We start from the raw sequence: 418,631 nt of genomic DNA on the forward strand, positions 1-418,631 counted from the left end.
CCAAAAATATTTAAATAAATGGTATTCTATTATTGTTTAATAGAATGATTAATCACGATTAATTTTTTAATCACTTGACAGCCCTAATTCTTATACATTTGCAGTACTGTGGAAACAGCGCTTCCAAGGTACTGAAAATGAGTCCAAGATCTCTTTCTTGATGAGTAACAGCTAATTTAGGGACCAGCATTTTGTATGTATAGTTGGGATTATATTTTGCCACGTGCAGTACTTTGCATGTAACATTGAATGTCATCTGCCATTTTCTTGCCAAGTCACCCAATTTTGTGGGATCCTTTTGTAACCCTTTGCTCTCTGGTTTTCACTTAGCTAACTATCTTGAATAATTTTATATCATCTGAAACTTTGCCACCTCACTGTTTACCCCTTTTTGCAGATCATTTATGAATACGTTGAACAGCATTGATCCCAGACCAGCACAGACTCCTGGGGACACCGCTATTTACTTCTCTCCATTCTCAAAATGGGCCATTTATTCCTATCCTTTGTTTTCTGTCTTTTAACTGGCGTGCCTGGGAATGCTAATGATCCTTAATTTAATGACAAGTCTTTTGTTATCTTAATCACCCAATCTCTGTTCATAAAAAAACTTCCTGCACCGAGGGGCAGAGTCATTAGCAGCGCCCTTGCCCCCCCCCCCCCCCGCCCCAGGCGATTGGGGAGGGGCATGTGACCCATCCCCACACACACGCATCTCCCCTGCAGGCAGCCGTGCAGCCCTTCCCATGAGCTCAAAGGTGCCGGCCATGTTTGTAGTCCTTGCCCAGGAATTACAATCACTGGTGAGGCAGGGGAATGCTTGTCTACACTTTCCTAGCACCACATTCTTCTGAAGGAGAAGTAAACCTCGAAAGGTTCAGATGAACGCCCACCCTTCTGGAATCCAAAGCTTTGTGGCATGATCCAAACTTCAGGTGAGTGCAAACTCATGCTAAATGAGTCCTTGGTGATATTAACGTGACACCGAAGTAGCGGTCCAGGGCCTGCCTGGCTGTAGAATAGGGACTGGGCAACCAGTTTGGGTAAATGAAAATTTCCTTGGACTGTTACCCGTTTTGGAACTGAATGGGGCCAGAATCTTTTTCTGAGGGAAGAAATGGTTCATTGACCTTCAGTTCTGCCTTGCCAGAAGCAGAAATGCTGGTGTCTCGCAAGAAAGCACGTTCTGTGCAAAGATCTTGGGCAGCATGTGGTCCATAAAGTGCAAACACATGGGGTGCAATCATAGCCCCATTGAAATCAATGGGTGCTTTGCCATTAACAGCAATGGGACACCATTTCACCCAGGTTATCTAAGTCCAACTCACTTCTCCTTAGTTCTGGCATTTGCTTCGAGACCTTGATATGAATTATTCATCTGACTACATCCTTTGATGAAGACATTGACTTTTGTCATAGAATTTTATTGGTTTTTTTTTATGAAAATACAAAACAGAATACAATACATTTACCAGGTACAATACTACATCTTAGCACGCGCCAATCCTTTTCACCTTGTGCTTTAAATTAAATAACACTTTAAATACTACAGAGCATGCAATTGAAATCCAGTTTCCAGCCACATCACCCCAATATAACACAGGTCCACCCTGGACAGTCAGTCCTCCCGCACTCTGCCAACATGACCATTGTGCAGGATTTTTTAAAGAAATAATAAGCCCAAACCTGCACCAGTAAAAGTCAATGGCAAAATTCGCCTCTGATTTCAGTCGTGGCGGATTGGGCCCAATGGGAGCTTGCATTTGCTAAGAAACTGCAACTGTTTAAAAAAATTACTGGCCCGTTATTAGCTGAAAGTAATTCCAAAGTTCCACCAACACACTGGCCAGTCAGCTGTCCCAAGAACTCCCTAGCTGCCTTATCCTACACAATATGGATGCTTGCAGCCCTGAGCATAAAAATGACACTGATTACAGCCAGGGGCAATCAACTCTGTCTGGGTAAGTGTGGACTGGATAAGGGGGCAGGGCCAAGTGGCTGGAGCATGGTGCTGGAGGGCATCCATGCCCCACCTGCTCCACAACTACCCTACTGCTAGAGGCATTAGGGTTGCTCCTGCCCTGTGCAAACCACATCTAAGGGTCACTGCACCCACCAGTGAAATGGAAGGTGCCAGCTTTTCGCCACCCACCCCAAGGCACCATAACAGTTTCGATCAAGAAAGGAGGAATAGCCATTCGAGCAGAAGAATGCCCTTTATAAACAGCCGCAGGAGGAATGTAGGGGGCAGAATCTAACTCTCTGAGAAGGCATTGGGCCAGGACACTGGAACTAAAGCCTCTTCTCTCACAAAAAGTGTCATGGGATCTTTCAGTGGCCCAGACTTCAGTTTTAGGTCTGCAGGTCTAACATCAAAGTGCCCCTTAACAGCCGCCTGGGTCATTAGTCCAGAACTGGCTTAGTGGGAAGAGGGAAGACAATAGCTGCTCAGTCACCAGTCCTCCTTCCTGCAGCATCGAACTCCAGCTATTCTGTGATGAAGTCCATGATCATTGCTAGAACCCTCCTTGCTAGGACACCAAGAGGACACAGTTTTGTACCGAAGACATCAATCAGTCCCAGGCATTGCTAACGTTCACGAACAAGGGACGGGGTAGGAGATCAGTAGCCTGCACTCTGCATTTGCATTACATTTCTAAAGATATGTACTATAAAAATAATAGGCTAAATTTTGTATTTAAAGGACTATCCTTTGTACATCATTCTGACAAGCTATGGGTTACTATTCCCATAGGGCTAAATTCACCCCCGTGCATGAAGGCCTATGTACTTCCAAATAGGCTTAAGTAATGCATTAGTCATTGGGTGCACAGGGCTGAATTTCACACAGAAAACTCAAGTATACACCATATCTGATCACACTCTGAATCCCTCGTACCAAGTTACCTCCAGCCCCCTTTACAAAACCAACACCCAAGGGGAAGGGAACTGGATCTCAATCAAAAACAAATATTGTTGGGATGAAACCCATCAGCCCAGCTTCGGGGGTCAGAGTTCCCATACAGTGTGTCTGCTGGTTCCTAATTGGGGTAACCTCAGCACCTATGCCTTGTCTATCTTTTCTTTCCTAGAAGTTGAGTACAGAATCAGCTGTGGTTAGCTTGTTCTACTGTTTGTATGTACTTAGTGTATTACTCAGATAAAGCAACTGCATTTTATGTGTCTTAGGTTATATTATACATGTTTTACTTTTTTTTCCCCGCGCGCACCTTTATATTTTGGAGCTCCAATCCTGATCACATTGAAGCCAATAAGCGCAGCACTGGATTAGTGATATATATGTGTATGTTGCTACAGTGGCCCATATCCTGACGATTTCTTACCCAGGCAAAAGTCCTACTGGGGTCAATGGAAATTTGTCCTGAGTGAGGACAATAAAAATTTAGTAAGGGACCTTCAGGATTTGGCCCACAGGACTTACATTCTGTAATGTCTAACTGTATAAAATCAATAACCATTTGCATAAAAATCTGTTGCCTAGTAGCTTTACAATGCATTAATACCATGGTGATAGATGCTATATATAAGCCTGAGAGGGAGGGATAGCTCACTGGTTTGAGCGTTGGCCTGCTAAACCCAGGGTTGTGAGTTCAATCCTTGAGGGGGACACTTAGGGAATCTGGGGCAAAAATCTGTCTGGGGATTGGGCCTGCTTTGAGCAGGGGGTTGGACTAGATGATCTCCTGAGGTCCCCTCCAACCCTGACATTCTATGATTGTATGGACAGATAGATACAGAGGTGCATTAGTGTAGGAGTGTTACACCTTCCTCTGAATCAGCCAGTGTTGGCCACTGCCAGAGACAAAATACTAGACTAGATGGACTAGTCTGTTCCAGCAGAGTAGTTTCTATCCTCCTAAGTCCAAATGTATTACTGGTAGTTACTCAGTGCTCTGAAAGTAAACTACCCATTCATTGTCTTTTGTAACTGTCAAACAGAACGGCTCACCAATCAGACTCCACGTTGGTTCCAAATGAAAAGAAAAATCACTAGATGTTTGATGTCTGGTGGCTTCTTCTGTTTCCCGGTATCACAATGGCTCTTTTTTATATATACAACAGTATGTCTTTGTTCTGTAACATCACATCTGTGCTAGGAACTGGTTAGGTCCAGGGACCACAGCTGGAGGAGAGATTTGATTAGCAATGAGTCCAGTGTTTCAATGTGGGTGTTTAAAGTTAGTCCCCTGAATCCATAGTTAGACACCTTAATTCTTGTTTCAGCCAACCCTGGTCTGATTTTTCACAGGTGTCAAGTTGCAGGTGCTCAACATTCTGTGAAAATTAGGTCACTAAGTGCTAGAGTAACCAGACAGCAAGTGTGAAAAATCGGGACAGGGGGTGGGGGATAATAGGCACCTATATAAGATAAAGTCCCTGTAAAATCGGGACATCTGGTCACCCTACTAAGTGCTGATTCTTAGTTGCCTCAGGTGGGGGTTTAGCTGCCTAAATCTGGATCCAGAGGCCTAACTTTAGGCAGCCACATTGGAAAACTGGACTCAAAGTGGTTAGGTCTGGTAACAGTTAGTGGCATGGTTGGCCCTTGAAGACTGGAACAACCAGCAACCAGTTGAGTGACAACTCAGGTATCACTCAAACAGAATCGGAACAGAATGGCACCACATGGGGACCCAGAGTGCAGGGAGTGAACCAGCAGAGGGGTAACAAATGCAAAGTTTGGGACCACACTCTTCAGGCAGGGAGAGGATCGAGGTGGCGTAACATTCAGCTTGAGAGCAGCTTGGTGGGGTTTTTAGCTGGATAGTGCCGGAATGGAACTATTCCAATACCCGTTCAGAAACATGCCTTTGGCACCAACTGGCAACCAGCTGCTCTATAACTGCTGTTACCTTTGCATATAATGATGCAAGATAAAAGCCAAGGAACTCATTCCTAAAACATCACCCTTGGCTCCCGGGGTGTTTTTTGGCATTTCACTCAGAAGCTGTGAGTGTCCTTGGCCCATTTGCCTTGCACTGTTTTTTGGCTTAGTCCAGTATAAATCTGATTAGTGCCAGGTTTAGCCTCCCTGCTCCCAGTTAGAGTAATGTCCTAGAGTCCACCTACTAGCGGTAGGAACCCAAGTCCGTGCCATGAAGGATTCAGATGACTTCCATAGCGTATTCATTAGTTCGAGAGCCCTGCTGATTAAAGAGCAAGCCTTGTACCGTTTCTTTAGTGGAGTCTCCAGGGCAGCCTTTCACCTTTAAATACATATACATCCATACGGCGGCACTGCAAATCCCCAGAACGCTCGCCAGCAAAGCAAGTCTGAGGATGTGGGTTCGGGATGCAGGCAAAATGCTGGACACCAAGGGACCATCTGAAGGCCCCTCTGCTCTGTTCTGAAGTGGGAAGCTTTTGAAGGAAAGGACTGACGTTTCTGTAGGTGAAATGGATTCAGGAAAAGAGCGAGGAGAATCTTTCTTTCCTAAAGGAGATAAGTAGCTACCTGTGCGAGCATCAGCCGTAGACTCACTAACAGCATCTCTTTCATCACCACTGTTGGGACTGACAGAACTACTTTCTCCTCCAGGAGATGTGGGGTGTGGAGTGGATCCCTGGGTGGCATCACTTCCTTTTAGAACAGCTGTGGGTTTCATGGTAGAGTTCTCAATCACTTGCCCCGTAGATGCAAGGCCTGTAACAGGCTTGCTGGGAACAGATTCTAGTAGAGAAGGTGTTGTCAGGAACGTAGGTGATAACTTGGCAATCGCACGACCATTTACAATGGATGGAGCATCTGAAATAAGTTTACTGGGAGCACTGGCAAGTCCATCAGCTGTTTGATTTCTAGTAGAGCCTACAGAATTGTATGTAGGTCGTATGGGACTCTCAAACCCTTTGATGACAGGGGTGGGATCTGAATTAAATCTCCTGGGAGCTGTGCCAGGTATATCAGTTGTTGGACTGATAGATCCTGTGGACTTGTTTCTAGATTCTACGAAACTCTCAGAGCTTTTCATGACAGGGGTGGGAACTGAATGAAATCTGCTGGAAGTGCTGTCTGGTACGTCAGCCGCTGGCGTTGTAATAGATCTTATGGAAACTTCGCTGCCATTGTCAACAGACTCAGGGTGGGTAGTAGATGGAGTAACAGTCTCTTGTAATGCAGAGGAGGATTTTGTAGAACCTGGTGTGCCAGCCCCGTGAATGGGATTGGCCGGAACACTGGGCTGTGTTGGTGTAGAGACAGTATCGCCAACGAGTCTGTGAAAAACGCCTGGCCCTTTTCCCACAACTGCAGAAGTGACGGTGCTTGAAAGTGGCAGATTCAGAGGGGCACTTGCTTGGTTTAGCTGTCGGACTGCTTCCTTCACCCAGCTCGCCTCTGGATCTGCACAGAACTCTCTATTCTTCCGAGTGACAAATCTGAAGAGAGACCAGAAACAGCAACAATCACAAGAAACAGAAAGGAAGAGATATGCAAAGCCTAGATAAAAGCAGCCGTGAGGAAGCTCGTGCTACTTTGGCAGAAGCTAGAGACATTCTATTTTCCCAATGACTTCTGGAAGTTAAATATAGCCATGTTCTGGTGTGCAGGAGACAGAAATCTAATCAGTTGGTATTTGATGTGATGAATAATTTCCTGAGCATAGACTTTCTTTTTCCTGTTCATTGTTAAAGTAACTATTTTGAAATGGGGCAGTTGACCCGTTTTTCACCTGAGGATGCTGTAATGAAGTTAAGAGGGGCTGACTGTGTAATCACATATAGGGTTGGATCCCGTTCCCATAGAAACCGAAGGGAATTTTGCCACCCACTGCAATGGGAGCAGGGCCAGACTAACACTGAAAGTACAATTCTGCTCTGTAAAGTGGCTGCAAATATGGCATCATGGGGCTCCATGTTTGTGCCTCACTGACGCCAGATTGTTATTTATTATTTAGCACCTACAGGCCCCTACTGAGCTCAGGCCTCTGTTGTGCTATGTGAACATAACTAGAGACAGCCCCTGGCCCAGAACATTTACAGTCTAACAGACAGAGCAGATAAACAGCGAGAGGGGAAAGACAGGGAACAGAACTCAGCTTCCTGACTAGAGCTGGTAGGTTTTTGACTCAATGCAATTTTTAAGAAAAAGTGTCCGCTTTCCCGGGAAATGTTTGACTTTTCGTCCAGAAAAAACCCCCCAAAAAACCCGAATGCCCAAATTTTTCAGCTGGAAACCAAAATGGAAATGCTGTGATTTGGATATTCTGCCATGGTGCCTCATGGGAGTTATATCCTGACTGCCTCATTCCCCTTCCCTCCACCTCCCGGGGCCGGATTCCCCAGCTAGACTACATCTCCCATGAGGCACTACAACCAGGGACTTCTATGACGTGTTGCATCAAGAGGGGGAGACCATAGTGCAACATGGGAGATGTAGTCCATCCAGGGAGCCCAGGTCATTGAGGAAAATGGGACCTTGACAGGGCCGCCCAGAAGGGGGGGCAATTAGGGCAATTTGCCCCAGGCCCCGCAGCGGCCCCACAAGAATATAGTATTCTATAGTATTGCACCTTTTTTTTTATTGACGGGGCCCCCGAAATTGCTTTGCCCCAGGCCCCCTGAATCCTCTGGGCGGCCCTGGAGCTTGAAGCCCCCAGACTACAGTTACCATGAGGCGCCAAGGTATCAGTTTTAAATCAAGAATTTCATATTTTCAGCTGAAAGGTTTTTGCCAAAAATTTCTGATTTCCAATTTTCCATCCAAAAAATCCACATTTTCCCTGGGGGGGCGGGGAAGAGAGCAAAAATATTTTCTGAGCAGCTCTACTCATGACTCCCAGCCTGGCACCCGATCCACTCGATCATGCTCTAGTCTCGCCCATGTCAGTAGAGCTATGCCAGTTTACATCAGCTGAGGATCTGGCCCCAAATCTGTAACAAATTTGGAGAGTGGCACCTACTTAAAACCAGGGCTGAATTTGGCCCGGGCTAAGTAAACTATTAAAAAGGTGTGACATATTTCCCCAGCCTTTTCTCCAGGGCTGAATTTCTGGTAACTGTGTAAAGTGTTTATAAATTAAAACCACATGTAGCAATTGTCAGGTTTGTCAGGTTTGTTTAAAATGAATTAATGAGTTCCCGGGGGCTCCCAGAGTGGAAGGCTGGACTTGTGCTTAAGGTCCTACTCTTCAGGTCCTGATTCTGCCACAGGCTTCCTGTAGAACCTGGGCCAAAACCCTTAGGCTTGGTCTACACACTACCCATTCATGTCAGTATAACTACATTGCCCAGGGAAAATCCACACCCCTGAGTGACGCAGTGATACCAACATAACTCCTGGTGTAGACAGCACGGTCAACGGGAGGGCTTCTCACGTCAACATAGCTACCACCTCTCCGGGAAGGGGAGGCGCTCTCCTGTCGATGTAGGCAGCGTCTTCACTAAGCGCTCTAGTGGTGCTACAGCAGCACTGTAAGTGTGGACAAGGCCTTAATGTCCCTTGGTCCCCATCTGTAAAACAGTCCTCACGATCTTTCCTTTCTTCTGCCCTTTGTCTGTCTTGTGTATTTAGCCTGTGAACTGTTTCAGGGAAGGGCCTACCTCACTATGTGTTTGTACAGCACCTAGCACAACGGGGCCCTGAGTCCAGCTGGGGCCTGTGGGCAGTTTCCAGTTTTGCACCAAAAGGAGGCCCTTTGCAGGATTTTGGCCCATTTATTCTCAGAGTTGCACATTAATTGAATCGATTCTGAAGAGGACCACATGGTAGAAAAGTACTTACATGATAGCGGCTTTAGGACATGATGGTTCTGTCTTCCTATAGGTCTTCAACAGCTTCTGGGGTATTTTGTTTTGTGAAAATTCGGTGCATAATTTTTTGCACTTCACAGGTGCTTTGGGTTGTCCTAAGGCCAAAAAAAAAAAAAAAATCAACATAAGTATCAGCTTGTGCTCCGGATGCAACGAAAGGAGCTCTCCTGCGTGGAGAAAGGAAAAGGCTGCTTTCAAATTTGGCAACCTTAAAAGGAAGCGCCCTGCATCAGTGAAAACAATTCCAAGCATGTTCTCGTCAGGGCTAAGTGAGTGCTGTAAGAATGTAGAGGCAGACCCTAGCAGCAAAAGCATGTGAAAACAAACGATTCTTGAGACATCCTTAAAGAAAAGCCCCCAGTGGGCTCGGGATGGATGGCGAATGTACAGAGACTCTTGCTTGTGGAGCCGCAGTTCAAATCTGAACGGCATCGTCGCTAAATGCCCCAATAGCAACTATGTGGGTAAAACCAGACAATCACCACGCTCCCAAATGAACTCACACAGGAAAATGATAAAGGACAAAAACCCCCCATCACCTGTGTGTGAACACTTCTCACAACGAGCTCAGACATAGCGTGTCCTCAGCCTCACAGGAAACCTGCACAGCACTTTCAAAAGATTAGCCTGGGAGCTTAAATTCAGAACTACATGAGACACTAAAACTCTTGGCCTAAATAGAGCAGGGGTGGGCGAACTTTTTGGCCTGAGGGCCACATCTGGGTATGGAAATTTTATGGCAGGCCATGAATGCTCACGAAATTAACATGCCATGTTCCAACAGGGACAACACAAGTTTGTTTCAAAATCAAACTGCTGTTTTACAAGATTGCATGCTCTGTGAAAAAACTGGGCCCTCTCTCTAGCCTGGATTTGTCGGGCATCAGCTTCCAGTCATAAGAACTCACTGAGATTCACCAGCCCCCTGGTCTCAGAAATCTCCTCCCAGGTAGGTCCCGACAGCCCACAATCGAGTCGCCTATGGGTGGCAGGAAAGTCACCTAAGCCAATACGTAGCCGGCACCTGGGCTTGCACCTTCCAGGCACTGATGGTGCATGAGGCGTGTTTGGGTTGGACAGCTGGAGTAACACAAGTGTCCTCACGCGCATCATGCAGGAGAGCTGGGTGGGCGGAGCGGGACAAGCCCCCGACCCCACTCCCTGGCTGGAGCGCCGAAGCGGGGCAAGCCCCCGCTCCCAGACAGGAGTGCCGGAGCGGGATAGTGAAGCTTGAGGGGTCCGACGGGCCAGATGCAGCCCCCGGGCTGTAGTTTTCCCACCCCTGGCATAGAGACACTGGATTTACGGATTATTACAACAATCTATAGCTCACTAACAAGCACCTCCCCCTCCCCCTTTTCCTCCCTCTGACTGGAGTAGTGTTAACGGGCCACTTCACCTTGAATCAGAGTAACAGCCGTGTTAGTCTGTATCCGCAAAAAGAAGAACAGGAGTACTTGTGGCACCTTAGAGACTAACAAATTTATTAGAGCATAAGCTTAAGAAGTGGGCTGTAGTCCACGAAAGCTTATGCTCTAATAAATTTGTTAGTCTCTAAGGTGCCACAAGTACTCCTGTTCTTCTTTTCACCTTGAATGATCCCCTGAGATATGCGGTAACTACTTACGCTAAACACTCTGTTCCGCCTTGTATTTAGCTGTGACACTTTCCCAGCCCTGCAGAAGAGCTCTGTGTAAGCTCCAACGCTTGTCTCTCTCACCAACAGAAGCTGGTCCAATAAAACCTATCACCTCCCCCACTGCGACTGTTTGGTGGCATTTGTGAAACAAATCAATGGGTCTCAGTCCAGTTCCTAGTGGCTCGAATCTTTGTCACAAAAGCAACTGCTGCCGCGGTCGTTCATTGGCCCCTTTGTTGGCACTCTCAGCACAAAGGGCGCGGAGGACGAGCGGCTCTACAGGTCAGGGCTGAGGCACTATCATTGATGGGCAGGATGAGGTAAGCCTGCTCTAATGCAGACGATCCTGTACATAGCCTTTTCCCCAGCAATGGCTCCCATACAAATAAAGTCCACCCCCTTGTCTCTTAAGGTAGGGTTTTTGCATAGGTGCCTGTCGCCATAGAGCGTATGTCTGCGGTGCTTTCCCGAGGGGGTAGCTGGACAGGCGCTAGCTCCGCTGCAGGTAGCGTGCTAAAAATAGCCGTGTGGCTGCGGTGGCCGAGTACATATCCCCAGGGTTGGGCAGACTTGTACTCGCCTGAGAAGGTGTTCGTGCCACTCTGACTACACGCCTACCCGAGCGAGGAAGCACCTTCCCAGCTGCCGTGTGGGGATCCTCTCAGTCGCTGAGCACCTCCTGGAATCTGGGGAAAGGTGCAAAGGAAACACCTTTGGAGACCTTCTATGAGTTTTCTCATAATTATTGCCCGTGCTTAGATAGTAACATGATAGCCATAGACACCTCACGGGCAGCCTTTCTAAAACATGGCTACTGAAAACATCATTCGGCAAAAGTAGCATCTTGCTCAATACGGGCCAAATGGTGCAGTCCTTCCGCACGTTGGGTAGACTTTATTCCTGCCAGCAAGCCCATCGACGTCACGGAGGCTACTTGCCGTCCAACATAAGCAGAGGTTGCACGATCAAACATTACATTCTTTCCTGTGTGCCTTGGAGTTAGAGCTTGTTTGGACTGGCGTGTCTTCCGTGCTACTTTTAGATCAATTTAAATCATTGCTTCCACCCCATAACTTCCTTATGGTATTTTTTTCCTGAGTTCTCTGTTCGTTCCTGTGAATTAGTTAATGAATTACAGACTAGGCCAAATAGTCTTCCTTCATGAGCAGCACTAAGCGGACTAGGCTGGGGTGTCTGGTTTTTTCCATTTCAAGGAAGTTATACAAATATTTGCTGTAGTAAGTGCAATAGAGTCATCAGACCTTCAACATCAAGGACCACATTCTGCGACCTCAGCGAGTGACCTTTGGCAAGCGAGAGGATTACTCACTGAGCAAGGTGGGGGGAGGGCAGAGTCTGACCCGTAGCCAGTGAGGTATGTCTGCAGTGGAATGAAAGACCCTGTGGCTGGCCTGGATCAGCCGACTGAGGCTCGGGCTGCAGGGCTAAAAATTGGCTTGGACTGGAGCTGAGGCCCTTGGACCCTTCCCCTGGTGGGGTCCCAGAGCTCGGACTCCATCCTGAGCCTGGACATCTACACCGCAATTTTACAGCCCTACAGCCTGAGCTGGCTGTTTAATTGCTCTGCATACATACCCTGAGTGCATGCCCAGAGAGTAAAGTACACATTGCAAGAGGCGAGGGGATTCGAATTGGGACATGACTCTAAGGGGTTGGGCTGTTTACTCTACAGAGTATACCTGGTTGGTTGAGCTTTGCTCCGTAAGCACTCTGCAGCCTATATACCCCAGCGTTTAGCTCTAGGGGTGATGGTGGACGAGCAAAGATGACCATTGGTATCATTATTGCTACTACTGTTATACAGTTGCGACAAATCTTGTGCAAAATATGTCATGTAAGGTGTCAATGGAAATGTTATGATTTGCTAAGTATGAGGATCCTGTTTAAATCCATGTATCAGCTTTATAGCTAAAGTTCTGAATGTATTTGTATCTCAGATGTGTTTGGCCCTGGGTGACACCTCTCAAATAGATATACATCAAGGCTAGACAGCTCCGTGTTGATGGCCCATCAAGGACACTCAGCTCTCACAACGGGCTATAAAAGAAACTCATCCTGTCCAGACAGCTCTCCTGAGGATGCCTCAGACACCAAGGGGGCCAATGGCCAAGCCCTGTGAGTCAGCCAGCCATGTAAGGACATGTGATATGCTCATGTGACCCTGGACTCCATCTTGGGCCAGTACCTTTCCACAAACAGGGGCTTTGTTTGGGACAGTAATTTTCCATGCACATGGCAGAGGATATGAAAAGACACCCGAGACATCTCTATTTTGTTTTCATTTCCCGCTTCGTTTCTCTGGACTGGATGTCTAACAAGGACTGATGACCCCCAATCTGTGTGAATGATTCCAGAGAGACTTTTGCAAACTAGCAGTTTATTCCATCATGGCTACAAACCTGAAATAAGGCCTTTGCAATCACATGCATGTATATGTTTCCTTTAACCATTCAATAAGTCTCTGTTTTTCTTTCTTTATTTATATTATGAACGCTTTGGTTTTTGGTTACTAAAGGATTGGCATCCGCGTGATTATTGGGTAAGATCTGTTATACATTAACCTGGCTAGGTCCTGATCCGTTGGGATTGGAAGGACCTGATATCTGATTAAATTGGTTTTCAGTAACCACTCATCATAAAGTCCAGTGGCTGGGTGGCGAGCTGGGGACTGGAATGCCAAAGGAGACTGCATGGTTGATGTTTTGATGTACTGGGGTGTGAGAGAGACGTTCCCGTTGGCTACTGGCTTGGTGTAATCTAATGCTAGAATAACCAACGGTCTGGGGTAAGTCTGTCCTGAATCTGGTATTCTCAGCTGGGTCCCACTGAGGCACGGGGACACTAGAGTATAGATTAATCTGTCCCCCCTCTTCCCAGCCAGCAGGTCATTACCGGGGCTGTTCTGAAACTTGTGTTGATACTCGGTTACTCCCACTGAGCTGGGGTCTGTGCTGGGCCTCGCAGGAGCTGCTGTGCCGACAGAAGCGAAAGAAAGGTGGCTTTAAGCTAAACGGCCTGGATAGTGCCTGCTCCAGGGGTTAGTACCCAGTGGGCTGCTCCAGGACCCCCACAATTCCAAGTGCTACAACCCCGCCCCTTCCCAACCCCTCCTGGGCCGGCTCCTGGCAGGTCCCTCCGCTGGGGTCTGTAAGTGGCCAGCAGCAGGTCCGGCTCCTAGGCGGGGAGGCCACTGGGAGCTGGGGGACAGAGCACGCGGGTGAGACCCACGGAGAGCACACGGGTGAGACCCATGGAGAGCCACTTGTGCACCTCCGCCTAGGAGCCGGACCTGCTGCTGGCCGCTTCTGGGGCGCAGCGCGGTCTGCGGTGCCAGAACTGGCAGGAAGCCTGCCTCTGCACCCCGGCTGCACCGCTGACCGGGAGCCACCCGAGGAAAGTCCGCGCCCTGACCCCCTGCCCCAGCCCTGGAGCCCATTCCTGCATTCCAAACCCCTCATCCCCAGCCCCACCTCAGAGCTTGCACCCCCAGCCCAGAGCCCTGACCCTCTCCCACACCCCAACCCCCTACCCCAGTCCTGAGCCCCCCAACCCAGAGCCCCCTCCTGCACCCCAAGCCCCTCATCCCCAGCCCCACCCCTGACCCCCTCCCACACCCCAACCCCCTACCCCAGTCCTGAGCCCCCCAACCCAGAGCCCCCTCCTGCACCCCAAGCCCCTCATCCCCAGCCCCACCCCTGACCCCCTCCCATACCCCAACCCCCTACCCCAGTCCTGAGCCCCCTCCGGCACCCCAAACCCCTCATCCACAGCCCCACCCCAGAGCTTGCACCCCCACCCCAGAGCTTGCACCCCCAGCCCAGAGCCCTGACCCCCTCCCATACCCCAACCCCCTACCCCAGTCCTGAGCCCCCCCAACCCAGAGCTCCCTCCTGCACCCCAAGCCCCTCATCCCTAGCCCCACCCCTGACCCCCTCCCATACCCCAACCCTCTACCCCAGCCCTGAGCCCCCTCCGGCACCCCAAACCCCTCATCCGCAGCCCCACCCCAGAGCCTGCACCCCCAGCCCAGAGCCCTGACCCCCTCCCGTACCCCCTGTGCCAATGGAATCCTCTCTGGGGCCACTGTAGCCTTTCACGGCCCTTATACACCCCCTGAGCAATGGGGGACCAGAATCTGAGCCATTCTTTTATCATAAGTAGAAACAGGCCTGACCCACCCCCCAGATCTGAACCTTCCCCTTCTGTGAACTTTGGGGAAAGTGCGGATCTGATTCTGTACTGGCCCGTCTCTGCAACGGGCCAAACAAAAACCCTGGCTCTGACATCTCCCAGCTTTGGACAAGTTCTTACCCCGGCCCACATCCCTACTTGGCAGCTTGCTCCTCTCGCTGATTATAAACATCTTGACTGGAGACTTCACAAGGGAAGTCAGACACAGTACAGTCTTCTACCACTGCCAGCTGGCCCTGGGCAGCACAATTATGGCCAAGAAGGAAGCAAGAAGGACAGAAGTTGCATCGTGAGAAAAGGGGGAGATCAAGACGATGGAAGGTTTAAAAATAATTAAAGCAAAACAAAACTCAAAGCACATCCAGCTGAACGGGATAAAGCCTTATGGAACAGTTCTGCAGAATTCAGTAGAACATGAGAACCTTTCTATAGGATTTTTGATTGAGTAGAGAAATCTACCCCTGCTATAGAACGCCGTAGAGTGGTTCAGACTATAGGTTCCCAACCTGGAGGTCATGACCACCTTGCCTTGCGCAGGCCCTATCGGTAGCTGGGGTCCCAGTTAGTTGGGTCGGGGGGTCTTGGGATGGAAAAGAGAATAGCTCAGAATCACTGGTTTAGATAAACCTCCCTGTTAAATCCTAGCTAGAGCCCATAAAATTACCCTTTATTGAAATGCCTCTATGAGGAGTATCACAGAGATCCCTGCTACTTCTAGCAGGACACAGATTTTGCCATCCTAAGAAGAACAGCGAAAGTAATAGTCTAGTATGTATCATTATATGCAGCCAAGGATTCTGAGGGTCCTGTTATTTCTCAGTCTCTATACCAGCTCTTCTGTGGGGGCCACCGGTAAAAGTTTAGGCTCCATTCCTGTTGAGTTAGGACTGTCTCTGATGACCCTTGTTGTGTGATACGTAGCAACGCACTTCTTCAAGAAGGTTCCTCAAGGAAACCAGCCTTGAACCCAGCGGAGAACTCTGCCTCTTCAAACCTATTACCTTTCTATAGATCGCTATTGGCTTCAGCCTGATTCATGTCTAACGGAGTTTCCCACCATGGAGAGAGGCATGCAGTTATAGGACTGTGTGTGCACATTCAATCCATGTTAATGTTTGTATGTTAGATAGATTCGACTCATACCCACATTCAGATGTCACCAGCCTCCATGTCACATATCACCTTACTGTCCTGTAATATTCTTATGCAGATAATGGGCCACATTTTCAGCCCCTGGGATGCACAAGTGCAAGCCTTTACCATGAGCCTGTGCACGTGCACCATGGTTGTGCCCACCACTGTGCCAACTGAATGTCCAGAGGACCAGTTATCCCTAATTACGTGTGTGCCTAGGTGCGTGCTATCTAGGCACCCAGAGGCACACCTGTTCTTGCCTAGGGTAGATCTGCATATCTAGCCCAGTGGTGTTCAAACTGCGGGTCGTGACCCAGGACTGGGTCGCGGCGGGGCTGGTCAGCACTGCTCACCGAGCCGTTAAAAGTCCCGTCAGCGGGGCTGCCAAGCTAAGGCAGGCTAGTCCCTACCTGTTCTGACACCGTGCTGCGCCCCGGAAGCAGCCAGCAGCAGGTCCGACTCCTAGGCGGGGGGGGCCACTGGGAGCTGGGGGGCAGCGCACGCAGGCGAGACCCACACAGAGCCGCTTGCGCGCCTCCACCTAGGAGACAGACCTTCTGCTGGCCGCTTCTGGTGCTCAGCGCGGTCTGCGGTGCCAGAACTGCCTCAGCACTCCCGCTGCACCACTGACTGGGAGCCACCTGAGGTAAGTCCGCATCCCAACCCCCTGGCCCAGCCCTGAGCCCCCACCAAAACTGGAGCCCCCTCCTGCACCCCAAATCCCTCATCCTTGGCCCCACCCCAGAGCCCTGACCCCCTCCCATACCCCAACCCCCTACCCCAGTCCTGAGCCCCCACCAAAATTGGCGCCCCCTCCTGCACCCCAAATCCCTCATCCTTGGCCCCACCCCAGAGCCCTGACCCCCTCCCATACCCCAACCCCCTACCCCAGTCCTGAGCCCCTCCCGCACCCCAACCCCCTACCCCAGCCCTGAGCCCCCAACCCAGAGCCACCTCCTGCACCCCAAACCCCTCATCCCCAGCCCCATCCAAGAGCCTGCACCCCCTCCCATACCCCAACCCCAGCCCTGAGCCCCCTCCTGCACTCCAAACCCCTCATCCCCAGCTCCGTTGGGTCGTGGGCATCAACAATTTTCTTCAACTGGGTCACCAGAAAAAAAGTTTGAAAACCACTGCTCTAGCCAATCTATCAGCTACTTTTTTTTAAAGTTTCTGTTTAACATTACAAGCCTTGTCTAAACATTTTTTTTGTCTGCCTCTGAGTGTAGATCTGATACACTGTGTGTCTGACTCTGCGTGTAGCTCTGACCCTCGGTGTTTGTGTATCTGACTAATCCTGAGACTTTCTCTTTCCTTCACCTGACTCAGAAAACAAACTGTAGCCCGGGCTGGTTTGGCTTTCTTTGCTGGGCAGGTTATGCCTCATACCCAGGACACGGGGCCTGTTCCTTCCTTGAAGGAATCTTTGCTTTCTGAAATAACACCGCAGAGCAGTACCATTAATCAACTTCAACTGCAGTTCCTTCCCACCATCCCAGGAAACCCAGCCTTTCCTTCAGCTCTTTCTACTTCAAAGCAGCTCACCTTCGACTCGGTTTTCCACATTCCAGGGCACCGCCAGTGCCAGCAGCAAGAAAGAAGCGATAGACGTGCCCTTCATCTTCCAGCGATCAGGGGCCGGTGGCAGCAAGAGGGCGGCTGTTAAGCAGGCAGGGATTTCCCAGTATTAGGCTTGGCTCCCTCTTAGATCTGGACACAGCAGCAGCAGTGTTCCAAGGACTAGAGGCATGGTGCGGTGCCCAGCCTTTATTGAATATGTGGTTTCAATTTTGATTTTATGTGTGTGTGCAGGCTGGATTTACCACCCCCACTCCTGTCCCGTGACAAAGGAGGAGGGGAAAACCAGTGCTCGGAATGTGGGTCGGTTCCGGGAATTTCCCAGTGTGTCAATTACGTAAAAACCTTTTCCTTATACAGAAGGTAACACGGCACTATCAAAACAGGAGCTGGTGAACAACGCGGGTAGAAATAGTTGGTATAAATGGACAGGGCTCCACGGCAGCCGAAGGAGCCAAGTTAATTTACAAGTGACCCCCGTGGCCCAGTGTCATTAATCTGAAGCAGACCGGCTCGTCCTTGCTCTCTGCTCGCTATCCTCATTTCAAATGTCAGAGGAAAGCGGAGTGTTGTGGGTGGAATCCCCGTCATTGGAGGTTGGACAAACATCTGTCAGGGATGGGCTAGGTCAGGTTTACCTGGTCCCGCCTCAGCCTGCCGGGATGGATTTGCTGCTCTCTCCAGGGCCCTGCCCAGCCCTACCCTGCTGGGTCACGTCAGATAAATGACAAACTGAGCGGCACCGTTCTAATGAGGCTCAAATGGAATGTTTAGATCTGAGCAAAACGCTTCCCCCCCCTCCGCCCCCCGCCTCTCCCAATTCTCTCGCCATGATTCTCCCCTCTCCGGTTCCCATGTCCTTATTCCATTCCCTCCCTGAAGGCCAGCAAAGAAAGGGCAGCTTTGATGCAGATTCTGAGGGGTTTTTTGGTCAGACTAAGCACTGAAACCTTGCCACGTGGCAGTGGAAACCTCAGCACCACTGCTGCTGTGGTTTGTTACTCCAGCAAGCTGGAAACCTTAACCTCTGCTGTGGGGTCGAGTAACCCACTCACACAGTGGTTATCACTGAGGCTGGTGGGGGAGCGGAGCACTTTAGGTTTACAAAAGCCCAACTGCCATCTAATATCTGCTCTAGAACTCAACCTTCTCTGATGCACCGCAACCTTGTGGTGGTGGAGAGGTTTGCATGGGCCAAAGACCCTCAGAGCTGCATTGGCCGGAGCTTTTATACTCCTGGTAGCGTCCCCCTTGGCGAGCAGGCCTGAGGCGAGGCTCCTGACTAACCGTAGTCCAAACTTCATAAGACCCCCAACGGTGGCTCGGGCGCACATAGAGGACCTTCTCGTACTCTGCGGCAGTGAAGGCGGATGAAGGCTGCGGCAGGAAGGAGGCCCCTGGTTGTCTTGGATCTCCTTGCCACCGGGTCAGGGTTTTCCTCCTGTCAAGTTTAGTGTGGTTACCGCTTGCGCACCGGTTTCCCTGTGTTAAAAAATTTCACACACAGGCCTCTGCCAAAGGGCTCAGACCCACACAAAGCCTTGTGGCAATGGATGAGTGGCGGGGAAGACAGGAGCAGTGATTTCTGGGTGTCTTTAGTCCAGGGGTGAAAGTAACTTAAAGGACTTGCCGGTACTCCGGAGTCCTGAGGAGGGGCGTGGCCTCCACCAGAAGAGGCAGGGCCTTTAAATCCCCAGCCCCTTTACATCAGGATTTAAAGGCCCCGGGTCTAGGGCTGTGGTAGCAGCAGCTGGGAGCCCCAAGCCCTTTAAATCACCCCCTGAGCTCCCAGCTGCAGAGGTGTCTGGGAGCCTTGGGGTTCGGGGGCGATTTAAAGGGGGCAATTTAAAGGGCCCGGAGCTCCGGCTGCCGCTACCCTCCAGGGCCCTTTAAATCGTCTCCGGAGCCCTGCTGCTGGAGCCCTGGGAGCGGCAGGTCTCCGGTGGCTATTTAAAGGGCCCAGGGTGGTAGAGGCAGCGGGAGCCCCGAACCCTTTCAATAGCCACCAGAGCCCTGTTGCCGCTACCCGAGGGCTCCGGCAGGCTCTGGGGGCTATTTAAAGGGCCCGGGCCCTTTAAATTGTCCCCGGAGCCCTGAGATAGTGGCAGTGGGGCTCCAGCGGCGATTTAAAAGGCCCAGGGCGGTAGTGGCAGCAGGAGCCCTGGGCACTTTAAATCGCCACCCGAGCCCTGCCGCCGCTACCCCAGGGCTCTGGCAGTGGGGCTCTGGCGGCAATTTAAAGGAAGCCGGGCCACCCCGGTATGGCGCACCAGCTCTTGCCGGCAGGGGTGGCAGATTTGTAGAAATTTTGGTGGTGCCCAGAACCTGCCTCTGCCCAAACTCTGCCCCCACACCTGCCCAAGGCTCTGGGAGGGAGTTTGGGTGGGTGAGGTGGTCTGGGGTGCAGGCCTTGGGCTGGGGCAGGGGATTGGGGTGCAGGAGGGGTGCAGGGTGTAGGCTCTGGGAGGGAGTTTGGGGATGGGAGGGAGTGCGGAGGGAGGGGGTGCAGTTTCTGGGAGGGAGTTTGGGGTGCAGGGGTGAGGGCTGTGGGGTGAGGCTTGGGGTGAATTTGGGATGTGGCTGGGGATGAGGGGTTTGGGGTGTGGGAGGGGACTCAGGGCTGAGGCAGAGGGTTAGGGTGCATGGGGATGAGGGCTCTGGCTGGGGTTGGAGATGAGGGGTTTGGGGTGTTGGAGAGGCTCAGGGCTAGGACAGAGGGTTGGGGTGCAGGGGGATGAGGGCTCTGGCTGGGGGTGTGGGTTCTGGGGTGGGGCAGGGCTGGGGATGAGTTTGGGGTGCAGGCAGGCTGCCCTGGGACTGGAGCCAGAGAGGAGGACTCCTCCCAGCCCTCTCCCTGCCGGCAGCAGCGAGCTCTGGCGTAGGGACCCCCTTCTCCTCCTCCCCCGGCAGCACACTCACCCCCCACTGTCACTGCACATGCTCCTAGGGCCCCTCTCAGGTCCAGGAATCCCCTTCGCCTCCCCTGTGGTGGGTGCCATGCTAGGGGGGCTGCCATCACATGTGCACCTCCTCCCCTGCTGCTGCCCTTCACTGTAGCCTCACTGGGGGTGGGGGATGGGGCTGTCCCTTGCCCAGCGTGGGGCAAGAGCGGTGACTGTGGGCAGTGGGGGGCGGCTGTACTGGTGGAGGGTCCCACCAGAAAATGAAAGGGTCTGAGGGGGAAGGGCAGCCTGCCCTGGCAGTAGTGGAGGAGGGCACTAGGACCCTGCGGCGGCAGTTAATGCAGGCAGGCAGCATGGAGCTTCAGGGGAGAGATGCAGGGGGGGGCAGCAAAGGGGGGCCAGCCCACATTCAGGGGAGGCGTGGGGGGGCAGCAGGTGGGGCCAGGGGGACAACGCTGACATTGCAGCTCTTAGTGAGACCCACCGGGCTGATGAGGGCCAAGTAAAAGCGAATGGAGGTGGCTACACCTTCTTTTGGACAGGAAAGTCACTGAAGAGAGACACAATCACGGCATTGGCTTTTCCATCAAAAATAAGATCGCCAGTGAGCTTTCGGAGCTTCCCGTGGGGATCAAGGAGCGTCTCATGACTCTTCGGCTCAAGCTCAGCAACAACCAATAGGCCACGGTCATCAGCCCATATGGCCCAACACTCGATGATGAAGAGGACAATCAGGAGTAGTTTTATAGAACTCTCAATGCAGTCCTCACAGCCACACCTAAGGCAGAACAAACTCATCCCCCTAGGAGATTTCAGTGCCAGAGTCGGACGGGATTTCCAACTCTGGAGAGGCACAATAGGCCAAGAAGGGGTGGGAAATGTAAACCCCAATGGTATTCTCCTCCTCAGCAAATGTGTGGAGCATGACCTGCTCATCACAAATACCATCTTTAGGCAGAGACACAGATTTAAGATCACCTGGAAACATCCTTGGTCCAAACACTGGCACCTCCTTGACTCTGTTATAGTCAGAGCCCGAGACTATACCGACGTCCATATAACATGAGCTATGAGAAGTACCGACCACTGTTGGACAGACCATCGATTAGTAAGATCAGTCATGTACCTGCAACTTGCTCCCCCACACCACAAACACCCAAAGACTAAGCAAAAGCAGTACAACGTCAAAGCACTTCAAGACCAAGCCAGCTGTGAGACAGTCCAGCAACATCTGACTGAGAAACTCTCTAATCTTCCTGAAAACATCATTGACATTTAAGAGCACTGGGATCAACTTAAAAACACCATTCACAATGAATGTGCTGAAACCACAGGGTATTCCACTCATTGGCACTAAGACTGGTTTGATGAAAACAATGAGGAAATCCTATCATTAATTCAACAAAAGAAATGCATTTTGTAACTGGCAAAATTATTCCTCTAACAAACAAAAACCTGATGCCTATCACCTGCTTAAAGCCAAAGTCCAAAGGCGGCTACATGACATCAAAAACAAGTGATGGCAAGAGAAGACTTCTGAGGTCCAGGGTTTCATAGACCAGGATGACACGAGAAGCTTCTTTAAAGCAACAGAAGCTATATCTGGACCAAGCTCCAAAGGCCCAACCCCCTTACGTTCTCAGGATGGCTACACCCTCCTCAAGGACAATGCAGCCATTAAACAATGCTGGAAGGAGCACTTTGAGAGCCTACTAAACCGCAAATCCACGATCTCTGAAGACACCATCAAGTTTATTCCACAACACTCAGCTATGGAACACCTTGTTGATCCCCCCATCTTCTGAGAAAGTCTGGCATGCCATCACCCAGACAAAACATCACAAGGCTCCAGGTCCAGACGGCATCCCAGCTGAGGTTTTTAAAGCTGGTGGAACAATGTTCCAGCACAAACTTTGCCAACTCCTCGACAAAATTTGGACCTGCTTAGAAATTCCACCTGACTTTAAGAATGCCAACATTGTTACAATATTCAAGAAAGGGGACAAATCTTTGTGCAGGAAATACAGAAGTATTGCTCTCCTCTCCATCGCAGGGATATCCGTGCCTGGATCCTACTAAACCGCCTCCTCCCCCTTGCCGAGGAACTCCTCCCCGAATCACAGTGTGGCTTCAGGCCATCCCGAGGCACAACCAGCATGATCTTTGTGGCACAACAGATTCAGGAGAAGTGCAGAGAGCAACACCAGGAACTGTTCATGGCATTCATTGACCTAACCAAGGCCTTTGACTCTATCAATCGTGATGCCCTATGGAAGGTGCAGTGTAGGTTTGGCTGTCCACAGAAATTCATTTCCATCATCAGACTACTCCATGATGGGATGACTGCCACCATTCTGTGCAACAGCTCAGAGACTGAACCATTCGCCATTCGCACAGGTGTCAAGCAGGGCTGTCATTGCTCCAAAACTCTTCTCCATTTACATTGCCGTGATCCTGATTCTCATCCGTGACCACCTTCCTGACGGAATCGGGAGTGAGTATCGTATGGCTGGTCAACTCCTCAATCTTTGATGTCTCCAAACAAACTCTAAGATCATGAGAATTGGCACCACTGGGTCCTTCAGTATGCAGATGACTGTGTCATTCTTGCACACACCAAGCTGCAAAGCACCTAAATCTTTTTGCAGATGCCTATCGCAGCCTGAGTCTCTCTCTCAAGATCGGGAAAACCAAGGTACTCTACCAGCCTTCACCTGAACAAACTACTCTTTGTACTCCACAAATCACCGTTAGTGGAGAACCCCTGGAAAATGTGGACCATTTTCTGTACCTTGGCAGCCACCTCTCCCAAGCAGCCAGCATTGACACAGAAATTGAATACAGGATCCGCTGTGCCCGCACATCTTTTGGAAGACCACTCAAACAAGTCTTCAGTGATAGGGACCTACAAACAGGTACCAAGATCTTGGTTTACAAGGCAGTTGTCATCCCCACCCTTCCCTATGAGTGTGAGACCTGGGTAACCTACAGACGACATCTCAAGCAGCTGGAGCAGTTCCAGCAGCGCTGCCTCTGGAGGATTCTCGGGATCAGCTGGGAAGACCGACACACTAACATCAGCTTTCTCTCTGCAGCCAACACCAGCAGTATGGAAGCGCAGGTCATGAAACACCAACTCTGCTGGGCTGACCACGGTGTACGTGTGCCTGACACTCACCTCCCGAAGCAAGTACTTTTCTCTCAGTTAAGTCAGGGGGAAAAGGGCTCGCGGAGGGCAGCGGAAGCATTTCAGAGACATACTGAAAGTACATCTTAAAAAGGGAAGCATGAACCCACAAACTGGGAGGTCTCGGAGCGGAACAGAACGCAGTGGCCCCACACCGTACACCAAGCCACAGCCCACTTTGAGGAGAACAGACGTGCTCCGGAGACAGAGAAGCGACAAAGGAGGAAAGAAAGGGCACAACACTCCAGCCAACAATGATATCTCCTCCAAGATTACACCTGTCACTTCTGTGGGGAAACCTGCAGGGCACGAATTGGGCTCCTCAGCCCCTGAAAAACCCACCAATGAACCCCCTTGGCAGACGTCATCCTCGCATCGAGGGATAGCTGAAGAAGAAGATAGAAATCAACATCTCACAGCTCCCTAGTACCAGCCCAGTGACCACGCACTCAACAGACCAGGCCATGCATGCCAGGAGGTATCTCTGGGCTCCAGTGAAAGCCCCAAACTCCCATGTGCCAGTTGGCTAGTCTATCAACTCTCCCTACAGCACAGCCTGGTGGCGTACATCCCCTCGGGTCTATCTTATCCTAATTTAGACTCTTAGAACCTAGGTGTTCTGAGGCCCCCATGACCCATTCAGCAATGAGACATGTGCTCTATTGAAGTGAGAAGCTGGGTCTTAACCAAACCCCTGGATATGAACCCAGGGTTCAGATGTAAGTTTGCTGCTTTATTCGTACGCTCAGTCTCAGCTGAACATCCCTGCCAAGCACCAGGAATTATGGGTACATTTGGTTTGGCTCCTGATTTCAGGCACCAGCGTTCGGGAGTGTTCAGATCCAACGTTCTAAGAGCCAGGAAGACCAGATCCAGATGCCGGTCATATGAACCTGTGTCCGTGTCACTACACAGCTGGAACCAGTTATCCTCCCCACTGGCCAGGAAGACCAGATCCAGATGCCGGTCATATGAACCTGTGTCCGTGTCACTACACAGCTGGAACCAGTTATCCTCCCCACTGGCAGCCTCAGCGGAAAAGCCATGGATCTGCTGATGCAAGAGGACTAACCAACCCTCTGCCCCCTAGCGATGGGCCATCCAGGTCTGCCAGACTGGAGCTTGGATTACTGCCAGAAAACCGAACTAGTTGACCAGTAATCGCAGTCGGAGCCGATGGAGCGGACATTTCTCCCCACCTTTGTCTAGCTACGTTATAAACTCTTTGTTGCAGACTCTCTCTGTTTCTGTGTATGTCCAGCACCCACCACCCTGGAGCCCCGATCTGAGTTGGGGTCTCTAGGCACTAAACAATTGTAATAATAAATAATGGGGTAGTATGTGTGTCAGTGCATGCTAGATGTGTACACGTGAACACCTGTGTGTATCTGCATGTAGGTGTGGGAGTCAGTTACTACAGATTTAATTATATAGGGATATGGACAGGTGCATTTCTGTGGTGGTGCTCTCTGGATTGGTATTTGACCTTCAGGAGTGGGCTTTTAATGGACCCATTGCAGCTGTGATAATGTGTGGTCCTAACGGAGGGAGGGGCGATGGAGTGACCGAGGGCGGGGCCTCAGAAAGGGGTGGGGCCTCGGGGCAGGAGTGGGCAGGGGTAGGTGTGGGGGGCAGGACGGGATGGGATGGGGAGGGATGCAGTGAGGGAGATGGGGGAGCAGGGGGGTTAGGATGGGGAGAGAGTAGTTGGGAGGGCAAGGAGGGATGCAGTGACGGGGGATGGGAGCAGGATGGGATGGGATGGGGGAGGGATGCAGTGAGGGGGTTGGGGTGCGGGGGGGGTTGGGACGGGGAGGGATGCAGTGAGGGGCGATGGGGGTGCGGGGGGGTTGGGACCAGGAGGGATGCAGTGAGGGGGATGGAGGTGTGGGAGGGGTTGGGATGGGGAGGGAGGCAGTGCGGGGGATGGAGGTGCAGGGGGGGTTGGGACCGGGAGGGATGCAGTGAGGGGGATGGAGGTGCGGGGGGGGGTTGGGACGGGGAGGGAGGCAGTGCGGGTGATGGAGGTGCGGGGGGGTTGGGACCGGGAGGGATGCAGTGAGGGGGATGGGGTGCAGGGGGGTTGGGACCAGGAGGGATGCAGTGAGGGGGATGGAGGTGCGGGGGGGGTTGGGACGGGGAGGGAGGCAGTGAGGGGGATGAAGATGCGGGGGGGTTGGGACCGGGAGGGAGGCAGTGCGGGGGATGGAGGTGCGGGGGGGGGTTGGGAGGGGAGGGAGGCAGTGAGGGGGATGGAGGTGCGGGGGGGGTTGGGACGGGGAGGGAGGCAGTGCAGGTGATGGAGGTGCGGGGGGGTTGGGACCGGGAGGGATGCAGTGAGGGGGATGGGGGTGCGGGAGGGGTTGGGACCGGGAGGGATGCAGTGAGGGGAATGGGGTGTAGGGGGGTTGGGACCAGGAGGGATGCAGTGAGGGGGATGGAGGTGCGGGGGGGGTTGGGACGGGGAGGGAGGCAGTGAGGGGGATGAAGATGCAGGGGGGTTGGGACCGGGAGGGAGGCAGTGCGGGGGATGGAGGTGCGGGGGGGGGTTGGGACGGGGAGGGAGGCAGTGAAGGGGATGGGGTGCAGGGGGGTTGGGACCAGGAGGGATGCAGTGAGGGGGATGGAGGTGCGGGGGGGGTTGGGACGTGGAGGGAGGCAGTGCGGGTGATGGAGGTGCGGGGGGGGGGTTGGGACAGGGAGGGAGGCAGTGAGGGGGATGGAGGTGTGGGAGGGGTTGGGATGGGGAGGGAGGCAGTGCGGGGGATGGAGGTGCTGGGGGGGTTGGGACCGGGAGGGAGGCAGTGTGGGGGATGGAGGTGCGGGGGGGTTGGGACCGGGAGGGATGCAGTGAGGGGGATGGGGGTGCGGGAAGGGTTGGGACCGGGAGGGATGCAGTGAGGGGGATGGGGTGCAGGGGGGTTGGGACCAGGAGGGATGCAGTGAGGGGGATGGAGGTGCGGGGGGGGCTGGGACAGGGAGGGAGGCAGTGCGGGGGGGTTGGGACGGGGAGGGAGGCAGTGCGGGAGATGGAGGTGCGGGGGGGGTTGGGACCGGGAGGGATGCAGTGAGGGGTATGGGGGTGCAGTGCGGGGGAGGGGGGTGCAGCCCCATTCCCAGCACGCAGAGACGGGGATACACACCCCTCCAACCCCTGGGTGCCGGCGATGGGGTGACAGACAGATGGCGGTTGGCCGCAGGGCACACGCTCAGCTGGAGCCCAGGCCCAGGCCCCGTGCGAGGAGACGGGGCCGGGCAGCAGCGGGAGAGGCGCGAGCCACGTGACCCCTCAACAGCCGCCTGCTGAACGCTCGCGAGTGGCGGTTGTGCTAGTTCCTCCCCTCCCCTGACCCAGCCAATGGGAGCTGCGTCTGCAGGCAGGGGGCGGGGCAGCACGCGGACCCCTCCCCGGCAGCCCCTAAGGCTGGGAGCCGGACATGCCGGCTTCCTCCCGACCCGGGAGCCACGTGGCGGCTGGCAGGGAGCCTGCTGTGCGGCGCGGCGAACCGGACAGTCAAGGGTCCGGTCAGTGGTGCTGACCGGAACCGCCAAGATCCCTTTTTGACCAGGTGTTCCGGTCCAAACCCGGTCCCCTGGTCACCCTGTGTACGAGTGCTGTAGAGACTGCCGCGCCGTCTCCAGGGCTGGGGACCCAGCAGTTCGCACCAGGACTAAGGGGCAACTGAACATTTCCTCTCAATGTCTTACAGACCCCAGAGGTCACATGACCCATCCAATTGTAACAATCCCTCAGTGAGGACAAACCTGGGGCTGAAAGCTATTGGTCAGCGCTCTCCGTACGCAGAGACGCACAACAACACATGACACAACTGGTTCCAAAAAAATAAAGATTTAATAAATTTAACGGTCACGGGTTTTTTACATAAATAGAGCAAGGCCAGCAGGCCCCTGGGAGGACAGCCCTGCTAAGGGCAGCTGTGCTAAGTTACTTCTTTTTACTCAGGTGCCGGATTGCAGCTTGTACCCACTTGGCCTCCGGAGCAGCACAGACTTCCCTGTTTTGGACAGTCACAAACCTGCAATGTGGAAACATTAGGGAGCTCGGTTATTAACTGGTGAGCGAGATCGGACAGTGTCATACCCTGGAGTCAGCTTTAGAAAGGGTTGTGCAGACGTCAGGGAGAGTGTGACTCCCCAGAAATTCAATGAATACCCCAGAAAGGAAACTAGGGGCTGAATAAATCGGTTTTACTGCTTTGCTGCCAGCCGCTGCTGTAGTATTGGTGCTGCTCCTGGCATACTGATATGAGGCAGCGCGGGGGGGTGTCTTTTGCCTCATGTACCTGGTACACTAAACTGCTGTGAGCTGGCTAGTGTCTGCAGAGGACTGAAGGAGGAGAATTTCCCTGGCTGCTAGGCGGTAACATTAAAATACTTTGTATTTTTATAACTCCTTTCACCCAAATATTTCAAAGCAGACTTCATGCTACCCGTGAAGTACTGTAGTTACAGATGGGTAAACTGAGGCAGAGAAAGGTTACGGGATCTGCCCACAGCTAGTGCAGTGTTTCCTCATCCCAAACCAGCAGGCAATGCTTTGACAACTTCTTAGTTATAACAGGCTCTAGCTCATGCAGCACCTCCTATCCCAACATGCTTCATCACATACAAATACGCTCCCATGACTGGATTGCAGCAGCAGTGTTCAGCACACGGCTGTTCAGGAAAGGAAGGAAAGCGCCATCTTAGGGGCTGAGTCTCCTCTCACAGACACTGGTGTAAGTCAAGAGTAACTCCATTGAAATCTGTGGGGTCATGTGTATGTGAAAGGAGAATTGGGTCCTTTATGGCTGAGTGAAATTACCCGGTTGGTTTAGGCAGGCTGAACGGAATAAGTCAGATTGAAGCCTGTCTGGGGTGCAGTGGTTAACACCCTTATCTTGCAAAAAGGGCCATGAGCTCTCCAATGACCATAAGGGGTCAGCACCTCAGTTCTACTCCTCAAGCCCTTCAGTCTGATCTGACATGTCCCCCTTATCAGGAAGCCAGAATAAAGAAGAATCTATAGCTCCTTATGGAAATGCTGCTGCTGTCGAATTGGGCCCAGCTATGATGATCATGCCCCCTTTTTGTTTACTCTGTGCTGGTTGGGTCGGGAGTGTCTCTGCTGTGCCTTTTAACACCTCTGAAGAGCCTCAGGGCAAAAGCATGTCACATCCCCTACTGCACAGCCCCGTGTACTGGGATGGTGCCTTAAAAACAGACACGGAGGATGGGGGGGCGATTCGGGAGATAACCTGGCTTGAATTCCCTGCTCTGTTTTATGTAAAGCTTTCATGTAACTGTCCTTAGTGCACTGCTAGTTAAACAGTGTCTTTCTGATAGAGGAAGGGCAGATAAAGCCAGGGGTGGGCATATCAGATGCCTCCAGGGCTCAGCGTATATCACAATGCATGAGGCACCCAGCTGAGAAGCACAAGTGTCTACAGCGCTGCACTGCCTGGAAAGTAATGTCATTCCCATCAAGTCCCGTTTCCTTCTGGGAACTAGTGAGTCTTGACCTGAGCAGTTACCCTGCTTAGCCACATGGTCAGAATGGTCATCAGCCCATCAGCTCCCTCCTTTTCTCTGTCGTGTAAGAATGAATCAATACCCGCCCTGGAAATATGTTCCACACATTTGCATTTTGAAGGTACAATTAATAAGATAATTATTTGATTTACACTTGGGGCCTGATTCTCCTCTCAGCCACCCCAGTGTCAAGTCAGAACGACTCTGCTGAAATTAATCAAGGTAAATGAGGAGCAACTCCGTTGGAGCCATACGGCTGCAAAACCAGTGTGAGATCAGACTCAGGCTTCTCCTGACTTAGTGAATAGGGCAGTTTCCTGGCTAAGTGACCACAGTATGGGATCCTTCCCCCTAACACTGGCACGAACTGCATGTCCCTGACACACACCTATCCTAGCCTCTGTTCACCCTAAAGCGAGGCCTGACTGACTGAAGGCTACTTACACCACAGCAGGGTTCCTACACCCCGGAGAGGTCCAGTAGAAACTCCTCAGGTTAGCAAAACGAATGGGTGCCTTAGTGACGCCAGTGCAGCAGGTTGTGTCTTCCAGGATACCTTGTGGAGCTTTTGGGAGAAAGGAAACCAAATGAGAAACAATTTCACAAACATTACATCTCTCTAGTGTCCCCACCTTGATGTAGACGGAAAAGAGCCCGTACTACAAATTCCGTTCAAAGACCATAATGATGACTTGCAACTATACAGCATCTTCCTAGACAGAAGGAGCCCCAAAACAGCTGGTGAGGGAGTGCCAAAGTCAACTTCCCTGGTAGAAGGTGTTTACCCAGCATGTTTTACTACCCATGATGCTGAATGCCCCTGACATGCCCCTCCTTCGTCCCTACACTGGGGCTGCAGGAAGGGTGGCATAAGAGGCCTGTAGGCCATTACAACACCCACTGGGGAGATCTGGCCATTTTCTGGGCTCTTTGCATCACAAAGCAGACAGAATGGGCTATCGAATCTGGCCCTCCTCTCTCACCACAACCCCAACGGCACCTCCCCCCACTCCTCACAGCTCTTTGCTGAAAAGGCCCGGCAATGTCGGAGGTTCCCACTGACCTGCATGGATGCGCTGAAGGGAAAGCCCTAGCAGGAAAATCACCAGAAGCGCTGTGGTCAGGCTGTTCATGATTCTGGGAGGTTTCTCCTCGGCTGGAGAGCTCTGGACCTGGACTGTTTCCCTGGATGGCTGGAATGAACTGACAGCCTTGGACAGAGCTGCGGAATTTAAACCTGCCCATGAAGATGTGGAATTCACCCTTTCCCTGGAGTTTGGAGAACTCTGACTGCAGTTCTGCAAAAACTGAGCTTGGTCATTCTTAGAACCAAATCTTGTTTCCCTTGGTCATGCTGCCTGGAGTGAGTCATGACCATGACTTCAGGGAAAATTGTCAGAAAGCAGATCCGATACTCCAACCTGTGGTATTATAGTGGTATAATTAGATTTCACCAACCCAGTATTAAAGGTGAACTCCCAAAGTACGACAATAGCCTCACCTACGGTTAGCGCAGACTCTGGCACTGCAGAAAAAGCCACAAATTCCTCCTCCGAAGCCAAGCTACCGCTCTCAACAGACAAAGGGTTGAAGCCCTTCCCCCTCCCACCCCCCCTTTGCAGCTTTCCCTGCTGTCCACAGCCAAAGCAGGTGCATCAGAGCCATACTCTCTCTGGTGGCATGTTATGATATTAGGCTGCTTAGACCTGGCGAAAATGTTATTACCCATTAAAATATCAGTGGGCAGCAAATTTCTGATGCCTACGATCAACAGCCCCTTAAAATCCGCCCACTCCGGGTAGACTTTAGCCAGGGGCACGGTCACAGAAAATTCATCCAAAGCTAGAATATTTAGACTTTTGCCAGGAAGTCTGTCCTCTTCCCTTCCCAAACTTTCCTTAGCCAAAGCGACTTGCGATGCCGCATCGCTCCAGCCTGTACATTGAGTGCTAGTCACTCGAGCACTCTTCAATCCTTCACTACCTTCCCAAGACTCAGTCCCAATATTGTGTACGAAGCCATTGTCCATCCTCCTCTACAATTTCCTCTGGGATCACAGTGGGAGCATTGGCACTCATGGGGGGGGGGGTACAGATTGTGGGGTGACCTTAAGTTTGGAGCAATTTGGTTTGATATGGCTAGGTGCTCAACAGTGAGTGCAGACCGCCTGCCTTCCCTTAGGGCAAGGGGCTTTAAAATCCAGGCTCCCTTGCGGTTGTTTAAGAAAGTTGGGATTAGGTTTATTCCTAGACCCCCTCCTTCTTCCTAACCTGGGGAACAAGAGGATTTCCCTCCCCCTGGGGTCTGTGCCCCCCATGAGCCCTTGATTCATCAGCAATTTCTGCGGCCTCCAAAACTGGGGAAGGTGTTTGCTCACAGAGGGCCACTTTTACCTCATCAGTGACTGTCCACAACAACGGTGCATGTGCCAACAGATCAAACCGTTGTTCATTGTTACCTTCAGCCCCTGCCCCTCTTAGCCATGTTTTCATAGCATTACACATTTCCTGCACATATTTGACATGAAGGACGTTGTCAAACCTTTTAAGATTTCTGTATTTCAGTTGACGGGACTCGGGTAATCTTAATCCTTTTCAGTACCATCGGCGCCGACTCCGTGGGTGCTCTGGGGCTGGATCACCCAAGGGGGGGAAATGGTGGGTGCTGAGCACCCACCGGCAGCCCCCCATCAGCTCTCCCGCACACCTCCCCCCCAGCACCTCCTGGGGGGGGACAGGAAGAGGCGGGGTGGGGTGGGGCAGTGATGGGAAGAGGTGGGGCATTAGAGGAAGGGGCGGAGCAGGGATGGGAAGAGGTGGGGCCTAGGTGGGGCATTGGAGGAAGGTTGCAGTGGGGACAAGGCCTGGGGTAGAGCGAGGGGTCGAGCACCCTCTGGCACTTTGAAAAGTCGGTGCCTGTGTTCAGTACATTTTCTTTAAACTTCTTATACACCTTGGCATCACTCTCCTCCATAACATTAAAAACTTGTCTCACGTTCCCAGTTAATCTGGTCAGGAGGCTAAACATCCACTTCTCCTCTGGAATCTTCTGGATCCTACACAGGCTCTCAAAGGTGGACAGAAACATTCCTATGCAGCCAGTCTCTTGCTAAACTCCCTGGTGCCTTGGGGAGTTGGACTCAGGGTACGTCTACATTACGAAATTAGTTCGAATTTATAGAAGCCGGTTTTATTGAAATCGGTTGTATACAGCCGATTGTGTGTGTCCACACAATAAAATGCTCTAGGTGCTCTAGTCTGCGGACCGCGTCCACAGTACAAGGCTAGCGTCGACTTCCGGAGCATTGCACTATGGGTAGCTATCCCACAGCTATCCCACAGTTCCCGCAGTCTCCGCCGCCCCTTGGAATTCTGGGTTGAGATCCCAATGCCCGGATGATGCAAAACAGTGTCGTGGGCGGTTCTGGGTACATGTCGTCAGGCCCCTCCCTCCCCTGTCACAGCAACGGCAGACAATAGATTCGCGCCTCTTTACCTGGGTTACCTGGGTTACCTGTGCAGACAACATGGAGCCCGCTCAGCTGAGCTCACCGTCACCATATGTCCTCTGGGTGCCGGCAGACGTGGGACTGCATTGCTACACAGCAGCAGCTGCTAACTGCCTTTTGGCGGTAGACGGTGCAGTAGACTGGTAGCCTTCATCGGCGATCTGGGTGCTGGCAGCCGTGGGGCTTGCCTTTTGGCAGTAAATGGTGTATTACGACTATTAGCCGTCCTATTACAAGTCGGGTCATCGCACGTTAGCAGAGTCTTCCCCGAGCAGCCGATTGTGCAATAGGCCTGAAGACCATCGTCATACACCGCCCCGTATTTGCTGCCAAGCACCCAGAAAGATGCCGAGGGCTATCAGTCACGCTGCACCGTCGTCTTAAGATGTAAAAAATAGATTTGCTCTGTATTCATTTGCTTCCCCCTCCCTCCGTCAAATCAACGGCCTGCTAAACCCAGGGTTTTCAGTTTAATCTTTGGGGGGGACCAGTCTGTGACAGTTGTTTGTGTCTCTCCCTGATGCACAGCCACCGTTCTTTATTTTAATTCCCTGTGCCTGTACGCCATGTCGTCACTCGGCCCCCCTCCCTCCTTCCCCTAGTCCGTCAGATACTACGTTTGCGCCACAGCTCAGAGAGCCGAGAAGCGGTTCGCGCCTTTTCTTTGAATTCTGGGTTGAGATCCCAATGCCCGGATGATGCAAAACAGTGTCGCAGGCGGTTCTGGGTACATGTCGTCAGGCCCCTCCCCCCTCGTCACAGCAACGGCAGACAATAGATTCGCGCCTTTTTACCTGGGTTACCTGTGCAGACAACATACCACGGCAAGCATGGAGCCCGCTCAGCTCAGCTGAGCTCACCGTCACCATATGTCCTCTGGGTGCTGGCAGACGTGGGACTGCATTGCTACACAGCAGCAGCTGCTAACTGCCTTTTGGCGGTAGACGGTGTAGCATGAGTGATAGCCATGGGGCTGGCAGCCGTAGGGCTGCATTGCACCAGCCCCTTGCCAGGCGATGGTATATTATGACTGGTATCCATCGTCGTCATACTGGTATGGCTGTCAATCATGGCCACCTGGGCAGACATGCTACTGTTTCGATGATGATGGCTACCAGTTGTAATATACTATTTTCTGCCAATTGCCCAGTATTGTCTGCTAAGCACCCAGAAGAGGCCGAGGGCGATGCTGGGTGCTGGCGGACGTGGGGCTGGCAGACGTGGGGCTGCATTGCTACACAGCAGCAGCCCCTTGCCTTTTGGCAGATGATGGTATTTTATGATTGGTAACCGTCATCGTCGTACTGGAGAGGCTATCACTCATGCTGCACCGTCGGCTGCCAGCTTAAGATGTAAAAAATAGATTTGTTCTGTATTCATATGCTTCCCCTTCCTCCGTGAAATCAATGGCCTGCTAAGCCCAGGGTTTTCAGTTTAATCTTTGGGGGGACCATTCTGTGTGACAGTTGTTTGTGTTTCTCCCTGTTCCTGTACCTGTACGCCATGTCGTCACTCGGCCCTCCCTCCCTCCCGCCCTCCCTCCTTCTCCTGGTCCATCAGATACTACTTTCGCGCCTTTTTTCTGACCAGGCGCCATAGCTAGCACTGGGATCATGGAGCCCGCTCAGATCACCGCGGCAATTATGAGCACTATGAACACCACGCGCATTGTCCTGGAGTATATGCAGAGCCAGGACATGCCAAGGCGAAACCCGGACCAGGCGAGGAGGCGATTGCAGCGCGGCGACGAGAGTGATGAGGAAATTGACATGGACATAGACCTCTCACAAGGCACAGGCACCAGCAATGTGGAAATCATGGTGTCACTGGGGCAGGTTGATGCCGTGGAACGCCGATTCTGGGCCCGGGAAACAAGCACAGACTGGTGGGACCGCATCGTGCTGCAGGTATGGGACGATTCCCAGTGGCTGCGAAACTTTCGCATGCGTAAGGGCACTTTCATGGAACTTTGTGACTTGCTGTCCCCTGCCCTGAAACGCCAGGATACCAAGATGAGAGCAGCCCTCACAGTTGAGAAGCGAGTGGCGATAGCCCTGTGGAAGCTTGCAACGCCAGACAGCTACCGGTCAGTCGGGAATCAATTTGGAGTGGGCAAATCTACGGTGGGGGCTGCTGTGATCCAATTTGCCAGGGCAATGAAAGACCTGGTGATAGCAAGGGTAGTGACTCTGGGCAACGTGCAGTCAATAGTGGATGGTTTTGCTGAAATGGGATTCCCAAACTGTGGCAGGGCCATAGACGGAACCCATATCCCTATCTTGTCACCGGAGCACCAAGCCACCGACTACGTAAACCGCAAGGGGTACTTTTCAATGCTGCTGCAAGCCCTGGTGGATCACAAGGGACGTTTCACCAACATCAACGTGGGATGGCCGGGAAAGGTACATGATGCTCGCGTCTTCAGGAACTCTGCTCTGTTTCGAAAGCTGGAGGAAGGGACTTTCTTCCCGGACCAGAAAATAACCGTTGGGGATGTTGAAATGCCTATCGTTATCCTTGGGGACCCAGCCTACCCCTTAATGCTATGGCTCATGAAGCCGTACACAGGTAGCCTGGACAGGAGTCAGGACCTGTTCAACTACAGGCTGAGCAAGTGCCGAATGGTGGTGGAATGTGCATTTGGACGTTTAAAAGCGCGCTGGCGCAGCTTACTGACTCGCTCAGACCTCAGCGAAAAGAATATCCCCATTGTTATTGCTACTTGCTGTGCGCTCCACAATATCTGTGAGAGTAAGGGGGAGACCTTTATGGCGGGGTGGGAGGTTGAGGCAACTCGCCTGGCCGCTGATTACGCGCAGCCAGACACCAGGGCGGTTAGAGGAGCACAGCAGGGCGCGGTGCGCATCAGAGAAGCTTTGAAAACGAGTTTTGTGACTGGCCAGGCTACGGTGTGAAACTTCTGTTTGTTTCTCCTTGATGAACCCTCCAAACCCCCCCCCCCCCGACCCGGTTCACTCTACTTCCCTGTAAACCAACCACCCCACCCCACCCTCCCCTCCCGCTTGCAGAGGCAATAAAGTCATTTTTTTTTAACATTCATGCATTCTTTATTAGTTCCTTACAGAGGTAGGGGGATAATTGCCAAGGTAGCCTGGGATGGGTGGGGGAGGAGGGATGGAAAAGGACACACTGCATTTTAAAACTTTAAGTCTTATTGAAGGCCAGCCTTCTGATGCTTGGGCGATCATCTGGGGTGGAGTGACTGGGTGGACGGAGGCCCCCCCACCGTGTTCTTGGGCGTCTTGGTGAGGAGGCTATGGAACTTGGGGAGGAGGGCTGTTGGTTACACAGGGGCTGTAGCGGCGGTCTCTGCTCCTGCTGCCTTTCCTGCAACTCAACCATACGCTCGAGCATATCAGTTTGATGCTCCAGCAGACGGAGCATTGCCTCTTGCCGTCTGTCTGCAAGCTGACGCCACCTATCGTCTTCAGCCCGCCACTTGCTCTGTTCTTCCCGCGATTCAGCCCGCCACCTCTCCTCTCGTTCATATTGGGCTTTTCTCATCTCCGACATTGACTGCCTCCACGCATTCTGCTGTGCTCTATCAGCCTGGGCGGACATCTGCAGCTCCGTGAACATCTCGTCCCTCGTCCGACGTTTTCTCTTTCTAATGTTCACGAGCCTCTGCGAAGGAGAAACATTTGCAGCTGGCGGAGGAGAAGGGAGAGGTGGTTAAAAAAGACACATTTTAGAGAACAATGGGTACACTCTTTCATTACAAGGTCGCATATTTCGGCTTGCAGGCAGCCATCGTAGGCCACAGTGTTTTGGCTTTTTTAACCTTCTTAACCTGCGGGAAAGGTTGCAAACAGCAGCGCATTTCCCATATCAAGGATGAATTGGGTTGTCCATTTAAAATGGGGTTTCAATGTAAAAGGAGGGGGCTGCGGTTTCCCGGTTAACATGCGGCAGAAACACAAGTAAACCACCCCCCCCACACACACACACACACGATTCTCTGGGATGATCACTTCACCCCTCCCCCCACCACGTGGTTAACAGCGGGGAACATTTCTGGTCAGAAGAGCAGGAACGGGCGCCTCTGAATGTCCCCTTAATAAAATCACCCCATTTCAACCAGGAGAGCTTTCTGGAGATGTCCCTGGAGGATTTCCGCTCCATCCCCATACACGTTAACAGACTTTTCCAGTAGATGTACTGGCCGCGATTGCCAGGGCAAAGTAATCATTAAACACGCTTGCTTTTTTTTTGTAATGTTTACAAATAGTTACAAAGTTACACTCACCAGAGGTCTCCTGTGTGCCCTGAGGGTCTTGGGTGAGTTCGGGGGTTACTGGTTCCAGGTCCAGGGTCACAAACATATCCTGGCTGTTGGGGAAACCGGTTTCTCCGCTTCCTTGCTGCTGTGAGCTACCTACAGTACCTCCATCATCATCTTCCTCGTTCCCCGAACCGTCTTCCCTGTGTTTTTCTCCAGTGAGAGAGTCATAGCACACGGTTGGGGTAGTGGTGGCTGCACCCCCTAGGATCGCATGCAGCTCCGCGTAGTAGCGGCAAGTTTGCGGCTCTGCCCCGGACCTTCCGTTTGCTTCTCTGGCTTTGTGGTAAGCTTGCCGTAGCTCCTTAATTTTCACGCGGCACTGCTGTGTGTCCCTGTTATGGCCTCGGTCCTTCATGGCCTTGGAGATCTTTTCTAATACTTTTCCATTTCTTTTACTGCTACGGAGTTCAGCTATCACTGCTTCATCTCCCCATATGGCGAGCAGATCTCGTACCTCCCGTTCGGTCCATGCTGGAGCTCTTTTGCGATCCTGGGAGGACTCCATCACGGTTACCTGTGCTGATGAGCTCTGCGGGGTCACCTGTGCTCTCCACGCTGGGCAAACAGGAAATGAAATTCAAACCTTCGCGGGTCTTTTCCTGTCTACCTGGTCAGTGCATCTGAGTTGAGAGTGCTGTCCAGAGCGGTCACAATGAAGCACTGTGGGATAGCTCCCGGAGGCCAATAACGCCGAATTCCGTCCACACTACCCCAATTCCGACCCGCAAAGACCGGTTTTATCGCTAATCCCCTCGTCAGAGGTGGTGTAAAGAAACCGGTTTAAAGGACCCTTTAAGTCGAAAGAAAGGGCTTCGTTGTGTGGACGTGTCCAGGCTTAATTCGGTTTAACGCTGCTAAAGTCGACCTAAACCCGTAGTGTAGACCAGGCCTCAGTGGCTAAGGCTGCTGCTTTTGCTGCTCCAGTACTCTGAGCTGCAATGGGTGAGTTCTCTCCTCAGCTACTAGATGTTCCATGCATCTGCGGAGAGCTTCGGCCTCAATTTCAGCCTTGGCTTTGCGTCTCTGGTAGGCTGTCTTGTTTTCTTTCTTCTCCTTCAACTGGACTTCCACTATCAGTATCTGGAGCTCACATTCTTCCTGGGCTATCCGGAGCGTCAGCCGAACCGGTTCTGCTGCAGAGGTGTCTGTGGCATTGGGTGCTCAGACCCTGTTCCTGGGGCAAAGTCTGTGAGCAAAGCTCTCGGTTCTTGATTTAAGGCTTTCTTTTTGATGGACTATTCCCCTATTTGTGCATAATTTCTCAAGGCCTTTTGTGTCAAGACCCTCATATGAACACACACATCTCTGCCGGGCTGCTGCCGGCTGTGGAGCAGTGACATGCATCCCCAGGGCTTGGGGGGGGGGGGGCTCCCGCCTTCTCCCACCTGTCAGCTTTGCTCCCTGCTCTGGGCAAGCTCCACGCAGCAGCGAGGAAGAGCCGGAGCAGGAGCTGCCGGCGCCGCAGGAGGAACAGGAACAGAAACAGGAAGCGCTCTCAGCTAGGCAGTAATGGCACCTCCTGCCGTTGCCTTCAGTGCTGCTCCTCTGTCGCCAAAAACTCTGGGATACATCCAGAGGACTTCTGGGACCAGAGTCAAGCTGGGGCCATGTGCACACAGAAAAGCAATAGGGCTTGGACCCCACGTCCCAGCTTAACATGGGTTCAGACCGGCAGCCCTGCAGGGTTCTGGGACCCTATGTCCAATCCCTAGGTTAGCACAATTGGTGTGTGGACGCAAGGTGGGTTAGGCTTGAGCCAAGCTTTCATTGCTGTGTAGACATGCCCTGAGACTCTCCAGTCTGTCCTACCGCCCAGGCAAGCTGGACTGGGTAATACATGGTGACACACACCAAAAGTTGTACAATATTCAGGTTGTTTCCAGTCCCAAGAGACCAGTCATTTACCCCGGATCAATTTGTACCTTAGATCTCACACCAAAGACAACGCCTGTAGCCCATCCTGTAATAAACTAGGGAAAAGACAGGAGAGTTATTTACAGATTAAAGCAAGCAAACATATACACACAAATGAATTTCAATCTGAATCCTAAGAGTGACAGAGTTGTAGTGATCTGTCAATTCAAAGTGTCGTTCAGGACAGACCCAGAAGGTAACCACTGGAGATCGCTGGCTTCAGTTTGGTGTCTCTGGCCCTGGGAGAGTTCAAACAGCAAAGAGGTGGAAAATTTTCCTCTGTCTTTTATTTCCTTCATTCAGCTTCCAAGTCCCAAGAACAAACTTCCTTGCAGGTAGCATTTCCAAGGTGCAATAGGGCCAATAACCAATCCTTTGTAGTGCGATGTTCCTTGATGGCCAATCTGATTTTGACAGTCCTCCTGGCCGGGCAGGGGGAAACACTCTTCCCATCTGAGTTCACAAGTTTAGAGCAAACATTTTCAAAGTTATAAAGCAAACTTTACATAATGCCGGGTAGCATGGAATACAGACATTACACGTGAGATTAATCCATGCAGCAACTTGCAAGCATTTCACAGACTCTGCACTCTAAATACCTTCTTATACGACTGATACCTGTTTTGAGCAACCCCACCACATAAGTGAACTGGTCTGATCTCCAGCCTGCAGCCTGGGCCAGAGTGCATTCATTACGAGACTCTGCTACATATAATTTGGAGTATGTTCCATTTTGATAACTCTGTGACAAATGTTAGCTTGTTTGGGGCTTTTTTCTGAAATAGCATGATTCTTGTTTTTATCCAAGTTGACATGTCAAGCCCATGCCCTGAAGCATGTTTTTAATAGGCACAAATTCCTTTGGAAACCACTTGCATAGGTGTTAGAATGACCAGGTCATCGGCATCTTGGAGCAGCAAGCGTTTTATCTGGGAATTCTTTACTTGAACTCAGGAGCTAGGTGTGATGGGTCTGCCACAAAGTGGTCAGAGATCGGGGGACGGGGAGGGTTTGATGGATCCAATATCTTCCACCCGGAAAATAATCTCCTGTTGGATTTGATTTCATAAGAGACGAATGCTGACTTGTAGTCCAGGTGCATCAAATTAGCAAAATAGCGCATGTCCCTTCTGTAATAATATAGAAAGAAGTTCATGTCATTTACTTCTTAGGATACTTGCTTGTTTGTACATGTTCCTTTCTCTGTATTTGCACTTAAACCACTAAATAACCCTTAAAATCAGAGGCCCCTTTACTGCAAAATCAGCAAGCACTGATCTCAGCACTTTTCTGCAGCTGCTTCTAGAGATGAACTTTACAAATGTGGAACAACAGTGCACGAGCTAATCATTCTGCGAAACTCCCACACCTCACACTTCATTACTGTTGTATTTAAACCAAGTGACTTTTCGAGGGAAAAGGAGGGAAGAAATTCTGCGAAGGATCCCACAGAAATAGAATTTTCTTCTTTCATTCCGCACGGGTGCAAGGCCTCAATCTGAGAAAGAGGCAGGAAATGAGCGACAGCTGAGATCAGTCTCCCCTCTAAGTATTGTGCAAGTCCCTCTGCTGGGTTTTCTAAAAGTGGGATCCTTTTTCTCAAAAGGAAATGATTGCACTTAGGTGAAAACGCCAGAAAACATCACATATGTGCAGCTTGCAGTAATTGTAGCTTCTCTGCAGAGTTACTGCCTTTAATTAATTATAATGAATTTTGTGCTGGTGATAGGTACCAGACAGAAAGTACTAAATACTGAGATCCTGTTTTCCCACAAAACGAGGACGCCGTGGGCAGCAGCAGTGCAAGATTCCCACACATGCTGCCCAGCCAATGTCCATCAAAGAGATCACCTCAGAGCTGGAGGGGAGAAGCTCAATTTCTTGTCTATGCTGAGGTTGGTGGCCAGCAACTGCTGCAGCTGCTCTAATGCAAACCCTTAGAGCAGACAAGCGAAGTGGCCGATCTCAGCAGTGCAGCTTCTCCGGTTCCAAGCAGAGGTAAGCTGCACCCGTGTGCAAATCATAGTTTACCAGAGGTACGGGTTTGCATCTTTGCAGCTACACCAGTGGCTGGAATCGAGGCAAATCCCCAGTGTAAACAAGGCCTTCATCTCTATGACCCTTCAAATGCTTAGAGAAACAATTGGGTGAGGTGATATCTTTTCTTGGAGGACTCTAGCTGATGAGAGAGACAGGGTTCTGAGCCACACAGAACTCTTCCTCAGGTCTGGGAAAGGTACTCTGAGTGTCACAGCTAAAGGTGGAACAGATTGTTTGGCGTAAGTAGTTAGCACATATGGTAAGGCACCATTCAAGGTAGAGTGGCCAGTTAATACCTCTGCAGTCATAGGATAAAAGAGGGGGTTAGTTAGGGTTACCATATTTTGTGCCTCCAAATGGAGGACACTCCACGGGGCCCCGGCCCCGCCCCCGCCCCGCCCATGCCCCCCGCCCCAACTCCGCCCCTACCCCAAAGTCTCCGCCCCCTCCCCTGCTTCCCGCGAACATTTGATTCGCGGGAAGCCTGAAGCAGGTAAGGGGGGTGTGGGGGGAGGAGGCACGGCCCAGGCTGGCCCCCCCGGCGGCTCCAGCCTGGGTCGGCTCGGGCCCTGGGGTGCCGGCCCCGGCCCCCGGCCGACCACCCCCGGCCCGCCCAGCACTGCCGGCCCCCGGGCCCCCGGCCGAGCACCCCCGGCCCGGCCCCCGGGTCCCCGGCCGAGCACCCCCAGCCCGCCCAGCACCCCCGGTCCCCGGCCCGCCCAGCACCGCCGGCCCCCGGCGGCCCGGCGCACCCCCCGGCGGCCCAGCACCGCCGGCCCCCGGCGGCCCGGCGCACCGCCCGGCACTGCTGGTCCCCGGCGGCCCAGCGCACCCCTTGGCCGCCCGGCACTGCCGGCCCCCGGCGCACCGCCCGGCACCGCCGGCCCCCGGCGCACCCCCCGGCCGCCCAGCACCGCCGGCCCCCGGCGGCCCGGCGCACCCCCCGGCTGCCCAGCACCGCCGGCCCCCGGCGGCGCGGCGCACCCCCCGGCCGCCCGGCACCGCCGGCCCGGCGCACCCCCCAGCCGCCCAGCACCGCCGGCCCCCGGCGGCCCGGCGCACCCCCCGGCCGCCCGGCACCGCCGGCCCGGCGCACCCCCCGGCCGCCCAGCACCGCCGGCCCCCGGCGGCCCGGCGCACCCCCCGGCTGCCCAGCACCGCCGGCCCCCGGCGGCCCGGCGCACCCCCCGGCCGCCCGGCACCGCCGGCCCGGCGCACCCCCCAGCCGCCCAGCACCGCCGGCCCCGGGCCAGCCCCCGGCCCAGCGGCGCCGGATTTTCCCGGACATGTTCGGCTTTTTGGGCTTTCCCCCCGGACGGGGATTTGAGTCCCAAAAAGCCGGACATGTCCGGGAAAATCCGGACGTATGGTAACCCTAGGGTTAGTGGGTTACAGATTGTTGTAATAAACCATAAATCCAGTGTCTCTGTTCAGTCCATGATTTTTAGTGGTTTGCAAAGTTATGAATTTAAACTCCCAGGCTGGTCCTACCTTCATAGATCCAGTAACTACCCCAAACACACCAAGAAAACTGTTATCTACAGCCAGGCACTCAGATACCACAGAATATACTCTGAGGAGAAAGTCCTGGATATACACCTTAACACACTCAAAATCGCCTTCACCAAACAAGGATGCTCTACCAGACAAGTAGATCCCATCATGGAACGGGCTACCCAAAGACCCCAAGAGAACTTGCTTCAATACAGAAATATAAATATTTTAAATAAATGGAGATATACCTATCTCATGGAACTGGAAGGGACCCTGAAAGGTCATCAAGTCCAGCCCCCTGCCTTCACTAGCAGGACCAAGTACTGATTTTGCCCCAGATCCCTAGGTGTCCCCCCTCAAGGATTGAACTTACAACCCTGGGTTTAGCACGCCAATGCTCAAACCACTGAGCTATCCCTCCCTCCAATAAATAAATAAACCCCCCTCTGACCACATACCCCGAGTTGGCACTATATGTTTTATGGAATTATGTTTGTAAGTATGAATATGATATAACTGGAATATGCTTTATGCAAAAGGTCTCTTGTAAGGTATCATTACAAAGCTTATAATCTACTGAATATATTCATCCTATTTGTATGAATGTATCATTCTTGTATCTGAAACTAGAAATACGAAGTATAATTCTGAGGTCCTATTGTAATTATGCAAAGTGTGGGCCATTAATGGCGGTTTAGGATCTTGATGGCTCTGTTTACTTTCAAGGACAATCCGTTGTAAATGGCTCTGTTTACTTGCAAGCCTTCCTGTGTAGGTGTAGCCCAGCCTGTGGGTAATGAAGAATGAGGTCTTACAGTGACATGTGACCATGTCATCTGATACTGGAATCTATCTTAAACCTGGTGCTTTTCCATTTAGAAGGTTGGGTGGGGACCCAGAGAGACAAAGGATTCCTGCCTTATGCCAAAGAGATAAAAGGGGGTGGAGCAGGACAAGAGCGGGGCCAGTCATGACAGCGTCCCTGCTTTTCACCTAAGATGTCAGCTGGAACTAACAAGGACTGTACTGGGGAAAGGATTGGGCCCAGACGAGGAAGGAGTCTACTCTGTGAAAGAAGCTTATTGGAACATCTCTGGAGGTGATATTACCAATAATCAGTTTCTTAATGTATTAGGCTTAGACTTGCATGTTTTGTTTTATTTTGCTTGGTGATTTACTTTGTTCCGTCTGTTATTACTTGAAACCACTAAAATCCTACTTTTTATACTTAATAAAATTACTTTTGTTTATTAATGAACCCACAGTAAGTGATTAATACCTTGGGGGGGGGGGTGAACAGCTGTGCATATCTCTCTATCAGTGTTACAGAGGGAGGACAATTTATGAGTTTACCCTGTATAAGCTTTACACAGAGTAAAACGGATTTATTTGGGGTTTGGATCCCATTGGGAGCTGGTTGTCTGGGTGCTGGAGATAGGTGACCTGCTGAGCAGTTTTTGGTTAAAGTCTGAAGCTTTGGGGGCGTGGACCAGACCTGGGTCTGTGTTGCAGCAGGCTAGCGTGTCTGGCTCAACAAGGCAGGGTTCTGGAGTCCCAGGCTGGCAGGGAAAATGGGCTCAGGGGTAATTTCAGCACATCATGTGACAGTCCCAAGGGGGTCTCTGTGACCGAACCCCTCACAGTCACCTACCACCCCACAATGAAACCCATTCAGGGTATCATCAAACAATTATGACCCATACTCGATGGGGACCCCATCCTGAAATAAATCTTTCCTGAACCCCACTTCTGGCCTTCGAACTACCCCCCAACCTCTCTGAGCTCATCATCAGAAGCAAGCTCCCCACAGACCAGGACACACCAACTCAAAGTGGCATCAGACCCTCCCAGAGCAACCAAAACCATTAAAACCAAAGACTTGAAGCATTTCAGCCCGTTCAAAAGGACGACACTCACTGATTACTTCACACTGGGCCAGACTCTCAGCTGGCATAAACTGGCATATTTCCGTGACTTCACTGAGAGCCCAGGCAGCCCTTTGCATGCAGCACCCTTCTCCAGGTGGCTGATGAATTGGGAGGGCCCCTAGACGAGGGGTTTTCCATGTAGACTAGCGAAGAGATTATGGGAAAACCCCAGTGAGACTGGAAGCTCAGCACTCCCCACAAAACTGCCCTCTTCAGTGCCAGGACGCTCTCCAGGCAGCCCACATTCTGCTAAGCCCTCTCTCTGATCCCCAGCATACAGTCCCATTTGGGGGGGGGGGAGATGGACAGGTGGACATCCACACACACACAATGTATCCCACGAATTAAAATTACATTTCATACATGGAATAGTCCCTACGCTGCTGCTGATCTTTTAAAGAAACAAAAGCTCAATAAATGAGCAGACACCGTTCTATTCCGTGGGGAAATGAAGCTAAAGACTTACGCGCTAAAAATAGACTCCTGTTTCATACGGGTGAACAGCAGATCCTCTTGGCTGCTCCGGCTAATGGTGCCATCATGTGGCCAGTTCTGTTTACTAATGGAAAGCTTCCATACATTAGACATCTTTTCTGTGTAATTCACCCTGGCTCTCTTTGCTACAGTATTAGCCAAAGCTTTGCCCAGGAATGGACCCCAAACACACTCTGTTAACCTGAAACTGGAAAACTGGTAAAATAGTGTCGCTAGCACAGAAATCCCAAATTCCAAGCTACCCAAGTCAGCCTCAGACATCCCTAAAATCCGCTACCCTGTGTGGGAATTCCCCAAAGATTTTTGTCTGAGGGAATCTCCCACAGTCGCCCTCGGTCCCACCATGTGAGCAATTCAAACACGCTTCTCGGCTGGTGTACATATCCAATTATGTCAATTCATGAGAGATGAGGGTCTGACTGCAGTTTTCAAAACATCCTGCGTAACAAAGAACAATGCCTTGTAAATATTACTGGGGGGACACAGTTTGAAAGCATGAGTTTCCTCTCACAAAAACAAGGGGAATAACCAGACTCAGGGACTCTCCATGGTCACCCACTTATTTCCGCAGAGCATGGAACCCACTTTCATGTCCACACCCTGCCTTCCTTCCTTTCTGATAATCCATTCAAAGGTAGCCTGCCAACTTAGCTGCATACATCTCCCCAGTGCTACTGATGGGAGCCGAATGCCCCTTGTGACGCTGGCAGACCAGGAGCCAACTCGTGCCAAGGTCCTCATGACTCAACCCAACACTGACCAACACCCAGCCGCAACCAGTCCAGTTACCCTGCGCGTTAGTATTGTTAAAACAGAGTTAGAAGAATGGATTTAGTATTTAGACTCTATTGAACACATGGGAGTTGCTGCCTGCATGGATCTCACTCATAATGTCTGTGTCTCAGGGATTCGAGCATTTGTAATGTGAGCCCCTGTGACCGTGTAAATCACCAGACAGGAGAGACACTGCCTAGTGTGAAGTGCTGGTCTCCAGCTGAAGGTGTTAGGTCCTGCCCCACAGGGCTATTTGTGGGACATAAAAGAGGACAAAAGACCATTGTTCTGCTATTCCCCCCTCTCCCTCATGAAGATGAGTTGTGCAAGCGGATTCCTCCTGTCAGCTGAATTTGCAGCTCTGAGAAGAAGAGGGATTAAAAACCCCCGAACCCCCTAACAAAAAGAAACTGCCTCTCTATGGTGCTTGGACTCAGGGGTGGGGCGGCGGACAAGATTTTCTAGGCAGAAGCAAGAGTCCTCGGCTGTTTAGCCTGGGTTAGCCCTAAAGGACATACAGAACTTGCTTATTAAAGCTTCTATTACCTTTTGAAACTGAAGATTAGAACTCATTTGTGTGTGTGTGTCTACTTGCTTCAGCTCTCGTTTCCTTTTCCTAGTATTTAATAAATCTGTACATAGTTTACTATAGGACTGGCTACAAGCATTCTCTTTGGTGTGACATCTGATGTGCACTTGACCTGGCATTAGTTACTGGCCCTTTGGGACTGGGCCTAAACTGAATATTGCTGTGATTCTTGATTTAAGGGACCATCTACACAAAGGCAGGCTCACTGCGTGGAGACAGATCGGAACACCCAAGGAGACTTCTGTGACTCTATGTTACTGCTGTTATAGTGCCGGAAGAGTTTACACTTGCTAATTGGTGGATGAAATCTAACCATATAACTCACAGCCAATTTGGGATAGGTGCCCTGCTTTCTAACAGTGTGCTCTGAGGTTGCTTCTCATGCTCGAGTCACTGCAATCAGCTCGACACCTCTCGCAGCTCGCCTCGGGGGAATTCAGCATGGGCCCAAACCAAAACTGAAATCAGGACTGACCCCCTCAACTCAATACATGATTGATCTAAAATCCCAGATCCAAACACCCCTGAACTCCAGAGAGGCTCAGTCTTAAATCTGATCATTGTAGCTTGCTTCTGTATCTATAATGGTCCGAACCAAATCCCGTGTTCTGAACACTCCTTAATACACAGGAAAAGGTTGGATCTGTCCTGGGCCCATCTCTAGAATAGACTACCAGTTCCGACCCATTTTGGGCACTAAGAGGAAACCCATCAACTAGAAAAATGTCATTGCTCTCCCATGTTGGGCACATATCTGGTGAATGGAGATGCTGGAAATGGTGCCGTTTTTCTGTATCACATAGTGTTTAAACATTATCAGGCATCCAAACTGAAAAAAATCATAACAATTACAAAAATGGCCATAACTCATAGACACAATTTAATTTCGACCAAAATTGGCAAAAATCTTCTAAATACCATTGCTAATGCAACTATGTATTCAAAATAGTAGTGTTTGGGGAAATATTTAGCCCCAGGTGATATATTTTAGGCATTTTCCTGTACCTTTTTGCCTTTGGTTACAGCAAAAGTCTGTAGTCACACGACAGTATGAACTTGTTTGTACCATGTAATACATCCAAATATTTGTCATTATCTGTAGAAAGGACTGATCTGAGAAACGTTTTTTCGTCTGCTCTTTGACATTTTATTAATATTGGCTACTGTCCAGTGATTCCCACACCAACAACTGATGTTAATTCGGCGTACACCAGGGTGAAATATTTTCGGGATATGTTCCACTTTCTGGGCCAAGACTGGTCCAATGTTGTGTATGATGAAGTGATCTACTGCAAAGCGCAGTTGATTAAATGGAGGAATCAAAATGAATTTGACAATGACCACCTTGAGATGGGAGGCATGTATTGTGCAGCGAATGCCATGGGTGATAGAGGCAGTGTGATGCAGGAAAGTGGGTTTGAAGACATCTGTGTAGAAGCCAACATCTATGGTAGCTTCCGTCATCAGCCATGCTCTAAGAGGAAAAGAATGTATCTGTGGTGTTAGAATCCGCAAACTGCTGAATGAGGCAATGAATCACTTGAAGTGGATGGCACTTGGCGATTCAATGAACAAGGATGTTCTCCCAGATGTGAAGAGACGCATCTTGGAGAAAGCTTGACCATGCATTGAAGCATGTGAAGATGCGGAAAAGGCATACAGAGAAAACAGAGTGGAAGCACAGAATGCACTGAACAGCACCCAGTTACTCCTCCAGCTCCTGGATGCCTTCGTTACCCAAGGAAAAAACTGTTCAGATACATTTCTGTTCCAGGGAAACTCTGTCCCTGATTTCTCCCAACTCCTGAGGGATTACATAGCAAAAAGAGATGATAACAAGTCCACGGAGCTTGAGACATTTGCAGAGATGACGCCACTTGACTTCCAGTGTGGTCATGTGAATTATGCTGGATGGAGTAAATGTAGATATGTAAATGTAGCAGAAGCCAGACCTCTGGAGGAGGAGGAGAAGCCAGCTATATATCATGCCCTAGCTGATATTCAGGGAGCAGTCTACCAGACTAACAGCCCTCTGGTGGTGTATGGACGACAAAACAGACGTGTGGCATACAGCCTTCAGCCACAAAACAGCTACCACAAAGTGCATGGCTGCAGATGAACCTGGGATTATAAACATGGTGAGTGAAAGAATGACAAATCCTTTTAGCACTGCAACTGGAACAAGGCCAGACAACAGCTAGCCGTTTCTGAACATTGCAATGTCTACTGGGGCCTCACCTGAAACTGAGGCAAGTTTGTGCATGATAAGAGAGAATGGAACACAAGAAATAAAGCAGTTTGTAACTGGTAGGCTGCAACCCAACACTGACCGACACCCAGCCGCAGCCAGTCCAGTTTCCCGGCGCGTTAGTATCGTTAAAACAGGTATTAGAGTTAGAAGAATGGATGTAGACTCTGTTGAACACATGGGAGTTGCTGCCTGCATGGATCTCACTTATAATGTCTGTGTCCCAGGGATTTGAGCATTTGTACTGTGAGCCCCTGTGACCGTGTAAATCACCAGACAGGAGAGACACTGCCTAGTGTGAAGTGCTGGTCTCCAGCCGAAGGTGTTAGGTCCTGCCCCACAGGGCTATTTGTAGGACATAAAAGAGGACAAAAGACCATTGTTCTGCTATTCCCCCCTCTCCCGCATGAAGATGAGTCATACAAGCGGATTCCTCCTGTCAGCTGAATTTGCAGCTCTGAGGAGAAGAGGGATTAAAACACCCGAACCCCCTAACAAGAAGAAACTGCCTCTCTATGGCGCTTGGACTCAGGGGTGTGGGGGGGGGGCAGACAAGGTTTTCTAGGCAGAAGCAAGAGTCCTCGGCTGTTTAGCCTGGGTTAGCCCTAAAGGACATACAGAACCTGCTTATTAAAGCTTCTATTACCTTTTGAAACTGAAGATTAGAACTCATTTGTGTGTGTGTGTGTCTACTTGTTTCAGCATGGATTCACCAAGGGGAAGTCATGCCTGACTAACCTAATTTCCTTCTATGATGAGATAACTGGCTCTGTGGATGAGGGGAAAGCAGTGGATGTGTTATTCCTTGACTTTAGCAAAGCTTTTGATACAGTCTCCCACAGTATTCTTGCCGCCAAGTTAAAGAGGTATGGGCTGGATGAATGGACTGTAAGGTGGATAGAAAGCTGGCTAGATCGTCGGGCTCAACAGGTAGTGATCAATGGCTCCATGTCTAGTTGGCAGCCGGTTTCAAGCGGAGTGCCCCAAGGGTCAGTCCTGGGGCCGGTTTTGTTTAATATCTTTATTAATGATCTGGAGGATGGTGTGGACTGCACTCTCAGCAAGTTTGCAGATGACACTAAACTAGGAGGCGTGGTAGATACACTAGAGGGTAGGGATCGGATACAGAGGGACCTAGACAAATTAGAGGACTGGGTCAAAAAAAACCTGATGAGGTTCAACAAGGACAAGTGCAGAGTCCTGCACTTAGGACGGAAGAATCCCATGCACTGCTACAGACTAGGGACCGAATGGCTAGGTAGCAGTTCTGCAGAAAAGGACCTAGAGGTCACAGTGGACGAGAAGCTGGATATGAGTCAACAATGTGCTTCTTGTTGCCAAGAAGGCTAACGGCATTTTGGGCTGTATAAGTAGGGGCATTGCCAGCAGATCGAGGAACGTGATCGTTCTCCTTTATTCAACATTGGTGAGGCCTCATCTGGAATACTGTGTCCAGTTTTGGGCCCCACACTACAAGAAGGATGTGGAAAAATTGGAAAGAGTCCAGCGGAGGGCAACAAAAATGATTAGGGGTCTGGAGCACATGACTTATGAGGAGAGGCTGAGGGAACTGGAATTGTTTAGTCTCCAGAAGAGAAGAATGAGGGGGGATCTGATAGCAGCCTTCAACTACCTGAAGGGGGGTTCCAAAGAGGATGGAGCTCGGCTGTTCTCAGTGGTGGCAGATGACAGAACAAGGAGCAATGGTCTCAAGTTGCAGTGGGGGAGGTCCAGGTTGGATATTAGGAAACACTATTACACTAGGAGGGTGGAGAAGCACTGGAATGCGTTACCTAGGGAGGTGGTGGAGTCTCCTTCCTTGGAGGTTTTTAAGGCCCGGCTTGACAAAGCCCTGGCTAGGATGATTTAGTTGGGAACTGGTCCTGCTTTGAGCAGGGGGTTGGACTAGATGACCTCTTGAGGTCCCTTCCAACCCTGATATTCTATGATTCTATGATTCTATGGTAGGTGCAAAACTGGTTGGAAAACCGTTCCCAGAGAGTAGTTATCAGTGGCTCACATCCATGCTGGAAGGACATAACGAGTGGGGTCCTGCAGGGTCTGGTTCTGTTCAATATCTTCATCAATGATTTAGATAATGGTATAGGGAGTACACTGCGGACGATACCAAGCTGGGAGGGGCTGCAAGTGCTCTGGAGGATAGGATATGAGTCAACAGTGTAACACTATTGCAAAAAAAGCAAACATCATTCTGGGATGTATTAGCAGGAGTGCTGTAAGCAAGACACAAGAAGTAATTTTCCGCTCTACTCCACGCTGATTAGACCTCAACTGGAGTATTGTGTCCAGGTCTGGGTGCCACATTTCAGGAAAGATGTGGACAAATTGGAGAGTCTTGAGAAGAGCAACAAAAATGATTAAAGGTCTAGAAAACATGACCTATGAGGTAAGATTGAAAAAACTGTGTTTGTTTAGTCTGGAAAAGAAAAGCCTGAGAGGGGACATGATAACCGTAAAAGTACGTATAAGGTTCTCACAAGGAGGAGGAAGAAAAAAAACATTTCTTAACCTCTGAGGATAGGACAAGAAGCAATGGGCTTAAACTGCAGCAAAGACAGTTTAGGTTGGACATTAGGAAAAACTTCCTACCTGTCAGGGTGGTTAAGCACTGGACTAAATTGCCTAGGAAGGTTGTGGAATCTCCGTCACTGGAGGTTTTTAAGAGCAGGTTGGACACACACCTATCAGGAATGGTCTAGATAATACCTAGTCCTGCCCTAACTCATTAATAGGCCCCCTCTTTAAATCTGGCTGGTAGAATATACGCTGACCATGTGCTGACTCCCCCCTCAGCCTTGCTACTGGGAGCATGCACATATTACTACCCCCAGGGAACTGATCGGCAATGGCCAAAAGCGGGCTTGGGTTTGCAAAAATCCCTGTCATGGATTTTATCAAAGCAGATCCAGGAGGGATTTGGATCCAGGTCCCATTTTATCTGAACCCCCGAAGTGTGTGAGGATGGTGGCATTTCAGGTAAGACTTTCCGGTCCTGGGCCCTCTTACCTAATGACCCATTCCCTAACAGCTTTCCTAGGACACCAGATGGTCATACACTGGAGGGCAAAGGGAGAGGGTTTGGGTTACTTATATTTTCAGTTGGAACTTGTATATAAACACTGAGCTTCAGTGGTTTGCAAAGAAATGGACCCCCAATGCTCTTGCCATGCACTGGGAAAGTCTGATGTGCTGATAGTACGTGCACTGAAATGTGTATCACTCCAGGAGCATTTCTATTAACCCCATCACTTCTGAAAGAAGGCAGCCAGTCTGTCCAGAGGAGATCTCTGAATGAGCACGGCCAGCCTTCACAGAGCACTGAGTGACTCCTCTGATTAGTAACAAAGGGAGTCAGGGGGAAGCAAATGAAGTAGTAAATGGAAGAACCCAGCAAAGCCGCCTTTATAAGGACAGCCGCCATTCCAACAGCTAATGGGCAAATCTTGTGCTGCACACAGGCGCCAACTTTCCTTGGCGCAGGTGGGTGCTCGCCCCCCCCCCCCCCACCCCACCCCGGGCCTGCCCCCTGGCCCCGGCCCCAACTCTGCCCCCTCCCTGCCCCTATTGGACCCCTGCCCAAATCCCCGCCCCGGCCCCGCCTCTTCCCTGAGCGCGCCGTGTTCCTCCTCCTCCTCCCCCCTCCCTCCCAGCGCTTGCCGCACGAAACAACTGTTTTGCAGCACAAGCGCTAGGGGGGGGGGGAGCAGGATGCGGTGGTGCGCTCAGGGGAGGAGGTGAGCTGGAGCAGGTCGGGTTGGCTCCAGCCCCAAAGCACCCACGGAGTCGGCGCCTATGGCGCTGCGCCCTCCATGCCCACAGAGGACCTGGAATGCTGTGAAACTGACAAGGTGAGAGAGAAAGCCAGGCTCTGCCTTTCATCCCTTCCAGAGAGTGAAAATGGGTTAAGGTGGACCCTAGGGTGATGATCGTTGTTGGATGGAAATAAGGGAAAAAACCACATGGAAAATAAGAAGCAATGTCTCATTTGAAGGGACATTTGGGGGAGACCCCATTCCCTTTAGCACATCAGGCATTTTTCTCTCAACTGTACATTTCTACTGCCCTCAAGGTTACAATGCAATTATCATCAGCTTAATTGTACTGTTTAAAATGGTACTTATGATCAATTTTAATACCGTTCACGACATCTTCAAATAAGGGACAGACGGTCACCCTAAGGACAAAACTGGATCCTGTGCCTGGTATGCATTACTATCTTCATCCGTGGAACAATAGCCTCTTAGAAGGCAACGGATCTAGTGGATGGCGCATGGGATTACACACAAAAGGATCCCGAGTTCATATCCCAACTCAGCCACAATGACTTGCTGCACAGCTCACTTAACGTCCGTATGCCTCTGCTTCTCCACCCGTTAAAAAGGGGATGGTGTTGACCTACTCACTGGTGTTGGGAGTGTGACAGACCCAGACCAGTGGGGTACAGGAGTCTTGTAGAGGGCAAATATACTGGTCATTGGATGAGTAGTTTTCTGTTCCCTGAGTGACCAGAGCAGGGGCTGCACTAGAGTAATCAGGAACCTGCTAGAACCAGTTAAGGCAGGTAGGTTAATTAGGACACCTGAAGCCAATTAAGAAGAAGCTGCTAGAATCAATTAAGGCAGGCTAATCAGGGCACCTGGGTTTTAAAAGAAGCTCACTTCAGTTTGTGGTGTGAGTGTGAGGAGCTGGGAGCAAGAGGTGCGAGGAGCTGAGAGTGAGAGGGTGTGCTACTGGAGGACTGAGGAGCACAAGTGTTATCAGACACCAGGAGGAAGGTCCTGTGGTGAGAATAAGGAAGATGTTTGGAGGAGGCCATGGGGAAGTAGCCCAGGGAGTTGTAGCTGTCCTGCAGCTGTTACAGGAGGCACTATAGATAACTGCAGTCTATAGGGCCCTGGGCTGGAACCCGGAGTAGAGGGCGGGCCCGGGTTCCCCCCCAAACCTCCCAATTGACCTGGACTGTGGGTTCTTCCAGAAGGGAAGGTCTCTGGGCTGTTCTCCAACTCACATGGTGAATCTCTGAGGCAAGAAAATCCACCAATAAGCGCAGGACGCACCAAGATAGAGGAGGAACTTTGTCACAGGAGCGAGTCCCTTTCTGAATCCAAATGTCTCACTTCCAAAGGGGATGAGAGCACCGAAAAGAGCATCATGTCTAAATCACCCCCCGCAGCGAGGAGTCTAATTATTAACGAGGTTGGTTTCCAAACTATTTGAACTGTCTGTCACTGCCATCTCACACTGGTTTGCAGCCTACCACTAAACTTTTATACACAGCACCATCAGATCTTTCAGCCTTAGAGCATCATCCCTGAGCCGCCCCTCTATCCCCGCCTGTCTCAATTTGGCATCCCCAAAACATTTTATATCCTATCCCTCTTGGGCTTCACAAGATCCTTTAGAATAGACCCACTGGAGTTGAGACTGTGCATCAGGGCAGGTGGCGGGGGTGGGCAGTAACCGAATCCATTCTAAGGTGCATTGTGAATGTGCACTGGACTCTGGAGCATGGTGACTCATATTTCCATCCATGGCATACTTTGGAACAGATCCTATTGCACTCATTTCCTCTCTCCGGTTGCTGCTGTTAGGAGATACAAGGCTCGTTTTACTCCCACACCCCCACCTCCACCCTGAGAGGAGAGCAAAAGTTTTGGAACTTCCCAAGATATCCAGAGAGTTTCCAATGAGTATTTTGCATGACTAGTTCAGGGGACACCATCAGGTCAAAGTAGGTCCCAAATTTAGACTTGGCAAAAACAAGCATCTATAGCAGGGGTGGCCAAACCGCGGCTCGCATGTGGCTCTTATACAGTTAAAGTGCAGCTCACGGAGGCCCCCCTCCATTCTCTACCTACCAGCATGGGGGAGGGAGCTTGGGGCTTCTGCCCTGCGGCAGGCTGATGGGACTAGGGGCTTCTGCAAGGGCAGCTTGGGGAATACTGTGAGTGTCTTGTGGCTCTCAAACTTCTGAAGATTATTGTATGTGGCTCGGAGGGTTGGTAAGTTTGGCCACTCCCCAGTCTATAGAACCTAACAGCTATCGAAATGAGTCCCGGATTTAACCATCACCCCGCCTAAATACTGGTGGAAGCTGGGGGATTTTTCCTTTGGTTCTACACAATCTTCTGAAATGCTGGCAACACAGACGCCCCATTGTGGGACCCAAAAGTGAAACTGATTCATTTAGTGACATCATCCAAGCTAGGAGCCAGGCATGAAACAAACAACTAGTAAAAAATAAATTAGGTTGGAAAACTTCGCTGATGTCAAAGAGCGTTAACAACAAAGGAAGAACATTTCTCTTCTAAGCCATCGATTTTCCAACTGTGGGGAGACACCAATGGCTGCTGCCCTGCCCTGGCCCAAACACACAGCTGGCCACAGCCCCATGTAATTGAAACCCCTAGAGCCTGTGGAAGTGAGAGGCTCGGGGGGAGGGGGCGGGAAGGCCTGGTCCACTCACGCCACACGGCGGGGATGGAGCCAGCCAGGTCCTGCCACCACCAGGGACGTGAGCTGCCCACTCCCCTCAAAAACAACAAGGAGTCTGGTGGCACCTTAAAGACTAACAGATTTATTTTAGTCTTTAAGGTGCCACCAGACTCCTTGTTGTTTTTGTAGATACAGACTAACACGGCTACCCCCTGATACTTGACACCACTCCCCTCAGTGAGTCACTTTATGGCTGGGGGGCAGCCCTCCTATGTGACTCCCAGGGAGGAGGGGGCTATGATAGACGGTACCCGTGTCCACACCCTATCCGGTTGTAATGATCTTTGTATAAAGCATGCCTTGTAAGGTATCCGCTGAAAACTCATCATTCAACTGATCAACTTTGTCCTGATAAAATATGTGAAGCGATGGGATTCCACTGTCAGGAGCTCTTAACACACGTTCCAAACTGAGCTTGGCAAACAGGTCTGTCTCGACCAAAGGATCGCTGGCTCCATGGATGGCGTGTGAACCGCCGGCTGGGGGAGGCTAGACCCCAGCCCTGTCCCTTCAGCCCAAGGCCCCAGCCTCCCCCGCCAGAGCCCAGAGGCCACCCACCGTGGCTGCCAGCCCCAGCGCGCCAGAAGGGTGGGCTGCGCGGCCCCAGCTCCCCCAGCCCCAGAGCATCGGGAGGCCGAGGCTGGTATCGTAGGCTGGGGGAGGCTGTGCTTCCCCAAATAACCAGGTGTGGCCCCGCATTCGCTCCATCCCCAGGCCAAGCCAGGGCCACCACACAGGGGAGCCGTAGAGGAGGGCCTGGGGGTGGAGCGAATGCGGGGCCACACCTGGTTATTTGGGGAGGCACAGCCTCCCCCAGCCTACGATACCAGCCGCCCATGGTGGGCTCTGCTTAATTTGCATTTAAGCAGCAAACAATGTCATCAAGCAGGAAGGGAAACAAAAGAAGGTCCTACAAGTGAGGAAGAGCAGCAGGAGACTCTCTGTCTCCCTAATCTCAGCTGGAAATGTTTTCCCAGGGGGAAATGCGGACACTATAAAAAGGGGGACAAATACCCCCAGGCACTCCCTTCTCTCTGTCTGCCCATCAATTCATTGCACGAGAAGGGACAAAGGAAGCAGCCATTAAACAGAAGAAGGGGTCCTGAGCTAAGAAGTTTGGGAAGACTGTTCAGAGCATGTGGTGAGAAAAACTTTGCTTTGAATTTAAGTTTAAATTAGGCACTAGTTCTATTTCATCTTTATTTTTCCTGTACCATTTTGGACTTTTATACCTCATTACTTGTACTCACTTAAAATCTCTTTGTAGTTAATAAACTTGGTTTATTGTTTTATCTAATCCAGTGTGTTTAAATCGAAGTTTCTGGGAAACTCCATTTGGGTTACAAAATGTGGATATTATTTCCATGAAAGAAGCAGAGACTTTAGATAGGGTTACCATCCGTCCGGGTTTCCCCGGACATGTCCGGCTTTTTCAGCCGGGGGGATTTCTAATTAAGTAGAAATGTCCGGGATTTCCCCCTTCCCCTTGTGCGGCGCGGCTGATTGGACGCCTGGCCTGATTGAAAGCCGCTCGCAGCCACTAGGGCCTCTAGCAGCCAGAGTCCCTCCCCCTCCCCCGCTCCCTCCTCCCCCACAGAGCAGCGGGGCTGTGTTTAGTCCACGTGGAGCCTGCATTTCTCCCTCTGCCGGGTGAGCGGGGGGAGCAGGGCAGGCGGCGGCGGGGGGGGGGTGTAGAGGCTGCAGGGCGAGTGGGGAGCAGGGGGCACAGAGGCTGCAGGGGCAGTGCAGAGGCTGCAGGGTGAGTGGGGAGCAGGGGGCACAGAGGCTGCAGGGGCGGGGGGGTGCAGAGGCTGCAGGGCGAGTGGGGAGCAGGGGGCACAGAGGCTGCAGGGTGAGGAGGAGCAGGGCAGGCAAGGGCATAGGGGCTGCAGGGCAAGTGGGGAGCAGGGAAGCACTTAGCAACCCCCAACCAAGATCAGAGCGGGAGGGAGGAGGGGGAATGCGGGGTGCTCAGAGGAGGGGGCAGAGTTGGGGCAGGGACTTTGGGGGAGGGGTTGGAATGGGGGCGGAGAAGGGGTGGGGTTGGGGCAGGGTCGGGGGCAGGGAAGGGGCGGAGTTGGGGCAGGGCCAGGCGCGGGACCGGGGCCCCGTGGAGTGTCCTCTTTTTTAAATGTTTGAATATGGTAACCCTACTTTAGATGAATTTGTATTGTCCAGGAGAGGGCTGGGCAGTACAGGACACACACTTCTGGGGGGGGGGGGGAGATCTAGGACTGGGGGTGCGTTGGGGTCACCCTGCCGTATAATCAATGCTGGTAAGAGAACAAGGTGTGGCTGGCTGCAGCTCACGCAGAAGTGACTGAGAGTGACTTGCATGTCACACTTCCAGCAGGATCTGGCCTTCGAACCAGCTGAGAGAGGTTTACCCCAGTGTATGGTGATCCCTTCGGGGCATAGAGCTGGCGTAACGTTCTTTGGCCACTGCCCAGCCCTGCTCTGCTGGCTGTACGCCACTTGGGGATTCCAGCACTAGCCAGGCAAGCCACTTTAGCAATGCAGACTAGTCATGCTGGGGCCAAGAATATGACCCCATGTGTCTCGCTAGTGCTTCTGCTACTAAAGATGCAAGCAGGCTGTTATGACAGCTGTGGAGGAGAGAGGTACCACAGAGGCAGTGCTGTGGGCGACTAGGCCAGATGCAATGGGAAGCATGGCATGGTTAGGTGGCTGAGAGTAATACCTGCTGGAGTGTGTGGGGGGGGGGGCACATATCTTGGCTCTCTGACAATCTAAGCTTTACCTGCTCCAGACACATGGGATTGGCCCCCAATCCCAGTAATATGTCACTTCCTGTCCTGTAAGAAAAATAATCAGCTCTTAAAATGAATTCTGACCTCTGCCTGCCCCACCTGTGCAACCTAGACAGGTGAGCTGCCAGCTCCCTGCATTAGCATGGAGACAGGCGTGACAATGGATCTGTTCACCTGGCAGCTAGGAAAACACAGCCCAGGGAGGGGAAATTCCAGCGAGGCTGTTACTCATATCTCAGCCCTGAGGACCTGACAAGGGCGTGTCCTAAAATGTTGCTAATTTTGGCCCTCTGAAATACTTTGAGCTGCTCCAACACGGATGTGACGTTATTGACAGAATCTGTAACCGTATAGATCATTGTTGCAACCAAGGTCCTGTAGTGGCACCAAATCTTGTATAAGGGGTCAAATAAGGTGTCTAAGACAAGGTTATGGTTTGCTGGTTACAATTATGCTATCTGTATGCATGTATCATTTTTTTATTTAAAGTTACAAGTATTGGCTCTATACTGTCTGTAGTTCAAACTTGTGCTATGCTTCTGGGTGACACCCCAGACAAGTTGGTGTCAGCTCTGCCTAGCCTGATTGATGGCCCGTTAAGGACCATCCGCTATACAACTGACCCATTGAGAGAAGGCAGACACACCCTGTGAATCAGCAAGGCATGTCCCTGCCTATGGTCAGAACTCTGACGCTTTTCCATGCCATGTGATGGACAGCTCGTCTTTGAAACAAAGGAAGAAAGACCACATGGCAAAAGAATATAAAAGGATGGAGGAGCTGCAGCAGCTTATTTTCAATCCTGCTTCATACCTCTGGAGGGACTTCGCTACAAACTGAAGCTGGACACCAAGAACAGATGACCCATCCCGGGCTGTGGATGTACTCCAGAGACTTGATTTGAATCTGCAGTTTATTTCATCACTGCTACAAGCCTGAACCAAGAACTTTGTCATTACTGTATGTCATTGATTCCATTTAACCAATTCTAGCTCTCATCTCTATCTTTTTCCTTTTATGAATACACCTTTCGATTTTAGATTCTAAAGGATTGGGAACAGCGTGATTTGTGGGTAAGATCGGATTTGTATATTGACCTGGGTCTGGGGCTTGGTCCTATGGGATCAGGAGAACCTTTTTTCTTTTACTGAGGTATTGGTTTTCATAACCATTCGTCCCCATAATGAGTGACACTGGTGGTGATACTGGGAAACTGGAGTGTCTAAGGGCATTGCTTGTGTGACTTGTGGTTAGCCAGTGGGGCAAAACTAAAGTCCTCTCTGTCTGGCTGGTTCGGTTTGCTTTAGAGGTGGAAAATCCCCAGCCTTGGGCTGTAACTGCCCGGCTTCAAGCAATTTGTCCTGAATTGGCACCTCAGTTGGGTCCCGCCAAAACTAGTCCACTGTAACGATGCCGGTTCTGGCAGAGCTGACATGCACACAGATAGCATAATCATAACCAGCAAACCATAACCTTGTCTTAGACACCTTATTTGACCCCCTTCATACAAGATTTGGTGCCACTACGGGACCTTGGTTGCAACGATGATCTATACGGTTACAGATTCTGTCAATAATGTCACAACGGGACACTCTCCTGCTGAGGCTGAGATACTCAGAGAGGGCCAGGCCAAGGGGTACTCTGAAAGCCACTTCTGCGTGTTACCGATCATACTCTTTAAATCATTGGGAAGGGCAGGGGATGGGTGGGCTCCAGGTATGAACCTAGCCAAGAAGCTACTCAAGGATTGCCAATCAGCCTTCCTGCTCCCAACCTGAGCGCTGTGGCCTTTCTCCTGCTGGCCACAACAGCTCCGTTGCAATTCCACTCCTTGTCTACCAGCAGTACAACCCTGGCCCCACTCTCAGGAGAGCTACTCCTCGATACTTGCTGGCTGCTCTGTGTTGGGTCACACTATTTTGTCTCTGGCCTGCAGAGCAGCAGCCGTGCCCTCTCCACTACCAGTGGGCTGTGACAGGGAGTCGCGGGGCCAACCTGACTCATCACCCTGGATCTTTTGCTTGAATGTTGAGCCAAAAAAGGACGGATTCAGCTTTTGCAACAACAGAACTTCACTGGGCCCCATGTGCGTTGTATGAGGCTCCAAGGGAAAACCAGACAACGAGCTCAGCTCAGCGAATACCAGGCTACATGGTCAAAGGTATGCCATGCCCAGCTCCACCCCTCTCAGAATGAGTCTGAGGAGACTCCTTCTGTGGCTCGGAGTTCTCAGGGAATCTAAATGAGACTCAAGCACCTTCTGCTCAGGGGAGCAAACCCCCAGACAGTGGCCGTGCCAGTAAGATGGGTCATTGCTCATTCTCTCACCACCAGCTGGTGGCCGCTCTCACATTTTTTCCTAAAATACTTAATTAGCACATACCCATGTCCGAATCATTGTAATTTATTTATCACTAGCTAGTAAGCCTGTTGTGAAAAGTGATATTAACAAACATACAAGTATCACTTTTCACAGCAGACTTATTCAGCCCTGGTGGGAGGGTCAGGGGAGGCAGTGGGGGTCAGGGGAGATGGGGGTGGAGGGCTGGCGGAGGCAGCGAGGGCTGGAGCCTGAAGCCTTGCTGCCAAAGCCCGAAGCCTTGCAACTGGAGGACGGGACCCAGGGACGGATCCCGAAACCGTGTGGCCGGAGCCTGGGGCCTGCCACCACGCAGCCAGAGCACGGGGCTGGAGCCTGAAGCCCCGTGTCCGAAGCCTGCCACCCCACCACCCCAGGGCTGAAGCTCAAAGTCTGAACCCCCTCGCCCCAGGGGAAGTGGGGAACTCTCTGGCTGCCTGCTCCTACAGCGTTGTGCCCCAAATGACTCCAGAGGGGGGCAGGGCTCAATCCCTGCTGGTGACCCTAGTAATCAACACCAAGGCGGTGCACCCAGGAGCAACAGGGAAGGGGAGGGAGAGCTACTTTACCCTCCCCCCCCATCACAGGCCAGGAGGCTGTGACCGCAAGAAAAGCCCCCTGGTGGCCGCATTTGAGAAACGCTGCGTATTATATATGGTATGTAAAGTGCTTGGGGATTCTTCCGATGAAAGACGCTGTGTAAACACAATATACCATTAGTTGTTATTCATAACAGGCGCTCTAGTATACAACAGAGGAGACACACACACATGGGAGGCACCTAAGGATTTAACAGTACAGCTCTTCAAACACCATCCAGTTTAGTTATATTTACATGCAGCTGTAAAACATGCATTATGAAATCTAGTGAGCAGCAACTGGCACAATACAGTTGATACTTCTGCTTGGTTCTTCATTACAGCCTAAATGACTCCAGCATCTCTTCCTCCCAGTACATCACAATCTAAGACACTTTCATACCCATCCGCTCCCGAAAACCCAAGTCTTGGGGCCTGATCCTGTGCTCCTTGCTGACTTCAGTAGGGTTACTTATGTGGGCAAGAGCTTCAGAATTAGATCCTTTACCTTTTTCACTTTATACGCTCTAGGTTAAATGTTCAAAGGCAGGTGCAAAAGGTGCAGCCTCAAAACCACAGTTCTACATGCAGAGCATTTGTACGCACCAGCCGAATCGCTCACTCATGCTTGCAATTACTCCGACTGTGTGTGTAAATGTAGGTTTTTGCACTCACAAAGACTAGAAGCCAAATTCTGGAGCCCCTGTGCTAGAGCAACTCTGAAGTCATCAGATTCAGTGGACATGCCCAGCCGGATGAGAATTCTGAGCCAAGACATGCTGTCAAGTTGCTGGAGAGGCAATGCCTTGGTCCTATAGCTGGGTTTCCCAGTGGATGATTTCCCCACTTAGCACATCAGTTCACACGACACCCTTATCGCAAAGCTGCTGGCAGGCGGATCGCTGTCCAACTGCCTGTGGCTGAACCTCCCCACACAAGCTTCATGGCTCAGTAACATGTGGAACCTAGTTGTCATGGGAAAGTTAACACAACACAATCTGATGCAGCAGTGCAAACAAAAGGCAGACAAAGCCCTTACCCTACAGCTGCTCTTTACTGAGCTGCAGGCAGAGACTACTTACCACCAGCAATCAAGCCCAAGCACCTCCATTCTGATTTTGACTCCTAAGGGTGAACAGAGACAGAATAATTTGTGCCACAGAGGGACACTGAGACCTTGTCTTCATAGCAGACAGGGTTTGCCACTATAGCTTAAAGCAGGGGTCGGCAACCTTTCAGAAGCGGTGTGCTGAGTCTTCATTTATTCACTCTAATCGAAGGTTTCACGTGCCAGTCATACATTTTAACATTTTTAGAAGGTCTCTTTCTATAAGTCTATAATATATAACTCAACTATTGTTGTATGTAAAGTAAATAAGGTTTTTAAAATGTTTAAGAAGCTTCATTTAAAATTAAATTAAAATGCAGAGGCCTCCAGACCAGTGGCCAGGACCCAGGCAGTGTGAGTGCCATGAAAATCAGCTCGCGTGCCGCCTTCAGCACGCGTGCCATAGGTTGCCTACCCCTGGCTTAAAGCATATACCAGTTCCCCACAAGAAATAAGCTATACCGTACTGGCAAAAGGATTTTTTCCCCCAGTAGAACTACACTAGGTCTCCTGCCGGCATAGCTATGTCAGTTACGGGTGTGATTTCTTCCACATTACTAACCGACATAGCTATGCCAGCAAAACTTTTAAGCGTAGACCAGACCATAGGAAGGTTGCCCACAAAAATACAGAACATTTAGATGCGCCCATAAATCTCTGGAAGCTTGACACACTATACAACTGCTAACAAATATTCCAGAGGCCGCGAACAACACAGAGACAGCACAAGAATGATCAAAAGGCTGGCACAGTTAACAGATCCGAGCTCCTTTCTCAGCTCTCTGTGATTCACTTCTCTATACTTCATTTTCCCCAGCTATAAAAATAAGGATAATCTTAAGTAAGTAATTAATATTTCTACAGCATGTCTGATGCTATCTAAGTATAATACATTTGCAGTGTTGATCCCAGGATATGAGAGACAACGTGGCCAAGGCAATGTCTTTTATTGAACCAACTTCTGTTGGGGGAAGAGACAAGCTTTCGAGCGTCACAGAGCTCTCATTGTGTCTCTCACAATTTTACATGTCTCTTTGGCCAAAAACTGCCAAACAAGAGGACTGATTGTGCCGGATAGCATGTTCCCGCCGGGTACGTTACCCCACTGCAGCGCAGAAATGTAACACTCTCCTGAGTCTTGTTCCACCATGTTGCTCTTGTGTTTGAATACAAAAATGCCTTAAAATAAACAGCGGATAAAAAAGGACATGCACAAGTGATTATGAGGCTAGTGAAAGTGTAACTGAATATTCCAGCCATATTATCATCAGTGGAATGTGAGGGAAGAAGCAGGAAGACAAACTTTTGAAAGGGGACAGGCAGGTTAAACAAGAAAATTATAGATCCAAGGTGTTCATGCATCAAATAATACCTTCAGCAAGGAAAGATACCGATTTGTAAGAGAAAATGGATGCCTGGCCTGGAAAACAGCCACCTGAAACAGAAAAGGATAGCTTTAAAGACTGTGGGCTAGTTTACACTACACATGCTCTTCTGCTACAGCTATAGCAGTACACCTATACAGGTAGAGTCACCTAGTGTAGACACAGCCTGTGCCCACAGAGGGGGTTCTTGTGATGGTTTAACACCACCACCTCCCCGAATGATGTTAACTCTGCCCACAGAAGCTCTCTTCTGTCGGCATAGCTGCGTCTACACTGGGGGTGTTACTGGCCTAGCAATCTGGTGGCACCTTAAAGACTAACAGATTTATTTGGGCATAAGCTTTCGTGAGTAAAAACCTCACTTCTTCGGATGCATCCGAAGAAGTGAGGTTTTTACTCACGAAAGCTTATGCCCAAATAAATCCGTTAGTCTTTAAGGTGCCACCAGACTCCTTGTTGTTTTTATAGATACAGACTAACACGGCTACCCCCTGATACTTGGCCTAGCAATGTTGGCTGTAGGGATGTTTTTTTCACACCCCTGACCGACATAGCTCTGCCAACAAAATGTCCTAGGGTGGACCTGGCTTGGTGTTTTCATCACTTTGCAGTGTGGTAGGTGGTGAGGGGTAATGCAGTGAGGCCTGCTCAACACACAGATTTGGTACCAATACGACTATGTTGGTTAGGGAGGTGATTTTTACTGATCTACTGATACTGATACCTAGGGTTACCATATTTCAACAATCAAAAAAGAGGACGGGAGGAGCCCCGCCCTAGCCCCGCCCCTGTCCTAGCCCCGCCCCCATCCTGTCCTAGCCCCGCCCCTGCCCCTTCCACTCCCTCCCACTTCCTGCCCCCTCAGAACCCCCAACCCTCCCCCCCACTCCTTGTCCCCTGACTGCCCCCCAGGACTCCACCCCCTCCCTAAGCCTCCCTGCCTCTTGTCCCCTGACCGCCCCCTCCTGAGACCTTCCCCACATCCTAACTGGCGCCCTAGGACCCTACCCCCTACCTGTCCCCTGACTGCCCCAACCCTTATCCACACCCCCACCCCCTGACAGCCCCCCCCAGAACTCCTGACCCATCTAAACCCCTCTGCTCCCTGTCCCCTGACTGCCCCCTCCTGGGACCCCTGCTCCTAACTGCCCTCCAGAACCCCACCTCCTACCTAAGCCTCCCTGCTCCTTATCCCCTAACTGCCCCTTCCTAAGGCCCCCCCAACTGCCCCCCAGGACCCTACCTCCTACCTGTACCCTGACTGCCCAAAACCTTATCCACTCTCCCCCAGAAAGTCTGCCCCGAACCCCCGGACCCCCCCCCCCGCTCCTTGTCCCCTGACTGCCCCCTCCTGGGACCCCTGCTCCTAACTGCCCTCCAGAACCCCACCCCCTACCTAAGCCTCCCTGTTCCTTGTCCCCTAACTGCCCCCTCCTGAGACCCCCCCACCTGTACCCTGACTGCCCAAAACCTTACACCCCCAACCCCCAGACAGCCCCACACAGAACTCCCAAACACCCCCCCCCCGCTCCTTGTCCCCTAACTGTCCCCTGAGACCCCCCCCACCTGTACCCTGACTACCCAAAACCTTACACCCCCAACCCCCAGACAGCCCACCCCCGAACTCCCTGACCCATCCAACCCTCCCCCCTGCTCCCTGTCTCTTGATTACCCCCCCCCCCGAACCTCCCTGCCGCTTCTCTGGCCCCCGGCCCCCTTACTGTGCTGCAGTAAACACAGGGGGTTGGGGGAAAACATGCTCTGAGCTCCAGGCGAACGGCCGGCGATCTGTGAGTGCAGGGCGGGCGGGGGAGGAGGGGAGTGGTGTCAAGTTTCAGGAGGGAGGAGCGGGGAAGTGCAGCTCTGGCTCTGGCTTTTGGAGCACCGGCTGCCCTGTTAGCCGCGCGCACGCTCTGCATGGGGGGGGGGGGGAGGAGGGGAAGTCCGGACATTGACAAATTCCCCCCGGACGCTATTTTTAACCTGAAAAAGCCGGACATGTCCGGGGGAATCCGGACGAATGGTAACCCTAGCACAGCCCCTAGTGTGAACACAGTAATACTGGGATAAAGGTGCCTTAGGCCCCCTCTACGCTACGCGCCTCACACCCGCGCAGTTCGTCGCCCGGGCTGGGGCAGCCACACGCTAATAACGCAGCGACACCCACAAACCACATCCACACCTGGGCTAGACCCGACCACTACACCCCACCCTAGCCCCACGCTGCAGCTGGCTCATGATGACAAGTGGGGGGGGGGGCACACGGGTCCAGGCCATGGTGGGGGCGGCTGGGGGTGTTTCCGGCCACAGGGAGGAATGAGCCTGGTGGGGGGATCCTAGCCAGAGGGGAAGAGAAGCCAGGGGGAGTCCAGGCTGGAGGGGAGGGAAAGGAGCCGGAGGGATGAAGGAGGAGAGCCGGGCGGGCCTGGCCGGTGGAGGGGGGGGGGTGTCCCTGCTGAACAGGGGCGACGGGAGCCGGGGGGCGGCCGGAGAGGGTTGAAGGAAACCCGGGATGGGGGGGGGCATCCGGAAGGGGACAAAGGGAGCCCGGGGGGGGGGACGAAGGGAACCCGGGGGGGCGGCCGGAGGCGGACGAAGGGAGCCCTGGGGGGGGGGGGGGCGGGACGGAGGGGGGCGGAGGGAGCCCGACGGGGGCGGAGGGGGGGCGCCTGGAGGCGGACGAAGGGAGCCCGGGGGGGGGACGGGCCGGAGGGGGGGTGAAGGGAGACGGGGGGAGACGGGCCGGAGGGGGGGAGGTGAAGGGAGAGGGGGGGGCGGAGGGAGCCCGGGGGGGGGGGGACGGGCCGGAGGGGGGGAGGTGAAGGGAGAGGGGGGGGGACGGGTCGGGAGGGCGAAGGGAGCCGAGTGGCCCGGCTGGAGCGTGGGGGCCGTGGGTCCGGACCGGGGAAGAGGGGAGCCCGTGGCAGGGGCCGGTCAGACCCCATCGAGCCTGTGAGGACCCCGGCCCAAGGGCGACCCGCGCTGGCGGGAAGGGATTCGAAGTGCGGCTGCGCGGAGTCCAGGCTCGGGCGGAGTGCGGCTGCGCACAGTTTCCCTGGGGGCTGAAGAGACGAAGTGCGGCTGCGCAGAGACTAAGGCGCTTTTCTACCCACGGGCGAGCGCTGCTGTTCACGGCTGTCAGGATGGCCGAGCGGTCTAAGGCGCTGCGTTCAGGTCGCAGTCTCCCCTGGAGGCGTGGGTTCGAATCCCACTTCTGACAAAGCTTAACCTTTTGGATTTCACGCTGCGGTGCCCCCGACTCGCGGAGCGCCTAAAACCGGGTGTGAAACCGTTGTTGTTTTGTTTGTGCCCGTGCTGCCCGGTTACCCCGCAGCGGAGCCCGGGAAGAGCACATTTGAAATATAAAGGGCTTCACAGGGGTCACGGAAAGGAAAAAAAAAGAGCTTTGTCAGAAGTGGGATTCGAACCCACGCCTCCAGGGGAGACTGCGACCTGAACGCAGCGCCTTAGACCGCTCGGCCATCCTGACTTCGCTGGGAGATGGGCTCTACCTTCTGTCACATTCATATACCACTGGCGTCTGCCCAGCTCATGGGCCCATAGTTTGCAATACCGCCTGTTCATGCTCCTGGTTATTTCCCATGGCCACTGAGAGCCTGCAGCTTCCTTCTCCTCTGAGCTGGGGGACCTGACCCTGCCAGAGGGGTCCTTCCTGGGCATTCCTCTTTCTATGGTGTTGCTAGACGTGCTTAGGGTGACCAGACAGCAAGTGTGAAAAATCGGGACAGGGGGTGGGACATAATAGGCTTCTATATAAGAAAAAGCCTCAAATATCGGGACTGTCCCTATAAAATCGGGACATCTGGTCACCTAGACGTGCTGACACCATTTGTATTTCAGCCTGATGTGTACGGGCTTATCGCTAAGGCTACGTTTCAGTCACAGGTAGTTTTAGCTAAAGTCACCGGCGGAAAACAAAAATTCACGGCCTGTGACCTGTCCGTGACTTTTACTATATACCCCGAACAGAACCTTGGGTAGGGGTCATGGGTGTTCTGGGTGGGGGGCGGTCAGGGGGCACTGCAGGTGCTGGAGGGTGGGGACTGCAGGTGCTGGGGGCGGGAGGGTTGGCAGGGCTGGCAGGGACTCCCTACCCGGCTCCACGTGTCCCTGCAGCTCCTAGGCGGCGGAGGTGCCAGGGAGCTCTGCGCGCTGCTCCCACCACAAGCGCCGGCTGCGCAGCTCCCATTGGCCGGGAACCGCAGCTAATGGGAGCTGCAGGGGCGGGGCCTGTGGGCGCGGGAAGCGCGCGGAGCCCCCTGGCCCCTCCACCTAGGAGCTGCAGGGCCATGCCAGTGGGAGCCGGGGAGCCCCCCACCCCAAGGTAAGCACCCCCCCACACCCTCCAACCCCTGCCCCTAGCCCTGAGCCCTCTCCCACACACCCAAACTGCTGCTGCTGGCCCCTGAGCCAGCACCTGCCACTGCAGAACTCACGGAAAGTCGCAGAATCTGTGGCTTCCGTGACAGACTCGCAGCCTTAATGATCATTAATGTTTAATCAGCACGAATTCTTATTCTTGTACTGATCTTGCACTAATTGTATTCAGGATTCATTTATATTCATTTCTTTACCATCAATAATTTTAAGAGTATTGCTCTTTATTAATTTCTCAGTAATTTTTAACAAATATTGATTTTTATTAAATTCATCAAGACCCTCGTCTTGCAATAAACCCCACGCAGTTGACCCCCTTTGCATTCTGACGCATTCCCATGGCTCAGGGGCTGTGCTCATTTGAAGTGCATTACAGGACTGGAGCCTTGCTTTTTATTAAACATAAGAACAGCCATACTGGGTCAGGCTAATGGTCCTAGTCCAATGTCCTCTCTTCCAATAGTGGTCAGTGCCACCTGCTTCAGAGGGACCGAACACAACAGGGTAATTATCAAATGATCCATCTCCTGTCATCCAGTCCCAGCTTCTGCCAGTCGGAGCTTTAGGGACAACTGGCGCATAGGGTCGATGGTCCCAAACTGTCTTGGCTAATAGCCATTAATGGACCTATCCTCCATGAACTGATCTAGTTCTTTTTTGAACCCTGTTATACTTTTGGCCTTCACAACATCCCCTGGCAAGGAGTTCCACAGGTTGTGCATTGCATGGAGTGTTCAGTTATTTATTCAGTATTTAATAGTCCTCTTCAATCAACATTGATTTGTATTAATTCATTTATTTGGCAGCGACTTTTATTTAGTATTGATTCTTGTTCATTAAGGCCCTGAGCCAAACATGCACATGCCTGACTTATCCATATGTGGATGCTCATTGGCAGGGCCGGCTTTAGGCCGATTCCCCCAATTCCCCGGAATTGGGCCCCGCACCGAAGAGGGCCCCGCGCCTTACTCACCCAGCGGCGGTCTGCTCCGGGTCTTCAGCGGCACTTCGGCAGCGGGGGGTCCGCTCCGGGTCTTCGGCGGCACTTCAGTGGCGGGGGGTCCGCTCTGGGTCTTCAGCGGCATTTTGGCGGGAGGGGGTCCTTCGGTGCCGCGGAAGACGCGGAGCGGACCCCCCGCCGACGAAGTGCTGCCAAAGACCCGGACCGCCGCCAGGTATTCAAATCGGGCCCCGCAGGTCCTAAAGCCGGCCCTGCTCATTGGTTATTGTTTGCAGCATAGGGGCTTATGGCCATGTACTCCCAGATGTAGGGTTTACTATTGTACCTATTCCCATTGACCTCAATAGTGGTACAGCCTGGTAGTGTTTTTGGTACTAAAATAATATTTTCTCTGCCATTGCATCATGGGCACCTATAAATATTCTTAATAACAATGATCTTAATATACCAGGCTGTACAACGTGTATGGAACAGGTTGGCTATCTATGTATCGGAGAGGACAAAGAAGATCAGACAACAAAGAATATATGGGAGAGGGTCAGATGTGTATATGCTGAATGGAAGAGCACAGACATTTGGGACGGATTGGAGAGGTATGGCCATCTCGAACCACTTGAATGTAACGAGGCCCTGATTCAGAACAAGTGCAGGACTGAGTGATCCTACTGCAGTTAATGGGACTACTCATCTGCTTAACGTTATGTACTTGCTAAAGTCTCTTGTTGCACCAGGGCCATAATGCGCAATTTCAGCAACTCCAAACCAGCTGACAATCATTTATGTGTACAGGACTTTGCTTATGAGGATCAACTGGCTGTGGATGGCAGTATTGTGCTAACTCATAGGAGCACGCGTCACAGACCAGGCACGGACTGGGCACTGTACAAACACAGAACAAAAAGCCAGTTCCTGCCCTAAAGAGCTTGCAGCCTGAGACCAGGGGTTGCTCCTGGAGCAGTCCCGCACCCATTGTGGTTGAAAGAACAAATGGTGGGAAAGTGTTTGTTGACAATGAGGTGTTGTCTCGCCTTTTGGACTGTGTTGATGAGCAATTAAAAATAGGCCATGTGTGACCCAGCACTCCAGTGTTCCCTCTCATTTTTTACATCCATGTGTGGAATGAATTTTGGGATGTGCACCAATATGGAGGTGATGTGTGGTGGGGGTGGGGCTGAGGGGTTTGAAGTGTGGGAGGGGGGCTCAGGGCTGGGGCAGAGGGTGGAGGTGCAGGGGGGTGAGGGCTCTGCCTGGGGGGGCAGGCTCTGCAGTGGGGCTGGGGAGGAGAGGTTCGGAGTGTGGGAGGGGGCTCAGGGCTAGGGCAGGGGGTTGGGATGTGAGGGGTGCAGGCTCTGGGGTGGGGCCAGGGCTGAGGAGTTTGGGGTGCAGGCTGTCCTGGGGCTGTGGTGGGGAGAGAGAACTCCTCCCAGCCCTCTCTCACTGCAGCAGCTCAGGGCTGGGTGAGAGGCCTCTCTCCCGGGCCGCCACAGCTCCGGCGTGGCTGGGCTGGGTCGGGCAGGGGCGCCTCTCCCCGCCTGCATGGCCCTTGAAAGCCTGCTGCACGGCTGCACAGCTTACAAGGAACTTAGCCCAGCACCCCAGATTTTAGCAATCCTGTGAACTTCCCTTTTGCCCCTGAGCAGGAAGCAAATGAGAGAAGCCGTCACCGTTCTGTTCTGCTGCAGCGTGTCTGGAACTGATAAGAGATGTGTGTGTGTTCCAGCAATGTCTCGGCGTATGGATGACGCCTGCCTCCTCCCTGGCAGCGCCGCCAGCCTTCATAGCCTGCTTGGTAATTTTCCAACAAGTACCTTTGTGCTTTCTCCTGGGCTGTCCCTTGGGCGGAGCCCCCCATAAACATCTGCAAAACCACCGACTTCCTTCACATCCGTCCTTAAAACCCTCCCTGCTGGGATACATACAAAACACCTGATATAGGTTGGGCTGCCAGTGTGCTGAGACCACAGCTCAGACCGAGGCCCTGCTCCTGCTTGGCCTGCGCCCCCCGAGGCCCCACCTGCCACTCACTCATCTCTGCCCCCTGCTATCCACTCCCTCCTTCCCCCATGCAAGCAGCAGGTGGGGCCTCGGGGGGAAGAGGCTTTGGGCGGGGCCTTGGGGTGGTTCATCCAGCCCTGGTGCTGTCTACATGGGGGTTAGGTTGCTCAGGCGTGTGGATTTTTCATACCCTTGAGCGATGTGGCAATACCAATAGTGGGCTGTAATGTAGACCTGGCCTTAGATGGCAAGCTCCTTAGAGCAGGAACTGGCTTTTTGTCCTATGTTTGTATAGTGCCTAGCGCCGTGGGGTCCATAACAAGGACTCCTGTGAGTTACCACAATGCTAAGAATAATTACAGCACTGATCATAAAATTCATGGCGTTCTCAACCTGCCTGGGAAGCGAAGAGGCTGCAGCAAATGCCCAAGTGTCTGTAGTTGAAGATGATGACTGTCTCAAACGATGGAACACAGAGCTGAAAATGTGCCCTTGTGAGGGATAAAACGCAGACAATTGTGGCCCAGCCCCTAGCCCAGCGCATGACATAAGCATTGAAAAGACCGTGGGTCACATTCTCGGCTGGCGTCAGGCAGCCCCACTGAAGTCAATCGAGTTACACCAGCTGAGGATCTGGCCTTCTGAGCTTAAAGACGTGTGAGGCAAAGAACTTGTGTGATACTCACGCTACACTGGATGTTGTTGCTCAGTGGGCTAAGAGACTGGAGGCAGTTCACAGGATTGCCAGGCTCTGGGGGGCTGGGTCACAGTGGGCCATCGTTAACCGTTCCCAGACGTCTGGATGCTTGGAGGTGATCATTTTGGGAATGTGAGCGAGGAGGAGGGAATTCCTCCCCCCTCAGGATCAGCGTTTGACCGGCATCAGAGTGGATTTGGGAAGGAACTCTACTCTTGGATTATCTCACCACGCTAAATATGGCCCAGACCCCCAGTTTGCAACTGGGGAGCATGCAGGGCTGCATCGTTTTTTCTGACACCTTTGCAGGTCCCTGATTGTGGGACACCCGACAGCTGCTCTAAACTTTGCCAGCTGCCACAGCCCCCAGCAGCCTCCCTAATGCCGTGAGATCAATGGGCACGAGGGAGTCCCAGCCACCTGCCGGATGGCACAGAAGCTAAACCACCAGTGAATCATATTAGACTGGTGTGATGGGTTCCCCCCCACCTTTGGGGTGCCACCTGGAACTGGGGCACCACCAGGGATGAAAGTAAGCCAGTCCGGTCTGGTAGGGCGTACCGGCAAGAGCCAGTAAGCCATGCCGGACCGGACCGGCTTCCGCGGCGGTGATTTAAAGGGCCCAGGGCTCCAGCCACTGCGGAGAGCCCCGGACCCTTCAAAGCGCCGCTGGAGCTCCGGCAGCCGGGCTCAGGTGTGGATTTAAAGGTCCCGGAGCTCCGGCCGCTGCGGGGATCCCCAGGCCCTTTAATTCGCCCCTGGTAGCTCGGGGTGATTTAAAGGCCCTGAGGCTCCCAGCCACAGCCGGAGCCCCTGGGCCTTTAAATCTTGAAAGGCCCCGCCTCTCCCGGCTGAGACCACGCCTCTTCCAGCTGAGACCACGCCTCTTCCAGCTGAGGCCACGCCCCCGCTCAGGACTCCGGCGTACCGGTAAGTCCTTTAACTTACTTTCACCCCTGGGCACCACTGAGCCCACCTGATGCACCAGCCTGGGTTCCCCTTCAGCCTGTAATGCTGTGACAAGCTGTAGACACGCTCCCAGTCTCACACTTTCACCAGCACACAGGTAGGGACCCACAGACACTGAAATCAGCTCTGCATGGCGAGGCTCAGCTAAGGAATTGCTTAGCTCTCAAGTGCACACTGCCCTCTAGAGGGTAAACCCAAAATTGTACCATCTTGCGCTGCACAGAGAACTGGACAGCACAAGCTCATGAAATTCACCCCTCCCTCAATGTGGAGAGGGATATACACAGCTTTCTGCTCCAGGTTATGATTTTCACACGCACTGGTTTTAGACAAAACAAAACAAGTTTATTAACTACAAAAGATAGATTTAAAGTGATTATAAGGAATAGCAAACAGATCAAAGCAGATTACCTAGCAAATAAACAAACATGCAATCTAAACTTAATATACTAAAGAAACTGGTTATAAGTAGCAAATTCTCACCCTAAATGTTGCTTTAGGCAGATTGCAGAGATTCTTGAAGGCAGGCTGCACTTGCTTGCTGCTTAAAACCCCAGATATTTCTTTCACAGGCCAGACAACCCTCCAGCCTGGGCTCTGCCCTTCTCCCCTAGTCCAGTCTTTTTTGTTCTCAGGTGTTTCCAGCCATTCTCTTTCTTGGGCGGGGAATCAATGAAGAACGGACCACGATAATGTCACTCCCCTGCCTTAAATAGTCTTTGCATATGGCGGGAATCCTTTGTCTCTCCGTTTGATTCCCGCCCCCGGTCAGTGGAAAAACACTAGTATTATCATGGAGTCCAGTACCATGTGACTTGGTCACATGTCTCTGCAGCCATAACACAAAACCTGTTTGCAGAGTCCCCAGGAAGGCTTCCTGGTGGGAGATTAGCCTCTTCTAAGACCTATTGTTCTCCTTAATGACCCTTCCCAATGAGCTATCTAGACTAATTGCATTCTTCTAGTGGGCGTTCCCCAGGTGTAAACACATTTGTAATAGATGCATAGACAATATTCCTAACTTCAGATACCAAAATGATACATGCCTACAAACTGGATACTCATATTCTGTAAATCATAACCTTTCCAATGACCTCTCACATGCCTTATCTTGCATAAAACACATCATTGTTAGGCCACAATCATACCATAACAATATCTCTATGGAGAATTTGAGGGCACAGTTCCACAAGTAGGTCATCAACCGGCTGGCTTTGTGGTCTGGGGTTCAGTGGGACCTGGCTCCCAGAGCCCTGTACAAATGGTGAGCCTGGGTCTGAGCTCACTTCATGCTAGTGGGACTTCATCAGACCTGATTCTGCTGTCAGGGCCAGTGGGTTAAACCAGGAGTAACTCCACTGCAATGTGTGCAAAGCTGGCAAGGTCAGAGAGTGGAGACTGTAGAAACAAGAGAGCCAGGCTACCCACTCCTAAACACAAGCCAATTGGCTCTGGATTATCATAGAATATCAGGGTTGGAAGAGATCTCAAGAGATCATCTAGTTCAACCCCCTACTCAAAGCAGGACTAATCCCCAGACAGATTTTTGCCTCAAATCCCTAAATGGCCCCCTCAAGGATTGAGCTTGCAACCCTGGGTTTAATAGGCCAATGCGCAAACTACTGAGCTATCCCTGCCCCCACATCACTTATCCCCAAGCAGTCATTTATTTGTTGAGGGGAAGTTAGCAGGGACAATCCCATCCATCCCACTCTCTACTGTCCGATCCCCGACTCTAAACATTCAGCAACATCCCAGCCACGGGCTATTTTCCCCCCTCCTCCTCTAAGATACGTTCCTGCACTTTGCAATAACATTTGCTAACTCTAATACCAAATTCTCTTTAGCTGCAGCAGCAAGACTTTTGTGTGGCTTCTCTCTTCCTCTAGGGCTTTTACAAGTAAACGCCTCTCTCCAAAGGGTGGAAGGAACCTTTTGGGGTGCTCAGTGATTCCGAGGAGGGGAAAGCGTGGTCTAAAATGTCCAGAATGTGCCGTCCGTCAGTCCTTAAAGGGCTGCAGTTCCACAGAGGGGTCCTGTGGCCATCATGTCCCCTCCAGAGTGACACGCAAGCCACCAGCACCCCAAGGTGAATTTTAGGTGCAATCCCATGTGTTGCCTGGGTGAGTTGGAAGGGGAAGAGGGTGAGGGATACTTCTCTCTTCACACAGCAGTAGGACAGCTCCCTGGAGGGCACTAGAGAAGGGGAACGGCTTCGTCCATGCTGGCTGGTGCATCATGGCCGCAGTGGATCATGGTCTGCTGGCTAGGGACATGGCCAGCCTGCTCCTCCCAATACAAACACTTCTGCGTGCTGTACCTCCAGCCGCCACCTGAACTCCTGCCCCGGGTGACAGGAGCTTGGGAACACAAGACACGTGACGCTCCCACAGGACAGAATTTGGCCATTCGCCATCATTTTGTATAATATTTACTTAAGGCCCAGTCAAGCATCAAACTGACCTGGTGCTTTTTAGGCCTCCTTGTGACCAGGGATGTTAGAAACACCATTATATCACGTACAGTGAAGATTTGCTTGTATCTCCACCAGCTTTATCATGTGGGAGAAAATCTAATTAACCAGAAATATTTTTTTAGGAGTGAATTTAAGAGGGTGAGATTGACTAAGACCATGTCTATACTACCGGTGCTACAGTGGCACAGCTACAATGCTGCAGCTATCTATTGACCTCCTACAGTGACGGAAGGGGTTTTTCCATCACTGTAGATAATTCACCTCACTAAGCAACATTAGCTAGGCCGACAGCAGAATTCTTCCACAGACCTAGCCATGTTTACACTGGGGGTGAGGTCAGCATAACTACGGTGCTCAGCGGTGTGAATTTTTCACACCCCGAGTGGCATAGCTACGTCAACCGAACTTTTAAGCCATAAACCAGGCCTGAGTAAAAGACTGATCCAAAGCCCACTGGTATCTCTGGGAGTCTTTCCATTGACTTCAGTATGGTTCAGACCAAGCCCTAAGCATATGTGTGAAGAGCTACTTAGGGAAAGCTATGTTGAAAGTGGGGAAAGGGGTTGCAATTTGTTCTGTAAATGGTCAAGCCCGTGGTCATACTCCTCTCTCACAGGAAGGAATTTCCACAGTCTGGCACACTCATGAGCCTTCGGCTACTGGCTGATACTTCGATTGTTCCAGCAGAATGGAGCTACGGAAGGAGGTCATGGCTGTGGAGGGGGAGGTGATCTCACAGGCTTCTGGGGTCAATCCAATGGAAGGTTTTGAATATCAGGACAGAGACCTTGAACTGGGCTCGATAGTTAATGGGGAGCCAGCCAGGAGCTGCCGTCACAGATTGATTGGATTTAAGGCCAGAAGCAACCTTTAGACCATCTAGTCTGAGCTCTCGTCTATCACTGGCCATTAACTTTCACCCACTTTCACATTGAGCTCAGTAACTTGTCTTTAGCTAAAGCAGGTCTTCCAGAAAGGCACCATTCTAGCTCTGAGGTCATCAAGTGCTGGAGAATCCACCACTTCCCGAGGTAGTGTGTTCCAATGGTTAATCAGACTCCCTGTTCAAAATGCATGTCTAATTTCTCATTTTAATTTGGCTGGTTTCGTGGCACGAACAGTCCTACTCATGTGAGTATCATTTGCAAGATAAGATCCTCTATTTACAAGTTGCTAGACTGAAGCACTTAGTTGCTCTTTGGACAGTTACACCCTATAGTCTAGGAGTTTTGTGAGTGTGGATATTCATTATCTTCATCTGAAAATGTGTAATCAAAGAAGAAAACAACCATAGCTACAGTTGCCTTGAGGCCTGGGGCCCAATCCTAAGGTCCTTCTTTAGATTTTACTCAGTCCTTCTTCAGGCGAACCTCCCCTTGAAGTCACTGGGATGTTTACCTAAGAAAGGACTTAGGAGTGTGTCTTGTCATTTTATTTCTGTGAATGAAGAGGCCCCTTTATTTGCACAATCACTATTAAAGATCCCTCCAATTTCACATTGGTGGTGCTTAGGGTTACCATATCTCATAAATAAAAAAAGAGGACCCTCCACGGGCCATGGCCCCGCCCATTTCCCCACCCCCTAGCCCCACCCCAACTCCGCCCCTTCCCCCACCCTAACTCCGCCCCCTCCTCCCTCCCACTCCCAGCCAGGGGGAAAGGGCTGCCCCAGTGCTACCAGCTTCACGGTTTGCCGGGCAGCCCCCAGACCCTGCGCCCCCAGCCGGCGCTTCCCCAGCGCAGCTGGAGCCTGGGAGGGGAAGCGCCCAGCCGGGGGCGCAGGGTCTGGAGGCTGCCCAGCAAACCGTGAAGCTGGTAGCGCTCGGGCTTTGGGCAGCCCGGCTGGGGGCGCAGGATCTGGAGGCACGGGGCTGCCCGAAGCCGGTAGCGCTCGGGCAGCCCGACTCTTAAACAGAGCGGGGGCGGCTGGAGCCTCCAGCCGCCGGGGCTGTGTGTAACTGACACAGTGTCAGTTACACAGAGCCGCAGCCGCTGGAGGCTCTGTTTAAGAACCAGGCTGCCCGAGCGCTACCGGCTTCGGGCAGCCCCCCTGCCTCCAGAACCTGCGCCCCCAGCCGGGCACTTCCCCTCCCGGGCTCCGGCGGCGCAGGGTCTGGAGGCACGGGGCTGCCCGAAGCCGGTAGCGTTCAGGCAGCCCGGCTCTTAAACAGAGCCGCCATTTTCCCGGACATGTTCGGCTTTTTGGCAATTCCCCCCGGACGGGGGTTTGACTGCCGAAAAGCCGGACATGTCCGGGAAAAAGAGGACGTATGGTAACCCTAGTGGTGCTTGTCACATGGGTGCTTCTGCAGCTACGCACTGAGCAGAACTGCCTAGCCTGTTTACATGGTCTCCTACTCACAAACACACATCGTCTCTTTCTTTTTCACCACAGGTACCTTTCATCCTCAGTATCCAAGCAGGCAGGACACATCACAGGTACACAGCAGGAGGAGGTGCCTTTCCCAGATTTCTCTCTTCCCTTTGCTTCCTGTTCCTAGTCCCAATGACATATCCTTCCAGTTACTGAGCCAATTGTCTCATGTGCCCAGACGTGGGTTCTAGCCCACAAAAGCTTATGCCCAAATAAATGTGTTAGTCTCTAAGGTGTCTCTTGATGTCCTTGTTGTTTTTACTGATACAGACTAACACGGCTACCACGCTGAAACCTGTCATCCAGGTCTCAGTAATCCCTCCACAGAAACAGATGAATTAACTTCACTCAAACTTGCAGTCTTCCGGCAGCAACTTCATTGACCTGTGGCCTACAACTAGCTCCCTATCACAGTGACAATTAACAATACAGAGCCCCATGACCACTCGCCTGGCCCTTCCCTGAGAAAAGAACTGAGTTAGGAATGTAAACACATGAATACCAGGGAGCCAGTGTCAATCTCTCAGCTGGGGGATGGGGAGGGAACCTCACCCAATAAAGCCAGGCTCAGAACAAACAATTTCCTTGCTCATGCTAGCGCAGGGGTAGGCAACCTATGGCACAGGTGCAGAAGGCGGCACGCGAGCTGATTTTCAGTGGCACTCACACTGCCCGGGTCCTGGCCACCGGTCCGGGGGGCTCTGCATTTTCATTTAATTTTAAATGAAGCTTCTTAAACGTTTTAAAAACCTTATTTACTTTACATACAACAATAGTTCAGTTATATATTATAGACTTATAGAAGGAGACCTTCTAAAAACGTTTAAATGTATTACTGGCACGCAAAACCTTCGATTAGAGTGAATAAATGAAGACTCGGCACACCACTTCTGAAAGGTTGCCGACCCCTGTTCTAGCGTGTCAAGCTGCCAAGTAAGAGCTCCCTTTGCAGCGATGGCCAACAAGAAATGGTGTGTAGTGATAATATTGGATGTAAAGGCTTTAAAAAAATCAGAATAGGAAAGTGGAAGGGGCTACAGGAAGTTACAGATATATAAAAAAATGATGCATTTTTTTGCTTTTAAACACATTTCTGTTCTAATGGGGCCCATTCGGGAGGGCGTGGCTAGAATACAAGGCAGGAAAAGAGGCTCAACATTTCTCCCAACCACTTTAAAAAAATCTTACTTTGGCCCTACAGTCGCCGTTGGCAGGGCCGGCTCCAGGCACCAGCTGAGCAAGCTGGTGCTTGGGGCGGCAGATTGTTGGAGGCGGCATTCCGCCCAGTCCTAGGGCGGCACGGCCGCTTTTTTTTTTTTTTTTTTGTTCTGCTCCGGCCGCCCTGTAGGGGGCGGCGGTGCGGAGAACCAGAGCGCCCTGCAGGGCAGTCCTCTTCCTTCCCTCCCCGCCGACCAGAGCGGAGCCCTCGCGGCAGGCGGCAGGAGGCGGCGCAGCGGGAGGGGCCGCGTGGCAGCGCCCCTGCTGTAGCCCTGGCCGCCCCCTTCTCTCTCTCTCCCACCCGCTTCCTCCCCCCCCCCCAGCCAGTCCCCCTGCACCCGCGCTCTGGCCGCGCCGCAGGTTTTTTTTTTTTTGCTTTGCCATTCTGGCCACCCCGTTGTTTTTTTTTTTTGGCTTGGGGCGGCCAAAAAGCCAGAGCCGGCCCTGGCCCTTGGGCCTGATTCCCCTGCCACTTACTCCCGCTTGACCCCAGTGAGACCTCCCATTGACATCAATGGAGTCACTGCACCTTGACCCCAGTGAGACCTCCCATTGACATCAATGGAGTCACTGCACCTTGACCCCAGTGTGACCTCCCATTGACATCAATGGAGTCACTGCACCTTGACCCCAGTGTGACCTCCCATTGACATCAATGGAGTCACTGCACCTTGACCCCAGTGAGACCTCCCATTGACATCAATGGAGTCACTGCACCTTGACCCCAGTGAGACCTCCCATTGACATCAATGGAGTCACTGCACCTTGACCCCAGTGTGACCTCCCATTGACGGAGTCACAGCAGCTTGACCCCAATGAAGAGGCCCAGTCCTGCTCCCTTTGGAATCAAGGGCTAAATGCTCATTTGTTTCCACAGAAGTAGCATCTAGAGGCTCGAGCCCATAACCAATATTTCGTTCTGCCTTTTCCTCCCTTACTTGCTGGGATTGTTCAGTCTTGGTAACGGATGCAAACTGACACACTTGAATGAACTCACTTCTCTGGGGAATGGGGTGTCTGCTATCACACAGCCCCCGCCTGCTCCCAGTGGGGTAAAGCGCTGGCCCCTGGTGCCTGCTTCAGGCCTCAGTTACACAGGTTGAACCCTGCGCTGTCACTCCACTGGCTGCAGTGCAGTAATTCCTGAGTCACACTGGTGTAACTCAGAAGAGATTTGGGCCCACATGGGCCAATCCTCAGCCATTGTGCCGCCTGCTTTGCACCACGGCAGCAGCACCAGGAGTGGGAAAGCTGCCCTAACAGGGCAGCCAAGGACTCTCCTTCACTCAGGGGAAACCTCAAGTGGTGCAAAACCAGCATAACTGGCTCCGCGACACCAGTTTCCCCCTCCCTCTGTGCAGGGGAGGCCGGAGGGGTGTGTGCAGAGGGCACCACCAGAGTCTTGACCTTTGCAGCCTCTGAAGCTGCTGTAAATTACATCCAGGGTTGAAATGGCTTCCATCGAGCCCAGGATCCCAGGGGCTGGGGGACTGAGCCCACAGTCCCCAGAGCAGTGCGGAGAGAGACGGGTGCTCATGTCAAACAGCCTTTGGGCTAATGCTTTCTGCCTTTGCACTGGTCACTGGGCTGGGCTAACGGGTATAAACAACAGGAGTACTTGTGGCACCTTAGAGACTAACAAATTTATTTGAGCATAAGCTTTTGTGGACTACAGCCCACTTCTTCGGATGCATATAGAGTGGAATAAATATTGAGATTTATTTTTTTTCAATATTTAAATATTGAGGAGATTTTATTTATTTTTCTCTTACTTAATTGGCCTCTCAGCGTTGGTAAGACAACTCCCACCTGTTTATGCTCTCTGTATGTGTGTATATATATATATCTCCTCAATATTTATTCCACTCTATATGCAGCCGAAGAAGTGGGCTGTAGTCCACGAAAGCTTATGCTCTAATAAATTTGTTAGTCTCTAAGGTGCCACAAGTACTCCTGTTCTTTTTGCGGATACAGACTAACACGGCTGCTACTTTGAAACCGGGTATAAATAGCGATAGGTTTGAACAAGAATCCCAGATCAAAATCCCTCCGACCTGGATACAGAGCTGAACTTTGCAGCGAGGGTGCAAGTGTCTATGATTGGAATGCAGGTCTGACTCTGAATTCACTTGCACTTGTCCATCAGTGACTTCAACAGAGTTATTCCTGATTTACCAACTTGTACGTGGCAGGGGGGCCTGGCTTCATGTTTCTATCTGCGAGCAGGCCTACCACTGCCATGTTCGATTTACCCCATCAGATCCCTAGGCGTGGTCACAGAAAGACAATGGACCCGATTGTGCTGTCACTTGGTGTTAAGAAGTAATGCCACTGCAGCCCTTGGAATTACACTGGCGTTAAAGCAACGTGAGAGCAGAATCAGACCCAGTGACTTTATTAGGCGGAGAACTGAGAATTGTTAATAAGAAAACCCCTTAATGGACAGAAAGGCAGAGGAATCCATTACCTCTGGCCTCCTGGGAGCTCATCAGCAAGAGAAACAACAGAGCCATCAAAACCACTAACCCAGGAACCTATCCTTGTAACAAACCCCGATGCCAACTCTGTCCACATATCTATTCAAGTGACATCATCATAGGACCTAATCACATCAGCCATACCATCAGGGGCTCATTCACCTGCACATCTACCAATGTGATATATGCCATCATGTGCCAGCAATGCCCCTCTGCCATGTACATTGGCCAAACCAGACAGTCTCTATGCAAAAGAATTAATGGACACAAATCTGACATCAGGAATCATAATACTCAAAAACCAGTGGGAGAACACTTTAACCTGTCTGGTCATTCAGTGACAGACCTGCGGGTGGCTATATTACAACAGAAAAACTTCAAAAACAGACTCCAACGAGAGACTGCTGAGCTGGAATTGATATGCAAACTAGACACAATCAACTCTGGATTGAATAAGGACTGGGAATGGCTGAGCCATTACAAACATTGAATCTATTTCCCCTTGTAAGTATTCTCACACTTCTTATCAAACTGTCTGTACTGGGCTATCTTGATTATCACTTCAAAAGTTTTTTTTCCTCTTAATTAATTGGCCTCTCAGAGTTGGTAAGACAACTCCCACCTGTTTATGCTCTCTGTATGTGTGTATATATATCTCCTCAATATATGTTCCATTCTATATGCATCCGAAGAAGTGGGCTGTAGTCCACCAAAGCTTATGCTCTAATAAATTTGTTAGTCTCTAAGGTGCCACAAGTACTCCTGTTCTTTTTGCGGATACAGACTAACACGGCTGCTACTCTGAAAAGAGCCATCAGGAAGCTTGATGAAGATAATGCCTTTGCATACAAGCCACACCTTGGCCTACAATGTCCTGTGCATTTGGCTTTAGGGAAGTTTTCTCTTTTCTAGACTAGGATCTAAGAATCCTCGGGGGGGGGAGGGGGGAAGGGGAGAAGAGCCCCAGGGAGGGAGCAGTTGGGGCCAGGCCTGTGAGGAGAATGCTACATCAAAGGGCACCTGATCTTCCCTATGCAGCAAAGGTTTCTGCTACTCTGGGTTTGTAAGGGCTTGTCTTCACATACAGTGCTACAGCTTTACCCCCAGTGCAGACACCACCATGTCAGCAGGAGAGTTTCTTGCCCTCTTCCATCAGCGTCTTCACTAACAATACAGTTACTGTCGGTTTCTCCAGGGCTGACTTCAACGGGAGTTCTGGCTGAGTAAGGCCTTCAGGAGCTGGTTCTCCAGGGTGAGATCACCAAGGGAAAATAGAGACCTTGGGCACCGGGGCTGGAAGCCGGAGTTGGAGATGCAGGTGTGTCCTCCTAAGGAGTGCCCCTGAGGAATCTAAAGGCATGACGATAACTATGGACCAAACCCCATTGCACTGATTCTGTTCTTAGTCAAACAATACTCCCACAGGAGTTAGTAGAAGCATTGATCGCCTACCGGTTGTGTAAAGAGAGCTGGATTTGGGTCCCAATAATGATAACAAATAGTAGTAATAACGATAATATTTTGCACATCTATAACATATAACACCCTTCTGGCCACAGTAGTTAAAAAGGCTGTAAGGCCTTAGGGTGCCTTGTGGACTCCTACCCTGTTGAGATAAGCAACTGGAAGGACAGAAGGATACTGCAAACAGTGCTAACCCCAACCCACTGACCTTTCTGTTGTGAGTCTGTGGCATAGCCTGGCACCAAAGACACTGTCAGCTGCAATTATATCTGCAGAAACGACAGATGGTGATTTGTCTTACGCAGACACTAGGACTGTGTACATTAGAGACAGAGGCAGCTAACTAGCCAGCTATAGGTGAGCAATTCAAATATTTCCATATAGAAGCAACATGAAGACTTGTAATGATCTTGCCACTCTGAAGTCCCACTGGGCAGCTGGTCAGCTGGTGTATATTGTTTTCATTGATTTACAGGGAGCTACATAGTTTTACACCAATTGAGCATCAGGTATGATGATTTCAATGGGAGACGAACGACTGGTGGATTGTTCTATACTTTGTAGCACACTTTGGACACCGTATAACTAATTAACTAACTAACAAGGACTGAATTTTTTAACACCATGTGCTCTGTAACTTTGTAGCGATTGCCTGTCAATGTTGCCATTCGTAGCTGGCATCAGCAAACTGCTAATTTGGAGCAAAGCTTTTCACAATTTTATAACAGTCCTGGCAGTAACCAGGGAGGCCAGTGGGAATTTTGCCATTGACTTTAGTGGAAGCAGTATGGGGCCCTTCAAGAACACCTTGATGACAAAGTCCCTGTACATGCTTTGACTTCCCAGTGCTCCCGGGAAAACGTTTGGAATGAGATGTTTAAATGTACCTGTGCCTCGGGAGCAGAAGGCAAGATGATTTCTTCCTCTCTGCTCCGTACTATCCGTCTCTCTTGCAGTGCACAGTTCTACTGCACCCTGCTTAGATATGGTGCCAGTGGGCTTTATACAAACACCCTCATTCCGATCTTGCTTAAGCCAGTTGGACACTGGTGTGACTCCACTGATTGACACCAGTGATTCCTGATTTACACCAGCCTGCCTGAAATCAGAAGAAGACCCCCCCTATATCTGAAAATTGTTATTTCACATTGACCAGAGAAGGATTTTGATACCCAGGAAAACTTTGTAAATATGGTGTAAACCTCAACCACCTTGCAGATGCTTTTCCCCCCCGTAAGTTCTTCACGCCACTTGTTAATTACACTAGAGGGCCAAGTATTTATGGGCCTCATCCTGCGCCCATTGAAGTCAATGAAAAGACTGCCAGCCACTTCAGTGTCCGCAGCTCTGGGCTTTAATAAGGATTCCTGCTTTCTCACAGGCCTTTTACTCCTTCTCCAAGTCAGTAGTTCTCAACCAGGGGTAGTTGTACCCCTAAGGGTACGCAGAGATCTTCCAGGGCGTACGTCAACTCATCTAGAGATTGGCCTAGCTTTACAACAGGCTACCTAAAAAGCACTCGCGAAGTCAGTACAAACTCAAATTTCATACAGACAATGACTTGTATATACTGCTCTATATACTATACACTGAAATGTAAGTACAATCGTTGTATTCCAATTGATTTATTTTACCATTATACGGTGTCAAGGCTGATTCCCCACTCTGGCACTTCGAGTGCAGAAGATGGGGCCTGCAAGGATTCTAAAAAAATTAATACTGGCCACTCCAGGCTTGTATTAAACTCGCAAGGTTACAGCTTTTCTCTGACCTTGGCTTGGTAAATGCTGCCACCACCCAAATGCAAAACCTCCTTGGAACCCAGGAAAGTGCACTTGGGAATTCCTCCCTGTGGGGTACCCACAAGCCTTTTCACACCCCCCCCCCCTCCGGGGAAGAGCTGAGAAAGAAAACAAAAGGAAATTAGCGGTTGCCACCAGCTAATGAAACAACATGTGCACAAACCTCTTAGGACACCAAAAATTCAATCCTGTTATTAAAAAGGGTACATTTTATTAAAAACAAAAAGAAGGAAAATACATCTGGAACTTAGGCTTTTTGCTAGATCGTAAAAGAAACAATTACAAAAATTAAGCATCAAGAATAGCTCTCTTGAGGTTCAGCTTAAAGGTTACCAGCAAAACAAAAACATCTGGGGTTAGCACAGAGGAGTCCGCAAGCCTTACCGAAAATAAAAGAAATAACCTAATTGCAGCTTTCTAGACATTTCCTGATCTACTGACATATTTGGGTCATTCTTAATCGTATGATTTCCATACCTGGCAAAAAGCTTTTTACAACATATTCCTAGCCCTGACTTTGCTCTGTTCCTCTCTCCGGAGAACAACCCCAGAACACACAGGGAAAGCTTTTTTTACCATTTAAAAAAGTTCCAGCCTTCCCATTGGCTCTTTTGGTCAGTTGCCCACTCCTTTTCCTTTACCTGGGGGATTTTTAACCCTTTACAGGTAAAGCAAGTGCCACCAAGAGGGACTTTATAGCTAAGTGGCTGGCTGAGTGTCCATCATTTATCACATATGGTAACAATGAGGAAGTCAGCAATTTGTCAGTAACTGTGTTGTGACACTTCTGTATTTTAGGTCTGATTTTGTAAGCAAGTAGTTTTGAAATGAGGTGAAACTTGGGGGTACGTAAGACAAAGCAGACTCCTGAAAGGGGCACAGTGGTCTGGAAAGGTTGAGAGCCCCGGCTCTAAGTCACCCCAGACAGAACAAGAGACACTGACAAAAACAATCACCATGACCAGGGATTGGAATGAAACAGGGGATTTGGGTGCAATAGGAGAGAATGGCTGGAAGGGAGGGAGGGAGGAATAGATAGAGGGTGTGTGTGGGGATAGATAGATAGATAGATAGATAGAAGGGGTGGATGGGGATAGATAGAAAGAAGGGGTGTGTGGGGGATAGATAGATAGAAGGGGTGTGTGGGGGATAGATAGGCAGATAGATAGATAGAAGGGGTGTGGGGGGATAGATAGGTAGATAGATAGATAGAAGGGGTGTGGGGGGATAGATAGGTAGATAGATAGATAGAAGGGGTGTGGGGGGATAGATAGATAGATAGATAGATAGATAGATAGATAGATAGAAGGGGTGTGGGGGGATAGATAGATAGATAGATAGATAGATAGGTAGATAGATAGAAGGGGTGTGGGGGGATAGATAGATAGATAGATAGATAGATAGATAGATAGATAGATAGATAGATAGATAGAAGGGGTGTGGGGGGATAGATAGGTAGATAGATAGATAGGTAGATAGATAGAAGGGGTGTGGGGGGATAGATAGGTAGATAGATAGGTAGATAGATAGAAGGGGTGTGGGGGGATAGATAGGTAGATAGATAGATAGGTAGATAGATAGATAGAAGGGGTGTGGGGGGATAGATAGGTAGATAGATAGATAGATAGATAGATAGGTAGATAGATAGAAGGGGTGTGGGGGGATAGATAGGTAGATAGATAGATAGATAGATAGGTAGATAGATAGAAGGGGTGTGGGGGGATAGATAGGTAGATAGATAGATAGATAGATAGATAGATAGATAGATAGATAGATAGATAGATAGATAGATAGATAGAAGGGGTGTGGGGGGATAGATAGATAGATAGATAGATAGATAGATAGATAGATAGATAGATAGATAGATAGAAGGGGTGTGGGGGGATAGATAGATAGGTAGATAGATAGATAGAAGAGGTATGGGGGATAGATAGATGGATAGATAGATAGATAGGTAGATAGATAGAAGGGGTGGATGGGGATAGATAGATAGATAGATAGATAGATAGATAGATAGATAGACAGATAGATAGATAGAAGGGGTGTGGGGGGATAGATAGGTAGATAGATAGATAGGTAGATAGATAGAAGGGGTGTGGGGGGATAGATAGGTAGATAGATAGATAGGTAGATAGATAGAAGGGGTGTGGGGGGATAGATAGGTAGATAGATAGATAGGTAGATAGATAGATAGAAGGGGTGTGGGGGGATAGATAGGTAGATAGATAGATAGATAGGTAGATAGATAGAAGGGGTGTGGGGGGATAGATAGGTAGATAGATAGATAGATAGGTAGATAGATAGAAGGGGTGTGGGGGGATAGATAGATAGATAGATAGATAGATAGAAGAGGTATGGGGGATAGATAGATGGATAGGTAGATAGATAGGTAGATAGATAGAAGGGGTGGATGGGGATAGATAGATAGATAGAAGGGGTGTGGGGGGAATAGATAAATAGATGTGTGGGGAATGGCGATAGAGAGAGAGGATCCATGGAGAGTCCGAGAGACAGCAGGTCACTGGGTAACTGGAGGGAGACGCTTGACTAGCTATCGCTGTTACCTTCTTTCCAACACAAACCCACCCGGCCGCCCGAAGTCCCGGCTCGGGGCCGCCCTACAGCCCTGCCCGAAGTCCCGGCACGCCCTCCGAGCTCTGGCTGCGAAAGCTCCGGGCAGCCCGGCTCCGGCGGCAGCGGAGGGGTTAATCTCCCGGCCGGCGGGAGGGAGGGAGGGAGGATCATTGACTGAACTCCGGGCCCGCGGCGAGGCGAGGCGGCTCCTGTCACTGGGTAACCGGGTCCCCTCCCCGCTGGTGCCTGCCCGAGGCCGGCGAGGGAGCGCAGCGAGCAGGGTGCGCCCCGCACCATGGCGAGAGCCTGAGCCCGCGGCTGCAGGATCGGGGCCGCCCCTCCGCGCCATGGCCGAGTTCCCAGCCAAAGTCCGCACCCAGACCAGCACCCCGGCCGGGGCGCACGGCCCGCTCCCCGCGCTGCGCTCCCTCGCCCTGGACCTCGGCTTCCTCCGCTCCTTCCTCGGGCTGCTCATGATCGTGGAGCTGGTGAGTACGAGCTCCCGGCAGGGGTTGGGGCTGGCACGGGGGCTGCTCCCCAAGGAGGGAGACGGGGGCTCAGCTCTGAGCCCCCCGCGCCAGGCACAGGTAAGAGGCACCTGGTGGGTGGGTGTGTGGGGCGCCAAACCCCACCTCCTTCCTTCAACCCTTTGTGCAAACGCCCCCCCCCCCTTCCAGCCCGACGTGTTGTGCGGGGAGCCGGGGCTGTAAACTGATCCCAGTCACCTGTGTCCGGGAGGCTCTAGCTCCCCGCCGGACGAGACACCGCGCACACGGGCGCCTGGCCCACGCGTCTCTCCCAGCCCCCTGCCCGCTTGTCTGGTCACTTTCACCGCCTCGTCTCCCTTTGCCAGCAGCCTGGGTTTCGATGGTGAAATTCACCAGAGAGCCTCTGTGCCTCCCCGGGGTAGGGGCAGGAGCAGAGCGGCTGCTGGCAGAGACAGGCCCCGAGCCTGGGGCTGCAGCCTTTGTGCTTCCAGGGGGCACCCAACCACCCTTGTGTCACTTTACCCAGATTCCCCTTTTCTGGCGAGAATTCTTGGCGTGCTAAAAATTGGGCCATTTCTGCCCTAATTTCAAAGCAAAGTTTGAACAAACGCCTGGAGGTGAGGGCACAAATCCTGAGCACTTTTACAGCGCTCCATGATTGCATTAGGGGAATGAGCAAACTCAGTGGCCCCAACCACGACCAGTTATACTCCAGCAAGCTAAGTGCACCAGCTGGGCCATTAAACTATTGTTTGTTTGTTTTTTAAATAGGTAATAGCTAGTTAGAGGGCAGTGTACTAGGGACATTTTTTAAGCTTGACAGAATTAGATGTATGGTTTGACATGTAACGAGGGGAGAAAAGTCTATACAAGTATTAATGGCTTGATTAATGGCATGAGCGGAGGCTCATGGTGTGAATCCAGAGTAAGTCCAGTGAAGTCAGTGGCATTGCACTGTAGTAAAATCAAAGTGAGAACAGCTGAATGCCATAGAAAAATTGTGGGCCTGATGCTGATCTAATCTGTGCTTGTTTAGACTAATGTAACTCCACTGACTTCAGCAAGTTACTTCTGGTTTATACCAGTGCACGTGAAAACAGAACCAAGATTCCACTGCTCCAGGCCAGAGTTGCAACAGTGTAACAGAGGAAAACTTGGGCCCAGCATATTAGCATTGTGTTACATAGTGATCCACTGTGCTATGAACTGGTTATTTTCATGCACTGCATTCTGATTGTAAAGTATGAAAGGTTGTTTAGTCAATCGGGTCACTTGATTAACCAAAATTAACCACAAATGGCAGGTTGCAAAGCAGTGGAACAGGTACCCTAGTAACACATTCTGCGACCTTTGCCCTTTGGAGTGGAGGAGGGGGTAAGGGTAACAGCACCTCCATCCAGACTTTCAACTGTCACGTGCTTTAAACACATTTCATTGCTCAGAGTCTCTTCATGGGGAGAGCTGTAGCCGGAATATGGTGGTAGCTGGAGAACCCTGAAACAGAGAATTGCTCCGGTTGGCTTCCCATGGAAAATAAACACTGGAGTCTTTATAAAGTACGAGCCACTGTGACCAAATTAGAGACAAACAAGAAGGACCCTTTTTTTAAAGTGTACAGTCTCATAATGTGACAAGACAAAAGAGCTTGTTTGCTACATCATCCCCAAATCACACGGACATTTTGTACTGACAGATCAGCAGTCAGAAGAAAAGCATATCACGAAGCTTTAAAGAGATTTCATGCTGATAATATTCACCTCCTCTAGTAATGAAGATCACTCTAAATGGCATAAGAAACTCCATTAAACAGGTACTAAATTACACTCAGCCCCTTGACAATCTGACATGGAGTTAGATCAAGAAACACCTTTGGAAGATCTTTGTGAGAGGAAGTCTGAGCTTCTCTTAATTTGAACGAGGGCTGTAATGTTTAGAGATCACATCATCCCCCCATTCATTCTAATACCTCTGCCAGTGCCCCTTCCTCCCAGTCTTTCTACCCACTCAGCTATGTGAATCGGTTCCCTTTCCTAGGATCTGGGAGCCTAGGACTCTTTAAATGCCAGGGGAAATTGTCAGGATAAAAACCCATCCATGAAAATGATTCCTTGGCCCCGTGACCACCTCAGATGATTTTCTTATTACTTGCTCATCCACGGGGTCTATTCCACCACGCACCCCCCAGCCCCAAATGTAACTAGATTAGTTACTTTTACGTCCCAGTTCCCTGGCATTAGTAGATGCGGCTGGTTTTTATTTGACAAAGCTGGTCCCTAGACCATTCAGGGCTTGGAAGATCAAAACCAGCACCTTGCTCGGCCCCCAGGTAGCCAGTGTGGAATGTTGAGTGGAGTATCAGTGTAACAAAGTATCCACGTATACCTTCAACAGCAACTTCTGAATGCTCTTCAAAGGTAGCACCAAATCGAGGGCGTGGCAATACTCTAGTGAGGAGGGGTAGAGGCCAGGACCGCTGTGATGAGATCATTCCTTGCCCATGCCTGGGAGTGTCTGAGCAATGACGGACTGAGTAAGTGCCTTGGCTGTGGGCTGTATCGGAAAAGGGAAGGCAATAGACTTCCAATAGCGGGTGCAGGCTCAGCCCGCCCACGTTCCCCGCAGTGCTTGCCCCGGCCAACCAGCATCATTTCCATCCTGAGTTGATTGAGCTGCAGCTCTCATCCTCACCCCCACCCTGGGGAAAACAGAGCCTGCAGTGCTGCGATTCCGTGAAAAGGGATCCCCTGCTCCCTGCCCTCCCAGGGGCTGTACATACACATGGAACGGGACTGGGGACAGAGTGGAGTGACAGAGAGGACAGTGCAAGCCCTTTGTAAGGCCATTGCTCTCAGACCATGCTGGTGCCAGAGGGGAGGCAACAAAAGGTCATGGTCCAGGGCATTGCAGGTGCTGATAGACCTGAGATACCAAGCCTGGACTCCTCACCTGTACCCATAGCTAGGAGATCCTCTCTCACAGTCAGCCATAGTCATACCGTCTGTGCCATATCATCATAAGAATGGCCATCCTGGGTCAGGCCAAAGGTCCATTTAGCCCAGTATCCTGTCTTCCGATAGTGGCCAATGCCAGGTGCCCCAGAGGGAATGAACAGAACAGGTAATCATCAAGTGATCCATCCCCTGTCGCCCATTCCCAGGTTCTGGCAAACAGAGGCTAGCGACACCATCCCTGCCCAGCCTGGCTAATAGCCATTGACGGACCTGCCCTCCAGGAACTTACCTGGTTCTTTTTTTAACCCTCTCATGGTTTTGGCCTTCACAACATCCTGTGGCAAACAATTCCACTGGGCGTTGTGTGAAGAAATACTTCCTGTTTGTTTTAAACCTGCTGCCTATCAATTTCATTTGACAACCCCTAGTTCTTATGTTATGAAAAGGAGTAAATAACACTTCCTGATTTACTTTCTCCACACCAGCCATGATTTTATAGACCTCTATCCTCTCCTCCATTAGTTATCTCTTTTCCAAGCTGAAAAGTCCCAGTCTTATTAATCTCTCCTCATACAGAAGCCATTCATAAGAACATAAGAATAGCCATACTGGGTCAGACCAAAGGTCCATCTAGCCCAGTATCCTGTTTACCGACAGTGGCCAATGCCAGGTGCCCCAGAGGGAGTGAACCTAACAGGCAATGATCAAGTGATCTCTCTCCTGCCATCCATCTCCATCCTCTGACAGACAGAGGCTAGGGCCACCATTCCTTACCCATCCTGGCTAATAGCCATACCCCTAACCATTTTTGTTGCCCTTTTCTGAACCTTTTCTATTTCCAGTATATCTTTTTTGAGTTGAGGTGACTACACCTGCATGCAGTATTCAAGATGTGGGTGTACCATATATAGAGGCAATATGATATTTTTTATCTTATCTATCCCTTCCCTAATGATTCCCAACATGCTGTTTGCTTTTTTGATTGCCTTTGCACGTTGAGTGGATGTTTTCAGAGAACTATCCACAATACTTTCTTGAGTGGTACCAACCAAACCAGATTGTGAGGAGGTCGGGAATACAGAGCGAACTGGAGCGGCCCTGCTTTCTCAGGAACTTGTCAAACAGGAAGATTCCAAAGTGCTTTGCAGGCCCCAGACAAGAACTATTTACTCACCAACAAAATGCAACCACCTCTGCAGTGTAATAGGTGCAGTAATTCTACACAATAGTTGAGGATAGGAAGTAAAGAAGCAGTAGTTATCCAATTGGTAGGAGAAGGGCAATTTTAAGTAGGCAAAATGAAATTAGGTAAACTGGAAGTTGGCTAGGACTTTAATCAAATCGAGGTGTTTGTCGTTAGCCCCATTATAGTAACAAAAATGCCACGAGATCTTTAATCCGCACAAGCGGTCGGGGCCTCAGTCTTCTATCTCATTCACAAAACAGCGCCTTCAGCAACACACAACCCTTCGCACCAGTTAGGGGCATTGCTCCAGTGCTGCGTTAGAGGGGAAGAGATTTGCCTCCCTATTAACACCTCTCCCTAGTTTCCTTGTCAGCCTCCTATCAAACCATTCACCCGGCCCCATGCCGCTTAGTTTATGATCCCAGCCCAAGGTGGAGGAGTGACCGGTGTAAGACACAAGCCCTTTAGCCAAGGAAAACATTCAAGGGAGGCCCAACCAAAGCCAGAACCGAGATACACAGATTGTACGAAGCACCAATACCCCGAGCAGCTTGTGATTAAGAAACAAAGGCCAGATCCTGCCCCAGTGAAGTAAGCGGGAGCATGACTGGGCCATAAGGACCATGAGGCTTAAATTCAGGAGTATTTTATTTGATTGTATCCATGGGGGATTTGTTCTGCTCACCCCTGATCTCAAAGTGAAGCTTGGTCAAAAGGTTTGAACATTGGCCTGCTAAACCCAATCCTTGAGGGGGCCCACTTAGGGATCTGGGGCAAAAAAATCTGACTGGGGATTGGTCCTGCTCCGAGCAGAGGGTTGGACTAGATGACCTCCTGAGGTCCCTTCCAACCCTGATATTCTATGATTCAAAATCAGCAAGGATCACACGCAAACCGTGGGTTACTCCCAGGTCTAATGTAAACCGTAGAGCAGCTCCCAGAAAACCTTAAGACCTGGAGGGAGCCTTCAGTAAATTGGAACTGAGTTTGGATTTTGTGATGAAACGCCGTGCAGTTCAAACAATGGGAGTAGCAGGAAGAGAAGCTCCCTAGGGCAGCAGTCCAGCACATATGGCGGATGCCCTGAATCTAGGTTTCCAGAAGCATAAAGGGCCTGATTTTCTAACATGTGTCCACAGAACTGTGCATGCAAAAGTGCGCATGCAATGCTGGGCCTGATTTGTGTGTGCAATTGCTGAAACTGTGCATGCCAACGCTCAGTGCGCATGCCCAGTCCTGGGGCTTCTCTGTTAAATCAGGCGCTTGCTTCATGCCCTTCGTTTTCCATGCCAATTGCACGGACATGTTTTAGAACTCAGGTCCCCAAACCATTCTTGGTGCCCACGGAACATCACCCTGCGGTGACATCACACTGGCACCGTGTCAAGATGCTGCAACACAAATGTGCCCATCTGGCATTGCGGCGTGGTCCTCGTGGCCAGTGTTTTAAAGGCAGCAGCCATAGGTAGGGGCCACAGCTCTGAGCTGTTGTGAAGAAGGTAGGCTAGAGCTGGAGCTCACCTGAAGCAAGGCAACTGTTCTGTAGCATCTCCTGCTCCCTGAGCTCCTTGTTAGGGATTTTTTTCTAATGCGTATTTTGCAATCACGAGTGTTGGAAATTGATGGGGAAAAAAGAAGGCATTGTCCAGACTGAGGCGAGAGCAGGGCCTCTGGGAACCAGGGCCTTTGTACTCCAGAAGGACAATGACTTTTGTGTTCTAGTGTTTCTTTCTTGACAATAAGCAATGAAGACTTACGTAGAGTCCCTGGTGGTAAATCAAGGCGCCAGCCAGCTGCTTTCAAAGGATCATTCTCCTCTATGTCAATGGAGGCTTAATGGATGTAGAGTCGTCCGTCAGACCCATTTATCTCAGAACCAGAGACGAGTCGGAATCAGGACCCTGCTGGGCCTAACGCAGGGAAAGTTCCCATCTGGATCCATACTGCGCAGCTGACCCTTATCTCGGATATGGGCTGATCCAATACCCAGGATCCAAATGTGCCCGAACTTTGGGAATAGTCTGGTCCAAACTTTGCTGCTCAGGCCTGTCTCCGGAATGAAAAATGCAGCCCCAGAATGATGTAATAGTCACTGACTTGAATAATCAACAGTGGATCGTGCAATTAAATATCGTTATCACTCCGCAACGATGGGGCCGTGCAAAGGGATCTGGTGCGGGAAATATCCCCGCTGGGCATTAGGATCCACCCGATTAAATCAGTCAACCTAAGCGAGAATGTTGAGCCTTCAAATGGTTTGATATTAGGGCCTGTTTTGTGCTGGATGCCATCACTAAAAGCCAACCTCCTCCCGCCAGCCCAAGATAACCATTTAACTCACAGCCCGGCACCTAGCATTGCTCTTTGGTTTGGTAGAGCAGGGATTCTATGTAGGCTGTTAGCATCGTGCCTGGCACTCCCAGCTCCATGGAAATAATCTGTTCCTTCCAGCCATTCTTCGCTAGATGGATCTGCTGGGCTCCCTAAGCCAGTCCTCCAAACGCAATGGACACATGGCCAAGTTCAGATCTTGTGTTCGCAGGTGCAGTGGCCGGGAGGCCAGTACTGACCATGCGTTGATACCAAGGTCTGAATTTGGGTCAAGGTGCTTTGCCAAATTCTTCTTGGATGCCATGAACAGCTTTATTAAGAGCTTTCAGCAGCCCTTCAACCTCAGTGCAAAGGGATGAAATCGTGAACAGGAAAATTTAGGCTGACTGTTAGGCGTAATGTCTGAACATTGAGCCTCCCAAGGAAGAAATGGAAGCCCCTATTCATCTGGAACATTTAAGACCAAGCTGGACAAGGCTCTGGAAGTTAGGAACAACCCTGCACTGGCAGGGAGATGGATTGGCAGACCTTTTCCACCTCGAATTTCAGGGCCCAATCCTAAAGACAGACTGCGTGAAAAGTTGAATAAGGATCTCACGATTTGGCATTAGAAAGTTATTGTATCATTCTTCTTGACTGTTCTCCAGCAGCACCGAACCCTATCAAGATCAGAACTCAATTGTGTTAGGCGCTGTACAGACACACAGTGAGAGAGAGTTCCTGTCCCAAAGACCTAGACAAGTGGGGGGTGGGATGGGGTTGACCAAAGATGCAAAGTGACTTGCCCAAAGTCACAGAGTAGGTCAGTGGCAGAGTCAGGAACAGAACCCAGGCCTCCCAATTCCAAGGCCAAGCTCCTACCCCCTGGACAACCCTTCCTCAGTGAGGGCCTCTTCATTCTAGGTGCTAAAAACAAACTGGGTGAGCAAAGGCACTTCCGTTTGCCTCACGTCTGTTAGTTCTGAGATTGCACCGAGTGCCCGGCAGCAGCACAGGCCTGGGTGGAGCGTCTGATCACTTTCTGCGGAAAGGCCTAATCAGCTGCTTTATCAGTAGTTTGCTAGGCGCTGCCCGAGGCAAAGCAGGTGTTAAATCATCATGAACTTTCTGGTGTGGCTGGGGCGGGGTAATTACTGTGAGGAACCGGGGCTCTGAATGTCAGATAACAGAGTGGGTGGGTGACGTCATATCTTTTAGTGGACCAGCTTCTGGGCGTGGAAAAGATAAGCCCTCACCCACCTTGTCTCGCATATCCTGGGACCCACGCTGCAGATAACACAGAAGCATAAGGAGGTCAAAAGCCTCTGCCGAAGATCAGGTGTAAGAACTTGCAGTGGGAAGAAGAGTTAATCCATTATTTTCTGACGGGGGGGGAGGGGGGAAACAAACCCTGGTATTGGCAAAGGGGTGTGGGGGGGATGGGAAACTGTGCCTTTAAGCACTGAGCCCGGGCGGGGGAGGGAGGGTTATTAAATCAGCCGGAACAAACTCCCCGGACGTTTGTCTATAAACACCTCCCAGCTGAGCCTTGTTGCTGCTGGCCTGCAGCGCTCAGGGCCCTTCCAGACCAGGGCGCTCACAAGATGCGTTTGTTCTCTGGTAACTGGCTGGCAGATGGGACTCGCATGGCTCCTGAGCGTCCGGGATACCAAAGGGGAGGAAAGCGCGCTGCGGTGGCTGGGGCTGCGCGTCCAATAAGGCAGCAGGCCACGCAGGGAGCCCATCCCCACGTGCAGTGGGGTTTGTTGCTGAGGTCCCATGGGGGGCTAAGGAACATTGCTCCTCGGAGGGGCAGCCTGGGCGTGCGACACTCCCTGGGGGTTCCCCGAGAGGAGGACGTTCAGCTGGCATCACCACCCGCCTCTGAGGCAGAGGAGACAAAGCGGCTGCCCTGACAAGTTTGCCAGTGGGCCACAGCCAGTAATAGAAGATAATGAGAGGGGGCACGTGCTGCACTGAGGGTTGCCAGTTTGGGTTGGATGTATTCCTGGAGGTTTCATCGCATGATGTGATCTTCAAAATGAATCTTTAATTCCTGGAGCCTCCCGGGCAATCCTGGAGGCTCGAGGACAATCCTGGAGGGTTGGCAACCGTAGCTGCCACCAGCGAGGCCAGGGGCCAGGTTGGACGCCCAATGGCCCAACCGCCGCCCGGAGCGGAGAGCAGGGGCCGGGCTGGAAATTCCCCCGCTTTGCTCTGCGGCACCAGTTACAGGATTAGCCTCTGGCTCGCAGGGGTCAGATAAACGGGATGCTCCGCTCCCACCTCTAGCTGCTGGAAGGGAGGAGAAGCTGCTTGTCCCTTCTTCCCCCCCCATCGCCTCCTGGTCTCTGCTACGCAACATCTCCCTGAGAGCCGCCTGCAAGGAGGAGAGGGAGGAGAAAAGAGGGCCCCGCTACTTTACTGCTCCCCAGCCTAGGCTGACCCGATGTCCCGATTTTATAGGGACAGTCCTGATATTTGGGACTTTTTCTTATATAGGCGCCTATTACCCCCCACCCTCTGTCCCGGGTTTTCACACTTGCTGTCTGGTCACCCTACCCCAGCCGCAGATTTTTGGGTCCTCTGCCCTCAAAAATAGCTCCAGCACCTGCCGAGCTGCGAGTGGGTGTGGATGCATGTGAACATATATACATATGTAGGAATGCCTCCCTGTTGCATGCACTTATGCACACATGTATGTGGACATGTATGTAGGAGCTAGGTGTGAGGATAAGCAGCAAGCAGACAGCTTCTCCGGTAAGGCGGTGGGCTTTGGGAGCTCTCACTCTTTAGAAAGCTGAAGGAAGGCACAGTCAGGCCCAGCTCCAGGCACCAGCCCACCAAGCTTGTGCTTGGGGCAGCACCTGGAGCGGGGCGGCGCGGCACTCCAGCTCCGGCCGCCGGGGAGAGCGGAGCCCCAGCCGGGCTCTCCGCCCTCCCCCTGCGCTCCGGCCAGTCGGGGAGAGCAGCCCGCGGCCGGGCTGGGGCGGGGGAGGAGGGGGCCGGCGGGAGGCTTTTTTGCCTGGGGTGGCAAAAAAGCCAGAGCCGGCCCTAGGCACAGTGGAGACGCTGCAGAGACTGAGCCACCTTGGACAAAGGAGCAGGGAACAGCCCGTGTGCTCCCAGGCAGCTCTGCTCCTTCTCCAGGTGTGGCGGAGGGGGCAGGGGAAGACAATGGGACCTGAGTCCCCAGAGAGGGCTTGTGTTTCCTGGCGGGGGAGGGGCAGAGCGAGCTGGCGCAGGGATAACCATGGCAACAGCTGGGAAGAGGCTGCAGGTCCCCAGGTGGAGGGTGGGGTATTGCTCAGTCTGGACGGTGCCCAGGCCAGAGCCCAGCAGGGCAATACGGACAGAAATCGCTGAGGGTGGGGCTGATGGACTGAGATGCCCCCCAATGACGAGGCGGATACTGGGGCGTGGCAAACGTCACTATTGTAACAGAGTCGCAGGCCAGATGCAGATGAAGTGGGGAGGGGGGGATTCTTTAGGCAGATGCCTGGGGCTGTAATGAGGGCGAGCGATGGGATGAAATCGTGAAAAGGAAAATGTAGGCGGACTATTCGGCACAATGTCTGAACAGCGAGCCGCCCAGGGAAGGCCAGAGCCAGCCTAAAGTTTCGGAGAGTTCAGCTCTGCGGTTTGGGCTCATCTGTCAGGTCTCACAGCAAAGAGCTATAGGGCCTGATTTGTCTCCCACTTGCTACACCCCATTGACATCAGCGGTGCAGAATAGCTCACCAGCAGAACTGGGTCATTAGCTTATCAATAGCATTTCCTTCAAACGTAGTCCTTCGATCTCTATAGTGCCCATCTTCCTGAAGGAATCCCATGTGCTTTACAGATGGCGCAAGTAAGAAATGCAGCTACTTCTGGGGTGGAAAGACAGCAGCTGTTTTGAGTCAGCGACAATGGGCTTTTATAAGTTTAAAGGAAGGAGAAGGGCTAAATAATATCTCTATGTGAAACAGCGGGAGTAGGGGAGAGTTGGAATTTAGAAAGAGGGAACATCATTGATTTACTCACCCTGTGACGTAGCTAGGGCACATGATCGGCACCCCCACCTCTTGCAAAAAGCTTGTGGGCTGCTTGTGCTCAATGAAGAACCAGAACCTTGGTTTGGCATTTCCCCTAAAGCCTGGTTGGTACGGAACCAGTGCCCCAGCACGGTGGGTAGTGCACACCAGCAGCAGTGCCCTCGTGCCCCATGCTGGGGCATTGGTTCAGTCCTGGTCAGAGGGAAACGTACCATCTCTAGGACGGTCTCCGCATCCCCCAGGAGGTCTCCTGGCCAAGTACTGGGCTGGCACTGTGACGAACTGGGACTGTTCTTACTGTGGTCTGTGAATGCTGACAGGGGAGTGTGGCTAGGATAGTCTGCATTGGGGGATGGGAGATTGCCCGGAGGAGAATACCTGAGCGTGTAACATGAGAACCCAGGAAGGGGTTGGAGGCCAGGTGACACCTTGGCCCGGGAAACTGAACAAAGGCGGTGGGAGGGGTCGCTGAAGGCAGAGTGTTGGAAGCGGGCTGGAGAGATGGCTGGGAGGCAGAGATGGCTCTGACCCCCCAAAGAGGGGTGGGCTGGGATGCCCTGGGACCCCAAGCTGGACCTAACTGAGGGGGTCCTGTTGTCTGTGCCTGCAAGACCTGTCTTGGACTGTATTCCTGTCATCCAAATAAACCTTCTGCTTTACTGGCTGGCTGAGAGTCATGGTGAATCGCAGGAAGCCGGGGGTGCAGGGCCCTGAGTCCCCCAATACTCCGTGACAGGCACAACCCCGTTTGGTTTTACAAATGTGGAGTTTTAATTAAGAAATTGAGTTAAAAAAATCAACCAGAATTTCCTCTGTCAACACAAAGCCTGATTCTCCTGTCTCCCGCGCTGGTGTAAACTGAGAGTAACTCCGCTGAAGCTGAATGGTGTAAAACTGGTGTAAGAGAAGATAATCAGCTCTCCAATTCTCTTACTACTTCGATTTAGACAGAGCTGCTCAGTAAGGCCAGAAAGCAAATGTCCAGAGGGACTCCCTTTCATCCTTGACAGCTGGGGTTGCCCACACTACAGAGGGGGCTGAGCAGGGCTGGCTCGAGGGTTTTTGCCGCCCCAAGCTCAGGTGGGGCTGGAAGTGATGTCACCTTCTCCCAGCACCTGCAGGGGCTTTCCCCCCTCCCCCACCCGGCCGCGCGGAGAGACCGCGATATAAGGGGTGGCACAAGGCGGCGCAGCCCCGGCTCCCCGACAGGACTCGCCCTCTCCTCCCCAGGTAGCGGCTGAGCCCTGGCAGCTCAGCGTCCCGGGGCTGGGACTTCCCCTTCCTGCTGCGGCCGGGGGCGCAGTGCCTTCGCCCCGTCTAAGTGGCGCAGCTCCGAGAGTGCAACTGCCCTGAAAAAAAAGCTTGGTCGGATTGCAGCCCCTGGAAATGTGCCGCCCCAAGCACCGTGCTTGCTTTGCTGGTGCCTAGACCCGGCCCTGGGGCTGAGAGCAGAGGGAGTGAGTACAAACTCACAGCTTCTCAGAGGAAGGCCGTGCACAGAGAGGCCATGATCAATAAACCAATTAGGAGACTGTCATCACCCTGCCCAACAGGCAGCAGCGCTCAGCTGTGTAGAGTACGCAAGGGAGGTCAATGAGAGCTCACCGAAGCATGGCAAAGGCGGATAAGTAGAAGCTATTATTTGTGTTACGGTAATGCCTAGAGAAGCCATTGTTTTTTGTTCTGTTTGTACAGCACCTCGCACAATGGGCTCTTGGGTCATGATTAGGGCTCTTAGGCACTGTGGTAATAGAGATCATAATAATAGTGCAAGGCGCTGTACATGCGTAAGAAACGGTCCCTGTCCCAAAGAGGTTGCCATCTAAATAAAAAAAAAGTGGAAGGGGAAACTGAGGCACAGAGAGGCAAAGTGACTCACCCAAGCTCCATCAGCAGGTCAGTGGCAGAGCCAGGAATAGAACCCAGGAAGTACAGCGACTGCAACCATAACTCACTGGAAAGTAGATACAAAATTTTGCATGAAAGCTTGGATCAGTGAAACAGCTGGTCAGGCAGGTGTGTCTAGGTTACAAGCTAATGAAGAGCTCTTAATTGTGCTTCTCTACAGGGTATGTTTTACTCACCCCTTCTTCACTTCTTCTACCCAGCTCTTATTTCGCCCCCACTTCTGTTCCTCCTTCTTTATTTGCTTTATTATTCAGTGGGTAACGAGCATGACTAATATTTGACTGAGTATTATAGCTCCTGTGTGTTCTACCTGCCTTTCATTGCTTCATGACTATATTTACTGAGGTCTCAAGAGTGTCATTTAAACAAAAATGGTGCAAGGTGTAGTATAGTTTAGTGTATAATGCCCTAAATAAAACTGAGCCGGGGGAACCAGCTTCTGCCCTGTGTCCTGTCACTGAGCTCGGCTGGAGCAGGGCTGCTGCCTTCCCCGAGATAGAAAAGCTCAGTTGGTAGGAAGGCAGGGCCTTTGGCATTCTCCCCCCGTGGCTGTAATGAAATCAAAACAATTCTGAGCACTCGGCATCCAGAGATCTCAGCGTGGCCAAGCCCTACTAGCTCCATTTTACAGGGGGGGAAACTGAGGCACAGAGAAGGGAAGTGACTGACTTGTTAGGGTCCCATTGAGTCAGTGGCAGAGATGGGAGAAGAACTCTAGTCTCCTGAGGCCTAGTCTGATGCCCTAACCACTAGACAACACTATCTCCCTATCCTGGGCACACTCTCCAGCCCCCCCTCTGGCTTCCAACAGGCTGTTTTATTGTCGTGGGCTTTGCTGTATGTATTGTTCATTCCTGCTGTGGTTACTCATCAAGGCAGGTCTGGGTCAAGTGCAGCCTGCAGTGTATATTACATGTAGGGTGACCGGGTGTCTGGTTCTCGACTGGGAAGGGACCCTGGCGGCTCCGGTCAGCACTGCCAACGGGGGCATTAAAAGTCCGGTCAGCAGTGCTGCGGAGCGAAGGCAGGCTAGTTCCTACCTGTTCTGGCTCTGCGCTGCGCCCTAGAAGTGGCCAGCAGGTCCAGTTCCTAGGCAGGGGGTGGGGAGGGCCCCACAGGGCTCCGTGCGCTGCCCCTGCCCTGAGCACCGGCTCCGCACTCCCATTGGCAGGGAACCGCGGTCAAGGGGAGCTGCAGGGGCGGTGGCTGTGGGTGAGAGCAGCACACAGGGCTGCCAGCTGCGCCTCGGCCTAGGAGCTGGACCTGCTGCTGGCCGCTTCCGGGGTACAGCGCAGAGTCAGGCTAGGCAGGAAGCCGGCCTTGTCCCCCCTGCTGCACCCGGGAGCCACCGGAGGTAAGCCTGCACCTCAAGCCCCAACCCTGAGCCCCCTCATCCCCAGCCCCACACCAGAGCCCTCACCCCCTCCCACACCCCAACCCCCTACCCCAGTGCCCCCTCCCACACCCTGAACCTCTCATCCCCAGCCCCACCCCAGAGCCCTTACCCCCCTGCCCCAGCCCAGAGCATCCTCCCGTACCCTGAACCCCTCATTTCTGACCCCACCCCAGAGCCCACACTTCCAGTTAGAGCCCTCACCCCTCTTCCACACCCCAACCTGCCACCCCTGCCCAGTGAAAGTGAGTGTGGGTGGAGGAGAGGGAGCCACCGAGGGAGGGGGAATGTAGTGAGCGGGGGGCAGGGCCTCAGGGAGGGGCCGGTGTAGGGGGTGTGGCCTCAGCGAAGGGGCAGGGCCTCAGGGAAGGGGCTGGGCTAGGGTGTTCGGTTTTGTGCGATTAGAAAGTTGGCAACTCTAATTACATGGCCCCTGCAGGGTGTCGAGTGCAGACACACTCAGCCAAGCAGTGATTTCCATTAGGCAGACGCTCGGGTGTTCATTATTTGGGCTAAACCGGTGTCATCTGAACTGCACACTGGGCCAAACCCGTGTCTTGTTGAAATTAGTAAGAGAGGGGAGCCCTCGGACTTCTGGCAAATCGATTGCTTAGCTCCCAGTGACACAAAGTTTTAGCTGTTCATTTCTAATATTTCACGGAGGCCTGGAGTGACTATTAATGGTAATTAATCACCAGGCATTTGGGGATTAAGAGAACACCCCCCTTGCCCCCCCCAGGATTTTTCCATCAGCCAGGTTGCAACAGATGCATTTTTGTCCCTCCTATGACCCCTCTCCCCAACCTTCCCCATGGGGTTGCACCTTTGAGGTTGAGAGATGTGTTTGCAAAGGCCCCGGCAGACTCATCCTTTCATCCTCCCTTCCAAATGCGTCTGTAACCTGATTCTGGTACATCTTTCCAGCTTCCCCCCCAACCAAAGGGCGGCAAAGGAGCTGTAGGGACCTTGGGGGCGGGGCCCTGGCAAAGGGAAAGCAGCCGCCATGACGAGAGAAAAGATCTAGAAGGGAACCAGGCTGCAATAAGCGAAGGCTGCAGGAACAGACAAAACGACAAACACAATGTTCCCAATGGTGTGATGGAAACCCCTAGGGCCCGGCTGTATGAACACAGCGATGCTGCACCAATGGCGCCTGCCATGCGGCTGCGGCATCACTAGGTAAGGAAAGAGTCGGTTTCTCCCAAGATGTAACTACAGACAGGGGTGTTTTCTCAGCCAGCGTCACCCTCAGCCCCTCACCCCACCCCCAGCTTTCTGCCAAGGACCCACGATTCCTTCCCTTCTTACTGCATTTCTAACGCGCCTTTCGCTGCGGCGTCTAGGCAGAGACATCGCTCTGGGAATAAAGGCTGAGCGGAGATCACCCGGCCCCTTCCTCGTTTTAGGCCAATTCCCAAGCAGACCCAAGGCCTCAGAAAAAGTTGCACCAGTTTTAGCTAAATTGACTTGAAAAGCAGCTCTGGTTAGACAGGTGTAGCCCCAGCCATAGACACATATAAGCCAGTTCACTCTTTGCTTATAAACCATGCAGATTCAGGCAGTACATCACTGCCTGGCACAGGTAAGGTCTCAGCCCTCTCCGCCCCCAGGGGAATGATCCTGGCCTGCTCTCTTACGGTGGGGAGGCAGGGTGTGGGGAAGCCCATGTAAAGAGTGATTTGTCTGAGGGCCTGCTCCACTCACTGCTGGTCTGGCTCCTCCTCCTGGTCACTCAGGGGACTAGCTCAAGGTTAACGCCCCCTTCCGCGGTTTGCCTGCCATCCCTCTGGTCTGTAGCTCCTCTCTCACTCCATGACTTAGCCCTCCAGCCAGGTCACTCAGTTTGCCCCCCTTCCGGGGTACAGTCCATCAGCAGTCCTAGGCAGTCTTCCCATTTGCTGCCTCCGGTCTAGGCCATGCCCTCGGTAGCTGGTAGGGGAAACCGGGTCCACCCTCTTCTCCGGGTTCCAGTCCAGGGACCCTCAGCTCAGCGGTTCTGGGCTTTCCTCTCTCTGCCCTCACGGCCCCTTCTCTGCGCTGCGTCCTACACTCTGGTTCCCCTTCTCTCTCTGGGGTGCACCAGCTCCTCCTCCCAGGGAGGAGCTGCAGACTAGCTCCCTGCAGCCCCCAAACACCCTCCCTCTTCCCAGGGAACAACTGCCCTTTCTCAGCGGCCCTGTCTGGGGCCTGTTACCTGGCTTTATAGGCCCAGCCTATTCCTGCACAGGGAGCTTCTCTCCAACCAGCTACTTCTGGTCTAAAGCTCCCCTGTTTGCAGCCTATTTAGCTGATTGGGCCCACCCAGCCTTTGCACGGCTAGTGGGAAGCGCTCACCCCACCACAGGGCCCTTTCCTTATACAGCCCATGTTTTCATAACCTTCCGAGCCTCTTTTCCCTCTTACCGAGCTCCACATCATTTACTGTGCAAGACTCTCAGACAAGCTCCTGCCTGCCTCCCGGCATTTCAGAGGGGATTCCTGCAGTGCCTTAGGCTCACCCTTCCCCTCCCCAGAGCCAATGCACCCTGTGTTTACATGGTGCGTTCCTGTAAGATACACCCACTGCCCCAAGGAGCTGCCAAGCCAAGTCAGACAAGCCACATGCACAAGACAGCAGGTCAAGGAAAGGGAGGAGGTGAAGGCTCCTCATGCTGAGACACAAGAAGGATGGGAGATGGAGAAGAAGCTGGTGTTAAGGAGGAATTTGGAGGAGGAGAGAGAGAGTTGTTAAGGGGAGAGGGACTGTTCCAGGCCGGGGTGAAGCTGAGACTGGGGAAAAGAGCCAGGACAGAGGATGGGGAAGGGTAGAGGGATTGAGAGGGGAAAATGAGAGCAGGTGGGGCATGATTGCATGGGACCAGCTTGGTGAGTGTAGGTTGAGATCACTGGCTATGAAGTGTTATGTCAATATCAGCCGTTATGACTAGTCATTATTCTGATGAGTAACACTGATCAATAACACACACCAGGGAATCTCAAGGTCATAGACAGGAAAAAAAGCAAGGAGGCCAGCCCTACTGGGGCGGAGGGAACTCCTTTCATTAAAGAACCCAGCCAACCCCCGCAGGTTTAAAGTAATCACTGTCACTGTTTATAAATAGTGATGAGAAAGCCAAGTGGGGAAGAGACCGTGGGAAAATGCCCTGCCCACTGCAGGACTTGATTTCACACAATGATCGTGCCACCTGCCTTCCCGGGGTCAGATCAACCCAATGCACGTCACTGGAGAGTCCATCCTCTCTAAAACGAGTCACAGGACTGACCACAGATTCCATCCCCCTGAAAGAAATGTTAACAGGAACCTGGAAAGGAGGATAAATTGTGAGTTTTGTGCCATTTTAGCTTCATTGTGATATTTGAATAAGGTTTTCTTTCATGCTTGATTTTTACATTAGATATTGAGGTCTTCCTGCAAAACTCTATGGACAACTTGCAGGATTATGATATCACAGTTACCAAGCAGTTAAACCTGATTAATCGAGAGGGGAAGGGATCTACGTTCAGACTGCTGAAAGCCATATGTCTAGTTTGCTTTTTTGTTAACACGTCATTTAACTCCAATGCTTAAACAAACAGTTGGGAGAAAAGATCTCTTTGTTAAAGAGTCAACATCCCCATCCCAACAAATAAACCACATCTGAGGTCTCGAAAGAGTTTTCCAGCAAAGCCAGGGAAAGTGTAAACTTGACGTTCCAGATACATATCTACAAAACTTAAGCAGGAAGCACTTGCAAACAATGAATGACAAAGCTCATTAACTGAGGGCCGGATCCTGCTCCCATTGACATCAATGGCAAATCTCCCTGAAAGAAGAATTGTAAAGATTTGTTTCCTTCCTATTAACCACTTTTTCCTTTCTGTTCCACAGGTGCTCGGCTTGCTGGTGTGGGCTCTCATTGCCAGTACATTTTACCAACCCATTCCCGCATATGGCTGGGTGATGTTTGTAGCCATCTTCTTCTGGCTGGTAACAGTCATTCTGTTTGTGATGTATCTACTACAGCTTCAGCTGAAGCTCTACATGATCCCCTGGCCTGTTGTGGTAAGCCCCTGTAGCTGCAGATAAATGGTGTATTTCACAGGGGAAATCATTCCACGTTAAATGGTTTCATGGGGCTGACGATTAGATGTACCCTAAGATTGATTCCGACAGAATCTGCATCCAACACACCTGTATCTTGTCATGTTATTTGATTTTAACTCGACCCATCAATTACGGAGACATTGCTTTTAAAAAGCCATATGAAAAGTGCCACTCTAGCCCTTCACTATAGAGATGGGAGGAGTTCTCCCATCTGTGTAATTAATAATCCAGCTCCCCAAGAGGTGGTAGCTAGGTTGATGGAAGACTTCTTCTGTCAACCTATGGCTGCCTACCCTGAGGGTCAGCTTAACTCCATCGCTCACCATGTGGATTTTTCATACCCCGGAGCGACATAACTGGGTTGACTTAAATTCTGAGTATAAACCTGGCCTCCGTGCACTCTAAAGTTTGCATGGAAATTAATGCTAAATTCAGCTTCCTTCAAAACACAATGGGCTTCACTGTCCTCTCCCGTGCCAGTTTCACACTTGTGTAATACCATTAATACAAATCAGGTGCAACTGCCCTGAAGTCATACCTGCTTTATATCCCTGTATACCACGGAGGGGGATACAGCTCAAAGTTACCAAACAGGGGCTTGTGTATATTAGAAAACTTGCACAAGTTAATCAATTGAGTCACACCAATCCCACCTCTAATGGAGCTGCACTTACAAAGGTTTAAGTCACATGTGTAGCAGTTTAACTTAAGCTAAACTCACAGAAATGCATCTTTATTAATGGTTTGTACTGGTGAAACTATAGCAACTGAATTACACCACTGCAAATTTTCTAGTTTTAAACCAGGCCTAGGAAAGGATAAAGTTTTGCAGGGAATAGACACATTTCACTATGCTTCTAAAAAGCCTTTTACAGTGGAAAGTAAAGGGCACATTGTGATTGGTGATGCTTCAATAAACATTAAATAACTCAGCTGGTTTTAATGGGATGATTCTGGGTTTACACCAGCGTTACATACTGTAGTTCTTTGAATTTTGGCCCAAACAGGCAGTGGGTTATTAGGGATTAATCTTCAACCAACACTGCATCCAGCTTTCGTGTCAGGAATCTAGTAGGCGTACTGGAACAATTTGTACGGGGGGGGGAGGGGTGCTGAGAGTCATTGACCCAAACTGTAAACCCTGCATATGATGGAGACCCCTTCAAGCCAGGGGGTGCAGCAGCCCCCGCCCCCCCCCCCCCCAGCACCCCTTTTCCCAGCACCTCTGGAATCTAGACAAGAGCAGGGAACCTGACTCTTTTTCAGTGTTGCAACCCTCTTAGTTGTGGGAGTTGATGGACTGTTCACGATCAAGGCAAATATACCAGTGGAACCAGACCACTGTAGAGACCAGCATGGAGGCACAGACGGTGCCCTGACAGAGGAGGGGCCTGACTCCACTTTTTATATGTCTGGACAGGCTTTTTAAACAAAGGAAGTAACCCACTAACAGCTCGCGTCTGCATTCTTGGCATAATGAAAACGCCCTGGAATTGGAGTGGGAGTGTTGATGATGCAAGGAATGCAGGATCGGGCCCCAGAATTAACAAAGGCAAAATAACATGTCCTCGCAATAGTAAAAAAAGGACTGCAGAGCCATTTAGCTCCAAGCCCAGGAGTGAATTGGACTGGCCCATATCAGGCATGGAGTGAGTGCTCCTCTCTGCAGAACGCCAGGTGGCTTCCCTGGGCAATGCCAGGGGTTTTTATGTCCAGTACAATTCCGTCTCTTTAACAACCCCCCCATTTTAGTACACCCATTCCACAAGCGAAGTGGGAAAGATATGCTGTCCTGTTAATTACCTGCACAGTCGCTACTTACTCCAGAGTGGTTCTGTTAGTACCAGTGATGCAATGTCTTCGTCACGTTCGCCAACCTCATGCATAAATCTCTCTTCACGAGCCATTTAGTTTTCTTCTGTCCGTGTCACTGAGCCATGGGGTTTTTAAGAACTCCCCCAAAGCTGCAATATGTCTATGGGATTCCACAGATCACACTGCAAAAGTCCGGATGCAATTATAAATATTACTTTAACCCTACAACCAGATTTTTCAAACACTTTCGGCATGATTTAGTGCAGGGGTTCTCAACCTTTTTCTTTCTGAGGCCCCCCCCCAACATGCTATAAAAACTCCATGGCCCACCTGGGTCACAACAACTGGTTTTCTGCATATAAAAGCCAGGGCCTGTATTACAGGGTAGCAAACAGGGCAATTGTCCAGGGCCCCACCCCACAGGGTGCCCCATGAAGCTAAGCTGCTCAGGCTTTGGCTTCAGCTCCAGGTGGCGGCGCTCGGGGTGGCAAGGCTTTTCTGCCTTGGGCCCTGGTGAGTCTAATGCCGGCCCTGCTTGGCGGACCCCCTGAAACCTGCTCTTGGCCCCCCAGGGGGCCTCGGACCCCTGGTTGAGAACTGCTGATGTAGTGCATGCTTTCTTTGCTGTTGCAAATCAGCAGGGTGAGCACAAGTGCCGGATGCATTTGCAGCAATCTGAGTTGTGCATACAACCAGCCTGACACCTACTGTTCAAAGAAAACAGCACACTTCAGATAGTTGGATCAATCAGGAGAACATCGAATGCATATTCTATGGGCCTACCCAAAACGGAATGCTTCTTCTCACTCTTTCAAAGGAATGGCAGCATGGGCAGGAGGTTTTTGGGATGGCCATCAGAAGTGAAGCAGTTAGCAGTGCTCACTTTTAATTAGTGTTAATTAAGTCACAGGCAGCCAACTGGGCTATAACACAATGCTCCTTGCGCTGGGCATTTCTGATACCATTTGCAAATTCATAGGAGAGAGCGGTGGGGAAACCAGGTCTTGCCTGTCTGCACGAGAATGGGTTTATCCAACCCAGAGATCTTTGCTAAACTCCTCTCTACCAGGGGGTACTGCTAGGGGTGGAGCCAGATGAATTAATATATTTTGTGTGTATGTGTATATATGGCTTACATTTTCAAAAGGGACCAGTCATTTTGGGTGCCCCATTTGAGACATCTGAAAGGGGCCTGGTTTTCAGACAGGTCTGAGCAAATCAGAGTGACAGATAAACAAGTGACAGGAAGAAAAGGAAAGAGATTGGTCCCTTTGTCATAAAACAGCCTTTTCTTTCCCTAGTTAGTGATATTCAACGCGGCTGCGACTGTCCTGTACGTGACTGCATTTATTACGTGCTCCGCCGCCGTTAAGTCTCCGTTCTGGCTGTCTGGGGACTACAACAAAAGAGCGGCTGCATCAGTAAGTATAGAATGAGGCCCCGGCTTTTCCTATGTGTCTGTGCTGTGTTCACGTAGGCCTTGTCTACGCTACACTATTAAGTTGTCCTACATTAGGGTCGACTTGCAGCCACCGCAGTAATGACTGTGTTTTTTCATGTCCACCCTACCCTCCCTCTGCCAGTGGAGCGTATCCTCACCCGGAGCGCTCCCGACTGAACAGGGGCATTACGGGGGAGCTCCCACCAGGAGCCCGACTGCCTGGTGCTGGGGAAACTACGTCGCCCTAACTACATTGACCTAAGCGCTAGGTGTCCCTGGCCTCTGTTTGCCAGAAGCTGGGAATGGGCGACAGGGGATGGATCACTGGATGAGTCCCTGTTCTGTTCATTCCCGCTGGGGCACCTGGCATTGGCCGCTGTCGGAAGACAGGACACTGGGCTAGACGGACCCTTGGTCTGACCCAGTAGGGCCATTCGTATGTACACCTCTCATGGAGGTGGAGTCATTAGGTCGGGGTAGGGTGCGACTGACATCGGCAGGAACAACCCTGCAATGTAGACACAGAGTTAGGTGGACGTGAGCTGCCTTTCGTAGACCCAACTCTGGCCCTAGAGACCGAATGACTTTTACCTGCCCGAGATCCAAACCGAGCAGGAAAATGGAGTGAGCCTTTTAGGAAGAGGAGTGGAAGTGACCCAGCTGGACAGGACTGTTGGTTCAGCGACTGGTGCGTTCCCTCCACGGTCTGTTGCCAGCACGCTCGGCGCTCCTGGTGAGAGGCTCGGCGCTCCTGGTGAGAGGCTCGGCACTCCTGGTGAGAGGCTCTGCTTTCGAGGTACAGAGCCTAGGCAAAGGAGAGCAGTCCGTGTAATCCCCTCTAGGCAAGCCAGGGAAACTGCTAGCACCTTTCTAGCAAGACCTGCTTCCTCAGAGCGATTTTAGTGTCAACACAGGGTCTGTGCCGTGCGGGTGGGCACATGAGGCCCCACCCTTGCTGCTGGTGTCACTGATGAGTTAATGAACCCGGTGAAACCTTTAGTTCCATTTCAGTGGCGTCTCAGAATCAGCTGAAAGAACAACGGCTTTCAGTTTCCGCCGAGCACACAGAGATGACCCTCTACCCCAGCTCTGCAGCATCTCCTCCTGCTGGCAAAACACAGCTTCCTCCTACTGCACTATTCCCCATCCACTCCCCTGCAAAACGCCAGCCTTCTTGCTCTGTCCGATGCTCCCACGGCTCTCTCTGTGCTGTCCTGCATTCTGCTGCCTACCCACAGCCCCCTCTCCCCGGGCTGATACACCAGGTCACTAGCCTCTCCTGCAAATTCCTGCGCAAGCCCAACTTCCGCTGTGATGCCTACCAGAAACAGGTCAGCTAATATTGGTTCACTAGGAGAGCAGCTGGGGAAGAGTTCATGGAAAAACTATAATAAAATAAATCCAAACAAGGCCATCCCACCCCCCAACCATGCTGCGATGGGTTTTCCTTTCCCCCACGCTTCATCTGTTGTCTTAAAGACTAAGCTCTTCAGGGCAATGAGCAGGTTATCTCATGTGCTTGGACCATGCCTAGCTCACCAGGCAGGCACTACTGCTACATAAATAACAATGAGGCATGCCTGCCAGGCCCCTGTCTCTTTGGCTGGGTCACCCAGCTGCAGCCGTGCAGCGCAGCTGGCCTCTCGCTCCTCTGCGTCCTCCTGCACCAGCTCGCCTCTCCCAAGGCTCAGCCTCACGTCCTCCTGCTTCTCCTACAGCTGCCACTTTCTCCTTCCCCATTTTACCCTTGGAAAAAAATGGGTTGCTCAGCATGCGGGGGCCAAAACGTGGTCGAAAAATCATGCTGCAGCCTAGCTAAGAGCCTAGGCAACACTATCATCTAGCGTAGGTCTCCACCTTGGGAAAGACCATCCTCCTCCTAACTCTGATAGGTCTCATTGCCTTGGCCAGCCAAGCGCTGGTAGAACCCTGCTTGGCCATCGTGCATGAGATTATTAAAGGCTTTAAACCACTTTGTTATAGCCGGTTAGATGGGCATCCTGAGGGACTCTTCAGAAGGGCCTTTTAGCCCCACCCAGCTAGAAATCTCAGCTCCGGGAATGGCCATGTCTCAAGGGGTCTCACTTGTGTTTGAGAACATTAGCCCAGACCCTCAAAGGTATTTAAGGTGCCTAATTCTCATTGATGGGCCCTATGTGGATCTAGTATCAAAATAAGCAGCTTTTGGTCACGCTCAGTGGCTCCTGTTTCTCACCCGTGCCACGCTCGTAGGCAGTACCACTAGATGAAGTCTGGTAGAGAGACAGGTTCCTGCTCTTTAAAAGGATCTTTGCATCGTAAGACTGATTTTTAAAAATTCTTTGCATTTTATGGATAGGAATGGATGGAGCCTCATCGCCTCCTTTAGGTGACATATTGAAACACATGATCCCCTTTCACAGCTGGGGCGGGGGGAGTTGACACAGTGTTAAGTAACTTGCCTGGGCTCCTACAGTGAGTCGGTGGCAGAGGGAGGAATAGGACCCATTGGTAGAGCCCATCCCTGCCTTTTGTGCCGAGGCAAGATGCCTGTCTGGATTTGCACTAATCCAAGCATCCGTCAGACCAGGCATTTATTGGGCAGCCGCTGCTCTGCCAGCTAAACGAGTGCCCCGGCTTCTAAGCCCTGTGCTGGGCAGCGTCAGTGTCAAGTGTTGTTAATACTCTGCTGCAGAGAAACTAACCGAGCTTTGTGGTGTTGCTCTCTCTTTCAGTTCTTTGCCTGCGTGGTGATGATAGCCTATGGGGCGAGCACTTTCTTCAGCTTCCAGGCCTGGAAAGGATTTGGCAGCAATGCAGCAACCAGTCAAGTGCCTAACTAACCCCCCCTAAGGACTGGGTCTCTTGAAGGCAGTTTACAGTTGATGGGGTAGGGGCGGGAGGGCTCCCTGGATTTGCATTGAGCGAGGGAGCCTCTCATCACTAGGTCTCTCGTTCAGATCGACCTAGGTCAGTAGTGGCTGAAAGTCATGACTGGCCAATAGCTGTTTGGTGGCCTACGTGAGGGCTGACACGTGGTCTTTTAATGCAGCTCACAGTGGATAAGTGTCCACAGCACAAAACCCACCACAATTGGCATCCCTGTATAGTGAAAGACTGACTTGGGAGACTGAAGTCCCTGGAATGGGTCTCTTCATGTCAAAGTAGCTTAGGGCAGGGGTCCTCAATGTCTTTCTGAGCCCCTCCCCCCCCAAACATACTATAAAAACTCCACAGCCCACCAATGCCCCAACAACTGTTTTTCTACATATAAAAGCCAGGGCTGGCATTAGAAGGCAGCAAACAGGACAATTGCCCAGGGCCCCACGCCAGGAGGGCCCCACAAAGCTAAGCTGCTCAGGCTTTGGCTTCAGCCCCAGATGGGCCCCGGGGTTCAGCCTTTCACAGCAGGGCTTCGGCTTTCTGCCCTGGACCCCAGTGAGTCTAACATTGGCCCTGCTTGGCAGAGCAAGTGAAATCTGCTCACAGCCCCCCAGGGGGCTCCAGACCCCTGGTTGAGAACCACTGGCTTACGGGAAGTGTATCTGTGGCCTGCCTATGGTGCAGCAGTTCTGCCATCCAGAAGACTTCAGTCACCCGGGCTGGCCAATCCACACATTTCACTGGCACTAAATTCACTAAAAAACAAACCAAGACTCCTCCCCCAGCCACTTGCAGCTCTAATGTAAATACTGTAAAATTAACTCTTCGGTCGGTGCAATGGCGGAGTTGTGGGAATGGAAGCTAGGCACTGGTACGAGATTGCAACCGTTATTTTATTGATTTCTAAAATTTGAAGTACGAGTTGTATGTTATAAATAAAAATCTTTCTAAATCCAACCGTTGGTCAAGGAAGTTTTTAGTAGAAATTTGCTTCCCTCCTGAAAAGAAACACTGTAAGATAAAACTTTGTGCCAAATGAAAAGCAGAGAGATTCACTTGCCCAGTAAAGTAGTACTCACCATGAGTAAGGGCATCATAGAGTTTAAGGCCAGAGGGGCCCACTAGATCATCTTGTTGATCTCCTGTATATCGCAGGCCACCAAGACCACCCCACACCCGCAGAATCTGGTCCCAAGTGTATGCTATCACATCTATTGGGTTTGCCCAATGCTGCTTTAATATTTAAATTTAGAGTTAAGTCACAGGTTTGTCATGCTTTCTACCTTGGACAGAGAAGGTGAAATCCTGGCCCCATGGAAGTCAGTGGGAGTTTTGCCACTGACTTCAATATTTTGGGTGAAATCCTGGTCCCACAGAACTTGGGAGAAGAGTCAAATCATTAAGCCCCCCCCCCCCCCCCCCCAAGCTGCAGGTGATCTCCAAAAAAGATAACATTGTGGGTGATCTGGCAATGAAGACATGAGACCAGAGCTCCAGTTGGGGAAACTGCAGTAGTTCCATTGACTTAAATGGAGCTATGCCAATTCCCACCAGCAAGGGATGTGGCCAGTCAAGTCCAACTTATGAACTTTAAGGGATTTGTGGAAGTGGGAGAGAAGGAAATCCTGAAAATGGCATTGGTACCCAATCAGATACAGACATCATCCTGGCTTTCCTTTGATATACTTGCTTGCTCAGGGTTTTTTAAAAGCTTAAATATAGTTTGGGCAACTTTCTCACTTACAGGGAAAATAGCTAAACATTATTTTCCTACCTGTTTAGACCAAGCTCTGTCATTCTTCTATATGCAGTTGACTCCAGCTCTAAACTGATTCCAAGTTTTAGGATAAAAATACCAAAAAAAACCCCTCAAAAAAAGTTAAGATAAAATCTCTTTGGAGACAAATAACGCTACACATTTGTTTGAGGGAAGAAATACTAAACTCTGAAAAGTAAATCAGACTTACACAGAGATATTGCATTTGTATGTAGAAATTTAATTTAATTGTTTTTTAAAAAAAACTGCATGAGAGATAAAATCAGAGACTCTAGTTACATGAATGTTGTAGAGATGGACAATAATGAAGATACTAGAGTGTAGGAAATATGCAGGGCAGAAACGGGCAAACACACTGGACAGAAATTGTACTCATGGCAATGGGGAGTAAAAATAAAAAATATTAGGTCCCAATGGTGCCCGCACTGAAGTCGGTGGGGTTTTCCCATTGAAATACATGACAACAGGATTGGGAATTTAACAGCTGAACTATAAAAAAGTTTGGATCACAAACATGCTAAACTTTAACATAGGTTTAGCTCAGCATTTATACGTGACGAGTACCACGTGAAGACTGTTTAAATCAACAGATGTATACCTTGCACACATGTAATATGTATAGACTAATCAGCTCTCCTAACTACAACCATAGTTCTCTGCATACAACCAAACCAGCAACCTGCAGTTATAAACACTAGTTAGTTTTCTGTTGCCCTTTTACACAATACACTAATTACAAAGGCTAGCTGAAAAATGGATTGGTGAGATTAGAGTGTAAAGTTCACAGTACAGATATACCAGAAAGGAGGAGGGAAAGTTGTGTTACAGACAGTGAATTTAGCTACTCTGGCATTCAGTGAACACTTTATAAAATTCCACATCCAGATAAGAACCACCCTAAGCTGTACCTTCTAGGCTCTGACATTACAAGTTACCAAGCTATAAAATCACTATATTTGGAAGAGAATTGTTTTGAGATGCTCATTTCCATCATTGCAAATGAGGAATAATCAGAGCAGTGGTAACAATAAAGGAATAAATACTTTCCCCCTCATCCCCAGTTCAACTACAAGAGCATTCACATTTGTAACTTCAATCAATTATTTCAATTCAATGCTGAACAATGAATTGTTAAAAATGTTTCAGTAGGATTTTCTTTTAAAATCTGACGATCTATTCCCAGTACAAAAACAATTTCAATATAATACACGTGTAAAAAGATGATACTGACAAAAGAATTCAGCCCATACACTGAAATGAAAAGAATCGCCCGATTCAAATCTTCTACAAGCACTGTCTTTAAACCATGAGTATTTTCTTAGAGACTGTACAAGCTTTCCCAGCAGTTCCTCCAATAGATTCTTAGAACAGCTGGAGGAACTGCATTCAGCCTGGACCAGACATTTAACCTAACAGAATCTCTCTCATCTCCTTGTCCCAAAGTACCTGTGTGGTCTTGAGCGGCGGATTACGTACCCCTGGGAAATACTGATCTTTATGGCAGAGATGGTAGGCAAAGCCTTGCAGCAAAATGGGAAACGCAGACATCTTCTGGTGTAAACTGTCATTGTTATCAATGGAGCTATGACATTTTACACCAGATGATGCTCTGCCCTCACATCTTTAGAGTCTGATCCTGCAATTGGATCTATGTGGGCAGACATCAAGCCTACACGCAGTCCCACTGACTTCATTATATTGAGCTTCACCACAGGGCTCTGTCTGCAGGATTAGGAATTTATCTTTCAAACTATTATACTGTAACTAATATCTTTAACAAATGTCCACGTTACACTAGCACAGTATAAAAAAGTGATTCAGTTTAGCCTTTCATTGCAAAGAGAATTAAGTTTAGCTTGTTTGATGTTCAATAAAGTAGAAAGCCAAGAGAACTACTTTTAATCAAAAAGGATTCAAACAAAGCATTTGGGATAATGCAGTTCCTTCTCTACAGCACATTCACAGAGATTTCTAAGTAAAAACTACTGGCTTGTGAAAACAACAAAGGATTCCTCTTGTGATTTTAAGATTGCTTCAGGATGTGGATTTTCCAAATCAAATCTGAGATCAGTAAATAGTTTATTGGAAGAGTTACAAAACCCTGAAGGGGAAGGTTTTTAAAAAGTGAATGTGTGGGAGGCTTCTAACAGAAATACTAGGACACCACCAACAGCTGAACTGCAGAGTTATAACACTACACTGGAAATTTAAGCTCAATGAAGTTATTTGCTACTGTATTTTTAGGGATAGGACAGGCTAAGAAACTACAGTTGTTCCATAATACTGAAAGTCAGTGTCTACTCTACAAAAGTAGAGGAGTTTGAAAAGGTTTGTGGCCAGACCATATTATAATATAAACATGGTTTATGGTTGCCTGTGTGGATAGGAATTTTTTTGTAACCATGTTAGAAAACTGCCTTTTAACTTCAGGGTGAAATCCCAGCCCTTTTGTAATTAATGGCAAAGCTCCCATTCACTTTAATACAGCCAGGATTTCACATGTAAACAGATGAACAAGTTTTCCATCTGCACAGCCAAAACACTAGCACGTTATAACAACATTGATTTGCCGTGGCTTTGGTCTGTCTACACTAGGCTCTTGTTAGAAGTCTCCTAGTGGTTTGGCTGCACTGGTGCTAACAATGGGATTTTTCCTGCTGCTCACAGAAGATAGATGACATGGTGCTAAGAACACCAGGACCTCAGCTCTGTCTACATTAACACTCCCCTTGTCACTACTGGCTGATGTAGCAGCACCCAGAGTGTTGCAGCAGTGGGAGGTTTCATAAAGAAGTCTATTGCAGACAGTTGTTGAGTACATCTCTACTAGCAAATTTCTAATGTGTTTTTCAGTATCAGCGCAGCTGCTAGCAATGGTAATAGCTCCAGTATACACTGGGCACAAGCACTTTAATCAGCATATCACCTAAGGAGTTAGATGATGTGGTGGTAAAAATGCCTGTGCTTGATCTACACAACACCTTCTACCCCGGTAGCACCCACGCTGCATCGCTGTGGAAAAACAAGGTAAGAAAGTTCCTAATGTAGGCAAAGCTTATGTTTTACAGACATATTTGACCTGGTTAGTTCTCTAGTTTAGTTGGTGCCTACATGCAAAGCTGAACATTAGAGCTCTGCAAGTTCATCAGAGTGAGACTGGGTATCTGCCCATTGGTGGATCCTCTCCTGTCCCCCCAACAATTACCACAGAACTGAGAGAGAAATTCTCAAGCTAAAATATGTGCAAAATATATTCTGCATGTGTCACAACATATTCGTCCCCATAGACGAGCTGCAGCACTTCCAATCATACTGAAAAGATAGTTTTCAAAAAATGAAAGGTATTATGAGCGTGGGAAGTCAGAGGTGGTGGAGCTGTAACCATCCTACCCAGAAAAGGTTAAATGATCATCCATGTTATTACAGTCTTGTGGGTTTTTTTCTTTGAGTTTACATTTCTGGAGAGTGACATACCTGGGTTGTAATTTTAACCAATAGGAAACACATATACAGTCCCATTTAGTGAACTCCTTAATACAGAGTCCAAATTGGTTGGTGCGTATATCTTATCAGTGTATTGAAATCAGTTATTCTGGAAGGGCTGGAGTTATTTTCTTTTATGATCACTCAATGCGAACAGTAATTCACAAGAGCAGTTCAGAGGATCAGGCCTAGTGAGATGTAGTGAGGCAATCAGCTTCCATTACCACTGTAACCCTCCACTGCCCATAGGGTTTGGAATGTCCAAATGAAAGAAGCAGCACTCAGCGGCAGCTGTGAACTAGTGTCGTAAACTGTTCTGAGAAGAAGATATTGAGGACTTGCTTAAAGATGTCACCACTAACCCGCTGCTTAAATCCAGACCTCGACCTTCTTTTTCCTAAAAAAAAAAGGGGGGGGGAACAATCCTCAGCTCAGTAAGGTTTCGAAACAAGCAGGTTTTCAATTTTAACAGCTTAAGTAGGCACATTATAATCGGTATTATTAGCATTCTGTTTACTAAACCAAATACAGTACTGCACCTTGCGGCGTAACTCCACAAGTGCACAGAATTGGCTTCGGGGATGTGTAAAATCTACAGCTGAGTCTCCTCTTTCTCCCACTCTTATTTGTGGATGAATCCAGAAACTAACAAGGGAACGTGGGGGCTGCCGCTGTGTAAGTACCTTGGCTGATGTTTTCCCAGCTGTGGGCAGACTTAGGCACAGCTAAAAATCAGTGTACTCTCTGTTGGACTGGCCTAGGAAAGAAACCCAGTCAGGTTTCCTTCTCCCTCCTAGTTACCAGTTTGGGGATGGGAAGGTGGGTAGGAATGTAGAAAAGGGTAAGAAAACCCCCAGACCCAGCCAGCCCGGAGAGAAAGGGAAACTGCAGTACAACCACTGCAAGAAGCAATGGATGGGACTTTAAAAAACCTCAACCAATGAAAGGGTACTGGAAAGATTCTGGATTCAATGATGCAGAAATGTGCATCACTGAGGAATTTCATCAGGTAGTTGCTTCGTGCAGGTTTTCTACAAGAGTTATCAGATCTGCTTTTCAAGTCCATTAAACAGCTACACCATGAAGGCTATTTGCCTTTTGATCCTATATCTCTTGAATGAATGCTGTCACCCAACACTGCCTTCAATGCTATAATGCAGGAGCCATACAAAAGCAGCTACCACTGTGCTAATTAAAACAGAACAACCCAAAATACTTACAGCTCTGTAATCCAAGAACATTTCTTTGAATGCCAGAAAATCAGTAAATGTGAGAAGCATGTCAAATATATCACCTGCCATCTCGTCTTTGTGCTGTCTGTAAAGTGGGAGATTTATAGGTTTAATATAATTGTAAGACATGACATCAGATTTTAAAGGCACTCAGAGGTCAAATTTAGTACATGATTTTTGCACAACCTAAATTAAGATTTAAACAAGACCAATAGGAAGGTATTTAAAAGTCTAACATAAAACAGCTTTATTAAACAAATAAACAATCCCCTGTAGTGTCTGCAATCCAAACATCTGCAATCGCAATGTTCTATCTACCTAAGGTTTTTATATAGTTATGTCTATCCCCACGATACCTAAATCCAGAGATCTGAGTATTACACCAGTCGACAGAAAGCAGAAAGTGAAAGATCGGTAATTTAAGAGGAGTAAAACTTGGCTAGTCCATGTTTTCATTGCCTGAAATAAGAGAAATGCTAAAAGAAAACCAAGTGAAAAATCTTAAAGAGTTTTAGTCCTTTTGCTTTTAATTATTTCAGACATTACTAGCAACAAAGGAGTTATTCACTTTAATTGAACTTTAAGTACATTGTTAGTACACATCCACTTTCACAGGACTTATTCTAAGCAATTCAGATTTTCCTACTATTATTGAAAAGCCCTGTACCTTACACTGATGGATAGTCTAACCATACTACTGTACTTTCATGCAAATTTCTTGAGGCTTTATTCAAATATCTGAAGCAGTTTTATTCTTTTTTATGAGAGTCCATTTCCAATAGCATTGATTTTCTTATTCGGCAGAAGAAAATATGTTCCTTTAACAACTTCATTCTCCACATAATTAATTAAGCTAAATCTGAACAGCAGAAATTACTTTAAATTGAGAGTAACCCTCCAACAATGTCAAACAGAGACTTTTCACCAAGACTGAATGACTCTTTACATTCTTTTATAAAATAGGGATTGGGGTAAAGCCATTTATTTAGGCGGTTTCTGAAAGCCTAAGTACAGAAAACCTACTGGGCTTAATGCAAGTGGCCTTTTCACCCCAGGCTTCGAGTCCTGAATTGGGGAATAAGAGAAAGCAAGTTTAATGGTCTCATTCTGGTCTCCATTTCTGCCTACCACAAACCTTCCATACATTTTGGCACAACATTTCAAGTCAAGAGGCCTAGAATAGCAGGGGATTGTGGACGTGAGGATGGAGGTGAACTACCAGAGTTGTATAGACAAACTCACATTTCCTTTTTTTAAACAAGAATCCCTTCCACAAAGGGAAAAAAAATACCAAATCCTAGTTTGGTCCCAGGTACAAAATGGTTAATACAGAGAAAAGCACAAGAAAAATACCCCAAACCAAAGACTTACTGTAATGACACGGTGAAAGCAGCCATATTAAAACCAGGAATCCTGTCAAGTAGTTTTTCTTCTATGTATTTCTCTACTAAGCAGATCTAAAAGAGAGGACATAATCATAAATTCCACATACCGACTTTATAAAGGAGTGTGGTGTTCTCACATTCCTACATCTTATTCTCCATAGGCTTGTCTTCATTAGGCAAAATGCATCACAAATCCCATTGGATGGAACTTTCTGCACTTTCAATGATAGGCCAATGCTTTGCAATACCACCAAAGAGCCATCCTTAAGCATGTTTGCAAGCACAGGTTGTAGCAGTAAACACCCTCTACTTGAAACTAATTTTAATTAATTTTAAGGAACTGACAACTGAGCTCCTCCAAACAATTTTTGTGGTCTTACAATCACTTTTTCTGACCCTTTTATAGATGTTTACTTTTTCCTGTTTGTACAAAACCCATACAATGAGGAAACTAACTATACAGAGGAAATTGAGAAACTGATTTTACATTGTGCTGTCAAATATATTAAGCAAACAGAAAAAAAACCCAGAAGCATTATTTTCCTTTAAGCTCAGTTATAGTAATCTTGTCTGTTATTTACAATAGTAGGTAAAAAAATTACAGACAGAAGTGTGATTTTCAACTTGATAGCATCCCTTTAATGATGATTGGTTCGGATTATACCATATAGTAGCAGAAAAAAATACTACACAAGTCTATTAATTTTGTATAGTGTTTTGTCCCACTTCCTTTACTGACCTCTATGCAATGGAACTTCTACCAATTCACTAGAGAAGAACACAGAACATATCAAATAATTTCCCCCTTAATTGCTAGTTAATGTATCAGCAGGGCTGTCCCTAGATGCTGTGGTGCCCTATGAACCCCCCCGTGGGAGGCAGGGGAAGAGGGGCAGAGGCTGGCCCCAGGCCTCTGTGGGGGGCGGGGGGAGGAAGAGGTCTGCACCCAAGGTATGTGGGGGGCAGGAACAGGCTTGGAGGGAAGGGGGGAAACTGCCCCCCAGCACAAGCCAGCGGAGCAGAGCAGGTTGGGGCCGGGTCGCGCCACTTCCTGCTGCCCGGTGATTGCAGGGCAGGTCCAACCCTGCACTCACAGGGCGGCGGGAAGTGGCATGACCCGGCCCCAACCCGCTCCACTGCCATGGGACTTTGGGGGCAGGAGGGAACCACCCCCCAGCACTCACCGGCAGCGTGGCGGAGCAGGCTGGGGCCGGGTCGCTCCACTTCTCGCCGCCTGGTGAGTGCAGGGTGCGCCCGACCCCTGCTGCAGTCCCCCAGGATGTAGCTCAGGGGAAGGGGTGGAGTGGGGCTGGGGCGGAGCAGGGCCGGAAACTTTGGGGAAGAGGCGGGTGGGGGTGGTGCAGGGTCAGCTTTCCTGGCCTCATTGGGCTGGCCGCTGGAGCAGCACGCAACTGCGTAGTTTGCGTATGGGTAAAGACGACCCTGTGTATCAGTCTAACTACAACCAGATCCTAATTGAGGGGGATAAAAAGTCTCATGCTTCAGAGTCACTATTAGAGATTAGGATGAGACCTTCATGGGGGACAGATATTCCCAAATCTGCTTACTGGTGGGTGGGCTTCTTGCACTTTCCTCTGAAGCATCTATGGCTGGGCACTGCCAGAGACACGAGACAGGCCTAGATGTTGAATCCAGTATGACAATTCCTATGGTCCTAGTGTACTAATCTAAATACAACTATACCCCACACAGTGGCTGCCTAAACCAACCTTCCATTCAAAAGGCTTAAGCAGTTCTCAAACACTTGTAGAAGATTCCTTGGCAAAACAGAAAAAAGTAATTTGGAACTCCAGAATATTTTTTGTTGCTTGCAGGCTACTGCTACACTTCAAAGACACCATAGCTAATAATTTAGATTTACTTGATTCTGATTGAACTTGATTTTAAAAACAGAGGGGAAAAAAGAACCTAACAGTGACTTTAAAAGACAAGCTAAGTACTCTGAGAAAAACCACCAAAAAAAAAAAAAAATCTTACATATTCATTAAAAATAGAAGTGTAGATGAGCTTGTTTTCTTCTGTATCTTCAAATTCCCGGTAGTGTTTATCCATAAAGCTTCTTTGTATTAACTGGAAATCGTCATCTGAGCCACAATAAGTAAATTGCATATAGTTACATTCAATTTATCCACACATTGCAAGACAGTAACCACATTCACTAATGTTCTGTTCTAACAGCTCCTACTGCTGTAGCATGGAACCCCGCACATATGCACTTAGTCACAATAACAGCACAGCTGTTGTTAGCTGGGCCAGCTTTAATTTCTGACCAATCTATGAGAATATATGGAGGCTGCTAGCAGAAGAGGTGTTGGTGCAGCAAAGAATGCTGCAGATTCAAATTCTGCTTCAGCCAGGATAGCAGCACGTTGATCTATGCTGCGAGTGTGGTACATTTAACGATGGGAAGAGACAGAATTTGCAAAAGGCAGCAAAACTGGTAGGGCACCTACTTGAACAATCCACTTTTCTAGTAAAGATTTTCACATGTTCTCAATATTAAGGTAGTTCTTTAAAATTTACTTTTAATAAAGAGGCTGTTAGTTTTCAAACAATCAGGTTTTTTGTTCAGGTATGTGAGTTATTAGTGAACAAAAACTTTTTTTTTTTTTTTTTTTAAAGACAAAGTATATTTTTCTTCCCTTCATTAGTTTAAAAAAAAAAGACAATGGATTTTTCTTCAATTCAGGAAGAATATTGTCTCTGAAAATGAGTGCAGAAAGCGACAACCCTTAGAGGCCAATTTTTCAGTTATCAATGAGTGAAACTGGAGGAAGATAAAAGGGCAGGGAGTGGCACTTAATATATAAAATATATCATAACAGGTGCAAATATATATTACACACTTACACGTGGTGTTAAAATAAATCTGCACAAATCTCTAATCTCTTTTACAAATTAACCCACTCAAAACTGGTGAATTTGTTACCATTTCTCCAGATTCACCTACACATATCACAAGGAGAGCAGCTGAGAGTGAAGAAAATAAAAAACTTTATGATTTCTTAGAAAGGTGTGTGAATAAGGAGGAAGATGTTAACTTGAAGAGGTTGATGACTGGTTAACACAATGAGCTCTCTCTTTCTCTTGGCATCTTGTAAATCCTCCTTATTCAACCTTGACCTCTTACTTCAAATTTCTGATTTAAGGATCTGGAATCTTTTATCCTCCCAAACCCACAGGACAAAATGGCTGACTGCTCGTGGCATTCTTTGTACCAATAGATCCTAACACCTGAGGTTGTATGTGTGTAAGTTACTTACAACACAAAAAGCAAAATCAATTCATTTACCCAGAGGATAACTGGGATGTCATATGACACTGAGGGACAGACAGCAGAGAGGATGGAAAGCCTTGGTTTTCACGTGAGAATTTATCAGGATTTTTATTTACCACAACTTTATCAATGAAGAGAGGGTTTCTAGTCTCCTCCACACACCTCTGTCAGTGAAGTTCAATCCTTATTTTGCCTCTCAATATTTTTACTGCTCATTTTTAGGCATATCTAAATGCAGGAGCTTACCCATTATAATATCTTCTAAATACCCAACAACCGCATCAAATTCTGCATCTGAAGGAGAGGAGCTGAAAACAAAGAAAGGAAAGATTAATTTTTTAATGAAAGCCTAAAGACAAATTAGCACAATAACCCAGCCTGCAGATCAGAGAAGGGAATTATCTCCCAACTTCACATTATAAAAAAGCTCATTGCACAGAAAACTTACTTAATAATAAAAAGTTTATTCCTGTAACAGGTAATCTTACTAGGTCTCCACTGTATACTAAAGGGGGTAGTTACTTATTGGAAAGAATTGTTTTACTGGGTATTTTTGTTAGTGTAATTAATCTCTTGGTGCAGAAGATATTTAAAAGTTTTGTTCAGAGCAATGGTTCTCCATCTTTTCCATACCGTGACCCTGTGTCACAACGAAGTTTCAGTACCCACCTCACAAAGGTGGTTGTAACTCTCCTGGAACTGTTCAAGACCCATCCGCAGAGGACCCTTTGGAGCACTCAGTCATATATTACCAGACTGAGTATATTTTTCATAGTGTAGCAAAGGTAAATGATGTAATTTATAGGAATTGTTAAATATTTCTCTCATGCAGTACACCACACTGGGGGTTTAGAATTAAATTTCGTAATCCCTTAATCTAAAAACATGGTGCTCTGTCATTTTATAACAATAACATATGCTCGCTTTCAAATGGACTCCTTTAAATGGAGAAGCACATTAGCAGCACTTCAAAAGTCTGGGTCCCTCTGGCAATGTTATATTGTGCAATTTGTTCATAGATACCAAACTCTCCCTGACCATGGCATTTTAGGGATGAACTTTACTTAAATAAATTCACTAATGTATTAAGTGCACATCAGGTTTTTCTCCCATATTGGGAATGCAAGCCTTGTTGTACATTTTTCTTGAACATATTTATCTTCAGCCATTCAATGAAGGCCCCACATAATTAATATACAAATTCCTCTCTGTCTCTCTCATGGGATGAAGGATATTGCTTTAGACTGTCTATTTACAAAAAATCCTTTAAAATGCTATTGCTGTTATCACCATTAGACCATCCATTATGCCTTTGCAGCTCAGACAAAGATAACACAAATGAATGGCAGAGTACATGATACAACACCAGAGGGCAGAGTGCCACAACAAGAGTAGCTTATAAACACCGTAGCTAAAGCATTAGCATCACATTTATGGTTCAAGACAATGGGGTAATTGTTTCTCACTTATGCACAAAAGCAGGAGACATTCATACCTAACTCCCAGTCTTTTCTTTAACAAGAGTGATGGGCTACACTGATGAAAGAAGAAATATCTCTGTCATTTTTGTATAGCTTGTTCTAACATAGTTTAAACATTAGTTTTAGATTTGGTGTGGTAGTGAGTAGGGGAATTCTAATATTTTGTCTAGAAAAAAAAATCTCTATTTTCTACTCATTCCAACCACAGCACTCATCAATTAATAATACCAGAGCCCATAGTGCTGTGTAAGAATACATCTCTACATGCATCACGCTCTGCAAGGAACACATTCAAATACAACTTCCAACAACTGTAAACAGGGTAATAGAGAAAGTGAGAAATTATATGGTGGCAGGAGAGAGAAATTTTGAAGATACAGACATCCCTATAACTAAAGGGTCAGATCCTCAAAGTTATTAGGCTTCTAACTTCCACTGAAATCAATGGTGAGTTAGGTACCTAAATGCCTTTATGGATCTGGGCCACAATGCTTATTTTGGTCCTTCAGTGAGGGGAATGTCTGAGAGAACAGCATGATCAAGGAGGGGTTATCATCCTTCTGGATATCAAGGGAAGGTTCATGCAATTTTGAGTTCAATATTGCCTAAACTCTCACTTGTTATTATTACCTCTCTGGTGCATCACATTGTTCTGAAGTTCTTATATGAGTCTCTGTCTTCTCATCTATATCATCTAACATCATTCTTGGTTTTTTCCCTTTTCTATTTTTATTTATTTATTTAGGAAGATTTTACAAGTTTACAAATCCTTACCATGTAAATATCAGAATCAAAACAATCATTACACAACAGTTAGTTTTTGTTTAAAGAAAGATTATACAGGAATTTAGTCACCAGATCTTTCTATTTAACAAGGTGGTACAAGATTACAAAGTGAGAATCCTTACAACCCCTCTGTTGTTTCTAGTGATTTTATTAAACTGAATGAAATCTTTATGTACACAAGTTTAGCTCACCAGGCTCGTCTAGCACATTTTAATATTAAAAAAACTGAACAAGTATGCGGCTGGGTTTTTTTGCAGGTGAATACACTTTGAATTTTGAATAAAAGGTAACCAAATATATAAGTATTTGTCCTCTGTCTATTTTGCCAGGTATATAATTGGCGTGTTAATTTTTCCATAATCACAACCTCCCATGTTTTTTTGAACCATTCCTCTAAAGTTGGGCTGTTATTCTTTGTCCAAAAAGAGGCTACAGTGGAGCTATTTTTAACTAGTAAAAATGCTGATATGGAATCTGGATTATACTTACATGGACACACCAAAGTTTTCTTCTTCTAAAGTCTCCATCATTTCTGCATCACCTGTTGCACCAAACAAATTTTTAGGGGGTTCTGGGGGGGGTGCTGGGCTGTGAAGGGGCAGGTAGGATCTGTGTGTTGGGGCACTAGGCAGTGGGGGTGCTGGGCTGTGAAGGGGCAGGTAGGATCTGTGTGTTGGGGCACTAGGCAGTGGGGGTGCTGGGCTGTGAAGGGGCAGGTAGGATCTGTGTGTGTTGGGACACTAGGCAGTGGTGGTTTTGTGGGGGGTGCTGGGCTGTGAGGGGGCAGGGAAGAGCTGTGTGTGTTGGGGCACTAGGGGTTTTGTGGGGGGTGCTGGGCTGTGAGGGGGCAGGGAAGAGCTGTATGTGTTGGGGCACTAGGCAGTGGGGGTTTTGTGGGGGGTGCTGGGCTGTGAGGGGGCAGGGAAGAGCTGTATGTGTTGGGGCACTAGGCAGTGGGGGTTTTGTGGGGGGTGCTGGGCTGTGAGGGGGCAGGGAAGAGCTGTGTGTGTTGGGGCACTAGGGGTTTTGTGGGGGGTGCTGGGCTGTGGGGGGGCAGGGAAGAGCTGTATGTGTTGGGGCACTAGGCAGTGGGGGCTCTGTGGGGGGAGTTGCGCTGTGAGGGGGCAGGGAAGAGCTGTGTGTTTTGGGGCACAAGCGGTGCTGGGCAGGGTGCTGTGCATTTGTGGGTGGGTCTGGGGGGCTCTGGCCACAGGGAGTCGGGGGGGGGGGGGGGGGGGGGGCTGTGTGGCGCGACATGGGCCTGCGCCCAGGGGAAGGGGCAGCTGGCAGCCCAGGGCCGGGCGGACCATTGTGCGCCTGGCACTGCCGGTTTGTAACTAGTGCCCCCGCCCTGCCCCATTGCCCCAGGCCGCCCCCTCGCTCTCGGGACCGACCCCCGCTCCATTGCTCTCCTGGGGGCCCACAAAAGGTTCATGCGGCCCTGGCCCGGGGTATCAGCCCCTCCCCCATGGGGGCCCCGCCCCTCGGGACATGCAGGGCCCCGGGCCCCCCCGTACCTGGCTGCCGGGGGCCGCCGCGCTCGCTCGAGCTGGGGAGGCCTCCCCATAGAGTCCGTTACACACGCCCCGCCCTTCCGTCGCCTAGGCAACACTCCCTTCCGCCACGCGCCACCCCGCAGCCAATGCGGCAGCAGAGCCAATGAGAGCGCGAGGCTGGGGCTGCGCAGCGCGCGACGCCCGGCCCGGCCGGGGAGGGGGCGCGCGCCCGTGCAGCGAGCGGAGCTGGGTTCACTGCCGCTGCCGAGACGCGGCGGTGCGGGACCCCGCTGTGGAGCTGCAGCTACAGCAGCCGCCCAGCCCCAGCCCGCCCCGTTCGGCGCTGGGGAGCAGGGTCCCGGGGAGAACGAGCACGTGCGGGGCGGGGCGGGGCTCCCGGCACCACCTCCTTTCCCTGCCACCCAGGCCCACGCCGCACCCCACGGCGCTGCACCAACAGCCGGGCCACGGGCAAGAAAAGGGAGCGGAGGGGATAGCACCACGGAAGCAAAGGGGTCCAGCTGATCTGGTGTTACTACCCCCCGCCTTTCAAAAGTCCCCAATCAGCTCGTCCCAAAATCCGACAAAGGTCATGTTTTAAAAGAATAAAGAAGATGCTGTTTATACTTTCCGGTGCCAGGAAGGGGACTACTGACTTAAAGACTCTGTAAAATCACACTTCTGCTAGCCCCATAGCTACTTCCTCTCAGGCCTGGTCTACGCAAGGGGGGAATCGATTTAAGATACGCAACTTCAGCTACAAGAATAGCGTAGCTGAAGTCAACATATCTTAGATCGACTTAGAATCACTTACTTCGCATCCTCACGGCACGGGATCGACGGCCGCAGCTCCCCCGTCGACTTTGCTTCCGCCTCTCCCCTCACTGGAGTTCAGCAGTCGACAGGAGAGCGATCGATTTATCGCGTCTACACTACATGCGATAAACCGGTCCCCAATAGATCGATCACGATCCGGCGGGTAGTGTAGACGTACCCTCAGGGAGTTGTACCAATGTAACACTTCTCGTGGAGACTAGCCCTTAGCAACACTGGTGATGACAGGGACATATTGTTAGTAGGTTTCTTGCAAACCCAAGACAAGTAGTGTGCCATAGCAGGATACAAAGGAAAAATCAAAATAGATACTTTTAAAAATAATCTATTTTTTAAGCAGAAAAAGTATCCTGCTATTCACATGATTTAACATAAGATACAATTCTCAAGATGTCCCTTTTTCTTGGAAGCATAGTTTCAGCCATCATTAGGAAGTAGTTTAAGTATCTTTACGGAGGTGAACCAGTACTAAATAAGTACATGTAAAAGGTAATTAAACAAGTTGAACAGATGAAATGTCTCACAGTTAGGTGTAATCATTTTAGAATGAATCTTTCCTACTAGTTCTGCTAAGTGGGTCCCAGAATCCTAATCCGTATTTTAATTAGCAGATAATATCAATTGACACTTGAAATTCCTCTTGTACAGAGGAGATATGGGAGGGTTGGTTCCTGTTCAAAAATGGAATGCAGGCTAATTAGCACTCCCCCAAAGTTTTAATAACGCCAGGAGCTGCAATTCCATTAACATACTGCCAGGATGCTTTCAGGAGGGACTAGGCCAGGGCTGGCCAATCTGAGCCTGAGAAGGAGCCAGAATTTACCAATGTACATTGCTAAAGAGCCCCAGTAATACGTCAGCAGCCCCACATCAGCTCCCCTCCCCCGCTCCCAGCGCCTCCCGCCCACTGGCAGCCCCACCAATCAGTGCCTCCCCCTCCCTCCCCATCAGTTGTTTCAGGGTGGGCGGGGGGAAGAAAGAGGAGCAAGAGCCCTGTAGGCTCAGCTGAGGGTGTGGGAAGGGGTGGAGTGGGGGCAGGGCCTATGGCAGAGCCAGGGGTTGAGCAGTGAACCCCCCCGCCCCCGGGGCATTGGAAAGTTGACGCCTGTAGCTCCAGCCCCGAGTCGGTTCCTGTACAAGGAGCCGCAGGTGACTCCGGAGCCACAGGTTGGCCACCCCTGCACTAGGCAATAGAACTGGTGCATTGGACAACACTCCCACTCGCAACATCTCACATTCAAGGCTGTGAAACTTGTAGATAAATAGATAATGTTGCATATGGTCAGCATTTAGTGGAATACATTGTTGAATAATTTGAAAAAAAAATCCATTTTCTGATAGAAAATCCTTTCAATACTATGTCCCAATTTTTTTTTTTAAATACAAATTTTCTGTTCCCCTGTTAATGTTTATAAAGAAAAATTAACTATGGGGAAAATAATAAAACCAACTGTATTAAGTGCTGTCAGATGCACAACATGAATGAGAAAAACCATCTAATTTCTTACTGCTACAGTGATCGTAGAAGGGTACCTAACTATGAAGTAACAATGTCAAATCTGATTTTCAATAGATATGGTCTAATTAACCAATTAAGATTAACCATGACTGCTGAATTTGCCTGTAGCTGTTTCACAGTATAAACTTGCTGGTCTGTAAAATTAAATCCCATTCCATTTATTTTGGCTATTGAACTCCAAGCCTGGCCACTGTTCCACACATTAGTGACCTCCGGCCTCACTTGCTGAGATTTACCTAGAAATGAACGAAAACACTAAAAGAAGCTTGAGATGGTGCAGAACATGGCAGCCTACCTGCTATATAACCAGTTGATGCAAATGCAGCATGCTGGTGCTGGACAAACTTCCCAGAGAATTCTGGATTGAATTCAAAATCTTGGTCCTGCTCTTCAAAGCCTTCTCCAGACTGGGGCTAAGATCCCCTTGGAGCTGCCTTTTCCTCATTCCTCCAGGTGAAAATCAGCAGGATTTTAGCCAAAAGCTGCTCCATGACAAGACAGGTTTTTACTTTGTATTTCACTTGGAAGACAAAACCAGAAATACACAAGGTCAGCTGTTCAAAAACACTATTAACTGAACAGCCTTTGCTGCTAGATCAAATTTCATAGAAACCTTACAGCATTGTGCACACTTGAGTGAACAGGCCTGTAAACATCTTTTCATAATTGTTAAAAAATAATAATAATAAAAAGACAATAGTACGTGCTAGATTATCCAAATAACTCAAAGGCCACTCTGTTTTTTGTATATTTAAAGCTTAACCACCTTCCCCGCCATGGAACTCCTTTCTACTTGATGCAAAATGGCCCTATAGACCTATCCAGTAATTGGTTCTCTTCTCTCCACCCCCACCTGTAAGAGAAAGATCCTTCACCCCAATCATCTCACTGCCTTAATACTCAAATATTTCATCTACAGACAAGAGAAAGGGCTCTGTCAATCACTGGAGACCCATGAATAACCGATCCTCTGCACATCATTATGATAAGAACAACTGTCCAAGCCAGACTGGACCAGCTCTTTAGTGGGATAAGTCTGGTTAAGATAAGCAGGGAAATAATTAACTCTTAGCAAAAGGAAGTTATTTGGATTTAAAGAACCACTCATGGTAGATAACCTTTATGAGTGGGGAAAATGTTTTTGTCCTTCTTGCTTCTTTATAATGTGTACACAGGAATGAAAGCTTTTCTTTGGTTTTCTGCTTCTTTTTCACCTTAGAAATAATCACAGCTGCCAGGCTGACCTTCCCAGTTGTGGCTAAAGGTGTCCTTGGAGGACTAGAGAAATGGGGGGGAGGTGGGGCTCTCAGCTCTTGGTTGTGGGGGTGCGCTATTACATTTTTGAGCTCTTATCTCAGCTGTTTAACCCCTTAACAAACAAACAAAATAAACATCCAAAGCTTTGAAACAATTTCACTACAAACCGCTTTCCCCACAGGTTTCGCTTCCTTGGTACCTGTGAAGCCACCACCTTTCCTACCGGTAGCTTGTCCTTAAGGGTATGGCTACACTTCAAGGTAAGCCCAGGGTTAGTGGAGCTCAAGTCACCTAGCTGACCCATGTTCGGGAACCCTGGGCTTCAGCATCTACACTCTATTGTAATTCTAGGTTCAGAATTTTCTGACCCAGGCTCAAACCTAGGGCTCTGGTGTCCACACTATAGTGCACAGACCTGAGTCAAAGTAACCATATTCCACAGTCCCTAGCAGTGCCGCCCCATCCCCCGAATATGGCTGCTCTAGCTTATGGTGCAGTGGGAAAACTTTACTGCCCACCCTGCAAATTACCAGGAAGCAGCTCACTTTGCAAAAGCCTTGATCGGTTTGCTCGCCCTTGCAAACCCAGGAGGCTCTGGGATAGTGTGCTTGCAGATCAGTGATCGGAACAGAATAGATTAATGTTGACCTGAGCTGCTGCCGTTTGCCAAGTGTGGGGGCTTCCATTTTCAATAGAGTGGATTGCAGATTGCAAGGATATAGAGGACTAAGGAAGTTGTCCCATGGAATTGTGGAACACTTCCAGATGACTCCTATAACCCGAGTCAAGCAGGGCTACAGCTACACTACAAAGCAATAGGGCTTGGACTCTGGGTCCTGGCTTGACTCTGGCTCGGACGCTCCAGAGACCTGGGACCCTGGGTTTGAGCCCTGGGTTAGCGCAATTGCAGCGTAGATGCAAGGAGGGTTAGGCTCAAACATGGGTTTACATTGCAGTGTAGATACCCTACAGGTCTTCCAAGAACAAACAGTAGACAGAGCTGAATGTGTAGTGCAAGAGTCAAGCTGAACTGCGCCACCCAAAACTTAAAAAAAAAAATATATATATATTCAGGCCTTCTTTACATACACATCATGACGTTTAATACGGAACAAACGGTTGCGCAGGCTACCTTAAGGTAAACAGTGGTTCCTACTCTTAAGCTCTTGTGTGCTGTACAGAAAGAGGAGGAAGCCAATAAAATACTGCTGGTAAGATATAAAGTGTCAAGGGTCAAAGTTTCCAAACCCATCTATTTTCAAAAGGAACAAAGGCACTTGGGGGCCCAAGTCTCCTTGAAAGTCAATGGGAGTTAGGAGCCTAAGTCACTTAGGTATTTTTGAAAATTCTACCCCAATCTACCCCGACCAGGGAAAAAACATGGAAACTATCAGCACCTTTCTATAAAGGCAGATGTATACGGGTCTGACTCGCACATGTTCCTTGCAGCATTGACAGTGCCTTGGTACTTACAGAACCTCTATTTTTGCAATCAGAAACTTAATTTTGAAACTAAGTCTTAAATTCTAGGCTTTTTGGGGGCAACGACTGGGTCTACTTCTGCGTTTGTATAGCATTCCGCACAAGGAGGCTCAGCTCTGGCTCATAAAAATACATTTTGGAAATTACAAGAAAATCCATGGGGAAGAATGTAAATCCTCAGAATACATGGATCTTCCATTGTGACTATTCCAACCTATAAATCAGGACACAGAGCTCTGAAGGAACTAGCTTTGAGGTGGAAGAGAAGTCACATCACTGTAACTTTAATAAGATTACTAAGTTACGCTTGTCTGTATTCAGTCTAGTAAGAAAGAACTATTTGGAAAATTCAGGAGGAAGAAGGGTTTATAACCGATTTCTTAATTTGTGCAAGTGATTGATAGACTCGTTGAATATCTGCATTTTGGGGGTGAAAGTCACCCTTGGGCAGAGGACCAGCACAAAGAGCTACACAGTACTGAAGTCCAAGCCCTCAAGTGGTGAACAGGCCATTTGCTGGCCATCTGCAGAGGGGTGACTTTCATCACCCTTTGAATTCTTGAAGGCATCAAGTGAAAGAATAACTTCAAGAGTCTGATTCTTTGAGGTGCTCAAGGCTCTCTGCTCTCATTGACAAACAGGAGTTTAAGATGCTCAGCCCGTACAGACAGGCCCCAACTATACGTTGTATTAAATATAATTTACTAGTACACTAAATTTATATACATTTTTATTTAAATAAAAAACATCTTGCAGCACAAGAGCTTACTGCAGCAATCTCCGCTATTAAATCTTTGCCAAGAAGTGGGGATTTTTTTGGTCTAAAGTTATTGTGTGTGGGTTAGCAAGGCTATTGTACTGCCAAAGAAAAAAGTGTAAAAACTTGCGAGATTCTGGGTGAGGTTCTCAAACTGGCCCACGTTGGTAAAGTACCATTGACTTCCATGGTGTTACACCAATTTGCACCAGCTGAGGATCTGCCTCGGTTTTACTACATTTATACTTGGACATTGAAACAACCCATCTATCCACAGTTGCCTGCTGAAGTGAATCCTTATTAACTAAGTTTCACAAATTTATGATAACAGGGAGTAAAAAGGAATCACCACTTGACGATGGCAACCAAAAAGAAAGTGTGACCCAAATCCTATACCTGGTGCAGGGGACCGTGTGTGAGGTTCTTAGTGTAGGCGATGTGCATTTGTGGTGAAAGACACAGTTAGACAGAGCAGGCCTGAATGTGCTATTCAAACAACATGTATTCGTTTAAAACAATATTAATACATTTGCTCAGAATTCTTTCCAGACCTTTTGAGAATATAGCTCAAGATTTTCAAAATGTACATAACTTTCAAAAAACAATACTGATTAAAAAAAGATGATTGATGGTACCTTAAAAATACCCAAAATTTCAAACTGTCTCCCGTCCAGCATTACAATTAGTGAAAAGAATAATTTTCAGGAGGAATTCTTACACTAAACATGGGTACTGAAATGGAAGTAATTAGAAACACTATGAATGTGAAAATACCACCAATTTTCCGCAGTTTAAAAAAAGAAATCAGAACATTCTTTGGAATCATTGAGTTATCAAAAATTTGGATTTTTCTACAGTCTCTGCACTTTCTTTTCAAACCAGTCTGTCTGTGTACAGATTTCAAGTCTTTGAGCAGTTTAATATCCATTGTCGGAAAACAGTCTCTGACCAGCAGGAGGCTACATTAAAGACATATTGGCTTACTTTATTCATGACTTCTGCCAAAAATAAGGACTTTAGAGCATGAGACAGAATGTCCCTGTTTTAGAAGATTTTATGTACTTTGTGTAGATTTCCAGTGCAAATTCTTTTTCAGCACTTGTGATAGGTGAGAGAGAAAGAAAAAAAAAGAAAGAAAGAAAGAAAAAGAAAGACACTCTCCTGTGGTCTTGCTTGGAGATAACCAACAGCCATAAAATGTTGAACTATTATCTATTGTTGAAGCCAGTTCCCCAGCACTGGCAAGTTGGGTTAGTTTATTAAAGATTTCATTTCTAAGATAAACTATGGCGTAGCATGAAATCTGGTCACGGCTATGGTTTTGATGTGCGTATAGATTGGTTAGAGATGCTTGTCCCTTGCAGCATTGGCCGGAATTGATTAGAAATAAGTCCATGATATTTCTCCACGTGTCATGAAATGTGAGAGATCTGTCTGACTCTAGTCTGTATTTCCTGTCGACACAACGGGCAGGTCTCCAGTTGCAAGGCACACTCCATGCACAGGTCACTAAAGAAGAGAAGATCAGTTACAAATCTGAATTTATGCTGATTTTTTTAAAAAGAAGAGTAGAATCAACACCATCCAGATGCTAATAAATTCACTCAATACAAAAATTTCATTCAACCACTGTGGGAAAAGGGTCAGCAAGATGGGATTTTCCTCAATGTGAAGGTTAGGTACTGTGTCCTCAGCTCCCACTAGAGTCAATGGAAGCCCATGAGTCTCAACCCCCTTCCTTGCAGGAGGCAATCAGAATCTTGCAGGATTTAGGTCCTTAATGCTGCTGAGCAATTTTTAGTGCAGTCACCCTTTAATTAATCCACAGACCAGGTATGGTTTGGACAATGGCAGTGTCAATAACTAGAGGCGATAGGGAGGTATATTCTGCACACCCTCTCAATCCTTTGTCTTTCTGCTAACTGCCAACAAGAATGACAATTCCAACAGTCATATTATAGTGGTGCCCACAGGTCACTAAGAGCTGGACACTTAGCTGCAAACTCATTTCATACAGGCAATTAAAAAACCATCATGGCAATGACATTGTCAGTATTTAACTGTATTTGAACTGTGGACTTGGTAAAAGGATCCAGATTGCATTAAAAATCCAGTCCCATTCTTGATTTTTCTCTAAACAAGACTGTATTTTATTTGGAGCTTTTATACTATACTTATCTCAAGACACTTTCCAGACCAAGGAGTTAAATTTGGTAGTGCAGGAACTGTGAAGACACACAAAAGCAGGTCTATGCTTAGCAACAGCATACACCCACCCCCTTGGATATTACATCTGTTTTGTTGAGGGAGATGTTGGTCAAATGACTAGTGTTTATTTATCCTGTACTCTTTTTCAAATCTTTAAAGGGACAGATCTTTTCGTGCAGGTTGGGTAGTCACCAGAGATGAGCAGAAATCGGACTTTGACTGCATTTTCACACAATGTGGTGCAAACGGACAAGATCTTTGTGTTTAAATTTACCTGTGTCCACACGGTCTGAGTTCTGTGTCTGCTACCTCATCACAGCACAGCGTGCAGCAGTTCTCTCGGATACTCACTTGCTTCAACAAAGCCAGACGTCTATGTCTGAAATAGATGTACAAGAAAAACATTTATCACTAAACTACACTCCTGAGTAATGGATCCAGGCCAATACCACATCTGCAGGTATTTTTCTCCTACACAAATTCTTTATTGTTGTTCTTAATTGACAATTAAAAACAAATCAGTAAAAACATTCCTAAACGAACAAAAAATTATTTGGGACAGTCTAACAACCCTATTCTGGCTACGCTGTGGGGAGGGTTGGAAGAGGTGGCTAGACTAGATGACTCAATACATCTTTTTTCCATCTCCAATTCCTATGACTTCAAAGTGGAACACTTCTAAATTAAAAAAAAAAAAAAACACCTCTTATGATTTAGTTTGATTATATACACTGGTATAATAGGAATGTTTTAAAAAAATTCTCAATATGCACAAAGTCTCAGAAACCATACAATACTGTAAAACTGTTTACAAGGATTTAGATACAAGAGAGGGATGACAATCCAACATATCAACCAACACAAGAAGAGGAAAAAAAGGCCAGGATGGAGAGGAGAATGTATGGTGTGTTAGTATAAAGGAAATGTCGAAGGAACTGAGTTAATAAAAACTTTACTCCATATGTTTGGATTCTAACAATGGAATTAGAGCTGTATTCTCAAGTGAAACCAATACCAAGGAATTTCAGGTGAGAAAAAAATCGATGAAAGAAGTGATAGCATTAGCTACTGTCCAGAAAAACTGCACTAAGTAGTTGAAGGGACCTTCTACATTAGATTAAAAATGAGGAGATTTAGTATGTCATTTTCTTGATAAGTTTTGAATGAACACAGGGAGGAGGCTGCAATAAGGAAACAGTCAAAGAGTGTAGGGTAAACAGTGCAGCCACATCTCTAAACACTAAGAGTCACCAGTGTTAATATAGAAAGGTGCCAGAGAAAAAGCATCAGAACTTTCATGGATGAAAGAAAATAATTCCTTCCAATACCCAAGAAATGATAAAACGTCAGCCCTGCTCCTTCAGTGGGGCTACTAGAACTCCGCACTCTTGTGAATTCAGTGGAACTCGGTGTGGATAGATGGCACCAATGGAGGTTCAGTCCCTTGATTTTCTTTGCCCACTCTCAGCATTTGTGGGACTTTGGATACCCCTCAGAAGGAGCGTGAACTGAACTGAGAGCGCAGCTCAGCTGGAGAGCGGGGGTCAGTTGGGGCTCACCAGGAGGTTAAGGGTCTTCAGGGCACGGTGATAGGCCCTACTGAATTGTGTACTCCCGGAAGGGGGTTGGTTGTACACATGCAGACTGCGTGATTCAGCTGGAGGGCGGAGTCACCAAAGAGCCACCTGACGAGGGCGGTAGCCGGTGGGAGGCACTACGAGCAGTGCAAAGCTGAAAGAAGTGCAAGCACAGGCACACCAGATAGGAAGTGCTTGTGAGAGGCGAGTGGCCCAGTCACAACAACTATCTTTAGGCATCAAAGTTTAAACATTTGGGTTTTACCCCAGGTTACATGGTGAGTTAGTGGCAGAGCAGGGCCACTGGTTCCCAGCACTGTGCTCTCCTGCACTGGATCATACTTTGACTGATTGCCTAAAGCTGGAATTGAAAAATTTTCCTTTTTGCAGAAATGCAAATTTTATGCTGATTTTATCCGAGTAGAAGTTCTGGAGCATAAATTAAACTAAAAGGTCTTAAACTGTTCATAAATCGGGGAATTGCCAGTCCACTCCAACATCTCTCCTTGGCAGCATCTTTCATAGTAAGGAAGTATTTTTATTGAGATTAGGAGAAGAGAACAATCACTTCAGGCTTTACAATTGCTTGCAAAGTGCTTCTCCACGGCCAATGTCACAAATGAGGTCACTTTTAAACAAGACACCAATTTTAATTAAGATCATTTTTCCTCAATTAACTTCACAGTTTATACATAGCAGGACGTGCTTTTTACTATGTGTATTTTAAACACTGTGCTAGGTAAAATCAGTTTAATTTTAAAACTGCACCAGCAGTGTAGTTTAATGAGTACAGAAGGAAGATGGACAAAATTTAGCATGTGCTTTGTTGAAGTGGAGCCTGAAGTCTAGTCCTTACGTGAAAGGGACATGCTAATCACGTGCTGAACTGATCACAGAGTTATTTATGTTCTAGGAGACTACAATGTTAGACCATTTACACCAGAAATTTGACATATCCCGTTCAAACCTACACATTTGTATATTGTTTGAATGTGGCATAACCAGGCAGAAAGAGATTACCTCGGTAAAATTATTTTCTCCTCTGCTGTCAGGAAGGCGTAATCATTAAAGGTGCTAAATTTGATTGAAGGTGAATACTTGAAAGGTTTTGCTCCAAAATTGAACTCACATTGTTGATAGGACATGAAACTAGCTGCAGCAAAAAAGCCAGATCTGCAATTTGAAGGACAGCATGAACATCAGACAGCAATAGTACAGACAGAGCATGCTGGACATACTCATTGGACCAGAATCTATCCCACCCTGGAACAAGACTCCCAATACTATAATTCAGCCACTGTTATTTGGGAGAGAAACGCCAGGGCACCTGATTTTAGCAGCACATATTTTCCTTGATTCTTCATTTCCAAATTTAATTAAGATATGTGAACCAAGACCATTGCCACCGTCTGCCAGAGCCTCTACTGGCTACAAACAGGAGAAGTTGCATCTATGTGGAAGGCAAACACATGCACCTGAGTGGGTGACAACACTATTCTCCATCCAACTCAGTAGGAATAACTGTTTTGTCCAAAATGGGGCTGTCTGTTGCTGTTTGGGGAACAGGTTCAAGTGCAAAGGATTCAACATCACCACCCCCCTTCCCCCATCTTTCCCTTATTTGCGTAGGCACAAAACTTGGGGAGCCCTGGGTAAATTATGAGCATGCAAAAAGTTCACACATTTGAAGCAACAAGAACAAGGTTTTGTTATTTTATCTCCCAGAGAACCCAAATCCTCAATATTATATAGCAAGTGTTCCGTAAGTTGCTAAAATTGCACTACAGAAAGCTGTATTAAACTTAGGCTAAAGAATGCGTTTCCTCTGGCCCTTAAATCCATTTGTAAATTCACACTAATGTCATTGATTTTTAACTGTTATCAGTACTTTCAATAGGGAGGTCTGCTTAAAAGCAATAGCATCTATGACTGGTAAATATTGGTTTACTGTCAAACTAAACCCAGAATTTTAATTTTTTTTTTTCTTTTAACTAATGAGAACCATTATACATATCGCACTTTAATTCTTGTCTCTGGCAACATGAAAATATACTTACACAGCAGATGAAAACACTTGCTTCTCAGCAGGAAGCTGGTTCCCATTTAAATAGAAGATCATTTGCTTTTCTTGCAAATCGAGTAAAAATCCTATTGTGTCTCCTTATGTGCAAAAACAAAAATATTTTAAGATTAAGTTTCAGATATTTATGGCATTCAACGACCAAAACAAATCTGATTGGGAGTTGGAGGTGCTGATTGTTGTGGAAAGGTTAAGACGCTGACTGTGAATAGCTTGGCTAAGGAGTGACTAATAGGGAACAACCTACCTCTATTTGAATAAGCACTGAGGGAGGAGAAGAGTTATTTACCACAATAAAAAGGGTATAATTAGGAGGAAATTGGATGAAATTAAGGAAGGGAAGATTTTAGGTTGATTTGCACACAGAAAGCTACATTTAAGGAATATTAACACTGCTAAGTTAAATATTCAAAAGTTAGCAAATGCCGGCTTTAGGGTCGCCTCTTTCCATTCCCTCCCCAGGATGGAACATGCCCAATGCAGACAATCTTCAGGAAATTAAGCTGCTAAAAATCTAAAGAAGTCTCTACAGAGCATGTGTAAACTGAGGTATTTTAAAGATTTTACAAGTTGGGCAAATTTGGGTTGATTTTTGTGTGGATTACAGGCACATCCCTAAAAAAAAAAAGAAAAGAAAAAAGGCCGCCCTCCTCCCAAATTTCAAGTTCCTACTCCAAAGAAAGGGGGCACTATAGCTTCTCAAAGCAAAGATTGCCAGAATTTCCTCTCTTTTTTATACAGGGGCCAAACAATGTATTTCCCAAATCCTGTTCTCAGAAACAGCCAAACCATTTTTGCTGAAGACAGACACATCAGCCTGACGTAAACATCTTGCATGGAAAATTTCCACCCCAATGACTTAAGTTTGGCCAAGTTATAAGCAACTAAAACCAGGATCTTATAAAAGGAAGTATCAGGCAACATTAAGCTAAGGTGGCGCTATCAGCACCGCCTCTAATAACCGATGGTGGTGGTTGGGATTCCCCAAAGTGAGATCTGTTAAGCTGTGGAATGTCTCCATGAGAAGTGGTGGACAGTTTCACATGACATTTAAGAAACCAGACAGAACACCAGTAAGCGTACAGTAATTAACAATCCTGTAATGGCAAGAAGTTGGCTAGATGACCTCGTCTTCAGAGTCTCTGACACTGTTAATAAACTCCAAATACAGGCTATTCCTCCTGTGAGTATTCTAAAAAAGCTCTCTGGAGAAAGCAGGCTAGGATAACTGCCACAAGATGAAGAAAATACCTTCTTTCCAACAGGGATGGGAATGTGGTTTACTTCTGGCATTATACCAAATCAGCTGCCGGCAGCCATCATATGCACAGGAGTACTCGTCGTCCCCAATACCGTAACCTTCCTTTAGAGAAACAAAGCACAGCAATTTAATCTGCAGTCACTCCTGTTCTGTGGGAAAGGGCTGGAGGTCTATTTTTACATAACCAAACCATTCATTCTAAGAAGTTCAATTTTCTTATATTCTATTTTCTCTCTCTCACTTACACCCACACCCCCCTCATTCAGTATCACTTCCTTACTCTTCTTTCCACCTAAAAATGCGTCAGAACTACACAGCTCTTCTTATGAAGGCATATTTACTTTTTTCTCCTTCAAAATCCTTTGGAAGAGATACTTTCAAGGTCAAATGGCTTTTACTCCTTTAAATAAAAAAAATTAGGAGTGAATTTAATGCTCATGAAAGATGAAGATCTAATAGCATTAACTGAACCAGGCTTAGAAAGAGCAGAGGTACCAGGTGAGCTTCCTCTCAGGCAGCTCTGACCATGCACCTCATTTCTGATCTATGTTCACCAGACAGAATGACTCCATATTAAGAATCAGGGCATTTACTGGGTAACATAGCATGACCGAGGTGTTTGCAATGTTCCACACAAATTTTTGTATTATTGTTTACCCAGGTGTTACAATGTTTTCCATGTGTCAGAGGGAGTATGGTCTGGTGGATAGTGCCCAAGACGGCAAATCAGGAGTTATGGGGTTTATTTGTGACTCTGCCAGCAACTTGTTGGGAGACACTGGGCAAGTCACTGAACCTCTGTGCCTCTGGTCCTCCACACTTGTAAAATAGGGATAAAGCTTGCCTACTTCCCAGGGGTGTTGTAAGGATTAGTGTCTGCGAAGTGCTTTGAGCTCCTTGAATGAAAGGGACTATACATTTTATATGTTCATTAATATCCGATGTATTATCTTTACAACAAACCTAGGTATCTAAACAGCAACATTTTACTTGTTTTCTCCACAATGCCACCGCTCATCTAACCGAAGCTACTCTCAAAAACTCAAGAGCTGACAACACTTGAGACAATGACAAGTTATATTAGTTATTTTCAAATAAAAGGAAGTGGGTGCCAGCACCAAGACTCTGGGAAAAACAACGCCCTCTGTTGCCCCCCTGCCCCCACTAACCAATCCAAAGACTGTACTATAAAAAGCTTCCCACAGACTCCTCACTAAACCCATTTGGGGGCAAGCAGTAACTGAACTCCATATCCCTCAATGTACTAGAAAGCCACCTCTCCTCGTTGACGAGGAGGAACCAATTAGCAGTATGGAAGAAGAGACGAGTTTCTGCTTGCTCGGTGGGATTTGATAATGGCAGAGATGCCCGTACTCGTCCAACAATGCAAGTCTCACAGCTCCCAAATTATAGCTAAATTCAGTCAATTTTCAAGTGTTAACGAGATAAATGGCCCCAAATACATTACAAATGAACTTGCTCAACTTGACAAACATTAGTCCAGTTGAGATGTCGGAAGTACAGGCTTCGATCAAAAATCTGAAAAATAACAAAGCAGCGAGAGATGATCAGATTACAGCAGAAATGCTTAAAATATTTGATACCAGCATCCTAACAAAACAGAGAGAGCGGCTAAATGAAGTTTCGGAAAAAGAGGTCCCCCCCTCACGAAGAGAAACATGGAATTATTGTCAGAATATTCCAAAAGGATTAATGTTACTGACTAACAACTGGAGAGGAGTTACACTACTCTCTGTTGTAGGGAAAGCCTTGTGCAGTATGATACTAAATTGGATGAAAGCGGCAGTGGATGCAAAGCTTAGAGAAGAACAGGCTGGATTCAAGCCCAAGAGATCCTGTGTAGGTCAGATATTCACACCAAGGACCACAGAAGAATATCTAAAAGGGGAAGCTCCCTTCTTCATCGATTTAATTGATTTTCAAGAAGCATTTGATAGCCTGCACTAACATACATTGTGGAACATTGTTCAGTCCTATAGAATCCCAGCTAAAGTCATCAAGACCATGTAGAGATGTGAAGTGCTCTATAAAGGTGAACAATCAGACAGAGTAGTTCACTGTTGACATGAGTGAAACAGGGCTGCATTCTATCTCCACTGTTTGCCGTAGACTGGATAACAAAGAAGTGTATTAACAAAACACAAACACGGGTACAGCATGGCTAGATGGCTAATGCCTAGATGACCTTGACGATATTGTGGTACCGAGCAGCACCCCCAAAAAGTTACAAATAAAGAGACAACTTGGCAAAAATAGCAAGCCAAGCATGGCTCAAAATTAGTTATGCTAAAACAAATATCCTTGAAAGCCAGATGTCAAATGGTAACATCACAACAGAAGTCAAAAACAGGGTGGATAAAAATCAATGATTAAACAAAAATGGATTTAAATCGGATTTTTTTGATAAAATTCTTTGAGGAAAAAGCCTATCTAAAGATAGTTTTAATTAAGATACATGATAGCTCAAAGATAGGGATTATAAATTCTAATTCTATAGTATGAGACAATATATTCATGTAATGTTTAAGAAAAGTTTTGTAAATTAGTTCCAATAGTTCATGGATTAGGGACCCAATTTTATGCGGTTCCAGGGGGTTCTATTTAGATTTATGTTAATCTTTCTATCTACCCAATCAGTGCTCAGTCTAGAAGATACCATCAGAGAGGATTAGTTTTGCAGTTCTCAGACTGTGGATTTGTGTCTCCAGAGATAACAGGCTTGTTAACAGCAAAAATGTTTTTAAATACACCTCTATCCCGATATAACGCGACCCGATATAACACAAATTCGGCTATAACGCAGTAAAGCAGTGCTCCAGGGGGGCGGGGCTGCGCACTCCAGCAGATCAAAGCAAGTTCGATATAACGCGTTTTCACCTATAACACAGTAAGATTTTTTGGCTCCCAAGGACAGCATTATATCGGGGTAGAGGTGTACATACATACATACTATATAGAGGTGAGAAATAACCCGATTGTCCCTCTGCAAATTTGTGTACACAGAGTCAATCCCTTACCTCTCTTTGAAAGTGCAAAGTTTCAAAAAGTTCAATGAATAGAAGATTGTTGGGCGTGGAATAGATCTGGACAAGGAGAAGAAGTCTGGAGATAAATGCAAGAAGGGAAGGACATGAAGTAGAAACTATTTGAGCAGCATATTCCAGAAGTCTTGATGTCTTTCTGAGTGTAGCCTTCATTGATTTGAGAGTTACCATACCATTCTCTCACTAGAAGGGAAAACTATAATGACAGCAGGCTGTCAAAGAGTCCCAGTTTGGGAATAAGAACCATTCAAGAAATATATGTTTGTTGATGATATTTTAAAGAAAGTCACACCAGTGATCTGGTGGGTCACTTAAGCACTTGGATTCAGAGACTCTTGAAGTGATCATCTCACTTTTAACAGCAGTAGCTTCTTCTGCCGGTGAAGAAAGAATATTTTCTTCCTTTGGACTAATTCATTCCACATTGAGAAATCGTTTGGGACCTGAAAAAGTAGGAAAGCTTGTTTTTCTTTTCCAGATTATGAACAAACAGGAAAATGAAGGTGAAGACGACTGAGTTAGCTGCAGAAGCCAATATTTTAAGATCCTCATGTTGACCTGGCTGACATGGTCGATTTAATGTTTTTTTTTTTTTTTTAATATTTCATTTATATGGGGGGAGGGATAGCTCAGTGGTTTGAGCACTGGCCTGCTAAACCCAGGGTTGTGAGTTCAATCCTTGAGGGGGCCACTTAGGGATGTGGGGCAAAAATCAGTTCTTGGTCCTAGTAGTGAAGGCAGGGGGCTGGACTCGATGACCTTTCGGGGTCCCTTCCAGTTCTATGAGATAATAACATATGGAGATAAAACTATTTTTAGTTAAAAACAATTTTAAGAAAAACAATCCTGATTTTAAAAATCTTGAATATTTAACTAAATTCAAAAATGCATATGCTTGTTTTGTTAAAATATTACGTTTGCTGTTGAAGAAAAAAATCCAGAATACATAACGTTGTTGTTTTAGTTAAATAAAACAATTTAAAATATCTGTCTGGTGATGTTCTCCTCCTAATACAGCATGGCAAGAAAATCCTCCAAATATTAATGATTAGCCTGTTGAATTGGAGATAGTTCACCTCCCAATGACTTCATACATATCTGCTTCAATTACCTTTGATAAATGAAATGACCAATCATTCATTTTCTGATATAGCTCTAAAAACTAATCTGAAAAGTTTTCAAAATAAATCACTTTAAAAATGTATAATGTGTACCTTCTAAAAATGAAACCTACATCTATCTCTGGAAGTTGTGAAGTATATGTATTAAGGTTATAACAACCAACAAAAATGCACTTTTATGTAGAAATCCATGATTCAATTGAGTCTTCCTGACTAGTGATTTAAATCATGATTTAAATCAAATCCACCCTGGTCAAAAATATCAAGAAGAGCAACTCATCTACTGGGTAGTACCATATTAGTTAACGGATACCTCAAGAAGGAAGTGACATCAAGGATAGGAAAGACATCCACAGTATTTAGTAAACTTAACAACGTATGGCAATCAAAGATATTCAGCACCAGAACAAAACTGACAATTTTCAATTCAAACGTAATCTTGGTGCTAACATAGAACTGGAGATCTGCTAAAAGGTTAGAAAACTAGATGCATTCAAAATAAGTGCCTACGAAAGATTCTGGACATTGGTTGGAAAGACTTCATCACCAGCGAAGAAAAGTCACCAACCAGGAGCAAATTGCTCCGGAATCAGAAGGCACTGCTGGACATATTTGGGTCATGTACTTTGGATGCCAATGCACAGACTCCAACATGAAACTGTCAAATGGAGACCAAATGGTGTGAAGACGTGAGGGCACCTGTGAGACTTCTTAAGAACGCCCCCTTAGCAGGGAGGGTAGACTAGTCCATCTCAACAACACAGAGCCAACAGAAGCAGCAGCAAATGACAGACAGCAATAGAAGAGACTGGTTTCCGCCCTGTGCGCCAACATTGGTGCAGGAAGGATGTAAAAAGCACGTTCCACGTACACGAAGAGCATGTGTCTACCTGATAAGCCTGGCTGGCATAATTTGAGGTGAAGATGGTGGGGAGGTTTTTTTTATTATTATTATTAATATAAATAAACACACAGCCCTAACCCCCATTTCTAAGATAAATTAAAATCTGCTAAACAGAAAATACCAGAAATATCCAATCAAGGGAAAAATAAAGTGTAGTAAAGCAAACTTCTAACCCTTAAATAGAGACATTATCTCAATTCTCCCTACTTAGAGATTCCTCACAGGACACACATCAGACAGAAAAAAAACTAACCCCCAAACTGTCAAGCTACTTATGGTGAGTGGGAAAAATCTTTTAAGCCTCTTATAGTTTAAGGGCTGGTGGGTTGCTGTTCCATTTCACAAACGGTTTCCATTACAGTCAGTGTTGACAACTTCTGGTATTCAAGACAGGCTTGCAATTTTTTACATTTCTTTTGCAATACTGTGCAGTAGGCAAGGGGCTGCCATATTTAGAGATGATGTAATCGGATGTGTAAATTATATGCCAACAAGGTGAAGTAACTTACATGAATGAACGTAAGGGAGAGGATAGCAGGAAGAGTAACTAATGGGGGCAGGGAATCTACTTTATCTTATTCCTTCTTACACCGTCCTGTTAGCTGCTTTTCTCGCTATATCCTTCTCTTCCGTTCCCTTGGCACTTACCAACCTACGTTCATCAACACCGACATCTACATCACATCACAGGATTTGGTCTATGACGTACATCAGGTTTTGGAATATTTTTTTTTTCTGCAAAAGCTGGAACTGATCAGTTTTAACTCTGGTCATTCTTGTATCGGAACATAAAAAAAACCACACCACACTCCATAGAAGCTGCCCCCTTATCTTAAAACATTAAGATGACCAGAGAAATGACTATGGTAATATGAAAATTTTCACAAATTTCAGGATTCTGACTGGATAGCAAGCAGATCTGTTGCCTGCTGACTTTACCAAGGAATCAGCTTCTACTACTTGATACGCCTGTTAGCTCTGCAGAGCCAACGCAATAGAGGAAACCTGGATTATTTTTCTGGCTCGTGCACAAACAGAATGGTCAACGAAGGACCTTACCCTGTGCCCACCCAAGTCAATGGTAAAATGCTAATTGGCCTCAGAGGCAACAGGACAGGCCTATACATTTCCATTGCAGAACTATTAATAGCGATTATGGGCAAGCCAGAAAGTTGGATTTTCAGATGCCGGGTGAGGTTGCAAAGGTAACAATTATAAAAGCCATCCTTATTTGTAAGCGGAACACACTTGCTATGAAAAGCGTTGTGACAGATTCCATTAAAAAAGAAAAAAGCAGAATAGAAGGAACTTTAAACAGTAGTGTTCAGGTGGAGAATACAAATCAGGCAACTCTGAAAACAAGGCTTCCATGGCAACCTTTACACTACCCCCATCTTGCCTGAGTACACCTGAGTTTACAACAGCCTGAAAATTTACAAACCAAGATACACACACAAAACACTACACACAAAACCAACCAAAAACAAAAAAGCCACATCACAAAGGTATTTGCCTTTACTGTGAAGACACAATGGCCTTTGCTGTGAAGATCATAAAAACAAAAACAAAAAAAACAAAAAAAACCACAAACCTTTTATTCCCCCATAAAACTTGTCACAGGTAAATAGAATTTTGCAAGGCAGATTGAGTAACTAGATGTGACTGGCAAGGCACCTGCTTGAAATGAAGAATGAAACCACCAGTACTTAATGCTAATGATGTCACCAAGTGACATTTATGCTGTTCTGTGCTACTCTCGATCTGTGCCTCAGGTAGTTTTCGTGTCTGTATGAATTTATTTTTGGAGAGCAGGGAAAGAACATTTGGCATGCTATTTCCACATATGTACTCTTTCCATCAGAACTTAGTCTTTCCTGCCATAAACAGGGAGAACTTCCAATTCCTGCCAGACTGAAAAATGAAGTGTTAGCATTTCAGAACAGGCCAGGTGCTATTTGCTCCTCTCTAGTAAAAGAACAGGCAAACTCTTTATATTGGCATTGTTCACTAGGATTCATCCAGGTAGGGAAATGGAAAAAAAATCCTACTCACGTTTCTGTTATTATTTGAACTAGCCCACGATCACAGACTTTGACCAGTTAATGCATGCAACTGCAGAGTATTTTTTAAAAAGCGACATACATACAAGCACTAGGAATTTGTTGTGTCAAATACTAACTGAACAGAGCAGGTGTGAGGAAACAGAACACACCAGAGGGAGCTTATGGAAGGGGTCTTGAGAAAGACAAAGTTAGATTGGCAAAATAGTTTAATATGCAATCCAGTTTAATCCTTGCTTTCTTGACTAAAAATACAACAGTATGATTACCATCCCCACATTCAAAGATATTAAACTATCCCGAGCGGACGGTTTCATGTAGATTAGAGGCCATTTAATTTCTAGTCACCAAGTTTGTGAAATAGGAGAAAAAAAAAAGAAAAACCACCTGACGGCCTAAGTCAAATGAGTGAATAGCATATCAGCTCTTAGTAAGCAGGCGATCACTTCACAAAAACACAGTTGGCAGTAACTGACACCCTTATTTGCAGTTGGAGCAGAGGCCAAGAGTGGAATGGGTCATAAAAATTGAACTACCTTCCTACTGCTCCAGATCAGGGTTGAGGCATGCAACTGTGGGTGAGAAAAGTTCTCGCTACTGATGACCGTGCTGTACTTTTGGAGATAAATGTCACTCCAGCACCTTTCAGGAGTTCTAAATTCACTAACTGTAACAGTGCAAATGTATGGAAAAAAAATAAGAGGAAGAGGCAATGCATATAAAATATGGACAATTATTTCAATAGGCTATAAAATGCCATTTGTATAGGCACTGTAAGTAAAAAAAACCCTAATATTTAGAGTATCAGCTGTGTGACCTCACATGTACTCACATGATTGAGAAACTTGCTGTCTTTGGTGGCCCATCCTATCTGCATCACTCCTGAAGTAATTACTGTGACTTCATAGTACCAAACCCCAGAATCAACGCAGAACGTACATCGAACACTTTCAAAAGAGGAGGCATCGCATCGAGCCTGAAAAATCGAAGTGGAAAATATATTAGTTGTAATTAGCTGGCAGTCCCAAAGAATTCTGTCTGGTAGATTTGATAAGTGCCTTACAAGTAAAATTGTAAAAGCACTTAAATTTCCAAACACAATGCAACTCCCTTCTCAACAGCAAAGGCTGTATACCTGATAGAATCTCAGTAAAACTGAACCAAGTTGAATGTAGGTCAGAGAAGAGCAACAGAAGTGATCAGAGGGCTAGTGGAACGGATTCAAAGATTAAAGGTTAAAAAAAATGACCAAGTGGGGAATGATCTAGAACTATCCAATAGGTATAAACATCAAGGAGGGACAGGAATTTAGTGCTCTAGGAATATCTCACTAGCAGTCATGGAACAAAATTAAGAAAAAGAACATTTTGGCTGAATTTCCTGATGGTGAGAGGTACTTTCTCTAAGGAAATGGAATCCCTGTGGCTTTGGGCTTTTAAGATTAGACAGGACAATAGAAAAAATAATAATAGAACAAACAAACACAAACAAAAATCTACTGTAGGGAACAGTTCTGCACTACATGGGAGAAGGACCAGATGGATCTAAAGAGTGGGTGAAGTTTTACAGTGGTCATTTCTGGTACTAAAAGCAGGTTAGAGACATTACAGTCCACTACAAAACAGAATTCCTTCACTAGTTTTGTAGAGAGCTCAGAAATACAGACTTGTTGATTCTTTGAAGGGTAAAAAAATGGGAACAAAAAGTGAACTGAAATGGTGATCTCTTGTAGCTTTCTTCAAAACAGAATTCTACATTGAAATAATCAAATGACACCCTACCTCCAGTCCACGTGGTGAGATCTTAAGGTATTCGCTGACATCGTTACTATTCAGCATGGCCTTAATATTGGTCAAGTCAACTTTCTCATATGTAAACTGTCTGCCTTCTTTCAAAACTGCAGAAAAAAATTAAATAAAGTGCTATTGCAGGAACAAGTCCAACGCGATTATTTCAACAAATACACACACACACACACACACACACACGATCCAATTCAGACTTGGCATACTTTAAAGCAACACAGGCATTATGCAAACTTGAATGCAATATTATTTCTTTACAGTGGCACCCAACGTTTGTTAGAACTATATCCAGAAGCAGGGCATGTCCTGCTTTGAGAACACCTCTACCTTGATAGAACGCTGTCCTCGGGAGCCAAAAAATCTTACCACGTTATAGGTGAAACCGTGTTATATTGAACTTGCTTTGATCCGCCGAAGTGTGCAGAACCCCCCCCCCCCCCCCCCCCGAGCACTGCTTTACCGCATTATATCCGAATTCCGTGTTATATCGGATCACTTTATATCGAGGTAGCGGTGTATTTGAAAAGCACCTAAGGGCTAATTGTGCCTCTCAAGGAACTATGGGTAAGCATTAAGGGCATCAGAATACATACCAAGCTGCGATTCCTTCAGGACACACAAGACACCACCCTGACGGTTAACATGGGTGGAATTTTACTGTGGGAGGAATGGTGCCAGAGCAATAGTGAAAACTCTAAACTTGCTGCTGTCAGCTATTAGGCTAGGTTTTTATGCAGCTGACCTGAGCCAATTAAGGCTGTCTTCCCCCTCCACTTTCAGGCCTTTTCCAACCACTTCTGTGACTGCTGGACCCTCACACAGTGCTCCCACACTGGCTGATCAAATGCTTGAGTTTCATGGCAAGCAAAATATTTCAAGTAAAAGCAAGCAGCCCCTGGTGGCATCTTTGTAACAGCTAATGATCAGTGGAGAGAAGAGAAGCCCAGCTGTGGGATTCCCTAGCATGCTGTTCAACATGGTCTCCTCATATTTGCTTTAACTCAGGGTGGCATTTGCTCCCGCCCTGAGCTATTAGAAGTTATACCGTACAATGGGTTTTGTTAGAAATTCCACCCTGGAAAGCACCCACAATCAGGGCAGGGAAGACACAGGATGCTGGGACTCCACAGAACCAGGAGGCAAGTTGCAGGATAACTGTTGTGCTATGCCATGGAAACTGCTCTGTACCTTTCCCTCCAAATCATTCTCTTTCACACTGGGGAGGAATGGAGAAGCATTTAGCTCAGGGGTTCTCAAACTGGGGGTCAGGACCCCTCAGGGGGTCACAAGGTTATTACATGGGGGGTTGTGAGCTCTCAGCCTCCAAACCCCACTTTGCCGCCAGCATTTATAATGGCGTGAAATATCTAAAAAAAAGTGTTCTGAATTTATAAGGGGGTGCGGTCGCTCTCAGGGGCTTGCTATGTGAAAGGGGTCAACAGTACAAAAGTTTGAGAACCACTGATTTAGCTCTACAGTCTGTAGTCCACGAAAGCTTATGCTCAAATAAATTTGTTAGTCTCTAAGGTGCCACAAGTACTCCTGTTCTTTTTGCGGATCCAGACTAACAGGGCTGCTACTCTGAAACCAACAACCCTGTAATTCATCAGACAGAAGTCTTTTTCAGGGAGTGAAATGTACATCACAGACTCATTACTATATATTTATTGCCATTTGTAACAAAGCACAAGTAGATGCTCGGTTTCAGCATAAGCAAGACAAGCTGCTGCCTGGGGCCAACCAAGTAATTTCATTGTCTCTTCTCCCAGTGGTAGTGAACAAGAGGGGTATGCCTTAAACAAGGCTGGCAGCAGTGTGGGGTCCTTCAGCGAGTCAAAGCTTTGGGCCCACTAGTTATGCCTGGATTGGTTTGTTAAATAAACGACAGTTTACCAGAGAGCTACTCTTTCTTGGTTTCTTAAATCATGAGAATCTAGTCTGTTTAATAAATCATAGGTCATAATCCGTCCTTGTGCAGATGTGGTATTGGTATATCCAAGAATATCACAATGGTTTTCTTTGGGACAAAGTCAGAATACAAGTGCCATCTAGCTATTTTGAGCTTCTTTGCTGAAGCGTCACAGCAGTTACAGAGCAAATAAAGTTGAAGAACTTTAATTTTTAATAATTACATAAGGTCTGCTTTTCAAAAATTCAGGCATGCAAATGCACATGGATTTATGCACCTTATTTCTGTGTGGACACTGGATATCTGCACATACAAATATGACCAGACATACAAAACTATCAGTAAATACTTACACAAAACATGGTATCTGTGCACCACACACACACACACTCTCTCTCTCTCTCTCTCTCAAAAGAGAGCCATCCTGCAAAGAAGCCATAGTGTGAGAATCCTGCTCACACTATACTTACATAGATTGTCTAAACTCCACTGGGCACAGAATCCCACTTGGCGTTTTAAATAGTCTGGATTATCTGTCCATTTCTCTAACAAAACAAGCTGGTCACTAATACAGGATTCAGAAATTGTCATTTTATTTTCACCTGTAATTTAAAAGTGAAAAAAGTAATAGATGTAAACAAGAAACAGTGATTTAAAAGACAAAGGGTAAATATTTTACAAGTACAATATAGCAATATTCTAAATCTCAATATTAAACAAAAAATATAAGAGTTCATGTCCCTTCTCCTGAGAGATTAACAGGAAGAAATGCAATATTAAATATTCAGCATTTTACTGTACTAAATCATCTGAGAGCAGGGCTACTAGCTAGGAAAATAATAATTGTAGTCTATTAACAAGACACATTTTTTTCCAGCCATGGAGAGGCCTTCAAAGGGCTCCTATGCCTCTTCCCATCCCCAAAGCTAGAAGTGGGCTGTAGTCCACGAAAGCTTATGCTCTAATAAATTTGTTAGTCTCTAAGGTGCCACAAGTCCTCCTGTTCTTTTTATTTGATGGATAGCAGACCCTACGTGGCAATAATCGGAATTATATCTGAGGACAGCACACAGTACAGTGACGGAATTGTGTTCCGCCCATTCTCTTTCCAAGGAGGGTGGGGTCACTAGAGCAGCAGGAGTCTCCTCCTGCTAGCACACTTTTCCCTACAGCGATCCCATTCTCTGTCAGCCCAGGTATCACTGATCCTTACGGTGCACTAGGCTTAAGCTACAAGCTGGGAACATCAACATGCTTATTTCCAGTGCATGCACCGGGGACGGCAGATGTGATCAGATGAAGGAAATAACCATTCTGGGGCAACATTAGCTCTATTGTTTTTACCGTAAGAAGTACTAGGCTAATACTTACTTGTTTGTGCAAACTTTTCCAGTGCTATTAGTGCAAAAAGCATTACCGTCGGATGGGACTGGAAATTCTAAAGACAACGAGAGTATTAAACACGTGCCATAGCTGTGCAAGATCTTTTTGTAGATTTGTCTAATATAATGAAAACATTTTCTTAAAACTAGCAGTCAGATTACATTTTCAAGACTCTACACAAGAGAAAGGCAGAGATGTTATGAGTAAGGCTACGTTTCAGTCATGCCTGGGGCTGCCAGAACAGCGGCTGGCCCTGGGGCTTTCCCAGCTGCTGGGGTGGTCCTGGGGGCAGCCACACCAGTGCTGTAAAATTCATGGAAGCTGTGACTTTCATGACCTTGGTGAATGATCTGCAGCCTTAATCATGAGCAACAGGCACAGTAGTAGGGGGGAAGTGGGCCATACTAGAAGTACTCACCGGACCTATTTTTCATGTCACAACAGTTTTTAAACCAGTGTAGTCTAGCTACAGTAGAACCTCAGAATTACTAACACCAGAGTTACAAACTGATCAGTCAATCACATACCTCATTTGGAACCAGAAGTACACAACAGGCAGCAAAAGGGGGGGGAAAAGCAAATACAGTACACTACTGTGTTAAACAAACTACTAAAAAAATAAATAATGGCAAAGCAGCATTTTTCTTCAGCATAATAAAGTTTCAAAGCTGTATTAAGTCACTGTTCAGTTGTAAATTTTTGAAAGAACCACCATAATGTTTTGTTCAGAGTTAGGAACAACCTCCATTCCCAAGATGTTTGTAACTTTGAGGTTCCACTGTACTTCAATGGAGTTGCTCCTGATTTACCCTGATGTGACACTAGCTCTCATTGAGGGCCACTGAATTAAAAAATAATAATAAAGTTTCTAGCCCCAAATGCTAAGAGTATTTTTTTCAGAAAAACTCATTTTTCTGAATTAAACCTTCAAGATGCCCCATTCTAGTAACCTCAAATTTTGCGAGTTTTTTCCCTTTTAACAGAATTCATGCAAAAGAAGTTTCAGATGGAAAGTAGCTATTTGAAATAATTAAAGTGTAGGCTTAACAAAAAGGAAGGCTAGCCTTCAATATGCTCCATAATATAAACAGAAAGTTTTGATCCATACATTATATTATATACTTGACATATAATTTTAAATGTCCTTATCAGGTGTTATGTAGAGTTCTCAGTTTGCCCTTATAGTAATTAACACAAACGAAGGAGATGCTAATAATGATTAACAAGCAGTTTGGCACTATCCCAAGAGAAAGTTTGGTAAACAAAGTAGTTTATTTCTTAATCAAACAAGCACTTTACTAGCAAGTGAAAGTTTCTTCTAGGTTAGCCATGTGATTTCTTTAGAATTTGGTAAACTGTAGTAATACTTGGCACTTCTATAGGTGCTTTTCATTCGTAAAGCTCAAGTGCTTTAAAAAAAGGGTATCATTACCCTCATTCACAGATCTGGAAACTGAGGTACAGAAGTTGAGTGATTTGCTCCAGGTCACGCAGCACATCAATTTAAGAGCTGAGAAGGTCTCCTGAATCTCTGCATGTGGCCAACTGCAGGCCATTCTGCCATGCGGAAAGAGGTGACCCCTCCCAGAGGTGAGAGTCAGGAAGCTGAAAATTTGTTAGAACCCTTTGTGGGACGGTCTTAGTAGAACAGTCTGATTTTTTTAAAAAGTAAATTTAGTGTTTGTGAAAGATTAAACAGTACCTCTGTTCATCTAGAAAACAGACACAGCATGGGCAAGATCCCCCAGATTAATGGGGCAATTTATCTGAACCGTGGGGGAAGGAAGGGAACACCCCTCAAGGATGTCTACCCTGCAGCTAGGAGGGAGCCTCCCAGAGTGGGCAGACAGACTCGCTGGTGGGGCTCGAGCTAGTGCTCAAAAAACAGCAGTGTGGATGCTGTGGTGTGGGCTCTCCAGCCCACCCAACCTCCGAGGTGTGAGAATCTGAGCCATCATGTCCAGGCTGGTATTTTTAGCATGCTAGCTTGAGACCACATACACCTGCCTATACCAGTTTCAGAATAAAAGACGAAAACAAAATTTACACGTAAAGTCAAAACAAATAAAACCTATGACAATTCTGCTCTACCCTTCCACTATATCTAATCTGCACAAGTTCCTCATGCTCAGTGGTGATATCTGCAAGTAACATGTGTCGAACCAGAGACTTATGTTGTGAGTCTCCCTTTGAAATGGCAGCTAACACAAGAGATGCTTCATCCAACCTGTAACTGCCTGCTAAATGGCAGGTGTTATTACAGAAAAAAAATAAAACGTGACCCACTGCAATGCTCGGATAAAAAGTTATGTTCGGTTAAAAAGAAGCTATGGTTGTATTGTGCCTTTGCTTAAAAACAACCCTCCTCCCCCACGTCTTTGGTTCCATGATACCTAGAAAGGATTCAATGAACTAGCAAGTTCTACAGTTTCCAAAGACATTTGACAAGAAACAGCCACCAAACTGCGATAGACTTGACTAAACTGGCTCCCTTAATATTATGCCAATTACTTGTAATCTTGGTAAGTTATAAGTGCAGAAAACCTTTTGAAATCTTTTATACCTATTATAGTCAGCATTTCCCACAACAGAATCAAATAACTAGTGCAAAGTTTCCTACTGTAGTTTGTGCATGTCTAATAATGCTTTCGCTCTTGGGGAAAAAATGGCTATTGAGTTTATTAACTTTCGTGAAGATTTTCACTATATATAATCTATGGCCCTGATTCTGTTCAATGCACCATTCCCTTTCCACCAGGGGTTCTCAAACTTCATTGCACTGTGACTCCCTTCTGACAACGAAGTTACTACATGACCCCGGGGAAAGGAAGCCCAAGCCCTGCTGCCTCGAGTAGGGGATAGAGGGGGGCTGGAGCCCAAGCCCCGACGTGCCGGGTGGGGGGTGAAGCTCAGGCTTCAACTTCAGTCCCGGGTCCCAGCAAATCTAATGATGGCCCTGACGTCCCCATTAAAATGGAGTCATGACCCACTTTGGGATCCCAACCTACAGTTTGAGAACCGCTGCTTGACACTGTTCAGTGCTTTAGCCCTCTTGTGTCAGGAGTTCTCTCTGTGGAAGGCTTGCATAAGATCCTAAGTTAATCATGTGCTGGAAGCCTCTCCTATATTGGGCATTCACAACAATTCTAAAGCTCTGTTCTTCTAAACTATTTGAAGGTTAGTTTTGCTTTAAGGGACTTAAACTACCCAACGCCAGTAAATTCAAAGGTCAGGATTAAAATGCTTTTCTTTTAACCCACTGCACTGGTAATGCAATCCGGTGGTATGTTAGATTGCTTTCTGTACCTCCATCTGATGGAATGGTGAGGGACAGGCTTTCAATCTTAAACTCACATTTTCTGGAGTTGTTTGGCCAGGCCCTTGATGTTATGTTAATGTTGCTTTTGGATTTAATATAAACGTGATCTGTTCAGTTCTGGGTACCAAGTCCAAAATCCCTAGGATTGCTCCTAGCACGCAATATTCCTCCTCTACTCCAGAAACACTCATCCTTAGTCAGTGTTCTGCAACCATGATCACCAGTTACCGATCTGAACTGGCAGGAAGGTACATAAACCAGACTATAAGCCTTCTATCTGAACCTAGGGTTCTTTAGCTTGATTATGGGTTATTGTGAATGTGTCTATCTGAAATGCAGATAATTTTAGCAGTACAGTACTTTTTGGTGAACTGTTTGCAGAAGTAAGAGCACAACAGAAATTTTAGAAGGAATAAGGGTCACTGCAAGATATCACAGGGCATTAAAGTACAAACTAATGTTCAACTACGATCCCTGACCTTTGAATTCACAAGACAGCGACTTCTTAGTTCAAATCCGTTCTTCACTTTGACCAAAGTGAACGGATTAACTTGTTGTCTAGGAATACAATTGTGTATACCGCAACTTCCATAGCACATTAGTAGCAATGTCAGGGTCTGAACGGCACTAAGAATTTTGGAGCAGGGATTCATTTTCTCTAGGTTCTGTATAGTGCCAGGCACACACTCTGTGCTTCACAAATTAAATAAAACAAAATACTTGCGGTCTTTATTTTCATAGATAGTCCTTCCTTTCTTTTTCATTCTCTCATTAAGTCTTTTTGACCCCTTCCTTATTAAATGGAATCTTTCTATAGTCTGATGTTAGACTTTTCTAAAGTGTTCAAAGTTAGTAAGTCTGTCCTTTATTTTGATTATTTTTAATTTGTATGATTTGGTTTTGTATGTTGAGCTCGTGATTGATTTCAGTGAAAAATGCTGTATGTAGAGACAAAGATAGATAAGATCCCACAATTACAAAAACTGATCTTACTGCGCTCTGCTACAAGCAGTTTCATACAAAAAAGAAAAAAATTAACAGCAACATTTGCTGAAAAACAAGAACATTTCCCACTTATGCATACAGAAGCAAGTAAGACGCTAGAGCAGCCGAGAACGCTACTGTGCTTGGATACTTACCAAGCTCTGCAGTAAATATTCCAGTATTCCTGGGCTGAGTAAGCCTATACTTGCAGGACCTGCAAGAACACTAAAAATGAAATGCATGTATGGGAGCTGCCGCATTATCTTTCCACATCAATTCAAGTTTACCAAGAGGGGCATTTTGACCCTGAAAAGGACCTTGCATTTACAAAAAGAAATTAAAGTAGTACCCAGGGCTATGTTTTTGCACACAAGCAAAAAAATGTACACTCTACTGTATGCTTAATTTATGCATGCAGTTACTATGAATGTGCTCAGAAATGCAGTGTCCTGGATCTACCTTCCCTTTCTAGGCACAAATACTCATGTGCATGTGCCATAGCTGTACCTGTGTAGTTGTAATTATCTTCAGTATTACTATAAAGACACCTGTCACCTTGATATCTGATAACACTTGTGCCTACATATTTTTGAAAACAGTCCCCAATGTATATTTATGTAAAGCAGGTAGTTTCTCGGACATTTTGTATTAATAAATCAAGGTTAAAAAGATCGGCTCCCTCAATCACTGGCACAAAATGAGTAATGCCCACAGGATCAAGTACTGCCAGCTTGATGCCTAGTCACCCAATCTGCGATTGGCATTGTGGCAACCGACCAATTAAAAATGCCCAGGAACGCGATCTGCTTAAGGTAGTGTGGTAGAAGGAAGGGCATTCTGCTTCATAAAATCCATGAACTGTGACAAATTGGTACACACACAAAAGCACTATTATAAAACAGCATTGACCCCATCACTGCCTGGATTTCTAGAGAAGCATCTGCTCTCACCTAACCAAATGGAAACGGTCAACTAACATAGGGTCTTATTTTGACCTATGGTATCGAGAGGTGGCAAGGAGGAGGAATTGTCGTTATTTCAAATATCTACATCAAAAGTCACTATTCGCGTAGGACCTACACAAAAATGTTTTATGCTCTTTAGTGCGGTCTCTGAAGCAATAATTAAATGCTATTTTTAAAACTCTGCTCATATCAACAGTGGGGCACAAACTAGGAATTTTAAAAGGACATGTTAATTTCAAGCACCCCTAGAAAGAAAAAATTATAGTTGCCAAATGGGGCAACAATCAGAAGGGAATGGAAACGTCACTTTCAGCTTCAGGCAGGGCATTATAAATAAGTGGAGAATAAAGAGACCCATAAAAACAAAAGTCACTTTTAAAAAAGTAAATTCTCAGTGTCCTTTTAAATAAATAATGTAGCTAAAGAGCATTTGCTTCGGGTAACTACAACAGAACAACATTTGTCTGTGGAATGACAGCGGAAAGAACATCCATCATCCTTCCATGCATTCTCTTTAATAAGAATAATTGGTCCTTTATCATCTTGCCTACTGGCTAATGTGTTCCCAGAAATTCTCTCATCCACCCAGGTTAGGCCTGTAAAAACGTTAGCATTGGTAATTGCATCATCAAGGCTGTGTGTCAGGAAATCTTACTTTGCAAATACTTGAAATATATACACGTGTGGATTGAGGTTTTATTTGGTAAATCAAATATTTAGGGAGTTCAGTGTAGTAAAATCCAAGTTCAGAGCCAAGCTGTTTGCTGGTTACTGAAATTAAGCCTTATCAATATGGAGATTTGGTCCGAGCTGGGAGACAAGATCTCTCCTTGTTCCAAAACGTGACATCAGTTCTACAAAGTCAGCTCTGAACGTTGCTATGCTGTGACACTACAGAAAACCCAAAGTTAAGCTTTCAGACTGCTCCTTCTGCTTACCTGCTAGTTTCTCAGCCAAACAGCCCAGTACTGCAGTTGTGTTACGATGTTTGGCAGGGTGACAGGAATCCTGGCAGGCAACCGCTCCATTTAAATTTAATATTTCAGTTAATTTCTGCAATGCATCCTAAAACAAAGACAGAATGCTATTTAACACTATAGGAATTACGGAACACATTGTTTTCCACTCAGTCATTCAATACAACTCAATGACTCTGCTTCAATATCAATGCTGACAGGATAATATTATAGATGCCAAGTGATAGTTTATCTGTTTTAAAGCAGACCAGAAGTTTAATTTATCTTAAAGAGTTACATTAATTCATTGGTTACTGCCAAATGAGCCACAGTATGTCCGATTGCTCAAAAGTGATGTGTTGCCAACTGTATGAGAAATATTAACGTTTCCTTAACTTCAATGGATCAGTAAGATAGATGGCAGAAAACAGGGAGGACTGCCACCAAAGTGGTTTAATCTGTTCCAAATATCCTGATGCTATTTAAAAAAAAGTTGATTGTATTATAAAATTGAAAATACAGTAAAAAAATGATTTGAGCATAACAAAAATGGAGATAGCCCGAGTCCACTTTACAAAACTATGCTGTTGCTGACTCTAAAACCACACCATCTCTCTCTCTCTCATGGCATATCCTGCTTATACTCACTGTGCTAGTCTTTTAAACAAGAATGAAAGACTAGCAGAAACCTATGTTGAGCCTTCGTTTCCTCTGGCTATTAATATAGGATTAAATTCGGAGTAAATCTAGAGTAACTCCCACCAATTTCACTGGAGTTACACCAGTGTAATTCCAAATTCAGTACAAAAATTGTTCCACAAATGGATCCAAACTGCAACTCCAGATTCATCTCAATCCCTCTATCCCCGTGCTTTTAGGAAAGTTTCAGTTGAGCTGATTCAGACCCCAGCTTCAAAACTAAGCCCAACATTTAATTAAAACAAAAACAACTCTCCACACTGAAGTTATCAGCAGGGCATTTGGACAAGATTAGTGTAACTGAGTTTATAAAGTTTGATGTTTATATGCTTTTTGGGTCAGATTCTGATCCAGATTTAAACCAGTGCAACATGCAAAAAATCTGATCTTTGATGGAGGTTACAGGGAAATGTAATTGTGTTCCCAAAAGAACAGCCGCAAACAGAACTACTAGATAGGGCTGACAACACGCAAAGAGCATAGAAAAGAAAGAAAGAATAACCAGCAATGATTGAGGAAGGGACTTGAGATGAAAAAGTACAACTAAACTTAGAATGAGGATGACATTCTCAGACATGGCCTTTAGTCAATCTTAGTGAAACTACAGTAGAACCTCAAAGTTACAAACTGACTGGTCAACCACAGAGCTCATTTGGGACCAGAAGCGCGCAATCAGGCCACAGCAGAGACAAAAAAAGTGCAAATACAGTAAAGTACTGTGTTAAATGTAAACTACTAAAAAAATAAAGGGAAAGTTTTAAAAAAAAAAGATTTGACAAGGTAAGGAAACTGATTGTTTCTTTCATTTAAATTAAGATGGTTAAAGCAGCATTTTTCGTCTGCATAGTAAAGTTTCAAAGCTGTATTAAGTCAATGTTCAGTTGTAAACTTTTGAAAGAACAACCTGTGATGGTGCCCCCCACAAGGCTTTATGGAATATGCTTATGAATGTATATGTGACATAACTGGAATATGTTTTAGGCTACATATGCTATGTAACATATCTATGTAAAGGTTATGATCTACTGAATAAATTCATCCTATTTGTATCCATGTGTCATTTTTGTATTCGAAGTTATGAATATTGGCTGTGTACTGGCTTGATTTTAACTAGCCTAGCAGAGCATTTGGTCAGCTTCTTGAGAAAAGTGCAAATTAAGTGCCCAATCAAAAACCACTTAAGGCAACAATGAACTTGAAGATGCCAATCCACATCTGAGCCTTCCCAGGAATGTGGCTTGGCTGGTAAAAACTGAGCCATGCATGGACATGTGGCTTGCCCATATGACTCCAAAACTCCATCTTGGAGCTGGACTTTGCATAGGAGAGAGGAGGGGGTCTCCACCCACAAGAGAAAGTCTACTTAAACCCCTGGGAGACCCCTCCATTTGGTCTTCAGCTGGCTAAAGAGATAGCCTCTCCACCCCCAAGGATACCTGAAAGAAACTGGAGCAAAGGACAGTAATTACAGGGGGTGTGAGCGATTGCTGGACCCAAACTAGCAGGAGACTAGTCTGTAAAAGGAAGCTTACTGGAACTGGTGAGGTTATATCTGTATTCAGTTTTCTTAGACATAGACTTGCGTGTTCTATTTTATTTTACTTGGTAATTCACTTTGTTCTGTCTGTTACTACTTGGAACCACTTAAATCCTACTTTCTGTATTTAATAAATCACTTTTTACTTATTAATTAACTCAGAGTATGTATTAATACCTGGGGGCAGGGGAGGCAAACAGCTGTGCCTCTCTCTCTCTCTGCTATAGAGGGCGAACAATTTATGAATTTACCCTGTATACGCTTTATATAGAGTAAAACAGATTTATTTCTGTTTAGACTCCATTGGGAGTTGGGCATCTGAGTGTTAAAGACAGGAACACTTCTGTGAGCTGCTTTCAGTTACGTCTGCAACTTTGGGGCACGTGGTTCAGACTCTGGGTCTGTGTTAGAGCAGGCTGGCGTGTCTGGCTCAACAAGACAGGGTGCTGGAGTCCCAGGCTGGCAGGGACAGAAATAGTCTTGGCACATCAGTTGGCAGCCCCAAGGGGGTTTCTGTGATCCAAGTCGTCACACAACCATAACTTTTTTTCTGAGTTACAAACACCTCGGGAATAGAGGTTGCTTGCAACTGTACTAACATTAACTGTTTTGACTTTTTTCTTCTTTTTTTAGACTCTATTCCACAGAATTGCCAACGCAAGTATAAACAAATAAAGAAAGATTGAAGTTAAACATCAAAAAGCTAGTGTGGCTTTAGGTTGACTCTCTATGGAAAACTGTAGCTTTCCAAAAGTTGGGAATACTGACTTGACAACCCTGCAAAAGTCTTCAATTTATCCAGAACAGGTAAAGGCTGGACAACAGCACTGCAAGCTTCCCCCCGTGCACACGAACCTGAACGTAGGTGACTGAGGGGTTTCTCAAGGGTGAGAAGATAGAGAATAAGCTATGTCTCACTTAGGCCAGCCTTTTCAAAATTAGATGCCTAAAAACTAATGCCCTTGAAAACCAGACCATTTAGAAGTACTGAGCAAGTCATTGGAAACTGGGGCATTTTATACCTCTGAAAAACCAAGCCACTAATTTAGGTGCTTAACATCTAGTACCCACATTTGAAAGATTTGGTGTTAATACTCGGCCTCTCCTTTGAGAGCAACAACAAAAGGGCTGTTTAGTGCCAACTGTAACGGTAGGTTTGTTTTTAAATCTGGAACTGGCTGAGATCACGTCTTATTTCAGTCTACCTGGCAGACTCATGGTGTTGACTTTCTCACTACTAACTGAGGCAGACTGGAACCACTAACCACAGAAGAAAGAGGCTCCTTATGCCGTTACAGTATGTGATCAACTCTTGAGCCATCAACTACTCAGTTTATAATTTTATTTAAGAGCCAATGAATTAGAAACTTCCCAATCTCTCACTTTGTGGCAATGTACAGTAAAAATTAAAGTTGGCACAGTAACAAGTGTAATACTAATGGAAGTTGCAGCAATGCCAGTGTCAGAAAGAGTTCATGCCAAAACAGAGATTTAAAAGGCCTTTAAAATAACATAGCACCTCACGTGATTTGGCAGTGTGTGCCCTGTACTCCCACTACATTCGATGGGATCTGCGGATGCTGAGTACCTCACGGGATTGGGACCCAATAACATCATTTCATTTCAGTTTTTAAAATGCAAAAAGCTAAACGACTGACTTCTATTTGTAGTAAAATACAATGTATCCAGTTGTGAACACACACCTGGCCATTCATTTTAATCTTACTTTAAGTAAAGAGATCCAACAGTCAGTATGCAGCAAACAAAAGCTTTTTTTTAAAGTTACAATACTGATCCATTTATGGCTAAAATGTGTAAGCTAAAGAGAAAAAAAGTGTTCTGTCTTATACATAGATAAGTTAGGAGGAATTCAACACGGACACAAAGAAGTGCTGGTTTAAAACATGAAGAGTAGGTGGTAAAGCAGCTGAATTTGCACTGATTTGGCCTTCACTGGGCATGTCCAAGGAGTAATACACCAAGAGGGCAGAAGGAGAGCATAGTGGCAAAAGCAACTAACAAAAGAAACCTCCCTCCTCTCCCTCCAAGCACAAACTATTTTTCACTCTCTTCTCACCATTTTTTTCCTGAAACACTTCTACCATAAAATAGCCCATTGAATGCCAGATCCTTGAAAGTGACCCTACTTTATAAGTAACATCTGTTTTTAGCCAACTGACACTCAGGACACAGTTTACATCACTGGTGAAAGCAGCCCAGAGACTTCCATGGGAGTGGCAACCACACCAGACTGAACTTTGGCCACAGAACACATGCATTATTTAACTTACTTTTGTTGGCAGTGGACACTCATCCAGTAGTAATGTTATAACAGCTGGCCCCAATGGATCTTCTAATGGAATAACTCTAATTAAAGATTGGACAACTTCCAGCCAGCCTTCATCTGTCAACCACAAAACAGAAGCAACTCTCAGAAAACGGTACTGCTATTTAAAATTGAAATAGAAGTGTTCAAAACATGCTGGTCTTATATATATTATATATATAAATAAATCACACTTCAGTAGCATTTAAAAAAAAAAAAGTGACCCTACTGAACTCATCTGAATGTCAGATTTTAATGGGTATTATTAAAGGTGCAGTTAACCATACACATTGTAGATCTATGGAATTTTAATTTGTAATATGCTGAAGGCTTTTATTTTGGAGAGAACATAAATTTCTACAATTGCCAGGGTAATGCTAGACAGAACATTTTAAAATGTTCAGGGAAACAATTCTGCCAATTGCGAGCACCTGGCTCTTGATTTGTTACATACGAATTGGTTCTGGGAGTTAAGTGAGCAATGCCCACTCCTGCTGTTAAACAAGCATTTACACGTACTGCCCTGCTTCAGACCAGATTCAGCACTGCTTACTCCCTGTGAAATCCCATTGACATCAATGGGACTGCAGGGAGCATAAGTCAATTCTGATGTTGACTTTCCATTGGTGTTTATGAAAAGCATTTTCAGAAATTCTCACCAATTCATATATACGAACCAAGATTTCCATTTACAAGTAAGCAAAGGTAAATACTACATAAATTTAAAGAATTACTTACAAAAAATGCATCAATCTAGATGTTCAAGATAAAGTAACAAGAATATTGTCAATGGAAGATTTGGGTATGCAAGAAATAAGGGATGGGCCTATAATTTTTCCCAGAAGCAAAGAAAATATAGAAGATGATGGGTTTTATCTGAAAATGACCAAATGACTAAAAGGAGATAAGAGAGGCTTTGAAAAAACTAAGGGCAAGTGTGTATGGACCATGCAGGAGTTCCAGTCAGTGCCTTGGTAAAGTTTTAGTGGTATCTGCATGTTGCCTTGAGGACATATTTTGCTCACCAATCAAAGTTTAATGACCACTGTCTGAACAGGTTCAGTATTTTCTTAAAGACTTGTCTACAAACTAAAGCCATGCTCACACATACACTTACTGCACCGCATGCTAGGGTGTGAACCAATGTGCCACATAGTGACTGTCCACTTGGATCCTGCTGATGCACACAAAAAGCTCCCTAGTGTGCTTTGAGATACGCAGATTTATACACAAGCTTACCATGCAGCAAGTGTATGTGTAGACATGCCCTCAGGCACGCTGGGTGTTTTGGATCCACAAGGAATGTAGTACCAGGTCTAATGTGGTGCAATCTTGCAGAGGACGTTGCATACTAAGCGACAGGAACAGACTCTGTGCCAGCACAGCTCAGCATCTAGAGTGTGTTTAGGGACAGGGTGAGGACACAGCCACTAGATCTGGGATTGCTGCTACTAGATCTGCACTAACCCCTACGTGAGGGGAAGGGTTGCAGTCACTATCCAAGCACAGGGGCTGGAAGTGTGGCAACCCACTTCCTGTATGTGGATAAATTCCATCCCTTCACAAAAGTCCTGTGTACCTCATTGTAGAAAGCCTGTTAATTGAGTTTATAGCTGTCAGCTGGCTGATTTTGCACAGTTCATTTAGTAAATTTAACACAATTAGAAAGTGCATCTTCCACTAATACGATGAGCTCAGTGAAATTATGAAGTACAGTCAGTATTTCAATAATGAACACAAATTGCTAGAATTACTGGATATAACATGTAATGCAGCCATATGTTTCTCTTTAGAAGGAAGATATTTCTCTGCCTCTGGCAATTGCAACCAAAATACTGAACAAAATGCGTTAATACCTGTTTCTGCCATTTCATGTAATGTTATCATTGAATAAGGAGGTTCCTGGTCACTGAAAGACAAATATTACATTGGTCAAAGTTGCTGTACCACCATCACCACCAAATACTTAAAATAAAGATCAGTGAACAGATGTGTACTGGAGTCATCTCTATGAAAAAAAGTTACACAGACTGCAAACCTCTAATGCTCTATTTGGATCTGAAATAGAAATGTGTATTGACTTGTATTCTGGCTCAAAGTTAACTTTTGCATTTCCAGAATAGCTGATAAACAAAATATACAGTGATCTACATCTGCATGTTTAAGATCTAGAGCCCCTAAAGTTTAATATACTACACATTGTAAAGTGTTCCTGAAAACATGTAGTAAGAGATACTGTACTTCAGAGGGCACAAACACAATGAAGAATAGACTGTGAGAGAAAGAGACATTGAAGAAGATTAAATGGATGTCCTCCTCCTCCCCCCCCCGAAAATCTCTACAAAACAAAAACAACAACAAAAACAGGTAGGTGTAGGTGTGTGTGTCAAACAATCCACAGTGTCTCTACAAACTTCAGTGTATTATCAAGGGCAGCAGAAAATAGGCCTGTCAGAGGGATCTTGTGAGAACAAACTGAACATATTTAACCCCACCTTCCCTTCTCCTTCCTCCCCCAAAATCTAGCAAGTGTTCAGCTAGTGAAATCGTAAGAAATACAGAACAACTTAGAAGTAGAAATAGAAGCGAGATGGAAAGTCTAACAATACAAGATACTGGAATATTGTAAACAAATGGTAAAAGAAAACTTAGGACTCATGGGAAAGAAAGTAAGGCAATGAAAACAGGGAAAGCTCAAATTCTGCCTCTGATTCATCTGTTCCAGGGAAGCAGCACAGGATTTATCAGAGGAGATTTAGAACTAGCAGGTGAAGAATGAGGAGTTGTTCATGCAATAGTGGAAAGAGTTATGAAAGGGTGAAAGGTTACATTAGAAGTTAAGGATGGAATTAAGTGTCCTACAAGGGAGTTTTGCTCAAGAAAATAAAGTAACAAGATGCATTTTCAATGCCCTAAAACAAAGATTAGATAAAAATGAGGACTCAAGGACAAAATGTTATTAACGAGGCATCAGAGGGATTGCTGTTGAGATCCCAACTTTATTCTACACCCCAACAGCTATGTCCCATGGCAAATTTTACTCATCTGTACTCCTCACACAATGGGGGCTGTACCTATGTAACAGAGTAAAACTACAGCTCAACAACAATACTTAGTACTTCTACAGCAATTCTCATCGCCTGAGTGCTTCACAGACGTTACTTGTTCAAGGCTAAAGAGGGAATCTGTGGCAATGCCAGTTTTAGACTAAGGAATTCCTCACTGCCAGTCCTGGGCTTCAGCAATCTCTATAATTTAATGTAGTCTCATCTACCATATTTGTGTGAACTGACATTAAATACAGTTGGATTAAAAATAAAAATATAAAAAGACTGATTAAAAAGGGTGCAGCTAGCACACCTTAAAAATCACAGAAGGCGGTTTAAATTACCTATGAAGAATTGCAGCATAAAATTTAACAGCATTAGGTTTCCAAATAAAAACGAATGGTGAAATTGGTCTTTTTCTTACAAGAAGAGGCTGTATTTCCTGTTGAACGTTTTTAAGTTTAAAATCTAGGTTACCAAAAAAAAATTAACATGATATTAAAGTATTTTGAAGCAAATCTGAACAAGCTGCTACACATAAAACCTTAAAACCAGATTGAAAAGAAAGATAATAATCACTAACGGAAAAGGTGGAACTACGTTGAAATCTGAATTAACCTCAAGAGAAAAGATATAAAGATAGACGGCTCAGAGAAATAAAATGCAGAAGTAAATGATGGGAAAAAAAGAGGTTATTTGGCTCTGCAGGTGTTCTGATTCAGTTTTCTGGGCTAGTTTACAAGGCACAAGAAGAGAATGTATAAACTTCAGAAAATATATAAATCAAGTCATTTTAGTGCCATTAGTTCTCTCACTATGTGCAACTGCTTGCCCATTGTCTTTGTATTCCATTCCTTTATACTTAGTTCTTCATATGAGGGCCCCATGGACACTTTTCCTCCCTGTCCTCCCTGCAGCACAATGCTTTTTTATGAGCATGTACCGTATATATTCTCTGGAAGTCTGTTACTGTGTCGTTTTCACACAGTGGAGATGCTCAGAGCAACCGGCAGAGGAAGCGGGCCTTTCCTTCCATGATGTTCTTTCAATTTACATTAACAGTAAAAACACATTTCTAGCATTTTCATTTTACTCTTCCTTGTCTGTAGTAGACATCATTTTAATTTTCCAAACATTGTTCCCTCCACCATACATCCTTCCCCGTGTTTGGGATGAAAAGGAAAATCAACATATTTTTGTTTACTACTTCATTTGCGCAACACCACCTTCCACCACTGCGCTTTTTAATTCTCCATTCTTGTATAGACCGGAGGTACCCCCCCCAAAAAAACAAAAACAAAACAAAAAACACAGTTTCTTACAGTGTTTTTTGGAGAGAATGTTGGATTTTATTTCAAAAGCTAATGTTAAAAATCTGCAAAAGAATGTCCATTGTGGATCATGATATAAAGGATAAATCATATGTGGAATAATTAAATAGTCCATTTAAATGGACTTAAATTACTTTTCAGGACAGTGGATTTTGAAAAGAATGCCGTGAAGCTAATTTTTTAGAAAACAAATATCCTGAAATATGTTACTAAAACCACATAATTAAAAACTAATGTAGATTTTTTTTTTAAATCTACATTAACTCAGAGAGCATCTGACTATTTCTGAACAAAGAAAGCTTGCTTGCATCTGGTTCCCAGGTGGGCATGGTTCAGATCCACCTCTATTGTTTATGCTGTTTAGCTTACACTTGTTCCTCTTTTCTCAACTTGGACAGAGAGTGGCCAACTTCACTGTTTCCTCTAAGTTTCACGTTTAGCTTCTCAAATAAAACTAAAGTTCTGAGTTGGAGACATCACAGGGGAAAGTTTCTGTTTCTGCAGTCGCGTGTTCTACAAAACCTTCCATTCCACTGCCTTTTTTTTTTTTTTTTTTTTTAAGTCCAGTGGAAATGTTTCTTTTGGTCTTAAAGGCACACTATCAGCTTGAAGTCTAGTCTGAGGTTCTCCAACTTTTCCACAGATATGGTACCTAAATGATTTTCTTATGGACAGTTCCCCATCATTCATGATTACATGACATCTTTGAGGGAACTACAGCAATTAATTATATGGAAAACAACATTAAGAAAGGGGGGAGGGATAGCTCAGTGGTTTGAGCACTGGCCTGTTAAACCCAGGGTTGCGAGTTCAATCCTTGAGGGGGCCACTTAGGGATCTGGGGCAAAATCAGTACTTGGTCCTGCTAGTGAAGGCAGGGGGCTGGACTCGATGACCTTTCAAGGTCCGTTCTAGAAGATGGGATATCTCCATTTATAAATAAATATAAATGTATTTTTTAGCTATTAACACAATTTATCAACAGAAAACAAGGGAGTCAGCACTCCAACAAAACAACCCCCCCCCAATATTTACTACACCTACCCCAGAGTCCTTCTGTAAACCACAGTTTATAATCATATTTTTCTGTTTTTGTACGTATTCTTCTTTCCCATGCTGCTGAGGGAAAGACCCACACCGAGTTAAGTAACCATAAGGTGGTGTCAAATTCATAAAGTAAATAAACGGGGGTGGGGAAGAGAGAGGAGATGAGAAAAATATACATTTCAACAGCTTTCATTTATAACACATCAGAGGTGTTGCTTGTAATACTAGTAGGGAAAATTCCAGCTGAAGGTGTCCTTTTCATGTTTTTAGAAAAAAAATATATAAATGTCAAGGCAAATCGGACCTCACATGCCCATTTACAGCACCCTTCAGCAGAAAGGCAGACTGACTCCTCCAGCAGGCGCATTCCAGAGTGCCCATGCAGACGCATGAATCAAAGCTCATTATCTTGAGATTTATCCAGTTTAAGCTCAGACCAAAGCTATTTAGTATAAAGTGCAATTGACATCGGTAATAGTTTCCTCCTGTTTTGGTCTCTCCAATCCATGCTTTTATCCAATCCAAATAATGATAAACAAACACTTTAGAGGCCCTTTTAAATATTTATGGAAAGCAACAGCATAACCATCAAAAACAAGGACAGATCCTGTGATCCTTGTGTATCCAAAACCACCACAATGGGTGCTCTGAGCATGCAATAAGTGCAGCACTTGGCTCACCATATGAGCAATTATAGTGTGCTGGCTTTAAGAATAAGAAATTAGATTTGCAACCTGGAAGAGTACACATATCTAATGAAGATGAAAGCCGTCTCTCTATAGTTTTGTTTAGCCATTTCCAGATTGAAGTATATACAAGCAAGTAAACAAAATTCTTCCAATGCAATTGATCTTTGGAGACCAAACAACCTTCCCTCTTATTTTAAAAATATTAATTTCATGCATGCTCTTGGTGGTTTCTGAGTAAGAGATCTCTTTAATCTTTAGCACCAAAGTTTTCAATGGAACAGTTTTCATTAATATTGAGTGATCCTTTCGGAGGTACTTACTTATCTACCAGTGTCCGTATTACTGCCAGCGTGTCAAGCACTAGTCCATCCACATTCTGTTTTTTCCTTCTTGGTTCATGTGGCCCTCGCCCCCTCCTGGGTGGCCTTACAGGGTCCCTTGGATGGCTTCTTGCTTCAGGTACTGGTACTCTACTATTCTGTGTTTGCTGATTCTGGGATTCTACGTTGTCTTCCACACCACTATCATCTCGACAAACACAGGAGTTGCCCATGTTGCTAGCACCCAAAGTTCCCAGTATGCAGGGGATGTGCTGCTCTAGAGTCAGCAGTAAACCTTGGAGAAGGCTTCTGCTAGCATAGAACACAATCAGAGCAACTACAATCATCTAGAAAGATGTAAGAGCAATGTTTTTGTGATCCTGAATTGTGGTCTTTGCATTTTATGTGTTGCTAACAAGCTGGAATGAATGGGGAATTGTAGATTTAGCTTCCGACATCATCAATTAAAATACGCATCGTCATTCGGAAGCACATCTGGGGGGAAAAAAGAAAGAAAAATGGAAGTCAATCATGTTTCAATAAATTTGTTGAGTAATAAGCAAGTCTTGAAGTTCCTCCTTCAATAGCGAAGTAAACAATTCATTTGAAGATACAAACTAACGCCATCCAGGCATCAGGTATCAGGTATCTGTGGCACATCCAGCACTCAGAACTTCCACTGAAATGCCTGGGAATTTGGTGTGCAAGTAGTGCTGGTGTGCAAACTGGGCAAGTTTGAAACAACTCAACATGTGGAAGCCCATGTTGAAATACTGGCAGAAACAGCCCATAACCTTTTAGGCTAGAGCAGGGATCAGCAACCTTTGGCACGTGGTCCCCCAGGATAAGCACCCCGGTGGGCCAGTTTGTTTACCTGCCGCGTCCACAGGTTCGGCCGATAGCAGCTCCCACTGGCCGCGGTTCGCCGCTCCAGCACATCCCTCGGCCCGCGCCGCCGCTTCCCGCAGCCACCATTGGCCTGGAGCGGCGAACTGCGGCCAGTGTGAGCCGCTATTGGCCGAACCTGCGGACATGGTAGGTAAACAAACCGGCCTGGCCCACCAGGGTACTTACCCTGGGGGGGCCATGCGCCAAAGGCTGCCGATCCCTGGGCTAGAGTGTCACACAATGCGTTGCTTCTGGAGGTCAAACACATTGCACCCCCCAGGGACTCCCTGCATCCCTCCACCTCCCCCCACAAACTCCATGTGTGCCCACCCTCCTACCCCTCTCTATTTCAGGAAGTCCCTGCCCCTGGACACCTCCTCCCTGATGTCAGGGAGGTGCACACACACCATGGTGTCAGAGGTTCAGTGTGCCCCCCTTCACTCCAAGGCAAGAGCTTCATGTCATTCTCCCCCACACTACTATTCCCAATCCCCCCCTCCGCCAACCCCCATATGCCTGGAGTTGTGTGCCAGCCCCTTATTTCTGGTCTTCCGGTCTGGGAGATAGGCCACTCAGAGACTCAACCATCTGAACTGTACTGGGAGAATAGACAGAACTGAGATAGTGGTATTTTTATGCTGCAAGGTGTTAACGGCAGTTATCAACTGGTTCTTTCCTCCAGAGACCATTATGGAGGTGAAGCCGTTGGGACTACTAACAAATGCAAGGGGCTCTGTGTGTCCTCCATTTCCCCATCCTCCCCCCCCAGGGATCTGCCCATTGATGTCTAGAACATTCCTTAAAAATTTGAAATTGGATGTGGCATTCAAAATGCCCTGTGTTACGGACACAGAAATGCCATCGAGCTGAGAGTAAGATCTCACTTTGCTCAGCCGACATCGAGCACCAAGTGATTTGATGTTTTGGGTCTTCCAGATGAAACCTTAAAAACCCACGGTCCTGTCTATTTTTGAGAAACTTTCCCTGCAGTCTTTAGAGGAGCCACATGAAAGTGGATATAAAAAGTGGCCTAAATCAGTCACAGCATCACACTCCGTCCCCTCCCTCCCTCTGCATACACTGTGTGATGCGCTCTACATGCCCAGCTTCACGCCAACCCAGAGTGCATTTCTGCTAGGAAAATATTAACACAGCGGTGAGAAACATTAAGTCTTATTGCATTGTGCCTGTTTCCCTTGGGAAAGGGCAGCCAATGACAATCATGTTAAAAGACTACGGTCGCAAAGTCAAGCACTCAGAAGTTAGTAATATAATTACAGACTGGTTTCAGAGTAGCAGCCATGTTAGTCTGTATCCGCATAAAGAACAGGAGCACTTGTGGCACCTTAGAGACTAACAAATTTATTAAGCATAAGCTTTCGTGGACTGCATCCGAAGAAGTGGGCTGTAGTCCACGAAAGCTTATGCTCTAATAAATTTGTTAGTCTCTAAGGTGCCACAAGTACTCCTGTTCTTTTTATAATTAAAGACTGTATCATAATGCACAGGCACAAGGGGGCCGAATTACAGATCTTCAGGATTGGAGGTAGGAGATGCGAGGAAAACAGACACTGCGATTTGGGGGGTGAGCCACACAAACCCTCTCCTATAAGCACCTATAAGCGGTGGCAACTATGAGATAAACCTCATGGAGTTCTCCCTACATTCACTCCAAATGTTCTTTCCTCTTCTTGCAGGCTTTAGGATGAAAAGGGTGCAATGTTTATATATAAGGCCCAGGTTGCTTTATTTATTTATTGTAATATACATCCATCCCATCCCACTGTTTTTAAATAAAAAGGTGTTGACAAAAAGCATCTCCCCCCTCATAGAGAGACTGTTTAGGACAATCAATAAAAACAAGAGCAGGTGCACTTCTAGTGCTGGAGTGATGCTAACCAATGAATTAAGACCAATAATCTATGTGCTGGGGAGCTAATGAATGGGGAGAGTGAGAGAAGTATATTTAAACCCCACCTTACCACAGACCTGTCAAATATAGCATATGTATTAGTGCAGAGTCATTACTTATGCACAACCTGGCAAACAGTTGTGTGGGACAGAGAAGCCGCAAGGACATTGCTGGAACTGTATCCAAAACAGTGAAGTAAACTGTTTCCAGAACAGTTGGGCTCCCTAATGGAACAGGGTAACAGAAATGGACTGTACCGCCTTAGGGCACTGAAGCAGTTATACACTAAAAGTAGCACCATATGGGCTTTTATCATACTCAGTGAATTATGCTGCTCCATTGTTTTCAATAGCTGCACCTTCAGCAGTGACCCCAGGTTTGGGTCGAGCCACAGCGCACATATGTGATTTGGAAAGAATGATTCACTTGGAAGATACGTTTCCAAGAAAGGAGGTGGTTTTCCTGATGGCTGAGGAAATGCAGAATTCCCAGCTCCGGGCAAGAGATTGTGCTGTGCTTATCTGAAAAAAAAAAAAAAAGACATGCTACTCAGGGCTCCAAAAGTGAACCACACCTAGTAGCCTTAGGACTAACCCTATCAGCAAAAGCTGATCCCCTTAGGGGCCCCTAAGGAGTCTAAACATACCAAACAGGGAACTCTGCTTTCACAACCTTGGGAATCTGAAACAGAACATGGGGTGGGGAACTTTCCCCTCTCCCAAATTACTGGTTGCTGAGAGGGGAAGGGAAGCACCAATCTCTGCGTGAAATAGCTAAACATGACACAAAAGAGTACCATTGACAAAAAGGCCTCACTCTGCCCAATATAAGTTGGTCAGCCAGAATGAAACTTCTGCAAATGTTGTTCTACTTCCTGTCACCGTGTTGCTGGGTAGGGCTGCGCTCCTCTGTGTATCAAGATCATTTGCAATTAGGAAGTGCAATTTCAAGCCATGAGCAGAATCAAACCAAAACGACAAACAGTTAGATATGTAATTGTAAACTGAGCAGTCTATAAACCAGTCTTGTAAAATTCCACTTTCCCAAGGAAAGTAAATTGACAAGTAAATGAAGTATTTGTTTTAAAGGGCATGAAAGACTGTTTGTTTGTTTTTTAACCTCTGTCATAGTAATGGGTAATGGAGTAGACTTTGTGCCTGGTCTAGTAGATTTTCATTACAAGTTTTGCAAGGCTACTATGAACAACGACTTCAGTATCAAGCTGAGGGTGGCCATTCCGACTAAGTCAATTTTGCTGCTGAAAATAAAAGGAGGACTGAACATAGAGTAATAAATTGGAACTTTAGGGACAAACACAGGGTGGAACCAAGAGACAAAAGAACAATTAAAACTACTTTGAAACATCTCAGAGCGGTAGAGACAAAAAAGGGGAACAAATAGAAGGCACAAGCAGTTTTATTACATAAATACAACTGACTTGTTTGGCAATGGAGACGTGGATTCAAATGACTGGAATGGCATACAAGAGTGATCTATCCTGGAGACATAATGCAACACTATCTCCCCTGCATACAAGGAAGTACACACATTCTGAAGTGCACATGGCCGTGAAAGATAAAAATGTCAAAAAGTCTAACATAAAGGAAGTAAAGTACAGACAGGAATTCATTCTAGAGGTATGCTGTACAGACCATCAAGTCAGAAAGGGAAGATGGACAAGGGCTTCCAAGAGCAGATACCAAACTACAGCACTGTAGTAAAGAGGACTTCACTGGTTTTCCCAAACCCAGTTGAGTGCAGTTCTGCCATAGAAAATAGAAAAAAAAAAAGTTTGCAATTAGAAAAAACTATTGGTTTTGTTCTTGTCCAAATTTGGACAACTCACCAATTGAGAGTTTGTATGAAAATAAAACAAATCCCCTTAGAACTGAAAACTCATTTAAGCAACAGTTGAATTATTACCCTAAAAAGGAAAAAACCCTGATATAAGGCTAAAGAAAGTGAGAGAACTAAAACTAAAGGATCATGGTCAAATTTGGACCAAAATGTAAGCTTTGTTTAACAAACAATAAATAAACAAACAAATTCTTTATAAGACAGGAAGCCAACAGAAATGTTTCCACAATTAAAACAAAAACAAATAAAAATACTTAAAGACCCCTACCTAAACTGTTTACAACCCAAACTTTGCAGCACTAAGAACCTGAAAGTAAAATTGACTTCACTGATTTTCCATTGCATATGTCAAGAAAAAATAAAAAACTAAAACAAAAATGGATTTTAAAAATTCTCTTTAGTTTAAAATATTTGTAAGAACATAAAGAAATTTCTTTACGACATATTTTCAGATGAATTATGTCCCATTAATTAAAATACCTTGACTAAAATTATCAACATCCCAATATGTCTGAGAAAGTAATTTCTACAGACATGAAAAGTAAATGTGACATTCATGCTAAATGTCTCATAATAGCACAATGTTTAAAATCAGAGTATAAATTTAATACTGCTTCATGTAATATATAAAAAAAAGCATATAATCATTAGACACATTTTTTAAAAACCTACTTGAGTTCAAACCCTTGCAAATAACTATTACATTTTGGCCTGTTCCTCCAATCTCAAAACTGTCTTCTCTGTTGGAAATTAGTATAACGTGCTATTCATCACTGCCCTGTTATCAGCTGTACAGGATGACTTGTACAGTAGAACCCCAGAGTTATGAACCCAGAGTTACGAACTGTCCAGTCAACCAACCACACACCGGGAACCAGAACTATGCAATCAGGAAGCAGCAGAGACAAAAAAGGCAAATACAGTACAGCACAATACTGTGTAAAACAAACTACTAAAAAATAAAGGGAAAGTTTTAAAAAGATTTGATACAGTAAGAAAATGGTTTCTGTCCTGGTTTCATTTAAATTAAGATGGTTAAAAGTAGCATTTTTCTTCTGCATAGTAAAGTTTCAAAGCTGTATTGTCAATGTTCAGTTGTAAGCTGAAAGAACAACCACAACTTTTTGTTCAGTGTTATGAACAACCTCTATTCCCAAGGTGTTCGTAACTCTGAGGTTCTACTGTAATCACATTACAATACAAAAACTGAAATTCAACCATTACCAATGGATCCTAAAAAGGTCAATATGCTCAGAACTAAGCACAGATCTGTTTTTATGGTCATTAACATGCCAACTTCACTTCTCAACCCCCTCTCTCTTCCCCAAACTGGACTAATAGTTTTAAGTAGCAGTTGCCCATCAGTTTCAAAAAGGATTGTGTCACCTTAATCCTAACAGAACAGGAATGTCAATTATACATGATGTATGTAGCGTAGCGGTACCATGTTGGTCCCAGGATATCAGAAAGCTTTCAAGCTTCTCTCACCAATAAAATATATTACCTCACCCACCTTGTCTCTTTAAACTGTATATGTTGAAAGTTTTTAAAGACCATTTAAATTCAATCTTAAACTCAATGAAGTCAGTGGAGTTACTTAATGGATTATAGTCAACTCCGGTATATTTAATTAAGGATTGAGAAGGGAAAGAAAATCCCTAAATCCATTATCTTTAGGTTCCTTAAAGCTATATCCAAATTTGTGCAATTGGGGCTTTGATCCTGCAAGATGCTGAGCACAGGTGCTCAAATACTTTGTTGGATCAGGCTATAGTGCTCAGAACACTGCTGCAAAAGGGCAATTTCATAACCTGTTGCTTCAGCTATGTCATTAGAGGAGGGAAGATAGCTCAGTGGTTTGAGCATTGGCCTGCTAAACCCAGGGTTGTGAGTTCCATCCTTGAAGGGACCACTTAGGGATCTGGGGCAAAATCAGTACTTGGTCCTGCTAGTGAAGGCAGGGGGCTGGACTCAATGACCTCTTCGGGTCCCTTCCAGTTCTATGAGATAGGTATATCTCCATATATTCACCCCTTTCTTTAAATCTCACCACTGGCTCCCCCTTCTCTATTGCATCAAACTGCTTGTACTCACTTTCAAGGCTCCACACAGCCAATTCCCCCACCCTATCATCTCTCATTCGTTATCAGGCTTTCAATGCTTGCTTGCAATCAGCCAATGATGCCAGTCTACTGCCCACTTGTTACATTTTCAAATACCTTTGTACTTTCTCCCATGCTGCCCTACATGCTTGGGAGGCACTCCCCATAAACATCTGCAAAGTTCACTCATTTCACCCTCAAATCCCTCCTCAGAATTCTCATTTCCCATGATGCTAACAAAAACACACACATACTTAACAGGTAGGCTGTTGGTGTGCAGAGACCACTGCCTATCATGCTGACCAATACTGTCTGTCTGCACCTGTTGTCTCTCGTCATATACTTGGACTGTAAGTTCATTGTGAAAGGGACAATCTTGCTGTTTGTGTGTGTATAGTACCTAGCACAATGGGGTCCTGATCCTAGGAACTACCACAATACAATAAATGTTAATAAGAAGTGTAGATGCAGTTTTGTTTTATATAAGGGAATATATCAGAATTGCTCATGCTAGTCAGAGAACCAGCATAAGGTATACCAGTACAGTATACGCATTTTTATAAATAAAACTGTCTCTAAACTAGGAAGGCTTGCCAGTTTAATTATACTGGCATAGTTAAACCAGTAAAGCTTTCTGGGGAGGATTTAAGTAAAATGTAGTGAGCCTTGCAATGTTGCTCAATTTCACTGAAAAACAAAAAAAAGAGAGAAGGGGTACACTTTCCAAGTGCCACAGATAAACGTTAGACTGCAATAATTAAACACTTAACAACAACAACTATTATACTTAAACTGCAGTGCTTGAAAATCATGCCAAAACCCACTAGCCTGCATTCAAGGCAACCCCAAGATTGTAGACCAAATTCCTCTCTGAGGTGGTTTTTTTTTTGTTTTTTTTTTTGCGCAGAGTGGGGGAATCCCACCAGTGCACAGTGGGGTTGCACCGGTATCAAAAAGAAAATGGGTTAATGAAACAGAAGGTTTACAAATCAGAACAAACTGAAGCCTTTAAAAGGCCAAAAGAGACTTTTCTTATGTTTGGAAATACCAGAGTTGATTAATTAGGCTATATTATGAAGAGGAAGTTGCCTATGGATAGTTAAAGTTGGAAGCAGTTTCCCTTTCACTCACACGCTCTGAAATGAAAGAGAAATGGTCTCTCTGGTTCAAATTTCAAATGTGACCTGAGAACAAAAGAGAATTTTTAAGGCCAAATTTGGGAAAGGTTCAAGAAATTTTGGAGGGGGAGGGAGGAGAATCAGAAGCAGTTAGAGAAGCAGTAATTTGAAAGTTAAGGAGTCACGTTTGGAAAATTCTTTTCATGCTTTTGTCATCACTTTGATACTTTCCATTTTACGACAGAAAGAAATAAGAGAGCACCTGTTGCATGCCTACATGATGAACTGTAGTCACGCACATATAGGAACTGCAGACAGCAGAAGGAATCAAACCTCCTGGGACCCCTATCACTAAACAAACGACTATCCTAAAATACCATTTGAGCTAAAGAATAATTCATTTAGCTGAGAGAGAAGCAGCTTTTAGCCACAGCTGTGGCATCTTGTTGGCGGAGGCCATTCAAGGGATGGATTGAGAAAGCACATCCACCTGCCATCATAGAAATGTAGGACCTCAACAGGTCATCTAGTCCAGTCCCCTGCAGCAAGGAAGGACTGATTATTATCCAGACTATCCCTGATAGGTGTTTGCCTAGCACGTTCTTAAAAACCTCCAATCCTGGAGATTCCATGACTATTTCTATCTATTCCTATCTTGGCCTGCTCAGTGCAGCTTCCAAGTTGTGCTGGTCTCCTGATGGACAGGAGTTTATTGGCCCCTTTATGCTGTCAACAAGCTTCCCCAGCTGGGGGCCTAAAATAAGCAACTACTACAGTAGCGGTCCCATACAGGTGTATATATACTTCATGTCTGACACTATTGAGAATATCAAACCTACCAAGAGGCCAGGTCACAAAAGATCTTGGAGAGAATGTTAGTGAAGGTCTTGGCTGGAAATTGCATCAATCTAGTTTTCTCTAATATACAGCCCAGGGATCAATGATTTACCTCCTCAGACATTTGGTTACAGCCAACCACAATATTGCCTCATGGTGGAAAGAAAGCCTCCCCTTTTTATGAAGCTGAGACTACTCCAAGCTAATGAGAAATTGATACATAAAGACGTAAGAAAAAGCAGTTTCAGACACTAAATCACTTTTTGTTTCAGTTCCCACTCATCACTCAGAAATGGTGTTAAGTATTACCAATATTTTCCCCTCCCAAACTGTTGAGTAAAACAATAGCTTTCATGTCATGGCTGTCTGAGCTGCCATAAGGATGTTGAATGAATACAAGAAGTTAATGGATTTGCATTAACCTGGTGTTCTATTGAGAAGGTAAAATATTTTAAATCCTTGCTAGAGAACTTAGTTTTCTAAGAGGGTGCTGGAACATTGGGGAATCCCAAGCAAAAATGAAGGCCAAGCTAACGGTGGGAGATCGACAAGACTAAACTGCAAGTCTCCACAGTCAGTCATTAGTTTGCTTACATTTAAGACCTTGCAGCAGGGACAGAGAGCTAGGTCTCATTAAAAATGAACATTCTTTTTATATAAAAATAAGAATACAAGAAAAATTGATTGAAGTTCACATTTCTTCTCTGAAGACTATTGAAATTGGAGGAAAAACAGGGCAGAGAAACATCTTGGCTGATACGAACAAAGCTGTTTAACTTCCATTATAGATGCTGAGCTGTGTTCAGAGTGTAGATTGCAAAAAGAGTGATTACCAAATTTTATGCCAAACCATGTGCATGTTCTATCTAACTGAGCGACGTGTTTCAGAGATTCCATGAAAATTGGCTAATCAATTTCTTATATTTAATTTCTTAAAAAAAAAATTCCTAGTCCCTGATTCTACAAGGACATGGTCTCAACATTCATAAATCCCAACACTGCAGATCAGGGTTTAGTTTCCATATCACAATTGGATTCACCATCACAACTGGATCCCCTGTTAGCAGTATCATTAGCGTTAACAGAAAGAAGAGACTTAGACCCTGCTCATAGCGCTTACAATTCTGGACCTCGATCCCATCAGTGGAGCTGCACATGGACTCAGGCATCTGGTTATGCAGAGTTCACAAATCCTTCAAACCTTTCTCATGAGTAATCCCCTTGAAGTCAGGAGTGAGTAGGAGCTGAGGGAACTGGCCTCATGTTAGACATGATAGGGAGAGAAGACAGCATTCAAGAGAGAAGTAAAAGGAGGAAGATGAGGGTATGAGACTAATGTTTTGTGCATATGGTGGTCATTCCTATTTCTTGTTTTAAGTTGGTTTTACTGATATTCTGCCAGGTCAGGGTTGACACTCATTGGTGGGGCAGTGTGGGGAAATCTTGTCCTATCACCACTGACTGTGTATATCGTGTGTGGATAAATAATTAACATGTAGGGCTGGAAGGGACCTCAAGAGGTCAGCAACATCACCCTCCTGCGCTGAGGTAGCACCTACTATACCTAGACCATCCCTGACAGGTGTTTTTAAAAACATCCAACTATGGGGACACCACAATGTCCCTTGGAAGCCTGTTCCAGTGCTTACCTATCCTTATAGTTAGAACACTTTCTAACATCTAACCTAAATTTCCCTTGCTATAGATTAATCTGATTACTTCTTGTGCTACCTTCAGTGGACATGGAGAACAACTGCATCCTCTTTATAACAACCCTTAACATATTTGAAGACTTAACAGGTACCCTTGCAGTCTTATTTTCTCAAGACTAAACATGCCTAGTTTTTTCAACCTTTCCTCATAGGTCAGGTTTTGCAATGTAACTTTAAAAAGTGTGAGACTGTTCTGTCACTGTTCTCTCCCAAAGGTTTTACCAAATATTTAGGCCTCACGGCTCTCATTATCTTGGGAGGAAGGGATTGCTTTTCTTCTTGTGCTAGTGTTACTTAATATTTGGATGGTATTGTCCTCTCTGAGTGACAGAATGTTTAAAAAGCTAACCTAGTTCTCCTGTTGACACACTCCAGCATTACCAGGCTATTCAACACGAATCCTGATAAAACAGGACACTGCTTCCAAAAAACTAACTTTCAGATACAGCAAAGGGGTAAAAGCTGGCTTCTCTTTTGAGTAAATATTTTTGAGTTAGGCTGAAATGACAGAAACACATTTTTAGAATCAGGTTCCTTTAACAAGTGGGAAGGATTATGGGAACATGAAGGTTTCATGGCAGCTGCAGGGATGAATCACATCCAGCACAATGGGGCAGTGGGAAAGTGTTTTGGCTCAGCCCTTGCCTGAAGAGATGCAGAGAGAAGGACACAGCCATGTTTCAGAAATGCACAACAGTGACAGGAAATACAGCAAACCCCAGTCCTATGAGCAAGAGAGATGCAGACACACTAAGAAACAAATGTGAAAGTTTCAGAGTTGGCCAGCAATAGAGGAACTTACTCCTGTGAGGGAGAAAAAAGTTCATAGAAAGATTGTGATAAGTTGCAGCTGACATTCAACTGAAGAAGGAAAAACAATTGGGGGTTTGGGATAATCTTTCCCTCGGGTACCAAATATTAGAGGTTGGAAATTTGAGCAAGAGGGTGGATTAAATATTTATTCTTTTTAAATGGACTATTTTAAAAACTTGTCTAGCTGAAAAAAACTACAATGCTTCACTCAACATTCTGTCCATGTATTAAAACCCAGAGGAGAGGTTTTTCTACTAGTACGGTAGTAACATTTTAAAATAATAAAACAGTATCTTATTGATGTAGCTTTTACTTTTATTACAAGGAAATCTACTTAAAATGAGAGTTGAAAGGATTTGTACCAACAAAAATACATGCCATACCCCTGTGAATCACGCTATGACCTACAGTATAACAATGGTAATTCCCCAGTTAGGTAGTATGACTAATGTATTATGGATGCATAAAATACGCTGAAACAGTTTTGGATGTGTGAAACATTTTGATAACACTGTTGAAAGAAATTCAGTGCTGGCTCAGTTAGAAGTTTGCACTGTAAGTCGTCAGACAGCTACCTAAACACAGAATGTAGGTAATGTCTAGAACCTCCAGTCTTAATCCTGCAAAACAAACACTGAAGTGACAAAATGGGGGCATGGGATAGAGCATAATTACCAACTACATTCTTAAACAATAGGAAAACTGACTACTGGCTCAGAAGAAGGACATCAGAAGAATTTCGATCTCCTGTTAATTCAAGGAGAATATCTTAAAATGTCTTGAGAGGAAGGATGGTCTTGTTGTTAAGGAGCGGGCTCTGCCACAGACTACCTATGTGGCCTTGGGCAAGTCACCTGAACTCTCTCTGCCTCGGTTCCCGATCTGTAAAATGGCAATAACGACTTCTTTTCTCCCATCCTTTGTCTGTGTTTGTCTATGTAAACTCTTCAGGCCAGGGACCCTCTCAGACTCTCTTGCTATGGCTATATATAGAAGCTACCGCAGTGGGGAGCCCTGATCTTGGCTGGGGCCTCTACATACTATTGTAATACAAATAATAAAAACTCCTGCTGTATGAAAGGTGGCCTGCAAATGGTTTATAAAAACCCCCACTAGATTTCTGCCCATTTTATTTAATATGATGTATAAAGAAGACAAGGCCTGAAAGAGTTTCTCCCCCACCCGAAGAAGTTTCAACATAAGAACTTAACAGCTGCCATACTGGGTCAGACCCTGGTCCATCTGGCCCAGGATATTGTCTCCAGCAGTGGCCTGTACCAGTGCTTCAGGGTGTGTACATGCAATAGGGCAATTATGGACTGATCCACCCCGTCTTCTGGGAGTCAGATGTTTAGGGTCACCCCAATCACCTTGGCTAATAGGTCAATCATTAGCTATTTGTCATGAACTTATCCAGTGCTTTCTGAACCCAGTTATACTTCTGGCCATCACAACATCCCTTGGCAATGAGTTCCATAGGTTAGTTGTATGAAAAAGTACTTCCTCTTGTTTGTATTAAATCTGCTGCCTATTAAATTTCATTGGCTGACCTCGGTTTTTATATTGTGTGAAAGGATAAATATCACCGCTCTATTCACTTTGCTCACACCACTCATGAATTTATAGACCTCTATCATATTTCCCACCACCCCCCATTCAACTCTTTTCTAAGAGCTCTAATCTTTATAGCCTCTTCTCACATGGAAGCTATTCCATACCCATGATCGTCTTTGCTGCCCGTCTCTGAACCTTTTCCATTTCCACTCTATCCTTTTTGAGACGGGGCAACCACAACTGGACACAGTATTCAAGGTGTGGGCATCCTATGGATTTATGATATTTACGATCTTATCTATATCTTTCCTAATAGCTCCTAATATGCTGTTAGCCTTTTTAACCACTGCGTGCATTGAGCAGGTTTCCAGAGAACTAGCCATGATGACTCGAAGAGCTCTTTCGTGGATGGTAACAGCTAATTTAGAACACATTATTGTACCCCTATGTTTGGGATTATTTTTTCCAGTGTGCATTTCTTTGTACTTAACATTGAATTTTATCAGCCATTCTGTTACCCACTCACCCAGTTTTGTAACATCCTTCTGTAACTCCTCATTGTCTGCTTAACAACCTGTCATAATTTTGTATTGTCTGCGAACTTTGCCTTTTCACAATTCAGCCCATTTTCAGATAATTAATGAATATGGACAGCACAGGTCCCAACAGAGAACCTTGAGGGACCCTGCTGTTCACTTCCGTCTCCTTTTTTTAAATCCTGAAATGATCAGTCATAGTCTCTTCTGTTTTTTCCTGGAGGACTTCTCGGGAATCTCAGAAGATGTCCCATCTCATGAGCTTGCTCTCTTTCTACATTTAAAAGAGGCGGTGGTTGCAGCATTAAAGATCTAACAAAGATATTATTTCTCCCAAGTGTTTATTCAACACTGGAGTTAGGTATTAAAAATAAGAGTCTTGAACTGAGACTAAGAGTCCCTTCCCCTCCCTCTATTGATCACTTTTCAGTCTCCTATAAGTCACTACTTCTCCAGTGACCAGAGTCTTCCAGGGTGAACAAGACAAGAACTGAATAGCTCATGTAAAACACCAAAGATTTCAAAATAAATATTATTTATGTATTTTATAGTCTTCTCCAAACATCACAAAGCAGTGGGGGAAGGGGGAAGTGCACACTTAATTTCTTCTTTCCAGATTACCTTTCAATGTGTCCCATTCTATTGATTACCACCTATCCACACACATACACAAAAGGCAGCATCTGGTGAAGCTGCTAAGAAAAAAAAAAAATCTTTAAAAGCAAAATAAAAACAATTAACCTGCCTGTGTACCAACCAATAAGGCTGTAATGGGTATAGAATATATATAAGTTGAAATATGGCTCAAGATTTAAGCTTTGTTAAAAAAACAAAACAAAACATCTTAACAAAAAACCCAAAAAAACAAAAACTTAAAAAAAACCCTCAAACCCAATTTGAAATGTTTCCATGATTAACAAAAGTCTTAAGAAAAGACCCTCTGTATGTTACATTTGCAATTAATGTAGAATGGTGGTAGCATGTTAATAGAAAAGATTAAACTGACTAGTTCACTGTAATTTTCCAAGCTAAGAAAAATACAAAAAGTAAAATAGTAGCAAAAATAAATTTTATCCTGAATTTTTTAGTCAGTTTATGAAGATGTTCTCTGTAACACAGGCAAGAAAATTTGTTTTATATTTAGCCAGAGAGTGGGCCACACACTATTTAAAAAGCTTCTGACTTTAGAGTCTATACTTTTTTTTTTTTTTTTTTTTAAATCAATCCTTCTGGGTTTTTCTGGCTCCCAGAAGGAATCCTGGATTAAAACAATCATTTTGTCATATTATACATAACAGAGAAGTCATTGCAACCCAATGTATTAGGGCTTTTTTTGTGAACCAGGAAGTCAGTCTATGATGCTGTTAATAAGTTAACATTTATTCCTGTGCTTGACGTCACCTGCAGCCTGGTTTGTGGATTTTTTGGGCAAGTTCTATTTTCATTTTTAAGTTCACCTTTATAGGCTGCATCACTTAAAATAATAATAGCAGCGATTCACTTTGGCATCCAATTCACCAAAGCACTACAGCACACTTTTACGTCTAAGCACTGTTAGTGTGAATAAGGTTAAATATGGTTTTGCGTGCTTGCAGAATCAGGGCCTTGATATCATATGCTACTAAAAAACAAAAAAGCAAAGGGTCCTTTTTTCATTTGTTTTAATAGCATATGTACACACACAACTTTAGTTGTGCAAGTTGTTCCACTGGAAGCAACAGGACTACTTGCACGAGTAAGGATTATTAATGGGAGTAAGAATACAGCCCCCAAAATATTGTCGGTCTCACTTCTTATTTTTTTAATATAGACATTGCTTCTCTCATTTTCCTCACACAAGCAGTCTCTCTGTCTTCTACCTGTGAGAGAGCAGCAAGATCTACCCTCGATTTAAATACAATTGCATGTATAATACCGAGACCCTCTGGCCATATCTGGCACTCCATTACCTTTACCTCAGTTTACCTTCTATTCTACTTCAGAGCATTCTTTTACAAATACTGCAAAGTATGCATCTATAACAGGACCAGAAATCCAGAACACAGCAACCCTTGCACGTTAGATAGGGCCATGCCAACGAAACAGGAAGAGGTGTCTGCAAATAAGAGGACGTCCAACTTCTATGCAACAATCCGCCTACCCTTACTTCCATTGTTAGAAATAAGATAACTGCGCTTACTAAGGCAGTGGCAGAGCCTACGCATTTACAACCGTGACTTCCTGAGAGTAAATGCAAATCAGGGTTGCACAGGACTCATCTCTGATCTCTCTCTTTCACACACCCCTTCCCTAGTCAAAACAGACACCTGCAGCCTGCCCCACTAACCAGCAGCGCTGAGCCGAGCCAGCACGAGGCGAAACGGGAACCCAGCATAACATCCAGGCAAACGGACCTATTGCATCTCCCGCACCCCGTTCACCTGCGGGGAGTGGGGGGAGGGAAACCGGTCTCCAGTCCTCTCTCGGTTCTACAGCCCGGTGCCCCCCAGGTAACAAGGGACAGAGAACCCCCCCCCCAAATTCCCGTCCCGCACACACAGATCCCCCAACCCCAGAGACCCTCCCCCAAATTCCCGTCCCGCACACACAGATCCCCCAACCCCAGAGACCCTCCCCCAATTCCCGTCCCGCACACACAGATCCCCCAACCCCAGAGACCCTCCCTCAATTCCCGTCCCGCACACACAGATCCCCCCACCCCAGAGACCCTCCCCCAATTCCCGTCCCGCACACACAGATCCCCCCACCCCAGAGACCCTCCCCCAATTCCCGTCCCGCACACACAGATCCCCCAACCCCAGAGACCCTCCCTCAATTCCCGTCCCGCACACACAGATCCCCCAACCCGAGACCCTCCCCCAATTCCCGTCCCGCACACACAGATCCCCCAACCCCAGACCCTCCCCCAATTCCCGTCCCGCACACACAGATCCCCCAACCCCAGAGACCCTCCCCCAATTCCCGTCCCGCACACACAGATCCCCCAACCCCAGAGACCCTCCCCCAATTCCCGTCCCGCACACACAGATCCCCCAACCCCAGAGACCCTCCCCCAATTCCCGTCCAGCACACACAGATCCCCCAACCCCAGAGACCCTCCCCCAATTCCCGTCCAGCACACACAGATCCCCCAATACCCCCAAATTCGCATCCCGCACACACAGATCCCTCAACCCCAGAGACCCTCCCCCAATTCCCGTCCCGCACACACAGATCCCCCAACCCCAGAGACCCTCCCTCAATTCCCGTCCCGCACACACAGATCCCCCCACCCCAGAGACCCTCCCCCAATTCCCGTCCCGCACACACAGATCCCCCCACCCCAGAGACCCTCCCCCAATTCCCGTCCCGCACACACAGATCCCCCAACCCCAGAGACCCTCCCTCAATTCCCGTCCCGCACACACAGATCCCCCAACCCGAGACCCTCCCCCAATTCCCGTCCCGCACACACAGATCCCCCAACCCCAGACCCTCCCCCAATTCCCGTCCCGCACACACAGATCCCCCCACCCCAGAGACCCTCCCCCAATTCCCGTCCCGCACACACAGATCCCCCAACCCCAGAGACCCTCCCCCAATTCCCGTCCCGCACACACAGATCCCCCAACCCCAGAGACCCTCCCCCAATTCCCGTCCAGCACACACAGATCCCCCAATACCCCCAAATTCGCATCCCGCACACACAGATCCCTCAACCCCAGAGACCCTCCCCCAATTCCCGTCCCGCACACACAGATCCCCCAACCCCGAGAACCCCCCCGCAGGACCCCCTCCGACCCGGGACGAGCCTGCCCCCAGAGCCACCCGCTACCCCAGCCCCATAACTCTCGGCCGCCCCATCCGGGCCAACCCCCATTCAAACCCCCTCCCCCGTGCCCGGGAGATCCGATCGCCTCCCTAGACCCAGCCCCCCCCCCCCCAGGATCCCTCTGCCCCCCGGGTTCCCCGAGGAGCCCCCAGCTCCCGGAAAGGCCCCTCCCCAGGGGAGCGCCCAGCCCGGGGTGCCCGCCCCGCCCCACGCCTGAGGGGAGCTCCCTGGGGCTCGCCCCACAGCATCTCCCCCCCGGCTGGGGTCGCCAGCCCCCGCTCGCCGCCCGGCTCTGGGGGCTCCCACTCCGCGCCTGCGCTCGCGGTACCTACCGGGGCGGTGCCGGGCTCGTCCCCCGCTCAGGCCGGCGGCCGGGCGGCGCTGCCCCTTTGTGCCATCTGGGCGCGGGGTGGAAAGATGGAGGCGCCAGACCTACCATTCCGGGAGCCGACTCCTCCTCCTCCCCCGCCCCCCACCCCGTAGCCCCGGCGACGCGCCCCGCCCCGCCCCTTGCTTCGCCAAACCCACCAATCCGGGTGCGGGGCCCCGAGCCGGGGACACTTCGTCCAATCACACCGCCCCCTCACGAGATCAGCCAATCGTCGCCGTGTTGTTGGGACGGCCAAGAAAAAACGAGAGCCGGGGTTGGCTAGTAGCGGCCGTGTGAGAGGAAGGAGGCAAATGATTGGCTGGTTGGGGCGGGAAGGGGGCGTGGCTCCTAGCAGACCGGGGCCCCGCGGGGTCAATGGTGGTTGCAGTGGGGTATGGTGCGCACATCGCTGTAGAGGCCCTGCTCTGTTGAGGGGCCCGGCCGAGAGGAAGGTGGGGGGGGCCTGCGGCGCGGGGGGGCGGGGTGAGGGGAGGGCAGCCTTGGTGCAGGGGCTGAGGGCGAACTGGCTCCTGGGGGGCGGATGCGGGGAGGGGACGAGGCCGGGCGGCTGGGGGAGGCCGCGTTGCTGGGGCTGGGGGAGGGTGGATTAGGGCGGGGGGTTAGAGCTGGGGGGGTTAGGAGGAGGCTGGGGGGATGTGTTAGGGGTTGGGGGGATGGGTTAGGGCTGGGGGGGTTAGGAGGAGGCTGGGGGATGCGTTAGGGGTTGGGGGGATGGGTTAGGGCTGGGGGGGTAGAGGGAGGCTGGGGGGATGGGTTAGGGTTGGGGGGAGGCTGAGGGGATGGGTTAGGGGGGGATGGGGGAGAAGCCAGGTGGCTGTAATGTGGGGATCCAGGGAGGGGGTGGTAAAAATAAGGTTACAGATTCTTGTGTGGTGATGTGTGTTAGCTTGTGTCTCTCTAGCCGAGCCACTCTGCCTCGGAAGCCATCTCCCCTTTGGGTTAAACAGCGGGTGAGCTAGGTAAAGGTGTTGTTCCAGGGCACAGTATGGCTAGTCGAGAACAGATGTCTCATGCCGTAGAAAGATGGTGCAGTTCTCTCTAAAGATCCTCCTCTTTCCTTGGGCTCTTTGATCTACATTGGAAAGTTGATGTTTAAACCAGCATTGCTGGGATTCAGAGTTAACACCACTTTGAGATAAGCAGAATAGTTCACAGCTTTTTCAGATAGGCCACTTCAGGCTTGGGCAGACGTCACTTTGGTACACTTGAGGATATTCTGAAGGTTTTCTGTGAGGTTGACTATTTGAGTTACATTAGCAGCTAGAGGTTGATGATTATGAATGTATTGTGCTAAGTACCGGACACATGTGTAGTGGAAACACTGGCTCTGCTCCAGAGAGCTGGATGATGAGGGCTATAGGATTACATTTTTAAAAAATGAAAGTGTTCATTCTGCAGTATCGGATGACAGCCTCCAGGAAAAAAAGTAATAGTTTATCAAGTCATGAAGAGCTGTCACAAGTGGAGTTCTGTGTATACATCTACCTTTCTTCTTCAAGTTGCCTCATGACAGCAGTAGCATGTTTCAGGTGTTGTTCCTAGACTGGCACCCATTAAGCTGTAACTGGCTGTGCTCTATAGAGTTTAGGACATCTTGAAGAGCAGTGTTGCATTTCATTTAGAAAGGTTTTCACCCTGCATGCTTTTTCTTTAGTAGTCTGGATGGAAAAACCTTTACATTTAGTGCATGTAGTTCATAATAACTAATCGTACATCAATGTACCATAGCCACAACTGATAGTTTCTTCACTAGATTGTTGATAAACAGAGCTAGCATGAAGACAAAATTAGTAGTACATCCCTGTACAGGTGATTCCTTCAGTAGTTCAACCAGAGGTTATGTGTCTATTACAGGAGTGGGCGGATAGTCAAGGTTCTGTGGCCTGCAATGTGCAGGAAGTCAGACTAGATGATCAGGATGGTCCCTTATGACCTTAAAGTCTGAGTCTGAGTATTTGGTCTTCTGGTGACTGTGGTCTTCTGAGAAGATAGTGTTTGTGTGTAAGATTCCTGTGATCTGAGAGCTCTTTCTGCATACAAAAACAAAGCACCCTTGGAAGTATGGTGGTAGAATGCTTGTAGGCACTCAACCAGTGACAGTCTGGATATCTAATAGTTGGAAACTGATAAAGTTCTTTGGGGCGTCAGCAAAGTGCATCCTCTGCTACTCATAGCTTTTCCGAATACCTATAGAGTGAAATGGATGCGATTCTTGTAGGTTTCAGTGCTGCGCAATACAGGAGACAGCAATACTTATCTAAGTCTAGTCATTTTACTTGTACTGGAACTTGGGAAAAGGACTGAGAAGCTTCAGAGATCCTTAAGCTGTCTACCTGCAAACTAGGGAAGATAACACTTTTTTGGGGTTACAGTCAGTTCAAATTTGGAAGGCTTTCTTTATTCAAGGACAAGAAACTCTTAAATGAATGCCTAAATTCTGCAGAAGTTGATGTCTTAGGGCAGGCCCGATCTTCTTGACTGTTCAATCAGTTGAAAGTGAGTACCTTGGTGAAATAAGTCACATTATGAAGGAAAGATCGTCAAGGGTTTGGAGTAGTACTTCACAGTTCAGTGTCAAGCTCTGCCTTTAATTTGTCGTGCAGACTTGAGCAAGTCACTGCACCTCTGTGCCTCAGTTTCCCCATCTGTATAATGTGAACTTTACTATCCAATTCTGGTGTGGTGCTCCAAGAGACACAAGGTTTCTTTTTAAAAATCACATTTGTCTCAACACATTATCTCTTGTTACAAATAACCCCCTCCCCCCCACCCAAAAAAACACTGTAATTGACTTTTTTAAAAAAAAATTTCATTTGGAATCTTTGATAACACTATATGGGGGGATACTTTCACTGCTTGACTATCAGGGAGTTTCTCCTATTTATGTGGATCCTTTACACAGAAACAGTGTGGAGAAATGGATGTTTGGTGTTTTTGTTGGGTTTTTTTGAGGAAAAAATAGGCAAATGTGATTCAGACTGCACAATCTGGCAGGGGGAAGTACATCTCACCTTTTTGTAAACTGATAAGATTTCAAATTGATGTTGTACCTTTAATGTTTTTAAATTGCTCTGAGATCATCAGATGAAAGGGGCTGTATTAGAACAAAGTATTGGTTCTAATTGTTTTTGTGTGTGTGTGTGATTGAGATAAGTGTAAGGAAGCTAGTGATGACCAAACTTAAGTTAGAGTTTTGAACAAGCTAGCCCTGTCTGCACTATGGAAATCCTTGAAAAATGTCCCATGGCTACAAACACCAGTGTTTTGTAATCTTAGGAGCTCTACTTTAAGTGTCTGACACTGTTTTTAGCACTCGCACCTATCATGTTTGGGTAGCATGACGATGAAAATGGTAGTGGCACCTTTCAGGCTGTCCCAGCATTTCCTACACCTGCTGAACCAGTATTATCAACTATGGGAGATAGTTTTAAACTTTCCCTAGGTAGGGATTCTCTTTACAAAGTTCGCATTTAACTGAGGCGCTGGAAATGAAACCGGTGTCTGCCTTGGAATCACACTATCAGTTTTAAGAACAGGAGTACTTGTGGCACCTTAGAGACTAACACATTGATTTGAGCATAAGCGTTCGTGGGCTTATGCTCAAATAAATGTGTTAGTCTCTAAGGTGCCACAAGTACTCCTGTTCTTTTTGCGGATCCAGACTAACACGGCTGCTACTCTGAAAACTATCAGTTTTGTTACATCAGAATAGTTATTAGCGAAGTAAACTGGGCTACAACTGAATGGCTTAGTAACAGCAACCAGCTTTGAAGATCTTGCCAGACCAATTTCTCTGACACATTTACATGGCTCCATTTATTCATCACGAGTTAAAAATAAAAATAACTTTTTTTTGTTTATCCTCTCACAAAACAAGAACAAATGGCGTTCAGCGAAACAAAGGTTGAAAATGTAAAATGAATACAAGGAACTGTTTTCAGCCTATGAAACACCTTACCTCAGTACACCTCTACCTCGATAGAACGCAGTCCTCGGGAGCCAAAAAATCTTACCGCGTTATAGGTGAAACCGCGTTATATCGAACTTGCTTTGATCTTCCGGAGTGCGCAGCCCCGCCCCCCCGGAGCACTGCTTTACCGCGTTATATCCGAAATCGTGTTATATCGGGTAGCGTTATATCGAGGTAGAGGTGTATATCCCTGAGGCCAACAGCTTAGCAGGGTTAAAAAAAAATGGACATTGCTATAGTTAGTTGTTACATTAGTAAGGATTTTTTTAAAAAACACCAAAGAGTTTGGAAGTGAGAAACTCATGCGTCAGGGCATAAGCCAATCTCTAACTAATATATCAGGAAGAAGCTTTCCCAGTGTTTTTTTGTGACTGTCTCTGAAACATCTGGTATTAGCCACTATCTGAGATGCCATATGCCATGTCATAGGTTTCTATCAAGATGCACTGTAGATTGGAAATCTGCAGTTCATACTGCTGTTGACTAATCCCTGATGCTTTTAACTTTCAATCCACCCATAAGATACAAACTAAATTATACTGGGCGAGGGAGGTGGATTTAGACTGCTGTCCTAAACAGACACATTTTGATCTGTTTTTCTTTTTTTGCCTCAGAATTTAACAGTATAGTATTGTGATATTTAAAACTTCATCTTCTGGAAGTTATTAAGGCTAGAAAAATCCTATAGCCAGTGGGGCGGCCTTAGCTGTCAATTCCTGCAGACCAAGTCCTGATCCTGAAGATGTTTATGCATGTGCTTAACTTTTCTATTTAATAGGAGCCTTGAGTGTGCAAGATTTAGACTCCAAGACTTGCACGTCTTTTCTGTTCTGATGTAAGCACTGTGAATGATGTTAGATGCTTAACAATCAAGCATGCCAGTCAAACGGAGGGTATGAAATAAACCCAGCCATGGGATGGTGAGGGTCTATTAGAGACTTCTTTTCCTGGTGTATATATTTACAAGGCTTTTGAAGACCAGTTCTCTTATCTCTCCATTACTGATGGCTTTGTTTTATGCTATCAGTCAAATACTTAATGGGGAGCATGAGGTAGATCTGTTCCTTAAATATAATCCATATCAATAATCCACATCAATAGGTATGGTCCAAGAAATCCCCTTGACAATGCTCTAAATCTTGAAGAACTTGTGTGTGGGAGTGTTAAAATAAAGTTTTTAAACTAGGCATTTCTAAAAATACCTTATAGGTTTCAGATCTGTTGAAAGGTTTAGAAAAGAAAACAGTTTAGGAGTTGATCTACCATTTTTATATGTAAAAGTTGTGAGGGAGGTAATTAGAACTAAAAGAATGTTTAAATTGTTTAAAATTTGGTAGTTGGAGAGACTCTAAAATCTTCACTTATTTCTCATACCTGCCTTTCATCTCTAGTTACTTTACTGGTGAGATCGGATTTGGTACGTGCCATTTCTGGTGTGGAGAATGCCATAGAGAGTGGGTAGAACCTTTCCCCCCCACTACCTCAGCAGTAGATCCCTGCTGTACGCCCTGGCGGGACTTCTGAAGAGTTAAAGAGGAATGATGGCACCCAACTTGGTGCTGTCCTAGCCAGATAAGAATCCCCTCTGCTTACAGCGCAGTGGGGATGCCTTGGGCCAGAGCAAATGTTTTGACTACAGTTCCTTTTTAACCAAATGGAGAAAATGGATTCAGCAGCGAGGATAAAATCTCTGACAGCAGTTTGTTCTGGAGAGTTAACAGTAACCATCAGTATAAATACTGCGTAAGCATCAGCCCTGTCATAAGAATCTCCTTTACTGTTCAGCAGCTCATCCAGATGACATCACTGAGTGAGCCTCTCAGTATTTTACAGGGGGAAGCAGAGAAACTAGTACGTGTTCAGTATCAAAGGGGTAGCCGTGTTAGTCTGGATCTGTAAAAGCAGCAAAGAGTCAAAGAGCATGCTCCTATACGTCTGTTAGTCTATAAAGTGCCACGGGACTCTTTGCTGCTAGTACATGTTCCTGATGGTTCAAAATTGCTGAGTATACACAAGCCACTAAGTAGCAATAAATAGAAGTAAAAAGCGACCTTTCATCATCGGCATTACAAATGCAGGTTAGTTGTATTTCCACTAGTTTTTGAGAGTGAGGGGAAAGAGTGAACCTCATTATAAGCTGACATCTAAATATCCGGACTTTCTGAAGGTAAAAATGCTGACTTATCTTGCTGAAAAATGGAAGTAACATTGAAAATGATCCAATTTTTCATTTTTAAATGGCATTTTGCATTTTCATCTTTGTGCTCCAGGATGTGGCTACCAGGAGCACGTTTTCATCATGCTTTCCATAATGATGCTGAAAATGCTTTTGTCCTGCATAAAGTCACAGTTAAGCTGTGGCACCAGTCGAGGGGAGAACCTGTTTTTGATAACTGTTGTACATAGATCCTTTCCCTAGAGTAAAGGGATCCTCTGAGCCTACTGATTTTGTTAGGATTGTGATGCGCTTAGGTTGGACAATTTTGCATGCGAAAGACTAGTCCTAATGAAATTGCGGTAGCATACAAAGTACACGCACGACATGTGGCAGTGAAAGGCAGTCTGCAACTAAACTCTTGTCACTGCAGTGTGTAGTACACACCTGGCCAGGGGGAGCCTTTCACTATGGTGGGGAAAGGCTCTGGCAGCCGGACTGTGCACTGCTAAAAATAGCAGTATGGGGGTGAGAGGCATTGCTTGGGCATGTAGAGAACTGTGCTGGGGGTTCAGATGTGTAGGGAACTCTGCTCTACTTCCCGAAACAGTGTCTCACCATCTGTACTGCTGTTTATACCCATGCTAGCTGGGTGTGCAGTGTCTGTACTCTATACCCTGCCGTAAATGTAGGTGTAGCCTGAGTCTCTGCCCCTTCACCCCATCTACATTCTTTTATGCCCTACCATCACCAACATACCTGAATCCTTTATCCCTTTCCAAAAGGAGTTCATGAGATGGGACAGCTGCCATAAAAAGAACGTATCATGTATTAGGAAAGATGTTCTTATAGTTGAGGCCCTGGACTCAGACCCATGGGGCATAGGTTCAACTTCCAACCCTCCTTACTGGTTTCCTGTGTGTCTTTGGGCAACTTATTTAAGCCTAAACTTTCCTAAGTGACTTGTAATTTTTGTGCGCCCATCTTGAGACAGCTTAAAAGGGCCTTATTTTCAGAAGGCATACGCTCATCTTTTTCTGAAAATCAGGCCTATTTTAAGGTATCTCTGGATGATGATGCTTGTTGGCGGCGGCGCCTATTGACGTTGCCGCTTCTCGGCGGCATTTCGGCGGATGCTCGTCCGCTGGCCACGGTCCGCGGTGGCTCGTCGTCTGGCACCCACCAGATGAAAAAGGATGGGGACCACTGATCTAAGTAATAGCAACCGATTTATTCTATGAACAGTCTTACACTTGCATCAATTTTATGTATTATTCTAGAATACAGAGCTATAAATATCTGGATTAGGGGCATAACTTTATACTGGCAGAATAAATCTTGAACTTTTAAGGCTTGTGTGACAATGCGGTTCTGGCGGAACCCAACTGAGAGTGCCAACTCAGGACAAATTGCTAAAACAGGGCAATTACAGCCCAAGGCTGGGGTTTTTCCGCCTCTAAGGCAAACCAAACCAGCCAGACTAAGACTTCGGTCTCATCCCACTGGCTAGCCGCAAGTCTCACAAGCAATCTCCTTAGACACTCCAGTTTCCCAGTATTACCACCAGTGCCACACGTTATGGGGACAAATGATTATGAAAACCAATACCCCAGTAAAAGAAAAAGGTTCTCCTGATCCCAAAGGACCAAGCCCCAGACCCAGGTCAATATACAAGTCAGATCTTACCCACAAATCACGCTGCTGCCAATCCTTTAGAATCTAAAATCTAAAGGTTTATTCATAAAAGGAAAAAGATAGAGATGAGAGTTAGAATTGGTTAAATGGAATCAATTACATACAGTAATGGCAAAGTTCTTGGTTCAGGCTTGCAGCAGCGATGGAATAAACTGCAGGTTCAAATTAAGTCTCTGGAATACATCCCCAGCTGGGATGGGTCATTCAGTCCTTTGTTCAGAGCTTCAGTTTGTAGCAAAGTTCCTCCAGAGGTAAGAAGCAGGATTGAAGACAAGATGGAGATGAGGCATCAGCCTTATATAGTCTTTTCCAGGTGTAAGAACACCTCTTTGTTCTTACTGTGGAAAATTACAGCAAAATGGAGTCTGGAGTCACATGGGCCAGTCCCTGCATACTTTGCTGAGTTACAAGGCGTATTTGCCTTCTCTCAATGGGTCCATTGTATAGCTGATGGTCCTTAATGGGCCATCAAGCAGGTTAGGCAGAGCTAATCTCAGCTTGTCTGGGATGTCACCCAGAAGCATAGCATAAGTTTGCCATACAGACACTATAGAGCCAATATTCATAACTTCGACTACAAAACTGATACACACATATAGACAGCATAATCATAACCAGTAAACCATAACCTTGTCCTAGACACCCCATTTGACCCCCTTTATACCAGACTTGGGTGCCACTACAGGACCTTGGTTGCAACAATGATCTAGACGATCCCAGTTTATGTCAATAACGTCACAGCTTGTAATCTATTGCATGGGTTTAAACTGGGAGTAGGACTTTAGGTGTCAAGTTAATTAATTCTCTTCGAGGCGGATCACTCTAACACTTGTAAAGCATGTCACTTGCTTCACCTGCACGATGGCCAAACATTGTGACTTTTGTGTGGGTGAAGACTGGAGGTGCAGGGGGTGGGAGGGAGGTGTCTTTCCCTTGTCACTGAATACTGCTGCTGGTCACTGGGGAAGCCTCTATTCAGAATGAAACCAACTAAGCCCTAATTACAGGAAATTCCTTACGGACATCAGTCTTACAGAGGCACTGATAACTATAGTAGAACCTCAATTAGTGCTAATGAGTAGGAAATCCGATTGCGAATTACTTGTTAATGTACAAGATTCAGTAAGACATGAACAAAGAGCATATATAATACACCATAAAATAGACTTAATTTCTTTGACAACTTTCATTAATTTGTTGTTACATTCATAATGTTCTGAACTGTATTTTTGTAGAGAAAATGATGTTTGAGTAGTAGGTAGCCTCATTTCAATGTTGTTTATTGCTTTTAAATTTTTGCTTAGAAGTAGCCAGAGACTACTTTCATGTGTCAGTTTTAGGGTCTGGGTTAGCAAGGTCATCTTTGGTCCAAAACTTTTTTTCATAAATGGATTTTAAAACCCTGAATATAAACAGAAATAGTTTGATTACATTTTAAAATGTCTTTTTGTAAAATGTACTTTAAACTCCTGTCTGCAGTGTTGTTAACCCATAGGCAGTCTTAATTGTGGCACTTCCTAACTTTTGAGTGCTTGCCAATAGCAACCTTAACATTCTTTTAACATAGGTTTTGGTGTGCAGTTTCCTAGATTTAGGAGGGGAAAATCAAACTGAAAAAAAAAACGTGATCAAATCACCTCATCCTTGGAACTAGATGAACCATTTTGGTTGAAATTAAAAAAAAAAAAATTCACACAAGACAGACACTTGGCATGGAAAATGTCAGCCCAAATGGTTGAAGCGTGGCAAAGCTTTATAAGCAACTAACAGTAGGGTTTATAATGGGCAGAGTTGGACAGCCTTGCCTGCCTGTAATAGGCAAATGTTTCTGTATCTTGTTTAAATGTTTTTGAGGTTCTCTATAAACAGGTTTGTTTTAACAAGTTTTTTTAATCCCTCACCTTTCAATTTTGTTGCTACATGCAAAATGCACCCCTCTTCTGAGCCTTTTGACCAAGAACAAGTATAGTATCTGTTTAGTGTATCTATCTGCTGTTACTGAGTTGGGTTCTGTGATGGACTCTAATAGATCTCGCTCTCTTACTAAAGATGTCCTACCAGTGGCGCTTTGGAATCAAGGTGAATTGTGTTCATTTTTACGTTGAGTTAATATTTAATGTTACGTTTTTCAACTTGTGGGGTCAGACTCTTATCTCCTATACCCTATGTATCTTGAAGGATCTGTATTGCTCAAAGGGGAACCTTCTATTTCTAGTATTCCTTATGCAACTGAAACTGGAATCTGGCCTCTAGTATCAGTATTCTCTTCCATGTATTTTTTTGGACAGGCTGTTCCACAATGGATGGAGGAGATGGCACTGCTGACCTTGTAATTAACAAAAGATTTGTGTCTGAATCGGAGCTAGATGAGCGGCGGAAGAGAAGACAGGAAGAATGGGAGAAGGTTCGAAAACCCGAGGACCCAGAAGGTACTAGGATATAGTTTGGTAATTGCAGGAAAGAGCTCCAAAGAATATTTAACGGTCACTACAAAAATCAAAGGAACCAGCTGCTATGCTTGTGAGAATACTTAAAAGCTTTAAGTGGGAGGGGGGGGATGGGGAGGGGAGATTAAAAGCCATGCTTGCTTGTTAAAAAAGAAATAGTCTAAGGTATGTTCTTGTCTCTTGCTCTCTTCCCGTCTCTCAGAATGCCCAGAGGAGGTGTATGACCCACGATCATTATATGAAAGACTCCAGGAACAGAAAGACAAGAAACAGCAGGAGTTTGAGGAGCAGTTTAAATTCAGTAAGCACCAGCAAGTTATTGTTCTGAGCTGAAGCCCAGAAAAGTGCCACATCTTTGGTAATTTTGAGTTGCGTGGCCAGGTGGATAGCTCTTTCCTGTCTGATGCTTTATTTGTCTTTTTTCAAAGCACTGGTTTGTTACATAACGGTCACTCTGAAATTGACTTGGAAAATAATCGAATGGGTGGATTGTACTGCTGCTGTGCATCCTAAACTATGTACAGTAATTATTTGCATTAAGAGCATTTGGCACGTAAGGAATTAAAAGTTACTTAATGTCCATCAAAACTCACTTTCCTGTGAAGTATGGAATTAGATTATGCAGATCAAGAAGCTGAGGCGGAAGGATGTTGGAATTAGTAGTGGAGCTGGAAATGGAACCCAGTTTTCCTGACTCCCCGTCCTGTGCTTTAAACATAAGACCACTCCCCGTGGTGTTTTGTTTGAACGGCGAACCGTGGCCACTGGGAGCTGTGAGCGGCCGTACCTGTGGAAGCTCCAGGTAAACAAAATGTCTCGCGGCCCGCCAGGGGCTTACCCTGAACAACCCGCGAACCAAGTTTGGGAATCACTGTTCTAAGGAAAAGTGAGAAGTTGGGTAAGAGAGCTTGAAGTCAGGTGCTACAGGAAGGATCTTTGAGTCTGTTCTAGATTGTTCTTTTGAACCAGTGCTCCAGCGTGAAAGGGGACAAACAGTAGTTAGAGATTTAATCTTTCAGACATTTAAAAGAGAGGCCCTGACCGCTTGAGGTGCTTCAAAGAGCATATGGTACTCTTTGCAAGGGTCAGGCTTTGGCCAAACTTCAGTTTGGGTAATTACATTCTGCCTAAATCTCTACCCTGCTGTTGCCACATCAAATGGAATTCTTCTTTCTCCATCCTTAATAGATGCATCATGTTACAGTCCTGTGTTAGAACCAATACTACCATGAATAGTGCAATTGGTCTCTTAGTGCTTATTAGGATCCTGTCCGTAATGAAATTGCTTTTTAGGGGGAAGGATGGGAAGACTTGATTAGTTTAAAATCAGTGTTGGTGGCTCCAGAGAGTTATGACCAGTTTACCTCCGTATGGGGGACTGTTGGCCTGTCACAGATTGTGGGGTAGAGGGGGGAGGAAAGTGTAACATTAAGGCACACATTCTACCGTATGTGTGCCCAATGTTTATTGACTTCATAGGAATTATGTGTACGTACGAGGGCAGAATTTGGCCCTGAGAGTGATACAGATATGTTGACTCATTCTTAGATATAATGAGCAGGTTTGAACATTTTTGAAATAAACAGATTTGGCCATCTTCTGAAAACAGAAAATTTTAAAAAGTGTTTTTTTTTAAAACAACTTTCCATTAAATAAAATCTTGAAAAAAATCTTCATGAGAAAATGTAGCCTGTCCTTCAAAAAGATTTTTGGGGTTTTCATTTTTCTGCATTGTCAATTTGGATTGGTTGGCAGAGCCACACGGTGGGATTTTTTCTTCAAATCTAGTTAATTCTTGTTTTTAAAAACATTTAAAAAATCCATGGGAAAACCTAGAAAATGAAAATTGGGCCATTGCATAACACAATGAAATGAAAACTGCTTTGGAATCTAACAAAATTCTGTAATTTAATTTAATTTGAGCAGTTCTAGTTATAATATAAACATAAGCATGTGGTTTCTTAAATACACAGTGTATTTTATATGTTTGTATATATATTGTATGAAGCAGATATAAGCAGTTGGAAGAAGATAGAACAAATAAACATAGTGACAGTATCTTGCTTCTCTCAGATTGTTCAGGAAACCTCATAGTGTAATTGACAGAATATAGGCAACTTATTAGGACTGCACAGAATCAGACTTCCTTGCAGGATTTGCTGCTTTTAAAACAACCAAAATAAGATCTCATTGCCATACTCTGGTGCTTTTAAAAGAAAGATACTTTACTACAACTCTACTGAATTGTCATTGTGCTCTGTTTCCCTTCTGAACAATGCTGAGAGCAGAGGTGTTTGTGCGCATGGAAGCAATCTCCTTTCTGGGGTCTTGAATGAATGCAGTGCTGGTAAAAGTTGTATAAGGCACAGAACAGATATAGTATGGGCAGCAGCCATGCAATTTTCCTCATTCTGCCGCATGGACACCCCTCAAGCCCCATACCAGTGGGACGGTCTTTACATGAAGGAGAAGAATTCGGTTTCAGCGCTGGGTACCTCTGTTGACACTGCTCTCAAGGATGCCAATCGTGACAAAAGACAGTTCTACTGGGAACTGCAACAGAGGGTCCTGTGGCACCTTTAAGATTAACAGAAGTATTGGGAGTATAAGCTTTCGTGGGTAGAACCTCATTTCTTCAGTTTCTCCTCCCTTGATGTTCACACCTCTACTGCTAGCAGAGCACCTCACCCTCCCTGATTGAACTAACCTCCTTATCTCCATACTGATTTATACCTGCCTCTGGAAATTTCCATTACTTGCATCTGAAGAAGTGAGGTTCTTACCCACGAAAGCTTATGCTCCCAATACTTCTGTTAGTCTTAAAGGTGCCACAGGACCCTCTGTTGCTTTTTACAGATTCAGACTAACACGGCTACCCCTCTGCTACTGGGAACTGACAGACAACCAGATCATTTCATATTGGCCACCAAATAGCGATCAGTTTGTCAGCAGTGACCTAGGGCTGAAAGGCTCCTTGCAGCTGTCTCATATCTAAATCAGCTTGTTTCTCTTGCCCAGTTTTGCAGTATTTGTGACCCCTCAATTTCATTTCAGAAAAAATTCAATATAGCTTAAATATTGGACTGAGATACATCACTGCACTGGGCAACAGGAGTAGGCTGGCTAGAAAGGAAAGTGCTGTTGACACACATACCTTGTTGATTGATAATGCTGGGGAAAGTACCCATTCTTTTCAACGTGCTCATTGGTAAGCTTTACAAAAAATATTTTTTTTGGTAGACAGTTATATTGGGGCTAAATGCTGCCCTTGATTGGGGTTTAAAAAGTTTATCCAACACCTGCAAGCCAGAAGCCTCGCGTACCAGACAAACGTTGACTCCTAGGAGAGCGATACCAGTAAGATCTAGGAACAACCATTACTGCCTTGGCAGCTGCTGCTTATAGTTTTAGATACCAAGCACCTGCTGAGTAAAACTAAGGTTGTCGTCAGTTTCATGCAGTCAGTCAGAATGGGACCAGTGAACCTGACTAGTGTCTTCTCACTTGCCGTTGCTTCTGAGGAAAGCTCTGAGCAGTAGCAGACACATTGGAGGCTATTGGGCTGGAGACTCAGGGAGGAGTACTATATTCTTCACAACGGTGAGAACTGGAACTTCTCAAATTAAAGCCTTACATTCAACAAAAATTGACTTTGAGGCCCCACCCTTCCTGAAGCTTGCCACTCGTCAGATTTTTCAGGCCCTGCCTTTTGAATTTAGGTGGGACTTTTATCTGAGGGCAAAATAGGGCCCTTAAATATGTAAAGTCCTAAAAATCATCTTTAGGAATTAAACCTTCATGAAGCTAAAACCAGTGAAATTTGTCCAGTTGCTATAACTGAAGAGAATTTTCGGTCTGGCCACAGACACCGCCGGCTTTGCTTTTTTAAGCCTTTCATTAGCTCTCTGAAAATGTGTTGCTTTGATGGAGTGATTATCCTTTGCATAACAAGAGATTCAAAGAACCTTCTAATAAGCTATCTGTACCCTACTTGGAAGAGCAGAATGGAAATGTAGAGAGTAAAGACATTGATAGCTAAACAGGACATGTTTAGCTAATTTAGCTTTTATTGTATTTCTAATTGTGGTTGAGTATGTGTTCAGTAAACTACCGTGCTGTGTTTGCTTTGTTCAAAAACATGTGTCTGAGGCCTGGTCTACACTAGAAAACTAGGTTAGCACAACTACGTCGCTCAGGGGTGTGAAAAATTCACATCCTTGAGCCATGTCGTTAAACTGACCTAAGTTCCCCTGTATGCAGCACAGGGTTGATGGAAGAATTGGTCCAACTACCGCCTCTTGGGGAGATGGATTACCTATGGGAGAACCCCTCCCATTGGCATAGGTAGTACGCTGAAGTGCTACAGCAGTGAAGCTGCAGCATTTTGAGTGTAGACAAGCCCTTAATTTGAATATGCTTGGGAGCTCAGTTTTGCTAATCTGGAATCCCATTGATTAGAAAATCTTTAGCCGGAGAAGTTTGTTCTCATTAATTAGAAAAACAAGCTGATCCTTGCGTGGTTTGTCTTCTTAAGGGTCTGATATATACTTACTTTTTTTTAAACTGACAGCATGATCTACTGGTTAGAAGAGAGGATTGATAGTAGCCATGGGTACTACTTCCTACCCTACCAGTGATCGCTTCCCCTGTCTGCTTTAGTGGTACTATAGATGCTATCTGTAAAATACCTGTGGATGATTATCTACCTTTTGAAATCCTTGGATGAAAAGTACTGTTGCGTGGTCCTCCACTCTACCAGCTTCTTAAATGGCTTTTAATTTTTGCTTTGCTTTATTCAGAAAATATGGTCAGAGGCTTAGATGAAGATGAGACAAAGTTCCTTGATGAGGTTTCTCGGCAACAAGCGCTAATAGAAAAGCAACGAAGAGAAGATGATCTGAAAGAACTAAATGAATACAGAATATCCTTTGCATTGAAATGACTCGCCACTGGTCTGAGTAGACGGTTATAAGACAGGGAACTACAGTTGGGTTGTGCTGCAATCAGACTTTGATGTCCACACACTTGTTTTTCCTGCAATGTAGTTTTCTACACAGAAGTGTATATGATGTTTATCTGCCTCTAAAGTGCTTCGTTTTGTTCTTATTTTGGCTCTCTCAGAATCTCAGTTTTTTTGGTCATGTCTTCAAAACTTTTCTGTGTGTTCCTGTTTCCTTCCTATTGCTGTTATCTTCTTCTGATATTTCACACTGATACAAGGATAGGAAGGGAGGATGTATACAGGAAGGATGGGCTTTCCCTTTTTGCAAGCTCTGCTTTATCCCGCACCTAATTTAAAAAGCAGATCTGCTTTCACCAAGCTGTTTTTTTTCAGATGCACATTGACAGCTTTAAAAGCCAAACTGTTAGAAGTCGCTATTGAATTATTGTCTTTCTGTTGCTTTCGCAATAGTCAAGGCTGTTCATGGAGAAGTGCTAGAGTGCAACTTGGGATGCTCTTTTTCTCCCAGCCTGAGGGTTAAGCCTGTCAACTCCACTGTGTTTCTATCCCTTGCCAGACCAACATGCTTGGGGACAAGCTCAGGACCTCAGCCTGGGCTTGCACATATGGCAAAGCATTGAGCTAGTGATGACTGTCTTTAAGGTTGAAAGGAGAGAATTGTTTCCTCTCATCTACCAAGATGCTGATGGTTCCTCCCTTTCTGTTCGGTCATGATCAAGCCCATTATGTTTAAGTAATCGGTGGGTGATATGCAAACTCTGACACTTCGGTGCAAGTTAGCAGGGGGAACAAGCAGGGTCAAACTCCACACATGAGGAATGAAGTAGGAAAATGAAGTTGGGAGAGAATCCGATTGATACTGGTTTTATATAAAGATGTCCTAAGGTAATACGTATTGGAAATGCACCACTTATCCATGAGACAGGAACCGCCAACATCTAACTTGGTAGGACGTGCCAGTCTGCCCCAGCTCCTCTTTTTGTAAATAATGCGAGTACAGTTAGAAATCACAAAACTTAATGTGGGACATAGCAGGCACATTTGCATATAGGAGTTTCCTTAGATGTATTTGGACTGATGATTCACGGGTATGTTTAGTTTCTACTACGGCTGCTTCAGGGTGTGCTGAATATTGGGATGTGCGTGGCAGCTGCTTCCACAGCATAGATATGACTGCACTAGGTCAAACAAGTCCAATAGTGAATCATGCTAGCCTAGAAGGAGTCTTATGTGCCCTCTGTTAGCTAAGTAATTGACTCCTGACGTTACTGGGCAGTGTATCTTCCAGAGTTTTAGGTATCAGTAAGCTCAGTCTTCATAGCCTTAAAGTATCATCTGTTTTTGCATCAACAGGCGTTGCTATATATTACAAATTGTAGAACCCATGTCCTAAGTTTATTGATACTGTCAATGAGAATTTTTAGCCTTTCACCCTATATTTTGTCATTGTATCTTGTTTCAGTTTCCTGGCAGATTGAGTAACTCCAAGTGGCCCATCTTAAAGTTCAAGTTAAGCTACTTTTAGATGCTGGCATCCATTTTTAAATGGCAGATAGTTTCTGCAGTATGAGATGTAAATGGAGTATTAGTAATTGTGTGACTGTAGAGCTCAGAATGTTGTAGGATGCCATTGTCCCTGCCCTAAAATCCTTCCAGTCTAAAAAGAAGTGGATCAGAAATGTTGCTTTTGTCATTCCATCAGACTTCCCCAGCATAACATTCAGTTTAAGCTACGCGGAGGCACCAGCCCGAAGCACAGACCAAGATCAATAGGTGGCTCAAATATTCTCCTTCCATTTATGCACTGTAATAGGTGAAAAATGTGACACCACCCTATGAAATTGTCTCAGAATGATTTAACATGCTTCGACCTTGAGAGTCATTTTAAAAGAAAAAATGTATTCCACCTGTAGTTTGTCAGATAAAATGTTGCTTGAAGTGGGAACTGAAATGGCCAACTCATAACCCCCAAAGCCCATGGTTAACACTGGGAAAGGATTCCAGTTATCGGTGCTGCTTTAACTAATTCTGTCTCTAGGTAAGTTGTGAACGTTCTTGGTTTCTCTAAAATTAAGCTTAACTTAGACTGAGGGTTACCTGGCTGTGCTAACCCAAAGTGTGTAGTTTGCAGCAAGGAAGGTATTAGGAAAACTAGGATATTGCTTATTGAAATTCTGAAATAACTAATTGCATTGTCTGATAGCTCATAACTTGATAGTCATGGATACATATCGGCTACAGACAATGGTTGAGAATTTCAAAGCATTCTAGGGGATTTAGATGCTTGCGTTTAATGGAAGATGTGTCTAAATCGCCGACATTGCTTTGAAATTCTCAACCATTTCTTACAAACCTGAATTTTACTTTTTAAAAAGTATTTTAACGCTCTGTTCTGTTCAACACAAAGCAAGGGTATGTGATGTTTGTAGGGGTGTGTATATTAAAAATTGCTTCTTCTGTACTGCAGAAGTGACCGACTACTCAGTTTTTCTCTGATAAAGAACTTTTAATGGTCTGCCTGTATTATTTTTAACGCTGCTTAGAAATAGTTTTGTAAACACTAGCTTTACTAATTTACTAAACACGTTTGCTTTACTAATTTGTATTACAGTAGTCTTATAGGCCCCAACTGAGATGAAGGTCCATTGTGCTCAACGCAGTGCAAACATACTGAGAGAGAGATCCTTCAAGAAGAGCTTGCAATCTATTTAGATGAGACAAATGAAAAGCATGAAAGGAAATATCCATGTAATCTTAGAGCTCTCTGAAAAGGGCGTCCTGCCAGTCATCTCTCCCATAATGCTAGCATTAAACTATATTGTAGGACAACTATTTTTATGCTTGTATCCAGGATTAACACAACGCTCTGTACATATGTTTTACATAGCTTTATGGGAGGGAAAAGTAATTTTGCTTGTAATGTCAATCCAGCAATTCCAGCAGTGGGAACTTCTGCCCATAGAGCTAATTTAGATAAAACCAGGCATGGGTGTTTCAGTCTCTGCAAATGGAGGTTTAGTTAGTTGCTGAGGATTTTGGAGGTAGGGTTGCAATGTTTGCAAAATAGCCTCCTTTGCCATGGCATCTGTAGATAAAAATTACACTTCAGCTTGCTCATAATGGCTTTAGCTAGCCTAGTATTCAGGTATAATATAGCAATAGAAAAATGACAATAAGAGCCTACCTCGCTAACATAAGTGAAAAGAACCACGTGTTGCAACACGAAACTGTTTTAAAGAGGTACTGCCTGTCTAGAGAGAGCATTTATTACTGCAAGTGGCCACAGGATGGCACCATTGTTCCATGTCTTAAAAAAAAATTTTTTTTAAGCCACTAGTGGCTGTTCAGTTGTTGAGAGGGGGAAGAAAATCACAAACATGGCAGACTGGGTTATTGATAGTAACTATGTCCCTGGAAAAATTATGAACTGGAAAGACTAAAACAAAGCTTTTAAATAGATGTTCAGAATTTCCCAAGTATGTGTGTAAATACACTTTAACACAGAGTGTTTGCACATTTGCTGCCACTTTACTGACATGACCTGCCAAGTTTGAAGTTTACTGTGTCCTGTGTCTTCCCTGCCACAGCTGATGTTGTCTTTTACTTATTTGTGCAACTCAGATTTTTGTGGCGTTATATGAATTTGTGCTATTAGCTTTTTCAGGGAATTGTAGTCAAAGAAGGGACTGATACTGGAGTTAAGGATAATTTTTTTTGATTTGTAACCTTGTAGGTTACATTGTTTTTGTAGGTGCAATTATAAAACTTCCCAGAAGATTTTCCAGGTCCCCATAAATACCAGAGTAATGCACTCGTAGCAGCAAGGAAATGGGTGGGGGAGGTATTTTTTTCAAGAGGTAGTCTGATGGGTCCTGTATCAGCCCAGCTGGGATCAAACTGGATTTCTCCATAGGAAGAGAACCAGTTAGTGTTTCTGCAGACTCTTGGGTGTGTCTTAATGTCAGAAAGTCGGACTTTGAGGCCTATCCAGACTTGCCTGCTTCATTATGGGTTGCACCTGCATCCCACCTTTCAAATGTTCTGGTATAGGCGACTCATTTCCTCTGTGGGCATTGCTGGAACTGGTAAATGATGCTACTCACTGACAGTGGGGGCAGCATAAAGAAGAGAAATTAGGCCGTTGTTCAAAGAGAATGTGGTTTTTATTTCTACGGCAGAGTTGTTCTCAACAGGGCTGTGGTGCTTATAAGCCATGGCGGGGTATTTGAAAATGTAATCTCCGTTTTATGGGATGACCTATCCTTTAAGATTATTACTTGTATATGAGGACAGACAGGTTTAAGCCACTCTTACTTGACCATTTGTATTTCACTGAGGAAGGGAACTTCTGGCCCTTGATCTTTTGCATTAGTAGTTCACAGAGGCCTTAATTGTGTTCAGGGCCCCCATTATACTGGGTGCTCACCATGCACAGATGCACACAATCCTTGCTCCAAACAGTTTACAATCTCATTTAAACAAATCATAATCTGCCGTGTCCACATGTTGAGGACAAACTGCTACAAAATTCTCTGTAAGAAAGAAGATTCCCTCACTCCAGCTTTTTGGTTCTTCAAAGGTCTGGTTGAATCTTAGTCCAACCACATTCCAACCTGGCAGGGTTAATTTTCAGGCTGTCCGTGAAGGAAGGAGCCTGCTGTGTGACCAGTAATGAGGCCAGCATGAAGGGAGGAGAGAATTTTTAAGAAGGCCTTGTGATATGTAAGGCTAATTTGTTCTGCTTTATGGGCGACCGAGTGGGATGAATTCTCCTGGTGCTGCATGGTTGCAAAGTGGGGAGGAGAATTTGGCCCACTAATGAATTCTCTCTCCTTCAGAAAGGCTGGGTTGGGAAACAGCTGGTCTGTAACAAAAGTGTGTGGGCCGAGGGGGTGATAGGAGGTCCCATGTCATCTTGTGCTTGCACTTTTTTCCCCTTCCTTGCACCCTCCACCTTTCCCAAAAACTTTTTAACAACGAGAGAGGACACAGGCCTATAGGGTAGCTCCTCCGGTGCCAAGAGCACTGCTTGTTGGTCCAGTACAAAGTCCTTTCCTTGCTATCCTGAAGTATCTGATGAGAATTCCCACTATGCATCTGCCACTATAGCCTGCATCCCTCTCTGCCTGTGAGTCCTCCAGGAACAGGCCTGGCATCGGAACACCAGCGACAGCTCCTAAGAGTAAGGTTCTCATACTGCTGGCGTGAGGTACCTGCTCAATGCCATTCAACAGGCTTGCACAGGACTATGAGGCCCTCAAGCTGTGAATGAACCCCCATCAGTGTTAGCAGGCCAGACTGAATGTAATGCAGAAGAACTGTCATCTCTCACATCCCGGTTGATCCTTAACTGTTAATTCACAGCACTCTCGCCAAAGTGGGCGTCAGCACGGACCCAAAGAAGGAAGCGGAGAAGAAACTCACTGTGAAATCAGTAGAAAACAAGAACAAGTTCTCTCAGGCAAAGCTGTTGGCAGGAGCTGTGAAACACAGAAGGTTAGTTTCACACCTCTATAAATTCACAAGGAGAGGAACTGAGTTAGCAGTATGGAGTGAGGCAGGCCAAAAGCTGCCTTTGGGAGATTGTCAGAGGTGTGAACCTTAGCAAAGAGAGGGGGACTAGCATGTTTCTATAAGTCTCCCAGACTGTGGGGAAACTAAGATGATTCAACCAGACAAGGCTTCAGTCATGTCAGTGTCATTACATCCTGTATTTGGATCTGAAAATGGCCTATTTTCAATCTTATTCATGCCACTTGTATTGAGTCGAATGATTTGCATCACACGTCAGCTTGTTTTATTGATACCTAATTTTGACTGTTGGTGTAACTCATTGTGACAGTCTGCTCCTGAGGGTAATGTGCAAGCTTCTCTTGTTCTCCACCAGTTTGGCTTGACAGCGTTGTTGCAAAACCCTCACTTCCCAAGGGATAGGGCAGTTTTAGGTCAGTGGCCCAGTCGCTGTTTCGCCTCTTTGAGACTCCCATCTTAGCTACCCGTTACAATATTGTGTAATAGGAACCACTATCCTGTAGGATCTGGACTGTGACCATGTGTTCAGGCTATGGAAGTGCAACCGGAAGTGTGACTTGCAGCTCATGTCGACACACCCACTCTGGCTAGCTCGCTAAAATTCGCAGTGAGGACTCGGCACTGTGGGCTGTGCACGCCCCCTGGGTATGTATTCACGTGGCTAGCTGGCTCTGCCACATCCTCAAGGCTATCTTTTAGCGAGCTATCTAGACTGAAGCTAGCACAGGTATGTTTACATGAGCTGCAAATTACACCACTAGTGGCAGCCCAGACCTAGCCTCACTTCCCATAGACAATCAAACAGTCCATCTGATAACTATGACTGTTGTTAATTAGCATCTAGAAGTAAATTGGTGATTGAATCTGGTTGCAGTTGAAGGTATAGGAGATTCCTTCAGATGCTTCTGATTTGTGGTGAGTAATTTCATCCCCAGTGAAATAGTAACTCATAATCTAGGAAGCTGCCTTTGGTAAATTCAGTACAGGAATATCTCAAAACTCCTCTTCCAATCCATGATGTACAATTTGGGCTGATTTTTAAAAGGGAACAAAACTTGGATGGTAGCTAGCATCCAAAGAGCTATTTTTCTCCCTAACCGTTGGCATCTAAGCAGCAAGTTCTGGCATGTTGCTTGATGGCACATCTGATGGCTGCAGATGGCATCTATTTGAAAAGAGTGTTTCAAAATTGACATGTCGGTACCTTGGCATTAAGACATTTCTGAAGTCAGTCACTTTTCCTTCTATTTCAGGCTAGCTGAGATTAAGTGACGCCTCAATTTAACATCTGTCTGGGCATTATAGACTTTCCTTGCCAATAAACGGACATGTATTATTGCAGGTTTATTCTGTGACTAACTTTTTAATGCAGGGAGAGGCTTCACTGTCCCCTCAGATGAAGGAGAAGCATCTTCACATTTACTATTGGTGTGCTACATAATGTTGCTTAACAATTCCCATTTAGCACATGGGCAGAGGAACCGTCTGTCCCCCCTCAGGGATAGCAGGCACTTCTATACAGGAGAGGATGAGCAACACCTAGTTGACTAGTGAAGGGATGGCTGGACTGATTTTTCTAATCAGAAGCATTTGGAGGAGTATAGAAGTGACAGATCTGAAGGAAGATCCTATCCTTTGTAAGCAGGCTTGTATTCTCTTGGTGAGATGAATGCTGTCCCTCAGTATAAAGAGATGCAAACTTATTTGGGGGTTTTCTTGGACACAAACTCTTCAATATTTCAAGATCAATAGTCCCAGGTAGGTGAGCAGCGCTAGTGGTGTGTTCCCATACAAAAGACCTGGCTTTGATTCCTAGATCTGGATTTCTGCTACCTAACTTGGCAAGGGGTGGGAGTACAGTGTAGGGAGTATGCTGAATGTCTGCATAATAGCGATCCTTCCCAATTAGCAGCAAAGTTATCAAGGTAGTTGGCTGGAATTCTCTTTGGCACTCAAGGCAAATCTAGTGTTATGATTTTTGCAGTTATAAAGTGACTGTTTTCTGACTAACCAGGTGACTCCACTTTCTCTTACAGTTCAGAAGGCGGTAACAGTGTGAAGAGACTGAAATTAGACACTGACAACGACAAGAATCAAGGTGTGTTCTGGCCTTGGAGTTTGATATGTAGAGTGGTTTATATCTGGGAAGTCATAACTTATTTCCCCGTGTTATTTGTTATAAGGGCTCTTATCTTTCTCCAAGATTGAAACTAATTGTACTGTGTTGCATATAGATCTTATTTTCTTTTCATAGTACTCCCCAGTATTTCCAAATGCTTTGCAAAGCAATAGATGGTCATTGTGGCTACAGAAGCCCAAAGACTCAGAGATATTTAGGCACATAACTCCCAGAGGTAGGTACCTAAATACCTTTGTTCTGGGCAGCGCAAACTTGGCAGCCATTTAGGAACTTACAGCAGTGCAATCATGATTAGACAAGGCTCCACCACGGAGGTTTACTATTTGACCGTAGAGGCCATTGGTCTGGGCTATGGGGTTCTCCGCAAACAGCCGAGGGATATTTTGCTTTTGTGTGGCAAATGACTATTCATGGACAGAGGCGGATCGCAGCCCCAGTTTTCAGGGGGATGAACATAGGATCCCTAGCAGTTTAGTTCCCTTTCACTTCAGATTTTTTTAAATAAAGCTTCATAAAATACCACCGCACAAGCAGATTAGCTCTACTATAATCTGTAGTGCCTGTGTAAACACAACTGCCAACAAAAGGTAGCCTTGGTGTAAAATGGGGTATCCGTGAAATTCTAACAATTCAAGGAGCCGGGCAAGCCCAGGAGTTAAGATAACTCAACCCCATGACATGGCCAAATAAATAATATCCTGACCAACTATGTGGTCAGCGTGGTGGGGTGAACTTCATGAATGTAGCTTAATGCTTGGGATTGCCTTCCCCGAGTGCTCAGGATTTCGATACTGCTCGGGTTTGGCTTTTGTTTGTTTAAAGGGGAATCCAAACCTGTCTGGTGTTGGGGAACTTACGAGTTTGAACAACAAGACTTAAAAGTCCCTTGATCCTGGGCCTGTGCTAAAGGTTACTTGACCTGACAGCTCTTCTGTGCAGGTGTTAACAGACTAATCCTTACCCGAACTTGTGAGGGCTTTGCTTTTTGGAGCTTACAGGCTCCACTGGCCTGACCCGTAGAAAGAGATGCTCACAGCAGGAGTATACTTAATAAGGAGTTGGGGGGAAGGGCAAAAGTTCATGCCTAAAATTGTCAAATTTAAACTTTTAAACGACTGGTTTCCCTGCTTTTCAAAACTTAGTAAGATGCACCAAGGAAGCTAAGTTAGACGTGTCTTCCTTCAGCTGTCCTTGAGCTAGCTGGGAACTAGTTTTGTCATCCAAACCAAGAGGGGAAAAGGGGACTCCTGTACTCAGATCATCAGAAGGGTTGACCAAAATCAGAACTACTCCCCTTTTGGGCTTAGGACGTTTCAGCCTGAGACAAATGTGTTTGAGAAAGTTATGGGCAGCGAGGAAAAAAAGGAAATCGACTCAAGCTGGATTTCAGTCTTCATTGTTGTGGCTGCTATTGCCAAGAGGGAATAGCTTTTACTACCTAGACACCCCAACCAGCATGGAAGTAAGCTGTAGAACTACACCCCAAGGCACATTCTGAAACTCCGGCTGTTCAGTTAACGGTGTTTCCCAGCATTCTAAAAGCTAACCAGCTGTGGAGTGCTGGAGACGTTGCTTTAGTCCACTGCTCTAGTAGTCCTTCTCCCAACCCAGTTATTACAGAGCAAAATTTGTCAAATATACGAAGCAGAACCATTTAGCATTCATGGAATGCATCAAATGGATGGTCTTCGAGGGAAATACTGCCTTCCCAGGACCGGACTGACGAGTGATGAAAAGCTCCATCGCTGGGGTCGCCAGTCCTTCCTACTGGAGGAAGCTTTAGTGTGGCAAAGCTGGTTTAGCTGTATTAGGTAAGCACAGTGTTCAAGTGGCAATAGTATACGTAGAGCATCTGGTTATACTCTCGGATTAAAAGCTACATGTGTCTCACGCTCTTGCTTTTTGAAGAGTGTAACGGTTTGTTCATGTGTCTTTCAGAAAAGCCAGCGTGTGTTCCACTCGGGAGCAGCTCCATGAGTGGCTCTGCAGTCCACTGCCCCTCAGCAGCTGTGTGCATTGGTATCCTCCCAGGCCTTGGCGCCTACTCGGGAAGCAGCGATTCTGAGTCCAGTTCAGATAGCGAAGGCACTATCAACTCCACTGGAAAGATTGTCTCCTCGGTCTTTCGTAGCAGCAATTTCTTTGATGGGCCATAACATAAAATCCCTCCATGTCAATGTAGCTTGGAAAGATAGCCTATGCCCTAGAGGGTGAAAGATGCATCCTTTCTCCCCCAGGATACCCTTCCTAGCTAACCTCTCAAGATTAACCTTCTGGGTACCTTCACATAATACCAAAATAATCAACTGAAGTTATCTTGCCCCCAAAGCTTCTTCCATTTCTGAGGTGCATACGAGCCTGTTTGATAGGTTTCTACTCTAAAACACTGAGGGGAAATACTGCTATTGTAACCAAGATGCGGGGTGGGGGGAATGCAGGAGAAAGCCTTCTCTTTTAAAGTTCTTATGGAAAAAGATTTTCCTGGTGATTGAAGATGGGTTTGGGTTTTTTTTCACAACCAGAGGCTAAAGCATTCACTTGCAGCACCAAAGGCTTGTAAAAATGGCCATGTGTTCTGTTTTTAAAATGTCACTTTTTATTCTGTATTTGAGAAGTGGCGGCAGAATAAAATCAAGCAGATGGTGGAAATGTAGATTGCCATGACACTGTAAAGAAGCTTGTGTGACATGATTAAAGAAATTCTGAATGCATTTTTATCTTGGCTTTCGCCATTCATAATTCAGGGTGAGTCTGTTCCATTAAGTCTCAGAGGGGTAGCCGTGTTAGTCTGAATCTGTAAAAAGCAACAGAGGGTCCTGTGGCACCTTTGAGACTAACAGAAGTACTGGGAGCATAAGCTTTCGTGGGTAAGAACCTCACTTCTTCAGATGTATCTGAAGAAGTGAGGTTCTTACCCACGAAAGCTTATGCTCCCAGTACTTCTGTTAGTCTCAAAGGTGCCACAGGACCCTCTGTTGCTGTTCCATTAAGCAATTTCTACTGTGCCCAGCCCCTTACCCTCAATGACATGTAGGGTGCCAGTACCCTACAAAGTAAGAAGAGGCAGCAACACAAGACCCTCACTCTGAATGGAGCTCTTCCCAGAGCGTAGATGTCGGAAAAATCAAGTCTTGCTGTTTAATACAAACCGCTGGTGTTCTCAACTGACTCGTTTTACCAAAGCAAAATTATTCAGCCAAACTTCAATTGTTAAACACTCCCGTGGGTGATGGATCTAATATTCACCCCTTCTGCTCAAGGCTGAGAGTGTATCCTCTCTCTATGTATACACTAATCTGGGAAACTGGTAAATGTGGTGACTAGCAGCTTTCCTCCAAGAGAAGGATGTCTTAAAGTAGCTACTCCACGTCCCCGAGAGGCAGTAGCTATGGCAACCGAAGCCCTCCCATTGACACAGCACTATTTGCCCTAGGAATCAGGTCAGCATCTCTGCTTGGCTCATGGGTGTAGATTTTCCACACCCCTGAGCGATGTAGTTATACCAACATAAGGTGGGATCATATGGGAGAAAGGCTTGGTCTACACTGAGACTAACCTATTTTGCCTGTAAAAGAATAAGTGATGTCTTCTGGAGAAAGCCAGAGGCCTCCACAAGGAAATAGATCTGATGAAGGCCAAAGGAAACCAGGCATTTCTTGTTAAGGCACAAACCGTAACTGTGCAATGACATCTCCCAAACATTGTATTTGTACACGAAGAGTATTCCCCGAAATGGGTAGTTCCTTTGCTGCCTCTTTACCCCCACCATCTCCTACAGCAATGCAAGCTTTTGCCTAGGAACCAAATCGGTCCCTTAACTCCGTTCACATTTCACTGGTGTGGATCTTGGGTTACATGGATCCAACATCCCACGTTTTCCTCAGGCGTTGTCTCTGGCTAACGTGCTTCTATTGCATCAACTCAAGCACTTGCATGCCACGAGCTCTAAGTGAACTTCCCTGCAGAGCACGGAGCTTTCGTTGACGTTCCCTGCAGTTACTGGTTCCTAAGTGCACAGCTACTCAGTGACAAGCTGCAGAAGAGGCCTGACCCTCTTTGTAAAGCGTAATGAATTGTGCATGCACTAGTGAGGCTGCAGGTGCAAGTGATCCATCTATTTCTGCACAGCGCTTTAAATCAGCCTTACAGGCGGAGGTATTGGGCCTAACTTCAACTATGCTGGGCTTGCTTTTTGAATGGTGCTGTAAGTTGACAGAATAGTCAGTTCCCTTCATTATGCGAAACACTTGATAGTCTCCGAGGGGGATAATCTTCAGAAGAACCGGTGTAAGTACTTTCCTAGAGGGGAAGGTTCTTTACTCCTGAGGGGAAAGCTGTGTGCTTCAAAGCAGTGTATTCTAAGTGCACTAGGGTGATCAGACAGCAAGTGTGAAAAATCGGGACGGGGGTGGGGGGTAATAGGTGCCCATATAAGACAAAACCCCAAATATCGGGACCGTCCCTATAAAATCGGGACATCTGGTCACCCTAAAGTGCACCCAGTGATTTGCTGGAGGAATGGGGGGAGGGGAGGGAAATAAATCAGAACATGCAGAAAATCAGCTGGCTAATCTGACACTGAGTTGGTAGCTCTTCAGGGTGGAGGCCGAAAGAACTGAAATAGACATGCATTGCCTTGGGGTCAGTGCTTCTGTAGGGGAAGTTTGACAGCATGGTATCAGTCCAGTAACTGAGTTGCTTCATTTATTTTTAAATGCCAGTTTCTCATTACAGAGCATGTGACTAATCTATCAAAAGACTCTGCAATAGTAAAATTTAAAAATAAAATGAACATGGACAAACAAGACTTGAGAGGTGAAGACATCCTTCCAGAGTAGAGGCATGCAGCCAACGGGTATAGAATTTCCTTTGTAAGAACCAGCTGAGATTCTGAGCTGAAAGATTCCAATCTGGAAGCTGAACACCCCAAAGTCGGGGGTGGGGGCAGGGGGCTACTCTGAGTTGTTTCAACCTGTTGTAAAAAATAACCCCTTACAAGATTTAGAGCTATTTGGAAACCTCTTTCTCACCCTTGCAAAGTTTGGAGGGTAAGAGCTGAATGTTTCATTAAGATCCGGCTTTTGCAAAGACCAATGGAACATACAAGGATTATGTTGCTAGACCAAGCCCTGTGCTTCAATAGAGCTGTATTTAAAAATCAGTTCTGATTTGTACCTCAAGTGAGGCCAATCGATTGGGCTAAGTAGCCCATGCTGAGCAGAGTTGAGCAGCACTTTTGCATTAAAATGGCAGCAGTCCAAAGACTCAGCTGAAATGCTGGCAACAAGGCCAGTACTCCAGGCAAGTTGAGCGCTGACCAGGCACTCTAGAAGTAATGGTCGTTCCAGCTTGTTACTGTATTTACTCCTGGGGGCAGCAGGGAGACGCGGGAAGCTTCCACTACAAACAGTTTAGCTAAAGGAAGAAAGAAATCAAGTCGAATAGAGTTTGAGATGAGGATTGCTTGTCAATGGGCCTCATAATAGAATTCAAGTTTTACAATTTCTCTTTAAAGGTTGTTAATCTAGTTCGTCACAGACCAAAGCCATAGTTAATGCTGAAGATATCATTTCACTCATCAACAAGCGAGAACACGGTTCTAATTCGCTAGATGCCCGGTTTTTCCCAACCGGCACAGATCTTTCATCCCTTCCAAGTTTCTAATAGGTAAAAACCACAAGGATAAAGAAACCCCAAACTCTCTTCCCAGCATGAGGCAGATTCAGTTTCGCCACAAGCTTCAAAGGCATGCATGCAAAGTAACTGACGAGTTAATCTGTGAAATTGATTAAATCTTGTCAGACATCACTAGAGCCCTGGATTCAGGTTTTTTTGTTTTTAAAAGCAAAATCAACAGGATGATTCCTAAACCTGGCTGATGGCCGGGGGGGAAGAGAAGTGGGGCCAATGCTCCAAAAAACACGTACCAAGTGAAATCCCACTACACAGTTAAACCCAATATGGGCCTGATCCTGAGGAGTTGTAACACTGCACAGAGCACAAGCTAGCTGGAGCGGGAGGGTTGTGAGCACATATCACAGCTCACCTTAGCGCTGCTCAATACAGGCCAATTCCCCAGCACTGCAGGAGCTCTGAAAATGGCTCTAATTTATGTCAGGCAACACACGTGTGGCCTAGAGACAGTCCAGCTAAACCCCCTTTGGCCACACCCCATTTCCATGCTACGCCGACATGGAGGGGCAGTGGATCTGGGCTACAGGCGGCTCACCCTGACACTGGGAGTGCGGTCTCATCTCTGGTCTGGTTCAGCTGGTCTTAGAGCCAGAGCCTGCTGGGTGCATGGCACACCCCTTAAGTGCTTTGCTGAATCAGGGCCTTTGCTACCCTTATTGTGATGTATAATGTGCCATGCCTTAGCATGTACGTTCCCTGCAGACAAGGCCGGCTCTAGGATTTTTGCCGCCCAAAGCAAAAACAATTTTGGCCGCCCCCACCCCCCCCGGCCCCGCTTCAACTCCGTCCCCTTCCCCAAATCCCCAGCCCTGCCTCCTCCCCACAGGCTCTCAAGCCTAGGAGGGAGGGAGGGGGAGAAGCGGCGTGCACGCCGCGGCCACTCGGAGTCCCCCCACCCCAGGTTTGAGAGCCTGGGAGGGAGGGGGAGACTCCGAGTGGCCGCGGCGCGGGCGCCACTTCTCCCCCTCCCTCCCAGGCTCCCAAGCCTGGGAGGGAGGGGGAGCAGCAGCGTGCGAAACGGCCGCTCGGGATCTTCCCCCCCCCCAGGTTTGAGAGCCTGGGAGGGAGGGGGAGACTCCGAGTGGCCGCGGCGCGTGAAACAGCTGTTTTGCGCGCCGTGGCAGCAGCAGCGGAGGTGAGCTAGGGCGGCCGGGGCACATTTTTAGGGGCGGCATTCTGGCGCCGGCCATGCCGCCCCTAAAAATGTGCCGCCCCAAGCACCAGCTTGTTTTGCTGGTGCCTAGAGCCAGCCCTGCCTGCAGACAGGCTAAAACCATCTCATAATAGGCGCTTCCTAGCTAATCAAAATGTTAAGATTACTATGGGACAGCATTGTAACCTACTGCACCAGTCAGGGAAAAACAAACAAGAACTTAAAAGCTAGGAAATGAGTCATTTAAGGCCCCATCAATCATACCTTGCCCATGTAATAAACACATTCTTATCAAGTATATAAGAATGTGTACATCATATCAAACACACACGCACACCCTTAACTCGGACTCATGGGTTGGTATTGCTTTAACATTTTTTTCCCTTTGTCTTGATTTTTGGTATCTAAGTATTTTCTTTGAAAGGCTGCTGCCAAATGGGAACCATTATTTGTCAATTCAGACACAGGCTAATCTGGCAAAGTACTTATTGCTGTTGCTTTAGTCTAAATGTCATAGTTATTGGAGAAGTGCACAGTTATGGCTGCGGGCTTTGTTTGAGGTTAATCCGTTTGTCAGACTGTATATACATGATTGGGCTTTTTTCCCAGCTCGGTTTTATATAAATCATTTTAAATAAAATGATTGCAGAACAAATAGGAATGTCAGTCAGAGTTACGGTTATTCTAAAGTGTCTGTTACAGGCATATATTGCTATACAAAACTGATTTTTTAGGGGCTTGAAAACGCATGCCCATGGTCATTAGACTCTATTACAATCCCCCTTTATTATTAAGCTGTTCTATTATAGTAGCATCTCAACACACCTGTCAGGATGGGGGTTGCAGTTTAAAGACTGCCTGCACCTCTTTGTTGCTACAGGTTACAGATTACTCCTGTCTGTGTTGTACTGATGTTTGCAACCCCAAGGTCTTTGCAAGAGGAACAGGGGTGGGTGAGTGCAGTGTGGCGACACACATTTGATGGGGGGGTGTGCAGAAGAGATGAGGAATCTGGCTGTGTCCTTTTGAAAGGGACTTGGGTAAACCTTGAGCTGTCAATAATGTTGTCCCGCCTTCTCCTGCTCTGAATCGGACACAGATCTAAGGCCAGAAGCGTTACACTCACACCCATTTCCTATTACTCGTCAGAGAGCAGCCCAGGCACTCCATGTCTTCACTACCATCGGCAGCAAAAGAGTGTCTGGGCATGTGTTCTAAATTAGCCTGCAGCCAGCTCCCACTTCTTTATCCAATCTGAAGTGACCAATGCATCATTCATCTGCCATATTCAATAAGGCAGCATGGTCTGAACCGTGGGATCCTCTAGTCTCCTTATTCTCCCCCTCCAAGATACATCATATGACACCACCACTTCAGGATCCCAGGCGGGGAGGAGGAGAGTGTCTGGGTGGGTGTCACGTGCCTTGTGGACATGCAGGAAGGAGTCATGTGCACAGACTAACTGGAGAAAGGAAATAAAGGGCATCTGTGAGGCATGGCTAGAAAGGGTTAACCAGCCTGCAGGCTGAATGACCCAAAGCCCCCCTTTGAAGTCATGTTAGAAGGTATGCGAATGATCATTAGGGCCATTCATGCTAAATAGACTAGAACTTTGAAATGCAAACCTATATTGTTAGAAATAAGACTAATGGTGGGTATCTTAGATGTTACCTGTAAACAGACAGTTCCAGTCTGTCACTATAACTATTGATTCAAAGATCAAAAGGGAATATTAACATTTGGATGAATCTTGGTTTAAAATAATGTCATTGTCTATATGTCTCTTTGAAGTTTATAATAGGCTGCCTAATGGCTAAATTACCCTCTCTTAATTTGTGTAACTAATTACTGGTGGTGTTTAGAAAGCAAAAGGTTACATCAAAAGCCTATTGTTTAACCAGGACTGTGTGGTCAAGGGGATGCTAGGACACTGTATAGAAGGACCGGGTCCTGTTCCTGTATCTCAGATCCATGTAGGCTTCATCAGGGGAAGTTTGAGTCGCATGCCTGAGGGCCCAGTTATGCTGGGACGTCCTGAATATGAGATTTGGACATTGGACTGGGACCTATGAACTGAATTCTAAAGGAACTCTTTGCAACTACATAACTCACCATCTCTGCTATGAATCTGACCCTCAATGGATTGAACTCAAGTCTGTCTGTATATTGATCTTTTAACCAGACTCTCTCTCTTTTGTCTTTTAGTTTAGTGAATAAGAATTGGCTGTAGCGTGTATTTGGGTAAGATCTGAAACATTCATTAACCTGGGAGGTGATGTGTCCGATCCTTTGGGATCGGTAGAACCTTTTCTTTTATACGATGAAATAAGATTTTCAGAAATCATCATATTTGACGTGGGTACCTGGATGGAGGCCTGAGGCTGGATCACTTTAAGGGAACTGTGTTGTTTGCACTTCGGAGTAACCAGTGAGGTAATAAAGAAGCTGTTTGATGCTGGCTTGGTAAATCTAAGTATTGGAATATCCACCAGCTTTTGGGGGGTTGGCTGCCCCATTCTTTGCAGTTCAACCTAATTGAGTGACCACAGCTGGCTCCCCCTTAGGACACCGGTCACAGCAGCCAAAGCCAGAACACAACTAACCCCGTAGGGGCCCAGTTCAGCCCCAGCACCCCACTGGCTGCAGATAGTGACTTTGGTCCAGTTTTCAGGGGTGCAGTAGGGGCTCCTGGAGCGGGGAGGAGTTCACTTGGGAGGAGCCTGTCTAGTCATCCTTGGAACCTAAAGGAGTTAGTGTGCAGCTCTACTAGGGACATCAGCTTGTAAGAGGCCCTGGGAGGAGTTGCCTGTGCAATCGGTTTCAATGGTTTCAGCACCCAGATGCACCGTTCACAAGTTACAAAGGCAAACTGGCAAACCTGAGAGCTTGACTTGGGATCCCAGAATAAAGCTGGACTCCTTCCTTCTTGTGCATTAGCAGCAGCAATCAAGTCTCTGCAGGCCAAATTAGGTCTTCAGTGACACCTGTGTGATCTCTCCCTCCTCCCTCTCCTTCAGTAGGGTAGGACGGATACAACTGATGGGAACTTAAACACTTCTGCTGAGGCCCAAGAAGGCAGAGTCCAGCTCACGGCCCTGTGGCTGTGTTCTCTGCAGGGCAAAGAGGGGTAAAAAGGCAGCAAACCCCTATTTTATACACAGATCAGCAGCTACAAATGAATAGGCACAAGACGCAGATCTCTTGAATACGACAGCAACCTTTTTACACAGTCACCTGTCAGAGTAGAGCTGAACATTGAGGACTTGTCGAAACACAAAAGAAAACTGCAGAATAACTCAGTATCTCCCTAACCAGCCAACAATGCACAATCCGCTTACTAGTTCAGGGGCCGCAGTGAGGGAGATCTAGCATCGTATTCACTGATGAAGGAAGCTCTCCAGGCCAGATCCCTCAAAGGTAGTTACAGTTCTACTTTCCATTGAAATCATTGAGGAATGGGGCCTTACTCACTATAGGAGAAGTTGCCATGGGAGTAACTGCATGCTCTGCCTTATAAGGTATTTACTGGGAAAGCAGTCAGAGTTTAGATAACGTATAAAATAAGATAGGAACGGCAGCATTGTTTCCATGGCATGGAAAGCGTAAGATAGCGTGACCCAGCACACCAGATCGGTCTTCCAAGGCATCATCTTCAAGGAAAACATGGAGCAGAAATGGTGTTACAGAGGCTCTTTAGATTGTAAGTTCTCTAGGACAGGATATGTCAGTACAAAGCATATCCCCCTGGGACCCTGATCTCAGCTGGGGCCTCTAGGTGCATCTGGTATGAATAAATAAATAAATACATACTACCACCGGCTAGCTCTTCTGCAGTGTTTCAATCAGTAGATCTCAAAGCACTTTACAGAGGCCGTCAGTATCATATCCCCATTTTGCAGGTCTCCTGAGTCCCGTTCCAGTGTTCTAGCCACTAGGCCTTCTGCCCTGCAAAGATCACTTTCAACGGGTATTGCAGATCTGTGTAACCCTTCTATCTGGCCTTTTGGACCCCAGTAAGGGTAAATTGTGATGTCAATCAAGTGTCTTTGGTTACAGAATAAATACAAATCCAGCTCAAGCCCCCCCACCTTAGAGACACTTCCTGATAAGCACAGAAGTCCAAGAAAACAAAATACAGGGAGGGAGTGCAAAAAAGTGAGATAGGCATGGGTGCTTCCCCCTTCAGCCAGGGATGGGCAGAGAGATGTGAAGGTCCCAAGGTTGCAACTTGCTAAACCAATTTAGCCAAACGGTACAGCCTGGTCATTCTCCATAGCATCAGGACATAGTACCCAGATAGGAACACAGGAAAACACACCTAATGTCCCCCATTACCGTCCCATCTGAGCACCTCTCCAGCTACAATGCATTTCTCCTCATGCCCCTGTGAGGCATGGCAGTACTATCTTCCCCATTATACAAATGGGAATTCAGGCACTGAGAGACGAAGTTACTTGCCCAGTCTCACACAAGACGTCTGTGGCAGAGCAAGTCTTCCAAATCCTAGTCTAGCGTCTTACCCACTGGACCATCCTTCCTCTCTACCCAATTGCATACAGCAAGTGCCTGCTCCTTAGCACAAGGAAACTCAGTAGCCACCTCACAGGTGCAGGCAATGAAAGGTTCTTGCCAAGTGACACTGGTGTTGGTATCATCAACCAGGTAACCATCTGCAATTAACTTTGAACGAGACTCACCAGAGCAGAATCCAGGGCTTGGCACCAGGAACCTGGGGACAACCAAACAAAGCGGAGCGTGAAGGGAAGGAGCCAACTGGCCCCCGGCACTCCTTTCTCCCCTGCCACTGACCGCCTTCTTCACTGCCGGGGCGTGGCACTGCACAGACCCGCTCTCCTGTCTCAGCTCTGACTGCTGCTTTGCCCAAAGGAAGCTGCCTCCGCCCCCCCAGTTCCTTTAGGTTCCTGAGGGCGGGGCGAGGCGGCTGACAATAGGGCAAAGAACCTGTCCGTCAGGGATTGCTGGCTGGCCAGCAAAGCCAGGAGAGCGCGTTTGCCACTCACTGGGCTTCCCCGGTTCAAGCTGACGCTACGCTTTGGTCTTAAGAGCACGTCGACGGTCGTTGCAGGCTGTGTGATGATTCACTCCGCTTAAAGACAACCGCCTGGCTCTAGTAAAAATAGACCCTGGCTTGCTCCGGTGCGCTGGGCAGGAAAGGCCAGTCCCCCCAGCGGGACGTCGAGCAAGAGGGTAGACACCAAGAGTGCAATGAGGGGGTAGGCAGACGGTAGCTGTGTGCGCTCAGCCCACAAGCTGTGCCCTTCGGGACTGGTTTATCTGGAGGGTGGCCTGACTCATGGGCAGGGGCGGCTCTAGCTTTTTTGCCGCCCCAAGCACGGCAGGCCGGCTGCCTTCGGCGGCGTGCCTGCGGGAGGTCCCTGGTCCTGCGGCTTCGGCGTACCCTCCGCCGCCGATGCCGCAGGACTGGCAGACCTCCCGCCGGCTGGCTGACTGTCGCCCTCGCAGGGACCAGCAGGGCAGCCCCCGCGGCTTGCCGCCCCAGGCACGCGTTGGAGAGCTGGAGATGTCCTCTAACGGACCCACCTGCTGCTCCACCAGCGTCACCGCGCTGAAGAACTGCTCCTGGGGGAGACCGACACACTTTTGGCCCCAGACGCGAAAAAGCTGCCAAATAAGCCAGGGCGACACTTCGTGTTGCAACATCAGTAGCGCTATTGCCTCTGAGAGACCTTTCGGCCTAGCTCAACTATAGTAATTGGTTTAATATCAGATGCTTCCCCGCGGAGCGGCCTGGATATGGCGGAAGGGCGCAGGGCCCCTCCAGTTACTCTGACGACAGACTCCGAGGTTACTGCACGGAATCAAGGTTTTACGGCACAACGAGACCCAGAGCCACATGAGACGTCCTGTAGAAATATCAGCGTGCTGCTGTGCGAGGAGACGCGCAGTGACTCACTGGTTTCCAAGGTCAGACTTCTAGCAGTTGAGCCAGATGGATCTATCTGTGTCGCTGCCATACCCATGGCAGGGAGATTGGGGCATTACGCACCAGCAGGATGTGTCCGTAAAGGCCACCTTGCACGGCCGTTCTGGGTTTCAGCCGCTGTTACTTCCGGTGAGGAATTCTGGACAACTCCATGAGAAACAGGGGTGGGCTGTTCTGCTGTAGTCAGTCGGGGCCACCTGCACAGCCGACGGGTTTTGCACTGCGCTCTGAAAGCGGTCGGACACATCCTCGGGCCTGGCAGGAAGGGATTCCACAGCCACGCGGGCCCTGCTCAAAACATCCGGCCCTCAGGGACAAAAGAGATGAAGGGAAAAACAATACAAGGCCAATGGCTGCACCCTTAGAAGGCAAGAGCGGAGGTCACTTTTGTTTAGAGTACTTATACTTCTCTTTCTTACTGTATTTCAATGTCTACATGCTAGAGCAAATACATAGAGGTAGGACGGCCATGTGGTTAAGGCACTGGATTGAGACTCAGAAGATCTAGGGGCAACTTCCTGGCTCTTCCACAGACTCCCTGGCTGACCATGGGGAAAATCACTTCACCATGACGTGCCTCAGTTTCCCCTCTTTACAACGCTGTCTTACCTCGCAGGGGTGTTGTGAGGGTTGATACATGAAATGTGTGCACGATGCTCCGACACTATCACTATTATTATTCTAATCAGGGACCCCGTTGTGCTTGGTGCTGTCCAAACAAAAGATGGGGCCCCCTTAAGCATCAATCTAGGTCAGACAGAAGACCCAGCCACGAAGTTAATCACGTGATTAAAATTAAGCGTCTGCTCAAGTTCACCCGTATTCAGCAAAACACCTCCACACTTGGGCTTCATTTTAATCACATGCTTCAGAGCCACTGAAGTCAAAGGGACTTAAGCGCTTGCTTTTGTGCTTTGCTGAATCAGGGCCCCAGTCAACCATTTAAGATACAGGCAAGGGTGAGACCCAACCAGGGAACGTTCTTGCCCAAGGAGCATAGACGCCGACTCTGTGGGTGCTCTGGGGCTGGAGCACGCATGGAAAAAAATTGGTGGGTGCTGCTCCCCGCTCCGCTCCCCCTGCTCCAGCTCGCCTCCACCTCCTCCGCGAGCGTGCCGCCGCATCTTGCTTCTCCCCCCTCCCTCCCAGCGCTTGCGTCACGAAACAGCTGATTCACAGGGCAGGGAGGGAGCGGGGGGAATACGCGGCGAGCTGGGGGAAGAGGCGGGCTGGGGCGGGGATTTGCGGAAGGGATCCAAAAGGGGCAGGGAGGGGGCGGAGTTAGGGCGGGGACTTTGGGGATGGGGTTGGAATGGGGGCAGGGCAAGGGTGGGGTTGGGGCGGGGAAAGGGGTGGGGCCAGGGGTGGGGGCACCCACCGGCGCCAGAGAAAGTTGGCACCTATGCCAAGGAGGAGTAAGATGTTCGCACGATTACCCCAGCAGAGCAAGGAAGCCAGCATTAAATGCTGAACAGGGCGCTACGAGGCCTTTCTGCATTGGACCCAAACAACAGACCCAGGCCTGGCTTTTAAATATCTGAGTTTCTTTATTAACCTGAGTATAACAAATATAACATGTACACAGTATAAAAATGACCATAGAGCATGAGAGGGTTATGGGTACAGCACAGATACGTGATCTATACACAGGAATGGGCGGTAATATATTAAGCATTTCGTTGTTTGGAAAAAAGCAAGTTCTGATCTGTAAAAATTTTCAACCCATTCCACTGAAATTATACAAAGTACCTTCAATACTTAAAAGTGACTGGAGGGAGGCAGGAGAGGTCTCCGTTCTGCCCATGACTGTTACCCTGGCCCGGGAACGTACAACGCCAATGCAGCGGTTTCTCCGGGTTGGCGAGTTTTTAATAAAATAAACTAATTAAATTAAAAGAGTACAAAGGTTTAAAAGCATGTGAAACATGCACCCTCCGGAAACCGGCAACATGCAGACAACACCGAGGCTCCCGGCGCTACGCTGGCTCCGAGCTGAGGGGAGGCAGATTTTGATGCTTGAAATACTGAACGACTTGCTGGGGGAGTTCTGCCAACACCGCTTTGGCCAAAGTTTCTTTAGGTGCCTGTATAAAAAAAGAACAAACAGGCCCAATGATTTCTTGTGCCCAGCAGCTGCCCCAGCGGGTCCCTGGGCTGGTATTAAGGCCCATGTACAATTACCAGGGTGGGTGTAGGCCCACCTACGGTTACCAGGTTTTCATGCAAGCCCAGGTGCTGGTAGAGAAGGTAACTGTTGCCACGGTGGCTTTAGATCACGCCCACTCACCACTACAATGGAGGCCAGCGGGGCTGATACGTTAGAGAATGTGCCTTGGTATCCTGCCTCTCTTTCTCCCGGCATCCCAAAGCACTTAGAGAGTTGAGTCAGACGGTCACCCTGCAGTGACTGCGTGGGCAGTATACACTCGCTAATAGCTCTCACACAGCCTCGGACAGCAGCAGCTGCTCTGAAGGGAGAAGGGATGGTGGCCGGGACACTGGGACTATCCTCACAGCGCTATTGTACGGGATTGCTTGCTGGACAGCAGGAACTTCACGTTAGCCCCCATGGAGTCTGAAATGCCTCCATGCAGAGGAGGCAGAATTGCCTAGTGGTTATGACCCAGGTCTGGGAGTCAGGGATTCCGGGTTATAACCCCAGCTCTGCCACCAACCTGCTTTGTGAGCTTGGGCAGCGTCACTTACGCTCTCTTTGCTCCGGCCTGCAAAACAGATGCAAGTGGCAAGCCTTGCTGCCCAGACTCACGCTTATCTGCGCTTTGATTTTGCTGGCAGTCTGGAAAATGCTGGTAACGTCCCCAACGTCTCATCGGCAGCGATGCACCACGTGAGAACTGCGTAGGACTCCCAGTCTAGCAAGAGGCCTCTGACTCTGAGCTGGGCGTGCTACCAGCTGCACCACACAGCCTAAGTACCTAGAATGCTCTACAGCACTAAACGTATGAGCCTCTCCCCTCCTCTTTAACTAGGGAAATAAACAGAGCACGCCAGCTCTGGGGCAGGTTCCCCCTGGGATGGGTCTCTGTGGCTGACTTACACCCTACTGGAAACGGACCAGGTCTGGCAGGCACAGCAAAGCCTCCTGCACTTACGCTGCGGAACTCGCGGAAGGGAACAAACTGCACAATGTCCCGCATGGCTTCCTCGCCGGTGTACGACCGGAGCACGCGGTTATCCCCATCCAGGAACTCCATGGCTGCAAAGTCCGCGTTGCCCACCCCCACGATGATGATGGACATGGGCAGCTTGGAGGCCTGCACCACGGCGTGTCTCGTCTCGTCCATGTCGCTGATGACGCCGTCCGTGATGATCAGGAGGATGAAGTATTGCTGGGGAGACAGAGCCGAGAGTGAAATCAGACGCGGCGCTACAGGTAGGTTATGGGCTCCAGGCTTCTCCCAGCCCCGTGCACTCCCCCGCAAAGACTTGCTCGATGGGGAGAGGAAAGGGTGAACACGAACATAGCCCCAGCCCACGTGACTGGGCGATTGCAGTGCTGAGAGATTGCAGATGTCTTTCCCTTATGATACGGGCATGTCAAGAGCCTAAGTGATTTAGGAGCATAAGCACCACTGACTCTCAATGAGATTCACTTTCAATGGGACTTGCGCTGCTATATTACTTTGAAAACCCCACCTGTAGGTGCCTGAACATAAAATTTGCAACCTAACTTTAGGCTCCTATTTCAGAAAATTTGGGCCAGTGTCTCCTCACGATCCAGCTATACCCATCCTCCATCAACCCACTGCTCCGAAGCCCTGTAGGCCCCTTACTCACCTCCTCAGACCTCTCTCCCCCTCATTCGCCAGGAGACTCGGTCTCCTCCGAGTTGCTTTACACTCCTGCAACCACCCTTCCATGAGGAAGCACCTCAAGCCAACATCTCTCCTGGTCACTGGTCGCCCACCCAGCCACCTCCCTTACGGTTTCCTCACTGACTCTCTGGACATTTGCTCCCACCCTACCCACATCTCCACTAAAAATGGCTGACTCACCCAGAGGAAAGCCCTGAGACTGAAGCCACCCCTGGGTTAGCACCCTCTACCGCACCCATCTCCCGGCTTCTAAGAACTATCTAGTTCCCAGGTGTCACCCGCCTAGAAGCTGGTCTGTTTTCAAAGCGTTCCAAATGCACCTTTGCACAACTGGTCCCGAGTCTCCTATGAAACTTAGTACAATTCTCGTGATCTTTATTCACTCTCACCCTCTTCCCTTCCTCTTGTATTGCTCGTTGCCTGTGTTTGTTCCATTAAGACAAACAGGTCAGAGCTGTGGCCGTTTAATCTTTGTTAAGTGGACATTTGATAAATATTCGATACCTGTAGCAGAACCATTAGTGGAGCCACTGGGTGAAACCAATTCTTGTGAGCCCCTGGGATCTGCAGTGTTCAATTGCTTTGGGGAGGCAGTGTGGCATAGTGGATACTGCACTAGACTGAGACTCTGCCACTGGCCTGCTGGGGGCCTCAGTCTCTGTGCCTCAGTTTTCCCCTCTGTAAAATGGGGACAGTGATCCTGGCCTCCTGTATAAAGCACTTTGAGCTGCACTGATGAGAAGAGCTAGAGATTGTTATTAACAAAATTTGCCCCATTTCAGTGCGAGTTTTGCCTCCATCACAGGGAGTTCAAGAGTCAACTTTGCTCAAGGGGTGAGAGAAGCAACATGAGTCAAAACCCAGACAAACCCAACCTGGTAATTTACACGCTGCTCTTCTCCATAGCCCATTACCGATCCACTGGGCTAGACAGTCCACATCTCCCCAGCTTGCTATGCCATTGACTGGACTACGCAACTTCCATCCATTCTATTCACCGAGGGCAAAATCGCCGTGAGCAGAAAGCCAGCAAATGACCCGAGTATCACTCCAGCTCTCAATAAAGGGTTTACAATGGCCTGAGCGGTATGTCTACACTGCAATTAAACAGCCCATGTCGGCCGACTCTGGCTTATGGGGCTGTAAAATTGCAATGTAGATGTGCACCAAGCTTTGGGATCCCACCAGGAGTCCACGGGCTGTGTGCCGACCCTCTGCCCAGGGGTGACTGTCATAGCCAGCTCCTGATGCTATAGCAGCGAGCAAACACCACGTGGTTCCAACTCAACTGTCTACGGTCAACCTTCCCCACTCCCACTGGGTCAGTCCATTGTTTCTAAAAGGAAAAAAACCCAAATGGCACGCGAGCTGATTTTCAGTGGCACTCACACTGCTCGGGTCCTGGCCACCAGTCCGGGGGCCTCTGCATTTTCATTTAATCTTAAATGAAGCTTCTTCAACATTTTAAAAACCTTATTTACTTTACACACAACAATAGTTTAGTTATACATTGTAGACTTATAGAAAGAGACCTTCTAAAAATGTTAAAATAGAAATTAATGGAGATACCCCATTTCCTAGAACTGGAAGGGACCTTGACAGGTCATTGAGTCGAGTCCAGCCCCCTGCCTTCACTAGCAGGACCAAGTACTGATTTTGCCCCAAATCCCCAAGTGGCCCCCACAAGGATTGAACTCACAACCCTGGGTTTAGGAGGCCAATGCTCAAACCACTGAGCTATCCCTCCCTCCAAAAGCTCATTAGAACCATAGAATATCAAGGTTGGAAGGGACCTCAGAAGGTCATCTAGTCCAACCCCCTTGTTCAAAGCAGGACCAATCCCATACAAAAATGTATGACTGGCACGCAAAACCTTCAATTAGAGTGAATAAATGAAGACTCGGCACACCACTTCTGAAAGGTTGCCGACCCCTGCTCTAGGCCTCTACTCCTTGGGCCAACATCATCCTCCGCGTAAACTCCAGGAAGTCAGCTATATTGGAAATAACCCTAGCCCCACGTCCTTGGTGAGTACTCCCCTGGACTTACAGCCATCGCTCGCTATATTCAGCACCAGGACAATGTCATGCAGTTCTAGGGTGAGTCATATCCAGCATCAGAACTATTTCATGCAGTTCTGTGGCGAGTGAGAGAGAGAGAGAGAGAGAGTGTGTGTGTGTGTATACGTGCACACACACACACCCCAGTGAAAATGGCTGTGCAATTGCAAAGAGGTCGGACACCCTCAAGGTGGATGTGAATTTGCTTATGACATTTCCATGACAACGTCATTCCAAGTGGTGCAAGATGACTCAGTGATGCACAAGCATTTGAGCTCTTCCCCCCTTCCTTAAGCAGGCCGGAAGAGATTACCTGACAGAGCGAGAGCCGTGATTTCTCTCCTATCAACCTCCAGCGCTGCCAGCGGAGATGTAACAGCTTGAGACAGAGGCCCTGCTCTCTGTGTCACTTCTAGTTAAGGCAAAACTTTGGTGCAGAAATGGAGAAATCTCATTCAAGTCAGTTATCATTCGGCTGCTTCTGGTACGCCCTAAATTGCCAGTAAAACACAGAGGACTGAGCCCATGTGCCAGGGTTTGACTGTATTTCAGACCAGACTCACTCTCTTCATGAGAAACAAACCCCATATAAGTAAAAAACAGTTCATTTGAGCTTAGAAAAGGCTTACTGACACAGACCTACCCAGACCAATGATTAGATCAGACCAATGGGACCCATACCGTCTAGTTTATTAGTAACACCCAAATCCATGTGTTTGATGGAAGGCACAAACTCACAGTGATATGCTTAATTTTGCAATGCTTTCCCAGGAAGGGGAAATTTCTTCCTGACCCCACCTGGTGATTGGATTATGCCCTGAAGCATGAGGGTTGGTAGCACCTGTATTTTTTAGTATAATTACTGGTGCTATCTTTGCTCATATGTATGCATCTATTCATGGACATACAGTATCGCCTCACTTAAAGTCGTCCCGGTTAACGTTGTTGTTACGTTGATGATCAATTAGGGAACATGGTCGTTTAAAGTTGCGCAATGCTCCCTTCTAACGTTGTTTGGCTGCCGCCTGCTTTGTCCACTGCTTGCAGGAAGAGCAGCCCGTTGCAGCTAGCTGGTGGGGGCTTGGAACCAGGGTGGACGGGCAGCTCCCCGCTCCCCTAAGTTCCCTGTGCAGCAGCTGCCCAGCAGGCTAGCAATTGCAGCTGTCCCTCCCCACACTGCCATGTGCTGCTCCTGCCCTCTGCCTTGGAGCTGCTCCCCGAGACTCCTGCTTGCTGGGGGACGGGGGAGAGAGGAAAAAGGGGGCTAATGTCAGGGTGTCCCCCTCCCCCTGCTCCTGCACCCCGCTTACCCCATCTTCCATAGAGCAGGGGGGGCACATGACAGGGCTCAGGACAGAGGGAGCTTGTGGCAGCAGCTGCAGTCTCAGCAAGCTGATCTAATTAACAAGGCAGTGTACTTAAGAGTGGGGTCAGCGTACTTAAAGGGGAAATGTGCATCTCTCTCTCACACACACAGTGTGGGTCTCTGTCTGCGATGCTGTCTCCCCTCCCTCCATTCCTGCTGCCTTGTAGAGTGTGAGAATTAACCCTTGAGGGCTCAGCCGAGTGCTAGTTCATCATTTAGCAGTAAGGCATTCCCTGGGAAATATCCCACCCTCTGACTCCTCCACCTCAACCAAGCTTCACAATCATCATCACTGGGTACCAGTATTATTTGTTTGTTTAAAACTTATACTCTGTGTGTGTGTGTGTGTGTGTGTGTGTGTGTGTGTGTGTAGAGTCTGGTGAAAAAAAATTCCCTGGAACCTAACCCCCTCATTTACATTAATTCTTATGGGGAAATTGGATTCGCTTAACATCGTTTCGCTTAAAGTCCCATTTTTCAGGAACAGAGCTACAACGTTAAGCAAGGAGTTACTGTAACTCCTTACCGTATGCTGTTTGGTTATGAACATTAAAGAGACAAGCTTCAAACTGCTTAACTGATGCAGCTACCAAACAAGGCTGAGCCTCGCTCCAGCTACCATTCCTTGTCAACTGCAATGACACTTACTGATGTATCTTGCACAGCTTCCTAAAGGGAACCAGACTCAAGCTTTGGAGAGTTCCAAGTAAGGGTTCCCTTCTGAGAAGGCCCTGGGGCCTGCCTTCTGGGGTTCAGCTATCCAGGAAGACAGCAAGAGCAGTCTAGTAGTCTGTTACTGCCTCAGTGGGGTATAAAGGAGTCTGGCAGCTATCAGGGACCAGAGCCACTGTGTAGACAAGACCACTTGAATTGCCCCGGAAGGTCACTAGGAAGCCAGTGCAGAACACAGAGCACAGGCATTTTATGCTTGCGTTGTCCTGGCTCATTTAATAACCAGGCAGCTGCATTCTCTACCAGGGGCTTGGTCCTGCAAGGTGCTGAGTACCCATCGCACTCATTGAAATCGATGGGATTTTGAAGGGACTTGGCACCTTGCTGAACTGGGCCTTAGGTGAAATAGGCTTTCAAAGGTAACCCCAAGAAAGCTCATTTCAGCAGGCCAGCCTGGAAGTGGATAATTGTGGTACGGGCCACTTCAGAGAGGAAGGGCCAAGCAGCTTCCGGATCAGCTGAAGATGACAGTATTATGAGGCACCTTTGGAGACCAAGAGCACGAATGGCTCCAATAAGACCTCAGGATTGCAATCTGCTAAGACTAAGGCCTGTTATGCCCCTCTTCACAGAGAGATCACTCCCAGCCTCTCAATACCTCCAAACATTTGCCCCCTTCCTTCCAGCATCACCTCTGTTGTCTGGATCAAGCTCAGTTCATCCTACGTTCATCAAAGGGCTCTGTGTAAAGCAAGTAGAGTGTAGAATCCAGCTTCTATGACAAAGGGAGCTGAGGGTCATCAGCAAACAGATGCTGCTGCAGCCCAAATAGCTAACCATCAGTCTTCCCCAGCAGCCTGGCACCCATCAGCCAGGATGGGTGAGGGAACCCCACAAGAGAGCCCTCAGAGAAGATCAGTGATTCCCTCTCAGGGGTGCTGAGAGGCATGAGCAGATTCTACTCGAAAGCAATCCCATCCACTTATGTCCTCATGGTCAAGCATATCAAGAACTACTGAACTGTCTGAGCAAATGCACATAGATGGCTGATCTTTGTTGACTGACAGGGGAACCAAAAGTCCGGTGCAGTCTCCATGCTAGAGAGAGACCAGATTTACAAGGAAACTGGGAGAATTTCGAGGATGCTAGTGTAGACCTGCTACTATTGATCTTCTCAGTAACCTTCCCCACAGAGGGAGGTTCAAGACATGGTGGATATTGGTTAGTGTCAAGACTAACCACTTATGGGATAAGTGGCATCTTTGCCTTAAAAAAGAGAAGCATTAAATAGCCTCACCAGTATCAGAACCAAGCTCTCCCCAATGGCGTTTACAAAGGTCCATCAGACAGGTACATCCCAAAACTCAGTCAACGAAACCTAGTCAGACTTAGCCAAAAGATCCCCAGAGCCTCTCGGATACTGTAGCCATGGATCTGAGCAGTCCTATTCATGAAGATGGAGTGAGAGATACCCAATGCTCTCCAGGAGGAGGCAGCTTGAATTCAGTCAGACTGTCCATCGCCAAGAGGTGATCCACTAGTCAAAACTTTGCAGTTGTCACGTTGGAGACGCAAAATCTCTGACGTCCCCCACAACTATAGGTAGGGTGAAAAAAACTTCTGTGTCACCTTCAGTTGGATTTGGAACATGCCTCTCCCTCCCATCACTCCCTATTTGCCTTCCCCTCCCATCACTGCCCTATCACGGGAAAGCTGAGTTGAACCAGTGAGCTTTAGCTCTTTGCTGAGAAAGCAGTGAGGTCCAGAACTCTGAGCCAATGCAACAGAGGGCCCTGAATCTGACTCTGTGTTCGGAGGGTAGCTCGTGAAGCAAAGAGATTAATGGAGTGACGTGCGCCTGATGGCCAGTGTTACTAAATCAGCTGCTGCATTCTGATCTTTGTCAGAAGTGACGGCACCCTTTCATTCTGTTCCCTCCCTCGGAAGTTCTCCAATGTCAGAGTGGCTCCTGGGCTGGTAAAAGGGAAGTGCCATAGTTTTTGAAGTATTTTGCAAGGGTCACAACTCCATAACACCTATCGGATGGCCTGCATGGATCTGTATGCAACGAAAGGACATGCAGGTCCTAGAGTGCAATCAGCCGTCCCTTCCACGTGGACTCACTCCAGGCCTGGACTTAGGGAGGCCCCGATGGTGACAAAAGTCAGCATTGGCCATGTTAGTCCCCTTGGAAGTATGAGAGCCAGAGAGAACCAAAAGATCTGACTGTGTCCAGCAGCCTTGATACAGCGTCCTTTTAACATTCATTACAACCAAGGACTGTCTCTTCTCCACCAACACTGCAAGATCTGGAGGAAACGTATCTGAGGGGGGAGTGAGATGTTTTGAGCGTCAACATTAAATGCTCAGAGGTCACCCTAATCACCAGAGAACCAGCTGTCCTATTCAGAGCCTGAATCACTCAAGCTGATGCATCTCACAGCTGATATGTCTTGCGTGCTGGCTAATAGAGAACATTTAATATCAAAAGATTTAATTCCATGCAAAACCACCACCGATTATAACCGTACAGATTCAAACATGCCCATAATTATAATGAACTCCACACACTCCGCTCACAGGCTTTTTTATCTCACGCCCCTTTAAGATCCTAAGCTGGTGTGAAAAGTTAATGGTTTTGTCTGAAGTTATTTGTAAGCACCATTGAAATCCTGCTTTTGTTCTTCCATCCTCTTCTATAGAAACATCCAGTCATTAGCTGGCTGGGCACTGGTGCCCTTTCTAAGGAAGGAGGCTCCAAGGAGGGTCTGTTGTGGTAACTGGGCCTACCAATCGACCCTAATTGTGAGTTCATCTGTAAAAATTTATCACAGTAACATATAATAAAGCATATTCTAAACAGGTGCAAGAGAACCAGAGAGAGAAATTATTTTAGTCTAAGCCAAAAAGGCCACGTTGATACAATCCAAGGACTGTTGAAACGATGCTTCTTAAAAACAGATGACATGGAGCTGGAAGTTAATGAACCCAAAACGGGTGGGTTGGATATTAGACCTAATTGGTGGACAAAATTATCAGGGGATGGGCTATTCCACCCACCGTTCCCTTTGTGGGAAAGAGACTTTTTTGGTGGGCGGGGGGGAACTCTTGGGAAGAAAAGACAGAGACTGCTGCAGCATCACGGCTCCACCCCCACTGTTTCTTGGCACCTCAGGCCTTTTTCACCCTGATCCTGAGAGATCAGGGTCAGAGAGTGGGAGCCAGACCGGGCCAGAGAGCGGGAGCCAGATTACATTGCTTCCCCCTACTGGTTTCAGCTGAATTCCAACCACCACCTGGGATGACCGTCCTTACCATCTGGACACTGTCAAACAAGGGAGCTTTTCCTTCAAAAACTGAATTTAACAGCAGCTCCAGCCCATCTCAACCAATTTCTCTTTGCCCCAAAAGTACAGTTGTTACTATCTTTGATACCATCGAAGAGTGTGTCAAAAAGGGGGGTGGGGTTCCTTTTCAAACTCTCTCTAGCTACAGGGAAAGGGAACAAGAAATGCTGTTAAAAAGGGAAGCCTGACTCTCTACTTTACATTTCAAATGCTTTAACTGTTTCCCCTTCTTTTCTGTATCTTTAATAAAAGGCTCAAAGGATGTTTAATGGTGTTTTTGCCACGGTACTCTCTGTATACCCAACCCCAGACTTTATTTAACGCTGGCCAGCGACTGGGCTATGCTGACGCCCTTGGCGAAATTAATACAATGCATCCGTGTGTGATATTCACAGCTGACTTGCGCTATGTTGATCAGACATGGGCTTGGATCAAACCACCCAGATCTGAGCCCCTCCCAGCCTGGGGGAACTTTGGAGGGGGGCGGAGTCTTAGGAAAAATGGGGTGGGGCCCACGGGCACTCAGAACAGCTAAGACGAAAGGAAGTACATGTATTAGGTGAATAAGTGACCCACCCTGACTTATTAAAAATGGGTCCCACGGTTCCAGGCCCAGTTTAAGAAAAACACAGATCAGCCGCAAACTCATTGCTAACAAATTATCACTGATGCTAAGGATACGTCTACACAGAGATAAAAGACCCACGGCACAGCCGCCGTTGGCCCAGGTCAGCTGACTCGGGCTCACGGGGCTCAAAATTGTGATGTAAATATTCAGGCGTGGGCAGGAGCGAGGGGGGCGGGTCCCAGGGATTGGGCTCCAGCCCGAGCGTCAACACTACTATTTTGAGCCCTGCAGCCTGACCCCCTGCGAGTCCCACTCAATTGACCTGAGCTCTGAGACTCGGTATTGTGGGTTTTTTATTGCAGTGTAGACATAGCCTAAGAGTTTAAGAGGATTCAAAAAAGGACACGAAGTTTATGTAAATAACAAGAAAATTCAGACTCACAATAATGCTATTTTTTTTAATAACAAGTGTTTTGAAATGGATATAAACCCTCATGCTTCAGGGCATAAATTAACCCCTACCCAATGGGGGCTAGGAAGTATATTTCATTATGAGCAGATTACCCCACTTGTACCTACTGTGAGGTTCTTACTCCTTCCTCTGGAGCAGCTGCTGCTGGCCACCAGAGCTGAGTGAATCACTGATTTTCAGCCAAACCAGAAAAATCTGTTTTCTTGTGAACAGAAATTATATATTCATTGGGGTCGAACATCACATTTGCAATATATGTTCAAATCAACATTTTGTTTTAACACTGTCATTTCAAGCCAGCATTTCGTTTTGAAAATGTCATTCGAAACAAAAGTCTAAACCAACCGTTTCAACCCTTTTTGAAATGTTTGTTTTCAGGTTTTTCTTCTTTTTTGTGTGTGGCTGAAATGATTCACCAGATTCGACCCAAATTCCTGAATAGTTTCAGTCCTCCCCAAACTGCATTTTTCATGCGTTCTGTTACAGCGAGTGTTTTCCTTAAAGCCACTGCTTCTGGAGGCAGGGAATTTTGTGAAGAATCTCACCTTTCATCTACAAAAGAATAAAGGATGTTTCTAGTCCTCCTGGCTGCTGAGAAGAGCTTGAAAAGATGACCCCTAAGGGCTCAAAAAACTGAAATAATGAAAAAGAACCTCTTTTTTCTGCAATCATATGATTATTTAAATCACTTGTGATTTCTGAATCCTTGAGGTTGGTAATGCTGTATTATCAGAGAGATTTAGGGAGCCAACCCTCAGCCTCCAAACACTTAAAAGAAAGCCAATCTGGCAATAGAAAAAGCCTGGATTATTTTACACTCTACTGAAAAGATCCAGTTTGCAATGTGGATTTTGCTACGTGATTAGGGATCAGAGGGCACCAGCTAACACAAGGGAACCATGAATCTGACAGCTGTGTAGTTATAAATACACACACACCGACACATCTGCAGCTGCAGAGAACGTAACAAGTTTTTAAGAGGGATATTTGTCTGGATATCAGGCATATCCAGCGTTATTAAAATTCATGACAACAAAAATTTTGGAAGGGATATTATCCTCGTGCTTCTGGGCTTGAGTCAATTTCTAACGATGGGGTTTTTACACCTTCCTCTGCAGCTGCTGACACCGGCCCCTGTCAGAGACGGGACACTGGGTTTGATCTGGTTTGGCAATTCCTATGAGCAAGGAGTAAATGTACAAAACACACGGGCTGGACTTGGTGCTGATTTCCTCCCCACACAACTCTACCCGCTTCAGTCATAAAACAGGGCAGAATTTGCCTCAATGCATGTTAAAAAAAAAATCTGTTTCCCTTTGTTCTTTCTCTCTGTGAAATCGGCAATGGGATCAGAGATGAGCACTAAAAGGCATGCAGGAGAGGAGGAGGGAGAAAAGCTCATCAAACGTTATATCAACAGGATATTTCAAAGGCTAAGTGAAATGAGGGATATCTGATAAGATCATCCTTGGGATTACGGCAGAGCAATCCGGCAAGGACACATGATCAGAGCTGGTGGAGAGCAGCAGATCCTGGGACGTCGTAGCTATCTATCTCCTTGTTGGACCGAAATGAAATTCTCATCTCCTCACTGCCTTTCTCCCTTTCACTTTTCAGCCTGGGTCAATGGAAATTGCTTAATACTCAGATCCTCTTCTCAAGCTCTACACCTAACAGGAGACCCACCACCCATGGGTCTCCGTCTCCTTTCACAGCGGCCTAACTCTACCGACTTCAGCGTTACTTGAAGTTACTCCTGTGTATGTTATTCCTGATTTACACCATCAAGAGAGAATCAGGCCCTCAGGCTACAAAAATCCAGCTGTAAATATGCTTCTGTTATTTTGGCATTCCATTAACCGGGAACATTTCCCCAAGAGTCTACCTTTTATTGTGCCATACTACCATGACGTAGCCCAGTGCAGCAGGTCACTAGAGGAGCTGTTATTAGACAAGGATTACTTAGGCACTCAGGCTGTGGTTTTCAAAGGGGCTTTAAGGAGCAGGGCACACAATTCTCACTGAAATCCAATGGAAACGGGTGCCTAACTCCCAGAGGTGGTGTCAAAATCCCCTGGCCCCAGGCTTATCGAGGACAGCAACGCAGGCCACCTGAGTCACCATGCTGATTCCAGATCCTGATCCGATGGCCAGCTGTGATAAACAGGAACTCAGAGATTTCAGGATGGCCGCACAAACCTTCCCCTAATGTGCAATCAAATGAAAACTCGCCGGATTATTTTCCCGAGAATAGTCTTACAAAAGCAATCGCCCCAGATGAAAAGGCATCAGCAATTCCATCAATGTGACTGGGGGCCAAATTTCCAAAGGCGTTTAGGGGCCTACAGATGCAGGTAGGTGTCTATAATACTATAATGATAGCAGTTTTCAGGTATCTAAAAGGGTGTCATAAGGAGGAGGGAGAAAACTTGTTCACCTTAGCCTCTAAGGATAGAACAAGAAGCAATGGGTTTAAACTGCAGCAAGGGAGGTCTAGGTTGGACATTAGGAAAAAGTTCCTAACTGTCAGGGTGGTTAAACACTGGAATAAATTGCCTAGGGAGGTTGTGGAATCTCCATCTCTGGAGATATTTAAGAGTAGGTTAGATAAATGTCTATCAGGGATGGTCTAGACAGTATTTGGTCCTGCCATGCGGGCAGGGGACTGGACTCGATGACCTCTCGAGGTCCCTTCCAGTCCTAGAATCTATGAATCTATGAATACCATCTAAAGCAGGTTAGGTACCTAACTCACCCCGAAATCAATAGGAATTAAGCCCCTAACCTGCTTAGATGGTTCTGTAAACCCCAATAGGTACCAATCGGCACCTGTGGGAATCTAGCCCCATGACTGGTATCCACATGAATAGACACAAAAATTCTTCCCCCTGCATTCAACCAAGGGTTGGGAGGGCATTTTCCTCCTGCCTTCAGCACTGCATATCTGGCCAGATACTTTATTCCCACGGCCTTCTGAAGCCACAGCCAATGGCTGCCTGCTGGACTAACTGGACCAATGCTGTCTGACAACCCTTACACCATACGGCAAGCTGATGAAATGTCACTTGGTGGCATTCAATGCCCATCCTGACGGCACATTTGCTTCTACTGTTTGAGGGTCCAAGTGACCCACTTCCCCCCCATATCTGAGACACTGGGTTCCCATTGCAAACTCCCAGGACTCCCTGCCTCCTTTCAGCACAAGGGCCTGGGCTCCTCTCGAATCCTGCAAAGCCCGCCGTGTCCCAAACAGACCCAACTTTGGCAGCCGACGCCACAGCAGCGGGGTGAAGCGTCTGGGGCAATGTGCCACTTGCGTGCGCGCATAGGGGGCTGTCAGGGGAGAAGCACGGGGCTCCATCATGCTCCAGTCACTTCACAAAGCAAGTACGTTTTCTACAGACAATTGTAGGCTCCATTGGAACCCGGTTGCTACATCAGGTTTAGATCAACCTCTGGGGGGAGCAGCTCTCCCCACAGCCCCTCCCACTCCCAACACAGAAGGTCAGCGACCCCTCTCCTTTGCAGACTGGGACATGCCCTCTCTCTCCTCGCCCAGACATACCGTCACTGTGGTGTTTGATCCCATCTTGGTAACTGTCCCAGCAGCCTCAGACGCCCCTTGTCACCCTCCCGCGCAGTATGTGCCAGCGAATGAGGATGGGACCAGCAGACGGGAGCTGCCGGCTCTGCAGACACAACGCTGGAGTTTGCATTTCCTATCCCTCCATACATCACACGCAGGAGGAACAAGCTACTGCATGCGTGCCAATAACTGGAGGAGCTAGCCCAGCCCAGCACCCCCCACTCTGCGCTCAGAGCTGGACGGAGATCAGAACCAGAACCCCTGGCCGAGTACACCACAAAATAGAGGGACGGCCCTTTCTCTAGTAGCGATATCCTTCAACTGCCTGAAGGGGGGTTCCAAAGAGGGTGGAGCTCGGCTGTTCTCAGTGGTGGCAGATGACAGAACAAGGAGCAATGGTCTCAAGTTGCAGTGGGGGAGGTCCAGGTTGGATATTAGGAAACACTATTTCACTAGGAGGGTGGTGAAGCACTGAAATGGGTTACCTAGAGAGGTGGTGGAGTCTCCTTCCTTGGAGGTTTTTAAGGCCCGGCTTGACAAAGCCCTGGCTGGGATGATTTAGATGGGGATTGGTCCTGCTTTGAGTAGGGGGTTGGACTAGATGACCTCCTGAGGTCCCTTCCAACACTGATATTCTATGTTTCTATGATCCCCATCTGGGGCACTTCACATCCGCCCTACATCAGATCAGTACCCCCAGGAGTACTGGAGAAATCTCCTGCAGAGCTATGCTCCACAGACAGCCCTGAGGCGGCACCACTGAACTACGTCGTCTCTGCTGAGCGGGAAGAGAGCTCGTCCTGTGCCCTTTCTCCTTCCCTCATGCCACCCATGACTGATCACTCGCTACATGCAATGCGGTTACTTAGCAGGGACAAGACCTGGCCCTTAGCACGTAAGCCCCAGCTGGTTTTTCCAGTGCAATGTGCGTAGTTTGTAGCCTCATGTGCCCAGCCCACTAGAGATCTCACGTGGCTTTATTACACTGGGGAGTAAGCAACCTGAGGGCTTCCTTTCACCCAACAGCTCATGAGAGGGACTCCGAGCTGGCTACTCAGAACAACAGGGACCCAGTGAGGAGGCTGGGTTAGAGGCTTAGCATCGCTTGCTTCACCGAGTGGGAGAAAGACTAAACAGCCTATTCTCCCCCATGCCAAACAGGCTGGAGCACCTGAAAACCAGCAGCCCCACAGCTACCTGGCCTCACCTTCCCAGCCCATCATGCACCTCAGCCTGGTTCTCACCCCTCTCCTCGTCATATTATTTATTTATATTACTGTAGGGCCTAGAGACAGCTGGGTGCTGCACAGACACACAGCGAGAGACAGCCACCGCCCCCCCCAAAATAGTTCACAGTCTCCTCCCCCTCAGGGCTCGTCTACACTGCTGAGTTAACTTGCCTTATAACTCCAGTCTTGCCCTCAACTTGTGTCCCGTCCACACCCAAACCCCCGTCACTCAAGTGCGGTGGTGCTTTTAGCTCAAGTCGGCTGGCCCGGCCAGGGCACAGGCTACAGCTTGAATCAGCTGCTAATACGACCCCCGCATAGTAATCCAGTCACTCTGCGCAGCTCACGGGAGCTAGGCTAACCCGAGAGGACTGAACTTGCGTTATCTACAAACGCGGTAACTCTGCAGTGAAGACTTCGCTTCAGTTTCCCTTTCCCCACTTCCCTCCCTCATTCCAAGCACCTCTCCCCCTCTCTCTCATAAACACCGACCCCCGCAAACTAACATTTGGGAAACAAGCCCACCATTGGCAGGCCCAAGCACGCCACAATCACAAGACGTGGCCCCCACAATCACGAGACTGGCTTAAAAATCACAAGTGGGTTTTCTTTTGCTTTTTAAATAATGCAGCTGAGTTTCTAGCTATTTGCCCTCTGATTTTCGAACCTTTAGGGGGTCATGTTTTCAGCCTTTTCTCCAGAACAATGACAGCCAGAGACTTTTTTTTTCTTTAAATGAAAGCTGATAGTCTCCAATAATCACCTAACTCTGGGCACTGGGGACTTAATTAAAAATATCACAAGATCCCCGATAATAATAAAGAAATCACGTGAGTTGGCAACAGTGTATATATAAAGAAGACGGGGAAAGATATGGAATTAACCCATTGCGTGCTGGCCATCTTCCTGCTTACTCTACCTTTGTGTTGTATCCCCTCCTCCTGCTGTGCACACATTGCCTGTCGCTAACGCCCAAGCACTTTGGGGCAGAGGCTGTGTCTTCCTAGGTGCTTGTACAACACCTGGAAGTGTTGCCCCATTCCCTGGGGATCGGAGATAATAAGGCCGTCACAAAACAATTCTTGACTTTCTGTGAGCACAGCTGTTCCTAACGCAATTTCCTTGTGTCTTGAAAAGAGCTCTGTGACCCAAGCTTCTCACATCTCTTCTTTTCATCTGGCCGCTTCTTAACGTTTTTTCCCTATGGGCTACCTTACTTTCAGCCTTTACCCGGCTGGCCCTGCCTCGGTATCACCATAAAGTTGCCAACAATTTTCTCCGTGGCCAGTAGCTGAACCTCAAAGGGATGAGTGTGTGTGGAACCATATCCCCTGTTTTTAATGGTACCCTGCTCGCAGCATAACCCCTGTGGGATCAGGGATTCTCCCACTGGGATTACATAGCAGAAATTGCAAGCACCTGAATATTGGGGCAGAGATAGTGCGGGAGGTCAGAGCTGGAACTTGGAATCAGATAACTGAGGGTGGAGGGAGGGGGCGAAGAATCCAGGCATCGGAATTAGGCTCTCTAAGGAATGAACTGCAAAGACTTACAGCTAGTCCATGCCCCACAGCGCGGCTTCTGCTGCCCTGAGCCCTAAGTTATTTACTCAGCCTTGCACTGAATGCAGGCGAGCATGGATAAGCTACAATTATGAGTGTGCTTAAAAATCCAGGGGTTAACAATACCAAGCCCTCTAATGAGGCAGCGGTGAAGTACAATGACGCAATGACATTCAGTAAGAGTGAAGTGAGGGCTGGCCAATGTGCTGGGTTGACAGCCCTGCAAACTACCGTCCCCTCTTCGCCCAGAGCACAGGTGCAGTAAGGGGCGGTGGCAGGACATGCGTCACCGAACGGCCTTCGCAATGCACCTCAGCCTTCTGATGCGAAACCATTCTCGCCTCCAAAATAAGAGCCCCACCCCACCCTTCCATAATGCCTGGCCTCTGTCGATCTCAAAGCACTTTAAGAAGGAGCCCAGTATCATTTCCCCCATTTTATAGATAGGGAAACTGAGGCATGGAGCGGGGAGGTGACTTGCCCCAGGTCAGTGGCAGAGCCAGGAATAGGTCCCCCAGCTCTTCAGCGTCCCAGTCTAGGGCTCTAGTCACTAGGCCAGTCTCCATGCCCCATTCCGCCCTCGGGCACTCTGCTGAGTCTATCCCAAACGTGAAGAAACTCACTAACAGCTACCGCGGGAACTTCCTTTCCCCCCCATGATACTAGGCGACCATGTAACATAGGCCTGGCTGCCCCAGAAGGCCTTCAGCACTGAAAGTCAGCCTTCGGTTACAGGAAGAACAGCTTCCCTTCCAGTTACACTGCAGCATGAAGTAGCCTTGTGGTTCATGCCCGTGGCTAGGAGCCCTTTTCTCAGCAGGCTGCGTAACACACAGTGAGTTCACATCAGAGAGGGGAAAGCTCATGATATTGGAGACGTTCCCTGGTGTGGCTGCAGCTGGGTTGAGGCACAGGATAGCCACAAATACAGGTGACCACGAGTGGTTTCACTCTGGAGACTGTCGTACATACAAAGTGTATGCCCAGGATAAATAAGGCAGGACCATGAACCCAGCATAAACTCCTGGAGTCAGGGGTGCAAAGCGATCACATGCTGAAGGAACCACCCTGTCACAAAGCCAATAACAGAGAGACACAAAGAATTTGATAAGCACAGGCATGGAAATCTTTTCACACGGAATTTGGAGCAGGATGGAGAACCAGGGAGGCACAGAGGTACAGATTCTGGGGCCTTCGAGACCAATGAACAGGGCCAGCTTTTCAGCTTCACTTCTCTTTCCCTCCAGTATCTTTGGGGATTTACAAAGGAAGCCATGGGAGGGGGGAGAGAGGGCTGAGGCAAGGGGTTCATGCTTGTAGGATAAAGAGGGGAAAACTTAAGTACAGGGAAGGAGATCCTGGGGTGCTGGGGACAGACTGGGCTTTTCCATGTGCTGAGCAGATGCAACTTCAGAACCAGGTTGTCTTTTAATAATTGGACGGCCTGTGGAGTGATAGCAGCTCCCGACTTGCTGGCTTCTGGGCAAATCTGCAGGTGAGGAAGAAAGGTCAGAGGCCTCCATCCTAAGGTGCCTTCCAGGGGCTTATGCCTCCTTTTTTAGTATTCAGCATGGACTGTTAGCATACAATCAGGCTGCTCTTCCCATAGCATTTATTGTTTCCACCCGTTTTTTAAGATACTTGATATTAAAGTCACGTATGGGCTGTATTGCCTATAAAATGTGACCACCAATTATTTCTGCTACTTAAGTCAGCAATTAGATTCAAGCCTGCTAGGGATTATCCAACATATCCAGCATGCTAGTGAAAAAGGAGGCCATTTGGAAACTGAAGTTTCTCTTTGAAAGGTAATTTTCATTTCCCAATGCTTGTTAATCCTTTTCGTGTCAAGTCAGGTGCATACCGTCTCTCTCTCTCTCTCTCTCTCTCGCACACACACACACACACACACACACACACACACACTGTTTTCTGCTTCCACCTCTTAAAAGCTGGTGAGCTCCATTGTTTGTGATCTGGGTTGCCATGGAAAAGGTATAAGCAGGGTGGTTTTTTTAGTGTTAGGAAATGGCACACCTCTCGGAGGGAAGCTGAACGAGAACGGGGCGGATTCAGACCCGGTGACAGTGCATACCATGGCGATGTTCACAAATCATAAATGCCTAGAATGACGACATCCAATTAGATAGCCGGGCAGATAGAAATCAATAGATCTGCATCCACCTATCCCCACGCCTAGAATATCTGCATTAACGTTTTCAACTGATACTTCCTTTTGCCATTTGCCACCGCCTATTTCACGCCATGACCCCTGGCTGCTTGCCAACGGCCCCATCTCTGCTCCACACTCGTATCATTTATTCCGGTTTCTACAGCACCTCAAAGGAGATGGAACTTGGACTGACAACGGCGCCAGGGGCAGGCTGCACGGCTGGAAAGTGACCAGGCAAACTCGTTTCAGCCGAAAACCTGAGATGAGAAATGGATGCTGGCTCGTGACCCACTCCCCACACCTGCATGCAGCTCATGGTTCTTGAGGCCCGCGGCCTGAGAAGCAAAGGTTTTAATCACTAAGCAAACCATGCTGATAAAACCAGAGGCAGAGCTAGCCAGCTGCTTTCTGTTCATTTGCGAATTATCCTAGAACAATCTATTCCCCATCTGCCCCCCGATATGGCGGGGAGGTTACCCACAATGGAAGTTATCTGTGTAACCCCCCAAGCCCTATCACACAAATTGATGAGAGAACTACATTCTAGATCCCCTCCTCATGTGCAAATCAATTTTCTCTAGCCATAGAGTTCCAGCCAAATAAATCACCCCACTTACTAACGTTGCCTCGTTTCTTATAACTTCTTTTCTCTGGTCAAGTCCATGTGGCCATAACTACAGTTGGATATTAGCCTCAGAGACTGAACAATGACAATGGTGGGGGGAAGTGGATCAAAGACACATCAAAGCATGTTCAAAGGTGACCACATGACTTCTCCAAATCTCCATCCTCATCAGGAGCCATTTGCAACCAGAGGGCCAAGTTCTCTGGTGCAAACTGATGCTGCCTCACTGGCTTCAACTGCACTAATTTCTACTACTCGGAGTAGGTCATAACTGCAAATTAAGATGTGACTGCAGCGTGGGAAGGCAGACCTGGGCTAGCTTGCATCTAGTTGGTGCAGGTAATGATAGCAGTGAAGACTTGGTAGAAGTTGGCAACACAACTAGGTACCCAGTGTCCCCAGCAGGCTTTTACTGGGGCAGGCAGCCTAGGCCGAATTCTGCACCATCATGTCTTCACTAGCTGAAGCTGGTATATCTCCCCTCACTGCAATCACACCTTCATCTGCGGTGTAGAAGTACCCTCCACAGGTCTCTGTCGTGGGCCTAAAGCTCCCATGGAGAGCCACACATCGAGCACCAACCCCATTGCGGTGGTCAGCAGCTGCTCGTGAAGATCATAGAGATGGGACTGAGCTGCAATGTTCCGTTCCTGGTCAGGGAATTCTAGATCTGGATCCAAAATCTTCCCATGCTTGGGAACACCAAGATCTAGGGTTTGGTTTTCTCCAGCAGAAACCCTTTGAACCTCAGAGCCCGGGGTCTCCAAATAGGCCCAGCTATTCACCCCTTGTTTTTACCTGGCTCACGGGGCCCCTTGTGCTTTTACAACAAATCCACCCACCTATGACAAAGCCCTGGCTGGGATGATTTAGTTGGGGATTGGTCCTGATTTGAGCAGGGGGTTGGACTAGATGACCTCTTGAGGTCCCTTCCAACCCTGATATTCTATGATTCTATGGCCGCTTTCATTCCTAAAAATAAAACGTGCCTCTCTCCCTGAAAAGAAGCTGCTGTCATCTTCTCAGCCGACGCCTCTTGTCAGGAGGCTATTATTAAAGATGACATTATTGACATTATTTGCTCTAGGTATTCAAGATGGGATGAAAGAGGGCAGGCCACGGGGGAATAAAACTCTTATCAATTATTCGTTGTGCATCTTAAAAAAAGAAAAATCCAGTTCAGACTTGCCTACGGTAGACCTATTACCTTAGTATTATTTAAAAGCTCCTTTGATTAAAATATTAGTGCCACCGAGGGGTGCAATTTACATATGATTAATGCTTCTCTATTCATTCCTGGGTCTGGAGCCTTCTCCCCACCACCTCTTGAATTCTGACATATAAAACAAAAATTGAAAATAAAGAGTGATCGGAATTCATAGTGAATGAACCCAAATTCAGACTTGCCAACAACAAAATAAGTATATAACTACCGCCGACGCAAGAGACGTCTCCCAGAAAAGCAATTTACTCCTGATGTTTTTAAAAGGGATGGAAGACTGAAATGGAAGTGCAGAAAGATATTACTATCCGAAAGCAGATGGGGAAAGCTGTTACAGCTCCTTTGGAAAGAAAACAAGTGAAGTTGTGTATTTTAATTAAAGATCAGGAACAGGGGATGTGCTGTGATCTGTGGCATCACAGTCTTTCTCAGTAAATGCTTCCCGTTAAAAGAAATCAGCTCCAGCTACAGGTACAAACTGGCTTCCACACAGCTTGACTTTCAGCTTTGTCCCCTTTGTTTACCAGAGACCATGCAGAGTCTGGAACTCTGCTACACAGATATCTAGCAACTGAACAGTACATTGCAAATATGTATAGCATTTCTTATCATACCCTGTCTTCATCAGTGCTATACCAACTGCCTCCCCCATGTTCCCTGGCCAACAATTTCAGATTACATATCTGTGTGTCCTGTGACCAGCTTGGCCATAGGACATCATTTTCCTAATGTTTCAATGGGTGGTTTTATCCCAGAGGTGCCCCACTCCTCTCTAGGACCCCATTTTACAGACGGGGAACTGAGGCACAGAGGCTAAGTGCCTTGCCCAAGGTCACACAGGAAGCCCATGGCGGAGCAGCAACTTGAACCTGGGGCTCCCAAGTCCCAGGCCAGAGTCCCAATCATTGGGCTGGTCCTTCCACTCCAGCTCCAGATTATACAGCGTATAAATCATAGAATCATAGATGGTGAACATTTTCCAAAAGTCGCCGCTGACCTCGTGTTCCTCCATTTTTGCACGTCTAGCTCAACGCACCTTTGTCTCAAGTGGGCACACCAGATCAGTGGCCACTTCTGAAAACTTTGGCTTACGTATCATTCTCCCAACAGGGCCTCTCTCACAGGCAGGTGACCCTGATCATGAGGGGCGGTGAACTGCGGGGTAGTCAGGTATTCTTACACAGGGATCTTTATATACGGAACACGGCTGATTGCGTGTGTCTGTGCACACATGCACCGAGGAAACATGACAGAGCATGACGCTTCCAGCCAAAACACCACCACCCAGGCACTCTCCAGGAGAGAGACAGCAGAGTGCTTGTATCTCACACTCAGACCCTCCATCTTGAGTCCCCGCATCATGGCACTGTCCCCCAGTGTGGTGAGGCTCAACTTTACTTGGCCCAGGACGACAAAACTAGCAACCACCAATATCGTTCTTCCAAACACCATGTCCCACAGGAAGAGTTTTTGGTCTCTCTGTGGGTTGGGGGTAACCCAAAGGTGCTGGGGGTGGGCTGGGCAAAAGGGGGACTGGTGCTGTTGGAGTGAAGGGGGCTTCTTCCTCCCCACTGCTTGTCCTGCCTCCCAGCTCCAGGGATAGGGAAGCCGGCTCCCCAGACCTGGAGCCCTGTACGTGGGCCCGTGGGGCGAAGAACTGCTCTGGGACGGGAGGGGGCACAGCGGAGATGGAATCAGCAATGGGATTGGAGGTCTGTGAGGAAAGCAGCTCCTCCCCTCCTCTGCCCTGGGCTCCCGACGGGTCCAGGCAACCCCAGGATTTTGCAGCTCTGCGTCAGAGAGGTACGACCCCCTCAGCGAGGTACGACCCTAGCCGACAGGCAAGCCAACTTCTTACATTTAAAGGGGCAGCCCACAGCAAGCCGACCCCCCCCACACACTACAATCCACCCCCAGCTAGGAATAGGCCATCGACCGCATGCTGCCCTTGTCTCAGCTGGGGAGGGGGTGAAGCTCCCCAGAGCCCAGCAATTCCATTCCTGGGGCCCAAAAGGTGAAGATCCCAGGACCTCAGACAAACACCCACCTCTCTTCCGCCAGTGGCTCAGCTTCCCTCTGTCAGCTCTCTAGCCCCCTCTGAGTCTGGCAGGGGCAGCTGGTCGTGCCCCCTGCCCCCAGCCCGTTGCTTTGTGCGGGAGGGGACAGTGCAGCACCTATGCTTGCTGCCTGCTTCTGTCGACAGGGAACTGAAAACTCCTCCTGGTCCTGCTGCGCTGGCCCTGTAACAGTCTCTGGGGCCCAGACCCCACCCCCTACAGGTCACTGGGCTAAGGCCCCATGGATTCCGCTATCTAAGCCCAGTGACCTGGAAGTATCTTCATTATCGTGAAGCAAATTAGACGCGTCTGGTTGTTGACACGCCTGCAACTGCCCCCACGGCAGCACTCAGCCACTGAAGCGCAAAAGGCCATTTCTTTTCCACGTTTCCCCCCCCCCCCCAAGCCCATACGCTGCCAAGAGCCCAGCCCCCAACCAACTGCACCACATGCGGTTCAGAGGGCGTATGGGCCCCCTGCAGAGCTGTCACCCCGTCCCACTCGGAGACGCTGCATCTCTAGCTCTCGCTCGGTTCTGCAGGGGCTAACGTGCGAGTTGGTCTCTCACAAGCTTGAAACCCAGGGACCGAGTTTAAAAGGAAGAACATCAGAGTTATCACGGCAGACAGCTTGAAAAATGGCTGGAGACAGGTAATGGGGAGGCAGGATAATTATGCAGCCAGTTGGTATTTGGGACTGGGGCACCGTGTGGATGGAACAGAGCTGTTTCCACGGGCCCAGACAGAAAGGCAGCATCACTCACGCTGGCCACTGGCTCTGACCTGGGAGATCTGTCACCACTAACGCAGTATCCTGCTCTCACTTAGGGTAGCAAACGTAATCCCTGCTGCGTAAGCAGGAAAGAACTCAGCCTGGTCTAGGATGGGAATCAGCCACTGGGGACCAGCGCACAGCACCAATGCAAACCCCTCTTGGAGGTGGGCAAAGCCACAATCTGCATTGCCTGAGCTCACCCTTCATGGAAGCTGCACCAGCTGAGAGCTGCTAACTCTGTCTACACTAGGGGTTCGCTGTGGGGCTAGGCCGGTTGCTGGCCCCCGAATGCTGAAATCAGGAGTAGCCCCACTTTAGACCAGGCCTTGGAATCAGTTCTGCTCAGTCTGGGGGTGGGAACATTTGGCCAGGGATAAGAGATGCTCAGGAGGGCGTTAAGTACGTGTGAAACTCTGAACACCTGCCTTTTAAGGCAGAAGTTGCCAAACACTTGTGGCTCCAGGGTGCGATGTTGTACAGCTGTCCTGGTGCCTTCAGAGCTGGCCCTAAGTACTAGCCAGGCAAACAACTGCTTTGAACCTGGTCCTTTCAGGAGCCTCGCATTCAAGTGGGGCTTTGCACCCCAGGACCTCGTCCTCAGCACTGGGGATGTAAGGGGAGGGACTCTGTGGTAACCACTCTAGTCTTCCAACGCCACAACACATGGGCTGACTCACCCCCCAACTCCCTTTGGGCACCTAAGAATCTCATGCATTGTAAGAACCTTGGTGGCACAGTGGGGTTTTCCTCCCTCTAAAGCGGGGGTGTCAAATTCATTTGGAGGCAAGGGCCAGATTCCAGGTTTAATTCCAGTCTGTGGGCCAGAATACAGACTCAGGCCTTCATTCTTCCCCATGGATGTCAGGGGGAGGATTTCACAGAGATTAAGGGGAGAATGTAGCCTTCACGTAGTGAATAAGTTGTCATTTATTATTTATCCAGGACCTCATCGTCCCATTCGGTATCACTCGGTGAGAAGATCTGCTCCCCTTTCGGTTACCGCTGCTCCTGCCTTTTGCTTCTCTCTCTGACTCTTTTCCCCTCCCTCTTTCCAAGCTGTACATTTCCTTCCCTGCCAGGAACTCCCTCCCCACCACTCGAGGGCTCCATTCCCACCCCTTTTCGGATCCACTACAGTGACCAGCCACGGAACAGTCAGCACTGACAAGAAGTTTATTGGACTCTAGAGCTGACAATCCAAGACAATTAACAGGGAAGCTCACGCCCAAGTCATTGTTTCAGGCTGTCTGCAGACTCAAGCAGACATGATGTTGGTTTACACTCACTTCACATCTTGAAAGTCACTCTGCAGTCAGGAAGGCTACAAACGATATTTGCAAACGAAAGCCGAGGCTCTGCACAGTGCAGGTCATACAGGCCACCTCCACACACCACACAGGCTGGTCCCAGCACAGCCCACAGGGCCGGTGCTTGACAGCTCTAATGCATGTTGATATGCGCAGGTGTGATGGGGTGTGCCCCCCACCCTAGCCTAGGAAGGGTTAATGAAGCTGAGAAAGGGCCAATTAAGTGGATAGGCTCCAGTTTAGGGGAATTAGGTGGGCTAAGTAACCCTGGATTGATGAGGGAGCCAATCCAAGAAAGAACAGGTGGGGCTATTAAAGATATATTGGAACTGGAAAAGATACAGAAAAGGGCAACAAAAATGATGAGGGGTATGGAACCGCTTAATAAGACTGGGACTGATCAGCTTGGAAAAGAGACAACCAAGGGGGGCATATGATAGAGGTCTATAAAATCATGACCGCTGTGGAGAAAGTAAATAAGGAAGTGTTATTTACTCCTTCTTCGAACAGGAGAACTAGGGGTCACCAAATGACATTAATAAACAGCTGGTTTAAAACAAACAAAAGGAAGTATTTCTTCACACAACACACAGTCAACCTGTGGAACTCCTTGCCAGAGGATGTTGTGAAGGCCAAGACTATAACAGGGCTCAAAAAAGAACTAGATAAGTTCATGGAGGATTGGTCCATCAATGGCTATTAGCCAGGATGGGCAGGGATGGTGTCCCTAGCCTCTGTTTGCCAGAAGCTGGGAATGGGTGACAGGGGATGGATCACTTAATGATTCCCTGTTCTGTTCATTCCCTCTGGGGCACCTGGCATTGGCCACTATTGGAAGACAGTATCCGGGGCTGGATGGACCTTTGGTCTGACTACAACATGGCCATCCTTATGTTGTAGAAAGCTAGGAAGTCAGCAGTGGAAATGGGGCTGCAGTGAAGGAGCCTGCAGCCACTCTCTGGATGCTAGACAGGGAAGGAAGGTCACCCAGGGGGAGTGTAGAAACCCCCAGGGTTCCAGGCCCTGATGGAAGGGTACATCAAGAAGAGTGGTGGAGCAAAAGCCTGAGAGCAGTGGTGTAGGAAAAGGCTCAGGGAAATGACAGCAAAGTGAGACATTGCAGACTTCGGCCACTATTAGAGGGTCCCTGAGCTGGAACCCAGAGTAGAGGATGGGCCTGGGTTCCCCTACCAAAGACTGGGGAAGTGACACAGTCAGGGCAGCGAGGGAGAAGTCAGCCATTTTGGATGGAAAGACTAACAACCCCTGGAAGGCGAAAAAGCACATTGACCTGGCTGGAGGGCCAAGCTCTGAAGACAGAGCACCCTGAGTAACAGCGAGTGAGAGAAGCGGCCGGGCGCCCGAACGGGCGGCAGAAGGAGGTGTCGGACGGGGAAGAAGCTAATCCCCAGAGCAGTTAGGAGGAAGCGCTCTAGCGGGGATCATACCCAGTGACAACGTGTAGCACTGTCTCCTCACTCTTATGTAAGGGGGTGGGCCCACTCACCAGCCAGCGCATCAAGGGACGCTCCCACCAGGTCAGGTTGTTGAGTCCCTTGCCCCAGGGATGCATTTATTGCTCCAACAAAACAGTTCAAAACATTAATCGAAACAGGTGAACCAGGCCCTGCTCCCTCACCTCTCCTAAGGCCAGGTAGCTTCTGCTGGTGCCGACACAGCAGCAGGTATCCCAGCCAGGTCTTTCGCCTAGCGGGTGGGGCGAGCCCCTTTCTGGGTCTGTTCTCCTGAAGCACCCTCCCTGCCCCGTGCAGATTTCCATCTCACCTGAGCTACTAGCTGCTCTTACGAGGACTGGGTCATCTTCAGCCCTCACCTGGTCCCTGGCCTCACAGCATCAGCTGATCAGATGGGGCTGGGCTCAACTTCCCTTGTGGGACAGGACCACTACAGGATATCAGACTAGACTGACCAGAAGCACCTAGGAGCTCCGAAGTTCTTCTTGGTGCACAGGATAGTTCAGTCTGGTAACAAGTGTGGGATTCCAGTGCACTAGAAACTGGTTCACACCCATCCGCTTGCAGTCCGGTGATTCCCTCCCTTTTAGGCCAGTATTTTATTTCAGCTGCATGAGTCTCTTTAAATTACCACATTCCTCCCAGCCCTTCCTTCCTATCTGCTTAAACAGAAAGTAACCCGCAAAAGCTGGGCTCATAACTAACATCCTGGTCCAGTCTCTCCAGAACAAGACAGAAACTCACGTGACAGAGCGGATTCACGAGGGCCATCCTTAGAGATAACAAGCAGCTTTTGGCATGTGTGTGTAAACAGTCTGATGGCTAATTAATCAGGACTTCGGGGATTACAGAGTGACTTGAAGCATCATTTTGGAACTGGGCTGCTGGCACAGAATCGGCAGTTTGCCCACATGACTTAAAACAAAGATGTCAAAGATTTTTCTGACTTTACAGGGATTTTTTTTTTTTAATTGTCCCTCAGCTCAAGGCTCATGTTCGATCACAGACCACGTCAACATCAGCAGAGTTAGGGTTCTGAGCAGCGATCTGTACATATTAAGTGGACTGTTAAGTGGAATTTCCTTGCAAAGGAAATAAACAGGTTGTTTCCTCTTTGTGGCTTCTTTATGACATCTGATGACCTCAACTGTGTTATAAAACTAAAGTTTTCTTTGTTGATTGCTTTTCACCTTTGGTAAATCAAGTCTGCCCCGGAAGACCCAGAGAACTGGAGTGGGAGCCTTCTCTGCCCTTAACTGGAAGGGTGAGGATGCTGAATCTTTGGGTACGTCTTCACTACCCGCCATATCGGCGGGTAGCGATCTATTTATCGGGGATCGATATATCACGTCTTGTTAAGACGCAATATATCGATCACCGAACGCGCTCCCCGTCGACTCCGGAACTCCACCAGAGCGAGCGGCGGTAGCGGCGTCAACGGGGAGGCCGCGGACGTCGATCCCGCGCCGTGTGGACCCAAGGTAAGTCGATCTAAGATACTTCGACTTCAGCTACGCTATTCACATAGCTGAAGTTGCGTATCTTAGATCGATCCCCCCTCACAGTGTAGACCAACCCTTTAACAAAGATTTTCCTCCTAACGGTTAGTTGTATGTTGGAGTTAAATAAACCAAAGAGTTTAAAAACCCATCTGAATAAGAATTTCTTCTCTGTCCAATTGCTCAGGTTCCAATTGTTACATCATGATCTTACTAGTACTCCAGTCATCTACAGGACAGGATAGGTAAGACCAGTGTAAGACAGAAGCAGGAGACATTTTTGTTTCAAAAGCAACAAAAGACGCTTTGCAGGCCTTCTGTACAATTAATAACGTATCTTTTATTCCTCATTTCACAAGTCAGCTTAAATTCTACATGGCCTGGAAAGGAAGTTTACGTCATGTCTACACTCTGGAGACTATAGGTATGGTGCTGTAGCTATGCCGATTAACCCCGTTCCGTAGATATAGCCTATAGACCCACATCCGTCCCTCGGGACCCTCCTGCCCAGCCCCCAAGCGCCTGGCCTGGGAGGCTAGCCCCTGGCCCCTCCCCTGCTGTTCCCCCTTCCCCGAAGCCTCAGCTCGCTGCGTTGCCGGCGCAATGCTCTGGGTGTCTGGGCAGCGCAGCCCGGACTGACCCGGTGCTCCGTGCTGCACGGTGGCGTGGTTGGCTCCAGCTGGAGCACCCATGGAGAAATATTAGCGGGTGCTTAGCACCCAACCTCAGCCAAGCTCCCCTCCCTCCCCCCACTCCTGTGCGCTGGCGGTCCCTGCCGATCAACTCCCCCTCCCTCCCAGCGCCTCCTGAGTGCTGCGGAACAGCTGGTTTGTGGCATGCAGGAGGCATGGGGGGAGGAGCGGGGATGGGGTGTGCTCGGCGGAGGGGGCGGAAAGAGGTGGGGACGAGGTGAGACGGGGCGGGAAAAGGCGGGGTGGAGGTGGGAGCTTGGGGGAAGGGGCGGAGCGGGACTGGTGGTGGAGTGGGGGCGGGAAGAGGCAGGATGGTGGTGGGGGCTTAGGGGAAGGGGTGGAGTGGGGGCGGGAAGAGGCAGGATGGTGGGGGGGGCTTAGGGGAAGGGGTGGAGTGGGGGCGGGAAGAGGCAGGATGGTGGGGGGGGCTTAGGGGAAGGGGTGGAGTGGGGGCGGGACCTGGAGCTGAGCACCCCGGGGAAAATTAGAAGCTGGCGCCTGTGCCTCTTGGAGCAAGGGGAACTGGGACACAGATTGTGACTCAGGCTTTTTCTGCAGTGAAGACATCAAGATTGCTACCTCCCTGCAAATCCCAGAGCAGATGAGGCGCTGTGGCTTTTGCCTTGATGTCATTAATGGAGCCAAGTCTCAAGTTGGGGTCCTAGGGTTGTCCTATGTGGCTGATCCCTAGGGTAAAGAACACATGTTTGCAGCCTTGATCAAATGCGCAGCAATCCATTAACTCCTGGTAAGGACGTCCGGTGAAGACGAGCCCTCAATCACAACCCAATCTGCTTGCGGCAAAGCTACACGACGTGCACTAATCTCTCTCCACGGTGTGTCGCTCGACAACTCACATATTGTGTGGATTTAACTGGGGATCCTTCTAGGCCTCATGAAAAGAAACAGCTCAACTCTGTGCAAAGCCAGAGCGCTTCAAAAGGACATCGTAGGACTTGGAGCTCATGGAAAACAAACAACTGAAGACACTTGTTGGAGCCAATGCCTGAGCCAGATCAGCAGTGAGCACTGGCCCTTCCTGTTAAAGCCAATGAGAGTCGCCCGTCGTTGGCCTCTCGCAGGCCCAGGCCTGTACTCGGGTAGCTATTGTACAGGTTTCTCATAGTGCTGCCACAGCACCTCGGTCCTGTCCTCCAGCCCACTCCCTCACAGTAACACACCCGGGTTCTGACTTACCGCAAGCCTGGCTCTGCAGTCCCGGGGACTCTCCTGAAGCACAGACTGCTACACAGCGCCGTGGGGCAATCTGTAGTGGGGCCAGCCACCCGTTAGGGAGGGGATCCAGACTACTATCACTTTGTGCCCACACCGGGAACTGAACCCGTGGAGCTCCAAAGGCAGAAAGCTGGTGGACTTACCCCGTGCCAGGCTGCCTCACCCCCCCCTTATCATAAGAACCCAGGTGGTCCATCGCTCAACTCATTCTTCCTGGGTAAGCTGCAGTGCTGCCTGTTTGACCACAGCATACAAAGCGCTTTTGCTTCCAAAACCACTGAACAAAACACAGGAGCCCGAGAGCCCAGCTCCCAGACACAAAACACTGTTCTACACCTGAACGACAAGGAGTCCGGTGGCACCTTTAAAGACTAACAGATTTATTTGGACATAAGCTTTTGTGGGTAAAAAACCTCAAGGTGCCACCAGACTCCCCTTGTTGTTTTTGTGGATACAGACTAACATGGCTACCCCGTGATGTTCTACACCTGGAAAGACGGGCTCTGTATTAAACAGCATTAGCCCTCCCACCCTGCATTCTATTCCACGGACCAATCGTCTCCTCCTCTCCTGCCTATTGTGCTCATCACAGTGCTACTGGAGCGCTTGTGTTTGAATGACACCTATTAAAATGAGGGGCACCGGGAAAAAGTAGAGTTCCTTATTTTAGATGAATCATTCTTACAGTCTATCCTATCCGTGGGCAATACATATTCATTGTCCGTAAACTGTAGCAATTAACACGTTTCCCATTGACTCCCACTAACTTTTAATGGGAGCAAAATTAACACCGACACTGAATGCTTTTCCAAACCTCGCCCACGGAGTTTAACCTAGGACATGACTCAAACTGTATTATGTCAATAAATAAATCAGACATTTGTTTGCCAGTGTGTTATGGGCACTGGAAAAAAAAGTCAATCAGATGCCTGGTCCAGTGGTTGCAGTGCCAGCTTGGGATTTGGGAGACTCAAGCGGAGTTCCCTGCTCTGGTACAGACCTTGGCTGAGACACTTGGCCTCTCTGTGTCTCAGTTCCCCGTCTGGCAATGGGGATAAAAGCACTGCCCTACCTCACACGGGTGTTGAGAGGTTCTCAGGCACTAAGATAGTGAGATAAGTACCTAGGATAAACTGCATCTCTTCACTCGCCTGAAAACACACACGGCACAAGAGGAAGACGGATGGTCCCTGAGTTACTAAACTGGGGCTCGGGAGTTCAATTCTGCGTTCAATTCTTGGCTTTGCCACTGATTTCCTGTGTGTTTGGGTGAGTTGCTTAATGTCCTTGTGCCTCAGTTCCCCATCTGTATTATGGAGAGAACAACACTTCCTTACCACCCAGGGGCATAGAGGTTAATTCCGTGGTGCCTACAAGATGCTCAACTGTTGCAGTAACAGAGGCTACAAGTCCCTGAACAGAACCTCAAACTCTTAGTAGTCTCCGAATTCCATTGTATCTTGCCTTTGTCATTGTATCATTGTATCTGCCTTTGACATGAGCCTACAGCAGCGGGTCTTACTAAAATCAACAATGTTTAAACATACCTGAAATTACTTCTTCCCTAGATATAGCTGTTCCATGCCTTTAACGGTGAGACATCCCATCAGCTTTTAAACAGAGCTAGTTACTGGCCTGTTGGCTAAGATCAAACCCGGGATGTATCACTGACATCGATACATCCGCTACCAAGGGACCACAGCCTGTGTATGCAAGGGATGGATTAAGTTATCTAATAGGTCTTTTTTATCTTGCACTTCTATGATCCTGTGCCCTCTAGGAGATAACAAGATGGTAAGCTTAATGAGTCTTGCTTTGAAATTCCAAGCCAAGGCAGGGATACAGATAAAAGGACAGACTTGTTAACTTACTGCTGCAAACTCCTGCTGCGTAGCCTGGGCAGCAAACCGAGCCACGTGATTGACAATGGGAGAGAAGTTGGTTGGTCCGTAGAAGCGTATGTGAGGCAGACAGGCGGAGTATGCTTGGACAATGCCTTCCACTCCTTAAAGAGAATCAGACAAACCAGACATTAACTAGACAGCCTCCCAGCCGGCTCCTTGCAGTAACCTTCTACGTAAACATCAAAATGGATTTCAGATACAATGGGCAGAAGCTTGAGATCGCTGAAGCTAAATTTCACTTTGCTACTTATCTTACAGTAGCATCTTGTAGCCCCACTGGAGATCTGAGCCCACTTCTGCGAGAGACCATACAAACAGTGCTATACCCTACCATTCAAACAGACAGGTAACAAGTGGTAAGGGAAACAGACACAGAGAGGTGAAGTTATTCGAGGTCAGTGGCCAAATCAGGAGAAGACAGTAGGTCTCCGGGGTTCTAGTCCAGTGCCCTAACCACTGGGCCATACAGCCACAGTCTAACACCAGAGTTTCTTGAAACCACCTGCTGACTTCCTCTGGAATTGTGGATGCTCAGAAATTCAGAAAACAAGTCTTCAAATGTCTTTGCTGGAAAAGGTTTGTTAACACCAGACACCTGAGCCTTTGTGGTTAAGAGAGAGAGCTTCTAATGCCTGAATTCAGATAGGGCTTCCTTTTGGTTTTTTGGAAATATACCAAGCCACATGAAGAATCTGCCTGAGCAGGAGCACAAATAAATGCCCTGAAAGAATCTCACCATGCCTAAGAAGGAACTGAGACAGCCATAAAGCAAGGAAAGCGGTGGAGAGACGCCACAGTCACAGGGACAGTCTAGCTGGAAACTTGAACCAAAAAGTTTCACTGAAGTTTTGAAAGTGTTGCTCTGATCTGTGAGTAGGAGGCTCTTTTGCTTTCATTACTGATAGCCCTGCTCAGGTGTGTACATGCTGGTCAGCACGTTAGACGAGAGCTACAGAACAGTCTTAGCTCAGGCTACACGAGGAAATAATCCATCCCTGGAGCGGACACTCCTTACTGACTGTTTGCCATGGGTGATCATATGATAAGGATTACATTGCTCTATCCCTACCACGTCCATTGTCTGAACTCTCCCCACCAGCTTGCAGGGCACTTCTACTTTTGCCAGCAGATTTACATGCTCGGGTTATGCAAGTGGCTTGGGTGTGGCTGGCTCTGAAGTTACTGTATTCTCGCTTGTTGGCTTAGTTAGCCGAGAAAAATGTTTTTTTTTTTAAAAAGTTCCTCACTTCTGAAATAACGAGGCCAAATTCTGCTCTGCAACGTGGGAGCAAAGGGAGCTGGAATTTCAAAAGGGAGCCACCCACACACATCAGAGGACAGAATGTGGCTTTAAACTCAATGCTCAGCTAACGTGTGACGCCCACCTCTGTGGCCGGGCGGGAAGCAGGAATCCAAGCCGCTTGGACAAGCGACTGTTATATTGCTCAAATGGAAATATCTAGGAGTAAAGACACACAAAAAGGAAACACACAGGCTATTTCATGCCTGCAGCTTCAGACCACTAGCTGATGGCACCGCCTTCCAGCCTGACCGGAACAGCGTGACACCGATTTCCTCGAGGGTCATCTGTGCTCTGATCACCTAGGAGACCAGCCTCCGCCGAAGTCTTTGCACAGATGCAAGACGTGAATGTGGCCGCACTGAGAGGTTCAATTTCCAACTGTGTCCTGAACTCTCAGCTCCATTCTTTTCCATCCCTTCACCTCTCTTTTAAAGTACACTCATGCAAAAGTTGCATCTATCTGCCTCTGAACACACACACACACACACACACACACATTCTGAAGACAGATAAGACATAAATAACAACTGGAACGAATCATTTTCTCTCCCCTTCTTACTGACGGGTTAAGGCTTTGGCTCCAAAGAATGGGACGGGGCGGTGGGGGTGGGTGGGTTGGATCACTTGGTGATTACCTGTTCTGTTCATTCCCTCTGGGGCACCTGGCCTTGGCCGCTGTTGGAAGACAGGAGACCGGGCTAGATGGACCTTTGGTCTGACCCAGTAGGGCCGTTCTTATGTTTGAATATAGCTGATTCCAAGTGGTAAATTATTGCAGGACAGTCATGGTGGGCCCAGCTGCTGTACGCATAATTTCAGGTACCAGTAAGACCCCTAATCTGCAACCACCTGCGTGCATGAGGGCTGCTGGGCCTTGCCTGGAGAATTATTGGAGTTGACAGGGCTCCCCTTTAAGCACAGCAATCTGCCTGCATGCAAGAAGTTGCAGGATCTGGGTCTAAGTGTCTATTTTAGGATGGGATTTTCAACAGCGCCTAAGTGACTCGGAAGCTCAACTCTCATGAAAGTCAATGGGACTTGTGCTCCTCAGTCACTTAGACGCTCTTGAAAATCCCACCTGTAATACAGTGGGGGGAGACCCCCGAGCCCTCTGCAGTTTGAAGTATGTTTCGGCAAGCTTCCAATTTACCAAGTATGTTGCTATGACTGCCAAGAAAACCTTCCAAGTGTGCGCAGAGCAGAATGGATGCTGTGGTACCTGCCGGAGACTGCAATGATAGCTCTGAGAGGTCTGAGCTGCCCTGTTCATTTCAGTGGGGGTGTTACCACTTAACCCTAATGGTGACACTAACCCCCTTTTTTAAATATAAACCTTTGGTATTCAATTGTGCACCTAATTTAGGCACAGAATTACTGTGATTCCATGCAAAAATCACCAAACAAAGAGCAGAAATACAGCAGTGGTTCTAAGAGGCCCGGTGCTATTTTCTCTCATTTTACGAATGAAAGGTTTAGCATCCTATTCTTCCCTTTGATATTTGTGAAAGCATCCCATTGTTAACTCTGCTGTGCTTCAAGGGTAGTATAACGGCATAATTTGACATAATTTGGCTCTTTCCACAGAATGAGTTTGATATCCACTTCCGAATAGAAAGAGAACTGTCGGAACTAGGGTTACCATACGTCCGGATTTTCCCGGACATGTCCAGCTTTTTGGTCCTCAAATCCTGGTCCGGGAGGAAATTCCAAAAAGCCGAGCATGTCCGGGAAAATAGGGAGGGGTCAGGGGGCTTGGATCCAGGCTGGAGTGCTGGGGCCGGAGCCGGAGCCGCTGGGGCCGGCGGTGCTCAGCCGCCGGCCGGTGCCGCTTGGCCAGGGCCGGGCGGGAGCTGGTCGGCCAGAACCGGGGCCGGAGCCGCTGGGACCGGGGCTGGTGGTGCTCGGCTGGCGCCATTCGGCCGGAACCGGGGCCCGAACTGAGCTGGGCCGGAGCCGCTGGGACCGGGATTGGGGGTGCTTGGCCGCCGGCCGGCGCTGCTCGGTCGGGGCTGGTGCCCCAGGGCCTGAGCCGAGCTGGAGTCGCCGGGGCTGGGGCCGGGGTGGGCCGGAGCCGCTCGACCGGAACCGGGGCCCAAACCGAGCCGGGCCAGAGCTGCTGGGACTGGGGCGGGGGGTACTCGGCCGGCGCCGCTCGGCCGGAACTGAGCTAGGCCGGAGCCGCTGGGACCAGGATTGGGGGTGCTTGGCCACCGGCCGGCGCTGCTCGGTCGGGGCTGGTGCCCCAGGGACTGAGCCGAGCTGGAGTCGCCGGGGCCGGGGTGGGCCAGAGTTGCTCGACCGGAACCGGGGCCCAAACCGAGCCGGGCCAGAGCTGCTGGGACTGGGGCTGGGGGTGCTTGGCCGGCGCCGCTCGGCTGGGGCCGGGCCGGAGCCGCTTGGTCGAGGCTGGTGCCCCAGGGCCTGAGCCAAGCTGGAGTCGCCGGGGCCGGAGCCGGGGAGGGCCGGAGCCGCTCGGACGGAACCGGGGCCAGCGCCCCAGGGCCCAAGCAGAGCCGGGCCGGAGACACCGAGGCCAGAACTGCTCTGCCGGGAGGGCCGGACTGGGCCACACCCCGTGGAGTGTCCTCTTTTTGTTTTTTTTAAACTATGGTAACCCTAGTCTGAACATGACCCAATGCAGTGCTGTCCGAGTCTGTACATATAGCCCGGAGTGTAGCAAGGACGTTAGATCCAGAGATTCCTCTCAGGTGGGTGTTGAATCTGAAGCCTACTGATGACAATTTAAACTATTTCATGGTTTCTGCTGAAACATTCCCAGCCAGCTTTTTCTTGCAGAGAGGACTGTTCATCTGTGAATGGAACTCCAGAAGAATGCAATCACCACCACTCATGCCCAATCGGATCTGTGCTCTCTTCAGATGCCCCGTTTCCAGGGAATTTCCTCCCCCCTCTTTTGATTGAAGGAAGTTTATCATGAATAGAAGATAGGGCATGATATGGCAACCTAAGATTTATTATGTTATTACCAAGAGGTAATAAGGACTGGTGCCACCCAAGCATGTGTGTCAAATAGTATTTCAACCATTATTTCTATGCATATGCACAGACATGCAAATAGTGCATAGTATCTTGCATTGCTCTGTTTACCAATCAGAGAAGTGTATTCCTATTTAATCTAAACGTTTAGTACTGGGTTAACAGCATGATAAAAGGCTACAGTAGCACAGGAGGTTTATGGAGGACACTAGCTCTGTGGTTCTGCAGAGTTACAATTATTATGCATCTGTATGCATCCGAAGAAGTGGGCTGTAGTCCACGAAAGCTTATGCTCTAATAAATTTGTTAGTCTCTAAGGTGCCACAAGTACTCCTGTTATTTTTGCGGATACAGACTAACACGGCTGCTACTCTGAAACAATGTCCAGCCACATCTGTTGAAGGTACTTATCTGTCCCCCATTACCAGAACATCTGAGCACTATAGTCTCATTATTTATCCCCAGGAGGTAGGGCAGTGCTGTTATCAGATGGGAAACTGAGGGAACAGAAAGATTAAGTGACTTGCCCAGGGCAGTCTGTGGCAGAGCCGGGAATTGAACCTGGGTCTCATGAGTGCCAGACTGGTGCCCCAATCATTGGACCATCTTTCCTCTCTCCAGCCAACAGAATCAGGACTATCAGTTTTGTCAGGTCGTTATCTCCATCCTCTCACCCCTGCCAGTCTGCCTGCCTGTAGGAGACAGAGTTCTAGTTCCAGGTGACCGTGGGCCAAGTCACTTTGCCTCGGTTTCCCCCTCTGTAACAACAGGAGTAATACTGACCCATGATTACAAAGCTGAGCAGGTGCACTGGGGAGATACACGGGCTAACCCCATAAAGGGTTAAGTGGAACCTGGATATTAGATTACTTTAATCCAATTTAGTAGACCAGGTCTACACTGCAGATCTGTATCGGTATAACAACATCGCGCAGGGGTGTGAAAAATCCACACCCGTCAGCGACGTAGTTACACCGACCTAACCCCCCATATATACAGCGCTGCATTGATGGAAGAGCTTCTCCCGTTGACATAGCTACCACCTCTTGGGGAGGTCGATTAATTACGCTGGCGGGAGAAGCTCTCTCATCAGGGTAAGAGCATCTTCACATAAGTGCTGCAGTTGTGCCGACGCAGCGTTTTAAGTGTAGACCTGCCCTTGGTTTATATTATTTAGATGGCAAACTCCATATGTTGGTACAAGTGCCTAGGACATTGGGCCCCTGGTCTGTGAATGCTACCGTAATACACACAAAGAACAGTAACATAGAAAGCTCTCTGAAAATCAGGACAATCGGATAGTGACCTAGTGAAGTAGGTACAGCACAAATACTAGAGGTGTTCTCAGCAAGTACAAGGGGCTGAGACAGCTCACCTGAGATTGTCCTATTCTTGCTAAGACCTGTGTTATGCAGGAGGTCAGACCAGATGATCATAATGGTCCCTTCTGGCTTCAAATCTATCATGGGATCTGTGAAAGTCACTGTAACCAAATTTCAACTTCAAGAGGACTTGTAAAGGTACAGGAGGCATGCAATGCTCTTTCTCCTATGACCCTCCAGGACACTGCACTGCTTGAACACAGGTTCTTCTGAAGACTTAGTTAGGACCTGCTACACTGCTCTTTGGAAGACACGGGTCTTTGGAAGACACCACAGGGGAGATAACAAGTCCTAGCAGTCAGCAAATACAGGTCCCCAAGCCAGAAAGGTCTGGGCCCACATATGTACTTACCAGAACAGAATGGGTTGGTGGGGTTGAAGTTAATGGCAAATTCGTGAGATACCTGGAGGGAAAAAAAACAACAACCCAAATTGACATGGGAGCTAAGCACAGAGTGGGGTTTCTGGCAATAGGCTTGGCAAAAGAACGTAAGGCGGTTTTTGGGTCTGATGGGCAGAACTCCCCTGCACTGCCCAAAGGGAGTCTTGCTTTGTTTTGGCAGGGCCACCAATTTATTAATTCCCCATGCTGGGTCTGCAACATTTCCTATGCCCCCAGCTATGGCAAGCATACGAAAAGTGAAAATTAACCCACTCCGACTTCAGTAGCTTTGGGGGGCTGGGATAGTTCCTTTTGCCTTAAAGCCTTTTGATTAAATCTCCACTCAGCTTCCTGTGAAATTGGGATTCCCATCACTAATTCCTTAGTGAACAGTAAGAAACTGAGTTTGTCCATGTTGCTTCCCTTTGCCTACCTGGAGGAAGAGCACAGGGAGAAGGGCCCAGATCCTCAAAAGGTATTTAGGCGCCTAGCTCCTATTGATCTCAGTGGGAGCAAGACACCTACATACCTTTGAGGATGTGGGCAGAGCCGCGGAGACGGGCCAATCGGCTGGCACATCTCTCACATACCCCACCAAGAATCACACTCGCTAGAAGTGACATTAATTCCATGTAAGGTCACAAAAGGCTCAAACGACGTTAACCACATGACACACAGTCCCTGTTCCCCATCCCTTTGCAAGCTGGCACTGCAGAGCAGGTGACAGAGGTAACCCCCTGGAATTGCTTGGACTGGCTTTCCCAACCATCAAGGAAAATGCCCATCTTCCTAGGCCGTAACAAGAGACACTCAAGGTCTTCAGGCAACTGACACCATATGGGAGGAGTTATCCGCCTCTCCGGAAATGGGGAGATGCTTCCGAAAGGGGATTCCTTGGGACGCTGGCAACTGAAGAGTGCCTGGCATTTCCTATCAGTTCCGTGGCAGCTCAGCCCGACCATTTGCAAAATTAATAGCAATGCTAATTGCAAAGCTCTCCTCAGGAAGCTACTCTCAGCATCAATTACATTAAGAGGCGCTTGCTTTTATTGCTCCTAATAATTTCTGCTCAGGCCATATGAATGAATGACTCAGGAAGTGCTCTACCAGTCGGGCTCCCGGGGGAGTGCACAAGCGTAAGTGAGAGCACGAGTGATAAGAACAGTCGATGAAACGCAGCCTGAGCCAGGTCTCAGTGCACATCTCTGCCATTCCAGTGCAGAAGATTTGCTCAGCAGCTCTGGACTGGTGATTGCCAGAAACCACTGCACCGTTTCTTGGAACAACTCCACTGAAATGCCCTGGTGATAGGAGCAAAGGATTCTAAGGCCCAGCAGGGAAAGACCAGGGGTGAGGGACTGAGTGGGGAAAGAGGCTGGGAACCCCTTCAGTAGCAGATGCTTTGAACTAATCAGCATGTACTGTTCTCTGACGAGGCCTAAAGAAATTAGAAGAGAGGAATGACTCCTTGAGACCCACTAGCGATCTCGCTATGCAGATTGGAGACTGTGGATACTGGCACGACAGAGAATCTCAGACTAGTCAGATCAGCAACAGGGAGATGCACCACTTTAATCATAGACTATCAGGGTTGGAAGGGACCTCAGGAGGTCATCTAGTACCACCCCTTGCTCAAAGCCGGACCAATCCCCAACTAAATCATCCCAGCCAGGGCTTTGTCAAGCCTGACCTTAAAAACTTCTAAGGAAGGAGATTCCACCACCTCCCTAGGTAACCCATTCCAGTGTTTCACCACCCTCCTAGTGAAAAAGTTTTTTTCTAATATCCAACCTAGACCTCCCCCACTGCAACTTGAGACCATTACTCCTTGTTCTGTCATCTGCCACCACTGAGAACAGTCTAGATCCATCTTCTCTGGAACCCCTTTCAGGTAGTTGAAAGCAGCTATCAAATCCCCCCTCATTCTTCTCTTCTGCGGACTAAACAATCCCAGTTCCCTCAGCCTCTCCTCATAAATCATGCTGGGAGCTGTGCCCCACCCCCGGAGCAGGGCATGCTGCTTTCTTTAGCCTAACTCTGCTACCAGAGAGTGCGATGCGTTGGTTCAAGCACAAGGGGTGGGCTACAACTCGGGTTCTCGTAACGAGCTCTGCCAGTGATTTGCTGTGGGTGAGCAATTCACTTAGGGCTTAACTGTCAAACTCAGAGGAGTAAATGTAGGCACTTAAACTGATAATTTAGGCACTTAAATAACTAGTCTGACTAGCAGTAGTGCGAAGCATCCCCAACTCCCTTTTTCAACACTGCTGACAATTAGGCCGGTTATTTAGGCCACTAATCTCAGGTGCCCAAATGTGAAGATGCAGCCTCAGTTTGCCAGTGACATTGGGGATAATAAATCCCCCATCTCTTACGGGTTTTGAGGGTTAAATAATGTATGCAAAGCGCCTTGATATCCTCAGACAGAGGATGCTGCAGTCCACAAATATTAATAAAGCTAGTGAAATGAACCTTAGGTTTCAAGGGAAGTTAGCGTTAACTATCCCTGTATATGACACAAAAACCTTCCAGACTGCCAGGGAAATACAGAGCTCTCTGCTTCAGCATGTCCCCCATCTCCACTTAAAACACATGCTATCTAGAGAATTAAGATGACTTTCGTTTTTTGTAAGAGTCAGTGGAAAAAACTCCTAAAACTCTTTTCTGCGTTTAAAGCCGATTAGCCGTTGTGCAAGGTAACGTTACCATTTCCTCTCTGGGGCTCTTCATGCTGGTTTAGGGCAATCAATAATGCTGCCATTCATATGCACAAGCCCTGACCTGATGACCGAAGCATGTGCCAAATCTTCAGTGACTGGGCTCTGTAATGCAGCGTTCCCTTGGCTGGCCGCGTTCCACAGACATTACACACCAGGCCTGTGTACCAGAGAGCAGACTGCAAGGTGACAACGTTACAATGGCAGCATTGGGCACTCAAGACCCTTTCTGCTTCTCCAGTCCCCTGATATTTCCCAGTGTAACCCCCCTCCTATCTTTAAGGCCGTCAGGCTTCCCAGCTGAGGAGAACGGATGGCACAGCCCTTTGCAGAGCCAATCAACAACAGTTCCTTGGGGCTCATTCAGTGCCGGTTGAAGTGAGTGGAAAGCATCCCATTGACCTCAATGGGCTTTGGCTCAGACGCCTCAGCCGGTTAGAAACACCCCCGCTCCCCTGCCGCATGCTGCAGCTCTCCCAGATGAGGGGTACGCTCAGAAATGGAACCGGTCTCTCCTAGCGAGTTGCACAGGGCATTGCTCCCAAACCACTGGGTTGGCTCAGCCGGCAGCAGGGTTGGAAGAGAAGAAGTCAAGGTGCTCCTATAACCCCCTCCCTCCCAACTCGACTAGAAACCCTCCTTCTCACAACTCATGGCTAAAGGTGGGCGCGGACATTCTAGTTAATTCAGGATCTCTCCAGCAAAAGCACTGTCTTCAGCCAGATGGTGCCTAGAAGTGCTGCTTTTAGAGCAGACAGAGGAACACAGCCAGGAAAGATGGCCGGTGGATAAGGCCCAGGACTGGGACTCCGGAGACCTAGATTCGATTTCTAGCTCTACTACAGACTGGGACCTTGGGCAGGTCCCTGGTCTCAGGGTCTCAGTTTCCCTATCTGTAAAATGGGGATCATACTTCTGTCGTCTGGTCTAGGTACACTGCTTTTTAAGGCACCGTCTATTAGTACAAACTCTGATGGAGGCCCTCGGTGCTACCGTAATACAAAGAATAATAAAACAAACAACAACATTTGCTTTGGGAGCCTTCATCTACCAGCTCAGAAATTAAATCAGGTTGGATTCCAGAGTCTACCCGTGAACCCAGATCTCACGCCAGGCATTAAGCGGTATGGGGTTGGGGGATGGGATTTTGAGCAAAAATCCATCCAATGCCATATACCCTCTGTGTCTTCCCACTGAAGTCTAAACCCATCTGCTTCCTTCTCCCATCTCCGACAGCGAGACGGCTTGAGGTTCTCCTTCTGGAGACGCTAGAATTTCAAGATGTTCTTTGACATTTCCATTTGTGTGCAAAATATCGTATTCATATCGGTTCTTTGAGAGCATTTGGCAGCACCATGGCAACAAGCGCATCACGGGAACAAAGCATGATTTATATGACTCTTATCTTTAATGATCTTCCCCATTTCTATTCTGGTCCTCACACTACGAGAGCCACACGCCTCTGTGGTCAAGTTTTAACCTGCTGCATGTACATTTTATTACACATGGGAGGGGTCTTATTTACAAATTAACAGCGTGACAATTGAGGGGGTGGAACTCCTATTAAAGAACCGGTCTTAAAACAAGACCGGGGTCTCAGTGAGTAATGGCCATTTTGGTTTTGAATATCAGGAAAATCCGGGCAGTGCTGAGGACCCAGGACTAGAAGAGCAAGTTACCTGTGGGAGTCCACACCTGAACTGGCAGAGGACTGCAGACCCAAGACTGAAATAAGCAAGGAGCGCTGGAAGAGAGGAATAGGGCTTATTTGCCAGAGTGCAAAGACCCAGGAATAAAACAGCACAAAGGCTGCAGATCGGGACTGAGTGGTCTATTTTCTGGTGTCAACGGTCCAGGGTTCGCTACCCAGAGCATCATTATCAACATGGTCACAGTTTTACGTGGAGTCAGTGGGAATTAAGGGCCCTTCGTTTCCATATATTCATTAAAGGCTTGATCTTCTGGCATTCTCCTTTCTGAATGTGAACAGGACTGGAATCCGGAATGTGAAATTATTATTAAGACAGTGCCAGTGCTGGGCTGGGGGTTTTACAAGCAGCTGTGAAGACTCGGCCCCTGCCCAGACTACCTCTCAGCAGTTTGAGCAGCGTGGCAATGAGAAACCATCCCATGATGCATCTGGAGGTTCCATGTTCTCTTCAGTCCCATTATGTTTGCAATTTCTGGTTTCTGTCAGTCATAACAACCGGTGGGAGAATTATTCACTGCAAGTTGTTTACGGAGATTTGTCCCATTGAAACTGGTGACATGACAGACAGTGACATGTACTGGTTAGGGGGAGATGAATCATCTCCAAGGTGTACACTGGGAGCCTGATCTGCAGGCAGTCAAATGGCAGTCTGCCTGCATGCAGACCACCGAATCAGACCCAGCGTGGTTAAAAACCTCACACAGAGAGGTGACGGAGAAAGAAGAGACAAAGAAGCCTGGAGCATATGGTCAGTCAACGTCAAGTCACTCAAACACTTCCAGCGACATACCCAAACCATTCTTCGGAGAGCGTTTCGTTACCACGCCTTCCTCTCTCAGCTCCACTGGCAACAGACCAATGTCGGACAGCACACCTCCGCCCTGCCTACCCTGCCACTCCCACCATTGTCCTTCCTGGAGGAGCTGCACCAGTGGAGAACGGCAGATCCCAGTTTTGCAGCTGAAGATTATTTGGTAATTTCAGCTAGAGCAGAAGCCAGCCAGAGCATGCCTGGAGCAGGGCACCCTGGCGCTCTCCATAGCACAAGTTACCCATTTGTTGTCAGATTGAACACCAGCAGTTTATGTTGATCCATAAGGTGTTCATGGTTGGGGCCCTGTGCATCTCAGCTGAGGTGCGTTAGCTGTATGGCTGGAGGGGGCAGGGAGGGAAGGGGAACGGAGTCTAGCAATGGCCTGGTCTGCACTACAGAGTTAGGTAACTCTGTAAGCGTCCACATTAACATGTAGCTCCCACCAATGTCAGTCGCCCACTACATCGACTTAATAACTCCCCCTCACGAGAGGCACAGTGCTTAGGTCAATGGGGTTCGGGCGACGCCGTGTCTGTGTAGACACTGCGTTACCGACATCGCCAGTTCACAGCTACAGCCCGTGCTGACTACGGGCTTCCTGCAGCAGACCACTAGCATCAGGACAGCAGCAGGGTCCACACCAAGGGAAGGAGGGTACGAACTGATTTTGGTGGGGGAGAGGGTGGCTGTAGCAACTGACTTATATGGGGCAAATGGCTCCAGGTCTCAACCCTAGGGCAGGGCAGGACGGGGGGGCTCCATCTGTCAATACCCCACCATGCCCCACACAGTTAAGTCGGCGGAAGCGCTCCTGGTGAGGACACGCACCGCCCACAGAAGTGGCCCAGAGTGGACATGAAGCATCGCTTTAATGACTTAAGTCGACTTAATTTTGTAGTGTAGACATGCCCAGTGAGGTTCCCTCCACACTGGAATTTGCTTCTCCCTTCGCCCCCCCAGCGCTGACTAGGGAAGACAAGGCCCTTTGGGGCAAGTTGCAAGGCCTCTCAATGATACTCAGGCTATTTTCCAGAGGAGATGATTTGAAAGGAAAGTGCCCTGAGTTTCTTGTGATGGGCGTATGGTGTGGCAGTATTTTTTCGTACATGCGCCTAGAGAACACGGTAGGTGTATTTTTGTAAGTAACTACAAGTCACTGATGCAACCAACGATTTTATCTCCATGGGACTTTGTGGCTGAATAATCAACAGCAGAGAAACTGCATCAAGTTCACAGAATCATAGAATATCGGGGTTGGAAGGGACCTCAGGAGGTCATCTAGTCCCACCCCTTGCTCAAAGCAGGACCAATCCCCAACTAAATCATCCCAGCCAGGGCTTTGTCAAGCCTGACTTTAAAAACCTCTAAGGATGGAGATTCCACCACTTCCCTAGGTAATCCCATACTGAAAAAAGCATAAGGGAGAAAATGCTCCAAGGGCTTGGCCAATGGGCTACAGAGCAGTTCACCTTTAGCCCACAGGTTCAGGCCCAGCCCACATGGGTACAGACCTTAAGGGAATGTCTACACTCTAATTAGACCCCCGTGGCTGGCCTGTGCCAGCGGGCCCAGGCTAAGGGGCTGTTTCATTGTGGTGTAGATGTCCAGGCTATACATTTTTCAGGGCAGGGCTTTCTTTTTTATTCACCTGTAAAGCGCCATCAAATCAATACTGAGGCTAGAAATCCAGACGCTCCCCAGCTGGTAGTTTTCAAACAGAGAGATAAGGAAAAAATCACTCAGTGGTATCAGCTCAGGTAAAGGCCTGTCTTTAAAGCTAAGGTGGGTTGCAATTAGGGGTGCCAGAATGGGGGGTTAGGGGGCCACGACCCCATCACTTTTAAAAGTGGGAGGGCTTTTTACCAGCTGTAAGGGCGAGTGATGGGGGGAGGGGTGGAGAGTAGCGAGCAGGGGGGCAAGGTCTTGGGAGGAAGAGGTGGCGCAGGAGCGGGACCTTGGGGTAAGAGGCAGCATGAGGGTGAGGGTTTGGGGGGTGGGCCACGGTTCGGGCTCCCGTGGCTTCTCCATTTTTAGGGAGTTTCCTCTGCTCCTGATATTGCAATACAAGGCGAGCAGGAGAAAACAAACATCTAAAACCACCTCCCTTTATAAGCCCTGTGGGACGTAGCCCAGGGCATTTCATGCCTGTCAATGGAAAGGAGATGGGTAGAGCTGACTGCAATGATTTTGCCTGGATGATTTTCAGTAAATGCCTTTTCTGAAAAACCAAACTTCTCCACAGGACAATTGTGATTTTCCACACGGAGAAGCGAAATGACGGCGCCGATCTCAGTCTCTGCCATGAATCTGACAAAAGCTCTGTGAGCTCCCAGATTCTCGGCTGCTGGAGCCGGGCAGAGAGGGAGGAGAGAGAAAGGCTGAGTTCCTGACTCAGCCTCTCTGGCCTCCGGGTTAACAACACTTTTCCCGCGGGAAGGGATGTCCGGCTAGCCCCAGAGACTGGATGGGAGGTTAATTTATGTCCTAGATTGGTGCATTTTAAAGACTGCTTGAAAACCATAAAAACCAGGTTACATAGGCCTTGCTCAACATTTAGCATCCTCGCCTTTGGTTATGAAGTGCACAGCTCAATAGGGCAGAAAATCAGCGATGGGAAAAGACCTGTTAGGCAATCTAGCCCATGCCGACAGTGTATTCTCCAAAGATTCAGCCCGCGCAGTTTGAAGTGCTCCAGTATGGAGCCGCCAGATCTTCTCTTCTACAGTTCACAAACCCCACTGTTGAGTTTTCCTACTACTCAGATGTTTTGCTGCCTCAATGCAGGAGTCGATCCAAGGCTCATTGAAGTCAACGGAAAGCCTACAAGGCCCCAAAGCATGTACCGTGTCTGGAAGTGGGAGAGTCTCGCTTGCAGTACAAAGAGTGCCGGGGCTGGTGGAACATCCTACTCACTAGATATGCCACGACGGGCACTGCTAGGATGTTTTCGCCATTCAGAAGCAGAACATTTCAGAGCGAGGGGGGTTAGTTAGCAGGCATAGCAATCCACCCACTCCGGACACAGAGAGCACCGCTATAGACATGAGACACAAGCTGAAGTTTGTTTGACCACTGTAACACCCCACATAAACATGCCTCTGAAGCCACGTGTGGAAACAATTCTGCCATCAGAATTCCCCATCAGAAGGCCAGCTTTGGGTCGCAGCCTGTTCATGATAATGAACTTCTAGCGTAACCACTTTTAAACAGCCTGACCTCACGTCACCTACGGACCCAATCGGTGGTGCTGAACATTCTCAACTCCTACTGATGTCACCAGAGGCACCCAGTGACTCATGGGATCGGGGCGGTAGACTACTTTCTTTATGGCAGGGTCCACATTGTCCTGTCTGAAGCACTATGCATATTTATGGGGTTGGAGAAATAACGATTTCACCACAAAAGTGGGGAGAGATGTGTACTGAAATCTCCCGCTGTAAAGGCCTCAGAAAGGCAAACAGGGTCGCAACAGATTACCAATAAATCGCTCTCCCATTGGACAAGACCAGGTCCCATGCCCTCCCTCAACCAAAAGCAGAGATGCGGTAGTCCACTTTGGTCTAGAACCCCGCCAGAACCAATCTGGATACTGGTCAGATTTTTGTCACTGTACAGAGGCCAATATTGCATGTACACAAGAACAGGACAATGGAATGAACACAAATAACTGTGATGGGGAGACGCAGACAGGTTCAGTGTTCAGCCTGTACTGTTCAAAAACACAGAGAGATTTGCTGTGTGCTAATTTACTACAGGTCTTAACCCGACAAGATTTCACAGGCTAAATTCATTCATAGACACCGGAGGAGTTCCACCACAGATAAACATGGCCCAGTATTTAGAGCCAGAAACTCAGCAGGAGGATCACATATACTCTAACATGCCTTCTCCTATAGCATGGACTGGCTCTTCCATGAGCCACGGGTGTGAATTCTTTGGGATCTTAATTCTGCCAGCTGGTCCAAAGTCTCTGCAGGACGTTACAGCAAACAAACAGAAATGCGTGTTTACTGTGGAAACGCTGACTGGGCTGGGTGTGTAACGATGCTCCGAGCACCGCACAATATGCTAGGGGAGATTTATTTTTTTTTGGCACGGGCATTTGTAGAACCACGTCTGCTTTAACCATTTGAGTGCCTATTCCCAACAAAGATCAACACGGCTTTCAGGAGATTCGCGGAGAGCCAGCACTGGAAGTGACCGGGCTTTCAGCACACCTGAGAACGCAGACTGTACAAGAGACAATCCTTAAGGTGTAAAGATTTTAAACCTATGACTATCTTGCTGGGTCCATTTCCACACTCTGCGTGTAAAACGTTACACAACGGACATTCCATTTCCAGCCCCTTTTATTTTCTCCTCTGTGTCTGTCTGACACACTTACCAAGTGGGCCCTGCCACTTTCCCCGAATCATTCCTGCCTCCTGCCAGGAAAGTGATTCAGTGGCTGACTATGCCAATTAGTGCCAATGCGGCTGCTTTAATGCCAGCTTGAAAGGGAGGGAGAAATTGGCTGCCAGCCTCCCTCCCCCCACTCCACAGACATATACAATCCTGTTTCCTTCTCCAAAGCCTGAAAACCAGAGCCCTTCTATCCCATCCCCCCAGCCCATCCCCTGCATAAAAAGCTCTTGCAGATGCAACAGGCAGCCATTCTGTTCTGAACCCTCAGGAAACGACACACAGCTTTATTCCTGCGCAAGTGGACGCACACATTTTAAACATGCAGAGCATATGGCAAGCAGAGTACTTTACCTTCCAGTCTGGCGGTAACTGGGCACCAAATCCCAGAGCAGGAAACATTTTGTCTCTTAAAAAAACCCAAAACAAAACAGGAAGTGTTACTGACTTTGCACCCCCTCCCCAAACATACAACAACACTTCTTTACTCATGAAAGGTCTGACGAGTCTGGAAGGTACTCAACACCTGAAGTGGTCACTGAATACAGTGGGCGCTGCAGATCTGTGGCACCTTCCCACAGTCATTCCCAAATCGCGAGATTATCTTTTTAATATCTCATGAGTCTTAGGCCAATAGATGTGGGGGCTTTATTAGCCTTTGGGTTTTTCAGCCTTCTAGGGGTCACGTTTTCAGGCTTTGCTCTGCAATCACAAGAGCCAGGAATTTCTTCTCTTTTTAAGTCGTGGCTGAGATTCTCACGTCATTGCAGGACTGCCAGAGTTTGGGGTTTAAGGAGAGCACCAGCTATTCCACTGCAAAGTTCCCTATTGTAATCAGGAGAGCTGGCAACACTGCTCCCAGGATCAGGCCCTAATAGATTATCCAGTATTAGAACGCTGACGTTCCTATGGTTGTTTGATTTATTGATTTTATGCTACACTATAGGCGCACCCAACAGGATAGTCGAGGGACACGGGCACATGTTAGCGCAGCTGTTTATGGTAAAAGATACTAGGCTGAGGGCATCTGCTTTTCATATCAACAGGCCACACACACTGTAAGAGCTTGTGTGCATGGAGCAGCAGTGCACGCTACGGGGGTGTGATTTCTAAAGTGCACTAATGCATTACACGTTGACTTGTGTAGACTCTCCTGGTGCTCACTCAAGGTTCCCTCGTGCACTTTAACACTGCATCAGCAGGGACCAATTAATATGCAACCCATTCGTATCATTTAGAAATCATATCCCCATAGCCAGCATTACCCCATCACATAGACAAGCCCTAAGGGTATGTCTACACTGGACGCTAAGCCCAGGCTCTGACTCAAATTTCAGCCCAAGCCCCACTTCTGTCCACACACAAATCAGTCTGACTCGGGTCAGTAAACACTCAGGAGCTGGGTACTAGGATTCTGCTAAGGGGGTGGGTCAGAGCCTGAGTCCTGCTGAGACTCAGGTCCAAGCCCTGTCATCTTGCAGTGTGGATACGGCTCAAGGGGCACACCTGAGTCAGTGCTTGCACAGTGCAGTGTGGACACGTTAGCACCGTTCTGACACCCAGGTCCAGCAACTATAAGCCCAGGTTTACAATGCTCAAGCATGGGGTTGGAAACACGGAGTCCCCAAGTCCCAGTCCCACAGAGCTGGGCTAAGAGTGCAGTGCAGACCTACCCCTGAGAGAGGGAATGCTTGGTCTTTGATGGTGTGAGGGCAGATGGGATTATTTTCGACACCCCATTGATGCTTGAATTCCCCTCTCCCCAAAAGAAGAAGAAAAGAGAGATTCTCTTCTGTATTTATTAGGCAATTCATGGATGAAACAACCACCTGAATTTAGGTCAGTTTTCCTCCACAGATCTCAGAGCGTCACCTAAGAGGGTATCTAAACCCATTTTACAGATGGGGAAACCGAGGCACACAGAGGGAAAGTGACTTGCCCAAAGTCTTGGAGCAAGCAAAGTACAGAGTCAAGTGCCCCACCCTCCTAGACCATGTTGCCCATGTGCACTAGCAATGGCTGGAATGTACCCTACCGAAGGAAGGGAACACTCTGGGCCAAGCAGCTACGATCTAAATGGACGAGGCAGTACTTACGAGTCATAGTCCTGAATGATCTGTCCGACTGCCCAAATAGCTGACAAGTATTCGTTTGTTCCCATGGGATTGATATAGTGCAACGAGGAGGGGTCCCGCGGATTCCCATTGGATGCTGTGAAATCAATTCCGACCTGAGTACGAAGACAGAAGCACAGACCTGTAGAAATCTCCATTATAAATCCAGCTAACAGGTCTATGGACCAGACAGAAAACTTCACTGTCTCCCCACCACCCCTTTCATGATGAATCATAGGACTGGAAGGGACCGCAAGATGTCATCTAGTCCAGTCCCCTGCACTCATGGCAGGGCTAAGTATTAGCTAGACCATCCCTGACAGGTGTTTGTCTAACCTGCTCTTAAAAATTCTCCAGTGATGGAGATTCCACAGCCTCCCTAGGCAATTTATTCCAGTGCTTAACCACCCTGACAGTTAGGAAGTTTTTCCTAATGTCCAACCTAAACTGCCCTTGCTGCAATTTAAGCCTATTGCTTCTTGTCCTATTCTCAGAGGTTAGGAAAAACAATTTTTCTCCCTCTTCCTTGTAACAACCTTTTACGTACTTGAAAACTATCATCATGGCCTCCCTCAGTTTTCTCTTTTCCAGACTAAACAAACCCAATTTTTTCAATCTTCCCTCATAGTTCATGTTTTCTAGACCTTTAATCATTTTTGTTGCTCTTCTCTGGATTCTCTCCAATTTGTCCACATACTTCCTGAAATGTGGCGCCCAGAACTACAGTAGTCACAATACTCCAGTTGAGGCCTAATCAGCGCAGAGTAGAGCGGAAGAATTACTTCTCGTGTTTTGCTCACAACACTCCTGCTAATACATCCCAGAATGATCGCTTGTTTTGCAACAGCGTTACAACCGTTGACTCATATTTCCTTCATTTTCACTTGGGATCAGCAAAGCAGTTTGGACAAAACGTAAACCAACCTCACCCCACGCCAACCTTTTTGAAAGTTTCTAGAAGTTCAATTCTTTTACACCAGCTTTCCTACAAAGCTTAGTTGATTAAAGCCAAAGTCTAGTCGGTCTCGGTTTTACGCCTTCTGAGAATCGGGTCCACATTTTTCAAAAGCGGCCACAGTTTTGGGTGTAACAGTCATTTTTGGGTGTCCCATTAGAGGACTAATTCCCAGAGGTGCTGAGCACCGGTAGCACATGCTGAAGATAATTTTCATTTCAGGTCCTCAGAAGATCTGTTAAAAATCAGGCCCCAGATAAAGCAGATTAAATCAGGTGCCCAAAAATAACGCATCTCAAGTCAGTGGCCACTTTTGAAAATTTTTGGACTGAGCTTCCCCATGCGCCTCTGCGCTTCCTATTTGCAGCCTGAACCAGAAGGACTGAAATAGCAGAAGTGGTCCTCAGTGCTTCCACCTTGTCAGCTCCAAAGTGCTAAGCCCAGGAAGAAACACCCAGAGGCAAATTCAGTGGCGTTATCCCAGAGCTGAATTTTACCCTGCATGTTCGGCGAAAGAGGAGAAATCCCACTGGTGGACGAGCAAACCTCAAACGATTGGGCCAGATCCAGAAGGGACATACGTGATGGAGCAACTGGCAAATCAGTAAGAGCCTGAGTGTCACTTACACACTAACAGCCGACTCTCCTTTGTCCTGCCCCTTGGCCCGCCCCTAGTTCTCCCTCTAGCCAGGACTGAGCAGAGCGCATCCAGCCCCATTACGAAGCAGAAGGATGCCATCTAACATGCACTCTGCATTAATAAAGAGACTACAGAGGTGAGCTGGGGCCAGTGGGGGACGGAAAGGCAGGGCATTAACAGGAAAAGCAACCCAGGAAGGTGCAATTCCTACTAAAACCCCGCCCCCTCCCACTTCCTTGGTGACTGAACTAAAATCATGCTCACTTACCAGCATGTGCCTCATCACCTGTGACATCAGCTCTGAGTTAGGCCCAGCCAATGAGGCAAATTCATCCCTGGGTAACTCCACTGATGCCAGCTTACACCAGGGATCAGCTTGGCTCATGGAAGTTCATTTCTCCTTCTCTTTTCTTTGTAGGGGTCACTTGGCACCGGTACTTCCAGGTCCCCGATAGGACGGAAATGCTGCCCAACAAGATTTCTAGGTCATGCCCAGCAGAGGTAGCTGAGGGCCTGTGGGAATTGCCTCGTGTTACTCCAGTATTTTGGTTCGGGATGCAAAGAAGGAAAGGCAGGATGCATGGATAAGCACAGCAGCGTTAACCGCATCTTTCAGCTGGGGTCTGGTCAGCTCTGATTTTATCCAAAATGGTTTGCTGATCCTTAAGTCGGAAGCAAATTAACGCTCTAGACAAAGAAATGGAAATGGGAGGGGGGGGGGCGGGGGAAGGGCTCTGTGCTTTCCACTGGCTTCCCTCACATTTCCTGCAAAAGATGTTTCTTAGACACAGAAACTAGCCTATGCAGGTTTTCAATGCCGAGCCCTTCCGTGCAGTATCCCATTGCCTGTCAGGGCACTTGCAGACAGAACGATCCCAGTGTTAACATTAAGGGGCCACATTCACAGCTCTGTTGTTCCACCCTGAAACGTATACGTGTATCTGTGTCAGCTTAGCAGGCAGAGGCCCCAGCTGCGGTCAGCCCTTGTTGCACTAGGCACTGTATAGACACCTCGCGAGACACCCAGAAGAGCTCACAATCGAAACAAAGGGCAGGAGGGGAAACAGTCTCGGGTTGGTGAAGTGATTCTCCCCTGGCCGCACACCAGGAAAAGGGAAGGAAACTTGTGTCTCCTGGCTCCCAGTCCCTGTCTTCTCTCTCCTCTTGTGTATATATAGACACCATCAATGCCTGCAGCATCACAACAGTGGGAGATGAATGGGGAACCACCTGGGTGAAAGCTGATGAGTGTCTGTCTAAAGTTGTGAATTCCCTGAAGCATAAAGCCACTGGATGGGCCTGGAAGTGCCATTTGTAGAACCCCATTTCCTGCCCTTCTCTTGCTTCCTTTCAGCATCAGCCTCTTCTTTCAGTTTGTCATGGTCTCCTGTGACACCACGTGACCTTCAGGGGGGCACCAGGCCCTTGTCGACAGGCGGCCTTTCATAATTCTGGGTGCTCTCTCTCTGTAGCGGCTCCTCAAGTCCACACCCAGCAGGTGCTGCTGATAACCCAAGTCGGTATTGTGCCGACAGGATAATAAATGAAGAACTACCCTCCCTGACTGAAACGCTAATCAAAGAAACATTCCCTTTGATGAAAACCGAACAAGAAAGCTGGCCAATTATCGGTAGATGGTTAAACTATAGGGTGGATTTCAGCTTTTCATGCTGATGTACACAGGAGTTTGGTGTTACCAGCAAACTTAGTCATTTTCCCTTTTGTTCACTCTTTTGCTCTAAGACCTTAACACAACGGTTGAGCTGCGTATAAAAAGCTCTGGCATTCATTTCTGTTTCTATGGTAACTCTTCCTCTTCCCGCCCCCCCACCTCTTCCCCCTTCGCCTCCTATGTCTTTTTAGACAACAAATACAAATTGACATGCTGCATGCACACACAAATCTCTAGATACTGTACTAAAAAAAAGGGAATTTTCAGAAATTAAAGGGCTGGGGGGAAAAAACATCCATTTTATTAAGCAGTTAAACTCGAGGGCTGTCATTTCCTCTCGAGTTGCTCCCGACAAATCACATGCACTCTGGATCAAACAAGAGGGGCTAGAAATGCAAATGGAAACACCGAAATTCTCCCATTACGTGAAAAGCGCATGTCAGCAACATGCCAAACAAGTGAATTCCACTCAATAATCAGATCAGCTCTTCAAGGCAAAATGACTATAGACCCAACTAGTGACTGCGAGCCTCAGAAGACCATCTGGAGATTCAGCTGGGTTAGAATAAAACCCCAAAGAACTTGGAGCCATCTTTGAACTTCTCAGGTCTGCAGGAGTTGTCTCTCCCATGGCTTCCTGGCTCATCTTCAGGAACACAAGACTCCAAGAACAGGGTCATTTGTAGTATTTTACAGAATCATAGAATATCAGGGTTGGAAGGGACCTCAGGAGGTCATCTACTCCAACCCCCTACTCAAAAGGGGACCAACTCCAGACAGATTTTTGCCCCAGATCCCTAAATGGCCCCCTCAAGGATTGAACTCACAACACTGGGTTTAGCAGGCCAATGCTCAAACCACTGAGCTATCCGCACTTTCGCTTCAAGCTGGAACCAGGAAGAGCAGAGGCAGTGGCCAACGTGAAAAATAATGGGGAGAAGTTAATGGATCTTTTTCAAACCTCAGAAAAGGTTTGGTAGTTTTGAGTGAAGGATCTGGGGGAAGTTTGATCTTCGTTCATCTTGAAAACTGCTCCGTGGTTCTGGTAAAAAAAAAAAGTCCGTCCCCATCCCCCCCCCAGCACACTCCATGAAGTATCATAGCGGAGAATTCCAGGAAACGGACACATAAGAAAAATCATATGTATTCTAATTTCTTACTGGGTTCCAAGCTGTTCAACCCTGAACTACAGTACATTTGCCTGGGGCATCGATGAAGGATTGTCACGTGCTGGAGAGTTAACAGCCTACCAAGAAACTGTGCCAAACAAAACATAGCTCAGCTCATCCAAACATGCAGGCCCCAAACGAGATGGAGAGAGGAGGTGCAGCAGTTCTTGAAGAGGAAGCAGAAAAAAGGCTACTCCATACTGGCTGTGCTGGGAAGGGGCTGGGTTCTTGGACCATGGACAATACCTGTGAGACATTCTGACCGATAGATACACTCCTGAGAGTATCAGAGAGACACCTGAAAACGAACAGGACTCAGAGTTGTAGAAATTCCAGCCGTCAGGGAGACTTTCTGAGAGGATTCCTTGGTCGCATACCCAGAAAAACGTGAACGTGGATACAGCAACAGAAATGCTTGGGTAACTATTGACCTAAGAAGCATGTATAGTCACTATGATTGGGTGTGCGCATTCGTGATAATTATGTACAATTTGTGCCAACCGTGGTCAACAAAAACGATTTAGCTAATCCTGCCATTCTTCATGCCATAGGTGGCACCTGAGTGAGCCTGGAGGAAGCTCTGAAAGGCTGAGAGTCCAAAATCAGGACCTGATGTGGTCTCACTGGGGCAAAACAGTCACTATTTATGCTGGTGCAACTCACCCTTGTTAGAAATGGGAAGAAGTTGCATTGGCAAAAAAAAAAAAATCACAATGCACTAGGGTAAGTTGTGTTTCTACTAGGGGGTTTCCGTCAGTGCAGATACATCCATGTAGCTCTGCTGGTGGCTAAAATCCGAATACAGACAAAGCTTAGGGTGAAGACAAGGCTTCTGAGCTATTATAAAGGACAAGGTATCTAGGCTGCTGTAGGGAAGCAGGCCAGGCCAATGTCCATGGCTAAGCCAGTGAGCGTCCATTGACCTTTAAAAACGTTTGCCCAATGCTTATGTTAATGCACAGACCCCAGCCCAGAGCTCCCAACCAATTACATTTTTCATTCATTACAGTTGATGGACAAAGAGCAGCAAAAAATACTTACAGTAAACATTAACTGGCAGCCCCCAAGGATGTAGTCCAGGAAGGAGTAATCCCTGGTTATCTGAAAGAAAGAGGAAAGAGAGACTTTCAGAGCCGCATTTCATCACCCTTCATCATCATTGAAGTCTTGGAAGGCTTAAAAAAAAAGTTGTGTAACTGTTGAGCGGCTGACATTTTGCCCCCTATTCTCTCAAACTCGACTCGCGGGATGAAGCAAACGTGGAGAAACGTCTGGATTTCCTGAGGCAGCCTTTCATTTCTACATCAAAAGCGAACGTAGTGCTGCTGAGAGGTGCCCCCGTGTCAGCGTGATGACCGCCATCTTGAACTGGGCACCTCCCGAGCTCAAAATGTGGCGTGAAATCATGGCTTTATCCCCCTCAACCCTTAAGAATTATCGGGGGAGGATTACGTTTCATTTATGGCCACTCGGGATACTGCGCACGTCCTTGCATCCTAAAACAAGTCACGGCCAAGCCAGTATTTGCACAACTCCCAATTCCACATCCCCCTTCTTACCAGCTTGTTACTCATCCGCATCTGTGCGAATTCCAACAATTAAACAGACCAGAGGCCTCTGCTCCGTCTCAGGTAGGTTATTACCATACAGCAGGGGGTGGCTTGCCACCAGAGGTGAAAGCGACGGGCAGAGCCAGAACAGGAAGCACAAACATGTCCATTCACGCTGTCCTGCTCCACAGAAACCTTTGGTAATCCACGCTCTGCCTAATTCTACAGAATCCTTCGTACTGCGCTGCTTCAGCATCACGACTGTGTACCAGACCCAACGTGGCGGTGCCATGATTTTTTACTTCTTGCTGGGAGAGCAGAGGAGTGTCGCTTTACTAGTGATTTGCATCGGTAGGTCCATCCCAGTTTTTCCAGGGGATTTTGCTCCTGAACTCACCTACGATATGTACATCTCCTCCCCCACCCGCCCCCCGAGAGACAGGGCTTTTAAAAAGCTTTGCACTTACTTTGCAGGATTTCACAAGGATGACGCCGGAGTTCTTGTAATTCTTTTTCTTCTTTTGTTTTTTGGGGTTAATGCATTCTAATTCTAGCTGTAACAAACAAGACACACAGCACACCGTGTTAAAGCCAAGTTCCGACAAGGGCTGCCCATCCCATTCAGTGTGGGATAGCTACCCGGCAGTCTGCAGCTCATGGACATGCCATGCTGCTGCAACAACCAAAAACATCTCACAATAATTAATGGTTAATATTAAATTAGTCTTCATTTTTCATCATTTTTCATCTTTAAAACAATAACTAACATTTTACCCCACTGCAGCACCTTCTGCCCAGGGATTTCAGAGCACTTAAGAGACACGAATGAACCTTATGAGTTATCTCTGTTTGACAGTGGGGGGATAATGGGGTATCTACTTTTTGAGCACCTACCTGGAGAACCCTTGGGAGTGATTGATAGAGGTGCTCACACCCACTAATTTCTGTCCCCAGTATAGCGCTCACCTTGGGTTATCTAAAGGGGATGGGAGGGTGAGAGAAAGCCATTGCTAGTGGGGCATCCTTCCTTCGGACTTCAACAATCCAGCAGCGATTTTCAGCAGTAACTGAATAGGGAGAGCCTCCTTCAGAAGCAGAGATGCCACCCCAGTTTTCCCTTCAGTAGTTCTAATGATTGGTCACCCTCACTTAAAAACGTATGCCTTCTTTCTCGTGTGAATTTGCGTTGCTTCAGCCTCCAACCCCTGAATCTCAGGATGGTTTTTTTTTCCTTGCTAAATAGCTGCCTACAAACAGAAATCTCTTCCCCGTGCAGGTATTTGTAGACCACGGTCAAACCACCCGTGAACCTTTTCTTGGATAGATTGAGCTTTGTAAATCTCACATTGTGAGGTGTTTCCCAGACCATGGAACGTTCTTGTAGGTCTTTCCTGAGCACTTTCCCACAATTGCCGCAGCTTTTTGGGGAAGCGTGCACACCAGACATGGACATGGCATTCCAGAAGTGGGCTCCCAGATGCTATATATAGAGGTAATACCACCTCCCTACTCTTACGTGAGGTTCCCTTGCTATATATCCAAGTATTGTGTGCTAGGCTGAGCGGGCTGCACTAACATCAGTGCTGCAGGAGTTATCTGTTTGACAGTGGAAATAAAGGACAAGCCAGGAGAATAAAACTCCACCCCAGGCAGAATCACAGAATATCAGTGTTGGAAGGGACCTCAGGAGGTCATCTAGTCCAACCCCCTGCTCAAAGCAGGACCAACCCCAACTAAATCATCCCAGCCAGGGCTCTGTCAAGCCTGACCTTAAAAACCTCTAAGGAAGGAAATTCGACCACCTCCCTAGGTAACCCATTCCAGTGCTTCACCACCCTCCTAGTGAAATAGTGTTTCCTAATATCCAACCTAAACCTTCCCCACTGCAACTTGAGACCACTGCTCCTTGTTCTGTCATCGGACACCACTGAGAACAGCCGAGCTCCATCCTCTTTGGAACCCTCTTCAGGTAGTTGAAAGTAGCTATCAAATCCCCTCTCGTTCTTCTCTTCTGCAGACTAAACAATCCCAGTTCCCTCAGCCTCTCCTCATAAGTAATGTGCTCCAGACCCCTAATCATTTTTGTTGCCCTCTGCTGGACTCTCTCCAATTTTTCCACATCCTTCTTGTAGTGTGGAGCCCAAAACTGGACACAGTACTCCAGATGAGGCCTCACCAATGTTGAATAGAGGGGAATGGGTCACGTCCCTCGATCTGCTGGTAATGCTCCTACTTATACAGCCCAAAATGCCATTAGCCTTCTTGGCAACAAGGGCATACTGTCGACTCATATCCAGCTTCTCGTCCACTGTAACCCCTAGGTCCTTTTCTGCAGAACTGCTGCCTAGCCATTCGGTCCCTAGTCCGTTGCAGTGAATGGGAATTTTCTGTCCTAAGTGCAGGACTTTGCACTTGTCCTTGTTGAACCTCATCAGATTTCTTTTGGCCCAATCCTCTAATTTGTCTAGGTCCCTCTATATCCGATCCCTACCCTCCAGCGTATCTACCACTCCTCCCAGTTTAATGTCATCTGCAAACTTGCTGAGGGTGCAGTCCACGCCATCCTCCAGATCATTAATGAAGATATTGAACAAAACTGGCCCCAGGACCGACCCTAGGACCGACCCTTGGGGCACTCCACTTGATACCGCCTGCCAACTAGACATGGAACCATTGATCACTACCCGTTGAGCCCGACAATCTAGCCAGCTTTCTATCCACCTTATAGTCCATTCATCCAGCCCATACTTCTTTAACTTGCTGGCAAGAATACTGTGGGAGACCGTATCAAAAGCTTTTTTAAAGTCAAGGAATAACACATCCACTGCTTTCCACTCATCCACAGAGCCAGTTATCTCATCGTAGAAGGCAATCAGGTTGGTCAGGTATGACTTGCCGTTGGTGAATCCATGCTGACTGTTCCTGATCACCTTCCTCTCCTCTAAGTGCTTCAGAATTGATTCCTTGAGAAACTGCTCCATGGTTTTTCCAGGGACTAAGGTGAGGTTGACTGGCCTGTAGTTCCCCGGATCCTCCTTCTTCCCTTTTTTAAAGATGGGCACTACATTAGCCTTTTGCCAGTCACCCGGGACCTCCCCCGATCGCCATGAGTTTTCAAAGATAATGGCCAATGGCTCTGCAATCACATCCGCCAACTCCTTTAGCACCCTCGGATGCAGTGCATCCGGCCCCATGGACTTGTCCTTGTCCAGCTTTTCTAAACAGTCCTGAACCACTTCTTTCTCCACAGGGGACTTGTCACCTCAGAGTCAGAGTCCTTCCCCCAGGTAGGGCTGTACAGGCCCACCATGAGAATTTTTAGTGGCCGGGGCCATGTCCAGTCTGAATATCAGCAGGTAGCAGGCTCAGTGGCATCACCAACAGTTCACATGCGATGGCAGAGCCAAGGAGGGCCATAATGCCACCCACCCAGGGATTCCCAGAATGGCTTCCCATCCTCCAGACAGGCACATGGGGCGATGGTTCAGTGGGTCCTGCAGCTCCTGGATGCCGTGCAGCACGCTATCTCAGTTAACCACCATTGCTCATCTGCAGCTCCCTTCCTCCAGCGGCCCAGGCGACCCAGCTCACAAACCAACCCCTGGCTAGAGTAAGCACAGAACCTGGTCACAGAATCAGACCCAGGGTCGGCCACGGCCACTTGGCTCGAACCGAGACGGCCTGCGTTCGGGAATGGAGTGGGGGGAAGCCTGCCGCCAAGCCTAACCCAAGCCTCAGTCCCAGCAGAGATGGTGCCTCAAACCCCTTCCCAGAGATCCCGTTAAAGTGCCCAGTGGGTCTAACAGGTAAGAACTTAGCTCTAATAACCGACACGCGTTTCCTTCCTCAGCATTGGGTCGCTGGCTCCTCATCTCTGCTCTCTTTGGAGACGGGATAATTCCCTTTCAGTGAGAGCTTGTTACTTGGTAGGGCTAATCATGTCCTTCTCTTCCCCAGATTACATCAATTTAGCTCCCTCAGCTTCAAGGCCTTGTCCTCCGGCCTCGCCTCATTTTTAATGTCCTTTAGTTTCTCCTACTTCCTTCCCCGGACACTGGGACCAGAACTGCAGGCAGCGTTATACTGAAGAGCAGCAGGTTTATGTTAAGCAACACTGCCGGCCAGTTTTTATTAGTGCTTTTTGTTTCCTGTCTCTAGCTGCAGGGTTCTGTATGTAAACAGCATACCGATGTGCTTTATATGTCAGGCTGCAGGCAACCAGCTTCCCGGGGCTTGCCTGGGGGTCCATTGTCAGGTTGGAATTTGCCTCTTCCCCTGAACAGTGACATATCCCCTGAAATATACCTGGTGATATATTTACTGCAGGTAAAGCAGGCGACATGGAATGCAAATAACGGAGCCCCGGCCTGAGGGGCTACACCCAATAAGGTGGGATGCCAGCGCGTCCGTGTTACGTACAAGTAACTATGGATCCCAGCACTGATTTCTGTGCTAGGCCATTGTGCCTTTATTTGAAGTCTCAACCCAGTCCTTTGTCTGTCCCCTGCCATTGCTGTGATGGCCTTTGCAGTAGTATCCAACCTGCATCGTTTGTCCATTTCAAAATAGAACGAGCATATGCATGGATCATCCCCATTTTACCGATGGGGAACTGGGAGCCCAGAGCAGGAAAGTGACTTACCGCTGGCAGGGGAACCAAAATCTCCTAAAACCCCCAGTCCCCCGTCTCTATCCACTATGTGACACACCCAAGGACCCATTAGGGGGTCTATCTTACCTCTGACTGAAATCTAGTTATACCAGATCCATTGTAGTCACTGAATCACCGAAATCACTAACTCAATATCTGCTGAGCAAGGCCATTCTTTATTTGACACGGTAATATTTGTGTGTGTGTGTGGGGTAGATACCTCTCCCCTTAATGGTCTCCCCGGCACCAGATTTTCAGAGAAGGCTCAGCTCCCCTTTGGACACCTAAATCGGTAGCCAGATTTTGAAAAAAAGCTCAGCAACGTTGGGTTCTGAGAAGGTGGCTCTGACCACAACACTGAGATCTTTTGAAAGAGACGTTGACCCGCTGTGGGTACTAAGCCCTTGAAAATCTAGCCCATAGCGACTCCCTTGTAGGCTTAAGATCTTAGCTCTAGAAACATATTTCCAACACAGGGCAAAGCTGAACGGAGAAAGTATAAACCCAGCCCCTTGGCTCAGCTGTAGCAAACACAGGCATGTTAAGGGGAGTCAAGATCTAGTGGGAAACTGAGTCTGGATAATGTTGCCAAATAGGTGCCATTGGAGTGCTGTTGTATGTTCACCCGAAAGGAGCAAAGAGACACTGCTGACAGCTTCAGCTCCTGGGATCTGCAATAAAGAGGCTGCCTGGGTTATTCACAGCAAGTAATTGTATTAGGAGCACTGGGTACTAGACAGAGCAGAAAGCAGGAAACAGCCGAGAGTCCAAGCTGTGGGAAGGCAGAGGTTGATTAGTCACAGGGTAAACCAATGTGTGCACTTGTTCTATTTATAAGCTGTTACAGAGACGTGCCCCAGCCACCCCCTTTCTCCATAAACCTCCCCTCTTCCCAGGCATATGTACAATAAAGGTGTGACAAACGCAGGAGATCTGGGAATGTCAGTATCTACCTGTTACACCGTCTTCTTGAACAGTTATTGTGTAGCGCCTAGAGGCTCTCGCCAAGATCAGGGTGTTATTCTCCGAGGCGGTGTACATGCATGTAAGTAAAAGACAGTCCCTAACTTATATGCCTAGCAATCTATGGGATAGGAGTGTTATTATTCCCATTGTACAGATGGGGTTTGGAGGCACAGAGAAATTAAATGACTTGCCCAAGCTCACGCAGGGAATCTGTAGCAGAGCCAGGAAGGCCCAACTTTAACCACAAGAACATCCTTCTTCTCTGCTGTATTGTGTCATCTCCACAAGGGGCACCACAGAGCCAACTAACAGGAGCACGTCAAACTGCGTAGGGTACAGGGGCTATCTGTAGATGTAGGCATGGGCAGGAGTGAGAGGCCAACCTTCAGGGAGAAGGACTAAGCAAAGGGAGAGAGACAGAGGAAAGGAGGAGTGTGACTAGGTCAGAGAGAATCCACATTATCGACAGGCACCATTCCAGACAGCCAGTAAATCAGACCTCGACTCATCTGCAACTGGGACCAAAATTCAGCTGCCCGAAGCACTGTGGCTCTCACAGCTTTTATAAATAAGAGAATATTTGGTCAAGTATGTCAGGAATCTTGTGTTGTCATGTAGGTCAAGTTCCAGCACATTCCCTGGGAAGAAATCCCAGGGCAGGAAATGAGTAACTCAATAGTTTCCAGTTATTTTAATGAGAAAGAACCTTAAAAGCTGCCTTGGTTTGGCGAGAGAATGTGGCCGGAGGATGGGGTAGAGGCTTGGACATTTAGCTGCAGGAGACATCTTAGCATCCGGGGGGTGGTTAGAACACACCGATCCTGTATGCACTGCAGTGAGCAGACCTCGGGTGCGTCTACACAGTAGCGGGGAGCTGTAATTCCCAGCTTAGGTAGACGTACACAGACTAGCTCTGCTCGAGGTAGCGCCTAAAAATAGTAGTGTGGCCACAGCGGCAAAGGTGGCCGGCTTGGGCTAGCTGCCCGAATATGCACTCAGGGGGAGCGGCTGGAGTTGTAAGCAGGAGGTTAGCCTGTGCCTCGCTGCTGATTTTAGTGCAATCGCTCGAGCAGAGCTAGGATGTGTGTGTGTCTGCCCAAGCCGGGGCACTTTAACACCACCCCTCCATTCCAGCCACAGGGGCAGTCTGCCGGGGGCCTTTGTGTGGAGCTAGGAGAGTGCCCTCCTGTAATGGCTGCCTCTAAAATTGTACTTAGAGGCCAGATCCCAGACAAAGGACAGTAGGGGTGCCTGTCTGAGAGAAGCTTTTAAGCACCAGGTGGAAATACCCTTCTCATTATCCTGGAGCACTGCAGTGATGGAATGGGGCGTCTTCACTAAAGCACGTAATTATATAGCAGCAAAGCGCCTTCTGGGATCCGATGCAGATGCAAGTGAATGGTCCAAGCACCGATTCTTTCCAGCCCTCTCAGAATATTCCCCACTGCTGTGAAGAGGGACAAAAATATGACATTTATGGGCATAGGCCCAATGAGAACTCGACAGCAGCAGCAGGCAGATCAATGGGAGGTCTGGGCTCGCGCTATTCTGTATGTTCAGGCCTAGCTGTCAAAGGAGATGGACACTCGCTGGGTGTTGGCATGTACGTGAATTACAGTCTCCGCTCTGATTCAGTCTCTCAGGGGCAGTGCAAGTTATATTAAAGCAAGGACAGAAAAAAAAGCCCCAAGAGAATCAAAACGAGGAAACGCCGGCAGAGCAATCCAACCGGAACGCGCAGGACGCACAGGAATCTCACCGCACCAACACCCGCCCTATTCATGTGAGATCACGGCCCGAGAGCTGCGCTTCTCTGTTGGGCAGCCAACTCTGAAGCCTTCACTGGGTCTGTACAAGTCAACACACCTCTGTGCCTCAGTTTCCCCATCTGTAAGACAGGGATCGTGACGCTCACCCACATCACAGAGGAGTTTGTAGGGGAGCTAATTAAGGCCTGCACAGCACTCGGAAGGTGGATGGCACTCAAGGAGGTGTTTAGTACTAGGGTTACTGAAGGGAAAGTGGGTTTTGTAGCTAATGCAGTGGGTTGGGAATCAGGGGAAATCGGTTTGATTCCAAGCTCTGACAGACTTCCTGGGTGGGGTCACTGTCCTTCTCCGTTCCTCATATGGGATAATTCTTATCTTCTCCCACCCTGTCTGGCTGGTCTATTTAGACGGTGAGTTCTTTGGGGCAGGCAGTGCCTCTCACTGTGTGTATATCGACACTGGCACCCGAGGTGCAATTGCCAGCTCAGGTAGATATACCCCCGCTAGCTCTGAACAATAGCAGCGTCGCCGTGGTGGTGTGAGCGGCTAGCCGGCTGACTACACACCTAGGATCTTGATTAGGGTCACACTCGAGGTGGCTCCCACTGCCACGGCTACCCTGCTATTTTTAGTGCATTAGCTGAATCAGAGCTAGCGCGGGTATGTCTCCTGGAGCTGGAAGTGTAGACGTACCCAATGTGCATGGACATGGCCCAGCACAATGAGGCCTAATCTTGGTGTGATTACAATACAAATAAATAACAACAACCCAGAACCTGCTGAAGGAAATGGGGGTCTATTATATGCCTTTATTACCTTGAATCTACTGGATTTTATGCAGCCCAATTTTTTCCCCAGGACAGTTCCATATCTAAAACAAGACCCCCAAATCTCAGTCGGGCTGGAGAAACATTGCAGTGTCATGCTGCAACACGGCTGCTGCGTGACATGGAGTAGCATCATCACGTCACCAGGGCTGTCCAGGTGGACACAAAGCTCAACCCCATGTGGCAGCAACCCCAGTTAGCCAAATCATAGAATATCAGGGTTGGAAGGGACCTCAGTAGGTCATCTAGTCCAGTCCCCTGCTCAAAGCAGGACCAATCCCCAGACAGATTTTTGCCCCAGATCCTGAAATGGCCCCCCCTCAAGGATTGAACTCACACCCCTGGGTTTAGCAGGCCAATGCTCAAACCACTGAGCTATCCCTCCCCCCCCAAAGAGCACTTCCACCAGCAACAGGTTCAGAAATGAGGACAGGAGAATGTTAGAAAAAGAGAAGCCAACAGTGGCCAAGCTATTCAGAAATGACTAGTGATTTTGGGTGCCCAGACACTTTAAAAGGGCCTGATTTTCAGAGTAGGGGGGTGCTTGAACATTGTTTTAAAGCATGAAGTCACTCATGGTAAGAGCCACTTTTGAAACTCTTAGCCAAGGGGACCCTGGGTTCCTCCTCCCCAAACCATTGTTCTAAAACCCGACGGTGTTTCCGCACTTACCGGCAAGGTATCTTGGGCTTCACACATCTTGGCTACAGTGGTCTCGAACTCCCCAATGAAGTCATGTCCCCCGTCACTGTCGTAATCGTAACACATGACCTGGGGAAGAGGAGGGGAAGCGGTCGTTCTCATGCACAGAAGAGGTGCGGGTCTTGCTTGTGGTTAGATGAATCACGTTCAGAGGTTGCTCATCCCTTCAGATTTATCCTTTCTCCTGCTTTCCCCACTGCCCCAACACTACCTCCCGAAGGCCCTGGCTCATAACAGCCTTTTTGCCAGCCAATGAGGGCAGAGCATGACTCTTTGGATCCTGTCAGCAACAACTCTGCCTTGACCATGAAGGCAGGGATCTCTAGAGAATGACTTTAGATGTTCCCTCCTCTGGGGCCGGGATCAGTACTTAATTTGTGCCAGGGCTGAGCCCCGGCACCTCCAGACTTGGCGGTTCATAGCCCCGGCACCCCTCTGGACTCGCTGGGTCAGCTATGAAAGTAAAAAAATTGCTTGAGCCCTGGCACATCTGCCATTACAAATTAACCACCGGTCTGGGCCTATTACTAGAAATTTCCTACCAGCAGTAGGCACAGAATGAGCGCTAGTGTAGGCCAGCCTACAGCCCTTTAACCATCAGCATGTGGTCTAACCTACTCCGAGCAGATTTCGATGACATGATGATGAAACCCCCACCAGCAACCAGTCCACTAGCACTGCTCCAGACTTGAAATTTCCAAAAATTCCGTTTCAGAAATGTTGTAAAAGCTTTTTATTTTCATTTGTATTGACTTTACATTATTTCATGACATGTCGAATTGTAGTAGGGCATTATAATCACGGCCACCACTGACATCTCATTCTATGATGTCATAGTTAAAATATTCTATTTTTTAAAACCATGACCGGCAGTTGCTACTTAGTACTGATTGAAACATCTCATCGTCTTTTCTAGATCTCAGTGTCTCCTGAGTGTGTGGTAATGAAACAGTCTGACGCGGTCGCTCGCCCCTTGTGCTGATTGTAAAGGCTCTTTATTACAGCAGGATTGGTAGCGTCACCTGTTATTAAGGTCACCCAACACTTCCCATTATAAAGCCCTATATCCAGTTGCTGACAACTTTGCCAAACTTTAACCCCTGGGACTGAAACTTTTAAGTCTAGCTGTCTGTCTGCCTCAAGCTGAATTTCTCTGAAAATTTTCAGCCAAAATGGTTCAACAGTTTCCAGACACAAGGTTGGAGAACATACTGTGTTCTACCTATGTTACATTTTGGTGACCTTTTCTTTGCTTTCGACCAGGGGCTTGAAATTGACCCAGGAGGGTGGCTTTTGTGTCTGGGAAATGCCATTAGCTGTCCCTGTGAAAATCTGCCCCGGCCAAGTTATAGGTTGGCCAAGTTATAAGCCCTTGAAAAAAAAAAAAATTAATTTAATTAATGGAGATATCCCATCTCCTAGAACTGGAAGGGACCTTGAAAGGTCATTGAGTCCAGCCCCCTGCCTTCACTAGCAGGACCAAGTACTGATTTTGCCCCAGATCCCTAAGTGGCCCCCTCAAGGATTGACCTCACAACCCTAGGTTTAGCAGGCCAATGCTCAAACCACTGAACTATCCCTCCCCCAGACTTTGCACATGCTCAGTAGAGACTTGCTAGATCTTCTCAGTTAAATTCCCTGAGGATTCTGTATGCACTGAGCCTGGAGACTGAGCAGGACTTTCCCTGCAATTGCAGCTCTAGGCTGAGCTCCAGAACTGAAGGCAAGGAGACCAACTGTCTTTTCTGTGCTCTCAATGTCCCCCCCCACTGATGCCCAGACACTAAGAAGGAAGCTGCCTGATTTGAAAGCAGAGGGGACAGGAGACAGACCTTGGGGGAAGGAGATTAGTATGGAGATACTGGGAGGAAAACAAAGGAATGACTGGGAGCCATGGGAGGAAGTGGGGAGCTGAGATTAGATAAGGAGCCATGGGAAGACTAGGACTGGCTGGGCAAAGAGATTGGGAATCAGTGGGGAGGGGAGACACCTGATGAGGAGCTGGGATGCAGGGGGAGAATTAGGACTGGCTGGCCAAGGAGACTGTGACAAGGAGCTGGGGCTGGAGGTTGGGAGCCATTGGGGAAGGAGAACATGGACAGGGTGAAGAGAGAACAGACAGGGAGCTGGGGAGGGGGGTGGTGAGACTGGGAATGGGAATCTGGAGGGGGCAAATTAGGCCTGGGATAAGAAGCCTAAGGAGTGAAGACTGGGACTGAGAGCGGGAATGGGATGAGATACTGGGGTGGTGAAGAGACAGGACTGGGATAGGTTGGAGGGCAGAAGAGTCTGGGCCCACTGGAGCACATTCCCCTCCAGAGCCTCACCATCCTCTGCTGCCAGCAAATTGCTGTGAAATCCCTTGGCAAAGCATCTCATACCCCTCTAATGCTGCTCCACTAAGAACCACAACCTCCTAGCACTACCTGCTAGCAGTTACTCCATGAGCTCCACTTGCAGAGGTGTGTGGTGTCGTGGCTCTAAGGTCTCCAAGCCTGCTCATGACCCATGTGGCTAGCAAATGTGATGCCAAATGCTGGAATTTCTGTTGCAGTTTGCCAGGAAACATTTGCTTAGCCGCTGCAGACAGCTGATGTGACTTTAGGAGAAAAAGAGATCGGTCAACCTAGATTTATCATAGAAATGTGGCCTTGCTTCTTGGTAGCATATGAACTCCTCCTCAGCGGTTCTGGATCTGTGTTAGTTTCAGCCTCGAAGCGATCTTCACCCTTCCTCCCCCACCATCCGCCGCACTGTCAGAGGCTGGGTACCATAATGCAACAAGGAGCCCGAGCAACATAAGGGTCACTCTATGGGCAGGTCTACACAATGGGGCTAAGTCGACTTCAGTTACGCAACTCCAGCTACGTTAATACCGTAGCTGGAGTCGATGTACCTTAGGTTGACTTATTGCGGTGTCTACACCGCGCTGGGTTGACGGGAGAAACTCTCCCATCGACTTACCGTATGCTTCTCGTTCCAGTAGAGTACCGAAGTCGACGGGAGAGTGATCGGCAGTTGATTTAGCAGGTCTTCATTAGACCCGCTAAATGGACCCACCTGCGAATCGATCACTGCGCATCGATCCTCCTGGTAAGTGGAAACCAGCCCTATATTAACAGTTACCTTGATCAGCTTTTCTACATCTCCATCACACAGCGACACTAAAGGCACAGTGAACGGCTTCCACACGGGATCCAACGTGTACTTAATCACCTGCAGTTTGGGAAGGAAGGAAAACGGTTCGATTAGAAGGAGCCAGTGGAAGTGAAGCGTTGAACACAAAGTACAGGCTGGAGACATGTTTTCAGTAACTTTCGACAGATAACAACTGGCATAAGGTTGGCATAGCTCTGCTGAAGTCAGAGGTGCTCCACCGCATTACATGGGAGTAGCATCACCCAGTCATGGAGGTTGTCACTGACACTGAGCACTGAACCATCGGTCTGGTCCACACTGCCACTCCTTTGTTGAAATTCAGCTTACGTGGTATCAGAAATGGCAGTTTCTTGCTTGGAAACCTTTCCTGTTGGTCAGGACACAATTTTGTAGCATTTCATCAAAGTCTAAACCCAGGCAGATCTAATGTCTAGAACAAGGATGGGCAAACTTTCTGGCCCGAGGGCCACACCGGGGTTGCCAAACTGTATTGAGGGCTAGGTAGGGAAAGCTGTGCCCCCCAAACAGCCTGGCATCTGCCCCCTCCCACTTCCCCCTGACTGCCCCCCTCAGAATCCCTGACCCATCCAACCCCCCTGCTCCTTGTTCCCTGACCGCCCCCTCCCTGGACCCCTGCCCCTAACCACCCCCCAGGACCCCACCCCCTATCCAAACCTGCTCCCGCTCCCTGTCCTCTGACTGCCCCAACCCCTATTCACCCCCCCGACCCCCAACAGGCCCCCGGGACTCCCACGCCTATCCCACGCCTATCCAACCCCCCTGTTCCCCTTCCTCTGACTGCCCCCCCTCCGAACCTCCGCCCCATCCAACCAGCCCCTGCTCCCTGTCCCCTGACTGCCCCCCAGGACCACCTGCCCCTTATCCACCCCCCCCACTCCCCACCCCCTTACCGGCCGGAGCCAGCCACGCTGTCCGGCAGGAGTTCGCAGCCACGCCGCCCAGAGTGCGGGCAGCGCAGCAAGCTGAGGCTCCGCGGTGGGGGGCGGGGGGAGAGAAGACAGCAGGAGAGGGGGCGGGAGCTAGCCTCCCCGGCCGGGAGCTCAGGGACCGGGCAGGACGGTCCCGCGGGCCGGACGTGGCCCACGGGCTGTAGTTTGCCCACCTCTGGTCTAACATCTTAGTCCTCCCCCATGGTTGACACTGGGACTTCCAGAGTTAAGACATGAGCCTCTCTAGCAGGAGCTAAAGAACCAACTCGGAGCCGTAGGACACTCGTATAGAACAAGCACCGAGGGGTGAATCATAGCAGTAGGGAGGAGGTTATCTAGTCCAGCCCCCTGCGCTGAGGCAGGAACAAGTAAACCTAGACCATCCCGGACAGGTGTTTATCCAACCTGTTCTTAAAAACTTCCCAAGATGGGGATTCCACAACCTCCCTTGGTAACCTGTCCCAGTGCTTAACTGTCCCTAGGGTTAAAAAGTTTTAAATACCCAACCTAAATCGCCCTTGCTGCCAACTATGCTGATTCCTTCTTGTCCTACCCTCGAGAACCAGCAATCGCTGTGAAGCGTAACACACACTAAACAGCAAGGTTCATAAGCAAAGAAAACTTGCCTTCAGCCTCGCCTTTGAAAAGCTAGCAGAGAAGACTAAGATTGTATTTTTCCACGTGTTTCTCTCATTTAATACACCTTCCATTTCTTAAGGCCACACGCACAGCAGGTTTTCGGCCATGCAGAAAGGTGAACGCGAAATACATTGTTAGTCTAAAACTAAATTCTAAACACTATTTAGTCTACGATAAATACTAGTTAGTCTAAATACTTAACGCTAAATACATTGTTAAGTCTTTAAGGTGCCACCAGACTCCTTGTTGGTTTTGTGGATACAGACTAACACGGCTACCCCCCATGCTAAATACATGTAGTAGGTAATTGCCTATTTATACATGGAAGTTTTGCTTTCTCCAAAGCCATCAAGTGGCTTTAATGCAACCAGAGCATTTCGGTTTAGTTACAATCAGGATTAGCATTGCTCCTGCAGGATAAGGGTGAGCTTTGTCAGCAACTAGCGACAGGAGCCAAGGACTGGCTTTTATTTTGCAGCGATGGGTGATGCAGACAGTCCCTCGTTAGGGAACAGGAAAAAAACCTGACATTAAGAGCACAGTTTAATGAAGGATTTGTAAACACCTCCTACATCAGGTTGGAAAGACCAGGGGGGAACCCACGCACATTAAGAATACACACTGTATGGTGCCCGTATGCTGCCAGACGCCAGGTCTTTGAGGTGGGTGTCTATGAAAGGATCAATGCTTATTTCACCACATGGCACCCACCTGGAGATTCGCACCTTATTTTAAAACATACTAACGACAGCATTATCCTACCACCTCAGACACCTCTGTTACTGAACAACAATGGGATCAGACTAATAGCCAGGAACATACCAAAAGCTGCAGCCCAAAGGAACCGGCAATTGCTTTATTTCTGGTACCCCCCCCCAAAAAGAATCTAGATGTTTCTGTCATTTGGAATTCCTTTGAGAGCAGCAGTTTATTTTCAGGGCTGTTAAGTGGGACGTTATTTAAGCCTCTCTAAATGTGCAGAATTTTTTCCCCCTAGCCACTTAAAGAAAATAAAGCTTCGATAGATTCCACCGCAAGGTACGGCATTATGCTTCGCAACCCGTGTATTTATTTAGTCTCAGGTTTCCCAATGAAGTCGGCAGCAGATAATGAACAAACACTGCCACGTGGCCAACAACGAGTCAAATGGGACTCACTAAAATGGGAGCCAGCAAACGGAAATCAAGTTTTCCCATGGAAAATTTCAGTTTTGTCAGAGAGGTGCATTGTGTCAGAAAATGGTTCCAAAATTCCCAACCAGCTCTACTTTTCAACTCATCTTAGGTCTGAATTGACGGTCCTGGGTTTGAAATTCTCTGTTTACCCCGGGCTTAAGCAGTCACGGGATCCGTACTGATTATTCTGCCCTTGAGTTTAAGTGCGTTGGCCAACATTTTCAAAAGCAGCCTCTGATTTTGAGTGCCCAACTTGAGACATTTTTGAGAAGCACCAAGTATCTGCTGCTCTGGTTGAAGTCAAGGTAAGGGGATGACAACAAGTGGTCAAAAAAATGGAAAATGTTTGTATTCCTTTTTTAATTAAAAAAAAAAAATCCAAACAGCTCTCAAAAGACCAGCACAAATCACAGAGTAAAAGTATGGAACAAGGTCTGTTTCAGATACTTCCACCTTTCCCTCACTCATACCACGTATTTTCCCTATAAACAGTATTTCCCTCCCCTTTTGCTAGCAATAAATCTAGAATATTAACTAGATTCCCACCCCCCAGAAGAAGAAGAATATAAAAGTTGTGAACCCAAGTTCTGAAAAGTGAATGATAGCCTAGAATAATTAATGCTTTTCAGACTAGTCCATTTTGTCCTCTTAATTATGCATTTGATAGTATGGATTCATACAAAAAAGTGACCCATTACACCCAAATACACAATATTTCAACAAACTGGCTAGTGTATGTCAGCAGCATCGGAATTAGAATTATTGGAATTAGGACAGCGCAACTGTGTGTCATAGGCCATATACAGAAAATAGCGGAGATTCCCCTTTAGCTCAAATGGCAGGGTGCTTTTGTGGGATCTGAATTCTATTCCCACGGTCATTATTAAGTTTTGAGGAGCTGTGTGATGTAGTGTAGGGACAACTGAATTACTTAGATGGTTAAAAATGGTTATAATATGCTCTTTCCACATTGGGGATCAATATATTAAGTTTTCAAATAAATTTTCAAAACCCCTACACATACAGGCCTAATATAGGCAAAGCTATCGCAGAATGAGCCATTACAGAATAGCTTCCTGTGCAGACGCACTATTCTAGCAATAATTATTCTGAAATAGTGTCACGGATCACAGCATGGCCGGGCACCAGGAGAGTCAGAGCCCAGGGTCAGGGCCAGAGTCAGGAACTGAGCAGGGCTGGTGTGGACTGGAGCAGGGCAGGAACAAGACTGGGAGAACAAGGCTGGAGCAGGAGCAATCACGGCTGTGGGCGGAAGTGTAGAGCAGCCAGTGACCTGCTGCTACTGCTGAACTCCAAGGCAGACCTGTGGGCACCTTGAAGCCAATCAAGCAGCCCGGCCAATGAGGTAATGTTGCTGCAGCCCAGCTGGGCTCATTTACTGGCCCGAGGGCTGAGCCACCTAGCCTCAGGATCAACTGAAGGAACTCCAGCCCATAGTTCATGACAAACAGGGCATCCACACAGGGAGCTATTTTATACCAAGTGGCTGTGTGTGGCAAAATGTAACCCTGTGTTCACATCCTGCCGGCTATTGTAATCATTTTTGTACAAGGTATGCCTTGTAAGATATCATTTGAAAACTCATAATTTGCTGGTCAGTATCGTCCTGACAACATATGTGTGGCAACACTGTATGTGAAGTTATACTATGGTGATCTTAACACATGTGCCAAACCCCACAGCCGTGCCCAAACCGACTGGCAAACAGCTCTGTCCTAAACAAAGGAACATGTGCTCTACTTAATTTGCACTTAAGCAGTAAACAGAGCCATCAAGCAGGAAGGGACACAAAGAAAGCTCGAACGGGTGAGAGGAAAAAAGGCAGCAGGGAACATCCTTCCACATAGACTCTTTGTCTCCCAGTGCCCAGCTGGAAATGTTTTTCAAGAGAGGGATTGAAACTAGAAAAAGGAGGGACAAACATCCCAATGCAGCCCTCTTTCTTTCCCGGCCCATCACATTCACGGGACCTGAAGCAACAAAGGAAGCTTCGCTGGACTCTGGGGGAAGGGGTCCTGAGTGACAGGGTTTGGTCAGTAAGACTGCCGGAAGCATGTGGTAAGAAACTTTGCTTGAATCTGATATAGTTTGTTAAGTTAGGTATTAGTAAACGTCTTATCTTTATTATTCTTGAAACCATTTCATACTTTTATGCCTCATTACTTGTACTCACTTAAAATTTAGTTCTTTGTAGCTGATAAACTTGTTTTATTGTTTTATCCAATACAGTGTTTTTAAACTGAAGTGTCTGGGAAACGCCACTGAGGCTTTACCTACTGCTGCAACCCTTGTTCTGTCTTGGTCACCTCTCACCAGGATCGACGTGACCAGCCTGCTTCGCCCCTCTCCAGTTTATCCAAAATCCTGCTGTTTCTCCTTCTTTTGCTGCTCCAGCTACATCACCCCTCCTTGAGTCCTTGCCTGGGCTCTTCGTTTTTACCTCAGGTTCAACCCTCTCTTCTCCATGACTCTACACTCTTGACCCCTCTTCCAGCTCTGCTCTCCTGCAGTCCTACTCCACCGTCCCCTCCCAATCCATTCACTTTACCGGTCCTTCCTTCTTCCCCACCCTCGCTTGGATTCATTCAGACTGCCCTGACCGCAGTGCATCCTCTCCACCTCCTTAAGACACACTTCTTACATGAAGCCTAAGTTTGTCTCCTCTCTAATCAGGCCTCCACACTCTCCTATCTGTATATTGTTACCCTGTGCTTGGTTTGGTGGAACTCAAGTCACAGGCTCTTTGGGCCAGGTGGAATCTCTTCTCTGCAAAGTGCTGTGCATAGCTACAACACTTACATAATTAGGGTTTCTGATGTTCAGTTTTAATTGATAAATACCAACGAAGCCCTCTCCCCATAAAAACCAAATTAAATCTGTATATCCAATGAACACCGAGAAAACTCTGGAAATTGTTACTTGTATCTAAGGGCCTGTCCACATGAAGCAGTAATGTGGACTACAGGGGTGTGATTTCTAAAATGCACCAACATGTTGTGCATTAATTGGACTGTGTAGACCCTGCTGGTGCGCAGTCAACATTCTCTAATGCACTTTAACTTAGTACGGTTTGAAACAGTATTACATTAAATTAAAGCATGCGAGGGAACATTACAAAGAGATTATTCATTACAGTAAAAACTATTGTAATGAGTAATGTACAGTACATATTACCAGTTACAGTCCATACAAAGAGAAAGCCCTGAAGAAAACCAAATCTTTGCACGGAAGTAAAAAATTGCTAAAAATAACCTCCACCCCCAAACCTCAGAAGCCCTAAAAATACATTGATTATAGAATCATAGAATCGCAGGACTGGAAGGGACTCTGAGAGGTCATCTAGTCCAGTCCCCTGCACTCATGGCAGGACTAAATATTATCTAGACCATCCCTGACAGGTCATTGTCTAACCTGCTCTTAAAAACCTCAATTATTTGTTTAGCTTATTTGCTGAAACTTTGACCACCACCAACTCTCCCACTTTCCAAGTCAAACAGTCTCAGCTGGACATGGGTAGGCAAAGAAATGGATTTACAACAAGGTCCACCTGTCCGCTCACCTCTGATCAGTGATACTATCAGAAAAAAGGTTAAGGACAAAAAAGTACCAAGTGGCTAATCCACTCACCTCCGTTCTGTGGACCAGCATCCATTTCCCATCGTCGCCTGGTTTATAAAACTCTAGAAATGGATCGGACTTTCCAAACAGGTCCTGTGGGAAAATGCAACATGGGTTATACAATTATTTCCATTCAACTGTATGATGCTCAGGCATGGGACACCCTGCAAAAGAAAAATGACACCCTTCACTACAAGTTAGAGGACTTCATAGTCCTAGTTGTCTTCTGCCAAGGCAGGGAAGAATATAACACAGAATTAAAGTGACAACACATGGTTATTAAACATCCCCTAGCAAGTTTTACAAGTTTAACTGATAGGATTAGTAATAAGCACCTAGAATGGGAGTATTGTTATAAAAGAGACTGGTCTCGTATTTCTTTTGACCTGCACATTGTAAGTATTAAGGGTGTGGTTTTCAAAAGCTCTCAGCGTTAGTCTGACGCTGCTCCTATTTGAAGTCAATGATAAAACTCCACTGATGTGATGGGTGCAGTGTTACAACAAAGCCCTCTTGAAACACACACCCTAACCTCTTAGGACTTGTCTTCAGAAGTGTGGACACATTTGTAGCACTTTCAAATTTCTAGCAATTTAGGTTGTCCCTGTACATTTAACAGGAGGCGGCTAAACTGACAATAGACAGGTGTAAATCAACGTAAGAGTGTCCACACACCATGCTGCATCCCTTTAATTAAACTGGTTTAAAATCCGACCTTCAGTTCAACAACTCTGTTTAGACCAGACCCTAGTACAGGAGGAGGAGTACCTATACTGATGGTAGAAACTCTCCAGTTGGCGTAGGTAGTGTCTTCATTAAGAGCTACAATGCTGTAAGTATAGACAAGCCCTTACATTGTTAGAGACACCACTCAAACAAAGAGTAACACTGGCTATTGGAAGAAGGTCTCCAAGCCCCACATTTTCAAAAGCACAGGGAGAGGGTCTGTCTTTATGAAAGAGCTCACGAACTTTATTGGGAACCATGAAGCTAAAATTCCGGGCAACCCTGAAGACTTACAAGGCAGAGGTATATTCATGAAGCGCTACATTAAACTCTTGCAGCCAAACTATTTTACCCAGAAGCCCAGAGAAATGCATAAATTCAACAAATGCAAACACATTAACCAAGTGCAGATGGACCCTGCAACATCCTAAATGCGTATCACCAACACGTTTCCCATTTGGTCCACATTTTACGGTAAATTGTTCCAGTAGAAAAACTGCGCAAGTTTACAGGTTTTCCATGTGCGATTGCACATTCACAGTCCTAACAGCAACATGCTGAGTGGGTTCTATAGAGAATATGCATCCCGCAACGGAAAACCACGTAGCTGAGTTCAGGTTTAGAAAAACATCTGAAGCATTAAAAAATAAAAAAAAATGCACAAACGTCCCGGAATGAAAAGATATACACAGCAATAAGAAGCGAACGGAGCAAACCCTTTATGGTTTCTCTAGCGCAAACCACATCAGCCTTGACAGACAGATCATGTAATAATCAGAGACACGCTGACTCTGCTCCAGCCAATGCTGTTTGCTGTTAACTTTCACTCTATCTTTAGATACCTCCCCGATAAAGAGCCGCTTGTTTCCTGCCAGTTTATAGACACACTCTCTCTATGTATGCAGAGAGATTATTTATAGGCGCACTCACACCGGGCATAGGGAACCATATTGATACTGTTAGTTACAGCCAATACCCACAATTTAATCCATGAGCAGTCCACTTCCCATCAGTGGCATTACTTGTGGCGTAAGGCACTACTCAGTGAGTAAAGGGATCAGACTCTGACCTTGAATGGTTAGTGAAAACAAGTTTGTTGCTTAATATCCTCAAAAGACAAAACACTCAACAAAGCTGGTGGAAAGAGGAAGGAAAGCGGCAGCAGCAACAATACATGAGCGAATCATAGGACTGGAAGGGAGCTCGAGAGGTCATCTAGTCCAGTCCCTGGACTGATCCCAGGGTCCCAGCTCCACTCCACTGCAGCCCCTTTCATCAACGGATCTCAAAGCAATTTAGAAAGGAAATCCGTATCCCCATTTTACAGATGGGGAAACTGAGGCACAGGGAGACAAAATGCCTTGCCCCGGTACCCAGCAGGCCAATGCTAGAGATGGAATAGGACCACAGGGCGATTGAGTCCCAGTCCAATGCTCTATCCATTAGGTTCTCATGAGTCACTGATACCTTTACAAGTAATGGTTTTCAGGATCCCATAGCTGATAAAGAGGTTTAACGTTTGCACGTTGAGAATAAAACACCCACACACCTTTTTATCCAGTTTTCTGCCAGCCATGCTCAGAGTGATCACTCTGTTATCTGACAGCTCTTGGGCAGCTATCTGAAAGACAAGAGAAAGTTTTATTCATTTTTAGAATGAAAATTAAATTCACTGATTAATTGCACGAGAGATTCCAAAGCCAAAACTATGAAAGAGCATGTTAGGCCTTCTTTGATTGTTTAATCATTTACTATTTAGAATGAGATACATCCCTACAAGCTGCACAAGACCTGTTCTCAAATACACTCATTACATAGCCTAAAAATACAGCAAGGATTAGGAACTAATATCACCTTTGTCAAACAGTAGGTAATTTTACCAGTCCAGACACAAATCTATTTCCCGCCCTCCCCCCGCCTTTTACTAGAATTGTTAATGAAAAAACAAAAAAAGACTATTGAGTTTATAAAAACATCATCACCCTCGTCACTGAACGGAGAAATTTACAAGGTTGATTTATACACATGACCCATAATTAGACCATCTATGGCCCTGATCCTGCAATTGGATGCAAACGTCCGCATCCGTTCGCCCATATGCAGCCCCACTGAACTCAGACAGATCCAGATGCAGGATCGGGCTCCCAGTGTTGCTACTACGATTCAGAAGGAACCATCAAGGTACGTTTCTTCCCCTCCACTACTCATTAGTACTGCTCGGTGTCTTTGAAGCTTAAAACTGAAATCTAGTCTCCTTTACCCCTATAGCCTAGACATACTGGTTCTTTGTTGTACAGCTGCTGAGTTAGTTCAGTCCACCCGCCTAATGCTTATTTCCTGCCTCCCGCCCCACTCCATGGCGGACTCCCTCTGTTCTCTAGTCTTCCCATGTCACGCTTCAGTACAACATCCATAACGCAAACATTGCGCCCATTTGCAAATGCAGGTTGGGCCATTTTCTCTTTTGCCCCATTTAGATTTCACCCCAAAAGCTTCTGTGAAATCAAACTGGCAGAACGAAAAATAATTCCATGGGAATAATATGGCTGGCATCAGTGCAATGTGTTGCATTTCCCCCCTCAATTCGCCTCCTGCCCTAGCCTTGGAAAAGGGACATTGAAAATAGCTTTTTTCCTCCAACAACCTTTGCTTCCCAAAATGATTAGACTAAAAAACAGTGAGTCATGGAGCATCTGTTGGGTTTGAGCCAAGTGGAGCTGGTTATCATCATAAGAACAAAAGAATGGACATACTGGGTCAGACCAATGGTCCATCCAGCCCAGTATCCAGTCGTCCGACAGATCCATCATTCCCTGTCATCCACTCCCAGCTTTTAGAAGTCTGAGGTTTAGGGACACCCAGAGCATAGAGTTGAGTCCCTGACCATCTTGGCTAATAGCCATCGATGGACCGATCCTTCATGAATTTATCGGAGTCTTTTGTGAATCCAGCTATAATTTTGGCCTTCACAACATCCCCTGACAACTAGTTCCATAGGTTGACTATGTGTTGTGTGAAGGAGTACTCCCTTTTGTTTGTTTTAAATCTGTTACCTGTTAATTTCATTGGGTGACCCCTGGTTCTTGTGTTATGGGAAGAGGTAAGTAACACTTCCTTATTCACTTTCTCCACACCATTCCTGATTTGAGACACCTCGGTCATCTCTCTCCCCTTAGTCATCTCTTTTCTAACCTGAACCGTCCCAGTCTTTTTAATCTCTCCTCATATGGAAGCTGTTCCATAGCCATTTTTGTTGCCCTTCTCTGTACCTTTTCCAATTCTAATCTATCTTTTTTTAGATGGGGCAACCAGAACCACAGGCAGTATTCAGGGTGTGGGCGTACCATGGATTTAGGCAGTGGCATGATGATATTTTCTGTCTTATTATGTATCCCTTTCCTAATAGTTCTTAACATTCTGTTTGCTTTTTTTAAACTGCTGGTGCTCATTAAACTGATGTTTTCAGAAAACTGTCCACGATGCCTCCAAGCTTTCTTTCCTGAGTGGCAACAGCTAATTTAGACCCCATCATTTTGTGTGCATAGCTGGGATGATGTTTTCCAATGTTCATTACTTTTCATTGATCAATATTTAATTTCATCTGCCATTTTGTTGCCCAGTCACCCAGTTTTGCAAGATTCCTTTGTAACTCTTCGCAGTCTGTTTTGAACTTAGCTATCATGAGTTATTTTGTATCATCTGCAAACTCTGCCTCCTCACTGTTCACATAAGATCATGTTTTCCAGATCATTGATGAATAGGTTGAGGCTTTCTGAAAGTCCAAGTACACTATGTAAACTGGATCACCGAGTCCACATGTTTGTTGCCCCTCCTCCTCCAAACAATTTTAATAGATTGGTGAGGCATGATTTCCCTTTACAAAAGCCATGTTGACTCTTCCCCAACATATCACGTTCGTCTATGTGTCTCAATTCTGTTCTTTACTATAGTTTCAACCATTTCCCCTGGTACCGAAGATAGGCTTACCGGCCTGTAATCGCCAGGATCGCCTCTGCAGCCTTTTAAAAAAATCGTTACATTAGCTATCCTCCAGTCGTCTGTACAGAGGCTAACACAGTTAGTAGTTCTGTAATTTCATATTTGAGTTACTTCAGAACTCTTGAGTGACAACCATCAGGTCCTGGTGACTTACTAATGCTTCATTTATCAATTTGTTCCAAAACCTCCTCCACTGACATCTCAATCTGAGACAGTTCCTCAGATGTATCACCTAAAAAGAACGGCTCAGGCGTGGGAATCTCCCTCACATCCTCTACAGACCAATGCTAAGAATTCATCTAGCTTCTCCGCAATGGACTCATCTTCCTTGAGGGCTCCTTTAGCACCTTGATTGTCCAGTGGCCCCACTGATCATTTGGCAGGCTTCCTGCTTCTGATGTACTTAAAAAAAAATGTTTGCTGCTAGTTTTTGTGTCTTTTGCTAGTTGCTCTTCAAAGTCCTTTTTGGCCTGCCTAGTTATACTCTTACCTTTGACCTGCCAGAGTTCATGTTCCTTTCTATTTTCCTCAGTAGAATTTGACTTTCAATTTTTAAAGGATGTCTAACCGCCTCTTTTGCTCTGTTGTTTAACCATGTTTGCACTTCTTTGGTCCTCAATGTTTTTTTTTAATTCAGGATATTGTGACGGGATCACCTCTACTAACTGCTCAATGGTGCCTCCTTGTGGCTCATCTGGGGAACTAGCTCTGCCATCTGGTCTGATGCCACTTCCTGCGGTTACTCAGCCCGTCATTCCCCTCACTTACGCCGTGACCTCTCATGCACCAGGAGCTGCAGCTCTTTCCTCTTCATTGCTTAGCCCTCCGGCTAAGTCACATTAAAGTTCTCCCCCCTTCTGGGGTAACATCAACGTCTGCTTCCAGCTGCCTCTAAATGGGCTATCCCTAGTGTGCCACTCCAGTAGTGACTTGTAGGGGAACCCAGGCCCACCCTCTACACCAGGATCAACTTCTGTTGGTGAGAAGAAGAACTAGGGGTCACCAAATGAAATTAATAGGCAGCAGGCTTAAAACAAATAAAAGGAAGTTCTTCTTCACACAGCGCACAGTCAACTTGTGGAACTCCTTGCCTGAGGAGGTTGTGAAGGTTGGGACTATAACAGTGTTTAAAAGAGAACTGGATACATTCATGGAGGTTAAGTCCATTAATGGCTATTAGCCAGTATAGGTAAGGAATGGTGTCCCTAGCCTCTGTTTATCAGAGGGTGGAGATGGATGGCAGGAGAGAGATCACTTGATCTTTACCTGTTAGATTCACTCCTTCTGGGGCACCTGGCACTGGCCACTGTCGGTAGACAGGATACTGGACTAGATGGACCTTTGGTCTGACCCAGTACAGCCATTCTTATGTTCTTATGAGAGAGACCTGAAGAAGAGCTCTGTGTAAGCTTGAAAGCTTGTCTCTCTCACCAACACGAGTTGGTCCAATAACAGATATTACCTCACCCACCTCGTCTTTCATTAATGTCACACAAAAGGATCCTAGACATTAGAAAGTTAAACCCTACTGGGTCTTCTCTACAAATGCAAATGGTTTCCCCAACCGAATCTATGACTCTGGGCAGAATCTGCATTTCATTCGTCATCCCGGCACTTGGGATGTTTAAATTGATGCAAAAGCTCAGTGCCTGCTCCCAGCCACATCAATTGGATTCCTCACTGGCAAACTTTCTAACCTGCTTTCCGTTCACGAGGCTATCACAGAGAACGGGGCTGACCTGTCGCTACTGTAAGTCAGTGGACACCAGTTTTCACCAGCTGAGGGCCTGGCCCCATGGGCCAAAACCATCCATTGTTGCTACTCAAGTTATACCAGGCATGAATGTAGCCCAGCACATAATGAGTTAAAAAGGCATCTTTCACCCTCCTATAAACTGAAAAATAGCTTTCACTGCCAAACACCAGTGGGCTGGTTTTGTCTGGAATATGCTCTAATGTGTTTCTTGGTATTTTAAGGAAGGGAACATTTTATAACAAAAAAATAGAAAGTCATTTATGTTGTCAGTGATTATCTGCTGTTTTTTAGAAAAGGCTTCATCCTCCTCTAAGGGCTGTCCCCCTCCCAACCCATCCTCTTCCACTGCACCCTGCCGCCTAGCGCTACCTCCAACCTTGTGTGTGACAGAGGGTATTACACCAGGCATGATAAACTCCTGGCATCACCGTGGGGCTCGGCAGCAGAACACAAGGGTATGAAACAGCAGCTGAAGACAATCAGGCTCCAGAGAACTCAGAAGGGTAGAAATACACACATTTTGATTTGTATTAGTCCGATAATATTTCAGAGCGTTCCCTGATGCAAGATCCCTGCATGAGTATTTAAGAGGAAGCATAATCACATCTAGGTCATTACGAAACTTGGGAAATCAAGGGACAATTTTCGTCAGAAGGAGCAATCAGAGGACACTTACTGCTTAAGAAAAATGCAGAGGCAGTAGAGAGTTATAGCCTGTCGTGTCTCTTCAGACAACTAGGATAGAGCACCATTTATGGCCTCTGAATAACTATTAGAACAAAGCACTTTAAGTATAGACCTCTGCTCTAGGAGACAGAGACAACATGCACGCTTAGGGAGATGCTGATTGTATTATGGTACATGCTGAACTTCCTAATACCAAAACGTGTTGTGTGTGGTTCACGGCCCAGCATAGAAGTGGAGATTTCACTGCAGAAGCACACAGGAGACCGGCTGCTGCAGGAGGATGGACAGAACGGTCAGCGCTGGCATGTTTCACAGTGTAAGGACACCCGGGGATGGGTCAGTTGCAAGGACTGAACCCGGGACCTCTGGATTTAAAAGCATTAATGGCTCAAGAACCAGGCCTGTATGTCAGGGTCGCCGAGAGCGGGTTTGGGCCCCGGTGAAAAAAAAATTTCGGGCCCCCCAGCAAGGGCGGACCAGCTAAACAGGGCCAATAAGAGGTGGGGGAAGCCGGGCCCCCTTCCGGACCGCCGGGCCCCGGTAATTTGTACCGGCTTCCCCCCCCCGTCGGCCCTGTCTGGAAGTGACAGCAGACTCTGATCTCTGTAGGCTGTCTGGCCATCAGAGGGGCACCAAGACGCTGTTGGTTAGTGCATTGCAACAGACTGCCTGCAGCTCCAGGGAGGAGATGCTAAGTACAGGGCTGCTCTCTCATTACCATCTTTCACCCTTCTCAGGACCAAATACGTCACTATCTGCCCGACACAGGCAATGTCCAAGGCCCAGAGCTAGGAGGGGAATGGGCCATTCCTATGAATAAGGAGCCTGGAAAGCTGCTGAAGGCTAAAGAGAGTGCTTTAAGAAGAGGCAGCAGGCCTTCGTGGCTAAGCCATCAGGCTGCGAGTCAGAGGCCCTGGGTTCTAGTCCTGGCTCGGTGACAGATGTGTTGTGTGACCTCAGTTGCTTCCCCTCCCCAATGTGGGGATGATGACAGTGGGCAGAAGTCTAGCATGGAAGGCCCTACAGGAGGGACACAAAGCCAAGGCTGGGGCTGGAATTTAGGCTGTACCCCGTTCGTTCCTTTGCTAATAAGGTTAAGCCCCAGGAAGGCAGCGTGCATGACCCGATACCGTGCGCACACCCTCTGCAGCAGGGCGGGACGGGCAGCTGCTCCCGAGCCCACTGTAATGTTGAATCGCGCTGTCTCTTTTGCTTGCTGTCTCCTCGTTCCCCTTTCATTTCGCGCTCGCTCTGGGCCCATGCCAAGTCTGACTCAAAGCACCGCAGCTATTAACAACCTAACAAGCGACGGATCGTGCTTCGGAAGCACACACCTTTGCAGCAGAGAGGTTCTGTTACCAGGCAGCCTTATCTCCTTGGATAATAAGTTAAGCTGCATAAGTGAGTTTGGTGACTGAAATTATTTTACGCCTCTTCCCTGCCCGTGCTTGGGGCAGATCCAAAGGGAGAATTTCCAGCGGTGACAGACGTACACACACGAGCTTGCACCAAGCTAGCACGCGAAAAGCAGAGCAGCGGGGCGGTGAGATGGGGTAACCGCTTGGAGCACAGTCCTGGCTGACGCCCTAGGTGCGCACTCACGGCAGCTAGGCTGTGCCGCCCGGGCTACCCTGCATCTGTCAGTGCACTGGTTCATCAGAGCTAGTACGGACAGGGCTCCAGCTGGGAATTACACTCCAGCTCCAGGGGCACGTCTACACTGAAATCAACGATCGGCGGCACCACGGCAGGTCTGGGTCAGCTGACTTGGGCTATAAAATTGCACAGTAGATGTTAGGGCTCAGGCTGGAAGCCAGAGCATTGAGCCCCCGGGCTCCAGCCCAAGCCCGAACCTGAATGTCTACACTGCTATTTCTAGGCCCACGAGCCCGACTCAGCTGACCCAGGCTCTGAGACTCGGTGCCACGCGATTCTTTATCACGGTGTAGATGTCCCCTCAGACCCCTGCCCAGATCACACTGCCCCGGTAAAACACCCAGGTGTCTTGGCAGCGGACATCAATATAAATGTAGAGCCCGACATAGGCGCTGACTCTGTGGGTGCTCAGCACCCACCAGCCAACCGCCCATCAGCTGTTTGGCGGCACCCAAATATTAGCACGTCAGCCGTGACAACTCAAACTGCAACAGGTGCAGAGATCTGAATCCACATCTCCTGCCTCTCAGGGTCATGGAGTCCAAGGCCAGAAGGGACCATTGTGACTATCCAGTCTGACCTCCTGTGTAACACAGGCCAGAGAACTTCGCCCAGATAATGCCTAGAGCAGGTCTAGAAAAACATCCAGTCCTGATTTAAAATGGGCAGCGATGGAGAATCCACCACGACCCTTGGTAAGCTGAGCACCTTAATCACCAGGCTAGAGAGACGCTCGCTCTTTGGCCCAATGAATATTTATTTATTTATGCAAAGTGGAACAGCTTGAACAGCAGAGATGGAGATCAACCCATCCCCAAATAGCCGACAGCCTGACGGTTAGGCTGCTCACCTGGGAGAGGGGAGAGCTGAGTTCAAGTCCCCACTCCGGAGCAGGGATTCAAACTAGGTCTCCCCCATCCCAAGCGAGGGCCCTGGCTAAAGGGATGGGACGCTCCCACTCCTGAAGCTGTCCCCGAACAACTTTGTCCCCAGCCAAAACTAATTGGGTCAAGGTTGCAAATAATTTCCGGTTGACCAAGCCTGCATTTTTTTCAGCAAATAAAACTATTAGTCCAAAAATGTTTGCCCAGCTCTAGGTTAGAGGAAAGCACTCTTGAAAGGATGAGCTAAGTGGATATGATATCTAGATCCAAACACAATAGGTAGAGTACGTATCCCAGTCCAACGTACCAGTGCTACCCAATGCACCTGGTAGAACGTGATGCACCAGCCACACTGGTGAATAGGCCAGGGATGTCCTAACACACAGAGGCCGACAGGCCCAAGATGCATGAGATACCGAAAGTATCTCTGTCCTGTTTGTGGGATTCGAGACTATTTCAATGCATGCACAACCCAAATGAACCGCTGGGAATCCCAGTTACCTGAACGGGGACAGTAATATCTTCCATCTCTCACGATTCCTTGGGATTCTCAAAATCACAATGTATGCATATTCCCTTGCAAGTCCCCTGGCTCCGGCACTTGTAGAAAGACACCCATGACTAACCAATCTGCTCCTGTGCACAACTTTCTAGCGAAATCAGAGGGCAAAGAGGCTGACAGAACGACAGTGAAAGGGCTAAACAATCCTTTATGGTATGCCTATGTTGCAGCTGATGTATATTTTCCCTTGATAATGACCAATGAAGAAAAACAGAAGCCCGCTGCCCATTTGGCTAGGCCGGATCATATCCCTTCTTGACAATCCAGAGGTACCAGTCAGAGTATTTCAGTCTCATATTTGGCAGTATGCTACAATCTATGAGGCCCAGTTTGAGACAATCCGTGAGGCACGAGATAATGGGACGTGTCAGCCAGAGATACTCTTCCCAAAAGCAGCAAGAATAAATCCAAAGGACAGATCAGCACGCAAACGCAGCTCTGTATTTCTCTAAGCTGAGCTACAAGGAGAGTTCCCTGAACGTATTCCAGATCGACGCTAAGTCAAGGACTGGAGAGTCTCATTCAGTAAGGAAAAGCACAGGGAATAAACCCAGCCTGAACCGGACTGGTGACACGGGCTGGTAAGACGTGTTAGTCTAACTTGCTTGCAGTCATCTGGGAGAAGGGATCTGCTGTACGAAACAGCGCAGAGGCTACTGGCTGATGTAAAAACATCCCAGCTGGGGGTTCTGTTTGCCACATGCCAGACTGGCCTCTAGTTCTGACTCTTTTAAAAAACAATAATTTATGTGAGTTTTGAGTTCAAGCACAGGATGAACTCTCCTAGAGATCCAAGTTCTCTGGTCGCTCATGAGAGGTACCCAGCATTGGCAGCAGACGGGACCCAGAACTCTAAGGGATTTCAGTCTTGGCCTTTTCCAAAACCAGTGCTTTTTGTGAAGCCTGCTCTTGGTGTAAACCTGACCCTTGCTGGATGGGACTGGCTCTCTTTGGATACTTAAAAAAAATCCCAGCTCTGGTGCTCAGGGATGTGAACCTCTGCCCATTACTCCGAATTAGACCTACCAGAACAATAGAGAGCAGCAGACACATTCTGCAGTCACGCTCCTCTTAAACACAACATTAAAATAAATCTCCTTCCAACTGCTAGAATGTTTCCCATCAGATTCACGCACAATACCTCCGCTAGCTTCCTTTTGATTCTCAGCATCATCCACACACATTGGAAATTCTTCCACACTCTGAACACAAGGAAGGGCCTTCGTCAATGCACAATTTGCAACAGCCACCCAAATCTTTGGTTTCCAAGGACAACCTTATCACACATGGAACACTTTGCACGGGGCCATTTATTTTTTAATGCAGCTTCTTTAATCATCTGAATTGCTCTATTTACTCTAAACATGATTTAGGCATTACATTCCTTCCCCTCCACAAAAACCTCAAGGGACAGATCCTTTTCGGTGACTCTTTGGTCTAGCCGTTTAGACGGTGATATCAATTGCTATACATTTAGCAGTAGGCCTGTGTGAACACTGGACTGGGATGAACATTTTCCTATGACTATTTGTTAGAACGTTGGAATCAATCACTCCCGTCGTATTTGCGTTCCCTTTGGGTCTGCCTTTCCCGAGTGTCTCCACTGGGTATTGCTGGCACCAACGCTCGTGGAAAGCAAACCTGAAGTGCCCACTCTCAACTGCTTGCAGAAAGCAAAGTTAAAACAGCCTAATTCCCGTGAACGATTACACCGGAAACAGAACGAGTGAAGAGTTGCACTCAACCAACCAGATCACTCGTGAGCAGAGCGGGCCGGGAATTTTCCGCCGACAGTTTCGTTGGATCACGCTGGTTTGTCAAACCTGAAATGTTCTGCGAGAACGGTTCAGGTTCGATGGACTTTTGCCAAGTCCCAGGCAGGGCTCTGAAAGAACCCTGCCTGGCTTCCTGGCGGAATCCTGGGGAACATGGGATTACAGGATCCGCAGCTCCACATCAGAACTAAGTCAAATTTTGAAATATCCCAGGAACCAAAAATTCCAAATTGCAGCCAGTTCTACTCGTGACACCTAGAGTTCCCAGCTCTGACGCCGACAAGCCTCGGGACATTGGCCAAGTCACTGGGGGTGGACATTTCAAAAGCACCTAAATGATTTAGGAGCACACGTTCCCGTGCCTTGCAGTGGCACAGGTATTATGAGGATGCTGGTGCATTCCTGAGTGGAGAATGGCTCAGGGTGTGTGAGAATTAACAGGGATTGTGCTCCTCAGTCACTGAGATGCGTCTGTAAACCCCGTCCTTAAACTCCATGTTCCTCAGTTCCCCATTGGTAACATGGGGAAAATAACTGCTCATGAGATGGGGGACGTGTAAGGACTGGTTAACATTTGGGCCAGCGCTTTGAACATTTGAAGCACTCAAGATAACTAAGTGCTGCCCTCTGCCAGTGGGCCTTCTATAGCCACCTTCCTTCCCCACCCCCACTCCTGGACTGGCGATTGGCTGCGCACACGGCGGGCGATCTGGGCAGAGATGAAGATCTCTTCCGACATAGTCAATAATTCCTTTCAAGCTGCTGATCAGGAAGGGAGACGAAAGCCCTCCGCAGCACAGTGCATTCGCATGGGCGTCATTTGCATAACGAAGCAGCCAGCAAGGCCGCTAGTCTAGTCGGGCAGAAAGGAATGTGGAGATTCAGACGCGGCAGGGGACCCTCGGACGCACACAGAACCGGAGGAGCAGCGGGAGGGCTGGCAGGGCTGAAACAGAAAGAGCTCCCAGACAGCAACCAAGAGCTCCGAGAATTAAAGGAGCAGCCCGCTGCCTCAGCACATATGCTAACATATCCCTGCTCTATCTTTCATTAAAGACAACTGCTCTTCATCTCCCTAGGAATGCCCAGAAATATGGGACTCAGAACCGGGTAGAAGAAACAACCATATTCCGAGATACCTGGGATATAACTCATACTAGAGTAAAAGGGGAGGGATAGCTCAGTGGTTTGAGCATTGGCCTGCTAAACCCAGGGTTGTGAGCTCAATCCTTGAGGGGGCCACTTAGGGATCTAGGGCAAAATCAGTACTTGGTCCTGCTAGTGAAGGCAGGGGGCTGGACTCCATAACCTTTCAGGGTCCCTTCCAGCTCTATGAGATAGGTATATCTCCATCTGTTATTATATTAAAAGCCAGGTAGACAGCACCTAGTCGCTAAGCAACTACCTACTGCTCAGGTAACATGCTGGCTCAGGGTTCTGTGTCACCTCTTCACAGCTGGTCCAGAGGATAAGAGCCTACTACTGCTAGCAGAGTTAATCCTTTAGGCCAGGTCTATACCACCACATACTTCAGGTCTATACCACCACATACCACCCCATACACATGTGAATAAGCCACCCCCCTGAGTAACGTAAATTACACCAACCTAAGCGCCAGTGTGGACAGCGCTATGTTGGCGGGAGAACTTCTCTCGCAGACATAGCTACCACCTCTCACGGGGGTGGGTTTAGTGTGCCGTCTCTCCTGTCGGCACAGAGTGTCTTCACCAGATGCGCTACAGCAGTGCAGCTGCACCGATGTAGCGCTTCTAGTGTAGACGTGCCTTTAGTTCAAGTGGAAGACGTCTGTGCTGTTTGTGCTGAAGATCCCAAATTCAATCCCCACAAACATGATGGTGGGGGAGTTTATAGTAAGAGGGAAAATCCGAAGAGACAGGACCAGCATTTGACATTAACATCTCCTAGAACGGCCTTAGGCACTTCTAACGCATTCACCACTTTTACGGAAACAAGACTTTCTTTAAAAAGTTAAAGGGACACCACAGGTCCAAACTTTCATGTTTTGTGCAACCTAACGTTTACAAGAGCCAAAAACAGTAGGGTGTTTTCATGTTACTGTTTATGTGGAAGATTATTGCATTCCAGTGTTTGCCATGCTAACACTGCAACACTGTTTAAACACCGCAGCTTTATGTCTGAGAACCAGAAAGAGAAACTGACTAGAAGCAAAAGTTAAGTTTCAACTAGTTTATTTTCACCACCCAACCGGATTTAAATGCAAAATAGTAAATTACATACATTGTACAGAGTGAATTAAACATTTAAAACCCTTTCAGTTTTAGTAATCCAAGGTATTAGCCGGAGATAAGGAATTATTTTTTGAAACAAATGTTTTTTTTAAACTTGACAAGTGACCTTTTAATCTGGCTCAATTCTTCCAAAGTAAGTGCCAAGCGCAGGGTGGAGAGAGACTTAATCAGGAAAGACATATGAATTCCGTACTGCTCATTAATTTTCCCATTGCATTTTCTTTCGCCTTTTAAGATTTTTTAAAAAGGCCCCTGAAGCGATCCTGGCAACTTCAGTACCAGGCAAACTGGTTGAAGCTATAGTAAAGGAAAGAATTATCAGGCACATGGGAAAGAGTCAACATGGCTTTTGTAAAGGAAAATCATTCCTCACCTATTTATTACAGTTCTTCGAGGGGGTCAACAAACATGCTGACAAGGGTGATCCAGTGGATGTAGTGTACTTAAACTTTCAGAAAGCCTTTGACAAGGTCCCTCACCAAAGGCTCTTAAGCAAACTAAGCAGTCCTGGGATAAGAGGGAGGTTTTCTATTGGATCAGTAACTGGTTAAAAGACAGGAGACAAAGGGTAGAAATAAATGGTCAGATTTCAGACTGGAGAGAGGTAAATAGTGGTGTCCCCCAAGGATTTCTACTGGGCTCAGTGCTGTTCAACAGATTCACAAATGATCTGGAAAAAGACAAATGGTGAGGTGGCAAAGTTTGCAGCCGATACAGAAGTACTCAAGATAGTCAAGTCCAAAGCAGGCTGTGAAGAGTTACAAAGCGATCTCACAAAACTGGCAGACCGGGCAACAAAATGGCAGATAAAATTCAGTGTAGATAAATGCAAAGCAACACCTATTTGAAAACGTAATCCCAATTATACATACAAAATAATGGGGTCTGAGTTAGCGGTTACCACTCAAGAAAGATCTTGGAGTCACTGTGGATAGTTCTCTGAAAACATCCACTTAATGTGCAGCAGCAGTCCAAAAAACCCATCAATGTTAAGAACCATTAGGAAAGGGATAGACAATAAGACAGTAAACATGAGAACGCCACTATATAAATCCATAGTACGCCCACCCACCTTGAATACTGCATGCAGTTCTGGTCACCCTATCTCAAAAAAGATATATTAGAAATGAAAAAGGTACAGAGAAGGGCAACAAAACTGATTAAGGGTATGGAAGCTGTTCCATACGAGCAGAGATTAAAAAGACTGGTACTGTTCAGCTTAGAAAAGAGAGGAGGAAGGGGGAATATGATAGGGGTCTCTATAATCATGATTGGTGTGGAGAAAGTGAATAAGGAAGTGTTATTTACTCCTTCATATAACAGAAGAGCCAGGAGTCACCCAATTAAATTAATAGGCAGTTTAAAACAAACGAAAGGAAGTATTTCTTCACACAATGCACAGTCTGTGGAACTCTTTGCCAGAGGATGTCGTGAAGGCCAAAACTACACCTCTACCCCAATATAACGCTGTCCTTGGGAGCCAAAAACTCTTACCCCGTTATAGGTGAAACCGCATTATATCGAACTTGCTTTGAACCGCCGGAGCGCGCAGCCCCGACCCCTGGAACGCTGCTTTACCGCGTTATATCCGAATTTGTGTTATATCGGGTCGCATTATATTGGGGTAGAGGTGTATAACTAACTAGATAAGATCATGGAGAATAGGTACATCAACGGCTATTAGCCAAAATGGTCAGGGATGCAATCCCACGCTCTGGGTGCTTCTAAGCCTCTGACTCCAGGTGCTGCAACTGGACAAACAGGGAGTGGATCTCTTGATGAATACCTGTCCTCTTCGTTCCCTCTGAAGCACCTGGCATTGGCCACTGTCAGAAGACAGGATATTGGGCTAGATGGGCCACTGGTCTGACCGAGTATGGCCGTTCTTATGTTCTTTTAATGTTAGCGAAATCCTGTTACCATTTTACCAGTTTCTACAGTGAATAGCAATACAGACACACTGCAGCAGCCACGCTTAGCCATTCTTTAGCACTGTTTAAAACCAGTCTTGATTTCAATACCCTTCAACCACCTCACGTCACATAGAAGGAAAAGCTCATCAGCTGGACTGTTGTCACCCAGCTGAAAATCTGACAGAGCTCAGATCTAACATTTAGAAGAGTCAAAGGTCAAAAACCAGTCCTAAATCTACCCTCTTCATGTACAGAAAAGATTGCTACATATACCAACAATGGGAAAGCCACCACCTGGGGGGATTGTGCATCAGGCGAGAGATGCTGTTGCTAAGAGACCTGTTGCTAAGTTGTAAGTCCTGTCTTCTTACTACAAATAAAACCACTGATTATCAGCAGCGTAATATAATCAACCCATTTATCTCAGTCTGTTTCAGGGAGGGTTGGAGAGAGAGACCATGTGCATAACAAGAAAAGCATATTACTTCGTACTTACCCAGAGATTTAGATTTTGTTATTTCAGTGCCCCCGGGAACCCAACTAAGAGAAGGGCCCCATTGTACTAAACACTGTACAGACATGTAGCAAGAGGCAGTCCCTACCCCAAAATGCTTACAATCTAAATAGACAAAAGCTAGGAGAGGAAACGGAAGCTCAGAAAGGTGAAGTGAAGTGCAGAAAATAGAACTCAGGTTTACGGGGTCCCAATCCAGTGCACTATCAAGCGGACCACACCGTGTCTATTATCTAAATTCCCACACGATATATATAATAAATTAGTAACTGTACCGTTATTATCCCCTTTCCAGCCGGCTTCCCATTTCCCAGAAGTAGCGTTCTTGTTATCTTCTTGCTTGAGACAATCTAAGGAAGCCACAAAAACCAGAGATGTAATGGTCTAAATGATCAAAAACAAAGTGAGGAGGAATTGATCACAGCCTAAATTAGCTAATTCCGGTGACATGTTCACAGTCGCAGCTTTTCAAAACGTATCTTAAAAGGACCACAGAGACACAGTACTTGATTAATGTCACCATCCTCACCAATGCACATTTGCATCAAGTTCTTCCTTCCCAAATCTCTTTAAAAGCATAGGCCTTGCTCCTGTTTTATGCAAAACACCATTGGCCCCTGCTAAAGTCTAATGGCGTGTGCTTGGCAGCTCACAGGACTGGGTTCTTAAACGATATATTCAGGAAAAAAAGCTCACCCCACTCAAAATGCAGCTGTCTCTAGGGTGGAACGTGGCAGCAGTTAAACAGTGCACAGCAACACTACCCAACACTTTAGGCCGAGTGAAAGAACGTAGTTTGAAACTACGGGCCATATCCTCAGCCAGTGTAAATAGGCACAATTCTATTGAAGTCAATGGAGCTACAGTGATTTGCACCAGCTTAAGATACAGACTTACTTTTTGAACTCCTCCTCCTCGTTTTAAATAACTTCTTAGAAGCATGACAGTAAAATTCCTTTCTTTGCCAGTTTTGCTCTTCTGTTGATGACTGCTTTCCTCACTACCTAAGGGCCGAATCCCGCAGAACACTGGGCATTCCCAAACTCCTGTAGTTTTCAGGGGCACTTTGCATTTTGTCTCAGCAGATCCCAAACGAGGAGCAGCGCTGATCATACTATGAAGTGGATATATATTGTATAATTCCCAGTTCTCTTCCTAAGAAGCCTGAAAACAGCCATTCGGAAGCTGAAATAACCCTCTGCAATCTACTCAGCTGCAATACGGCATCATGTGTAATTTGAGCACTAGCAGCAGCATTAGAGGGAAAAATTCACTTAGTTAAAGTGCTTTCCTGCAATTTCCAGCTCCGATCCTAGGCCAGAGCAGTTTCCACCCAGATGAGATAAGAGATGGTGGCACAGGTCTAACTGGATTTTATCCCGGATTCTCAGGCGAGCTCACTGGAAAGGCTTCCCCCCCCTCGGAAGACAGACCTCTCCTCTAATCGGGGAAGGAGATATTAAAGGCAACAAATATCAGAGGGGTAGCCGTGTTAGTCTGGATCTGTAAAAAGCGACAAAGAGTCCTGTGGCACCTTATAAACTAACAGACGTATTGGAGCATAAGCTTTCATGGGTGAATACCCACTTCGTCAGACGCAACAGTAAGGGCTGGTCTACCCTGAACATTTACATCAGCACAGCTACATTCCCCTAGCGGTGTGAAAAATCCACCCCCCTCAGAGTCGCAGCTATGCAGTCTAACCTCCACAGTAGACAGCACCAGGTCAACGCAAGAATTCTTCCATTAACCTAGTGACCGCCTCCTGGGGAGGTGGATTCACTACTGTGATGGAAGAACCCCTCCCCTCGCTGTCGTGAATGTCGACACTGAAGCGCTGCAGCTGTGTAAACATAACCTAAGTCACAGCCAGGTCTCATCGCATCAAGGACTACAGGATTTTCCTTACAGGACCAGGCCATCATTCCAGCGAGTCTGGTATCTTCGCTCCAGCACTGGCCAAAAGCGATTGCTTCAGAGACAGGCAAAAAAACCTCCGTGAAACTAGGCATTTATGCAGCACTGCACATCGGGGGTTAAAAGTGGCTTCCTGACCGTGGCAGGCTGGCTGCTTGTGCCCTGAAGCATGAGATTTGATCATGCCTCATAGTTTTAGTTCGCATGGCTGCAGAGGTGGTTGGGGTCATGGAATGAAACAGTCTTCCCTTTAAATCCAGCCGCGGAATTAATGAGGTGCAACAAAACACTCCAAACTAATCTGACAGAGCTCTAACACAAAAGGAAAATTAAAAGGGGAAGTCAAATGCTTTTTCTAGTGGCTCCTCCGAGCCAGGTTATCTGTACCTAAGGCAGCTTCCTGTCCCTTTTAATAGCTGCCCGGACCTCAAAACTGGGCAGCTTTAATAAAACCCTATAAGGGCAAAAAGCAGTGATCAGTGAAAGAAGCCACAACTGGAGTTTGTGAGCCTGACACTCCAGTGCACCGCATCTTGTCTAGTCCGTTACACCAAAGCAAGTGTTGCCACTCCAATTTGTCCCCATGATTATTCTGGGCTGCCAGATCATCACAGCAACAACCTGCTGTCCACTGCGAGACCATCAAGAGCCACAAAGCAATTGTGCTCCAGCAAGACGCCCCAGTCAGGGGCTTGATTCCAGCATTAATCCACCAGGTGCAGAACACACACAGCCAAGTTAACTGGGTATGGCCAGGAGCTCACAACAGCCTTGTTGCAACCCTCTCTTTATGGCTGGAGGGAAGGGCGATCCAGAAAGTTTTCACTGTAACATTGGGCCCCGTTGGGGAACAAAGGTTGAGAATCACTAACCTGAGTTAATCAGAACATCAGCTGGAGCTCAGAGTAGTTTGTGTTGAATATGTTGGGTGTTTTTTCTTTATAAGAGGCTTTGACAGAACTGAACAGAAAAATTTTCAGGGGAATCTAAGCAAAACTGGGTGGCTTTTTTTGGGGGGGGGTATTGAAACATTGCTGGGGGGCAGGAAAACAGCACTAGGAAGTGAAAGTGACTATGAACAAAAGGAAAGCGACTGGTCTGATGTCACTCTTCAAGCGGAATTATTTGTATTGTGGTAGTCCCTACGAACCCCACTGTGCTCGCTGCTGTATGTGTAGGCCAGGCCAACTCTAGAAACCCTTGCCGATGTAGCTACGTGGCCGGGGTGCAATTTTTTGCAATATTTCTGTAAGGTTTTTCCAGCAGCGTAGCTGCAGTTATACCAGCATCAGGGTCGGTGCAACCACTTAGGCAAACTAGGCATCCGCCTAGGGCGCCTAGTAGTTGAGGGCGCCTAAAAGCCCGCTCAGGCGAGGATGTGGAGTGGAGGTGAGCTGGGGGGGGGGGGGGGGGCAGGGAGGGCCGCCTGCAGTAACGGAGGGGTACACAGTGGAAATGCTCCCCGCCCCAGATCACCTCCACTCTGCCTCCTCCGCTGAGCACACAGCCCCCGCTCTAATTCTTCTCCAATCAGCGCCGCAAGCCTGGGAGGGGAGGAGAATTAGAGCAGCGCCGGCATGCTCAGCGGAGGAGGCGGAGCAGAGGTGAGCTGGGGCGGGGTTAGCTGCCGTGGAGGAGTGCGGGGTTAGTTTCCGCAGGGGGGGCTACCCGGGCAGGGTTAGCTTCCGCGGGGAGGGGGCTCCCCGGGCGGGGTTAACTGCCGTGGAGGGGGGCGGGGGCTCCACGGGCCGGGTTAGCTGCCGTGGAGGGGGGGCTTACAAGGGGGGGGTAGCTGCTGCGAGGGGGGGCTCCCTGGGTGTGGGGGGGTGGGTTGGCTGCCGTGGCAGGTGGGGCTCCTCTGGCTCACCTGTGTGTTAGTATAATTAAAATAGGTATTAGAATGATAAGAATGTGTTTAGTGATTAGACTTTAATGCATGCAGCAATTGCCAAGCATTTCATAATCTCACTTATAACATCTGTAGCCCATGTTATAAAAGGAATATTTAAGTGTTTGCATGGCAGTCCTTTGTAATGGTGTAAATCATCTAGTGGAAGAAAGATGTTAACTAGTGTGAAATGCCACCTTCCAGCAGAAGGTGTTACTTCCTGCCCAACAGAGAGGGTCCATCAATGCCAGGCAAACTATTGTGGAACATTAAAGAGGACAAAAGCCTTGCTGATTGCTCTCTCACATCCCCCAGGAAGAGGAAACATGCAAGTGAATTCCCTTCCATCAGCTGGGAAGGCTGGTCAGAGAAAGGGAATAAAAATCCCTAATAAGAAGAAACTATCTCTATGCTGCTTGGGCTCTTGAGGGCAAGGTTTTCTAGGCAGAAGCAAGAAACTCCCAGTGTTTAGCCTGGGCTAGCCCTAAGGGACACATAGATCTTGCTTATTATAGACACTTCCATTACCTTTTAGAACTTAAAACTAACTCATTTGTGTGTGTGTGTTTACTTGCTTAAACCTTGTAAATAACGATCTTATTTCCTTTCCCTAGTTAATAAATCTTAAGACGGTTTATTATAGCACTGGCTGCAAGCATTGACATTTGTGTGCGATCTAAGCTGCAATTGACCTGTGGTAAGTGACTGCTCCTTTGGGACCGGGTGTAACCTAACCACGGTTGTGATTTTTGGTGTAACGGATCCTTCTGACCGAGGGAGCCACACAAGTGTCTGCTAGCTGCTGGGGCGCAGCATTGCTGTAGACTCACCGTGCCCAGGGTGCAGGAGAATTCTCCCAGGAAGTCATGCTCATACAGCTGCATGCTCGACTTGTCCTGGTCAAAGAGAGCAAACTTCAGCTTCTGCACTTCTTCAAAGTGGTAATCGACGATGAACTTCTTGGAGAAGGCTGGGTTGAGGTTATTCACGGCCGTCTCTGTCCTGTCGATCTGCAATTAGACAAGGAGTTTGAGCAAGTGATCAACAGGTCTACCAGATATGTACAAGCTGTATCCACCCCACCACTCACGTAGGGCTTGTCTACACGGGGGAGTTATTCCTAACGATTCCTAATGAACTTCTTCTGTGTGGATGTTGTTATTCTGGAATAAAAGTGCCTAACTCTAAAAGCTTAATCCACTTTGTTAATCAAGAATAGCAATTCCACTTTAAACTCAGGCTACATCTACACTACAGGGGGGAGTCGATTTAAGATACGCAAATTCAGCTACGCGAATAGCGTAGCTGAATTCGACGTATCGCAGCCGACTTACCCCGCTGTAGGGACGGCGGCAAAATCGACCTCTGCGGCTTCCCGTCGACGGCGCTTACTCCCACCTCCGCTGGTGGAGTAAGAGCGTCGATTCGGGGATCGATTGTCGCGTCCCGACGGGACGCGATAAATCGATCCCCGAGAGGTTGATTTCTACCCGCCGATTCAGGCGGGTAGTGTAGACCCAGCCTCACACCCTACCTTAATCTGAATTAGCGTCTCTGTGTAGACAAGCCCTTCCACCTGCACCCCTGCCATTCAGAAACCCCGCAGCAATTATTAACGAGCTACAGAATCAATGTCCAAAATAAATACATAGCATTCAGGATATACATCGCAAGTCCATGGGCCTGGACTTTAGTACTCAGCACAAGAGAGATGGGACTCATTAAACTGGAGAACTGAGGTTCATGAGGGTGAAGTGCAGAGGTGGGGAAATCCTGCTCTGGTCCTGGGGCCAAAGCACAGGGCTGCAGTGCATCGCCTCCACAGGGCTTCTGCTCCATGCTATGGGCTTGATCCACAGCTCATTGAAGCCTGCAAGAGTCTCTGTGTTGAGGGCTTCAGGGCAGGCCCTATTTGCACATTCCACTAGGGCCCTGGGATCAATGTACATCTCGCGCCTCCTGGAACCTGGTCCTCCCCCACCTATGCCCTTTGCGCTGGCCTACGAGGGGCTGGCACAGAGATCCCTTCCATAACAGCAGATGCAGGGGTCTCCATAGCACATCTGCTCAGCCAGGCCCTCTTCTCTAAGGGCTTAAACTGCAGGGAGGGCCTTTCACTGGGCCTCCTCACCTGAGGAATTTCACCCCAAGTGGGTGTACAATTGTGCAGTTAACCCACCCGTACGATTATCTCAGCTGCGCCTGGAAACAGAGCATCAACATGTGTAAGTGGCCAGAGATGCTCTCAAGTCGGGCCCAAGCTACTGAAGGTCCAACCTATGAGCCAGAAAGTCTCTGCCAAGGAGCGACAACACAAACAAGCAACAGGTTCTTCCAAACTCAGAGCAAGGGGTGCAGAGCCCTCCATATTTCCTCTGACTTCTACTCTCCAGGGCTGCCAGAAAATAAACTCATTACACTCAATTTCCATGGATTTAGCCCAGCACAATATGCTAGCAGGGGATGGCTGGGAATGCTGATATTCTCAAGTACCACCATTGAGGTTTGCGGTCCAAAATAGCCCGCTCTTAACAACAGAATCTAGAGTAGGGTGAACAAGGGATCCTTTGGAAGGTGGCGGGGGTGGTCTGGGTATATGTAGCTACGTATTAAAGCAGCAGGTGTCACTTTCTGGCTGGTAGACGTCTACGTTGTGCTGTGTTGTTTGGATTTCATGTCCACGCCTTGTCGTATTTCAAACTGAAAATCTCTGAAAGGAAACAGATTCTCCATAACCTCCCTGGTTCTCTGCCACAGCTGCTCTTTTGCTCTTTGGCATTTCCACATGACTTAGATATCTGTGGAACATTAGGATGTACTTGGCAGATGAGGCCCCAGCTGTTACCTCCTTCTGTGGGTGAGTGCTACGCCCAACACAGCGCCTGCAGCAGATCGGACCTAGGTTCTGGAAGGGACATTCTCAACAGCCCTCTAGAAACCCACCCTGGTCCACCTTCAACAGTGCCCTAGCCAGGGCTTGGCCCAGAACAGCTTCCAACGTATTGTTAACTTCATAACAGGCTGAGGTTGGGAGCAGCCCCAGTGCAACCTGCCGGGACATACGCCTGCCTTTCACAGCAAATCTAGAGGTGGTCGAGCCGTTACAGAAGGGCGCCTAGATCTGTATTTGGGCACCCAAAATAAAGTGGCCTGATTTTCAGAAGTGCTACGAAGCTGCCTCTTATTTTGGGTGCCAACTTGGACAATGCTGCCCTTATCACTCATCACCTGGATACAAAGGTGCCATGTGTCTAAGAAATGCATATAGCTTGCTACTAAGCCAACATATTACTAACACAGAGACTGGTGCGCTGGCTGCTCCTGCAGCAGAAAGGAGGGGAGACGGGTCTCTTTTTAAAGGAAAGAGCACGGTATCTTTTTTGTTGATCTGTGCAATTACATTGCACTAGAATTAGTCACCTCTGTGCTAAACTCTGGATTACATGCACGCCCGAGTCAGAATTCCCCTCCCATCATGCGAGCTTTTTACATCTGCCTGTTCCTAAGGAACATGTACAACAGCTGCAGGAAAAAAAGGGCCTGATCTGACATTCAAAGGCACTGCCTGAGCATAGGAAATGGCTGGTCACAAGCCAAGCCTTGAGCATCCTGTGCTCAGTGCACGGTGGAGACAGGCAGGCCCAGCACAACCCTGCACTGCTCTCAAGCAGCCAGAAGGGTGGCTACAACCAAGGGCCTTAAGTAATGGAATAAGAAGGGGACAAATTCTAGATCTCTTAACAGGGAGGCAGCTTCTAGCAACCACACTAAAGTTCTTCTGCTTAGGGCTGGTCTACATTGGGGGGGAGGGAGGGGATCAATCTAAGATACGCAACTTCATCTACGAGAATAGCGTAGCTGAAGTCGACATATCTTAGATCGATTTACCTCGGGTCCTCGCGGCGCGGGATCGACGGCCGCCGCTCCCCCGTCGACTCCGCTTCCGCCTCTCGCCCTGGTGGAGTTCCGGAGTCGACGGGGAGCGCGTTCGGGGATCGATGTATCGCGTCTAGACGAGACACAATAAATCAATCCCCGACAGATCGATTACTACCCGCCGATGCGGCGGGTAGTGAAGACGTACCCAAAGTCTCCTTACCGCTGATCCATGCTGATTCTGTTTGCTCTAACCAGGCTGGACGAGTGGCTGGAGCGTCCATGATCTGGGGTAGAGAGACCTAGGGACTGGGCCAGCGGAGGGCATGCAGACAACCCCCTACACCAGCCAAGTGTGGGGAGAAAGCTTAGGCTGATGTTTGTTTCGTTGTGAAGTTGCCAATGAAGCCAAATTCTAAGTCCTCCTCTTCCCATAAGCCCAACCGCCAGCCACTTGGCCTCAGTCCCTTCTCCCCCTCGCCTAACTGAACAGGGCTTATTGAACATGAAAAGGCCCCTTAGTTCTCCTTGGACCCCCGTTCACATTCTCTAGGGCTCACACACAGGGCTTCTTTCATTGTTCTTTTTGGACAGACTGGCCATTTTCCCCCTTGCAAGTTCCCACCGTTTGGAAAGGGTCACTGGGAAGCAGCATTAGCATCGACTGCTCACTTGGGCCCTTTCTGGGTTATCAGTGCCAGATGTTCTCGTTGGCCAAGAGGCCAGACTGTCCGGCCTCTCACGCGCATATTCCAGCCTCGAGTCCCCGGAGGGGGATGAACAACTCTGCCCGAAGTCTCGGGGGAGCACTCCCCGTGGAGAGCTCAAAAGCCTTGGATCGGGTGGGGAGAAGACAGTACCCGAAACGCGGGTCCATCTCACAAGGCTGTCCCCTTGCCTGGAACAGCATGTAACCATTCCCTCCTGCTTGGAAGCTTGGACTAACCCTGGCACCCATTCAACTAGTTACAGAAAAAGCTACTGTACGTTTTGTTTTCATTAGTGAGCTTAGCGGCAATGGAACTCACCTTACCAGAAAGGCTGAGAAAGAAGCGTGACAGCATCTTGGCATCACCGGCTAGTTCTCCTATGCCCGGGCATGCCCAAATGGTTGAGGTGAGTTTGAACTTCGTTCCAGCCAATGTGCGTTTGAGCCCAGGCACAAGGACTGGCAATCAATTGAAGAATTGCAAACAAACAACAACATATTGAGTTGGGGGAAGGAGCACAGGGGGCGATGCTGGGTCTGGTTTTCTACAAGCTCCTCTCTGATCTGGGAGAGGTAGTAGACTGAAAACTGCCGAGGCCAAAGCTGAGAGGAGTTACAAACACCAGGAAGGACAGAAAAATCCTATTAAATAAGCGAGCAAATAAAACCAGATTCGACGCAGAAATACACGCAGGAAAAAATAACCTGAACACACTGACATTGGGAGGGAGAAACACAGGAAGCAGCGTGAGAGACCCAGACGACAGCAAAGTAGACATGTGATATGGCAGAAAGTGGCCAATGCATCAGGAAAGCGCACGTCCCTCTCCACACATTGGACGTGGCTGGGATACTGCACCCATGGGATACTGAACTCTAATCTCGGGACTTCATTATCAGAAACATTCTCTCTGCTGCAATGAAACCTAGAGACCCTGAGTGATCCTGCAGCCCCATTGGGCCAGGCACTGTATAAACATAGTGAGAATGACCCTGCTCTAAACCGCGGATACTCTCAGCACCAAGGACTGAGAAGAACAACCAATGTTTACAACAGGGGAAACGAGGCACAGAGAGATTGAAGTGACTTGCCCCAAAACACCCTGGAACTTTGTGGCCAAGTCAGGGATTGAACCCTAATCTCTCAAGTCCCTGTCTAGCCCCTTAGCCACAAAACCAGCTCTGATGAGAGAGACAAACTAGAGGAAGTTCAGAGAAGAGGCTCAAAAATGCTTCCGGGAAGCTAACGAGGGAGATTAATGAGGGAAAATACAAAGAGCTACGAAGTCTAGCTTGGCTAGGCAGCTGCTAAGTGGGACGTGAAGGGTATATAACCTGATCACCACCTACAAAGGTTTCCAGGACGTAAGCACACAGGAAGCAGAGGAATGAGAGTGGTATAAGGATGTTCAGCGAGGAATACCGGGATGAACTTCAAAAGAGGGAATCTAGGCTGATTTAAGAGACTTCTTATCAGATCTACGAGGCTGTGGGATAGAATCGCAAGGGAAGCAGACCCTCACTAAGGCACTTAAGGCTGAACTGGATAAAGTGCTACAAAATACACGGCGCACGGAACCATCCTGCCCTGACACAGCTGGCTGGGGAAGATGATCTAACAGGTCTTTTTCTGTTCCACGTCTCTTATTCCAGGGCAAAAATGCTGGAGCTATGACAAAGCACATAGCTGTGATTTGACCAAACTGGGCTACGTTTAAGGGACTAGAGAAGCTCTGCCTCGTGAGATTCAGTTTCCAAGCACCAAGCCTCAGACAGATTAATAGCACCAGGGTTTGTGCCAAAAGCTTCCTGACCCAAAGGGACTCCAGCCCGCACATGTTTTTCTTGGCTGCGGGTGCTGGAAAACGGTGATGCTTTGAGCCTTGGTCGATGTGCTCTCCCTGGAGCTGTACTCCACACGGCAACGGCCGCTGCCTCTGAAAGGGAGCACTGTTTGCACTGTTTGCATTTGCACAGCTGGGGCTGGCGTTCAGGGCCTGGATTTTTGAAGCACGATACCATCAGTTGGTCAGAGTCTGATGAATTCAGCGGCCACCCGCGAATTGCCCTGAGCCTTTCCTCTCTATTCGCCAATCAGCCAGGGTCACTTCACAGCAGCCCAACACGGGCAAACTCTTCCTTCAAACTGCCATCCCCGACATTCAGGCATCAGCCACCTGTCGACCTCTAGTGCAGTCCTCCCATAATTCTTGCACGGGGTCACATGGCGCTGCTAAAAGAGGCAGCTTAAGAAACAGCGCACGGGTTTATGGGATGCTCCGGGTTACCGAGGCAGAGGGAACAGAATGGGGTTAACTAAACTGTCCCCTTCCCCTAAGGCAATTGGTGATGTTCACCGGGGGGTCATGGCCCAGAAGGCAAGAACAAGCCAGTTTCATAGGTCCAGTTCCAGCTATCCCAATTATACAGCCCCATTACCACAGTAGCTGAGCGCTCACAATCTCTACTGTGTGCATCCTCACCGCACCTCTGTGAGGCAGGGCGGTGCCATTAGCCCCAGGGTACACAGGAGGACCCGAGCCACGGAGGGCTCTGATTTGCTGTCCCTGTGTGTGGACACTTTTACTCCAGAAGAAGAGGGCCTTGTTCCTGTTTAAAGAGGGGTAAGCGAAGCAGGAACAAGGCACGCTTGTTCCAGAATAAGAGTGTCCACATACAGAGTTACTCAGGGACAGCTATTGTCATAGAGTATCAGGGTTGGAAGGGACCTCAGGAGGTCATCTAGTCTAACCGCTGCTCAAAGCAGGACCAATCCCCAGACAGATTTTTACCCCAGTTCTCTAAATGGCCCCCTCAAGGATTGAACTCACAACCCTGGGTTTAACAGGCCAATGCTCAAACCACTGAGCTATCCCTCCCCCCCACTGAGCTATCCCTCCTCCCTAGTATACTTCCAAGTATAGACAAGCCCAAGGTGGTCACACAAGGAATTGAACTCAGGTCACCCAAGTGCCAGGCTAGCACCCTAACCACTAGACCAGGGGTGGCCACATGTGGCTCTTCAGAAGTTAATATGCGGCTCCTTGTACAGGCACCGACTCCGGGGGTGGAGCGACAGGAGCCAACTTTCCAATGTGCCGGGGGTGCTCACTGCTCAACCCCTGACTCTGCCACAGGCCCTGCCCCCACTCCACCCCTTCCCGCTCCCTCCCCTGAGCCTGCCATGCCCTCGCTCCTCCCCCCCAGAGCCTCCTGCATGCCACCAAACAGCTGATCAGGAGGTGGCGGAAGGGAGGGGGAGGGGCTGATCAGCTGGGCTGCTGGTGGGTGGGAGGCGTTGGGAGTGGGGTGGGGGAAGCTGATAGGGGGCTGCTGATGTATTACTGGGGCTCTTCGGCAATGTACATTGGTAAATTCTGGCTCCTTCTCAGGCTCAGGTTGGCCACCCTGCACTAGACCATCCTTCCATACAATAGGCAAAAAATGGTGCCATTCAAGCTGACAAGAGAAACGCCGATCTTCCTCCCTTAATACTATTCCAACAAGGGGAGCTGTTTCCTTCCTCATTTCAACTCCAGCATCGCCCGCTACTTGTCTTTGCGTCCTTGGTTGTTAAGAAAGCCGCTACCACTCCCTCCTCTGCGTTTCTAGGGCGCTTACCAACCCTGTGCCCACCGAGGGCCCCAAAGAACTGCACAAAGAGGAAGGAATTTTGCCTCCCTGTTAATTAGACCAGCATCATCCCCATTCTGAAAGTTGGGAAACAGACACCAGAGAAAGACTGAGTGACTCCCCCAACGTCCACACTGAGCAAGCTGTACAGACTGGAACGGGACACCTCCGTTCCCCTGACTCCCAGTCCCTTGCTCTAACCACTAGACAAACACGTCCTGCTGCTAAAAAGCACCTGCCACAAACACTCCTCCATATGGACCAGGAAGACTACTGGCTTCATCAGGAGTAATGGATGGAGACAGAAAGCCGGCAAACATTGGAAAGCTATAAATAGATACGTGACAGGAGCGGAAACAAGGACACACCTTTTACTTCCCCCAAAACGTATTCAGTGTAGGAGAGATTTTGTTATTTTTTTTTTGGTGGAGGGACAGAATGGAAATATGATAATTTTGCTAAAAATACAGGGATAGTTGGTCTATATAAGGCAGTAACTTATTCCATCTTAATTGCCAGGAAAACATGTGGAGTAAACTAATATTATCTCAAAATAGCTCCCGGCTGCACCCGCTGGGAAGATGAAAATCAAATGATCAGCAATATGTGAGTAGTATTATCCAGCACAATGAGGCCCTGCTTCGGATTCAGAACTCTGGACGCTGCTGTAATGCTAAATATTAATAGGTTTGCTCCATACTGAAGGACCCTAGATTTCTACCCATTAAAACCCTACCAACCAACACACAGGGGATAGTAATACAATCTAAAAACCCAACCCGAGGTTTTGCCCTAAAAAGGGAGGCGTGCCAGCGACCCCACGAAATACACTAGGGATTTCCCGACTGCTACTGACCCCCAAGGAAGGCACTCAGATACTATGGTGATGGATGGCAGCACAAACCCCTAAGACAGGCCACTCCACCAACCACATGCAGCCATACAGAAATCCTTTCCCCCCACCACTGAAATGCATCCACCCCTTGAATGGAACACAGCAGCTGTTTTAACAGCTCAGAGCAACGCTACACAGTGCGGGACAGGAAATGAAGCTATGGAGCCAGCAGGTCCTGCAGGAAATAGGATTTACAGCAATGTCAGCTGCTGTGATTTTTATCGCAAGTCATAAGAGCATAAGAACGGCCGTACTGGGTCAGACCAAAGGTCCATCCAGCCCAGTATCCTGTCTACCGACAGTGGCCAATGCCAAGTGCCCCAGAGGGAGTGAACCTAACAGGTAATGATCAAGTGATCTCTCTCCTGCCGTCCATCTCCACCCTCTGACAAACAGAGGCTAGGGACACCATTCCTTACCCATCCTGGTTAATAGCCATTAATGGACTTAACCTCCATGAATTTATCCAGTTCTCTTTTAAACGCTGTTATAGTCCCAGCCTTAACAACCTCCTCAGGCAAGGAGTTCCACAAGTTGACTGCGCGCTGTGTGAAGAAGAACTTCTCATGATATCAGGTGGGTTTCTTAGACCCCCAGCTGCTGGAATCAGGAGATTGCATGGGAATCTCAGCTTTCATTTAAAATTAAAAACGTAAGTTTCCAGCCCTCGTGATTACGGAGAAAGGCTTGAAAATGTGAAGTGACAGCTCCCTAAGGGGTCAGAAACCAGAATTTATTATTTTTAAGCCAATCTCACAATTTTTTTACCTGGCAGTTTTTGATCTCTTGGGGCTGGATTTTGAGTAGGCAGAATTACTCAATTTGGTATTGGGCTAGGGCATGCCAGAACCCTGTCTCTGATAGAAAGATCTCCTGCCATTTTTACATCCACTCACTCGGTTTCATCTCTAAAAGACCAAGGCCCTGATTCTCTGTTGCTCTGTCCCTGCACAGGAATGTGGCAGTAGGTGGCACAAAAATGGATTTAAGTCACCTTCATACTCCCTGTAATATTTCGGGCAGCTGGGATCTGCCAGAACCCCGGCATAAGTCAGAGCAGCCACAAGGCTACTCACGTTTATGCTCAGGCTGCAATTGCCTCTTAGGGACCCCATCAGCCAGGTGAGACTAGCCCGAGCACAGGACCGTCCAGCCACACTCCCGTCTCCCTACGCACGGCCCCCAAATGCTCCCTCTGCTGGGAGCAGGGCTGATGAAGAGCCTTTCTAGCAACTCCATACTGGCCAGCGCACCGGATTCATAGGGCGTATTCCACTTCCCCTTTAGGCTGTTTTGGTGGTTTAAGGGGGCCAAAACCCCACCAGGAATCTGGCCCCTATTCCAGGCATGAATTCTGTATTATTCGAAATTGCATCAGCAAAACCATGAAGCCAGAGGGGCCTGTTTTTCTGCTAGCATCTGATTTCTTGGTTTTGAAATAAGATCTTCACTGGCGCCTCAGTAACATGATTAGACAGAATCCCTGTGGACCACATCACAGAGAGCTCATTTTGCCCTCGTTGCTTCGCTCCAGGCAATAGACCTGGAGCAGCAGAGCTGAGTAACCCTGTCTGCAGCCGGAGGACCCGACCCATGGTTTTAAAGTGAGTGGAGGAGACCAGCACAGGGTACCGGTCCACAGATAATTTCTCCTGACTTGCAAAACCCAGCCAACAACAAACCACTCCTACGACTGTGCTGAGCAAATGCTACAGCCTTAATTAGGATGCCAAAGACCCTTATTAGAGCTTCAATTTGGGAGACCGTTGAAATTACTACCCTCAAAGCACTGTTATTTAAACTCTACATTAGCAGCTCTACAGCGCCTCTGGAAGAGGGTCAGGGGACCGGAGCTGTGCCCTCAGGCTGGCCTCGCGCTGAGAAAATAGCCCGGTTGTTGGCCGGGGGGAAGAGATAAACCATGCTGAAGAACAAAAGTTAGCAGGGACCAAACAAGGCGAAATTTATGGAGACGCTGCAGCAAGATGAATGGATTATAAAGCTATTGTGATCACTTAGTCTGACTTCCTGCATAAGCGTAGGCCATGCAACTTCCCTGAGTTAATTCCAGTTTGATTCATGTCATACGGTTGTGTTTCTAATGGGGAGCGACACTGGAAAGAAAAGCCGGGGGCTCAAGGAAGGGGATCCTCATCAGCTTTTGGGTTAAGCTGATCCCAAAGGGTTAGTTATTTGAGTCTTGATATTACAGAAGGGCCCTCTGGGGGGTAGGGAACTGCCCCCAAACCAAACTGTACAGGGTTATTGATCCCTTTAATTACAGACGTTATCTCCGGCTCCACACACCTCTGATCACACCTCCCAGTTGCTCCAGATTTTGCAGAACATCTTTCAACTGGACCAGGCTGCCTATTCGTCTGTGTTACAAAGGTAGGTCCCTGTGATGTAATCCAATTAAAATATGACCATGCAGATCAATGTTGCTACCACTGTTCTATCAATGCAACAAATCTTATACAAAGTGTGATGTATGGCCAGAAAGGGTTAAGCATCCTGCAGGATAAATGACACAGAGTCAACCCTTAGAGACATGTGAGGGGTAATTAGGGCCACTCCATGGTAGATAGGCTAGAACTCTGAAATGCAAACCTGTATTGTTAGAAATTGGAGGTGATACTAATTGTATGTGTGTGCTCATATGTTAGCCATGTAAACAGACAGTTCCTGTCTGTCACTATAGCTATTGATTCAGAGATCAAAAAGGAATATTAACATTTAAATTAACTGTAAACATAGGATATCGCTGTGTTCCTCTCTCTTTGAAATGTATAGCAAATCACTTGAGAACAATTGAAAATGGGCAATTGCCTTATGTTAATCTGTGTGGATAATAACCAGTGATGCTTAGGAAATGGATCTACTTCAGAAGTCCCCATAATTGCTTATTGTTCGCCAAAGGACTCTGAGCTCTCACAAGAAGGCCTGGTACTGTATAAAAGACCTTTGGGTCCCAATCCTTTTGATCTCGTACCTGCTTGATGCTTTATGCGGGAGACACTTAAGTCGTAAGGCTGAGATCCCAGTTCTAAACTGGAACACCCTGAATATGAAGATTGAACTATAACCTATGAACTAATTCTGAAAGAACTCTTTGCAACTACAATGCTCGCCATCTCTAATATGAATTCAATCTCAAGAACTGTACTCATGTCTGTGTGTATACTGATCCTTTAACCAATATTCTCTCTTTTCTTTAATACATTTGAGTTTAGTTAATGAGAATTGGCTGTAAGCATGTATTTGGGTAAGATCTGGAGTATTCATTAACCTGGGAGGTAATGTGTCCGATCCTTTGGGATTGGTAGAACTTTTCTAGATGATGAATAAGATTTTCAGTAATCCTCATCATATTTGACTTGGGTGTCTGGGTAGGGGCCTAAGGCTGGGTTACTTTAAGGGAACGGTGTTGTTGGCTTCTGTGCAACCAGTGAGGTATTCTAGAGCCTGTTTTGTGCTGGCTTGGTAAATCGAAGTATTGGAATATCCACCAGCTTTGGGGATTGTTTGCCCCATTCTTTGCAGTGCACCCTCATTGAGTGACCTCACTTGGTTGCCCTGAGACCCTGCTCACAGCCCCTTTCATCAAATATAAAGAGACTTCCCCTTAACCTAGGAGCTGCTGCAAGGACCTGGGTGTCATGAGATCAGTTCTGCTCTCATCCCGGCCAACTGCTGCACAGTACTTCCGTGTGCTTTGAAAAAGACGGCTTCACCGCACTCACAGGCGGAAAGCTTCCCTTTGAACAGGTCTAGAGTTGACAATATTATAATCTGTCTGTTACGCTGCAATGCGCAACAAAATGCAGGTGGGCCACCTTCTGGTCCTTTGGCACAGTTTGATTGTTGGGGTCACAAAGGTACCCTTCAAACCTGCCAATGACCCATTACCAAGTACAACCCCCTTCTCACATCACAGCCAGTGCACAGGAGAAAACCACCTCTCTCCTCTCCTTTCCATAACCTGTATGGAATTCTTTTAATCCTGCAAAGAGTTAAACCAATGGAAAGAGTCATTTGGGTCCAAACATGGAGGAGAAGTTCGATATTTTTAATCTGTCCCAGAAAGAGCACTGGACTACATAAAGATTTCTGCGTGGGCCAAGTGGAGCACCTTGAATTACAAGCGAGGGAAAGTTCCCCAAGTAACGGAGCCTGCCCAGGATGAACACAAATTTAAAGCCCTATAGCAGCAGAAGGGAGATTTACTAGAGATGTTCCATAGTCCTCAACAACCGGGGACGCAGAGCCTCACTCAAATACCCCCAAGAGAGAGAAGGGGAGGAATGGAGGCTGAGGAGCCAGATCTCCTCATCTCTAACCCTGAAGCGAGAGAGGGAAACACCGAGCAGGGGCCAAGGAGCTGCTCCTGCTTACTCCAGGTCTGAATTTGGTCCTGTGTCTCTCCATGCCTTCTGGTGTTGGACCAGGATATGTCGGACTGGATTTTCAATAGAGCTTCAGCTGCCATTTTAGACACCCAAGTACACAGCCGGAGCTTCAGAACAGCTCAGCAGGTGAGCGCTTCTGAAAAAATCTGGCTCCAATTGTGGGTGCTGAGCGTTTGAAAAGCTGGCCCCGTATTTGCATGAAGTTAGTCTGCTAGCTCCTTGGGGCAGAGACCTTGTGAGCCACTTCCAGTGCAAGATAAGCATCGGCCATGTTGCTGCTGCTGCACGTGACCAGGTAGTCCAGGCTATGAAATGCAAAGAGGGGACAGGATAGAAACAGCAGGATGAGACTCAGAGCGAGTCACTGGGTCTCTATCAATCGGAGGTGACCGGTGCAGGAGTGGTACAAAAGCGGCCAGCTGTTCTCTGCAGGGCACACCAGGAATGGCATTTGTCAGCGTGCCCCATTGCATCTTACAGCGGCTCCTTTGCGGTCACAGCAACATGACATCAGTTCGATGGAAAGTTCAATTAAGACATGACTAAGTTTTATGTAGCTCCTTGGCTTGTGTTTTTTCAAAGGCTGATTCACGGCAAATTTTCATGTCTTGTTAAGCTTAGTGAGACAGAATCATTGCACTTGGGAGCCAACCTGATTGCTAGAAACAACACTGAATCGTAATCTTTGTTGGCGTTATCTGGCACCACGTGTAAGACATTGCAGGCACCAAGTCTGGGGATATTTCTTTCGCTTAACTATAGCCTCCATTGTGATCATCTGGATTGATCGTTAGTGGCTGATTACAGAAGGATTTTACCTACATTCTGAAGGAGCTTTAACTTCATGCTTTCTCCCACCTATGCCAGCTCCTACAAGGGAGTTCATCACTTCAACCCCATTACACACACAGAGTCTATACTCGTCGACTTGTCCTTCCGTTGCAATCAGGGCCAGCTCTAGGCACCAGCCCTCCAAGCACGTGCTTGGGGCGGCACTTTCTAAGAGGCGGCATTCCGGCCTCCCTTTTTTATTTTTATTTTTTATTTTTTTGCTTGGGGCGGCATTGCCGGGAGCCGGCCCTGGCCCAGCCACTCGCCCTGCCAGCGGGAGCTGGGATCCGTGCCCCCTGCCCAGCCCGGCGGCGCCCTGTACAGCGCCGCGCCGAGTCTCCCCAGGGCAGCGGCAGCAGGACCCCATCTCCCTCCCTGCATCCCGGGCGCCGCTTCCCTCCCCCCCTGCCCCACTCCGGGAGCCCCTCTCGCGGCCGCTGCAGCCCGGGCTGCGGCGGTGGCTAGAGGGGCTCCTGGAGTGTGTGAGGGGCGGGGAGGGGGGAAGGGAAGTGGCGCCCGGGATGCAGGGAGGGAGATGGGGTCCTGCTGCCGCTGCCGCTGCCGCGCCGAGTCTTCCCTTCCCTTCCCCCCCCCCCCGCCGCCCCATTGTTAGGGGGTGCGGGTGGGGGGGGCACTGGTGGGCTGGGGGCGGGGGGCAGCCAAAAATTTTTTTGCTTGGGGCAGCAAAAAACCTAGAGCCAGCCCTGGTTGCAATCCCATAACGTTTACATCGTATGGGATACTGCAACATGATGTTGCCTCAAAACGACTTCAGGGCATGAGATCCCATGATGACATGCCGAGGGTCCCCAAAGCTACGTCAGCCCAGTGACCATCCTGACGAACCTGAAAATATCAGGACAAAACCTTCCTGTTGCCATAGCAGCACCTTACTGGGAGTAACATTGGCCAGTCCCAGGTCCCTGCCCCACCCCCCATTTGTGGATCCCCGCCAGCTGCTCTCTAAACATGAACATTTCGCATTCAGGAGCCGTGGCCACTCCCCCTTTCCAGCTGGAGGCAGTCCAGCCACTGGCCGCGACGTTCTAACCATGTGCTGACCTTCGCTGACTCCACAAAAGCAGAGTGTCTAAGAAACTGCCCATTCAAGACCAAATCTCTATAGTGTATTTTGCAAAGTAACAGGGGCTCAACACAGCAGATGCAAAAAATAAACCACACATTTGATTGCGTTGTAAAGAAAGCTGATGTTGAACCCATCTGACACAATCTTATCGACAGCAAAAGAGGACTTTAGAATTACGGCCGGTTAAAGGGACACTGCATGACAAGATTAGAAATCCTGTGAATCTAACCCAGATCACCGCATTAGCATCAGCCAAAAAAAAAAAATCAAGACCGCGATGGGTTTTAGCTTTTGATTTAAGTGAAATTTTACTACTGTTGAAAGGTGCTGAGAATTCAGAGCCCTGGAGACGTAAGATCTTCTTTAGCCTCACAGAACAGATACAACATGGCAGTGAAAGATTCCCATACCCCACCCAGAGTGCCCCATCAATGTTCCTCAACCCTGACTTCGAGGGACCAACTCTAGGAGCTAAGGATAGTTCAAGGCTATAACCCAGTAACCCAGTTCATTCATTGGCTTCTTGGCCAAGACCCTCCTGGTGTCAGTCCAACTCGTTCCAATTGTCAATGCTTTTTTGGTGGGGACTCCTGTCCCCAGGGACAATCTACCTGTTCCACATAAGGCAGAGTGGTACCAGTCCATAGCTATTAATTATCTTCTACCACTACTGGCCTGGGCCAAATTCAAAGCGGTAACCTACAGGTTAGAAGCGAATGGCTCCACAATTCTCCCAGTGCTCTTTATGTTTTTTCCATTCAGGAACTTGTTACATAAGGAAAAGTCTTCCAACACATTAAATCCCTCAGAATCATAAAAATAAACCTGCAGTTCCTTGCACAAACATCTTGGCCCCGTGCCTTCTTCACGGCTTTTGTTGAACACTGAGCCAACACGTTTTGTCTGCACAATCTTGGGTTTTAATTTAAAAATGCAAAACTCCCCCGCCATTGTGACCAGAGGACAGGCTGCCCATAATTCCTCAGAGCAACGTGTTCTCTAAATAGGGACCAGTTACCAAAGTAAGACCAAAGGCTGCCCTTTAGAAAGTGGTGAACTCTTGGTTCTAAAGAACTGCAGGAACCTCTAATATAAAGAGGGGAACGTCCACTTCAATCCCAGGGGATAGAAGAAAGAGAAATTGGGGTTGGTTTTCTGGTGGTCTCACCAGAGAGCTGTCTAACTACGGCAAGTCTATAAGACACTCCGTATCTACAGTGAAGTCCATGGTATTCTGCAATCCAGCCTGCAGTAACTCTCATCTATAAATGCAAAGGTTCAACCCACTCAGATTACAACTTCTAGCATGCAATGGTCTGCCTCCATCCACAAGGAAGGCTGCCCAGATCAAGAAGGACCCTTACATGTTAGGGCCTGTAGTCTCCATATGAAAGACGAGGAGACCTGCAGTATTGTCCCTCTTATGCAAGTGGTCCCATAGCTCCTAGGAAGTTGCCAAGATCCTCCCACCCCAGCCCCCCGGTTGGGCCAGGTCAGTCCTGCTTATCACACACAAACAGTGCCCAAAGGGACTAAGTATTCCTGTTTGTGTGATGTGCTGTAGTGCTGCCTTCCAGTCTGAGGCCTATTTTCAGCGGAGTAGATGTTTGGCTGGTGTTTCTTTTTTATTTTTTTGGATGGTAGATCCTTGGTATCTGGCCAGAACCGACTTAAATCATCAAATAATTCATCCAATTCACACACCATTAGTTTCATTAGCAGCTTCATACTGCAGAGGCAGAGTGCCTGAAACAAGACCACACAATGGCTCTTTGTGCTTTGCATTTTTAAGGGGGAAACAAATTAGATATCTTTGTTCCATTGTCACAGGGCGGGGTGGATGCTGGAGTTCCTCTTCTCACAGAACAAACTCATGTTTGCAGCCCCTGCCATGGGGCATGTTGGGGAGGGCACTCAGTCTCAATTTAAGGGGCGGCAAAGGGAGTAAACGAAAGCCGTTCTCTGCTCCTCAGCAACCCACCAGGAGGAATCCTGCTGCTAACGCTGATTTTCAACCCGCGCAGTGGCAGCGTGTTTCTCTTTAAGGAACCTCAGCTGGCCCTTGCTGACGGGCAACGTTATTATTTGCAAAAGAAACTGCCCAAGAGCTGCTAACCTCTGCTCATAGCGGCTGGGCAGCATACCTTGTGTTTTCCCGGATGTGCTAAAGGGAGTGGAAGTGATATTCTAGTTCTCTCCCTCTAGGTTTAGAGCTTATGTTTCCCCCTCCTCCACGAGTGCCTTCTGAAACAGGCTTCTTGATAACAGGATAAGCCTTCAAATAACACACAATCGCTAATCTATGCAACCCTGTCTTCTCAAAATGGTTAACCATATCTTCCCCCTCCTCTCCCTTGGGCTTTTGATCTTGTCCTTCTTTAGAAGATAGGCTCTTTGTTGCCACGACCCCCCTATTACAGGTCTGCGCAACATCCAGCACAAATGGATAAGATTTCACTCTCTCCAATTTCCTCTCAACTTTCCTAGACCTGTCAAACTCCACCCCTGGGAAATAACTTGGTTTCAGTTCTGTTCTCCCCAAGGATGTTAGTTTTGACATGGTGGCATGAGCTATAAGGCTATAGGACAGGGGAGGTCAAACTACGGCCCGCAGGATTGTCAGCCCCATGGCCTAGCGGGGCTAAGGCAGGCTCCCTGCCTGCCCTGGCCCTGCGCTGCTCCCAGAAGTGGCTGGCACCACGTCCCTGCGGCCCCTGGGGTAAGGGGGGGGGGAAGAGGGCTCCGCGCGCTGCGCCCTCACCTGCAGGCACCGCCCCCCGCAGCTCCCATTGGCCGCAGGGACGTGGTGTCGGCCGCGTCTGGGAGCGGGTGCCACCCCTGAGCCACTCAAGGTAAGCGGCGGCAGGCCAGAGGCCACACGCCAAACCCCTCCTACACCCCGCACCCCAATCCTTGCCCTGAGCCCCCTCCCACACTCTGCACCCCATCCCCCTTCCCTGAATCCCCTGCCGCACCCCTCCTGCACCCCAACCCTCTGCCCTGAGCCCCCTCCCACACTCTGCACCCCAACCCCCTTCCCTGAGTCCCCTCCAGCACCCTGCACCCCTCCTGCACCCCAACCCCCATCCTGAGCCCCCTCCCGCACTCTGCACCCCTCCCTGCACTGCAACCCCCTGCCCTGAGGCCCCACCCGCACTCTGCACCCCTCCCTGCACCGCAACCCCCTGCCCTGAGCCCCCTTCCACACTCCTGCACCCAACCCCCTATCCCAGCCCTACATTCATGGCCCTGAAAGCAATTTCCCCACCCAGATGTGGCCCTCGGGCCAAAAAGTTTACCCACCCCTGCTCTAGGGTGTTTGGATCTGATGGCAAAGAAACAAGCCATGATAGTGTTAAGCTGTAGCTTCTGCTCAGTGTCTCCTCCAATAAAAGGTGACAGGTGTGGTGCATACGTCTCATCCAGCCAAGCACGATCAAGACTCATGAACCGTTCAGAGGCTTTTCCCAGTGAGTCACTGACTGGACTGCAGTTCACACCGCATAGAACTGAACCTCATCACTTTAGTGCCGCTCCTTTTTCTTGCCCAGTGGCCCACACCTGCTGTTCCAAACTATGGAGCTGAAATTCCTTAAGGGCCTGACCCCAAATCCATGGACCTCCATGGGCTTCGGATGAGGCCCTAGGTATTCAAACACAACCCATCTCCATAGTCCCCCTGAACAATGCAAATCAACAGCAGTACCCAATATACCAGTCCAAACCTGCGCCATCACGTAACGTTTCATACCGACCTAATGACTAGCAAATTCAAATCCAAAGAGCGGCTTCACACGTAGCTGGGGCTCCAAAAAACAGCTCAGCATACAACTTGGAATGGCACCTCTGGATTCTAACCAGGGCCTTGGCACCCGGGACACCACATTCAATTAGTATTGCAATGTGCTCAGATTGGGCTCAAGCCATTAGGGATCATGACAGCATTGCCCCAAGCTTCTACACGTTGCATAGGACTGTGGATTGTGACTCGGGCAGCTCGAGAATATTAAGGAATGATTTTAAGCCTTCACTGTGGTGTGACAGAGGTTGACATTTCTGAGCCTTGTAATCATAATTCTAAGATTTTTGTCCAAATGACAAGAGAGACAAGTCTGCGAGATGAATGTAACGGCAGCGAAACCAGACGCATCACAGTGAGAACTCACATACCCACGCTCGCGGGTCTGAGACAATCACTTATGCCCAATACAGAGGCTTTCAGGCAAACTTGGGAATGTTCTGAAGTTTCCAATACCCGCCAGAGATGATCACACTTAGCTGATCATTCCTCTTAAGGGTAAAACTGATCAAACACGAAAAGGCACTGACACGTGCAACTGGGTCTACATGAAAGACAGACAGACCATAAAAAATTCAGGTGACCACTGGAAAAACGTGGACACTTGTCCAAACAACTTGGCTTCGTTTTAATGGGAACTAGGTGTCCAACTGGGCTTAGAGAGCTTGGAAAATCTCTCCCCCAGTTGTGTCTTAAAAACTGGGCTATATATCCCCTGGGCACAAGCTCTCATGCTATTCCCATTACTTCCTGCGTCCAGTCCAGCTGGAAGCATTAAGACAAGAGTCTGTGTATTTCAGTACTTCTGCCGCAAATTTTGAGTAGGCTCCAGGGACAGACACAGGGGAACACGGAAGACATTTTAGTGTTAACTTGTTCCAACTATGGCACAAGCAGCTGTGGCTCTGACTGGGAGAGGGTTTGGGGGATTTCTTGTTTTACCTGGACTTGTTCACCCAGCCCTCATTAAATAGCATTCATTTTCTTACCACTTGTTACTGAATTCAGATGAAATCAAAACTACACCACATAGAAATTTATTACATATGTTTGTGAAAATAGTGGGGTTTAACTGATCGAGCCATTCAGTCTAGAGAACATTTGTAAATGGAGGCGCTTGACCCTTCTGTGCCTCAGTTTCTCCACTCTGTATTTTCTGTCCATTCAGGCCCTGATCAGGCAAACATTTAAGGACATGCATAACTTCACTCAAGCATGTAGCTCCATTGGCTTCAGTGGAACTATTCACACACCAACAGCATAGGGTAGACAATAGGAGGACTTTGTGACTTACCTCTGTCCATTTGCCATTGACTTCTATGAATAAGACACAAAACGGGTCAGATTTGGAGGTCACATCCCTGTCCAGAAGGTTTTGGCCGCACACAGATAATTCGACTTTGCAAACACAGTACTGGGTCCCGATAGGCCCAGCAGGGGAGGGGCTTAATGTATACGCCATGGACTCCGGTAGTAAAAACCCCAGGCAATCTGCAGGAGACAAGGGAATGTAGGAAAGCGTCAGTCATGGCAGAAAAGCAAACAGCGGGCTTACTGTAGCAAACACGACGTCAGTTCAGGCTTCAGCAGCAGAGCTCCCAAAATATCCAGAGTCTGAGCCTTTTACATTAGCTCCATCCTGGAACATGGCTTCCTGTCCTGATCTATTCCAAGCACTTTATTTTGTTTGTGTCTTCTACTCACATTTACATTCTCAAGGCCCAAGTGACCAGAGAGAAGATACCCAATATCCGAAGACATTATAACCCAGCAGATTAAGAAATAAAGTCCAAGCGCTTGATGTTAGAAAACTGAAAAGAAGATTTTTCTTTTTTGTAACAGTGAATGTAGTGAACATTGGAACAGCTCACCATGGGGCATGGGGATTACTCCATCACTTGGTTTCTCATCAAGTTTAGAGGCCTTTCTCAAAGAGAGACTCTTGCTCAACCATGTTTTTGGGCTTGGCGTTCATGCGCACGAGGGGAAAAAAATGCCCTCCCCTGCAGGAATTATTGGTTGAAATTCTATAGCCTGTGTTATATACCAGGTCAGACTAAATGATTTGTAGGTCATAAGGCTGAAAGGGACCATTGTGAACATCTAGTCTGACCTCATGTATAACACTGGCCATAGGGCTTCCCTGAATTAATTCCTGTTTGGACTAGACATCTCTTTTAGGCCACGTCTACACTACCCGCCGGATCAGCGGGTAGTAATCGATCTATCGGGGATCAATTTATCGTGTCTCGTCTAGACGTGATAAATCGATCCCCGAATCAACGCCCGTACTCCACCTCGGCAGGAGGAGTAAGCGGAGTCGACGGGGGAGCCGCGGCGGTCAACTTGCCGCCGTGAGGACGGCCAGGTAAGTCGAACTAAGATACTTTGACTTCAGCTATGCGAATAGCGTAGCTGAAGTTGCATATCTTAGATCGATCCCCCCCCCAGTGTAGACCAGTCCTTAGAAAAGCATCCAAGCTTGACTGAAATACTTCCAGTGATGGAGAATCCATCACAACTCCTGGTAAATTATTCCAATGGTTAATTACCCTCACTGTTAAAAACGTGCACCTTGTTTCTAGTCTGCATTTGTCCAGCTTCAACGTCATCTGAAATAAGAAGGAGAAAGGCTCCAACAACAATAATCGAGGGAAGGAGGTGGAAAGAGGTTCAATTCTGGGAAGATCCTAGTGAACAGAAATGAGACTTGCTTGAGCACTTCTATTAAGTTCTTGCCAGAATGCGGCAGAGCCGCGAAGTGTGTGCTGGCATTTAAAAATAAGCTAATGTATGTCCAGTACCCAATAGTTAAATTAGAACAGGATGGTTCGGCCACACCCTAGAAAAAAACCACACAGCAAGTCCCATGTCTGAGTCAGAAGCTACACCCTTTACACAAATATAGAGAGGCTCAGGTCAGGCTCTAACATTGAACCTAATAAGTAAGCTATTCATGGGGCATATCAACATAGGAGGTAATTTCCAACTGGCCTCCCACCATGAGCGGGACAGGAACAGGCTGGGCAAACAGAGCTAGAAAAGCTGCCTGTAGCCTGGCGTATCCGACAATGGAACATTGTTACACCACATCTCAACCACGTAAGAGCAACACTTGAGGCCAACAGATGCTATTTCGCGACATCGATTTTAAAATCAGACTGAAAGTGCTTCAAACAAAAACATTCCCTGGCAGCTTCTGTAATTCAGACATTGCAGCCTTGTGCATGAGCACTAGAGAGGGGGAGACATTTTCCAGAGTCTCAGGCCTTGCCCACACTGGAGTGGTGGTGGTGATGGGGCTGTTGTACCGCAGTAACTCTACTGCTACAGTTAAAGCGGTACAGCTTCCGCCAGTGTGGATGCAGTTACACAGATATAAACGATGCTTTATGTCAGTGTAACTATTCCAGAATGGGAAGGAGAAATGAACTATACTGGTACAAGGCATCTTTAGACCAGTATAACTGCACCCACACCAGGGACTGTACAAACAAAAACTAGCCAAAGCAGTATTGCGTTTAGACTAGTCTTCAGTGATTTAGGAGTCTATGGCCTAGTCTTCACTTACCGGCTGGTCCGGCGGCACGCCATCGATGTTCTGGGATCGATTTATCGCGTCTGGTTAAGACGCGATAAATCGATCCCGGAAGTGCTCACAGTCGGCGCCGGTACTCCAGCTCGCCGAGAGGAGTACGCGGCATCGACGGGGGGAGACTTCCTGCCGCGTCTGGACCGCGGTAAGTTCGGACTAAGGTACTTCGAATTCAGCTACGTTATTAACGTAGCTGAATTTGCGTACCTTAGTCCGATTTGGGGACTTAGTGGGGACCAGGCCTATGTTACATTCTCAAAAGTGATGTAGGCACTGAAGAACCAAGATTTTAAACAGTGACTAGAGATTTTGGGTGCCCAACCCCAGCGCCTGAAAGGAACCTGATTTTCAGAAAGGGCTGAACATCCACCCTTTGAAAAACCAGGCTGCGTTAAAGTATCTCTTGTTGGGCAGCCAAAAATCTCTACTCAATTATAAAAACCAGGGCTCAGGTCACATTGAAAGCCCTCAGGGGCCTAAATCACTTTTGGAAATGGGACTTAGGCCATTTTTAAAAGACTTCTCCTGGCCAACACTTTTTGGAAAATGTAAAATTTTAGCAAAAACAAAACCAAAAAATATTCAAAGGTTGATCACAAGAAGATTTAACCAGCTCTTCTGAGAGCCTAGAAGTGAATGATTGAAAAACAGACTAAGCAGTGAAACAGGTTAGTTTATTCTCATTGTCCAAGCTGAGAGAAATGCAACAATAAATGAACAGTAAACTAGATTTTTAAATATTCAATTTTAATAATCCAAGGACTAACAATAATATAAAAAAGAAAACCAGTGATCCATCAAAATCTAACTTGAAAAAAATCTGGTTAATACAGAGAATTGTTTCCCAGGTATCTGCCTGGCAGGTCTTGCCCACATGCTCAGGGTCTAACTGATCGCCAAATTTGGGGTTGGGAAGGAATCTTCCTGTGGGTCAGATTGGCAGAGACCCTGGGGGTTTTTCCATCTTTCTCTGCAGCGTGGGGCACGGGTCGCTTGCAGGTTTAAACTAGTGTAAATGGTGAATTTCTCTGTAACTTGAAGTCTTTAAACCATGATGTGAGGACTTCAGTAACTCAGCCAGAGGTTAGGGGTCTATTTCAGGAGTGGGTGAGGTTCTGTGGCCTGCAACGTGCAGGAAGTCAGACTAGATCGGGGATAGGCAACCTATGGCACGCGTGCCGAAGGCGGCACGCGATCTGATTTTCAGTGGCATTCACACTGCCTGGGACCTGGCCACCGGTCCGGGGGGGCTCTGCATTTTAATTTAATTTTAAATTAAGCTTCTTAAACATGCATGCCTACGGTTATATTAGTATAAAGACTTATACTGGTGTAGCCGATGCCCTTTTCCATACAGGAATGAGTTCACCGGGGTAGATAAAACTGCATCCATACTAGGCGGGTCGTACCACTTAAACTCCAATAGTATGGTTAAAGCTGTACCATTTTTGTGCATGGACAGGGCAATTGAAATTCCTCTGTGTATCCATAGGGCAGGTACAAAGCAAACAGAAGCACCTCTAGGGGTAAAATGACTGGTTCATGCCTAGGGCCGTACCAAATTCATGGCCATGAAAAACGTGTCAAGGATCATGAAATCTGGTGCCCCCCATGAAATCTGGCCTTGTGTACTTTTACCACCCTAGGCTATCATCAGGGGGAGGGGTCACAGTACTGCCACCCTTACTTCTGTACGGCTGCTGCTGGTGGCGGCGCTGCCTTGTGACCCGCCCTTTGGGTCGGGACTCCCAGTGTGAGAAATGCTCAGTCTGGGCTTTCCATATACTTTGCCGTTTTTAAATACCTCTTCATGCTCTGTTACCACACTGTGAAATTTAACATTTAAATAGCTGAAACTGTGAAATTCAATATTTTTAAAATGCTATGGCCATGAAATCTATGAAAATGGACCATGCATTTGGTAGGGCCCTATTCATGCCCATTCAGCCATTACCCTCTCTGTTGAGAACACACCTGCCAATTTGTGTTAAATGTAACGTTGTTTTTGGTGACATTGAGACCTGCACACTGAGAACTGGACAGAGAGCCACATCTCACTGCCCATAACCCTCGAACATCTGTCTACTGATAAGGCTGTTGGGTCAGCACTGACCCAGGCTGGGTTTGAACCAGCTACATAGAGGGAGGAAGGCTTCATATGCAATTACTCAACTTCTTGTGTACCATGATCTTAATGTGGTGGTAGAAATAGAAAGGCTGGGACTCGCACCGTTTCCGGGAAACTCAAGAAGAGCCTTCAGTTGATTTAGGAAGTGCTGTTTTAAGGTCTTTGAAAAGGAAACTCCAGGACGTTGGTGGAACTCAAGTTCCCCACTTTCTACTCCCTCCCCTGCCTTAAGATTAAGGCTTTTGTCTGGTATAAAAGGGTTGCCTATTCTAGATAACCAGCCCCTGTTCCATGCCCCACCTTGCAGGACAAAAAGGTGGGAAGCATACCCAGAGAAACAAAGGGAGGGCCTTAGCAAAAGTCTCAGACCAACAGGAGAAAAGCCTGCATGAGCGAGTGACTCTCCCTGCAACTACTGACTGCTAACGTGGGCAACGTTCCTAGGGAGCATTCAGACAGCAGAGGGCTAACTATGGTGAACTGCTTTTGTAACCAGACCCCTAATTCAAAGATAGACTTGCTGCTACACCCAGCCTCTTCTAGCAGCAAATGCTGGATTCAAGTTTGTGTGTGTGTGTGTGTGTGTGTGTGTGCGCGCATGTGTGTGTCCACCTCACCTGGCTGGAGCTGGGCTACTGGCTGGGGCAATTGAAAGCAAACACAGGCAGGTGTTCATCCGGGATTAGGTGTGGCCAACCTTCTGATTTACAGAGGAATGCTTCCCTTCCCTTCCCTCCCCTCCCCTCCAGTGACACGTCAGACCATTAGGCTCAGTTGTAAACCAGTTTAAGTGCCCCAGGGCCACTTACCTCTGATATGGCAGCATGTCACATCATGTTAACACAAAAGAGCCAAAACTGGCGAGAATCAGGCCAAATGTACTTTTCCAGGTGGAAGTCCCTGAATGCAACACCCTTGTCTTAAACACACACCGTCATAGTGGATGGTCCCATGTCCACTATTAGCTAACCTTCAGGGAGAGCTGGCACTGAGGAGCAACACATTTGATGATGATACTATGTTAATGATCCAACCCAGAAGAGTTCACTCAACCCTAAAATGCAAATTAAAACACACATCACCTGTCTCGGCTGTTTCATTTCGGTTTGAAAGGGAAAGAAGTTTTCCAGCCCTTCCTTTTCAGTGTAGTACTCCTGAGTAAGTTTTAAATTAAGCTTCCAGTAGATTTTTGGCACCAGGGTGGAAATAAGATTTAAACCGTGTGTATTTTCCATGAGTTTGTGGAAAGCGAAAGGGCTTCTGTTTGGCAGTTTCAGTGCAGCCCATATAACCAGCCCTGCATTCAGACACTACTGCTGGGACCGGGTAGGTGTATGAGTCTATCACACAACAGCACTCACTGCTGTGCTGGGGCGGGACCGGATCACTACTGTGTTTCACGCTGTAGAGAAATGGGTCCAGGGCAGGAGGAGAATGGAAATCACTTGTGCCAGCTGCGCAGGGGTATCTGGGATTGGTCCTGTTTCCTTGGGCTGAGCTCACACGCAGTTCTCGCAGGCCGTTCACCCATCCCCGAGTTAAGTTTCGTGCCACAGGACATGTTACTACGTTGCAAAGCTTGTGTCACAACACAAAGATAGTTAGAGCAGAGATGGGCCCGAGCCACAAATCTGGATCTGAAACCTCTCAAGGTTCAGCATGAATGTTCCGAGCAGGAGGCGTGGCTCAACCCATTACAGAGAAAGGGGGCAGCTTTGAAGAGTTGATCGGAATCTAAATCTTCCCCCAAACTGGGGCTGCTTTAGTGCAGGGTTTTGGTTGAGCCCCATCTCTGGTGACGTTGAGTGGAAGGAAAACAGACAGCTTTCCGCGAGAGCAGCTCTACTTCCTAGTTGCACCGCAGCATTGATGGGCACAAAGAAGGGAGAGAGAGGAACGGTGGGCAGGACACACGACCTGGAGAATGGAGAGAGTTGCAGGTGCTGATAAAGATGCACGGGATTAAAAGGGGGCGGAAATCTTCCGCTTAAACGGTTTTTTGACAGACAATTGGGTTTTCAACTAAATGAACATTTTTGCAGAAAGCATCTGCTTTTGGGTCACATTTCGAACCCCCCAAACTTTGGGGTTTTCCGGTTTCTTGACAAAGAGTCTCTATTTTTCAGGCGGTGGGGAGGGGACATTTTTCTGACTAGGCCTACAAGTGATCCCTGGGGTAGGAGGAAAGGGAGAACATAAGAGTGGCCATACTGGGTCAGACCAAAGGCCCATCTAGCCCAGTATCCGATCTTCCGACAGTGGCCAATGCCAGGTGCTTCAGAGGGAACAAACAGAATAAGTAATGACCAAATGACCCATCCTCTGTCATCCATTCCTAGCTTCAGACAAGAGGAAGTCTTTAAGCCAGTATCCCTCCCATACTCCTGTTCTTTGAGACCAGCTCATGGAACCACCACTCCAAAACCGTCAATATCACCTTCCTCTAGTCTGCTAAACTGTCTCTGCTTCCATATGGCAGGGCATTAAAATGTGATTTTCGTCCTCCTTTATTTACCGCTCTCTCCAGTTGTGCCAGCTGTGCTCCTACCCTATGAAGGGTCGGTGGTTTATGCCGGCTCCTAGCTCCGTTCGCTTGTGGTTGAATCTTTGTACCATGGAGCATTCTAATCCCGACTGTTCATTTCTGGAGGAGAGGAGGGGATGGGGATCTCCTTCATTAGTTACAGGTCACAGCCAGTTAAACAAAAAACCAACTGGAGATGTGCAATCGGCATTGTCAAAACCAGCCGAATCGAGCCCCAGGTTCAGCAAAGACAATGGGGGTCAGTGCACAGGGCACTGGACTGGAAGGCAGGACACCTGGGTTCTGCTCCAGGCACTTGCTACCAGCCTGCACCTTCAGGGAGCTACTTCAGTTCACTTCAGTGCCTCAGTTTCCCTAACGGAAAGGCAGGAATAATGTCCACTCTTTGAGATCTATGGATAAAAAGCATGATCTAAGAGCTCAGTATTATGACTAATTGTTCTCCTACCACCTTGCCTCTGGCAGGATTCCCCAGTGACACACGATAACGAGGCAGGTTGGAAAGGCACATCGAAGTTGTTATCTATACAGGTGTGTAGCTAAGAGTTTGAACTTAGAACATTCACACACCAGCTGTTCCATTGCCTCTGGCCTGCAACTACAACCAAGGTCTGGCCCAGGCACACTTGCAATTATCCACAACAGGCCCCAATCCCATTCTGGTGTAAATGGAGCCGCACCAGTTTATACCCGCTGTAGATCTGTCCCCGTACGATCACTAACACACCAGCTGCGGTGAGGGGCCTACCATGTGAACAAAGGGCAGGGGAAAACATCCCCCCAAGCACCATATGGAACATCACCCCAAGGATAACAAAGCACATGCTTTGTGTTGTACATCGCATATGCCCACCTATACCCAGGCATTTATACACGGCGCACATGTCGGCTTGAACCACAAGCAGATCCGCACAGCTGTGGTGATTGAAATTCACTCTACATTGGAAAAAGCCCCCAAAGTTTTCTAAATTCTCTAGCCTCATTGTCCAGGTTGCCAAGATTTCTGCCTAGCATTTAAAAGTCACTCTCACAATAGGCTTAATTTTAACTCCTGCTGGAAAAATCTGAGCTGTTTGATAGGCATTAATTGCGTTTATGTAACTGACAGGTACAGACAAGCAAGGGAGGGGCCATCATTTCAGGTCCAACATGGTTGGGGAGGATTCCAATTGCCGGTCAAGAAGTAAAAGGAGAGAAGCCTAATTTCCCCTTTACACACCCCAATGACTCCAAAACCTCAGACATTATTGCTCTTCCCAGGGCTTGATTCTGATCTCACTTACAACAGTGTCATGGGTGAGTCTGGTTTACCCTGACGTAACGTATTGCAATTTCAAGGAGAAATGCGGGATTTCAAAAAGGACCCAGGACACGGAAAGTCTCCGAGGGGAGTGTATGTAGTTAAATGAACAAAAGGAGAAAATCCTCTAGCCGTATCCATCCCAGAAGGGGTATCTGCCCCAAGAAAAGGGGGCTTGACATTTGCAAGTGTCGGATTTTCTGGCCGCCTCTGTCCCCTGAAACCTGTTTTTCCAGTTACAGTTAAAACACTGGATTGCCCCCTCTTTCTCTCTTTTTAAAATACACACACCGTGCAATCAAACCCTTAAAATAGCCAGACCTGTTCTATTTATACCACCATATCTGTCTGCCCTGCCTCCCGAAAGCACAAACAGTCCCGCAGTGCTGGCAGGAGCCTAGGGTGACCAGACAGCAAGTGTGAAAAATCGGGACGGGGGTGAGGGGGGGTAATAGGCACCTATAGAAGAAAAAGCCCCAAATATCAGGACGGTCCCTATAAAATAGGGACATCTGGTCACCCTACAGGAGCCCGATCCTTGGGATTTTCCCTGCCCCATTGGCCAAACCTCAGCTATTGCTCCTAAAAGCAGAGGCAGTAAATGACTCCGTGGAGGAGCATTTCTCAGTACAGACCGGCACACAGCAACTATCCTTCCATTGCACATCCCTCGGGTTCGCTCCCTGGCATCCTTCTAGTAGGGGCCTTAGGCGCTTCAGTAGCAGCATTGCTATTACAGTAGCATCTGGAGGCCTCAAGGAACTAGCGTGTATTGTATAGAAGGGCTTACAAACCAACCAGACAAGAAGAGGGAGGGGAAGCAGATGTGAAGTGATTTGCCCAAGGCCGCATGGCACATCAGGGGCAGAGCCAGGAACAGAACCTCAGCCCAGGTCTCTCAAGTCCTAGCCCGGAGCCCTGTCTACTAAACCACACAGCTTGTCAAGCTGCAAGGCAGAAATTTCTCTTTGTGGTGGATGCTGGACCACAAACAAACAGCGACACTAACCTCTCCCACTTCTCCTTCACCCAGCACTCCAGACCGAGCCAAGGAGGCTGCACTGATCTACCCCAGCTGAGGATCTGGCCCTCGAGCGCTAACATTTTATCACGTGCATTCAGTGCTGGGGGGAGGCGACGGGTTTACAGCCCTGGAGTCTGAAGTGCTGGATTTAACAGGTACACCGACAGCCGCTTGCCCCACATGGCCCCATCAATATCCCTCAACCCTGGATGTAGAAGGGTAACTTCTAAGAGCGAGTGGGGAGTTCAGTCCTCCGGGCCCTTTCAATCCCTGGCCTCTCTCGCAGACAGCAATGTCTGTTTACAAGATGTGCCCTGGAGATGGATTCAGACCAGGCTCCTGGCTCCGAGCCCTTCTGCACTGTTTGCAGGGCTTAAATTGAACTGGAGCTGTCCGGAGCAGAGCGCCGGGAAATATTTTCAACCCCCCGGGGGTTTTTAATAGCATGTTGGGGGAAATGGGGGGGATGTCCAGGAAATACTCTAGGAGAATTTAAGTCCTGAGCGTTTGCATGGAGAGCAGAACTTTGCTTTATAGCCCACTCCTAGTAGGATCGGACCTGAAAGCAACTCATTTCACGAGAGAGGAACAACTCTTAGACATCCTGGCTGCCCTGGGGTGGATTTCAAGCAGCAACATTATGGCCGAGGCCTCCAAGGGTATGTCTCTGCAGTAAAACAGCCACGGCTGGCCTGTGTCAGCTGACTTGGGCTGCAAAATTGCAGTGTAGACGTTTGGGCCTAGGAGGGAGGCCGAGCCCCGGGATCCAGCCTGAGCCCCTCACACCTACTCCGCAACCTGACAACCCCGCAGCCCGCGTCGGCTGACGCAGGCCAACCCTGTGTGTTTACCCTGCAGTGTAGACAGAACTGGAGTGTGTATGCTCCTTCAATAGCTGGCTAGGTTATGCGGAGGGATTTCTGTTGGCCCAGATAGCCCCCAAAAGGTAGCTGGTTCAATATGAATCAAGGGGACACCAGGAAGGTGGGTTGGTCTCAATTTATACCTCTGCTATCAAAGGTAGGCGGTTATCATTGTGCTGTTAACTTCATCAGTTCAGTATTTTCCTTTGGAGAACTGACTGGCTCCGATTTTCCTGGAGGATTCCCAAGGAGATGCATTCGTTTCAAAGACTATTCACGGCGGAGCGCCGAGTCTGCCCCCCACACTGACCCCACTCTCCCTCATGTTCCAAAATACCACAGTGCAAACCGCTGCGCGGAGGAGGAGGACGACGGGCATGCGAAGGCAGCACCAGGCATGAGCACTGGCCCGAGCAAGAGGACTTGTGACCCGGTAAAGCCCTTGGACTGAGATTGAAGAAATCGGGGTTGAGTTCCTAGCTGTGCCTGGAGCTCCCTGTATGTCGTTGGGTCAGGGATGGCAACAGCCTGCACAAGCCTTACTGAATGAAGATTAAGGGTCGTAGCAGTTCACTGCATTGAAATGCAAAGTCTATGTATTACTGGGGGATTGTAGGTAACTTTTCTAGGGGGGAGATCTGGCCAGTGTAAACCTTGGGAAATGGTATGAGCCTCAATGGACTCTTCTAAATCATGTGCCAGACAAACAAAGTTTAAGCGGGATTCTCCTGTGAAATACCTGGGGGGAGGCAAATGCAAATTACTCACTCTGGTTATGCAAAGACCCAAGCTTTACAAGCTTTGCCCTGAGGAGGGGACCACTGTCTGGCTGATTACTTAGTTGTGGACTCTGACGCTCAAAGACCCAAACTGTATAAAGAAGTGAGATTAAGATTCACCAGGGTGCTTGTTCTGAGCTAACAGCTGTTATGAACTTGTAACCACAGGAAGAAACCTTTGGTGGGGTTTGAAGGACTGATCACCTGCCAGACCCCTGGTTGGAGCTGGGGTGATCTCTGGCAAGCTTCTTATCATCCATGTAGATTCTTTTAATATGTTATCTCTGTAGTGCTTTTACCTTAAGAATAAACATGCTTGCTTAGAAAGAGCTGTGTGTCAGACTAACTATGGGCAATTACACTATGGAGAGAAGGCAAAACTGCCCTACTTATGCAGTCTGACTTGCTGGGGATATGACAGTGCAGGTAGGGAACTGTGCAGCCTGGAAAAATGCCAGTCAGGAGGGAGAATATCACGGATCTCTTCACAAGAGAGGTGATGGCTGGGGAGCCTGGAGCCTAGTGTGGGTGCCCTCCCTAGACCATGGCGGGGGAATATAGGTGCAGCATCCCTTAACTGTGACACTAGCATCATGGGACACTGATCTCAGACGGGTCCTCCAGGCACTACCCTACGATAAGTAACAATTCCAGCTACACAGCCATAGCGCCCATGTCGGTAAATGAACCTTGGAAAATTGAATCACTGGGCCAATTTCATCCCTATCATCACTCCATCGACTCCAATAGAGTTACAACAGCAACCGGTTTGTCTCACTTTGTTTCTCATTAGTATCTTCCAGTCCCGGCCTCCCACTTTCACACACGCTTCCTCCATGATCCTGGGGGCAGATCCTCGTGTGTAAACTGGCCTAAATCCATTGACTTCACTGGAGCGATGCAGATTTACACCAGCTGAGGATCTGGTCTGTTGTTTTCAGTCATGTGGCAGGAGCAGCAGCTGGACAAGGCATCAGGCAATTAAGCAACTCTTGAGCTCATAAATTGCACATCTGAGGCACTACAAGGCTTGGAGGAGAGATGGGAAGAGGGGATTATAAATGTAACCTCAGAAAATGATTTACTCTCAAGGGATGTTAAGGAGTTGGCACCCACCCTTCTGAGAGACAAGAAGAACTCAGTGACAGATGGTCCTGAACCTTCTCAGGACTAGTCTATACTAGAAACACTCCAGCTGCGTGGCCCGTCGATGCCAACGGGACAGAGCTCTCCTGTCGGTCTAATAAAACCACCTCCACAAGAGGCAGTAGCTATGTCAGCAGGAGAAGCTCTCCCACCAACATAGCGCTGTCAACACCACTCAGAGGGGTGGCTTATTCGTACCCCTGAGTGACATAAGTTATACCGACATAACCTGTAGTGTAGACAAGCCCTTAATCACCTCTGTGTTAAAATAAAGATTACAGAAGACATCTCCTTCCCCTATGCCACTTTGCATCTACATTTCAACTCTCTCCCTCCCCTATGCCAAGGGGATGAAAAACATCATAGCCTTCCTATCATCGGCGGCCAGAAGAGACTTCTTGATCACTGGGACAGGATCCAAAGTCCCTCTCCATCAGCCTATTGTCAAGATTTGATAGGTTTCTACGGATGGCCATTCCACCATACCCTGCCCACCACAGTGTTAAGGAATAAAGAGAAAAACATCTTATTCCAAAACAAAACAAAAGGCCTGAGTTACCGCAACATCCCTCATTTTATGCCACTGACATCGGTGGAGTTATATCAGCATAAAACTGGAGTAACACAATGGAGAATGATGCCTATAGTATCCTAGGAACAGGGGCTGGTTCAACTGAAGTGGCTGCTACTTCCCCAATCACGGAAATCACAAGAAAGTGACCCCTTGTATCCCAGAGAAGACACCTCACATCTCTTACTGGAGAGGAGAGAGAGGGGAAAATGCACAAGAAAGCCTGACATCAGCTAAGAGAACCAAGTTAATAAATTGGTTCTCTTGCCACTGACTATTTCAGTTGGCTCTGCACATAAGAGGCAAGATGCAGTCTGGGTTATTTTCTGTTTTGAAGGGGGAGCAGTTTTCTGTCTTAAGATATTCTTCCCCCCGCCCTGCAAGTCTCCCCTCTGTCACCCTCCTCCCAATATGTACAATAAAAAGCTAATCACTTTGTTTACCAAGAGTTGCTGTTTATCAGTGGAAAATCTTGTACCGCAAAAAACTGGATTAATAAAGGAGACAGACAGATTTCCCTCCACCAAGACTATAGAATCATTTCTATTTCATACGCATGATAATACACTATTTAGTATATTCGCCCTTCAGTGACAGCACATGGGATCGGTCTTCCTTTAAGGAGGTAAATCTGGGAGCATAAACTTGTAGCCAGTGCCTCGTTAGAGGAAGATTTTTAAGTCAGACAGGACCATTGTGATCCTCTAGTCTAACTTCCTGCATAATACAGGCCATACAAATTTTATCCAGGGACTCCTGCACCAATCTCAATCATCTGGGGTGGAAAGAAAGCTTATCTATTAATTGTAGGTCACTTTTTGCCCAGCAACTTTTAAGTTCAAGATCCACTATAACACTGGTAGAAAAAGCGACTGCCCCACAGTTTAGCACAGCTTTCAGAAAACGATATTATTCCACTCCTGGAGGAAACAAAAATAGTCCACTTTATGTACTGTTGCTATAGGTGGCGTAGGGATCTCTGACATGGATTCACTATGGGCAAGATTCTCCACTGCCCAGCACCTTGAGTAGTCCTTTCCAGCAGTGCACGGTGAGCGTCAGTGCCTCTAGATCAGGGTGGTAGCATTAGTGTGAATGGCTATACGAAGGTATATGGCCTCCCTTGAGATTCGACACCCCTGAACACAGCTGCAAAAAGTAAAAGCAGCATTTGGTAAAAGTAGCATTTCAATGCAGCCATACACAGCAGTTTGAAATGTGGCTAAAATTGAGATTTTCAAAAAGTGACTAGTGATTTGGGTGCCTCAGGTTATTGGTTCCCAACTTAAGACATCTTCAGAGGGTGGATGCTTAGAATTTTATAAAAATCAGGCCCCTTTAATTGGGCACTCACTCAACAAGGTACCCAAAATCACTTTTGAAAATCTAGGCCTAAAGTGACTTACAAGTCTAAGGCCCATTGATTTCAACAGGAGCTAGGTACCTAATCTGCTTAGGTGCTTTTGAAAGTCCCAGCTGGGCACCACTCTGCATTTTACATGACTGACTCGCCATGCCTCTCTTTTGAAAATGGGATTTAGTCTCCTAAGCCAAGTATCAGAGGGGTAGCCATGTTAGTCTGAATCTGTAAAAAGCAACAGAGGGTCCTGTGGCACCTTTAAGACTAACAGACGTATTGGCGCATAAGCTTTCGTGGATGAATGCCCACTTCATCAGCATTTAAAAAAAAAATCATACCCTGGAGCTAGCTGAATATTTCCCCCCCCAAAATATTTTATTGATGAAAAATAAATTGTCGACCAAAACGGACAGTCACAGAAATGTCTCATTTGAGTGAAAGTGTTTTTTTTTTTAATTAAAAAAAATATCAAAAATAATTTTCCCCCTTTTCTACCTCTTTTCCTTTTTTCCTCCTTTCAGGGAAAAAAGAAAAAAGTAAGTGGGGGAGGGGAGAATGAAAACCAAACATTGTGGGGGTTTTGAAAACAAACATTTTTCAGTTTTAGTTTCATCAAAAATTCCACAAAAAAGTCAAACCAAATGAAAACGTTTCTTTTCACAGAAAAGACACAGCATTTTTCTACCAGCTCTGATAAATACCCAGTGCTCATAACTGCATCATAAAAAGTTTTAACGATAAATCTTTTAGGGATGGAAGGGCCCACTAGAGTCCGTAGCTAAATCTGTCTAAGTTTCCCTCCCTCCCACCACCCCACCACTGGATCAGCCGCTTTGATTTATTGCGTAAACAAATACTGTAATCCTGGAATTATTTTACAAAACAAAATGCTTTCCATTCATTCCTGTTCAGACAGCATGGTGGGCTCCCCAGCCTGCACCTGGCTTTAATAACAGCCTTGCAGCCTTCCAAATCCACTCTGTATTAATCATATATCCGGCACTGTTCCTCTGAACGTTTCCTCGTTCCATCCACATCCACTCTGCTTTGGGCGAACATCTAGCACAGAGGCAACGGTACAGAAAAGAGGTGTTTGTTCATGAAAGTGCTGTGTGGCCATATAGCCTGCGACACAAAACATCGATCGGGGAGCGCTATTGGTGTTCTGGGTTCTGTCTGGATAGTTTGGGCAGGACCTTCAGCTAAAGGATTGCAAGGTAAGAACCTGTGATGGAATTGGAGGGTGCTCAGCACCTTATAAGGTCAGGCCTTACGTTTGTCACAGAACGCACCATATATTTTTCCAGAAACTGTTCTGCAGCTACCTATCCAAGGTACTTATCTGGTCCTCCAATACTGGAGCATCTGAGCGCCCCACAATCATTAACGTATTTCTCCTCACAACACTCCTGTGAGGCAGGGCAATGCTATTACCTACACTGTACAGAGGGGAAACTGAGGCACGGAGCCCCGCTGAGTGACTTACCCAAGGTCCCGCAGAAATCTGTGAAGAGCAGATCTCCCAAGGCCTAAGCTAGTGTCCTAAATACTGAACCATCCTTCTCTTCTACCGTTATAGCCACCATTTCACATCCCACCAAAGGATGGGCATCGATGTGGAAATAAGACACATTTCGGAGATTGAAGGGAATTAACTACTGGAACAGCTCACCAAGGGATGTGGTAGGTTCTCCATCACTTGGGAATCTTTAAATCAAGACTGGACGGCTTTTTCTAAGAGCTACGCTCTAGCTCAACCACAAATTATTGGCCTTGATGTAGGAATCAGTGGTGGAAATTCTAGGACCTATGTTATGCAGAAGGAGAAACTAGATTACAATAAAGGTACCTTCTGGCCTTGAAGTCTGTTAAATCCAGGATCAACATTAAATTCAACATGGGGGAAGGGCAGATTCTCCGTTCAGTTATCCCACCGCCAGTAACTGGAAAGGAGAATTTGGTACCAGATGGAATCATCATTCTAGAACTAGGTTGGCTAATTGCCTCTAGAGGGCCTGATTCTCCTCTCAGTTGCATCAGGTGTGACTACATGGACGCCAAGAGAGTTGCTCCTGATTTACAACCGCGCAAGGCCTTGCCTAATCTGCTGAGTTGCCCCGATTCCAGCCAGGGATGTAGCTGCCCCTGGGCAAACCTCTACTGTTGACAGGCAAGCTACAGTCAGCACCAGCAGAGATTACCTTTGCTTGCGTCTAGGGGAAGGGGCATTGGGTGCAGGGAGATCACACTGCTGCAGCTAGACTGATGACTGGTACTGGGGCAAATCCCCAGGGAAGAGAAGCCTCAGTGAGAGAATCGGGGCCTGCGGTCTTTCAAATGTATGATGCCGTCTTTCTGAACCGACACCCCAAGTCCCTCATCCAGCCACCTTCATGTCTTGCAGTGGTGCAAAGGGGCAGTAAAGTTGCCCCATCCCAGCAACTGACGACTCCCCTGAAGCCAGGAGACCTGAGTAGGAGCAGGTGCTGTAGGAGATAGTGAAGCCAAACCTAAACCACCCATGGGGACATCCCCAGTTGGCCAGTGAGGCCAGTTCTCTGGCTGCAGGGTCTGAGGATCTGGCCACATGCTGACCCATGGCAACGCCCAACCCGCCTTCTCATTCCAATGCCTTAGAAGGGTTTGTTTTTCTGCTTCTAATAGCTTCTTCGGAGCTGTTTTGGGGGATGGGAAGAGACTGTCTTTCTGCTCTATTCTGGTATTTCATGGCATGGAAGGGTCTTCCTCAGCCCCAGCCCTCCTTGGGGAAGCTCTTACTGTTTCAGAGACCCCCTCCCTCCTCAGGGAAAGAGGAGGGGAAATACCTCTCACTACAGCAGCGCTGCGCCATCAACCCGCCCCTTCATTTAGCCGGCCCAGTAAGCATAAGGGAACCTATCACCGGGGAACCTGACACAACGGAAAAGAACATGAGCCTCCACACAAACGTCAACGTGGGATTTGCAAAAATTAAACCCTCCAAGGAAAATTCCTGCCAGCAGCAGAACCCAGAACACCGAGTAAAGCAACACTGCGCCCTACACACCCCATGTTTGATGGCAAACTGTACCCCGACCTAGGCACCCAGGTAGTATCTGTATTATAGGAGCACCTCAGTAGAGATCAGGAGCTGTCCCTAAACAGACAAAGGGGCTGTCCCTGCCCTGATGAGCTTATAGTCTAAATCCAAACTGAAAGAGGAAATAGAGGGAATAATACAATCCAGATTCTCTATTAATTATCCTTCCCCTTTCTGCTGCTCTGGTGGGGTAAAGGAGCCAGAAAACCACTGAATCTCCCCAGCTGGAGATTCCCCACCAGGTACAGAGCCATTGTCGAGTTGCCTAGCTGATGTCTATTCCACTCCTCACAACACCCAGGAGGAGGGGAGTGGCTAGCTGTACTCTGACAGGCCCAAGCTTGTGGCGAGTCAACATAGATTAGAGCACCCTGCAGGCTGCTCTAGTCTACACCCGCGCCAGGATGGCACAGAACTATTTTCAGAATCAGGGAGCTGCCACTGGCTGTCTTACAGCTTTTGGGCTGTGCCCAGCAGAAACCGGGGCAGCAGAGGATGAGTAATTGTGCCCAAATCTGGACCCACAGTACGCGAGACACAATACGGAGGGGAAACGTGGCAAGAGGAGACACAGACCTCAACGTCCCGAACACAAACCATTCTGGTGCTTACAATGAGACGGTCAAAAGCCTCCGATAGCCCTGTTTCTGAGTAGCAGAGTAGTGACACTATAGCTTATGCTCAAATAAATTTGTTAGTCTCTAAGGTGCCACAAGTACTCCTCGTTCTTTTTACTATATTTAAGGTGCAGGAAGAACTTTCTCTCCAACTACTTACTTATTTACCCATCTCCCTGTCAAATCCAAGTGCAGCAGAGACATTAATGAATTTACCCTCTCACCAACCTTTGCAAGACAAGGAAGTATTAATTATCATTATTCCCACTTTCCAGATGGGGAACAAAGGCACAGAGAGATTATGTGAACATACAGGGAGTCTATGACAGCCAGAAAATGAACCCACCTGTCTCAAGTCCCAGACCAGTGCACTAACATCACCCCCATCTTTCCTCCAATCCGGGTTCTTAGGTGTTTTGGAGAAAAATATTACTCTTTGGACTGAAGCGTCATTCTCATCTTAAAGAGGTTTTTGTTGGTTACAATTCTATTTGGCAGGATCTGACTGAGATGATTATGGGGGGTGTGGAGGGAAGGTGTTTTTAATGGTCTGGGAAACTGTTCAGGTGCTTTTCTGTGCTTGGATAACTCTGAAACGGTTTGGATTTAGCTGGTCGGGCTTGGCAGGTACATTCTCAGCAACAGGGACTGTGGGCTGTGCCAAATCTGAACAGAAATTGGCTTAGAAATAAAACGTGGACAATAATCCTTTACCTGGGGTGTTGAGGCTTAATTAGCACTCATAAACAGCGTTGAGCTGGGCAGGTTCAAGGCACCGCAGGAATGCAAAAGGATTTATTGTTATTGTAAAGTTATGAACCAGTCAAATACCTTCTTGCACAGTGCCCAGTTCCGCAGCCCAATCCTGCTCCCATTGACCTCAATGAGAGAGTTTAGCGACCGACTGCGGTGAAAGAAGGACTGGTTCATCTCTGTGCACCAAGGTGCCATTCCCATCCCTTCTCTGCAGTCCCGGAAGAACCTGGCTCCAGTGGAACCCATCTGGATCTGCTGCACGATGGGCCAGGCGGAGGGGACCCGGCTTAGGGAGCTCATGGCCCCTGCATGGCATGAGGTGGGATTTTCGGCAGCACTCTGTGTTGGCTGAACTCTGCTCCCATGGAGGTCAATGGGAGAATGAGTGAGGCCAATGCTGATCACTTTTGAATACCTGCAGAGGGTCCAGTCCAAGGAAAGGTCTGGAGATGAGATGGGGGCATCAAAGGCAAGAGGAAGGAGACCAGGCACACAGATCTGCCACCCCAATCACCCCACATTGAGCACCACAACTGCTACAAGGCTAGAGAGTGTACCGAGCGGGGGGTGGGTGTCTCCGCTCCATTGCCCAGGGAAGTCTCTTTCCCCAAAGCATACCTTACACGGGGATACTTAGATTAAACAGCGAGGCATCTGCACACAGATCTTCCACTCCAGGCTGCAGCAATCATCCCCTGGCAAAAGCCCCTGTATCCCATGCTGACTGCAAGAGACCCTCGGCGCCTCCAGTTCCCAGCTGTGTGCACTCTGAGGTGCTGCCTGTATCCCCGATGGTACAAAATTTGTCTGGAGGCACTGGGCAGCCCAGAGACTGGGGGACCTGCTGGGGCTTTCTTAACAGGGAGGGCAGGGGCTTCTCTTGTGCTTAGTGGGACGTACAATTGCTACATCAGGTATTCCACTGTGCTTACTTGCACAGGGCCAGTACATAGATACATGTGGTTGTAGCTACACTTGAAAAATCGCATCGATGATGCAACTCAGATGTCCGTTTGGTTTGCATTTAACAACACTACAGCTCGGTTGCCCAGGCTGTATTTTTAACTCTCTAAAATGAATCCAATTTGGGGCATTCTGGTCACCTCTGCTGGAGGGAGAGCGCCACAGCCAGCAGCTAAAACCAGACTTGGCCTCAGAGGAGGAGGATTGCAGAGATGTGGGCAGCACCGGCCACAGAGAGTAAAGCCGTGTATGCGCTTGGGACTAGCCCGTGCTCAGCAAGCAGTGCCGCTGATCCCCAAAACAAGAGCATGCGGGGGGGGGGGGGGGGGAGATAGCTCAGTGGTTTGAGCATTGGCCTGCTAAACCCAGGGTTGTGAGTTCAATCCTTGAGGGGGCCATTTAGGAGGAAACTGGGGTTAAAAAAAAAAACTGTCTGGGGATTGGTCCTGCTTTGAGCAGTGGGTTGGACTAGATGACCCCCCCGAGGTCCCTTCCAACCCTGATATTCTATGATTCTAGGGGTTTGCACCCACTCGGCCAGCCAAAGTAAACCCAAATTAGCCCAATTAGGGCACCAGTGGTTGAGTAGGGGTGCTCGAGTGTAGACAAGGTCTGTGGGTTTTGAAAATGGCAAACTGGAGTGAACCAGCACCACCACCACGCACACACCGAGCCGGCAGAGGGTGGTGGGAAGTGAGGCCCAGCAACGACATATCAGAACAAAGAATTTGAACAGGTGATGGTTCAGTGGCTCATTCCATTCAGCGACGCATAAGGAAACAAAGCGAAGAAGCAAAAAAGAATTGGCTGGCCAGTAATTTTGTGGAAGCTGAATAGGAAGGAGATCTGGGGCGAAGCAAGCCAGCAGGACTGCCTGCCAGGAGAGGTCATGGGAGCAGGCATGTTAGACACGTGAATCAGCGAAGTTAGAGATGGAAAAGACCTACTGGGTCATTTAGTCCAGCTCCTTGCATCTGTGTATAACAATGAGCCAGGAAACTAGGTCAAATTACAAAGGAAAAAACAAACAACACAAGTACATAGGGACAAAACTAGAAAGGCTAAGGCACAAAACAAGATTAAACTAGCTAGAGGCAGAAAGGATAACAAGAAAACATTCTACAAATATATTAGAAGCAAGACGACGACCAAGGACAGGGTAGACCTCAATGCGGGAGGGGGGGGAACAATAATAGAAAATGTGGAAATGGCAGAGGTGCTAAATGACTTTTTTGTTTCCATTTTCACCATGAAGGTTAGTAGTGATCGGACATCTAACATAGTGAACGCCAGTGAAAATGAGGTAGGATCTGAGGCTAAAATAGGGAAAGAATAAGTTAAAAACTACTTAGACAAGTTAGATGTCTTTAAGTCACCAGGGCCTGATGAAATACATCCTAGAATACTCAAAGAGCTGACTGAGGAGGTATCTGAGCAATTAACAATTATCTTCAAAATGTCATGGAAGACGGGAGAGATTTCAGAGGACTGGAAAAGGGAAAACATAGTGCCCATCTATAAAAAGGGAAATAAGGACAACCCAGGCAATTACAGACCAGATATCTTAACTTCAGTACCTGGAAAGATAATGGAGCAAATAATTAAGGCATTTTGCAAAAAAACACCTAAAAGATAATAAGGTGATAATTGACAGTCACCATGGATTTGTCCAGAACAACTTGTGTCAAACCAACCTGACAGCTTTCTTTAACAAGATAACAAGCCTTGTGGATGGGGGGAAGCGGTAGACGTGGTATATCTTGACTTTTGTAAGGCTTTTGGTACTGTCTCGCATGACCTTCTCATAAACAAACTAGGGAAATACAACATAGATGGAGCTACTATAAGATGGGTGCATAACTGGTTGGAAAAACGTTCCCAGAGAGTAGTTATCAGTGGCTCACAGTCAAGCTGGAAGGTCATATCTAGTGGGGTCCTGCAGGGATCAGTTGTGGGTCTGGTTCTGTTCAGTATCTTCAGTGATTTAGATAATACATAGAGAGTAAACGTGTAAAGTTTGCTGATGGCTACCAAGCTGGGAAAGGTTGGAAATTCTCTGGAGAATAGGATTAAAATTCAAAATGATCTGGACAAATTGGAGAAACAGTCTGAAGTAAACAGGATGAAATTCAATAAGGACAAATGCAAAGTACTCCATTTAGGAAGGAACAATCAGTTGCACACATACAAAATGAGAAATGACTGCCTAGGAAGGAGTACTGCGGAAAGGGACCTGGGGTCATAGAGAATCACAAGCTAAATACAAGCCAACAGTGTAACACTACTGTGGGGGGAGGGGGGAAGCAAACATCATCCTGGGATGGATTAGCAGGAGTGTTGTAAGCAAGGCATGAGAAGTAATTCTCCCGCTCTACTCCACGCTGATTAGGCCTCAACTGGAGTATTGTGTCTAGTTCTGGGCATCACATTTCAGGAAAGATACTGTAGGAGTAGGGTTTTATATTTGTATTAGAGGTTATAATGATTGACGGTTATAACAATGTAGTATGTATTAATGCATGATTTGATCATCCTGCCAGCCACCCTTTTTGAATAGGGGAAAGGAATGATTCTCTGGGACATTGGTAGAAACGCATCTGACAGACTGCCAGTGTCTGTACTGATGTTAAGGCAGGGACAAACCAGAACAATCCTTATGGCTGATTATGGTCACCCTCTGTTTTAGGATAAGTTACAATGTTGACTATGGGGTCTTGTTTCCTATATGCATTACAAATTAGGCCCTTTAGTTAAATATACATTTCTTTGTTTTAAGATTTAGTTAGTAAGAGACAGGATCTTGTATTGTGTCTATGTTAATGAGATTAGAGGCATGTTGAAGGCCTGGGCCCCAATGTGAACTGTTTTGGTCACAGGATTTAGCAAGGTTTAATTTACAATGTCTGTTTTGCTCAACATAAAACACTGCTGTTTGTATACCTTTGATGGTCTCTTACAGAGTGAGGAGTGTATGCATCAGGAAAAGATAAGGTGTGAAGGCCATTGTTAAAGTCAGATGGTCAAGAAAGGAGGAGTGAAGAGACTTAATGACACCAGAGAACCATCAACGCGCATCCATAATTGAGAAAGGGCAGACTGACGACGCTGAGGTGGAGGCTGGCACCCCTAAAGACAAGACAATTGATTAAATGGAAACCAGGACAGGATGACCCTGGAGGTGCTTTGGAGTGTTAACATCAAAAGATAACACCAATTAAGGAGTAACCAGTCACAAATGACACAGCAAAATCCACAGACTTCAATGGAGAAAAAGGACCATAAGAACAGGGTGCTTTGCCATGGAACTTTGGGTTTGTCTTGCCAGAACTCCAGGAGCATCGGATCGCGACCGATAGAGCCCCGCTCCCCTCTGCGACCAATCTGGCTGGCCACTAAATTGATCCAGACTCTGGCCTGGTAACTATAAACATGGACTGGCAGGAGAGAGAGAGAGAGAGAGAGAGAGAGAAACATATGCTAACTGTCAAGTATCAGAGGGGTAGCTGTGTTAGTCTGAATCTGTAAAAAGCAACAGAGGGTCCTGTGGCACCTTTGAGACTAACAGAAGTATTGGGAGCATAAGCTTTCGTGGGTAAGAACCTCACTTCTTTTTACTACTTGCATCTGAAGAAGTGAGGTTCTTACCCACGAAAGCTTATGCTCTCAATACTTCTGTTAGTCTCAATGGTGCCACAGGACCCTCTGTTGCTTTTTGAAAAAATTGGGTTTGTTTAGTCTGGAGAAGAGAAGACTGAGAGGTGACATGATAACAGTTTTCAAGTACATAAAGGGTTGTTACAAGGAGGAGGGAGAAAATTTGTTTTTCTTAACCTCGGAGGATAGGACAAGAAGCAATGGGCTTAAATTGCAGCAAGGGCGGTTTAGGTTGGACGTTAGGAAAAACTTCCTAACTGTCAGGGTGGTTAAGCACTGGAATTAATTGCCTAGGGAGGTGGTGGAATCTCCGTCATTGGGGATTTTTAAGAGCAGGTTGGACAAACACCTGTCAGGGATGGTCTAGATCAGGGGTGGCCAACCTGTGGCTCCGGAGCCACATGCGGCTCTTCAGAAGTTAATATGCGGCTCCTTGTACAGGCACCGACTCTGGGGCTGGAGCTACAGGCGCCAACGTTCCAATGTGCCGGGGGGGGGGGAGGGGGGGCTCACTGCTCAATCCCTGGCTCTGCCACAGGCCCTGCCTCCACTCCACCCCTTCCCATCCCCTTCACTGAGCCTGCCATGCCCTCGCTCCTCCCCCCACAGAGCCTCCTGCACTCCACGAAACAGCTGATCGGGAGGTGCGGGGAGAGAGAGGGAGTTGCTGATCAGCGGGCGGGAGGCGCTGGGGAGCTGCTGATGTATTACTGGGGCTCATTGGCAATGTACATTGGTAAATTCTGGCTCCTTCTCAAGCTCAGGTTGGCCACCCCTGGTCTAGATAATACTTAGTCCTGCCATGAGCACAGGGGACTGGACTAGATGACCTCTCAAGGTCCCTTCCAGTCCTGTGATTCTCGGTCCTTGGGGCTTTTATCATGATTTGAGTGAAAAATCATAACACAACCTCAACTATGGAATTTCTACCAGAGCAGTGAAAAATGACTGAGGCAGAGGCTAGGTCAGACCTACCATCAAGGCCTCCATAAAAAAATTATTTAATTTATTATATGTGTGTGTGTGTGTGTGTGTGTGTGTGTGTGTGTGTGTGTGAGTGTGAGAGAGAGAGAGAGCGCGTCTATATGACAGGAAAGCTAATCAACAAAATAATGTTTGTTAACGGTAATCATGAGGCAGATAATGCCGAGTCATACCAGTTTCTAATCCCACAGAATGAACACATTCATAAGCTTACAAAGTAGCTCCTGCTACAGATTTTGCTACCGTCTAGAAGTGAGTCAATTCTGCACGTTCACAGTGTCACATATTACATGAAAAAAACCACAAACGAATGTTGAAGGGTGCACAGGATGGATGAATCTCTAGCGGTGAATCAGGAGTAAAGGAGTCTGTTGTCTCTGGGACCCCTGAACCATTTGATGCAGACGTTGGAAGGCGTGTAGTGCATGAGGCAGGGGACAGCAGGAAATGAAAGGATGGCCTCACGGTTAAAGTACTTCAATGCCCCCACTGGAGAACCAGATTCTATCCCTGCCTCTGCCACAGCGTTCCTGTGTGACTCCGGGCATGTCAGTTAATAGAAAGGGTCACAGCTGGCCAATAATTGTGCGTTGCTCATTTTCTGGATGACCAAGGTAAGACACCTGAAGCCTGATTTGCAGAAGTGCCGAGAGCTCACAACTGTAACTGACGTCAATGGGAGTTGTGCTAGGACCTATAAAATGTTAAGTACTCTGAAAAAAAAGAAGTCAGGTCCCAGGTGTCTCAAGCCAGGCACACAAAATTAGTGGACGCTTGCCAATTTTTTGGCATTAATTTCCCTATGCCTCAGTTTCCCCCCTCTCTAAAACAGATATGACCACCTCTACCTCACAGATGTGTTGCGAAGATAATTCATTAACGTTTGTGATGCACTTATACTAGTGATTTAGTACAGGGCCTGGATGTCACGCAGTAAACAGGGCCCGAGGCTGCACACTGAAGGATAAGAATAAAAAGAAATACTGAACAGCTGCACATTAAATGAGCACAGTTGAGTCTGTGCACTGAATGAGGCCGGGATCTGGGACCATGTAATTACACTATATCATAACGCATACGCACAAGGAGGCCAAATTAAGGTTGCACAAGCACCCTCAATTCTGGCAGATCCTAACTTTTGAGTACTTGACTTTGCGACCTTAGCATTCTTTTCAGGTAGAATTTTGGGATGCTACACACACATATACATCTCTACCCCAATATAACGCTGTCCTTGGGAGCCAAAAAAATCTTACCGCGTTATAGGTGAAACCGCGTTATATCGAACTTGCTATGATCCGCCAAAGTGTGCAGACACCCCCCTACCCCCAGAGCACTGCTTTACCGCGTTATATCCGAATTCATGTTCTATCGGGTCGCATTATATCGGGATAGAGGTGTATGTATAGTGCACAAAACCATTACTCTTCAGGACAGAAGTGACGAAAAATAATGCAGCCACATAAAATAAACTTCTCCCGGCATTTATTTTTTAGGGAATCTGTGTAAGATTCACACTGGAATATGGCCAAGCCACCAAGTTTATCACCCCTACAGGTGTCACTCTCACTTTCCTGGAGCCATCCATGTTCCTAAATACAAAAAACAATTGGCTAATCCGTGTAGCAATGAGCCATAGAAAATCTCTATTACTAAAAGCTTGTCTATTTCTGCTGCCTCCCTTAGCGTAATCCGGTGGTGTTTAGTGCCTTGTTAACATTTAGCAATTTCAGTTGCTTAGACGCTCTGCTGTGGCCTACTCATAATGACTTCTAACCTTTCCTTTTTGCCCTGGAGAAATCCATCCCCAGACACAGCGATTCAACTGACCCAGAGCATGTCTGTCCCCTATGCCCCATCCCTTACTAGCCTTCCCATTCCTGCAGTCAGGCAGGAGTATAGGACTTGCCAAACAAGCACAGATTGCTGGTCCCTCCAACAAGTCTCTGCTGGTGAACAATGGCAGGTGCTTCAGGAGAAATAAAGCCTGCTGCAGCCACGCAATCTTGATTCTCACAAAGTGGGGAGGTGCCTGGCCAGTGCTTAGATGGGAGACCCCTAGGTGTTCAAGGCAGTCATACAGGGGAGTCCAGAAGTGATTATTCTCTTGTTCTAGGAAGACACAAGCTAGATACCTACAAACGCTTGTGGTTTGTCTTTGATCTTCTTCAGACTGCTGGTCACACAGATCCCAGGGTGCTTCCTCGATATGGGAAACTGATTGCACCCACACGTGAACCTCAGCGGGCCTCTTCAAACCATGTTGTCTCCGCTGTCTTTCTGCACCCTCCTAGGGAAGGGTGGACGCTTCCCAGCTCATCCCTGAGCTACTTCCCTTCCTGGGAGTGATGGCAGGCAGCCAGCTGGCTCCTGAGAGCCTCCATTTCTGCCGTGCTAGCCAGCTGGGCGTTTACACTGCGTGTAAGTTTATTTGTTTAAGGCTTGACATTCCTGGGAAATTCTCTGCGCCAAATCCCTTTCACTCGCTCCTCACGCTGCAGATTTATCTGCATTTTTATTTTTGCAAGGACTTTTCAGCCTCGGGGGTTTGATTTTCCTGCCACCAGCAGACAATTGCTGCTGGAAACAGGCTTTCCGCAGCAATCCCGGAGACACGGCTGGGTTTGCCAGTGGCACCGCATTTCACAAACAGGCGAGTGGCGTTCTCATTCCCAATCCCATTGCCCTGAATCTGGGGCACATTCCCACCCCTTACACCACCTGGCAGCATGAAGGGGCTGGAAGTCAGGTAGCTCCATCCACCCAGACAGGGTTGCCCCCTGCACAGCTTATGGGCCCTAAGCTCTCTGTGACGTTACACCCCATAATGCTTTATAGAAATGCTTATGAGTAAATATGACATAACCGGAATATGTTTTATGCTAGATATGCCAAGTAACATATCTCTGCAAAGGTTATGTTCTACTGCATGTATTCATCCTATTCGTATGCATGGATCATTTTTATATCTGAAGTTATGAGCGTTGGCTCTATGCTTGTATTTAAAGTGTTTGCTGTAGAAAGCACCTAAGGCGGATTTGGTCAACATAGTGTGAAGGGGTTATTCAACTCATTGGGAGTATTTGGCTAACAATGGACCTTGAGAGACGCCAATCCACATCTGAGCTTTCCTGGGAAGGTCCTGTAGAAAACTGAGTCACGCATGGACATGTGACATGCAGCTGGAGGGGGCATATGGGGCTGTCTGCAAGAGTGGCTGGCAAAATGGAAGGTCCATGAAAAATGGGGGAGGGGGAACATTCACAATCATATGCATGACACACATGCTCACTGCCCATTTGCTACCAGCTCCTTTGCTTTCACATGGGTACAGCAGCAAGACTCCTGGATTCAGTTGCCAACTCTGCCTTGTTTAGGGTTACCATACGTCCGGATTTTCCCGGACATGTGCGGCTTTTTGGGCCTCAAATCCCCGTCTGGGAGGAAATCCCAAAAAGCCGAACAAGTCTGGGAAAATAGGGACATGCGGGGCCGGGGGGTGCTGGGCCGGGCCCGGCTGTGCAGGGCCGGGGGTGCTGGGCCGGGGGCTGGGGGCCGGCAGTGCTGGGCCGGGGGCCGGGCCTGCTTGGCCGGGGGCTGGCCCGGGGCCGGCACGCCCGAGCCGAGCCAGGCTGGAGACGCTGGGTCCGGGGCCGGAGGGAGCCGCTCAGTTGCGGGGGCCAGACTTGGCCGCGCCTCCTCCCCCCACCCCGCACCCCAGCTTACCTGCTGCCTGCTTCAGGCTTCCCGCGAATCAAATGTTCGCGGGAAGCAGGGGAGGGGGCGGAGTTGGGGCGGGGACTTTGGGGGAGGGGTGGAGTTGGGGCGGGGCCCCGTGGAGTGTCCTCTTTTTGGACACTCAAAATATGGTAACCCTAGCCTTGTTTGCTGTACAACTTTCAGCAAGTCTCCCAGGGTCTGATCCAACTCCCAAGAAGTCAGTGGAAACATCGGTCTGGGCCTCATCCTTCGGCAGCATAATCCTGTTTACTCTGTAAGGCACCAGATCCTTGAATGAAGGATCCAGTGTTCTAGGAGTGTGAAGTAATATATTATTTACTATTAGTCATGCTACCAGAGCTCCTATGACACATGTAATTGCTGCTAGTACAATAAACACCACTTAGCACTTACAAGCTGCTTTTTAATGTTCCCAGTGCTTTACAAGCACTAATAAATTAAACCTCACACCCCCACTTCATGCACCTGTGGCAGGGAAGTATTATTAATATTGTACTCAGAGATGGGGCCGAGCCAAACACACCCCGATTTTGGCAGTGGAGTGAATTGGAATTTCACAGCTGGCCCCGCTCTCTCCTCCTAATGGGCCAAACCAAACCCCTGGATCCAAAGACCCAGAACTTTAAGGAGTGTGAAACCCAGATCTTGCTGCTCTGACTTGCTTCTAATTTTACAGGTAAAGCTGAAACAGAGAGATGAAGAGACCTGTCCTAGTGCTCCATGGTGAGGCAGTGACCAAGGTAGAATTTGAATTCGGGAGCCCGGCAACTTTGACCACTAGACCACACTTCATCTGTCCACAGGGCACTAGCCTGAGACTCCAGGAGACTGTGGTTTGATGATATTATTATTAAACCATTATTTTCAAAATATAATATCGTCATTTCATTTCCCTGCACTGTTTGTGTCCTTCTGGCTCTTCCTTCGTTTTGGAGAATGAAACCAGACAAGTCAGCACCAGTTTGTCGAATATGTTCCTGTACTCACCTCAGTTTCACACTGGTGCAACTTCAGACTCTGATGAAGTTACTGGTGTAAATCAGGAGTATGAGTCAGAGAAGAAAGATGGTCCAGTGGTTACAGCCCTAGCCTGGGACTCAGCAGGCCAGAATTCAACCCTTGGCTCTGCCACAGATTTCCTGTGTGACCCTGGGCAAGTCTCTTTCTCTCTCTCTCTCTCTGCCTCAGTTCCCCACGTCTAAAGTAGGGACTTCCCTCCCGCACAGTAATATCATGAGGTGCTCACACACATCAGTAATGGGGCCATCGAAGTACCTTGGATAGGGATATGCATAATCAGGGCAGGTTGTTTGTTTGCTTTTAGAGGAATTTCAAGCTTCCAAGGGGGTTAGAAACAAGGAACTGGTGGAAAAAAGTGATGAAAAAAAACAAACACCTTTGGAAAAAAAGGTGAGAGCATCTGCAGGCATGAAGAAAGCAACAGGTAAGAGACCTAGACACGAGAACCAAGTACAAACAGCACCTCTGAATTCCACTGCACTTGGTTTCTGGTTATCTCTGCTGACAGCCAAGCAAGCCAGCAGTTTCTCTGAAGAAAGCAGGGCTGCTGGTTTCACTACGCTGGCTGTGTGGTTGAAAAAAGAAAAGACTAGGCACCATTCAAAGGCACCCCCACCTGTCCAATTACTGAGGCTGACCACTGCCTGAACAGTCAGCATCCGCAAAGCTAGAACAAACTGCAAAGCCAAAGTCTGCTCTCTGTCACTGCACAGAGAATAAAACGGGTGAGATGCTGCCAACGGACACCAAACCCCACCTGAAGTCCCAGAATGGCCATCAAGGTCTGCTCTCGCTCTGCCTCTGGCAGCGTCAGTGGGGTTGCACAGGTGTAACGGGACCGAATTTAGTCCATGGCATGATGTCCTGGATTCCTCCCAGAAACCAGCTTATGCAGAATACGGCAGAGGCGATCAATCCGTTACAGATCCCTTATTTTCTGCCCAGCCCTGACTTTGCACAATGGTTAGGGCAACCAAGAGGCTGCTCCCGCTCCTTTTGCATGCCCGAGTGGGCCACTGGAAGCGCACCGGAGCAGAGAATCTGCCTGTAACGGGGTGGCACCCACCTCTCACGAGGGACCCCCCCCCACCCACACCCACACCCACACCCAGACACACCCCCCCTCACACACACACACACACCCCCTTACCTGCTTCAGGCTTCCCGCGACTCAAATGTTCGCGGGAAGCAGGGGAGGGGGCGGAGACTTTGGGGAGGGGGCGGGGTTGGGGCGGGGCTGGGGGCGGGGCTGGGGCCCCTTTAAAGTGTCCTCCTTTTGGAGGCACTAAATATGGTAACCCTACTGTACTGCTACAGTTCCCTGGGCCACACCCTGCAGCCCTAGCATCTTCACAAATGCTTCACCCCTACCCTAGGGCTGTCGTCTTTTACTCAGTCCCAGCAACCAAGTCAGGAGCTCCCTTTTTCTCCCCTGCCAGCAACTGATCTGTCTGTGGCCCTGCAATTCCTTCAGCCAACCAGGAACACACGGCTCACTCCTCCAACTCCAGGCAGCAACTGCCTGTCCTCAAGTACTGCAGCTCCTTTTATATGAGCCTGCAGCCCTCTGATTGGCTGCTTCCTGCAGCCTCTTCCGGATTGGCTGCTTCCCACGCAGTCTCTCTAGGTCACCTGGAGCTACTGCTCCTTTCTGGGATGGGGTGTGGTAGGACCCTGAAGCTTCCAGCAGGGAGCCTCTGGGCCTAGTCCTCAATGTCACATGCCCAGTATGTTTACATAACATATATTGTTTAAAAAGTACATGCTAAAATTACAAACCCTGGACCAAACGTCACTCTCGGGAGCATCCTAAAGTGGTGTCTAAAATCCTGTTACCCAGCGTCTCCCACAGCAACTACACCAACCAATTAACAGACAGGAGATGCAATCAGTTCCTAACTGCATATAAAACAGAAAGAGAGAAGACATCACCTATCTGGCGCAGTCAGCCATGGTCAGGGCATATGCATTGCTCCCAGATGGCAAAGCAGCAACGAGTCAGTAAACGAAAGCAAAACTGGCTTCACCAGCCCAAGTAGTGATGCATTTAAGGAGGCAGTGTTGTTTTCAAACAATGAGAGGCGTTAGCTGAGGTTCACTAGAGCGCTTAGAAAACCACAAACTACCACCCACAACGGTTATATATTTTTTAAAAGGTGTTTCTTCCTTCCTCCAGAAGCCAGATAACAGGATTCTGATCTCCATACCATTTACACCATACTGGTGTAACTCTGGAGTTCCTCCACTGAAGACATGCCACACCAGGGTGAACAAGATCAGAATCTGGCCCATAGCATCCTGTGAAGCTGTCCTTGGATCAGGCTGTTTTGTACTTGTTCTCTGACCTGTTGACTTGACTGGCTGTTTTCCAAGCAAGGTTGTGGCAGTATGAAACTCATTGCTTGGAAATACGACCTAGGGTCACTGATGGAGTGGGAGCTAGAAGGGCACTATCTATATCTAAGGTACTTACAAGACCCTCATTACTGTAGAATGTGAGGACCTCACAACCTGTTAACATATTTCTCTTCACAACAACCCAGTGAGGCAGGGCAGTGCTATTATTTCTATTTTACAGATGGGGAACTGAGGCACACAGAGACTAAGTGACTTGCCCAAGCTCCCATGGGAAGTCTAGGCGAGTGTTATAACCACTGGACCATCCTTCCTCTCCAGAGCAGCCTTGCAGAATTCTCCTCACCCAGCTGGAGACAGAGCTGCTTGTCTCCTCTGTAACCAAGCCTGAAACTGGGCAAACCTGACCGGGTTTGGGTTTTTTTTTCCCCACAAAGACAAAGCTTGCGTTAGGTGCACCAAAAAGTTGGCAGCTTGTGATCAAGTCCAGGTTGCCTTTCAGCATCAAAGAGTACAAACCCATGAGAGCAGAATCAGGAGGAAAGGATTCCATGAAGCCCTGCAAACTGATACTGTCAAGTTTCAATCAGCTATGTTATACATTACCTGTCACTTGGGCATCCTCCTCTGTGTTACAGACATATCTAGGCAGGTATATTACCCATCTGACCATCTTCTCAATCTTTCACTGAAGGGGCTCAGGTGTGGTCTCTGCCAAATGCTAAGAACTAGCCAATTGTCATGGTTATTGCGTGATGTTGGCATGGGAAGTAAGTACAGAGTTATGTAATATGCAGGATATTGGGTTTCAAAACTGTTGAAGTTAAACTTGGCACTTGAGGAGAGGCGGGTCTCAGGGCCAACTCAATCGACACTGAGAACAATGGGGCGACAGCCCATGTTTACTGTCTGGACCCAGGGGTGGGCTTGAGGATTTACAGAGACAACAGAACCCCAAGAAAAGTCTCCAAATAGCGGATCTCCTGGGATGAGAGAAGAGTCTGTAACTGTAGAAGAGATGAAGGAAGAGTACAAGTGGTTACCCATTACCCAGGGGACCCCCTACCAGAAGGGAACAAGGAGTCCGGTGGCAGAAGTCCTACCAGAAGGGGCGTCTCATAAAAGATTGTCTAGTTGAGAAAGCTGGGACTAATACTGAACTGGATGAGAAATACCGTTTTAGACAGGAAAGTCACTCGTTAATAAGCGCAGTCTATAGATTGTTTTTTATGGGGTATTTTTTACTTGTCACCTCACTTTCCAAACCCATATCCTTGCTTTTATTTGAATCGCTCTCTCTCTCATGTTCTATTTGGTTTTACTATGGACCCATCTAAGTGCTTTGTGCTAAGGGCCGCACTGCTTCCGCACTGCAGGTGCCCCCATAATAAGGGACTGAACACTCAAGAGTAACGAAGTGGGGTGTGTGAATTGCTAGCCTGAGCTGAGAAAGAGCGGAGCTTGTAGATCTAGGATCTCGGACACTGTAAGTGAGTGGTAGTGATTCACTCCAGACATCTCGGGTATCCCCAAAACTCTCACGTCCTCCTAGCCCTGCGTGTGCAGAGAAAATGGTCTAACATTTCCACTCGCCACCCAGCTGTCAAACATCATCCAGCGCTGCACCACTTCGGGGGACAGGCAGATCTTATTTACACAAGTGACACAACATCTCCGGGAAGTGACGCAGCAACCTTGCCCTACAATCAGCGATGAGAATAACGTTGCCCCCTTTTTGACCTGAGTGGCTAGTCAAGTTCCAGGCCCCGGGGACGTTCCAGTTGGAAGCAGAAATGCACGGAATCCGGTATTCTCTTTGATGCAAGTTTGTTTATTTACAAGGAACTTACAAAGTCCTAGTTCCTCTGGCAGCTGGAGGAGCAGATCAGTAACAGGAATGGGCCATATTCATGTCTGGAGTAATGCTATGGAATTCAACAGTTTTACGCCAGGGAAGAGCACAGCCCAGTGTTTCTAAGGAAGCAGCTACACTAGGATGTTCCACTGGTGACAGCAATAACGGAACTGCTATCGGAGACGGGGGTTTTCACCACCACGTTGTCTAACCCTGCTCGGAGCACTTTCCGGCAGCAGGGTATCTGAAGTCTGACACGGTGTCTTGCACTGACCTCATTAGGACTGATTTCCTGCAGCGCTGATTTGAAGAAACAAACTGCTGATTTTGAGCCCTGAGAGCGCTAAAGAAACACCCCTCGGCTCCTCATTTCTGGAGCGGTTTGGTAACTGCCACCCCTAAAAGCAGTACGGGCTGGATCCCATCATGCGCCGTTCACAGGTAAAACTCCCACCTTCAATGGCAGCTCTGCCTGCCTCAGTGAACACGACCAGGTCCTACGTGGACTTTTCTTCTTGCCATTTTGAAGCAGAAAAATGCTCCCCGGCTGACATTTGACACGCTAAGTTTCACCGGATATGGATTCATAGGACAGATACAAAACCGTGAAAGCAGAGATTTATACTGAGAACTCAATGTGGCAGCCTCTTCACTCCCTTCTAACCGCGTTCATAGGCGTGGACTTTTATTTTTCCCTGGGGGTGCTCCACCCCACTCCGCCCTGAGACCACACCCCCTCCCATGAGGCCCTGCCCTCTCCCCGCCTCTTCCTACCCCGCTCCACCCCCTTCCTGAGGCCCCCACCTGCCCACTGATCTCTGCCCTCTCTCAAGACCCTCCCCAAGCCGCCACACAGCTGTTTGGCAGTGCCACTGGGGGCAAACAGCTGTAGCTGGTGGGTGCTGAGCACCCTTTATTTTTCTGTGGGTGCCCCAGCCCTGGAGCACCCATGGAGTCAGTGCCTATGGCACCAAGAACATATATAACTGATTGGCACTGTCCTCTGTTTGCCCATATTGAGGGTGATCAGGTCATCATCAGTGGTCCCTAGACAACTTCCAAAATCCAGTCCAGTGATTGATTCATCTTTATTTGTCATAATGAAGTCCAAAATAGTTACCGTGCGTTGAGTGCAAGACCTTTTGTATTAGAAAATTATCATCTATAATTTTTTAAAACTCTAATGACATTTTTACTACTCACTGCATGAGTTACCCAGCATATGTCTCCCAAACTGATGTCCCCTATAACAACACATTTTTTCTTTCCACACGTTACATGCAGGTGCTAACTCATCCTTTGCTCTGGTTTGAGTGGGTGGCCTCTGATATACCCACCAGTACCCACACCTTGGCTTTCTTAGTTAGCACATTGATTCCTGTGCTTCTGAGTTATCAATAATTGTAAAGCAGGCAAAGGTGTCTTTAATGTCAAGTGCCACCTCCCACATCTTTTATCCACTCTCTCTTTCCTAAACAGGTTATTACCGGTGATTTTAACATTCCAATAAGGCAAGTCATCCCATCAGATTTCAGTAATGCCAATTATATCAAAACTTCTTCTCATCAATGAGAATTTCCAATTCCTCTTACTAATTATCCACACTCCTAGCATTGGCAAATCTCTTCTCTTCACATTCTTTGGCCACTTTGGTTCAGTTCGTTCGTGACATACGGCGTTCGTGTTTGTACTGCATTTGTCTTCTTAGCACCCTCCCCTTGCATTGGCTGCTAGGGGAGGGTGGTAAGAAGACAAATGCAATACAAACTAGGCTGCTCCAGCTAGTCTCCAACCAAGATTAGCCCCCCATCTATGTGATGCAGGCTTCCCCATTTATACAGTGTCCCTTCTCGCTGGAACCATGGACCATTGTTTCACAGATCCAAAGTTGACAGTCTCACCACAGTCACACAGCCAGTAGTTCGCCCGAGTATATTCTGCCTTCTACCTAATCATGATCATTGGTCCAGCAGGATCTCTAAGCATACCACTAGAACTTTCCTCTTCTTCAGCTCCCTTCCAAGAGCCCTGAAGTCTTCTATAATTGGTGTAGTTTCAGGTGATGTCAAGTCATTAGTTCCAGTGTGTATCATCACAGGTGAAGAGTTGCCAGATAACTTCATAATCCTATCCAATCCTACCGTGACTGGGACACCCTGGCACCCCAATATTCACCACTGTCATGTAATTAGGATATGTTTTGTACAAGGTATGCATTGTGACATATCATTCTAAAAGTCTTGATCCGCTAGACCAGGGGGTCTCAAACTGGGGGGTCGTGACCCCTCAGGGGGTCAGGAGGGTATGTGGGGGATTGCGAGCTGTCACCTCTACCCCCAAATCCCACTTCACCTCCAGCATTTATAATAGCGTTAAATATTAAAAAATGTGTTTTTACTTTCTAACGGGAGTTGCACTCATAGGCTTGCTATGTGATAGGGGTTACCGGTACAAAAGTTTGAGAACCACTGCGCTAGACAGTAATATCTCGTTGGATTGTATGTGCTATCGTCGTATGTGAAGTTATGAAGTTTGGCTATGTATGTGTTACTGAAACATGTTCTGAGGTTGAAAACACTCACAAGCAGCCTTTCAGGTACAACAGTAAAAAGGTCAAACAATGTTAATGGCTTATTGAGGAAATGCACACAAGCACAAGGATTACCCCAAGAACTGTGTACAATAGAAACCTCTCAGAGATAGCACTACACAATGGGAACTGTTTGACCCAGGTCACAGCAAGAGAGCTTTCCAGCAAGTGGGAAGAAGATATAAAAGGGGGACAACAACATCATGATGGGACCTCACTGTCCCTGCTACAATACACCTGGAAACACCTGAGGGGCAAGGACTGAACTGTGGGAAGTGATGGTCCCAGGCTAGAAGGATTTTTAGCCTGTGTATTAAAACCTGGGAAAGCCAAGGCAGCCTGTTTATCACTCAGGGTGAGAATTTGCTAATTCATATCCTACTTATCTAGTGTATTAAACTCAGTTTGCGGTTTTGTTTATTTACTAAGGTAATTTACTTTGATCTGTTTGCTATCAATCACTTAAAATCTACCTTTTGTAGTTAATAAACTTGATTTTGTTTTGTCTATAACCAGTGTGTGGAAATTATAACTTGGGGCAGAAAGCTGTTGCATATCTTTCTGCAGATTGAGGGAGGGGGCGAATTTTATGAGCTTGCATTGTCCAGTTCTATGTGCAGCGCAAGACGGTATAATTTTGGGTTTACCCTCTAGAGGCGGGTGTGCACTTGAGCAACTGGGCAGTTCTTTAGCTGAGCCTCGCCATGCAGAGCTGATCTCAGCATCTGTGTGTAAAGCTGCAGCGGGATGTGTCCCTACCTGTATGTGGGCTGGTAAAGTGCAGTCTGAAGCCTGAGGGAGGGCTGGGCTGGCTTGCCTCAGCAGTACAATGTATAGGGAGCCCAGCCTGGTGGGTGAGGCGGGCTCAGTAGTACCCCAGTTCCATCTGGTACCCTGGGGGGAACCCGTCCCATCTTGTATTTCTGCTAGAGGGAGACAGCATGCTGTCCTATTGCTCTTACGTCTTTTGCTAAATTCTCTGTCTTCTCTTCTTAATACGCAGTTGCTGATGAGGACGGCTCGCTTTCTTAGGATGGCTGAATAACCCTCTTCATAGCTGCTTGCTTCATACAGCAAGGATGCCCATCAGCTATGTCCCCTGTAGCTTTCTGTTCTAGTCCTCCAGAAACAGGGTCTTCCAGAGTTGACTTACTGAGCATCTGATAATGTTTTGATGCTTCTACCTGGGTTGAATGCCTCCTGGCTCTCTTTCCCCTCTTGGCCACAAATCTCCAGTCCGTTTCTTTGGTTTCTTCTCTCTCTGGTTCCTTTTTCACTGAACCTTCGCCTTGTGGCATCTGTTCCAGCAGTTTCCAAATCTGGTTGTCCATGAAGGCTTTGTTTTCTCAGATACTGCACAATGTTGAATCTTGTGCTTCCAACCCACATATCTTCTATGTCCAGCAGCTTGTACTTCATACACCTGAAATCACTTCGGTCTTCCAGCAGAACAGAAAACAGCACACTCAAGGCAGGCCACAGCAGTTGTTCTCTCATCATCCATATTCGTTATGTGGTATAGAGCCATACCTAAAAAAGGAATCCCACGGAAACTTGAATGTTTATCACTCCTGTTCACCTGGCAACCAATCTATATACTAAGACTTGCTTGTCTGCTCTACCCCCTCATTAAGAGGACGGGATTAACCACTCCGACTTCAAACACGGGTTCTTTTCAAAACCCAAGGGTCCCAGCCGCACAGCCCTCAGTGACACAAACAGACCTGCCTCACCTGACTGGTCCAGGGGCTAACAGCCCAGCCACACAAGCCTCACAGAAAACACCTCAACACACAGGAGCTGCACCTTCACTCTCTGAAACTCCCCTTTGCCGCTTCTGTTTACCCTAAATGGTTCGTGTGTTATGGAAAGGAGGAGGGCTGGTGACATAGGCCACAACCTTTTGGGAAGAAAGAAGCTTTGGGTGAGGAAGTGGCATATCCCAGCTTCTTCCAAACAGTCCTCAACAGCACAGAGGGGTCACGTGGGGTTGTCATGGAGTCACCGGGCCGATGCTCTGGAAGTGCTCCGTATGAAGCCAGCCAGGACTCTGGGGAGCATGGCTCCTCTCTCTGAGCATACCGTCACCAGGGCAAGAAGCTTACATAGCTTCGGCCTTCCTGGGTCTGACCTCAGAGCATTCAGCATCCCTGTTCTCACCGTGCACTTCCTGCAGCGAGTCCGCCCATGCGGGGCTCCTGGGGAAGCCAAAGGGCCCTGCACCCCAATTCCACAGTCAGCAGTGACTCTCAACCAGCGTTGTAAAAGGTTTATTAGTCGACAGGTACACAGCGTAGAACAGAATTTGTTAACACAGAAATCCGTGACTTTCAGCCAACTCCATCTTGGCGGAATCCCAGGCCGGACGCCCTGCACTCCCCACAGCAGACTGCCCTGGACCCCGCTGCGTGGCCTCCAACACACACATTGCTTCTCCTCCGGTCTTTGTCCTGCTTCCCGGGCAAAGTGTCACCTGGTCGCATCCCCCTCCTGGTTCTCAGGTTACGGAGGGCATCAGCCATCACCTACTTGCAGGCAGCTGGGTATCCTCACCTGCCCTGAAGGCCTCAGCCAAAGTCACACACCCAATTCCCACCACCTAGGCACTGGTGCCGTACAGAGGGAAACTGAGGTAGTCACAGTATTCGTTTAGGACAGTAAGACTCAGATGCAACATAACAGGGTGAAAAGCCTCACATTTTGGCACGTACAGCCAGTCAAAACCTGGTTCCTTATTCAAGTGAAATTTACACAACAGAGCGGGGAGGCGGGAGCGTGACATGAGGAAGCATGTTGTGCAGTGGCGGATTTAGAGTTAGTCGGGCCCTGTGCACAACTTCATTTTCAGCCCCGCCTCATCCCCCCCGCTTGGGACCCAGCCAAGAAAAAGAATATTCTGTCTTATCTCCCCCCCATTTTTCATTTGTTTTTTTCTTCCTCCTCCTCCTATATTATAAGCAATGGGAAGTAAATGAAAATAAAGTGAGGTACTTTGACAGAGGCAGCGGGTTGAGGTGTGGGAGGAGGGGTGAGGGATGCAGGCTCTGGGAGGAAGTTTGGGTGCAGGCTCTGGGCTGGGGCAGGGGGTTGGGGTGCAGGAGGGGGTGAGGTCCGCGTTAGAGACTGCATAGAGCGGGTGAAAAGCACATCTGAACCATCACACAGACCAACCCACTGCAGAAGCTGGACACCAGGGCCCAGAAAAAAATCTCTCTTTGGGGTCCTTCGGAGGAAAAGGGCTTTGCAGACTGTGTGTACAGGTACCAGCCTGCCCTCCACTGTAGTGCAGCCGCTTTTGGAGTGGAACACAGCTGTTTAGCAACACAACCCATGTTGCCAACTCCTGTGATTTTTTAACGCAAGTCTCGTGGCAGTTGATGTTTTTCTTAAAGCACCACCTCCCGGAATCCTGTGAAAAATCTCAAAATTTATATATTTTTTAAAAGGTACATTTCTAGTCCTTGTAGTTCTGGAAAAGAGCTTGAAAACGTAATCCCCTTAAAGGCTCATCGACCAGCAGGCAAATAAAAAGAACCCAACACTGATTATATTTAAAAATTGTATGCTTTTTTTAGCCAATCTCATGATTTATTTTGGTGCCTGACTCCTAATTTCTGAGTACTTGAGGCTGGCAATACTGCACTGAACAGTATAACATAAGTGGTCAAGCAGAATAACGTATCCAGTGGAAACCACAGTGGGTCAAGACAAAGCTCCCCGCAGTGAGTAGCCAGGAGAGTACGAATATCCCAATTCCTAACCTTGGGGAGAAAATAAGTGACATGGGGGTCTTTGATGGGCACACATTGTCAGAGTCTCAGTTTGATGTCTCATCCAAGTGATGGCACCTCAGGCTGCCCAGTGCCCCAGTCCAGTGGTAGGCACTGGTTCAGTACTGACTCAAGGGAAAGAATGCCAGCTAAAAGAGCCGGTCAGGAGCTTTCTGATGAAACAATTTTTCATTGAACAGATTGGAATTTTCTAACAGAAGTCTTTTGCGAAAATGTTTGGGTTTTGACCAACTTCTGCTGAAATGCTTTCCTGCCAGCTGGTAGGTGCTAGAGAGACCAGTCCGTGGATCCAGGGCAACCCTGCCGTCAACCTGTCTCAGAGTTAGGCTTCCTGTCGTGGCGCTGGGAGCCGGGAAGCCCCAGAAACCAATCAGGGCTTCTAGGGTCCCCAGTCTGTGATGGGGGATGCCCTGGGAAGCCCCTGCAGTCAGGGGAGCCCAGGGACTTGGGGCAGCCAGCTGTTCTGTGTTGTGTTGGGAAAACGGAATGGAAACATGTTGTTTCTTCCCTTTGGGAATTTTTTCAGGAATTTCCTTTCGAAATGTGGGCTTTCATTCCCATTTGGAACAAAAACTCTTTCAAAATGTCGGATCTCCCACAGATTGGAGATTCCAAAGTTTCAACCAGGTCTAGAACCTGCAGGGTCACCGTCATCCTCCTCCTTACACACCGTAACACCGAGCAAGTCTAAACGCCAGGTTTCTTCACATATTCATTCTGTAAATTAAATTAATGGAGATATCCTATCTCCTAGAGCTGGAAGGGACCCTGAAAGGTCATGGAGTCCAGCCCCCTGCCTTCACTAGCAGGACCAAGTATTGATTTTGTCCTAGATCCCCAAGTGGCCCCCTCAAGGATTGAACTCACAACCCTGGGTTTAGCAGTCCAATGCTCAAACCACTGAGCTATCCCTCCCCCCTAAATAAACCTGTCAAATGAAATGAGCTCTCAATTATAAAGGGGCAGAAATTCAGAGTGTAGGGAGAGATACCTTGGGCCAAATTAGTCTGAGGTGTAACGCCACTGACTCTGATGAGCTTACCCCAGGGTTTAATTTGGGCCCAGGAGGCTATGTAGAAAACTGCAGGTAGAGCAGATCTCAGAGATGGAGGGTGATTTGGGCGGCTAAATACCATTTTCAAAAACGCCTAAGTGGTTTAGGAGCCCAAGTGACTAAGATGCTTTTGAAACTGGAATTTGGGCTCCTTCCACTTAGGTCACGGGTTCTCAAACTAGGGGTCGTGATGCCTCAGGGGGTCGCAAGGTTATTACCTGGGGGGGGTCACAAGCTGTCAGCCTCCACCCCAAACCACGCTTCACCTCCAGCATTTATAATAGCGTTAAATATATATATATATAAAAGTTTGTAATGTATAAGGGGGGTCACACTCAGAGGCTTGCTATGTGAAAGGCGTCACCACTACAGACGTTTGAGAACCACTGACTTAGGGGCTTTAGAAAATTTTACTCTGCTCCTGTGATGAAACCTGTATCACCAGCCCTAGCAGAGCTGAATGTCCAGCAAGGAAACAGCATGGCCAATTCAAAGCATTCAAAACCCATGAGTCATGCCCCTTCCCTCCTCAATGAAAATGAATGAATGAATAACTAGAGATTTGCTTAAAACAATATTAGGTTCTTTCTATTTCCCTTGTATTTTGTGAGCCTTTTGGATGCACTTTTTCAAGCTTTTCTTTGCCACCAAAGGCAAAGGGTAGAAATGTACTTTTTCTTTTCAATGAAAGCTGAGCTCCTCAAGGAATCATCCACAAACTGCGACATCTCTTTGGCATTGGTGAGGCCTCATCTGGAGTACTGTGTCCAGTTTTGGGCCCTGCACTACAAGAAGGATGTGAAAAAATTGGAAAGAGTCCAGCGGAGGGCAACAAAAATGATTAGGGGTCTGGAGCACGTGACTTATGAGGAGAGGCTGAGGGAACTGGGATTGTTTAGTCTGCAGAAGAGAAGAATGAGGGGATATTTGATAACTGCTTTCAACTACCTGAAAGGGGACAAAGAGTTCTGTGGCACCTTGTAGACTAGCAGATGTGTTGGAGCATGGGCCAGGGGCTTGTGCTCCGGTGCGTCTGTTGGTCTGTGGGGTTCCACAGGACTCTGTCGCTTTTTACAGATCCAGACTAACATGGCTACCCCTCTGATACCTGAAAGGGGGTTCCAAAGAGGATGGATCTAGACCAGGGATCTCAAACTCAAATGACCATGAGGGCCAAATGAGGACTAGTGCATTGGCCCGAAGGCCGCATCACTGACACACACCACCTCGCTGCCCCCGCCCCCACTCCACCCCTTCCATGAGGCCCCACCCCTGCCCCGTCTCTTCTCCACCTCCTCCCCTGAGCGCGTGGCTCCCTGCTCCTCCCCCCTCCCTCCTGGAAAGTGCTAAGTGCCACCAACAGTAATGCACCTCACTCAAAGGACAAAACACGCACTTAGTTAGCTTTACTTCTGTTAAAGCCCCCCCACTGCACTGGGCTGCACCACCACTCCACCCCTGCTCTGCCTCTTCCAGGGGTGGCAGGTTTGTAGAAATTTTGGTGGTGCCCAGAATCTGCCCCCCCAAACTCCGCCCCCACCTGCCTAAGGGTTCTGGGGGGGCTGTCAGGGGGGCAGGGGTGTGGAGAGGGGTTGAGGCAGGCAGGTAGCAGAGGGGGTTGGATGGGTCAGGAGTTCTGGGGGGTCCTGTCAGGGGGCGGGGAGCAGTTGGATAGGTCATGGGAGTCCCTGGGGGTCTGTCTGGGGGCGGGGGTGTGAATATGGGGTAGGGGTGTGGATAAGGGTCAGGGCAGTCAGGGGACAGGTAGGGTCGTAGGGGGTTCTCAGGAGGGGGCAGTCAGGGGACAAGAAGCAGGGCAGCTTAGCTAGGGGGTGGGGTCCTAGGGGGCAGTTAGTGGCAGGGGTCCCTGGAGGGGGCAGTCAGGGGACAAGGAGCGGGGGGGGTTGGGGGTTCTGAGGGGGGCAATCAGGGGGTGGGAAGTGGGAGGGAGTGGATGGGGGTGGGGCAGGGGCGGGGCTAGAGCGGGGCTCCTCCCCCCCAGTGTCCTCTTTTTTTGCTTGTGGAAATATGGTAACTCTAATATAACTTGCCACCTATGCTTCCACTGACATCTATGGAAGCTCTGCCATGGAGTTTAACCAGAGCAGGATCCAGCCCTAGGTTATTACTGGCTCGGAGACTAGTATCATCACTCTCAGTGCACTTAAAAGCAACAAAAATGCCAGTTTCAAAGCCCCATGGACAGTGCTATCACAGCAAACAGGTAGGACTGTTAATCCACCCTGGCTGCTACACCACCAACCAGTCAGTTCACAGTGCCATGTGATCAAACAGCTTTAGGGCGACACAACCTGTTCACCACGACCTGGGAAGCAGGACCGGCTCTGGCTTTTTTGCCGCCCTAGGCAAAAAAGCCACCCGCCGCCCCCGCGCGGCAGGGGAGGGCGCTGAGCTCAGCCGCGGGCCCGCAATCCCCAACTGGGCCGAAACACCGGGAGCAGGGCGGTGAGCCCGGCCGGGGCTCTCCACTCTCCCCGGCGGCCAGAGTGCCAGAAGCAGGGCGGAGAGCCCCCGCCAGCCAGAGCGCTGGGGGGAGGGCGGCAAGCTTGGCCGGGGCCTCGCTCTCCCCGACCGACCGGAGCGCCGGGGGGAGGGCGGCGAGCCCACTGCGGCTCTGCTCTCCCTGGCGGCGGGAGCGCCGCGGAGAGGGCGGCGAGCCCAGTCGCAGCCCCGCTCTCGGGCCGGAGCGCCCCGCCACGCCGCCCCCCTCCAGGCGCCGCCCCAAGCACATGCTTGGTGGGCTGGTGCCTGGAGCCGGCCCTGCTGGGAAGAGAAGAGAGACGCAGCAGAAGGCAGGAGAAAAAGCCACAGCCGAAGGCCTTTAAAATTACAAGCTGCATCTCCAAGCCAACACGTGTAATTTAACATCACTGGAGACTAGGCTGTCTTGTTTTCCTTTCAACAGGCAGGAGGGATCAGATAAGAAGCTTGTTCTCCGCGTACAAGGCGGACCACACGGCAACAAAGCCACTCAGACTGTAGCTCGCAATTTCCTTGTCAAACAGTGTTTTTAGACATACTCTGCTCCAGAGAAGGTCATTTTAATGCATTCTAAAAAAAAACCCCATGCCTAGTAGAGGTAGTATTAGGGAATGCTGAGCCCATACAGACCCTTAAACAACTGCAGGGTTAGGATCCAAGCCTGAGAGGCAATGAAAACCGGTGATAATTTAAGCAAAAGGCTCCCACAAAATTGTCCCCATGGCCTGGGATAAATCCCAGGTATAATCTGACCAGGGTGCGTTTTTGCAGAGAGGAACGTCTGGAAACGAGGCATCGATTCATTTGTTTCCCCATATATTTAAAAAACAAAACAAAAAAATTTGTAAAGCAGCTGTCTTATAGCCAAGGCCACGGAGGGTGGCAAACACGCACACTCAGGACCAGACTGTGACAACCTCAGGGTTTGTTCTGACCCAGAAGAGTGGCCAAGTTTAGCTCAGGTTTAGCGAATGCAAACTAGCTAAACTGACTTAAACTTGAGGCCTTTCTCAGCATAGATGCTTTAGCTGGATTTCAGCCAACCAGAGCACGGGGTGGAGTGATTTAAACTCACATGGAAAGCCTCAATTTAAATAATCGATTTTAATCCACTCTTCCATTTGTACTTGAGTTATTTTCTAAAGAAAGATGTGTTCCCATTAGTTGATATAACCATTAAAACGTTTACAGCAAAATAGAGCCTTTACACGAGATTTGATACATCTTCTTGCTACCTAAATTAAATTTATGGAGATATCCTATCTCCTAGAACGGGCCTTGAAAGATCATTGAGTCCAGCCCGCTGCCTTCACTAGCAGGACCAAGTACTGATTTTGCCCCAGATCCCTAAGTGGCCCCCTTGAGGATTGAACTCACAACCCTGGGTTTAGCAGGCCAATACTCAAACCACTGAGCTATCCTTCCCCTACCTAGGAGGCTGCACTAACTATACACATTTCTTTAAGCAATTATATAGCTTGATATTTTTGTATTCTTATTGTACATTTTTAGGATGTCAGGAAATGGTGAATGATATATTGCTTATTTACTGGATAACTTTTTGCTCATGATTTGTATCAAGCTGCATTAAGATGGTAACTGGAATATAATTAAACACAAAACAGCACATACAATTGATTTTTATTCAACAAAACAACGGTCAGTGTTTTCGATACGAAAACTTCTCTTATCAAAAGATGTTCCATGTTTACAACTAAACCATTTATTAAACAGAGGGATTAACTGTAGTCAGTGAATTAAACTTATTATTTCAGGTCAGCCTGGGAAAATTGCCACACTCCCCTACATGAAAGTGACGGGAGCTTAAGTTCCGACTCGCCTAAATCTCTTGAAAATGAGACAGTCTCCTATTTACCATGTTTATAAAACTCAGCCTGCAAAGTCAGATGTTTTCCCCCCCAATTCCTGAAGAGCCGCCTTTAACTCAAAGTTTGTGAGAGAGGCTCAGAGATTTAGCTTATTAATTTTTTTCTTAAATGCTATAAGACATTATAAGTAGTTTAGGCCCTTAACATTTTGTAGTAAATTCAGATTTCATTTTAAACAGGATTGTTTTAAAATGAAAAACTTCTTATTTGAACAACAAAAAAATCCAATTTTGTGTGTGTGTGTGTGTGTATAATATATATATAAGTCATCGATTTGTATCCACTCTGTTTTGTCCTAAGCAATCTTGGGTGCTCAGTCTTTTGAAATCCAACCCACTTGCTGGGCTGCATAAATATGGATTTACGAGTCTGACTTTAAAAACTTTGAAAATCTTGGCCTAAGATAGCCTCACCCCTGTGCAGACACACTTGTGCGCTGACGGTGCACTGACAATTATGCGTGCACAAGTGTGACAATATGTTCAGCTCCGTAATCGATGCTACTCTCAGTTATGAAGCATGCAGCTTCAAAGAAACAGTTCATTGGGTGCATCAGCCTTCAAAATAGATGCCTCACTTTGAAACCTGATGTGTCAGAATAGCAACCAAAGAACAGAGAGGAGACATAGCCACCTGGCTTCTTTGTGTATGCTGAGGACTCCTCACTGCCAGATGAGATCCTCAGTAGACCCCTAGCACTATGGAGCACTGAGAAGAGAATATATTCATCCCTAACGGGAAGGAGCATCTGACTTCACTCTGCAGAGACCCTGTTGCTGAGCTAGGATGGCACATCCATGTACTCCCAAGGCACTCCCAAGGAAGGTCACTATAACCATGGGGTCCATTTAGCCTCATCTGGTACCTGCATGGTTAGGTCATCTTAGTTTCCTGACTCAATACACTCCACGGAACGGATTTTCAAATTCTATGTCAAGGTTCAGTAAAGGGTCACTCACTGTGAATACTTTAGACCCCAGCTGTATGGGTTTTTTAATGGCATAATACAATCCAATATGAATAGAGATATTTTTAAAGATATAGAAACCCAAGCCCAATAGTCCTCTCTCCTAGTACGTGGCACCCAGACAGTGAAAGTGACTAGGAACATAAGGCCTGATTCTGTCTATCTTAGGTACCCACATGGCTGTATTACCATCAGATGTGTATTTAGCCACACAATACCCCTGCGAGGTGGGGCCGTATTCGTATCCCCATTGGGCAGGTGGGAAACCTGAGGCACAGAGACACTAAGTGAGTTGCCCACGGTCCCACAGGCAGTCTGGAGCAGAGCAAGAAACGGGTCTTCAGTCTCCCAAGAGCCAGGTTAGCACCTGAACCACTGGATATCCTCCCACTTTTCTCACCCACACTGATGTAGGTCAGGAGTAACTTCATGGAAGTGTAGAAAGCAACAGAGGGTCCTGTGGCACCTTTAAGACTAACAGAAGTATTGGGAGCATAAGCTTTCGTGGGTAAGAACCTCACTTCTTCAGATGCAAGAAGTGATCTGAAGAAGTGCGTTTCTTACCCACGAAAGCTTATGCTCCCAATACTTCTGTTAGTCTTAAAGGTGCCACAGGACCCTCTGTTGCTTTTTACAGATTCAGACTAACACAGCTACCCCTCTGATTCATGGAAGTGTGTGAATTTACAGCATTGTAAAACTGATATAGGCGAAAGCAGGACAATGCCAATACAGTGACAGGCTAATCTAGTTTCATTCTTCAAACTGAATGAAGTGCAAAAATGAAGCAATGACATTCTATTGTAAAATTTATGTTTTAACAACCTTTGTTGGTACTAACTGAAGCAAATTAACAAGACACTTAACTATGATTTTGGGGCAGATCCTTAGCTTAGTAAATCAGAAGTCAATGTTTCTACCCTACACCGATTCTCACCAGTTAAGGATCTAGCCCTTTATTTTAAAGTGTTCCTTTAAGATGTCAAAGGCTCTTGCTCTAAGCCATCCTTAGATCAAGTCTATTCACTGCTCCTATTAATGTGACTGTTTGTCGTAGTGCCTTGCCTAATTTTTTTCTGATCCACTAAAGAGGCACAGACAATGTCCTGTGACAGACTGAACATTGCCACTGCGGTCAAGGAAAACATTTGATGTATCTTGTAACGTTGCCCCCGACTTTCAACATTCTGAGGGCCATGCATGAGTGTCGATGTTAGCAGCCAACAAACTTCATTAACAGCCTTGAGAACTGCGAAGTTGAATCCTGGGCTACATGGGAAGCTAACAGAGAGCAGGAGCTGAGCAGCAGAACGAGAGGAAAAAAATCAAATTAAAAAAATGAAAAAGATGAAAAAAAAAACCCCACACAAATAAAATAACGAAGATGTCATTATTTCAATTCCCATGTGCGTACGGAGAGAATATGAATTATAATTCATTTCTCTACATTTCTGAGAATTTATTAAGATGTCAAATCTTTTATTTACTGCAAATATATATTTTAGCAATTTTTTTTTCAATTTGCGACGTAGGATCAAGATGACCCACTCCACACTTTTGATAAGCCAATAACTCAGCCGCAAAGAAACACATCCGTCAGCGGCAAGAGCTGCAATGCTCGTGACACCTAACTCGAATATACATCAAGGTCACATAGCTGGAAATTCATGTAGAGCGGAGATATAGGAGTAGATACATGTCAAACGGTCATTTTAACACACGTCGCAGGTAGATGGTTAAGAATCGAGCGAATACTGTGGAAAATTGTGTTTCTTGGTGCCAAAGATTAAAGAATAACATCTTTCAACCTTATAAATCCAAAATGTGAGTATCTTTAAGCGTTATTAAACCTTAGCGTTATTATCGCGCTGTATAATTATGAGCTTTTCTTTGTTATAACTGGTTCACATGTACTAAATAAGGTCCATAAAAGAAAAGTAACAACGTTAACGCTTAATAGACTATGCAAGTGATGACGTCACACCAGGGCCGGTGCAAGGCGAAACTTCCACCTTGCGGGCCCCCCCTCACCCAGCTAACCCCCCCCCCCCGGCAGCTAACCCAGCCCCCCACCCGGGGAGCCCCCACAGCAACTACCCCCCCTCCGTGGCAGCTAATCCTGACTGGGGAGACACCCCCCCCCCCCGCCGCAGCTAACCCCGCCCAGGGAGACCCCCGCCGCGGCAGCTAACCCTGCCTGGGGAGCCCACCCCAGCTCACCTCGGCTCCGCTTCCTCCGCTGAGCACACCAGCGCTGCTCTAATTCTCCTCCCCTAGCAGGCTTGTGGCACCGATTGGAGGAGACTTAGAGCGGGGGCTGTGTGCTCAGTGGAGGAGGCAGAGTGGAGGTGATCTGGGGCAGGGAGTGGTTCCCCTGTGCACCCCCCCGTTACTGCAGGCGGCCCTCCCCGCGCCTCCCCCCCGCCCCAGCTCACCTTCACTCCACCTCCTCACCTGAGCGGGCTTTTAGGCGCCCCCAACCACTAGGCGCCCTAGGCGGCCGCCTAGTTTGCCTAAATGGTTGCACTGGTCCTGCGTCACACTCCAAGCAGGTAACTGTGAGGCAGGGGTTACTTTCCAAACAATGGGTGTTGGGTTATAACGTTGAAAAAGGTCATTTTGTTTCCGTGTAAACACTGTAATTAACTATTTTAATAGGTAAGTGAGTGTATGTTACTAAGCATTGAACCGTTAAGCAGTGAAAAGAGTGTTGGGATGGCTGCAATGTGGTTTAAATCACCAACCATGTGGTGGGTGTGTCAGCCATCCTTAACGCTATAATGCTTGCAGTCGGGAGCACATAACAATATTCAAATCCCCCATGGCAGAAAGAGGAAAAAGAAAACCCTCAGGAGCTGAGTATCGTAAACAAAAGGCTCAGAAGGAAAAGGACCAAGCAAAATAGCAGGGCTCCTTCCTGAAATATCTTCTCTTTATTCCAAATAAAGACGGAAGCAGTTCACAGCATCCAGATGAAGGAATTTTACTTGGAGAGGAGGGTAGCTCACATCCGCATGGAAGCAGTTTGGAAACTCAAGATGATGGAAACTTACTTCTAGATGAAGGCAGCTCACAACATCAGACTGATATGGAAGTGGAGAAAATGTATTCACCTTCAGAGACACATGCAGAAATTGAAGTAAATGAAGTAGAAGGAAGAAAGGTTGAGGAAGTTACAAACAAATTACAGTGTGGGGATCCAGCTTCACGGCCCAGATGTGATGACAGTGTGCGGCAAATTCTCGTGGAACATGGACCCGAACAAGTTCATGAATTTCCCTTCCCTAGGGATGGAAATAAAAGAAAATTCTCTGCTCAGCATTACAAGAGGAAACTCATTAATGGGGAAGAAATTCATCGAAACTGGTTACAATATTCATTGTCGAAGGACTCTGTGTTTTGCTTTTGCTGCAAGTTGTTTAGAAATCAAGCAATTGGTACATCACTTACTGAAAATGGTTCGAAGGACTGGAAAAACAGATCTTCAATTCTCTCTTCACGTGAAAGAAGTACAGAACATTTGGAATGTTTTCAAAATTGGAAAGAACTTGAATTACGGTTGAAAAAAGGAAAAACTATCAAAGAAAATTTATGTGATCAAGGAAAAAGAAGAATATTGGCAACAAATATTAGAGCATCTGATTGCTTTAGTGAGAGTTCTCGGTGGGCAAAATTTAGCATTCCGCGACTGCGGCAGAAATGAAAAAATTATACACTCCAGGTAATGGAAACTTTTTTTGGTTTGTTGAACACCTCGCTTTATTTGATCCAGTCATGAAGGAGCATCTACGTAAAATAACTGATCATGAAACACAGATTCATTGCTTAGGAAAAAATATGCAGAATGAACTGATTCAAATCCGGATTCAAATCCTGAAACAATGTCATTATCTGTTGAAAACTTACGTGGCCAAGGCTACGATAATGGGAGTAATATGAAGGGTAAAGACAATGGTGTGCAAAGGAGAATGATGGAAATCAATCCTAGGGCCTTTTTCGTTCCTTGACGTGCACAGTCTCTGAATTTGGTTGTCAATGATGCTGCTAGATGCTGTTTGGCGGCAAGCAGTTTCTTCGACCTGGTGCAACGTGTTTATGTGTTTTTCTCAGGCTCAACATGCCGTTGGGAGATTCTGACTCGCCATGTGAATTCTCTAACTGTGAAACCACTTAGTCAGACAAGATGGGAGAGTCGCATTGATGCTTTGAAGCCTCTTCACTATGAACTTGGAAACATTTATGATGCCCTAATTGAAATTTATGATGGTACTACCTTTACTGGATCATCTGGCAATATGGCACGTTCAGATGCAAAAGCTCTTGCAAATGGCCTTTCCAAGTTGAAATTTGTGACTTCACTCATTTTGTGGTATAATATCCTTTTCGAGATTAACCTCACTAGGAAGCAGCTTCAGGAAAAGAACTTGAACATACATCCTGCTATTCAAAAACTGCAGCAAACTAAAAATATTCTGGAGGAATTCAGAAGTGATGAAGGGTTCAAAGGAACACTGGTAGATTCTTCGAGCTTGCTGAAGAAATAGACTTTCTGACAGAATTTGAACCAGAGCCAGTTCGCATTTGGCAAAAGAAACAGCAGTTTTCGTATGAAGGACGAGACACACCCATTCAGAACCCAAAACAAAGGTTCAAAGTGAATTTCTACTTCGCGGTCCTTGATACTGCTATTCACTCGGTTGACAAAAGATTTCAACAGATGCAGCAGCTAGATTCAGTATTTGGCTTTCTATATGATATCCACAGCTTGCAAAAGAAAACAGCAAAACAGATAAGAGACTTTTGTATAAAACTGAAAATTCAAGACATTGATGCTACAGATTTGTGTAGTGAGCTTTAGGCTTTTTCAAGATGATTTAAGAAACATTCCACTCCTGAAGAAGTACTGAAGTTTGTTTCTGAAAATAAACTCACAGACAGTTTTCCAAACATTTTTATAGCTCTACGCATTCTTTTAACTTTGCCAGTTTCCGTAGCTAGTGGGGAACGTAGTTTCTCAAAGTTAAAATTGATAAAAACATATCTACGTTCAACCATGGCGCAAGAGAGGCTTGTTGGACTTGTCACAATGTCAATAGAGCATGAAATAGTTGGAAAACTGGATCTAAAAGAACTAGTGACTGAATTTTCAAAACTTAAAGCAAGCAAAGATATGTTTTAAGAGCACAGAGTGTTTTTTTATTCGGAGTGTTTTGTAAATACAGGTTAAAGTTCATTGAAGAGTTTTCTTATTTCTTTCTATATTGGATGTGGTGGTAATGGCAGTTAAAGCAGGATAGCATAACGGATGATTTTGGATTTGTAATAATAAAAATTATAATTTATATTTTAATGCATTTTTATTTGAAACCGGACTGAAATATCATCTAGCCGTCATGTATAAATCTATTTTGAAAATTTTGTGTCTCTATTTTATCTGATCTCAGAAACACTGGTTGGACAGACGGACAAATCGAATAATTAAGCCTCTGTTTAAAAAACAAACAAACAAACAAACAAACAAACAAACAAACAAACAAACAAAAAACCACTTAAAAACATTAAAAGGGAAAAAGGGGCAGAATGTTTCCCAAAAACAACAAAGAGTCTGGTGGCACCTTAAAGACTAACAGATTTATTTGGGCATAAGCTTTCGTGAGTAAAAACCTCACTTCTTCGGATGCATAGAGTGAAAGCTACAGATGCAGGCATTATATACTGACACATGGAGAGCAGGGAGTTACTTCACAAGTGGAGAACCAGTGTTGACAAGGCCAATTCAATCAGGGTGGATGTAGTCCACTCCCAATAATAGATGAGGAGGTGTCAATTCCAGGAGAGGAAAAGCTGCTTCTGTAGTGAGCCAGCCACTCCCAATCCCTATTCAAGCCCAGATTAATGGTGTTGAATTTGCAAATGAATTTTAGTTCTGCTGTTTCTCTTTGAAGTCTGTTTCTGAAGTTTTTTTGTTCAATGACAGTGACTTTTAAATCTGTGATAGAATGACCAGGGAGATTGAAGTGTTCACTTACTGGCTTGTGTATGTTACCATTCCTGATGTCCGATTTGTGTCCATTTATTCTTTTGCGAAGGGACTGTCCGGTTTGGCCAATGTACATGGCAGAGGGGCATTGCTGGCACATGATGGCATATATGACATTAGTGGATGTGCAGGTGAATGAGCCTCTGATGGTGTGGCTGATGTGGTTGGGTCCTCTGATGCTGTTGCCAGAGTAGATATGGGGACAGAGTAGGCAACGAGGTTTGCTACAGGGATAGGTTCCTGGGTTGGTGTTTCTGTGGTGTGGTGTGTAGTTGCTGGTGAGTATTTGCTTACAGACAACCCCCCAACCTGAAGCAAATACTCACCAGCAACTACACACCACACCACAGAAACACCAACCCAGGAACCTATCCCTGTAGCAAACCTCGTTGCCTACTCTGTCCCCATATCTACTCTGGCAACAGCATCAGAGGACCCAACCACATCAGCCACACCATCAGGGGCTCATTCACCTGCACATCCACTAATGTCATATATGCCATCATGTGCCAGCAATGCCCCTCTGCCATGTACATTGGCCAAACCGGACAGTCCCTCCGCAAAAGAATAAATGGTCACAAATCGGACATCAGGAATGGTAACATACACAAGCCAGTAAGTGAACACTTCAATCTCCCTGGTCATTCTATCACAGATTTAAAAGTCACTGTCATTGAACAAAAAAACTTCAGAAACAGACTTCAAAGAGAAACAGCAGAACTAAAATTCATTTGCAAATTCAACACCATTAATCTGGGCTTGAATAGGGATTGGGAGTGGCTGGCTCACTACAGAAGCAGCTTTTCCTCTCCTGGAATTGACACCTCCTCATCTATTATTGGGAGTGGACTACATCCACCCTGATTGAATTGGCCTTGTCAACACTGGTTCTCCACTTGTGAAGTAACTCCCTGCTCTCCATGTGTCAGTATATAATGCCTGCATCTGTAGCTTTCACTCTATGCATCCGAAGAAGTGAGGTTTTTACTCACGAAAGCTTATGCCCAAATAAATCTGTTAGTCTTTAAGGTGCCACCAGACTCTTTGTTGTTTTTGTAGATACAGACTAACACGGCTACCCCCTGATACTTGACAATGTTTCCCAGTTTACCAAAACCTTCAGCCTAGATCTGCCCTGGGGATTTGGGGGTGGGGGGTGCTGATTGCATGGTTCGCCTAGGGGGCCAGTTGCTGGCAGCTAGTCTAGGGCCGCCCCTGAACAGAACTCTGCGGTAACACCAAGGTTCAGAGGTGAACTCTAGGGATATGTCTACACTAAAGGCCAGACTCTCACCCCAGTTCCTCCAGCATCATTCAGGAGCAACTTCGGTACAGTCAGGGAAATTACTCCTGATTTAGGGCTGGATCCACAGGCCATTGATGAAACTTTCCATTGAATCTGGCCCTCGGGCCTTCTTTGCCACAAAATTCCCACCACTGCAGTTTCCCTGGTGACAGCAAAGGTGGGCATGCCAGTACATTAATCCGGATTGCTCCATGCGGTCCCTGGACTCCAACAGGGCTACGTGAGTAAGGGTTACTCACATGAGGAAGTGTTACAGGATCGGGATCTTAGCTTAGCAATAGGGGGGAGCTAAGTGGAAATATTTTCCTTGTTCAAGTCATTCACCAGGTGTTCATGGCATTCGGTGGATCCCAAACCTAGATGGAGCTTTGGAGCGTGCTACTTGTTGGTAGCTCAGTTATTTGCCCAAATTCGAATGATGGACTTCCTAAACCCAGCGAGCCATCCGAGCTGTCACTAACACCCTGGAAGCTGTTCTTACAAAGAAAGGGAGCCCTTCCCACCACCTCCTATACAAAATAGTGAATCATCCCCCAAGGCTCCAGCAGACCCAGCGGCTACAAAGCAAACAGGGTGGAGGAGAACAATAGCCAACAGCGAAGGGTACAAAAGTGGAGGCACATCACAAACTGCGGGCAAACGAGCACCTCTGCCCTTCAGCTCACCCGCTGGCTGCCGCTCACTCTGACTCCCAACCCACAGCAAGTGGGGCAGAGCAGAGGGGGGCCCTGTACCACGGAGCTACCAGAAAGATATCCAACACCTCACAGCACCCGAGTCCAGGGCCTCTGCACATTAACCATCAGAATGCAAAGTGGGTCACTGATCTCTTCTGCAAGGTAAATTTTTGGGCATCCGTGAATCCAGGCTAAATCCTAAATCGCCACACTCACAACAGCAGTCCCGTCAAAGTCAGCCGGGCTGCTCTAACCACGTGCTATGGGAGAACCAAGAGGCTACAAGCCAGATCTGGGCCTCAGCGTGGTTGCTCCGAACACCCAGTGCCCTGAAGAGTGCACTATCTTCATAGAGGAGACAGAGCGGGAGCAAAGGAGTAGTAGTGAGTAAGTTGAATTACTGGCCGGAGGAAGGCAAGCAGGATTTGTGGCACACGGTGAGAGAGAGGAACGGGCTTTAAAATGTGCCCAAAGACACACGTACCATCAACTCTAAACAGATCCCTGAAGGTCCCAGAGCGGCTGCGGAGAATCAGGTTGATTCTCATGTCTGGGTGGTATTTTAAACATTAAGGATGGATGGATGTGGGCCCCTACCAACATTAGCAGAGCCTTTTCTTTCTCCCCCCTCCAGTGGCAAACACACACAGTTATGAAGCTGCAAAAGAAATAGTGTTTTCCCTTCCACACTGCAGACAGATCCAGAGTCCATGTGCTGTAATGGATTCTCCCTGCCAGGCACTAAAGACTTGGATTTTGTTAGATGGCGTGAGCACCCAGTAGCTTTAAAAGAAAAAGAAATCACAGCTCTAACTATCATCTACACCAGTAGGGATTTCCCCCCTAGTTCCTGCTACACTGGGTAGGATCCCAGGTGCCAGGCATGTGTCATCAGTGGACTCTGGGAAAGGCAGCACCTCACAAAAAGGAGGGCTGGAAAAACAGGGGCCAGGGGCTGCCTTGAGCATTTGACTTGAGCGGGGCAGGGGGAGTTAGATGGACCCAGACGCTGGTAACCGACTGCAGTTGATCCTGTTGCAAACCGCCTCTGGCAGGCTGTCCTTTCCCAAAGGGTGCAAATCACACCGGGCTCCGCGGAGCGCTCGTGCGGGGTCGGGGGCGGACGGGCAGGGCCAGCCCCCGTCGGCCGGGAACGCTCCCTCGGAGGCGAACCGTTTCCTGGATTGAAACTAGTGCAGAAGTGAGGCCAAGCTCCAGCCCCACCCCGTGAACCGCCCAGCGCCGCTGCCAGGAAACTTACAGCGCACCAGCCCGGAGGGGCCCCCCGCCCGCTGCGGGGCAATAGACCCCCAGGCTCCCGAGGGTCCCCCGGAGCTGGCCCCGCTCCGCCCCCCTCCCTGGAAGCGGCGGCTCCCCGCCCGCGGCTACTTACAGCTGTGCCGCTGCCCTCCGGGAGGTGGGGCCCCGGGCTCCTCACCGAGCTGCTGGGGCCGCCGCGGGGAGCTGCTGGGGCATCACCGGAGAGCCGCGCCGGGGCAGGGGGGAGCCTTGCCCGCCGGGCTCGGGGATCAGCGAGCGGGCATCGCCGCCGCCGCCGCCCCGGCCAGGCAGCGGCTCCTCTGGGCGGAGACCCGCAGGGCTCCGCGGCGCGCAGTGCCCCGGTCCCGGGGAGCGCTCTCGCAGCTCGGGGCAGCGCCCGGCTCCGCTTCTCTGGCGGCGGCAGTGTTGGGTCCGCCGCCCGCGCACCCCTGCAGCTGCCCCGGCACCGCTGCTCCCCCGGCAGCGAGCGAGCGAGCGAGCTGCGGAACCAGCCGCACCAGGCAGCGGCGCTTGGTAACTGGGAGAGCGAGGGGTGGGATCAGCGCGCAGCGCCCAGCCCCCGGCACTCCGCCTCCGCGTAGAGACAGCGGGGCGCCCCCCGGGAGCCACTTCCCCTGCACTCTGCACCGGGACTGCCTGGCAGCTTCCCCGGTGTAGAAATACCTCCTCCCCGCCCCTCTCCAGCCTGAAACGTACAGACACCAGGAGGCAGCCCCCTGGGAGGTTGATTTTCAGAAACTGCTTCTTTAATCCACCACCACCACCCCGGGCTTCCCAGGGTTGCGGGGTCTTTCTAATTTAAGCTCCCGGCTGGGTCTGGTTCGTGGAGGGCAAGACATACTTTACATAGCTTTGTCGAGAGGGGGCTGGCCCCTCCGAAGTAAATAAATATCCCTCAAACGACCGTGCAAGAGACGCTCTCAAATATGCCACGCAACGCAAGTGGTATTTTTAAAAATAATCCGGCTCCCAAGGACCTGCTTTGAAACCCGCTCAGCTGGGGCAGACGAGCGAAGCCTTCCGTGTCCCTAACCTGGGAAAACGTTTTTTTAAACAAACGACACGGTCAGTGGAGGGCCCGATCCTGCAATCGGAGCCCCTGGGGGGGGGGGGGGGGGGACAACGTCCCGAAAGCTCCGTAGGGGTGAAAGAAGCCCCCTCCCGCGGATCCGATTGCAGGATCGGGGCCTTTAGCTTTTACGGGGTCACACGAGCAATGTGTTTGACCAGCCCGCGGTTCGTTCGCTCGCTGACACCAGCCCCAAAGGTTTCTCCTCCTTTCCCAAAATCTTGGTGAACTGGGAGGATTCCTTTGAACCTTTGCTATTGGAGCTGCATGATTGGTCCCTTAGGTCACGTGGGATTGGTGCCCATTGGCTGATCTAGCCTTTATAAACCACTTCAGCCTAAAATGAGAGTTATTTTGCCTTGAAACACAGTCCCGTTTGGTGTCAAACAAATCTCAGCTACTGGCCCAGAATTCACCTTCCATGGACTCTACCTGCCCCAGGGGATGGTTCGCCCCTCCCCTTCTGGACTGTTGAAAGCAGAGACAAATACCAGCCTCCCCACCCTCTGCCTTCTCTAAAACATAGATGTTACTGTGCCTTAAAAAAAAACAACCAGGGCTTAATTTATGCCAGTGAACCCAGCACCTCTCGGCGTGGGCAGCTGACAGCCCCGACACCTCTTGGCTTGCTGCATCGGTTATGAAAGTAATAAAATTGCTTGAGCTCCGGCACCTTTCATTACAAATTACGCACTGAAAAAAACCTTCCAAAACAAAACACTCCGCTGCACATGCTTCATCCCGCAGGAGAACAAACGAGAGGTGACAGACGTCGTCATGGTGCTTACTGCACTCCTGGGAGGCGATGAGCGTGCGACACCGATTATAGAGTCAGATTCGGTTTTCCTTTTTGCAAAGGGGGTCAGAGCAAAGTCCTCTTGAGAAATTGCTGAAATCCTAGTGAATAATTTCCCTCACTATTTACCCATCTGTAATGAAGATACTGTCTGTGAAATGTTGCAGTGCCCGGACATGACCTTTCGCGGCATAATTGGAAGTCAGTCATATGATGATTCCATGGCAGCTGAAGATCAAGGAAACCGTTTTCTCCTTATAGCAATACAGAGGGTTAATGCTGCCACCGGCCTATGTGCAGGATCCCATGTTGGGCCCTGAAGCAGTTTAAAAGCAAAAATCTTTAAAAGGTGAAATTGACCCACATTGGCACAAAACTGGTTGGGCGGGAAGAACCAAATGAAGGATTGGGGAGTGGTCAGAAACATGCCCTGCCCCCACAGGGAAGGGCATGAGGCTGCAAAGCAGCCCTTCTGTGATTGCTTCGTCAGCTTTTCTTCCTCCCACCCAGATTCATAGGCCCCAAGGGAGATCATTAGATAACCTAGTCTGTATATTAGATAACCTCCTGTATATCACAGCCCAAAACATTTCACCCAGTTACCCCTCGGTTTAGCCCCATAACTTGCATTTGGCTAAAGCATCTTCTAGAAAGGCATCCAGTCTTGATGTTAAAAGGTACCAAGAGATGGGGAATCCACCTTTCCTGGGCCGTTTGTTCCAATGATTAGTCATCCTCGCGGTTAAAAACCTATTACTAGTTTGAATTTGTCCAGCTCCTAGCGGTTGGTTCTTGTGCCTCTCTCCCCTGAGCTAAAGACCTCATTAGTGCTTTTGCCCTTTTTCGACCTGAGTGGCTACTCAATTTTTGGGGCCCGGAGGACGTTCCCGTTGGAAGCAGTAATGCATGGAGTCCGGTATTCTCTGTCAGGCAAGCTTGTTTATTTACAAGGAATGTACAAAGTCCTGCTTCTCCAAATGCCACAGGACCCACAAACAAAAGGAGCGGTTTCTTACCTTACAGCCGCAAGCCACTTTCGCCAACTGACCCAAATGCTGTCTCTCTAGATTTTCCCAGGACACTGGGCTCAACAGCTACCACTGGCTTTCTTGCTTTCTGCCTCTGCCTCTCTGTTCTTGCCTGTCTCTCACACACCTACGTTCCCACCGGGTCACAATACTCTGTGGACCCCCCACCCACGTGGTGCTTGCTGCTGGCCAGACTGTAATAGGCCTTATTTTAGGTGTGGCCCCTTGACAGTCTCTTCCAACTCTCTTAAATGAAGGGCACGTTCACTCATCGGGTTGAACAAGGTTTCAACTCCAACCCATAATATTATGAGCTGGAATAGCAGCTGCTTCCTCTTTGTCCCACCTGACCGTGGCTTCCCAGCCACGAGCTCTATACCAAATGTAAGGACCCAATTCTCCAGACCGCCCCCGACACTCCCCTCTTGGCCGGCACGTGCACAATCAACATGGAGGCAGCCTCCCAGGTGGGCCATAGGCTCTCCTGGTGTAGCTGTTTTGCCCAGCAATGGGGCATCACAGGCCCTTGCATTGGGCCTTGGCCAGTGGGTTAATTGCACCCTAAATGCACAATTATAGGATGAAGCGTCCATCTTCTAAGGGTTCTGGACTCCAGTCCAAGCTACACCTCTCAAGCACGTTCCTCACTGGGGGTTTGTGTGTCAGTAGAGAAGTCCCCAGACCACACAAGAACATCAGCATCAAAGCCATTACAATATACTGGGTACTAAGAATCCTTCCTGTTCATGCAGCTCTTTTGATCCAAAAGCACCTTTCAAACAACACACAGAGTGCACCACTAAAACACCACCTCCTCTTGGGGGAAGACAGCACCTACCACACCTATGGTTCCAGGTATTTGGAACCTTCAGCCTCCTCCCATAAGTAAAGCAAGTTAAAAAAAAACACACACACACAATCTGAACTGTTCCATTGCCACCAGGGCCATTGTCTCTTTAAATTACTGTCACCACCTGCAAATAGCCACATACATGCAAACGTCTTGCTTGCACTGAAGTCGATGGCAAAACTCCCATCAATTTTAACAGGAGCAAGATGGGATTCTGTGTCTGCAGAGGACAATGAAAGCACCAGCCTTAACTACCCCTGGATTCTTCCATATGTAAGAACAGCCATCGTGGATCAGACCAATGGTCCATCTAACCCACTATCCTGTCTTCTGACAGTGGCCAATGCCAGGTGCTTCAGAGGGAATGAACAGAACAGCTGATCATCAAGTGATCTAGATTTTCCAAGAAAGCGCAGCTTCCTTTTAAGCATCTAAAAAAAGGGCCCAATTAAACAAACACACTCAACACACTGTTCTCTGAAAATCCACAGCCCCTACTGTGGGTGGTGAGCTCTTCTGAAAATCTCTTCCCATATGATGACATCTAATACAATCACCACCAGGGTCCTCGAGCAGGGAATCAGTCATAGGACAATGGCTCACTTTGCACACTATACATTAGCATGGCAGAGTGAGTCACAGGCCAATCACGCCCACTTCCGAAGGTCAGCCCCTGCCTTTCAGCAAAATAAATGGCCATTTTTTTCCTTTTTGTCCTGAGTATTTCAAATAAGATTAGGAAGGTAGGTCCTTATTTTTCCTCTGCTGTCTACAGTTTTTAAAGGACCATTATTATTCAGCTATTATTTATTCAGAGCACACAGTGTACAGGGCACTTTACAGATCTTACTAGAGAGAGAGAGAGAGAGAGAGAGAGAGAGAGACCCATTTCTGGGGCTGAAGAGTTGACTCTAACGGCAGACAAGATGCATTAAGGGAGAGCCACAAAAGTAAATGGGAACTGGAGGATGTAGTAAAAGGTTGCAGCTTGACTTTGATTTTCCTGCCTTCTCTGGGTTTATTAGGCAGCTCCTTAATATCACATTGTGTGCCTATTCTGTTCGCTCTGCTAGGGGCAGGTTTACAATTAAAAGGCCGTATCGTAAGCGTTTACTGTAAGACTTAAGTGAAGACACTCCTACGCCACCGGGAGAGCTTCCCGTAGTTAATCCACCTCCCTGAGAGGTAGTAGCTATGTTGGTGGAAGAAGCTGTCCCGTCAACACAGTGCTGTCTACACAGGGGGGTTAGGTTGGTATAACTGCATCACTCAGGGGCGTGGATTTTTCACACCTCTGCATGATGTAGTTATATCGACATAGATCTGTAGTGTAGACCTGGGATAGGATTCTGGCCAAAGTGACCTAGACAAGCCAGGGTGTGTTCCTCGTCCACTGCAGAATTTGACATGATCTAAACCAGTGGTCTCCTTAGGCAATGACGACATGTTATGTTTACCCATACACAAAACACCCTAGAGAGTTGTTAACAGTCCTATTGGTTCACGTGACCCTGAGAAATACAGCAGATGCTTGCGGCTGTCTATCCGACTCAACAGACAATGGGATAAGCCCCAAAGCAAGTCAGTTAACCTGTGTCATGCTGCTGCATCACGACTGGCTGAAGAGTCCAGTTCTCAAGCCACAGTCCTTGGCACAATTTTTGCAGGAACTAGGTGCAGGGCCAGAGGAGGACGCCGGTGCACTACTAGGGTTTGAGGCCTGCTTCACTGTCCTCTCTGCTCTCTACACTTACCCGTCTCTCAAGCAGCTCTCCTCCTGGCACAGTGCAAGTCTCCAGGGTGGCCCGTTGCTAGCAGCATCTTCCCAGCTTTCATTGTGGATGCTGAAAGTTTTCAGGTCCTTCTTGCAAATGTCCCTGAACCTGTGCCCAGGTCGGCTCAGTGAACTTGAGCATCTGTAAGTTCTCCATACAGGAGATCCTTTGGAAGGCGTCCAGCCGATGGCTAGATTAGTTACATGTTAAAACAATTTTGGCATGATCAATGCTGGAAGAAATGCTAGGGTATTTGTTATGCAGGAAATCAGACTAGATAATAAATAATATGGAGAGTACACCTACCTCATAGAGCTGGAAAGGACCCTGAGAGGTCATTGAGTCCAGCCCCTGCCTTCACTAGTAGGACCAAGTACTGATTTTGCTCCAGGTCCTTTAAGTGGCCCCTTCAAGGATTGAACTCACAACCCTAGGTTTAGCAGGCCAGTGCTCAAACCACTGAGCTATGCCTCCCTGCAATGATTTTCTGGCCTTAAGGTATATGAAAGTCAGCTCTGTCTGTTAATTTTCTCAGGGCCAAATGCTGTACTCGGATGAGTGCACAAGTGACTCAGAGCAGCAGGCACTTATCTGAGGGTAGAATTTGCTCCTAATTAGTGGTTTGTACGATCCAGCAAAGCACTTAAGCACGGGAGTAGTCCCACTGAAGTCAAAGGGACCCCTCACATGATGCCTAAAATTAACCACGTACTTCAGTGCTTTGCTGGATTAAAGCCAGAGCGTTTATGCCTAGATTGGTTTATGTTCTAGGAGCTCACCAGAGATCACCTAAAGAATAGTTGCATTCTCTAACTCACTTCCAGCATCTCCTAGAACCAAAGCTACACGAACAGAGACAATCATTATCCTTAAAAACAAGATTTTGGCAGCCCGTGGAAGCCATTTGGAATATCTGCAAGCGATCATGACACAGAAACGCATGACTGTCTAGGGATACTTGGCTTTCTAATATTATGCCTATAATTCACTCTACTGGACTTAAGGAGCTGTCAGACTTCCTATTCTAAACCTGTATTTTCAGTGTTTTATGGCCAATTATCTCCTTGGGACTGAAACTTGGCTTACAGATTCTCAGCCCTAGAAGGATATTTTTTGATGCAGAGAAGGGGTAATAAAATTGGAACCAAATCTCCTTGGAGGTTTTTGATTTAAATATTTCCTTTGTTTGTATACTCCATTTGCTAGGTGCTTTGTAAAAGATTTTAAAGGGGCTCTTTCCCCTTTTTCCTGACACTAGAATTGTTACTACTGGAAGAGTTTTCGGGCTTGTCTTCACGTACAGCGATGTTGTGTGTCAGTGAAGACTCCATTATGTTGCCAGGAGAGCGTCTCCCGTCGGCGTAGTTAATCCACCTGCCCGAGTGGCGGGAGCTCTGTTGACGGGAGAAGTTCTCCCACTGACATAGTGCTGTCTACGTGGGGGGTTAGGTCGGTATCGCTATATCGCTCAGCGGTGTAGATTTTTCACACCCCAGAGCGACGTAGTTAGACCAACGTAGGTCTGAGGCGTAGTCTAAGGGTACGTCTCCATTTAAAACGCTACAGCAGCGCAGCTACTGCTGTACCGGTTCAGTGGAGACTCTCACTACCATGACAGGAAAGGTTGTCTCATTGCTGTATTAACCCTTCTGTCGACCTAGCACAGGACCAGGGGTTAGGTCGGCAGAGCGACATCGCTCCGGGATGTGGATTTGTCACATCGCTGACAGATGTTGCGATGCTGACGTAAGTTTTCAGGGTAGACCCAGGCCTAAAGAAAAATCGAGTCAATTGATTTTTTTTAAATGAAGGGTGTGTTTGTTTTAAATTAACAACCTATAGATTTTTCACTTAAATTGTTCCTTTGGAACCAACTTGGAATCCCTGATTGCGTTTGGGTGCCTGACTAACAACATTTCTCATCTATTCGGTTTGATAAGGTGCAAAAGGGAGGGGCGATCCATTTCAAAGTCTCACTTGGTTCGGCTACACAGCAGTTTCTGAGTGATGAACAATCCAATTATGCTTCTCATCTCAACATCATCGGTAGTCCAGCAATGCCTATGGGGCTCCAACTGAGATCAGGGCCACGTTGTACAAAAACAGTAAGAAACAGTCCCTGTCCCGAAAACCTTACAACATAAATAGACAAGATAATTATTCCCATTTTACAGACAGGAAACGGAGGCACAGAGATTAAGTGACTTGTCCAAGGTCACATGGGGAATCAGTGGCAGAACTGGGAACTGAACCCACATGACTTATGAGGAGATGCTGATGGAACGGGGATTATTTAGTCTGCAGAAGAGAAGAGTGAGGGGGGATTTGATAGCAGCCTTCAACTACCTGAAAGGGGGTTCCAAAGAGGATGGATCTAGACTGTTCTCAGTGGTGGCAGATGACAGAACAAGGAGCAATGGTCTCAAGTTGCAGTGGGGGAGGTTTAGGTTGGATATTAGGAAAAACTTTTTCACTAGGAGGGTGGTGTAGCACTGGAATGGGTTCCCTAGGGAGGTGGTGGAATCTCCTTCCTTAGAGGTTTTTAAGGCCCGGCTTGACAAAGCCCTGGCTGGGATGATTTAGTTGGGGATTGGTCCTGCTTTGAGCAGGGGGTTGGACTAGATGACCTCCTGAGGTCCCTTCCAACCCTGATATTCTATGATCGCCTGATTCCTAGTCCAGGGCTTTAACAACAAGGTCATTTAGTTAAGTCCAGCCCTCCACTGGTTCCTCTGACAAACAGGAAGTGAGATTGCCCTGAATGTACAGAGTATTATGATATTCTCCAAGACCAGAGGCTTCTCCTACTCTTCCCCGGGAAACACCATGAAATTCAATCACCATATGGTGATCCTGGTGCTGCTCTTCCCAGGGGGAGAGGTTTTGGAGAGTAGGACTTGGAAGCAGCCGGCACCTCCTCTCTGAACCTGCTCTCTTGTTCGCCAGAATCTCAGCTTTCATTAAAAAAAAAAAGGTCTCTAGCTGTTATGGTTGTGAAGAAAACTTCAAAACTGTGAATGGAGTGTAACCGATGCAGAAATGTCTACCTGCAACGCGCCGGGCTGGAACAATCGCTCAGCGATATGAACTACCCCATTCAGCTCAGTGAGGGGTTAACACAGAAGTTAAATGTCAGGATTGTTAACTCGCTCATAAAGGAGAGGAAGCAGAGGGAAGGTCACAGATCTGCTCAGTTTACAGTATGAGACGTCTCATTCCAGCGAGCATTTGGGCAATTCCACCTCTTGTTTTTCCCCCCATTCAAGAAAGAGCCACGCTCATGGCATAATCAAGCCCCACTGAAGGGAAGCCGCGTTCAAGGAGCCCAGAGAACATGCACGATCAGCTTTTAAATAGCTGCACGTAGTGTGCAGGGCTGGCTCCAGGCACCAACTTGGCAAGCAGGTGCTTGGGGCGGCCACTCCGGAGAGGGGCGGCAGGTCCAGCTATTCGGCGGCAATTTGGCGGACGGTCCCTCACTCCCGCTCGGAGAGAAGGACCTTCCGCCGAATTGCCGCCGCAGATCGCGATCGCGGCTTTTTTTTTTTTTTTTTGGCTGACTGGGGCGGCCAAAACCCTGGAGCCGGCCCTGGTAGTGTGGCATCTCATTCTGTTGACTCACAAGGGTGGAGCTTATTTGGGTGGGCGGAGCTTGGAAGAGTACTCCCCCACCCACACCACTCCCTGACCACTAGAAAGGGGCTTGGCTTCTGACCCCTGCACGGAGCAGGGATTCCACCTCGAAAAGACACTGAAACCCCAGCAAGAGCCAGCCCCTCCCAAAGGCTGTCCCAGCACACACGTGGCAGCTGGCCTCTGCCTGAAGGCGCTTGCAGAGGCCAGCTTCATTGGCGTCCCTATGCTTGTGCAAACCTCCCTTCTCCCGGGGGTGAGGAGACACAGGCAGGCAGGGAGTATTAATGCCACTTGCAGCTACGTTAACTCCATTCAGACATGTGCCAGGCTCAGAGGGAAGCATGCCAAGAAGAGCAGCTGCTCCCCCATGGCCCTGCCTCCCTCCACCCCCGACTCGGAGCAGCGGCTGCGCATGCACTGTGAGTGGGTGCTCCACCGTCAGGGCTTGTGGCATGCGGGATGGGGCCATGCAGTGGAGCTGCTAGCAGTACTTGTGCCCTAGAGTCACAAAGGGGTTTAGGCTCCTTTATTTCAATGGGAGTTAGGAGCCTAAATGCCTTTGAGGACCTGGGCCTCTGTCCCCAGTAGGGTGACCAGACAGCAAGTGTGAAAAATCGGGCCAGGGGGTGGGGGGTAATAGGAGCCTGTATAAGAAAGAGACCCAAAAATCAGGACTGTCCCTATAAAATTGGGACATGGGGTCACCCTAGTCCCCAGCCACTCACTTCCTCTGGGCCCAATCCTGCTCCCTTTGAAATCACTGGGATGTTTTCCATTGACTTCAGCGTGAGCAAGACAGCTCAGGAAGGATGCCCTCACTTGTCCCTGGGTGCTGGAGAACCGTCTCACACGTGTGACTGAGACAACGGGGGAAGGGAGTTGTAGGGCCAGATTCTGCTCTAGCTCCATTGGTGTAAATCCAGAGTAACTTCATTGAGCTTTATACCAGTGTTAGTGAGTGTGTGATCCCGCCCTCCGTGCGCCTTAACTCTGCTTCCCCTTGTATGGCAGACAGTAGGCGTGGGAAGGACGCTGGATTAAACAGATGGCAAAGGAACCATTTGAGTGGAGGCTGCAGCGAAAAGGTAGCTGAGGATTAGGAAACCAAGTCTAATGCTGCCTCTGCAAGGACACTCGAGGAAAGTCAGCAATTGCAATGTGAGAAGAAGGGCAAATGCCACTAAAGCCTTGAATAAAAGCTGCCAAGTGGCAACTCTGGCCAAGGCCCTGGGGAAACTGGAGATGCTCATTCTAGCAGAGACAGTAAGAGTCTGACTCTGGATTATCTAGGATAAAGAGAGCCAAAAGGGTCTGCCTAGGAACGGGTTGGGTGGGGGTGAGTGGCATATCCCGTTTCCCAGGCTGGAATCCAAATCATTCTTTTGCCTGGATTGGCAAACTTTGGCACCTTGACGAGTGCTGTTATACGGTGCGCCGTGTCCACCCACCATCCAGCGCCTGGGCTCACACAGCCCAGGAGCCGTGCAAACGGGGCAGCCCGTAACGCAACGGTGTAGCGCGGCCACGCCTAGGAGGGCTCGCTGGGGCGTCTGGGACTTCGCAGTGCCATTTGCCAATGACGTTTAATGTTTCAAAGCGGAGGATGCGGGAGAAGCAGACAGAGCGCTGAGTTCAGAGGCCTTTGTCACTAGGTCACGAAAGTCCCAAGCAGCCGTTTCAGAGGGCGCTGCAGCTGGAGTTGATGAGTCCTGGGGTGAGTTAGGCCTGGTATGGGAAGGGAGAAAAGAGGCTCTGTGGGAACAGGTTTGGAGATGTTCAGAGGGGTTCTCATGTCAATGAGGCCTCCCTCCAATAGATCTCAGACTTCTCCTTCCCAACATGGTGCTAACGGAGGGTCGCTGGCGCTACCCCCATGGGGGAGCAGGACCTTCAGCAGGTGTAGAACAATGGCAACAAAGATGCTGTTTTAGGGGTTGGCAAGGTACACGGGAACACAGGACTGGATGGAAGGGGCCTGAGTGATCAAGGCCAGTCTCCTGCTATTGCGGGCAACCCAGTCATATTATCCCATTCATAAATGTATCCCGCTCCAGCTTACAGCTAGTGAGGTGGTTTGCCCCACTGCCTCTATTGGAGGGGTGTTCCAGAACCTCTCTCCGCTGACGGTGAAGTGCTATGGGGTGACTCAGAATCTTTGCCCCAATGGGCCCGATCCTCTCTGTGAAGCTCTATTTGGGAGCAAAGCTCGCTCTCCCATTCAGTCTCCTCGGCCGTGTCACCCATATTCAGTCCTTCCTTCCTTGACTCTGTTGTACTTACGCCAGATTTACCCTTGTGTAACCAAGATCTGGATTTGGCCCTCAGTGCATTAAGATTCCCTCTCCCCCTTTTATTTAGCAATTGCCAAGGATCAGTCGTGCCTGAGCCTGCGATTCCCGCAGTCCGAGGTTACTCCGTTTTCGGCCGATAGGAGGTTTTGCTCTGTGTTCAGATGATGGGAGGTTTGCAGAGCGCGCTGCAGTATTACACAGCTCAGATGAAACTGGATCTTGAGCTGGAGATGCAGTTAGCTGCTGACAGGGTGGGATTCCTCGCTCATGAGGTGGTCAGAGCTCTGTGCTCCTCCTCTACAGACACTCAGCTGCTCCTGCCCCTAATCCCCCTCTCCACACAGAAACTACTCCCCTCCTCAGGGCTGGCTCCAGGCACCAGGCACCCAAGCACATGCTTGGGGCGGCACCTGGTAAGGGGGCGGCGGGGGGAGCGCGGCACGGCATTCCGCGGGGGGGGGGGGGCGCTCCGGCGGCGCAGCTCGGCGCTTCGCGGCACTGGGGGGGCAGGCTTCGGTTGCGCGGGGCTCGGCGAGGGGGGTGGCGCGGGCGTGGCGCTGGAGGGGGGTTCTGGCGGCGCTCGGCGGGGGGCGGGGGCGGGCTCCGGCGGCGCGGCGCTGGGGGGGGCAGTGCGGGGCTCGGCGCTCGGGGGGGGGTCTGGCAGCACTCGGCTCAGGGGGTGGGCGGGCTCCGGCGCTCGGCGGGGGGGCGGCGCGGCGCTCGGGGCGGGGGGGCGGCGCGGCGCTCGGCGGGGGGGGCGGCGCGGCGCTCGGCGGGGGGGCGGCGCGGCGCTCTGGGGGGGGGTGTTCTGGCGGCGCTCGGCGGGGAGGCTCGGGGCGGCGCTTTTTTTTGCTGCTTGGGGCAGCAAAAAAGCTAGAGCCGGCCCTGCCCCTCCTGGACATTCTATCACCCTACCAGGAAGCACTGTCCCACTGCCATTCTTGTGTTCCAAGAACCATTTCAGTTACACATGGCTACTCAGTATTCGGGTAAAGAGCAGGCAGGTTTATTGGACACATTCAGCATGGCTAAATGTCTGCCTGGAAGGGACCACACGCACTAGCTGCATGTAACCCCTTTTAGGGGCTAGCTCTCTTTTGACTTGGAGATGAGGCCATGCTGAGCCCTCTGGAGCCAGATCAGAGTGTGAGGAGTTTGGTCCAGTGCGTAGGTTGGAACTGAACTGCCCAGGCAGCTCCTGGCTAGGTCATCGCCAATGCTGTAGGCTGAGTTCCCAGGTTTTGAGTTAGGCTTCGAAGTCCTGGTGAGGAACCTGGAAGGGACCCATCCAGGAGATTCCCAGAACCCAAACTCATTCTAAAGATACAGGGAGATAAGAAGCTCCCCATGGCCGAACGGGTTGCACATCATGAAGACGTATCTGTTGTTACCAAGTTTTACGTGCCATTGAACCCAGCCGTTCTTCTTCCTGCTTTCCTTCTTCCCTCCCCATCTTTATTAGCAGTGCTGACCCTGGCAGGCAAGGCGGGTGGCGTTTCCCATTCATGTTCAGGAGACAACTTCTCAGCCCCTTTTCCCGGTCCTTCAGAAGAGCCACATCATCCACCAATGGCTGCCGCATTTCTACCCTGATCTGGAGACCTCTTTAACAGGCACTTAACTGAAGGAGAAGCTGCTCATTCCCAGCATAGCCAGAAACATTGCTGTTGTCTCTTTCTCTCTCTCTCCACACTGATTTCAATTGCCAGGAATAACAGTTCCATCTGCTATAGCAGGCTGCAGGCCCTACAATGGCTGGATAAAATGACACAGCAAACACAAGGATGCTCGCTGGAATTCTGCACAGAAACCCAGTCTAAACACAGCACTCCTCTGGCAGAAGCTAGGGGAAGGCTCTGATGGAGAAGGGGTGTCTGAGTGCACTGCAGAGACTCTTTTGCCAGTTTAGAGACGCTGTTGATGGGCACTAGAGGAAGGTTGCCCGAACGCTGGATGGTAGAAGCCCAAGGTGGACACGTGTGGGGATCCTCCACAGAAAAGGTCTTCTACAAATATCATTGTAATGACCTCTGTGACAAAGTTCCTCCTCTGCCTTGGTGGGTCCTGTGCTTGTTGGCAGATTTGCTCGCTCAGAGGTTCACGGCAGCCCTCCGTTTGGCCACTTTTGCCAGTGGCTCAAACCTGCCACTCACTCAGCTAACCTCATCACTGGCCAGCATGGGGCAAAGGGAGGAGAACAATCCCCGCAGTCTCGGTTGTCCCACCTAGTGGGTCAGGGTCAGGCCAGAGACCTTCCCCTCTGACATGACTCTCAGTCCAGCTCAACTCTTCCTGTGTCAAATAGTAGGTTGGTTGGGGGGGTGGATGAGGGGAACCCAGGCCCACCCTCTAATCCAGGTTCCAGCCCAGGTCCCTGTGGATCGCAGCTGTCTACAATGTCTCCTGCAACAGCCGTGTGACAACTACAACTCCTTGGGCCACTTCCCCATGATCTCCGCCCAGCACCTTCTTTATCCTCACCGCAGGACCTTCCTCCTGATGCCAGATAGCGTTTGTACTCCTCAATCCTCCAGCAGCACGCCCTCTCACTTCCAGCTCCTTGTGTATCCCTCACTAACTGAAGGGAAGTCTTTTTTTAATCAGGTGCCCTGATTATCCTACCTGCCTTAATTGGTTCTAGTAGCTTCCTAATTGGCTCCAGGTGTTAATTAGCCTGCTTGCCTTAATTGGTTCTAGCAGGTTCCTGATTGTTCTGGAATAGTCCCTGCTATTTTACCCAGGGAAAGGGGGCCTGCTTAATCTGGGGCTAATGTATCTAACTTCCACCACTCTCCTGTAGCCATCTGGCCTGACCCCATCACACCTCCTTCCCGGGTCACACCCAGGACCTTCAGCATCATAGCACAACACAGCCCTCTACCCTGGAGCTAAACGGGGTAGCTATTAGCTGGTAGCAGTAGTAGGCTGTTCTCTGTGTATATCAGCCACTAGTTGGGGAAGCACTGAGCAATACACTTCACAAACAGGATGCATCATGACAGTTTAGGCCATGTCTACACTAGGAGCACTAGGGAATCCTGGTATGTTATACTAGCAAAGCACACCTAGCATGGATGCAACGCATAGACATAAAGTTACACTTGTACCAGTATAATTTATTCCCACTCCCTCTGCACCACTAACACTCACATACACACACACACTCTCTCTCTCTCACCCTCCCCTCCCCCCGAGGAAGAAGCTATGCTGATAAAAGTGAAGTTTGGCCAGTGTAACTGCATCTATACCAGAGGCTTCTGCCAGTGCAGCTACATCAGTCAGGGAATCACACCTCTTCACACCCCTGACTGACACAGCTGTGTTGGCAGAGGCCTGTAGTGAAGACATTGTGTTAGTCTTGAAGGACAAATATACGAGGGTAGTACCTGTACCGGGGCTGCTCCTTAAAAATTGCCCAGAAGGGACAATGTTGACTGGAGGGACCAGGTGTGTCCCATCTCCAAAGCACCCACAAGCGCCAGGAGAGAGACATTAGACAGGGGTTGGACATTAGACAGGTATATTGGACACTTTGGTTTTGCTATAGTCTCTTCCTCCCCTTGAGTGCGTCGCTTTGATGATTAGCAGCCCCCTTCCCAGAGGTTTCCTCCAGTGTGAAATGTACTCTTCAGTTATCTGTAGGGTCCGATTTTACATCCCCTTCCCCCCATTTGCCCACTGGAATGAGTGGGGCTGCTCCTGGAAAGGACACAAGTAGGGTTACCATACCTCCGTATTTTCCCGGACATGTCCGGCTTTTTAGTTCTTAAATCACCATCGGGAGGAATTTTTAAATATCTAAAAATGTCTGAGAAAATACGGACATATAGTAACACTAGATGGGAGCTGCCAACCCTAAGAGCCAGAGGGGCCTGCTGGGGGGCGAGGTGGGGAGTCCTGGTGGTGCTTACCTGGGGCAGCTCCCAGGAAGCATCCGGCAGGTCCCTCTGGCTCCTAGGGTCGGGTCGGGTCGGGTCGGTGGGGGCGGAGGGCTCTCTGCACGCTGCCGGTGCCTGTGAGCCCTGCTCCGCAGGTCCGGCAGCTCCCATTAGCGCTTTTCCCGGGCAATGGGAGCCACAGAGCTCGCGCTTGTGGCGGGCACAGCATGTGGAAACCCCTCGCTGCCCCATATCCTAGGAGCCAGAGGGACCTGCGGCAGGAGGGGTGAGTAGGCGAGCGGGGCGGGGTGAAGAGGCGAGCGGTGAGCCAGCAGCGGGGGGGGGGTGAGTAGGCGAGGGGCAAGGAGCCAGTGGCTGGCTGGCAGGCGGGTGAGGAGGCAAGTGGCGGGCGGGAGGGTGAGGAGGCGGGCGGCGAGCCAGCAGTGGGCAGAGGGGAGGAGGCAAGCGGGGTGGTGGTGGTGAAGAGGTACGCGGCGAGGGAGCCAGTGGCTGGCTGGCTGGCAGGCGGGTGAGGAGGCAAGTGGCGGGCGGGAGGGTGAGGAGGCAAGTGGCGGGTGGGAGGGTGAGGAGGCAAGTGGCGGGCAGCGGGGGTTGAAGAGGTGAGTGGTGAGGGAGCCAGCGGTGGGTGGGGGTGAGGAGGCAAGAAGCGGCGAGCCAGCGGCAGAAGGGGGTTCTCGGGGCGGGCATGGGGGTTTCTGGCAGGGGAGTGAGGAGGTGAGTGGCAGGTGGGAGGAGGCAAGCAGTGGGTGGGGGACTGAGGAGGGACGCAGCAAGCCAGCGGCGTGCCAGGGGGTGTGGAGGGGTACGGTGTTGGGGCCGAGCGGGGAGGGGGCCGGGCCTGGGGCAGAGTGAGGGCGGGGCATGGGAGGAGTGGGGGTGGACTGTGGGTGGGGCCGCCCTCCCATGGAGTGTCCTCTTTTTTGAATGTTCAAATATGGTAACCCTAGACACAAGGGAGGCTTCGTCTAGATTGTGACATCACTAAAGACACGAGCAAAGTTTCAGCCTCTGGGCTGGAAAGGCGAGCATCTGCTTTGATATTATTAGACAGTGCCCTCTATTGGACATCCCCACGCATGTCTCCCATCACAAAGGCTGTTGAAGAAGTCAGTAAGTTCCACTTCCAACCGGGAAAGTGTATCAAGATTTAAGAGGTGCCGTAGTCATTTTCCTTCCGACTCCTACAAATAACCCTTAATAGATCATGCTTCCAGAGCGGCAAGTCCGACTCCAAGTGACATCAAATACATGCAGCTGGTGTAACGGGCTTGTTTCTGTAAGTGGAAAACTGACATAAACGCTCAGCTGCCTTATCTTTCCCATGAGTCTCTAATGTGTCGTGAGAGATGAACTGGACATCAGTGAGGTAGAGCCAATTCGTGGCTCTCTCAAGTTCAGATCTGATAGACACCTGGATCTTTCAGTTTGGCATTAAAACCTTTTTTTCCCCTTTTTTCTTTTTCCCTTAAAAAAAAAATCAGAAGGGAATTTAAGGCTAGTGGGAGGTGCTGTGCTGACAACCTCAGAGCAGAGAAAACGTCTGTATTCGCAGAACAAGGGCAGTAAGTTTCTCTCCCCGCCCACCCACCCACCCACACAGTCTCACCAATGTGCCTCATTACTGAGCTGAAGGGACCAGATCTTAGGAAAGGAGGGTCATTTGCACTCCAGGGCTCAAGCCAGTCCTTGGTCTCCCTATTGTGACAGCAAGCAGAGATGCTAATTAGCACCCACTATGTTGGTGATTTAGCTTTGGAAGCTTAGCCAATCAAGAATGGCACCAAACAGCTTTACTGATGTTTGCTCTCTGTACAAAAAAATTCAGACTGAAGAAGACAAAGAGCAAAGGAAGTTTCAGTTCTTTTAATTTTGCCAAACTTTCACCATTCACACTGAAATTAGGGTGTTATAATGGGACATGTCAGGCAACCTTAGGTATAGGCATCCCTACCTGCAACAGCTATAATGAGAAAGATACTGATGGTATCTGAGTAGAAGGGACTCTGCCTTCCTGAGGGAGGGCATGCTATGAGTTCCAATCATTACCCCTTATCTGTCCCTCTGTCTTCTGCAGTCCTGGCAAATGCAAAGTATTACGCTGAGGAAGGAACAATCCATTGCACAAATACGAAATGGACAATGACTGCCTAGGAAGGAATACTGCGGAAAGGGATCTGGGGTTCATAGTGGATCACAAACTATGCTGGAGTCAACAATGTAATACCGTTGGGGAAAAAAACCCCCACCAAAAAAGCCAACCCGCCCTCACACCTCCTGAACATCATTCAGGGATGGATTAGCGGGAGTGTTGTAAGCAAGATACAAGAGAAATCGTCTACTCTATTCAGCACTGATAAGGCCTCAACTGAAGCATTGTGTCCAGTTCTGGGCTCCACACCTCGGGAAAGATGTGGACAAATTAGAGAAAGTCCAGAGAAGAGCAACAAAAATGATTAACATTTCAGAAAATATAACCTACGAGGAATGATTGAAAAAATGGGTTTGTTTAGTCTGGAGAAAAGAAGATAAGTTTTCAAGTATGTGTAAGCAGGGTCTGAATGAACTATCCCCTGACAGCAATTTGGGAGGGGGAAAGACTTCAGGAGCAAACTGTATTTACATTAATACACCTGCTCTGCGTAGGTATCTAGCAGACAGGAGTTGTGTAGCCCCAAGTGATCGGCTTTGGCTGGTGTTGGGCTACAAATCACTTTAGTATTGAATGCAGGGGTAGTGAAATGTTATCATCTTCATTGTAGGACTAAAGGAGAGCACAACTGTGCTGAGCTTTGAGGGGTCACCCTCAGCTGAAAGGAACTTACCAAGCCAGGGGCTCGAATGCCAGACCCCTGTAAAAGTAAGAGGCGTGGGGACAGGTGTCTCAGCCAGGAAGTGTGGCCGCTCCCCAAAGATCCCCGGTCTGGTTTAACCTGTTCCTCCCCACTGTTAAAAGAAAGAGCTAAATAGACTTCATTAGGAGCCTTTTGTTCTTTTAAATGTTCAGTCAGAGCTGAAATCAGTTGTGGTGGGCCCGTGTTTCTGCCCAGCCTGCAAAGAGCTGAACATTACTAAGAGACGGATGTGCAGAGGTCACAGCAGAGAGGCAGGTGGCAGCAGAAGGTGACTGACAGTCGGCTGGCGACCGAGTAGCTGGTGAGGCGGTGAGCAGAACGAGCGGCCCGCGAGGAGCAGCGGCTGGCAGGGCAGCCAGGCAAAGCAAGTGCTCAGATGACAGAGCAAGCCAGGTGCCTTCTTCCCTGGTGGGAGGTGAACTCACACAGATGCGCCTCTGACCAAGGATAACCACTGTGAGTGGGGTATGGTGAGGGAGCAAAGGGGCACAGAAAAGGAACTTTTGGTTGTAGGACTCAAGAACGTGAGGCGGAAGACACTGCCCCACACACTCTGGGGTGGACGTCCTGCTGACAGTTTTATGATTATGAATTCTGCTTGTGGCATTTCCCCTAATTAATGTTGGGGACTTCCCTCCTTTCATTAACAGTTTCTTTTCTACACTCAGAGTGGGGAAGTATTGCCTCTCAGAGGCGCCCAGGGGTGGTGTGTAAATTCCCCAGGTTCCTGGGTGGGGGGTTGAGCCAGTTCTGTGCTGTATCAATGGAAAGGAACCCCTAGATATATTAAACGCGGCCCTGGTCACTGCCGGCTCCACCTGGCAGAAGGGTTACATGTGGTTGTAAAGAGGAGGGTGGTAAACTGTTCTCCTTAACCACTGAGGATAGGAGAAGAAGTAATGAGTTTAAATTGCAGTAAGGGCAGTTTAGGTTGGACATTAGGAAAAGGTTCCTGTCAGGGTGGTTAAGCCTAGGGGGAGGTGGTGGAATCTCCATCATTGGGAATTTTTAAGAGCAGGTTGGACAAACACCTGTCAGGGATGGTCTAGCTAATACTTAGTCCAGTCTCAGTGCAGGGCAATGGACTAGATGACCTATCAAGGTCACTTCCAGTCCTACATTTCTACAGTCTCTGGGAGGCATCTCAACAATGAGCTTCTATCCTCAGTTAATCAGTAGGTTACCAGGCTGAGTTGTATACAGAGAATAGACGAGACTGCTCAGAAGACTACCGGGAAGTGACGGATATTTTGGGTATTTCTGAACCAGCAGTTGGGTCCTACTGGGGGCATTATTTCATCCTCCCCACTATTATTAGGTGCTTTCACTCTCTGGGTACAAGTAGATACACTACAGGTAACAAACAGAAGTTGAAATCCTGGCTCTATTGCAGTCGGTGACAAAGCTCCATTGGCACAGGGTTGGGGATGGTAGGAGGCAAAAGGGACAGCAAGGAGAGGAGGGTGGGGGAAACACTAGAAATGAAAGGGATGTATTATTATTGTATGCACTACAGCAGAACTTAGAGATCTCAGCAAATGGCCAGGGCCCTGTAGTGCCAGGTGCTGTACAATGGACAGTCCCGGACCCAAAGTGTTTACAATTTTAATGACAGGATTTAGTGACTTGACCATGGTCACACAGCAAGTCTGTGGCAGAGCTGAGAAGGGAGTCCAGATTTCCTGCATCCCAGTCTAGTACTTGAACCACAAGACCGACCTGTCTAAACTCCTGGTGGCACACCCTATTTAGACACCACTGAGAGTAACAAGGTTGTGATCAGCAGAGGACTGCAATCCCCTGAGAAGATTCTTCACATGTGGAGAGGGATAAGGGGGACAGATGTGACAGAGGCAGAAAGCGATTGCTTCTTAAACCACTGTGTCAGCAGATGCTAATCTTGTCTGAGTGAATGGCCTAGAAGAGATAAGAAAACCGCCAGCGTTAACTGAACTATTTATGTCAACATCACGGGTAGCGAAATGTAGGTTAGTTTGTGTCGTGTCCTTAAAGCTATTCAAACAATGTGTGCACGTGTGAAATGTCTGGGATTCTAGTAACATGCAATACGTAATGGGAAAATATCATCTACTCTTCATAAGAGCACATGTAACAGGTTACCTTGGAACCTGGAATCCCCCTCATCAGAAGTTATCTAGAACAGATTGGACAAACACCCATCAGAGATCGTCTAGGTGTACGTGGTCCTGCCTCAGCATGGGGAGGGATGGATTAGATGACCTCTATAGGTCCCTTCCGCCCTTGAGCCCACCACCCCGTTGGCAGGCGTTGATCCCGCTGATAAAGGATCAGTGCATTGGCGCAGTGAAATTTTTCAAACACACCCTGACTTTTGAGGACTCTGTTGATTAATGACACACCCCCTCGAAGCACTAGGAGACGCTGCACAGAACCAACATGGCAATCTCCAGGTACGTCTACACTGCAATTAGACACCGGAGGCTGGCCCATGCCAGCTGACCCAGGCTTGCAGGGCGTGGACTAAGGGTCTGTCCAGTTGCAGTCAGGCTGTGAGGCCCTCCATCCCCGCCGGGTCCTAGAACCTGGGCAAGCCCACGCCCAAACGGCTCCACCACAATTGAACAGCCCCTTAGCCCGAGCCCAAGTTAGCTGGCAAAGGCCAGCCCCGGGATTTAATTGCAATGTGGACACACCCTCATCTCAAAGCTCCTGCTGCCTTGGCTAAAGGCAGCGTTGTATTTCCATTAGCCTGATATTCTTGCAGCTGCTGAACAGAACAGTGCCCTGGGCTGGGATTGTCAAAGGCTCCGCAAGTCAGTGGGAGCCTGTCACTGAGTAGCCTCTGCCTAGAGCAACCCCCTGTGGGAAACTGCCACACAACCTGTCTGCCTGGCTCCGTTTCCCCTGCGTTCAGCCCTGCAGAGACATGGTCATATAGAAAGTCTCTCTGACTCACTCTTTAAAAAAAAAAGGTATTTCTGCACTCGCAACCCCTGATTTAGGAGCCTAAATCCCATTTTCAAGAGGATTTAGGCACTTAAGAGCAGTGTGCGAGTCCTGAAAAAAGGTGCCCCAAACGCACGCCCACAGACCTCTCTCGTCGGGTATAGTACCAGAACGTCCTGTGGGCTGCCCGTAGCGGCAATCCGGGACATTCTGGCACTATTTGAGCCCTGTTTGAGCACCAAAATCCCACCACCAGGATTCTAGATACCTAAATCCCTCTTGCAAGTGAGACAGGCTCCTAGATCAGCTAGGCATTGCAATGCTGAGAGCAGCAATACCTAAACACCTTTAAAACGCCAGGCCTCAGTGTCCAGTTCCAAGACCCAGCACTGGGCATGGTTTATGCCTGTCCCCGTACAGTAATCCACAGAACCGCAGGAGACAACCGGTCTCCCCACATCCCACAAGGTTACAACAGAGCAGCTCTTCAATCCCATTGAAAAGTCACCGTCCAGGGCAGCCGCCTGAGAGTCATTAACCCCCCGTCCCAGTCCCTTAGCCCCTGTCCCAAGGCCCCAGTCTCCAGCCCTGTGATTTCCATGAGCTTCTGTCTCACAAGTTTTCCCCTGTAGCCCCAAGTCAGGTCTCTCAGGGCCACAAGAAGGGTCCCCACAACATTCCACTCTCCAGCTCTCCTCATCCAGGTGTCCTATCCCCGTTCAGGGAACCTCCCTCCAGGACCAACCCCTTATTCCTGGGCTCCCCCCAACAGGCCTCAGGCCCTCTGTGGCGTTCCACTCCCCAGGATTCCTCGCCTACCTCTGTTCCTGGCATCCACCGTCAGAGTCCACCTCTTGCTTCTAGGCCTGGCTTGCTCCAACCAAGCTAGTTCTTGTCCTTTGCCCATGGGCTTCTCCTGTAACTCGACAGGGCTCCCCAACTCTGGCCAATCCTCCAAACAGCTTCCTTTGGAGCTCATCACCAGCAGCTCCCACTTACTGCTTTCTTTCAGCTCTCATATAGCTCATTCCCCCCAGGCAACTCTGTGCCGCTCCTGCTGCCACTTCTCAACTGGCCCTGCCTCCCCTCTTCTATGGCTCAGGTATCTTATTATTCTATTCTAATGGAGATATCCCATCTCCTAGAACTGGAAGGGACCTTGACAGGTCATCGAGTCCAGCCCCCTGCCTTCACTAGCAGGACCAAGTACTTATTTTGCCCCAGATCCCCAAGTGGCCCCCTCAAGGATTGAACTCACAACCCTGCGTTTAGCAGGCCAATGCTCAAACCACTGAGCTATCTGAGTCCAGTTGGGAGGCAGCTTACGAGTCACAGGTGCACTGGCCTCGTCCCACTTAGAGAGCCAATCACCCCGGCACATACCCCATTTGAAAATCCCAGCTGTGTTCCTTATGTCCCTCCCTGATGCAATGCTGTTTCCCAGGAAGCTGAAACCTTCTATTTCCCTAACCAAATGTTTTCCGCTTTCCTGCGTATTCAGGTCACAAAGGTCAGTAGCAAGAGAAAAGTCCCGACACCCATGTACTTGTCTTGTCCTGATTCTTGTCCCAGAGATCCCTGTGACCGTCCTTATGTCAATCACACGAACGAGGTTAGCTAGTCATGGCTCTGTGTATTTCAGAGCTAGGGAATTTCCCGCAGAAGCTGGTCCTTCCCACAGGGCTATGTTCCACAATCTCAGCTTCTAGTTTTTTATTCTTCAACGTTCCAGTCTCAGGCAAAAACACCTACCATTGTGAACCAAGTTCTGTGCTGTCTTCCTGAGAGGCAGAACTCCCCAAACAATAGCTCTGAGATGAGTGTACTGCCCACATCCATCTCAGTGGGGTGAAAAGGCGGAAAACGAATGGTGACCATCTAAATGTCAACCCCGTGAACTATTTCACCGCTGAACAATTGAGCAGATGCATCCAGCTAGTGTGCTCCTCCCGCAATCCCGAACCACTTCCCATGTCTCCCTGAGTGCCACACAACTAAACTGCCTCCTCGCCAGCTTCCAAAACTCCAGCTTCCCCCTGAAGACTTCTATGAAGTGGCTACATATAGTCAGATGGATGACATAGTCTGGCATATCACAGTCCATTACGTTTCACCCACAGTGCTGGAGGCACCGGGTGATGGCAGGGAATTGATTCGGTGAGACGTGCTCAAATGATCCTCGCAGATGCGATACCCCCTGTGCTACAGAGCAAAGCAACCACCCTCTCCCCCACCTGCAGGCCCCCTGCCAAGCTGACCTCAGGGAAAGTTCCTTCCTGATCCCAGATCGGGTGATCAGGATGACGCTGAGCATGTGAGTAAGACTCACCAGCCAGGCATCTAAGGGCTTATCTACATGGCCCTGCAATTTGAACTCTGAAATCAAAGGTGCCTTGTTGGCACTAACGCAGTCCTGTTTCAAACAGGACATTTAGCTCGCACCTGCAGTGTCTACACAGGGCAGTTACAGCGCAGCACTTTAGTGAGCACTGCAATTCACCTCCTCCCGTAGTCCAGGGCCCGGGGCCCGAGTAGACAAGCCCTAAGAGAGTATTCTTTGTACCCGTCTCCAGCTGTGGCAAAGCTCTGCTGCTTCAGAGCCACACAAACTAACAAAAAAACCAACCAACCTCCGTCCCACCCCCCAAAAAAGAAGAACGTATCTGACCAACTGTGCACTGGGAGGGAAAACCCTTCCTGACCCCTGCACCTGACTGGCTGAAGCCCTGGAGCATGAGATTTGATTACAGCCATTATTTTAATGCAGAGCTGCTAGAGTTATAAGCATATTGAGGGCAATGCAAGCAATCCTGTCCTCCCATGAGGACATGAAGGGAATGAATAGAGGGAACTCATGGATTCAGATTCCAAGGCCAAAAAGGACCCCCACCACCATCCAACCCCTCCCCCCGCCCCAATGCACAAGTTGTAGAACATCTCCCAGAAGCTGGATTAAAGCGTATCTTTTAGAAAGCTACCCAATCTCATTTTAAAGACGCCAAGCAATGGTGAGTCCATCACTCCCCTGGGAAGCTGTTCTAATGTTTAATCACCCTCAGTGCTAGGAAACTGTCTATTATTTCAAGGCTGAATTTGTCGAACGGAAGCTTCCAACAATTGACTCCTGTTATGTAAAACTGGAAGAAAAAACCAAACGCAAAACCCCACCACCGGAGATCTTCTCCACATGTAAATTCCTATTTACGTGGGGAGCAGCACAAAATAAATGGAACTTAATTTAAAAAATAAGCGGGGGCTGATTGGATTATTTTTTTTTATTTTAATTCAATACAAACCTGAATTTGAAAAATTCAGATGAAGCTGCCATGGAATTTCAAGAGCTCCACAGACTGGAGAGGTCCTGAGCAACAATTGGGTGCAGTCCGCTGCAGAGTCCACGTGCCTTGACTTTAGACAGCTGAGGTCGGAATGTGTGTGTTCAAACTACAGTGTCTAGCCCTATTTGATATACTATATATATATATATATATTCTAGAATAGGAACAGATTTTTCCCCATCTCTTAGGTTATACTGACACCTCATGGTTTGGAAGGGGTTTGGTTTCAGGTCTGTCTTTGCTTTTGTGTATATATGATATTTGTTTCTTTTGCTGCTAGAATGAGCTTTTGTAGAAAGGACAGTGATGGGCACGTGTTTGGAAGCTGGTCTTGAATTCTGAAAAGGATGCTGTAACTAGTATGCAGTGTTGTTGTAGCTGCGTCGGTCCCAGGAGATTAGCGAGACACGGTGGGCTTATTGGACTCGGTTGGTGAGAGAGACAAGCTTTCGAGCTGACACAGAGCTCTTCTTCAGGTTAGTTAAGTCTCACAATTAGGGTACGTCCAGACTACCCGCCATATCGGCGGGTAGCGA

The 418,631-nt window shown here is 47.9% G+C and overlaps 8 protein-coding genes, 2 long non-coding RNA genes and 3 other non-coding genes across 39 annotated transcripts; 5 read left to right on the top strand and 8 right to left on the bottom strand.

Annotated features, from left to right (window-relative positions):
• Positions 1–1,390: 1,390 nt before the first annotated feature.
• Positions 1,391–17,881, bottom strand: LOC101944897 (mucin-2-like). Its single transcript, XM_008177613.4, has 3 exons — positions 17,300–17,881; positions 8,741–8,864; positions 1,391–6,396 (listed from the first exon to the last, which is right to left on the bottom strand). Exons 1-3 carry the CDS (start codon positions 17,373–17,375, stop codon positions 5,127–5,129), a joined length of 1,470 nt encoding a protein of 489 aa, XP_008175835.2. The 5' UTR covers positions 17,376–17,881; the 3' UTR covers positions 1,391–5,126.
• On the top strand, positions 13,008–24,771 carry LOC135975590 (uncharacterized). Its single transcript, XR_010592517.1, has 2 exons — positions 13,008–13,214; positions 20,778–24,771. It is a non-coding gene; the product is annotated as an uncharacterized LOC135975590 (long non-coding RNA).
• Positions 24,772–27,280: 2,509 nt separating this feature from the next.
• LOC135975589 (C-C motif chemokine 22-like) lies at positions 27,281–61,555 on the bottom strand. Its single transcript, XM_065566933.1, has 3 exons — positions 61,147–61,555; positions 29,399–29,519; positions 27,281–27,459 (listed from the first exon to the last, which is right to left on the bottom strand). The coding sequence occupies exons 1-3, from the start codon at positions 61,247–61,249 to the stop codon at positions 27,369–27,371; spliced, it is 315 nt and encodes a 104-aa protein (XP_065423005.1). The 5' UTR covers positions 61,250–61,555; the 3' UTR covers positions 27,281–27,368.
• On the bottom strand, positions 35,506–65,407 carry LOC103307532 (uncharacterized). 6 transcript variants are annotated; one of them, XM_065566929.1, is made up of 5 exons: positions 64,686–65,407; positions 62,952–63,014; positions 61,554–61,596; positions 36,730–39,809; positions 35,506–36,130 (listed from the first exon to the last, which is right to left on the bottom strand). In XM_065566929.1, exons 4-5 carry the CDS (start codon positions 37,268–37,270, stop codon positions 35,628–35,630), a joined length of 1,044 nt encoding a protein of 347 aa, XP_065423001.1. In that variant the 5' UTR covers positions 37,271–39,809; positions 61,554–61,596; positions 62,952–63,014; positions 64,686–65,407; the 3' UTR covers positions 35,506–35,627. The 6 variants fall into 6 exon arrangements, with proteins under 6 accessions (XP_065423001.1, XP_065423003.1, XP_065423004.1 ...); XM_065566931.1 differs by lacking the exon at positions 64,686–65,407 and adding an exon at positions 63,115–63,246 and having other exon boundaries at positions 36,730–38,735; XM_065566932.1 differs by lacking the exon at positions 61,554–61,596 and having other exon boundaries at positions 36,730–38,735.
• LOC135975591 (uncharacterized) lies at positions 50,448–62,609 on the top strand. Of its 2 annotated transcripts, none has more exons than XR_010592518.1 (2): positions 50,448–50,654; positions 59,471–62,609. It is a non-coding gene; the product is annotated as an uncharacterized LOC135975591 (long non-coding RNA). The 2 variants fall into 2 exon arrangements; XR_010592519.1 differs by lacking the exon at positions 50,448–50,654 and adding an exon at positions 56,206–56,413.
• A 694-nt stretch (positions 65,408–66,101) lies between the features above and the next one.
• Positions 66,102–66,184, top strand: TRNAL-CAG (transfer RNA leucine (anticodon CAG)). Its single transcript has one exon. It is a non-coding gene; the product is annotated as a tRNA-Leu (tRNA).
• A 187-nt stretch (positions 66,185–66,371) lies between these two features.
• TRNAL-CAG (transfer RNA leucine (anticodon CAG)) lies at positions 66,372–66,454 on the bottom strand. The gene has a single exon. It is a non-coding gene; the product is annotated as a tRNA-Leu (tRNA).
• Positions 66,455–86,469: 20,015 nt separating this feature from the next.
• PLLP (plasmolipin) lies at positions 86,470–111,801 on the top strand. The gene is made up of 4 exons (XM_005307041.4): positions 86,470–86,857; positions 104,511–104,684; positions 107,843–107,962; positions 110,697–111,801. The coding sequence occupies exons 1-4, from the start codon at positions 86,717–86,719 to the stop codon at positions 110,802–110,804; spliced, it is 543 nt and encodes a 180-aa protein (XP_005307098.2). The 5' UTR covers positions 86,470–86,716; the 3' UTR covers positions 110,805–111,801.
• A 1,019-nt stretch (positions 111,802–112,820) lies between these two features.
• ARL2BP (ADP ribosylation factor like GTPase 2 binding protein) lies at positions 112,821–125,988 on the bottom strand. Of its 2 annotated transcripts, none has more exons than XM_005307043.5 (7): positions 125,804–125,988; positions 124,776–124,827; positions 122,266–122,327; positions 120,720–120,826; positions 118,708–118,793; positions 117,325–117,421; positions 112,821–116,501 (listed from the first exon to the last, which is right to left on the bottom strand). In XM_005307043.5, exons 2-7 carry the CDS (start codon positions 124,814–124,816, stop codon positions 116,403–116,405), a joined length of 492 nt encoding a protein of 163 aa, XP_005307100.1. In that variant the 5' UTR covers positions 124,817–124,827; positions 125,804–125,988; the 3' UTR covers positions 112,821–116,402. The 2 variants fall into 2 exon arrangements, with proteins under 2 accessions (XP_005307100.1, XP_065423018.1); XM_065566946.1 differs by having other exon boundaries at positions 124,776–124,926; positions 125,733–125,898.
• A 6,127-nt stretch (positions 125,989–132,115) lies between these two features.
• On the bottom strand, positions 132,116–185,851 carry RSPRY1 (ring finger and SPRY domain containing 1). 4 transcript variants are annotated; one of them, XM_042841568.2, is made up of 17 exons: positions 185,697–185,831; positions 172,677–172,787; positions 171,343–171,545; positions 168,225–168,719; positions 163,647–163,699; positions 161,756–161,868; positions 157,211–157,337; positions 155,463–155,521; positions 150,993–151,059; positions 150,092–150,223; positions 147,689–147,804; positions 146,740–146,883; positions 138,748–138,859; positions 137,474–137,576; positions 136,437–136,589; positions 134,114–134,218; positions 132,116–133,140 (listed from the first exon to the last, which is right to left on the bottom strand). In XM_042841568.2, exons 4-17 carry the CDS (start codon positions 168,569–168,571, stop codon positions 133,044–133,046), a joined length of 1,728 nt encoding a protein of 575 aa, XP_042697502.1. In that variant the 5' UTR covers positions 168,572–168,719; positions 171,343–171,545; positions 172,677–172,787; positions 185,697–185,831; the 3' UTR covers positions 132,116–133,043. The 4 variants fall into 4 exon arrangements, with proteins under 4 accessions (XP_042697502.1, XP_008176915.1, XP_042697513.1 ...); XM_008178693.4 differs by lacking the exon at positions 172,677–172,787 and having other exon boundaries at positions 185,697–185,851; XM_042841579.2 differs by lacking the exon at positions 171,343–171,545 and having other exon boundaries at positions 185,697–185,828.
• Positions 185,852–186,052: 201 nt separating this feature from the next.
• On the top strand, positions 186,053–211,368 carry PSME3IP1 (proteasome activator subunit 3 interacting protein 1). 12 transcript variants are annotated; one of them, XM_065566936.1, is made up of 9 exons: positions 186,639–188,251; positions 192,941–193,095; positions 195,625–195,654; positions 195,864–196,004; positions 196,225–196,323; positions 200,822–200,948; positions 206,353–206,481; positions 208,554–208,615; positions 210,596–211,368. In XM_065566936.1, exons 2-9 carry the CDS (start codon positions 193,077–193,079, stop codon positions 210,811–210,813), a joined length of 825 nt encoding a protein of 274 aa, XP_065423008.1. In that variant the 5' UTR covers positions 186,639–188,251; positions 192,941–193,076; the 3' UTR covers positions 210,814–211,368. The 12 variants fall into 12 exon arrangements, with proteins under 12 accessions (XP_065423010.1, XP_065423017.1, XP_065423007.1 ...); XM_065566935.1 differs by lacking the exons at positions 186,639–188,251; positions 192,941–193,095 and adding an exon at positions 186,062–186,131; XM_065566940.1 differs by lacking the exons at positions 186,639–188,251; positions 192,941–193,095 and adding an exon at positions 186,090–186,186 and having other exon boundaries at positions 195,605–195,654.
• Positions 211,369–222,996: 11,628 nt separating this feature from the next.
• Positions 222,997–394,270, bottom strand: CPNE2 (copine 2). Of its 6 annotated transcripts, XM_065566948.1 has the most exons (16): positions 393,746–394,260; positions 338,496–338,692; positions 318,793–318,972; positions 314,433–314,507; positions 299,691–299,762; positions 297,425–297,508; positions 290,980–291,069; positions 287,824–287,922; positions 279,406–279,492; positions 278,430–278,489; positions 272,935–273,068; positions 271,193–271,247; positions 261,166–261,217; positions 255,099–255,232; positions 224,583–224,819; positions 222,997–223,553 (listed from the first exon to the last, which is right to left on the bottom strand). In XM_065566948.1, exons 2-16 carry the CDS (start codon positions 338,661–338,663, stop codon positions 223,446–223,448), a joined length of 1,635 nt encoding a protein of 544 aa, XP_065423020.1. In that variant the 5' UTR covers positions 338,664–338,692; positions 393,746–394,260; the 3' UTR covers positions 222,997–223,445. The 6 variants fall into 6 exon arrangements, 5 of the variants coding, with proteins under 5 accessions (XP_065423020.1, XP_065423022.1, XP_065423019.1 ...); XR_010592520.1 differs by lacking the exon at positions 255,099–255,232 and having other exon boundaries at positions 393,746–394,263; XM_065566947.1 differs by lacking the exons at positions 222,997–223,553; positions 224,583–224,819 and adding an exon at positions 241,183–241,656 and having other exon boundaries at positions 393,746–394,270.
• On the bottom strand, positions 237,431–237,572 carry LOC112058674 (small nucleolar RNA SNORA57). The gene has a single exon (XR_002887812.2). It is a non-coding gene; the product is annotated as a small nucleolar RNA SNORA57 (small nucleolar RNA).
• Positions 394,271–418,631: the final 24,361 nt, after the last annotated feature.

This window comes from Chrysemys picta, chromosome 14, assembly GCF_011386835.1.
Source record: "Chrysemys picta bellii isolate R12L10 chromosome 14, ASM1138683v2, whole genome shotgun sequence".
In the NCBI taxonomy this organism is placed as follows: Eukaryota; Metazoa; Chordata; order Testudines; family Emydidae; genus Chrysemys; species Chrysemys picta.

Excerpts from the sequence above, each read along its gene's own strand:
- LOC101944897 (XM_008177613.4), bottom strand. The coding sequence starts at position 17,375 with ATGAAGGGCACGTCTATCGCTTCTTTCTTGCTGCTGGCACTGGCGGTG. Across the intron at positions 8,865-17,299 it reads TGTGGAAAACCGAGTCGAAG|GACAACCCAAAGCACCTGTG; the intron begins GTGAGCTGCTTT and ends TTTTGGCCTTAG. Across the intron at positions 6,397-8,740 it reads TGTCCTAAAGCCGCTATCAT|ATTTGTCACTCGGAAGAATA; the intron begins GTAAGTACTTTT and ends GTCTCTCTTCAG.
- LOC103307532 (XM_065566932.1), bottom strand. The coding sequence starts at position 37,270 with ATGGAGTCCTCCCAGGATCGCAAAAGAGCTCCAGCATGGACCGAACGG. Across the intron at positions 36,131-36,729 it reads GGGCACACAGGAGACCTCTG|CTGCAAATGTTTCTCCTTCG; the intron begins GTGAGTGTAACT and ends CTCCTCCGCCAG.
- LOC135975589 (XM_065566933.1), bottom strand. The coding sequence starts at position 61,249 with ATGTCTTGGCTCAGAATTCTCATCCGGCTGGGCATGTCCACTGAATCT. Across the intron at positions 29,520-61,146 it reads GAATTTGGCTTCTAGTCTTT|CTCCACAAGGTATCCTGGAA; the intron begins GTGAGTGCAAAA and ends TTCTCCCAAAAG. Across the intron at positions 27,460-29,398 it reads TGTAGGAACCCTGCTGTGGT|GTTTGTGACTGTCCAAAACA; the intron begins GTAAGTAGCCTT and ends TCCACATTGCAG.
- PLLP (XM_005307041.4), top strand. The coding sequence starts at position 86,717 with ATGGCCGAGTTCCCAGCCAAAGTCCGCACCCAGACCAGCACCCCGGCC. Across the intron at positions 86,858-104,510 it reads TGCTCATGATCGTGGAGCTG|GTGCTCGGCTTGCTGGTGTG; the intron begins GTGAGTACGAGC and ends TCTGTTCCACAG. Across the intron at positions 104,685-107,842 it reads TGATCCCCTGGCCTGTTGTG|TTAGTGATATTCAACGCGGC; the intron begins GTAAGCCCCTGT and ends TTCTTTCCCTAG.
- ARL2BP (XM_065566946.1), bottom strand. The coding sequence starts at position 125,853 with ATGGGGAGGCCTCCCCAGCTCGAGCGAGCGCGGCGGCCCCCGGCAGCC. Across the intron at positions 122,328-124,775 it reads GAAAACTTTGGTGTGTCCAT|CTCCTCTCCTTCAGATGCAG; the intron begins GTAAGTATAATC and ends CTTTGTTTTCAG. Across the intron at positions 118,794-120,719 it reads CTTCTATTTTTAATGAATAT|ATCTGCTTAGTAGAGAAATA; the intron begins GTAAGATTTTTT and ends CCTCTCTTTTAG.
- RSPRY1 (XM_005307045.4), bottom strand. The coding sequence starts at position 168,571 with ATGATTGTAGTTGCTCTGATTGTGTTCTATGCTAGCAGAAGCCTTCTC. Across the intron at positions 157,338-161,755 it reads AGTGTCCACTGCCAACAAAA|GATGCATTGCAGAAATTAAC; the intron begins GTAAGTTAAATA and ends TCTTTGTTTTAG. Across the intron at positions 137,577-138,747 it reads CCATCCCTGTTGGAAAGAAG|GAGACACAATAGGATTTTTA; the intron begins GTATTTTCTTCA and ends TTTGCACATAAG.
- PSME3IP1 (XM_065566934.1), top strand. Across the intron at positions 196,005-196,224 it reads AAAACCCGAGGACCCAGAAG|AATGCCCAGAGGAGGTGTAT; the intron begins GTACTAGGATAT and ends CCCGTCTCTCAG. Across the intron at positions 208,616-210,595 it reads TGACAACGACAAGAATCAAG|AAAAGCCAGCGTGTGTTCCA; the intron begins GTGTGTTCTGGC and ends TGTGTCTTTCAG.
- CPNE2 (XM_065566947.1), bottom strand. The coding sequence starts at position 338,663 with ATGGCGTATACATTAAGCCCCTCCCCTGCTGGGCCTATCGGGACCCAG. Across the intron at positions 318,973-338,495 it reads TCAATGGCAAATGGACAGAG|ATCGACAGGACAGAGACGGC; the intron begins GTAAGTCACAAA and ends GTCTAATTGCAG. Across the intron at positions 261,218-271,192 it reads AGTTACCGCCAGACTGGAAG|GTATCTCACGAATTTGCCAT; the intron begins GTAAAGTACTCT and ends TTTTCCCTCCAG.